This window comes from Podarcis tiliguerta (assembly GCF_965153285.1).
Source record: "Podarcis tiliguerta genome assembly, chromosome: 2".
Lineage (NCBI taxonomy): Eukaryota > Metazoa > Chordata > Lepidosauria > Squamata > Lacertidae > Podarcis > Podarcis tiliguerta.
The window spans coordinates 94219568-94784719 of record NC_139535.1 but is presented as its reverse complement, the minus strand read 5'-3'; the positions used below and the strand labels follow the sequence as shown (position 1 = coordinate 94784719).

Sequence of the window (565152 nt, the reverse complement as noted above, 5' to 3'; positions counted from 1 at the left end):
ATATTTCCATAGGGACTTTCTCTTTTCTTTTTGTTATCTGCTTTATGTCCCACAGCCCTGACCCCACTGAGCCATACCGCATTTATTGGCCTGATGGACTTTGCTACGACTGGTTCGTCTTACCGGTGGTAAGAGATGGTGTGCTCTATGGCTATTGGAAACTGGGATTTGATGAGATTGCCGTCTTAAAACACCCCACTGCCCCGTTGTGGCTCCTCTCCCACACCACTGTCCGGCATGCGTGGATAGTGCTCATACGGGAAGTTGCAGAGACGCTCGAACTCTATCGAGTTCTGGACCGCTTTTGCTGTTGTGGGAGGGTAGTCAACTGTTATATGGGAGGTAAAGCACTGTACCAACCTCATTTGATAGACCAGGTCCTACTCTTAATGCAGGCGATAGATGGGACGGAACCTATCTTAATGCAAGTATTGCAGGGGTGGGAGCCTTAACCAGGTGTGCATTGATATTGCTAAACAAGTGGTTCAATCCACCCATCAGGGTTAGCAGAAAAGTTGACCCACGTAGTGGGAGCATCAGCTCACCAGTGGACTCTCATCCTTGAGGCTCAACAGATAGTCGGGCACAAATATCAGTGAGCTCTTCAACAATGAGCACACCCCCTGAATATTGGTGGGAGGAACCATGGAAGGATTGGGGTTGGTGGATAGGGGTTATCTCAACCGCTCTTGTCATATGGATGTGTGTTTTCTTTTGCTGGCATGAGCGTCACCGATTTTGTGGGAGGGAACAACCAGCCCCCATCCCCTTGACCCTTCTGGTACTAGCCCTACTTGGGTTGGGTCTGGGAGATGACTCACATATACGGAAAACCGGCCGGTCAGAGCCCTATCATCAGATTTGGAGTAATAATACCTATGTTAGAGATATAGATCGTTTCTCTTCTATGCTTAATCTTTCTGAATGCTGGGTTTGTATGCATATCCCTCCACAATTTAAGAAGCCTGGCATACTACTGCATAGTATTCCAATAAATGAGTCATTTAGAATTAGTAATCTTATGTCAGATGGTCGCACCTATTCACCCCCAGTGTTTCTGTCACTCATGGAACAGGCACCTCGTTGTCTCCGTTTCAATCATAACAGTAGCAATTTTTTTAGGTCACTATCCATATTGCAATTGGACTTATGAGTATATTAACGGATCCTCCTGCTTCCAAAAAGGTACTTCCATTTATGATGCTATGTGTGTCGATTTTTATACTTGGTTTACCTGGATGACGGCGCGCAGCAGATCTAACTGCCTGCTCCAGTCTGATTTGTGGTTGCTCTGCGGCACAAGAGCCTACAAAGAAATCCCCTCTGCCTTTTCTGGAACCTGTACTTTAGGAGTAGTCGTACCCCTGGTGTATAAGATGGATAAGCTCCCAACAGTCCGTCTGCGTAACAAAAGGGACGCGAAATCACCTATTAACCAGTATACCGGCACAGCCATCTCTAGGTCCCTTCTACCCCCTTTGGGTGTAGCCATGAATTACCGGGATCTGCATAGATTGGCAAACTGGACCGAGGCTTTGTTTAACTCCACCATCTCGGCCTTAAAAGCAATTAATAAGGAAATGTCAGAGATAAGGGAGGTAGTCCTTCAAAATCGTTACGCTTTGGATGTAGTCCTTGCCTCTAAGGGCGGAGTTTGTGCCTTAATTCATTCCCATTGCTGCATGTACATTTCAGACCAGTCAGCAAATATTTCAGCCACCATCAACCACATGGAAACAATGATAGCTGCAAACCCGCTGAAAGCCACAGGGAGTGATGCATGGGGTTGGATGTATTCCTGGCTCCCTGATGGCAGTTGGCTCAGGAATGTTATAGTATTATTAGCAGGACCGCTATTAATCCTTTTGCTTCTTTGCCTCTGTATCCCCTGCTTATTGCAATGCTTGCAGCAAATGATGCAAAGACTCCTGTCACGGAAGCTAGGACCCACAGTCATCGCTGTGATGAGGGAGTATAGGCCCATACCCCAGAACGAACCTAAGTATTAGGTTGTTCAGAAGAAGAGGAGGGAGTGAAGGGAGAGGGGAACGGTTAATCATTAATATTATCTACACATAGTAAATTCCGGCACTCTGCTAGGATGGTTACACAAGCTCAAACCCAAAAATGCAGTTATTTGCAAAGTCTAAATCAGACAGGTCAGGAGGCCGTTTCCTGTCTAACCAGCTATCTGAAACTGCTGATGTTAGTTACAGGTCAGAAGGTCGTTTCCTGCCTAGCCAAAAACTGCTGTCAACTAAAAACCACTAGCAAGATGTTTCCTGCTTTACTTCTGCTTTAAGTAATGCAAGATAAGAAGAGATACGAAGGGAATGCTTAGCTAGCAAAAGAATACACGTGTACAAGGAGGTGGGAGGGGGTGCTTACTGAGCAGAGAAAATGCTTAACCAGCAGAAGAAGTGCTTAGCTAGCAGCCTTAGCCAGCAAATATAGATGTGCCATATAAGGAATAAGTTGGAAACTTGCCAGCTGATTGGGGAAGTTTTGGGGGGAGGTCTGGGAGGTGGGTAAATACTCTAAAGTATAAGAAGGCTTGCAGATGCGTATTGCTGCACAGTCAGATTTCAGAAACTATATTCTGCTGACTGTCTCTGTGCACAGATTTGCAATAAAACTCTTTTCTCCAAAGAAGAAACTTTCCTGGAATTTTTTATTCTCTTCTCGGTCCTGGGGACGCGGGTAAGCAATTCTCTGGCAAAGTAAAGGGCATAAGCCTACAGTACAAAGCAGCTTCCTGTGAGAGAAAGTGGGGAAATCGAGTGTGGTGTGTTCTGATTTTCTGCAGTTCTATTTCTATGGGGGGTTTTCAAATAAGAGCCATGCGATGTCCCCCTACAACATGCTAAACTAGCAAAATGTGTTCTGTTTGTTTGTGTCCTGTGGAAAACGCAGCCAAGACATTGAGGCTGCTCCTGGGGATGTAGCTTGCGCATACTTTTGGTTTTGCACCAATTTGTGAGCCAATTTTGCCTATGCCGAAAAAAAACAAAGAGCAGGCCCTGAACGTGAAGCCTTTCACTCCCCAGAGTCTAATAAACGATGACATGGTGGGGCTTACGGCCCGCTGCTTCCTGTGGAGGCCCGTCTCCTGAGGTGGGCATTTGGAGAGGCCGAGGCTCTGATTTCTCCCTGATGGGGTGGCTCAGGTTTCATTGGCACCAAGTGGCAGGCATTGTTGCTGAAAATAGGGCCAGAGGATTGGTTGCCTAATAATTTTTTCATGCTTGAGAGCGTTCTTTTTCTCCACAGGCTCCACTTACAGTCGCCTGAGACTGGCTGATCTCCTCCCTCTAGGCAGGTGTAGGTTACCTGGGCACCACAGCGATGGTTTTGTGTAACAGCCTCTTGTAACACTTAATGCAGCTAAGTGAGCACTGTAACAGATACACAGCTGGAGGATTGTTTTTCCAGGGACGCAGAAAGGAAGGACTGGGTTTGGTGTCACTTTTGAATCCCCATTTTGCAGCGGCCATGTGGTCCTGGAGATTAAAGAGCAGGGGAAATAAAGGAACTGGGCTCCTGTGTCTGTGTGCCACTGAACTGCTGCTTTACCCTTGGGCATGACGCTCTCTCTCTCTCTCTCTCTCTCTCTTCCTCCAAACTGCAGCATGTTAAAGTGTTCGCAAATCACGAGAATGAATAAAAGCGGAAGAAGAAAGGTCCAGTACACAGTCACCTTTTCTCTTTTTTTCTCTCCTCAAAGCCCCCATTTAATTTTAACTTCAGAGCACAACCCACCATAAAAGGCCCTGTTCATTTAGTAATGGGTACATGGAGGCAGTTCAGCTCTGAGACACACACACACACAAGATTTGCCCTGGCATTAGGAGAAATATTTCAATTGGCTCTTTTTTTCCCTTTTCTTTTTTGCTATCCCCTAGGTCCATGATTGAATTAGAATGCCTCTGCATGTATGCATCATTGGAAGAAAATATGACAGTACATTCTTGCATGCAAATCCATTAATGGACAGGGCTATTCTTTAAAAAAAAAACACCTTTTAAAATAATATGAATGCTTAGCACTTATATAACATATTTCAAATGTTCAAAGAACTGCCTGTACATACTGTATATATATATGATCTGTTAGTAGCCTAACAGATCTGGTTAGAGGCACGTCCGCAACCCACATCCTGAAGTGCTGCGTCTGCGCAGGTGTTGGCATGATTTGGCGCTTCTGCGCATGTGCAAAGCACAATTTGGCACTTCTGTGCATGCGCGAGTGACGAAACCCGGAAGTAACCTGTTCCGGCACTTCCGGGTTTCCCGTGGTCTGCAACCCGAAAACATGTAACCTGAAGAGTCCGTAACATGAGGTATATCTGTATAGTCCGGCCCCCCACAAAGTCTGAGGGACAGTGGACCGGCCCACGGCTGAAAAAGGTTGCTGACCCCTGGACTAGATGGTCCTTAGGGTCTCTTCCAACTCTACAAATCTACGATTCTATATCTACAATAGCACTGCAAGGCAGGCTGGTTCTGTCCTATAAAAACTAAGAAGAGCCTGCTGGTTTGGACCAATGGCCCAACCCTGTTCTCACCAGATGCCCCAATGGGAAACCCTCACACAGGTTCTGAACCCAAGAGCAATCTCCTCTCTTGTGGTTTCCAGTAACTGGCATGCAGAAGCATTACTGCCTCTGATTACTATCCTACACTTCCATCTCTGTCTCTCTGGTTTATACCTTGCCTTTTCTTTACTGACCTGCCCATGTTGCTGATGGGAAGCCTGGAGAAAACAATAGCTTGCCTAATGAGTTTCTGGCAGGGGTGAGGTTAGGGCCTCACATCTTTTGGCAGCTCCCTGTGCTATAGCAAAGATATCGGTCCTTTGCTATGTTACTGGCAGGCTGGTGGGTTCTCACCCTGTTTCTGGAGCATATGGAGCATATGGAGCAGTTTCAGAGAGAGAGAGAGAGAGAGAGAGAGAGAGAGAGAGAGAGAGAGAGAGAGAACGAGAGGGCTCAGATGTCAGTTTAGCTTCTCCATACATTTTACAGTGCAATCCTATACATGCCTATTCAGGAATAAGTCCCACTGACTTCCATGGGGCTTACTTCTCAGTCAACATGTGCAGGACTGAGCTGAAAATCCATTGTTCCTCCCCCAGCAAAGCTCAAGAACGGTCTTTGCAACAACAACAAAAAAGTGGTTGCACAGCGTTGTCTTTTTTCCGCTCTGCTCCACATCTTTGCCTTTTTGTCCCGTTTTCTTCCCCTTCTCCCTTCCAGTCCAGGGTCATAGAGGTTTCCTTTGCAGAGGCGGAAAGCAAACCTTCATTTCTTCTCCCCTCTTAGCCTTGTGGTAAGAAGGTCATGTCAGGCTGCCACCCTGCCGTGGGGGCAGATTTTGAGCTGTGTCAGCCCACGGACCCACCTGGTGGATTGGATAAGAAATTGCACCACCTGATTGCCAAGCAAGCAGGAGGTTGCTGTCAAATCTGCATAGGGATTCCCAAGCTGAGACAAAGAACAGCAGCAGATATTATTATTATTATTATGACGACGATGATGATAGTTGCCATATTTTGAAGAGCAAAAGGGAGAACACTATGGCAACTCTCGTTTTATATACTCCTACTATATGTAGAGGGACGTGGGTGGCGCTGTGGGTAAAAGCCTCAGTGTCTAGGACTTGCTGATCGAAAGGTCGGCGGTTCGAATCCCCGCGGCGGGGTGCGCTCCCGTTGCTCGGTCCCAGCGCCTGCCAACCTAGCAGTTTGAAAGCACGTCAAAGTGCAAGTAGATAAATAGGTACCGCTCTGACGGGAAGGTAAACGACGTTTCTGTGTGCTGCGCTGGCTCGCCAGATGCAGCTTTGTCACGCTGGCCACGTGACCCGGAAGTGTCTCTGGACAGCGCTGGCCCCCAGCCTCTTAAGTGAGATGGGCGCACAACCCTAGAGTCGGACACGACTGTCCCGTACGGGCAGGGGTACCTTTACCTTTACCTTACTATATATAGGCTATAGAAGCTGTGATTAAAGTGGACGCTTGGGTTGTGAATGTGATCCGTGTGGGAGGCACGTTCGCAACCCAGAGTGTTCGCTACCCGCAGCGCCATGTCTGCGCATGCACGGGTTGCGATTCAGCACTTCTGCACATAGCGCGATTTAGTGCTTCTGCGTGACCACTGAAACCCGGAAGTAACCCATTCTGGTACTTCCAGGTTTCGGTGTGTCCATAACCCGAAAAAACACAACCAGATGCAACTGTAACCCGAGGTATGACTGTATATTGCTGAGATGGGGCAGGGGAAGAGAAAAGGAACGGAAGTTCAGGTCAACCACCAGTTATGTCTATGTCTCATCCAGAAAGTATAGTCAGAGACATTTTGGCAAATTAAGAAAAAAAATCCTCCCAGTCAGAAATTTTACCCCCCCCCCAAAAGATGGGCGTGTCCTGGAAAAAGAGGAAACATGGCAACCCTTATCATTGTTAGCTAATTTCAACTTTCACGTGCAAAGGGTTCTGTGCCCTTGTTTCATTTCACAATAACTCTGCGACGTAAGTATTTATTCCCATTATACAGATGAGGCTGAAGATGTGGGCTTTGCCCCTTGCCATCCAGTGCAAAGGAGGGCTATGAACCCAGGGATTCCAGACACAAAGTATTTGTCTGATCCTGCCACTTAGAATTCCCTTTATGCTAGTACAGGGAGGCAAAGCTCGTTGCTGATGATGAAATGTGTTGCTAGGCTGTAAGACAAGGAACCCCCATGAAGTTCTTTTTCCACACCTACTTCCCTACAGAGCTTCGATAAAAATACACCGGGCAGGCCAGAATAATCACAGCCTTCGTATAATGCAGAAAATGATTATATTGTGTCATGCAATGTAACTGAAACGTGTTTTCGCTTTCTGAAAGGATACCCTCAGAGAGTGGTGGTGTTGTTTTTTGGCGGGGTCATATTTGACAGTATACCCCAGTGATTTCAAGAGGACTTGCCTATTTAGGATTGAATAAAAACGTGCAGGAAGAACGCTGCAGGATACAACCAGGTTTGCTGTGCAGCCCAATATTTTTCTGTGCTTCTACTGAATCATTCCATAGTACAGTGGTACCTTGAGTTACATATGCTTCAGGTTACACGCGCTTAAGGTTACAGACTCCGCTAACCCAGAAATAGTACCTCGGGTTAATAACTTTGCTTCAGGATGAGAACAGAAATCGTGCAGCGGTGGCACGGCGGTAGCGGGAGGCCCCATTAGCTAAAGTGGTGCTTCAGGTTAAGAACAGTTTCAGGTTAAGTACGGACCTCCGGAACGAATTAAGTACTTAACCCGAGGTACCACTGTACTGCGAAGGGCTGTTTCAGTTGTCTGCAGGAAGAAGGGCATAGCATCTAGGCATGGGGCGGAGTGGGGGGTTGTTCTAACATTCTGCAAATACAGTGGTACCTCAGGTTAAATACTTAATTCGTTCCGGAGGTCCGTTCTTAACTTGAAACTGTTCTTAATCTGAAGCACCACTTTAGCTAATGGGGCCCCCCGCTGGCGCCGCGCAGCTGGAACACGATTTCTGTTCTCATCCTGAAGCAAAGTTCTTAACCCGAGGTACTATTTCTGGGTTAGCGGAGTCTGTAACCTGAAGCGTATGTAACCTGAAGCGTATGTAACCTGAAGCGTATGTAACCCGAGGTACCACTGTACATGGACTAGGATTGAGAAGCACTGTCAGATCTGACCAGGGTTTGGATATTTCTGGAAGGCCAGAAGCGGAGAACAGGATTCAAATGTACCGCCAGTACTGTGTTGGCGATAGGAGCAATCCATGCTGCTGCTTCACTCCAGCCATGGCTATTAATTTAACAGAAATTCACATAATATAAAAGGGGATTTACCATCTGAGGAACTGCATCAATATTCTCAGAAGCAGCCTTGTTTACAGTGTTCCTGGAAGCTTTGCTCACAAGGAGAGAATCAGCGTTGACCCCTAGGACTTGCAGATGTACAGCTCAGAGTGTGTGTGTGTGTGGCTAATAGCTTGAGAGGACAACACAACGCTGTTAAAATGTGTTCCATTTTCCAGGAAAGGGACAGAGACCATCAGAAGGCAGCAGCCTGACAGCAAGCCTGGAGGGAATCTGGCCAACAGTGGGTGTGAAATCAGGGCGTGAGTCCTTCCACTCTGTAATCCAGGACAGAGGTTGCCAGAGAAAATTAGTTTAAACTCAAGGTACCACAAGTCAAGAGGTTCTTTAAAAAAGAAAAGGAAAAACCTCTTGCAGCTATGAGAACATGTTTGAAATGCTGTGGGGGAGTGTGCTGCTTGATTTGACGTAGGGAAATAGCAAACAGGGGGTTAATAAATGCTCCCTTTTCTCCCCAACTCCTCCAGTGTGGTGTAGTGGTTAAGAGCGGTAGTCTCGTAATCTGGTGAACCGGGTTCGCGTCTCCGCTCCTCCACATGCAGCTGCTGGGTGACCTTGGGCCAGTCACACTTCTTTGAAGTCTCTCAGCCCCATTCACCTCACAGAGTGTTTGTTGTGGGGGAGGAAGGGAAAAGAGAATGTTAGCCGCTTTGAGACTCCTTAAAGGGAGTGAAAGGCGGGATATCAAATCCAAACTCTTCTTCTTCTTCTTCTTCTTCTTCTTCTTCTTCTTCTTCTTCTTCTTCTTCTTCTCATTAGCTTCCCCAGTCATAAGGGAGCCAACTTTCAAAAACAGGGTCCATTGTTCTAATGTGCATCTGTGCATAGAGCGGATGTTCCCTCCTGACTTGGGGACTTCCCTGGCTTTTTTCTGGCCCACGTAGGACCAGTCTGGATAGTTAGCCTTGGTGAAGATTTTGATGCTTTCATCCCCCCAAAAGTTTTTGAGTTTCTGCTGAAATGAGGCTGCATTTTAATGTTGTATTTTAATCTTGTTTTTTAAGTTGTATTTCAATCATTTTATATCTGGTGTTAGCCGCCCTGAGCCCAGCCTTGGCTGGGGAGGGCGGGGTATAAATAAAAAATGATGATGATGATGATGATGACACCGCTATGTAGTTTTCTAAAATAAATTTCCTTGGGGTAATTATTTATTTTTATAACTTCATTCTCACTTCTCCCAGAACAAATCAGTTCCAGAACAAATGATTTTCTTTTTCAAAGAACTGGTTTTTATTTTTTAAAAATATCCCTGGAATACAAAGAGCAGACCTGAAAATCGACCAGGATACAGCGGAGGGGGTGTGAGAACTCTCATGCACTGAGGAGTGTCTTGATCTGCAGAACATTAACAAGTGAAGACTTTCGCAGCACGGAGACAAAATTGTAAGATGCCAACGCCTGCAGATCAAGCTGTTCTAAAAGGCACAGCTCCAGTCTAGGGCTGAACAGTTTGCAACCTTAACAGAGAGTGCTGTCCTTTTAAAAATATATTTTACTAGTTCTCGTGTTGGAATCTGAGGACGCAGGCCACACATGCACCGCTGAGTTTTGTTATTTATTTTGAAGCATTTTGCAGCTGCCTTTCTACAGCTAGTTCCAAACTAGCTGACCAAACCAAACCAAGGCGAAGAAGAAGAAGAAGGAGGAGGAGGAGGAGGAGGAGGAGAGTTTGGATTTGATATCCTGCTTTATCACTACCCGAAGGAGTCTCAAAGCAACTAACATTCTCCTTTCCCTTCCTCCCCCACAACAAACACTCTGTGAGGTGAGTGAGGCTGAGAGACTTCAGAGAAGTGTGACTGGCCCAAGGTCACCCAGCAGCTGCATGTGGAGGAGCGGAGACGCGAACCCGGTTCACCAGATACAAGTCTACCGCTCTTAACCACTACACCACACTGGCTCTCCTGTGAAAAAGTTGTGCCTTGGTTATGTTTCAAAAGGTCAGCAAGGAGGATAAGCTGCTATACACGTTTAGGAGGAGATCATTCTACGGGGGCCATCTATGCAAACCAACTTGCACCAACCAGATGCCATCCAGCTGTTGCGGACTACAATTCCCATCAGCCCCAGCCAGCCACCTGATGAGAGCTGTGGTCCACAACAGCTGGAGGGCAACCAGGTTGGTGGAAGCTGATGTAGAGGTTCTGCTTCTGGCTCTAACAGAAAAACAAAGCAAACCATGAGTCAGAGCCTTGTTAGATAACCAAAGCTGCCATGGGGCAGTAGCAGTGTAAAAGCTCCTAATGAAGTGAATGCAGAAAGGGTTAACTCCACCTGCCTCAATGAAGTAAGTTTATCACTGCTGGTAATCACAGACACAGATTATTATGGCGCTCTCCTTTTAGAGTAATTAATAGGAGAGATGAGATAACACCAGTGCTGTTTGACTGTGTGTGCAAAGTACTTTTCCTTAATCCTGTATGGCTTGCACTAATAGCTATTGCAGCCCTCGACACTGCAAAAACCACTCGAGTTTGGGTCAACTTGGTGGTGGCACCAGAAAAATATATAGGGCAAAGCAGGAAGAGACAGCGGGAGCCAATTCTATCGGTCGTGGTGGGGAAGCTTTGTCCCACCCATCAAGACTCCAGGCAAGTCTAAATAAAATAAATCTATAAAACATTCGTCCACCAATTTCCCTTTGATGCCTCCACCATGCAATCTTCAACTTGAATTCCTCCATCACCTACACCAGTGGTTTTCAACCAGTGTGTGGCGGCACCCTGGGGTGCCTTGGATGATGGCCAGGGGTGTCGTGGGCATCATCCAGCCCTCTGCCCTCTTTCCTTCCCTCCCTCCTCTCGTGTCTCTGCTTCCCAAAGGCTTGCACGGCTGTTGTTGCAGCCACACTGGCTACCAGCTCCCCCCAGGTGAATGGTGCCTCTGGGGCTGGCCAGGGGGTGCTTCCCAGGCCCCTGTGGGGCAGTGTGAGGAGGCACCTCTCTTTGGGGCAGCTAGAGACCAGGAGGAGCAGCAGCAACAACTGCCCAGAGGACTCCCAAGGAGAGGGGAGAAGAGAGGAGGCTGAGGGAACACTCCACAAGGGAGGGTGTTCGAAAAAGGGTGAGAGGCTGCCAGCTCTGCAAGCAAGGGATGGCACAACTGGGCTCCTGAGCCCCACAGGGGTGCTGCAGAAAGAATGTAGTTGGTCAGGAGAGCTGTGGACTCAAAACGATTGAAGACCTTTGACCTACACATTTGTTGCAAAAGAGACATACAGTATAGATCAGGGGTGGTGGAAATATAGAGATTTGTTGGACTCCAACTCCCATCAGCCCCTGCCAGCATGGTCAATGGTCAGGAATGATGGGTGTTCTAGTCCAATAACATCTAGAGGGCTACAGACTCTGCATCGCTGGTGTACAGTAGATCATGGGGAAAGCCTCTGCTTGCCTATTAAAGCTCCTCAGTTGGAAAAGGAAAGGGGGAAAGGTACCACCAAACAGGAAGGAATGTTCCCACGTGTCCTACATGCAGGCCTGGATTAAAGCAATTGTAGGGCCTTGACTAGGAGACCTTGGGAGGCCCAAAATAGCACCTGATCATGAGAAACAAAACCTCATTCTCTTCTTTATCTACTCAATGGAAGAAGCACATTGTAAGGTTACCATATGTCCAGAATTTTCCAATTCAACGGGCAAAATTAGCGTCCAGGGGGAATTATGGAAAATCAAAAATATCTCTTGGTTTTCACCAACAGAACCAGGAAGTGTGTGTTTGAGTACCACTCTTTGTCTTTTGGGGGCAAATTCCCAAGAAAGCTCAACAACTCTTTGAGATTAATTGGGCAATTTTGCCCCAACAACTTTTGTGTCCAGATTTTTGCTTCTTGATATATGGCAACCAAGCATCAAAGAAACCCAGCGAGGAGGGGAGAGGGGTAGCTATTTGTCAGTGGAGGTAGGTGGTGATGGTCTCACTGCCCATGGAGCTTCTGGTGGTGGGTCTGATAGGATCAAGAGCAAGGGAGTAGAGACTCAAGCCAAATTTGAGTCAAAAGGCAAGCCTGACTTCAGTGACCTCGAACTGGCCCTGTCGTGGCTGGCCCTACCATGAAGTGATGTGCAATGTCACTTTTCTGCCTCTAAGCCAGGCCTCTGTGTGTCATTAAAAACACAAGCGTGGGCGTGCGTGTCACATTTTACATTCCTCAAAGTGCCTCTCCCTGGGGAGGACTGGGAAGGTCTTGCTTGTCTGCCACCCTCCTAAATTCGCTTCATTTTTAAAATCTTTGCAAAATGATGTTGTATCAGAACAATGCAACTGCACAAAGGACAAGCATTTAAAGCAAGCGCGCGCACACACGCACACACACACCAACAACGAGGACAATTAGACTCCAGGAAGAGAACAAGGACACAGTCATCACCACCCACAGGACACAGCCATGATTTGTGACATGAAAGTGTTCCATCACAGAACTTCCTTGTAGCACAATGCGTCGCAGCGAGGACATTTTCTTATCTTTAAATAGGTACAGAATGAAGGCTGCTAATACAATATTCATGTCCATCTGCACCAAGGAAAGTCCGCAGAAAGCTGGGTGGATTTGTCAAGGGTGATGTAGACCTGAGCATACCGTTCTTATGATGGCAGCCAAAAACAGATTTGGTGAGGGGTGGGGGTGGGGAGAGAGAGCGTGCAATGGTTAGAATACTCAGTAAAGCTGCCAGACACTATTGATGCTGAAGGATCCCTTCATTCACAATATTTCGTAGAGCCTAATCGATACCCCTTCTTTCAGAATCATGCGACTCCATATAAGGGCACATAGAGACATAACCCAAGGCTTGCAGCACATTTCCCTCCCCTAAGGCCAAAGACAGCTTGCTGTCAAGCTTGGAATGAAAAGCGCAGATTGTTAATCTGCACACTGAGCACTGAATCAATTGTCTTGCCCCTCTCTCCATGCTCCAGGCAGGCTGTCTTTTGCTGCTGCTGCTATTATTATTATTATTATTATTATTATTATTATACATTTGTTAAAACTTTTCTTTTAAAAAGTATGTTACATTTTTAAATAGTTTGGAAAGTGTTCCCGGAAGGAGTGGGTGCTTTTGTGATGTCACTGTTTCCAGCTAATCGGAGTTGTGTGAACACCTAGTTTCTGCTGCAAGCACACAGAACCCGTTCCTCCTGAATTCCATCTGGGAGAGGAGAAAATACTTGAGTAAAACAAGGCGAGTGCAATTTCACAGTAAGCTTGCCACTCAGATGATGCATTTCTGTATGGACACTATCGGTCACTGCAAGGCTCACGGCTTCATTTCCTCGCTCCCCCCCCCCCCCCGGAAACACACACTTTTTAGGGCTTGCTTTTTTGCACCTGTGCTCTTAAAACAGCTGTACTTTAGTACCCTCCCCTGAGTCCGCAGTGCAGACAGCACAAAAGTGAAGCAATTTACTGCTCTTGGAGAGCATAGCTTGTGGTTGCACCTGAAATCATAGCCCCTGCCTGTGCAGAACTTGGCAAATTTCAATTCAAGCCTTGATGTTCAACTGCCCTAAAGGTAAAGGTAAAGGTACCCCTGACCATTAGGTCCAGTCGTGGCTGACTCTGGGGTTGCGGTGCTCATCTCGCTTTATTGGCCGAGGGAGCCGGCGTACAGCTTCCGGGTCATGTGGCCAGCATGACTGAGCCGCTTCTGGCGAACCAGAGCAGCGCACGGAAACGCCATTGATCTTCCCGCCCGAGCGGTACCTATTTATCTACTTGCACTTTGACGTGCTTTCGAACTGCCCTACACCAATGTAAAAAGAGCTTGCTGGATCAGGCCAATGGCCCATCAAGTCCAGCATCTTATTCTCAGAGTCACCAACCAGAATATTCATAGGTATGCCTATGAAAGCAACATGGCAGGCACCTTCCAGAAAGGTAAATCTAGCAGTTCTCCACTGTCTGCTGTTAGCTAATGCGCAACTGCCCTTTCTGTCTTTATTTCCAGAGCAATAACCATCTTGCCCACATGTTGCAAGAAAAATGCAGGCTCCCCATCTTGCTCTACCTCAAACTGTCTTGATTCTAGATTTTCTGCAAAAGGTCTCTGGGCCTCACCTTGGCCTACGAGGCCGGCTACAAACTAATCAATCTTTTACCTGCTCTGCTATTAAGTTTGTGTTGTTTTCATTACGGTTTTAAAATGTTTATTTAATGTGCTGTATGGTTTTATTGTTGGCTGTGTTTTTATTGTGAACTCGCCCCAGGATTATTAATTTGATGAAGGTTGGGCTTGAATTGCAATAAATAAAAATAACTTTGCTCCCCATTTAGAGTCGCCAGCCTTCCCCAGTCATAGCTACGTTGGCAGGGGCTGAGGAAGAGCTGTAGTCCAAAAGATAGGAAGGGCACCAGCTTTGGGTGGAGGTTAGAAGCAGGAGGACACAGCTACTGAACTTCTAACAGTGGTGTAAAGGTAAAGGTAAAGGGACCCCTGACCATTAGGTCCAGTCGTGAATGACTCTGGGGTTGCGGCGCTCATCTCGCTTTATTGGCCAAGGGAGCCGGCGTACAGCTTCCGGGTCATGTGGGCAGCATGACTAAGCCGCTTCTGGCGAACCAGAGCAGCGCACGGAAACGCCGTGTACCTTCCCGCCGAAGCGGTACCTATTTATCTACTTGCACTTTGATGTGCTTAGGTTGGCAGGAGCAGGGACCGAGCAACGGGAGCTTACCCCGTCGCAGGGATTCAAACCGCCAACCTTCTGACTGGCAAGTGACATACTGAAACTATGGAACTTGCTCCCACAAGTTGGATAGTTTTAAAAGAGGATATGACAAATTCACAGAACCTTGATGACTATGTACTTTCTCCACTGCTGGAGCCAGTATGGCTCTGTATACCACTTACTAAGACCCACAAGCAAGCACAGAGCTGTTGCTCTCAGCTCCTGTTTCCAGGTTTCCCAGCAGCATCTTTCTGGGGCCCTGTAAGAACAGGATGCTGAACTAAATGGACCTTTGGTTCAGTCCAGCAAAGCTCTTTGCATGCTGAAATTCCCTCTTCCACAGAACTTCTCAAGGCGAGAAAGCCCTGAACTCGTTTGCAGTGCCGGATTTACATATAAGCTAAACAAGCTATAGCTTAGGGCCCTACACTCTTGGGGGCCCCAAAAAAATTTGAAGGGAAAAAACCTGGATGTACATTTCCAAAATATAAGATAAAAAACAAATAAAATAACACCTACATACAGCAACAGTGTTTTGTGTTGTGTAGGCCAGGGGTCAGCAAACTTTTTCAGCAAGGGGCCGGTCCACTGTGCCTCAGACCTTGTGGGGGCCAGACTATATTTTTTTTGGGTGGGGGAGAATGAATTCCTATGCCCCACAAATAACCCAGAGGTGTATTTTAAATAAAAGGACACATTCTACTCATGTAAAAACATGCTGATTCCTGGACCATCCACGGGCCGGATTTAGAAGGCGATTGGGCCGCATCTCGCCCATAGCTGTCAACTTTTCCCTTTCTTGTGTGGAATCCTATTCGAAATAAGGGAATTTCCCTTTAAAGAAGGGAAACGTTGACAGCTATGATCTGGCCCCCGGGCCTTAGTTTGCCTACCCATGGTGTAGGCTCCTATGATGTAAGTAATGGGCCCCACCTGCTAGCCTGCTCCCTAAAATATCACTGGTTTGCTCATTTCTATATATTTAGGGTGCCTACATTCTGCATGGACTGGTTGCATGGCAACATGTGCAAATGACTTTAGATTAGGTCCATAAATTACAATATAGCATATATTCAACCCAAAAAGCAGTGACAAATTGTTGTTGACAAAGGACAGCTGGACATATAAAGGGCCGCATTACCCTCAGTAGCTTAGGGCCTCATCAAACCTAAATCCGGCCCTGCTTGTTTGCATCTTGCACCTAACCAAATTGGGAATAGGCTGCCAAAGACCAGGCAGGTGGGGACTGCAGGTAACAATCCTGGTTTCCCATTAGGAAAAAAATGAAAAAGTAATTATAGGCTGATACCTCTGCTAATTCTTCAAAGGTCCTGAAGAAGTAAGCAATCTTCTGAGTCTATAAAGATTCTTTACCTGGTTGGATGTCAAACATAAAGAGAACCCCAAAAAAAGAAGAGAAGGTGGGAGGGAATGTTATAGACACTGAACAAGATGTTTAAAAAGCAAATGCAAACCCTTGTCTGCATAGAATCATAGAGTTGGAAGAGACCACAAGGGCCATCGAGTCCAACCCCCTGCCAAGCAGGAAACACCATCAGAGCACTCCTGACATATGGTTTGAGAGTCTTCAGATTGAGAGTCTTCAAATGGAAGGAAAGAGGTGTACCAAAGAATGAAATTAGGCAGTGCTCGGTCTCCAGTTGCACCAAACGCTGCCGGGACAGAGAAACATGTTTGCTCTCATTTTGAAGCTGTAAAAAACCAGCAGTCATTGAGTTCCACCTATAAGCCTCTTGGGGAGGTGAAAGGCACAAAATATGGCAGCACTTAAAAAGGGCAAAACTAGAGCTTAACTTTGGGTGGTGAACTAGGTGTAAAAACAGTAGATGACTCCACTTCGATGGAGTTCCCGCTTCGTGCCAACAGTTTCAATGGCAACACTTGTTTGCAAGATTGCAAACAAAGCATTCCTTCTCAGACCTTCCTCTTGCAACAAACCTTTTAAGCCGAGAACTTTCCCAGTCTGCATCTCCATTGTCATTCTTTTTATTGTTTTATCTCTTGTTGTTTGTTGCCCGGGGCATTTTGGGGGAAGAAAAAGGTGGGGTAATCATAATGGTTTTTAATAAATGATTTTTTAATAAATATTTAATGTAAAAAACGGAAAATAAAATGTTTTAAAATAAATGTAATGAGAGCGAGAGGAGACAGGCGTGATCAATGCACTGCTTGTATTTTTGGACTCTCCCTTAGGGGCCAGGCACTGGGTTCTCTCTGGGAGCTGGGAGGGACAGGATGAGCTCCTGCGCCCTTTAAAACGCATGACTCCTCCACTGCTTACAGATGTGACTACCAGAATTACTCTGAAACAGTTTTGCAGACCAGTTCAGCAGAACTACTCTGGAGCAAAACACGTTCTTGGTATTGTGCCAAGCCACCTTTTTGCTGCATCACAGATCCGGCTGAACAATTTACAGCGAGTGTTTATGATGATGAGCACGGGTAAATTGCTCTGTGTTGACAGAGAGGGACATGCAGAAATCCCCATGGTCCTTCTTTTAGCCTACTGTTTGCCTCACCAGGGAAAAGAAAATTGAAGCTGCCACTTTGATTTCTTGCCAGATGATTCCTTGCACCTGCCTTGCCCAAAGGCGAGGAACTGTATAGTCTAGGTAGGAGCCTTCGCCTCATTGTGATGGATAAGTAAGAAAAGGTAGGCATGGCTGCCTAAGAGAAAGGAGTTTCCCATTGCCAAGGGGGAGCAGAGGTATACCTACCATTCTTGCTCCACGGGAATTATTCATGCCTCAGGGTAGGACTCTTAAGACATGCTTTGCGTGGTGTAGGTTTAATCATTGGCCTCTCTAGCTAAAACAGGGATGAGGAGCTTGTGGCCATCCAGATGTTGTTGGACTACAACTCCCATCCTTCCTTACCAGTGCACTGGTGAAAGTTGAAGTCTAAGAACCTCTGGAAGGACACAAATTTCCCCCATGTTTTAGCTAAAAGGACCTGATAGATGTTCAACCAGTCTACCGCGATCTACCGGTCGATCGCGTTGCGTTCCTGGTCGATCCTGGCCAAAAGCATGTTCGATTGCCGAAAAACACAAAAAAGCTCAACTACTTTGGTTCTGACTCCCCCCAAAAAGCTCAAAAGCTTTGGAAGTTGGACATCCCTGTGACAGACGTTAAGTGGAAATACAGTGGTACCTTGGGCTAAGTACTTAATTCGTTCTGGAGGTCTGTTCTTAACCTGAAACTGTTCTTAACCTGAGGTACCACTTTAGCTAATGGGGCCTCCTGCTGCAGCCGCACCGCCGGAGCACGATTTCTGTTCTCATCCTGAAGCAAAGTTCTTAACCCGAGGTAATATTTCTGGGTTAGCGGAGTCTGTAACCTGAAGCGTATGTAACTTGAAGCGTATGTAACCCGAGGTACCATTGTACCTCTCTGCCTGAGAAGGTGGTGAGAGACATGACCTATCAGTTATTGTTGTCTAGTCGTTTAGTCGTGTCCGACTCTTTGTGACCCCATGGACCAGAGCACGCCAGGCACTCCTGTCTTCCACTGCCTCCCGCAGTTTGGTCAAACTCATGCTGGTAGCTTCGAGAACACCGTCCAACCATCTCGTCCTCTGTCGTCCCCTTCTCCTTGTGCCCTCCATCTTTCCCAACATCAGGGTCTTTTCCAGGGCCTATCAGAGTACACATGGATAAATAAAGCAGCCCCTCATATTCTTATGACAATTTGCTATCTTGCAACCCCCCACCCCAGATGTTTCCAGCCACTGCCATCATTCACAAACTCATATATTCCAAAGATTCCAGACAACTGGATTTCAGAGAACCCTCCCATTTTCAGATGAATCGAATGGGGAAACAGAATAAAAAAGGAAGATCTGTATTTGCAGCAAGAAGCCACAGGAAACAGATGGGGGTGTGGAACTGCAGAGGGCAAAAAAAGAACTTCAGACAGCAAGCTTCCTCCTTTTAGGAGGAGAAATGCAATCTGTCCAGGGAGATGATTGCTGAAGTAAAATGCAGGAAGAGTACTGCTTCTAGTCCTACCCGAGGGACTCTGTTTGCAACGGGGGATTGGTAGGTGTTCGATTTTCTTACAGCTGGAGATATTCATCCTCAATCATCCGTTCTCCCATCCCCCATGGTTCAAGCTGCTCCTTTCTGAGAGAAGTCATTTTCTGGTGCTTTTAAACCGTGCACACGAAACGCACGAATCAGAGGGGAGACGTGATTCTAGCGATGGAGAAGAATCAGGTGCTGCCCTTGCAGAGAATGTAAGGCTATGACCTAAACATGCCTCTGAAGATGATCTCTGCCATCATGCCTGTACATCATTATGAAAGTAAATTTTCTAGGTTTATAGTAGTGGAGTCCCTAAATGCACACACACACAATTTGACAACAGTGTCTGTAATAGTTTTTAATCAGGGTGCATTTACCTTGCCTGTTTTGCGGAGGAGCAACTATTTCGCAACCTTTGCTCACAAGCACAATGCTTACAACTGCACGCTACTGCCTAAAATGGAAATACTCCTATCTGCAGAAGGTTAGTGCCCTGCCCCTTAACTCACTTGTTTTGGTTAACTGCAAATAGCATACCCAGGCCACGTCAGGACTGTCTGTCCGGGCTATTGAGGCTAACCTGTTCTGCAAAGCATCCTGTTCACTTGGAATCTGTGCATGTTCAACTATAAATATACGTTGACTAATGTCTTCAGTGTCAACTAATAATTATAGCCCAATGGATCAGGATGTAAAAGCAAATCAAAAAAAGCACAGAAATGAAGCTGGGGCTCAAGATTGTCTACTTCCAGGCAGACATTGACAAATCTCTTAAAATATTGTTTTCAAGCTTTGGTCCTGCCCAGGCTTGCAAAATAAGTTCCATACCCACCCACCCACCTGAGTCTGTAATATATATGATGACAACGTCCCACAAAACCATCTGCATCTAATTGGGGCAGGAAGACATATTAGGAAGCACAGACTCCAGATTGCTTCCTTGATTATTAGTAGTTGAAGGTTTTATTGTTGTTTATTCTTGCTCTCAGCCCTTAGAAACTTTTGAATGTGTGGAAGCTTGCTGTATTCACTTCAAATATACACCCACCCACCCGCAGACCCAAACTGGCTTATTTCTTCAGTATGTCGACCGATTTCATCTCGACCAGGGCTTCTCCCTCTCATCTCTTCCTGACTTCCTAGTCTGTGCTACGAAGCACAGAGGCAGTTATGTGTTTGTTAGTTAGCTGGAGCATGCGCCCAAAGGGAGTGGGTGCTGGGAGACAACCACAGAAAGAATTGTTGGGAAGAATGGCTGTGTCCTCAGGAGAACTGGCACAGCTGGCAGAGCAAGCGCTAAAGCACGCATATCTGCATTTTACATGCAAGGGCGAGAATAGTTATGCAACCGACTGACCTCTGCTTGGCTAATGGGAGGGTTTCCTGCAGTCCGGCTAGGATGCAAGTTATCAGTGGCATCAAGATGCAGGATAGAGAACCACAATTCAGGGGCTGGTTTTGAGAGTCCATGTTATTCCTAAATTCCAGCCTCTTTCTCTGCAATGAAAAGAAAAACAGTGGCTAAGTGTCTGCCCAGGAAAGCTGTCATGAAAAAAAGAACTCTGCACCTTGGTGCTTGATTTATAATTCAGTTTCCTGCTCCTGTTTGTGGCATTCTACAGCCTCGAAAAGGGGGATTTTGCAATTGGGAATCCCCTTTATACCAATGGCAAAGGCCCCAAAAGAACATGGGAAGTGTTAGGATTAGGGCTGCTTGCTGTAAATCAGTTTAATCACGTAACTGATCAGCCAAAGCTTTCTTTGATTAATTGAAAGGGGTCAGGTACTATTGGTGCAGGTAAGTTTTAATCAGTGGCACTGAGAATTAAAGGCATATTAGTTTTTGAGATCAATTTGGTTCAGGTATGCTACTGTAGTGGGCTATGGGGGGGGATTAAATTGCATTTTCTTATAACATTGAGTTGTACCTTTTGCCTATTGAATTGCATCAGCTTTTTTTGTAATAGCCTAAGGCCATGACAAAGACATGCTGAAATACACCAATATAATAAAACAAAATCTAAATGTTGAATAGTTTTGTTTGTTCTATTATAGGTTAGCTTGCGCTTCCTTCAAAAAAGCTCCTATGTGGACTTTTGGGGAAAACTGCCGATTTATTAATGAGTCTATTTAAAGGCTTATTCATCAGCAATTAAAATTATTTATCTGTTCACTGCTCTAGTTACGATAATTACCTAACCCTAAACCATTAATTGTGACAATTCACTCATCTCCAATCCTAACCCACTGGAAGTAATCCTCATTAAAGTCAACAGGGCTTAACTTCTAAGTAGACCTGGTTAGGACTGCAGTCTTAGCTAACTGTTCTGTGCAGAGAAGCAGCAGGAATCTGGTTTATCTGGATCAATTTAAGGCCACAGTTCTAAACACACACACACACACACACACACACACACACACAAACACAGACACTTACCAGGTAACAAGTTACACTGAACTCAGTAAGACTTATTTCTGAGAAAATGCTTCAAACTGAACTGCAAGTAGCATGCAAGAAATTCCAGCTACGGAAACACTTGAGGGGTCATGCAATAGCATGCCCTGCAGTGGAGCTGGCTTGGAAAGGAAAGAAATTGGCCTGAATCTGTCAGGAAGCTGATTGTGGAATCCTACATAAGCCTATGAGAAGTACGGTACACCCAAGGAAATCCTTCCATCTGCCTCCTCTTCCTGCCTCCTTTAGCATATAGAATGTTAAACAATACCGTGCTTAACCCTGGAAAGACAGGAGGAGCCAAGCACAAACAATCTTTACCCTGAGGCATAAAAACCAGTCCCAAATTGACCCTATATGGAGGTATAGAAGGGATGATCTGAAGTGCAGAATCAGCAAACTGGCAGGATAAGATGCTGATTGGGTGACCGAGGGTGTGAGACTGAGTTTGCTCAGGATTTAATCACACTGTGTTGTTCACTGGCTGCACCACAGGCAGGCACACAACAGTGTTTGTTTAATGTGTCCTTCCTTTCAGACGAACTTTTGTTTGCTTATTGCAGGACCTAAGCCCACTGGAAGCAGCAAATCTCTGTTAAAGGTGCAGCACCAACCCAAACGTTGTATTTCACCAGCTCCTTCAGAGCATGTAATCCCACAGATCTCCATATTACCATAACCTCTATGGTTCAAAAACCTTACAAACTATTTTTTTAAAATGCACAGGAACTGTGTTTGCTAAATAATGCACAGGGTCCAGATGACATCTCTGTATATGGTGCATGTGCAGAAACTCTACATTACCATCCATCACGCCACAATATTGAGCTTCTGGTAATGCCTGATTCATTCCCTGCCTCCGCATTGCAATCTATTATACTTGGGCCTGTTATTTAGATTGTGAGAACGTCCCAGCTCATTCTCTCTGCATTACCATTTTAATTATTTTTATTAGGAGTTGCATGCGCCTCTGCTGTAACCCTCGGTTGGCAGACTGATTATGCAGCCCTTTTAAAATTAAAAGCACATTGATGAGTATCAGTAAGATCATGACTTACCCAAGCATTCAACAGGCTCTTCCCATTGTTTTCTTTCATTTTAACGTGGGCTGTAGACTCATTCTCTCCAGTTCAGTACCGAGGATCTCAGAACACTGATTAAAATTGGGAGGCCACACATACTGTGTGCAGCAGGTTTATGTACTAACACACGGCAAGACACTTGTCTATTGCCAAGGGGTCATGATCTGGCACTACAAATGTTATTTTTGCACAAAGGATGTGTGTGTGTGTGTGTGTGCATGTATGTGCACTGCGGCATGGAAGGGCCAGGATGCCCAATTTATGGGGCCATCCAAGTCCTCACATCATTTCCCCGAAGACTCAACACCATCTTTCTATCTGTTAATCATATATTTGATTCTGCAAAGTCCCAAAATATTACTCCATGTACAGGCAGCTCCCTGTTTTCATGGGGGAGTCATGTTCCAGGTTATTGTGTGCTTGTGTGAAATCGTGTATTATCGGAACACCCATTGAAAAAGCTTGCAAACACCCTTTTTCGCCCCGCCCAGTTGCTTTGTGGGATGTTTTTCATTTCTGGGTAGGGTTGCCATACGTCTGAAAATTCGAGGTCCATTTCCCAAAAATCAGATGTGCTTAAAATCGTCGCTGCCTTATCTTCCTTCTGCTTGGTTTCAGCAGGCTGGGTTAAAGTAAACAGGTGTGTTTGGAGTATCATAGCCTATGGAGATGCAATCTAAGGGAAGGACAGCAGAAAGGGCCACATGACCTTGCAAACTGGGGCGGAGAACATGCCATTGCCATATACCTGGTTCCTATACCTGGCTAGTGCTCCTGCCCATCGAAAATTATTATTTCACAGTGCAATCCACTCTGAACTAGGCCCTGCTGAGTTTGGTGTGAGTTCAGGGTCCAAGTAAAGTGTGCATGATTCCGATTCAGAATCCTAGGCTATGCAGTTTCCGGCCTAATCCGAAAGAGCAGGGTGAATCACTGATGGTTGAAGGTTCCTTCTGACTTTACAAAGTACTTTCAAGTTAAGTGCATACTCCACAAATGAACACACGGATGTGGCCTACACGCAGATTGCCTGCTAATTCCTTCCCATAAATAAGAACATTTGAAAAGACCCTCTGATTATTATAAAAGCTGCCCAATACAATGCAAGCTTATCCAGAAGGTGCTAGATGGCTTAGGTTCCAAGCAAGCGTGCCTAGGATTAGAACCTGATTCTGCAATAGTAAAGGTAAAAAGGGACCCCTGACCGTTAGGTCCAGTCGCGGATGACTCTGGGGTTGCAGCGCTCATCTCGTTTTAGTGGCCGAGGGAGCCGGCGTACAGCATGACTAAGCATGTGGCCAGCATGTGGCGAACCAGAGCTGCACACAGAAACGCCGTTTACCTTCCCGCCGGAGCGGTACCTATTTATGTACTTGCACTTTGACGTGCTTTCAAACTGCTAGGTTGGCAGGAGCAGGGACTGAGCAATGGGAGCTCACCCCGTTGTGGGGATTCGAACCCCCGACCTTCTGATTGGCAAGCCCGAGGCTCAGTGGTTTAGACCACAGTGCCACCCGCGTCCCTCTGCAATAGTACATATTGTGAATAATGCCTAGAGGGTGAAAATATGGAGCCAACTATAGGAGCCAACTTCTTGCTGCCGAGGTCCCAGCCCCCTCCCGCAATGTTGATGGGCATTGCCATTCAAATAGTGTGCACGCACTGTGTCTTATGATCAATTGTGCGGGGCTGGGCTCACCTACCCCCCCCCCCCAATATTTTATTCAAGTTGGCATCCCTGCATTCTCTCTCGCTGATCTGCGACTTAAAAGTCCACCGGCAAGAAGGATCTCGCCCCTCCCGCTTGCTAAAAAAAGGTCCTAGGTGCGCGAGCCTTATCGAACATGCCGGGCCAGGGCGGATCTTCGAGCCACTGGCCAGAAATCTCCAAATATAGGCATGCGGAGAAAGGCCTTTTGTTTTCCCCTCCCCGTCGGCCGTGTCACCTGGGCTACCGAGCAGCACCACCTTGCTCCGGCAGACACCCACGAGGTTTCGGTTCGCCGCTCCCTCCCCGTCACGCTGCGTCTGTAATGAATGACACGCGGGAGGAGGGGCAAGGCGCTGTTGCCGAGAAGGAAATTCACCAGCAGGGAGAGAGGGAGATGACTTGCTTCTGTGTGCCCCCTTGTGCAACGGGGGTGGGGCTGGGGCGGATGTGCGTCGAGGGGGGAGGAGAGGGTCGGGTTGGGATTTCATTCATTGAATTGAAGGGCGATCTGTGCCCGGCGTGGCTTTATTTTTAAGCCGGCACTTGCTTCCGGAGTTCGGTGCTAGGCGACACATATGCAATAAAGAAAGAAGAGTCTCTCGGGCATGTGCAGAGGGCTTTTCGCTCTTAACACAGATCGGTGTGTGTGTGTTTTCAGGGATGGCTTAAGAGTTCGGCTCTTTACGCCCCACGTTTCCTGGAGATGCTAAGAGCAAAATGTCCAAACCGAAAAGAAGGGGGCGGGGCGGGGGGAACACCGCTGGAGAACATACGTCAGGGGTTTCGAAATAAAGGGGAACCCGGCAAGTTTCGATGGCGCGTTCTGCAGCGAAGGGACGGCCTGTTACAGGCAACTTCCTTGAAAGAAAGGCGCCTCTCCCGTGGACGCCTGCCTGCAAACTCGCTCTCTCCAGGCAAACTGCGCCAAACCGGGACAAGCCGCTCTGCTAGCGCCAGGGTGCCTGATGATCGCCCTTTGGGAGGCGGTGTTGCCTTGCTCCGTTTTGCCTTCAAATGCCCTGAGCACCAGCCCCCTCCCTGCTGCTGCTGCAGCCATTTAATGACGTGACCCAGGTGCACATGCCAATTTTTAAGCGTGCTGACAATGGGCAGACGGAGCTTCCAGGCTTTCGCTGCTCTCCGCGCTCAGACTTGGCCTCGCGCCGCCCCCTTTAGCCCCCCCCCCCCGCGTGCCTGCGGCCCTTGCAAGGCCTGGCGGCTTCCGCGCGCCGGTAAATGTCAGCCCGGCTGCAGCATCAGCGTTGCCTTGGCGAGAAGCAAGCGGGCAATTCAGCAGGTAACTGCTGCTGCCGCCGGAGGTTATGTCGCATACAGTTCCGGGTTGCGGCCCTCCACGCTTCCGAGCTTGCAAAGCCATTGTCTGAAGACCCTGGTAGTGCTGCACGCTTGCCGCCTTCCCTAAAAAGGGCTGGGAAGGAGCGAGCCTGGAGGGCGATGCGTGTGGTGGATTGGGCTGCGCAGGCGATCAGCGATGCCTTGGGTCTGCCTTGGGTGGGGCATCTCTGCACCAGGCCCGCGTTGAACGAGAACAGGCGCTCGGGACTGTCGCTGCTGTTTGCACGCATGCAGCTGCTCTCGTTTGCTCCTTTCGGGAGGCTCTGCAGCGGCAGAAGGCTGCCTCATGTGCGCAGCCTTGGCTCCGCCGAAGGGAACACGCCCTCCCCTTCAGCACAAAAGAATCTGAAAGGCATGCAAATGCCTGGAAGGAGACAGAGCCCCGCGCTGTCCTCAGTCAGGCCTGCAGCAGGAAGCGAGCGAGCCTTCCCAGCTCCTGCCTCCTGGTTCCTCTCTCGTCCCCTTACTGGTGCCTTGCTGACTAACTGGAAGAGCTTAGAGGACAGAGGTCCTGACTTTGGGGGACTCTTTCCCCTCCTCCCCCGCCCAGGACAAATGTCAGAAACAATTAAAAAGTGTCATACGAAGCAGTCTTCCTGTGTACTCGTATTCCAGGCCTCTTGGCCTTGATATACTTGTCCCTCAAGTCACCACTAGCTGTGGCATCAGCTGTTGCAAATGAACCAGAATGAAAACAAGCAAGGGACTTTGAAAGTGGATTTTGGGGGATGGTGAGAGCTTTGGTAAAGCAGCTATATCTCGAACCCAGCTGGGAACTGGAACCCATTTTACTTCAGAATGTCTTTATTGCCAGCAATCTCTGGAAGATTGTAGGCTTCCACATTCCTGCAATAGTTGCTTCACTTTATGAGCCAGTAACAGGGGTATATGTTAGAAATCAATAAATGCACCCACATGGTAACTGAGCTTGCCACTCCGTTTTCTATGAATGTCCAGCATGTTGTATCCTCTGAGTTCCTCCTTTTTAAATCTGGAGTACTGCTAAATTCCTTACCACTGAACGCGTTTTCCTATTGGCAAGTAACTTGGATGGGAAATTTACAGCAAAAAAATGTTGGGAACTCCTATTAAAAGGGATGGTGGGGATTGGATCAGCCATGTTTAAAAAACGTGTGGCACCATTTCTCATTTCCTTTAAAGGCTCTAAATGTTTCCCTTCTCCAAATGTTTCAGAGGGGAATCCCCAAGGCTTAAATATACTCATCAAGCATTAGTAAGTCAGCAAAAAACAGTGGATAGGGATGCTTAAATAAATCAGCGTGTGAAGGCCTCTGCTTCTACTATTCTGCCATCTCTGGGACTGTTGAAGGAGTTACTCATATGGTTATTGGAACTTCCTGTATTGATGGAAGACTTAATATAAGATGATCAGACTGGAAAACATCAATGTCTTTGGAACCAAGCATCCTTTGGAACCAATGCACACACTTTTTCAGTGAGTCCTAATGTATGGAACTGAGATTCTAATTTAATCAGCATCCATTACTGCAAATGCAAAACAGGAAGTGATAATTTTCCAACAATAAATAATATTGAATAAAAATTGTGCAACCTGATGGAGCGATGGAGTTCAAACAATTCCTTATCCCTTTCTTACGATTTGATGAGGTGTCCGATTTCTATTGATTCAGTGCCTGTTACTCATATCATAAGCCTTCTGCTATTGGTAGCCTAGCTGTCAGTTGAGTTGGCAGACAAAGCTTTCCAGTTTAGGAAGACAAAGTAGGTTATGCTTCTGTGGGAAAGGAAGAGCTTAGTCACCTGCTTATAGGCGAGGTCTGGTTATTTTTCTAGGTGTGTGCAGGGAACAGGGTTGGGCAGAGACCAGCTGTTTCACCTGTGTTTAGTGCTAAGTTACTTTTCCAAGCAACATTTACAGTTCTGTGCGGGCTTGGATTTGTAAGAACAGTTTCACTTTTCTCGACAGGCCTCTTTCAGCTGATTTGAATCAGTGACCAAGCCCTCTGGTTAGAAAAATGAATAATGGTGATGTTTTCTCTTAACTACAGGATGAGCCCATCCCCAACAGCACAGGCCAGAAGTAATGGTGGCAGAGTATGCTTCAGTGCTTATACACTGGGATAACTCAGTCAGTAGAGCATGAGACTATTGATCCCAGGGTTGTGGGTTCAAGTCCCACATTGGGCAAAAAGATTCCTGCATTGCAGGGGGTTGGACTAGATGACCGTTGTGGTCTATGATTCTGTTGTTAGATGGAACTCAGCAAGGAAGCCATTCATATACAGTGAGGTTTGCTGATAGTCTGTAGAACTTAAAAGGGACTTTACAGGGAAGGGCACGGCTAGACTTTTCATAAATTTGGGAGATTATCAGCTAGGCTTCCACACTGGGGCCTTATGGACCACAACAGCCTCTCTTTTGTTTCAGAAGGAGCTTTTAATGTCCAATGTATTGTGTGTTCTGTTATATTCTGGTGGAAGCAGCCCAGAGTGGCTGGAGCAACCCAGTCAGATGTGCGGGGTACAAATAATATTGTTGTTGTTGTTGTGTCTTCTGGGCTCACCCTGGATCTGTTCTGCCACCATTCATTAGACTCAACTTCTCTTCAGACGCAAAAAAGGTGAAGAGGTATGGGGTGTTTTAGAGTCCATACTGCAATAGTTTTACACTGAAGTAAGCTCCATTGAATTCAGTGGCATTTCCTCCTCAGGTGAACGAGAGTGTAGGATGTTCAACCAAGTCAGATCATTGGTCTATTTAGCTCAGTATGGTCAACAATGACTGGCAGCTTTCCCAGCCCTACATGGAGATGCCAGGAGATTGAACCTGAGACCTCCTGCAGCTGAGCAATGGCCCTTCCCTGAGCTGCTGTCTGAGCTATGGCTAGGATTGCAGACTTAGTGGTCACCTCTACAGCCTGGACTATTTCAATTCCCGGGACTCAAGAGATGCAGATTCAGTTCTAGAGCAAGCATGGCAAAACTTGGCCCTCCAGATGTTTTGGGACTATAATGCCCATCATCCCTGACCACTGATCCTGTTAGCTAGGGATGATGGGAGTTGTAGTCCCAAAGCATTTGGAGGGCCAAGTTTGGCCATGCCTGGTCCTAGAGGATGTAAATCCTTCAGGTTTGAGTGATGAACATGTGCTGTGTCTCAACATTTACTGTGAGCCAACATTTACTGTGACACTGGCCCCCTTGCTTTGCATATAGTCTAAAAAGTGTGCCCTTAATGTCTTCGGGTAAAAGCATTCCCTCTAACCTACACAAAAAGTCTACTCTCCACCTGCTCCACAAAACATGGTTTGAGAATTGTACTTCCCACAAAAATCCCTACTTCACTTTTTTCCCTTTTCCAACATTTCTTGCTTTTGACAAGCAGTTCTTTGGAATTTGCTTGCTCCTGGAAAACAATGTCACAATATTTTGTGAGGCTTTTAGCTAGTTTCCTGTACCCATGTGTGCCAAGTTCATGTCATTCAGTATTGAAAGCACTAGTGACTATAGCAACATAATAATCCCAATGCCTTCATATAAACAGGTCAACTACTTAAGGTGTGGCACTCACTACTGTGGAAGTTGTGGTACAGATACGGTGGCATAGTTGAAATGTGTTGATGTTGCCCCCAAAGGGAGCCTTGAACAGTAGCTGTTTTAATGTGGAAACTAGGACAGGATGCTCCCAGGACGAGGTGACATCATGTCTGGAATGGGGCAACGGTCCCGGGCCTGTTGTCAGTGGAATGGAAGTGGGCATCTTTTGCACCTGGTAATCCCTGGGGATACCCTTGCAATGCACCGTCATTCCATTGATGCTTCCATTGATGCCTAGTCAGTGGCCGCTTCCGGGCAGAGGCAGCAGCATGGCAGGGCTTACGGCATCAGCTGAACAAAAGCCATAGAGAAACACAGCGTTGCACAGACACCGGTGCATCTCTGTGGCCAAACACCTTGCCAATGCACCGAGTAAATGGCCCCATGGAAGCAGAACAGTTATCACGCTTTGTTCCAAGGCACTGCAGTCGCAGCTCAGGTAACCTTGTGGCCATCCTGGACTAGGAATTGCAACCCTGGTGTGGGTGCCAATCCCTGGGACTGCTGCCACTGCAACACTACCATGGCTTATGTGGCCAAGTCAGAAGCCTGAGAGTCTAGGCCTCGAGATGGATTGAGGGCCTCGACTGCAGTCCAGTGCCCATGGAGCAGGTAGGGCAACAGACCTCGACGCCCGCATGTCCCACCCATTGCACGACTTGTGACAATGGTGGCAATCCTAGATTCCCCTTGCTGTCCATCAACTGCAATCTGGCTAGGATGTGTGCGTTGGGCGGCGGGAGCATCCCACGGCCGTGCCTTCTCCTTAATCTTGGGGGGTGAACTTAACATGGGACCGGGACGAGTGAGGCCCCGTGCAAAAGCTGCGGACCCTTCCCCCCCCCCAGCCCCCGCCCCCCGGCCTCGTTGCTCATGCGGATTCCGGGGTTGAGCGAGGAGGAGGAGGCGGCGCCAGGCTGCTCTCGTCCGCCCCACGTGGCCCGGCCCGCGCCAGCCAATGGCAGCGCGTGTTTCTGAAAGATCTCCATATATGGCGATGTTCTCGGCCGGCGAGGCGGGGGCCGGCACCCCCTGGGTATAAAAGGGGCGGGGCTGGCGTTGGGACGGTCTCACTCAGCCGGCGGCAGCGGATCTGGCAGTAGCAGCTCTTTTCTTCTCGTTCTCTTGAAAGCTCCCGCCTCCTTTCAGGTAGGTTTCAGCAGCCGTTTATTCTGACGGAGGGGTGCTTCTCTTCCAACCCCCCCCACCCTAAACCTTCCTTTATATTCCCTCTTCGCGCTTAGGTGAGAGAAAGGTGTAGGTGTTCCTATATTTAATTTCCCTTAGGAGTAAAAAGCGCCTTAGAATTCCTTCAGTTGGCTGCGGTTAAGGGCTTCTCTCGGTTCCTCTTCCCCCCCCCTCAATCCCTCTTTTGTCTGGTCGTGCGTTAAGGCTCGACCAACTCCCGCCCCCCCCCGCCCGCTTATCTTGCGTCGGTTCCTTTGCAACGGTCTTGGTTGGCGCGCGCGACCTTCTCGTGCCCGTAACGGCTTTTTGAAAGGGGGAGGAGGGGCTGTTGGCTCGGGAAGGGCACCGAGGGCGTGATTGGTCGGCCTGAAACTTTGACGTAATGGAGCGGGAAACGAGAACCTTGGTTTCTTGCTGCGCGCGGTGCCCCCTCCCCTCCCCCACTTTTTCCGCATAGAAAATTTACTCTGGGCGTGGGGAGGTGGGGGAAGGTGGTTGAAGCTGGAAGGGGAAAGATGGGAGCGTCTGAAAAGGGCTTTTTTTTTTTAACTTCGCCGGGGTTTGTGGCGGGGGGGTGGGGCGTTGGTTGGGGTGGGGGCTGGTTCCTGCAAAAGGCACCCTCACTCCGGCTGTGAAAGGAGGGTGGGTTCTCGAAGAGGGCGGGGTTAGGGCTGCGCAGGACGTCGTGAAGGGTGGAGCCCGGTGCGTCGTGTCTTTGGGGTGGCTCGGTTTGCCTCGGAATAGAGTGGGCTGCAGGGATATGGCTTCCTGCCCGTGACTGCAACACTGGAATTTGCTTTTGAGTAGATGCGCAGAGGACTTGAGTGCATGAGCAATTTTGTGGCCTGGTTTGGCTCGGCTCCCGTTAAATGTTCAACGGAGTCTTCATGGGAATAGTGTAGTTGGCTGAAATGAGTTATTCTATCTAGAAGTTGGGCTGATGCCAGTGGTGAATCCCTGAAGGGTTAATGTGCATACACCCTGCTCAAACGCCTTTTCTTCTGTTTCTGACTTGGTACGTTTCGTTTTGAAATTAGCTAAGGTGTTAAAAGCCAAACTTTACAGTGGTTTCAGAGAAGACTATCCATAGTAGTATTGCATTCAGAAAGTGAGCATAGGTGGGGGGGCATAAGAGGAAGAATTCTAGGGCATTGTACATATATGTAGTTAATTAGAGAATATGCCCTGTTCAACTTTACTTTTGAGTAGAAATGTGTAAGATGGTGGTGTTAATGTTAGGTTGTTATGGCTATGGGATGAGTCTACAGCTGGTCTATTTAGCTAGTCTACAGAGTAAGGAAAATGAAGTAAAAAGCTCTGGACCATGGTTAAAATATAGACAAGAGGGTGGGGTTTCTAGTCTGGATGGTAGGTTGGCAGAGCAGCCTCTAGTGGCCAAAATCTGTAGTGTTTGAAGGGCGTCCATTGATGATGCCAAAATGCAGCACTATATTTTTCAATGTTGCTTAATAAATGCTTTCTTTTTGTGAAAAGCAGATCTCCAAAATGGAAGAAGAAATTGCAGCGCTTGTCATTGACAATGGTTCCGGTATGTGCAAAGCAGGCTTTGCTGGAGATGATGCTCCTCGTGCTGTGTTCCCCTCAATTGTTGGGCGCCCACGCCACCAGGTAAACATCAAAGCAGGGGATCTATTTGTTTTGAGTTTTAACATGAGATGGTTTATTTTTGTATTTGCTGATGATTGTTTATTTCTCTTAATAGGGTGTCATGGTTGGTATGGGCCAAAAAGATAGCTATGTAGGTGATGAAGCTCAAAGCAAGAGAGGTATCTTGACTCTGAAGTACCCTATTGAACATGGCATTGTTACCAACTGGGATGATATGGAGAAAATATGGCATCACACTTTCTACAATGAGCTTCGTGTTGCGCCAGAGGAACACCCTGTTTTGCTTACAGAAGCTCCTTTGAATCCCAAGGCCAACAGAGAGAAGATGACACAGGTACAGCATTGGTGCAGCTTTTACATCTTGCCACTTTTCCCATTTCACCACCCCTTTTCTTTGTTACAATTTCTCTTCTCTCATTATTTTCAGGGTTCTGTACTCTCCTGGCATTTCCTTCCTTGAAGTCTCTCAGGTTTCTGTTGTATTTCTGCCTGACTTTCTTTTGGTTTTTCTCCCCTACATCCAATACCTTGCATGTCAGCATGTGTGTGTGCTAACTATTAAAGTGGTCCCTTATTAAGACAACATTCTTTTCTCTTTATTTAGATCATGTTTGAGACCTTCAACACTCCTGCCATGTATGTGGCTATCCAGGCTGTGCTGTCCCTGTATGCCTCTGGTCGTACCACTGGTATTGTAATGGACTCTGGAGATGGTGTCACACACACTGTGCCCATCTATGAGGGCTATGCCCTTCCTCATGCCATCCTGCGACTTGATTTGGCTGGCCGTGACCTCACAGACTACCTCATGAAGATTCTGACAGAGAGAGGCTACAGCTTCACCACCACAGCTGAAAGGGAAATTGTGCGTGACATAAAGGAGAAGTTATGCTATGTTGCCTTGGACTTCGAGCAGGAGATGGCCACAGCTGCTTCCTCTTCCTCTCTGGAGAAGAGCTATGAATTGCCTGATGGTCAAGTGATCACCATTGGAAATGAGAGGTTCAGGTGTCCAGAGGCCCTCTTCCAACCATCTTTCCTTGGTAAGCATTTAGTGGCAATGGTAACAAGACAAATTACATGTACCATGCTCTAAATCCTAGGAAGTCTGTGTATTAGTTGCATGTTCAGCATACTTAAGGATTTTTTTTCCTTTTAAGGTATGGAGTCATGCGGCATTCATGAGACCACTTTCAACTCTATCATGAAGTGTGATGTTGATATCCGAAAGGACCTGTATGCCAACACAGTATTGTCTGGTGGTACCACAATGTATCCTGGAATTGCAGACAGAATGCAGAAGGAGATCACAGCATTGGCGCCCAGCACAATGAAGATCAAGGTAAGGATGGCTTACATCACAACTTGGTAGTGTAATAAAGCAGTTGACTCTTAGGAAGATAGCTGATCCACAAATCTTTTCTTTTTAAAACAGGGCTGATAGCAAGAAAGTAAAAAGTTAAATGCATGTACAGTCAGATATTTTCTAACTTTAACATGTTTTCTTCCAGATCATTGCTCCCCCTGAGCGCAAATACTCTGTCTGGATTGGTGGATCCATCCTTGCATCCCTGTCTACTTTCCAGCAGATGTGGATCAGCAAGCAGGAGTATGACGAGTCTGGCCCATCCATTGTCCATCGTAAATGCTTCTAAATGGACTATTGACAGATGCGCAGCATTTGCTGCATGAGTTTTTCACCAGTATAAATTTGCCTGAGCAAATATATACACCTCATGCTAGCCTCATGAAACTGGAATAAGCCTTCTCTTCACAACATTGTCATTGGGAAGCCTGTCTCCAATAATCCTGTGAGGATGTCTACCTGTTGCTGATATGACCCTGTACTCAAGTTAACTGTTCCCTTTGTACATAGCAGTATAACTACCCTATACACATCTGGCCCAGGACCTAGAACAGGAGGCATTCATACAATACAAAGGTTTAACTTGTGTCTGTAACTACCTGGGACAGTGGTCTCAGTGTAACCAGCAATGTTACAATGGAGTTTTGAGGCTAGATCTGTACAGGGTAGCAAAAGATCAGACTTCCACTACACAAAGCGCTAAGAATTCCAGGTCACTATTGTTGAGGCTGGCAGGAGTTTGTGAAAAGGATGGCCATTTTTGTCTTGCCACTGTTACTAGCGGGGTTGGAAACATATCGCATCCAAGCCTTATGAACCTGTTTTTTCCTTGCCCACCTGTATCCCAACAAGACAACCCAGGGCAAAGTTGCTCAACTTCAGTTGCTCCAATGTTTGCATTGACACCTGTAAATTTAATCATCAGGTTTAATTTATGTAAGATTTTTGTATGTTGCCTTAATGTTGTCATATGACAGTAGAAAACCAAAATTTGTAAGTCATCCTGAAGTTGAGAATTGTAATGCCCAACACATTGTGAAAGGAAAATAAAGCGCTGCAGTAAATGAAATGGGCTTAATGTTGTCTAATGGAAAGTTATTTAACACACTTTTGCTTTTGGAAGCCTTTCTAGACAGGACAGAGAAAATTATGACCTAGCTCTGGCTTAATGTAGTTTCTGATCAGGTTGACCACAAGCTCTGTGATAAGTGCTAAACTTAATATGTTGCCAAATAGCTTCCAAACATTGCTTTAGTGAACATGACCAGACCTTAGCTATGTGGGATATTAATACAAATGTATTCACTGAAGCAATTCTAAACAAATGGCATTATTTTAACTCTGATTTCAGAGTTTTCTTAATTCAGTGTTATTGAAATGGTTTAATTGGGCAGACCAGGTTATTGTGCAGGTAGATCACAACTTGCTGTTGTGATAGCTTGCCTAAGAGTGCAAAAGATACTCATTTTAGGACAGGATTACGAGGTAGAATCACTTGGAAGCAATGAAAAAATTACATCCAAGCTGCATTTTTGGGGTTATTCAAGAATGTACTTCACCTCGTTTTGTAGCTATGGGTTAGCTTGGTTTACATTTTTCTAAATTTAAACTGACAGTTAAAAGATGTTTATGCAGCACTTCAGAAGTGTTTGGGTAGGACTGGGATGTCTAGGATAACCTGTTTGAGTAGGATACTGTTGGTAGCATTAAAGGTTTTCAAAACATAATTTCAGCTTTGCCAAAGGCTATGTGAAATACCACAATGATGACTCTGTAAATCTTCCCTCACTACCATCACATTTTCCATCAAGGGGGAGGCAAATGAAGTGTCCCATTTTCTTTTGTTACCTTTGTGTCTTACAAGATTTCACTAGGAATCTGTCCCTTTTAAATAGTCATAAGAACAAGCATACCTATACATGTGTATTGGGGTGGTACATAAGGCAATCACTAGATACACTGAGAGCATTAGTAATTGAGGGGGCAGCTATGAAATTCCCAGGGAGGTACATTTTGAATTGCAGATGAATCTGCACAATACCATAAAACGTGATCCAATATTTTGTTGGTTACACTAGATTTGTGTTTCAGGTTAAAATATTGTAGGAAGGGAAAAACTTACTACAATGTGTTGCAGTCTTCGTAGTACTGCAAGACTTTAAATACTAAGAATTTAGATTACTAAATCTATTTGAGATCTGGGAGCAAACTGAAAATGAGTACAGTAAGCTTGCAACTTGTGTGCATTAAACTTTTGTACATTCAGATTTACTTGTTTTGCAATAGAAAATAAAAATTTGAAAGGGATGGGCACCCAGGAAAAGAGACTTTGGCAATCTCACCCACTGTTGCTCCCAATATGTGATTGGCCTAGGCAGGATCCCTGGGATTTAAACTTGTAAGCTTTGTTCTTTGACAGAATGCTTAACTTGGGGGTGCCCCACTGGTTTGTGTTAGGACAGTTTATCAAGAGTTACCTTTGCACTGTTCCTGGATAGTTGGGTGGGGTGGTTGTTTAGCAGGGAAGAGCTGCTCATTTTGACTCTAAATTGCACTGACATACCTCCTGTCAAGAAGGGATGTTATTCCCATATAGCAGGAAAACTAGTTTTGGGATGCCTACCACATGTCCTCTATAAGCAAGATGCTGTACATTGGTTGAATAAATTTGACAGCTGCCTGCTTGTGTGACTATCCAGAGCTCTTGGTGCTAAATTCATATTCAAGAGCTAGTATATTGCAGAAATTGACAAATTCCTGTTATATCTCTCGTTAATCTCTGCAATCGAAAAGACTGCACAAGGGAATGCAATGCACAAGGGGATGTAGCATTATGCATAAATGTTTGGTTATATACAAGTTACGATACCTTTCCTTTGGAAGAAAGGATGTACTGTGGGGTTGCCTGGTGGGAATGGAGTTTCAGCCTCCAGTCTGCTAAAAATAGCTATGTCTTTGGCAAAGCATGCTAGGAAATGAAAATGAGGGAGGTGCACAAGAATCCTTTTCAGAAAGGTAGCATGTACATTTGAAGTCATCTTTGTTACAAAAAGCAGGATACTGTACTGAAGATGCCAACCTTATCCTAGGGGAAGTTCTCCGCTTGCCTATTTGCACATATTTGTGTTATTTTAAGGACATTCCACCGCTGGCCTTTTGTTCAGTACCCTTGACAATGTTTTAGTTTAAGCTAAAGGATAGACAGCAGGGAACAAAAGGGAGGCATGAGGTATCTGCAGGCAGCAAGGTCTAAAGGAGCAGGAATGGAAAAGCTGGAGGAGCAAGGCCCCTTCTGTACAAATTGTATTAAGGATCCAGTATGGAGTGGAAGAGGATTTGGGAGTCAGTAAATACCTAAACTTCAGAAATACTAGCCCTTGTATACAATTGTGTAAGCACTGTTAAAGTTTCTGAATTTCTACCACAAAATTTCCAAGCACTTCCAATCCTGACCCTCACTAAAATGAAGGTTAGAAATACATTTTTTTAAAACAACTGAGCAACCTGGCACATTATAGCCAATGGATGAAATTGCACAATGCAGAGCACTTTGCTAGTTCTCTGTAGGTTTCCATTTCAGCTAGCAATGGAATGGGGGAAATGAAGGCGGGGCTGAGTGTGAAGCCTATTCCTGTGGGACAAACAGTAGGCAGTGATCTGATGGATCTGGCCAAAGGCCCAGCTAGTTCCAGTATATTGTTCTCACAGTGGCCGACCAGATGGGAAGCCTGCAAGCAGGACCTGAATGAAATGGTACTCTTATCACCTGTGATTCCTAGCAACTGATGCGTGGGGGGCGGGGAGTCCCTGCCCTGAAACAAAGAGGATTTGCGACCCAGAAGCATTTCTTTGTGAGAGAAGGCTTTGAGCTGGTAATGAAACTAGGAGCTCAGAGGTACCCTTCACTCTCTTATTTCCAGGTACACCTGCTTCACTAAGGCAATCTGCAAAACACTAGTTCACAAGCCTAGTAAAAATCAAAGTGAATTCTGCAAGCTGACCTCTGCCCACCCTTGATATAATAACACTCCTTATCTCTGTATTAATTTTAGGAATATGTGATGCCATTGGTCCATCAAAAACAGCATTTTTTACACAAGCTAGCAGTAGCTCTCCATGTTTTCATATGGGTCTTTTGCAACCCCTTACTGGAAATGCCAGGGTTGAACATGTGCCCTCTGCGCAGAGTAAACACTTTGCCACTCAGCTACAGCCTTTCCCTTTTTTCTTTGCATTGTTGCAATTATCCTTACAACATCCTTGCAAACTAGGTCAGTATTAATGTACGGCTTACTGCATATGAGGACTGAAGCTGAAAGTCCTAAAATCCACATACCAATTTTGCAGCTGCAGTGTCATTTGCCTTTGGGCTGTTTTCATTCATGTTCTAAAGCACAATTAGTAAGAGTAAGCTCTACTTAACACAATGAGATTTGCAACCAGGTAAACAGTCCTTCCAAATATTTAGGACACAATCCTTTGCAAATTTATCTGGGCATAGTCTTCATTGAAATCTTCCTTCTGAGGACTGGAGATTGTGAGACCACACTGTTTAGCCCCTGTAACACATGAATTTAGTAGAGAATTCAGCTTCCTAAGAGTAAAACCTACTCCAAAAGTATGGCAGAGTAACTCACAAGGTCGCGAGTGTTCCCTGTGTGCTCAGTAGAGCACACAATCAGATGTAGAATAGTTTGGAATGGTTTGGTAAAGGTCAAAGTGCAATCAGTAGGATGGTCAAGAAAGGCAGGATGCAGAAAGAGGAGTCCTAGAGAGGAATAAAAGGGGTCACAAAGGTTGCAGATTACAAAGGCTTTTTCCTTGAGAGGGACTGGAGTCTTTGAACTGGCAGTAAACTCTGCCTATCCTTTCCAGGCTTTTCTCCCCAATTATGAGGATTAGACATTTGTTTTTCACCACAAAGCTTTTATTTTCAGGATCCATATTTCGATGTTTGCCCAAAGGCCAATACGTTGCCATCATGACTGTGCAAAGCATGTTTATGCAAATCTCGCCCATGCATTGTTTCCTTGTGATGTATTTTTATTGCACTGGGGTGGGGTGAGGGCGACACAAGAGAATATGCCAGGGAAGATCAAGCAAATTCTGTCTCGTCTACAATGAGTTAATTGCCCCTTACTTGAATCAGTCTGTCCAGTCATTAGGCACTCACCCTCTGAATTTCAATTCTTCTGGTTTGGTGGGTGGTGATTTTGACTACTGAATTCTACTTCCATCTGAAAATGGTACCTGATCAACCTGTCTGTGACTCTCCTTGTGGTGTGCCTCACTGCTGGAGTTTGGCTTCCAGAATGCACTCCCTAGAGAAGTTCACCTGACATTCACACTGATCAGAGTCAGGTAACTGTCTTTTTTCCTATACCTTTTAATTCATTTTAATTGTATTACTTTTAAACTGCTTGTGACTAATGTACCAAGAAGGTGCTCTCCCACTTTCAGAACCAATTCTGGGTTCTTAATTGTTTTTGTTGCCCCCTGCCCGCCTTATGTGTTGGCACATCACAATTAGGCTCCACTGTTTTCTCTCCGTTTACCCTTCTGGTTGAAAAGTGTAAATACAGGCTTCTTTACTAAAAAAAACCTTTATAGAAATCCATATTCCGGGCTTATTTCTTTCGGCAACTGACTCCCTCCAGTTATTCACGAGAATATTCCAGAAGAACTACTGGGACCAAGATGAGATGTTGTTTCCAGATGTTTTGCTGCTCCTCCGCTGAAATTGTTTGTGGCAATTGCACAGAGTCAGTATTATGTGATGAACTTGGTCTTGCTTTGCATGTCAGGCTGAAACCATAGGCCCCAGGGCCCCTTTCAATAGGGAAATGGAAAGGAAACGATGACCTGCTAGCGCTGCCAAATTCAACATTTGTATTTAGTCACCGTTTGCTCATACGGATAACATAAAATGAACCGGCCCCACCCAGAGGGCTTGTGCAACCAACACTGATCTTTATTCAGAGAGGGGGGAAAGGCCCAGTGAAAAGTCAACCATTGCAACATGCTGTAATTGGCAGCAGAAGTCCTGTCATTTGAATCCCATCCCAGTTCACACTCCAGAATGGATAGTCTGCCTCTTGAAATCACCCTCTTGGCATGTTCCTGTCTATCCCTTGCACCTGATTAGCCAGTGCAAATGAAGGGAGGGGGGAGGGCCTAGCAGCGGGGGTTGGGAACAGAGGTCAGGATGGGGGAAGCCAATATGCTAAACTGTGTGCATAAGCTGCTGAGTAATGTGATTAACAGAGAGAGCAATGCTGCCAACACTGTGGACTGGGCCTCCCGCTATTCTCTTGATTCAAGGCTGTTTCTCCACCCTCTCCCTGCATTCCACACCCTTGGACTCCTTTGTCTGGGGATAAAGAGACCCTCGTCCTAGGGGATTTGGCAGCCAGATGTCACGTAGCAAGCATCAGAGCGGCCCAGCTAATAAATTCCACTCTCCCCGTGGCCATTGAAATGCAATGTTGGAGTTGTCCCCAATTCCAGCACTCCTGCAGTCAGGCACAATTATCTTTCAGCCTGGCCTTTCATGCAGCATTGCTGTGCTATGGTGATAGCACAGATTTCTTCATGTTGCATCTGTGCTGCTTGAAGCCGTGGCTGCAGGCAAGGCCTTGCATTCTTCCTAACCCACCCACCGACCCACAACTACCTTCCTGAAACCTGTAGTTGTGCTCTGTTGCTGTTTGTCAGAGCATGGGGGGTGGGCAGTGCCGACCCATTCCACTCTTCCATCGCCGGACACAGCGGCGATTTCTTGCACGATATAACAAGCATTTCTTCATCAAAACTATAAATTACGCCTACGTATGAACTTGAATCATCACTGCTCGAACGCCACAGACAGAAATGTCCTGACAGCTCACCGCACCTCAAGAACAAAGCTTTCCAAAGGAATTAGTTCCTGATTTTCAGCACTTGAGTCACCAAGTGCTGAGTAATCAAGTATCCGGAAAGCAAGTCATGTACTTGCATATGTGAATTGGCCTGTTGCCCTAGTAAGCAACTAGTTTTGCTAGAGGGCTGCTTTGAGAAAGGGACATGGGATGGCGAGCCAAGGCTGCTTTTCCACCCACGTGCAAATCCTGTGGTTAGAACCTCTCCCCTCTGCAGTGAAACTGATACCCCATAGGGAACTGGATTTGACCTAAGGGCTTCTATGTCCTGGTCATTGGCTAGCCTATAAATTTCTCATTAATAATGTGTATAATCCTGCCTCATTTCGAAGACAGCTGGCACACAGTGTTATACATGCAATCTACCACACAGAAACCATAAAGGAAGATCAAGGCCCTCATATATGGAGAGATTGACCCTCCAAATGTCCTTACTTTCCAGGGACAGTCCCGGAATTTCCCGCTTTTCCTTAGGACATCCCTATTTACACCAGAGAAATATTGGAAATTATAGAGTTATGCAACCCCCGAGCCAAGGAGATAAGTAACTATAGATATTTTATGTTAGAAGACATCTGAAGTCAGGCCTGTATAGGGAAGCTTTAAAATATTTTATGATGTTTTTATATATGTTGGAAGCCGCCTAGAGTGGCTGGGGCAACCCAGTCAGATGAGTGGGGTATAAATATTAAAATTGTTGTTGAATAGGATGTCCCTATTTTCACTGGAGAAATGTTGAAGGGTATGGAGAGATACCTGCTGCCCTCTTAAAATCACTCCATCTTATATACTGTGGCAGTATCTTCACCCTGAACTATAATCTGTGATTTTCCTACTGGTCCATTCCAATGCTTCTCTATTTTACCACTTTCCACCAAAGACGGAACATAAGCAAGCTATCTTATACTGAGTCAGGCCACAAACATCTGGAGGGCCACAGGTTTTGCACTGCTAGTGTACACAGCCCAAACTAGATACTTATGATCTGGCATGGCAGCTTCCTGTCAGAAATCACTGCATTGCCTAGGGAGGGAAAAGCGGTTCTTAACTTGGTTCCTGAAAGATGATAGAGTGGGCACCAAGCAAGCGTGTTCTGTAACTGAGGCTCCTCCACGTGAAAGACCCTGTCCTTAACCTCGGGTGCTGTCTCCCAAGGCAGGGCCTGAGATGCTGATCTCAACAAACTCACAGGTGCATATGGGAGAAGCTTAGCATGCCAAATTGCTTTGGGGCCTTCAAAGAACCTTCTGCTTTTATTGCCTTATCCACCCTTCATGTGCCAAATGAGTTAATTCTAATCAGTGCTATTTTCCTTTTTTTAAAAAAGAGGTGCAGGAACTCTCCATGAACACCTCCCTTGTTCTCCCCCACATCCACATCCGCCCCCCAACCAATGGACCAGCTACTGGAATCTAAAATATTCTAAAGAACAAGTGAGCACTTGGAAACAGTGACCTCATGTGGTCCTCTGGATCACTCTCCCCATGTGAAAACACATACATTAGGGGGTTTCTATAGCACAGGGACATCCAACTCCCAAGAGACTGCGATGTACTTACAGAATAATAGACTGGCAGTGATCTACCTCTTTTTTGGGGTGAGGTTTCAGGTCAAAGTTGTTTTTTTAGGGAGGAAAGTCAAAGCTGTTGACTACGGTCGACCAAAACCTCCTAGAGATCAATCAAAGTCGACTGGTTGGACATCCCTGCTATAACACACAAAGGTGACTGCCACACATTTGTGTTTGTGCAATTGCAACCAAGGAGGCCCATTGCAAGCTCTGATGAGAACCATGTTTGGGGGGGGGGGTCCAGAGCACAGCCCAGTTTCAGAAAAAAACCTTAATTTTTAGCCCGAGCTGGAGCCTGGAGCTTGTTTTTACTCCATAGGTCAGGGGTTTGCTAACCTGTGCGCCTCTAGTTGTTGCTAGAACTGCTACTCCCTTCATCCTTAGTCCTTGGCTGTGCTGACTGGGGCTGGTGTGGGGGCTAGAGTCAAACAACATCTGGAGGGGCCGCAGGTTAGCCACCCTGCCATAGAATGTGCAGCATCCTAATAAAGAGGGCTCCTTTATCCTCAGAAAGCAGTTAACACACACACACATCTGGAAGGAGGTCATAGGTCTTTCTGCTCAGAAAGAATGCTGGTTCCTCATCTGGCATGAGGCTCGCATTTCTTGGTAGAAGCCAATTCCTACCCAAAAGTGCCCTCTTTTGCTCTCCTCAAGGCACTGCTGTAAATGTATTGAGTGGTTGTGTGACTGTGACTAAAGCCTTGTGAATTGCTGTTTGGCTGTTTTTTTCTTGTGAATGTTTGCCTGCAAGGCAGAACTCTTCTCTCAAAGCAGATTGGTTTGCCAAGGTGGGTGGAAGATCATTCTTTGGGGAGGGGTATTTGATGGAGGTCCACATCTCTTCTTCTGTTTCTGCCTTCAATACTGCAATCCTTTGCACACACAGATCTGGGGAAATTCCATTATATTTACCTGGGCTTCTAAGAGGAACATGGCCCATTTGATTGCATGTGCGCAGGTTTCTTTTCTTTTTTTAAAAAAAAATTATTAGAAATTTCAACACAATAGGTAAAGGTAAAGAGACCTCTGACCATTAGGTCCAGTCGTGGCCGACTCTGGGGTTGTGGCGCTCATCTCGCTTTACTGGCCGAGGGAGCCGGCGTACAGCTTCCGGGTCATGTGGCCAGCATGACTAAGCTGCTTCTGGTGAACCAGAGCAGCGCACGGAAACACCGTTTACCTTCCCGCCGGAGCGGTACCTATTTATCTACTTGCACTTTGACCCAGCAACGGGAGCTCACCCTGTTGTGGAGATTCGAATCGCCGACCTTCTGATTGGCAAGTCCTAGGCTCTGTGGTTTAACCCACAGCGCCACCCGTGTCCCTTTCAACACAATAGTTTTAACAAAAATACATCATCCACATTGTTTCCCCCCCTCCCCTCCTCCCCTAAACAAAAAACCCAACCTCCCACTCCACCCCCAGACTTCCCTCAGCTCCTTTCTCTGGTTTCCCAACACCTCTTTCTATCTGCATGTTATAAAATTGTAAAGATCCTCAAATTATCTATCTATATATTACAATAAAGAGTGTGTGAATGTTTATTCAAAACATGTGCCCAGATTTCTAAGGCCAGACAAATCCAAACATTTGAAATAGTCAGATATCACCTTCTCCCACGCCACCCCTTTAACAGCAGCCAAAATGGTGCCTTCCATACCTTGAACCCCAGCTCCCATCTTCCTTGCCCGTTGGTCATGCTGGAGGTGATGGGATTTGGAGCCGAATAACTTTCAGAGGGCACCATATATTAAAAGGAGTGGACTTTTCAGAAGGCCCACCTGCAACATCCTCCCAGCCGCTGAATCAGACTCTGCAGTGGGCCCATTTGGTTACCGAGTCTGCAGAGTCGCTCCTTCTGTTTGAAACACTGATTTGCAACCCGAGTTCCCAAGTTCTCTCAGCAACCAGAGGAGCAAAACATCTGAAGAACGAAAAGACCTTGAGAGCTTCATTGTTTCAGAAGGACACCGCAGAGGCTGGTAACCATGATCACAACCTGCCTTTCCCCCAGAAGTGAAAATATTTGCTCAAAACAACAACAACACCCAAATAGGTGACAGATGCAGAGGACGGGCGGGCTCTTCTTCCCTTTAATAGTATTTGCAGGAGAGAGGATTTTGCCACATGTGGCAGGAACAAACAAAAATGTAAGTAACAGAGGCATTTTAAAAAATTAATCAACGTTAACGGTGCTGAGCAAAGCCTCTCCTCATTAGTGTTTATTAGATGTGAGTTTTATCATTCTTCAGTGTGCATTGGACTCCACAAGCCTCTTTTGTTGTACATACTTGTAACTACTGGAAGGCATTCTCTGTGGGGCTGCAATTGAAGGCTGTTGACCTTTTTATTTAGGGGAGCACCCACCCAATGGGAGATCGCCCCTGAAAAATCTTCTTTTCTTACACTGCCACAGCTGCCGCAGAACACAAGGTGCTGTGCTGACCGCAGACTTTGTCAAACGACGTGTCGCAACGCTAAAAAGGTGCCCAGTCTTGGTTTTGGCTTTTAAAACCCTGAGCAACCTGGGCCCAGGGTTTACAGCAAGGAACATCAACCCATATATGAAACTCCACACACACTAAGGGCACGGAATCTCCTCCTCCTCCTCCATCTTGATCATCGTGTTTACATTTATGATCATTGTTGGGTTATCTATGAAAGTATCATCCATACATGAAGTTGCGGGCAGGATTTCTGCCCGCAACTTCTTGTATGGATTGCTGAAGGAACTAACGATAGTGAAGTTTAGAAAACAAAAACACATGTATTGTAAAACAGCTAATAAAAAGAAAAGAAAAGAAACCAGGAAAGGAGGGGTGGGATGTCAAGAAGAAATTTAAGTTGGGGGAAAAATCATATATGATGGATATTTTTGGAGAGTTAATAAAAATGGTTTAAAAAAACAACAACAACTCAATATTATATTTAGATCCCAATTTATCTCCAAGCAGCTTTAACAGAAGTTTTAACAAAAGAGGCAAGGAGCAGGGCCTTCTCAGTAGTGGCACTATGATGAGGAACTCTCTCACCAGAAAATCTGGAAAGACCATCTCTGTTGCGTTCATGGGCAAAGGTTTTCAGTACTTTAAAAAATAAATAATACGACAAACCTTTGGGGTCTGGGATTTTACATTGCTGTATCAGCTGCTACTCATAGGGGCTTTGATATTCTAGGTTTCTGTCCCTTCCCCTCAATATAGCATATTGTCACAGGATCGGAGGGGTCAGTTAAGATGTCATCCAAACCTCGTTTTGCCAAACTCTGCCTGCAGCCACGTGTATGTCACTCACAGATTATTATATATTTTAGTCATGTTATAATTGTGTATTTTATTGTCACCTTCCTTGGGAAGCCTTGTGATCATGAAGGGCAGGTGAGACGTCTAAAAAAATGAAAAATAAATTAAAAAATGGGCCATCACATTCCATAAGACAGGGTTGGGGAACCTGGTTAGCTCCACTCAGTTGGTGAGGGATTATGGGAGTTGTAGTCCAGCAGCAACAGCTGGAGGGCCACCTCTTTCCCATCCCTGCCGTAAGAGAGGACATGGAAACGATGCCTTATGAGGAACGGCTAAGGGAGCTGGGCATGTTTAGCCTGGAGAAGAGGAGGTTAAGGGGTGATATGACAGCCATGTTCAAATATATAAAAGGATGTCACATAGAGGAGGGAGAAAGGTTGTTTTCTGCTGCTCCAGAGAAGCGGAGCAATGGATCCAAACTACAAGAAAGAAGATTCCACCTAAACATTAGGAAGAACTCCCTGACAGTAAGAGCTGTTCGACAGTGGAATTTGCTGCCAAGGAGTGTGGTGGAGTCTCCTTCTTTGGAGGTCTTTAAGCAGAGGCTTGACAACCATATGTCAGGAGTGCTCTGATGGTGTTTCCTGCTTGGCAGGGGGTTGGACTTGATGGCCCTTGTGGTCTCTTCCAACTCTATGATTCTATGAGACTGTGCAACATTGCTCCCTTCCTTTCACCTGCCTGTTCCCTGGCAGCAGCACAGAGCAAAAGCGTCTTTTTGTCTTAGCTTTAACCGATGGTCCAGAACGAGACTCCCTCCTCGCATTGCCTAAGGTTGCTTGCTGAAATATAACTTTTCAAGCCCGCAATCTAGAGAGACGACTGAATGATGGATTGAAATGGAGGAATGGACGGCAAGTTAGTCATGGATGTATGATGCATTGTGTTGTGGGGGCAAAGACCTGGAGAAAGAGAGAGAGAGAGAGAGAGAGAGAGAGAGAGAGAGAGAGAGGGATGTGGCTAGTCTGGGAAGGGCAGGTGCCAGTTCATTCATTCCAAGCAAAGTGTGATTGATAAGTGGCACGGTGCATCCTTAGACTCAACTACTTCTGGGCAGAAACATCTGCCTGGCAGCTGCAGAATCCAGGAGAAGCTGGAAAAGCTACCAGACTTGCCTGCTATTTATTATTATTTATATTTATATATATATTTATTGATGGATTTTTACATAAAATTTCCACAAATCATATGACATAATTTATTATCTTATACAATGTTTTGGACTTCCATCAACCACATCTGAAGATTTTTCAGTCTTTATCACTTAATTTGCATTTCACTAATTTCACTATTACTTTTAATCACTAATAATTCTCTTCATACTTTCCTCTGCAATATTTCACATAGTCCTCCTTACAAAACGTCTTGCAATCCTACTAGCATAATCTGGCTGGTTATTATTATTATTATTATTATTAATAATAATAATAATAATAATGCAAATAGCAGAGCAATAAATAACTTCTCTGGCTGGCAGAGGCTGAATGAGAACCGTAAGGATGAGAACAATGTCTAGCTTGGCGCTTCGCTCACCCAGACCTGGAATCATAGAATTGTAGAGTTGGGAGGGACCACGAGGGTCATCTAGTCCAACCCCCTGCAATGCAGGAATCTTTTGCCCAACATGGGGCTCGAAACCACAACCCTGAGATTAAGAGCCTCATGCTCTAACTGACTGAGCTATCAGAGAATCGCTTCATCAGAGGCCTTGACCTGAAATCTCAGAGAGCCACTGTCAGTCAGTGTAGCCAATGCAGACAATATTTGGTTTATTGTAAGTTATTATTCAGATTTTTTAAAATTTTTTGGTTATGGAATAATTGCAAGCTTTGAAAAAAAATATATATTACAAAAATATACAGTGGTGCGTATACGCTTCAGGTTACATGCGCTTCAGGTTACAGACTCCGCTAACCCAGAAATAGTACCTCGGGTTAAGAACTTTGCTTCAGGATGAGATCAGAAATCGTGCTCCAGCGACGTGCCAGCAGCAGGAGGCCCCATTAGCTAAAGTGGTGCTTCAGGTTAAGAACAGTTTCAGGTTAAGAACGGACCTCCGGAACGAATTAAGTACTTGACCCGAGGTACCACTGTACTGAGGTGGATGGACCAATGGTCTGACTCGGTATGTTTTCATTTGTTTATTTATAAATGCATTTATATATTGCCCTCTCACGAAACATCAGGGTGCTGTACAAGAACATTTTTGAAAATAAATAAATAAAAGCAGTACATTATAAGTCAGCTCCCTAGGCTCTCTGCACTCTCTCCCTCAAGAATTCATTGATCACTTTAACATTGCAGTATTAGAATCGTTGCTCCGCTCCTAAGCACATTCATTAAAAGGTTGGGGTGAAAATTGCCACAGTAGTCGATGTTGGGGTACAAACTAATACAGTAAATGTGAACTGATGCGGGGTATATATTTCATGGGGAGAGGAGAATCAGGATCGTTTTCTTGGAGTCACCAAGGCCTCCTAGACCTATTATGGTCTCTTGGAAATCCTTTCAATTAACGCTAGTACCCTCCTTGAACTATGTCCTTTTCCCTCCCTTCCCCGCTTGGTGAGCCCATAACTGTGTACAGAAGTTCCTGTTTCAGCTAAGCTGGAGACCTGTACAGCGCAGCGCAGCACAGCTTTGATAGTTCGGTTGCTAAAGCATGAGACTCAGGGTGAATCTACACACAGGAAAAAAGCGCTACAAATAAGTCAGAAATTAAATTGTTATAACAAAAGCAAAAAAAACACCGTTATGTAAAAATCAAATCAGTTTTTCTTTTGCTCTCTGGCGCCATCTGGTGTTACACATACAGATATATAACACATTTATATACAGTGGTGCCCCGCAAGACGAATGCCTTGCAAGACGGAAAACCCGCTAGACGAAAGGGTTTTCTGTTTTGGAGGTGCTTTGCAGGACGAATTTGCTATGGGCTAGCTTCGCAAGACGAAAATGTCTTGCGATTCCTGGGGGTTTTTTCCGCTCCCTACCCCCTTTTTCTAAGGCACTAAGATGATAATAGCCTTTTAGCAGCTAATCCGCTAATCCCTTAAGCCTTTAATAGCCGCTAATAGCCGCTAAACCGCTAATAGCGCTAATCCGCTAATCCGCTAATGGGCTTGCTTCGCAAGACGAAAAAACCGCTAGACGAAGAGACTCACGGAACGGATTCTTTTCGTCTTGCGAGGCACCACTGTATAACACATTTATAACACATACAAAACTACGCTTATTGACTAATGTAGCTGAGTCCTCATAATCTAGGGCTGCCATATGTCTGGGATTGCAAAGGAGGAATTGACGTCCGGGAGGGGGGTCTGAAAGGCGACGCTTTTGTAAAACGCAAAAATTGTGTTTTTGTAAGCTTTGGGGTCCCCCCCCCCAAAAAAACACCACACCAAAAAACACCTCACAACTTTTGGGGTGTCCTGGGTTTTTACTTTTTGAAATATGGCAACTCTGTCATAATCTCTGAGTCACGGGCTCCATGTTGAGATGACTCTCATTGTCCCTTCCAACTCTACAATTCTACAATTCTTCAACTGGAGCAGAGGGGGCGTATACAGCATACATTTAAAGTACATTGCTCCCCCGCCAGACTCCTGGCAGCTGTAGTTTATCCCTCATAGAGCTACATTTCCCATGATTCTTTGTGGAGGGGGTTGCTTTAAATTTATGCTGTGTATGCGGTCCAAGTGTATTCATTTAAATGATATCTATTGGCATCTCTTTTACCTGAGCAACTGTGCAAAAGTGGGGGTGGGGGGAAGGGGCTATTAAAGCAACACTTTCTCTCTCTCTCTTTATATATAAAAAAATCTTATTAAAACTTTGCAACTTATAATGCAATAAAAATGAAATGAATCTAATATAAAATAATAAAGAAAATACAGTGGTACCTTGGATTACAAACACTTTGGGTTACAGATTCTGTTAACCTGGAAGTAGTACCTCGGGTTAAGAACTTTACCTCAGGATGAGAACAGAAATCGCAAGGTGGCGTTGCGGCGGCAGCTGGAGGCCCCATTAGCTAAAATGGTACCTCAGGTTTCAGTTTCAGGTTAAGAACGGACCTCCGGAATGAATTAAGTTCATAACCAGAGGTACCACTGTACTACAAAGAGAGAGGAAGGAAAACAGGACAGAGAGAAGGAAGGAAGGAAGGGAAAGGAAGAATTAAGACAATACGTTCAACTTAGTTTGATTCCTGACCTTTATATACAGCTCACTATCAGGCAATTTGCCCTGCACACACCCATGTCTTCCCCCAATCTCTCTCCTCCCCATTTCCCCCCAACCACATAATGCATATGACAAAAGTCTCATACCGAATATAAATGAACTGTGCAAAAGCCTCTATGAATTAAAAGTGGAGACACAGGTGCAATAGTGTGCACCCTGGAAATTATCTCTTTCAGCTTCTGCCTTCCGGAAGAAGGTACAGGGTTATAAAGACTAGGACTAGCCGCCTGAGAAACAGTTTCTATCTAAATGCGATTTTGGTTTTAAACGCAGTGTAAGGTAGTCTCTCTGAGGGTATATTGTATTTAATTATGGGGTATCAGAATTTTTAGGGGGCCAAACAGGTTGGGATAGCTGGGATAGCAGGCTTGTTGGTTTTGAATGTCTGGTGTAGATTTTTTCAATTTCGTCGTTCTGTATGGGACAATGACAATAAAGATTATTGTATGGTATCGTATCGTATATGTACTTTTCTTTATTTACTTGCTTGTCTGTTACACAATAAAACCTTTAATAAAAACTAAAACAAAAAAAACTTGCCCTGCACACCTAAGGGGATTTTAGGGCTTTCTTCATGGGCAGCCACTGGCTCCCCGTTCCACCTGGCAAATACCTTTTGAAACTAAGAGAACTTTCCGAAGCAATTTGTGGCGTGGTGGGACAGAGGGAGGGCTAAACAAATCTCACCAGATCATAGCCCCAAACTCCTTAATTTGGCTTGTTGACTACTTTGGAAGAGTCTATTTTAGTACTGCACTGTGCTGAGGTGGCTGTGCAAGGGAGTAATTTTTCAAGAAAATCTAAAATCTATGGTAACTGTTGGTCTGGGATGAAAAATGAGCATCTTTCTGGCTCATTCTTTGTGTTGCTTGCCACCCACTCCCAAAGAGATCACGGAAGGGTTGTATGAAATATTGAACACAGTTTGTCACAAATGCAAGATCCAGCCTAACTCAACTGGCTTGGATCAGCTGAAATCTTCTCATAACCATATTCAGTGTTTCTCCCCCCCCCCTAAAAAAAAGTTTTGGGGTTCTCTCATTCCGTCTGAGATTCAGGAAACACCGTGACAGGAAATGAGGCCGCCATTGGGGGTAGCAACGGAACTGACGATTCGCCGTGCTAGAGAAGAAACTAAAAACTTTAAAATTTTAAGTTTCTTCTCCCATTAGATTCACAAAATGTTTAGGAATATGTGTACCCCTGCCCCCCCAAAAAGCACTGACCATATTAGAGTTGAAATACAGTCAAGGTGATGAGTTTTAGTGGGCAAATTTAGGTCAAATCCCATTGAACAGTGATTGCACAGGGATTTGTTATTGTTGGAAACAAAAATCTGAATTTGCGTTGTATCTTTCTCCTCCGCAGTTCTCAAAGGATGGAAAATATCCATTTGATCCTTTGGTTTGATGCCAGTTGTGGGCAGTGAGTGAGTGATTTTCCTGTGTTAGTTGTACTCAGAGTAGACCCACTGGAATAAATTTACTTGAGTAGCCTCAAACAATTAATTTCAGTGGTTCTACTACTATTCTGACTACGGCACACATAGGAGATCACCCAGTGACTTCACCACTCCTGCTTCAAGAAGATACAAACTTCCAAGCAGCTCAGGTTATATTCAACTGGTGGCATCCAGCTCTGATCCAAAACATATTAAATATTGTCATATTAAATATGGGCACAAGGGGGCAGTATGGCACTGCTGAAGTAGCCTTGGGAGACGTGTGTGCTTTTTGCATGCTAGCCATTGATCCCTGGGTTCTGTTACTGGTTTTAACTCATCCAGGGACGAGGGGCAGCAAACCCACACAAAGGGTGAGTCTCATCTGAAACCTCTTCTGACCTCTGGACCATATCCACACTCTGTAGGTGCTACTGGGCAGCCTTTGTGCATCATTCCAGCATCATTCCCTGGCTGAAGGGAATCTTCAAAAAGTCGAAAGCAACAAGTTCACATTAAATGCCTCTTTGCAATGTCACAGAACGTAGCCGAGTTGTTTTGCTTTGTTTTGATAAAGGAACAGACAAACTTCTTGAGGACAGATGCATCCGCTAGGCATTAGCGTAGGGGGGTGTGTGTGTGTGTGCAAAATCTTGCGCTGGCTTTCCTTGACCGCCAATCACTTCTTCTCGTGCAAAGTGCTTTGCCATTCTTAAGGTCTTTCCAGAATGGATGATATATTTGTAATGCCCAGCTCCAGCCATGCAAATGTGACAGCTTTCTATATGTGTACATATCCATCTCTGTCCTCTATCCAGGCAAGCAAGAGGCATTATCATAATTCAGGGACACAGTCCGGCCAAGTAAAAGTAGTCAAGGAAAACTCTGACCAAGGCTAGCATCAGGGCTTTGCAGTGGGGCTCAGGAGAGGTCTGAGATAAAGAGTCCTGCAAGGTCACCAGGGAACCCTGGGCCTGTGCTCCCCCATTGCTGATACAGGGAGCACATCTGTTGCTGTTTTGATTGCCCCATGGAACGCAGTTGGGCAAGTATCAGGGGTTTTCGAGGGAGCTGGGATGAGCAACTCCCCCTCCCAAATGCATGTGCTGTTTTGTAACCATTTTTAAATGTGCCACTTGGTTGTGGAAGAAGACACCTGTCTTCTCCCCTAGAAGAAGAGAAGAGTTTGGATTTGATATCCTGCTTTATCACTACCAGAAGGGGTCTCAAAGCAGCTAACAATCTCCTTTCCCTTCCTCCCCCACAACAAACACTCTGTGAGGTGAGTGGGGCTGAGAGACTTCAGAGAAGTGTGACTAGCCCAAGGTCACCCAGCAGCTGCATGTGAGGGAGCGGGGAATCGAACCCAGTTCACCAGATTACGAGTCCACCGCTCTTAACAACTCCACCAACTAGTCCTGACAACTGCAGCAAGTGCTAGCTTTTTTAAAAAAGGTAAGTTCAGAGGTGCCACCACCCCGACACGCTGCCTCTCATCTCAAGGACGACGCCTGATTTTATTGAGAAATGAACATTGCAGCCCCATTTTTAAAACAAGCAACGTGTGGCTATCTCTTCCTGCAAGACCTTGATTCCCCGAGCCAGTGTAGACCATTTCAAATGACTTTTGGGAGTGTCACATGTGCTGCACATTCCCAAGGGCATCTTCTGCATTCAGTGAAGCGTCCCCCTCACCTCCACCCATAGGATTGCAAATATAAACTGTGGAACTATCTTGTCATGCAAAAGGACCTTATTCCCCACCCTGCCTACAACTCCAAGAGGTGTGATGTAATGTAGGTATTCTCTGAGACTGGGGGATATTCCAGCTCAATGAAGGCCACACAGGGAGACCATGGTTGAACCAGCATCAAAGCAAAGGTCCCCTGTGGCCAAGTTCAGAACTCCAAGCGCAATAGACCGGCATGAATCTATGGACTAGGGGACCAGGCTTACAGAAGGTGAGGTGGAAGCAATAGCTTAAAACTGTACAACTGCTACAATATGAGTAGGGCTGGAGGAATGGCGAAGTGGGGGGTGATTCCAGACCCTCCAAGTGTCCCTATTTTCCAGGGACAGTCCCAGATTTCCAGAAGTCGTCCCGGTTTCTGATTTGATCCCAGAATGTCCCGCTTTCCCTTCGGATCTATTTTCATTGGAGAAATGTTGGAGGGTATGGAATTACGCGACCCCTGAGCCAAGGAGATAAGTCACTATACAACCTTTTAATGTTTGGTGTTTTATTATGTTTTTATATATGTTGGAAGCTGCCCAGAGTGTCTGGGGCAACCCAGTCAGATGGACAGGGTATAAATATTATAATAATTATTATTGAATAGGATGTCTATTTTCATCAGAGAAATGTCCGAGGGTATGTGTTTCCCTTCTTGCTCTGAAGTATCTACAGCTGCAGGCCGGCTCTACCATCGGGCAGAGTAAGGCAGCTGCCTCAGGTGACAGATTCTAAGGGACGTGGAGCAGAGGCGATGAGCTGGAGGAAGAGCCATGTGTGCCAGGTGGCCTGCCCTTGTCCCACCTCAGCTGGCCAGCTGCCCTCAGGTGCCATGAAGGATAATGACATAAAGACGAGTCCAGCTGAGTCAGACCAAAGCCCCATCTTGTCCAATGACCTGTTCTTAAAGTTGCCGCCCAGCCGCCCATGGGAAGCTCACACCCCGGGCAGGACAACACTGCAATTCCTGGCAACTTGCATTCATGGCTAGCAACCATTGATAGTCTTCTCTTCCTTGGATTTGTCTAACATTTCTGGCCACCGCTAGCTCTCGTGGAAGGGAATTCCCACAAGGACGCTGTCCTGCTGCCATTGCCGAAGGCAGATTCAGCTGCCAGTCTGGTAAGCTTCTGAATATGGAATTGAGGAGGGCTCAGAACTTCTCAGGCCAGCACTATGCAGCCGGCTGCTTCCAGGGTACACAACAAAGATCGCTTTTATACTGCTTAGTGACGCCCTGGTCCGCTCCAGCCACCATTTTTCAGCCACACAATCACGGAATTGTAGTGTTGGAAGGCGGACTATGAGGGTCATCTATAGCCCAACCCCTGCAAGGCAGGAATCTTTTGCCCAATGTGAACTCGAACCCACAACCCTGAGTTTCAGAGTCTTCTCATGCTCTACCGACTGAGCTATCCCAGGTCCAGAATCTGGAAGGTAAAAAGGAGGTTTTTTGTTGTGTGTTTTTTTCCAAGGTCTGCCCTACCACTAAGTAGAGTGAGGAGACTGCCTCAGGCAGCTGGTTTTAGGTGTCATGAAAAGGCGGCAAGCAGTTAGCGATATAATAAATGATATTTGCATTTTTACTGCCAGGGAGGGGCAGAGGCAGATTGTGGGATTTCCAGCCTTGGATTTTCTCACACTTTTGAGGAATGCCTCTAAGCGGATGGAGGATTCCAGTCTGCAGTAGTGGAACAGAGTGTGCTGGGGAAACCCAGCCAGATGGGAAGGTTCTTGTTCTCATTCTTATCAACGTCTATTTCTGTTAACTAACCACTGGACTAACTGGACCACTAAGATGTGAGAGTCATGAAGTTGGAGAAAGGAAGCGGCCAAAAGCTGGACAGGGGGAGAGCTGCCGTTTAGGAGAAGAGGAGAGTGGCTCAGGCCTGAAGAGCCTATTTCCATAGGCAGGGAAATGGCTTCCACAGCTAAACCCCCAACTTCCAAACTCGAGAAACGCCAAGATTTTCATAGATGTACGGGCACATGCCGTGAAAGAGCCAGATGAAGCCGCTGTCTCTTTAAAGAACGGAAGAAAACAAAACGCCCAAGTCCAAGATCTCCTTGGCACAGAGGTGGCCTGGGTGAAAGAAGCGAGATGACAGGCCTTATTAATAATGGGTAAACATACACTGGCTGTGGAGTGAAGTGATTAACGCACAAAGCTGGAGCAGAAAGAGGGGCAGCAGCTGCTACTGACTGGGCTGAGGCGGCGACTGCGCTGAGGGAGGAAGCAAGAGTTCCCCAAAGGGGCCTCAAAGTCACCGATCTGGGTCACTCCTCCTGAGACCCTCCCCTCTCCAAGTTGCGCTGGGCAAGAGTGCGCAGCAGTAGTGAGATGTGCACAGCTGAGACAGGCTCTCACCTAACCTGAAGAGGAGAATCGGGAGGGACGCCTTGTGGAACTACAGCGTGGAGGAGTGAGGACATTTAACGTGCTGAAAGATTGTGATAGTGGATTTTTCAGGGATATTAAAAATAATGGCTGGAATTGTGCTGGTCTGGGAGACAAAGGCTGACAAAAACGCAAAGCTCCTAACTTATTGGGTCTATCCCCTTGTGGATAAATCAGCGCTACTGGGACTGAAACTGGTGTCACTGCTCAGTGCATGAGCTGCTACTGCTTGTGGTTTCACCCCTGAGTGTCGAATCATAGAATCGTAGATGCAGAAATATGCAGCTGCCCCAGTTGTCCACTGTGAGGGTAGGTCGTTGGGCAAGATGGACCATTGGCATGCTCCAGAAGAGCGCTTCTTAATCCTCATTCATGGTAAAGTCACATAATGTAATTGAAGGCTGGGTTGGGCAGAAGGCAGATGGTTTGAAAAAGGAGCTTCAGTTTGAAAAATGGATCTGACGATCTCCACAGGCGCTCGTTTGTAAATTTGGGTGCAAATAAGAAAAAAATAGTCGTATGAAAACATGGAGGAGGGCCAGTGGTCTGCCACTGCTTTGCATGCAAAAGGTCTCAGGTTCAACCACTGTCAATTCCAGGTAGGGCTAGGAAAAGACTGGAGACCAGATGATGATGATGACGATGATTATTTTATTTATATGCCACCCATCTGACTGGGTTGACCCAGCCACTCTGGGCAGCTCCCAACAAAATATTAAAAACACAATAAAACATCAACCAGATGTTGTGGGCATTGCAACTCCCATCATTCCTGACCACTGGCAACATTGGCTGATGGGTGCGGTAGTCCAAATAGTCTGGCGGGCACCAGGTTGGGGAAGAGTGGTATAGATGAAGCTAGAAGGAATATCATGGCTTCGTTTGGTTGGTATAAGCAGAAAGGGTACAGGGATGCGGGTTTAGACCACTGGGCCTCTTGGGCTTGCTGATCAATAGGTTGTCGGTTCGAATCCACTCGTCGGTGGTGAGCTCCCGTTGCTCTGTCCCTGCTCTTGCCAACCTAGCAGTTTGAAAGCACACCAGTGCAAGTAGATAAATAGGTACCGCTCCGGCGGGAAGGTAAATGGCATTTCCGTGCGCTCTGGCTTCCGTCGCAGCGTCTCATTGCGCCAGAAGCGGTTTAGTCATGCTGGCCACATGACCCGGAAAGCTGTCTGTGGATAAACGCAGGCTCCCGAGGCCTGAAGCAAGATGAGTGCCACACCCTATAGTTGCCTTTGACTGGACTTAAATGTCCAGGCGTCCTTTACCTTTCACCTTTTACCTATAAGGAGAATCAGGCCAATGATTGGCAGTTAATGCTTAGGAGCAGAAAGCTGCCTAGGGATGGGCTGACTAGAAACACACCTTTCTCTTTGGGACTTTTCTAGGGTTGCCGTATTTCAAAAAGTGAAGATCCAGACAGAAAAGTTGAAATTGGACATTTTTGAGTGGCATAAACGACACTGCCAACATCCGGATTTTCCTGGGCATTCCACCGATTTCTGCTTGCGGCTGCAGTATTCCGGCTATGTCCAGGAAATTTCAGACATGTGGCAACCCTATTTTTCTTTGTCTTCAGATTAGCCTCCAATTATTCATGTACAAGCTGGGCTGCAGTTGCAATGAACCACATGTGCCACACCCAGATTAGGTTTCGTGTCTGCTCACGACAGCAGCCATGCCGTGAGCTGAACAGAGACCAAGTTTCCTTGCTTTCTGCAGCCTTGCACTGATAGTAAGCTTCAGGAGGGAGACCCCCGACTGGGCAGATAGAAGCATTATTCTCCTGCGCACCCAAGAAAGGGAAGTCTGGTCAGGCAGCAGCCTGCTGTGGATTTGGAGGCTCAGAAAGTAAGCAGCTGATCAGGGCCGGCTGTACCATTAGACAGAGTGAGGCAGCTGCTTCAGGCGGCAGATTCGGTGGAGTGGCAGCAAGCTGCTGGGAGGGCAGAGCTGTGTGGGCCATGCGGGCAAATCCTGCATCCCATATGTGAGTCTGCTGCCCCCAGGTGTTTCATCCTGTTAGCACTGCTGAAGCAAAATTCAGCCGTCAGTCCAGGTGGCTTCTGTGTATGGAAATGACATGTGTGTGTGTGTGTGCGCTCTCTTTTCCTTAGGCTCACACAACAAAATGTTTTGCGCTGCCCTTGCAGCCAACAGAGGCCTTCTGCAAAGGTGCAAGGCATGGTGTGTGTGTTGGGGAGAGAGGTTAAAGAACTTTGTCAATTTCCCCCCTTGCTGTATGCGCCGTTTTGAAATGCACTGAAAACTGCCAAAACCGGCGTGTCCAGCCTGCATGAATGAATTGGCAGGGGAATTCATCAGTCCCGTTGCCTCCTTTCCCAGACAAATTCTGACATGTGCTCTGTCTGCCACAGGAGGAACAGAGGGCAAATGGGCTTTTGGATTTGAGTCTTCCGAAAGCTGTGCGCTCCAGCTTGCTCCGAGCCCGATATAGCGAGGAACAGACCAGAGCCTTCACTTTTGCTGTCACTGGATGGAAGATTGAGATGCGGCTTCACAATATTTTCTATCGGCTCTGTTATTAAGGCCACCGCCTTACTGTAATGCTCTGTTTAAAATGTACATTGGGGCTGCCACGTGACTAGCCTTATTCTGGCTTGTGTTGACTATTCTATTTTTCTCATTTCCACCACCGTTTTTTCAAAAAGCTTGGCCCCAGTGTTAGACAATAAGTTTGCATAATTTTTTTTTAAACTAACTGGATTAACATATACAAATGAGTACTGGTCTTTCTCTCTTTTCTCTTGAAGAGATGGCAACCACAATATACATAGATGTAATAAATTAGCAGCTGGCTGCCATGGAGATCTGGCTGGCAAATTGTGCTCTAAGGAGCTCAAAGCCAGAGGGGTCTTTGCTTTAAAAAATGGCTAGAAAGCCCAATTATTTTGATTGGATTTAGGAGGTGAACATTGCAAATATTCTTGCTTTGGATTATAAATTTCGGGAGTTTGCTCTGATTTCAGTAAAGGCCCGGGGTGAGACTAGGAAAAAGGGGTGGGCACCAGGAGGCAGTGGTGGCCAAAGGTCAGCAGGAAGCCATAACCAATTTGTATGAAATGGAGGGGAAAGTCTTGGAAGTGTTGCTTCATTAACTACAATTACAGAAGCCTGTATTTCTGAGCAGAAATGTTCATGCCTGCAACTATGAGGACTAGCGGCATTCATTTTTCACCTACTGCATTTTCACATACCCAATTCTTCATAAGAATAAAGGTAAAGGGACCCCTGACCATTAGGTCCAGTCGTGACCGACTCTGAGGTTGCAGCGCTCATCTCGCTTTATCGGCCAAGGGAGCCGGCATACAGCTTCCGAGTCATGTGGCCAGCATGACGAAGCCGCCTCTGGCGAACCAGAGCAGCGCACGGAAATGCCGTTTACCTTTCCGCCAGAGCGGTACCTATTTATCTACTTGCACTTTGATGTGCTTTTGAACTGCTAGGTTGGCAGGAGCAGGGACCGAGCAACGGGAGCTCACCCCGTCGCGGGGATTCGAACTGCCGACCTCCTTGATCAGCAAGTCCTAGGCTCTGTGGTTTAGACCACAGCGCCACCCGCGTCCCTTCATAAGAATATCAGGCCATAATTTGGTTGCAAAGCCTTTGGGACCCTTTACCAAAAGTTGTGGTCCATATTGGTATCTCAGTTTGATACACAAGTGTTAAAAGAATTCAAGATTCCTTACTGTATAATATTTTCATCACCTCAAAAAAACCCAAACCGAATCTGACTAGGTATATTAAACAAGAACAAAGGGGTGAATCGCCATCTTTCTTTTGCACACATGCACATAGTCTCTCCGTGCATGCTTATGGGTGCAATGGGATTTGAAACAGTTACAGTACAATGGCAATCCTCCACGTCTTCTACTCAGAAGTAAACCCCATTAAGTCCAACGGGTTAAGTGTGGATATGGAAACTGGAGGACGGTAGATGCATTTGATTCATTAATCAGGAATGAGAGGTTGTGATCTGGTATATACATCCAAGTAGCTCTCTGACGCAATGTCTCAATAACTGCCACACATAATGTTCCCAAGCCAGAAGAAACAATTGGTTCTCTCTCTCTCAGGTGTCCTTGAACAGCTGATTCCAGAAGAGCCTTGTTTGCCTGGTAACTGCAAGAAGGCAAGGACTGCTGCGATGTCTGAGACTCTCAAGCTGCAATCTCACTTACTAGAAAGCAAACCCCGCTGAATGGTGGGGTGGGGAAAACGTCTGTGCAAATATGCTTAGTACCGGGCTGCAACATGATGGTACAATGATCTTTCCTAGGCAACAGTCTACTTTGTCAAGATGCGGCAACCGACCTGTGAAAACGCACAACACAGTGCTGCAGAAGGTTCCCCTTTCTTATGTGGTTGAGTGTTTGGGCTTCAGCACCCCGGCTAATATCCTCAGGGCGGGATGCATCTGTACGACCATGCACAGGCGGCCGTGATAAATATTGCACAGTGCGTTGACTGAGGGGGAGTGGAAGAGATCCTGGGTTCAAACGCTGCAGCCCAGCAAAAGTAAAGAGAGCAGCTCTATGCAACCTTCTCATCCCTTTCAGTCACTCCCTGGACTGAACAGGTCATCAGATCAGTAAGTTGCAATGGGCTTCGTGGAATATAAAACTGGAGATCAAGGGGAGGAAGAGAGGCGGGGGTGGTCTGTGGTGGAGCGCTAGTGGACATTTGCCAACGGGTGTCCGGTCCTTACGCAGGTGGTAGCAAAAGCTGCCAGTGCCAGCTTTTTTTCTTTTCTTTTCTTTCCCTCCTTCTCTATTGGCATCCCTCACAGCACAGCTCTAGCCAAATTGGCTGCATTTGATTGTTCACTTGTTCACTTGCTTAGTCGGTGACTTCTTAGATCGTGGCGTTGGAAGGAATCCCTGCCAGCCTGCTATACTGCATATGGGGGGGGGGGGGAGAGCGATGATCACGGGATACATGGGAGGCAGGCTTAACTATTCAACAGCTAGTGCGAATTTGAGAATGGGAGGGCTGCTGCTGTCTCTCTAAACCAGGGATGGACAAAAGGTAGATAGGGGGTACAGCTCTGGGTGACTTGTGGAAGATCTGTAAAGGCTTGCTGGCTTCCAGCTACTCAGCAGTGTCAACAAATAAACACCTCTCCTGAAACGAAGGCAACTCAAGGGTGGGGAGGGGGTTGCGTGAAAGGGCTCAGATCTCAGCTCTGGTAATGGAAACAAAATCCTGGGCTGATCTTGTACTCAAGAGCAAACCCACCCCACTTTAAAAGTAAGAATCTAAGGGTATACTTGGCCCACTAAGCCCTTAAGAGAAAATACAGTGGTACCTCTGGTTATGTACTTAATTCGTTCCGGAGGTCTGTTCTTAACCTGAAGCACCACTTTAGCTAATAGGGCCTCCTGCTGCTGCCGCATGATTTCTGTTCTCATCCTGAAGCAAAGTTCTTAATCCGAGGTACTATTTCTGGGTTAGCGGAGTCTGTAACCTGAAGTGTATGTAACCTGAAATACCACTGTACTTGTTTCTAGTTGGTGGATCTCAGGGACCTAGCAAATCTCAGGGACAAGCATGGTATATGGTCCTCTTGAGGTCTGAGATGCTGCTATGTATAGGGTGGGGCAGGAGAATAACTGTGTTGCTTTTCCCCCATGAGGTGGAGGGAAGACTTTGTGTGGCTTATCGAAGCTGGGGGGTCTGAAGGCATTTCCTTGGTCTGTCCAGCCCCCGTCTGATTCCCCATAAATTATGTGCCAGCTTCATCACAGAGAGTCTACTGGAGAACTTTTGGAGGTTCAAGGAAAGCAGCAACTTTATCTATGGGAGAAATGCTAAGAAAAGGACGTGGGAGGAGGGAATGAAGAGCCTCAAGAGAAGAAACTATGTGGTTTGAGACGATGGACAGGTTAGAAACCTGCAGAGGGTGGCGTGGATGCGTTGAAAGCGGAACATCCTCCTTCAGTGTCTTGTCCACTGGACTGAGCCGTCTGGTACTCTACCAGCTCACCTGGCCCAGGTGGATCCAACGCACGCTTGCACCTTCTTCCTCCAGGAAGTGGGTCATACATGCACCTCCCAAGCGGTTTAGCCCTCTTGCCCGCCGCCCCTCTCTACTAGCCGGAGCATGACCGTCTAGGTGTACTGCCACCCAGTGGCGGGAAGCAGAACTGAAAACGGCCTGTTAAAAGATTTTGGGGGACGGTACTTCGGGGTTGTTGCATTGCACAACCGCACTTTGTCGCCTCCGTCCCTTCGGGGTTTATTATTTTTCGGGGGGTTAAGGGGGTGGTTTTTATTTTCCAAATCTGGCTGCAGCGCTAGAATCTCCCTCACTCACACACAAATCATGGTCCCCAGCAATTTGAAGAGCATTAGCATCTTCGGGTGCATCCACAAACGATCCCATTGTCATCGAGGTGATTTACTCCGGAAGAAGCGCGCAATAAGCTTCGGCGTGTTAATGAATTGGGTGGGTAACGAGCTTGGCGCATGTGCTCTTTGGTCGCCCTGTGCGTGGAAGCATCACGAGTCCCGGTTAAACGATTTTGTGCCGTGGGGCGCGTGAAGTTATATCTATTGACCTGTGGTCCGGCCTGGTTCGACGGTTTCCACTTGCAGGCCTACAAGGGCTTGTTCCAACCACCCAGACCTCCTGCTCCTTGCTCACCTCCGGAGCTTGTTTGATGGCAGCGGGACATGGCCCTACCTCTGGTTTTTGCCTTGGGGCGGGGTTGCTACTTGGCTAACGCTCCCTTCCGTTTCGTAGTGCCACGACACGCGTCCCTTTGCAGCAGAAGAGGAAGATCGGGGCGGGGTGCATGTGTGGAGAGACCCTAGGAAGCTGCCTTATACCCAACACTGTATAATCCCAATACTGTAGATCCCCTCTAGCTCAGTAAAGTCTACCTTGACCGGCAGCGACTCTTAACGGTTTCAGAAAACGGGGCTTGCCCAACCGCTAGCTGCAAACGTTGGGGAATTGAATCTGGTTACCTGGGACTTTTTGCATGCAAAACCGATTTGCTTGCGCCACAGAGCGCTGGGAGCCACCCTGCACAGCGCTGGTGGAAACGCGCGTGGGCAGCGGGGTGGATGGATAGTGAAACGCGATGCCCGCCACGATCCTTATCCTGAGGCTCGTACCGCCCCACAGAAGCGAGCCACCCCTCTCCCTGCCCGTCTCCTTGCAGCCTCTCCCGCGCTGCGATGCAAGCTGGCGCCTCCTCCGCCTCTTCAGCTTTCCGGCCCCCTTTTCGGCAAGGGGAGGGGGGGGAGGGAGAAGGAAGGGTTAAACCCCCGCCGAGGTGGCGAGAACAAAAGGGGACTCGGCTAGCCAACGGGAGCGCGAAGCTTCTTTTTGGCACCCTCTGGTTGGCTGCCAGCCGCCCAATGGCTGCGTCGGCCGGGCTGCCTGTCCGTCCCCACGTGGGGGGAATGAGATTAGAGGCTGGTATTTATTGGCTGGCTGGGGGCCCCCTCATTGTTCAAGCCTGTCTCGCTGCCAACCCGGGGCCCTGCGCGCGTCGTCCTTCATCAATCAGCCTGCGTGTGAAAATAGCACATTTCTGACACTCCCTAACTCACTGCTTAACAATGTTAATGGGCCTAAATGTTTGGAGAAGGTGCCTGCTTAGCCGTGGCTGGGGATATTTAAAGGCGCAGAGACCTTGCAGCGCGGGATGCCCCCCGAGGGGGCGGCCAGATCCGGGCGCGGGGGAGGCGGGCGGGCTCCTCCCTTGCCTGCTTGGACGGGTCGGGCAGCGAGGGAGGGAGGGAGAAGCGGACACGTCTCTCCGCTCCACCGAGACCTCTCGTGAGAACCTGCCCGCTGCCCGGGGCTGCCTTGCTCAGAGGCGGGAGGGCTTGTCCAGGCGCAGATAACCAGCCTAAGCATTAGATCCCCCATTAGCAAGCGTCGTGCGCACGGTCCGCGGTGCGGGAGCGGGCAGAGTCGGTGCCCGCCCTCTCCCTCCACCCCCGCGCGATGCTGTGTAGGCGATTTGCCCGCATGGATACGCGCGATGTGTAAGCAAGTTGTAGCAGAGCGGAGAAAAGGGAGGCAGCTCTCTGGGTCTCTCAGACGCAGCGGCAGCAGCCCAGCCTATACTGTCTTGCGAATATAATTTGCAGATGTCGTTCTCCCTCGCAATCCGCCGAGCGCCCTTTATCGAATTAACTGGCGAGTGGGTTTAAATCGAGCAAGGAGCCACGGCCACCTTTCTTGGCGGGGGCTCTGAACCTGAAAACAGCTGCATGGCAGGCAGGGATCTTGGTGCAAAAAAAAGCTTCGCCCGTTGCTGCGTTTCCCTGCCAGGAAAACCCACACCTGTTGGATTTCTGTCTGGGGTGCAGTACAGGTGGTGTCCTGCACACACACACGAAGCACAGCCCTACGAACACAAGCCCCGCAAGGAGGCTGTGGAGCTTCTTTCAAGACATATCATTACATAGGAAGTCCAAAGCAGCTGGTTTTGTAGTTCTGGGTCCTTAATAGGATGCTGTCCATGGTTTTCTTCAGCACACAAGCCAGGAAGTCGCTAAATACTTGAAATCTTCCATCTGCTTCCGAAAGAAGGGTTTGGTTTCCAGATTTGATGGTGGTGGTATGCGTACAGGAATATATAAAATGATATTCTGTTCAGGTCACCTTAACCCTGACCTCTAGTAAACAACAGATAGTGAGGGTGAGTTTTCTTGGAATCTCTTATGCTTCTTGATGATCTCTCTCCCTACTCCAGTTATTTCTGGGGCCTTGAGTAATCTGATCTTCCCAGCAAGGCCAGACAGCGTGGAATCAACTGAACAAAGTCTTGCTTTTAAACCTAAGCCTATGCTGAATTTTCATCCATGAAAATAATCAGGGCAAAAGGGAGTTGTGTGTGTGAACCTTACCTTTTACGTGTACAGTGGTACCCCGGGTTACATCTGCTTCAGGTTACAGACTCCACTAACCCAGAAATATTACCTCAGGTTAAGAACTTTGCTTCAGGATGAGAACAGAAATCGTGCTCCGGCAGCACAGCAGCAGCAGGAGGCCCCATTAGCTAAAGTGGTGCTTCAGGTTAAGAACAGTTTCAGGTTAAGAATGGACCTCCGGAACGCATTAAGTACTTAACCCGAGGTACCACTGTACTGTTCACCCCCTTTCTCAGTAATTTCTTTCCCCGATAATAATTTAATAACAGTGATTTATTACTTGTACCGCGCCTGTCTGACTGAGTTGCCTCAGCCACTCTGGGAGGCTTCCAACAGAACAGGAGGAAAAAACACATGACACATCAGATATTAAAAACTTCCTGATACAGGGCTGCCTTCAGATGTCTACAGAACGCTGTATGGTTGTCTATCTCTTTGACATCTGATGGGAAGGTGTTCCACGAGGTGGGAGCCACTACCGAGAAGGCCCTGGGCCTGGTTCCCTTTAACTTGACTTCTCACAGTGAGGGAACTGCCAGAAGCCCCTCAGAGCTGGGTCTCAGTGTCTGGGCTGAATGATGGAGGTGGAGATGCTCATTCAGGGATGCAGCTGCTGCTATGGCATTGGTTGTTGTTGTTGTTTTTTTAAGTAGGCTTCTGATACAATCCCAGCAAATCAGGAATCGCATAAAGAGCAGGAACACGTCCAGCCTCCTTTGGAGCCAGTCAGGGCTATGGGTTGTAGCCAGTGATTTTGCTCAGCTGGTGTAAGACTTCTGTCAACAGCATGGGGCAAGGCAAGAGGGGGATGCTATATATGGCCATCTTTCCCCCTCCCCTCTGCAGCCTCCCCATCCCCACTAAATTGGCTTGTTTATTTAATTAATTAATATACCGTCCTTCATCAAAAGATCTCAAGGCGGTTCACTGAATAAAATACAAGGTAAAACAGAAGTAAATAATTAAACCAAAACATCAAACTCCCTCCCCACCCAACAGCCACATTTAAAGGGCTGTCGGTTAATAATCAGCCAAAATCCTGATTGAAGGGGAACGTTTTCGCCTGGCACCTATATTTTATTTTATTTGTTAAATTTACAGGGGACCCTCCAGAGCAGATACAGGGGGACACAGGAAGGCTGCTGGGGAAGGAGGAATTGATAAAAATAGCTTCCTGCTCCACATACAAACCAAGTTTGTCTTACACGTACATCATACGTCAGGAAAATTCCTGAGGCGTCCTGGTTTTCTGGTATAAAATGGAGTCGGGGGAATTTCGCCTGATGTCAGGGAAAACCCGGATGTATGGCAACTATTTTGGGGGAGGGTTCCCTCCACCAAAAAAAAAGCTCAATTGTGGTGGTTTCCTAAAAATAAAGCTCAGTGATTTTGGGGTCCTCTGAAGAAAAGCTCGACAACTTTGCAGGTGTCGGGAGTTTTACTTCTTGAAGTATGGCAACCCTCACAATGGCATCAAATAAAAGAGTTTCCCGCAGTCCGAATGAGTGAATGTTTTTGTAGTGCACCCCCACCCCGAAGTGGGAGCGTGTGCGTTTCAAGAGGGCTCCCCCCCCTACTTCGCCTCAGCCCTTGTCTCCCACTCTTTCGTTTTAAAGTTTGCCAAACTAACAGCTGGTTCTACATGTAGCATCATGTTCCATATTTTCTGCTTTGTTTTCGAACACTGACTGAAAATGGGGGTCAGCAGATTTGCTCGCCATTGTCCAGAATGCGTGATGAGCTCCAGCCTCCTTCCTCCACTTGGAGCTAAAGAAGACACTGGGGAGATCATAGCTCGGCTGGTGCCGTGCGTTGGAGGTACCGCAAGTGCCTGCATTCTGGATTTGAACTACAAACTCAGCATGACCTCAGCCCTGGCCTGTTTGAGGAGGAGGAGGATTTTGACTGGCTTTCAAGGCTAGCCTAAATCTGTGGGTCCCATTTTGGAGAAGAATGCAGGAACTAATTTCTCTCATGTGTTGGTCCAAGGGAATAATAAGGATGCTCTTATGCCGGTTTTGTATTTCCTGTGCTGTGGGACGAACAAAGTTTGCTAAGAGAATTGTGCCACTTAAAAATGGGAGCCACTTTCCCAGGGCGGTTCAGCCTATGAAGCTTATGTAACAATTAAAGGAATTGCCCGCAGTCAAGGAATGATGAAACCACAAAAAACATGCCTCCCTTGGGGTTCCCAAAACATTTGAATCATACAGTGGTACCTCGGGTTAAGAACTTAATTCGTTAACCTGAAACTGTTCTTAACCTGAGGTACCACTTTAGCTAATGGGGCCTCCCGCTGCCGTCGCACGGTTTCTGTTCTCATCCTGAGGTAAAGTTCTTAACCCAAGGTACTATTTCTGGGTTAGCAGAGTCTGTAACCTGAAGCATCTGTAACCCAAGGTAGTACAGTGCAGTACTTCCGATATAACAAGCCAATGTGTATTTTTTTTAATGTGTTTCTATCCCACATTTCTTCCAAGGAGCTCAAGACGGCTTAGATAGTTTTCCTCCTCCTCATTTTATACCCACAACAACCCTGTGAGGTAGGTTAGGCTGCTAGCTCAACAGCAGCTAGTTCAAAATCACCTGGCGAGGTTCATGGGCTATTCAGGATTCGAACCCTCGTCTCCCAGGTCCTAGACCAGCACTCTGAGCCCTACACCACACAGGAATGTGTGAATGTATTGCATATCTCTGGCTGTTCAGAGAGGAAGACAGAACTGTTCACCTTGAGGCACAAGTCCAATGTAACATTATTTTTTATATTGGAGGCAGCTTTGGGAACAATTTCTGTACTGCATGTTACACAAGAATATTCTCTAGGTATTTTCTGAGCGCTCCAACTTTCGCACAATATCTGATATTGGGCGTCAAATGATATTTGACTTCCATATTTGACAATGCAATATTTGATAGCTGACAAGGAAAAGTATTTAGCCTGCAGCAATATTGATAGCTGTTGCACAGGAAGAGCGCTGTGCTGCATCAGACCAATGGCCTACCTACTCCAGTGTCCTGTTTCCCACACTGGCAGGGCTGGATAGCTCAGCTGGTTGGAGCGTGGTGCTGATAGTGCCAAGGTTGCAGGTTCGATCCCCATAAGGGATGCCTGCATTGCAGGGGGTTGGTCTAGATGATCCTTAGGTTCCCTTCCAACTCTATGATTCTATGAGACTTTGACATGCTTTCGAACTGCTAGGTTGGCAGGAGCTAGGACCGAACAATGGGAGTTCACCCCGTCGCAGGGATTCGAACCGCCAACCTTCTGATCGGCAAGCCCAAGAGGCTCAGTGGTTTAGACCACAGCGCCACCCGTGTCCCATTTCTGGGTTAGTGGAGTCTGTAACCTGAAGCATCTGTAACCTGAAGTGTCTGTAACCCAAGGTACCACTGTATAGGGAAGCTTTTTAAGATGCTTTATTACGCCCAGAGTGGCTGGAGCAACCAAGTCAGATGGGCAGTATACATAATAATAATAATAATAATAATAATAATAATAATTGTTAGTCCAAGGCTGCAGGCCAAACCCACTTTGTTCTGGGCTTGGCTGGGGGGCACTCTGTCCTACCCTGCAAACTGTTCTCCACCTGTGTATTGATGCCTGAGTCACTCCTCCAAGCAAGGAGCCCACCAGCAGCTTGGCAGTTGCCTGCAGAAAGCCCCCAAACATGGAGCTCTGGGGGCAGGAAGGGGCAGGGAGGATCAAGCCAGCCCTATAGCCATCATTTGATGGCATCTGCGCCAGCTCCAGCTTTGTGCAGTGATTTGCTGCCCACCAACCTCAGCCTTCCACCCTAGACAGTGTGAGTGATGGAGGCGCAGATCCAACAACTGCTCTCTCTATTTTGCAGAAGTTCCTATGGTGTGTTCTAGGACACATTTCGCATGGGGCCAAGTTTCCCCCTTGCTAAGAACTAAGGGCATGCGATAGAAGCAGCGCTTTTTTCCTGGGGGTACAGCACCTTTTCCCCCCTAGAAGAAAATCACCAGTTCAAAGTGTGGCACTTTCTGTTACAACTTCATGTTGAGTACAGGCACCTTCCCCCCCCCCCCCCACCGAAGGAAAGCACTGCCTAGACTCTAACATGTTAGGTACGCGTGGTAGGAGATCAGCTGCGTTGGTCAAACTCTTCTCCTGCAATGAGTAGAAGGAAGGAGGGAGGGAGGAAGACAATGGAGGAGGAGGAGAAACACAGCAGACCCCATCCCAGTGGCCATGGAGGAAGTCACTGGCAGAGCATGCAAGGTGATGAAAAGCAAACTATTGGAGTTTCTGGTCTATGGTCTCTCTTGGCTTCAGAGGTACCAGTACAGCCTAGGAGTGCTGAGGAGCTTCCCCAGAACTCAGCGTTTCCCAGAAGATAAGAGTGGAAAGTAGACATGTAATGAGTTGGTTGTTTGTTTGCTTTTTTAAACCTTACAGCCTTTTAAACTTCTAGCCTTTGGCAATGGCAATTATAGCATGCAGCTTGTGAAAATTTGTATCTGAAACCTGTTGACATCAAAACAATCAAGCCTATAGCAAGACATCCCAAACACTTAAATGTCAGACGCTGAGGTTAAAATTTCACATTTTAAAAACGTGTATGTGAATTTGGCTTTGAAATATCTCCCTTGGAAAGGTAACGTTGTGACCCTGGAATATTTGCAGATATTTGTTTCAAATCTTCTTCTTTTTTAATTTATTTTTTAACAATAACATTATAGCATTACATTGCTAAACCTTTTAACCCTAAGTCAAACATCTTTTTTCTTCTCCCCAAAGGTAGGTGGGGACTATAAAATAGGGCCTACCACAAGGGTTCTAGTGTATTTGTGCTGAGCTCTAAATGGCCCCATCCATGCTAAATATTATTCTGTGCCCTGCTCTGGATGGAACAATCATAGAGTTGGAAGGGACCACAAGGATCATCTAGTCCAACCCCCAGCAATGGAGGAATCTCTCACCCAGCTTGGGGCTTGAACCCACAACCCTGAGATTAAGAGTCTTATGGTCTACCAACTGAGCTATGTCAGGGTATATAATGGCTGAGTAGTGCTAGGAACCACCCATCTGGAAGCAGTCTGAAGACCTACGCCTGACCTTAACTTTTGTGGGTGTCACACATCAATGCAGCTTCTACCCAGGTTGAAAATTACTGGCATGTGATTCTGGCAAACACAGGGAAAGTGGGTCATGTGGAAATCTGCATGGCTAAATGGTTTTTGCTTCACAATCTCCACCTTTCATTTAAATGGCCCTTTAATGTACAGAGAGCAAGTTCTCTTTTTCTATGCCTCTTGTTCTCACCTGCTGTTCTGATTTGGGCTCTTATTCTGGACGCTCGGTGATGCTACAAAGCCAGAGGTGATGATGTTGCTTCCTGAACACCTTAAGCGGAATTTCTGGTGCCCTCCGTGCTTGCGTCCCTTGATTTATTCATGTTATTGCAGGGCTGCAGTGTACCTTGAGGTGACCAAGCCTTGCACTGTTCACACTGAGGAAACCTCCTTTGTGGGTAATGCTTCTACCAGGTGGCCAGATTAGGCTGTGTTTCTGCAGAGTGAAAGGCAGAAATCGAGAACTCTGCAGCTGCCTGTAGTGTAGGCCCATGAATGCGATTTTAAACAAATTAAAAATTGATTATTCTTGTGATGAAAGTAAGATTTAACATATTTTGTCAGCAGATATCCACAAAGTCAACTGATTTGCTCATTTTAGCACTACAGTAATACCACTTAGTGTGTGTCAGTTTATTTGAGATGATTTAAGTCTGAATGTTAATGATGGAGGAAAAAACACACAGAAGCTCCCTGTGGAGACCTGTGGTATTTGCATCTGGTATTGCGAGCTAAAGTGAGAATCTCTGCACTTAGAGGTTGGAAAATAATGATGATCATGATTAATAATGCACTCCTCTCCTGTTTATCAGTATGGCCTGGGCTGTGCGGTCCTGAACCAGTGCGCCAAACCTCCAAGATGTCCAATCTGAACTCTCCTAACTGCACTGGATCTTCTGTCTGTCTTTTTTCCATCAACCTCTGCCTTTGGAGCTCACTGTGAGCGCACACTGAATTTGAGGCTAACCTGGGTTAGCTCCCAGAATGGGATTTTATAAGTGGGGATTTTATAAGATGGTAACGGAAAGGGGCCTGAGCAATTGGCCGGGACCCCCTTCTCCCACCCACTTTGAACTATGGATGTCCAACCAGCATGGATTGAATCTGGATGACCTTGGGCCAAATGGTGCCTTTCAACTCAGCCAACACAGTTTGTTATGCTGTGATATGCTGTGTTGGCTTGTTCACACAGTTTGTTATGCTGTGTGAAGGTAAAATCGCCGGGGTCTGCGGGGAGAGGTTGGTGGAAGAGAAGTGTGTCTGTTGCCTTGAGCTCTTTGGAGGAAGGATGTGATAAAATAAAAATAATAATTTGAAGGAATGAATGGAGCAGATAGGACAAAGGGGTACAAGTCGCTTTGCCTACTCCTCTATCACTTTGGCAAACACAGACACGCGCGCACACACGCACACACACACGCACACACACACACGCACAAACACACACACAACCTAATGAAAGGAATGAGACACAAGTTGGGGAACCTCTTGCTTCCCCCTTCCTCCCAGATCCTTCCCATGCCCATTGGTTGGGGCAGTGGCAAGAAAGACAAGGAGAGAGGAACTGGCCGCTAGCAAGCAATCCAACTCAAGCAGACTTGCAGACAATGGTCTTGAACGGGGATTGCCTAGACATGTGCCAAGCTGAATCAAAGTTTCCATCTATATCAGTGTGCAGCAAGGGATGCTTAAATATCCATGGCTGGAAGAAGGAGAAGGAGAGGCCTGTTTTTTTTTTCCTGGTCACATCAACATCATATATTTAGAGCATATGACTCGCCCTCTCAAAAAAAAAAAAAAGGTTTTTGGGAACTGTTGAGGAAATGATAGCTCTGTGAGTGGTAAACTACAGTTCCCAGAATTCTGGAGAGCCATCCGTTCCCAGCGCCTGCTATAATCAAAGCCAGCCTGGGTACCATATTGAGAGCTGGCCCAAGGCATGATGCTGCTTGCGGGGTGACAAATGCCTCGTTCCTGCTCCTCGAGTCGAGGTTCAGAGTCCCCAAGGGCAGTCAAATTAAACTGGCACCTGAGGCAGAACTCACCTACTTCCTGTCATTTTTTTTAAAAAAAGAATAATAACAAAGTTAAATACCAATTTGCTGTCCTTTCATACCTCAGAATGCTCACCTAATGGTAGAGCTATCCCTGCCTCACTGCAGACTCTATAGTCACACCTCACATTTAAAGCGCTGTTAGCACCACATTAGCAGCAGCGTCCTGTGAATTGCAGTTTGCTATGGCTGCTGAGAGTCAGAAGGTCGTGGTTCGAATCCCCATGACAGGGTGAGCTCCCGTTGCTCGGTCCCTGCTCCTGCCAACCTAGCAGTTCGAAAGCACGTCAAAGTGCAAGTAGATTAATAGGTATCACTCCGGCGGGAAGGTAAACAGCGTTTCCATGCGCTGCTCTGGTTTGCCAGAAGCGGCTTAGTCATGCTGGCCACATGACTCAGAAGCTGTACGCCAGCTGCCTCGGCCAATAAAGCAAGATGAGCGCCGCAACCCCAGAGTCGGCCACGTCTGGACCTAATGGTCAGGGGTCCCTTTACCTTTTTTTAATAAAAATAATATTTATTCGTTTTTCCACAAATACAAAGATAGGGTCCCTTTACCTTTACTTTACAGAGTTCCCCAGGAAGACTAGGTCTGTGAGGGGAATAGGGTGTCTCTTCACTACTCTCAGCATCCTTAACAGACTACACTTCCCAGGGTTCTCTGGGAGAAGCCATGATGAGTGTCAAAGAGGTATTACAGTGCAGATGCTGTCTGTGAAGGATCAGTTTGTATCTCTGGTAATATGCATTGGCCTTTTGTGTATCCTTCTGGAGAAAGTCTCACAGTGGCCAGAACCACAGAGCCATTTCCCCAATGCCAGCATCTTTGCAGCCCCAAAGAATACAATAAAATCAGGATTAGATGTTATCTCAGGGCGGTGGAGGGTGCGTATGTCCCACTTTGACTGTGCAGACTGAAATGTCTGGTAAGCATTCCGATCCCTCTTGCTGAACAGTGACAGTCTGCAGGCTTGGCCAAAGTCACCACCTTGGGATTTTTCACAGCTGCCCAGGTTTTGAACCAACTCTTTGCTTCCAGCATCAACAGGCAAGCTGCTGTGTTTTGTTGGGCCACCACAGCTGCAGCCTTCCCTATTCTGCAGCCACCCTCATTGTCAGGAAAGAGGTGAATTGATCAGAGGTCTGCATGGAGGACGGAGGCTGTTGGTAACCCTGACTGCTTAAAGTTAGCCCATGGCTTGCTCTCATTCTAGTTTGCTTTGTATGTGCTGGAAATATGGAAAGACAACGAGCAATTGCTCCCAAGCCTGCCACTTCTTTGCAAGCTTGGGAAGGAAAAGCCGGATAAAGGTGGTTTTTTTTTAAAAAAAAATGAAGTTTCCAACCCTCCTGACTTCACAGTCCATTTTGGGATAATTGCAACATGACCTCAAGAACTGGGAAACCAGAGAGCGCAGACACAGAACCCAAGGTATGCTTGAACTCTTGCGATTGTTAAACCAACCCTGTGATTTTTGGACCCTCCGGGGATAATGGCATTAAGCCCAAGTTTATTAAAGACAGTTTTGTGAGCTGCCTCCTAAGCCCCTCTCCTCAAACTGTCATATTTCCTCTGCCATGAATGGCGTAAATACTAGGTCTCTACATTCAGCTTTGGAGAAGTGCCAGGCAGAGCCATAAAAGCACTATTTAGCTTCCAGATCTGAAATCTGAATAGCGTGACCACAAATGGAGTTCAGGTACCAGGAGGGACAGTTTTGGATGCAACACTTATTCAAATGGGGGTGGGGGTGGGGGACTTAGTGCACACTGCAAAAGCTTCCTAGCAGACAGCATCCATGAGGGGGGTCAGCCAGAGACAGTAGAAATAATTTGTGCGGAAGGGGGATGAGATCCAGGAAGGTTGGTGAAGCATTGGGGAGTTAGCAAATGTGTGTCAAGCCCACACTGATGGTTAGCTGAGAGGCAAAGAAATCTCAGGATTGGGCAAGATGGGCCAAATTCTGCGTTATTCTAGTTTGATCCTGAAGACAGTAGTTAAATTAAAGGTATTTGGTTGTATACTAACTTGAGTGGCAGCTGGGATTTATTTATTTTAAGTGCCATAACTTCCCAGAACAATGCACTGAGAGACAGGCTGCCAATCCCATGGTTAATCAGCACTGTGTGCCAAGATCCTTACCTAGTTATTTAGGGGCGGATACTTCCTGGGAATTATTGTGAGATGTTAGGCTACCAGCGCAGTGTAATGGTTAGAGCATTGGACTAAAACCTGGTAGACCAGCGTTCAAATCCCCACTCAGCCACACAAAGCTCCCTGGGTGACCTTGGGCCAGTCACTGCCTCTCAGACTCACCTACCTCACAGAGCTGTTGTGAAGCCAGGATGGGCAGAGGAACCATGTACGGCACCTTGAACTCCTTGAAGGAAAGGTGGGATATAGGTAAAGGCAAAGGGACCCCTGACCATTAGGTCCAGTCGTGGAAGACTCTGGGGTTGGGGCGCTAATCTCACTTTATTGGCCAAGGGAGCCGGCGTACAGCTTCCGGGTCATGTGGCCAGCATGACTAAGCCGCTTCTGGCGAACCAGAGCAGCACACGGAAACGCCGTTTACCTTCCCACCGGAGAGGTACCTATTTATCTACTTGCACTTTGATGTGCTTTCGAGCTGCTAGGTGGGCAGGAGCTGGGACCGAGCAACGGGAGCTCACCCCGTCGCGGGGATTCGAACTGCCGACCTTCTGATCAGCAAGCCCTAGGCTCAGTGGTTTAGACCACAGTGCCACCCACGTCCCAAGGTGGGATATAGAAATGTAATAAATAGAAATAAATAAATAAACCTGCTTGCATGAAATCTCCCTCTCTTGCCCCCCCACACCCCGGCCTTACTCTGAAGTATATTTTGAGAAAATCAGGGTTCCGCCTTAGCAAGAGCTGAACTCCGCAAGCCAAATTCAATATTAGTCATACAGTGGTACCTCGGGTTACATACGCTTCAGGTTACATACGCTTCAGGTTACAGACTCTGCTAACCCAGAAATATTACCTCGGGTTAAGAACTTTGCTTCAGGATGAGAACAGAAATCGTGCTCCGGCGGCGTGGCGGCAGTGGGAGGCCCCCATTAGCTAAAGTGGTGCTTCAGGTTAAGAACAGTTTCAGGTTAAGAACAGACCTCTGGAACGAATTAAGTACTTAACCTGAGGTACTACTATATATTAATATTATTTCCATCCCTTTCCTAACGTTTCTGCTGCTTGAAGCTCGACCAGCAGAGGCAGGGCTAAACAGAATGTGCATTTTATTTCAATTGCACGTAGCTAGACATCGTTATAATGCAGAATGGGACTGAGTGATTATGCCAAAGACTTTGCAGAGAGGAACTTCATTAATGACCGTGGGGTCCCTGCAATATACAGGCGCTTTCTCAACATAACACTCCAGCCGATCACAACGGCTGGAATCTTGGTGCTAATAAATAGGTCTGGTGCCCGCTTAGAAATGTCTTTGCTGCACACTCTTTTGTACATTTGCCCCGTGTGTGGTGCGTTTGGTTGCACGCAGCGAGCGCGCACCGTTTTGTATGCCTGGCCGCTGTGTGCATCTTGCAGATGGTGGGACCAGCTGTTTCTTAGAGAAGGATAACAGCCGCCTCTCCGAAACCAAGCGAGCCTCCTCGTTTCGGTAAGCACCCTCTGATCTTAAGAAACCTTGGACGTTCAGCAAGTATTCGCCTTGACCTCACTGCTTTATTATGTTCTCTTCCCACTCGCCCCCCCCCACCTCCATTCCCCACGGTAAGTGCAGAATACTCCGCCTGGAACCGATCATATAAAACTGGCCGCACCAGCCTCTCCCTGCCTCCTTCGGAACAATAGCTGGCTCGCGAAGCCTACAGGGACATGCCTGTGCAATGTGTTTGAAAGAAACTGACAAAGTCCTTTTGTAGCTCTCCAGCTGCAGGTCAGACAGATGCAGTCAGAGCCACATAATAAAGCTGATAAAAACAGCTGGGTGATAGAAGCAGGGGCGGCGCGTATCCCATACAACAGGGAGCGCCGGGGAGCGGCCTGTTCCTTTAAGTGAGGCAGATTTGGCATTCGGAACATCTTTCAATGATGCCGCTTTTGGCAGAGGTGACAGAATTGCCCCAAATATCATTGTCCTGATGCTTAAGGCAGCAGTGGGTGCTGCATTCGTAAATTGGGACTTGTCTCTCGCAATGAACCTCATTATGCACATTAAAAAGAGACAGGCATGCTAAAGAGAGAATGAAGTTATACCCTCCAACATTTCTCTGGTGAAAATAGGGACGTCCTATTCCATAGTAATAATAATAATAATAATAATAATAATAATTTTATTATTTATACCCTGCCCTTCTGACTTGGTTGCCCTAGCCACATATATAAATACATAATAAAAAATTAAACCAGAGCTTTCCAAACTTTTCATGATGGTGACACACTTTTTAGACATGGATCATTTTACGACACGGTAATTCAGTTTTACTAGCAAACCGGAGGTTATACTAACCCCTTTCCAGCCCTGGGAGGAGTGCAGGGAGGATTGCGTGACACACCTACACACTACAGCCAACCCGCTAATGTGTCGTGACACACAGTTTGGAAAGCTCTGCATGAAAAATTTTAAACGTTTTTTAAAAACTTCTCTAGACAGGGCTGCCTTCTGATGTCTCCTAAAGGTTGTATAGTTACTTATCTGCTTGGCTTGGAGGTCACATAACTCCATTCCCGCCAACATTTATCCATTCAAAATAGGGACATCCTAAGGAAAAGTGGGACATTCCGGGATCAAATCCGAAACTGGGATGGCTTCTGTAAATCTGGGACTGTCCCTGGAAAATGGGGACATTTGGAGGGTCTGTGAAGTAATGCAGAAGCATATGCGGTCACATTGGTAATTTTAAAAAATTGTAAACCACTGAGAGGTCTTGTTACAATCATATTCATTTTGTTAACTAAGTAAATTTACCTGAATGCAGCGAATCCTCCTGCAACCAACGGTATTTGGGCAGTTATTTGGGACAGAGGTCCTGGCTCCCCACTCAGCAGAATGAGCAGGCGCACCCCCAAACATAGATGGGTGGCTAACCACATTTTGAAGTAAGTGTAGCAGTACACAGTACCATCTAACGAAGGCTCCTCTGCAAGACCAGTAAATCCAGAGTCTAAAATTACCTAACTGTTCCAATGCCTGCAGCCAACATGCTTATTCCTCTAGCAAGGCAAGGCTACAATATCTCAGGTGAATAAAGCTGCAGTCATGTACACTACCTTGCTGTGAGAGTGAGCCCTGCTGAACACAGCTTACTTCTGAGGAAAACATGCATGGGACTGAACATCATCCTGAAGGAGGGGTTTCAGATTTTGGGTCATTTCCCCAAATATCACTCAAGGATGCAATCCATGAAGGAGATCAGCAATAAAATATAAAACGTTATTTCTTCTTTGTTTCTCCTCCATCTGCTTTATCTTCCTCCTTCTATTTATTTTTTTTTAAAGAAAAAGAAACGGTTCAAAGGTTCAGACACCTGAAAGCAAATAAGAAAAGATGTTAATGTGAAATTAATTTATATGAAACGTATGATGAGAGCTGGGATGCGGGTGGCGCTGTGGTCTAAACCACGGAGCCTAGGGCTTGCTGATCAGAAGGTCGGCGGTTCGAATCCCCGCGACGGGGTGAGCTCCCGTTGCTCGGTCCCTGCTCCTGCCAACCTAGCAGTTTGAAGGCATGTCAAAGTGCAAGTAGATAAATAGGTACCGCTCCAGCGGGAAGGTAAACGGTGTTTCCGTGCGCTGCTCTGGTTCGCCAGAAGCGGCTTAGTCATGCTGGCCACATGACCTGGAAGCTGTATGCCGGCTCCCTCAGCCAATAAAGCGAGATGAGCGCCGCAACCCCAGAGTCGGTCACGACAGGACCTAATGGTCAGGGATCCCTTCACCTTTACCTATGATGAGAGCAACATGCAGAAGTCTCTCCTTTGCTTCCACATCACTCATAACCACCTTGATGGGGTGGTTCGCCCCTCAAATAGTTACAATTCCAAGAAATCCTTGACAAACTAGAGCATCCAGAACTTTTTGAGGGTGTGGGGAATATGTTTTGACTGTGCTTTAAGGGTGTAGTGAGTATGCAGGCTCAACTGGGGTTGGGATGGGGCCTCTCCCAGAATCATAGGTGATGGTCTGGAGGTGATGGTCTGTTTCATTACTTTTATCACGCGTATTCCCTTTTTGGTATTGTATTGGGAAAGGGGCAATCAGGGCTGCCGTAATGCATTCAAGGTGTGGATAAATTTATGCAAGGCCCGTTTTTTCTTTTATTCTGTCATTCTTTGGCGTTTCATTCCCTCGGATCTCTGGAGAGTCTTTCCTTTCTTTTTTTGTCTTACTCTAGAGGGAGTTTTGCTTCCTATTCAGTCCCATCTGTTCCCCTGGAAAGAAATGAAAGAAGCCAAGCCTCTCTCTTCCTGCCAAACCCAAAACATAGCTGGTTGTTCCAGTGTGGTGGTGGTCGCTTGGTGGTTTTAGGCCGCAATCTTCCGCACGTTTCTCTGAAAGTCATGAAACACAATGGGACTTCTCAATAGACATGGATAGGATTGCACTGTTAAGAGAAAGATCTATAATCATTTTTGAAATCACTGTTTCATGAACTGGCCGCTATGGATTTTTTAAAAGGTTTATACTTCCACCTCACCTTAAAGGTAAAGGGACCCCTGACCATTAGGTCCAGTCGTGGACGACGCTGGGGTTGCAGCGCTCATCTCGCTTTATTGGCCAAGGGAGCCGGTGTACAGCTTCCGGGTCACGTGGCCAGCATGACTAAGCCGCTTCTGGCGAACCAGAGCAGCGCACGGAAACGCCGGAGCAAAACCTATTTATCTACTTGCACTTTGATGTGCTTTCGAACTGCTAGGTTGGCAGGAGCAGGGACCAAGTAACGGGAGCTCACCCCGTCACAGGGATTCGAACCACCGACCTTCTAATCGGCAAGCCCTAGGCTCCGTGGTTTAGACCACAGCGCCACCCGCGTCCCATCTCACTTTACTATGCACAAAAATACTAAGTCCCATTTGCCACTGGGTTACCCACTTTTGTTTTTCCACAGACCTGTTGGCACTCTTTGCAATCTGACCTGGACAGCCCTCTCCTTTCCACGCAATTTCATCTCCTGCCTCCCCCCACCCCTTTTTATATTAGTAAACAAAATGCTCACAAATAATCCACTCCCTGGCGAAAATCCTTGGGGCACCTTGCTGATTACCTCCCACTTCACAATCCTGAATTTCTTCAAATGCATGCGGTGCTTCCCTGAGCTGTTTTACCGCTGAAAGACTCCATGCCAGAAAACGACATCTGTGCTCCGTAAGAGATTTCATCTGTTCCGTTGCTTCAAATATCTGCCAGCCAAGGCGCACAGTCGAGGGTGTGGGTGCATTCGCTTTTGTAATGTGTGCACACGTGCACACACATACCCATGACCGGTGTTGGGCCTTTCACATGTGCAACTTTTGCTGGTGATGTCCTTCAATCGTTTGCGGATGAAAGCAGGGATGTGCACAAGTGAAACCTGCAACAAAATTTTGCAGCACGGAGTTCCAAACAGCTACTGAATGTCTCCTTCCATGATATTCCATTCCCTCTTCCCCCTGGTTTTCCGCTACTCTATCTCAACGGTCAGTCATGGTGGTCCTTCCCACGGCCACTATATATCACCAGCCCTTGTTTTTCCAAGGGCGGCGGAATGATTGCCTCTTAAGATTCTTCCCACTAAAACGATGTTGTTCTGCAAACTGTAGGGCAGGCCCCCCCCCCAAACTCGGCCCTCCAGATGTTTTGGGACTACAATTCCCACCATCCCTGACCACCGGTCCTGTTAGCTAGGGATGATGGGAGTTGTAGTCCCAAAACATCTGGAGGGCCGAGTTTGGGGGTGCCTGTTGTAGGGTTTCCCCAAGACAACCAACAGCCCTCTCTTGTGTTGTGGATGGTGCTGCTTCGGCTACATACTGTACACTGAGAATGAGTTCAAAATGTATCTATAATACTATTCTCACACCAAGTATCTGTAATGCTGCTCCTCTCTGCCAGCATAAGTCCTGTTCATTTACTCTGTGTTAACAACAACAATTATTTTATTATTTATTACCCCACCCCCAATCTGGCTAGGTTGCCCCAGCCACTCTGGGCGGCTTCCAACACATATAAAAACAAAGGGCTGCCTTCAGACGTCTTCTAAAAGTTGTGTATTTCTTTATTTCCTTGACTGGAGGGTGTTCTATAGGGAGGGTGCCACTGCTGAGAAGGCCCTCTGCCTTGTTCCCTGTAGTTTCACTTCTCGCAGTGAGGGAACCCCCAGAAGGCCCTCAGAGCTGGATCTCAGTGTCCGGGCTGAACGACGGAAGTGGAGACACTCCTTCAGGGCTTTAAAGGTCAGCACCAACACTTTGAATTGTGCTCGGAAACATACTGGGAGCCAGTGTAGATCCTTTGGCCCGTCCCGAGCAATATCTGAAGCAAGGTGTACTGTAAGCCGACTATAAAATTTCCTTTAAATCAACAGTGCAACTTAACAATGTTTATTAAAACATCTAATCTCACAATGGATCTGACTGTACTTATAAAACTGCAGTAAATCAAACGTGTTTAGCAACATTTATTATTTGGACAGGTGTTTACAGGGAAGAAGAGAAAGGAAGCAGCGTGCCAGCATTTGGTGAGTGTGTGTATTTGCATTTTTACATGCATGGTTACAAGGGTCAAGATACATCTGCCCCTTGCTAATATATTTAAGGTCAGCAGGGTTCAGCAGATTTTTTCAGCAGGGGGCCGGTCCACTGTAGACCTTGTGGGGGGCCGGACTATATTTTTTTTTGGGGGGGAGGGATGATGCAAGAGCACCATGAGCCCCTGTGGCTGCTTACCTGTATCTTGCAAGTGGCAGGGGCTGGCGGAGGGACGATGAGCGGCGCGTGAAAGGGCTCCAGAGAGGGGCAGCTTAAAATGGCGGCTGCTTAAGCACTGCTGCTGCTGGAACCAACAAAGCCCAGCCCCCTTCCTCCTCTAGGCAGGGTGGGGAGAAGCCAGGAGGAGGGAGGGAGGAGGCACCGCCGCTGTGGGAGGGAGAGGGAAAGAACACACACGCTCGCGATTCCCAGACCGTCTGCGGGCCAGATCCAGAAGGCAATTGGGCCTGATCTGGCCTGCCGTCCTTAGTTTGCTGACCCATGGTCTAGAGACCTAAGCGAAGGCTGATACCTGAAGAACTCTAGTGCACAGCACAGGTAAATTCTGAAGAGCAGACTACACTCCCAGGGAGACTCCCATATCTGCACTCGCAGAAAGTGTCCAAAAAGGCAGGCTGCTGTGTTTATTCATAATAGATAGATAGATAGATAGATATAGATAGATAGATGATAGATATAGATATAGATATAGATATAGATATAGATATAGATAGATAGATAGATGATAGATAGATAGATAGATAGATAGATAGATAGATGATAGATAGATAGATAGATAGATAGATAGATGATAGATGATAGATAGATGATAGATGATAGATAGATAGATGATAGATAGATAGATAGATAGATGATAGATAGATAGATAGATAGATGATAGATGATAGATGATAGATAGATAGATGATAGATAGATAGATATACCCCGCAAAGAGCTGCTATACATAGCAGAATACACTTTTTTTTAAAGGATCTGCAGACAATCATAGCCGGTAAATGTGGTGCAATGGTTGGTTAGAGTAATGGAGCTTGAGTGGAGAGACCCGATCCGTCACGTGGCATGACTGCAAACCTATGCATAGTTATTGAAGGTGGAAGCTCCACTGGATAGGTTCAACCTGCAAAACACATTTGATTTTAATATAAGATCTTCAGCCAGCTGAGTTGCACGCTTTCGCTTTCTGTTAGAAATGCAAGCGATGTTACACAGAGGTGTTGCCGTTTGAATTGCCAGCAGCGCGAAGAAGGAACCCAGTCAAAGGAGAGAAGGCCACACATTAGAACATGCACACGTGTTGCAGAGATCTGATTTTTCCACATGCGCTTTTGGCCACACTTCAGCGCTTTCTGTTTATATTTTTATTAAATATTATCTTTGATAAGGAATATAAAAGGCAAGTCTCCCAGTTACATGGAAAAATTCAGCATTTCACTGCAACCAGCTCCACCCATTGACACAGTGAATGCCGTTTCCTCGGTGTGTTTTCTGATAATGCACAAGAAGTGTCCAATCTCTGCAGCAAAGAGGGACAGCTTGTGAGCAGGAGCTCTAAGGGAAGGTTATGGCAGGGAAAGAGAGGTCATGATCAATGGGGGTGGTATGAATTAATTTCAGAAGAGGCTGCCTCCTGGATGTTCCCGCTTAGGAGACGAGAAGCACCCAGTTTTAGAAGGATTTGGTAGCACTGAGAAGACATGCGCCTCCTTCCTTCTGTTGCTTCATGAGACAGGTACCTGGGCTGGATACAGTGCACTTGAGTATTCTCAAAGCAGTCCTTACACGACAGGCAGGGTTGCAACAGAGGCCTGCTTGAGTTGTTACCCTAGTCCCAACAGTGCTCTCTGGTCACTGCAAATGGTTTCCATCGTTCCTGCTCAGCCAGGGGAGGGCAAAGGATGAAAAGGACAGACGAGAGGGGAGCTGCTCAGTTTTACAACGCAACGCAGCTGCCTGTGGGGCTGGTAAGGAACCTATCTCAATGTTTCCCATCCACACTAGTGGGTGCTGCTGTTCCCGTCCCCCCCCCCCCATTATGACTTCCCTGCCCAATCAAAGTCCCATAAAACCTGAGCTCCATCGTGGGTACCTGTGCAAGTATTTGTCTTCTTACACACAGTGGTACTTCAGGTTAAGTACTTAATTAGTTTCGGAGGTCTGTTCTTAGCCTGAAGCTGTTCTTAACCTGAAGCACCACTTTAGCTAATGGGGCCTCCTGCTGCTGCCGTGCCGCCGCAGCACGAATTCTGTTCTCATCCTGAAGCAAAGTTCTTAATCTGAGGTAATATTTCTGGGTTAGCGGAGTCTGTAACCTGAAGCGTATGTAACCTGAAGCGTATGTAACCCGAAGTACCACTGTATTATTAATTCAATTTATGTTGTTGTTTAGTCATGTCCGACTCTTCGTGACCCCATGGACCAGAGCACGGCAGGCTCTCCTGTCTTCCACTGCCTCCCGCAGTTTGGTCAAACTCATGTTCGTAGCTTCGAGAACACTGTCCAACCATCTTGTCCTCTGTCGTCCCCTTCTCCTTGTGCCCTCCATCTTTCCCAACACCAGGGTCTTTTCCAGGGAGTCTTCTCTTCTCATGAGGTGGCCAAAGTATTGGAGCCTCAGCTTCACGACCTGTCCTTCCAGTGAGCACTCAGGGCTGATTTCCTTCAGAATGGATACGTTTGATCTTCATGGATACTTCATGTAACCTGCTTAAATATCTTTTCAAACATATATTAAGCGGTTTATAAATTTTGTCAGATAAATAAAAACAAATCAATTAGGGCTGAAGCAGATATTCAGAGTGGGGAAAACGCACACTGGAATGACCGCATCTGACTGTTTTTTTGTTTAATTTGATATATGCTGTTTAATAATCAATAATTCTGTAATTTGAGATTGGTTAGTGGGTGTCACATGGCCCAGGGCATGTCACAATTTATCATTTATATAGCACACTTAATGCACACCACGCTTTACCATATTTATCTCTTGCTCATCCTCACAACTCTGAGAGGCGGCAGGTCATTATCCTCCCCACTTTATAGATGGGAAATTGAGGCCGAGAGATAGTAAATTGCCCAAGGCCACCCACTGAGCTCCTGGCTGACCTGGAGATGTGAACCAAGGTCTGCCATTCTGTTTCCAGCACTCTATCTGCTGAAGCACAGCTGGCTTTCTGATGTCATTGGTCTGGATGAATGAATTTTAGCACATCGTGTTGACAAATAAGCACTAAGCTTATCAGGCCAATCAATACTGAAGGCCAGGTAACCCTGTTAATGAGAATAAACCGTTCTGCAAATATTCATGTTTCACTCCAGTTTTGCACTCCTACGCCCCAGTTGACTTAGGCCAGAGTTTTAAAAACTCATAAGGTATTTGTAGTTTTTGGCTGAACTCTTTAAAAATTGGACAGCTTCCTGCTAGTGGGACCAAAAGGTTTGTCTTCTATTCTGATTGCGTTTGCATGTCCCAGCCTCACTCTGGTCTGAGCCAAAAGAATATATTCAGAGCATGATGGGACACAGAGCTTTCGAGAGATGTGGAATCGTGGGGACAGCTGCAGCGATTCTACTTTGTCTCATGAATGCCCCCTTCTCTTGCTTTCTCAGGGACTCTCAGGTGTTGGAGTGGAGCATTTGTGGTTGAGGTCCCAAGTCATGTCCGTTCCAAAACCAAAGCATTCCAAAACCAAGGCGCGCTTTCCCATAGAAAGTAATGCAAAATGGATTAGTCCATTCCAGACTTTTTAAAACAACCCCTAAAACAGCAATTTAACATGAATTTTACTATCTAACGAGACCATTGATCCATGAAATGAAAGCAATAAACAATGTACTGCAGTCATACAGTCAATCAATCTGCAGCTGAACTGGGTTCCATACAGTCGCAAAAACAAAACAAAAAGAGCCGCAAAAACAAAAATCAAAATAAATAAATAGCAATAACAGACAGACCTCGACGTAACACTCAAAACGGAAGTGTGGCACACAAAATGGAAGTTAAGTGATATATAAATTCTTTAAATAAATGAGATGTTAGCAATGTACTCAAGTTCCCACGGGAAGGCTGCAGCATGGAAAGTGCTTCCCTTCTTGTGCAAAGTATTCTTTCTCCAGAGTTCTCCATTTTGGAAACTTCCCTCACTTCTTTTGATATTTTTTATGAGTAAGGAACTAGAAGGCATGATTCTGAATATTCTGAATATTTGTGTGTGGGGTTGCAGCTATGATATTTGTGTGCATGGGCGTAGCCAGTGCTTTTTCTCCGGGGGGGGGGGGGGGACACAGGGTATGCATACCCCTAAACATTTTGTGAATCTAAGTTTGGCCTCATTGAATTTCGTACTCACATTCCTACTCAATATGAGTAGGAAATTCAATATGAGTAGGAAAATTAGAGTACCCCTAAACATTTTTTTTTTAGAAAAAAAGCACCGGACCTAGCCGGGGGTGAGAAAGAGAGAGTAAGAGGAATATCCATAGAGTGAGGGAAGTCTGCAACTGTGTGAAAAGAATAAGAGTCATATTTGAGCTAAGTTGCACACTGGAAAATGTGAAACACCTACTTAAAAAATAATAAAAAAAAAGATTCTAGGCAGTGCACTTATTTTCTGCAATCCTGGACAGGCTGTCAATCAACTAATTTACCTGAAAATAATATTAATAATAATGCAGTGAAATGATGATTTCCCTGCAATACGGCTATCCTCTCTTCCAGCAAGGTTACTCCCTCCCCTCCATTGCATGGGAAGAATTCTGTCACTACAAAGACCTTCACTACAGGAGCAAGAATCTAATCTGTCCTATACAGGACCTTAATATATTGTGAATGAAAGATGGGGGAAGTGGGAAATATTAGTGGGAGGAGGGTGTGTGTGCTTCCTACCCTGCCCTGAACTTTGGCGATCTCTCATGAGGTCGGACAATCAGAGCACATCACTCTGATTTTATCACCTGCATTTGTTACCTGCCTTTTTCTAGCCCAAATTTAAAGTGCTGGTGCACAAATTTAAAGCCCTAAATGTTCAAACAGCATTAGCTCAAAAATAACTTCACCCCTCATGGATTTGCCTACATTTTGAGAGGAATGTCCGGAGCCTTGTTTCCCGTCCCACTTTAGAACAGGCAAGCAGGGCCTTCCCAGTGGTGGCTCCAAAACTGAGCAATGCCCTTCTGATGGAGAACTGCCAGGCACTCTCCCCTTTCGATTTTAGATGTCTATCAAGGACAATTTCCCCCAAAAAAGGTTTATAATGTTCAGTATTCTGTTAATTTATTTCTGACTGCTGCTTTTAAGTCGTTTTATGGCTGCTATTATTGCTGCTTTTAAGTTTTACTGCTGATTTTTTAATGTACTGTTTAGTTTTTTTAAGTGCTGTTTTGGTTATTTGTTTTTATTGTTTAATCTTCTGTAAGCCACTTTTGAGTGCTGTGCAGAACAGCAGGTTATAAACACGCGGCAATATTAATGTATGTTTAGTTAAAAATAACTTCTGGGGAGTTCAAGGGGACTTACTCCCTAGTAAAAGCCTTTACATTTGCGTCCAGCCGGCATGACCCTACACCTATTTGTGCAGAAGCAAGTCTCCCTCAGCTCACTGGGGTTTATTATGGTACTCTCAAGTAAGTATGCAGGGTGCAATCCTATGTATGCCTATTTAAGGGTAAAATCCTCTTGGGCTCAGTATGGCTTACTCCTAGGTAAGTGTATGTAGGATTGCAGAACATTACCAGGTCTACACAGAAGGAAACTGTTGTTGAATTCAATAGGGCTTCTTCTCAGGTAAGTGGGCTTCAGGTTGTAGCTTTAACAGGGGAGCCAACTTGAACAAAATATTGGGGCAGGTAAGCCCTGCCCCGCATAATCAATCACATGATGTGGTGAGCTCACACCATTTGAACGGCAATGTCCATCCATTTGGGGGGGCATCCCCCTCAACTATTTTAATGGGGGGAGGCGAAGGGATCTTGGCCCCTAGGAGTTACAGTGGTACCTCGGGTTAAGTACTTAATTCGTTCCGGAGGTCCGTTCTTAACCTGAAACTGTTCTTAACCTGAAGCACCACTTTAGCTAATGGGGCCTCCTGCTGCCGCTGCACCGCCGGAGCACGATTTCTGTTCTCATCCTGAAGCAAAGTTCTTAACCTGAGGTACTATTTCTGGGTTAGTGGAGTCTGTAACCTGAAGTGTCTAACCTGAAGTGTATGTAACCTGGGGTACCACTGTACTCTCCTCCTGTGGATTGCAAACTTTAACCATATTCACACAGGTGAAGGTCCTGTGTGAGTGTCTGGAGGCGGTTGGAGGATGGATGGCGGCTAACAGATTGAGGTTAAATCCTGACAAGACAGAAGTACTGTTTTGGGGGGACAGGAGATAGGCGGGTGTGGAGAACTCCCTGGTCCTGAATGGGGTAACTGTGCCCCTGAAGGACCAGGTGCGCAGCTTGGGAGTCATTCTGGACTCACAGCTGTCCATGGAGGTGCAGGTCAATTCTGTGTCCAGGGCAGCTGTTTATCAGCTCCACCTGGTACGCAGGCTGAGACCCTACCTGCCCGCAGACTGTCTCACCAGAGTGGTGCATGCTCTGGTTATCTCTCGCTTGGCCTACTGCAATGCGATCTATGTAGGGCTACCTTTGAAGGTGACCCAGAAACTACAACTAATCCAGAATGCGGCAGCTAGACTGGTGACTGGGAGCAGCTGCTGAGACCATATAACACTGGTCTTGAAAGACCTATACTGGCTCCCAGTATGTTTCTGAGCACAATTCAAAGTGTTGGTGCTGACCTTTAAAGCCCTAAACGGCCTTGGTCCAGTATACCTGAAGGAGCGTCTCCACCCCCATCGTTCTGCCCGGACGCTGAGGTCCAGCGCCGAGGGCCTTCTGGCGGTTCCCTCACTGAGAGAAGCCAAGTTACAGGGAACCAGGCAGAGGGCCTTCTTGGTAGTGGCACCCACCCTGTGGAACGCCCTCCCACCAGATGTCAAAGAGAAAAATAACTACCAAACTTTTAGAAGACATCTGAAGGCAGCCCTGTTTAGGGAAGCTTTTAATGTTTAATAGGTTATTGCATTTTAGTGTTTTGTTGGAAGCTGCCCAGAGTGGCTGGGGAAACCCAGCCAGATGGACAGGGTATAAATAATAAATTATTATTATTATTATTTAGGCTTCACACACACACACACACCATTTAAAAGCACATGACTCCCCCCTCAAGAATCCTGGGACATGTAGTTTAAGGGTGCTGGGAATTGTAGCTCTCTAGGAGGTGAGCTATTATACACTAAAAAAAGTAGCCCTAACCGGTGACAGCCCGAAGGCAGGCTTCTCCCCTTCCTCCTCAGCTCCCTTTCCGACCTCCTCCTGCCTTCCTCTCCATCCCTCTCTCCTCCAATCCCTGCTTCTCTGTTCAAATGCAACCTCCACTGGTCAAGGTTAAGGAAGATGTCCCGGAGAGCTTCCACCTTCCCATCTCCGCGCCAGCCGGCAAACTTGTCCGCCGCGCTCCAAGGACACCTGCGCTCTGCGCGTCCACCAATTGCACAGCAAAGAAGGATGAGGTTATGGAGAGGTTACCCTCCATGGTTCAAGGGGGCGGCGGCGGGAGATTAAATTAAAGAAAGGCCCTATAACTGTCTGCTGACAGGATCGCTGGTCTTCATCTGTTTTATTGTCTTATTTGCTGCTACAGCTGTGCCACGGCTGTGCGCAAAGAGGCCCGTCCGCCCCTCGGAAAGAGGCCTGTTAAATGCCTCCCCTCCCTCGGCGGTGCATTGTGGGGATGGGCGCACGACCCCCCGGCTCTGTCTCTCCCTCTGGCCAGGAGCGGGCATCGCCCCATGGATTTCCAGAGAGGGCGCGCGCGGATGTCTGGGGAAAGCAGGCGTGATCTCATTGTCCATCTATTCCCTTGACAGGTCAATTTTCTCTTGTGTTTTACAGGGGCTTTTGGGTGCACCGGAAATTTGATCTCCTCCTGGCTGATTTATTCGCCTTACCTGCTCTTTGTTTAAAAGGGGCTTGCTTTGTTGCCACGTTGGCTGGGCACATCGAGAGAGGGGGTCCCCTTTCAAGAGGCCTCCTGCCTCGGGCAGGTCGGGGGGGGGAGAGATCTCTTTCAGAAGGGCCCCCAAGCCTGATCTCCAGTGCGCATCTCTCTGCCATCTCCCGCTTTGTTTTATCAGCCCTGGGTGTATAGGCATAGCCAGGGGTTGGGGTTGGGGGCAGCTGTCTCCTCCCGCCCCCCCCATCAAGTAAATAAATAAAAATACTTAACTAAAAGTAGAAATCGGCCGTGCTTACTGAGTGTGCACAGAAAAACTGCACTGGAAAAAGGAGGAATTTGAAAAAGAAGTGCTGAAAAGGTTTTCAGGAAATCCAAGAAAACTTGTTTCAGTTTAGATTTTGTTAAAAACAAAATCTGGTGAAAACAAAGTGTTTTTTGTAATTTTGAAAAATATACTCATTAACCGCATAGAAGGTACTCCCTGGTGTTAATTTTTTAAAATTTAATTTCCTAGTTTTCAAATGACTGAAGATTTTGACAGATTTCCCCCCGGAGCACTTGGGGTCAAAAGAAAGTTATTTAAAACAACTGTTGTTGAGACATTTCATTCGGAATCTGCTAGACAGAGCCAGACGGGAGATGATGACAGTTGGGTGTTCTGCGCCCCCACCCCAACATAAATCCTGGCTATGCCCATGCCAGGGTGCCTTGGGTGGAAAGGGGCACTTGGCTCTAGCAGTTGCTGAAAGAACACCATGTTGGCTGAGCACCCACGTTGTGCTAGCTAGGTGCTTGGGTGGTGGACTGCTTCTGAGTGTGCAGCTGCCAACTCCCCACAGGGAGTGAGGGGGCACCTATATATTTATTTTTTAAAAAAAATATTTTTTATTGAGATTTAAGATCACCCACCAACACCAATATAACATCAAATCTTATTACATATATCCTACTTTATGCTCCGTAGAGCTGTTGACTTCCGTCCTTCCCTTCCATCAGTTTTCCTATTCTATTCTATAGTTCACAGTTTCTTTGATTAGATATTACAACATGACATAAGATTTACTTCAATCCTGCCAACGTTTTCATATTTGTACAGTTCTCACTTATATAAATCAAAAATTTACACCATTCTTTTTGGTACTTTGCCCCCTCCTGATTGCGAATTCTGTGTATCAATTTAGCCATCTCAGCATATTCAACCAGTTTTGTAAACCCTTTATGCACTTTTGCCTTATTACATATATCCTACTTTATGCTCCGTAGAGCTGTTGACTCTAGGAGTGCCATCCAAATCTATTGTTATAGATTTGGAGTGCCATCCAAATCTATTGTTATGCCCCTCCAAATCTAACAGATCTGGATTCTCCTGGGTTATCCACTCCTTTATCCAACATAAACACGCCGCTTCATAATAGAGTTTTAGATCAGGTACAGCAAACCCCCCTCTTTCTTTCTTATCTGTCAGTATTTTAAATTTGATCCTTGGTCTTCTCCCTTGCCATATAAAGCGCGAGAGAGTCTTTTGCCACTCTTTAAATTGTCTTAACCTCTTATCGGGATTGTCTGGAACAAAAATACCATTTTCGGTAATAAGTTCATTTTGATCGCTGACATTCTTCCCGTCATTGACAGCTTTAGTCTGTCCCATATTTCTAAATCTCTTTTAATCTCCTTCCAGACTGGTTGGTAATTGTCACTAAATAAGTTTATGTTCTTTGCCGTCATCCAAATTCCCAAATATTTAACTTTTTTGACCACCTTGATTTCAGTTTCTTGTTCTAACCTTTCTACTTCACTTTTTTCTAAATTTTTGCCTAAATCCTGCCAATTGCCCAAATTTTCCCATTTCTTCCAATGCTATTTTTACACTTTCTTGAGGTTCCTCTAAGGTTAATACCAAGTCATCCGCGTAGGCCTTAAGTTTGAATTCTTTGGCGCCTATTTTGACCCCTTTTATCTCTGTTCTTCCTCTCAGGCAATTTATTAGTACTTCTAATACACTGATAAAAAGCAGTGGAGATAGTGGGCAGCCTTGTCTTGTACCCTTTGTAATGTCAAATGAGTCTGTTATGGTGTTGTTCACAATTAATTTTGCTTTCTGCTCTGAGTAAATTTCCTCAATTCCTCTTAAAAAATTGCCACAGATCCCCCATCTTTTCTATACTCTTCTTCATAAATGGCCAGGATACATTATCAAATGCTTTTTCAGCATCGATGAACATCAGTACGGCTGGCTTATCATTTCTTACTTCCAGGTATTCCAATATATTAATAATATGTCTCACATTATCCTTCAATTGCATACCTGGCAAGAAACCTCCCTGGTCTTTATGAATTAAATCATTTAGTATTGTCTTCAATCTGCTGGCCAAGATATCCATGAAAAGTTTATAGTCATTGTTTAACAATGATAGCGGTCTGAAATTTTTAACACTCTGATGGTCTGTATCTTGTTTGGGGATCAACGTTATATAAGCCTCCTTCCAGGAGTTTGGTATTTTCCCTTTTCCTTGTAAAATAGCATTCATTACTTCCCCTAGAACCGGTACTAACTGCTCACCAAGTGATTTATAATACTTAGAGGTTAACCCATCCAGTCCTGGGGCTTCGGCACCTATATCTTTAAATCAGGAACTCTCAAAACTCTCAGGAGGCGGAGCTCAGTATCTGGCCCTCAAGATTCTCTACAGCCACACCCCCTCTTCACAGGCCACACCCCTCACTGGCCCTGGTCCACTCTCTCCTTGAATGTTTACGTCTGGCTGGAACGAGCCCTTGAACTCTGATCATGCCTCTTCCTTGTTCGGATGGAGGGTAGGGTATGCGTGTGGAAACTACCCTACTGCAAAAAGGCAAAAGCCACATTCATTGCCCCTGCCTACTTTGGACTTTGGCTCTGCCCACTACGGGCATGTGGCCCTGGGGAACGGAATGTGGCCCCCGAGGCTGAACACAGCTCCCTGCACTGCTTTAAGAGCATGTGGCGACAGCAAAGCAGCACCCACTACACCTCTCTCCCCACCCCTTCACTGGAGGCACGGCAGCTGCACTCCCTTGATGTGTGTTGTTATTATCTCATTGTCCTCCAGTGGTTAAAATGGGGCTATCCCAGGATAAGCAGTTAAACAGTCTGAGAGAGAGTGACTGGCAGATTTGAACTCAGATCTTCTTCCCAGAAGGGCATTTCCTGACAATCTGTTGATTGAGCATTCATCCTGATTTTTTATTTTTATTTTTACAGGGAGGTTGGATGCTGTTGTGTCAAAGCAAGTGTTTTCCTGTGCATTTCCCTGTCACAAAAGTCTGATTTTAGGGTGGGGTGGGGAAGCAGGTTTCTCTGCACAAAACCTCCCAGTCAACTGTTGCTGGGCAACCTGAATTTCTGGTGTGTGACTGAATCCCACTCGAAACCAGCAACAGTTTGGAAGCACCTTAAGTCACTGTAAACCAGCCTTCCGTAATCTAGCACCCTCCAGATGTTTCAGACTAAAAATCCCATTCGCCTCAGCCGGCATGGCCAGTGCTCAGGGATGACAGACATTGTAGTCCAAAATACCTGGAAGGCATTGGGTTGAGAAGACTGTCCTGTACAACACTATTGCTGTAATTTAGGGATGGGGAACCCATAGCCCTCCAGATCTTGTACTCCATCAGCCCCAGTTAGCAGGGCTCATGGTCAGGGATGATGGAACAAACGGAGGGCCACAGATCCCCTATGTCTGTTCTGATGGTATGGGCATTATCTCTGGGTGAAGACCTGGCACCCTTTGCTACAAAACGTTCCATATGGAGCCCTACCTTCCAAAGGAGATCTTTAAAATTCACTTGATAAGTGTGTGTGTTCAGCTTGCATGCAGAGCAGGGTATTTTCTGCCGTGATCTCCCAAAGTGTGGAACAGTTTGTCCAGGGTGACATTGCAGACTGTTTATTTTTAGTCAGGCACTTCAGAAGTGAAAAAAAATATGACAATTTTTTGTGATGTATTCTGTAGCACTTATATCAATTAGCTGGCATGCTTATGTTATTGCAAAGGCAAGAGGAACCTGCAACAAAATATTGCATTGTTGTGGAGTACCGTCATTCAGGGTTCCAGCCATACCCTTTTCCAGAAGACTCCATTGTATTAGTTCCCCACCTGGTTTTCGCCACACCCACCCACCCACCAACAGCCAGTCAGCATTCAATAGCCACTGAACATTATCAGTCTGCATTCAATTGTAGCTTTTATTGCGTTAGTTTTTCTGGTTGTAATGCTAGCACTTCTGTCTCTATTTCTTACATTCTGCTCACACTGCAGGGCATAGAGGTATTAACAGAATTAAATGACGCCCTGTCATTCATTCATGATCAGGTGCTGGGAACCTCCATTTTAAGGACTCCTTTGGAGTAACTGACCTTTGTCATCCTTTTGGTACTTTTGATATTTCAATCGTCCACAGAAAAGAGTTTTGGCTTTTTGTTGTGTTTTCAATCAAGTTTTCTCAGCGATGGTTATCAACGCATCCTATGGCCCTTCTAACAATCCAATCCAGCAGTCAGTCTTTATTTATCGATTTTATTTGTTTGCAATGGATATATACTCGCCCAGTAACAAAAGGTCACCGGGGCAGTTTACAGCAAAAGTTAAAATCGCACAAATAGAACGTAAACATCAAATCTGAAACAGAATAAGCAGCGGCGGAATGAAACAAAAGTAAAGCCAGCAACAGGGAATATCAGTAGTGGAAAACAAAATAATCTAAAAAAATAAAAAAAAAATAAATACTCAGCTTTTTTAAAGACTGAAAGACCTGGGGAAATTAAAAAGGTTCTCCACCTGGTGCCAAAGAGATACAATGCAGGGGCCAAGCCGCCCTCTCTGAGGAGAGCATTCCAAGAGTGAGCTACTACAGCAAAGGAGTCCCTTCTGCTAGCAGCCAATCCTCATTCCTCAGGAAGATGCAGAAAAATTGCTCCTGGCTCCCAGCCTCCTGTTTTTAGTGAATCTCACTCTTTACACCACCCTTTTGCACTCACAGCCAGAGTGATTACACACTGCAGGGGAGAGGGGAGGTGGTGTTTTTCCCCTCACACCACACCCCCCTTTTTGGGATGAAATGAAGGTCAAATCTGTGCTAGGCTATGTACAGAGCATCATTTCCAGAAGCTTGAGAGTGGGGTAAGGAAGCTGTAGTTCCCTGCAATTTAAAAACGGAACGGAACCCGGATCATCTGCCCATTTGAGTAAAGAGACAATAGTTCCCGCAGATGGATTAACACAAAGAACCATGGTATTATATGGCGTTCAGGTTCTTCCACCGCATGCATTATCGAGGGCAAGAATTCAGAAACAGGATTCAGGATTCTGTTACTGTTATTCATTTTGGCCTAAATAATTCTCACTTACCATCTGTGTCTTATTTACCGGGAACAGTCCCTATTTTATGGCATCCATCATTGACAAAACAGGCTCCCTGTTTGCCTTTTGGAGAGACGCTGAGGTGTCTTTTTAAAGCATGGGTAGGCAAACTAAGGCCCGGGGGCCGGATCCGGCCCAATCGCCTTCTAATTCCGGCCCGTGGACAGTCCAGGAACCAGCGTGTTTTTACATGAGTAGAATGTGTGCTTTTATTTAAAATGCATCTCTGGTTATTTGTGGGGTGTAGGAATTCGTTCATTTATTTTTTTCAAAATCTAGTCCGGCCCCCCACAAGGTCTGTGGGACAGTTGACTGGCCCCCTGCTGAAAAAGTTTGCTGACCCCTGTATAAAGCATTTGTGGTCTACCCAGAGCACAGAAGCAACTCGCTGGATGGGTGGAACTTCTGCACAAGCTTCTCAGGAGGTGGGATACTGTCGCTTATTGAGGGCGGAGGAGTTGAGGTGGTGGGAAGGCTGAGATGGGGCAGTTTTCGTTAAAGCAGGGGGCATGTGGAGAGAGGCAGTAGGCAAAAACATTCCTCTTTACCCAGGCCTTTGGCCATTAAATAATCTATGGCCTGTTAAAGCTTGGGGCGGGGGCTGTTGTTACTATAATGATTTTTTTTTTCTGTCTGTTATTATGCTTTTTATTACATTTTTATTATTGGTGCTCTGTAATGTGTTTTTAATGTTGTATGCTACCCTGTGATCTTTTGATAAAGGGTGGTATATAAATTGAGCCTCCTGAAGCTGAGGCTCCAATACTTTGGCCACATCATGAGAAGAGAAGATTCCCTGGAAAAGACCCTGATGTTGGGAAAGAAGGAGAAGGGGACGACAGAGGACGAGAAGAGTCACGAAGAGTCGGACACAACTAAACAACTAAACAAGAACATGAAGTAGTGTGACACACACATATACACACAATGAAATTTTAAAACAAGTGCCACAATAATAGAATGATCAAAAATAAAACCAACAGAATTTAAAAAGAAGCATGCATAATAATTGCATGTCTGGGTAATAATTGCCAAATGGAAACAAGAGTTTTTAGTAGGTGTATAAAACAGGGCAGTGAGGGCACCCGCCTGATCTTAACAGTTTGGGAGTTCCAGAGCTTCAGAGCTGTCACAGTTAAAGACTGATTTCTCACAGAGGCAGAAAAAAGCATATGGCACTTGTAGAAATGCACATCCCCCGGATAGAAATGGTCAAGTGTGCATGTACTGTATGGGTCAAGCAATCCTGTTAAACTGGTCCCAATATGGTTTTTTTGGTGTGTTTATTATACAACCCATTAGAAGTAAATTTATGCAGCTGTTAATAATAGAAAGCGGCAACAAGTCTTGCATACTGTGTAACAAAGTTTAAGTTAGTAGAGTAGTAAGGCATTGAAAGGTATGCAGAAAGGGGTTTGTTGCAGTCCGTATTTTTCCTTCAGCTCTTCCACTTTTTTAATATATGCTTTCACTGCATCTTTTTTGGACATTCCTTTCGAGGCATTCCAGGCGTCCCACTTGGCCTCCACCTTTGAAATCAAGCATCCCAGGATGGCCTGTATTTACATCTCTAACTGTGGCCTGCTTGTACAGTGGTACTTCGGGTTAAGTACCGTATTTTTTGCACCATAACCCTCACTTTTTTCCTCCTAAAAAGTAAGGGGAAATGTCTGTGCGTGTTATGGAGGGAATGCCTACGGGTGGCATGCCTACGGATTTTCCTCCTCTAAAAACTACGTGCGTGTTATGGTTGGGTGTGTTTTATAGAGCGAAAAATACGGTACTTAATTTGTTCTGGAGGTCCGTTCTTAACCTGAAACTGTTCTTAACCTGAGGTACCACTTTAGCTAATAGGGCCTCCCGCTGCTGTCACATGATTTCTGTTCTCATCCTGAAGCAAAGTTCTTAATCTGAGGTACTATTTTTGGGTTAGCGGAGTCCGTAACCTGAAGCGTCTGTAACCTGAGGTACCACTGTAATGGCTATAGACATCCAGCATTTCTTGATCTGCTGGTTGGGTCTTCAGCTCCTTGACTTCTTCTGCAGCTTTTTCAAACTCTGTCTGTGTCATAGTTGCAGAAGCGCGCAACGACCTCTTCCCAGTGCAAGAAAAGGGTGAACTGGACCTGCTCTGGTCTAAGGTTACCAGATTTTTTTTTCAATGAATCCGGGGACTCTTCTCAACTTGGATTTTGTATGGGGACTGATTTGTAAATCCAGGGACTGTCCCTGGGAAACGGGGACATCTGGTAACCTTACTCTGGTCCTAAGATGTTGAGGGCTTTATATAATAATAGAAGCAGCAGCTTGAACTTGGCTGCCTTCCTCGTGAAATAAGGTGTGTGTGGTCCTCTATACTGATTGGCGCCTCCAGCCACAAACTCACATCCCAAAAATGTTTCCATCTCCCCACCTCTCAACTTGGTATCCCCAGAGGAATGCCTTTTTCAGCAAGCACCTGGTCTCTCCATGGGGAATGCCTCTATGGTCCTGTATGCAAGAGGCATCTGCTGCGAGTATTTGAGCGGTGGAGGGGGGGATGTAGGTAAGTCGTGCAAATTTAATTAACGTAATGCACAAGTCTGCCCAATTTGGTGCATTTCGAGGGACTGGCTCAGATGGCTTTTTCCTGAGATACCGATCGCACACTAGGAGCTTGTTCTCTCTGTGCCTGTCAGCTTGGGAGAAAGAGCCGAACCAGCGGGAGTCCTGGTTTAGGGGTTTGCAGAGCCAGCCACATGACCACATCGCTTGATGTCACATTTAGGCTAACCTATTGGGTTAAACCACAGAGCCTAGGACTTGCTGAACAGAAGGTCGGCGGTTCAAATCCCTGTGATGGGGTGAGCTCCCGTTGCTCAGTCCTTGCTCCTGCCAACCTAGCAGTTTGAAAGCATGTCAAAGTGCAAGTAGATAAAGAGGTACCACTCCGGCAGGAAGGTAAACGGCGTCTCCATGCACTGCTCTGGTTCGCCAGAAGCGGCTTAGTCATGCTGGCCACATTACCCGGAAGCTGTATGCCGGCTCCCTCAGCTAATAAAGTGAGATGAGTGCCACAACCCCAGAGTCGGCCACGACTGGACCTAATGGTCAGGGGTCCCTTTACCTTTACCTGTTGTTTCACAGAGGCCAGTGAGGGTTGTGGTTTGAGGAGAGCTCCAGATAGAAAAAGCTGGAGGGGAAGGAAGGGGTATGTTCCCCCAGCAGAGTGACTTTTCCTCTTTCTAGAGCAGCAGGAGAAGTAATGGTGGCAGTGTATCCTTCTTACAGGGAAAATGCTGATTAAAAAAGAGGGAAGGTGTCAAAGGGTTTCTGGGAGATGATTTATAATGAAATGATAAAAATGTTGAAAAGGTCTTTTATTTATTTTTTAAAAGGGCCAGAAGCCTTTCTTTTAGGAATAATGGGTTCAGATATACTTAAGAGATCAGAAAAATATTTACGCAACAACGGCAGCCCAAATGGTATACGCTCATTAGTGGAAGGAGGGCACAGTACCAACAAAGGAGAAATGGCAGATGGAATTGATACAGAAATGGTTAATTGATCTGGAGGAATAAGAGAGCAGGGAGAAAGAGTCGTTAAAGTAGATTGGAAAAAGTTTGTGGAACATTTGAAAAATTATCGTAAGCAACTCCAAACAATGGTAGGATTAGAGTAAATCTAGCAGTAAAATAATAAATGGAGGGGGGAAATGGTAGAGAAAGAATAAGGAATAATCAGAATAGGCAGCAGTAAAGGAAAATTGAAATGAACCATGGAAAGGGATGGGGAGGGAAGTCAACAATTAAAGTGTGGTTTGTATTTGTTTGATTTGTGCAGATTTGTAAAATTGAAAATGATAAATAATTTTTAAAAAGGGAAGGGGTGGGTGAAGTTCCCCCAGCACAGATACCCCTTGAAAGAAGCTTATCCAGGGCATTTTTTCAACTGGAATTTACCGGAACTGATGGTGCTATTGCCATTCGAAGAGAACAAGGGAGGCGTTCATGGTGAGTTCTGCCACCTCTTTTTCTAGAAGATCGACCGCACCAAGGTTATCCATTACAAGGAGACTACCTATTGCACCATCAGCGCTGATGCAGGCTAGTACTGTGTGCTTGTGATGCATTTCTGTTATTGTCTGACATATGTTGTGCGTGTCTGTGTATGAGGGATGCACCTTTGAGGGCAGGGGAGGCAAGTACGCTAAACATACTGAACAGCAGTCAGTTGCCATTATTTTTTCCATTTCTTCCAGACTGCATAAGCTCTTTTGGCAGGCACTTGCCTCGTTTTTATTTCTTGTACTGCACTTCATACAATTTTAAGCACTTCACAAGGACCGTAAACAAAACATCCATGCTGTAGGAAACCCGAGGCAAAGTGGCCTCTCTCACCTCCTGGGAGGGAAGGAGCCTGAGGCAGACCCAAGGACTGGAAGGGGGAAAGCTCTTGGTCCATAACTCTGCTTTAAATGCCAAGAAGGTCTCAGGTTCAATCACTGGCAGGTGGGGCTGGAAAGGTAGCCTGTCAGCCCAGGCCACTCAGTGTAGACCAGGCATAGGCAAACTCCGGCCCTCCAGATGTTTGGGACTACAGTTCCCATCATCCCTGACCACTGGTCCTGTTAGCTAGGGATGATGGGAATTGTAGTCCCATACATCTGGCAGGCCGGAGTTTGCCTATGTGTAGACAATACCTTTCTATCTGGCTCAGTGGGACATGGGTGGCGCTGTGGTCTAAACCACCGAGCCTCTTGGGCTTGCCGATCGGAAGGTCGCCGGTTTGAATCCCTGTGATGGAGTGAGCTCCTGTTGCTCTGTCCCAGCTCCTGCCAACCTAGCAGTTCGAAAGCACGCCAGTGCAAGTAGATAAATAGGTGCCACTCTGGTGGGAAGGTAAACGGCGTTTCCGTGCGCTCTGGTTTCCGTCACGGTGTTCCATTGCACCAGAAGTAGTTTAGTCACGCTGGCCACATGACCCAGAAAGCTGTCTGTGGACAAACGCCAGCTCCCTCGGCCTGAAAAGTGAGATGAGCGCAGCAACCCCAAAGCAGCCTTTGACCGGACTTAACTGGCCAGGGGTCCTTTATCTTTCCCTTTTACCTGGCTCAGTATAAAGCAGCTATGCTACCTATCATTCAGAGCCCTGGATATTCAGGGTCATGGCCTGGGAAGGATTCACTCCCCTTCCCGTCTTCTCCTGCTTCTGTTTGTACCTTCATGTCACACAGCCACAGTCCTTATTGAGGATTCTGCCAAAGTCTGCCTTCTAACCAACTGAACTGAGTCCCGGAGGATAGATGGTGCTGTAAAGAAATAAGACTGCAAAGAGGACCATTATTCTGCTTCTGACTCCGGCAGAATGAAATGTTGACCACAAGCCTTCCGCTTACAAAATCCTCGTGTACATGCAGCACCAGGCTGAAGGTGTTTTGAATAACTGCTCCAGTTTGGTGCTGTTTCTGCATGTTTTATTATGCCATGCATGTTCTGTGCAAAATGAAATACTTCTCTCTAGGGCTAGGCCATCCAGACCTTCTTCTTTGGATGGAGAAAATCACCCAGGCTCTGGGGTCTGAAGCAAGGGTGCTGCTTGGTGCTTAATGGACTCAGGGCACAGAAACCCCCATAAACACAAATCTACATATATTGTGCACGTATCAGATTTGTATTGATGCCTCTGGGCAAATCAAGATGGCAGATAGCTAAGGGTAGCAAATAAAGTATTGGGGGGTATTTGGTTTGGGATGGCTTTTGGGGGAGTGAACTGCTTTTTCTGTATGAGTGTGTGAAGTTATTTTTACCTGGGTTCGTTTTTTTTGGGGGGGGTCCTTTGCACCACCTATTTTTCTTCTGTGAAATGGGTATTTTGTGATGCCTATGACAAAAGGGTTGTGGACCTTGCAGTAAACAAAGCAAATATTTTTGTTTGTTTAAAAGAAGCAGGAAAAGGGGGCAAGAGATCTGAGGTATGGCACAAGAACAGGGGTCTGGAATTTCCTGGAATACCCCCCCCCCCACACACACACACCACCTTATAACACGCCTGATCTGAAGGCACCTGGTGTAGCAATTTTGCTGATTCTTAATAGATCTTAGACCTGGGTAAAAGGCAAAGGAAGGACCCCTGGACAGTTAAGTCCAGTCAAGGGCGACTATGGGGTTGTGGCACTCTTATTGTTTCAGGCTGAGAGAGCCGGCTTTCCAGGTCATGTGGCCAGTGTGACTAAACCACTTCTGATGGAAACCAGAGCACACGGAAATGCCGTTTACCTTCCTGCCACAGTGGTACCTATTTAGCTACTTGCATAGGTTTGCTTTTGAACTGTTAGGTTGGCAGGAGCTGGGACAGAGCAATGGGAGCTCACTCCATCGTGGGGATTTGAACCGCTGACCTTCCGATCGGCAAGCCCAAGAGGCTTGGTGGTTTAGACCACAGTGCTACCTGGATGACAGAATATCTGGAAACTGTAGTTTGTTAAGGATGCTGAGAATTGCACATCCCAAAGGAGTAAACTATGGTCCCCAGCATCTTCTGGGGGAATTCAAAGTGTGTTTTAAACATATGGGGTGTATGCAGCCTTGAGCTGTATTCAAGCATTCAAAAGAAAGTGTGAGGGATGTAAAATAGGGAGCCAGGGGGAGGAACAGACAGGCCAGGCCTCAGTGTCCTTGTGTGCACTGGGCATGCCTGCTCCACCCTGTGAATGAAAAGACTGCTGTGGTAGCCAAATCTCTCTCTCCGTGGGTTCAAATGCAGCACAAAAGTCCCGTGCACACTCTTTGTGGTGCAATGGGTCAGTGTGTCTGGCTGTTAACCAGAAGGTTGGTGGTTCGAGCCCACCCAGAGATAGCTGTGGGCAGAATTCCTACATTGCTGGGGGTTTGTCTAGATGACCCTCGGGGTCCCTTCCAACTCAACAATTCTATGATTCTCTTTGATGTGCAATAGGGAAATATACCCACTTTCCAAATTCAGGTGCATACTTTCCCAAAAGTACTTCCAGCAGCCTCTCCTCCTTCCAGGGAGCATGGCCTTAAACATGCAAGCCTCTGGAAGTTTTGGACTACAAATCCCATCAGCACCTGCTGGTTGGGGCACATGGGAGTTGTAGTCCAGAAAATCCAGGGGCTGGCAGGTTGGCGAAGGCTCCCCTAAGCCAAGAAGTAGGTTATGTGAAAGTGGTCACTGTCGCTTTAATTGTGGTCAGCATCCTTTCCAAACCAAGCCAGAACAGTAGCCAGGAATAAGCGGTCCACCCTTCCAGTCAGAATGCAAAAGGAATCATTAGCACCCCACCCCCACCCCACCCAATACATAACTTTGTGCAAGTTAATGGTTCTTGAGTTAGATGTAAAAATGATGCAAATTGGGGGGGGGGGGGAGTGGATGGTTGGGGAGGCTTTTGAAACTATAATTGAGTTAATGGAAGCTCAGCAAGTGCCTCGTTTTTTTGGGGGGTGGGGGCGTAATTGGTCGTTTTTGTCACTTGTGTCCATTTACAAACTTCGCTTTTCTTTTCTCTATTGATTTTTCCCCCTTAACAAAGTGAGGCACTTAAAGGCAATTTCTGAAAGCCCCAAATGATTAATAAAACCCCATTTCCCTCTCTCATTAAAACAAAGGAATTAGAAGCTACCACTTGATTTGTTTAACAATCCTGCAAAAACTTCACCGGAAGCTGTTCACAATGGCTGATTCCTTGTTGTAGTAATGGATCAAGGATTTATTTTCATTTTTATTTTTTTTTGGGGGGGAAACAACCCTCCAGAATGAGGCAGTGAGAGGGACAGCTCTCTTTGTTGAGAGGAAAGCATGGACTGTGTTGGGTCAATGTACCACCTTGCTAAAGGAATCAATGATCAGGATTTTTAGTCATCTCTCTCTCTCTCTCTCTCTCTCTCTCTCCCTCCCTAGCCAAAGACACTGGTGTCTCTGAGATGCCTGGGTTTATACCTTTCCCTTGTCTCTAGTCTCTGTTCAATACACAGCCAGGAACAGTGAGATTTTGGAGCTGCTATACTATTCAGCTGCTGGTCTGTCTTAGAACAGTATTTTCTCATCTGACTAGTAATAATTTTCCAAGACTCACACATTGCCATTTGAGTGTGTGTGTGTGTGAGAGAGAGAGGGGGGGGGGGAATAGGGGCAACCATCCAGGACCCCATATTTTCACAGGCCCCATGCTTGGCTGCAGTGGCCATGATGAAGATCTCCATCTCTTCCCTTGCTAGAGCAAGGCAGGGAATGAGGAAGTGAAGGGCCTTGCGGGTGTTGTCACCACTAAAGCAGCAGCAAAAGGGGGGAAATGTAAGCAAGGAGGAGAGGCTGCAGCTGCTAAACTGGTGCAAAACAACAACAACAACAAGTAAGCTGGAGGAGAGGAAGAGAAAGGGTTGTTACAATCACCAAGGAGGAGTAAGAATTCCCAGTGAAATACTGAATGTCTGGTGTGAGAGCACCCTGAAAAATGAGGAGGGGAGGGAATGGAATGGAATGGAATATCCTGGAAGAGAACATGACTGGCTGGATTATTCAACAGCAGCACTCGCCAACCCACGTTGCAACACACTGCTGCAGTTCCACTGGTCCTGTTATGATTCTGTTGGTGGGAGACTATGCTGTGTGTATGGATGTCCTGGGCGATGGCAAGACCCCCCTCTTGGCCTCACTGATGCAGTCCAAAGGAAAGAAGAGCAATACATTTGGCACATAGGTGTAGCCGGGGGGGGGGGGGAGCGGCCCTCCCCCAAATCAAGTAAATCAATAAAAATACTTAACTAACTGAGGTTAACTAACTCCCATACTTTGGCCACCTCATGAGAAGAGAAGACTCCCTGGAAAAGACCCTGATGTTGGGAAGATGGAGGGCACAAGGAGAAGGGGACGACAGAGGACGAGATGGTTGGATAGTGTCTTCGAAGCTACAAACATGAGTCTGACCAAACTGCGGGAGGCAGTGGAAGACAGGAGTGCCTGGCGTGCTCTGGTCCAAGGGGTCACGAAGAGTCGGACACGACTAAACGACTAAACAACAACAAAACTGAGGTTATGCCCCCCCTAACATGAAGCCTGCCCCCCCAACATAAATCCTGGCTATGCCCATGGTTTGGCACCAGCTTGGCTGCTGGAGTTGTAGGAAGGAGATGTACATCATCATCATCATTATTATTATTACCTTGCCCATCTGGCTGGGTTTCCCCAGCCACTCCAGCCATCTTAGGGACTCCATTCTGGATTTGTGTAGGGTTTCCTCCTTAGCCCTTTCTTCTCCTAGATGGGTTGCCTACCTTCCTAGGCTGACAAGCCCCACCTGCCCCTTTGCTTCCCTCTACAGCACGTGCAATAACCGCCTTCTTGACCATTGGATCCAGTCTTCCTCGCCCGAGCCTGTCTTTGCATGCAGGGGAACACACACACGGCACAGCGGGAACAAAGTTACTTATTCATACACCTGGAGAGGTTGCTCTTCCAGAATAAGTATCTGGGGAGATGATACCTAGAAGAGGATTGCGGGGAGGGGAGGGAGGAAACATCTCTAAAGAGACCACAGAATCAATTTTCTAAAAAGAAAGCAGGGATGATGAGTGATGCATTAGGCTGCTTCTCTCCCTCAGGATGTTTTCACTGTGAGGCCTGGGAACTGAAGTAATACAAAGGATTCAGGTCTACCCTTATCACCTTGCAGGGAACTTGCATCCAGCTGAGGAGGAGTGACGTTTCACAAGGCCAGGTGGGTCCGTTTGCGTGGCAAGGCCCCAGACCCCCTAGCTCCCCCCAAAATAAATACACAAACACAAGTATGTTGGATTAATGGGATAAACAAGGCCACAACTTTATTGGTTACAGACGTGAGCGGTTTGGCTTTGGCAATTGGGTGAAGGAAGACTATATCCTGACTCTTGCCCAACTGCAGGAAGTATCTTAAGGGTCGACCACCAGAAGGGGGAGCCCTATGGTGTACATCAATGGAGCACCCCCAGGGTCACTGTTGGGGTCGTGGCATGGCCCTAGCCCTCGCCAGGAACCACACCCCCGAGTCCCTTGAAGGGGATACCCTTAATGTGGAGGAGCAGGCGGAGGAACAACCTCCCATAATACAGTGGTGCCCCGCAAGACGAATGCCTCGCAAGACGGAAAACCCGCAAAACGAAAGGGTTTTCCGTCTGCAGAGGCGCTTCGCAAGACGAATTTCCCTATGGGCTTGCTTCGCAAGACGAAAATTGACGAAAATTTTCGGGGGGGTTTTCCTCTCCAAAACCCCTTATTCTGAATCGCTAAGCTGCTAAAAGCATTTTAGCAGCAAAACCGCTAATCCCCCAAGCCTTAAAAAGCCGTTTTTAGCCCTTAAAATGTCAATAGCGCTAATAGCGCTACTCCGTCAATGGGCTTGCTTCGCAAGACGAAAAAACCGCAAGACGAAAAGACTCCCGGAACGGATTCTTTTCGTCTTGCGAGGCACCACTGTAAGGCTTACCCAATGCCTAACCTTACAAAGTTGTGACGATTGCTACTAGGTAGGCAAAAAGCAAATGGCTAGTGCCATTTTTGCCAAATGGAAAAATTCCAAGCCAGCCTCAACAACCAGGCGACTGACATACGTCATAGCAAGGCCATAGTCAATCCACGCAAGAAAAGAGGATGGGTGGGCTGCGAAATCCCACGAATGGAGACAAAAGGAGGCCATACACTTACCAGACGGTGTCATATGCTGTCAGGTGTTTCAACTTCGAAAGCAAAAACGGGAGTGTTCTCTCCCTTTCTTCCATGGCTGCCCTGGTTTTATTTTAAGCCGTGACTGGAAAGACTCTTGCTGAAAGTGGGGCTTTATTATTATAATTCATTAAATTGGTAAACTGCCCTATACCCACAGGTCTCAGGGCGGTTACGGCATAACATCACAACATAAAAAAACAAAATACATAATAAAAACAAAGACAACTAAATAACCCCCCCCCTTTCCACAACACGTTTTTGAAAGGGCATTGGGTGTCAATCAACCAAAGGCCTGGTTTCAGAGGAATGTTTTTGCCTGGCACCTAAAGGTGTATAATGAAGGCACTCTTTTTATTAATTGTGATGAGGAATTGGGGTTTGCTATCAGAGAGGGAGCCCGAGGAATGTCTACCACATCCAAGGAAGGCAGTGGGCATGCGAATTAGCTGCTCACGACCAGGGGAGGTAGCGACAGAAAAATAACAATGTGGGACACTTTCAAAATTGGGATAAGCGGCCTTTGACTTTGATTCCAGCTCCAGTAGCTGTGGCTGTTATTAAAAGGTATGCATTTATTAAAGAGTGATGACGACCTACCGCTGAGGCTGGGAAGAAAATCAAAAGACCTGATTTGGGTGGGAGAGAAAGGAGTTCTCAGAAGACTCTGAAAACTGGCAATGTCTCAGCAGACGAAAAAGTGTGCCGAGCTGAAGAAAGACACAAGAAGTTGCTTATGCCAGGTCAGTCTATTTGCCCATCTAGCCCAGTATTGTCTGCTCTGACCACCAGCAGCCCTTCAGGCTCCCAGGCAGACATGTCCCCCATTGCCTAACTGGAGACGCTGGGAACTGAGTCTGGAAAGCCTGGGTAGAGTAAAGCATGTGCCTGACACTTAGCTATGTCTCCTTCCACAACGAGGATCCTCCAACAATAGTTTTTAAGAGAGCTTAAAGTAATTTGAGAGAGGCATCACTTTTTATGGTATACCTTTGTCTTACAGTCACATCTGGCCAGACAGGTATTTGTGGGTATTTGAAAGTTAGTTAGTTAGTTAGTTAGTTAGTTAGTTAGTTTAACAACAACAACAACCAGGCCGAATCAGAGGGGGCACAAGAATGAGTGTATTCTATACTGCAAGTACCATTCCTGTCCTCCACTCTGTTAGGGTGAAGATAGATGTAATATAAATAGAGAAGCCACAGCAAATTCTTCACCTGCAATGTGAGCTTAGTTATTCAGTTTACATGCCAGACACCAGTGAGTCAGACACTGGTTCAGCCATCAGTCTTGCTTCAGGTGGACTGTCTAACCTTTTAAAAATATTTAACGCATCACCTGTATGTAGGGCTGCCAAACGTCTGGATCAGGGGTAGGCAACCTAAGGCCCGGGGGCCGGATGTGGCCCAATTGTCTTCTCAAGGTCTGGGGACCGTCCGTGAATTAACGTATTTGTGGGGCATAGGAATTCATTCATTTTTTTTTTCAAAATATAGTCCAGCCCACCACATGGTCAGAGGGATGGTGGACAGGCCCACGGCTGAAAAAGGTTGCTGGTCCCTGGTCTGGATTTTCCCAGACACCGCCGGGAATTAATGATGGAATTGAAGGCAGAATTGACATCTGGGGGTGGGATGGGGATTTTGTATGAGTTAATCATTGCCTTTTTTTAAAGGTTAAGAGTTTTTCTTGAATAGATACATTCTATTTCTAAAAGAACTGCAAACCATTTCTAAAACAATTACAAACTATTTTTAAAAGAACTGAAAAACTGTTTTGGCAATAGGGGGAATGGCATTGTGATGACACAAGTGCTAGCCAATAGGTGCCCTTTACAGGCAGCTCCATCATGCTGAAAACTCACACAACTCTTTTCTAAAAAGAAGAGCTTGTTTCCACATGAAAACAGTACGTTGAACTAGTAAAACTGCCTCTAACACTCTCACAATGGCATGTTGTGTGTGTTACGTCACAAGAAATATATCTCGTTGGCATTGGGAAATATGGGGATGTTCCCTCCCTGTGCATACATAGTAATTTTGAAATGGCCCTTGATGCAAAGCAGTTGCTTTAATTTAGTTTCAATTTCCATTCTGTTGGTTGGAAGTTATGTTTGTAGTTATGCCCAGACTGAAATCAGCAGAAGCCTTTTCCTTTTGGCTCGTCGACTCTTCTTCTAGGGGGTGTTTGTGGCATTATTAGAGTAAAAATGTATTCTCTTGTTTCAGTCTCAGGAACGGAGGCAGAGAGAGATGGGATACTGTGTTATAATGTATATGCATGAGATCAGTGGGTGTACAAACAGGATATATACATACATATGAGTTATATACACTGACACAAGTGCATGTTTGTGGTCAACTATACATGCACAATAATCTGGGTTGGGGAAGTGAAACACAATTGCTGCCATTTCAGATTTTGTGCCGTCCCTGATATAAAGCCTTTGTCAATGTGCCCCATGGCCAGGATGGATCTTCTTCACTCTTTTTTCATGCCGTGAAACATGGATTAACTCTTCTCATTGCAAAGATGTTGACCTGTTGCTTCAGCACGAAGCCAGATTCGCACTGCGCTGCCACAGAGACAGCTTTCACAGCGGAGTTTCAGAAAGCTGATTGGCCACAGCAAGTCACTTGACTGCTTCATCACAGTTTGAACTGGCAGACACGCCAAGCCGAGCCACAACACAATAAGTTGTATGGATCATTAGCGATCTGTGCAGTACACGTTTTGATTGGCGGAGACTGCTGGCACACCATACATTCAGAGCATGCAAGGATCCTGAGACCTGTAATCTACCCCTGCAGTACCCATCACCCTTAACAAACTATAGTTATCAGGATTATTTGGGGGAAGTCATGTGCTTTAAATGTATGAAAGACCTACATTGGCTCCCAGTACATTTCTGAGCACAATTCAAAGTGTTGGTGCCTGGCCTTTAAAGCTCTAAACAGTATACCCGAAGGAGCATCGTCACCCCCGTTGTCCAGCCTGGACATTGAGGTCCAGTGCCGAGGGCCTCCTATTGGTTCCCTCACTGTGAGAAGTGAGGCTACAGGGAACCAGGCAGAGGGCCTTCTCAGTAGTGGCGCCCGCCCTATGGAATGCCCTCCCACCAGATGTCAAGGAGATAAAGAACCACACAACCTTTAGAAAACATCTGAAGGAAGCCCTGTATAGGGACGTGTATAATGTTTAAATTTGTATTGTGTTTTTATGTATGCTGGAAGCTGCCTATAGTGGCTGGGAAAGGAACGCAGTTGGGGCTGTGATCTAAACCACTGAGCCTCTTGGGCTTGCAAATCAGAAGGTTGCCAGTCAGGGCCGGATTTAGATGAAGAGAGGCCCTAGGCTACTCCACTTGTGAGGCCCCTCCCCTTTCCCCACCCTCACAACTAGATGAAAATGGAAGAGTATTATAAACAAAACTGAGTGAACCCAAGGATGATGATGGATATTTAAAATTCTACAATTCACAATTGTTAAATTATTATTATTATTATTATTATTATTATTATTATTATTTGCATGCACCCTTTTGGAGAGAAGAAGAAGAAGAGTTTGGATTTGATATCCCGCCTTTCACTCCCTTTAAGGAGTCTCAAAGCGGCTAACATTCTCCTTTCGCTTCCTCCCCCACAACAAACACTCTGTGAGGTGAGTAGGGCTAAGAGACTTCAAAGAAGTGTGACTTGCCCAAGGTCACCCAGCAGCTGCATGTGGAGGAGCAGGGAATCGAACCCAGTTCCCCAGATTACAAGACTACCGCTCTTAACCACTACACCACACTGGCTCTCATGCCAGTGAGGTTAGTGGAGAGGTGAGGTTAGTGGGCAGAATCAGGTTAGACTATGGTGTATTAGGGGTGGAGCCTACCTAGCCTCTGGAGTTTGCTGCCTTTGAAGACTTCAGACTTTCATTTCTTTACACAACACAGTTTCATCTGTCAGATTGCAAAATACTGGATGGTTGGCCGCTTTGCAGAATGCCTGTAACATTTGCAGGCTGCTTTACTTGGGAGCTAGCCGTGTTTCCAGTGAGGCTTCCTTCCCAGATCTGGCTCCCAGTGAGGGGCCTCTGCTAAACCCAACCATGGGACCCACTCCATACCTTAATGCAGCTGCCCGTGCTTGGCATTGGGCACAAATGAACTGAGGGAGGGAGGAGTACTGAGCCACCACTGGAGCAGGGTTGTGCACACAGGAGTGCGGCACCGGCTGAGGCGTGGGATACATTTATTCAGTAGCTCGGGGCTGATTAGTTGCAGGTGAGCAGATGGCACGTGGTTTGGATTTCGGCGAGGTTCGGGAGCAGGCGATTGGAAACACATTGCTTGGCAGAGCCGGCTGGCTCATTGGGGAAGGGCGTGTGATCCAGCTAAGGCTCAAGGCATCTTCCACATGTCGGAACAGGAGAGGCTATGAGAATCGCAGAGCAAGACAAAAGCACGGGTCATCAAGGCCAGGCCCTGACCTTTGGGGCTGAATGCATCAGCCAACCAGCAAGCCACAGATCGACTCATTCAGTCCAGAGCTGAATGGGGAAAGGCTGCGGCTCAGCGGCAGAGGGTCTGCATTGTATGCAGGTTCAATCCCTGGTGTCTCCAGGTAGGGCTAAGAAGAGACCTTTTGGCTTAAAGGCTATAGAGCCACTGCCAATTAGTGCAGACAATACGGACTTACATTTCTGCCGTCATACAGCAAGTGTGCTACAGAAAGGACTCCTTGCAGAACAAAGAGTTGGGCTGCACTTGGGCTTTGTGTAGAATGGATAGTCACTAAAAGCAGGACTTGGGAGGTTCCCAGGAGGGATGGAGAAATTTTATTCAGTTCACATTTAAAGGCGAATCAGTCAAATCTGCATTTTCTGTAACAGCACGAGAACCAAAGTACAGTGGTACCTCGGGTTAAGTACTTAATTCATTCTGGAGGTCCGTTCTTAACCTGAAGCAACACTCTAGCTAATGGGGCCTCCTGCTGCACAATTTCTGTTCTCATCCTGAAACAAAGTTCTTAACCTGAGGTACTATTTCTAGGTTAGCAGAGTCTGTAACCTGAAGCGTATGTAACCTGAGGTACCACTGTACAGTCATCCCTTGGAACTGGCACTTGCCCAGATTTTGAGATGCTGGTCTACAACCAAGCTTTACCAAAATGCGTAAATCAGGGGAAAGTTCACAGAAAAAAATGAATATATTATTGAGCTTGACAAAGATGCGTTGTATTCAAGGAAATTGCTTGCGAAAATGTGTACATTAGTCCAAACTGCATACAAACATGTGTTTATTAGGAGAAAATGGTAATAAAATGATGGGTTTTTGTGAGGATCTTTTAAAAAAATGCAGAGTTGTGGAGAACTGAGTATTGGAAGAATGAGAAAGTGATAGGCATGGGCAAATTCCCTGCCTTTCATCCACCAACTCTTTAACTGGCTTTTTTGGGCAGGTTGGTTGCTCTCAGCCTCTGCCCTGCATCTTCATTATTTTGATGAAAATAATAACATCACTGCCTTACCTTATAGGACACTGTCAAAAGCTACCAAGATAACATCTGCAAAATACTTTAAAAACTCAGAAGTGTTTTATTCGTGCTAAGTAGGATGATGACGATGCTTAAAAGGGAAGGGAAACCACATCATTGTTGTTGTTTTATCAATGTCCATCTGAAAAAATTGTGCAGATCGCCTTTGTTGAGGGAGTGGAGGGCAGCCATTTTGTGATGCTGGGTTGGGGTGTATGTGGGAGAGGGAGGGGGGAATTTGTGGAAACCACAGGTGTTTAATTTGTTGTCCGCCTTGAACTACAACCAGTGCATTTTTTCTTTAAAAAAATGTTTAGGGGTACTCTCATTTTGACTCAAAAAATCACCATTTTATAGTTCAAATCGGGAAAGATAAATGGACAAAAGTATGAAGATTCGCAAAATGTTTAGGGGTATGTGTATCCCTGCACCCCCCAGAAAAAAACACACACTGACTACAATTATCATCATCCCTGCTGGATGGTCAGGCTAGCTGGGGATGAGGGGTTGGGAGATCAACCACCTCTGGAGCGCCACAACTGAGGCAACTCTGGTGTAAAGTCTCCCTACATATGTGTGTTCAACATGTGCACTGTTATGTATTCAGTGGTCTGTGTTTGCCTGAGCTTGAGTCGGGACTCAGGGTTCTGAACCCCTGTGTTCTGATATCCAATCACAGACCATTTCAGGATTTGGGCCTCTGCCATTGGCCCTTAAACTCTGAGTCATGATTCGCAGCTTGGAAGTTTAGACAACCAATCACGTTGGGAGTGGCCCAGGCCTCCAGAAATATATATAAGCAGTTGCTTTGCCCCTGTTGTCCAGTTCTGTTAGTTCAATAAAAGCTCTTGCTATTATCACTGTGTCTTGCCTCGTAGGAACCCACCTACACTTCATGCACGACCGTGTATGCGTGTGGCACCGGGAAGTAATTAAATAAATCAATTCAAACTGTGGGTTTTTTAAAAAGAGATTCCAGAGGTTTAGAGGGTGTTTACAGGCTTTTTAGATGTTATTCCCCACTATACACAATTTCATGTATACATGTGGTACCCAGGAACACTTACCCTGCGTAAATTGGGAAGATGCCTTTATTTGTGTAAGTTTAGACCGCTGACAATAGTAATCTCTCTGCCTCCCCCTCCCTCTCTCTCGGCAGCCAGTGGGACGGAAAGAAAGAGAGAGAGAAAGGGGTGGCTCCACCCAATTTTGGCTTTGGCCCGGACCACATCTGGTCTGCAGTCCACCTTCCTAGAGAGTGTGATCCTCAACAGTAAATAAATAAATAAGCCACTGTCACAGAGTGGAATATAAACCAAAAACATAAACAACAAGGTACAATATTTAATTGATTGCAATATTTTAAGCGCTAAAAAGGATACCCTCCGATGAATCGGGCAGCATATTTAAAATGTTAACATTATTTTTAGAAGCACGGTAAACAGTATTAGAAGATTAGAGTGATTCCCCTCCCCCATATGTAAATGCATGCACATTTAATCAATCAGTCAACCGGCACTCATGCACTTAATCAGTTTTGATTTTTTTTCTAATTGTGTGACAGCACCAATAAACAAATAAAGGAGCTGCAATTGGGGGTGGGCACAAATTTGTGGGCAAACAGGAGTAGGCATTACTAATAGAGATGATGTCATGAGATGGTGTCATACCTACAAAGGCTGCCCTCAAAACCTTGGTCAAAGATATCATAATTATTGGCCTCAACCTTTTCCAGGACACTGAGTGAATGACTCATTCCCACACACAGCATCCTTCCTGCTCCATTCCAGATATTCCAGACATCTCATATGCAGAAAGAACCCCAGTTGCAGGTAGGCTGCATGTATTTATGGGCACATAGGCTAGATTGGCCCAGACCGTTTTTGGTGTGGCTCTTTTGCACTCCATGAAACCCAGAATATGCAAAGGAGAAGGGCAGAGCAACCAATAAATATCCAATATCAGGTTTGCTAGGTTTGAGAAGCAGGAAGAGGGGCAGAGATGCTCAGGACTGGGATAATGGCTGATGGATTGACTTGGAAAGAAAAGCCCTGGGTTGTGGTTGTTATTTCCTCATACACCCCTAATTTTGAGCTGATTTGGAAGCTTTTTTGGCTAAGAAACGGAGGAAATTATTTCAACAAAATATATAAAATCAGCTCTGTACACTGCCGTCTCTGAAAAGGGGGAGTGGCCATGCGATTGACACAACAGCCAGCCAATCCATGCTCAGCACAGCCAGTTCCTGCTAAAAAACAGATGAATCGGTTTCCCCCCAGCTTGATCTGTGGGAGAAGGCTGTACATGTGCCCCTAATGCTGTGATTATGATTCTACAGTGGCCTCACTGCTGTTATTAAATATGTCTTCATGCATTCTGAGTCATTAAGTGACTCCACGTGCGCTGACTTTCTCTGTGACACTACTGTCAGTGGCAGCACCTAAGTGTCCATTTTGCTATTTGCAACAGGTGGCAATAAAGTTTTTGACTAGACTATCAGCTGATCTTTGATTCCATTCTTCCTGGACTTTCAAAATGCTTGGCTGAGCCTAGAGCATCAGTGGTGAAGGCAGGAGAAATCAGTTCATCTCCTACAAAAACAAGAACTATATTGCGTTTCATCTTTTACCTCCTTCTCTTTGCTGTTTAGTTTAGTTGCAGGACAGGTAAGGAATGGAGTGACTGTACTTTCATGGGGTACGCAGTGCAATTACAGAACACTAGAGACTGAATGAAAGAAGAGGTAACTTGAATGGATTGCTAGGTCCAGGAAGAGAGATGCTCAAAGGGAAGGAGGAGATCCAAGGAGAAACTGTATAGGATACCAAAAGAGGGAGTATCCTTCTAGCTAGGAGTCCTGGAAATGCTTAGAACTGGATAGCATGAGATTGGCTGGATGGTTCCATCAGTTATTCAAATATCCTTAATTTTCTCTTCTATTAATGCCCCCAGAGGCTCTGCCTCACCTTCCCAGCCAGTGGAGGTGTTGAAGAAGCCACGATGCTACCTAATATTTAAAAGCTTTCAATTATTTTAATCCATTGGAAGCTACCCTAGAGAATTCCTGTCAGCAGGAGAGAAAAAAATGTGATAAATGAGTCTCTGCCTTTGTATTATTATGAGATTATACTGTTTATCCAGTTTTCAAGTTAATGTTAAGAGCAATTATGCCCGTATCTCAGGTGCTTTGGGGAGCCTTGTCCCTAAGGATGGTTCCTGGGGATCCTTGTTGAAAGGCTAGGTCAGATTTCACCTTTTCCACCACATCTTCTTTCCTGTTCACTTTCTCTGTCTAATTCCAGGTGGGACTTTGCTCACATTTCCATCCACTCACCAGCCCCTATAAAACAGAAGGAGTTAGACCCAGACAAAGTTCCTTGAAGGAATCTCTGGCATTCCTGAAAAACCTGGTGGGAAACCAATTGCTACAACATGCCCTCCGAAATGGACTGGTGGTTTGAATCCAGAATCCTGCACCTGTCCCTTCTCTCGGATGAAAAGTGTGTATCTAGGCTTCAGTTCCATATTTGTACATTTTTGCAGAGGCGTACCTAGACTCACTTGTGCCCTTGGCAAAGAGATGTATCGGCGCCTCCAAAGCGAGACCATGGACAAGAAACTCAGAAAGTTTGCTTTTGTTTTCTTCCATCTTGCCACCCACAAAACAAATGTTTGTGTTAATTTATGTTTCAGTTTATGTGCACGTTTATGATATTGTTTTCTTACATTATCTGCTTTGTTAGAACTTAATTGAAAACCCTGATAAACATTTCTTTAAAAGGGAATTAGGCAAGTTGATGGAAGATAAAGCTGAATCGTAGGGTTGGAAGGGAACCCTGAAGATCTTCGAGTCCAACCTCCTGCAATGCAAGATGTCCCTTATGGGGATCGAACCTGCAACCTCGGTGTTATCCGTACCACACTCTAGCCAACTGAGCTATCAAGGGCTGCTTACAAGAGGCAGCATGTACCCAGATGCCAGCACATCAGAACACAATGGGAGAATGCTCTGGCACTCATGTTTTGCTCATGAGCTTCTTGGAGGCATATGGTTGGCCACTGTGAGAAACAGGACCAGGTCGGCCTTGAGTCTGATCCAGCTGCAGGGCTCTTCTTGTGAGCTTATGGGGTTTTGCAGAATTCTTCTATACAGTAGTACCTCGGTTTTCAAACTTAATCCATTCCAGAAGACAGTTCAAGTTCCAAAACTTTCGCAAATTGAAGACTCAGTACGGAAGCGCGTTCGAAAACTGAAGCACTTACTTGCATGTTTACGGCGTTCGAAAACCGAAATGTTCGTCAACAGAGATGTTCAAAAACCGAGGTATGACTGTATAATGCTTCAGGTTAAGGATCAATACATGAGAAGCAGCAGATCCCAGGCTCCCCTCCAGAGCGGGAAAATTTGTGATCCAAGAGTGACACAAGCACAGTCTTCCCAAAGCTGCCTTTCCCTCAGGATGAGCTTACACATGCTTATTCATCACTCGATAGCGGCAAAATCAAGTGATGACCTACGAATGTGAAGCAGCCATCTCAGATCAAACATCACAGCCAGAGCGCTTTCATGCTGTCTGACATCACCTATTTAAATAGAGTCAGTTACTCGGTCATCTGAAAGTCACTGAATGATGAGATATCAGGTGATATATGCTCCTCTGCGAACCAGCCCTAAGAAGACTTTCCAGAGTCCAAGCAATCTTTCAACCACTTTGTGGGCTCAGCTAGACATCCCTTTGTGTAGCTGTCCATCTGGGCAAGCATATTTGTCCCTGTTGACGGTGTGGGTCTAAAGCAGTATGGTGCAGTCAGGTTCCCATTGTCTTGTTTAATTGTCCTGGTTACATGCCCGGGGGCAGGAGATCTTTGTCATTCAGAGTATGCCTTATTATGCAGGGTTCCAACTTCTTCGCCTTTTTAAGGGAACATTTAATTTTTAGCCCCATTGACGTCCTCAGGAAATCTGGCATTCTCTATGCTTGGCATCCTGCAGGCCTGCAATTGTCTTATATGGTGCAGAACAACGTGGCATTCGGCACCCAGGGCCTGTTGCTTCCTAGAGGAGGGCTGCCTTTGCAAAACGACGTGGCCCAAATTTATGCCCTCCAACATTTCTCTGATGAAAATAGGGACATTCCATAATAATAACAACAATAATTTTGTTATTTATGCCCCGCTCATCTGACTGGGTTTCCCCAGTCACTCTGGGCGGCTTCCAACACATATAAAAACATTAAACATTAAAAAACTTCTCCTAGACAGGGCTGCCTTCAGATGTCGTCCAAAGGTTGTATAGTGCCTTATCTCCTTGGCTGAGTCACACAATTCCATACCCTCCAAAATTTCTTTGATGAAAATAGGGGCGGGTGGAGCTGTGGGTTAAACCACAGAGCCTAGCACTTGCTGATCAGAAGGTTGGTGGTTTGAATCCCCGCGCCGGGGTGAGTTCCCATTGCTCAGTCCCTGCTCCTGCCAACCTAGCAGTTCAAAAGCACGTCAAAGTGCAAGTAGATCAATAGGTACCGCTCTGGCGGAAAGGTAAACGGCGTTTCTGTGCGCTGCTCTGGTTCGCCAGTCATGCTGGCCATATGACTTGGAAGCTGTATGCTGGCTCCCTCTGCCAATAAAGCAACATGAGCGCCGCAACCCCAGAGTCGGCCACGATTGGACCTAGTGATCAGGGGTCCCTTTACCTTTAAGGAAAAGCAGGACATTCTGAGATGAAATCAGAAACCGGGTTAACTTCTGTAAATCTGGGACTGTCCCTGGAAAATAGGGACACTTGGAGGGTATGTGCCAAGAGTCATGAGCAAAGCAAGTACCTTAACCGCACACAGATTTCATTGGTGCCCTGTATTCAATTACAGTAGTAACACTCCCCTTTCAGGGTAAGCGACAAATCCATGTTCCAGACCAGTCATATATTGTCCCTTTCAGATTCTTCTTGCCAGCTCTGCCATCCATCTCCTTTTTTGACTTTAAGATACAGTGGTGCCTCGCAAGACGAAAAGAATCCGTTCCGCGAGTCTCTTCGTCTTGCGGTTTTTTCGTCTTGCGAAGCAAGCCCATTAGCGGATTAGCGCGATTAGCGCTATTAGCAGTTTAAGAGCTATTAACGGCTATTAAAGGCTTAAGGGATTAGCGGATTAGCTGCTAAAAGGCTATTAGCAGCTTAGCGCTTTAGAAAAAGGGGTTGGGGAACAAAAAAAAACTCAAGAATCGCAAGACATTTTCGTCTTGCGAAGCAAGCCCATAGGGAAATTCGTCTTGCGAAGCGCCTCTGAAAACGGAAAACCCTTTCGTCTTGCGGATTTTCCGTCTTGCGAGGCATTCGTCTTGCGGGGCGCCACTGTACTCCGAAGACCCCTGCAGTTAAGACTCCTCCTTCCCAAACTACAGTGGTACCTTGGGTTAAGAACTTAATTCGTTCTGGAGGTCCGTTCTTAACCTGAAACTGTTCTTAGGCTGAGGTAACACTTTAGCTAATGGGGCCTCCTGCTGCTGCGCGATTTCTGTTCCCATCCTGAGGAAAAGTTCTTAACCCGAGGTAATAATTATGGGTTAGCGGAGTCTGTAACTTGAAGCGCCTGTAACCCGAGGTACCACTGTACACAGAAAAAGGCCCTAGCAAAGAGTTCTTGTCTCTCACAAACGTCGCTCATGGGAGAGGTATGAAGCTACCCTATCTGCCCCACAGGCCGGTGTCTGGATCGAGTGTTGTTCAGAGGTTTAATGCAACCCTTAAGAAATGCTCCAGAGGTTTCGCCGTGTCTTCTTTTTTTATGAGCTCAATAAGCAAGCCCTTTATGGAAGAGATGTGAGGAATATCCACAGAAATGTCTGCTCACGCAAGAAGGGCCCTTCGCACTCTGCCACCCAGTTGGGGGAAGGGGGTGGAGATAGGGCTGTGGAGGCAACGTCATAATTTCAAACAAACAAGGAATAAAACAGGGCAGAACAACCTGACCTCTGGCAATAAAACCCGCAGCTCAGTATCGGGGTGGGGTGGGGGCTTAAAGACGCAGACCTTGGAGCAAAACGTGTGGGAGAGCCTGTGAAACGTAATTACCATCCGTAGATAGATACATTCTGGAAGAAATCGAAAATATTTATTGCTGGCAATAACTGGCCCAGTATTACAGTTGTAGCTTGCCTTTTTATCCAACCCCCAACTTGCTTTTCTTTATTCACTCCCTCACCCCCTATCAGAATGTGAAATGCCTTGCTTGCTAGGCTGCGCAGTTTGCAGGAAAAACATCTGCCCCTTGTGGCCTGGGGGACTTGGACATGCCAAGAGGCCCGGAAGTGAGCATTAAAGCCAATCTCCCCCTGCCTTCTTTTCTGAATTTAGGTTTCCTGGAAGTCCTTGTACTTCAGGCCTCTCCGTGGTGAGGAACTAAGACTACAGTGGTACCTCGGGTTACATATGCTTCAGGTTACATACGCTTCAGGTTACAGACTCCGCTAACCCATAAGTAGTACCTCAGGTTAAGAACTTTGCTTCAAGATGAGAACAGAAATTGCGCGGCAGCAGTGGGAGGCCCCATTAGCTAAAGCGGTGCCTCAGGTTAAGAACAGTTTCAGGTTAAGAACGGACCTCCAGAACGAATTAAGTATGTAACCAGAGGTACCACTGTATGTCCATACCATACATTTAAAACAAATTCTCCACATACATCCTAAAATCTTGGAACTATAGTTTACCCATCACAGAGCTATAATTCCCAGCACCTTTAGCAAGCTACATCCCAGGATTCTTTGGGAGGGCATTGTCAGATCATAGGTCTCATCTTGCTCAGTATTGTCTACACTGATTTTCAGCAGCTGTCAATAATAATAATAATAATACCCCACCTATGTGACTGGATTTTTCCAGCCACTCTGGGCGGCTTCCAACATATATAAAAACATAATAAAACACTACACATTTTTTAAAAAAACTTCCCTATACAGGGCTGCCTTCAGATGTCTTCAAAAGGCTATATAGATAGTCGTCTCCTTGACATCTGACAGGAGGGCGTTCCACAGAGATAGTGCCACTACCGAGAAGGCTCTCTGCCTGGTTCCCTGTAGCTTCACTTCTTGCAGTGAGGGAACTGCCAGAAGGCCCTTGGTGCTGGATCTCAGTGTTCAGTTCAATTTCAGACAGGGGGCATTCATAACTCTTAGGAAATGAACCTGAGACCTTCTGCATGCAAGGCAGATACTTTCCCACAGAGCTATGGCCCTTCCCGTTGGGAGAAGATGGAGTCAAAGAGGAGCTGAGCAGTCCAGTCTTCTTGATGCTGCCTGTTGGTATTTCCTCATCCTTACTGAACAGCAGGCCTACCATTCCCTTCCTCTTCTTTGGAGCTGAACAAGCTATTTCTTTGCTCTTGGCATCCCTCACCAGCTTTTTCTGAGCTTTAGCTTTCCTACCAACCTGGGCTCCTAATCTGTATTCATCCGAGTCTCCACCAGCCATGGCTTCCTTCCATTTCTAATAGGTGCCTTTCTTTTATTTTCAACTCCTCACAAAGCTTTTCATGCAGCCACTCTCTGGCATTTTGAGATGCTTCCTCACTCTTGGGGGATTGTTTGTGCTTCTGGTATCTCCTTTAAGAAAACTCCCACCCATTTGGGGCTCCTTTCCACATCAATATATCTAGACATGGGATCCATCCCACGTAGCATTTCTCTGAATTTATTAAAATCTCAGCTTTCCTGAAATTCACAACACACATTTGACTATGCTCACCTTCGGCTTTCCACAGGATCAAGAATTTAGAAGCACATTGCTTCCCCCAAAGAATCCTGAGAACTATAGTGTCCCATCCCCCACAAAGCTACAATCCCCAGCACCCTCAATAAACTACAGTTCCCAGGACTCTTTGCGGGAAGTAATGTGCTGTTAAATGTGCATTGGATGTGTTCTAAATGGATGGCTTGACTCTGCCTTGCTTCCCTATTGGTAAAGAACAAGTCGAGGGTAACCAGTCCCCTCATTCCTTCTTCTGCCTTGCTCTGAAAGAGGAAGTTTTCAGCAAGGCCTGTCAGGAATTCACTGGAGACTCCATGCTTGGCAGGATTTGTCTGCCAACAGATATCAGGGTAGCTGAAGCCCCCATCACTACTAATTGTTGCTTCTCTGAAACATCTATAATTTATTTCAGAAAAGTTATTATCCACACCCTTGCCTGGGTTAGGCAGTCTGTAGTAGACTCTGACCACAATGCTGTTTTTTCGTTTTTTCCTCTATTCATTGGGGCTATGGTACCATATTTGCTCTCCTTAATGTCTGTGAAGGTGTACATTTTAAAAAATTTAAATGCTTCCAGCCACTCTCTCTTTTTGTTGTATCTCTTGATTTTGAACAAGTTATATCCTTCAGTTGCTACATTCCAATCTTATCAAGTCATGTTTATCTTCCTGTACTAGGAGTTCAAGCTCATCTTGTTTGTTTCGTATACTCTGCATATTAGTATATAAACACTGGAAAACGTGGCTGGTCTGATTCAATGTCTCCTCTGGTATGTTATTTTGCAGTTTGCTAGATAACAGCACAACACCCCCAGTTTCTCCTGCAGCATCCAAGTCCCTTCCTTTTGTGCTTACTTTCATATTTACCTTTGGGCCATCACAGGATTTAGTTCAAAGCCCTTTTGATTAGGGACTCAGCTACATTAGTAAAGAAAAGGTGTTTTAAATACGTTATAACACTGTGGCACCAGATGGTGCTGTAGAGTTCTATCTTACACCCAAGTGATTTCCCATTATGAGGGTTACCATGCATTTTCCTGAAACTATTTTTGTGGTATCTAGATCCAGCCTAGGTTGATTATCAATAGGAGACATTGGGGTGGGCTAGGGTAGGTGCTCACCTGACATCTGGTGATGGACTAGCATGCTGGAATGGACATGGGGAGGAGTGAGTCAGTGGCAAGATCAGCCTGGTGCAAACATACCAGCAGGAGTGCTGAAATGGCTCTGCTGGCAGGTCTGCACCATGCTCTTGTCACCACTGCCTTGGCCCTCCATCATCAATGCAGGTGACCAGAGGTCAGGTGAGCACCTCAGCCCCACCCTGCAATGCACTAAGGTTCATAATCCTTCAGCCAAACACATCTAATCCTGGTGAGGTGCTGCCCATCTCCTGCCAATAGTCCGGTGTTAAGGAAGCTTTAAACTATGATTCCAGAAACCAGACATCTTTTGTTGACACCATCTCTTTTCTGGAAGTTTTTTGGAAGTCTAAATACACAATGTTGACTGGAGCTCACCTGTATGCTTCTTGAAACTCTCAAAGATCTCCCAGAACGCTTAACAAGCTACACATCCCATGCGTCTTTGGAGGAAGTCATCTGTTTGCAGTGTTCTTTAACTACATAGTGTGTAAGCAGCCATGGTCCAAAATATCTGAAGGGGACCAGTTTCGTGAAGGCAGCTAGACCTCATCTTTGCTCGAACTTCGTCCAAAACTCAAGCTTAGTTCATCCTGTCAAAAAGGTTTCACTGGTTAGCTTAGTTTGGCTGAGGTGAACTATTATTTGGGAGTTGCTTCAGTTGACTTGGGGACGCGGGTGGCGCTGTGGTCTAAACCACAGAGCCTAGGACTTGCTGACCAGAAGGTCGGCAGTTCGAATCCCCGTGACGGGGTGAGCTCCTGTTGCTTGGTCCCTGCTCCTGCCCACTTAGCAGTTCAAAAGCACGTCAAAGTGCAAGTAGATAAATAGGTACCACTCCGGCGGGAAGGTAAACGATGTTTCCGTGTGCTGCTCTGATTCGCCAGAAGCGGCTTAGTCATGCTGGCCACATGACCCAGAAGCTGTACACCGGCTCCCTCGGCCAATAAAGTGAGATGAGTGCCGCAACCCCAGAGTTGGTCACGACTGGACCTAATGGTTAGGGGTCAGTTGACTTGAATTTGGCTGTGAGCTCCACTAATTCAGAAAACTTGGGAAATTTGGCCCCGTTTGCCTTCAAAATACACTAATTTAATTCAAGTTAGGTTTTTGGCCAAGGTAGCGTACATGAGATGGCTTACAAGTAGTTAAATTAGCTTGATTTGGGAGCAGGTTATGATGGAGAGGGCAAAATTTGGGTGGATGGCGTGTTTCAAATTGAGTTGTCTTAGGTAAGAATTGTTCCAGCTCTGCAGCAGCTGTGCTGGAATGGATTGAGTTTCTGGTTTAGTAAAGCTAACCTTTTTGGTTGAGCTGAACTGAACTGAACTGATTAGTTCTGAAAAGGAATATATTGCTCTCACCATTTCCCCTCATTTCTTATTGGCTCCCTCACCAGTTCTTTTATTGTCTTTAAGGACCGCCCTTTTAAGTTCAGCCAGAAAGGGTGGAGGCAGTTATTACCTGACTAAGGGAAGTCCATTGCTATTGATTCTTGCCCTGTAGGTGAAATAGGACTGGAAGCTTTTGTGTTCCATGCAAATACCTTTTCATCTGCAGTCCAAGCTTATGAGAAAGGATGCTTCAAGGGCCCCTGGGGAGAGGAGGGGTCCTTTTGTTATACATGTCTGAAGAGAAAGGTCAATGTGTCTGTTAGACAAAGGGCTCTGAAACTATTCCATACACTTTCCCCATATAATCTCCACAGCACACATTCAGCAGAGTAAGGTTGTGTCTTCACACACACACACACAGAGAGAGAGAGAGAGACAGACAGACAGACAGACAGACAGACACCACTTCTCCAGCCTTCAGCCTGCACTGAGAGGCCCTATCCAAACTGCTGCCTCTGAGGATCAATGTTGAAAAATTCATGCAAAAAAAAAAGTATCACACCAGATCCCCAAACCAGAAAATTAGTGTTGCCAAAGGCCCTAACAGAGAAAAAGGGCGATTCGTTTGAGCATCCCATTTTTGTCTCGGCACTTAATTAAGGAACAAAAGTTCTGGGTTCTGTCTGCGCAGGTTCAAACAGGTACATGAGTTTGAATCTCAAGTTTTGAGGTTATCTGCACAGCCTCGAGGCCTGAGAACAAGAGAAGAAATAAATGATTGCTGTTTATGACCGCCCGAACCAGATCATCAATCATTTCCAAGCACATCAGACTCTGGCACTACGTGACCCTCACCTGCACAGTTGGGACTGAAGAGGTTCTGCCTTTGTGTCTGAAGCTAGCCCCTCTTCCGCATGAGCTTTTGTCCTAGAGGTTTAAACGTCGCCAACACAACAAGGAGTGAGTGTCACATCCTGAAGTAAAGGATCAAATTCCAAAGTTGGCTCACACATATACTTGAGTTGTCTCCTCTTAAGTCTCTTTCTCTGCAACTTATGAGCTCTCTGCTTGTTAAGCTCACTGACCAAGTCCCAAACCGAAATAGCTGTCAGGGACATCAGTAGTTAGCCATGCTACACCTTCCAAGCATCCCTATTTTCCAGGGACAGTCCCGGATTAACAGAAGCCACCCTGATTTGACCCTGGAATGTCCCTTTTTTCCTTAGGACATCCGTCTTTTCATCAGAGAAAGGTTGGAGGGGATGAAGTTATATGACCCCTGAGCCAACAAGATTGGTAACTATACACCCTTTAGAAAACATCAGAAGGCAGCCTTGAATAGGGAAGTTTTTTGAGGTTTAATGTTTTATTATGTTTTTATATATGTCGGAAGCCACCCAGAGTGGTTGGGGCAACCTAGTCAGATGGGTGCATGATGATGATGATGGACGTCCTTATTTTCATCAGAGGAATGCTGGAGGGTATGGCTTTCAAGTCCCAAACCAAAATGGCTGCCATGCACATCAGTGGTTGGCCAGGCTCATATTAAGGGAGTGGGGGGAGACACTATTGTTCAGGCAGAGTGAATTTGGCCTTCAACACCCACTAGAGGGTGACCAAGAACAATAACGATGTCCATTGCCACCAGCAGAGCAGCAAACTCTACCTGTGGCCTTGACATAGCATCACAACAGGAGAGCCAGTCTCTATTGTCTCATCACATTGTATGAAACAGAGTGGCAAGCTGGCAGCCCACCATGTAATCTTGGCTGGAGCCTGACCAGTAAGGAATATAGGAAGCTACCTTATACCAATCCAATACTAATCTAGCTTAGTATTCTCCACACAACTGGTAGCAGCTCGCCAGAGTTTCAGGCGGAACTTTCTCACCGGAGATGATGATGTTGTTGGTGGTGATGATGATGATATTTGTACCCCACCCATCGGATTCAGTTGCCCCAGTCACTCTGGACAGCTTCCAACATATATAAAAACATAACAAAACATTACACGTTAAAAAGCTTCCCTATACTTCGTTCCTATGTCTTATATGGTTATATGGTTACTCATCTCCTTGACATCTGACGGGAGGGCAGGTGCCACTACCAAGAAGGCCCTCTGTCAAGGATTGAACCGGGGATGTTATGCATGCATGACAGACACTTTGCGGCTGAGTTATGACCATTCCACGGTTGTGCCAACTTTTGATATTAAAAAATGTGGGCATCTCATTGCCCCCTTCTGCATAGAACTTGGAGTAGCAAAGGAGGCAGCAAAGCAGGTGTGAAAGCACTATGCACTCTGCCACAACATCACATTTATTTGTCTACACACACACACACACTTTCCTGGCTCGACAGAGCAGCCTATGGATGGCAGCTATGCAAGCAGCTCTTCCAGGCACGCTGCCAACTCACATGAGATTGCGTAAGAAACACAGCATTAGGGTTTCGTTCGGTAACATGGCATCTTAGTAGTGTGCAAGTATTGACTAAACAGCTTAACCAACTAAAAACAATCCTTTGGTTTAAACATTCTAGATTTACCCAACAAGAACTCTGGCAACCATGCCAAATGCCTGGTTTTTTTACCCTCCCCCTCCCTCCAATTCTGGTGGCTAGCTCTCACGCAGTGCTACAAAAACCAAATATTACACCCAGGCAGGTTTTGGTTTTTTTTTAAAGAACCTGACCAGCTGGAAATCTTAACAAATTTCACTCGAGATGAGCTCTTTTGAAAATTGCTCCCACTTCCATTCATAAGGAAAATGGTTTTCAAATGCTATGTGAGATAAAGAGATTCTGTACTTTAGCGTAACATCTCTCTGGCCTTTATTATAAAACCCAATCCCTCCCTAATAACAGAGCGACAAGAGGCAGGGTAGTATGACAACATACACATCCAGCCTATGGTCCATTGTTTAGAGAACGGGAAAGCCTTTGAGAATACAGAAATTAGCCAACCCTGGAATGAGTAAAGATGAAGCTTTAATAGTATGCCCCCCCCCCAAAGAGTTATTATGAGCCCCGGGCTCACATAATCACAACTTGGTGGCCGGTGATCCATAAGGCATGTTTACTCTGAATATAAAGAAGCCCATATACCCATGCTTCTCCGTATTGCGCAGCTTGCAAAGCTCCCTAAAACCTTTTAAATACTCACCCCCTGAAAAACCAATGGAATCTGAAGTCTCTATCCTTAAAAAATAACTCCAAAGCAGGCTGGCACAAGATTAAGCCTCATGGGCGATGAACCCTCCTTGACTAGCTTCAACTTCTTGGGGGAATACGAAGTATTCTTTTGTTTACAGACCATCTCCTTCCTCTTTGCGGGAACTTCTAATGCTCAAGCATCCCATCAAAGGCGAAGGTGGAGATGAGGGAATGCCAGAATCATCTTTATTGCTCATGCAGTCCTTGGATTCCCAGGTGTGTGCTGGAGTTGACATCAGTTTTTCCTGCTTGTTGCGCCAAGGCTGCTGGGCCCATGCTTTCCCCCTCTTGTGAATTGCAGGGAGGGAAAAGTGTGAAAGCCTTGTAAGTGTTTTTTTGCTGCTGAACTCAGCGAGAAGTGGCTGGGAGGAAAAGGTAGGAAGGAATTTTAAAGAGAGGTTGGAAGTGTGTGGTATCTGTGTATGAGAGAGAGTGGGGGAATTGTAAGAGATGGGGTTGCAGAGAAAACCACAGGGTGGAGTGGGAAGAGGGAGTTAACAGTATACAGATCTGTGGTGGTTCATAGGGAGGGAAAGTGTGTGTTTTTCTGTGTGTTATGGGGGGAGGGAGGAAGGATACCTGAGAGGAGTTTTCAGAGTGATGGGGGTACTATGTATGTGGCACAGAGTTAAAAGGGAGCTGACACAGAATGAGTTAAAGGCCAGCACTGATTCCCCCACAATTAACATAGCAATATGCGCCCCTCAGAATTATTTCAGATGCAAAAGTGGCTTTTCAAGAGTGATTTGACCCTGTTCCCAAGCCTATTCTGAGCAAGTCTGCTGAATATCCAGCAGAGGGCGTGCTTAGACTCTTGAAATACCGGAAGAGCCAAATATGGGGTGGAGGGGGGGCCCCTTGTTCCTTAGACAACCGATCCCCCATCCCACTCTCATGGAAAAAGGTCATTTGAAGCACCCTCGCACAGAAATCATTAACCAAAATGCCAAACAGCAGTTGGTGACATCAACTACCCAGTGGCTTTTGGTTACAGGCCCTGGCATGTAGTATCTGTGCGATGTGTACATAGATTTTGTTTTGGCCACTAGTGCCTCTATATCCCCATCTCATTCCTTTATAGCTTGGTTCTGCTACAGCATCCTTTAAGTCTGTGGTTTTGTGCCGACCAACTAGACTAACGTGATTGGCGGAGGGATGGAGGGATGAGGATTCCTCGCAGCTGCTGTTGAAACAAAACAGTTCTCCCCTTCTTTCAAAGTGGTGCTTCCTAGGCAGCCGCCTGGAGTCATTTAGTAGAAATGATGGCCTTGATGATGCTTGCTGAGAGTTGGCTGCTCGCAGGCAAAGGTCGCCTTCCATGGCAATTGTACTATAGGGAAGGTCTTCCGTGAGGACAGAGAGGTTCGTTTTTTCCTACAGATGCTCTTGCAGCTTTGCTCGGGCAGCGAGAAATCTAGAGCTGCAGAGAACCAGAACAAGGCATGGCTGACTGAAAGAGAAAAGGATATTTGTTTGCTTTATTATTTATTACTGAGGTATTTAACTAACCAGTCCTCGTAAGAGATCAGTGTGCCACGGTTTCCTACGTTGTGCTGCCTGTGTATGTCCAGTGGTCTTCCTGCAGCTTCCTGTCATGCTCAAAACTGCTCCTCAAATCCTACCTTCTTACATAAGTACAGAAGAAAAGTGTGACAATTGCTCATCTGCTTTTTGCCTTTGGCTTGGGGAGCCACCTGTTGCCATGCCAATCATGGGTTCCCAGCATCTGGGCACGTTATAAAATAGACATATATGTGATCTGCACATGCAAAGGTATCCATGATTATTCTTGTGAACATCCAAGCAGGAAAATTGTTATGTGTGAAACTGTCCTTTAAGTATAGGTACTAGAATCAGCGGCTGTTTCTTCTGCATTTATAGGAACCTGAATCTTGCAATTTGATGCCATGCGGCAGTTCCTGATGATTCGTGGTTATTTGTTTTCAATGTGGCTTTTGAGTCACAACAGTCCCATAGAACCCTGATGAAGCAGACTCCTTCCTCCCAGCATAAAAGATCTTGCAGAAGCAACGAAGAGTCCAAATGCATAAATGCTTCCTGGCCTTTTGGCTATGATCAAGTGTAGTACCTGTTAACATTTGTAAATGCAAAAGAAAGCAATTTATGCTCCTCTCCGTGAGCAGAAAATGCCCATCCATTGACCTGTGATAAAAAAAAATAAGTCAATAAAACTCATTTGGGGATTTTGCTGCTCAGGTTTTAGCATGAATTTTATTTATTTATAATAGTATTTGTACGGCAACCTCTTATGAAATATCAGGACATTACAAAAAACATAAAAAATAAAAGCAATACAGAACAATCATAGAAATGACTGACTACTCAAGGAAATTTTAAACAACTGCACAGGCTTGTTGGTGTAAAATGGCCTTCAAGAGACACCTACAAGTAAAAAGTGAGGCTGCCCACCACATCTCTGCTGGGAGAATGTTCCAAAGTACGGGACCAGGGATACTGAATGGCTGGCCTGATTGAGGCCAGTTGGGCCTCAGTTACACAGGGGACAACTGACAGTACTCCTTCAGTGGATCTCAGGGTTCAGGCTGGGATATAAGGCCTCAGGTTTCTTGGACCCAAGTTGTTCAAAGCTTTGTATATACACACAATAGCAGCAGCAGAAGTACCGGTAAACTGCAAAATGATAGATGAGAAAACAGCAGGGAGATAGAATGGCTTTTGTCGTAGCAGTCTACCATCCGAAGAAGTACAGAAGAGCCTCCAGGATCAAGTGGCCCATCTAGTCTAGCACCCAGGGGGGAATGTGCAATATGGGTGCAATGCCTGGGCGCAATACGAGTCTCCCTTCCTGTACCTGCCCTAGGGAATGCCCCCTATAGAAGGTGATGGTTGAAGCTGAATCTTCTTCATTGCATAGCTAGAGAGCTTTGGAAAGATCCAAGTGCCAGTGGAGAGGGAAGAACCGCTTCTACATCCAGTCAGAGCTAGCCATAAGGCTTCAGCTATAACACATTAGAGTTATCAGCTAACATGCAGGGCACGAAAGGGCTATCAGTTCTATGAAATCATACCAACGAAGCGTGATGAGCTACTTCAATTTTGGCAAAACACTGGGACAGGCACCTGTCAAGGCAAGTGCAACCTCTCCAGCTTTAGGGTGGGTTCTCAACTCCCCTGCCTGTCCATTTGCCATTCAAGGTCTTTCCTGGCTCAGAACAGCTTTTGTAACAACCTCCTAGTTTACAATGCATGGATTTCCTCCATCAGGGTCAAACCAAACCAAGTCTCAATTTATTGCCTTTTGCTCTCTTCCACCCTGCTGGCTGTGCAATCAGTCCACTGCAATTGCGCCTAACCCTTAACAAACAAAAACACTTCTTCTTCTTCTTCTTCTTCTTCTTCTTCTTCTTCTTCTTCTTCTTCTTCTTCTTCTTCTAAATCCTTCATCTATCTTTTGAGTGAGTCTGCTGTTTCAGAACCAGTGTGTGTGTTTCTTCCAAAGCAACTCAGGCGGGTTTTTCCGTCTCTCTTCTTTGTTACTGTTTCATATGTTTTGCTGGTCCCAGTTGTCCTGTCCCTGTTTCTGGCAAATCACTGTTCCTGTTTCGTCCCCCTTTTTTGTCTTTTGTCAGGCAGGGAGAGCTCTAGCAGAGTAGCAGAGAGCACATGCGTGGCATGCCGTGGGCCTCAGGTTCAGCGCTTGGCACCTCCAGTTAAAAGGATCCAGCGAGAAGGTTACAGGGATGGCCTCACCTCGAGGCTCCAGAGAGCTGTTTACCTGTCAGACTAGACAGTACAGAGCCAGGTGGACAAGAGGCAGACTTCCTATAAGAGAGCTTCCTGTGTTCCTTGTTAACGTTTCCTTAAGCTTGAGCCGCTGGGGTTGCCATGCCTCGGGATTCCGCTCTCAAAGGTGTGCATGGATGGTGCATTTAGCCTTTTGGGTACCTGGATGTTAATTATAGGCAACACCAGCGTGGCAGTGCTCTCCCCCTGCCCAAACTGCTGCAGTTCTGCACCCCTGTGTTGATTTGAAGGAAGCAATCCCCCCCCCCCATATACAATAATAAACCAAAACTTAAAAGCAGATAAATAAATGAGTAAGTTAAGTTAATTTGGATATGCAGAATAGATTAAATTTAAGGAACCGCAGAAAGAGGGGGAAGGAAGTCAAGTTTTAAAATGTCAAAATGATTGTAAAATCAAAGAAATGTATATACAGTGGAACCTCGGCTCGCGAACACCATGGGAGCTGAACGTTCTAGCTCCCGAACAAACGAAAACCAGAAATAATTGTTCCGGTTTTCGACATTCTTTGGAAGCCGAACGCCCGAATGCCCGGCTGCTGCAGCCAATCAGAAGCCGCGCCTTGGTTCCTGAACTGTTTCAGGAATCAAACAGACTCCTGGAACGGATTAAGTTCGGGAACCAAGGTTCCACAGCGGCAGCAGGAGGCCCCATTAGCTAAAGTGGTGCTTCAGGTTAAGAACAGTTTCAAGTTAAGAACGGACCTCCAGAACAAATTAAGTTCTTAACCTGAGGTCTCACTGTAATATGCTCAAATCGTCTGGTCCGGTGGGCAACCTGGCTGCTGCATTCTGCACTAGCTGAAGTTTGGTAACATAACGTAGCAGCAGATGCAGCTGAATTGTCAGACATGTGTAGCACTGTGTGCATGGAGAACTGTCTCAGCATCTTCTAGGAACTGGTGGGGGGAGACAGGAAGGAGTGGCAGGTTGCTCCCTGCTGTAGGAATGTGTGCATTGCTCAATCTGTAGCATGCATGTAGCATGTCAGTTCTATATATGTTCCTATCTCGTTGCCTGGGGCCCAGGAATTCTAATGGAAGTCTGATGTTTTCCTAAGTCTGCAGACAGCCTGCGATATCAGCTTGGAGAAATGTGATCAATGCATCAGCTTGAATCCGAGGCTGAGCCCTCTGGCCTTGGGGGTCTGGCTTTCTGTCTGTGGTGCCACCAAATGGGTTCTTCTTAGGTCACTTGTCTCTAAAGAAATGCAGATATCTGCCCTACAGATGCAGCTACATGTTGCTTGATAGGAGGAGATACTGTAGTATCTCTTTCACATTCTCTTTATCTCTTTCTCTCTCTTTCTCTGGCTTCTGGTAAACAGAACTGAGCCTGACACCATGCCTGCTTTCTTCCAGGATACATTCCTTCTGGCCAGAGCACACCCTTTTCCTGCAAAACCATATCCTTGTGAAACCATCTCTTCCTGCCTTGAAGCCGAATTCAAAAATGCCAAGCAAACTCCTCCAATAAGAGCCTTTAAGTTAACAAACTAAAATCCCAGGATATTCTACCTAACTCACTCACTATGTGGACATCGCAAAAGAAAAGCGATAGAAGAAACTTCTTACATTGTTTATTTCTCACTATGACTGGAAGATTACTCTCCCCACACCTAGTGCGTTTTTGTCGACCTGCTGTTATTGGTCCGGGGTGGCCTGGTTTGGAAGAAGCCTGGTCCTATGTATCCTTACTCAGAAGAAGTTATGTTCCACTGAGTGCAACAGGGTTTGCAGTCAGGCCAATGTGTTGCAGATTTCAGGCTTGGTATTCCAAAAGCCCAACACAGTGGTACCTTGGGTTACGTACTTAATTTGTTCCGGAGGTCCATTCTTAACCTGAAACTGTTCTTAACCTGCAGCACTACTTTAGCTAATGGGGCCTCCCACTGCCGCTGTGCGATTTCTGTTCTCATCCTGAAGCAAAGTTCTTAAACTGAGGTACTATTTCTGGGTTAGCGGAGTCTGTAACCTGAAGTGTATGTAACTCGAGGTACCACTGTATTATGCATGTCTATTTGGAATTCCCATTGAGTTCATTGGAATTTACTTCCTAGTAAGAACAGCAAGGAGTTCTGCCGCACCTTAAGGTTTAACAAAGCAACCCAAACACCTGGTCAGCAGTGCAGAAAGGGGTCTGGATGAGACAGAGGTGTCCCTCTGCCCAGTCCTCCCCAGATCCACTGCGGAAGCCGGTGTTGGGGTGCTGCTGTCAAGGAGCACCCCAAACAGCGGGTGGAAGTTACTGCTGGTGGCATCCTTTGCACTGGTACGCAGCAGCACCGGCATAGCAACCCCCATTGGTGCCTGGGGTGCAAAGATGGGTTAAAGTTGTTGAGCTTTGTTTGGAAGATGGGACCCAGGAGATGGACAGTGGCTCTGGGGCCCTGAAGCTCTTGTGTCACCCACAAGCCCCCATGCCACCCACAAGCCCCCATACCACCTGCCTTCCTGTGCTGCCACTGCTCAGCAGAAACTCCCAAAATGAGTCGTTTTGCAGGTGGGGCTGCATAAACACAAGATCCACAGAATCATGACCTGACTGTATGGCCAGCACATGACTTGGGAGTCCCCCCCGCATAGCACCAAGCCATGGATCAGGCTCAATTTGTGATGGGGGAGCCAGAATTCTTGGATGAGTCTGAGGAGATACTGTTCGCACCATGAAGGGGTTTGACTGCAGTTTGTCAAACAGGGGGAAAGTGGGTCACCTACAATTGTGTGTCACATGTACTTTTGCCTGAATAAGTAGGCCTTCAAGGCAGCTTGTAGCTGGCAGCGCAGGAAGAGATGCTTTCCTTAGGGAGGGAGGGAGGAAACACATGTATATCAGGGCTAGGTAGACAGCAGGGAAAGGACAGCCACTGGGCAGGAAGTTGTGCAAGCACTAGGCTACATGGAAGCCTCACCCCGTGGCCTTTGGGAGAAGCACTGTCCAGCCAGCTTCAGTTCCTGAGACTTCACTCGATTCAACACACTCGCAAAGTGACCACGGGGGCCAGAAACATGCTTTAAAATAAATAAAATTCTCCTTATGCCAATACTTCGATCAAATACTAATTCTGGCTTGCCAAATAGAATATACACAGCCCTGGCTGGAAACCTCCTGCATTTCTGTACCATTGAATTTTAGAAAGAGAGGAGGCTGAATCAAGCAGTATTCGATGGGACTTCTTATAGAGGCTGGGGAGGGTTAAATAAATAAATAAATTTTATTTATATCCTGCCCTCCTCAGCTGAAGCCGGGCTCAGGGCGGCTAACAACAATCAAATAATCAAATAATCAAATAATCCAACATTCTAATTAAAATCAAATTAATGGCAACCGTTAAGCAAAATTCTGTGCAGGTTGCCAGAGGAGGGAGTCAGGCTGGGCCCTGACCAAAGGCCTGGTGGAACAACTCTGTCTTGCAGGCCTTGCAGAAAGATGTCAGGTCCCACAGGGCCCTAGTCTCTTGTGACAGAGCGTTCCACCAGATTGGAGCCGCAGCCGAGAAAGCCCTGGCTCTAGTTGAGGCCAGCCTAACCTCTCTGAGGCCTGGGACCTTCAGAATGTTTTTATTTGCAGACTGTAGGTTCCTACCGTAGGTTGTAGTTTGTTCGGTGCCCTACTCCCTGCTGCCCCACTCTCACCTGCCATGAAGAAAAAGAAGAAGAGTTTGGATTTGATATCCCACTTTATCACTACCCTAGGGAGTCTCAAAGCAGCTAACAATCTCCTTTCCCTTCCTCCCCCACAACAAACACTCTGTGAGGTGAGTGGGGCTGAGAGACTTCAGAGAAGTGTGACTGACCCACGGTCACCCAGCAGCTGCATGTGGAGGAGCGGAGACGCGAACCCGGTTCCCCAGATTACAAGACTACAGCTCTTAACCACTACACAACACTGGTGGTTACAGACCTAGGGGATTATAATAACAGGAGCACCTATATCTCGGGGTCAGCTTTCATGTTCTATATGCTGAATGGCTATGTTTATAAACAATGTTCAATGTACGCATGTCAAATGTGCAAAACCCCATGCTTAAGGATCTAGATCTTGGGCTTCCAGATGTGGGTGTCATATCACACAGCAGGGATGGGGAATCACCAAATTTAAGAAGAGCCTGCTGGATCAGGTCAGTGGCATATCTAGTCCAGCATCCTGTTCACCAGATGCCTGTGGGAAAACCCAAAAACAGGACCCAACCACAGCAAGACTCTCCCCTCCTGTAGTTCCAGGAACTGGTATTCAGACTTATTACTGCCTGCAGGTCAAACAACCCCCTCATGGTTAGTAGCCATTGAATGTGGCTCAGCGGGGGTTCCAATTTGCCCCTCTAGACCAGGCACCCCCAAACTCAGCCCTCCAGATGTTTTGGGACTACAATTCCCATCATCCCTGACCACTGGTCCTGTTAGCTAGGGATCATGGGAGTTGTAGTCCTATAACATCTGGAGGGCCGAGTTTGGGGGTGCCTGCTCTAGACCATTTTTCTCCAAGCCACACCCAGATGCAACATTAGGTGGGGGGCAGGCAAAGGAGTGGCCTTCATTTGACGTGCACAGAATTGGTTTCCATTGAACAGCAAAGGGTCATTCAGGTATCACAAATGGGCCACCAGCAACAGGATAAATCCGGATTAAATAGAAGGGGGACGGCATAAGGGGTTGGCAGCTTGATGCCCACAATGTCATGTGAACAGTGTAAAAAAAGAAGTAAATCACGTATGTTAGGAGCAACTATCTCACAATAAAACCCCATCTGGAAGCACGCCTTGCAACCATTACTACGTGTTATAAAAGGCAACCCCAACCATTGGTTCTGAACATATGCTGCTTTTTGCTGTTGACTATGCCCCAGAGCAGATCTTTCCACTTTACTGTGAATCTCCTACCCCTCTCAGATCTGACACGGTGCCCTTGGGTGTGCCATCTGGCTCCTCCATCCCTGCTGACTAGTTGGAGATGGACAAGCAGAAGGAACTGGGCCTCAGAAGAACCCTCTCCAACCATGGGACAAGGAGGCGACCTGACCCCGCCACCACCTTCTGGTTCATTGTCCAGTGGGGTCAGGTCACTATTCCCCCCCAATGGGCATTGACCTCAGATCAGATTGGAACCTTTGACCTCAGAGAGTCATCTTTCCACCCATTGACAGATTTGCCTGAAGAACCGACTTCCGCTCTCTTTCCCCCCTTGGCTTTCTGCTCTAACACTGGTTTTACCTGTCTAAAAAAAGAGAGCAGGTCTCATTCAATTGTTCCTTGGGCTTCCCAGATGACAGGTGCTTCCCATACATCATCTGAGGGGGTCTCAGGCAACACATAGTTCCAGAGACAATTTATAGGGTGGGAGGGTTGTGCTGATTTGTGCCTGATTCTCCCCCTTCACTTCTTCGATCTCCCCTCCTCCCTCCACGGTGCTCCTGAGAAACACCTGAACAAGAGGCAACCTGCATTTGACACAGACACAAAAGGTGGTAGAAAGAATAGGAGGAGCAGGAGGGCAGGCTGCCTCCCTGACCATCTTTATTAGCAGCCAGACCATGACAGTTTCTTGCCTAGTCTTGCCGGGTCTGCTACCTGTGGAGGCGCCCAGATTTCTCTGATAACAGAGGACTGTCTCTCCCAGATGTCTCTCCATCTCTCTGTTACCATGTCATGAGCATGGAACTTGCACTTGATTTACAAGCCCTTCAATTAAAGGTTGGACAACTGTTTAGGAAGCAGCAAGGAGAGGTTTTTTTCTTTTCTTTTCTTTTTTTGGTCCTGGATCCTATGATAGGCCTGTGCTAACAGCTTGCAGCAAGGAGATGCTAGATTTGACAGAGAGAGGTAGCGGTCAACAACCTCAAATATGCAGATGACACAATGATGGCAGAAAGTAAGGAGGAATTAAATAACCTTTTAATGAGGGTGAAATAGGAGAGCGCAAAATATGGTCTGAAGCTCAACATCAAAAAAACTAAGATCATGGCCACTGGGCCCATCACCTCCTGGCAAAAAGAAGGGGAAGAAATGGAGGCAGTGAGAGATTTTACTTTCTTGGGCTCCATGATCACTGCAGATGGTGACAGCAGCCACGAAATTAAAAGATGCCTGCTTCTTGGGAGGAAAGCAAAGACAAACCTAGACAGCATCTTAAAAAGCAGAGACATCACCTTGCCAACAAAGGTCCGTATAGTTAAAGCTATGGTTTTCCCAGTAGTGATGTATGGAAGTGAGAGCTGGACCATAAATAAAGCTGATCACCGAAGAATTGATGCTTTTGAATTATGGTGCTGGAGGAGACTCTTGAGAGTCCCATGGACTGCAAGAAGATCAAACCTCTCCATTCTTAAGGAAATCAGCCCTGAGTGCTCACTGGAAGGACAGATCGTGAAGCTGAGGCTCCAATACTTTGGCCACCTCATGAGAAGAGAAGACTCCCTGGAAAAGACCCTGATGTTGGGAAAGATGGAGGGCACAAGGAGAAGGGGACGGCAGAGGACAAGATGGTTGGATAGTGTTCTCGAAGCTACCAGCTTGAGTTTGACTAAACTGAGAGACAGTGGAAGACAGGAGTGCCTGGCATGCTCTGGTCTATGGGGTCATGAAGAGTTGGACACTACTAAACAACAACAACAACAACAAAGTTTGTACTGCATCTATCACTCTATCCATTTAAAATGTTCAGGTTTCAGTAGAATTTAGCTGCTGAAGACAGGAGTGCTTGGCGTGCTCTGGTCCATGGGGTCACAAAGAGTCGGACACGACTAAACAACTAAACAACAACAACAAAGGCTCTGAAGGCTGCTGTCTGGAGGTTCTTGCAAACTTCAGCCACATCCACACTGTGTACATTTAAAGCACATGACTTCTCCCAAAGAAACCTGGGAACTATATTTTGTTAAGGGTGGTGGTACTCCGGTTCTTTCCAGAGACTAGCAGTTTTCTACCTAGCAGAATCTAGGAGGTTGACTAGGTTGGCCCCCACCAAGGGTGCAGGCCCAGGGGGCCCCCAAACTGTGCCTCTCCCTGTTGGGCTAGGAGCCCATCCACCTATGTGTGGCCCACGGCCCAAGACTGGCAAAGGGGCAGGAGGGATCCCAGCCGTGATTTAGAAAATCAATTCATTCAGCCACTTTTGGAGCTACCACTATGAGATTATCTAATCCTCCTCTGCCCGGCCCCCCAAAATAAGATTTATGTGTAGATTTAAATCCTTTACCTTCTACAGCCTGATGGCCAATAATTTCAAAATGAAGTAATGACAGAGGGCTTCTTTTCCCCCCTTTTGTTTTAGGAAGGAATGCATAATACTCAAGAGCTTAATAATCCTCCAGGGCAATGCTCAAGGGACACCTTAACAGAGATATCTCAAGTAAACATCCTCTTGTTTGAGGAATGAGAAGCTGCAAAGTGAGTATTATCAGAACCCCACCATTCAAATTCTGGCCACAATAAAAATTGCATTTTTATTTGGTCAGGCGTTTTACGGACAAGAGGAAGACTGGAGTCATTTTTCCTTATCTGCTGAAGATGTTTAGTTAGTAAATGTTGTTTGTATTGTCTACAACTGAAGCAGGAGCACCCTAAATAGTGGAGATGGGGGCTCCTCTGAGGCCTGCTGATGAGACATGTTGACTTCTGTGACCCTTGAGTTGCATTTACCATTGCTGGTGTTGCTGGAGTGCGATTTAAATGCAGTACTTTGAACTTCATATAGCCCAATGACTTTAAAAAGTTTGCCTCCTGCTTACTTGATAGCATTTTCTATGCATACCTCTGAAATGTCCTTCATTGTGTCAGATGTGTCAGGGCAAAAGCTCACCTGTTTTTCAGATACTCCAGACTATTAAGAGGTGTGAGAAGCCTTTTCAAAGAAGAAAGGAAGCTTTAAAACACAAAAAAGAAGAATGCAGGATGGATGTTCCTCACAACGGGTCACATTTCAATTTAAAATACATTCACCACAGGAAGCTAAACATATGTAAAAGGGAATTAAATCATGGAATGGCATTTGCCCATTTTATTCCCATTAGCATCTTTAAAAGGTTGGATGTTGTGTGTCTGCTGTACCTGGAAGAGAAGGCATAGCTGAGGCTGATCTAGTTATCCTAGATGGTTCTAGCTTTTCCTCAGCTCCTGCAGAAGGAAGGGGGAAGGGGCTTCTGGGAAACAGGTCTAGAGTTTTTCACCTGTACTTTGCACCATATTCTACTTCTGTATCTGACCAAACTGCGGGAGGCAGTGGAAGACAGGAGTGCCTGGCGTACTCTGGTCCATGGGTCACGAAGAGTCGGACACGACTAAACAACTAAACAACAACAACTACTTCTGTGAACTAGGCCCTTGAACCTGTAGCCAGAGTCAAATGTCTGCTCACTTCCATCTGGTCCGTTGCCCTCATTTGTCTCTGCCTTATTTGTCTCTGGTAGTTTGTTATGGGTGCTGGGAATTGTAGTTCTGCGAGGAGTAAACTATGGGTCCCAGGAGGGGGAGGAAAATGTGCTTTACGTGAATGGTGTGTATTCAACCCTGTTCTCACTTAACTCTGAACTGGGGTCCACTTCTCTCTACAGCTAATTCTGCAAAGGTTATTCACATATCAGTTCATTTCCCTGACATCTGGTCAGAAAATGTTTTGGATTGCTGTGTGTTTCTGCGTTTTTAAAATAACTTTAAAAAATAAGCCTGGATTCTTTTTTTTAATAAAAAAAATTAATAATGATAAAATATACACACAACAGGGGGAGATCAAAGGCAGCTGGGGGGGGGGATCCAAAACAGAAAAAAAACCCAGCTGCTTGAATTTGTTCTTTTATCCCCAATACGTTTTGATATATAATCTTTTTCTAAGGGTGGAGGAATTCTTATTCTTTCTTCTCCGAAAAAGAGGGGGCAGAATTCTTTATCCCTTCTTTTCCAAAGAGTCATCAGAAATAGATGCCTGGGAGTTAGTCGGCTGCAGCTATGAATATTTCTGAGCTGTTTCTTACCTTGTTTTACGAATAAATTACAACTAATTGGGGGAAGGGTTCCCTTGAAAAATAATATAGCAAAACACACCGAGAGCAAAAGAGCAATCCCGGCACCTGTTTTCTTTCTGTGTTGATCGTTCCAGCTCACACACCTCTTATGCCGTGTGCAATCACTCTGCAAATTCAGCAACTAAATTCTACCGAAACCTGAACATTTTAAAGGGATAGAGTGATAAATGCAGTACAAACTTACAACAAACCAAAGCCACAAAACCAAACCATAGCTGGGGTTAAAAAGGAATCCTTCAAAATTACAGCCGGGTCAGTTTGAAGAAAGACCATCATTTCTAAGGGCATCCATTCGATATACAACATTATTTGTTTGAATCATAGGATTGTAGAGCTGGAAGGACACCACGAGGATCATCTAGTCCAACCCCCTGCAATCCAGGAATATGCGACTGATCACACTTTCAGCCTTGGCATTATAAGCAGCAAGCTCTAGCCAGCTGAGCTATCCAGGCTGAAAATAACAAACAGGTGTTTGTTTGTTTTGTTTCAGGGACGCAGTATCATGAATCAAGCATTCTTCTCAGACTTTCCTTACGGTCTGATGATTAGCTGACATGAAGTCATTTCTTTTAGGAATTTGCACTTTGTGGTGGTTTCCCCTCTACTACTCTTCGACTGAACTCTCCTGGTGCAGGCAATAGCTATTTAATATGCTGCTGGGCCCGAAGTCAGTACCAAGCTATAGCAGTCTAGTGAGTAGTGTGTGCTAAGTTCAGATGTGCCAGTGATCCAGAGATGTGGCTGCTGTCAGTTTAGAGCCATGGGTGGCTAACCTGTGGCTCCTTCATATGTTGCAGGACTACAGTCCCCTTCGCCCCAGACCATTGGAGCCACTGCAGGGCCGGATTTAGGTTTGATGAGGCCCTAAGCTACTGAAGGTAATGGGGCCCTTTATATGTCCAGCTGTCCTTTGTCAACAAAGTGTTTTTTGTGTTGAATATATGGTAATTTATGAACCCTAATAGGTATCTAAAATGGGATGCGGGTGGCACTGTGGGTTAAACCACAGATCCTAGGACTTGCTGATCAGAAGGTCGGCGGTTCGAATCCCTGCGACCGGGTGAGCTCCCGTTGTTCGGTCCCTGCTCCTGCCAACCTAGCAGTTTGAAAGCACGTCAAAGTGCAAGTAGATAAATAGGTACCGCTCTGACGGGAAGGTAAACGGCGTTTCTGTGCGCTGCTTTGGTTCGCCATGCTGGCCACATGACCCGGAAGCTGTACACTGGCTCCCTCAGCCAATAAAGCGAGATGACTCTGAGGTTGCGGCGCTAATCTCACTTTATTGGCCGAGGGAGCCGGCATACAGCTTCCGAGTCATGTGGCCAGCATGACTAAGCCACTTCTGGTGAACCAGAGCAGCGCACGGAAATGCTGTTTACCTTCCCGCTGGAGCAGTACCTATTTACCTACTTGCACTTTGACGTGCTTTCGAACTGCTAGGTTGGCAGGAGCAGGGACCGAGCAATGGGAACTCACCCCGTCGCAGGGATTCGAACCACTGACCTTCTGATCGGCAAGTCCCAGGCTGTGTGGTTTAACCCACAGCGCTACGTAAATCCAGCACTGCGCCGCTGTCTGCCTGGGCTGGTAAAAGTCTGGGATAGTTCACTTGGCAGAGACTCTTAATCTTAGGCTCATGGGTTCAAATCCCACATTCTGCTGCCTGAGGCAGCTGCTTCACTTTGCCTCATGGGTGAGTCGGACCTGCATGCAAAGCAGATGGTCTACCCTTGAGCTATGATCTTTCCAAGTAGGGTGTTGGCCAGAGGTGGATTTAAAGAACGGTTCCAAGCCTTTAACGCCCACCCCCTTGCCCACAGCACAGGGGCCCAGGGATGGCGTCGTGGCGTAGCATGGGGGTGCAGGGGGGGCCGGCCGCACTGGGCGCAACATCGGGGGGGGGGGCGCGCTCGCACTCGCAGCTCTCTGCCCCTACCTGGCTCACTCACTCTAGGGGGCGTAAATTACTTGCCTTGCCCCGGGTGCTGACAACCCACGCTACACCACTGCTGGCGTCCAAATAGTGGACATTTGCCCAAGGATGCTATGTGTTGACACTGGATCTGCCACAACCCCACTTATACCTATGTTATTAAAAAAGTTCATACTGCTTTTCCCTGTTCTCCCTCCATGATAGTTTGTAAGGCAAACTTGATAAATATTCCCCACCCTTCTTCTCTCGTTTCTTTTTCAGTAATGTGGGGAAGGGGAGCCAAAATCCAGCCCCGCTTAGGAAAGAAGCAACTGTTCCAGTCCTGCTTGAAATTCCAGATTCTTTTTCGTTGGCTTCCGAGAGCTAAAGTGAATAAATATGCCCCAAAGTGATGCTAGGAGGTTGTAATTATTTTAATTAGAAAAGGTGGCCTCGGAGAGTCCCTGGGTCTCAGTCTATTTTATGAAAATGCAAGGGGGGGGGGAGGGAGAGAAAGGATAGGAAAGGAGGGGGGTAAGAACCACCAGGAGGTCTAGCACTTAATAAATGTGAACTGATTACAAATCTTCCTCCCGACAACTGTGCTTTTGTCTTAAACTGGCTTAATAGGGTTTTTGTGCATGGGCCCACGTGCGTTGTTTTTGTTTTTTAAAAAAGGCGATATAAAGGGGCATGACAGCTTAGGAAATAGAGGTGGATTTGGAATTTTAATTTGTAACACTGTTCCTGGGGAAAACAACTTGATTTGTGTTTGGCCTGGTGGAGCCCAATTGCAGGAGTTTGGGATTCATGTCCAGACCGGCCCTTGCAGCCAACAATTGATTTCATTCCCACGGCTGATATTTTTCACTCTAGGCATTCATCTTGTTGGCAGGTGGATGTCCAATAGCGAGTGAGCCCTCCCTCCCCCAAACTCAAATTTTAGAGGGTTTTTTTCCTTCTCCCCCAGACTCTCCTTGAGAAGCTCTGCTGAGGTCAGCAGCAGCAGCGAAGGATTTCGGAGGGTTTAAGAATTCCTGGTGGAGGTGCCTCTGCATGTGTGAGCTGTTTTTTGATGGGGAAAGGCTAGGGAGGGGGAACAACAACAACAACAACAACAACAACAACAACAACAACAACAACAACAACAACAGACTTGCCAAGTGTCCTTGTTTTCCAGGAACAGTCCTGGATTTGCAGAAGCTGTCCCGGTTTCTGATTTGATCCAGGAATGCCTTACTTTTCCTTAAAAGGTCCCTATTTTCACCAGAGAAAGGTTGGAGGGAATGGAGTTATGTGACCCCCCCAGCCGAAGAGAAAAGTTACCATACAAACGTTAGAAGACATTGAAGGCACTCCTGTACAGGGAGGATTTTTCTAAATGTTAAATGTTTTATTATGTTTATATAAAATATATATTTTATTATATTAATTTATTACATAATTCATTACTATTATATAATTATATGATTTATTATATAATTTATTATTATAGTAATTTATTAATATATAATATATATTTTATTATGTTTATATAGGGATGCGGGTGGCGCTGTGGGTTAAACCACAGAGCCTAGGACTTGCCGATCAAAAGGTCAGCAGTTTGAATCCCCGCGACGGGGTGAGCTCCCGTTGCTCGGTCCCTGCTCCTGCCAACCTAGCAGTTCGAAAGCATGCCAAAGTGCAAGTAGGTAAATAGGTACTGCTCCAGCGGGAAGGTAAACAGCATTTCCGTGCGCTGCTCTGGTTCACCAGAAGCGGCTTAGTCATGCTGGCCACATGACCCGGGAGCTGTACGCCGGCTCCCTCGGCCAATAAAGCGAGATGAGCACCACAAGCCAGAGTCGGCCACGACTGGACCTAATGGTCAGGGGTCCCTTTACCTTTACCTTTATGTTTATATATGTCAGAAGCCGCCCAGAGTGGTTGCAGCAACTCAGTCAGATGGGCAGGGTATAAATAATGAAATTATTATTATTATTATTATTATTATTATTATTATTATTATTATTATTGAAAAGGGTTTCCTATTTTCATCAGAGAAATGTTGGGGGGTATGCAACAACACACTTCCTTAGCACAGCATTGTGTGTGAATCCTACCAAGTTGGTAAGAAGTTGTTGGAGGAAAAAGCAAGACAGGAAGCTATCAGCCTACTAAAACATTCCAAGCAGAGACAAAAAAATATTGGACTGGCTTTCCCGCAGCAGCGTTAGAATGTGCCTGTTTGCTCCCAAACAAGGACCGTTTTTCTTGTGGTCATTCCAAGGGACTTCATTTCCCATTCTGTCCCCACTACAGCTAAGATATTCAGAAGCCTTTATGGTGTCGCATGGAATTTCTAGTCCAGATTTTTTATGAGGACACTGTCATAAGCGATGTTTAAATGGGTTTTCGAAAAAGCCTCCTGGCTAGCTTGAGGCAGGACAATAAAAATAGCCCTGCTTGATCGGCCCACAGTCCCATCTAGTCCAACACTCTGTTCTCAGAGCAAGAACTGAGCTCAACAGCCCTCTCCCCACTCTGTCCTGCTACCCTTCGGCAACTGGTATTTAGCAGTTCAGTTCTTCCAGATATGCAGTTTTTGCTATTTGCCATCCTGACTCGTGGCAAATGGATAAACTTGCCCTCCTCCGTGAATTTGCCTGATCCTCTTTTAAAGCCTTCTTCTTTTTATTAATGCATTTTATTTTAAGTGTTGTTAGGGGCAAAAGCCCTCCTAAAATGGCTTAATACAGTGGTACCTTGGGTTAAGTACTTAATTCATTCTGGAGGTCTGTTCTTAACCTGAAACTGTTTTTAACCTGAGGCACCACTTTAGCTAATGGGGCCTCCTGCTGCTGCTGTGCCGCCGCCCAATTTCTGTTCTTATCCTGAAGCAAAGTTCTTAACCTGAGGTAATATTTATGGGTTAGCGCAGTCTGCAACCCGAAGCGTATGTAACCTGAAGCGTATGTAACCCAAGGTACCACTGTATTTCAAATTATAATGCATCTGAGCTAGTGGCCAACACAACACTTTGTGGCGGCGAATTCTATTGCCAGTTCTTTTCCCCGAGTGACTGTGAGTTCTAGGATTATGGGAGAGTATGAATTTTTTTCCCCATTGGCCTTTCCTTCCCTTTCTTTCTACTCTCTTTCGCCCCATTATGGAAGCCTCTGTCGCCTGCTTTTCCCTCAGATCCCTGCTTCTCAGCAGATTGCTTATTCTGCAGCTGTTTTGCATCCAATGTCCTTGCCCCTCAAGCTTCTCATGCTTCTCAGAATCTCTCCCACTATTTCGCCTGCACTGCAAATCTGCTTTTGGCTCTAGGACAAATTTCCGTCCTCCCACAGAAGCTGAACTGCAAGCATTCAGACAGCTTTTTGCCCTGAGTAGCTGGAATGTTTGGGAGCATTCTATGTCACCACGTCAGCTCAGCTAATGAGTGTCAGAGACATCATCATTATCATCAGAACAACGCAATATAAGATAATCTAGAGTTTCTAGTGTGCCGCAAGCTTTGTATTAATACCGTATTTTTCGCTCTATAAGACGCACTTTTTCCCCTCCAAAAATTAAGGGGAAATGTGTGTGCGTCTTATGGAGCGAATGCAGGCTCCATGTCTTCAGCGATAGCAACGCGAAGCCTCCGAAGCACAGTGGGAGTGCTCCCGCTGCGCTCCAGAGGCTTCACGTTGCTTTTTCTGAAGCCTAGAGAGCATGAGGGGTCGGTGGGCACCGATCCTTCTTGCTCTCCTGGCTTTGCTTCGCTGGAGAGGCGCTGCGCAGCTTTCCCTCTCTGCGCAGCGCCCCTTCAGCGAAGCGGGAGGAGAAATGGAAGGGGCTCCGTTTCTCCTGCCGCTTCGCTGAAGGGGCGCTGCGCAGAGAGGGAGAGAATTTTTTTTCTTGTTCTCCCCCTGTAAAACAAGGTGCGTCCTATGGTTGGGTGTGTCCTATAGAGTGAAAAATACGGTATTTCAGTACCTTCTAATGTTTTGTTTATCATTATTATTTATTAAATTTCTATACCACCCTCTACCTGCAGGTCTCAGGGCGGTTCACAGGATAAAACCACAATATGAAAACACAAAATATAACCCAATATGACCCAAAAAGCAAGGAGGAAATGATACATTAATCTTATCCTTATAAAGACTGGATGGGCTTTAGGTTGAAGGAAAACCCTGTGTGTGAAGCCATCCTGTTGCATAGCAGGCAGCAGGCCTGGCAACAAGGACCAAAATATACTTTTAAAATCTGGAAAGGTGTGCCCAGATGTTGCCTGGCTGTCAGGACTCTTGAAAAAAAGCAGGCTGCATAGTAATGGTCCGACTGTCATGGTGATGTGAGGTAGAGGGCTTCTAAATAAACCTATGTCTGTATGCATAGGTGTCTGCAGCAATGTTTTGCAGGGTTTCCCCAAACTAGGGTCTCCAGCTGTTTTTGGACTACAATTCCCATCATCCCTGAACACTGCTAGCTAAGAATGATGGGAATTGTAGTTCAATTTATTTATTTTTTGGAAAACCTGTTTCAGGGGTGAGGAATAGTAGAACACCGAAAGGGAGGTGCAAGCTGGTTCTTCAGGAAAAAAAGAAAAGAATACATTGCCTGTACATTTCACCTCATATCTCAGGCTCTACGGATCCTAGAATCTTACTCCTTTTTGAAAATGGAATCTGGGGATTATGGTTCAGCTGCATGACCCCTGGCCACCACTCCCTGCAGACACTTATAAGGATTTGGCTACGAAACTGGTGCAAGCACTCCACGAGGGCATTTTCACACATTAGCACATCAGCTCTCAAATAGCTTCCATAATAGGCTAACTTATTCAGTGCTCAGTTGCTATAAAGAGAAGTGCCAGGGAGGCGAGCCTTTCCACAACTCTGAAGCCCTCTTGGGTTCATTCCAGATGGGTCCGAGCAGGCCACACAGGAAATTCCGTCCTGCATGTTTTCAGATGCGCTCCATTATTGCTTCATATATTCCCAGGGCATTCGGAGAACGTGGGTTGTGTTGCGTGGCTGACCCTGCCGAGCCCCTGCTTCAGGTAATATCAAGGGACAGAACAAGTTGGGATCGAACCAGATGTGGGAAGCTGTGTTTGAGACGGAGGACATGGGTGCAGACCCAGGCACTCCTTTTTGTGCCACCTGTCAATGTTGCGAAACGGGCCTCAGAAGCTCTCGCTTCCGGGGCTGGTTGTGCAACAGGATGAAAGAGTGGTACGCCGTGTTGCTGCCTCTGAGAACCGAAGCACGCTGCGTTTGAGGCCTTGTGCCTGAAGCGCTGCAAAATTGCCACACCGTCATCGGCCCAGCCTCCCAGCTGCTGTGCTTTGCCTCCAATGCTAATGGCTTTTTAGCCTCTCTCTCTCTCTCCCCCTGACTCCCTGCTCACCCCCAGCCCGCCCTGTTGGGCCTGATTAGTAATGAGAAGAGAGCCTGCCATGCTCTCCATCGCAATCACTCAAGCTTCCTTCTGGGAAAGTTCAGCAATTAACTTTGGGTGAAGATGCTTTTGAAGCGCACAAGGCATCTGAGAGCCAAAGGGGAGGAGGAGGAATGGAGTGGTGAACCCAGGGTTAGGGTGGGGTGAGGCACGCCGAACCCAAAGGCATTCCACAAATTGGAACAGGCTGGGGCTCCTGGGAAGGGAAAGGAGGGGGCCGTCCCATATGGCAACAACAGATGTTGCTTCCCTCCTCCGCCCACCCCCCTTTCTCCGTTGGACGCAGGGTCAGCCCAGTTCCAGAAGCACGAAGAAAAAGAAGACTACGCTCGCTAAAACCAGAACTCCAAGGGTCAGAGGCATAAGAGAACAGAGGTCTTTCATGCAGCCTTAAGGAACTAGATTAGAAAGGTCTATGGAGTTATATGGTGCTGCGGTGGGCTGGGTAATCTGTGGGTCCCACGAGAGCTGGGGTTAACCATCATGCGGAGTAAACCGTAGATTGCTCTTGCTGTTATTACTGGTAGAGGTGGGTTATTACTGGTAAAGGTAAAGGTAAAGGGACCCCTGACCATTAGGTCCAGTCATGGCCAACTCTGGGGTTGGGGCGCTCATCTCGCTTTATTGGCCGAGGGAGCCGGCGTACAGCTTCCAGGTCATGTGGCCAGCATGACTAAGCTGCTTCTGGCGAACCAGAGCAGCGCATGGAAACGCCGTTTCCCTTCTACTTATACCGGTGTGCTTTCGAACTGCTAGGTTGGCAGGAGCTGGGACCGAGCAACGGGAGCTCACCCCGTCGCGGGGATTTGAACCGCCGACCTTCTGATTGGCAAGCCCAAGAGGCTCAGTGGTTTAACCCACATCACCACCCGCGTCCCTTGTTATTACTGGTAGAGGCAGGCAAATGTCATGGCTATCTCCATTTGGTCATTAGCTTTCTGAGAAACATCTGGCCAGCCACTATTGGAGAGAGAGAGCTGGACTCAGCAGTACCAAGGAAAGCAGGGTGGCACAGGGGGTTGCAGGACGGCATGGGCGCCGCAGGGTGGTGGAGCCACTGTCCGTCCCTCAAAGAGCCTCCCCGCCTCCCCAAAAAAACACAACTCAATAAGTTTGGCTGATCTCTGTAAAAAAGCTCAACAACTTTGGCTGATCTCTCGCTGCTGGGACTCAGTCTGATTCAGCAGAGGCTGCTCTTATTTGTAGGAGAGCAAAACATGGGAGGCCCCTGCTGTGGTCTCCTTGTGTGGGAATTAGTTGGTCTGGAGAGCACACTTCTCCTTGTTGTATAATGTTTTCAGAACCCTCCACCGCTCAGAACTAGAGCAACTCTCCAGTGCTAGGCCCGGCTGTCAAGTCTAATGCTCACCGCTGGCTGGGTCCATTTGCTTGCTTTACTCTCACTCCTGCTGTAGTAAACAGGATCCCGGGTTTGCCCCAGGCAGCAAGACAGAAGAAACTTCTGCAAATGGAAGGCACATCCAAACCTGAAGGAGGGACAATCCCCAGCTGCATATTGCCTTGCTGCCCTGGAGCTCTTAGAGCTGGCAAGTAGAGTCTGGCAGCCCTAGACGCCATCACAAATTAGAGGAGCAGAAACCATTTTTCCAGGTGTGGGAAAATAGCAAAATTTGCCTGCCTGCTATAACAAAAAGAAAAAGACTGTCTGCACAGCTGATACATGCAGGAATAGGACAGAATGAGGATAGAGAAAAAATGTGTGTGTGTGTGTGTGTGTGTGTGTGTGTGCTGGTGCTGGTGGAAGAACAAGTGTCATTAATGGCATAGATGGGAGATATGTATTGCTGGCCACAGTATAAGTCAAGGCGGGGCCCTATTCTATTTCAGGCTGCAAACCTATACCCACTTCCCTGGGAGTAAGCCTCACTGAGTTTATTTCTCAGCATATGTGCATGGGATTTTTGCTGCTCATTTCCTTTTGGCTACACAGGAAACTGAAGGAGTTGTACTATTCTACTGTTTTTGCATCACCAAGGAATAGGGATGTTTCTGGTCTGTGTCTGGCTTACAAGTTTGTGTTCCTTCACAAGTCTGCTCTATCCAGTTTCCGTATCAATCTGCAATGCATGTTGTTGTTGTTAACCCTACAAAAATAGCCCTGTTGCCCTCACAGAAGTCTTTGCGTAGGTTGAACCTGGCACGATAGACTGACGTTTTCAAAATGTAAACAAGTTTGATACCCTCAAATACATCCGCATAAGAAGGGAAGGACCCTCACAGCTCAGCAACAGAACACATGCTTGGCATGAAGAAGGTCCCAATTGCAGCCTGCAGCCCTTCCAGTTAAATGACCAGGAATTTGGTGATGAGAAAGACCTCTGCTGGAGACCCTGAAGAGCTCTTGTTAGTCGGTGTAGGCTGTAATGCTGTACTAAAGGTAAAGGTATAGGGACCCCTGACAGATAAGTCCAGTTACAGACAACTCTGGGGTTGCGGCGCTCATCTTGCTTTACAGGCCGAAGGAACCGGCGTTTGCCCACAGACAGTTTTTCCGGGTCATGTGGCCAGCATGACTAAGCCACTTCTGGCAAAACCAGAGCAGCACACTGAAACGGCGTTTACCTTCCCGCCAGAGTGGTACCTATTTATCTACTTGCACTTTGACGTGCTTTCGAACTGCTAGGTTGGCAGGAGCAGGGACCGAGCAACGGGAGCTCACACCATCGCGGGGATTCGAACCGCCAACCTTCTGATCGGCAAGCCCAAGAGGCTCAGTCTTTTAGACCACAGCGCCACCCGTGTCCAGTGCTGGAATAGATGGGCCCAAATTCCTGATCTGAACTCAGCATCTTCCTAGGTTTGTAAGATCCATTTCCCAGCAGGACCCATTATAACTGTGCCAAACCAGTAGCTTCTGTATCAGACACATCAGCCCACGTCAGAGTGGGGGAAAACAGACACCATGATTATTAAACAGGTGCTCCGGGAAGGAATGTGCTGTGGCAGTTGAAACTTCAGAATCAAGCCAGGAGTTTTCTTGTTACTGAGCCGACGCGGAGCCAATTCTGTGATGTGGGAAAGCATCTCATGACTGAACGTTGTTGTTGTTTTCCTCCTCCTCCCCCTCCCTAAAGCTTATCTCCTGTACCAGCCTATATGAGCAGAGAGGGGTGGGGAAGATGCAGGCAAAGAACACAGCACATTGTATGCCAGCTGAGGACATATTAGCAATCAGCGTGTGAGGCTGTGCATGTAAGAAGCAGAGCAGTTAAGTAATGGAGCAGGCTGCTGTACTCTTGCAGCAAGCCGCATGGTGTCTTCGCAGGTACGTATTTTGTTGTACTTCATGAAAGGGAGTACTAACAAGAATTCTTTCAAAGCGTTAATTCTATCACGCAATAACAAGCTATCACTCGGCTTTGGAACACATTTCTAAAGGAAAAGCCTGGCTAGCTTTTCAGACACCTTTTAATTGAATAACTTTCTAAAGAAATGCCTGAAGTAACTGATATTATATTTAAAGTCTTGTTATATTTTACTCCCAGGAAGATACATTTATCCTAAATAAGGCAGACATTTTTAAATATGATCCCTTTGAGATCCCAAGATGAAATTTTGCAGGTAACTCTTAGAAATATTAAATAATCAATAGAAATTTTCTGGAAATTTTGAATCAGATTAATCTTTTTAAAATCACTTTTTTTAAAAAAATTGAAATTTTGTAACTTACGTTTAAACTTTAGAGCAAGTCCATCGTGTGACATATCATATTAAAGACCATGAAGTTCTGAAGAGACTGGTGTTTTTAGTTTTCATACGAGTCCACAATGTGATGCAGCAGCAAGCAAGCAAGCAAGCAAGCAAGCAAGCAAACAAACAAACAAAAGCTAATCTTATTCTAGGCTGCATCAACAGCAATATAGTGTCCTGATCAAGGGAAGCAATAGTACTGCTCTATTCTGCCTTGGTCAGACCGCACCTGGAGTTAAGAAAGTTATTGACAAGCTGGAACATGTGCAGAGGAAGGTGACCTAGATGATAATGGGTCTGGAACCAAGCATTAAGAGGACCACTTGAGGGAGTTGAGTATGTTTAGCCTGAAGACAACTGAGAGGTCACGTGGAAGATGGAACAAATTTGTGTTTTTTTGTTTTGCTGCTCCAGAGGGTAGGCTCTGAACTACAGGGTTCAAACTGCAAGAAAGGAAAGTCTGACTAAACATTAGGGATAACTTTATGATAGTAAGAGCTGTTTTACAGTGGAACGGACTGCCTTAGGAGGTGGTCGATAGACTCTCCTTCACTGGAGGTTTTTTAACAGCTGGTATGGTCATCTCTCTTAAGAAGGATGTGGGTGGCGCTGTGGTATAAACCACTGAGCCTCTTGGTCTTGCCGATCAGAAGGTTGGTGGTTCGAATCCCCACGACTGGGTGAGCTCCCGTTGCTTGGTCCCAGCTCCTGCCAACCTAGCAGTTCGAAAGCACGTCAAAGTGCAAGTAGATAAATAGGAACCGCTCCGGTGGGAAGGTCAACGGCATTTCAGCGCGCTGCTCTGGTTTCGCCAGAAGCAGTTTAGTCCTGCTGGCCACATGACCAAGAAAAACTGTCTGCGGACAAACGCCGGCTCCCTCGGCCTGTAAAGCGAGATGAGCACCGCAACCCTAGAATCGTCCGCAACTGGACTTAACTGTCAGGGGTCCTTTATCTCTCAGGGATCCTAGGCAACTAGGATGATGAAAGGTCTAGAAACCAAGCCTTATGAGGAATGGTTGAAGGAGCTGGGTATGTTTGGCCTGGAAAAGGGGAGACTGAGAGGAGCTATGATAGCCATCTTCAGATATCTAAAGGGCTGTCACATGGTGGGTGGAGCAAGCTTGTTGTCTCCTGCTCTGGAGGGTAGGACTCAAACCAATGGATTCAAGTTAGAAGAAAGGAGATTCCGACTACAGGAAGAACTTTCTGACAGTAAGAGCTGTTCAGCTGTGCAACGGTCTCCCCCAGGGGGTTGTGGACGTTCCTTCCTTGGAGCTTTTAAGCAGAGGTTGGATGGCCATCTGTCATGGATGCTTTAGCTGAGATTCCTGCATTGCACTAGACTAGACAACCCTTGGGATGGCTTCCAACTCTACAACTCTCCGATTCTACTGCTTCTAGGTTCCTTGGAGGAAGCCATGACTGTTTAAAGTGGCATCATAGACGTATGGAGCAAATGTGGCCTTGGCTAGACACACCTGTGCCCCTGTCACAATCACATGGGCCCTCTTAGCAGAATGGGCAAAAATGTTGTGTGGGTCCCTGCGGTGTGGCCCTTTGGTTCTCTGGGGCCCTGGCAAACCCCACTCCCAGAGGGCCACATGCAACACAATCATGGCCTTTCCTCCGCTTGCTGCCCTCTTCAAGCTCCCCTACAAACCGACCATAATTAGCCAGCGCTATTCAGGTCTAACGGTACAGAGTTTACCTCCTCCAACTAATGTGTGCATATCACTCCTAATCTGTCTCCATGACAACGTTGTTTGACATCTTGGCTAGCTAGCGTCGGTTTTATACATATATATCCAAATACACCCACTTCCACAACAGCTGGGTGGTTTTTTCGTTCTACAGCAGCTAATTCCCCCGTCTGTAATTAAGACAAGAGGCATTGCTCCAGAAGAACACAGCCTCAAGCCCAGTTCAGGTTCAGCCATTTTGGGGTGTTTTTCGAGCATACTTAACTTGGAAGTAAGGTCCCATGAAAGAAGTGGGCTCCACAGATTTATTTAAGTATGTGACAGAGTAATCAGATTTTCTTGATGGTGTGAGCTGTTCAATAGTCAAACACTGCCATACAAACTGCATGATAATGTGCATTCATTGCTGGATGCAGGTGTCTTTTCATGGTGCTGTACATGCAACATTATTATTATTATTATTATTATTAGTAGTAGTAGTAGTAGTAGTAGTATACCCTGCCCATCTGACTGGGTCACCAAAGCCACTCTGGACAGCTTTCAGCATATGCAGAAGCATAATAAAACATCAAACATTAAAAACCTCCCTATACAGGGCTGCTGTCAGATATCTTCTAAAGGTTGTATAGTTACTTATCTCATCTGATGGGAGGGCGTTCCACAAGGCGGGTGCCACTACCGAGAAGGCCCTTTGCCTGGTTCCTTGTAACCTTACTTCTCGCAGTGAGGGAACTGCCAGAAGGCGCTCAGAGGTGGACCTCAGTGTCTGGGCTGAACGATGGGGGTGGAGACACTGTTAGAAAACACCCTGGGGTGGCCCTGCAGCCCCCGAACTCCAAGCGTCCCCCGGTATGCGCAGCTCTGGAAAAGGCATTTCCCTTCTTCTCCAGTGCACTTCAGTAACATATATCAAATGATATATGCACACTAATCTTCTAGCATGACACATCAAGAAGCATGAGACATCATAGAGCTAATCTACGTATTTATCTACACACTATGTACAGACAAAGGAGTCATGGTGTCCTCTCTCTCCAGCTCCGAGACAACAAGAACAAGTAAAAGCAAAAGTACAGTACAATAGTACATACAGTGGAAGAGATAAGACTGTCTTCCTTTCCCACACTCTTCCCAGACAGGCATGTGGTTTACACCAATCTCATCTGCAGCATCGGAGGTGTGAAATACTAACAGACACTCCTTCAGGTATACTGGGCGGTGGCCGTTTAGGGCTTTAAAGATCAGCACCAAAACTTTGAATTGTGCTCGGAAACACACTGGGAGCTAATATAGATCTTTTAGGACTGGTGTCCTGAAAGCCACATTCTGGTCCAGCTGCCACATTCTGGATGAGTTGTAGTTTCTGAGTCACCTTCAAAGCCATCCCCACATTGTCCTTGTCTCACACTATTGGTCAATCCAAAGTACATTCTGCTGGGACGGAGAATTGACTTTTCCAATATGCATGGGTACACATAGAGCACTTTTCCCAGGTCACCTCCTACTGGGGCCGACCTAGTGACATGGCAGGGCTGGGCCACTTGCCCTCACCATGTTTAACTTGCCTGCGAATGAAATAGGATGCACTGCAGTAACCGAGCCGCCTCCGTATACTGACATATATACCTACGGTATATCAGTACATCGACACACCAGTTTCCAGTCCCGCTCTTTCGAAAGACAGTGATAAATAATTTGTTTTTGTTTTTGTTTTGTTTTGTTTTTGTTAAAAAAGTCTGTGGAAATGCTAATTGAGGGGTGGGGAATAGAGAACACCACTGCTCACTAGTTCGAAACTGTGCCCACCTGTGTGTACGGACAACATGGATAGCAGCTTCCGCTTTGGATGACATTGTCACATGAAGGTGTGTACAATTGCAAACTGCTATGCACAAAAACGCACTGTGGAAAAGCGACCCCTCTTCACACAGCCTCGTAGGTTTTCAAGCAGAAAACCTATCAAGTGGGTCTCCTACATCCCAACTCACTGATTCCATTTAAGGATGCAACCTTCACATTTTTGGCTAGCATCCCCGCTGCCCCAAATTTAAAAACAAAACAAAGCTGGAAACACAACATATATATGTGAAAGCCACATATACTACTGGATTTCTTCTTTTTTAATCATATGATTTGTAAGCAGAATTGTTGAGAGAAGTTTGCTATGGTATTAGCTTTGGTTCGCATCTCTGACAGCTCTTGCCATGATGACCCTAGAAAACATGGTTATTTAAATCATAATAAAAAAGGTAAGATACTATGCTTGCATTAGTTCAATTCTGTTGGCGAGATTTAGCCCCATCTTTTCCTCATCTTGCTGCTTTTTGACCTCCATTGCCCAGATATGGTTGCAGCGTCACAGTACTGAAGTGACAGTAGATGTGACAACTGGGAGAATCCCCTTTTTAGGGTTTAGGGAAGATAGTAGGTCTAAGAAGCAACCCGATCCCTCCAGAGGATCCCTCCCTTGTCTGCTTTCTTCATTCCTACTAATAATGCACAATGCCTCAAGGCTCTGTTTACACTTTTTACCCAGTCCTGCTTTCTCCTTGACTCTTCTTCAGCTTCATGTCTCTCTCTGCTATCTATCTGTTTCCTCAGGTTTCTGCTTTTAAGGCAACTGGCTCCTTCCTTTAGCTGCTCTGTCTCTTGACCCAGGGCTGGCGTCAGAGGTAGGCAAAGCTGGGCGCCGGCCTGAGCCCACGTTCCTGCAAGAGGCCAGTGTTGACCCTCCAAGTCTCTTCTGCTTTTCACTTTCTGGGCCTGTTCACCCACCATTTCTGAGCCTAGAAACAGCGAGCAGAGCGTGGAGGAACACCCTTCATGTTCCTTGCACAGTTGTGTCGATTGGGCCCACAGAAAGAGGGCAAAAGGAATGGGCAGCGGTGAGGAAGAGGGAGAGGTTCATGTGACGTTAACATATATGAGAGAGTGCTGGAGGGGGAATAGTTAAATAGGTTGCACAGACAGGACCCAGGGGGGTGGAGTCAGTGGGTCTATAAAACTAGTTCTGAGAGGAGTTCCGGGGAGAGTCCGTTGGGAGTTGTGGGTGGGTAGTTGGTTTGAGTGGGTTGGCTGGTTGGAAAAGGCAGTTGGTAATAGAGAGACAGTTAGGGCAGTTGGTCCTTGAGTGTGGGGAGGTAGCAGAGATAGAGAGAGGAACATAAGACTAAGAAAGTAAAGAGGAACACCGTTTGGAATGCTGTAAAAGTTTTGTTTGTGTCTGAAATAAAATACACTCTTCTTTATTAATTGAAAAGCTGACTGAGACTGAAGTGATTTTACCAGGGAGGACCTGGTTGGGGCAGCGGATTAGTGGTGTACGGGTCAGATGACTGGGGGCTCCGTACGAACGCCACAGTTCATTCAGGGCATCTTGCTGCCCAAAGGCCCTCCAAACTCTAGAGCCATCATGGGCTTGGTCAGCCTCCCTAGTGCCCCTCTCTTCTTCCCCCAGAGGAGAGAGCCTCTTTCCTTCTTACATACTACTATGTTCTTCCAACCCCTTGGCCTTCTGATTACTCTATCCTTGCATCAGTTCCTTTATGCACCTGTTTCCTCACAACTCATTCTGTGCAGCAGTTGTGATGGAAATACCAGCTGTATGAAATTGTGCATCTTACCCATTCAGCAATCTGTGTGCCATTGGAAATGCAGTTGTCTGCAACAGAAGCGTTACTGTTTGGTTTTAAATTTTTTGGCGTTAAAATATGAGTTAGGCAAGTAGAGTAAATTGGATCCAGAGAGCGACAGAAGAACCATACACGATGGACGTAGTCCTGAACTCACTTAGCAGTGGAACAGTATTTTGGTATGGTCAGTGAAATGTTAAAATGTCTCCTGGGCTGCACAACCTTCAAGTCTATTACTATTGCTATTACTATTGCTTCTGCTACCAATACTATGACCCATTTGCTCCTTCTTTGTACCCTTCCTTCAACCTCCTTGCCTCCTGGCTTCTTCTCCTTTAATTCATCTCCATCCCATAACCTCTTCACTGGCCTCAATTTATTCTCAGTTTTAACCCCATCGAAATGAACAACAACAACAACAACAATAATAATAATAATAATAATAATTTATTATTTATACCCCGCCCATCTGGCTGAGTTTCCCCAGCCACTCTGGGAGGCTTCCAATCAAGTGTTAAAAACAATACAGCATTAAATATTAAAAACTTCCCTAAACAGGGCTGCCTTCAGATGTCTTCTAAATGTCAGATGGTTGTTTATTTCCTTGACCCCTGATGGGAGGGTGTTCCACAGGGTGGGCGTCACTACCAAGAAGGTCCTCTGTCTGGTTCCCTGTAACCTCACTTCTCGCAATGAGCGAATCGCCAGAAGGCCCTCGGTGCTGGACCTCAGTGTCCGAGCCGAACGATGGGGGTGGAGACGCTCCTTCAGGTATACAGGACTGAGGCTGTTTAGGGCTTTAAAGGTCAGCACCAACACTTTCCCAGTCCTGCACAAACTCTAAACTGCAAACTGTTTGATTCATTTATTCCAATTCCAAGTCCCCACTACCAGCTACTTGGCCAATGTGGAAGGTTTTGCTGCCACAAGCACAATAGAATATGGAATATGGAAACATTCTTTGCAAATGGTTTATTTTTCCAGAAGGAAGGCCAATGGGGTCATTTTAGGGCGGGGGGTAATATTGCTATCACAGACTATCTAGCCACAGTTTACATGAGGGGGGCATGGGCCAGAAAGTGATGCCTTTTACCAGTTTTAAAGTCTGTTTGGCCCCTATTTCAGCATTGCTTGCTACTCAGAGGACTTCTAAAGCCTAGCGCTTCTGGGAAGAGCTGTAAGGATTTATCTAGAAGATCCTGCAAAGTCAACTCTGACTGCAATTCTTTGCCCCATTTGCACAATACTCCTGCAATTTCCTCTCGGCGCATTATCCGCTCCTCATGGGATGCGATGGAGAGATCAGAGGGAAGGCCTTGTTGTATAGCTTTGTCGCTTCTCCCTATCTAAAGCAGGGAGTTGAAATTGACAATAGTCCTTTCTGAAATCCAGGCAAGATGTGCCCAGAGTGGAAAGCATGCAGCCTTCTCAAAAGCTGTGCCTTTTAAAAAGGGGAAGGTCAACAAAATGGTGAGCATTGTCATAGACATGGGGGGGGGGAGGATGTTTTGCTATTGATCACCATTTTGGGGGCCTGAAAGCACTAGACCAGCACTCCCTTGCTGAGTGCTACACTGGAGAAGCCGTCAGCTTCCAATTATTTATTTACCTTGTGTTGTCATTCATTGGTGAGATCACTCACCGCATCACCAATCTGTGACATGAATTCTGTGCAACCATGCAACTGTGCAGCGGTTGTGATGGAAACACCAGCTGTATGAAACTGTGCATCTTATCCATTCAGCAATCTGTGTGCCATTAAAATACTCAAAAAGAAATGCAGTTGTCTGCAACAGAAACGCTACTGTTTTGTTTTAATTCTTTTGGCGTTAAAATATGAGTTAGGCAAGTAAAGTAAATTGGATCCAGAGAGCGACAGAAGAACCATACACGATGGACGTAGTCTTCAACTCACTTAGAGGGGAACAGTATTTTGGTATGGTCAGTGAAATTTTAAAATGTCTCCTGTGCTAGTACCAGCAGCATCCTGGGCTGCACAATCTTTCCTCAACCTTACAGCTTGGCATCGCTGTGCTGTGGTCTAAACCACTGAGCCTCTTGGACTTGCTGAAGGGAAGGTCAGCGGTTCGAATCCCCGTGACAGGGTGAGCTCCCGTTGCTCTGTCCCAGCTCCTGCCAACCTAGCAGTTCGAAAGCATGGCAGTGCAAGTAGATAAATAGGTACCACTGCAGCAGGAAGCTAAATGGCATTTCTGTGTGCTCTGGCTTCTGTCACAGTGTTTCATTGCACCAGAAGCAGTTTGCTGGCCACATGACCCAGAAAGCTGTCTGTGTACAAACGCAGCCACCCTCAGCCTGAAAGTGAGATGAGCAGAGCAACCCCATAGTCACCTTTGACTGGACTTAACCGCCCAGGGGTCCTTTACCTTTTACCTTTGCCTGCCCCTCCATTCATATTCACATATATAAATCCCCTACATGGCCTTTTATTGCATTTTCCGAGAAGCAGGGCTGAGACAAGCAGCAGCTCACCTCCTCCTCAGATAGCTCAGTCGGTCGAGCATGAGAATCTTTAACTCGGGGTCATGGGTTTGAGCCCCACATTGCGTGAAAGATTCCTTGAATTGCTGGGAGTTTGACTAGATGATCCTCATGGTTCCTTCCAACTCCACAGTTCTGTGATTCTATATGGGATACACTTGGGAAGACAGGCGAACTAATATCAGTGTACTGGAAGAAGCAATGATCACCAGTGTTGAAGCAATGATTCTTCAACATCATCTTCGTTGGACTGGTCATGTTGTGCGGATGGCTGATGATTGTCTTCCAAAGCAACTACTCTATTCCGAACTTAAAAATGGAAAGCGCAATGCTGGTGATCAACAAAAGAGGTTAAAAGACTGTCTCAAGGCAAATCTAAAAAAAATGTAGTATAAACACTGACAACTGGGAAAAACTGGCCTGTGAGCACTCCAGTTGGAGAACAGCCTTTACCAAAGATGTCCTGGGCTTTGAAGACACTCAAACTCAGGACACAAGGGAGAAATGTGCTGAGAGGGAGGCACGCTTGGCAAATCCACACCGTGATCAATTCCCACCCGGAAACCAATGTCCCCACTGTGGAAGGATGTGTGGATCCAGAATTGGCCTCCAGAGTCACTCACTCAGAGTCACTCACTCAGAGTCACTCACTCAGAGTCACTTTTCAATGTTAAAACTGTGTTTATGGAAGACAATCTTACTCGGCTACGAGTGATCGCCAAAGAAGAAGAAACATCCAAGGAAAAGAAGATAAGGGAGCTCTGTTGGAGTGATGAAGGGTTGTCCTTTACAGGGCAAATCTTGCAAGTTAGCAGCAGCTTCTTCTTCTTCTTCTTCTTCTTCTTCTTCTTCTTCTTCTTCTTCTTCTTCTGTCCCAATTTTATACCGATGCAATAAGGAGAGATAAATAAAGCAAAACACAGCTTGTGGATGGGAGGGAAAGAAAACGAGAAACAGGAAAGTAGGGGGAGAAACAGAGGAAGCAAGTCTGTGATTCACCAAGTCTCACGCTTGAGCCTCCCAAGAACCAACCTATGAGTCTTTCAAAGAGGAAGGCCATAAACCTCGGTTTCCCTGATAGTGCCACTCATCAACACATTTGGGAGGCAGTGAGTAGCCCTCACAGGTGGAAAGATGAGAGGTAGCAGCTATAGCAGCACCTGAACAGCCACCCAGCTAGCATCAATGAGGAAAGGAACAGAAACAAAAGGAGGAAGGGAAGATTGGGAGATTTGCCGCTCCCCTCAAGGAGCAGCAACATTATTATTTTTTGACAAAATTGAAGAGGGAGGCCAGCTTGCTTATGGCTGTTTTGCCCCTGATCTTGTCAGTTTGCGAATGCCATTTCTGTTATTATCTCCTTCTATTTTACACGCATCTTCCTGCTCTTCGGAGATGCTCCTCTTGTGATTTCCCCATCGTGCAGGTGGCGGTGATTCTCTGCCAGGTTGTCAGACATAAAAAATCACAAGATTAGTTATAATACAGAGTTTGATGGATTTATGGGTGGCATCTTACAAGGGGCTGGGCCAATAGTGCGTAGGAAGGAGGCTCCTTTTCTAAGCCAGTACTACTTCAATCGAGTTGCCTGCAGAGGTCACAGAAGAATTTCTGCTCAAATCTATCCCGTGACTTCCTGCCCCACCCCCCTTTTTGTGTTTTGTTTTGCACTGTTTCTTTTCCCTTGGCTCTCCAGGGCAATTTTTCTCAAAGTATTAGGCAGGTCTCCATAAGGAAACATGGACTATTGCCAAGGCAGGCAAATGAATGGGCCAGAAAGCATAGCGCAAGCCACGCCTTCCTGCTTGGTGCAATAGATTGTGTAATAGCCACCCTGCGTACTGAGTCTCACTTTCGACACAAGAGTTTGCATCTCTAAGAGCCAATGTTTTAGAGGGAGTTGCCCTTTAGAGAGATAAATTGCCCCTTTGTGGAGGGGTATGTGCATGAATGATGGGGGCAGGGAAGGAGTAACTGGAGTGCCCCGATTGACAGGGTTATTATGGGTATTTTAGATAGGCTGTAAGCCACCCAGAGTGGCTGGGGAAACCTAGCCAGTGGGTGGGGTATAATTAATAAAATAATAATAATTATTATTATGGTGCTGTGGGTTAAACCACAGAGCCTAGGACTTGCTGATCAGAAGGTCGGCAGTTCGAATCCCCGCAACCGGGTGAGTTCCCGTTGCTCGGTCCCTGCTCCTGCCAACCTAGCAGTTCAAAAGCACGTCAAAGTGCAAGTACATAAATAGATACCGCTCCGGCGGGAAGGTAAATGGCGTTTCTGTGTGCTGCTCTGGTTCGCCAGAAGCGGCTTAATCATGCTGGCCACATGACCCAGAAGCAGTACGCCAGCTCCCTTGGCCAATAAAGCGAGATGAGCGCCGCAACCCAAGAGTTGGCCATGACTGGACCTAATGGTCAGGGATCCCTTTACCTTTAAGGCAGTTGGAGATGGCCAAGCCAGGTAAGGAGATGGGGCAACAGATGTCTCAAGGCTGTTGCCCATCCTTGGCCACTTCCTGTCCATCAAGGTTTGAGTTGCCGTGCCAGCTTGCCATCCCAACTGATGGTGCTGTTGCTTAATCATAGAATTGTAGAATTGGAAGAGACCCTCAGGGTCATTTATTCCAACCCCCTGCAATGCTGGAATCACATTATAAAACACCCTGATTATGGATGAGGAGGTTGACTTGGCGTGCATTACCAAGACATGGGTGGGTGAGCTGGGCCAAAAGGGCCTGGCCCAGCTGTGTCCACATGGATCTGCAATACAGTACTAGCTAGGGATGCCAGAAAATCCCAGTGGCAATGGAAACGGCTGCAGAAATTGCTACTGATCACATAGTCACTCATTGTTACTCCATGCGAATATAAGCAGCATCTGTTGGCATCAGATCCTTCCCCCCAAAAGCTGTGAATATTATGTAATTGTTGTTGTTGTTTAGTCGTTTAGTCGTGTCCGACTCTTCGTGACCCCATGGACCAGAGCACGGCAGGCACTTCTGTCTTCCACTGCCTTCCGCAGTTTGGTCAGACTCATGCTGGTAGCTTCGAGAACACTGTCCAACACTCTCATCCTCTGTCGTCCCCTTCATCTTGTGCCCTCAATCTTTTCCAGGGAGTCTTCTCTTCTCATGAGGTGGCCAAAGTATTGGAGCCTCAGCTTCAGGATCTGTCCTTCCAGTTAGCACTCAGGGCTGATTTCCTTCAGAATGGAGAAGTTTGGTCTTCTTGCAGTCCATGGGACTCTCAAGAGTCTCCTCCAGCACCATAATTCAAAAACATCAATCAATTAATGATGTTATTGAAGAGAAGGTTCTTCACCTATCTCAGCTGCGAAGGAAGGCAGGGGCAGGGGGGCGCACTGGGTGCCAGGGGGGATTGCAGGGTGGCATACGGGCTGTAGGGCTGCTGGGTGTCACCAGGGACTGCAGAATAGCAGGGGAGCTGCAGGGCAGCACAGAGGTTGCTGGGCATCACATTCTTTTCTCACACGGTGCCTCACAAAGTTGTCACAGCAGGCTGCTGAAGGTCCAAATGGCCCCCTTTCGGGTTTGGTCTATCCGGCACCCTAATCAGCTTTTCTGTATGGCTATCCAGAAATGCAACAGAGCTGCGGAAGTGTGCTTTTTTTCACCCCCTTTGCCGGCCCAGGGCAGCCACGATTATACACTCAAACCTGTGCTCTGTCAAATATGCTATGAAATATACGTCCGTCCTCTGGTCTGTTTCACTGCTTGCCATTCCCTGGAAAAGTAGGGAGATGCACAAGCTGTACAGTGCCCAAGAGAGTACTGTGGTACCTCGGGTTACAGACACTTTAGGTTACAGACGCTTCAGGTTACAGACTCCGCTAACCCAGAAATAGTACCTCAGGTTAAGAACTGCTTCAGGATGAGAACAGAAATCGCGTGCTGGCAGCAGGAGGCCCCATTAGCTAAAGTGGTACCTCAGGTTGAGAACAGTTTCAGGTTAAGAACGGACCTCCAGAATGAATTAAGTTCTTAACCAGAGGTACCACTGTACTCAGGAATGATGGAGTCCAAGGATCTTCCCATCTCACAGTTCCATAGCGAGACCATCTGCCATGACAGTCAGAAACTCTTCCATAGCATTCAGGAATCCTTGATTCCATACATCTCTGGGGACGGGCCATCTGAATTGGTCCCCTACACCTGCAGGGGGGGAACTACCACTGCCAAACCAATCCTCACCACGGAATCAACCATCCGTGGCAATGGGGATCTTAAGTCTATCAACTGATTGTTTCCAGTCCATTCTGCTGCAAAAACTGAGCCGAGAGTGAAGCTTGCCAATGATGTACTGAGATAGCTCTAAGGTTGTCATGGCGGCCATGAAGTCCTGAGCTGAGCCAGATAAAGCAGCCGTGGTGTGAATATTCTCCAAAACCACCTCTGAGCTCACCTCCACCAGCTCAGGCAGAGGAGATCATTGGGCAGTGGGCTGGGTGGTACAAAATCCTTGTATTGTTTCTTCGGCTCAACGCCGGAAGCAAATCTCCAAATCCACCTGCCTAATATATGGGTCTCTTGGTCAGAAAGTTGGAATTTCTATGAAGGGTGCCCTCTCCCCCCCCTGCCAATCATCCAACCTGTGTTGGAGTTAGGGATGTAACATGCTGTCAATTTCCTTGCTAACATGCATTTGTTAAAGAAAGGACATTCTCCATCTCGCTGCTGCTTGCATTTAGCATCGCAAACCACAATTCAGTTCGTTTTGTTTTTTCACTGCTGAGTCTTTACATAATTAATATCATCATGTTTTCCTTTCGTATTGGCTCTAGAGGCAGACATGCCTTATCCCCTCAGGAGGCTAAAGAGATGCCCAGCAAAACTACCTGGGGCGGAGAGAGCTTCCATATGTCTGTTGCTCAGGCAGGGGCAAGTACTGATGACTGAGCAAACGTCTTACATTTTGGAGGAAAAGAAATTGCAGTTATAGTGCAAACCTAGACATGTCTGCTCAGAAGTCCCGTGGAATTCAATGGTACTTATTCCCAGTAGGTGTATAGGATTGCAGCCTTAAATATTTAACGGTTTTATTAATAAATCTTATTACAGTGGTACCTCAGGTTACAGACGCTTCAGGTTACAGACTCCACTAACCCAGAAATATTACCTCGGGTTAAGAACTTTGCTTCAGGATGAGAACAGAAATCGTGCTCTGGTGGCGCGGCGGCAGCGGGAGGCCCCATTAGCTAAAGTGGTGCTTTAGGTTAAGAACAGATTCAGGTTAAGAACGGACCTCCAGAACGAATTAAGTTCTTAACCCAAGGTACCACTGTACATACATACACACATACATACAGTATATCTCCCCTCTGTCTCAGTCTCTGTCTCTGACTACATGTACATCCCTTCCTCTATCACAAACAACAATATCCACAGGATTTTTTCCAAGGGGGAAGGATTTTTCCAGGAGGGCATTTTTATCTTGGTGGTGGGGCCAAAGTAAAACACTGAAAACACTGGGTAGGCTAATTTCTCACAACAAAATGAGAAGAATTGTATCTGTACATTTTTGCTTCGCATTTCAGGTTCTAAGAATGCTAGAAACAGCATTTTGTTTTGTTAGAAATGAAAGCTGGGAAACTGGGAATTATCGTTCATCCTGGGGTCACCAAAGGCAGCCTTTATGGCACCTGAGGGCACCAGGTTGGCAACCCCTGCATTAACAGAGTTGGTAGATAAGCCATCAACTACAATAGCTAGAAGCAGGAATGTTCACAATCAGACTCAGCATAACTTATTGCCAAAAACTGGGAGCAAACAGCGAGGGGTGCCTGTACTCCTCATGCTCTGCTTTGAACACTTTTTCTGACACAGCTGCTCTGATTTGGCAAGGCAGTTCTTTCATTCTGAAATCAATGCAGAATTGTGCTATTTTTTTATGACTGTTCTTTCCTTGGAGCAGAATTTCAGGTTTGCTGGTGCAAATTTTCCTTCCAGATCTGAGCGTAGAACTGCAGGACTCCACGAAAATACTTTATAGAAAATACTTGGAAGTTGAACAGCTTAGTTCCCAAACGTTTTGGCTCCCAAACGTTGCAAACCCGGAAGTGACTGTTCCAGTTTGTGAACTATTTTTGGAAGCTGAGCGTCCAATGTGGCTTCCGCGACTTCCGATTTGCTGCAGGAGCTTCCTGCAGCCAATCAGAGGCCATGCTTTGGTTTTCGAACGTTTTGGAAGTTGAACGGACTTCCGGAATGGATTTCTCTTGCAGAACCTCCAGACTGTCCCATATTCTGATTGCTGCTCTAGCCTGCGATGCCCTAGCACAATCTAGTGGCTTCTGTGGAAAATCTAAACAAAATCGTATCATCGGGGCATGTGAAGGAAAAAGACACCAGCATTTTATCTGGGCTAGCCTGAGTCAGCCTAACTGCGTTCTCTAACCACTCCATCCTAGCCAAAATTTCTTGATAGCACAATTGTTTGAGTTGGGGCCCACAGTCTCAAGACTTCCACGTGGGTCTCGGCTGTTTCTCAAGTGTTGCTTGTTCTGCCATCTGAGTTATAGCAAAGGTAGAATGGACGCACTCTGTGTGTGCTTCTCTTTTTGAATTCAGTAACTCTTTGTGCTCCGCAAACACGCTAAGGAATAGTCGTCAGCGGAGCAATTGGGCTCCTGCACACGTCTCCTGCCATTTTTCTCCTTTTCGTTGAACGCAGAACTCTCCTGGCGTCAGACAGATGCCTGGCAGGGCCCAATGAAGAAACTCAATGAGGATTTTCCAACATAAATTAAAACAAATTGCATTTTTATATCGCAAATAAGGGCAGTTTTATAGTTTTTATTGCATAACAACCATTAATGAAGTGCAGTTTCAGGAGGCCTTAATTGCTCAGAGACTAAAGTTCAATTCATATCTTCAGCGCACACTAGAAAGATGCAATGTGTCATTGGTCACGTATCTGGCATATTAGAAATGTAAATAAATTTATGGTCACTATTAGGAAAATGGGAGAGAAGGGGCTCTATTTATCCCATCTATGTATGTTAAATAAAAAAAAAAAGGTGGTTAAACAGCGCAGGAATAAAAAGTCTGAGGAGAAAAACAAAGAACCAGGAGGACTTTTATAATACCTGCACCCACTGAAAAGGGCCAAATATATGCTCAAGACTAACAGCATATAGACTTCATCTTAAGGAACTGACACCCTTGGGAGGGGTGGAATTAGATGGAATTAGATGGAACTTTAGGACAGTTAAGGCAGGAATAGTTGATTTTTTTAACAGGCTCTGTTCCCATTTGGCAAACTGTCTTGCTAACCCCTAGCTAGCAAGGCCTGAGCTCAGTGATGATGGGAGTTGTAGTCCAACAACATCTGGGGACCCACAAGTTGAGAACCGCTGCAACCCAAACTTGGTTTTTGGACTACAATTCCCATCATCCCTGACCACTGGTCCTGCTATCTGGGGAAGATGAGAGTTGTAGTCCAATAATAGCTGGAAACCCAGGTTTGGGAAACCCTGCTGTAAACACCTATGCAACTCCTAAGTTACTCACATTGAACTCACATTTGGGCTTTTACTGCCAGCCCTATCTTCTTCTATGGCCGGCATGGGTGGTGCAGTTGCTTGGAAGCCTCAAGTGCCTTTTCGGCCAGCCTTTTGTTGGCGCGGGTGGAGCTGTGGGTTAAACCACAGAGCCTAGGACTTGCCGATCAGAAGGTCGGCGGTTTGAATCCCTGCGGCAGGGTGAGCTCCCGTTGCTCGGTCCCTGCTCCTGCCAACCTAGCAGTTCGAAAGCACCTCAAAGTGCAAGTAGATAAATAGGTACCACTCCGGCGGGGAGGTAAACGCCGTTTCCGTGCGCTGCTCTGGCTCACCAGAAGCGGCTTAGTCATGCTGGCCACATGACCTGGAAGCTGTACGCCGGCTCCCTCGGCCAATAAAGCGAGATGAGTGCCGCAACCCCAGAGTCGGTCACAACTGGACCTAATGGTCAGGGGTCCCTTTACCTTTACCTTTGTTGGCTGAAGTTTGTATTAGCCACTCAGCCTGGGACAGCAGTGTGAACTCTCTCTCTCTCTCTCCCTCTCTCTCTCCTGCCCTGCATTCCACTCATTCCAGGAGAAGCCGGCCCATGGTGTCAAAGCAGGCCGGCCTCCTTTCCCTGCTGCATGTTGGTAAATAAGGCTAATTGCCTCCAGTTATCCTGAAATACCAAACATGTGGAGGTAGCCAGCGGGGCCAACCTAGCATCAAAGCCAGATAAATTTGCACCAGTTTCTGCTCCCGGACAACCGCTGCTTCACACAGAGGCTGCATCTCCCACTTACACATTTATTAAATCAGGCTCCAAACATGACAGGTCTAATACCCATAACAAAACACAAGGAGTGTGTTATGCCCCCACAATGTACAGTTGTGCCCATTCCATCACGAACCGACCGTGTTCAGCTTCGTGCCTGGTACATTATGTCCAATACATTCAACATAATACATTAGATAGATTACATTCAGCGCAATGCATTACATGCGACGTTGTACAAGATGCCCTTCAGATATAGCTTGTCCAATGAAGCAAATGGAAATCATTCCTTTGGCCACATTTTCTGGGTGCTGACCATCAAATGGTAGCGCCCGTGAATTATGGGATCACTCTTTACTGCTTCCTGCGGAAAACGATCCCGTCTTCGTCTCTACGTCTGCCTCAGCCTCTCTTGTCTCTCATATGTGTACACACCCAGGGAATCTGAACTAGGCTTGCCATGAAATGAGCTTCCTATTACATTGGCCACGCAACGCATCACCGAAAAGAATCAAATGGACCACGAAAAAGGATGGCATACATTTTGTTTTGCATAAAATCTGCAGTGGTCAATTTGTGCGGATAGATGCAAATTTAGAAATGATCGCTATTAGAGTTTAAAGAGAGACACAATAAGTCTCACTGTTGTAAACAAAGTCTGCCCTTTTCCCCTTATGGGGTATCCAAGAGCCCATACAGAGTCCTTATGTGGGTTCCCTGTTGGTAGGAGAAAATAGCAGAGGCCAACTAAAGAATATTGAGAAGCAAAGCAGCTAGTAAGCCTGATCTTTTATTATTACATCACCACAGCGGGGAAACCTGTGTGCTTTCACAGTCTGTGTGCTATCTATTGATAGGCCACTTTTTAAGGTCTTTGCTGCTCTCCCTTCTTAGGGTCCATTCACTTTAAACCAGAATTGAGCCAAATGGGGCAGGGATGGGGAACCTGTGGCCCACCGGATGTTTGTTGGACTTCAGCTCCCATCAGCCCCAGCCAGCCTGCTCAATGAGCAGAGGTGATGGGAATCATAGTCCAACAAATGTCAAGAAGAAGAAGAAGAGGAGAAGGAGGAGGAAGAGGAGGAGGAGGAGGAAGAGGAGGAGTTTGGATTTGATATCCTGCTTTATCACTACCCTAAGGAGCCACTGTGGGTTAAACCACAGAGCCTAGACTTGCCAATCAGAAGGTCGGTGGTTCGAATCCCCACGACGGGATGAGCTCCCATTGCTTGGTCCCAGCTCCTGCCAACCTAGCAGTTCGAAAGCACATCAAAGTGCAAGTAGATAAATAGGGACCGCTCGGGGGGGGGGGGGGAGGTAAACGGAGTTTCCATGTGCTGCTCTGGTTCGCCAGAAGTGGCTTAGTCATGCTAGCCACATGACCCGGAAGCTGTGCGCTGGCTCCCTCGGCCAATAAAGCGAGATGAGCGCCGCAACCCCAGAGTCGGCCACAACCCGACCTAATGGTCAGGGGTCCCTTTACCCTTTACCTTTAAGGAGTCTCAAAGCGACTAACAATCTCCTTTTCCTTCCTCCCCCACAACAGGCTTCCAACCCCTGAAACAGAGGATGCCTTCTAACAGAGGACCATGCTCTGTAAAGTGGGCCACAGTGTCTCCTACTTCCTATATTTTGCTGATAGCGCTGAGGCTGGGGATAACCTATTGGGTTCTCTCTCTCTCTCTCTCTCTCTCTCTCCTGACACCTAACTGGCGGGATCAGACAGAAGCTTGCAGCACCCTGATGATATAATGCTGCTTCCCAGGAAAGCCAGTCTCCTACTTGAAGAACCATGCATGACCTACACCTGCAGTTCTACAGCATGTGGAAGACTTGCTTCTTAGTGTTGCTGACCCCCTTTCAGTTTTGTGGATTTCATGAAGCATGAAACTTGAGGCAGTTTCATGGCGAGGGGTACACTACATTCCCCACAATCTGGGAATGCAACTGCCCTGCAACTCTGGAACAATTTTGTGTTTTTAAAAATAAAACCTTGATTTGTTTAAATGCTTTCTAGCATTAGTACCACTGCTCCTCAGGGTTTCCAAAAGAGCTTGGATCCTGGTTTGTTTGTTTTTTAAGGAATGGGGGGAGGTGATTAACCCTTTTAGGGAGGGAAAGAAGAATCCTCCCTTACTTTTCCCTGGAAGGAGTGACATGACAGCCTTCTGCCCTCTGTGCACGGAAATGTCAACATGAAGGGAAGCCGGAGACTTTGTCTCTCTGCAGAGATTCACCCAGAAGGGGGGTAAGTCCTGTAATGTTTAACATCAAAACAAAGAGGCCCTTCTCTGAGCTGCTGAAATGGTAACTACAGGGCCCTGTTATCTCTTCTCTGCACAGAATACCAGCCTCAGCAAGGTTGGCTGCTTGGCTTGTTTAATTTTTAACCAACTTCTGATTGCAGCTTGGGGGAGAGGGGAGTTAAAAAACAACAACACAGGACTTAAAACTCCTTCCCCAAGACCGAAACTAATCTCCAGACTCTGATGCTTATGTTGCTATTTGCCTCTTTTAAAAAAACAACAATTAATTTTGTCTTATTTTCCAAAATGGGGACCTTGTGAAAACATTCCAGAAGTGCAGCCATGTCTGCCACAAGAGAAAAAAGACAGAAACGTCCTGCCCCTTTAGAAAGGGGTTTATTTTTCGGCAAATTTGCGTAGAAGGGTAGGTCCTTGTGTGATAGGGCTTTGAGGCAGCTGTCTATTGGAAAAGCAAAACAAAACCCTAAATTGTTACTTACGTGAGTATGTTAAGCCATCAAAATGTATTCCAGATGAAAACTGCCCATTGCCCAGCGCTGAGGTTGGTCTTTAAAAGAGAAGAAAAGTAACAGCCAGATTGGAAAAGCAAAAGAGAATAAAACAAACTCTGCTTCAAACCAATTCAAAATTCATTATGTGATGTTCTCCTGAAGCCTGACAGAATATATGAAAACTTGTCTATTTCACATTCTTCCTGATTTGTTCACACAAAGTTGCAGAGGTTAGACTATCCTCGGTCTTTATTGAGTGTTTATTCTGACCTGCATGCAGAGATGAGCATTCATCTGATTTGTCTGTTCAGTGGTTATACATCTTCCTGTTAATCATTTGGTCGCTCCTCACTTTTCAGTGCATTTCCCTCTCATTTTCCTATCTGCAAAAGTGCATTTTTTAAAAAGTGGATTTACTTTATTTATTAAATTTGCATACCACCCTTCATCTGAGGATCACAGGGTGGTTTACAGTACAGTGGTACCTCTGGTTACGTACTTAATTCGTTCCGGAGGTCCGTTCTTAAGCTGAAACTGTTCTTAACCTGAAGCACCACTTTAGCTAATGGGGTCTCCCGCTGCCATGCGATTTCTGTTCTCATCCTGAGGTAAACTTCTTAACCTGAGGTACTACTTCCAGGTTAGCGGAGTCTGTAACCTGAAGTGTTTGTAACCTGAGGTGTTTGTAACCCGAAGCACCACTGTATGGTCCTGAGCCATTTAAGGCTTTATAGGTAAAAACCAGCACTTTGAATTGATACCAGAAACTGATTGGCAGCCAGTGCAGTCAGGCCAGGGTTGGTGTTATATGCCCAAACCATCTTGCCCCGGTGAGCAACATGGCCGCCAAATTCTGCAGCAGCTGAAGGTTCCAAACTGTCTCCGAAGGCAGCCCCATATCAGGGCAACAGCCCCATCTTCCCCATTCATTGGGCAAATCTAAAGTTCTGGTATTCACTTGTCAGGGACTGGGCAGAGGAGGAATGGTGGAGACCGCCTGCCCAGCCTTACCCTTCCAGAGAAGATGTAAAGGTAAAGGGACCCCTGACCATTAGGTCCAGTCGTAACCAACTCTGGGGTTGCGGCGCTCATCTCGCTTTACTGGCCGAGGGAGCCAGAGTACAGCTTCCGGGTCTTGTGGCCAGCATGACTAAGCCGCTACTGGCGAACCAGAGCAGCACACGGAAACGCCATTTACCTTCCTGCCGGAGCGGTACCTATTTATCTCCTTGCACTTTGACGTGCTTTCGAACTGCTAGGTTGGCAGGAAGAGAAGAAGTAGACAGTTCAGAATTACAACAGCTCAGAGGAAGATGAGGTGAAAAGTTGGGAAATAATAGGAGAGGAGGAGGAGGCAGAGCTGGAGCAGCTGGCTGACATGTTATCGCTAGAAACTATTATCTAGACTCACCATCTCCCAGAACCTGGCGAGCCTTAAAAGTAGGAGAGCAAAAGGCTCAGAAGCAAACGGCCCTCAGTGCCACCCGTAGAAGGGATGACAAATAAGGAAGTGGGAGAGAAGGAGAGGGGAGATTTACTCTGGGCAATGCCATTATTGCAAGAGGCAGCATTTCCAAGCCTCTCTCTGTGAATATTGAATAAAAAGCACTTGGTAAGAACTTTTCCCGGTCTTATCCATTCCTGGCAACTGGTCGTGGGGTTTGGATCCACTGCTGCCTGACATCACTTTAGAAGCAACCTAAGTAAGGCTAATTTGGGGGGTTTAACTTGTTGCCCATTGTTTTCTTTATGGGACACCCTTCAGGTAAGGAGCGGAGGTCCCAGAGTAGCTGTCCGTTCCCCGCAACCTCCAAATGCACAGCCAGTGTTTCAGACCACAGCTGCTTGTTCCTCCGGACCACCTCTGCTTCTGGCTAGCTTACTCATTCTACACACCGACTATTCTTACGCACAATTAAAAATGGGGATAGGTATGAATGCCAAAGGCGTAAATCACGTTGCTGCTTTTTTTTTAAGGTAATTGTTTGACATGTGTTGATATAGCACTGCTATATATAAAAATGTAACCACAACAAACACTGGGGTAAAATACGCACACCCTGATCTAGCCCTAGCCAGGAACTAGTCATGCAGGACATTTGATGCCTCCAGGCCTGGATGTGCATCGGAAGAGACATCCAGCCACTTGGGGGGGGGGGGCATGGCGAGCACGACAATACAGATGGGGATTTGCATCTAATTGCGGAAGAGGAAGACTTTAAACTTGGCTGAGGAACTTCCTCTCTCCCCACCGAAATCGGAAAGAGGACCCCTGGCTTGTGGTATTAGGTTGCCTTTCATTTTTAATTGCTGCTCTCCACTTGTGAGACATAATGTTGAGAAGCAGCTTATAAATTTCTTAAATTCACACAAGCAAGGATGGGCAGAGATACAGTGTCCACACTCCTGGTGTGTGTGTATGATTTAGGCCTACAGTTTGTGATCCACCACGTGAGAACCAACATAGAAAGCTGACACACCAGGTTAAGACCTGTTTCTCGATCTAGCCTGTTATCATCACTTCTGTGGTCTTGGGTACAGGTGATTTTGTATCCCTTCCTATCTGGTCTTTTTTAAACTGGAGATGCCAGGGATTGGATGTGGTAGATGATCTACCAATGAGCCATGCTCTCTCCTTGTTTCCATGCATAGATCTTATTATATCAGAACCATGGGTGGGAGATGCAGATGGAGGAGAAAAGGAGAAAATGTATACAGTGGTACCTCAGGTTAAGAACTTAATTCGCTCTGGAGCTCCGTTCTTAACCTGAAACTGTTCTTAACCTGAGGTACCACTTTAGCTAATGAGGCCTCCCACTGCCGCCGCACAATTTCTGTCCTCATCCTGAAGCAAAGTTCTTAACCCAGGGTACTATTTCTGGGTTAGCGGAGTCTGTAACCTGAAGCGTCTGTAACCTGAAGTGTCTGTAACCCGAGGTACCACTGTACTCCTGCTTGCTCTATCTCTTCCTCCTCCTTCATCACCATGAAGAGTGTGAGTAACCTATAGGAACCATGGTAGTTTGTGCGGGTATATACACTCATATCTATACAGTATATGAAATTATATGGAGCCGCCATATGTCCGGACATATACGGGATTCGTCTGTCAGAAAAAATGTCTGGGCAGAATTTCCAAAAATCGATAAAAATGGCTGGGGAAACCCGGGTGTATGACAACCCATGCCATAAGTGTTGTTGTTTTTTGGTGAGTGTCCCCCAAAAATAGCTCAAAAACCTCAACAGGTAAAGGTAAAGGGACCCCTGACCATTAGGTCCAGTCGTGGATGACTCTGGGGTTGCGGTGCTCATCTCGCTTTACTGGCCGAGGGAGCCGGCATACAGCTTCCAGGTCATGTGGCCAGCATGACGAAGCCGCTTCAGGCAAACCAGAGCAGCGCACGGAAACGCCGTTTACCTTCCCGCCAGAGCGGTAGCTATTTATCTCCTTGCACTTTGACATGCTTTCAAACTGCTAGGTTGGCAGGAGCAGGAACTGAGCAACTGGAGCTCATCCCGTCGCTGGGCTTCAAACCGCCGACCTTCTGATCGGCAAGCCCTAGGCTCTGTGGTTTAGACCACAGCGCCACCCGCGTCCCAAAAACCTCAATAGCATTGGGGCGATCAACAACTTTTGTTTCCAGAATTTCACTTTTTGAAATATAGGAATCCTAAATTATGACTGTGTACACTTTGTAAAGGACCCACCCCAAGAATCCTACAGAATCCTACAGTTCCCAGAATTCTTTTGGGGGAGGGGGGTGCTTGAAAATGCGCTTTAAATGCATGGCATGTACACAGCTGCTGCTCCAAACATTCTGTGGCCCTCCCCAAACAATCTGTCGCACCGTGGTGTGACCAAGAAACAAGACAGAAGCAGACCTGCTTCTCAGTAAGTCACACGGGGAAGGGAAAAGTTTAGCCTCCATCCCACATACTCTAACATCCTCCTACAAGAAAGGGTGCCATTCACTCTTATGTAGGAAAGCAAAGCTTTGGGGAGGGGAGGGACACTGATGTGGGGAGGGCAAGACTTGACTGCCTCTCCCCATGACCAGTGCAGAGGCTACTGCAGAAGGCAGTGCACCCAAAAACACACTGCATGCCACCGGGGTGCTATACACAATCCTACTCTTCTAACATATGGCCCCACCCTAATTTCTCACCACCTGTTTCTCCTTTAGGTAAAAGACTCTGTTCAGACTGCTTTTTATTATTTGGGTCGACTCCAGCTTGCATATTCAGGCCCACGGCAGGGCCCCATGGAGATACGGACCCCAAGCCTCTCTCTTTCCAGACCCAACTGAACATCATACACCCTCTCTAACAGAAGGCATGCTATCGCCTTCTATTGGAGAGTTTCTCTGCCAGAAACACGGAAGTGTTCCTGTGCTAGTAAAGGTGAAGGTAAAGGTACCCCTGCCCGTACGGGCCAGTCTTGACAGACTCTAGGGTTGTGCGCTCATCTCACTCTATAGGCCAGGAGCCAGCGCTGTCCGCAGACACTTCCGGGTCACGTGGCCAGCGTGACGAAGCTGCTCTGGCGAATCGGCACCAGAGCAGCACACGGAAACGCCATTTACCTTCCCGCTAGAAAGTGGTACCTATTTATCTACTTGCACTTAAGGGTGCTTTCGAACTGCTAGGTGGGCAGGAGCTGGGACCGAACGACGGGAGCTCATCCCGCCGCGGGGATTCGAACCACCGACCATGCGATCGGCAAGTCCTAGGCGCTGAGGTTTTACCCACAGCGCCATCCTGTGCTAGTACCGGGTAGTAAACCTAGCAAGAGATCTGGCTGGTGTGTAACCCTGAGGTAGCAATTCAATTGCAGTGATGTCTCGTCTTCTCAGGGCTCAAAAGATTTTGATCCTTAGAAGAATCTCCTCTCTCACATACATATGGCTAGCACATCACTTGCTATTCTGACAGCCTGTAGGGAGGAATGGAGGACCAAAGGTCTCCCTGACATTGTGCTTGTGACATCATCCAGAAACCTAGGAATCTGCTTCCTACTAGGTCAGATCCATTTGTCCATCTGTGTCCACTCACTGACAACAGCTCTCCAGGGTTCCAAACAGGGAATTGTTCCCAGCCCCACCTGGCAATGCAGCAGTGTGAACCTGGGACCTTTTGCATGCAAGGCAGAGGAGCTACAGCCATTTCATAAGCGATGGATGATACCACAACATTTCCCCCTCTGGGCCTGCCCCAACCATTTTGCGTTTCGCTTCTTTAATAGGGTGAGCCGTTTCTCACTCAGACGCAAGAGCTGTCATCTAGCCTTTAAAAAAAAATAAAAATGAACAGCATCAAGGTTTTCCCTCCTCTCTGTCTCTCCCATGCCACAAGCGCTCCACCATTTTGAGACTTCTTTGCTTTTATTTTATTTTTAAAGGGTTTAGCGGATATTGTTGAAAGCTGTGCAAGCTTGCCTCTTTAACCGTGTTGAGTGCGCAGTTTAAAAAAACATTAAGGGAGGCTTCAGTGGCAAGCTGGGGGTAGCATAGTGACGGAAGAGATAGTCTCTTAAAGCATGTGGCTTCCCCGAAAGAATCCTGGGAACAGTATTTACCCTTCACCAGCGCTACAGTTCCCAGCACCCTTAACTAAAGTTCCCAGGATTCTTTTTTGGGGGAGAGCCATGTGCTTTAATTGCAATTTAAATATAGAATGTGTATGCAGCCTATGTTACATCTCAAGATGTCGTCACTGGGTATAGCTCAGTCGACAGAGCATGAGACTCTACGTCTCAGGGCAAAGGATTTCTGCATTGCTGGGGTTTTTGGACTCATGGTCTCTTCCAGCTCTACAGTTCTGTGATTCTAAGTCCTTTGTTCAAATCTCACTTTTGCCAAGAACTCATAGGCCGTCTTAGGTAAGCTGCGCTGTCTCAGCCTCAGTCTCTCCTCACACCTCCATTTACAATATGGGGGGGGGGCAAGCTGGAACATGTGCAGAGGAAGGCAACTAGGATGATCAAGGGTCTAGAACAGGGGTCAGCAACTTTTTTCAGCAAGGGGCCGGTCCACCGTCCCTCAGACCATGTGGTGGGCCAGACTATATTTTGAAAAGAAAAGAAAATGAACAAATTCCTATGCCCCACAAATAACCCAGAGATGCATTTTAAATAAAAGCACACATTCTACCCTTGTAAAAACACCAGGCAGGCCCCACAAATAACCCAGAGATGCATTTTAAATAAAAGGACACATTCTACTCATGTGAAAACACACTGATTCCCAGCCCATCCGCAGGCCGGATTTAGAAGGCGATTGGGCCAGATCCGGCCCTGGGCCTTAGTTTGCATACCCATGGTCTAGAAGCCAAGCCTTATGAGGAATGGTTGAAGGATCTGTTTAGCCTGGGAAAGAGGAGACTGAGAGGAGATAGGAAAGCCACCTTCAAATATCTAAAGGGCTGTCACATGGAAGATAGAGCAATCTTGTTGTCTCCTGCTCTGGAGGGTAGGACTCAAACCAATGGATTCAAGCTGCAAGAAAGAAGATTCTGACTACAGGAAGAACTTTTGACAGAAAGAGCTGTTCAGCTGTGCAACGGTCTCCTCTGGGAGGACTCTCCTTCCTTGGAGGTTTTAAAGCAGAGGTTGGATGACCATCTGTCATGGATGCTTTAGCAGAGATTCCTGCATTGCAGGGGGTTGGACTAGATGACCCTTGGGGTCACTTCCAACTGTACAATTCTGTGATTATATTATTCTGTGAATCAACCCTCCATAGATTAAATTGGAACAAGCAGCCGGCTAGTGCAATTATAGTGTGTAAAAGCCCTTCGCCTCGCTTTGCACACCTTACACTGGTAATGACCTGCAGCTGATACACACTTTATAAAAATAATATAATAATAAATTATTATTTCTACCCCGCCCATCTGGCTGGGTTTCCCCAGCCAATCTGGGCAGCTTCCAACAGAATATTAAAAACACAATAAAACATCAAACATTAAAAACTTCCCTAAACAGGGCTGCCTTCAGGTGTCATCTAAAAGTCGGATAGTTGTTTATTTCCTTGACATCTGATGGGAGGGCGTTCCACAGGGCAGGTGCCACTACCGAGAAGGCCCTCTGCATGGTTCCCTGTAACCTCACTTCTCGCAGTGAGGGATGAACAAGTAATAGTCTGAGCTACCACTGCATCTTAGTGCCCCTACCTGAGGCCCAGGAGTGATGACAAGACTTGTCCCCCTCACTTCTGTGAAATGGGAACACTCTTAACTAGGCTGCTGATTTCACAGAGGGGCTCAGAAGATGATCATCAGCTCTTAGTTTTTTAAGGTGATTGCATAACTACTGATTTTAAAGTGTTAAATAATGACACTGCGCATTTCATATTGGGTTTTTATGTAAGATTAGAATTCAGAAGTGGCACTTAGAATAATGGCATGAGGCAGCCGGGTGATATTTCTAGCAGGCGAGAGAAGATCCCATTTTAGAAGCAGCGATCTTTAACCACAGTGGCAGATGCAGTTTCCATTCCTAGCTCCATCTAGGACATGTGTTAATTCAGTTCTTTGGATTGTCCTATAACTAATTTTAAATGTGCTTTTTCATTTGTTGGGCAATATATATTTAAATATATATACCAGGACCCAGAACAAACATGTCTGACGTCCTGTTTGATGCTTTCATTACTAATCCCCCCCAATCTCTCTCTGTGTCACATCCTCTTTTAAAAAGTATTCCCATTTTACAGATGGGAATACTGTCTCATCCAGGGAGAATAAAGATTTATTGCTCCTGTGGATCCTGTCGCCTGATGCGATCATCTCACCTTGCCACATGGGCAGGCCCATCCCTGTGTACAACAAATCACAAAATACAATACAGAGCACAAAATGCAGATTGAATTAATCATATCCAATACATTCTTAACTTTCTCATTCAAATCCATGGGACCAAAAATGTGGATCACATTCATAGTTTAGGCCAGTCAATAAATATGGGGGCCTTCAGTTGTTGTTGGAACTCAGCTTCTCTCAAGAACCCCCCCCCCCAGCCAGCAGGCCCAGAGGTCTGGGATACAGTGGTATCTCGGGTTAAGTACTTAATTTGTTCCAGAGGTCCGTTCTTAACCTGAAACTGTTCTTAACCTGAAGCACCACTTTAGCTAATGGGGCCTCCCGCTGCCACTGCGCCGCCACTGCACGATTTCTGTTCTCATCCTGAAGCAAAGTTCTTAACCTGAGGTAATATTTCTGGGTTAGCGGAGTCTGTAACCTGAAGCGTATGTAACCTGAAGTCTATGTAACCCGAGGTACCACTGTAGTGGCAATTGGAGTCCAGCAACATTTGCCACTAGGGTAGGGAAGTCTGATCTATTGAGCAGAACAGGAATGGGGAAACTTTAGCCCTCAACTGTTGACAGGCTCCAATTCCCATCAGTCCCAGGCACCGTGGGCAATAGTTAAGGATGATGGGAGTTATAATCCAACAAGATACAAAGGACCACAATTTCCCCATCTCTCCAATAAATGAATGGCTAAAAGAAATCTTGCAATGAAGATGTCACATTTTATCCAGTGATTCATACTGACCTTCCAGTGAGGAACAGAGGACTCTCTTCTGAACTTCACACTACTTTAAAACACACACACACACAATTCTAAGGTCGTCTAAGGACTGGTGTCACGTAGTGGTGAATTTTCACATGGGAGCTTAGAATTCCTTTCATAAAATCTCACCACAGCTATTAACTGATTAGGTGTGACCCAATAATAAAATGTGTTGTTTTTAGGTAGTGTTCAGCAAACTCCTCTAGTGAAGCTGCAACATGGAGACTTTAATTCCGACCTGCTTTGCACAGTTGTTTGGAAGAGTTCCCGAGATAATGAAGTGTTTGAAATACTCTGAAGCACCATATAAATTTTAAGAATTATCGCTGACCGTGCCTGATGAAAAACTTCAGTGATACCCTTAAACTTTTTTTTTTTTAATTTCAAATGTATAAAGTCGGTCTTTCTTAAAAGCACCATCCGAAGCGATTTTGTGTCTTTCATGCATTGGGTCATTTTATCCAGTCCACTCAGGGATGACTTCCACCGTACCTGCAAACAAATCTTCCCAAAGGTAATACTATAGATGGTTGTTTCGTCTGGCACCACAAAACTGCACTCTCCCCTGTTGCTTCCACTTTTTAAACTGAGACAACTGTTGTGATGGAACAGTCTTGAGTGACAAGGAACCTTCAGACAAGGTGAGATCACAAGCTTGTGCCCTGTAATAGCCAGGGCAACTATCAGCCAGTCACATCTGCTAATCTTTTTGTTTAAAGCAACTTTTTTCACACACACAAAATTGGCTCTGCTCATGTGTAAGCCCAAATTAAACAGCTCAGGCTTTTCCTGGCATAGGGATAAAGAGATGAGGCAAATTTTGCATGCTTAATACCTGCATGCCAAAAAGTTATTAAAGGCATGAGATTAGGTCCAGTTAAAAAAAAAAAAAAACCACCAATCTACCCCCTCCCCCCCCAAAAAACTGGCAACCTTACCCAAGTGGGTAGCAGCAAGGAAGGAAGGATTTTTAATTATTTTCTTGCCTACATAAAGCAAACAAGCATGTTTATAAATAGACTGCCTTTCCCAAGTAGTGCATTGGTAGCACCAGTGCATATACTGGTTCTGTACACCATACAAAAATAAAAATAAATCTTATTTGCATTGATGTCATCTCTGGAGACTCTTCTCCAAGTCAGTGGCGTAGCGTGGGTTGTCAGCACCCGGGGCAAGGCAAGTAATTTGCGCCCCCTAACCCTAACCCCCAGATGTTGCGCCCGGTGCGGCCGGCCCCCCCTGCACCCCCCACGCTACGCCACTGCTCCAAGTGTCACTATCATCATCCTCATCATTTCTGCTAATACATCAGAGTATACGGATGGGTACCTGCCCCACAGAGCTTACAATTTGGAATTCAACCCATAGGAAACAACAGAGGAAAGGAAAGGAAGGGAATTAAATTGAAGGCAGGGCTAGACAGTGGAGGAATATGTGATTGTTTCAGTTTTCAAATAATCATACAATTGTAGAGTTGGCAGGGACCATCTGTTACATGTTGTAGACTCTGTTATAGACTTAGGGTCTTCCAGGTCATGTGTTTGAGCCTCATGTTGGGCAAAAAGATTCCTGCATTGCAGGGGGTTGGACTAGATGACCCTTGTGGTCCCTTCCAGCTCTATGAGTTAGTGATTCTGTAATTTAAGGAACTCCTTCTTGAAAGAAGTTTGCCGGTCACCAATCTTCCTGATGCCCAAATGAAACCATTTTTTTTAAAAAAAACAACCCCCAGCTTTTAAACATGTTATTTTTAAAACACTCAGTGTTAAAACACTGATTAACCTGACTTAAGAATTTCATCTCATTTTTGTACACAAAGCTGATGGGCAGTATATAACGGATGTAAATAAGCAAACAAATAAGTCTGTCCACCGGTACCACTGAAGATCTGACTCAAGCTGTTTGGGCAGGAAATCTAAATCACACCCCTTCTCTGAGTGGCAATCACAACAGCAACTGACCTCTTGTTCTCATTGGTTCCATGCTGGCCTCTCACCTGTCCATATACCAAGAAAGGATAAATCTGGGACCAGAGCTGGATGTGCAGTCTGCATGTCCAACCTCCTGCTGTCATCCTGGGTTTGGTGAGAGAGGGGCTTTTCCAGGTAGATGTCCCACACCTGGTGTTACACTGCAGCACCTAGCTAGTGGCTATACAGGCAGCTGCTGGATAGACATGTTCTTAGAGACAACCAAACCCTTTTTAACTTCCCAAGGAAGGCTCACTACTAAAGCAAAGTTGAAATAATGCTGATCCAGTTCTTCCATTCCTCTTCCCCTGCTTATCTGTCCATCAGTTGTCTACATCCATCAGCTATTTTATGTAATATTTAGATGGAAAGCTTCTACGGTGTGAGTAATGTTAACCAACAGCGATGGCCTTCCATGTTGGACCATGTGTGTAGAAATCATACCCGCACTCTTGTGTTTCGGATTGTGTGTGATCAGACTTTGAGTGTGACCGTATTGCGTGCATTTCCACAAACCAGTGGCCCACCGCTGCTTCTGGAAAGGCTGCTCCTTCATAGGGCTCGGTTCACGGGTGAGTTTTTCTTGCTCAGGCTCCACAGAATGAACCAGAAAACTGTTAGAATTCCTGTGCTCCATGTCTGTTTATATGTAAATAAAGTAGATTAGCCAAAATGCTGAGTTGTTGAGGTCTGTTACACAAGCTGTGAAGACTCTGCGGATCCCCAAGTGTGCCGACGTCTGTTGGCATCGGTCGCTGTGATGTTCGGGCTGAAGAAAGCTTTTGAAGCTCCCGAACGAATGACCAGGAGGAAGAGAACATGCCAGTCGGGCATGTGTCTCTGCCAGGGTCCTACTTGAGTGTAGGACGGGTTCCTGACAAAAACATGCCAAGAATGATTGTGCCCCCAAAGCACTGAGTCCCATTTCCTTTACAGAAAGCTCATTCCCCATGAAGTCCCATTAAAGTCTGTGGGGATGAATCCCATGAGTAACTGTGGCTTCATACAAATGCAAGTAATGGTCAAGGAAACCCCCCACTCCAAAACCAGACGTAGGCTGGCCCGGCCCTACCATTAGGTAGAGTGAGAAAATGGCTTCAGACACCAGGGAGAGCAGTGGTATCTCCCTAGTTATTCCTCCTGAGCTCCTTGGAGGAGTAACAGTTCTGTTGGGAGGACAGAACTATGTGCACCACTTGAAGCCCCATAGCTTGTCTGCTCACGCATGGTAGAGGACACTATCCCGTTGCCAGGTTTGAAAGATTCAGCTACTAGTCCAGTTGGTTGTCCGTACTTGGGATGAGGTTGAGGACTGCATCTTGTCCCTTGCCTCAGACAACAAACTTTCTTGAGCCAGCCTTGCACATAAGGCCGGTCCTGCCATTGGGTCACATGAGGCAGAACACTTCAGCTAGCAGATCTTGAGATTTCATTAAGGTGTAGCAAACTGTTGATCATTTAGTTATGTTTTCACAACCACAGAAGTGACCAGCCAGCCATTGGGACTTTCTCTATTGAGGTTCTAAATTGTTTATGTATGGGAGAGGGCTATGGCTGGACAAAAATTATAACTTGTCAGTGGTGAGGGGAGTGAAGGGTGAATTCCCAACTATTCACAAACTTCTGTAGCATGAGGGGGTACCAAGGAACCCCTGCACTGTGTGGCCTGGCAATAATTCCTTTGCTGAAATGTCCAGAGGTTTTTCTAGCAGGGCAGTCCCATGTTCCGTATGGCCTTTCTCTCAAGGAATCTCCCCTGTTAGCACTGTGCCAGAAACATGTCATCCAATGGGTAAAGCAAAGGGCCCTGTGGCTTTAAGTTGTCCTCCCTCCCAAGTCATTTTGATTTAATTGTTTGCATTTGTCCGGTGATCTCATTTGTCCGGTAAACTCAATAAATTATTTGTGTAGGCTGGAAAGCTGCTGCTGTGTGTGAGCTGCGACAGTTCCTGAAGGCGTCCAAAAAAGCAAGGCTAGGGACAGGTGAGCGCTTCCAAGACTTTCCCCAACAAAGCAGAAAGAAGAAACGCAGGACAAATTAAATGCATCTTTGCCATTTGCAGGAGGCCACCTGGTTAGCAGAAAAACAGGCATGTGTTCTCAGAGAAGAGGGACCTACAAGTGTCTTCAGGTCCATTCACTTGCAGATGCTCATCTGCTGAAACAAGACCCCAAACCAGGCAGATGCTCCATTTCCACAGAGCATGGACCACGAAAACGGAGGCTGTTCAGCTTTGACGCTTATCAGCATCAGAAAAGGGTTCAGTACCCGAACCTTAAAATGAAAATGAGCCGGTAGGACCATCACACTTATTAAGAAGAGTGAGAGAGCCACCTTAGGCAGTGGAAACAGGTGGCGTTATATCAGGTGTGGACAACCTTTTCTGTACTCACGCCCTCCCCCCATGCAGCCACAAGGCGCATGAAACACCTGCAACAGTGCATGGATACCCGGAGGCTGCCTGCCAGTGGGTGCAACTCAAAGAGATGTGGCTGGAGCCAGTGATGTGCCAATGGTGGATGAGGCCATTCTCACACACTCTCTCTCTCTCTCTCACACACACACACACAGACTTATTGAGAAGAGACATCATCTATTTATTTATTTGCTTAATTTAGGTTCCACCCTTCCTCCAAAAGGAACCCACAGTGCCAAGGCTGTTAACTCTCCCCTCCCTGAGCGACGCTCCTCCCATCACAATTATGCAATTCTTGGCCTGCTCAAACTGCATGGGGGATGGCAGAATGCAGGAAGGTTGCTCCCCAGGCTGCATCCTGCCCATCAGAATGGTACCCCTCCGAGGTCACCAAACAGCTGTTTGGCAGCCTGGCAGGAGTCCAAGTGTCATAGGAAGGATGGCTTAGGTAAGCACAAACTCTGCAGGGAGGCAGCAGAAATGCGGTGGGCGGTGAACACTTCATGGACCTCGCTGAGGACCTCAGAGGGCTGCAAGTGCCTGGTGGTCACAGGTGCATAAATTTTCCAGCTCAGGAGTCAACATGGCTTAGGATCGGGCCTGGGAGCCATTTCCAACATTAACCACGTGAGAATACAATTCCCATGTTAAACTTGCAAAGGAAAGGGGACTTTTTTTGCATGAAAAACAAAAATGTAATTTCTGCCTTGCCCAGAGTTGTACATCTCGCTCCAGTTCAAATTCTTGCTAGTGTGTTTTGGATTACTTTTATTCCAGACGGCCGACCCGCCCAACAAAACAAAACAAAGAAATCAGTTATTGAGCTATTTATTTATTTACTTAATAAAATTTATATACTGCTTGCTTGATTACAGAAAAAAAACTGCAAAGCTGTTTACGAAAAGATAAAACAATAAGATTATCACTTTTTTAAAAAATGGCAACCATAATCTAAAACATACAAAAGTTGAAACAGCAACAGAATAGGCCAAAACAAATTAAAGCTCATACCAACTTTCTAAACATATGGGTAGGTCTGTCTAAATAATAATGTCTTCAGCAGGCACTGAAAAGAATACATGGAAGGTAGGTATCAATCTGCTGGAAGAAACCATCTAGATTCAAGGGTTGCCTTTTAGGCTTGTGCTATAAAGATGGAGCGGGGGGGGGGATGAGGAACATTCAGGATATGCTCACCGTTTTGCTCACTGGTTTCAGAGACTCAGAACAGAAGCCTAAAACTGCAGTCATTAAAAATACATCCTTTGGGGTAGTCCCATAGAAATCCATTGGGGGTATTTTTTTGCTAGTGCCAGCATATATCCGGTATATAAAGTCAAACTTCATAATGCACTACATACTAAGACTGGAGACAAGCATTTTCCAAAGTGTTGCAGGAGGGATCGTTGTTGCTTGCGAGGTGCGCAGCTATCCCACTTTTGCCTGTAAGGAAAAGGTTTGTCAGGTTTTTATCCTGGGCCAAAAACCTGCCAAACCTGCTTGACCAGAGGTGACTGCTTGGGTGGGGGTGGGGAGACAGTCTGTTCACACACACGTGTGGATGTACAGTATGGGAAATCCTTCCTCAAACCACTTTCAGCTCTCTCAAAAACAATTGTCTGCATCCTGCCAAAAAGCCTTTTGCTGTGAGGTTTATATTATAAACATATAAATGCTATTTAAGTGCAATGTGCTTAAGATTTAAAATTGCAGGGTAAGTGTATAATATTTGTCTGTTCCCCTTGTTTGCTGTGATCGCGCTGTGGCTTGCTGAGGGCATCATTTCCTTCCCACATTTCTTTCTTTCTTTCTTTCTTTTACAATTCTGCCCTCGACACAAATTTATTTAGAAGCCAGTCCCATTGACTTCACTAGCCTGTACTCAAGATCCAGTTCGATATGCATTTTTTTTCTGACTGTGGTGTAGATCCGCTCCTTAATGTGTCAAGGGCGTGTTCATCCTCACAATGACCCTGCAATGTGGGTCAGCACATTTATTGACTAAGCGAGTCAATAAATGAGCCAGGATTTGAACCCAATGCACCTCTCAATATGCTATGAAGCCGGTCTTGCATAGCTGCCATGCTTAAAATGCTTTCTCCAGAGCTTCCCTGTAGAAGCATCGTGGGGCTGCATTCAGAAGTGTTGCTCAGTGTGACAGTAAAGCTCCCACCTGCAGCACAGGGAGGGAAGAAAATGTTGGCAGTTATTGCCTCTCCCCCTTGCAGATTAGTAAAGGTAAAGGTAAAGGGACCCCTGACCATTAGGTCCAGTCTCGGATAACTCTGGGGTTGCAGTGCTCATCTAGCTCTATAGGCCGAGGGAGCCGGCGTTTGTCTGCAGACAGCTTCCAGGTCATATGGCCAGCATGACTAAGCCGTTTCTGGCGAACCAGAGCAGCACACAGAAACGCCCTTTATCTTCCCGCCAGAGCAGTACCTATTTATCTACTTGCACTTCGTGCTTTCGAACTGCTAGGTTGGCAGGAGCAGGGACGGAGCAAAGGGAATTCACCCCGTTGCAGGGATTCGAACCGCCGACCTTCTGATCGGCAAGCCCTAGGCCACAGCGCCACCCTTGCGGATTACATAACCCTATATCTACTCCAGAGGGTGGGGCCCCTCTTGAGCAAATTTAGAGGGTCATGGGGGCTGCCATGGCAAAAAAGCAAACAAACCATGCTTCTGACATGGGCACAGCCAGGATTTATGCCAGGGGTGCAGGCTTTATGTTAGGTGGTGCAGAACCTCAGTTAGTTAAGTATTTTTATTGATTTACTTGATTTGTGGGGCTATGCCCATGGCTTCTGTCCCTGTTCTGCTACCAGAAGCCTTACCACCAATGAGCAATACCACTACATACATCCCACTGTTTCCACGGGTTTTGGCTTTGAATTCTGCTCCTATATGGATGCCCACAAATGATTCAATTAAATAGGAGGCAATTAGGCAAGCACCCCCATGCATAACTTCGTCTATCATCATGTGCTATCTGTTCCATAAGGCAATCTGGTACACATATTCAGGTCACAGTTCTGCGTTTCATGTTCAAACATCAGCAATACACAACCCAATAGACTATCACCATTTAGTTGGGAGGAATAGAAGAGGCTAGAAAAGAGACAGAGCACAATGGAGATCCAGTGCAACGTGGGGTGGGTGGGTGTGTTTGTGTACTTACACGGATGATCCAATTCCCTCTTTGAAGTTGGAACACCTGGTCACCCCCACACCCATTTTCAAAGGAGAAATGCAAACGACATTGTAATGTAATATATGCCTGGGAGATTGAGATATCAAGATGAGAATCCTTGTGCTCATTCAGGGTCCATTTGTAAATTGCATCTTCAAAGATTACCGAACAAGGCTCTCCCCAAAGCCGGTGGAACCTCTTAAACATTGTGCATTATTAGTTTATGTATATCTATCCTGTAGACTAGGCATATCATCTTGGCTTCCTGAATTTGGGGGAGGGAGAGGAGGTAAAGGCAACGGAGGCTTTCCTATGGAAAGAATGGACAGCTCTGATTTTACTGAGACAAGAGATTGTTTTTCCCTTGCATCTTTCCCTCAACAAAGCAAGGAAGGAGAGACAAGGAGCAAGGTTTCAGAGACTTGGGCACAAGGCAGCCTGACGCTGTCAAGAACAATTTTTTTAAACTCACACTTCCGTAGTAGAGCTATCACGAGGGCCATGCAGGAGTGGGGGGGGGGGCTTAAGGGGACTCCTGCAGGAGGAGAATGAGGGTGGTTCTCCCCCTTTCCTTTGTGTGTTTGGAGTGGGCCTTCTCAGCTCAGGATCTGGCCCCTCCAGCCGGCTTTTGTGGGGTCGGGGGCGAAGCCAAAGCCAAAGATGCTGAAGATCGAGAACTGAGGTTGGCCCCGTCCGCTGCTCCTGCCTTTTCGTGCTCGGGCGCACCAGAATGGACACGTCCTGGCCGAGCTCTCAGGCCTTCGTGCCGCGCCCCCAAGTCGCCCCAGGAAGCCAAATCTGCACTGAGGCAAAGGATGAGGGAGACACAGCAGCGACCAGCCATCGCTGCGGGGGGGGGAGGTTGAGATGCTGAGGCCCGGGAGAAAAGGGGAACTTTGTAGAGGTGGAGATGCGCGCTGGAGTAGGAGACGCAGAGCCTGGTGGAAGGAGCTGACGCCAGAAGGTAGATGGGCGCAGAATCCATTAGACGGGAGTTTGGGAGCATGGCAAAGGAGGGAGAAGGGTCTGCGTGGATGCAGCTCCCCTGTCTAGGGTGCCTTGGCTCACGTTCAGGTCTCCCGCAGAACAGGGAGCCCACCCAGCAGATTGGAACAAGGGAAAGGTGCGCTCCTCCTGCCTTTGGGCCTCATCGCAGCTACAAAGGGAGGCAAAATCCAGAGATCCAGGAGTCCGGAGAGAGACGGGACCCACGCAGCACCTTCGGGCTCAGCACAAAAGGCACTAGGAAACACCGCCCCCGCGGAAATCCAGGCGTCCCCGCCCTCCTCTCTCCCTGCGCGCTCCCACAGATCCCACCGAATCTGTGCGTCACATATTTTGATTTAAAGCAACTATAAATTCAAACTGGAAAAAAAAAATCCAAACCTTCCACCTATGCGCACATGCCAGGCTCTCTACAGATCCTTAGCGAGGGAATTATTAAAAGGTGGGATGAGATAGGGAGAGATTCAGGCGCTTTTTTGGGTGTTCAAAAAATATTTTGAAAGGTAGTGTGTAATCCACGAGTCTGTGATGCGTTAGGAAGGGTGCATTGGGGGGGGTGTCTCTCCCCCTCCCCTTGCTCTACAGAGAAGAGATTTCTTTGAACAGAAGAAACTCGCCGTGCAAGCTCCTGGAAGCTCCGAAGGAGCTGGCGTTAAAATATTAGCCTTCTAGGCAGGTAGCACCGCCTTTATGTAAGCAATGCGACTTAGCTGTTGCCCAGTAGGTATCAATATATGCTTGAGATATGGGGGTGGGGGGAGGAGAGAGACAAGGCCCCGGCGCTGTTTCCCTAGATCCATTGTAAAATACCTGATTAGGTAAGATTGCATCAAGTTGCCTCTGATCTCCGTCGGCGTCATTCTTTGCCAGATGCTGAATTCGCTCTCGTCGTGGGCATCTAAGAAAGAACAGGGGGTGCGTCCACACAGCCCGCTTGGGGCAAACCGATAAACACACGAGGCAGCGCCCGGTGGCGACCCCAGCCCTCAATGCAATACAATGCGGAGTTGGTTGGTTCGGTCTGCAGTTTGCAAACTGTGGGATCTCACTCCCCTAACAGCCAGGATCGCAGCTTCGGCGCAGAGCGCTCTCCTGCTCCCAAACTTCACTCTCCCACTGAAATTAAGGGGACTTGGAAACACCGGGGGGGGGGGAAATCCCACCCTGCCTGTAGGGAAAGGGTGCATAATGCGCGGCGCAAATGCACCGACACGTATCGTGGAAGCCGCGCGGATTCAGCGTGGAGCCCGCTCCGCCTGCGCGCTTTTAAAGTGTGTGTTTTAAAGGAGACTTCGACTCCTCATCGTTGGCTAAATTTGGGGTCTCTTCTCCCCAGCACTTCTTTAATCGTGGGGGCGCGATCCTGGATCCTGCTGGCAGCCAAGAACGGGGTCCTGGCTCCGCTTTGCGCGGGTTTGTTGCCCGCGGGGACGCGCTAACCAGGCCCAGGCCTTCGAGATGCAGAGGCAGGTCGAAGAGCCGGCGCGCCCTCGCCCATTCCGGCGGCGGCGCTCGGCTCTCGGCCGCTTTCTGGCAGCGCAAGAAGCCGGAGATCCTTAGCGCTCCGAAGAAGGAACCGAGAGAGAAACCCGCGTTCTCCCGACGGCACCGGGGAGAGGCAGGCAGGCAGGCAAGCAGCGCGGAGCCGACGGCGCAAGGTGGCCTGCGCAACCCGCGCGCTCTGCCCGGCTCGCCGGAAGCTTCTGGCAGCCCACCGAAGCTGGAAATGTGCCGGATCCAGAAAACGCCGGCCAAGCTCTCTCTCCCCGCCTCGCCGGCTCCCAACAGGACGCCCTGCTTCCTCTCTCCTCGCTGCCGCAAGGTCTCTGCGTTGCGGGTCGGCTCCTCCGCCTACACCAAAGCCGCCGCCGCCGCCACCACCACATCGGTCCTTGGATCTGCTGCGAACTGGTTCAACCGAGAGCCGGAGAGGCGACTCCATCGTATCTACCTCCTCCGAGTCCAGCCCTTTGTTTACAAAGGAAGCTCTGGAAAAAAGAACCGTTAAGGGGGGGAAACTGCCCCCCCACCCGGGTTCTTTGTGTGCATAGGGACGAGGACAGGTCTGTGATAACACAAATTGTGCAACTCGCATTTATAGACGTGCATTTATATAGACGCACAATTACTGTCAATATTAAAGAATCGGTTCGGAGGCGGATGGCGAATTGAACGGTTTTACAAGAGAGTCCGTGGAGCGTAAAAAGTGCGTGTGTATGCATATAAAATTGGACACCCAATTCTGTATTAGGCTTCTTAAAATGTGCGATTTGGGGCTTGCGTTGCAAGAGGAAAGGGTCCTTAAATTAAGATTAGAATCTTTAAACAACTCCCTCTCCCGTCCGCCCTTTTTTTTTTTTTTTAAGGTTCCCTCTGCTTTTGTCTTCCTCCCCAAGGGCTCGAATAGAAGATCCACCGAGAAAAATCCCACCCACCCCCGCGCCTTCCTTGCCCCATCATAAATTTGCGCCCTAGTTCTGTCTTTCCAAATTTCTCCGCCGTGGAAGTTTCCCCTACCACCCCTGGCCCGATGCTCAGCTTCCGATGGAAGGCAACGAAAGGAGAGCTCCGTCTGTTGCTTTTACCAAACGCAAATGCGGTCGCGGAAGCAACGCTTATTATCTCTTATTAATCTCTCCAGTTACAAGTCACCGGTAAACAAGGAATGAAAGTGGCGGTTTCCTTAAAATTTAAATAAAGCAACTACCCCCTCATGTACGTCCCCAAACTGTTTTTATTTTATTTTAAATAGACAACACAAGGCTTCTCAAGTGTGATCAAATCCTCAAGAAGCAGAGGCTGCTGGAGCCGAAGCGACGAAATGACCCTATAGATCTGGTCGGTTTCACGCCTGCCTCAGAAGGAGCCTCGTCCCTTTCATTTCACTTGCTGGGTTTTTTTGTTGTTGTTGCAGATCGCCTCTCTCTTTCCAACTCTTGGCCTCCAGAAACTACATTTGAATCGTTTGTGTCCTTCCTGGCTTTCCCAGGCCCCTAGATAATTTTGTTCCCCTGCCCCCACCATCGTATATTTTTTTTCTTACTTTAAAAATTATATATCTTCATGTCACAACCGTTTCCCTTTTAAAAGCACAAACATCCAATTTGGCTCAGTGTAATAAAATCAGTCGGAGATCCTTAAACGCGACCATTCCGCTGAATTAAGTTGTGAAATCTAATCTATTATATCCATAAAGGAGAATGCTTTCATTGTAAATTCAGGTTATAAAGAAAACTCTACCTGGAGCAGTCAAGTCGTCCCCCCCCCCCCAATTTCTCCCCCACCTCCTCTCCCTCCTCCCCATTCGGATTTGCTACTTGATGGCTTATCAAATTACTTCAAAACGCCGGGCTCCCCTTTTTCCATATCTCATTGGAACCAAAATTAAATGTGGCAAGACGCCCCTTTTAACAGCATGAAAAGGTCATAAACCGGCAACAACAACACAGGAAAGAATAAAGACACACAAAATTATTCCAGCCCTTTGCAACTAGGGTTCTGTGATTAATTTGGACCTTTAAAAATATCTCATATATATCTTAAACAAAGGCAGCAAGAACCCAGGCAACTCTGCAGAGTCGGGGTTCGACAGACACGCACGCGGTTAGAAATCTATAACGATCCGATCGTGGAAGGAAATTCAATAGACAAGAAAGGGGACCCTTTGAAAATGGATCGAGAGGTGACAGTCACGATATGTTAAAAACCCCGAACGAAAATGCCCCATATTCCTTAAAACGCAGAGAGGTCTTATGAGTATATCAGAGCAACTGGGGAGGGAAAGGGGGGGAGCGAAAGAGAATGAACCCATCAAAATTAAAATTTTGGAATTGTGGGGAGGGGAGGAGAATACGATCTGGCGCCTGGGCTTTCTCCTGGTTCAAAGAAATCTCTTTCCCGGAAGAAAGAAAAGAAATCCCATCCCCACCCCCCCAAAAAACCCCACCATCCACTGATTACACTTTATCTTTCCAAATAAATTTACAAACGCACACAGTGAACTTAACCTCCGAGTACCTGGCAGCTTCGAGGCACTGGGGCAAAAATAACTCTAAAGCAGATGCAAAGTTTTAGTTATTAAAGGGAGAAGTGGGTGGAAAGGGGGGGGGGAGAGGAGGAGAGGGAGAGAAATCTGTAGGATGCAGCTTTTGTCAGATCTTGGGAGAAAGATTTATTAATGTGTGGCTTATGTCCCTAGTGTTATATCCTCCTAAAGCCCTGCCCGATTTCCTAGTCTAATCTTTTATTTCCATCTAATTATTTTTTTTCCCTGCCACTTTCAACTCAAGTCTTAAAAGAGGGGGAAAAGGGGTGGGGGATAAGCAGGGAGGGAGGAAGAGGCAATATGAACTCCGCAAAATCTCCGGAGGGTTTCCCCCCCCCCTTCCCAGCGCTGAAAACCTGAACGCCCCAATCCCAGCTAAAGAATATTAACAAGGGCTTCTCGACACAAGCCCTGTACAATATATAAATCGCGGGAGGGGAAAATCAATTTATAAAAAAATATATATATCTTAACTCGAGAGGGGAAGGATTGGGCGCGGAGGGGGCGACGAAAGATAGAGCCGAGGACCCGCGAGTTTAAGATGTTAAGCTCAGTATAATAAATATGCGTAAAGGGGGAGAAACCACACTAGCCAGGGCGAGGGTGCAAAGATTTGGTATAGTACTAAAGGATATTCCAAATGGAAACATTTTGCAAAACAAGTACCTATAAATAAAGGAATGGAAGCAAAGAGTCTAGCTCCGAAACCCCCTTTTCTAATTAAAAAAAAACATTTGCACGGCAAGTTTTAATTCCAGTGTAAATCTCCAGAATAGTGGCGATTTCGATGCACCAATACGGGGGCAAAAGCTAGATGTTCAATATTAGCACCACTTAATCTTTTGAGGTGGGGAAAGACTCAAATGGTGGGTTATTTGAACAAAACGAAGAGAACGTTCAGCTCCTATTTTCATTCTGGCTCAGTACATTTTATCAAAGAGAAAAACTGATTTTTTTCCTTTTAAATAGGATTTACAGTTCGAGACTACCTACGTTTACTCGGAAGCAAGGATTTCCACAGCATCTACTAAAAATTAAATAGGACTAAGTATTCCAAACTTAAATAACCCCCCTCAAAAAAAAAGCCATGTGGCAGATAAGATTGGATCTAAATTATATTCTTTAAATATATGTATACTTTTAAACGCTAGAGAAAGGGGGGAAATGAAGCTTAAGGCACCCATAAAATAGAAAGAATTGCATAGGTGGGAAATCTTGCAAAGAAATCTACTACAAAAATAGTGTTGTGTTTTTCCTGGCTTCCCCTCTCGCCAGTTAAATCGAGATTGTTTTTAAGAGGGTGTTTTAATTAATAAAGGGGAAAAAATGTTTTAGGTATTCAGAGTTGGGCTCTTCGAAACTCCCGATGCACAATATATTTAATGCGTGTCTCGCTAAAATCTTGTATAGAAATATCTTTTAATTTTTAATTTATTTTAAAGTTCTAGTGAATTCAGCTTTTATATTACCAAAAACGACCACCCCCCACCCCCAACGCACCAGCGCTCTAGTTAATTTAGAATATTTGTTCATTGCAAACTGGAATATACTAGAGCAAAATTTCCCACGCCTTTGGGAAGGAAAGCCCTTTAAAAACGCCTGGGAAATACAATGCTAAGACTGGCTGTGGTATTTGTGTATTATAGAGCCATTGTTCCACAAACCATTAACGTTTTTATTCATGAAAACTTGGAAACAAATAATAACGTCATGGGCAGTTTTCAAAGGGAACGGGCGAGTCTATTTTCTGCAACTGAAATTCTGAATCCTTAAAAAGGGGGTGATCGTTCATAAAAATCCCCACTTGCTTGTTCGTATTTGTTATTACCAACAAAAATTAAATTTTCTTCATTTTATCCATCCATTTTGTTTTCGGCCTTAGATCTATTTCCTTTAAATTTAGAAAATTTAGGGTGTTTAGAATCTGCCGGGCCTCTTGCATGTAAATAGGGTTGTTTTTTTGTTCAATTTAAGGGGACAGATTTTCCATCTTTTCCTGCAATTTCGTATTTAATACAATTATTTTCCTTTTACGTTAACAACCGCCAAACCCCGACAAAAATGGTTCCACCTGCCCGAAGCCTAGATTTAAATTAAAATGCCAACCGAAATATTTGAACATTTACTAGTTTCTGACCTAATCACCTTTAACTGTTTCTGACGGGACTGACGGGACTGACGGGACTTTGAGTAAAGGAAAAAAGAAAAAGTTCAAATGAAGGTGTCCACAATGGTCCAAATATTACCGTTTATTTATAAGTTATTAATACAGTATTATTGGAAATAATGTTACTGGTATTACTGTGGGAAATTATGTCACGTGCCAGTTAGCATTAGGAAATCCCCCCACCCCTTTATCATCAGTGTTTCTAACGTTCAGAAATCAAACGCCTAGTTTTCCCCAAGACCCACTGTTTTAAAAATAAATTTACAATACCGTATATGTAAAACCACCCTAATTTTAATACACTAAGAATTTCTAATTACATTTTAGGCGATATGTGACTGTTATAATCCTGCATTTCCATTTTGGGCCCGTTTTGCATTTGAATACAATCCTAACATGGATTTAATTAATTAATTGCTTTTTTAAAAAAAATGTTTTATTTTCGCTCCAGTACGATATTTTGCGCGTTCCATTTCCCAAGTATTCGAAACAATCAGATCGAGCATATTTTTTTTGTCTCTTTATTGGATGTTATTCTGTTTTAAATAAGATATTGGGGTGAAGGGAATGGGGCGAATTGTTCACAAGGTGGGGAAATAATATGGGAGGCGGGAAATAAATAAAACCACATACCTGCAAATCCAGAGAGCCAGTCCCTTTTCCCCCAATGAGTTATTAACACAGAGAGATAGAGATTGGGGGTAGGGAGCAACCCCCCCACAGTGTTTTCTTTCCCCCTCCCTGCCCTTTTCTCTACACACATGCACCCCTTCCCCCAATAAAACATTAAAATTCAACGCGGATTTTCTCTGCAACCCTGAAGCGGGGGAGACTTGCTTCCTCGTTGGGATCTCGCCTCCGGCCAAAATATTTTACAAGCTCAGCTGGGAGGCGGGGAGGAGGAAGCAGCATCTCATTACAGGCGATCCCTCTCCAGTTTCCCAGTCACCACGTGTCTTCGCAGTCCCTGGGCTTTCGCACGTACATCCGGGTCTCCGGCTCGCCATGGCTCTGCATGCAGTTCGTCGCTGGAGACCGGAGCGCCGCAGAGATCAGCCACTTCTTCGCCTGCCTGCTGTCTTGATTCATCCACTCGGCTCCTTTCCCCCCCCCAAGCTTTGCAAAGCACAACTCGCGCACCCCCCCCCCCACGACTGCAGACCAGACGCATTTGTTTCGCCCCCAGGCCAGCGGATTGGCATCTTCCGAGCTGGAGAGGACACGATCCTGGTGCATCCGGGAGAGAGCAGTCCCCTCCGGGATCGAAGGCGATCGCCCCCGCTTCTTGCTCGACCGGCGATCTGCTGCTGCTTCCAGCAAAAAATAAAAAGTTATTGCAAGCGGCGCCTTCCTGCAAGAGCTGCCTGCTCCGTCGCCGGGCTGTGCCTTGCAGCAGCCGCTTCTTTCTTCTTTGCAGAATCCGATCCTGCCCCCATCTCTCCTTTCCCTCCCCTCCGGCTCTCCTCCTGCTGCTGCAGCCACCCCTCCTCGCGTTTGCACACACACACACAGCTCCGGCTGTGCATGCCTGCTTTTGCAGAGAAGGCTTTGCATGGAGACGGCAGCGGTGCATGCAAGCCGGCCGCGATAAATAACGCTCTGCTGCAGCCGAGGCTGCCCGAGAGGCTTCGCTGCCCGGCTCTGCTTCAGGTCTCACCCCCAGGGAGAACGAAAGGAGAGAAGCAGCGGCGGCGGAGCTGGGGAGAGAGGAGCGCCCGGGGCGGAAGAAAGGAGGGAGGGAGGGAGAGGAAGAGGGGGGGAGGGGAAGAAAGGCAGCTTTGCTGGGAAGAGCCGCTCCAGCCTGCCCTTCCCCCCACCCCTCGCAGCTTTAATCAATGGGAACTTCTCCGCCGTGCCTCTCTTAAGGAGGGGCGGGCTTGTTTCCCCCCACCCACCCCCAGTAACACACTTTTCCCCCACCCCACCGTAGTCAAAGCCAGACTGGCTAGCAACTGGGATAAGCTCTTGCAGCTCCTCTTTCCCGGCTCAGTTTCCTTTCGCTGCAAAACAAGCCAGCCTCCCCCCCTCCGCGATTTTCCATGGGGGGGGGTCCCCAAAGGCGCTCGTCCACCTTAAATCCCCGCAGTCGCGCCTAGCAGCTCTCGGCCAATCAGCGGGACGCCTCGTCTCGCTTGAATGACTCTCGTTCTTTGTTTGCGGAGAGGGAGGATCTCTCCAATCTGATAAAGGAGAGGGGGGTGCGGGGGAGGGGTGGGGAAGGAGGCCCAGCTGTTGGAGGCTCCTGAGCCAATCGGAGGCCAGAACTCTTGCCTTTGGGTGTGCATTTATTTTTTTTGCTCCAGAAATTCCGGCTTGCGCTGGGGGATGCCCTTGCTGCGAGCGGGGGCCTGAAAAAAAAATCTCTCTCTCCCCTCTCGCTATATTTATACTGGCCTTTCAAACTCAACTCATCCAAGGAGCTATTAGGCTGTCTGTCTGTCTAGGGCAATAATGTTTGAACAGGCCTTCCAATCTGTGACCGTTTAAACAAGGGCCATTTCAAGGAAAGGCATATGATTGATATTTCAAATATGTCTCTTAAAAGAAAAAAAAAAGGGGGGGGAGAGGCCACACCGCCAGGTTGTGCAGAACGTAATAGGCGCTGAACTCGGCGCTCCTTTGTAGCGGCGCTCCCCACGGTGACCTTCCGGCCCTCGACTGAACATGAACTCCCCACCCTCCCCACCCCACGCCACCCCCGGTTAGGAACCGAAAGCAGGAAAGCACACGCGCTGCCTCTTTCTCTTGTGTTTTGAAAGGTGATGTCAGCTCAAAATCAATCCCATTCGGGAAAATAACAACTTAAGAGAGTTGTTAACATTTCTAATTTAATCTATCCGTCCGTTCTGGGAGGGGTGTGTGTGTGTGTGTGTAACTAGGACAGTGAAATCTGTTAATGGTTTTAAGGCTGCAAGTCCTAAGAGTAAGTTCCCCTGAAGTCAATGGGGCCTCCTTCTTCTTAGACGCCTCTAGGATTGTGCTGCAACGTCTATTTGTTGTTTTGCTTTTAGGCAAGGAATAATTATTGGAAACAAATGGATAATGCCTGAACCCAGGTGTCATCTGGAAAATACGGCATTCGGTGAAGTTTTTTTCTTTCTTTTACAGAACAGCGAAAACTTTAAAAGGGGAGGTTTCGTGGGAATTCATCTTTAGTACAGTGATGTACTCCGAAATCCTTTTCAAGAAAGAGCAGCATTGATTTAATGTAGTGTTTTCTTTGACTACTGAATGAAAGCCTGCAATTTGCATGTCCGCAGGAGACAGAATTCTAGAATACATAGGACTCGCTCTTGGGGTGAGTGTCGAGGTAATTTTGCTGTTTTGAATTAAAATTTTAGGAAGCTTCCTTATAACGAGCCAGACTATTAATTCATCTGTCTCAATATCTTCTACACAGCAGCTCTCCAGGATGTCTGACAGTGGTCTCCTAGTTTTACCTGGAGTGAACATGTGGCATATTCTGCATGCAAGCTCTACCACTGAGCTATTGCCATTCCACTTTAATTTAGCAACATGAACCTCAGCATATTTAATCAGGAGTATGTGCCACTGAATTCTTGGGAACTTGCTCTATAGTAAGTGAGCTTAGGACATGCCCCAACCACCCTCACCCCAGTCCCAATGTATTTGAAGCCGTCCTGCTTTTATGACAAGCAGGTTGCCTTTTCACAGCCATGTAAACCCATTAATTGCCACTATGGTAATTTATAAAGGATCATCTGGCCTTTAGATATTACATAATCAATAACCGTCCATTATTTTTTTTTGAAATGTAGGATTTAAACATCTCATTAGAAAAAATAGCAACTTTCAAATTCACCATTTAATTTTGTGGTGATATTTCGGAATTCAGGCAAAATAAGATCATATCATGAAAAAAACACCCTACAATTAAATGTGTCAGTGTTGGGTTTTTTTTATCCTTAATTCACTTAAAGTTCAAGTGCTGATTTTTTTTTTGTACCAAACACACACACACACAGAGAGAGAGAGTTATTAAAACTGGTAGGGAAATAAGATATTCGTATCTTCTGTTTTGAACATCTAACCAGATTAGATTTTGAGGTGTATGCGGATACAGAATTATTTTTTGTGTGCAATCAAAAAACCCTTCTCAAAGAAGGGACTGCTACTAGAATATATAGAAACATTCCAAGCAATCCACAGTTAATCAGCCTTGGTTTTGCTCTTTAATTACCCCCAGAAGGCCTGAAGCCATTCTCCCAGCCATGCAAAGACCTACTTCCGGTATACAACTCTTCTGTATGGCAGAGAGAACAAAATCTGAAGTCGATGACAGGGTGAAATTGACTCAATATTGCCGTCCCCCAAGTAAGCAAATGTGGGGCCACAAGTGCCTTAAATCCTCTCATGTAAATGTTATCATAGCCTTTACATAAATTCTCTTGGGGTAATAGTTCCTTGGGAGTTCAGATTTTCTCCTGGGTAAAGCCAGTTCTGATTCCACCCTGGCAGCAAATCCGGGCCACATGTGAGGAAATCAACCATAAACTTCAGAAAGCAGTTATTTTACAGCGCAAGGAAACTGGGTCATGGCACTGTTTAGCTAGTCGTCTTACTTCAGAGTAGTATTCATCAGTACGAGACATTCACACTCAATGTTCATTCACACAGTCTAGGGAGGGTGACTGTACCTAGTCACACTATTAGGCAGGGTACATTGGCTTGCCTCTGAGAGCAGAGTTTTGGGTATCATTAAAGGGCAGCAAACTGTCAATGGCTATGTTTGTTTTATTTTATCTTTCACCAGTGGGGGTGGCAGTTTAGATTTTCTGCCTCAGGCACCACAATGTCTTGGGCTGTGTCTCTGGCTGTACTTGCTTAACATCTGCTACAGGGTGTATCGCCGTTGCCTATATGTGTGAGATGCACATGCTACATATAATTGACTGTGCATTCTAAAATCCACACAGCAGCTGTCTCTCATTTTAGAAATTAAGCACTGGAAGCGTCAGGACTGGGGAAACCATTCCAGACACTTTGTCACTCAAGGGCTTAACTGTTGGCTGACGGTGCCTAAGTATTTAAATATTTCCTCGGTTCTGTACAGGGCTGGACCCTAAATATTTGATGCTCGCTCTTCAGAATTTGAAATATTTCCCCAGAAAGTTCTTGTGTGTCGCTACATTGTGTGTCACTGAAAATGTACACGTGGCCCAAGTAGAAGATTGCCAATGCTACCAAGTGAAGCACATTGTGGTATAGGGATACAGAGTGCATCACTGTATGCCTCCTGGCTGTCAATATCATGGCATACAGCTTGCTATGGATGATGGGAGCATCAGAGCCCTTGACACAAGGCACTTTAACTTCAACAGAATCTTCTAGTGAGTCTGTATTTCAGGATCGTATTCATGGTTGACCCTTAAGGGGGGAAACATATAGCAAAGTCAACCAACTGAAGTAGTAACAGGAAGATATAAATGTACTCAGATGCTTGCAATTTTGCAAGTAAGATAAGAACCCTTTTGAGTTAGCTGCTTATTCAAAATAAAGAAAACTTGAGTTGGGTTATTGAAAAGGAACGCGTTTTAAAAACTTGATAATTTGCTCCTCTGTCTTTATGCTGTTTATCCATGCCAAGAGACCTTTGGAGGGGGAGTAGTTCCAACTGGGTAACCAGTTTTGTCTCATTTTATTTGCTCTGTTTTGTCATTCTCGATTTCCATCCACGGCTATGATAATGTTGCAATCCTTGGGTTGGGCAAATGTTCTTTAGGTCTGGCCCTGCCCAAATTATTTGCATTGAAATGAATCTTAAAAGCAATTAAATAGATCCTGTTTGGCAAACCCCACCCTCACCTTTCTTTATTGTTTCTATTGGGGTGGGGGGCTGTTGCCGGTAAGAGTAAAGGAGCAGCTGCACTGAGTCAAGTCCACTAAGCCCTGTATTGTATCTCCCAACAGTGGCAGGATCCAGATGCCTGAGGAAATGTACATCTACCGAGTGTATTAGCCAAGTAATCTTTTTATTGTTCCCTCTCAGGGCTGAACGGGGCCTATCATTGCTTTTGCAAAGGGTGACTCTGCTTATCTTGCATACATTCCAGCTCTAATTGAGTCGCTCAGTATCTGTACTCTGTGCATTTAATTTCCCTGGGACCACAATTCCACACCCCTTACAACAATTTTTTTTGCAATTTTATTTTATTTACTTACTTTTATATTTGCCTTATCTTCTATCAGGGAGCCAAAGGTGGCCACCCATACATGCACTGACAAGACCCAGACCTGCTTAGTTTCGGCAGGGTGGTGGTGATTTCATGTGCTTTCCTTCCATACCATGGAAACCATGTGCATATACAGTACATACCTGAGACTGAGGATTACATCGATGCTGTAGTTTGCAAAAGGGTGTGCCATAATAAAATGGGTTGTCTTCATGCTAATTCAGGCGCTATTCCCTCCTGCTACTTGTGCAAGTTCTCCCAGCCATCCTTGAAGAAGAAGTTGCACAAGGACGGTGCCGCTTGGGAACTCAAGGTTGCTAATTAAAGTACGGTAACTTCCCTCAAGGGATGCAGGTGGCGCTGTGAATTAAACCACAGAGCCTAGGACTTGCCGATCAGAAGATCGGTGGTTCGAATCCCTACGATGGGGTGAGCTCCCGTTGCTTGGTCCCAGCTCTTGCTAACCTAGCAGCTCGAAAGCACGTCAAAGTGCAAGTAGATAAATAGGTACCACTCCGGCAGGAAGGTAAACAGCGTTTCCGTGTGCTGCTCTGGTTCGCCAGAAGCTGCTTAGTCATGCTGGCCAAATGACCCGGAAGCTGTATGCCGGCTCCTCGGCCAACAAAGCGAGATGAGCGCCGCAACCCCAGAGTCGGTCACGACTGGACCTAATGGTCAGGGGTCCCTTTACCTTTTAACTTCCCTCATCTCAGGAAATGTGTACTTCTTGGCTGGTAAAGATAAAGGGACCCCTGAATCCTGTTGTGGGGATTCAAACTGCCAACCTTCTGATCGGCAAGTCCTAGGCTCTGTGGTTTAACCCTCAGCGCCACCCGCATCCCTTCTTGGCTGGTAGCAATGCTCATAATCTAGCGGTGAGGCTGGGAAGTGCATCCCTGACATTGCAGAATTTGCCTTCAGCTGTGATCATAGAGGCAAGGAATCGTAGAATTGGAAGGGATCATGAGGGCCGCGATCCCATTCAACCCCCTGAGATGCAGGAATCTCTTTGCCCAACCTGGGGCTCAAACCCATTGCCCTGAGATTAAGAGTCCCATGCTGAACCTAAAAGAGGACTTTGTTTGTTTCTATTTCCCATATCCATAATGCAAATATGAAAACTTTTGTTGGCTGGCATGTGCTTTCAGGTTTCAAGTTTCTTTCGCTTTCTCTTCCTCATCATATTCATAGAAAAGAGTGAAAGGGTCAACTGCTCTTTTTGTGTCTTCTGTGAAAACACTTGCTGTGTTTACTTATACCAATAAACATCCAAGTGCGCTTTTGCAAAGAATAGGAAAAAACCTGGAAACGGAACTGACTCTTAAGACTTCAGTGTCTGAGTCATCCTGAATTTGATACTGTATTGTGCTTTGCCCTTACAATTGTAGTGTGTGTGTGCTTCACAGTCCCCTAATTCTAAGACACACTCATAAGTTCACTCAAAGACTTGGGGGTCTTTCCCAGTGTCCAGAACTCAGGGGACCCCTTAGATTGTGTCTTCCAGAGGGCTGCTTGCTCTGCAAGTATTTTAGGGGCTGGCTTTGCCTCATAGCTAGCTAGCATTGTTATTCTTGCCCTTTGTGAATTCGTCTCATCCTTTTCTGAACTTAGTTATGTGCATTTTGGCCAAGGCTTGTTAAACTTTGTGGCTGAATTATGTAGCATGTCTGAAGTGCAATAAAGAGGTAACCAGTGTCTCCTTACCTTCTCAACATTGCTAGTTGTTTTCTCTGGTCTGTCTTAGAGTTTATGAGGTTTATTTATAGGTAAATGTATTTTTTTTATGACTGAGGCCACCTTGACACTGAAGTTATCCATTCGTTTTTGGAATTACGGTAAGTAGAAGCCTTGCTAAAGTGAGCCTCCAGGTACTGGCTTCATGAATTGGAGAAGGGAGTTGTGAACCAGCATCTTTTTGGCCTTCACTTGTTTTCTGGGTGGCATAAACATTTGAAAACCAGTCAATAGGTAGTGAAGTCCTAGCTATTATATATTCTGATTATTTTGGAGGCAGCTTATTCAACAGGCTGGCCAAAATCTGCTCAACAGGTTGGCCCAAAATCTTGGTTTTCATTATGCAGAATATTGGTTTCATTTGCTAATTTGCATTTAAGCATTCCAAACATCTCAAACATTGTTCTTTGCCCTGGACGTTTTTGAAAACGGAAGGATTTCAATTGTTAACAGTAGATGTTGGTAGACCCATGACTTTGTCTCTAATCCTTTCTTTAAACACACCCACACCCACCCACACCCCTCTTCAGAGATAGCAGCCACCATCACGGCTTCTTGTGACGAAAAATTCCATAAGTTAGTTATGCATTGTATGAAACATTAATTCCTTTCATCCAGATCATCAACTTCGTTGGATGACTTTTTCTTCCCATTTCTAATATTATAAGAAAGGAATACAATATTCACATTGTTCTTATGTAGCTTACATTCTGTTTGTATTCTGCCTTGATATTTTCTATGGTAAAGGTAAAGGTACCCCTGCCCGTACGGGCCAGTCTTGACAGACTCTAGGGTTGGGCGCCCATCTCACTCAAGAGGCCGGGGGCCAGTGCTGTCCAGAGACACTTCCGGGTCACGTGGCCAGCGTGACATCGCTGCTCTGGCAAGCCAGAGCCGCACACGGAAACGCCGTTTACCTTCCCGCTAGTAAGCGGTCCCTATTTATCTACTTGCACCCGGGAGTGCTTTCGAACTGCTAGGTTGGCAGGTGCTGGGACCGAACAACGGGAGCGCACCCCGCCATGGGGATTCGAACCGCCGACCTTTCGATCGGCAAGCCCTAGGCGCTGAGGCTTTCACCCACAGCGCCACCCACGTCCCTATTTTCTATAAGTGGGCAGTAAATAAACGTATTCTCTCTCTGTCCCCATTGCCCATGCTCTTCAGAATGTTCTAACATTTCCCCATAATATCTCATTCTTCTTTTCCCAAACTCCAGTTGCCTTAGTCTTGCCTTGTAGCTGAGGACAGCTGGTTTCAAGGAACAGGCTGCCTCTGAGCACATCCTGAGCCTAGGGGTTCATTTTCAAAGCAAAAACTGAACTGAGCTTTCATAAAAGTCCATTCCTAATCAGCTTTCTGCATCACAACAGCCTCATTTAGATGGTTAAAGCAGTTTTTGTTGCTGCTGTTAAGGAAATGGGAGTCAGAGCCCCTCGCTGATCTATGGGTGTGGGCAGGGGGGCAACTGCCCCCCCATCAAGTAAATAAATTAAAATACTAATAGAAATAATCAGAATATTTGGAATGGAAACGCTTGCTGAGGTCACTTGTATGGTGTTGTGGCGCATTCTAGTGATGCAACTGGCAACCCAAATGAGCGATGGGTGTTGCTTCTGCGAACTGACCAATTACGTCGGTTCTGGAACAGGAGAGGTGGGTGTCCTGCCCCCCTAAAATAAACCCTGGCTATTCCCATGCATCAGTCTACTGCAGAATACCTGGATATCTACCACCATGGACCACCCCTGGAGGATAAGACTTTCATCGGCTACTAACCCTGATGGTTATGTTCTGTTTCCACTGTAAGAGGAGAATACTGTTGCATGAAGTTCCTGCTTGTAGGCATCTAGCTGGCTGCTCTAAGAACTAAATTCTGGACTAGTTGGGCCTTTGGCCTGATCCAACAAGGCTGCTCTTATGTTCTTACAGCGTAGACCGTTCTCAGCATAGATCTGATCCAGTAGAACAGTGGTTTTCAACCAGTGTGCTGTGGCACCCTGGGGTGCCTTGAATGATGGTCAGGGGTGCTGCAGGCAACACCAGCCTCTGTCCCTCTTTCCTTCCTTCATTCCCTCCTCTGATGCCCTCTCACATTTCTGCCTGCCAAGGGCTTGCAAAGCTGTTTGTTGCAGCCGCCCTGGCTACAAGCTCCTCAGGCGAATGGTGCCTCTGGGGCTGGCCAGGGGGTGCTGGTTGCGAGGAGCTGAGGTGGCCTCAGAGTAAGGGAGCAAGGGCGCCCAGCCAGCCAGTCTGTCAGACCTTGCTATTGGGAATGGACAGACAAGTGGGAGGCTAGGCAGGCAGGCGCTGTGCTGGCCTTGTGCTTGCTGTGTGCAAGGCCTGCTTGGGAGCTGAATGCCTGGTGCTGAAGGGGAGCATTTCCACTACACAAGCCTAGCAGCACCGGCTGCTGCCACTGCTGTCTCCCAAGGTAAGGTGCTGGCCTCACATTCACTTTTAGCCAGTCTTCTTTGGGCCACTAAGGCCAGAAGCATCCTTTTCCCAGGCCCCTGTGGGGCAGTGTGAGGAGACACCTCTCTTTGGAGCAGAGGGGCATCTCAAAGACCAGGAGCAGCAGCGGCAGCTGCCCAGAGGACTCCCAAGGATAGGGGAGAGGAGAGGAGGCTAGGGAACACTCCACAAGGGAGGGTGTTCAAAAAACGGCAAGAGGCTGCCATCTCCGCAGGCAAGGGGTGACACAACTGGGCTCCTGAGCCCCACAGGGGTGCCACAGAAAGAATGTAGTTGGCCAAAGGAGCCATGGACTCAAAAAGGCTGAAAACTTTTGCAGTAGAACCTCTGAAAAGTAGAAGGCTGCTATTTGTGTTCCTATGATGCTTCTAGTCCTGATCATCATCAGTGGTGTGGCATTTGGTGTAGTGCCAAGCCAGTCACCAGGGTCAAACGATCAAAAAATTCCTTGTGCTTGAGCAGAAACATAAAATGTCTTTTTCTGGTAACCTAATAAACTACCCTAATGCAGGATTGTGCGTCCTCCAGTCTCAGTGGTCTTTTTAGGCACCAAGGGGAACAAGATGTGCAATGCATCAGCCCCTGCAATTGGCAGGTGCTGTAAGACCTCCACATTTGCCAAGCCATGTGCAAATACTAGGAGCTTGGTCTTCTGCCCTTATTGGGTCCAAAGAGCAGACTTTTTTTCTTTGCTGGGGGCTCCAGATTCCGCCTGCAGGTACACACTCACAATCTGATTCCTGGTAAATTGCCCATGCTTCCAGTTTGAGAGTATCTCTTCCTTGAGATACGTCCCATCCGGTCCGTGTTATACATTCAAAGAAGCTTTTATTGGGGTGGGGAATCTGCTGACAAGGAACGAATGACAAGCCCCAATAATTCTGTGGATGTTTTCAAAACCATGCAAATACGTAACATGGCTACAAATTCGCCTAGGCTATCATATATCCAATCTTCAGCTGCAGTAAGAAGGTTTTTTTTTTTAGTCTGCTTGTTGTTTATTATTGTTTGGAATGGGATATGCTGTAGCTACAAGTTATGTTTACAGAGAAACAGTTTTATAATAAGACCAAATCTTGACATTCACGGACAAGTGGGAGGAATAATCTGGCATATTTCCCTATGAAGATTAATCTGAAAAGTCTCTTCCCAAGGAAGTAGGCTAGCCTGGACAAACTTGATAAGGTCAAAACAGGCTATTAACCATTTCTTTCTGTTGTATGTTGTTTTACTTGTTTGTATGCTTTTGTCCACTGAGATATCATAACTATACTCACGCAATTTTGGGGCTTGTAGTTGTATGTTGGATACTCTCATTGTATGTTTTATGGTATCCTGAGATTTTGCTGAACTGACAAGATGGGGAGATTTTCTGGCTGAGGTCATCCTTCAGAAGACGTCACCTTCTTACCCCAAGTATAGATCACATGCAAAACAAAGGCTGTTTGGGATTTGTACTGCCTGCTCCAAGCATGGAAGTGTCCTAAGAATCCTAATAAACAAACTGATTAACTGAAGCGCCAGCATCCAGCCTTTTACAATAGGTAAATTCCTGCACGTTTCAAACCACAATTCAATTTAATCAGAGTTTAAAAGAGTTTAAAAGTACCATCCCAGGAACCATTTCACATATAAAGGTGGGGGAGTGCCTCTGTGCATATGCAGAATGCTATTTATTACTAAGGAATGCATGGCCATATAGGTCAACAAAAAACAGATAACAGGACATAGCATTTATACAGGATCAAGCCACTGCATTTCTCTCGCTGAGAACACACCAAGCAATAAATCCTTTGGAAAGCTGAAAGGAAGCGTGAGAGGAAGCCTTGGCTACGCAGAAGGATCTGGTCTGAATGAGGAAATGCAGACCCAATTAGTTCCTGACAGATGGACAAATGGAAACAGAGACGGATCAGTAGATGGATGGCGATACCTGGATAGGAAGAGGGGAAGCAGCAAAGATGAAAACACAGACTGATGTACTTAAACATGTTCAGATGGCCCACCTATTTCACTTTCTTCATTTTCGTCTTATCAGTTGCTGTTCTCCTGTTTCCCTTAGGAGGAAAAGGAAGAGCCGCTTCTCAACATAGATTTTGCAGCTTTAATTGATGACCGGCTGCAGGTCAAACATAAATGACCTGCCTTGACTAATTTTGGGGAGAGCTGCTCCCCTTCTACCCCCTCATATTTTTCTCATGCTGTTTAATTTCTGGGAGACTGGTCTGCCCACTGGATTTGGCCAGGAGCAGCCAAGGGCATCCTGCAGCCTGCATCTGACGCCATTCCCGATTTTTTTATCCCATCGTCTCTGCCATTCCCTGTATGAGAATGGATGCTCAAGGCGTCCTGCCCCCTCTAAACCACCCCCCACCCCTGCAAAAATTAGGACAGCCAAGTTGCTGAGAAAGATAATTCCAGTCACTGCTGGAGTATGAACTCAAAAGGACAGGTGAGAGGAGCAGAGAAGGGAACAGGAAAGTCCAGTGACAGAGGGGAAAAGCCTTTCTACACAGAGGTGAAGATGGTAATCGAAAGGAGATGATGGGCCTCTGAGACTTGCCACCTTCTCCAGTACCCAAACATTCCTCCCTTTTTAAAAAAGTATTTTTTATTTCCAAATTTAACAAAGGGTGCGGGGGAGGGGATTATAAATGAACAGAAAGGAAAGGAGAAAGGAGGAAAAGAAGGAAGAAAAGAAAGAATGGTTTTGGTAGAATTTCAGGGTATAAAACTGATTGGTTGAACTCTGAATGAATGCCAGTGAGCTTACGGTAGACCGTCGACTATATACACCGAATGGCAATTTTATTTGTGCCCAGTGGGCATAACATATCTAGGTATTTTGGTTCTGAGAGAGATTTCTCAAATGATTAAAAGGCATTTAATTAGGGTGCTGAAGGATTTTTCCTGTGATTTGGAAAGATGGGCGCTACCTACTGTAAATTTAGTATTTGGGGCAGTTAAGATGAATGTTCTGCCATGGGTAATATACATACGTAATGGTGTTCCACTATATATTCCCTAAGTGTATTTTCAAAAGATTAATGGGATATTTAGCAAGTTTATTTGGGATACCTCTCCACCTTGTTTTCCACTGAAGAGAATATAGCTTCTCCCATGTATTAGCCCCCTTGCTGATTTCATGCCCACCCCAACTTATAATTAGGCTCTGCTTCATGTTTATACTTTGCATGAGATAAAAAACAGATCCCAGCAGTTACCAACTTTGGAAATTTGAATGTCATTTCACATCACTTCCTATTGTCATTTATCTCCCCTAACCCCCCCCCCCCCAGGTTGTGATCCCCACCCCCCACCCCAGGGAGAAAATGAGAAACCACACACAGACATTATTTGCTGTTTCATGATGTCTCAGTAAAAATCTGATGCAGCAGAATTAAAACAGATCCTCTATAATTGGCATAACTTTAATTAAAAAAATAAATAAATTAATAAAATGTATATATGCCCGCTTGTTAAAACAACTTCAAAGTAGTTTAATAAGAGGGGGGGAAACAATAAAATTATCAGTAAAAAATGGTAAAAGCTACTATTTCAAATATTCCAATTTTTAAAAAAAATAATTAAAAATAAAATAAACAATAAGCTAAAACGGATTAAAACACATTTCAGCCTTCTGGGTAGGCTTGTCTAAACAAAAATGTTTTTATCAGGGGCTGGAAAGGGTACTGCCGATAGGCATGGGATTCCAAAATATGAGCAGTGCTACAATTTATTACAAACGTGGAATGGGTATTATGTGGCTGTTAAGTGGGCAATATACTGGGGTAAGGCAATCTTGCAATCACAGTAGCCTTTTCAGAAGATCACTGCATTTCTTTTGTTTTCTGTTCTTGGTTTTGTACTGTGCTTTCACTGTTTATTTTTGTAAGCCGCTGTGAGGGTTGGAAAGATAGTACAGCAATGTTCAAATGGATTAATAATACCTTTTTCCCCCCTGCTGTGGCCTATGCTTAGGCTGGGAGCCTCCCTTCAGAGACCGCCAAGATTTTGCTCAGTTCTTGGAATCCTGGACTAAGGTCGAGTCTTCCTTCAGTTTTACTCCATTGCTTTTCTGGCGGTTCCAGTTTGTACTTTCCCCCAGCCAGCAATTCACTTCCCCACCCTCTCCAGCACCATGGGAGCTGCAGTTCACATGAAAAACAGATGAGGTGGTGAAACTTTTCCTGGACCTTAGACTGCAAGTTAGGGGAGGGTAGCATGACTGAATGGTCCTCCATTCAACAAAAGCAACAGGAGAATGGTTAACCCCTCTAATGTGCTAGTTTTCCAAAGAGAGGAGTTTTGTTTTGTTTTTCATGGAGAAGTATGAAGTCACCAGAGAACATTTCCTACCTCAGCTGCTGTTCATGCAAACTAGACCTCCGATTGGCTCCTTAAAGGGGTGCCCCACCCCTACAACAGCTTTCCTGCCTTGCTGGTCTAGGCTCTGGGGATCCACCACTTTTTTAGGGGGCATGGGGCACATCTAGAGATCTGTTGTGGCCACCACAAAATGCCCGTTTTCACAAAAAAGAAAAGCAACGGACAATGCAGAGAAATCCCCCTCCTAAAAAAAACCCCGGTGGAACATCTATAGCCTCTCCCCATATCACCAATAAAACACAGCTAGAAGAGCAGGAAGCCCAAAACAGAAATTGCTAACCCAACCAAGCAACAGAAAACACACCCCCGAAAACACACACTCAAAAGCCCCTTTTTTTTCCCAAAGGAGGAAGGGGTCTTGGGGTGTCTAAGGGGTCTGTGCTATCCATGTGAATCATAGTGTGGTACCCACATGTTGGGTCTAGCTTCTAGAGTCTCACTTAGGCTGAAATAAGTATTGGATTCCAATCCTAGACAAGGCCTGCCCAAGAGGTGTGTGGGTGTGTCTGTCTGTCTGTCTGTCTCTCTGTGTGTGTACACACCTTTGTAGGGAGGAAGAATAGCTCAATGAATGAATACATGGTTTCTATGCAGTATTTTCCAGGTTCAGACTCTTCAGTTAAACAGATCAGGTAAGGGGTGATGTGAAAGACCTTCTACCGGAGAACCCTGCAGATACATTGCCTGTCGAAGTAGACCACACTAGCCTAAATAGACAGATAGTACCAGATAGCTTCCTAAGTGCTAGTGCTAGTATTTTAACAGGGAATTATTTACCACGCTTCACAGATATTATCTCAGCCAACTGCATTACCTCAGAAACCCTGGTAGCAGTTCCATAAAGGTGGGCATTGGCCTTCAGTTAGTGAGTCTACCAAGTTGTGACCTGGTCTGAAGTGGGTTGCAATGGCACCATTACCACCATACAAATTTATGGTAAAAACATTAAGATATAGGTCCCCCTGTTGGGTTCCAGGTTGGGGATAAAGTAGGGCAGTATTGTTATCCCCATATCGCAGATATAAGACTGAGAATCACTTGTCCAAGGCGAACCAATGAACTCATGGCTGAGGTGACATTTGAACTGGGGACTGATGTACACCCACTAACACCATTCTCATGCTGGCCAAACTTTCCTGACCTAAGTGGAATTCCTGCTGAATCATACGAAGAAAAAGAAAATTATGTAGAGAATAGAAAATTTAGATTCGTATATGTATAGATATGCAAATTTTTAATCAATAAATAATTTAAAAAGAGTGGAATTCCTGCTGAATTGCCCTTGAGGCAGACAACGCAGTATCACAAAGGTACTCGTAAAAGCGACAGCTTCCTCACCATTTGAATGTAGCCAAAGGACTGGCCCTTGAACTTTGCTGCGTGTGACATTGCAGTTCTATTCCTGAGTGAAATCTGAAATGCTGGGCTTGAAAAGCCAGTCTTCCATGTATTCTCATACCCTGTGACATTTCTCTAATGAAAATAGGGATGTCCTATTCCATAATAATGATTGTCCTAGCCACTCTGGGCAGCTTCCAACATACAGTGGAACCTCGGTTGCCGAACATAATCTGTCCCAGAAGACCGTTCGACTTCTGAAATGTTCGACCACTGAGGCGCAATGGGCGGTCGGCAAATTCCATTGAGAAAATGGAGAAACATCCCTCAGAAGCCGTTTGACTTCTGAGGCGCGTTCGAAAATGGAAGCATTCACTTCCGGGTTTTCGGCGTTCCGAATCATTTGGCTTCCGAGACACTTGAAAACTGAGGTTCCATTGTATTTAAAAACATAATAAAAAATTTTTAAAAAATTTCCTATACAGGGCTGCCTTCAGATGTCTTCTAAAGGTTGTATAGTTACTTATCTCCTTGGCTCATGGGTCACATAACTCCATACACTCCAACATTTCTCCGATGAAAATAGGGACATGCTAAGGAGAAGCAGGACATTCCGGGATCAAATCAGAAACCGGGATGACTTCTGGAAATGTGGGACCGTCCCTGGAAAACAGGGACCCTTGGAGGGTCTGTATTCTATGCTTGGAAGAGACAGGCTGTTAGAATTATGGAAGAGCCTGCTTAGAAGCTGTAGAAGAGAGAGGAGGAGGTGGGGATTTTGAAGAGTGTGTATATGCATTGGGACCGCAGCCATGCCAAAGCCAGCCAGGATGTCAGTGGCAAAGACTTGGCCATGGATCAATGGCGGGGAAGCTGTTCCCTCAGACTAAACAGGCCTGGTTCCCTTCCAGTCTCTCCAAATAGCAAGCTCCTGACATCTCAGGGAAGGATGTTTAATTTTCAGAGCAGGTCTGAAGCCAGAGATAGGATGCTCTTAACCAAGGGCAGAGGAGAAGCACCCCAGGCCTTGGGAGGGAGGGAGACCGTTCTGGGAAAGAAAGAAAAAGTGATGTCAACGTCTCCTTGGCTTCCGAGTGGCTCTGCCTCGCCCCTGCCAACTCTGAGCACGGAGAGGCAGCAGAGCGAAGCCAGCAGTGAGTGCCACACGAACAGGCACTGGGCCCAAAAGCCTCCCTTTTCCAAAGCTCGTCAATCACCTGGGGGAAAACACTGCAATTTTCCCAAATCAGAGCAATTTTCCCAAATTAGCAGAGACTTTGTTGTTATTACCCCCGTCCGTCCCGTGTTTCCCCTTCGGTGATGGATCACACAAGAGAGGCCTGCCCAATTAACCGAGCTACTCCCTGGTAGAGAACTGGGGTGGGTGCCAGGTTAACTCTTTCAGCACCAGAGGGGTGCTTGGAAGTCTCTAGCTGCCATTTATGTTCCACAAAAGCCTCTTTTGTCTCTCGGCAATTGCCAGTTGGACAGAAGGAGAAAGATTCTGGGCTTTTATCTGATGCGAGTTTGTTCGCTGTCCAGGGTGGGGTGTGGGTGTGTTATGATTTTTTTTTTAAAGGGAAATTTAAAATCACCTCACAAAAAACGCACACAGCGTTTTTGCAAATGTTCCAGAAATGTTTTGCAAATAACGAGTTTAATCAGAAACTGTTTTACCTGTCAGGAAAAAGGAAGAAGGGTGTGTGTGCTTACCATATAAAGGGTCCAAATATTTTAAAATGTGACATTAAAAATAACCCATTGGGCATAAGGGATGGCTCAGTCGGTAGAGCATGACTCTCTTAATCTCAGGGTTGTGGGTTTGAGCCCCATGTTGGGCAAAAGATTCCTGCATTGAAGGGGGTTGGACTAGATGACCCTTGTGGTCCCTTCCAACTCTACAATTCTATGATAAGGCTATCATGGTGATTGCTGATCCTCACCAGCTGAATGGGAGATGACACATGCAAAGGTTCTCCCATTTATTTCCCAAACTCTCAGACATGTCTTGTTATTTCCTGCTGTGTAGCACACCTGGACTGCTGTTTGTAACAGCAGAGGAGGGTGATCAGCAGGATTGGGAGTGGGGAGAAGAGGCTTCAGTTGCCTCATTTCCTTATCCAACGGTAAGGAAGGAATCTTGGAGACGTAACTTAATATCTCTAGGCAAGAGGTGGATCCAAGAAGAGTGAGATGCTTGGGTAGTTTATGGCAAGGGTTGCTAACCTGTGGTCCTTCAGGTATAGTCCAACTCCCCATCATTCCTGACCAACCATGGACCATACTGGCTGGGGCTGAAGGAGTTCATCGTCCACAAGGCCACTAGTTCTTCACCTCCCTGCTATGGAGGCAGGGGAAAGAACATTGCTGTGCAGAAATATTCATGTTAGTGTATTCCACTGGAGGCATGTACTGCAGGAATTTTGGAATGGCTATCAAAAAAACCTAACTTTTTAAAAGGAGGTAGCAAAACTATGGGGGTGTTGAGTAAGCTTGAATGAGCAGAGGGAAAGCCATGTTAACCAGTCCAATGTTTCCAGTACCACCCACCCAGATGCCTCTGAGAAACCTATAAACAAAGCACCAATCCAGGAGCGCTCCTCTGTTGTATGCCATTATCTGGTATTCAAAGGTATATTGAATAATACAGTGAAGGAGCACTTAACCTCGTCTGTTTTATTTTGATTAAGTAAAATAATTTATTTGAAGTACATAAAAAAGGTCGCAGAGAAACTGGTGGTGGATTTCATATTGTTGTGATAGGCACTAGCCAGTAGGTGCTTGCAGTTTCACGTAGCTACATTCCACATGGTACTCATGAGCAAAGCAGATGCACAACATGGAAGAAGCACTAGAATTTGCCAGCAACAAGGATTGTGATATAAGTGTTGGGGAATTTTCTCACAAGAGGAGTGCTGCCTTGGAGAAAAACATCTGGGGACCTTGACAACAACTATGAAGTTGCTGTTCTAAAAATAATTGAGGAAGACACAAAGATCTGGAATATTAAATGTTTTACAACTTAATTCCATCTCAACATTTTCTTCTTCGGGTTTATCTTCCAGGTTTCTCCAAAGAATGTATAGTTCAAGTCCACAATAATTTCTTCCACGCCTTTTCCTTGAACTTTACAGCAGAAATGGGGAACATTTCCCCCACTCAGCCTGAGTGTTGCATTGCCTCATGGGCCTCAAGCCAGGGATGGGCTTTGCCAGAGGCAAAAACAGACAGAGCAATGGATGTGACTCTTACCTTTGTCCAGTTGGCTGTACTACAGCTAGGAAAAAAAACAGACATTTCTACACAAGCGTCGCTCCATTCAAGCAAGCAAGAGCCATCATCACTGCTCCAGGACATATTAAAGGTAAAGGTAAAGGTACCCTAGACATACTCTAGGGTTGTGCGCTCATCTCACTCAAGAGGCCGGGGGCCAGCGCTGTCCGGAGACACTTCCGGGTCACGTGGCCAGCGTGACATCGCTGCTCTGGTGAGCCAGAGCCGCACACGGAAACGCCGTTTACCTTCCTGCTAGTAAGCGGTCCCTATTTATCTACTTGCACCCGGGAGTGCTTTTGACCGCTGGGACCGAACAATGGGAGCGCACCCCACCGCGGGGATTCGAACCGCCGACCTTTCAATCAGCAAGCCCTAGGCGCTGAGGCTTTTACCCACAGCGCCACCCACATCCCTCTAGGACATATTACAGCCAGGCAAAAGCATTTGAGGACACAGAACAGGGACGATGAATCATGTGGCCTGAGAAGGATCCTGAGGGCCAGGTAGAAAGGCCAGGGAGGCCACATTCAGCCTGTGAACCTGAAGTTCCTTGTTTCTGCTTAAGAGGCTGCAGTGTACCTGTTGATGTCTTACCTAGGATGAAGTGGAATGGAGACAAAACTTACTCAATCAGGATCACTTCCTGTCTGGTGCTACCTCAGTTCCTTCCCTGCCTGTAAAATGGAAGCAAGGGTTTCTTGTTTTTGCTTTGAGAATCTTAGACAATACCTCGAGGCAGGTATTACCTGTAGGTATAGTAGGCCATGCATCTCAGCATTAGGCACAGAGAAAGCCATTTATGACGGCATTGATGCAGCACTGATAATAAGTTATATACCCGCTCTTTAATTACCCTTCCTCATATATGAGATCAGCTGCTTCACAGTCCTCTCTGTGTTGTTCCATTTCCTGCCCCTATTCTGGCACCCTTCCTCCCACCCAAGAAAGCTGCAAGATGAGGCTGCTCTCTCATTGCCATCACATACAATCAGACCCTTTGATCAGCCAAACAGAAATGGGGGCCAGGAGGAGGGGGGGAAGGGACAGAATCAAAGAACACTCAAGTCTCAGTTTCTCCATGAAAGTCTTTCTTCTGTCTGCTATATTTTGGTTCCTGCTCTCTGACAAATAACCCCCATCGCTAAGCTTCCAAGCACTAGGCTTGAGAGGGCGAGCCTGCTGCGCCTAACTGAATTGGCCTATAATGAGACCCTTGGCAGGATTAGCACTGAGTCCATGAGGAAGCAATCCAACCACATCTGCCCTTTGGGTGGACCCAACACGGGCTGGAATGGAAATACAAACACAAAGTGTTCTTCCTCTGTTTCTCTATGAATCCTTAATGGTGCCATATCCCTGTTGCTACCCTGTGGCAAAGATCCATTGAGGGTAGCACCAAGATCTAGGTGGGTTTGGAGATGAGGATTGGTCTAGGCAAGGTCCCTCAGATCTCGGATTTCTGTTAGCAGTGCTGAAGGCCAACAACATGGGCCCCTCCAGAGATCCTTTTGATTGTGCATTCGTGGTGATCTGTGCTCATGACGGCGCTGGGGTGGTTATACGCTATCCCACTTTCAACGCTCTTTATACCTGCAAAAGACTTTAGCGCTTCATTTCCAGCCAGTGCATGTCCCAGAGCTTCGTCCTAAAATCCTGTAACTTTTCATGCCACTTCTGGGGTGAGGGGCGGAAGAGTGCTGGAGTGCTCTTCCGGATGGCAAATAAATAAAGCAACATTGGGGAATCACAACAACTAGGAAAGTGTAAATTGTGGAGGGTCCAGTATGAATCCACTACTCATGCACTATGGTTCAGTCTTTTGGTGGGCCCTCATATCTGAATACTAAATCTCAGCCTTTCCACCTCAGGTCCAATTTTTGCACCGCACCTCCTGTAGTTTCATCAGCTAGGCTCTTCTTTCTATTCATGTGCCTCAGCACAGACAATGTGATGTCATTTCAGCTCTTTCAATTTCCTTAAGATGCCTTTTTCATCCATCTGGCTTGTTCAGCTGCTTGGCTTAACTTTTTAGCTTTGCTCCCAGATGTCTTCATATGGACTAGACAGGTTTGTTTGCTAACAAGTCTACACTGATTCACCACGGCAAGTTCTGAAGAATCTTGAAGAACCACGTACCAGCCTCTGAGCTGCATGCAGAAGGTTGCAGTTTCAGCCCCCAGCAGCTCCTCCAGGTAGGGCTGGGAGAGGCTTATTGAAGACCATACTGAGCTACATGGACCAATGGTTTGACTCAATATAAGACACCTTCCTATGTTCCTATGTAAGATGAAGCAGTGATTAAAGCTCTAGGATGGAAACCTGAGCTTTAACCTCACACTCAGTTGCCCTCGTGCAAGTGTATCAGAGTCTCAGTTCTTATCAAAAGAATAGGTAGAGCTTGCCAAATTGTCACAGCCATATTGCAAAGGCTATCTGAGTCTGAGCTCCTGTATTCATGCATCCTACAGCAAAGTGCTGTACCTTAGTGGCCGTGCAATGTTTTGCATGTAAAACACTTGTGTTCAGTCCCAGGTCGAGCCAAAACTCTCATCCTAAATTATGGAAAGTGACTGCCAACCAGCGTAGACCATGAATGAGTAGCCCACTCAACTACTCCCTTCATTTTACAGTCTGTTCCATCCACTGCAAACGTAAGCAGATTTATGGCAGCACTGAAACATCACAGCATCACGATCCTTTGCAGTAAGTTTAGCCACGTTTAGCCAATTTTACCGCAAGCGATCCTTGCCAATTCTGCTAAGACATTTCTTGATTCACCCTCAGCTGGCTATCCTTTGCTTTGGCCTATATAGCACGCCTATGAGAAATATCTGGGGCATTCATTTGAACACTGGCTCCTCCGTGGCTCAAATGGACCAATATTGCTGAGGCTTCGTGGAGCTCAACCATCATAAACACCACATCCCAATAAGACTCCCAGTGACTTTGGCCCCGTGGAGGCACTGCGCTGAGCAATGAAACCCAGCGGTGCTCAGCGCTAACGATGAGACGGGTGGCCTACAACCCGCTAACCTGGCGGGCAACATCCCCGCACCAATTTGCTTTGAAATGAAGGAGTCACTGAAGGGGTGGAGAGGGAAGGATACACAGCGACAATGGAGCACTCAGCTTAACTAGCATGGCCAATGACTAGGAAAGATGGGAGCTGTAGTCCAACAACACCCAGAGACCCACAGGTTCCTCACCCTGATATCTACAATGCTGAGCTGTATGGACCAATTGCTCTGGCTCAGCAGAAGACAGCTCCTTAGGTTTTTCGCGGACATGTTTCAGCAATTAAAAGTTAAAAGAGGAGCCATTTTAGTCATTGCCCTTTCTCTGTAGATACTGACAGTGCTAATTGTGTTGATGTTCCTTTCATCTGTGGATACTTCCCAGTAAAGCATCCAGTGTATGTCCCACCCCCCACCCTTCCACAGATGCCTGTTCTTACGAGGACATCAGTGAAAGACACTAGTAGGCAAATGAATAGATTCCCTGTCCGCTGCTTTGTTGCATGCATTTCTGTAGGGCATGTAACCAAGTTAATATGGAGCAGGACAAAGAAGGAGCTTGACGGCAATGGATCAAACATTAGAGGATGAATTTCAGTAAGCAAGCAAAAGGGTTTTTGTTTTTTGGGGGAAATCAAATAGTAGCTAAAAGGGCCCAATGTTCATTTTGATGACCATTATCCTAATTCTGGCCCTTAGTTAAGCAAGGATAGGACTGAGCATTTTGATCAGACCAGATAGTTTGGCTGCATTCATATGCATATTTACCCAAGAGTAAGCCTCTTTTTATTCAGTGGGGCTTACTTCCATACAAATGATTGTTCTATTAGGCTACTTATTCCTAGGCAGCCCCTCCCACTGTTGGGTTACAATAACTCCCATCAGCATCCCTGACTATTGACCATACTGGCTGTGGCTCATGGTAGTTGGACTTCTGCAACATCTGGAATGCTATAACATCTAGAGAGCCACCAGTTCCCCATGCCTGAGGATATCTACTATGTGGACTTTGGTTTCCTTCTTCTCTTCAGTAATGGACACTGGGAGAGGACCCTTGTAGGGATATCCTCACTACAGAAGAATGTGGGGCTGTCAGCAACACCACGGTCTGCAGATGGTAACTGGGGGGAAGAGTACAAATCCAGGTTTTTAAAAAATCTGGATACAGCAGCTGTGGGTGAACAGCTGGAAACAGTTGGAGCCAAAAGGGTGAGAGAGGCAGAAGCAGGGCAACACATGTAGTCCAGCTGCTGTTTCCCATTAACTGTTTGCAAGAAGGTAGTTTACAGATGGAAGCTCTTTAAGGAAGAAATAGGAAGATAAATGTGGTAAGAGAACAAGGGTTACGTTGAAGCATCTCTCCAAACTGGTGCCAAGGAGGGACACCTTTCCTAAGTGTTGCTGCAGGAGAAAATATATAACACAGACAGGAGAATTCCTGGATACTAAGTTCCAAGTTTGAGGCAAGTACTCTTTGGTGAGAGAACCCCAGCCGGGATTTAAAATCACAAAATATGTAGCAAAGTATGGAAATATAGGCAGTTAGGCCTCTGAAATAGTTCCTTCCAAAGTTTCCAAGTTCCTTCCAAAGTTTCCCTCTTCCCCTAGCATAGAAAAACACCACATTGGTAAATTAAATTGGTTTACTTACAAACTTTCCAAAGGTCAGATTCATGTGCTTTTCCATACAGAGTTCAGAAAAAGTTGCACAGGCAGTAAAAGTTGGCTTAGTCATAGTGGTGAAAGCTTCAAAATTATTGCTACAGGAACTCAATAAATGCTTGTAAGAGCTCACAGTTGAATTTCTCGGGTAGACTGGAGGTTGAACAAAGGCTTGATTACCACATCCCTCCCAAAGTGAGCCAAGTCTGGCAGGACAGCTTACTCTATAGTGTTAACCCCTTCATGTTGGTTATATGAAGCTGGACATGAAATCTCCATTAAAAGGGAAAAGAATCAAGGATGCAGTGTGCAAACTTGGGCAAACCAATCCCAAAGTCCTCATTTGTAAAATGGTAATAAGAGACGTCCACTGCCATGAACGTTGCAAACGTCAAAGCACCTCCAGAACTGGGAGGCCTCCTGCCTAATCTCTTGCTTGGCCAAGTGGCAGAAGCGGCAAGCAGCAATAACAAACCCAACCAGCCCCATATGTTGGCCCTGATTCACTGCAGTCCTTCTTTTCAGAGGCCGCCTGCAAAGAGCTAGAAGAGCCTGGGGAGGCGCTGATGGATGCCCACGTCTGTAGGAGCCAACGATGACATGTATTTTGGAAATGTACATTTTTTCCCATTAAAATTTTTTTGGGGCCCTAAGCTATAGCTTGTTTAGTTTATACGTAAATCCAGCACTGGGCGCCCCCCCCTCCAAGTTTATTGGCATTGATCAGAATGTGATCGATTATGCGGGGCGGGGCTTACTTGCCCCCCCTCCAAAATTTCATTCAAGTTGGCAGGCGCCCCTGCCGACCTCTTTGGGAACCCAGAGAAGGCTGGCTTGGCCGAGCGCGCCTTCCGCGCACACGTGTGCGCTCTGTGTGTGTGTGCGCGCAGAGCGGCGCTCGCTTGCGGAATTCGCCAGGGCTTGAAAGGGCCCTCGGTTTACAATGCTAACTTCCTGTTCCAGCCCGGCTGCCAACATGACCGCAGGCAGGTTCACCCAGAGAGTGTCCGGCGGCGGCAACAGCAGCAGCAGCCGCGCTTCTTGGCCGAGAGGAGATCCCGCCCCGCTGCCGCCTCGGATTGCTGGCGGGCGAATAAAAACGACCCGGGAATCCAGACGCTCTTCCAGGTAGACGAGGCTTTATTTAGAGACTCTTTCCCCCTCCTCTGCTCCTTTCTTTCTTGGCCGCCGCGCGGTTTCCAAACCCAGCCGGGGCGTGGCGTGGTGTCCTTCGCCTGGGTAAATATTTGAGGGCTCGCAGCCAAGGAGGAGGAGAGCCGCTCCGCGAGGCACATGGCGCGGAGACACCGGCGGGAATGGGCTGCCAGGGAAGCCGCCTCCTCCGCTGCTGCCGCCGCCGCACCCTTTGTGCTCCGGAGTGAAGCCCCTTCGCTTGTTGCAGCATCCTTTACTGTTTGGGCGGGAAACTTTCCCTTCAGGCTGGGAAGAAGGGTGGGCAAAGTTGAGAGGGGGACCTGCCTGAGGAAGAATTCAGACGAGAAAGGAAGCGGTGTGTTGTGCTTTGTTGACAGTCGTCGTCTTCTTCTTCGTTTTTATTAAAGTTTTTTATGTGTGTTACAAAACAATCAGATAAAGGGGGTACATCTCTTGTCTCCACTTTCAACCTGTCGTCCTTTCCACAGTTTGTTTGCATTTAGTGAGAGACACTTTTTGTCATGGACATCTTGCACTGGGGTAGGAAAAGGGGTGTTGGGGATCTTCTTGAATTTAGGGTGCAGGGGTTGTGTGTTTGTGTGCCAGGTCAATTTGTTTGGGCTTAGTTGCCCCCTGACAAGAGTATAGGTACTTAATTAATAATATAATGATACAGTGATATCTTGGTTCTCAAACGCCTTGGTACTCAAACAACTTGGAACCCAAACACTGCAAACCCAGAAGTAAGTGTTCTGGTTTGCAAACATTTTTTGAAAGCTGAACATGCTCCGTTTTGAGTGTTATGTTTCCATTTTGAGTGCCACGCTGAGGTGTGTCTGTTTTTGCTATTTATTTTGCATTTTTGTTTTTGCAGCTTTTTTGTTTTGTTTTCGTGACTGTATGGAACCCACTTCAGCTACTGATTGATTGATTGATTGTGTGACTTCAATACATTATTGCTTTCATTTTATGGATCAATGGTCTCGTTAGATGGTAAAATTCATGTTAAATTGCTGTTTTAGGGGTTGTTTTTAAAAGTCTGGAACGGATTAATCCGTGTTACATTACTTTCTATGGGAAAGCATGCTTTGGTTTTGAAACCCTTTGGTTTTGGAACGGACTTCCGGAACAGATTAGGTTTGAGAACCAAAGTACCACTGTAATTTATTACTTATATGACGCCTGTCTGACTGGGTTGCCCTGGCCACCCCGGGGGCTCCCAACAAAAAATGGTAAAAGCACACAATGCAGCACCACACACTAAAAACTTCCCCGAACAGAGCAGCCTATAAAAAAAATCACATCACTGTTTATCTGTTTGACGTCATCTGCTGGAAAGGTGTTCCACAGGGTGGGTGCCGCTACCAAAAAGACCCTCTGCCTGTAACCTCACATCTCACAATGAGGAAGGCCTTCGGAGCTGAACCTCAGTGTCCAGGCCAGATGATGGAGGTGGAGACAATCGTTTAGGCCAAGTCCTGCCTTTGGTTACCATTAGGCTTCTGTTTCCAGAGCCTGTTGCTTGAGAAGAATAACCCTTTGTGTAGAACGTAACAGCTCTATACAGTACTAGACAACTAGATATGTACTGTACTATATACTATACCTATACTAGATATATTAGATAAAGGAATTATTATTATTATTATTATTTGAGGAATTCAGAACTATCCCACCAGCGTCCCATTCCCATTGTACTGTTCTGTAGTGTTCTCCCAAGTCAGTTTCCTGGGGTGCAGGATGTTGGGCTAAACATCTTTCAGAGCTAGTTGGCTAATATTTGAAAATACTGATAAACTCTTTTAACTGTGACTTCACTTTTTGTGTTGTACAGAAGGATGACATTCCCCAGTTACTTGTGCAGCACACATGCACTCAGTAGCAAACTCAATTGAGTTTAATGGGACTTACTCCCAGGGAAGTATGTGTAGGATCGCAACCTTACTGAATCAATTCAATTTTTCTGAGCATCCGAGTATAGTTGTTCTCTTCCTATCGTGCCTCAGTTCTGGTCCCGACTATCTTAAATTTAAGGGACAAATTGCAGCTGTGTGACAGAGCCTAGGCAAACAGAAGTTTGTGATATGCAATAGGACTTTACACTGTCAGATGGAGGTGTTTTAAATGCTATTATCCAAACAGTGTTCTCGCTCATCTGAAATACTGTATGTACTCAGGCAGCTCATCTCAAAAAGGGTATCGTCAAATTGGAGAGTGTTCAAAGGAGAACCGCAAAAAATGATTAAGGACTGAGAGGAGCTCTCCTGCAAAGAGAGAGATTTGAAAGATCTGGTTTGTTTATTTTAAAGATGAGACAATTTAAAGTGGCAAGGCTAAAGGTCTGTAAAATAATGAATGGTATCAAGAAGGCAGATCAGGAACTATTGCTGTTTCTGTTTTGCAGGATGAGTGTGATATTGAAATGCGAAGATTGCAAAGTCCTAGCAAAGAAAAGGCTTTTCACAGTTAGGGATAATTTAGCCTGTGGAACACTCTAACACTGGATATTGCAAATGTTACAAAAATGGACTGAATGCTTCTAAAGAGTATTGTTTGCAAACCCAGCTGTCTTAATAAGCAAAGGATGGTCCAGCACCACATTCCTGTCAGTTTCAAGATACCATATTCATCTCCAATCCAATAGCTAATACTCTTGACGTAGCATCCATGCAATAATAATGCTCTGACAGTTCATTGATCCAAGAGGTATATAGCCTAGCAGCACCTTATAGGGATGAGTGGAATGTATGGTGCTGCTGTGTCATATATTCGCTAGGCACTTTGATGACATAATCACTTGCCTTCATGCTGATCTTCAATCCAGTCTCTGGTAAGGTATCCAGCACCCTGTCTTAGAATCATAGAATCATAGAGTTGGAAGAGACCACAAGGGCCATCGAGTCCAACCCCCTGCCAAGCAGGAAACACCATCAGTGCACTCCTGACATATGGTTGTCAAGCCTCTGCTTAAAGACCTCCAAAGAAGGAGACTCCACCACACTCTTATTCACTTCTGTGGAATGAGTTTCATTTATTGAGGCCTGAAGGTGTGGACAAGGTGCTTTTGGCTGTCCATGTCTTACTTGCGCTCTCCTGCCCATCCTGGCTCGTTCGTGCAAGTTGTGGGTGGGAGAGTGGACTGGCTGAATCTAAGAGGAGGTTAATGCATTCTTGCATGAGAAGAAGAAGAGAAGAGTTTGGATTTGATATCTTGTTTTATCACTACCCTAAGGAGTCTCAAAGCGGCTAACAATCTCCTTTCCCTTCCTCCCCCACAACAAACACTCTGTGAGGTGAGTGAGGCTGAGAGACTTCAGAGAAGTGTGACTACCCCAAGGTCACCCAGCAGCTGCATGTGGAGGAGTGGGGAATTGAACCCGGTTCACCAGATTACGAGTCCACCGCTCTTAACCACTACACCACACTGGCTCTCACCAGTGAGAGGGTGGTCACCATTGCTTTGTTGGAGGTGTGCATCTCTTCCTGGAAAAACCTATCCTGAACGCTGGGGTATTTGACAACTGTTGCCTGATTGCTAATACCCACTTTTTTGGGAAGGTTGTGACACTTTTGGAGTTAACATAATTTGGACCAATTCCAGTCTGGGTTCACGTATGGCTTTGGCACAGAATCGGCTCTGGTTGCCCTCTTCAATGGGGCAACAGGGAGAGTGTGAATCTGTTGCTTCTGTTGGACCTCTCAGTGGCTTTTGATACCATGACCATGGTATTCTCCTGGACTGTCTCCATGGGCTGTGAGTTAGACGTGCTGTTTTATGGTGGTTCTGCTCCTACCTGCATGGCCAGTCTCAGAGGATAGCATTGGAGGACTATGTGTCCAGATTCTGGCAGGGTATCCCTAGTGGTATATGAAGCCATTAGGAGCAGTCACCAGGAGATTTGTGGCATGGTGTCATCAGTATGCTGATGACACCCAACTCTTATTTCCCAGTTAATTCCAAGCCTTGCAGAAGCTGAACCAAGGGCTAGATTCTGTGGTGGGCTGGATGAGGGCCGGAAGCTGAATCCTGTTAAGACAGAGACACTGTGGGTGAGTGGTTTCCAGGTCTGAAGAGCACCTGTCACCCAATATTTTCAGGAATAACTTGGCCACTGTGACTCATATATTGGTAGCCTCACATTTAGACTATTGTAATGCACTTAGTGTAGAGCTTCCCTTATGGGTGGTCCAGAGGATGCAGCTGGTGCAGAATGCTGCAACCCAAGTGGTCAGTGGTGCTCTGCATCAAGCACTCCAGTGCTAAGGGGTCTGCACTGTCTGACTGTTATTACCAAGCCAGTTTTAAGGTCCTGCTACTTACTTTACAGAGCTGTAAAGACTTCTGGACTAGGATATTTGAAAGACCGCCTTCCCCTCCATTGCCTGATAAAGGCATTCAGATTGACAAATGAAACCCAGTTAGAGTTGCAATAGTACTATTATTATATATTATTATTACTATTAATATATATCATATATTATTATTACTAGTACTACTAGTATTATAATGGTCGGTGGTAACATAGAGATGGGCTTTTTGAGTGGTGGTTACCAGTGTTGGGAAATTCTCTCCCTGTTGAAATACAAGAGGCCCCATCAATATTGGCATTCTGCTGGCTCTAGAAGGCATTCCTCTGATTTCCTGACCTGAACCTCCTGCTTTCATTGCTATTTTAACTTTGAATTGTTGTGCTGTTTTATTGGGCTTTTATTGTACTTTTTAACCGTGGATGTTATTTTAACGATGGAATCGTTTTATAATGCATTTTAATTATGTGTGTTGTTTGTAATTGGTTTTATACTTGTAAACCACTTAGGAGCCACTTTGGCAATTAAGCAACATATTAATTAATTAATCATAATGATATATATTGATTCAGCCAAACTCTGTACATTAAAGACATGGGCAAGGATGTTGTGTAAGTGAAGCATCAGTCTTTTGTTGGAGTCTGACAATCTTTACTTGCCCTGTAACTGGAGACAAGCTACCAAGTGCAAGCCACAAATCTGTTAGTAAGCATCTTCCTTTTACAGAGGATGTCTTGCATCCTCATCATGCTGAGGAAGTTGATTATGTGTCATGCAAGCTAGGAGAATAGCTTCCTATATATGATGCTTTTGTACTATGCCAGCAGCATAGGAAGTATTTCCCTACAACTCTTTGAGTTTCCACATTGCATGACGTTTTGTGCATTGTTTCCATGCTTGATATGACATCTTCCACTTACACCAATGTGCTCAGGGTACTACAGTGAATTGGCACAGGGACTAAAATGACAGGCAGGTGCTTTGCATAGATCACGCACACTGAATCAGCAGGTCTAAATCCCAACAGCAAACTTTTTTAGGCATGCCATTACATTCCTATTCGTACAGGTAGCTAACAAAAAGTGAGGCACTTGGTGTGAGCCCATGCTATAATATTATGGGAATTTGATCAATGCCTTTCTCCCTAGGCTTAAGATTGCTTGGTCATTAATGGGAGACAATGCAACTAATGTGCAATTTGGCTGCTATAGTGTAAAGTCAGCTTGGAAAAGTACCTTGAGTCACAGCCATCTGGAACCAGATTTGCTAAGCATTTTCAAAGGAGGAATATTTGGGAGAAGGACACGTTCCAAAGTTGCTGATGCTGCTTTGCGATGAGCACTGCCTAGATGCATTTTGCTGTATCCTTTAATTCCTGCTCAACCTGCATATCTGTAAGTAAACAGACCACTACAAACACATACATGTTCAATGCACCCCTCTCCAAAGGAAACACCTTAGTAAAGGATGCCCTGCACTTTTCACAACTCCAAGTAATATCCTGAGGTTGCTACCCGGTAGATCTACGGCTCAGCTTCTATTTGAATCTCTGCCTTCCCAGTTCTAGTCTGTCAGGCAGTCTATTGAACCCAAATGCAATCCTTTGCAACGAAAGCCTGTTTCTAAATCAGGGGGAACTTGGCAGCAGAACCCTCCGGCACGAGCATCAGCGGAACGGTCACTTTCAGAAGAAGGTACCCTGAAAAGAAATCCGGTCAGCCACAGATAGGTGTGCTGACGTCTTGTTTTGGCTGCATCAATTCTCCACGGTGCATGCCGAGTGCCGTTCCTCCTAGCAAAACGATCTGTGCAAGTGGAGCAGAGATTTACAGCGGCTGACAACCGGCCCCTTCCACTCCTACTTGTAACACAGTGTTCCCATCGATCCTTCCCCAGACACTGACACTCTCAAAATGGAATGAGCGGCTTGTTCCCATTGGCAGTGGGGAAGGATTCTTCAATATTCCGCTGAGCAACAAGACAGCAGCAAGCAACAGTAGCAGCAGCAGCCAACCGCAGCAGAAGCAGCAGCAGCAGTCTCCGGCCCTCTGCAGCAGCCCTGCCCGTGTGCCAACACCACATCACAAGCTCCACAATCCGCCACGCCCCTCAGCAGCCACCACAATTGCTGTGACATCCAAACCGCCTCCAGCCATGGCAACATGCCACCTGCTATAGCATCTCTTACTTGCTGTTACGCCTCACTGTGACTTTCACAACCACACCACACCACACACTGCAGAAACCCATTGCCGCCACACAGGCAGAACAGTAGCATGTTTCAGAAGAAGGAAGAGTCTGGCTGGGACTCATTCATCTATGGGAACGTAATTTGAGAAAATGAAATTGTATCAATTTTTAATCTCAGAGACTGAAGAAGGGGCGGGAGAGAATCCAGTGCTGCCAGCTTCAATGGTTTTTTGTTTTTTTTAAAAAAAACCCATAACAAATCACAAGCCAAATGCTTAGACCAGCTGAAAAAAATCTTTCATCTCCCCCCCCCCCCAATTGTATTCTTCGGACTAGGAGCCGTAATCTTTTTAATTTTTAGAATGCACAACAAAAGCTTTAGCTGATTAATTACTGGGGGCAATTTTGATCAGTAGGATATATATATATATATATATATATATATATATATATATATTGCTTTGGCTCTGATATGATATGATACCATAGCAGGGACAATATTAGCTAAGGCCTTCTAACAGTAAATGATAGATTTCTTTATTAAACTATGTTATATTTTGATCCCTCCTGTATTTCAGAAAGGGTACCCATATTGAGGTTTAGGAACTTACATATTTTATTAAATATGAATTAAGTAAGAATTACTACCAGGTAAAGTGTGCATAGGATTTGTTTAGGAATCACTTCTCATAAAACATACTTAAACGATTTAACAATAAAAACACATATAAATTTTTTTTCACTTTCGGCACAGACACAGATTGAGAAAAACAAAAAATCCACTTAAAGGACTTGTTGGAAAAGGAAGGTCAAATAAATATCTTCCTGGACATCTAGGTTGTCCATCAAAGCGGACCTCAAAGCTGTTTCTAAACATTAAATAAGCAATCAGTAAAGCACAGTTAAATAATAATACTTAAAACAACTAAATTTTATACAAACCTCAACAAACAATGAAATGAAGTGCTGGCAATTCATAATGATTGATTAATTGGTGAATGGTTGATTTATTGGTTGATTAAATAAAAGGAAGATTGTTAATCAACTTTAAACTCCTTTAATTTGGTGACAGCAATAAGCATTTTGTACTGTTTTATTGCACAAATTCAGAGCCTCTTCTGTGCTAATGGGAGGAGGGACTCAAGTCTAACTGGAAGTTGTGCAGCCATCTGACCTGGGAGCTCAATGATCCCTGATCCCTGCTGTAGAAGGCTTGCTTCAGTTACTGCGGGGGAATAAAGCAAATGCACTCTCCCCATGCTCAGTGGCACTCTTAATATTCACTTGGGAAACACGTTTTAAAGCCTGTTGACATTGGAAAGCTGGCATTGGAAAACACATAGATGCAAAGCAATTCAGGTTGTAGTATGAGGCTTTGTGCTTCAGGGCCTGATCGTGAGAAACATATGGCTGCTTAATTTCTTTCACAAACGGAACTCAGTCCATTTGGATTCAAATCTGCGAGCATCCAGGAAGACGAGGAAGAAGCTCTGGCAAGGCTTTATATTTTGTTCAACTCTTGCAAGACCATAGTTGCAAGGCCAAAACTATTGCTCTTGAGATCTCTGGGGAAAGGCCAAGGTAGTAAGAATGCATTGGCCTAAGGGGACACAAAATGTAAAAAAAAAAGGATAGGAGAAGAAGGTGGGTCATCCCAAAGTGTGGGGGCCAGGGCAGCCACCCCTATTCACCACCAGCACAACCTGTCCGCAGGGACAACTCTGATATTGGCCACCAAAAACATGGGTTCTTTTCACTCTCATTCCGAGCCCAATCAAGACACGTTCTCTTATTTATTGTATATGTTTTTGACTGTATTTTTGTATACCGCTTAGATATTTTTAGATGTGGACACATTCTAATATTACAGAGCTTTGCTACAGTCAAAGGGAGTAGCAGTGCTGGTGTCTCGTCACATTCAGTTTTAAATTTTAAAGGGTGGGAAGATGTGAGGTTGCTTCGTACAGAGTCAGACCATAGGTTCCATCTGATTCAATATTGTCGATGAAATGGCTGATGCAGGGTTTCGGGCAGGGAGACACTACCTGGAGATGCTGTGAAGTGAAGAATGTGCTCTATCCACTGAGCTTCAGCTGTTGCCAAGGATGCATGAGTGCTCCTGCGATTGAGCTGCAGAGTGGGTATGTGCGATTAAACACCCACCCACCGGTAAAAAATACAATAGAAGAAGAAGAGTTTGGATTTGATATCCCGCCTTTCACTCCCTTTAAGGAGTCTCAAAGCGGCTAACATTCTCCTTTCCCTTCCTCCCCCACAACAAACACTCTGTGAGGTGAGTGGGGCTGAGAGACTTCAGAGAAGTGTGACTAGCCCAAGGTCACCCAGCAGCTGCATGTGGAGGAGCGGAGATGCGAACCCGGTTCCCCAGATTACGAGACTACCACTCTTAACAACTACACCACACTGGCTCTCAATAAAAAATAAAATACTGACAAATTGTGAGCATTGGGGAATCTGTCTTGCTTGCCGCACTTGTTGTACCACACTCTGCACGACATAAACTGTTACGATTAATGTGTGTTTTGTGGTAGGCGGGAAGACCATTGCATCTTCCCAGCTACCAAGTATTGTAGGTGAATGTTGGGAAGTGCAGGTTGCCTGCTGCAGAAGTGCTCACTTGAGGAAAGATGGTTTGGATTCCATGCGATGAACAGACTAACCGTAGTGGAAATGGCTGTGTGCTAAACACTGCTTGGAAAGGCCTTCTCAGAGAGCATCCAAGGTTGTTGCCCAAATGAGCTTGGTGCAGAATGTTTTTGTATCCGAATGTTTCGGTCATGGTTTGCCGCTTCTAAGATGAAGTCACCTCCATAGGGCTTGCCAACAAGGCAAATGTGAGCCTTCTTTCCTCATGGTTTCAGGCCTCAGACCATAGCTGTCAACCTTCCCTTTTTGGGTGGGAAATTCCCTTATTCTAGCACCGTTTCCCGCTGCTTCCTGCTGCTATCCCGGATTGTTAGATATCCCGTAGACTGTCCCCGGGACAGGTGAGGCTGCTGATCCCTTATTTTCGAGGCTGCTGATCCCTTATTTTCAAATCTGAAAGTTGACAGCTATGCCTCAGTCCCATGGCTCAGCCTTCGGCATCTGAATGCCATCAGAAGCATGGAAGAGGCAGAGTCAAGAAATTGGGAGGACAGGGACTTAGATTGCTGGAGCAAGCTGCTCAAACCAAACCTTGACAGCAGTCAAACAACCAGGGTGTTTTCCCCACCAGCCTGAAGTCAACTCTGGCACCTCTCAGGTGGGCGCCATTGCCATTCTAAGAGAACAAGGGAGGTGTTCACGGTGAGTTCTTTTTGCTGCCACTCTTTTCCTTATTTTGCTTACAAAAATAGCACTGCAAACAACCAAGACCCAATCCTAATAGGGGAAGTAGCCAACCAGGCTCTTCTGGTACTGTCTTATGTTAGTTGTTAGCTTATCAGAGCTGTGACATCTCTCTCAGTCTCCAATTCTGCTGAGCCGATTTCTGACACTCTCTCTGTTACAGCCTGCAAACACGCAAGATGGGTGCCTATGAGAGAGACAACTCCCTCATAAAAGGTGGCATATACTTCAGCTTCGACACTAGGCAGCGTTGGAAAGCTGAGGATGGCGAGGGGGGACAGGATAAAGGAGAGCTGGGTTCTCCTGTTAGTCAGCACTCTATAAACAACACAAATGAGCCTACACGATAGAGGAAAAGCCCAGCTCCACAACTGATCGCTTCTTCCCCTGGTAGCCACAGAGAAACTGACAACAGGGAGGCCCTGTTGCTGGAGAGAAGAGAAAGCAGCCCAATGGCTGACCTCAAAGTCTGACACCCACACCCCTTGTCTTGGGGGGGGGGGGTTAAGTCCATGACAATCTTCTGACATGTTTGACAATGAAAGGCAGCCCTTGCCAGGTCAACCCCGAAGGAGGCGACCTGTGACCCAGCATGCGGTTGCATCTCATTAAAAACATATCTTTCCATTTCTGTATCAACGGGCTCACAAGGTGTCATTAAGGAAATATTGCAGCCCTAGGGCCATGGCGTCAGCTAGCAGTTGCCAGCGCATCAGTGCAGACTGTCGAGTAAACACAGCAGTGATGGTGCAGGGACAAAGTCTCTGGGCTTGCAAGGACCAGCGGCTGCTCCAGATTGGTTCAGCAGGCACAGGATGGACAGGAGGGAGAGATTTGCTAGAAGAACCCGATGAAAGATTACACTTTGTTTGGTGCAAGAGGCCTGTTTAATCAATTCCAGAGGACTTGGCGGCTGGCAGCAGAACTGCTTACCTGGCCAGAAGAAAGATCAGCACTTGGCAAGGTCAAATAATGGTCAAGCTCTCTTAGCTCTTGATAGAGGAAAGCAATGTCTCTTAGTGAAGCCCGATGCTATCCGTAGGTAGTTACATGTGCATTATAGATTTTAAAACTGCCTTCCTCTATGTGGTCACCCCCAGATGTTTTGGTCTTCTACTCCCACCAGTTCCAACCAGGTTGGAGAACGCTATCTCAAATTACGGCAGATGTTCTCTCTTAGTCACCTCACCCATTGGCTTGATTTGTATTGATTTGTCACTGCTGAGATCCCTGAACCTTCCCAATTTCCACTGCTAGGCCCATCCCACGTGGTCCTCCAAGGTTGCTCCAAGAAGACCTCAGTTCATCATCTGTCTTGAAGCATTTTGTTCTAAACCAATGCATTATTTGCTGCAGTTGCAATTGCCTGTCTAGAAAGAGGGATAGTACTTCTCCTTCTTCTATGCTTGCGAATCCGACATGAGCTTCAAAGAGCATTTGCCCCTTTTAAACCAATCCAAATGTTGTGAGTGCTCCAAAACCTTATGAATCCAACTAAGAAAAGAATGTACTCCGCAGCCAGATAATGAAATCTAATTGCTATGAAAGTCCTAGCTTTATGCTACTGTTAACACATTCTTTGAGACCAATTATGTTTCTGTCCTATGTCAACCTTTTACGCTACTTTTTAATGTCTTGGACTTGAAGCACCATTCCCAACAATTGACCCTCTCCTGTTATTTGGAATCCAATATTAATTTGGAAAATTCTCTCTCTCCACCACTCCGGAATCTTTTCCTCCAGTTGACACAATTTTTTTGGCAAAGGGAGACAGTGGGATTGAGGTTCCCCTATGCACATAGTTTAGTCCTTTGTGCTCTTAACATTGAAGCAAGTGGAATATATGACTCCAAGAGGAAGTCCTCTTTCTGCCCCAAGAGCAGCATTGAGTGATGTGAATCAAGGGGCTGGATTTCTATCAGCAAGAACGGTTTCCTCCTCCTGCAATTAAAATCACTTGAATTTGGCCTTCAGGAATATAGAAGAAGGGGAAATCCTGTCTTAGGAGTTAGCAAGTGAAGCAACAGACAGCCTAGATGAGAGGCTTTGTAATCTGTGCTGGAAACAAATTTTGGCTCTGGGCAAATTGGATAACTTTGGAATTGAATTAGACACTCTTACCAGGTGCTCAGAATCAAATGAAGAGAAGGCAAGTGGTTTCTTTCCCTTACGAATAGCCTTTTCGTTCCTGAGTTCTTCACAATGGAATCTGCTTATCAGGAGACTTAGGACTCAGCTACATTAGTCAAAAATATAGTGTTTTGAATATGTTACAAACATGCAACACCAGATGGTACTGTAGAGCAGAAAACTTTTCTATGCAATTTTACATAGCGTTCCCCCCCCCTTTCTTTATAACAATTTAATTTCTTGATTATTTTTAGCATTGTTTTTCCCCCTGTATGTAGATCCACACTGAGTCTTGCTGTCCTTGATAAAGGCATCTCTCAACTATATTTTACAGACTGTTTTCTTTGGCAGGGGGAGGGGAGCAAATAGCACTGAACTCCTAAGAATGTATAGATAATATATTTTACTGGTTGGTTTTCAAATCTCTGTGAGATATACATTGTCCTTGTTTTCACATAATGGTAAATAGTGGTTTATTAAACTATGGTTTATTAAACCATGGCTAGGTGTTATGACTGAACCCTGCCCAGTAACTTAGATATGTTTTGTTCACTGCCAACAAACCATGATCTAAAGCCATGGTTTGTTGCTGTCTTGTGAATCTTGGTTTGTTTTAAATATGGCTTGGTGTTACATACAAATCCAACAGCCTTCCTTAACCATGGTTTGTTTGGCCAACCCACCCTAGACTTTCATCGTGCTTCAAAGACATGAAACAAGAGCAGCTGGGAAACAAATCAAACTTTGGAGAACCAAGCCATGGTTTGTCTAATCAACTATGTGACAATTTGGGGTTAACTGGTCCTCCCCCTGCCCCTGTAATAAAAGCTTGAGAAGCTAGTGGGGCCATGCCAGGAACACCTTCAGCTGCTTTATTTCTGCATATAGGGAACAGGACCCAAAAGGTGATTATCCTATATCTGACATCCTAAACTGAACATGTCTTGACTCAACATTGGGACTTAAAGGTTTCTATTTTCTTTTTAACTGAGAGTCTTGAATTAATATTGTGATTTTAAAGAACTGTAGGATTCGTTCCCAAGGGGTGGCAGCATTAAAACCATGTGCTTCTCCTCCAGTATAGTGTTCCTTGAACCCAGTAGCAAGGAAGCAAAAAATAAAAATTGCCCCCTCCTGCCCACTCTCTTTTTTTGCTAGCACTGCTGGGTCTGTGCATTTATTTCCATGGTTTTACTTACAGAGGCTTCCTGTTGGCAGACTGTTCTGCTACAGCAGCCGAAATGCAACAACCTGAGCAAAGTCCCTAGAGTAGGGTACGCACTTCGTGCAGCTGCCTATCACTGCAGCGTGTCTAAAGCAAAGCTAATATATGAAATAATTCTCTGTAGAATTGAGCCTGTAAGTTAACTGCTGTTTGAAATGAGTCCTTTTGCTAAAAAGGTGAAGGGCAATGTAATTTTTGCCATTACAGGCAAAGTCTGACTCCTGTGTTTGACTTTTCAAATCCCCTTCAGAGCTCCAGAATGGTCTGTTTGTCAAACTGAGAGCTCAACCTCGCTCTGCCAACTCCCAGTCATATATGGAAATTCACTTCCAGTGGGATGGGGCTTCCTGATCCATGTAAGGGTCACTTCCTTTAATCTGGACCCAGAGGACCTTCTAAGCAACTCCAGAGAGAATGACACGTGGCTTTCCTTAATTTTTCCCTAAGGCTGTGCTCATGACAGGCAGGTTTAACATGCACACACACACACACACACACATTTTATGTTCTAGTGCAGACCTAAGACTCCTACATGTGTCCACTTAAGGCACATTTCTCTCATTATACTGCAGCAAATCTGGGTTTGTTAGCAAGCAGGAGCCACAACCAATCATTTGCCCCTCTCCCTATTGTGATCAACACGTTTCCAAACCAAATGTTTGTCCCTTTTGCACACTTCAGTTTCAGGCGCGCAATTAAATTCACTGTGTTTGCCAAAAATATGTTAACGTGCGAACAGTAGCGTAGCATGGGCTGCCAGTGCCCGGGGCCGTGCGGAGGGATGGGAGGGAGGGAAACTGATGGAGTACATATGCACATTCAACTGCAGAACAGTGTCTGCGTCACCCAAGAGATCACAGCTGCAGAGATGAAAAAGAAGAAGAGCCATTCTGTTGTCTGGAGAGGTCACTTCTTGGTTCGCACAGGGAAGCCATTTTCAGCAACGGAAGCATGCAGCTGTATTGAGGCAGCCCCGGGTGTTGAAATGTTGTGTCCCTAACAATTTTGCGACCGGGGCAACCACCCCTGTGGCTCCGTCCCCGCAACAGTATGCCGGTGTGTGTGAAATGTCCAAAGAGGTTGAAAGCAACTTGCATCTCAATCCACTGCAGGGAAGGGCTGATTCCCACAAACTGAACATAAGAAGAGCCTGTTGGGTCAGACCAACCAGATGCCTATGGGAAACCCGCAAGCAGGATACGAGCACAGGAGCACTGCTTGTACACGCATCTCATCATTGTGATCACACAGCCAGCTTGTGATTAGATGGGGAAGGGTGAGTTGGCACAAGATGTAAAAATAAATAAATTACAAATTCCATTTATAGTCAAAAGAATTGCCACTCTGCCCAAGGTGAAAGTGAATAAAAAATAGAGGAAAGGCACATCAGGGTTAATTTAGAATTCAACCACCCTGAATTAGGGCATAATAAACAACGCCAAATCCATGTTCTGTTAACAGGCAGGCAGGGGAGAGACATTGTCTTGGGGGTTTACTCCCAAGTAAGTGAGTCTAGCACTGCAGCCAGGAACACCATCCTATATGAAGTGAATCCCATTGGATTTGATAGGGCTTACTCCCAGGCAAATGTGCACAAGATAGTGCAACCCTCTACATGCCAGTTCGGAAGTAAATTCCATTGAATTCAGCGATGTTTACACCCTGGTTTGTGTATAGGAGGGACGCGGGTGGCGCTGTGGGTTAAACCACAGAACCTAGGACTTGCTGATCAGAAGGTCGGCAGTTCGAATCCCTGCGATGGGGTGAGCTCCCATTGCTTGGTCCCTGCTCCTGCCAACCTAGCAGTTCGAAAGCACATCAGAGTGCAAGTAGATAAATAGGTACCACTCCGGTGGGAAGGTAAACGGCGTTTCCATGTGCTGCTCTGGTTCGCCAGAAGTGGCTTAGTCATGCTGGCCACATGACCCAGAAGCTGTACGCCGGCTCCCTCGGCCAATAAAGCGAGATGAGTGCCGCAACCCCAGAGTCGGCCGCAACTGGACCTAATGGTCAGGGGTCCCTTTACCTTTATTTTGTGTATAGGAATGCAGCCTTTGCTGTTGGGAGCTTCAGACGCCAAGCCAGCTCTGAAGCAAATCCAGCAGGCCATTTCCTGTGGCTTCTGCCTTTGATAGCCAGACTGCAGTGCGTTCTTCTCCCCTCTGATCCGTTGAGGAAAGGGGTCCTGCCCAGGGAGTGTTGTGTCATTCTACCTAAATAATATCTCAGCCCTATGAAACACACAGGGAGCTGCTAGCCTATTCTGTGTAGGCTTTGCAAGTAGATGGTGATAGGGAAGTGGAGGAAGGGGGCTTGGGAGGTACTAAAATGTGGAAAGAGCAAGGGGGTGGGGGGGGAGAGGAGAGACAAAGCCCTTGTGTCAGCACTTTGCCTTTCATTGGGAGTAGGGGCAAAAACTGCCCTTGAGACTGAAAGCAGAGTGGGGAGGGGATTCTGGAATTGCCCCGTGGCAATGGGAAGAAAAGGCCTTCTGTTTAGTCGCTGAACAAGTGGGGGGAGCTTTTGAGGTTGGGGAAGATAGTTAATGTCACAAATGTCTGCAGTGATGATAATAAATGCAGATGGAGAGGTAGACAGAAGTATCTGGAGTCCAGCAACTATAATCCCCCGAGGGGCATCCCACCCACTGGAGCAACCACTCAAGCCACATTCTTCTGACAGCACACACACACACACACACACACACACTCATTCCCCTCCTGTTGAAACCCCTCCCTCAGTATCTCCCACCTTCAAAACAAAAGTTTCTCTTACTCTCACTCTTGTTTCTGCTTGGCTCCTGTTCCTCATTCCACTGGCAGCATGTACCCGAAGATCCTGCTCTCAAGATGATGTATATTTTTGAGAAGCTCTTCCCCTTAGTTAAGAAAGTCCCAGCTGAATCACAAAAGTATTGGGGTGTGACACACATATAACTTTCCAAGAGTGCTGAGTATACTCTGCTGCTGCTGCTGCTGCTGATAATAATAATAATAGCAATAATAATAATGCACCAAGGTATCCCAAATGAAAGATGAAATGTTGCGATCAACGTAATTTAAGCACATTTGTTTATTTTGGTTCTGCTGATCATAAAGAGAGCAGGCGGTTGCAGCCACTTGGGGACTTGTGAGCACCTTTGCAAAGCGGATAAAGTATTGTGGGCACCACAAACACAAACCCTGCAACATGCTCTATTGACTACAGCAGAAGGGTTCTCTCAAGCCTAATTTTAGGGGGAGGAGGGAGGACACCCTGAAGGCTTCTAAAGGGTGTACAGATACTACCTTGGGGGCCCCATACCACTGTTTGCGCTGTGGGTAAAAGCGTCAGTGCCTAGGACTTGCTGATCGAAAGGTCGGCGGTTCGAATCCCCGCGGTGGGGTGCGCTCCCGTTGCTCGGTCCCAGCGCCTGCCAACCTAGCAGTTCGAAAGCACCCCCGGGTGCAAGTAGATAAATAGGGACCGCTTACTGGCGGGAAGGTAAACGGCGTTTCTGTGTGCTGCGCTGGCTCGACAGATGCAGCTTTGTCACGGTGGCCACGTGACCCGGAAGTGTCTTCGGACAGCGCTGGCCCCCGGCCTCTTAAGTGAGATGGGCGCACAACCCTAGAGTCGGACACAACTGGCCTGAACGGGCAGGGGTACCTTTACCTTTACCTATCCTTTTTAAATACCTCCCCATCTCCCAGGCCTCTACGATTCTACCAACAATTCCCCACACATTCTGAATTCTGTCGACACAGACGTAGACAAGGTCTAGACAAGGGAGTGGGAAAGCTTCTTCAGCTTGATGGCCACTTTCCCTTTAGGACAACCTTTGTTGTTCTATAGGAGGTCACTTCCTACACACATTCACAAATCCCCCTCTGTCCTCTAACCAGGCAAACAAGAGGCATTGACAAGAGTCCAAGAACAAATTCTAGCCAGGCAAAAACATTTGGGGTGGAAAACAGAGTGTGACCTGGGGAGAGTTCCAAGGGCCAGGTAGTGAGACCAGGGGGGGTGTGTGTGTGTGTGTGTGTGTGTGCACATTTGCCCCCTAGGCATGAGGTTTCCAACCTAGGTCTAGAAGCTTGCACTTTAGATGGGGGGTGGGGTGGAAGCTGAGTGGCTCCGGTTGCAGAAGAGTGTTACCCAATATTAATTTATTTTGCGCTTCCACAGAGTAATACTGTGGAACAGGCAACCTTGCGTTTACTGCTTTGCGCTGTTCCTTTTATGTGCATCCATGCGACAACCCTGTGATATAGATTCTTCCCGTTTCATAGATAAAGAATGAATTTTGGGATTCAGTGATTTACCCAAGTCCAGTTAGGAAAGATTGCTATCCACTGAACCTCCAGGGATGCTTCCACACTAGATGCTTCTGGCCTCGCTATAGGACTTACTTCTAAGTAGACATGTATAGGATTGCACCACTAATAGTGCTTGAGGAGGCCTAGCCCTCCTTCAGCTTTTCTCTAATCCTTCACTTTGATTGGAGTTGCAGATTCTCTGCAGCCGAAGAGGAAACCATATAACTCATCTTGTTCCCAGGTTGCACTTCTAAGTGCTACTTTGCTTTCTGTCTGGAACAAATGGACCTCTTTGTACTCTGCTGTGTTCATTCTAATAGATTAGGAAGATGCCTGCCATTATGGGGTTTGGGTGTGTGTGTATAAGTAAGTCATCCACTGTATGGGAAGGATGGTAAATTGCCAGGCCTTGCAGCAGGGTCCATTGCCATCGCACCTCTTCCTCAATGAGGACTGGATTCTATTTTGTCCTCATTGTAAACCAATATAAGGTAAAGGACCCCTGACCATTAGGTCCAGTCGTGGCCGACTCTGGGGTTGCAGCGCTCATCTCGCTTTATTGGCCGAGGGAGCCGGCGTACAGCTTCCGGGTCATGTGGCCGGGTCATTTGGCAAACCAAAGCAGCGCACGGAAACGCCGTTTACCTTCCCGCCAGAGCAGTACCTATTTATCTACTTGCACTTTGACGTGCTTTCAAACTGCTAGGTTGGCAGGAGCAGGGACTGAGCAATGGGAGCTCACCCCATCGCGGGGATTCGAACCGCCAACCTTCTGATTAGCAAGCCCAAGGCTCTGTGGTTTAACCCACAGCGCCACCAATATACCAGAGTGCGACGTTTTACTTCTCTGCAGCCAACAAATGGCAGGTGTTCATCTAGTGGGAGAAAGTAAAGGGATGCTCTGAGAGACAATTTAGATGTAGGGGCTAAACCTGCGCCCTGCCCCTGGTGATATCAATGGCACTGGCAATTAAGATAGAAGCCAACCTGCTTTTTAGCACTGTTTTAGACTGTCTCTTGTTCTTGGTCACAGTAGAGCATGACAGAATGCTTGCTCACACATTCCATGGAACGCAGATACAAGCTGTCTCTACACATGTTCAAGTGTTTGTTTGATTTGCGTGTACACTTGCTGATTTGCACAGCACATCCTGTGCGAACACAGACTGTACACTCCTGGACTGTTACATGTGAATAATTGTGGAAGCGTACAGCTCAACTGTTTGTGTACACACACGACATACTCACTCGATGCCATGTGCACACACCCCTACTGTGTTGGGAAGTGGGTGTTCCATAGCTAGATGGCCTTCCAATGGAAAAGCATAGCCTACTCCTGAGATTGCAGGTGCAAAGCAGCCCCAGTGATTTCACAAGCAAAACAAAAGAGAGAGGGAAAACCTGACCCAAGTCACCGAAGAGGACAAAGATGGCAATAAACTTGTCACATGGCCACCTTTTAATTGTCCTCCTGTTTTGCTTTGCCTCTAAGCGCCTCCAATGAAGCTCCAATTTAATGGCGCTCCAGCGTTACTCAATGCGCAGAGGCTTTTCCGACTGCCGGCGTTTCGAAGTGTCATATATGCAAATGTGAAATAGTCCCCTTTTCCTCCCTCTGGGAGAGGTGTAGCCAGTCAAGTGCTTAAGCTGCTGCCTCTCCTACACTAATCATAGCAATTCAGGCTAGCTAACCACAGCCTGACCGTTGTTCTCTCATCTATTTTTGCTCTGGTCTTCCAGAACAACCTCTTACCAACTTCCTCAATCAGCACAGCTAAACAGTGTTTGCCACCCACTGGCAAGTGAAGAACCATTTTGGAGTGTGGAGGGGGTTGGGGGGGAGCCTTCCTGTCTCAAAGCTCTTAACCTGCTGTTTCCCAGCAACCTTCCATCTCTCCGGAAGACTTGGCGCATGCCTCCCTCTCTCTGAACACTTGTGCCTGGATCTGATTCTCTCTCCTGTCTCACAGTGTGAGGTAGATCTCCCGAGAAATATGCAAGCTACGGATCTTCTCTGTGGAAACGCAAAAGTATAGGCTGCCACTTGAAGATCTGGAAATTACTGATACAGTGGACGCTCAGGTTGCGAACGTGATCCATGCGGGATGCACGTTCGCAACCCACAGCGTTCGCAACCTGTGTCTGCGCACGGGCGGGTTGCGATTCGGCGCTTCTGTGCATGCGCAAAGCGTGATTTAGCGCTTCTGTGCATGCACGACTGCCAAAACCTGGAAGTAACCCGTTCCGGTACTTCTGGGTTTTGGCTGTCCATAACCCGAAAAAACGCAACCTGAAGCGGCTGTAACCCAAGGTATGACTGTATATTTGTTTAGTGGTGGTTATACAGCACCGCCAATTTGTAGGGACACCTGAGCAGTGCTTTTCTTCTAGAGAAAAAGAGGGTGCTGGTACTCACCATGAATTTGTTGCAGTGAGTGGCACACTTTTAACCAGTGTTTTAATTCTAGGGGGGAAAGGTGCCAGTACAGTGGTACCTTGGGTTACATATGCTTCAGGTTACATACGCTTCAGGTTACAGACTCGGCTAAGCCAGAAATAATACCTCGGGTTAAGAACTTTGCTTCAGGATGAGAACAGAAATCGTGCTCTGGTGGCGCGGCGGCAGCGGGAGGCCCCTTTAGCTAAAGTGGTGCTTCAGGTTAAGAACAGTTTCAGGTTAAGAACAGACCTCTGGAACGAATTAAGTACTTAACCTGAGGTACCACTGTATTGCATACCCTCGAGTTTCCCCCAGAAAAAAGCACTGCAATTTAGAATAAGAGAGCAAGTCTCTATCCAGGCATCTTACAATCTATAAATTGATAGGCAGGAGGCAGCAGAAGAAATGGAGACAAGAGCAAATGGCGAAAATGTGTGCTATTTTAGTCACAGGTACTTAGGCCTTCTCACTTTAGGTCAAAGAAAGAAAACCTGCAGTCCTCTAGATGTTACTGGACTACAAAGCCCATCTTCCCCGCCCACTGGCCATCCAACAACATTGGGGGGGGGGCAAAGACTCACAAGCCTTCGCATGAGGGCCGAGGGGCTGTACCAAAGGCTTTATGGAAAAAGGATTCAAGTACAAGGAACATCAAGGACAAAATGGTGGAGTTGTGGAAGAGATCAGGAGCTCTTTGAGTGACCGAGGACGGTGATGCTGGAAGAGTGAAGGTCATGGTCAGGGATGTGTTTTGATATAAGAGCAGAGGGATGCAGGAAGCGAGGTCATGTAGGACTTGGAAGGTAAGGGACCTTCTGCTAGATCTGGGAGCGGATGTGAAGCCAGTGTAGGAAATTTAAGGATTTAAACTGTGTCCTTTACAATCTAATTTGTGTGCTCATTCTCATTCCTCCCCCAGAGTGAAAGGCCGAGGGCAATATATTGTTCCGGGATGAAGGAGGGAAGGCATGTGGGGAGAAAACGTATTACTTGGGCCTGCCGAAGACACTTCGGATTCCTCACACCAAAAACGTAATCTAATAAATCGTTAAAGAAATTAATAGTTGCCTCCAGGAGATTCCTTGCCACTCCACAATCTATACTAGTGTGTTTTGGAAAGTTGTGACAGTGTGTGTGTTTAAAACATGTGCGTCCCCCCCCCCCCATCCAACCCTCTAGATCAGGGGTCAGCAAACTTCTTCAGCAGAGGGCCGGTCCACTGTCCCACAAATCTTGTGGGGGGCCAGACTATAATTTTTTGGGGAAAGGGAAATGAACGAATTCCTATGCCCCACAAATAACCCAGAGATGCATTTTCAATAAAAGCACACATTCTACTCATGTAAAAACACACTGATTCCTGGACTGTTCATGAGCCAGATTGAGAAGGTGATTGGGCAGGATCCGGTCCCCAGGCCTTAGTTTGCCTACCCATTCTCTAGATGTTATTGGACTCCAGATAGTCAGGGATGATGGATATTGTAGTCCAGCCACCTCCAGAAGGATACAGGTTCGCTACCCTTGATTTTTGTTCTTTTCTTTTTTTAAAGGAAACATTTTTTAAAAAACTTTTTGGAACATCCTCAGACTAGGGGATGTTCAGCTGACACATGATCATCACTCATTGAAATGATTCTGTGGATTTGCCCTTAGCTTCAAATAAAAAGAGCCCCTGAATTAGTCTGCGGGGACCCTAAACTCAAGGAGGGTGTTGACAAGCTGGAAAGGCTTCGGGGGATAGCTGCAAAGATGATAAAGGGTCTAGATAAAAGGTTCATGTGAGAAAGGTCTGAAGGAACTGGCTACGCTTAACCTAGAGAAACAAAGATTAAAGGGAAGGCTAGGCAGGTCATTTTTACCTATCAGCATGCCTCTCAGAAAGAAAAGGTGGAGATTCTGTTGCCTGCATCCACTGTGGGTGGAACATTTCAAAGCAATAGCTAGTGGTGCATTTAGAATCTTTTGCATTTCCAGCTTATTGCACAATAAATCCACATTGGTTAGGACTGTCCCCCCCACGCAGGTGCAAATCAAGGCTGGTCACCAAGTGTTCAACAAAGCGTAGATTTCTGGCTACTGTATACCTGTGTCATAAGGGACACGGGTGGCGCTGGGGTCTAAACCACTGAGCCTCTTGGGCTTGCCAATCATAAGGTTGGTGGTTCGAATCCCCACAACGGGGTGAGCTCCCGTTGCTCTGTCCCAGCTCCTGACAACCTAGCAGTTCGAAAGCACACCAGTGCATATTGATAAATAGGTACCGCTGCGATGGGAAGGTAAACAGTGTTTTCGTGCGCTCTGGTTTCCATCACGGTGTTCCGATGCGCCAGAAGCGGTTTAGTCATGCTGGCCACATGGAAAGCTGTCAGTGGACAAATGCCGGCTCCCTTGGCCTCAAGCGAGATAGGTGCTGCAACCCCATAGTCACCTTTGACTGGACTTAACCGTGCAGGGGTCTTTTACCCTTTTTACCTTTCCCCTATACCTATGTCACAGGCATTTCTGAACATCTGTTGGCCACATTTGAAGTTTACATGTTTAGGCCTATACCTGAAGGAGCGTCTCCACCTCCATCGTTCTGCCCGGACACAGAGGTCCAGCACCGAGGGCCTTCTGGTGGTTCCCTCGCTGCAAGAAGCCACGTTACAGGGAACCAGGCAGAAGGCCTTCTCGGTAATGGCACCCACCCTGTGGAATGCCCTCCCACCAGATGTCAAAGAGAAAAATAACTACCAAACTTTTAGAAGACATCCGAAGGCAGCCCTGTTTAGGGAAGCTTTTAATGTTTAATAGGTTATTGTATTTTAGTGTTTTGTTGGAAGCCGCCCAGAGTGGCTGGGGAAACTCAGCCAGATGGGCGGGGTATACATAATAAATTATTATTATTATTATTATTATTATTATTATTATTATTATTATATAGGTGGACATCATAAACAAGACCGAAAAATTTCCCAAGTATGTGCCTGCTGGTTTATATGAATGCCCTTCCTATGCTCACCAATTCTGTTGAGCAAATGACGGCATGGAGGAGAGAGCAATCTATGGCTGCTAGCCGTGATGGCTGTACCCTATCACCAGATTCCAGTTGCTGGAAATTATGAGAGGGGAGAGTGCTCTTGTGTTCATGTTCTGCCCCCTCGTTTCCTATAAGCATCAGGTTGGCCACTGTGAGAACTAGGCAGACCAATTCTATGGGGGCCCGCAATATCTGTTGGGAGGGGGATAGGCCCCCTCAGCACTGAGGAGGCCGAGCGTGGAGCTGAGCGCAGCGTGGCATGGCTTCAGTGACCTCCTCCTGAGCACGAGAGAGGAGGAGCCACTGGCCATTGAAGCCTCAACCTGCTGGCTTCCATGCTTGTTCCCGACGATGCAACATTGCACACTCAATGTGCGCATGACATCACACGCACACGACGGGGGCCCCCTCAGTTTTGGGACATGAGTCGGTGCCTCTGGTGATGTCAGCCTTCGGGAAATCAGGTCCCTCCCACGGACACAGCCAAGAATCAGAGAAACAATCAAAGTTCTTACCATGCAATTTATTCAATAATTCACAGAGAGTGACAAAGGAATGCAGCCTTCCCTAAATATGGCATTGCTCCAAGTAAAGTCCCGTTACCCCCACGTCTCCCCTATTCGACGTCATTCCTATGTTGGGTAATCTGAGCTTTCTGCTGCTGAGCTCTCTGTTCTACTTCCCTAGTCCTGGGGGGCGGGGGGCTGGTCAGGAATGCTTTCCAAGGACACTGAATCTGTCAGCCGTCTCTCCCCTGTGTTTCTTCTTCTACTTCCTGCTGTTCCTCTTCCAATATATCCCAGCTTCTGCTCTCTGCAGCCTCTGAAATATGCCCTTCTGCAAACCACTGTTCTAAATCTATACTGTCCTCCTTTTCTCTAGAAGCTTCAGGGGAAGGGGGAGGGTCACCACTATTCTTCCTCAGTCCAGCCCCTGACAGGTGAGACAGGATGCTGGACTGGAAGGACCAATGGCCTGATCCCGCAGGCTGTTACGTTCTTATGCTCACAATCATTTCTTCTGGCCTCTGAGCCTGTCTGGGAGAGAGAAGATAAAACAGTAACAATGGGAGGCATTTGCATGGGAAGATACATCAGGGTACAGGATGGTGTGGAGAAAATGGCTAGAGAGGTGATTTTCTACCTCTCTCAAGGGGAATAGAACCAGGGCTCATCCATCCAAGGAGAAGGAGTGCCAGGAGCTTCTAGATAGACCAAAGGAGGTGCTTCTTCTCGCAGTGCCTAGTTAAGCTATGGAAGATGCAGTGATGGCTACTTAAAGGGAGATTAGAATAATTAGTGCAGGATAAGGCTATCAATTCCACTAGCCAGGATGGCTCTTTTACCTCTAATATCAGAGGCAATACGCCTCCCGAGTACCAGTTATTGGGGATGACAAGTGGGGAGTGCTGTTGTGCTCAAGTGCCGGTTGTGGACTTCCCATAGGCATCTGCTTGACCACTGTGGGGACAGAATGCTGGACCAAATGGACCTTTGGTCTGATCTAGCAGGGCTCTTACGTTCTAAAGAGCTTCAAACCACACTGCCACCCTTTCTAAATGTAAAGAATTCTTAAAACAGACAAGGAAGGCAGCATGAAAATACCTGTTGAGGACGCTTTAGGAAATGTTTATATGTGGTGTTTTTTAAAAAAAAATCAAAACCGTGTGTGTGAATAGATGTACCATGTGGCATGCAAAATTGTGACGAATTGGCTTTAGAAAACACAATGATTAAGTACCATGCAAACATTCATGTTTTAAAAACGCAGCTTTGGCTTGTTAAATGCATATCTAGCTTAGGGCAAGGTGTTTTTTTGTTTACTGAGTTACCTTTAAATTACTTCTGTGCTACCCCATAAGAGGAGTTCTCTTGATGGAATACATAACAGAAACTGCTAAAATACTAGGAAGACAATTTTTAAAATTAAAAATACCTATAGTGTAAAATGCCATAAGAATCATAAACAAGTTGTGGCAGAAGTTAAGTAATAAGATTAATTGAATAAAATTAAATGAAAACAGGTCTTACATGTCTTTAGAAATGCCCGAACCTCAGAATTGTTGTGATTCCTGATACACTCCATTCAAAACCTTTCTTGGAGGTTTCTAAGCAGAGGCTGGATGGCCATCTGTCATGAATGCTTTAGCTGAGACTCCTGCACTGTAAGGAGTTGGACCAGATGACTCTTCCAACACTACAATTCTATTATTCAGTTTCTGTGAAAATCGCCAAAACGTTTACCCCTGAGGGAAGGGGCATTAGCAGAGTAGAGTTAACCTCCAGCCATGGTTGCCCTGTGAATCTGGTGGAACGCTCTGTCACAAGAGACTAGGGCCCTGCGGGACCTGACATCTTTCCGCAGGGCCTGCAAGACAGAGCTGTTCCACCAGGCCTTTGGTCAGGGTGCAGCCTGACCCCCTCCTCTGGCAATCTGCACAGAATTTTGCCTAATGGTTGCCATCAATTTGATTTTAATTAATTTTATAATGAATGTTTTTAGAATGCTGGATTATTTTGATTGTTGTTAGCCGCCCTGAGCCCAGCTTTGGCTGGGGAGGGCGGGATATAAATAAAATTTATTATTTATTATTATTATTATTATTCCTTACGCGTTGGATGCCAACTCCATTTGGGATGCGCCACAACTCAGTGGCGCAAAGTATCTGCTTTGCATGCAGGTCGAATCCCTGACATCTCCACATAAGCCTGGACAACACTCACCTGGAACCCTGGGAAATCACCGCCCACCAATGTAGTTGGGACTCAACTAGATGGGCTGTTAGTCTGACTCAGTGGTCCCTCGTGGTCCCTTCTAACTCTACACTTCTGTGATTCCATGTCCACATATTCTTCCCTCTTCCTTGCCCAAACCTGTGTGAAGTCCTTGCCCTTCCTCTCCCTCCTGATTGGTTCAACTCCCATGGGGCCAAAACCCAGGGCAAAAGCTGTTGAATGACCAGAGGTGGACTGAGCTCCTCTACTTTGCATAGGTGTGTAGAGACAAGGGAATGTCGGCGTCTTCGGCCTTTCTCATCCCTGCACAAGTTTCCTCTCCTAAGTACTTCCTGTCTAGGCAACTATGAAAGGTGCAAGGGCTCCTCCCTGCGTCCCCATCCTCTTGCATCCTGGTCTGGGCACCCTTGGCAGATGCCATATACGGTTGATGAGTCAGTCCGTTCTAAGACAATCTTGGCTGAAAATATATTCCTTGTGATCAGGCGGTGTAATTTCCTGAGACTTGCTAAGCGATAAGGATGTCGAATCTGTCCCACGCCATGTGATGTGTTTGTCCTTTATCCTCATGCAACCAAATACAATGATGCAGCTGTGTTCCTTAACAAAACATGGCTTTACAAGCCCCGTCAAAGGCAGATGTGAATGGGAGCATGTGATACAAAGCAATGGGAAGCCATCCCTGCCTCAAGGAGTTAACCATCATTAAGAAACAACAACGACATTCTGATTTCAAAGTGAGCTTCTCAGGAAACTGGGACGGGCTAATTTCCCACCCCACCCCTTGATTACTTTTACTTTATCTCCAATTGTTTGCAGGGAAATGTTGGTAGATAAGCATTACTTGGCATAACTGTGGTCACATCTAAAGGTAAAGGTAAAGGTACCCCTGCCCGTACTGGCCAGTCTTGACAGACTCTAGGGTTGTGTGCCCATCTCACTCAAAGAGGCCAAGGGCCAGCGCTGTCCGAAGACACTTCCGGGTCACGTGGCCAGCGTGACATCACTGCTCTGGCGAGCCAGAGCCGCACACGGAAACGCCGTTTACCTTCCCGCTAGTAAGCGGTCCCTATTTATCTACTTGCACTTAGGGGTGCTTTCGAACTGCTAGGTTGGCAGGCGCTGGGACCGAACAGCGGGAGCGCACCCCGCCGCGGGGATTCGAACTGCTGACCTTTCGATCGGCAAGCCCTAGGCACTGAGGCTTTAACCCACAGCGCCACCCACGTCCCTGTGGTCACATCTACCTACAGTACAAATTTAAAACAACATGAAACTGATTGAGGGGCCAGGGCTATGTCTTGGGGACTGTGGTGTTGTGAAGATGCTGAGAATTTTTCTTGGGATCCCTATACAGTAGTGTTTTCACATTCAACTACAGTTCCCAAGTTCTATTGGTTGGGTGCTGTTACGGCCTGGTTCCAATTTCTAGTGCAGAAATAGCCATAATTATTGCATCAACCAATCCATATGCATATCTCAGCCTATGCCATGTTTATATTGTGGGAGAAAAATATGAATCTCTGTGACCCACTTTTGTGAGGTAAATGACAAAAGAACTGGCTGGATTGGCTGGATTCAAAATGTGGGGCTAAACTCACTCTCCAGCAGGGGGAATCACCCAGTTGCAGAGTTTAAACTCACAAGGTAAGTAATATAGGTTGTTAGATCATTTTATCCTATTAAGTTGTATACAGCGCTTGCCTGTTTTTACTCCTCGTGCAATGAACAGACCACACACTGCTAAGTACTGTAAGTTAAAATGCTTTACTTACAGATTAAAAGGTCAGATTCATGCATTTATCCAAGCAGCAGTGAGGAGAACACAGGCAGGAGAGAACACAGTGAGGAGAACACAGTGAGGAGAAAATACAGAAAGATAGCTTCAAACACATGCAGTAAGCTTGGAGCAAAGCTGAGACATGTTCTTCCTCATAGGTTACGGAAGATAGGGCTTGCCCTTGGTGAATATGTACGGTGTTAGAGGATATGAAAAGAGGAATGACACCAAGCCACATCAGCAGTGATCAGGGAGCTTGACTATTCTGGGATGTATGTCAAGTGCCAATATTCTGAAACAGATCCTCAGGAGTCAGAAAGTTTCTGCCTTGGGCCAAAGGAAATCCAATACAAGCAAAATGTAAATCTCCAAACCTGTCAACATGGAGACTCCCCCCCCCCCCCCCCCGTTTGTGATCTTCAAACTTTTTGAAAATACAAAAGTCATTTAAAAAAAAACAACTAACATAATCCTTTTTTAAAGGTCTTTTTTAAATTCTTGAAATGCAAAACATAATACAGTGAAAAACACAAATATATCAGTATTTGTATACATACAAATATATCTGAAGGCTTTATCCGTGGAAACAAAACAAAAAACCCTAGACATTTTGCCAAATTTCAAAATTCCCACCTGGACACAAATTTTAAGGCTGAGCAAGAAGATGTACCCAGGAAGAACCAGACGTATGGCAACCCTGGCCTCTCCCCTGGAGCAGAGCCCTCCTCCAGCTCCCTGAGTTCCTCCCACTCTTTCTCCTCACCCAACCAATCCCCTCCTTGGGGTTCATGACGCTTTCAGCATATGATACCTCTGCTTAGAGATCTGCACTGCTTGCCCATTTGTTACTATGCCAGATTCAAGGTGCTACTTACACATCACTTGGGAAGACAGGTGAACTAATACCATTGTACTGGAAGAAGCAAATATCACCATTGTTGAAGCAATGCTTCTTCAACATCAACTTTGTTGGACTGGTCATGTTGTGAGGATGCCTGATTATCGTCTTCCAAAGCAACTACTCTGTTCCGAACTTAAAAATGGAGAGCGTAATGCTGGTGGTCAACAGAAGAGGTTTAAAGACTCCCTCAAGGCAAATCTTAAAAAATGTAGTAGAAACACCGGCAACTGGGAAACAATGGTCTGTGAGTGCTCCAATTGGAGAACAGCCTTTACCAAAGGTGTCATGGGTTTTGAAGACGCTTGAACGCAGGACGAAAGGGAGAAGCGTGCTAAGATGAAGGCACACTTGGCAAATCCACACCATGATCAACTCTCGCCCAGAAACCAATGTCCCCACTGTGGAAGGACGTGTGGATCCAGAATTAGCCTCCACAGTCACTTACGGACTCACTTTTAAAACCGTGTTTATGGAAGACAACCTTACTTGGCTATGAGTGATTGCCGAAGAAAAAGAGAAGAAGAAGAAGCTACTTGCTGCTGGTATGTAGGTTCTAGAATTATAGGGTTGGGAGGAGACCCCAAGGATCATCAATTCCAACCACCTGAAATGCAGGAATCTTTTGCCCAGTGGGGCTCAAACCCAGTAAAGCCCTTCACAGCTTGAGACCACTTGTGGGATCTCCCTACTCTGTAGATGTGTCCACTTCAACCACTTCAATTTGTGGAACTGCCACTGTTACAGGTGCCACATAATACTCTGCACTGTAAGAGACTTTTATTTTAATTTATTTTAAGAGATTTTAATGCAGCAGTACCTGCACGTTGGAACTCCCTAATAATATCAGCCAGGCACCTTCGCTGTTCTCTTTTTGGCTTAAAACAGTTTCGTTTTAAGCCTATCCAGACAAACAGATCTTGACGTGTTTTATTCTCCTTACTGTTGGTTTTAGTCACCTTCAAATGTTGTCTAACTGCAATTTTAATATTTCTTGTAAACCGCTTTGAGATTTGATTGCAATCAAGGGTTATATATATTTTTTGATAAAAATGAATGGACTAGCAAGCGATATAGTTGGGCTTTGACAGCCTGCCCTCCAAAACCTTCAGGATCTATTGGGGGGGGGGATTTTAAACAGAGAGCCAAGATTCTCAGCAAAGTTCAAAGGCTCATCCAATATTAAATTGCACGCAAGCTGTGAATTTCAAGAGCAGAGGTGGCTGCAAGTTTTTGAGGCCTCACCAAAAAGAAAAAGAAAAAAGAAAGAAAGCAATGTTAGCCATACAAGGCAAGACCTTCGCTCCCTCTTCTTAAAAGTAGAGGGGGGACGTCCCTTTCACAATGCACACCTAGCCCATAGCATAGAAAGTAGAAACCCATAGATTATCTCGGAGGTTCAGAGAAGCCTGGCCATTCCAGGTTTTAAGACCCCTAGCTATAATAAAAATAAAAATGACGACACCCAAAAAAAAAACAGAATTAGGTGTCAAAAATAAAGAGGGATGTAACTTTTTTGAGTTAACAAAGCCTTTCCTATCTGAGAATTTGTGTCACATTTGGGTCCGGTGTGCATATAAACAAGCTGCGAAACTTATAATTTTTTTTAACAAGTGTCTAAATCTGAGGCCTCCTTTGAGCTCGAAGCCCCTGGGCCAAATGGTCATCCTGACACCGCCCCTCTGCCCTGATTGTCCCTGAGGCCCCAATAAACAGTAAATAACAATAGCCCCTCAGTGTGTAGGACCAATGAGTCGGCCAGAAAAATAGGTTTTCCCAGGGAATTGTCACATGATGGCTGGACCGTGAGGGAGGGGGAGCCCTCTGCTTGGCCTTCCCCCTTTGGCACCTCCACCAGGACAGAGCTCCCCAGTGGCAATGGGATCTGACAATTGGCTTTGTGTAGCCTGTCAGAAGACAGCCTACATGGCAATGACATGCTTTCTCCTCTACTTCAGGACTCCTCTTTCCTATTTGCTGGCTGACCTTTTCTGTAGCCGGAGTGGATGGAAATCCTAGCAGCAGCAGCAGCAGCAGCTAAAAGCAGGGAGTGCTTTGCAGAAAATTGATTGGCCCATCTGGGTGGATATATTGGGATGATTTGTGAAAATCCAGACAAGCAAACAAAGGGACAAGGACAGCAGTCCAAATAGGTCAAAGGAGGCTCATGGGTTGTTGTTGTTGTTGCTGCTGCTGCTGCCGCCACTCCTTTTTCCATCTCGAAGAAAACACATTTCTGAGACAGGAAAACGCTTCTGCCTGCATATCCTGGTCCTTTAAAGTGCCCCCCAGTTCAGCCTCACACCAGGTGTCTTAAGTTCCCCACCCCCAGCTCGCCATTTGCCTCCGCTCCAGAAATAAATCAAAACGTCTCTTAAAACTCATTTGTGTTCTTTTGCTTCTGAATGTCTTCAGCACAGTCTCTTTGCCAAGCCCTTTGGGCTGAATCGCAGGCAGACATTAGCAGAGGACACTTCATCTTACCAACCTTATGTATCTGTTTTGTTTCTTGGAGGAGAAAAAAGAAGCAGGAGGACTGTGGCGGCGGGTGGGGAGGGAGGGAGGGGGAAAGCACTTATGCAGAGGGGGAAAGATAGGGAGGCGGCTCGGTGCAGAAATGAAAAGGGCCTGAGTCAGAATAATGAATTGGGGACATTATCTCCGCTCTGCCACGCCGCTTGCAACTTTCCCAGACCTGCATGGGTGACACTGACCTTTAAAATGTCTGTTGGAAATGCACGCTGAGGCAGACTGCAAGCAGAGCCAGGCAGTGTAGGGGTGGAGTGGGGGAAGGCATCACATTTATTTCTTTCCCCATTCTATTGCATTTCCAAATTGAACCAGGACCTTAAAGTTTAGTGCTACTCCAACATGAAAGCTTTTTTCCAGTCACACCTTAGAGACCAACTAAGTTTGTCATTGGTATGAGCTTTCGTGTGCATGCACACGAAAGCTCGTACCAATGACAAACCTAGAGTGTGCATGCACACGAAAGCTCGTACCAATGACAAACCTAGAGTGTGCATGCACACGAAAGCTCGTACCAATGACAAACCTAGAGTGTGCATGCACACGAAAGCTCGTACCAATGACAAACTTAGAGTGTGCATGCACACAAAAGCTCATACCAATGACAAACTTAGTTGGTCTCTAAGGTGCTACTGGAAGGAATTTTTTTATTTTGTTTCGACTACAGCAGACCAACACGGCTACCCACCTATAACTAGAACAATGAAATATTTTGTTTTCTTCACCCTTCCTTTACCGCTTACCCTGTAGATCAGCCTTCTTGAACCAAGTGGATGTTTTGGACTACAACTCCCATAATCCCCCTGGCCATTGTCTGTGCTGGCAGGGGGATGATGGGAGTTGGAGGCTAAAACTTCTGGAGGCCACCAGGTTCGGAAAGGTTGGCAAGCCATGTGTTATGGCGGGATGGGGTAAAGATTAAAGATAATAACAATGATGATATATGGGGAAGTCAAAATAAAAATAAAAAATAGTCCAGTAGCACCTTAGAGACCAACTAAGTTTGTTCTGGGTATAAGCTTTTGTGTGCATGCACGAAAGGGGTTTTTCTCAGAAGGGTAGTAGGAGATGGGTGATTGACTCAATGGGTATGGTAAACCTGTTGAAGACTGTTAATGACTGCAATTATTCCTATAGGAAAAGGCAAGGGATAGTATGCAGATGACCAAAAATAGCTTTAGGATGTATAATGAGACAGCAATCCAATATCTCTATTCAGACCAGGTCTCTCCATAGTTTTCAGTTTGGTAATAAGTTGTAATTCAGCAACATTGAGTCAATCACCCATCTCCTACTACCCTTCTGAGAAAAACGCCACCCCACCCTCCCACTATATATAAGGGTCCGGTGACTTCTGCTTCAGTGAATCTGAAGAAGTGTGCATGCACACGAAAGCTTACACCCAGAACAAACTTAGTTGGTCTCTGAGGTGCTACTGGACAATTTTTTATTTTTTTTTTACTGCATCAGACCAACACGGCTACCTACCTGAATCTAGATATATGGGAAAGTTAGCAGATACCAGCCTAGGTGGAGTTGCTTTAAGGCCAGTGCCCATCCTTAGACTCATAAGAGTTGGAAGGGACCCAGAGAATCATTTAGTCCAACCCCCTGCAATGCAGGACTACGCAGCTGTCCCTTATGGGGATCGAACCTTGAACCTTGGCATTATCGGCACCATGCACTAACTATCCATCTACTATCCAACCAATGTTCTGAGGCGTTTTAGGACCTTGGGTACAACTTCCAATTGATACCCTCACTCCTATCGGTTGACATGGGCTTCAGTTCATCAACAGTGTCTCCTTTAACCAGCCTTTCACAAGTCCTGGTTCACTTCAGTAAGGCTTGCACAGTTAGGCTTGTGTGTAGATTGTGCTCTGTGGGTGAGAAGGTGCCTGTCGTGTAAATCTACCACCTGAAAATGTCACCTCAGCCTGTCGTCTAGGAGTGGCTGGATGCAAAAGAATGATGAGGCTTCCTGCACTTCTAAATCGTTGTCTTAAGAGACAGAATTTCAGCAGGTGTAGCTTGCAGGCTTTGGTTCCTCCTGCTGAAATTCCGTCTCCAACACAATGGCTAAAGGTATAAAAATTCTATCCTGTTGTTTACACGGCCACTCGACTCCTGGGCAACCAATTGAAGTTGACCTCCACAAAACAGACACATGAAGTCAACCAAAATGAAATTTGCATCAAACTTGATTGTAGACAAATGTCCAGAATTTGCAACATCTGTTTATGTTATTCCTTCAAATTTTCATGTCTTAATTTCTTACAAAGTATTTCTTACTTTTTTCTTAAAGAACAAACAAGTAAACTTTGAGGTCAGGCAGCAGCAAGAATCTGTTTTCTCGCCCACCTTCCTTAACCCAGCCTATTTGGGCACCCGGAACTCAAAAAATTGAGCAGGAGGGAGAAAATGTACTGTATTTTCGCTCCATAACACGCACATAGTTTTTAGAGGAGGAAAATCCGTAGGCATGCCACCCGTAGGCATTCCCTCCATAACACGCACAGACATTTCCCCTTACTTTCTAGGAGGAAAAAAGTGAGTGTTATGGTGCAAAAAATACGGTAATTAGTATGAGAGCGGGAGATGCCATTTATCACTCAAAGTCTTCTGCCAGCCTGAAGGGGAGGGGCCATCACTCAGAAGCAGGGCACATGCTCAGCATACAGAAAGTTCCAGGTTCAATTCCTGCTCTCTTCAAGTAGAGCTGAGAAAGATTTCTCTTTGGAATCCTGGAGAGCTCATTGGAGACAGTAGTGGACCTGGTGGACTAGTGGCAATAACACAGTTCCCTATATTCCTAGATATGCAAGCCAGTGTATGTGTGTGTGCTGGAATTGCAGGAGGTAGCACATTTTAAACATTTCTGCCCTTGCATTGCCTGCCAGTCCATGACCTGAGGCAAATAGCTTCACTGTGGCGCTGTGGGTTAAACCACAGAGCCTAGAACTTGCCGGTCAGAAGGTTGGCGGTTCGAATCCCCGCGACAGGGTGAGCTCCTGTTGCTCGGTCCCTGCTCCTGCCAACCTAGCAGTTCGAAAGCACATCAAAGTGCAAGTAGATAAATAGGTACCGCTCCGGCAGGAAGGTAAACGGCGCTTCCATGCGTTGCTCTGGTTTGCCAGAAACGGCTTAGTCATGCTGGCCACATGACCCGGAAGCTGTACGCCGGCTCCCTCGGCAAATAAAGCGAGATGAGCGCTGCAACCCCAGAGTCTGTCACGACTGGACCTAATGGTCAGGGGTCCCTTTACCTTTACCTTCTGACAGAGAGGCACCCTTAGGCTCTCAGTGACTGTGATTTTTCCCCAGAGTTCAGACAAAGTCTTTTTCTACTCCAGAGGTTGCAGCAGTTGCTTTTAATTTCAGCCTGGACTTAAGGAAGCCGAAAGGTAAACATAACCAACAACAGTCCTCCAAGAAGCTGAGGGTCGCATTTGTGCTCCTCACTAGCACTTCCACTACTTAAAGACTCGGAGAAATTAAGAGAGGAGCTCCCAACTGTCCTTGTCTCACTAAGGAGGACCACACCACGCTTAACAGCCATTGTTTAAATCCCATGAAAATCCCTCCTGTTCATTGCACCCTTATCCTGCTCAGCTTTTTCTAAATAAGTGTGAGCTCTGTCCGCCCAGGAGTGGGCCAAACTCTGTTTGTGGGATTCGATGCCTGCTGTGCATTGTTCCTTGCAAGGCACTGCTGATGTGCCTATGCAACGCCGTGTGGTTCAGAGCAAATCTACAGACGTTTCCCATCAATGGCTTCCTTTCCTGATTCAGCTTTTCGTACACCTGCAATTTAGGGCACCACACACCACACTTAACGCAGGACGTTCAGAAATTTGACTTTAAAAAATAACAAAACCCCCCAAAAAGCAGTGAGTGATGCGCTTTGTAATGAGGGACAGTTTGCAAGCTTTGCTCCAAGGGACATTGAATTAAAAACAGCCCTTTGGTACTTCTGGACGGGCTATTCCTATAATCATAGAGCTGCAACAAACTGCCTTTGCCATAGGCTTTTATTTGAGATTCTGATAACAGGCTGTGGTTTTGAGGAACTAGAGCTCTCGCTAGACAAGGCTCGGTCTTGTCGAATTATTGACTTTGTAGTGTATATCATTCGCCATTGTAGCGAGGTAATGGCAGCTCTCGCTAACACACTAGGAATATGTTAAGGAACTGCACAGTGCAGCGACGGCAAGTTTCTGTTTTATCTTGTTAGACTTACCCGACGTCACGTTGGTATTCAACCCAGCTAATGCCATGCCGTTAAAAAAAGAGAGAGAGAGAGAGAGAGGGAGTCTTACATTAATGACTTTTGTCACAAAAGTCATTAACATAATAGGACTTCCACATCAAAATTGAATATTAATGCTACACCAGGCTGAGGTAGTAAGAGGGATAATTGCTCTAATACATTTTCCAGTCGGATTTTCGCATCGTGGTAGCAATTGCATTAGCAAACCCGATTATTAACACATCTGATACAATGGCAGTGGCTAATAGGAGTTAAGTTGGTTCTTTTTCTTCTCACCACTCAGGGCCACAGCCCTTGTTCCAAAGCAAAAAATCACAGGCGCTGCCAAAATCTATGCACAAGCTTCAGCAGGAAACGTTTAATCAGGATGGCGAGCACAGAGATAGACCAGGAGTTTGGGATAAATTTGCGAGAAGGACAAATTACTCCTCCCCACTTTGTTACTAGGGGCAAATTGCTCCAGCCTCCAACTTTCCATCTGCGAAATGGAGGTGAGGGCTTCCCTGCTTAGATATTGTGAGGAGGATCCTCTTACTGTCACAAACAATGCTGAAAGGGCTGGTGATGATCACACAGAAATGAAAAATGTATGATTTTGTAAAAAAATGCAAATGCAAATGTTGCAGTCAGGCTGATTGTGCAGGAGTGCAGCCATTGTCACTGCTAACTCTATGAATATTTTCCCTAATATTTTAGGACCCCTGTGCAAGACAGATAAACATGGAAGCAAGCCCCTTTGATGTCCGCATGCAGCATGCTTTGAAGTAAATGCGCTGCTTAAGGAAGCAATCCTGCAATCAACCGGGCAGGCAACTGAGAGGCTGTGGGATGGCTGCAGACCCTCTCTCCAGGTGAGAGCAAGATCAAGGGCAGAATGGGAGGCCCATGGGCAGAAGTCTCCCTATTGTGGCACCTGAAAGCCCCACTGATGTCACTCTGTAACTGAAGATGCTCCAAGGCGAAGTTTCTCAGCCTGTGGGTCCCCAGATGTTGTTGGACTACAACTCCCATCATTCCTAGCCAGCCATGACCAGTGGTCAGGGATGATGGGAGTTGTAGTCCAACAACATCAGGGGACCCACAGGTTGAGAACCGCTGCTCCAAGGGGAGTATGTCCAGAAACAGGGTGTGCTCCTGGGGCATGTTGGGGTGGGGTGGATGAGGGTGTTAGATCTGCCAGACCAGAAGCCTCTGCCCCCTCATTACCATGAAAAGAGTGCATCACAGAATCGTAGAATTTGATCCCCATATGGGGATCAAACCTGCAACCTTGGCATTATTACCACCATGCTCTAAGCAGCTGAACTAAAAGCAAACGAACTGGACAACATTTTCCCTACTGTTTGTGTCAGTGGCAGAATGTGTGTTCAAAATCTGCCCGCACACCTTCAGTCCTGGCTCTCTCAAGCTAACAGGGCTTAGGCAGTGGCATTTTTGTTGCCACCTTAGTCTGTTAGGGCATATAGCCTTTCTTCAGGATCGCAGCCAATTTTATAGCACACTCCTAGGCTTGCTTACCCAGAACTAAGTCCTACAGCGCATCAAGGGCATTTCGATCTTTCTTATCATTTCTCCTCAAAATACCCTTTGAAGTAGGTCTTTATTTTTCCTAGTTTTACAGATGGGGGAACTGAAGCAGTGGGAGTGTGGCTTGCCTAAAGCCTCCAAGCGGAAGTTCTGTCTGCTTGCAGTGCTCTGGTTTTTGCAGAATTCCAGTATTCTGACGAGGCTGGATACTGAAGGAGACCCAGACTGGATTGAGATGGATGTGGGAAGACTAGGTTCAGCATTGGACAGTGATGGTGATGGAGTGCTTTGCAGGGCGTAGTAACCTTGCCTCTAACAATTACTCTTCCGTGAATTCTAATGTACTTCTGGAAATCAAATTCCTTGCCAGATAGCAAATTTCCAGTGATGTGAATGTGTGTGGGGGGTGGTCGGAATAATATATGCAGCCAAAAGATCAAAAGTTTACAGAAGATCTGGTACGCAGGATGAGACCCTACCTGTCCGCAGACTGTCTCATCAAAGTGGTGCATACCTTGGTTTTCTCCCGCTTGGACTACTGTAATGTGCTCTACGTGGGGCTACCTTCCAAGGTGACTTGGAAACTACAGCTAATCCAGAATGTGACAGCTAGACTGGTGACTGGGAGTGGCTGCTGGGACCATATAACACCAGGCCTAAAGTATCTTCACTGGCTCCCAGTATGTTTCCGAGCACAATTCAAAGTGTTGGTGATGATCTTTAAAGCCCTAAACGGCCACCGCCCAGTATACCTGAAGGAGCGTCTCCAGCTCCATCGCTTAGGTCCAGCTCTGAGGGCCTTCTGCTGGTTCCTTCACTGAGAGAAGTGAAGTTACAGGGAACCAGGCAGAGGACCTTCTTGGTAGTGGCGTCGTCCCCGTGGAACTCCCTTCAGATGTCAAGGAGATAAAGAACTACACAACTTTTAGAAGACATCTGAAGGCAGCCCTGTATCAGGAGGTTTTTAATGCTTGATATTTTTAGATATGCTGTAAGCTGCCCAGAGTGCCTGGGGAAATCCAGCCAGATGGGTGGGGTATAAATATTATTATTATTATTAGTAGTAGTAGTAGTAGTAGTAGTAAGCTTCTATCAAAAATTGGGAGGGGTTTGTGTAAGGTCTGTGTGCCAAATCATTGCTTAAACTCCTTGGGTGTTCATCCTTCTCAGCCTAAAAACTATACATGCAGGATGGGTTTCTATACAGTTTGATGACAGAGTTTCAACCTGCTATACCTGCAGGGCTTCAGCTCAGTGAAAAAACAAGGGTTTCACCTTAATGCACAAACAGGTTTATACCTACTTATCATTGCCTAGAGATCAGCTCAGTTGTTACCACAGGGCTGTGTGCTTTTGCTAACACACACACATAAATCAAATACAACCACAAAATGCAAATTCTGTAACCGGAATGCACCATGCAAATTGGGCACATTTAATTGTATAAACTTAGTGCGAAGCATGCGTGTTCTACTTCCGCAATTCAGATTCTGAAATAATGGTGGGAGGGGAAGGGCCTGTCCATGTTCTGCAGCTTTAGTGGCCAGTGCTGGCGCCACCATGAAGGCACACCATCGCTTCCTCTTCCTCTGAATCCTTGAGAGGGTTTCCCCCCAACTTTGCTTGGCCATCCTTTTCACAACTGCACACACCTTTTCCCATCTGCCCAGCTTCTGTTGCCTGCCAGCAGTTCTATATTTCTTTCCTTAAACTTAGTTCCAAGACACCTTTCTAAGAAAGGCTCACTTACCGTAGTTACATGTTGTTGTTTACAAATATTGAAATATTGAAATAAAAAAATACTGTTAATAAAGTCAAATTGTTAAGAAGGAAGGAAGGAATTTACTTTTCCAACTTGCTATGGGTGGAATAAAGGTACCGTATTTTTCGCCCTATAGGATGCACTTTTCCCCCTCCAAAAATGAAGGGGAAATCTGTGTGCGTCCTATGGGGCGAATACAGGCTTTCGCTGAAGCTTGGAGAGCGAGAGGGGTCGGTGCGCACCGACCCCTCTCACTCTCCAGGCTTCAGGAAGCTATCAGCAAGCCTGGGGAGCCCGCGGGAGTTCCCGCAGGGCTCCCCAGGCTGCGGATAGCAGCCTGCCACCCGCGCGGGAGGCGCCCTGGAGCAGGGCGCCCCTCGCGCCGGGCAGACATCAGCCAGCCCCACAAGCTCAGGGGACAGCGGGGAGGCGGAGCGCCGCCATACCGCTGTTCCCCGACCTGGTTTTTTGGGGGGGAAATAAAGGGGAAAATTTTTTTCCCTTTATTTCCCCCCCAAAAAACTAGGTGCGTCCTATGGGACGGACTGTCCTATGGGACGAAAAATACAGTATTCGATTATTTGGTTGGTTGCTAAGTTTATACCCTGACCTTCAACAGATTCCCAGAGCCAGCAGGATGCCTAATGAAAAGTTAAAATTTACAGTAAAGCAAATGAAAACACAAACATTAAAAGAAGAACGAGACACCACAGGATAAATGAACAGTCAGCAGAATTACAAACAAATGAGCAGCACAAAAGCAATGTAGAAAGGATTAAAAAGCCTCTGGAAGGGAGGGGGGGTAAAAGGTATTTCCCTTGAATCAAAATGGTATCAAGGTAAGCGACTGGCAAGATCCCCAGGGAGGGTGTTCCACAGTTGAGTGTCACCACCAAGTACACCTTTTCTGCTGCAGCCACCTGGTGCACCTAGAATGTCAACAGGAATCCAAAAAAAGACAGCCACTTGAGTTCTTAGATTAAATGGTACAGCAAAGGAGAGGGAACCTGTAACCTGCCAGATGTTGTTAGACTTCAACTCCCATTGGCTCCAGCAAGCATGGACAATGGTCATGCTGATGGGAGTTGTAGTTGAGCAATATCTGGAGGACCACTGGTTCCCTTCCCCTAGTACAGGAAGGTTTTCTTGGCTGGTGTGGTTGGTCTTCCTGAAGTTCTCTTTTGGCCGGAACTAGCTGATACGCCAATGGCTAGATTCACACCTACCATTTCTTAGGTTCCCCCATTCAAGACCCACATTGGGTAATTGGAAAGGAAATTATGTTCCAACCAAAGAAGAATGGTTGAATGAATTATGCGAATACTTGGAATTAGCAAAGTTGACTGATTTGATAAGACAAAAACAAAATAATAATAATCCAGAAACAATGGAAATGTCTAAATGATTATTTATTTAGGCAAGGATTAAGGTATTGGTTGTGTTTAGAATAGATTTATGAAAGATTTAGAAAACTTATTGATTAGAATATTTGCGTGAGATTGTATGGGGGAAAATACAGAACAACAGATACAATCTTGCTTAAAATGTATATAGGAAGTGCAGTGTAAGCGGTGGAAGTCAATCAATGAAATTTTATTATTATTTTCATATTATTTGTAGAATAAATTTGGAAGAAATTCTTCCAACTTTTCATCTTCTTTTCTCTTTATTTCTTCTTCTTTTTACTTTTCTTTTTCCCCTCTTTTTTTCTTTTTTCATGTATATATGCTTATTTGAAGGGTATATGTGTGTATGTATTTGCAGTGTTTTGCTTATATTTTGTAACAATTATGTTAAATAAAATAAAAATAAAAAAGACCCACATTGGGCTTCCAGGCTGCTGACACCGTCGCAGCTATAGCCAGCTAGTTCCTGCCACCCTCATCATTCCAAAACTAGGACAGAGAGAATACCTCAGGTGGGCAGGAGCGAGGGGAGCAGGGAGGACCCGATTCTTGCTGGAATTGTGCATGGTGGCTTTTATGCCCCTGCATCTCATCCAGGGGTCAGAAAGGCATGATTACACCAGGAGCAGCATAGTGGAAATAAAGGCACAGAGCATGGAAAAGGTCTCAGGCCCTCTGGAATGACTTCCGTCCTTTCAGGCTTATGGGGCAGAGATCCCATTTCAGTTATCTGGGAATTTCAAACAGAGGCCTAAAATACGCCCTAAACTCCAATCCACGTCCTCAATCAATTTAAAAGTAGAAGTTTCCCGGCAACCCTAGTTCCTTGCATTCTTGTGGTTGTTGGCACTTATTTATTTTTTTTAATGGAAAGGAGAAGATGCATTTGCTCATGTTAAAGTATTTAAATTTATGCCCTTTACTAACAATGACCTTTGTCCAGCATGGAAACTGACCTTAAAAAATTAATCTACACGTCAGCTAAATTAGGGAAGCCATTTAAAACCAATCACAGGGTAAACCATCTTTTAATCAAGTCTACACGTATTCCAGACACATGCGCGGCCCAAGAGGACATCTGATTCATAATATTGATTAAAACTCTTAATTTTTGATTTTTAATTAAAAAGCAAGTTTCTAGCCATGTTTGTGAGAAAGACATGCAAACATTCAGAGGTGCTTTCTGACTTGCAAAGCAGTGGAGCTGTCCGTTCTCAGTCGGATCAGAAGTTAGGCTGGCAATGATTGCCCCATTGTCATCTCTGAGCTTTGCAGCCGAGGGTTTGAACCCAGGCCTTGGTCCAAAGACAACACTTGAAACACTGCAGGCAGGATTCACCAAACCGGCCCCATCAGCAGAAGAACTGCACAAGGACTTCTGCTTGAGCAGCAGGGCTTTCTCCCTCTTCTCCTCCTGCAGCCCCAAAATTGGTTTGGCGGTGGAGGAACCCCCAGAACAGCATACAGGGGGTGCAGATGGAATGATTAGAGGAACACAACGTTGGAATTTTACCCTGCATCTTTATAGAAGAAGACTAGAAACACAGAAAGCAAAAGAGCACTTTAAAGCCAAATGCTATAAATAATCTATACAAGGTTTCAAAATTTTCTAGTTTCTATACCCCACCCCATGCCACCCAACTACGGTACTTTTTGAGCCCTTGTAAAGTCCCTGCATCAACATATCTTCTCAGGTTCTCTTTTGTAAAGCTAAAATAAAGATTGTTAACCAGAGCAGGTGACTTAGAATGCCTGGATGTCCCTGATATCTGTGTGGCTCCAGGAGTCAGATCCATGCTCGTTTCTTTACTCTGGTAAGCATTTCAAGTTTAATTTAGGGCACATCTAAATTAAACAAGAAAACCAGGTGGGAAAACTGAAAGCTGCTTAAGGAACCTGCCTGCCCCCAGCCCAGCATCAATTTGGTGCCATTTAAGCTGAATTAAGTGCGGGTGGTGCTGTGGGTTAAACCACAGAGCCTAGGTCTTGCCGATCAGAAAGTCGGCGGTTCGAATCCCCGCTCCAGCGGGAAGGTAGACAGCGTTTCCGTGCGCTGCTCTGGTTCGCCAGAAGCGGCTTAGTCCTGCTGGCCACATGACCTGGAAGCTGTACGCCGGCTCCCTTGGCCAATAAAGCGAGATGAGTGCCGCAACCCCAGAGTCGGTCACGACTGGACCTAATAGTCAGGGGTCCCTTTACCTTTACCTTTAAGCCTGGTAAGAGTGTGTGAACCATCCCAAATCTAAAAGCAGCCTACAACTATGGACCTAACTACCCAGAGGCATAGAAAAGCTTGCAAGTCTTCAGAAACTCAGAAAAACTTTTTTAAAAGGGGGGGAAAGGGGTGGAGGAGAGGAAACAAAGCAGATGTCCTTCATGATGAAGAACATCAGAAAGGTATTTGAAATCACCCCTTGCCCTAAGCTAACAGGGCACCTTTCCAAAGAAAGGCAGGCAAAACGGGTACATTGACCTTTTCCATATGAAGGTAGGCATGAGTAGGACAATACCCAGGCACGTCACCTTCCTTGCCCCAGATGACTGACCTTGCACCCAGCCTGAATGCAATTAAATACCCACATGCTTCTCCATGTGGACACGATGCTCAAGACTTCAGCTCACAGACAAGGTGCTCTGGGGCATTTCTCTTTACAGCGGTGGAGTCCTCTGCCATGGGCTGAGGACAGCGTCTCCGGGCCTCAGCTACAGAATCAGTCTGAAACTTCCTGCTTTGCCCCCATAGGAGGTCTATGAGGTCCTCTGGCATTGCAGAAGGGAAGGGAAGGGAAGGGAAGGCAAGGCAGATAATGTCACCAAGAGACATTTCACTGGGGCAAATGCATGTAAATATATACAGTGGTACCTCGGATTACAGACGCTTCAGGTTACAGACTCTGCTAACCCAGAAATAGTACCTCGGGTTAAGAACTTTGCTTCAGGATGAGAACAGAAATTGTGCGGTGGTGGCAGCGGAAGGCCCTATTAACTAAAGTGGTACCTCAGGTTAAGAACGGACCTCCAGAACGAATTAAGTTCTTAACCCAAGGTACCACTGTGTGTGTATATATATATATGGGGAAAACATATTAATAGCCTCTTATTAAATCTGGACTCTATGGCTTGAGATCTGTCAAGCCAAAAACATCCTCTTGCTGAGCATTTGGGGCCTGCCAAGGGGTAGGGAGCCTACCACTTGTGCAGGCCAGGGCAGGCCTGAATGTCTCCTCTTCCATGTGAGTGGCTTCAGTATGGGGAGAGGTTGTGGGAAATGAGCCCCATATCACCTCTTGTTTCAGAAATCGAGCCGGCATGAATTCCCTTCTGTGCGCGAAGGTCCAAGCTGTGCAACCGGGGTGCCATGAGCTCAGAATGCGAGCTTTAACGTTGAGAGGTGAGCAACAAGAGAAGATGATAAATGGTTGGTCCCAGTGGGACAGGAAGTGATACCGCCAGGTCTTGTTCCAGTCCCTGCGGCGTCCGAGCAACAGGTAATGACACATCCAAATCTGTATTCTTACTCATCCTTGCAACTCTGGTAGGGAAGAGGCAAGAGAGAGGGTGGAGAGGAAGGGATCTAACCATAGTTCTTCAAGGTAGGCATGGTGTGAAGGTAGGCAAGGGCAAAACAAGGTCAAGGAAACAAGGCATGTAGGAAGAGAAACAATGCACAAAATGTTAGAACCAGACTTCAGTCTTGTCTTCCTAGACTAGAGGGTCATTTGCATAAACACTATTTCCTGGAATTATCTAGAGCAGTGGTGTCCAAACTTTTTTCAAAGAGGGACAGATTTGATGAAGTGAAGGGCCATGGGAGCCGACCAAAGGGCCAACCAAGATTGTTGACCTTTTTTAAAGGATTGAAGTTGTGGAGCTTTTAGGGTTGGAGTTGTTGAGGTTTTTTAGGATTTTACCCCAGGAAATAAACTGCCACAGGCCGGATTAGGCCACCAAAACAGACTTTGGACATGCTTGATCTAGAGCATGTATGGAGGACTTGTTTGGTCCACCAGACCAGATACTGTTGGACTCCAAATCCCATCAGCCCCAGCCAGCATGGCCAATGATCAGGGATGATGGGAACTGTAGTCCAGCAACATCTGGAAGGCCAACATCTTGAAGGCATTCATCCAATGCAGTGTCAGAAAACTAGGTTATAATATACTCTAAGAAGACTTAAGGAATGAGCATCATTGGACATGGACACAGCTACACACGGTGTTGTTGTTGTTTAGTCGTTTAGTCATGTCCGACTCTTCGTGACCCCATGGACCAGAGCATGCCAGGCACTGCTGTCTTCCACTGCCTCCTGCAGTTTGGTCAAACTCATGCTGGTAGCTTCGAGAACACTGTCCCACCATCTCGTCCTCTGTTGTCCACTTCTCCTTGTGCCCTCCATCTTTCCCAACATCAGGGTCTTTTCCAGGGAGTCTTCTCATGAGGTGGCCAAAGTACTGGAGTCTCAGTTTCAGGATCTGTCCTTCCAGTGAGCACGGTGACGATCCTAATATCACATTCCCCAGCAGCCAGCTGCCTTTGTGACTGCAGTATTGAATTTTATTTTATTTTATTTTATTTTATTTAAAGCTTGCCTTTCTCCCAGCGCAGGACTCAAGATGGCTCATTGCATAAATTAAAACAGATACAGCTAAAGCCACACAATTAATATAACACATTACAAAACAATTAAATAAAGTAACTGATTTAAAAACAGTGCTGAAAACATTTAAAAGCATGCACAAAATCCATTCGTTTGAGAGCAGTTTCACTGGAATGCTGGAGCACAGCTCAAAAATAAGTAGGCATGGCCATTGGTTGGCTTTTATAGAACTTCACATTGACCCATTGATACCCACAAGTCCAGGTACCATTTTCATTACAAAGTGGCGGATTTCAAACAACCAGATGAAAATATTTCCCTTTACAGGCCTATGGTACTCCCTGCTACAAGACTGAACTCTTGCCTGTGTGTGTGGAGGGGGCGCAGGGGAGGGAAACGTGGAAAGCCGCGTCGTGAGGGAGTTTGTGGCGAGGCCGGGTTGGCTCCTGTGCTGGCTGCTTCTGCAACTCTTCTGATGTCGATGACCTTCCAGGCATAAACAGACAAAAGAGGCTGAGGAAGGAGCCAGTTGGGAGCTCCCGGTGTCTCCCCCCCCCCCCGCCCCGTTGGAAGGGAAAAAGTGCAAAATCCACTAGATTCATCCAGCTCCTCCACCGGGCCATTGTTATGTCTGTGGCGCTGGGAGCAGCCGCGGAGTTTGTAAACTCATCTCCAGACAAGGACGGTGATATGGGAGGTGCCGGGGGGGGGAGAGAGAGAGCGGAGAGGAAGAAGAAGGGACGGCAGAAAAGAAACTTGAAAGTAAATGGCGAAGCTCTGGACAATGTTCCTCCTCGCCTCCCTCCGGCTCTTGCAGGGTGTCTTCTTGTGGCTGAAATTGCGAGTCTTGTGGGGGAGGGATTTAATTGAGAGGAGCCTGCTGCTGGGGCGGTGAATGGGAGCTTCTCTGGCTGTTGTGGAAGTACGTGTGGCAGATAGGCTGTGCAACACACGCACAGAAGGAGCCAGGGAACGCAAATCTCGGTTTCCTCTTCTTGTTTGGAACGCGGAGGTGCTGGGATTTCCTCTGCTCACTCCACCCCCCCCCCCGCACGCGCGCACACACCCTCCCCCGCGCTGCGTTTGCAGCTGCAACAGGGACGTTACTTTTGTCTTTAGTCCAACAGATCCTGCTTGGGGTCCCCCCCCGCCGCCTTCCTCGCTCCCTCCGCCTTCACCCCCTCTCCCCTATGTGTGTGTGTATGCATGTGTGTTGACGAGCTAGATAGCGCCTGTCTTCTAATAGAGGCGGAATGTAGCCGGCTCCAAAAGAAAACTTCTCATTTTGCGCATGAATATTTTCTTTATTCCCCCCCCTCTCTCTCCCAAAGTGCGGTACATTGAGAGAGTCCCTCCCCAACACACACACACATCCGAAAAAGCAGGGGTTCCGATTGTATTTATTGAGCCAGGGAGAAAATGCCACTTTGCACTAAAAAAAAAAAGTCAGGTAAATCTCCAAAGCAGATTCAAAATAAAATACAGCGAGATAAAAAGGGGGCGGGTGAGAAGGAGTGGAGATGTGCGTGAAGTAGGATTGGGGGCGATTTCGGAAAACTCCGGCAAGCCTCCTGCTCTCCCTTAGCACATGCCTCAATTGTACAGGGATCGCGAGAGGGTAATGAATAAATGGTTCGGATCATATTTGCCTCCGGAGACTATAAACTGTACTGCTCTCCTCCCCACCCCACCCCCACCCGGAGCGCGCTCCCTTCTCACACCCACCACCGCAACCAACAAGAAAATCCTGTCTCGCCCTCCCCGCCCCCCACCCCGCCGCTCCAAACCATGGAAAAAAAGGCCAGCGAGTAGCAGCAGCAGCAATGGCGTGGAAGAAGTGGGGGGAAAGAGATTAGATTTCGCTTCTCTCTCATCAATTTTCTGTTTAATGTCACTGGTCTCCATTGTGGGAGAGAGAGGCACGTCATCCGGCCATAAATTTGAGATTATAGAGCCTCCAGCTCCGTCTTGGTGCCCTAATTGAATGGATTTACTCCACACGGGCAAGTAGAAGGGGAGGGGGACCTCGGAGTGGGAGCAGAAGACTCGCGACTAAATGCCAAATTCGTAATAATAATAATAACAACAACAGCAACTGCAGCAGCAGCAGCCAGAGAGAGGACTGTGCCGTCGCCGTAAAAAGCAAATCCTCAAACGCCTCGGCGGCGGTGTGGGGGAAAAAAAAGAGATCTGTGATCTTGCGCGCACACATGCAAAAACCATCTCCAGTTTCCGCTTTCTAGAGACAGAGAAAGAAAGGAGCTCCGGGGAAAGGAGAGAGAGAGAGAGAAGGGGGGGGGGGAGAAATCACCTGTATTCTAATATTGGCGTTTTCCAGTCCACGACTTGGATATCTCCAGTGGCCCCCCCTTTTTTTACAGTGAAGTGGATTTTTTGTTTTGTTTGTTCCTGCGGTTTGTTAAACAGAACTTTGACCCAGGAAAGCAGCGATCTGTAAGTAATTGTTTTGTCTCGATTTGTTCTCATTGTTTGTATTTGTGAAGTTTCTCTCGCCCCCCCTTTTTTATTATTTTTAACGCGTTCTCTTCTTCTGTTTTCCTTCTCATTAACTGCCGCATGAATTGAGATTTAATTCCAAAGCGGGAGACGGGGGGGGGGGGAGAAATGTCGCCTTCTTTCTCCCCCACCACATGGCAAAAACATTCCAACTCGCCCAGCCCCTGCCTGCCACTTTCGTACATCTCTCTCTCTCCCCCATCTTGTAACTCAAGAAGCTCCTTGCAGATTTCTCCTTCAAAACCTCCACGCGCGCATACCCAGCCGAAATCCCCCTCAAAATGAAAACAATGCATTCATACATGAAATATATATCTATCTATATCGCAATGCCCCTCCCTCCAAAATGCAATTTTGCTCTGTATTTACTTTGGCGCTGTAAAGGAACTTTATTCATTGAGGAAGAGTGTACAATTTATTGTCCCCAAGTTACGGTTTTGTGTTTAAATGTGGGGGGGGGGGGGATTACACACACATCTCCACTTAAAATGCCCGCACCCACAAAAGAGAGGTAACAGGGCTTCACGCCTCCTTTTAGAAAACCCGAGTTGGTTCACCGTAACGGTATCACCTCGCTTATCTCTTAATATTTTTGAAATCGGGCTGCTAGGAGATAGCCCACATCGTTTTGCAACGCTGCGTGGAAATGGACATTTCTTCGCCTCCTCTTTTTTGTTAACTTTGTACACAACAATAAAACTAATGTGATGCCCTTGCATAGAACTGTGGTCAGTTTAGAAGGGGGCAGGAGGGCTCCCCGTTTAAAAAGATTAATAACGGGGACGTTTTGCTTTTGAATCGTACCAGCAGTCTGAGCTACAAAGCCTTAGCTTAGAACAAAATCCGCGGCGCCTCCACGTTGTTGCAGGAAGGAAAGTAGAACCCCCTTGCAAACGTTGGCCGCGACTCGCAGGCAATGTTTTAAAGATAGCCTTTGAATCGAAACGCAAATCGCCCTTCTTCTCCCCCTTCTTTGTATAATCAAAACCCCGAACTAAAGTTGCTTGCAAAAGCATTTTATAAAAATATAAAACCCTACCTCGCTTCCCAAATTGCCACACTCCCAAGTACCGGACTTTTTCTTTACTCCCGTTTTTAAGCTTGGCTCCCTGCGATCTGCTTTGTTCAGGCCTCGCTTTTGTTTCCCGCTCGAAGAGTAAGTAACCGAGCAATAATAATCCGATGCATGTTTATTCACAAGTAATTTCAATAAGGCTTACTCCCTTGTCCGGGTGCGGGCCTTACTCAGCACCCCCATAGGCAGCACTGGGGCGCTTCCTCCCGAGTAAACGTGTTCAGGGTTGCGCCGTGAAAAGAAATCTGAGAAACCCAGTGCCTCGGACAAAAAGGGCTTGCTCAGAGACCCAGGAGTTTCTGTACGAATAAAAGCATTAACTTTCTGTTTTTCTGAAGAGGCCAAAAAGCATGCAGATGTGCATCTGTGTTATATTTTAAAGTCTCTTGTTTCTTTTATTTTCTCTTCCTCCTCAAATCAAATTATCTCTGGACCTCGCCGCGCGAGAACCTATCGATGTCTTTGCAAATTCGGTATAGAAAGTATATTTGTGCTAGTAAAGAGATAGATTTATTTAACGATTTTTAATTAAAGGGATTGACTTTTCTGTTAACAAAAGAGGTAGTGAAAGGACGGGCTGGCGAGGCGGCAGCAGCTGGAGGGGGCGGCGGCGGCAACTGTGCTTTAGGAAGGAGGCCTCGGACCCGGACAGCCTTTTTTTGCAACTCCCCGGCGACCCTTCTCCCCATTCCCAGGCCTCTTTTGCTAGATCCTTTTCAGATTTCCTTGCCGGTCGGAATTTTGTTGTGAAAACGTTGTTTCCTTGCCTCTTTCTGGTGCGCTCATATATTGTGGCGCTTTTTCCTCTATTAATGGGTGAAACTCAACCACTGCTAGAAGAAACGGAGGGGAAACCCTGGTTGCTGCTGTCTATTTTATTTCACCGACCAGGGATCCCCGTAGGCACCTTTCTCCCTAACTCTCCCATTTCTTTATTTTTTAATTAAGCCGTGAAAAGGGGACATTTTTTGGGGGGGAAGCATTTGCCTCTGCGCGCAGTTTGCTAGCAATCACCGAGTATGATCTCTTTTTGATCAAGCAGAGAGAGATCGCACACTCTTAAGATAAGAGGGGTGTGGGGGGGGCAGGGATCCAATCGCGAAACTGCACCGATCCTACGGAGAGAGCGATCGGCGTTGGCGAGGGGGACGAGTTTGTAGAAACCCAGGCCTCCTGCTGCTGCTGCTCCTCCCGGCCCTCCTTCCTCCCCAACATACATACGGCTCCTTTTGTTTTGCTTTTGTTTTTGCTCCTCGGAGGAATCGGAGCCCAGGAAGGTGAGCAGAAGGCGGCTTCCCCAACCAACCAAACCCAGGATAAAAGAGGGCGCGGGTCAGCGCGGGAAGAAAGCAAAGAGGCCGCGAAGATGGCCGGCCGGCGACTCGCTCCGAGCCAGCCGAGCGCAGCAGCTTCGTCTCCCGCCGAGGCCGCTGCTCCCCTCCGAGCCGGAGCTTCTTCCCTCGCTGGCCAAGACGAAGGAGGCGCTGCGGCTCTTCGCTTGCCTGTTTCCGAGGGCAAAATAGTCCAGTGTAAAAATACAAAAAAATAAAATTAACATCTGCGTTCTAGCCGACGGCCGGGCGCACAGCTCCGGCGCCTGGATCTTGAGGCCGAGGAGGCTAGGGAGGCGGAAGAGATTCCTCCGATCCTTTTCTACCTTTGTGTGGAAGCCGAAGTTGGAGAGCGGAAGATCCTTTCGCCCCACGATCTCTCTCACCCTCCCTCGCGATGGCAGAGGCGCGGGAAAAGGGTTTGTTTAGTCTGTCGATCCCGGAGAGGCAGCACAAAGGCAGCTTAGGACGCAATGGTCTTCCCTGTCTCCTTTTTTCTCCGTTTCTAGGGTAGACGAGTGGGGGGATCTCTTTTTCTCTCTCTCTCTTCCTTTCCTTAACCCCTCTTGCCGCCCCTTTGCAACAGGAAACTGGAAGCTCCGTTTGGGGAGCAGGGGGAGGAGGTTTGGGGGAAATGGAGAAATTTAAAGCGGGGGGAGAACCTCCATTAAGGAGAGATCGTATTGTTCCCTCTCTGATTTCGGAAGGGAGGCAGAGAGAGAGAGAATAAGAGAATCTTGGAAGGACTTAAGACTTTCTCCCCACAACCACCACCTAATGTTCAGCGTAGAATGACTAGTCTGTGCCCCATTTTTGGACAGAAAAAATAAAAAGGTGTATAAAACGATGGCATTTTCTGTCCCTCATTGAGGAGAATGTAAGAATTATCTGCCCCGAACACTGGGCTGAATCTAGTTCCGCTGGAATATTGTACAGACGATATTTCATTCATGGATTATCTGGGGTCTAAAGGGAGGAGGGGGGGACCCCAGATTCTCGCCCGCTTGTTTTTCGGTAGGGAGAATGGATGTAGAAGCGGAGGAGTCGGCTGCAGCTACGATATGATGCCTCCCGTTTTGAAAGACAAGAAACGCACGAACTTAAAAAAGAAAAGCTCCCCCCATGAGGTTTACATGGGACAATTTAGCAACGTGGTAACAATGGTTGTATTCATGGTGGGCTGCTAGTACCAAATGGGGAATGGAAGCGCGTGGAAACGGGCGATGCAATCAAAGGCAGGAAAAATGGCATGAGAAAAAAAATTAATTCCTGTAGCTTCTCTTAGAATCTATTGATCTTTAATAGAAAAAAAAAAAGGACCAATGCATGGGGCTTTGGCGAAGTTGCTGCTGTGCGCCCCCCCCCCCCCCCGTTTTTGTGTGTGTGTGCGCGCGCGCCTTTCTTTCGCACTCACACAAGAGAGTTTCAGTGACTTTTAGTCTTTCACCAGCAATCCGGTGCAAACCCTCGCCGCTGTTTTTTATTAGAGAGCCGTGAAGTTAAGAGTGTTAAAAGTTGCTTGGGGTGGAAAGGGGAGTGGGGACTTGAGGAGTGGGGAGTTGAGGAATAAAAACAGGGATGTGATGTCAGCCAGTCTCTTGGATGGCTTCCTTCTGCTTCTTCTGGGCATGGCGTTTCAAATGCTCCCCTTATGTGTTTTGGGTTCTAGAAGACCCTGCTTAAAGTGTGTGTGTGTGTGTGTGTAAAAAAAAAAAAGCCTCTGCAGGAGGAGCCCCTCCCTCCTATCTCTGGATCCCCCCCCCCCAAATCCAGTTAGTTTGCATTGATTCTTAACGAGCCCACAGTGCAGAGGGAGAGGGAAGGTGCGCGGCGGACACTTCTTCGCTCTCTCCCGCACTGGAAGCCGCCTCCCGCACCTCTCCCTCCTTTCTGGGGGGTGGGGAGAGCCTTGAGTTGCTCCCTTCTCCTATCGCAGAAGACCATTCCAGGAGAGGAGAGAGTCCCCCCCCCTTTCTTTTTTAAAATGAAGACGATAAAAGGGGTCCCTTCTGAAAAGGGGTTCTGGATGCTCTAAAATCAAATTTGGAGACGGGGGAGGTGACCGGGTTTTTACGTGGTCTTCGTTCCTGCCAGGCTTGGAGATAGGAGCTCCCTGGCTGGGAAAGCTAAAGTGTCTGTCTTTCTGACACACACACAGAGAGAGAGAGAGAGAGAGAGAGCGAGAGCGCGCAGGGCCTTCACTTTACACAACAATAAAAGTAGTTAAGCATCCAGCACCATCGCGGGAAGAAGGCAGAGGGAGGGAGAAATGGACAGAAAGGATTGGACCCCCCCACCCCACCCCCCAGCAATGCATCCTGTCCAGTGGAGCCTACTTTAGGAATCACTTGCTGCTCCCCCCCTTTCTTTGTGTGGATGTGGGTGGGTGTCTGCGTGGGGAGGGCGTTCCCTCCCTCCCTCCACGCTCCCACTTGCCTGACCCCCCCCATCCGGCTGGGCCCCCTTCAGCCAATGGGGGCCCTAATGACCGCTTTAAAAGCTTTGCAAATCCGCTCCTTGGGTGTGTGCTGCTGCTGCAGCGGCTATTATCTAAGTTGCGCCTTTTTACGCAGCTGCTCATACATCCTGGCACTAATTATGTGTTTATCAAAACAGGCACCCTTATGACATGTCACAACATGTTTGCGGGGGAAACGGTCTCTCGTCTCCCCACCCCCACCCCAAATAACTCTTCTTCCCTTGCCCAAATACTTGCTGGGATTAGGTTGCCTTGACTCTTAAAGAAGGGACAGTGGATGACATTCGAGGAACCTTTATTTCTGCATCTGCAGGTAGCTTGGGGCGGTGGGGGCAGGGTCCTCTGTGTGTGTTTCTGTGTCTTCGTGATCTCTCATCACCAAAGCGCCCAAACCCTCAACTTGATCCAGAAAGCGTTGAAGGGAAGTTGTATATGCTCAATGGCTAGTTGGTTTAGTTCTTAAAATAACAGGCGCGCACAGCCCACACATCACCTCTTGCCTCCGAAGGTTTGTCCCAAATCTGGACTACTTTTTCCATCCGCAGCTCAAGTTCTATACCTCCCCTCTTTCTTAACCAAAAATAAAAAGGTGGGGGTGGGTAGGTGGGAATTGTATCCCACCGATCGATCGGTGCTGTATATCTGCCTATCAATCTGGCTCCAGAATGGAAAGAGAGATTTGGCTACGCCTGGGATCGTTTATTAAACTCGCTTTAATTTAACCCAGATGGGCGGGTTCCTTGATAACCTCACACAACAAACACAGTGAATTATACTTCCAGTGTGTGAACACACTAGGATATATTTAGCTACAAATTACAACTCTGCATTTAACAGGGCTTTAGCTCAAGGTTTGGGGGTCCAGAACACCAACTTGCCCCCCACCCTTTCCCTTTTTTAAAATCCCTTGTTTAGGGATGATCCAGCGGAGAACGTTTTTTTTTGGGGGGGGGGAGTCTACGCCAAGTTGGCCTCTTCCATAACACCGTCCACAATTTCTTTTTAAAGCTAAACTGCGCTTTCCCTTATGACTTGTACAGGTCATTGGGATTTGACGAGAGGTTGCAGGGCCCAGCCTCCCTCTGTATGGACTGGATGCATGTAAATAGTGTGTGTGTGTGTGTGTGTGTGTGTGTGTGTGTGTGTAATATATGTGCACTAAGATTCTCGGTGGTTTATAAATGCTCATTAGCTCTGAGCAAAGTAGGACCCCTTATTTGTTAGAAATCACTTCTTGCTGTGTGCAAAGAGCACTCGCTCACACGTAAGCGAGCACACACACACACACACACACACACACAAACCCTGCCTTTGGAAGCAGCAGAGACGTCTCTTTTGAGATTAAAAATGTGTTGTAAGCTCCGTGCAATATCGGTCTGTCTGCCACTATAAACTTTATCTATTTAGATTTATTTGATTAACAAATTTGTCAGTTTTCCTTTGTATATGCATAAAGAACCGGGGCTAGTGGGGGATCTCCCTGCCTAGTGCAGAAAACATCTTGTGTTGGCCTGGGGAAGGATGTGTGTGTAAATAAATAGATAGATGATAGATAGATAGATAGATAGATAGATAGATAGTTGGAGTGGGGGGAGGAGGAGAGGAATTTGACCATTTGATATCTTGTCCAGGTTTGATCAAAAGGGGGGGGGGAAGGGAGTAGATCTATTTGGATTCCGCCTCTATCTCTTTCTCTCCCCCCCCCCGCATCCCCACTTCTCCTGGCTGATTGGACTGTCCAGATCATTGATATTTCTACTCGCTCCTGCCGAATTTGCTTCAATGCACACTCCCCCCCCCCCCCAAATCTACGCCTTTTTCATTTCCCTGACTACTCTTTGCGGTCCCCATGAATAATGCAAGCTCCTAAATTCTCCCAGCTTCAACAAACATACATACAATATTTAATTTAATAATAATAATAATAATAATAATAATAATAATAATAATAATAATAGGAGGTCTATCTTAGCAGGGGGGGTGGGCATTCTCAAAGAATCTGAATTCCTTCCGAGCTCTGGATTCAGAAAATCTGGAAGACTTGGGAGATGTGTCGTCTTGACTTTCCTGCTTTCCTGATCCTGGTCTAGCTCACTTTGAAGGGACCATTTCTGAGAGATGGAGGGAGGCTAAAGAAGACGATCCAGCCTGCGTTAGTGTCCTATATTAGGCAAAGGGGTCAGTTTGGGAGAGGGCTGCGTGACCTTGCTGCGGATCCCTGACCACGAAACTGCAGCGCTTGTTCGCTTGCAAGTCTCTTTAAGCGACTGAGGCTTTCCGAGGCCGGTCAGCGGGTGGGTGCTCTTCGGAGGAGCTGCAGCCCGGTTCTGGAGTGGGGAGGGGGTTGCGCCCATCTCGGATGACTCGGGAGCCCCCCTTTCCAGACAGCGGGGAAAGCGAGGCGCGGAATGAACCGAGGGAGCAACGCGCTGCGAGCCGCGCTCCTAGAAAGCAGGCATCCTCTGGTGGAAGGAACCAGAAGGAAAGCCCAGCATAGCAACGCAGGAATTGCTTTTGTGGGTGTCACTGGAGGTGTTTGGTTCGCTTGTTTGTTTTGGAAAGGGAGAGGGGGAAGATGCAAGATGTCTCTTCCCCTCCAACAGTCCATGGAGCAATTTTGGAATAAAGGAGCAAACCTTTCAAAAAGGAGGAGCATCCTTCAGAAGGGAGAACAGGGTTCCCCTCCAAGATATTTTGCAAACATAAGCGAGATATACATATACATATATATATATATATATATATATTCATTTCTAGGGAATGAATGAATATGAATATATGTGTGTGTGTGTATACACACCCACACACCCTAGAAACCGTGTGCCCAGTACACAAGCCCCAGCCTGTCCTTTCCCCTCTTGAAGATGCCCTAGGCCTAACCTTTAGCAGAGAATCCCCTGAACTGGGTCAGAGAGAGATTCGGGCACAAGCCTAAAAGGTTTGTTTATTTTTATGCCTTTTAACTGTCCCCCATACCACCCAAAAGACTAGATCGTGTGTTTATATATATTTTATTTTAAAGCATTAATGCAGGCGCAGCGCAAACAGAGCGCCCCATAAACTGGGTTTTCCCTCCTCTCCCCTTTGTCCTTGTTAGATAAGGGGAAGGGGGCAGGTTTTCAAGAATCAGTTCAGTGGGACAAGGGAGGCTACGGAGAAAAGGGAAGCGCTGAGCATCTAAAACGATGGCCGAAGGAGCCTGACGCCCCGATCCGAGGGGGGGGGGCTCCCCTTCCTTGGAAAGAGCACAACTGGGTTTTAACCAGGAAACCTCCGTGAACAGGCTCCTTATAAGCCAGTTGAGCCGAAGTACTCAGACTGAGCCGAGCCAGGTTGGACGGGGGAGCTCAGAAAATAGCTGGTTTTGGAGGCAGATGCGGAGAGACGTGCACCGCACCACCAAGGTGTCTCTTATTCTCCTTCCCCTCCCCCGGAAAGCCAACCCCCCCCCCCCGTGTCTCTGTCCCCGAAGGGTTTGGATTTGCGTGTGGTTTTCTCTCTCTTTTTAATCCTACAGTAGTCTGTTTTTTAGCATGTAAAATAAAACAGGGCATGTTCGCGCGGGGCTGTTGGCAGCCAAAACGCAGCACGTGCTCGGCCTCCCCTCCACCCGGGGACACGTGTATGTGTGTGTGTGGGATCGCGGGATAGCTCATTGGCTTTAAGGAGATCCGGGCTGCCCCCCCCCCCGAACAAATCGAGGTGGACTGACCGGGAGCCCACCGGACGGATACTTTTTTTTCCTGAGGAACCCGGGAACGAGATGCTGCAATGCTTTGCCTTCCTTTCTTTACGCAGAAATCAACTGGATGTACTCCGTGTACGTTCAGGATCGTACCGTGTCATTCATTCATTCATTCATTCACTTGTTCGTTCGTTTCTCCCTTCCTCCTTCCCTCCCTCTCTCTCTAATCCACCAACCTCTCCAACCCCAGAAAATCGGAGCCCGTTTTTAAAAGTTTGTTAAATGTACTGAGTGGGTAGGTTCCCCCACCCGCGCACTCTCCTCCGCGCCGCTTCCTCCCGGTTTCCAATGAGCGTTTTGTGCGCGAGAAGAATTAAGAGTAATTCTTCCTAGCCAAGAAATTGTTTCTAATTTGCTCGTTGACCAAATAGCACATGGAACAATGAACCGGGCCCAAACAATTGCATTAGGCAAGGCACCCAACATACAATTACCCAAATGCAAAGATTTGCGTCTCCCAGCCCTTATTAGGCAATTATTTAGCGTGCTGAGTTAATCCATAATTTTATTTGACATACTGGGGGGGGGGGTCCCCCGTCCTTCCTTCCTTCCTTCCTTCCTTCCTTCCTTCCTTCCTTCTCTCTCTCTTTTCCAGATGGAAAGATATTAAATTGCAATATTTTAACACATTTCCCCAGAGTGTGAAGGTTAGCTGAGGTCTGAGAATTTAAAATGATTGCATATTCATTTGGACATGAAAAGGAGATGTTTTCATGTTGGTTACCTTGAGGAAAAAAGAAAGGTGCGGGGGCGAGGGGGGGAATAATCTGCCATTTCTTCCAATGCCAGCTTGTTTGAAAACTGAACTTAATGTGAAGATTCGTCTCCCAGCGCGTTATAACAGAGGAAAAGATGCTAACGGGCTGCACAACAAACGCTTTACCTACCAAATAAAAACATAAATGGGAAGGATATTGTGAACTTAGATCGCAAGTTAGTTATGTGGAACAGCTTAATAATTATGATAATAACAGACCCACGGTGTTCTTTGAAGGGAGGAAGTGGGTGGCAGGTCCCTGCCCCGAGGAAATTGCATTTTGCGTTTTGACAGCGGGGAGACAATTGCGGAGGGGAGACGCGAAGGGAGAGGAGAGGAGAACAATGTCCTTTTTTATTTTGTAAGGCCACCTCTTTATTTCGCCAAAGCAAAAAAGCCACGAAATAGTGTGCAAACTTCCGAGTTCTCCAGACGTCTTCATCCGGGTGGATGGCAAACATTAAAAAAGGCAAGGGCACCACAAGGTGGCAGAGACCTGGGCTAACGGGGCTAACGGGGAAGGAAGCCCACTGGAGTCTTCTGCATCTGGTCCAAGTCTCCATGCAGTTCGTAGTCTGGGCTTTAGATATGGGAATCAGAATTATCTCCTCTTCCGAGTAGCTCGTGAAGGATCAGAGCGAGGTGGCTTTAAACCGGACTGAAAAGAGAGTCGAGCTGCCTACGTAAAAGTGGCTTCTGCTAGAGCCCGATTCTAAATATGTCAGGGTTGTGTGTGTGTTTGTGTGTGTGTGTGTGTGTGTGTGAGAGAGAGAGAGAGAGAGAGAGATTTCCCTGAGGGCTGAAGAGCCGCGCTGGACACGCATCCTGCTCTGTATCTGCTCGACCCCCTCCCTCAATACTTCGATTTCATTGATTCGCAGACAGAACACGACACCGAGATTTGCGAGGCCTTGTGCCAGTTCTGCTTTAAACGCGATTCCTTGACAGGGCACTTTTTTCCCTTCTCTCTCTCTATAAGAGAGAACGAAACTGACCAGGATCTTGCTGATCACCAAACCAGAGTTCTAGCAATTGCTTTCGAGAGAGGAGAGGAGAGAGAGGGAGACCGTTTGGCTTTTAAATCTGGCCTTGAGAGATGAACCAAATCTTCTTAATGTGTCCCGAGATAAACGAGCTTAATTCTCTGCATGAGACTGGCTATATTAACGGAGTCCCAAGCGCGGCTTAATGGCAGCAGCGGCAGACCAAGCCTGCGCGAGGCTTACTTGCGAGTAAGCGCCCACTGAACCCAATCCGGATTACTGCTGAGGAGGAGCAATGAGGGTCGCCAGGGGACCCTGATCGATCCTGGATCGATTTATCCCGCTCACTTCAGCTTCTAAACACCCATTATCATTTTTTTAAAGGAAAGAGAGAGAGGAAAGGTGAGCGTGACGGTTAAGCGGGCGCTTTGGACGAATTTACAAATATATATATTTGGGGGGTGCCAGGCGATCTTTCTGAAGCCTACTCTAAATATTTATTTCTCCTTCCATTATCTTCGCCCTCTTATGGAGGAAGTCTGAGAGAGATACCGAAGCTTTGCTCCTGTTAAATTAAAAACATTTGTTACCCCTGGACAGATTTTTAAAAATGGGGAGGGGGGGAGAGAAGCTGTAACTTCTGCTGACAGTGTACTTGCGGCCCATCTAAAAGCTAAATGGAGTTTCCCCCTTTCTCTTCTACCTCCTCTCCTCTCTCTCTCCCCCTCCATTCCCTTCGTGGAGAATACAAAACTATCTCTAAACACACACACACACACACACACACACACACACACTTTGTGTAAGTGAGCAGGCAGAGTACGAGTGAACTGGTAATTTGCCAGCAGACCTCTGGTTTATACACTAGTCCTGTCTAAAGTTATTTGCTGTAACAACTGTTTTGAAACAATAAAAGAAAAACACAAAAAAAATCTGAAGTGAACAGAAGGAAGGGACGGGGGGGGGAGAGAAACTCAGGGGGGGAGTACGCGGTGCAGATATGGAAGCCAAAATACGAATCTTGGACACCCGTTTCATATTATTATTATTTCTTTTAAAAAATCTGGAACTGTGGATTGAAAAGGGGGGGGGGTTCTCTCCCCCTGACCCAGCAAGTCCTAAGGTTGTCCTGATCAGAATCCTAGAATGGTAAAAAAAAAAAAAAAAAAAGAACAAGGAAAACAACAGAGAAGCTTCAGGATGTGATTCAGGATTTAGATCGAGACAAGTTGGGTCAGATTCGTTTCTGGTCAGCTTCGCTTATGGGCGCATCTGTTTCTCGACTCCATTCCCCTCGCTGATCTCTCTCTCTCTCAAATTGTTAATCTTTTTTTTTTTTTAATTTGAAATTATTTAAGGGGCTGGAACATACACATACACACAGTTTCTTACTATATTATCGGTTCTGGAAATATATTCGCCTTAAAAACAGAACCACCACCACAAAAAAAACCAAACAAAAATCCCGTAGACGCGCACACAAAAACCATCTTTGCTAAGCCTGTTTTGTCAAGATTCTGCACCCCCGTGGCCTGAGCCGAGTGACAAAACGCAGCGCCTTCGGGTCCTCGCCTTCGCCTTGGGGCTGGGAAGGAAAGTGTCAATCAAAGGACGCTTCAATGACCAGGGACAATCCCCTTTGCTGGACTGGCCTTCTTCAAGAGCAATCAGTCACTTTGCATTAATTACCCTTCCATCCATTCCCCACTGCAGGGCAACCGCTGCTTTCTCGGAGACCTGGCGCATTCATTACAAAACACCACCTGAAAGAGTGGTCAGCAGCCCGCCTCCCTCCTCTAACCTCTACACACACCCCCTCGTGCAAGCCCCCCCAACAAATAGTTAAAAAGGGGAGTAGAAAGGCCTAAGAACTACTTCACATCCCCGCACTTCGAAGTTTTGCAGTCTCCCCCTTCTAATTCCCCCCCAACCCCTGGAATTGCTGGGGGAGGGGGCAGCAGTCCCGCCCTTTGTTGTTGTTGTTGTTGTTACAGTCAGTAATCAACTGTTTTCCAAGTTTCCCGCCCAAAGGCCCTTCGGCTGCAATCCTCATAACCCGACTTACCTGGGAGTAAACCCAATTGAATTCAACAGGACTTACTTCTGAGTAGACGTGATTAGGCTAGCGAATGCAATTTTGTGCAGAGTTGCAATCTTAACAGAGGTGAGACTTGCGCTTTCGAGCAAACTCTCCAGAATCGGGCCCCATACCCACCAGGTCATGCTTCAATCCCGAGAGTAAACACGCATAGGATTGCGCGTAACGCTTGCTGTTTGCACGGTCCACACCTCCCCGCCCCCAACCAACTACATCAGCTTGGAAGTAAAGTTGTATATATTTCAAGGAGACTTTATTAAAGTGTGTTTTAGGATCGCCTTTTGCGCTCCTAAATATGATGACCTGCAAAAAGGATCCAGGAAGCTGGAATTTGCTTCCTCCCGGTAAACGCGTCCAGCTGCTTGTGCTAAATTCCCTTAATTTGAAATAACAACTCCAAAATCAAACCAATCAGCCTTATCCTCCCCCGCAAAATGGGATCAAGGGGCGAAGTTTTTTTGTTCGGACGTTGCGCGTCGGGATAAAGCGTCTTAGTGGTCTGGCTGTAACGTTTGAACGTAGCCATGTTTGCCTTTATCTCTGGACATCTGGAGACGCGATATGAGCAGGCGGAGAGGAAACCTCGAGACCGCATTTCCCCTCTCATCTGTTTACGGATGCGGAGTTGAAAGCTCTCCTCTGGACCTTCAGACCAAGGCAAAAACCTGGGGAAACAGCGGAGAGTTCTCGCACAAAGGGTTTCCTCTCACGTTGCTGTTTAACGCCGGATCCACAAAGGTGGAGGTGGAAAGAGTGGACGCGGAGCCCGTTTGACAAGGGAGCCACGGTTAAAAGGAGTTGGAAATTTAAGGGCGGACAGGAGGGACTCCCCAATGATAGGACTGCAGAAAAGGAAGAAGGGTTCTTAATGGGTGCGAAGCTGGACTAGCTGGGTATACTATGGTGTGAAGGAGGAGGAGGCCCCCACTGAGCCGAAGCTAAGCAGGTCTGGATCTGGTCAGGATCTGGATGGGTGACCGCTCAGGGACCACATGTATGCAGTCTTGGGTTCCATGACGGAAGAAAGGCGGAATACAAAACCGAGGAAAATATGTACAACTCACTCGCTTTTCTGTTTTTAAACCTACTTCCTTTCCTTCATTTGTATTTCAGAAGATGTAGGCTAATAATAATTTAGAGAGATAATGCAGAAGACACGTAGGCACGTTGCCTCTGTCCCCCACTAGAAAAATCGTGATTGAGAAGTTTCCCGTGTTTCTTCTGTGCTGACCTGAATTTTCCTTAGGGCGAGTGGATATTTACAAAAATAAATCTGGACTCTCTACTTGCAGCTTAATGTAGATCGCTGAATGTATACCTTCATATAAGTTTCCCTGTCAAAATCCAGAGCCTACGGCTTTTTGTTAGAGAAACAGTCCATATATATATATATTGGAAGGCAGGCACAATCGCACCTCTTGTGACACAGAGTGTTCCCCCCCACCCCACCCCACCCGCCTGTGTCCTGGCTAAAAGCCTGGCTTGATGGATGAGCAGAAAGAGGGGCAGATTGAAGAGATCGAGGACAACACACAATCGTTATTTTGTGCATGCGTGAGAGTCGTGTGTGTTTACTGGTGATTTTTTTTTAAAAAAAAAACTCTGGAGAATACCACCCCTCCAATTTCCACACTCCACTTCAAATCTGCATGCCCATTCCGTAGCTTCTCTTATTCTCCGGGACTCCAGGTGAAGGTACCGTCTGAAAGTGCACTTGCGTGTCTTCCTCCCACTCGTCACTTTTTAAATCAGCAATTCAACAGCCTTGCTTTGTATTTGTCAAACTATTCCCTCTCCCCACCCCCTGGTCACAACACCCTCCTTTTCAAAACCCCATTCCCTCTTAAAAAAAAAACACACAGAAAAATGGCTTGCACGTTTGTAATTTCTTCTAGATACAATATTAAGATTCTCAGTAGAACTCTCTCAATCACTCTACACACATATCGCCTGTGAAATCACCCAGGGCCTCTTGGGTTAAAAGTTTCTTTCCCTTTGGAGATTCTCTCTTCCTAAGCAATTTTGCGCGTGTTTTATTGGGAAGTCAGTCCGTCGCCGCTGCGTCCAAGGGGCCTTATCCTAGGCAGTGTCTTCCAAGTGGAAGCCTTCCTAGGCTTGTCCGCGCGGCTCGTGCTTACGGATCGGCTCTTTCACAGTTTAATCTAAACACAGCGTTAGGAGCAGAAATAGAAAACTTGGCAAGTGAGCACCCAAACAATCCGCGGGCTGGCAATTTTGTTTCAGTCGGTGCCCTTCCTAGGTTTTAAACACGAGGCGACTTCGCTATAACCCCAATAGTCACCACCGCGGTGAGAATTGCAAACACACACCCATTTGCGTGTATACAGGCGGGCGCACCCTTGCTCCTTCTCGGTCGCCTTAATTCAATTTGCCCCACCGGTTAATGAATAGCTCCATTGTAATCTAATATTACTTACGGGTTATTCTGATTTATTCTGCATTTTCCAAATCAATTACACTCCCTTTTAATTTTTTTTTAAAAACCCATCAGTATAGGGAAGAGAATCTTTGCGCCGCCACCGCACGGCAAGCGCGCGCGCCTGCCTTTCCACCTCGCTCGATCACTAGGGCGCGGGCATTTCTCCCGCTTAGCTTCGCTGCATATTCCGCTTTTGCAAAAAAAATAAAAATCCTCGGAGGAATATCCCGAGGCAGGCAGTTTGGCAAAATGGAGGGCGCGATGGCCCTGTTGGAAAACTGGGGGGAGATGTGGGAACCAGCTGCGTTTGCAAAGTGGGGAGCGGAGCCGGAGCCGGACCTGCTTTCCCGGGGCATCCCGCCCATCCGGCTCTCCGTGTACGGGAAGGAGAAGCCTCGGCTCTGCCTCTCCTCCCCTCTCTTCCCCTGGAAACGCTAGAACTTCCCCGGCTGTTGTGCCCATTCTGCGCTGCTGGTGCTGCGACGGCGGGCGCTGCCGGGTCCCCCGGTCCCCAATCCTGCGCAGGGAGGCGAGGCTGCCCGTCCGCCCCGCGGTGCCTGAGCACCACCCTGCCTGGAATGAATGGCTTTGCTTTCAGACTCGCTAATAGTGACTCAGTCCGTTTCCCCTTTTCTTTGCTCCTTTTGATCCTCTCCACTCTTTGACCTTCTTTTGGCTCCAGGGACAGTCGGCTCGGCCTCGGGGGTGGGGGGGTGCCTGGGGGGGTGCGCTGGAAACAGTCCCCAGCTTATCTCCTTTCATCAAACCAGCCCCGGGCCCCCTGCAAACCGCGGGGCCAGTAATTGCTTTTTTCAGGCAGCCCAGTGCGGACTGGCGAGCAGCCAATCAGCGCCTTGTTTACACTGGGTGATGGACAGCGGGCTGGGGGACTGCCAACCAATCCGGGCGTCTCCTGGAAGTGGGGAAGGGCGGGTTGGAAGAAAGGAACGGGGCGGGGGGGGGGAGGAGGAGGAGGAAGGGAATAAACGGAAGGCGGTGTGGTTAACCTCTCCGTCGCCGGTGTAAAATCGGAGGCTCGGTGTGGGGTGTGTGTTTTTGCACCATGCAGCTATTTTTTTATTTTAAAAAATAGTTTCAATACTATATAGGAAGGAGCTGAGAAAATTATGCGGCCTATTTAAGAAGCAGAATGGCAGGTAATCGAAGGAAGCATAGATGGTTGCAAAAGAACAATCTGCCAGCAGAATCGTGATTGCAGTTTGCTTGCTTGTTTGGGTTTTTTTACAATTTCAGCGAATGCGTCGGGAGCTTCGCTTTGAAGGTGGTTGAATGATGGGATTAATGGTGATGCGAAGTGTGCGGCGGGTGAAAGAGAGCGAGCCGGGCGGAGGGAAAAGGATGACTGTACAAATAAATAGATCTCGGTTTATGGTAACCCACCTGGGAGCTCGCATGTGCCTCGGCGTAGCGCGAAAGAAGAGGGGCTTCCTTTGCGTCTGGAGAAGCACGTGCTCACGAAGCAGTTGCGCCCCCCCGCCCCAAATCCCCATGGGAACTCGTGTCCTTGAGCGCTTTAAAGACTCCTCACTCACCCCCCCCCCAGCACGGAATATCATCCAGGGATGTTGAAATGCACGGGAGTGCTAGGGACCCCTACGGTCGTAAATCTCTCTCTTAAGTGTTTGGTTTGTAAAGGCATACCTTGCTCGAGAAAAAAGCTGCCGTGAGCCAGGCGCTCCCCCCCCTCCCCAACGCACTGATCGGTGCAAAGGCGACTCCGTAGCGATGACTGGGCTCTCCCGCGCCAAGACACACACACGCACTGGCCAGCCTTGCTAAAGCGAAAGAAACAACAACAAGGCAACCCCCCCTCTAGAAACCCCTCACCACCCAGCTGGCGTGCGTGTGTGGGCTGGAGCCGCTCTCTCTGGCAGGGCTCTTCCCCTCCCCATTCCGCAGCGCTTTCTTCCTTCCCCCTCCCTCCCCCGCGCTTGCTACGTATCCCCCCATTCAGCAAAGCGGAGGCTAAGCTGCGCGAGGGGAGCTGCGCAACTGGAGGGACTTGAATTAGGCGCCATTGGGTTGAGTAGTAACCCTGCTGCTCTCTGATTGGCAGCTCCCTGGCCCCGCGCCAGCCTATGGGGAAGCCTGTTTACGCAGGGAGAGTGGCACGAGCTTATTACCGTAGAGGGCCGGGCGTCCAATCAGCGAGCGTGCTCACCCTGAGTGAGTGGCACGAGCTTATTAGTATGCAGGGAGAGTTGCTTGCAGGACTGAGCTGCGAGGTTGGGGAAGCTGGAGCCCGCGACAGGGTCTTTTTTTCCTTTCTGCAAGGAGCAGCAGCCAGTGCATTTACAGTGCAACAGTCAGCACAGTGCAAATACCAGTAGGAATACAACAAAGTCCCAGTCACTGATTTAATTGTATTGCGTTCCCTGTGTGCAAAGGAACACCCCTCCCTCCAGTAAGTAATTGAAATTTATTTAGTATATATATATATATTTTTGAAAAGTGCATTATTTGGTTTTTTATTAAAAAATATATTTTTTATTATTATCGAGCACACCCTCACGGTGGTCAGGTCTGAATTAATTTATTTTTTACATTTTTTTTGCAAAATATTGCTAGCAAAAATTATTTTGAGCTTATTTTTTTTTCATTTTAAAGGCAATTCAGACACCTGGTATTCGCCGTGTGTAACATTGGTATCAAACCTCTGACTAAATTGTATCAATTCCTTAACTAAATTGAATATAATTTAACGACATCCTTGGGGGAAGGAGATGCGTATTGTTTCTAACGAAAAGAAAGCCTGCGAAATACGTGCATGAAGGTTTATTTTATTTCTCAGTGGTTCAGCTGTGCCTTAGAAATGTTGTACCGAGCTCCGGGCAGTACTAACAAAACCCACGATTGTTCGCATATTTCTTACTGAAATTCTAGTTGTTGAATTGTGTGGGGGGTGGGGGTGGTTTTTTTTTCTCCTAACGGAGTCGTGAATGGGGGCTTTGCAAGACAAACAAACGCAGGCATTGTAGTATTTTTGGGGGGAGGGAGAAGGAATGCATGCAAATGTGTAGCCTCCCTTGTTTGAAAATTAAATCACAATAAAAATTAAATCACAATGCAGGCGAGAGTTAGGGTTTTCTGCTCGACGCTAAGTGCAGTCTGCGACCGAAAGTGTTGCATGCATATTCGGCTATTCCGAACTGCAAAGGGGAAAAAATTAAAATACTCGGAACAGATGCATTCTAATTTATTTATGCCCCTGTCTGTGTTTCTGCGCATGTATGTCGATTTTACGTAGGAAGTAAGGCTTTTAAGTTTTGCAGTGGCGAGGAAAATGCCGTCGTGGTGTTGTGAGGAAATGTTTCATTAAGATTGGAGGTAAAGGCCTTTCTTCGTTTGTTTTTGGTTCAGCTTAGAAGGTTGAACCAGGTTGCGTTTTTGCACGAGAGAGGCAATCGTCTTGCAAGGGAGCAGCTGGGAGAGGCGCTTTGTCTCTCGCTCTCCGATCTCTCCCCGCGTCCGCCCCTCTCTCGGTCCTTCCTTCTCGGATCCCTTTAGTGATAGCTTTATTTTTAAAAGGGGGGGGGGCTCTGGCCGGAAAGCTACATGCACAGCAATTTCAGTATGGCATCCTTTAAATCTCTCTCTCTAGATTCAAACACGCACACATGCGATTTGGCAAATAACAAGATTTGGAAAAATGTATAATATTGCATAAAATGCACTGTGGGGAGGCGTCGGTGGAGGCACTTTTGGGGCCGATCTCTCCGATTTCTTCGCTGGCCGATGATGCCTAGCGGAAGCTTTCTAGGTTCCCGGCACCGGAAGATCATTCTGCTCGCGGCCGCTCGAGAGGCCTCTTCGCTGGGCTATAGAAACAGCAAGCACCGCCGAGGCTGGTGGTCCTCTCCCTTCTCCCTGCCAGGCCCGAGATCGGTGCGCCAAAGCGTTTGAAAACTCGCCGGATTTCCCAGTCGTCGTCCCCCCACTAAACGCCTCGGAACCGTCCGAGAGGATAAAATTTTTCTGCTGCGCGCAAAACCGCGGATACTCGGTAGATTTGACAACACAGTATAAAACTGGATTACTGTATTCCATTTCCCCCACCCCATTTCTTTCTCTGCCCCCCATATATATATATTTATCTGTATATAATTTTTGGGGGGAGGGGGCGTAACTCACTGGAACCGAACCGTGCAAATTTGCAACATCCTTTTGTTCCCTTTGCAACGTCTGAATCCTCCGATTCATTCCGAACCTCCTCGCTCTCGCAAGCGTTTTGTTCTTCTAAAGAATCGCCTTAGTCGTTTTGGCTATGCGGAAAGCAAGCGCTCCGGATCGAAGCCTCCCGCGAGATCCTCTTATTTTTGTTTTGTTTAACGCGAATGGATCCTAAGGCCCTCCTTGTTCTGCAGATAAGCCCCCGTGGAAGAGGCCGCTGGGGGAAGCCTGGTTTCCTCCTTCCCCTTCGGCTCTCACTACGACCAGGATGGACACGATCTTGCAGCAAGCCCTCTCTGCGGTACGGCGTGGTGAGAAAGCATTGCTGGAGCACTCAGACCGAAACTTTGCATCGGCCTGCAATCGCGTTTTTCCAATCAGCTGCTTTATTTCAGTCTTGCACCTCAGATTTTCTTACTGTTTTCCTTCTCCTAGAGAGAAAAGGGGGCGGGAGGGAGAGGAGAGGAGAAATCCTACACAAGACGTTTCCATTCACGTTGATGTATCGAACCCCAAAGTTGCTGAAGCTGCTAATTTAGCTTTTGTCTTCCAGGCTTCAATTCTTCTCTCCCTCTCCCCCCACCCCCCCTATTCCCCCCTTTCCTGACTCTTTGAAGTGGGTCCCTCATATATAATCCGCTGGTTTTTACATTATTTTTGCTGATTGCTGAAAGGGAAAAACTGCTCCCCCCTCATTCTAGAAGACAGAAATCCTTTATAATTCCTTTTAATTGCAAAGCAGAAAAATCTTAGTTGAGGGCAGAGAGATGATCCATTCAGGGAAATAGAGAAAAACCCTGCCCTTTTGTATTTAGTAATTTCATTTATTTACAATGCAAAAGCTGCCCATATATTTATATTTTTAGCTTGTGTGTGTGATATATATAAAGCTTATCAGCTGTGCAAATATGTAGTCACTTAATACATTATGTTTTCAGTTGTAGATTAAATCAAACACCAAATAGTCCGGCACTGTTAAAGAGCTGCAAGCGTTGAATCCAGCAATTAAAAACTGTATTGAGTAAATGGGAAGCATCTCACAGTGCAATCCTCTGCCTATTTACTTAGAAGTACATCCTATTGTGTTCAATGGTGCTTACTGCCAGGTAAACCTGCACAGGACTGCAGCCTGTATGTGGCTTTGTTGTGATTGAGACGCAATACTGTGTGTGTGAATTCTAAGATTTACAATTATGTATTTTCAATACACTGTAGTCTTTACCTTTTTTCACCCCCCCACCCTTTCCTTTTGGGTTTGTAGGTGATATCAATCCTTCAGACATTATTGAGTCCCAGAAATATTAGATGTGTACAGTAGTCTTAATTGTCTGGACATGGGGGCAGAAGGGATCTAAATAATTCGGGGGGGGGGTCTCCACCCCCCATAGCAGATGCAGTAGGATAGTCCTCCCCCCCCATTCATATATCACATTTTTACAGGGGAGTTGCAAATATTTGTAGTTAGAAACCAGCAAAAAATATTCCAATGCAACACAACCTTGCTTGGTACATCTGAAGGGGGGAGAGGGGGGGCGAGGAAGGTCTTTTATTCCCCCTTTTCCCTTCCTCTTGGCTTAATGTTACACATTGGTCGTAAGCCAAAAAAACCCCTTACGTGTAAATGGATTGAATGGATAGGAAGGACTTTACATAACTGTTTTGTCTAGGAATACAGTTGTAGGATTTAAACCTCTGTCCTTGGAGGAAGAATGCAAGGCTTTGCCACTAAGGTGTCTTGTGCAGTGAAATATTTGTTCCTGGGCTTGAGTCGTGGAAGGGCATCAAGCTATTTTTTCTCTGGGCTGATCTCCTTTTTCTCTAGTTTGCTGAAGGAGGCTTTCTTTTTGGATCCCATCAGGGCAACTCTCGCCCATAATCAAAGCCCGTGTACTGGGGAGGGGAGAAATTTCTTTTTCTCTTCAAAATACCCTCACCCCACCCAAAATAACTTGAAAGGCAATTGATCGAAGCTTAATAAATCAGGTTGGGGACCCTCCCCCTTTTCCGCTGTGATGAAAATAACGACGCATTCGTCTGGTTTGGTTTGCCCATGGAAGAGAGCCCGATAAGAGGACCCAAATACTATTGACCAGCTCTGGAGAGAATCGCTTAGCAACTCAAAGGGGGTGGGTGGGAAAGGGTAATAATCCAGTGATTTAAACTCGACATACAACTACAGCAGGCAAATAAAAACTTAGCCATTCGGGAAAAAGATGCATAATTCCATCTTCGTTCCCAGCCCCCGCTCTCGGTTCCTGGGCGCCCTGGGGTTTTTTTTTTGGGGGGGGGGGTCTTTTCTCTTTTTTCAACACCTTCCCCTCCGTTTCTCTGCCGGGGGAGCCGCGCAACGCGCAAAGGGGCCGAGCTACAAGCGCCGAATCGACGGGGGTCTTACCTCTCCAAAATAATTTTTAAAAAGGGCTTGCTGTTCTCTGCGATAAATCCGACGCTCGCTTCGGTAATCGATAAGGATGGCTTGCTTAATTGTGTTGGGAAGCCTCCTATTTTTTATTTTTAAAATAATAATACTAAAAATCACCAGTAGCCTTTTGCTGCTATGGCGGGGAAGCCTTGGGTTCCGTGCGCTCTCGGATCGCCCCCTTTCCCCGCTCACCTCCTCCAGTTCCCGGCTGCTTTCTCACGCTTTTCTCCGCTCTGTCCCTCCCCTTCTGTTTTCTGCAGAGAATGAGGCTGGATCCCCGGGGCCAAGAGAAGCGGAGGAGCCGCGGAGGGCTGCCGCCAGCCTCGTGGTGAGAGCGGGGAGCCCTCGGTCCCCGGCGCCTGGTGCGCTGCGCGTTCCCCTCCGCGGAGCGGGATCCGCCTGCCCGCTTGGCCGCCCGTCGGTGCCGCTCGCTCGCTCGCTCTGCTGGCCTCCCTTTCCTGCTGGGGCTTCGGCGGCGGCGGCAGCAGCGCGGCCCCGGGATGGATGGCCGCGAGTTCGCGCCGCCGCCTCACCTCCTGGCCGAGAGGGGCCACCGCAACAGCTCCAGCCGCTTGGCTTCCTCCGGGCACAACTCGGTGCAGCACGCGGGGCACTTCCAGCCCGGGAAATACTTCCCCTCGCCCATCTCCATGGCTACGCACACAGGTCAGTGGGGGGCACCGGGGTGAGGAGAGGGGAGCAGAGGAGGATCGGGCCTGGGAAGGAGGGAGGGAGAGGGGGGGAAGGGCCCGGTCACTTTTCTTCCTGGCTGCAAAAGGGTCGCGATCGCCAAAGGATGGGCGCGCAATTGTGCAAAGATTATATATTTACTTAAAAAAAAAAAAATACTGCGTCTTGATCTTGAGGCTGATCGATCCTTGCTCGGGTTGCATCCGTGCAGAAAGATCTCAACAGCTTACTTAAGAGGAGCTTTCTCCCCCCCCCCCCAAAAAAAATAGAGTTGAGGGGAGAGATATGTTGCAATTAATAGATTCACTACTGTAGACCGCCTGCTCTTTGCAAATGCTCTTTCCGCTAACGTATTTTGTTTCTTGTTTTGGTTTTATTAAGCATTAATACTTTCTAAATTTTTAATTAAAAAAACCAACAACTCTTGGAAAGAGGGGGCGCGGGGACAAACAAAAGCCCTCAGCTGGCCTTTGATTGCATGGAGGGCCGGGACAGAGATTCCATCGCACGCAGAAGCCGAGGCGGGCATGTTAGAAAGGGGAAATCATCATAATTCAAGCGGATTCGGAGGGTGGGAGGAGGGGAAGAAAGGAGGCACGGTTTTCTTTTCCTTTCCTTTTTTTTTTTTTGCAACATCTTTTATATGGTAGAATGGGGGGGTTCTCAAAAGTGAGGGGGAGACGGCCCTTTTGCCCTTGGCTAATAATTCATAATGATGGGGGCGCACGTGCAGCTCGGTTTAGTGGATGTGGAAGAGGAGGAAGCTGTATATTTTCTCTCAAATCTGGATGTACCAGGCTGATAACAAGCGAAATGCGTCCCGTCCTCGCTCCCCCCCCCCCCCCCGCCCCTGGCAACCCACATATTCCTTACCGTGGAGTCTTCCTTTTTTTAAAAAAAGGAAAATTTAGTCATGGGGGAGAAGTGGTTAAAATAAGGGCCTTTCCACCCCCTACCCCACCCCCTTAGTAGCTGGAACTGAAGGGAAATAAATCCCACAGAAGAGAAGAGGGGGTGTGTATGGGGGGGGGGAGAGAAACCCTTTTTCTGCATTAACATCCTTAAGAAATTCTATTGCCTGAACAAAAAGGCTGTTATTTGCCAGGGAAGGGTGAGCACCCAGGAGCCGGCTATGCTCTTTCAGATTAGGGGTAGCTGTATGTGCAGGGTTAGCATTAATAGAGCGGGTGGTGTAAGACTAGAAAATCCTGTTTCTATATAAAGCCCTGAAGTGTCAGGGTGAGAATGGGTTTGCAGTGCATGTGTTAGCTTTAACAAGTGCTTGTGGTATCCTGCTAAAGACACAAAGTTTGGCAAGAAAAATCAGAAGTGGGGGGGTTATATGTGCCAGGAGATGGTCTGTGGCATCAATTAGTTGTTTGGGAGAAGGGGAAGGTACCAAATAGAATCTATAGGGGCTAGCTAGCTAGTTTGCTGGATGTCAGGACACACAAAATTTAAACATCCACTGTATCCTAAACGACCCAACTCCAAAATTAAGAATCTCGTTGGAGGTAAGAACTATACCATCTTGGAAGTCTTCATTAACATCCTTGTATACGATGAGGAGAAGGGATTTAAACTCACGAGGCTTGAATGCAAAAATTCCCTGGATTGGAATTTTTCCCGAGGAAGGAATAAGAAAATGCTGAGTAAGGGAATATGACTTCGTATATTTTGCCTTTTGTTTCTGAGTATTTGTAGTCTTTTTTGTTTGCGAAGGGTTTGATTTAGCTGTACTGGATTTATTTTTGGAAATGACATTGCTCTTATCAGGGATAGATGGTTTGGAGTTAAAAACATTTTGTTTTCACTGTGAATGTTTGAATTTGTTTTCAGTGTAACCTAACCAGACTCTATATTTAACTCAAAGTCGATAAATGTATTTCTGTCCTCAAAGTTTTTGTCATATGGTTGATTTTCAAATGCTGTGGCAGCCTCTGAATATGTAGTGAGCACCTTCATTTTGTGTATGTTGCATATTGGCTATATATTTATGGTAGTGGGGATTTAATCTTAGATTTACAAAGCCACACACAGCCAATTAAGTTTTGTTTACAAGTTACTTTAAACATCAGAGCAAAAAAGAAAAAGATGTTGCAGTTTTTATTTTTCTCTAAACTCAGCAGTCACAGCCATTGTTGTTAGCTTGATGAACTGTGAATGCTAATAAAATTATATCTGCTTTAATGGGATTACAATTAGTACATGGATTAAAAAAGATGGCATGAGGTAAAATTATCTACTGGGAGTGCAACCCAACGTTTATTTATTTATTTGTTTAAAAATACATACCCAAATTCAGAGTTCTTAATGGACTTTTAGCACGATCAGATTTAAAAAGTGCTAACAAATGTTATGTGCAACACAAGTTACTTGTGCTTTATTTGAAATAATTGAATCGTAGATTTGCAGGGTTTTCTCTAGGCTTTAGATTTTATCCCTTTTCTTTAAATAAAATAGAAGATGCTCATTGGAGTGAAGTCGTCTTCTTTTTTTAACCTGTTAGGTTCAAACAACACCAGGAAAGAATTTTAAAATGCAAACCCAGGCAAATTGGATGAGGAGTATGATTGGTGTCAATCATTGTGCTTTTCTTCCATAGTCTGGATTCAATACCCCTTGTCCTGCTTCCAAGCCATATGAAACCCTTCTGTTGATCTCTTTTATTTTTCTATTCTATTGTGGGGGGTTTTCTTCTAAAAAATGAGAATTTTGATTAAGCTCATAATTAGAAATATGGGGAAGGGATTCTGTTCCTACAGCCTCCTCTGCTTTTGAATGTGTGCTTTTAATGTTTTTTGTTAGGTGGATTTTTTCCTTTTCCTTTTCTTTTTTTACGTTCAAGAAGCAAACTGTCAATTCCCATAGAATAAATTATTGATGGAATCTTGACACTGATGCACAATTATAATACAGGGAAAGGCCTCTCCAAAACCAGAGGTCACAAAATGTGAATATACAGGCTTGGCTGTGCTGAATCTTTGCCAGGTGCTTTTCATTATTATTGTTGTTGTTGTTTGTTGTTGCTGTTATTAAGTCTATAAAGGACGGTAAAGTCTGCCTAAGGTTTCTTTTCCCTTTTACACTTGGAACAAGCAACACACTTATCTCCTTGTATCATCTAATAGAGGTAGGCAAGAGACCTTCCCGCTTATATATAATATAGTTAGTTTAATACTTAGGGCTTTAGTCGCTCAAAAGAAATAGGTTGGGAGGGGCCGGTTCCGTTCGTAAGCTGCGTTTCGGGCACCCACAACTCTTTGGGCAACTAAAGCAGAAACAAAAACCGAGCACAGAATTCCAAAAGGCCGGATGCAAAGCAAATCCACTGGGAAAAGGCTGGAATGCAAAGTGCTCTTGCAAGAGTGCGCTTAATTTTTATGTCCACTCGGGCGAAATTCCACAAGGCATGCATTCACCGTTCAAGCATATATTCCAACACTCCCTTCTCCCTGGAATTCTTTCCCCATGGAGATCTGGTGTACCCTCTCTATTCCTTTCCTCAAACAGTTTCTCTCTCTCTCTCTCTCTCTCTCTCTCTCTCTTTCTCTTTCTTTCTCTCTCTCTCTCTCTCTCTCTCTCTCTTTGAAACAACAACAACAACAACCTGGCCAACGAGACCTTGGATTTTTTCTTTTGAAGCTAGCTTTTAGCGTTTAGCAAATTGTTTTTCTTAAAGCGGAGTGCTGATAGTTTTATAATCCTGCTGTAGAAATTTTATGGTAAAGCGCTGTTATAGTAACCTTGTCACAAAAGGTGCAATTAAAATGTTTTGTCTCATTATTTTTCGCACAGCATTAGATTTGTGTGTTTGCGCGCGTGTCTCTAATGCAGATGGTCCAAAGTCAAAGCTGTGAAAAAAAAATATTATTTATTTTTTTTAAAAAAAAGGAAGGAAGGAAAGAAAAGGATATTAGCAGCATTATTCATCATTACTCCTGCCTGGAGCTGTTTGGATTTTCACATTGCAGTTGACTCTTATTTGGTATGCAAACGAGAGTCCTACCAAGAGGACTGGTGGAAGGAAGGGAGACCCAAATGCTATCTGTATCCCCCATATCTGAGGAAGGTAGTTGCACGCCATTCAGTGCCCCCTCAAAGGTTGGCTGGAAACCCTTGCCTGAAATAGCTTGCGCAGGTACATGAGATTAAAAAGAACCAATTGTAAGTAATTGACAGGAAAAAGAAAGCACGATAGCTGCCAGGAATGGGCTTATGCTTCCAACGAGCAGAGCAAAGGATCTCAAAACAGACATTGCTTATGAATGAAACCTGCAGCAGTCCTAGGCTGGAAATTTTCTTGGGAGTAATAGGGTTGGGGTTTTGGTTTTTTTTGTAGATGTAGGTACCGTTAAATCCAGTGATAGGAAGAAAGACAATAAATTCCTGGGGAGGGAGGCTCCGTTGCAGGATTCACCCCACCCTACAGTTTCCTCATCTGGCATGCTTCCCCTACCTACCCCTCTTTTAAAGAAAATACATTTTAGTAAATACCTCATTAACTATCTAACACCAGTGGATGTTTCTGCAACACAGTTCCTAGCATTAAATAGGTGCTAAAGGAGTTACTGTTCAAAGGCATGTTCTAAAGACTCTAACCATCTTTACTTATAAATGACAAGTAGCATGAGACATCAAAGGCGAGGCAGAGATAACAGCAAGGAACTGCCAGCGCTGATCTTTTGCACGGGAACTGCAAGGCGCACATGGTTACACAAGGTGGTTACGGTTGTACACGAGAGAGGGAGAGGGAGAGAGAGCGCACAAAAATTAAAGTTCAAATTTGAAATGTACATTATCCCACTGGGAATTGCTTTGCCATCATGTCTAATTATTCATATAAGAGGTAGATTCCCCCCCCCCCTTACAGGAGCAACTAGGCGCGCTCTGTGTGTGTGTGTGTGTGTGTGTGTGTGTGACTATGATGCTAATTTAGAGGCAAGGCAATATTTCCACGTGCAGAACAAGTTTCCCAGTACAAAATTTACACCACTGCTTCGAAACGGGCCTTAGCCTCGGAGCAGAAGAGGCTGTTCAGCATATGGGAGTCCAAATGCAAAGAAGGTTGTTTTAAATAACAGGCAGAAGCCTAAAAATATCCCTTCAGAAATATATATATATATATATATATATATATATGAGAAAGAAAAATGCCAAACCCTAGAACAGAAAGATCTAAAAATATTCAGGGCTTTGGCAAGGCTCATGAAGTTAAATAAATTATACAAGAGCCATTCATGGGAGAGACTACTTTCTCTTACAGGAACATTGTTCAAGCTAATAAAAATTATAATTTACTAGCCACCAAGCTTTTCATGAGTCTAAATTTAATTGGTCAGGCTTCTGGAGTCCATCATTTCCTGGTGGATTAGTAGATTTGTATTGGAGTTTTTGACATAGCAGAGAACGAAAAAAGACAGAATCATGAAATGGCATATTTCTGGGCGAGCGCACAAAGCGGGTGGAGTGGGGGGTGCTGCGTTGCTCCATCCTCCCTCCATCCTCCCCCCACCCCGCCCTGCACCCGGCAAACTCCCTCTTTTATTCCTCCCCACCCCATTGCATCTTGAGTAGCTTGGAAAGGTGGGAGGAGACTTCAGGGTTTTTTGGGGGGGCGGGTTGTGCATAGATGCAGGGGGTATTAGGGACGCGAGAACGCAATTTAGATCTTCAGAGCCCTTTGAAACACAGCACAGTTATTTTAATTTGATAAATGATCGGGCACCTTTAAGAGTGTGTTTGAACAATCAAGATACACTTCAGCAAGTTGATAGGATGTATGCTGTCAACTTGCATATGCCATTAGCGTAGACTGCACGCATAAATAATGTGAGAGCACAGCTCCTCTCCCTACCCTTCAATTCTCCATGCGCTACCCACTTACAAAAGAGCCCTTTACCCATTAAACCAGGGGTCTTCAGAGCCAAAAAATCCCAATATTTCTGGCTCCCCTCTCTTCCTCCTCCTTAAGGACAGACTGTTCTAGCTGAGTGCCTTTAAAACGGGAACATATTAAGAATAATGAATGTACCAATCCACTTCAACCAGGGTGTGTGTGTGTAGAGGAGACAGACAGACAGAGAGACCCTGTTAGCTATGAAAACTGCTTTCTTATCATCTCAGCTTTTTTTTTTTACCTTGTAGCACAATTCTCGTCCTTTTCACTGTTTTGCCTGTGGTATGTAAAACTGCGGGGTTGGGGGTGTGGAGTGTGGTATATGTGTAAATGCGTAGGGGGAGCTGGCATTTAAAATATGGCATGTAATAATTAATTAGACCCAACTAATTAACACCAATCATTCCCGATAAATAATAAAATAAAACCATCAGTTAGCTTTGACTTATGGGCGAACATCAGAAAAGGCTTTTGTGATAATTCATAGGCTGCTTGGGGTGTGTGTGTGTGTCAGTGAAACTAGCACGAGAGGGTGCAGAAATCCACCTGCCTTCTTCGGTCAGTCCCTTCTGCAGTTGTAAGCCAGATGTATTTCAATTTCAGGGTTTAATCCACTGGCCTGCCTATCTATCTATGTTTGTAGGTTAGGATTGTGCAAACTTGAGACTTGCAGACCAAAGCGAAAAACTTGTAAGGCTCTTCTTGTAAGGCTCTTCTTGTCGGTCTGTTTTGGAGTGCCATCTTCCTCGCTGTATCTCTCTCTCTCTCCTGCAAGTCAAACTTAGAACGATTCTTATTTTGAACAGAAAGCTCCAAACCACATGGAGAAAATCCATTTTGGCCTTGTTCACTGCTTCGTAGGCTCAGTGACAATCTAAAAATCTATGGGATGGGGTGGCCACACAAATACATGAAGCATCATCGGTATTAGAAGTACAGCATGTAGACTCCTGAAATGTAATTCTTAATTTCCCTTTCTGTGTGCATATGTGTGTCCTTTCTGTTCCTCTATTTGTATATCATTGAAATATGAATGCAAGTACTTAACCCATTTCTCACCAGTGATTGAATCTCTATAATCAAAAAGGAGAGGTGACGCTAACCGGAGATTCACAAAACACAGTTGTGTTCTTTTAGAGTGGCTATTGTTCTAAATATCTTGAAAACATAACATAACTGAAGAAGTAAGTAGGCAACTCTAAATGGTTCAGAGGATTCTTATTTCCCTAATTTACCAAAAAAAGGGGGGAGGGAAATCTTGTAAAGTGTAGCCGTAATAATTTGTGGTTTATTGATCTGTGTAATTTCTAAGAAAATATCCATTAATGTTGGTGTGCTCTGACCACTTTGCCGCAGAACACATTCAGGGGATTCAAAATATATATACACTTGAATGTTGAGACTCTGGGCTGAATATCTGAGAATCTACTCAGAAAAATAGTGGAGATATAGTGGATAAGATATAGATAAATACCAAAATCCCACAAAACCTTTCTTTTGCATGCTATAGTTTTCAGAGTTTTCAGACTATATCTGAAACTGAAGGCTAGTTCCAAATGTATGTGCTATAACCTTAAACAGGCTCCGAATATTATGCTTCCTGCATATAGTACTCCTGAGAACTTTATTACCAATAGATCATGTTTCCTGGTGTGTGTGTTTTTTTAACATCCGAAATCTGCAAAAATAGCAAACAAGGTACTTTTATACTTCCAAACCTACAGGGCCAAGTCTTGATCATTCTCCTAAAACTGTTGAAATAGCTGAAAAGTCTAATTAGAGTGTTGTAATTAATAACATATAATGGTAGTAAAGCCTTTGAGCAATTAAAATTCTCTCAAGTGACCAGAAGGGCTATTACGGCAGGCCCACAATCGCCTTGTAGCTATAAGGATATCATAAAGGGAAAATCCTTGAGGGTGGTGAATTTTAGACAGGGGCAAATTAATAAAATTTCCTCTGGGTTCCCCCCGGTACTCTTACCAGTGGTGCCTGCCCCTTTAGGTTTACGCTAGAATGTCATTTCAGTGCTCTGGATGAATACATAAAATAAGAGATGCCACGATAGGGACTGATGTGTCCTGCAAACTTATTATTGTACAAGGGGCCTGAATTGGTTTTCTCCCCCTTGGATATCTTAATAGCGCAATACAGTAGAAATTTCCATTTTCCAAAACCTTGGTTAGCTGAAGCTCGCGACTACCAAAACTCACCGTGGGTCTTCCATGTTAACACAACCCCCACATGTAAATGGCACACCCATTTATTCGTACAATTTGGATGTCCTTCAGACCATGCAGATGAATGAGAAGCTACCGTATAGAATACAGCGTGTGCCTGTTCCGTATATATGCAGCAGTGTTGTTGTTTTTTCCTGTTCAGCATTCTGCGCTAAATAATACTTTTGGACGGTGCAGCAAATTGCTTTGCTGGGAAGGGGGTTTGCATAAGGAACAGTGGGAGTTCTGTGCAGGCAATCTCTTGAGTGTAAGCAAATGGCTGGATGAGAAGGAGATAGTGTCAGCTCTCTTTGGGCTAAGTCTTCCTGGCAAATTGTTTATTTCTTTTGCCTATCAGATGGTTGCATTCAGTGCCAAAGTTGCAATTGTCTCTCCTTCCTTCCCTACAGCTGTCTCAATGGATTAAATTCCAAACTGGGATCAGAAGCTGTTTTAAAAGGGAGGGGGAGGCATTACTGGGAAATTGATGGGGCCTAAACAGGTGGGGTTGTGTACTATTTAAGAGAGAGAGAGAGAGAAAGAGTTGTTGCTTTTGATTTTCTAAGACCTTGGAAAAGCAGCAGAGAGAGTCCAAGTCACCCAAGGTTGGTGGTAGGATCCCTTGATCTCTCTCTCTCTCACACACTAATACGTAGCTGTGTCTCCAACGCAGATCCATTGAGCACGGCAAATAAATAAAAGCAGCCCTGGGTGGGAGTGAATGGATCAAGCGGCAAGCTATCTTGAAACCTTCTATAAAATACTTTTTAAAGATTTCATCTTGGTGATTAGCGAAGCATGGGTCGAGAACACGCACGTACCCCCCCCCAACCTTCATCCAGCCAGTTGCAGCGTGAGATGATAACCCATCATCTTTTATGGAGCAAGCTGGAAGATTTCCCCAAGTTTCATTTAGCTATTTATCATCCTGGCAGGCGCTCTCCCCCTCCACCCCATGCACATACTAGTCCTTCTCTTGCTCCTATCTCTGCAACACGCCCCCCACCCCGTAACACAAAAAAATATGCCTCTGCAGACTCACTAGAAAATGAATTGTGTATTCTTTTTTTTTTCCTGAAGAAGGAAAAATAAAAAGTGTATGTCAAAGTTAAAACAGATTTTGAGATTAACTTGTCTACTCCTTATTAGTGGCACTCCTTCTGAAGCTTACAGAGGATGCAGATAGAGACACATGTGTCAGGCAGAAAGAAAGCAGAATCCTGAGAAACCAAAAATCTTAGAGAATTACGGTTTTAGTAGTTTCATCTGTTTGTTAGCGTTTGTTTTCTGGATCTTCCCAGAGATGCTTTTTTGCCTGCTTGCATCTGTGAGAGATTGGATGGGTTACGGGGCCCGGAATAACTATGGGGCATGTTTTTCACTTGCGGGTATGAAAGGGTTTTTGGATATACTGTACTATCATTCATCCCAAAATTTTGTAGCCCGGGATGTTCTTCTTGGGGGCTGCAAAGTGGGCCTTTGGTTTAGCAGTGGCGGCTCTCTCTTTGATGTATTGAAGCCTCCTTGTAAAATTGTGAGTCATCATGGTGAAAATCAGAGGTGTAAATTCAAGCAGTTGCTTGTGATCTAAGCTGTATGTTTGTGTCTGTGGGTGAAAGAGAGGGAGACAGAGAGAGAGAGAAGCAGAGCACACAACACATGATTAGGACAGGGTTTTTATGGAAAGCAATTGTTAATAATAAAACATTTGCATAGCCTGTTTTATCCTCCCAACTTTCCGAAGTCAGCTTAGTAGCACAGGTGGGATTCACTGAAATCTTTTTGAGGATGGCTGAGGGTGGGGCATCCATTCAGTTTCCTCCTGGGTCCAATCCATCAGTCACTGCAGCTGTGCACACTCCCGTCATACAGGGAGGGGGCAGGTGTGGGGGGTTTTGCGCTGGGGAGGAGGAAATGAACAGAGGTCCGGCCATGAGGAGACTGGAAAAGTTTGTGACTTAATGGCTCGGTCCTGAGTTCTGCGCATAGGACGGAAAGAATCAACTGCCGTGTGGGCAGGATGTAACAAATGGCCGTGTGTTAGTGCTGCAGTGGCGAAGGAGATAAAATCTTAAGTATTTGTGGCCGTTGCCCACAAGAGCTAAACAGAACTGCCACGTTTAGGGGCAGTCTGGCAACAGATGCTGAGGGAAAACGAGAGAGCAGGTTTTGTTCCATGTTGGATGTGGGGCTAAGTAGACCCTTATCCCCAAACCAGCAGGGCAGTTCTTATGACCCAGGCTTGCCCAGCTGTAGTTACTAAGTCTCTCACACCACAGCGGGCCCAGAGTCCACTGGGATGGCTTGTAGTTTTTTTCTTTTTTAAGCAGATGTCAAGTAACATTAAAAGGAAAACCAGAGAGAGAGAGAGATGATGATGAATATTAAGCAAATCTTGCAATTTGGAGGCTGGGGTGTCCCTCCCCCCATGGTGTTCAGGCACAGAGAAGTTGCAGACTCTTACCATGCAAATGGCGTTTAAGACTAGGGAGCGGAGGAATATTTCTCAGAAGTCGTTTATCATGGGGGCTTGCAGTGTAACAAAAGCTTTCTTCGAAAACGATCCCTTCATCCTGACAAACCACATCCCCAAGGGTGTGCTTGGACGCAGAGAGAAGGGGGTAGGGGCTTCGCTCCTCCTCCTGGGCTACTCTGGGACTCCCCCAATTCAGAAGGGCGTGGGACAGACAGTGACACCGGCCGGGAAACATCTGTTCTGCAAAATTGCTGGGAATGTCGACCGAGCTACAAGGACTTGGAGATAGGGCTGTGCTAGCGCTTGGTCTGCTGCTGCGTGTTTTGGTCTGTGTGTAGAGGGTGGGGGGGAGGGCGAGCGAGCCATGTGCTGTGTGGCGGTAGCCTAATTAAATATTAAAACACCCCGGTATTACAGCATCTTTAAAATGTACTTTTCAGAAAGATATTTATGACAGTTCATCTCTGCGAGGAGGGCTGACTCAGCTGTCTCCCAGAAAAAGGGGTGAATTCATCCTTGGCATTCAATCCCTTCCTCTGTGCAGAGTTGAGGGAAAGGCTGCTTCCAAGACATGGCCCAGGGCCTGTGCTGGGTGGATGTCTGAAGGGGTCAGCTGCCTGCCTTCTGCCCCAAGGAGGCGAACAAGAGATTCACGGGCAAACCACGGCTGTTTAGGAGTGGTCTTCGTAGCAACACAACAGGGGTTTACAGATCAGGTTGAAGACCGATAATACAGTGGTACCTCAGGTTACGTATGCTTCAGGTTACATACACTTCAGGTTACAGTCTCCGCTAACCAGAAATATTACCTCAGGTTAAGAACTTTGCTTCAGGATGAGAACAGAAATCGTGCTCCAGCGGCAGCGGGAGGCCCCATTAGCTAAAGAGGTGCTTCAGGTTAAGAACAGTTTTAGGTTAAGAACGGACCTTCGGAACGAATTAAGTACTTAGCCTGAGGTACCACTCTAATAATAATAATAATAATAATAATTTAATAATTTATTATTTATACCCTGCCCATCTGGCTGAGTCTCCCCAGCCACTCTGGGTGGCTTCCAATCGAGTGTTAAAAACAATACAGCACCAGATATTAAAAACCTCCCTAAACAGGGCTCAAGACTGCCCTTCCAAACATGGGATTTACTCTGAAACGTCTTGGGCCTAATGAAATATTTTCCTGTGCATCTGGAGGCTTCCTCTTTTTTTTCTCTACCAGCAAATGATGCCTTCCTAGATGTTGGCTTCACACTAGTTTGTGGCTCTCTGGGATGCTGGGAGCCGATGCAAAAGGCGCTCCAAGAACTTGAGCAAAAAAGAGAAACATGCAAGCCTTGTTTTAATCTGCTGCGTAATAGCTTGGGATGGACCTGAATGAAATCGGGTACGGCACCTGAAATGTCTCCAAACTAAATATGGGGTGTCGGGGTCCCTGTCAGCACAATGCTTTGATACCTGTGCTGGAGCCTGTGTTGCGATATGCAGTGCTTGAAACTGTATTCTTCAAGCTGTTTCGATATAGAAAAGCCAGATACAATATATCAAAATAAAAGTTTTCGTTGCATTCAGGGATGCTTCCTTCCTTCAAAGTAAACCTGCATAGGATCAGGCTGGTAAGAGTGCCTTCTATACGGACATTCCTCTTTCAAAGGGGTCAGAAGCACTTTTTTAAATAACTTTTTTATTCAAAATTAAAACAAAACATATTATCTAGAAACATATCATCCTTATCCCCCCTTTTTTCCTCCCTCCCCCTCCCTCCCCCCACAGAACCCACCCACCCTCACCCCCCGACTTCCCTCAGTTCCAGTCTTTGATTTCTCTAAAAATGTTGTTTTCTGCATGTTACACAGTTGTATAGATCCTCAAACTATTTAGCTGATTATTATCAATAAAAGGTTTGTGAATGTTTATTCAAAGCCAGCCAAGGAGACCAAGTTCGCTTTGTTGCATCTTCAAATACTTCGTAAAGGGTTCCCATTCATCTTTAAAGTCACAGTTATCCTTGTCCCGTAGCTTGTATGTCAGTTTTGCCAGTTCTGCATAGTCCATCAATTTTTCTTGCCATGATTCTTTAGTTGGGGTTTCTTCAGTCTTCCGTCCTTGTGCTATTAAAACTCTCACGGCCGTTGTCGCATACATGAAGATGTTTTTCAGCTTTTTTGGCAGACCTTTCCCTACAATCCCTAACAACAATGCTTCAGGTTTTTTAACAAATGTTGAATGGAACATTTTCTTCAATTCGTTGTAAATCATTTCCCAATTTTTTAAAATTACCTTACAATCCCACCACATATGATAAAATGTCAAGGGGTCAGAAGTACTTTTAACGCACACCTGTAAATAGCTGGTGGAGTGTTCCATCCACGATGTTTTCCTAGGGGACAAAAAGGAAGAGTTTGGGTTTTGTTTTTTGTAAATCAGGTGAGATGCTCAACTTCAGCATATCAGTGTGCCAAAAATGACTTACATTGGCATGCATTTTTAAATGGCTAGGAACTATTGTAAGACTTCTCTAATGGATTAACTAAAATGTGTGTGTGTGTGTGTGTGTGTGTGTGTGTACACCCGCGGCCCCCCCCCCATGTAAAATAAAATGAAGCAAGATGAGACAGGCAAGTCTCCATGTGGAACTACAAGTGCGTCCCGAACCCTAACTTGATCTTTTCTTTTTCTTTTTGTCCAGAAACAGCATTGTTTTCTTTCACTCCGCCACACCCCATCCTGCAAAATTTGCACGCAGCACACTTCAGTTGCTTGACACTTGTAGCCCTCTCAGGGGCAGTTACTGTCTTTATTTAAAATATGTCTATGCCAGCTGCTGTACCGGGCTCAAGTCAACTTCTAACCACAAAAACACCAAAACACCACAAGTTGCAATGTCTTCCATTCTAGATCCTCTGCCTGTACAACAGAAGGAAAGAAATGTATCCCCTTGGGGCCTCTCCCATCTGTTTTCCTGAAAGTTCAGCACCTTTTCTTCTTCTTCTTTGCCTCCTCCTTCCTGAAGTCTTACAATTCCAGCTGGTCATTATTTGAAATCTGTAACTAGGGAAATGTGCCTGCATATTTGGTTCTTTCCTCCTCCTTCCAAATTTGTTTTCCTTTTGTGTTATGACTTGGCAATCTCAAGCCTGATATTTGTAAATCGGAGGCCTTTTGGGGGCTGAAAAGCAGAGTGAAAATGCTTTAACTACATGAAAGATGTGGTGTCTAGAGCCCTATCTAAGCAATTTCCTATGTGTATAACATTGCTTTGGAGAGAGAGTGGTATTACCTGTTCTAGACCTGCTACCACATTATTATTATTATTATTATTATTATTATTATTATATACCACCCTTCATCCAAAGCTCTCAGGGCAGTTCACATCTCAGGAGTTTGGTAAGGAAGTTGGATATTTTTACTGTTAACCCCCCCCCCCCAAAAAAAAAACCTTGTATTGTAACAAATAAAGCGGGGGGGGGGGGGGGGGAAACGGGCGAACAACAATGCAAGTTACTTTTGAAGTCCTTGGAGAAAAGGCGGAATATAAGTGCAAAAACAGGAATAAAATAAAGACACATTTCTGGAACAGGGGAAGACAATCGTTCAACACTTGCCTTGGCAGTGTCTGAAGAATATGCACAATTTTGAGCATATGTATCCTGCCAAACCATCTGTGCGCAGTCAACAGGATACATTTATTCAGACCTTGTGGACATTACCAGGATGTGCGTGTGTTAGGAGCAAGCAGGTTCATCCCTCTCCCCTTCCATTCCTCCCATGTCATCTTTAAGACACGAGTAAGGAAAACTAAGCATAGAGGGGGCAGACGTTGAATCTGGAACAGGTGCAGGTGTTCATGTGGGGCTGGGGACCCTTGTAGGTGCGGCTGGTTTTGTAACCCCAACCCATTCCCCTTAAATCATACTCCGGGCATGCTCAACTCTTCCTGGCTGTAACTGTGCCTTTTTCTTAATAGGCCAAAGGTAAAGGGACCCCTGACCATTAGGTCCAGTTGTGGCCGACTCTGGGGTTGTGGCGCTCATCTCGCTTTATTGGCCGAGGGAGCCGGCGTACAGCTTCCGGGTCATGTGGCCAGCATGACTAAGCCGCTTCTGGCGAACCAGAGCAGCGCACGGAAATGCCGTTTACCTTCCCACCAGAGTGGTGCCTATTTATCTACTTGCATTTTGATGTGCTTTCGAACTGCTAAGTTGGCAGGAGCAGGGACTGAGCAACGGGCGCTCACCCCATCACAGGAATTCGAACCGCCGACCTTCTGATCGGCAAGTCCTAGGCTCTGTGGTTTAACCCACAGCGCCACCCGCGTCCTTATCTTAATAGGCTGCCTGGATGCAAAAAGAGGCTAGGTCTCCGGAACATTTGAATAGTAGTGTGGAAGAGGTGACTTCTATGGATGTAACTGGCATGCCTCTTCTGTGCAAAAGTTAGGGTTCAGGAGTCCTGCCTTCTTTTGTATCTGGCAACCCCGCTTCTTTAAACAAGCAGGCAAGTTAGCTCAGATGTAATTTATTAATGTATACTGCTGGACCAGAGAGAGCACCTGGCATAGTATTCTACCCAATCCACAGTTGCAAAAGCGAACTGCTTTTTTGGCAATCCAGTGCCACCTCTAAACCTTCTGCTTTGTCCTCTGTGCTTGAAGAGTAAGAGTTCCCTTTCACCATTGCTTCAAGCGTTACATTCCGAGAGCTGTCACATGGAGCGATTTCTTAACCTGTAACGTTGTTAACCGATGGAACTCACTGCAGCAGGGTTAGGTTGCATCTAAGGACTCGTTCTTGATGCAAATATTTCTGTTATTACAACAGGGGCCCACCCCCATACCCCAAAAAAATTGGCTGGTGGGGGGTTGTTGAGAGAACCCCCAGAACCAGGCCAGGACAAGCAGAAATGCTTTTGCTGATGAAGCAGTTGTAACAGTGAGACACTGGATTCCTCCCTGAGTTTGCTTTTCATCCACTCCCTTTTCTATGTAAGTAGTTCTCTCTTCTCAGAACAACTTATGTCTATATCCTTTCCCAATTAAAGCTAACAGTTCCAAATTTAGTTACACTTTCCTCTCGTACATTTCGCTGTTTCATTCATCTACCTGCTTGCAATCACATAGCAGAGCAATGAAGAAGCCCTCCTCTTAAGGCTGAAGTGGGATTCACAAAATAAAACCAATATTTATCTTACTGGTGGTTGGAAGGCACGCACCTATAAATTCTACTTTATTGCATGCAGCCTGTTTGGGTAATTTCTCTCTCCCCTCTTTCCCCCTCATGTAAGGCTTCAATTAAAAAAAAAAAAAAGAAAGCCAACCGCCCTCTTGACTTAAGTTGATTTTCAAAGAAACTCCTGCGACGTTAAATTTTTAGCTATTTGATGTGCCTAAACTCAGGGCCCCAGAGAATCTATTGCCTGTCCTGGATAGTATTTCCTTTGCCTTGCTTTTTTTTTTTTAAAGTTAAATCCAGGATGTCCTGTGACTACGCCAAAGGAGTGTCCTCAAGATCTTGCTGGACTACAACTCCCATCATCCCTGACAATTGGCTTTGCTGGTTGAGGCTAATGGGAACTGTAGTCCAACAACTTCTGGAAGGCCCCATATTGGCTACCTCCATGTTTTCCCAGATAGTGAACTATGCCCCAGTTTGGTAGGGGGGCAAAGGATAAAATAAACTACTTTCAGGGGCTCTCAAGTTGCCCATTCTTGGCTTATAACATTGGTCTAGTAGTAGAAATCACTTCACCTAGATTGGAAAATGAGATCTGTCAGGGTTTCCCAAGCTTGGGTCTCCAGCTGTTGTTGGACTACAACTCCCATCCTCTCTAGCTAGCAGGACGAGTGGTCAGGGATGATGGGAATTGTAGTCCAAAACAACAGCAATAGATGGAGACCCCTAAGTGCTTCACCTGCACAGGCAGTGAACCATTTGCATGGAGGTTACGTTCCAAGGCACCACACGCTTACGTGAAATTGCATATAATTGGAGCACCCATGGAAAAAGCCTGGAAACACCGTTCTGCTGCCTTCTGGAGACACGTATTGGAGCTTAGATGCAGGTGGTGGGGAGAGGATGAATTTGTTACTCCTCCATCTCGGTTCCAAAATTGGTTGGGGGAAGGTGCATTTGTGGTTTTCAGTGGTTACAGGTAAAAGGTAAAGGGACCCCTGACAGGTAAAAGGTAAAGGGCCCAGCCATGACCGACTCTGGGGTTGCAGCGCTCATCTCGCTTTACTGGCCGAGGGAGCTGGCGTACAGCTTCCGGGTCATGTGACCGGCATGACTAAGCCACTTCTGGCGAACCAGAGCAGCGCACGCTGGCAGCTAAAGGGAGGGGCTAAGGACTTCCACACATGGCACTGACCCTCTGCTGCACCTGCATTCCCATGATCTCTGCAAACAAGCGAATGGGGCTGAGGCTGGAATGTACAACTCCTTGGAATTATGGATGGATGGGGAGGCTCACCAAGAGAATTGGGGGGGGGGGGAGAGAGATACAGGGACAAAATGGCCTTGGATCTTGTGCCTTTACCTGGTTCACACTGCTGCTAAGGAGGTGTGAAACTTGCCAGCCTCACAGTAACAGCGATTTTACACTCAGTTCTTCCCAGAGTGTGAATTACACCACCCTGGGTGAAGAGGGGGGACAATTGCAAGCTGCAGTGGGTGTAAGAAACCACACGGATGCAGCAGTTCTGCATTCTAATTTCGTTCCACTGCGAGGCAGAGCTGAGGAGGATTTGCTGCATATCTGCCTTTATTGCTGACTGTATGCTGCATCACACAAGGCTAATGTTATCCTTTGCAAGGGGTTAGGGGCGGGGGAAGAGGGGGGGAAAGACCCACCTCTTGACCACTGTAGGGCACATGTAAGGCTGTTCCTGGAGTCTTGCACTCAGTTTTTGGAATCTACCTTTGAAACTTAAACGTTGCTCTGTGTGTGCGCGCGCGCATGCACACAATAAAGAGAATGATCCAAGGTCTGAAAGAAATCTCTAAAGAGCAAAAGCTTTCAAATGTGGCAGGCAGTTGATGGGTAAGAGCAAATGTTGACCACCTTAATCTCGGTTTCCAAACCGGGCTTTAGGCTATGGTTGCAGGGGGAGTCCACAGAACCGTGCCTGGTGGCCACAGGTGAGATGCAGCATGGTGACATCACTCCAGCCTAGATAGCTCAGTTGGCTAGAGCGTGGTGGTGATAACACTAAGGTTGCAGGTTCTGTCCCCATATGGGACAGCTGCATATTCCTGCATTGCGAGGGGTTGATGTTCCTCAGGGTTCCTTCCAACTTTACAATTCTGTATATCTGTACATACAAATCAAAGGAGCGATCCAGCTCCTCCACTGGCTGTGTGGCTGAAAACCTCCTCTGGTAGGAGAATGGGGAACGTCAGAGCAACAGATCTGAATGTTAAAAGTCGACACAATGGTAGCGAACAATTACTTTTTACCATATAGCGTGGCTGGATTCTCCATTAATGTGCCCATGTTAGAGGCTCTTTGAAAACCTGGACCCAAAACAAGAGGGGCTCAGATAACAGACGTTACAGTGGTACCTCGGGTTAAGAACTTAATTTGTTCTGGAGGTCCGTTCTTAACCTGAAACTGTTCTTAACGTGAGGTACCACTTTAGCTAATAGGGCCTCCCACTGCCTCCGCGCAATTTCTGTTCTCATCCTGAGGTAAAGTTCTTAATCTGAGGTACTATTTCTGGGTTAGCGGAGTCTGTAACCTGAAGCGTCTGTAACCCAAGGTACCACTGTATTCAGCTGGCTTGTGAAAGTGGTCTTGAAATTTCTGACTTTTTGAGCTGCTTTGTCTTTTAGAGGTTTGCATGTGTTTCTTGGCTTTCTACAGCAAGGAGTTTCCACACTATCTACTCATGAATGTCTGGATCTGTTTTTGGGGCACATTTCACAACAAAAGTTGCTGGAAACCCCAAAACCTTGCAGAGCTCACTGGCCTGAAATTTTGCCTGTTACTCTTTCTAAACTTCACATTTTGCATTATTGTAATATCTCTTGGATATTATCTTTTACCTATCATTTTCCTTCATCCTTAAATACATTTTCATGCAGTTAGTTTTACTTCTCAGAAGCTTTCGGAGAAACTTCTGGAGCAGCAAAACATCACCCCTCTCCCAAACGTGGATTACTGCATATCCCTTACAACAATTTATAATAAGCCTAGTTTCCCTATTCTTGGAACAAGTAGCAAAGCATACATTTAAGGTCTTTTTCTTTTTCTAGTATGATTTGGAAGCCATCTATGTTTGCATCTAATCAGGCCCAGTGGAGATAAAACTGAATGCAAATAATACTTTTTTTGTTTTGTTCCTAATCACATTATAGCTAATATAATTCTATTAGTCTGATCTGTACCACCAGTTGTCCTCTGAAAACGCCGCACCGTAATCTTAATCAACACAAACTCTGGGCATGCAAGCGGGGGAAGGCTTTTTCATCCTGTGGTTTTTTTGTGCAACGTCTCATGATTGCACCAACTGTTAAAAGCCAGTGCTCTATAGACATTAATTTATCTCTGTATTTCTGTAAGGATGCCACATAAATGTTGCAAGGGAACTGTACGTATCAGGAGAACAGTCTTTTTTTAAAAAATGAAAGTGGGTTCAGGGGGAGATATTGTCTCAGCCAGTGACTAGGGTTTCTTCTGCTTCCGTTCCTCCAGGACTAGGTAAGCCAGTGGCGTAGCGTGGGGGGGGTGCAGGGGGGCCGGCTGCACCGGGCGCAACATCGGGGGGGGGGTGCGCTTGCACTCGCAGCTCTCTGCCCCTACCTGGCTCACTCACTCTCTCTCACTGCAGTGCTGGCTGTGCGAATCCGATCTGAGCCACCGGGTCGCCGCCCACTGTGGAGGGGAGGGTGCCAGGCGTGCGGTGCGGAGAGAGAGCGAGGGAATATCTGGGGGAGGGACAATGTAGCGGGGGGGGGCCTGCAAATTACTTGCCATGCCCCGGGTTAGGGAGTGCAAATTACTTGCCTTGCCCCGGGTTAGGGGGCGCAAATTACTTGCCTTGCCCCGGGTGCTGACAACCCACGCTACGCCACTGAGGTAAGCAGTTTATTTTTTGCTAGAAAAGCAAAGGCACTTCTAGGAAGTGTACCTTATGGATGCATGAACTGATAGCTCTCCCCACCTCAGAATATTCAAAGTATGGTGAATATGCATGAGATATGGTGGCCAAGTACCTGATGTGCTTGTCTGTGCCACTAAAGATTGAGGAATCACCCTTTACTGTACAGATGTCAACAGTTCCGTTGGCTGTAAATGGATGTGTGTTCCACTGAGAAGGTGACATGGGTCTTGGTTGAAGCTAAGCAGGTTTGGGTCTGGCCCAACCTGGATGAGTTGCTTACCTGGGAAGCGCATGTGCACACCTTTGTTTCATGATGGAAGGAAGTTTCATAAATGTAATAAACAAGCAAAATAAGTTATACCGTAAGTTTGCATTTCTTAATCCATTCCTGTTGAATACAGCTGAAAATATTTCTAGCTAATATCTTAGGACAGGGCTTAAAACTTGCTAGATCTTCTTTGGTGGATCTCAGTTCTAGTAAAAAACAACAACCAAAGTTAGGTGCAAAATAGCGTCTCTGTGACGAATAGGGCGCCTCTGAACACATGCTAAGTCCAAGTCACAAGACAGGAGATTCCGACTTAAAATCTTAAGAACTTCCTGACGGTAAGAGCTGTTCGACAGTGGAACGGACTCCCTGGGAAGGTGGTGAACTCTCCTTCCTTGGACGTTTTAAAGCAGAGGTTGGATGGCCATCTGTCATGGATGATCTAGTTGAGATTCCTGCATTGCAGGGGGTGGAACCAGGTGACTCTCAGGGCCCCTTCCAACTCTACAATTCTAAGATTTTAAGTATTTGTGATCCAGTCCAGAACCGAGCCCAGAAGTCCTTGCACACAAAAGTTCAACACCTTGTTTTCCCCCTGAGTGTTCCGTTTCAGCAACCTCATTTAGAGTGGGCCGGAGAAAGATGCTTTTCAGTTAATGCTTCTTCCTAATTGCATCACAGCTCATAGTAGCAATGCAGCAATAGAGGTACTGCTGATCCGTGCCGCTGGTTTTCCTCTGAAAATACCGTTTCACCAGTTGTAAACCTTTCAAAGATCCTTAATCTGCCTTCTGCCCACCTCTGTCCCAGCAGAATATGTTTCGCCTTCCTGCTGGACTACAGGAAGAGATGAGAAGTTCTCCACACAGTTTGACATTTCTGCCCACTTCTTGTTGGTCACTTGGAGGACTGAAAATGGAAAATGCCATTTTAAAACACTTGATGGCAAAATAGCACGCAACAGGCAACTTGACCATGATCAGATATTTTTATCAGCAGGAGCAAGAGATTTAATGTTCTATAGAAGAAGATGATGATGATATTGGGCATGAAACCCACTCTTGATAATTGATTTTCCCCTCCTGTTGCACATTCTCATGGCCCTTATGAATCAGAAACAACAGTGTACTCCTAGCCATGTTTACTCAGAATTAAGTCCAGTTGAATTCATAGGGTCTTACTTCCAGGTAAGCAGGGCTAGGATTGTAGACTAAGTTAGATGTTACAGTGGTACCTTGTGTCTTGAACTTAATCCATTCCGGGAGTCTGTTCTACTCTCCAAACCGTTTGAAAACAAGGCGCAGCTTCCGATTGGTTGCAGGAGCTTCCTGCACTGAAGCAGAAGCCGTGTCGGATGTTCGGCTTCCGAAAAGCGTTTGCAAACCGGAACACTTACTTCCAGGTTTGCAGCTTTCGGGAGCCGATTCGTTCGGCAACTAAGCTGTTCGAGAACCAAGGTACCACCGTACTCAGTTTGATTCCGATCAAGTAGGCAGACCCTCTTAGGCTGGAGACAGAAGATAGTTTTTAAGAGTGTTTCATTTTAATTATTGGGTATATATGTGTATTTCGTTTTTCTCACAGTCATCTCATGCAAAACAGGTTTTTATAACAATACAAAAATGTACATGAAGTGATAGTGTGATGAGACTGTATATACAAGATGGGCTTTGATGCCTCTTTCAAACCACCTTCCGTGGTCTTTAAAAAACAAACAAACCCGGCTGTCCAACTCTTATCTTTAGTGGGTAGCTTGTTGGTATCCAAATCCGGGATATCCTGCTTTCAGTACTGTATTTCCCACCCACTACCAGCAGACAGGAGTATAAAGAATGCTTTATAGTTTTGTAGCCAAAGAAGTTCAGGATCTATTTGGGGCTTTCAACCATTGGCATTGATCAGGACATCTATTCTGCATTCTCTCTCTCTCTCTTCCCCCCGCCCTCTCTCTCTCTCTTGTCAAAAGGCGACAGATTGCAAGTGGCACTTACAACGTAGAGACTAGGTTGTGATTACCCATTGGATAACATTTTAATTGTGCTTCTGGCACTCTGTCAAGCTAATTTGAACTGCATTTCAATATTACAACATTTATTTAGGCCCATAACAATATGGATTAATCTTAAATTATAATACAGGGAGAATTCCGCATTTATTTCCTATTTGCCAAATATTTAAAAAGGGAGCCCTGACAGGAAACAGAAACGTGCAAGCACCCGAGAAAAAACAGCAACCACAACCCTTTGTAACCGCTGAGTGAAGGCACAGATTGAATTGAGAAGAGCAAGAAGAGAAGAACTTGCATTTATTATGATATGTGGACATATCACATAAGTAACTTAAAAGTAAGCTTTCATAATGGCGTATCTCTTTCTTGATCGGCCTTTTGTGATTTGCATTGGAGGGCAAAGCAATAACTAGCTGCTATCCAAGTTGCACAGTTTCAGTTTGCAGTGAAATTAATAGCTGAAAAATACTGATTTTTCTTATTTTTGTCTAAACAAGCAGTTTGGAATGGGTTCGTAAGCACACAAAAGTCCGGTTTGCAGGTCCCGTTAAACCAGAGATGATGAACCTGAAGTCCTCCAGATGCTGTTCTATCAGCCACTGGTTTGGTACCCCTGTGTTAAACCATCGCTAAAAACAACATCCTGTGTTCCTACTTTAGGGAAGGGCCAGCATCTCCAGGTAGGGTTGGGAGAGACTCTTGCCTGAAATCCTGGAGAACCGTTGCCGATCAGTATAGACCACAGTCTCCCAAACTTGGATCTTCTACTGGTTTTGGACTACAGCTCCCACCATCCCTAGCTAGCAAGACCAGTGGTCAGGGATGATGGGAACTGTTGTCCCCCCAAAAAGCTGGAGACCCAAGTTTGGGGAAAACTGGTGTGGACAACACTGAGCTAGATGGACTACCAGTCTGACTCAGTATAAGGGAGCTTTCTATGTTCTTAATATGAATAAGCAACATGCTGGTATGTGCAGCTCAAAAGTTCTTGTTCTGTTCATCCTCTGATGCTGCTACAGCACTAGGAACAAACTAGAACCTGGCTTGATGAGATGTCATAACCCAGGTTTGTGGTTTGTTCCACTCCAGAGAAATTGTGAATGGTAACCATGGTTTGTTTTCGACTTACTGCTCATGGTTTGATTGTGGGAAGTAAGCCAATTGCATGGGTTTCTATATTATAACAAGCCAGACTCTTGACTCATGTGGAGTGAGACCTTTTCAGCAATGTGCACCAGCACACTAGGTGTTCACATAAAACCATAGATATTTTTTTAAAGAAACCTATGGCTTACTGTGACATGCAAAACATGCTATACATGTGGAAACCTAAGGTATCAGGTGATATTGAATACAGGTCTGCCAGCAGCAATTCCTGTGATTGTGACAGCTGTAAAACGTGTTGTCAGAATTGAATTATTGCTGTGGACCAATAGCCATGATACCTCTTTTACAGATTACATTGTTTCAGCCTCCCAAATATGGTAACTCTTGTAGACAGAAAATATAGCGTGTCTGAACAGGTTCTGAAAAATGTATTTTCGCCGGTGCAATGGAATCTCTTAGATAAACTTTGCTAGTTTTCTGTCTTCTCCCCAAACAAAATATGCCATTTACCCAAAGCATTGCAGATAATCTCAAAATATCCTGAATTTATTTTGGATTAAGCCAAGGCCACTTGTTCACTTACTTTGTTTTATTAATACTTTATTAAAAAACCTTTTCTGCCAGCAGACCCCGATGAACTTGCCACGTAGCCATGTTGGATTTTAGGAATGTTCCATACGTATATCATCTTTTTGATGGTGCCCTGTGTTGGATACTTCAGAGAACAAGGTGTGAAAGTACCATATACCGTATTTTTCGGTGTATAAGACTAGGTTTCCCCCCTAAAAAAGAATGTCCAATATTAGGAGGCGTCTTATACATGGGGGCATCTTATAGATGGAAAAATATGGTACATTAAATCAATTCTTTTAGTTTGCTGTCATTTTTCAACTACTGGAGATGAACAGCACAGTTCTATTGTATATCGCAAGTCCAGCTAAGTACAGTGGGGTTTAGACCCAGGTTAGTAGATACAGGATTTGCAGTTTTACTGATGCTTGGTGCAAAACGGTTTATTCTTCTCCCCTTACCATTTTTTAAAGGAATCCACATGCTGTTTGTTGTCAAAGCAATCAGTATCTTAAGCCAACATAATATCTAAAGCACTTTTGTTAATGTTTATTAACTTCAGGTATTTTATATGCCTCCTTTCTCCAGCTCCAGGCAGTTTATGTAATGGTACAGCAGCAACAAAAAAAGTAAATAAAAATTGCCAGCACTTTTGTATAATTAAAGCCTACTTCTGTCGCTTGCTAATTTGTCTGCTGAGGGAGAGTCTGGCCTTCATAATATTGCTTTGGTGCTGCAGAATATGCCTTTCTAGGAGTCCATGCCTTGATGTCTTAATGAAAGGCTTTGCCGTTCTCTCTGTGCCAAAGTTTGGGAACTTACAGGCAGCAGATGACAAGAGTCTTCCCTGGTATTACTCACTGGCTTATCCCTCATGGGCCTAAAAAGAAAAAAAAAAAATGCACCCCATTGTTTTCCCTGGTTCCAGCAACGCTGAGAGGGAACATGGGAGTTTTTGAGAACGGCAGCAATGAGAGGGGATGTTCTGAATGTCTGACCAGTACCTTGCATATTGTAAGGGAAATATTGCAAGCTGGTGTTCTCTTCTACCCCACGTGCACCCACCCCTTGGGTTCCAAAAGAGAGGCAAAAATGGCGCCAGAAGAGATCTGAACTGCCGGGAGCGTAAATGGCATTTTATCCCCACTTTGCCTCCCAATTCTTCTCTGGGAGTTTATTTTAGGAAGAGAGGCATCAGTTGAGGGCACAGCACTCCTCGTTGGCCGGCAGCCAAGCAGACCCCAAGTAATTATAGCGAAAATCCAAACAATTCTCAGGGGCTTGGAATCTTTAAATCTATACGGAGAGCTCCGGGCCTGTTAAAGAAGAGGGTTACAAGCAATCCCCTCCTGAAGTGAATGCAGCCATCTTGGGAGACACGGCTGACAGGAACCGTCCTCTGAGGAGGCTGTCGCGCATGCATGTAGTCGCCTTGTTTTAACAAGTTCTGGTGTTATCAACCGAAGGAACCAGAAACTGATTGGGAGATGAGGGGATGAGAGCCAAGAGGCTACCGTGTGCTTTGCCAATGGGTCACTAGGATGGGTCCTGACCCCAGCTTGCTTTGACTTGTAGCGGGGTCTTGTTTGTTGAAGCAGCTGGTGAGCCTCTCTGAAGGGGCTGTGTGTGTGTTTGTGTGTTGGGGACAAGGGCCTCTTCTCTAAAGACATCCCTGGTGGTTTCACTAAATTGGTCCCTGCACTTCAAGGGAAGTTGCTAGGTTAAGTGGCCCACCAGAACGCCCTCCCTCCTTTTGCTGTGTGATGGGTAAGGATGCCTGTTTACTGTCACTGCCTGCATGTGCCCAGCGCACCTGTGTGTGACAAGCAGCCTAACTCAAGGCCTTGGCTCTGTTGTTTACTGCAAGAGCTAACAAGAGTGCTTTCAAGTTTCCTGGCCGAGAAACTTACTGAGCTCCTCTCCAGGGGTGGAGAGCAAACCCCAGGCCACTTCAGGGCCTAAGCTGGAGCAGGTTTCAGTCTAGAGCTCATCCCGCAAACAAGTGTCAGAGCTTGGAGGAATATGCAAAAAATTAATTGAATTATCTGAGCATGTGCAAAGTGGTTTTCCCTACCCTCTCACACACACTTCGGAGGATTAGAGACAAGGGTTTCCAAGGTATATGTCTTCCAGACAGGCTTGAGCACCAGCGCTTTTTAGTATAAGAATGGTAAGCAAGGGTGTCAGGTGTCCCTACTTGCAGTGCCCTTTGCCCACCAAACTTGAATCTGTTACACACACAGGCTCCATTTGTGTACCCCCTCTGCCCTCCACAGGTTTGTATTTGGATGGTGTTAACAGTTTCCTCCAGTCTGCCCTTCCCCTCCACTTCCCAGAGTTTCCTCCCTCCCAGAGGTTCCTATTCCATGGAAACCCTGTTCTACAAGGAGGGAAATGGGCACCCAGGAAAGTGCAGAGGGGGGCAAACAGAGGAAGCAAACTATAGGCTGCTGGGATTCCTGGACCATCTGCGGGCCGGATTGAGAAGGCAATTGGGCCGCATCGGCCCCAGGGCCTTAGTTTGCCTACCCGTGGGCTAGATAATGGACTAAATAGACTGACAGCTTCCTATGTTTCTGGCTGTAGGTCCTTGCGTCCCAGATTCCCTTTCTGTGGATTCTAATATTCAGCATCATGCAGCTCTTTGAACTGCCATGTGGGGGTCACTAGAGAGTTCCAATGAGGGATTGCAACACCATGCCAGAAGTTGCGTTTATGTTCTTACCCTAACCCTACCCCCCCCCCCTTTATAAGGTGTTCACACAGGTTGTGATTGGGCACATGCTTTGCAGTCCAATATGGGGCGCAGGTGGCTTGCTGAGGCGAAACTGATAAACCATCCACTCTTGCCTTTTGACACAGCTCCAGGAAGTTCTCCAGTTACCTTCCGAACAGGTTTGGGACTTGGAGGGTGCTTTCAGGATGAACTTGGAAGGGTTACTTTCTTCTCCATCCTGTTTCTTCAGGAGCGCACTCTAGCAGTCCCTGTGAACTTCCCTGCTTCCCAGACAGCGGTGTTTATGCAGCTGTGCCAACTGCTCTGTTACGTAGTGCTTAGAGCCAGGCAGGGACCATAACACAGCATCTTTTTTTCCTTTTCATTTTTGGGGTCCAAATTCTACAGATTTGACCTCGTTTAGTTAGGGGCTTGCTTTTCTCCAGAGCTCTTTACAATAAGATTTAACTAGAGTAACCTCCATGAACCTAAAACACAGAGATCTGTTGGTGGAGGGGGGAGAAAATACTTTGAATTGTAGATTACCTAGGAAAACAGCCCAGGAGATCTGACCCCTTCCCTTTTTAACTTGCCTCACCTCCACTTCCTCCTCAGAGGCTGGGATTCTAACTGGGCCTTCTGCCATCTCTCCTTATATACTTTAATTGTAGTGATCTGAGGGGCGGGTGTCTATTCTCACTTTTCACAAGCATGAGTTTTGTTGAAAATAGACTATTAAAACATGTCTCGATTCTTCAACGTCTTTATAAAGTTTTTAGGTGTGCAACCTTAAGACTTTTACAAGGCTATGCCTGAAAATATTGAGTGAATGTGACTCACTTGTTTGTAAAAGGTGCACTTTAAAAAATAAATTATTTTTATTTCAGAAGTTTACAAATTGATACATGCTTTTCTATTTCACATTTGACTTCCCCACCGCCCCTCCGTGGTTTGCCCCATATTTTCTAACATTGCAGCATATCATGTTTGTTAAATGCGTGTATTGCACAGGTACACTCGTGCAAGTTGCCTGCTCTAAACATCCCATAAGATGCACATCACGTCGTATCTTGTGATGGGCTTTCATGAGACGCTGCTAAGGGAGTCTATCTGGGCTGAAGAGCAGAATATAAATAGAAGTAATCAGGGAGCTGTGGTTGACGGTTGCTCCCTGTTCAAATACATATTGGGTGACAAACCTGGGTTCGCTTCTCATGTGTCAAATGCGTGAAACAGTCTTGAATCACGGTGGCCTGTATAAAGGTACCAAGACTTTCCTGTGTAAAGAGACCTTTTTGCCAGGTTGGATGGGGTTGAAAAAAGGTCTCTGTAAGAAATTCCACCTCCTTCTCCCTCTCTCCCTCACTTCTTTGATCCTCCTCTGTCTCTAGCTTGTCACCCCTCATTTACCACAAAACATTCACCACATTTTCCATGTTGGTTGCAATTTATTTTTCAGTCACCAGCTGCTTTCCCAATCTCATTCTCTCTCGCACACAACCATGTTCTCTCCTCGCTCCTCCCATGCCTCCCCCCTGCTGCTCCCAACTATTATTATTATTATTATTATTATTATTATTATTATTATTATTATTGCAATCATTGTTGCCATTATTATTTTGCTATAAATTAGGAAGCGTAATCAATATTTGGAAAAGCCCGGTGAGATTTGCTCTGTTTGCATAAGCTGATGGAGTGGATGTTTCTCTGATATTTCAGTGTGTCAAAGGGCTTTATGGGGCAAATTGATTGATGAGCAAGACAGGCTAAGATTACACCGGGTGATGGCAGCACTTACAGGGGAAGACTTTTGGAGACCCAGCAACGGCGGGGGGGGGGGGGCGTGGAGGAGTTCTTAGCCTGTCTTGCAAAGCTACTTGGGTGCTAATTTGCAACCATTGGCTTCTCCATTCCTTATTACGGCACCTGCTAAACTTTTTACGAAGGGAGCTGCCAGATTGCTGGTTTCGCCACAGGCCTTTTCACACTTTTAGGGCCAAAACTTCAGAGACTGTTTCAATAAAATATAACGTTATCATGGAAATGAGCCGCTTTCTCTTACGCTGTTGTTCCCATACCCCCACCCTCAGATGAACAGCCGTTAATTGTGTGTGTGTGTGTGTGTGTGTGTGTGTGTGTGCTTATGTGCAATTTCGAATGTAATCTTCCCACCGTTTTATTTGCAGCAATATATCTCTGGATTAGATCACTGGTCTTAACAGTAAATTGAGCTAGTGGCACCTTCATTTAGTTCTTCCTTCTCCTCTTCCTCCTCCTCCTCCTCCCCCCCCCCCCGTCTCTCTCACACACATACACACGCAGGACTTATGTGATGTGGGCGTGGGGGGGGGGCAGGACTTTTGAGCATCTATAATAGAAATAGAAACCTGACTCGCGTCTTCATGAGTCAGCACAATATAGCATTAGGTTTTGACTTGGGAAAAGTTGCATTCAAATGTGTATACAGTGGTACCTCAGGTTAAGTACTTAATTCTTTCCGGAAGTCCGTTCTTAACCTGAAACTGTTCTTAACCTGAAGCACCACTTTAGCTAATGGGGCCTACTGCTGCCGCCGCACCACCGAAGCACAATTTCTGTTCTCATCCTGAAGCAAAGTTCTTAACCTGAGGTAATATTTCTGGGTTAGCGGAGTCTGTAACCTGAAGCGTATGTAACCTGAAGCGTATGTAACCCGAGGTACAAACCTTAAAAACACACACATACACACACATCTTGAGGATAGCTCACTGCTCTGAGTGAAGTGAAACCAGTTGCATCCCTAAATCTAAGCAACATTTAGCCAACACTGAGCCCTCCCAGCCACCGTTGTTGGCCTCCTAACTCCCATTAGCCCTAGCAGATTGACCAATGGGAGACGGTATAATAAAGGAGGATGGAGAATTTGATGGGGTCTTTCTCCTCATGCAGAATCTAAATACCTGTTTCCCAACCAGTTGGATGAACTTCTGTGCTGTCTTGAGTTGGCTCTGTTCACTCACCTGGCACAGAATTTATATAGTACAGAGTGCACTATGACTGATTGCACATTCCCTCATTTTATTTTTTTGAAAACGGCTTTGATTACGCACTTGCCTTGCAAAGCTGCATGCGGTTGCATCAGAGAGAGAGGCGACTCAAGAGGCTGCAGTGTCGCAGTCCATTTCTTTGCCCGGACCACTAAAATTAGGGTGAGATGTGCGGGGCGGGGGGGGGAGAACCACCACTGTGACCTTGCACAGCTCCCATTCACTTCAGTGGGGTGTGCGCAGGAGAACTGTCCCATGGATTTTATCCCAGTTTATTATCAAGCAGCTTCATTACACCTTTTTTATTCCTCAAAATGCTCTGCAATTCCTTTCTCGCTCTGACTACTTAATGTGCTGCGATTGTAACAGGTACATGTTATAGCCTTACACTGTGTACCTGCTAAAGCCACAATATTTGGAGCACATGAATATTCCCCCCCCCCTTTTTTATAAAAAAAAAAACCCCATGCATACCACAAAACAGGAGCTAGAGCCTCTGAGGGTGCTTGGGCAATGTATGCCAAGTTTGAGAAAGACGTTCTACATTTCAGACATTTCCATTTTAGCAGAAGTTCTTTCCTGTTGAAACGGCCCCTAACTGTAAAGTAACCAAGCAAGACAGCGACTTGCCCAAGACTACGCAAAAATGCTAGAATTTGAACCAGGATCTCTCCCAGTCACTGTGCTGGCCCTCTGTAAAAATGACCCAAATTCCTCCAAACTCAGTTGAATTTTGAGCAAGCTGGCCTTGCCTTCTCCCACCATTGCCAGCTAAAATGGTTGTGTTATGTTATCTGCCGTAGCTCAGCTCGTTCTGAGCGAAGCCAAGAGACGTTAGATGTTGGAATTGCAGAAGTTTTGAAAGAGCGCCTGTGTTGCATGCATCAAACCTTTACCCAAATAGCAACCTCCCATGTGAGCCAGCTAAGCATCTTGCTGCTGGCTTAAGACTTACATCCATGATGAAATGCTATGAGAAGCTGAAAGAGCCCTGCGTGCAGTTGCTGTCCTGCCCCAGCCTCCTGTATGAGCTTGCACAATGTTCTCTCCCCATCCCAAGTTTGCCACCTCTTCCCCACTCTTTGCTGCCCATCCATTCCCCACCCTCCACCCCACAACAGAATTACTCATCCAGGGAACATTGTGTTTGGGAGGGAGGGACCTGCTCTAGGGATTGCTGCACTGGCCAGGAGTCGAGACTTTCCTGGCTGCCTGGATGTCCACAGAGATGCAGGAGAAGCCATAGCAGCAGTTGGAGTGGAAGCTTCCATACATTGAGGTTCCTGCTAGCGTCTGTTTTTGGTTCCAGTCTTTACAGTGCGCTGTGAGCGAGGACAGATGGTTAGACGTCATACCTATTGCTTAATGAAATGGGAAGTTGCTGGTGAGATGGGGCGGTGGACGAGCTTGCATTCTCGCGTAGCCTGGGGGAGGCAGATCTTTGGTGCATCTGGGACTCCAAAGACGAGGTAGAGAGGGGTATAGGACCTGGTTTAGCTCGATAGCCTTTGAAAGAGGCTGCTTCATTGCTTGGCTTGCCAGCCTTTGTTGCCAACCTGGGCTTGCCAACCTGGCAGAGCTGCTGTCAGGACCTGAGTAATAGGCAGAAAACCAGGAGCAGGGTTTTCCCTTTTCTTCCACCCAACACTGCTTCCCTGCAGGGAAAAGGTCCAGGTGCTGGATTTTCAGCCTCTCTTGTGTCTAGTAGAGGCACAATAACTCCCACCTTCGCCCCACCCTCCCAAGAGCTGGCAACACTGTTTGGTGCTCCTGCTGCTTGAGGGTAGATAGATTTTTTGGTACTCGTCAAAGCACATTGATTTCCTCGCTGGGAAAAATGTGTGGGCATCCGGATAGAGAGAGCCAGCGCCCCAAACCTCATGCCCCACGATTCTCCGTAATTGCAGGCTTCCACATCCGACCGACTCAGGAATAGAACGGAGTGCTCTTCTTGCCCAGGACTGAAATAAGAGAATAGTATTTGCTTTGGGGCAAATGCCATCTAAGCAATTGATCCTCAACCTGCAAAGATGCGTAGCAGGTGACTTTCCACAGCACCATTTCATCTCTGTGACATCTGCTAAGTTCCAAATCGCTAGCTGTTTAAAAGCACTGGAGCCCTGCCGGAGAAAATTGTGGCAACCGTAACTCCTATCTTTGCAGAAGTGGTGCTGACTCCTACAGGGAAGGAGGATTCCAGGCCAGTGTGCATGTATTCTGAGTACCCATGAGCTCTATTGTGCTAATGTGGACCCTTATATTTGACATCCTAAGAAACTTGCAGCGGAATCCTATGTATGAGCACCTGAGAACAAGGTTCTCTGTATTCAGTGTGTTCTGTGTGGCTTACAAATTGCAATCACACCTATATTTTCTTATAACCAACTCTGCAAGTCTTGTAATTGCTGAGGATTGCTAGTGGGTCATGTCTGATGTAAATTGCAGAAACCAAAGGAACTGCTTGACTTGGATTTCAGCAAGCAAGTGATAAGGCCTTAACGCTTTGACACAGCACTCTGTCCCTTTTCCAGAAAGTTACTGTTCGTAATTTTCCTGATCCTGCTGATCACCTGTTGCCAGTCCCCTCCACCTCCTTTCTTCTTTTTTTCACCCTGGTTTTTGTTGCGACACAAATTACCAGGTTCTTTGAAAAGGTGAACCTTGGAAGCAGAAACAGCCATCCAATTAAGTTAGCATATTCAGATTGACTCCTCGGATTGCGGAATTTGTCTGTCCTTACTGTAGAACTTTGAATGAAGCCCAAATGCTATCTAAAAGGACCAGGGGACATCAAAGGGGAGAAAAGAGAAAGCCACGGTATTTAAAGGGGGGTGGCAGACCACAATGCTTACACACACACACACACACACACACACACACCAGTTCTGCTCTGTTTTAAAAGACTGGAAACCCCTGATGTTACCGAAGGAGCTGCTGGGTCTGGCTCAGCATGCCGCACTTTTGAGCTTAAGGCAGACTTTGCATCCCTTGATGTGGTCAGGAGGAATTTTGAAATGTACACATCGCTGTTCCACACCAACCTGTGGACAGTCTGAAAAGACCCAGTGAGAGCTTATATCCAATTACAGTTAATAACCTGTAATTCAGGCCAGTTTGAGGCTATTTTTCTCCTATGTTTGCCACTGCCGGCTATTAAGGCTGGGCGTTGATTATGGGCCTCATTCAGACGCCCTCTCTGATGAGATGTGCAGGCTGGGGAGGTGGGGACCAGGGGTTTCAGAGCAGAGAAAAGCCCCCAGCGGGAGAAGGAACGCAGATACAATTGGACAGTGCATGTGTTTATATTGCATTCAGGTGCCGCCTCGCTCCGTCATGTGTACACGCAGAGGTTCTAGTGGGAACTGTCTGAATTGGGAGGGCAGGACGGTGCTCAGGGAATCTTTATGGTTGGTTGGCTTTGGAAGAGAGGCGGTTTTTCACATGCCCTTGAACGCAGAGGGCTGGCTGCGTTATCTAGAACCGGGCACAGCGCAGCTGGCTGTGCATCTGTCACAAGAGAGCCTGGGCATCCTGGCAACGAGCTATGCATAATGTAATTTTTTTTTTTTAAGATGGGTTGCTAACAAGAAGGCCAGAGCTGTGGCTCTATGCTCTCACTGCTGTACATGGCTGTTTGGGACAGGAGCTCCCAAATACTTTGCTGTACAGTAGAAAGTCAACCAATCTGTTTTTATCTTTCTTTGGGATCTGCCTATTAGTTCCAGCTGGTAGCCTGGAAGTGATCCACCTTGTGCCCTATTGTCACTAGCACTGACAAGTGTGTTACTAGTCTGAACCTGGCAACTTTCCACAAAGCCGTTAGCAATCTACCTCTGGGCCATTTTGGGATTTTTTTGTCTCTATATGTAGAATTCAGAGATGAGGGTTCAAGATGTCTCAGCATTACTACTTACTTGATCATGTGGGCAGTTTAACTGTCTTTCTTTGGCACCTGCTATGACTCTTCCAATGTTTCATTATTATTATTTTAAACAGAGTTTTGTTGTTATTTAGGTGAGCGTTTTGCTTTTTGGGGTTTTTTTTGTCTGTATTCTATTTGTTTGGGGGTATGTATGTATTAAGTGTCCTGCCTATTTCAAGGGAGTTATGAGCATTTTCAGATCTTCTTCTGTGAAATGGGTATTTCATGGTCCCTGCAACCGTTTCTTGATTTCCAAAAGTGCTCCTAGGCCCTAAACGTTTGGGAACTCCCTACTGTAAGGACTTACCAAAGGAGCAGTTAGGTTGTGTGTTATTGTAATTTAATACTCTGGCCCCAGCAAACTGGAGTAACCACCCCAAACTGTTAAAAGTCAAGACATCAGGTCCTTAAAATTACAAGTGACTAAAAACTGTCAGATTTTTAAAAGGTGACTATTACTTATTTCCCCTTTTTATTTGAATTTTAATCATTTGGGGCACATGCATCAGTTCTCATTTTTAGACAGTTATATGTAAGAGTTAAAATATTCTTTTTAAAAAAGTGGAAGTTTAAGTTCTCAGATTTCCTCAGTGAGTTCTCCTCATCTCAAGAAAACTGCCTTATGGGTAAGACTAACAACCAGACAAAATTTTACTAGCTGAACTCCCATGTTCTTATCAGATGTATACATAATGGCTTAGACTTTTTCTGTGATTCAGGCAATATTTTTTTTCATGTGTGTGTGTTTCTTATAGCTTCGCATAATGTCTATACAGATTCCACATATGCTCAGCGACGCTGACTCCTTCAGGTTGTTTTAAAGCGTACACCCACCCACCCCTGAAGCTGGTTGCGTTCACAAAGAAAAATGAAATATATTTTAAATAAGCTCAGAGCCACTCAACCCAAAGGGCCATAATTTTTGAAAACAAAAGCCAACAACCGTACGTACAGACCACGTGATATTACTGTGTGGAAAATGGTATTTGGGCTGTGCAGCACATTGGATATCGTGCTGGCTTCTGCGTTTGTGTGGTGGTGCTGGTAGTTGTTGTTTTCACACTTTCCCCCAGATCCTTCTTGATTCAAGGATGGGCGCAAACCCAGGCCTTTCCCATTCCCAGAATTTTCGCAGATCCAAAGAATTGAGCAACGGAAGCCCTGGAGCCAAGTTTTTGCCTCCCTCGCCCTCACTGGCACAAACCCTTAACAGCTAGTCCCTGACTCATGCATGTTGTGGTTTGCCTTCGCGGCCAAGGAGCTTGTTTCAAGAGAAACAAGCTCCTGATTGGGCTGAGCATAGGAATGGGCCTAGCAGTCCCCGGGCTGCCTTGCCTCTGCTACTGACTCATTAAAGTTCCCTTGGGCAAGGTCCCCTCCCTTGTTCCAGGCCTTCCCTCCCTTTGCTTCTCCAAAGAGATGAAGAGGAAATGAATTTCTACGTGCAAAAAGCTGAGAAACTCTACACGGAATGCACTTACTGCAGTTGCAGACCCTCCAAGGGTCCCTATTTTCCAGGGGTAGTCCCAGATTCACAGAAGCCATCCCGGTTTCTAATTTGATCCCAGAATGTCCCGCTTCTCCTTAGGATGTCCCCATTTTCATCGGAGAAATGTTGGAGGGTATGGAGCTATTCGACCCCCCCCAAAGCCATCGGAAGGCAGCCCTGTATAGGGAAGTTTTTTTAATGTTTAATGTTTGATTATGTTTTCATATCTGTCGGAAGCTGCCCAGAGTGGCTGGGGCAACCCAGTCATATGGGCAGGGTATAAATAGCAGAATTATTATTATTATTATTAAATAGGATGTCCCTGTTTTCATTGGAGAAATGTTGGGAGGGTATGCAGTTGGTGGTTTGGTAGCCAGTGGAGGTGGGTCAGTTTCCCATCAGCCACATTGTTGGTTTTTTTTATTTCATTTTTTAAAAAGGTTAGCAAGGTTATGTCTTCCTGCTTAACAGTGCCTTACACATATTGAGGGCAGTGCGTTGAGAACCCTTGAATGCACCAAAGGCAAATTTATGATACTTATCTGGTTGTGCATGACATGCCCTCTCTGCGTTTCTGGGTTGGCGCTTCTTCAGTGCTCAGCATTACATTTCTGTTGTTTCGCACCATGCATTTGAATGCAGCCTCCCTCTCCTCCTTACATTCTGCACGCTGGTGTGATTATGGTTGACTGTGCTGGCTTTGCATTCATGGGCATGCTTTTGGGTAGGTAGCGTTTGTTTGCTGTGAAGATTACACAGCAGGAAATATGTGTGTTTGCATCACTTCTTCGAGACAGGAAATGTGCACTGAATAATTTGTGAAGCACTTAATTTGAGCTGGGTTATATAAAGGCTTGGCCCCGTAGTCAAATTTCCACGTCGGGGCTTAGAATTAAATTGTGAAATAATCGTGTAACTGAACATGTGCAGAGTGCCTGTGAGAGATAAAGGAAATTAGCACGTGTCTGGGGTTAATGGAAAATACTTGCATCACTCAGAGCGTATAACTTCTGGTCAGAATTGAAGCTCAGCACCTCCTGTCTGGGAAGTACTACATTTGTGTAGCTATGAGGAGAAGTTGGTATTAGCGTTCTTCCTCTGAGTTTGGATCTACTAGGCATGAATCTGCTTCTCGAAGTTCTGTGTGACTTCTTTTTTTAAAGTTGGAATGTCTCTGGCTTCAGCTCTTGGTGTGCGCTAAGATGGCGGCTGTTCCGTTTGCAATGGAGCCCAGAGCTGGAGGTTATTTTCAAGGCAGTCCTAGCTGCTGAACCTTTTCCCAGCAGAGCTGGTTTGGGCCAGGCCTCTCCCACAGAACTTGGCCTCCTTTTCCAGCCACTGAAACCTGACTGGGAGCTGCACAGATGTTTGTCTGAGTATTTCCCGCACAGCCCCCAGAGGCTGGGGCTGGGTGAGGCCCTCCCCAGCGCAGCTCTTCTGGGGAAGTCAAGCTTGAGCCCAGTGACCTGTGTCCTGGGCTCAGCTACAACTTTCCAACCACCAGAATAGCCTGTTCCCTTTTCTGTAATGGCTCCTGAACCTGAAACAGGAGTGGGAAAACCCCCCGCTCAGCTGCTTGAGTTCACTCACTTGAGTTCATCATGAAACAACACACAAGATAGCTTAGTTGGTTACAGCGTGGGGCTGATAATGGCAAGGTTGCAGGGTCAATTCCTGAATGGGACAGCTGCATATTCCTTCGTTGAAGGGGGTTGGACTAGATGATTCAGGGGGTCCTTTCCAACTATGATTCTATGGGGGGAAAGAGTTGGGCTTCCTCACTTCTGGCCATATTGTCCTTGTTTCCACTCCTCAGATTTGTTCTGTTCAGACACCTCAGTCCACTGGGCACCCAGCCACCCCCTCTCTCTCACACTCCCAAACCCCCTTTTGCTTCTGCCTCACTTGTAGGCTTCCCCCATATTGCCATTTCATGCCCAAGTCAGGGCCTGTCTGCTTTGTATAACCTCATATAGTTCTGTCACGTCTCTCAGGATCAATCTGAAGTTTCTTCAGTGCCTGTTGCATTTCAGCCCGGCTCAAGTGGCTATTGAAATCTAGCTGGACAATTATAGTTCTTAGCATTTATATAGCGCTTTTGACTGTGGAAGGCTCTCGGGAACCTGCCATTTTTCATCTATGTGTTTCGGTCTTCATTGCATTCTGAGCCTCCAACTTTGGCAAAGGAAGTACATAGGGGCGCCATTTCTTTTTCAAGTTAAATATATCAGCCAACTATCCCTCCCTCCCTCCTGGTGTTTGATTAGGTGAGAGACATATGAGTTGCGCTGGATTTGTGTATCTATATCCATAGATATATATATCCAGCTGCATGCGCACGAATGCATTTGCAGCACAAAAATGTAGTTTTTTCTCAATCTGGAATCCATTATGTAGCCATCTCCAACATGTTGCTTCCAAACTAGATTGATTCCAGATCCTGCCATCCATAAAGGTGGGTGTGGTTACTTGATACAATTTTGAAAACCCTCCCCTTGATTAGGTTAGCTATTTTTTTCTCTCCCTGCATGTGCCCCAGGTGAATGAAGAAGGAAGGGGAGATTGCAATCTTTAGTATACACTCACCAAACAGCATCACTGGCTACATCCATTTTCGTCTGTTTTCAAATGGACACAATGCAGGGAAATGCAGAATCAATGTGCAATGAGCTATTATTTTCAGAATGAAAGCAGTTTCTCAAATAGCGCTTTTCAGGGGCAAAAAAATATGCAATAGATCTTGATTGTGTGTAGACTGTAAAAACAAAACAAAAACCAGGTATTCACTTTCCATTGATTCAAGTATAAAGTAGTGTGCGTATGTATCCTATGTATTTGTGTGTGCATATAAGTATATGTTGTGTACTGTGAAGTATATCTTTATGGATGAACTGCTGCTTTGTCTGAAATAATCACGTTTATCCATGGAGGGCATAAATGCTCAGTTTTTAATGTTGTCTTCTGCTAAAATGGTCGTTCTGTATCTCAAAAGCTGGGACCAGTGAAAGATCTACATTATCTATTACCCATTTTCATTTGGCAGTACCTTTGCCAAGTGTTGTTAAAAGGAAAGTGAACAAGGAGTTGTCAGCTCAGAATATGAGAGTGTGAGCCCGCTTGGGGCAGGAGGGGTAGGAGTTTGTTGCTGGTTCAATTATTCTAGGTTCTAGAATAAATTCCAGCAAACCTCCCCACCACCCATCCCAAACTCACAAATATATTGAGTGTGTGAGCCACAGATGTCTGAGAATTCTAGCAAGGCTAGGCTAGGGTGGTGGCGGGTAGGTGGGTGGGGAGAGAGATGTCCCACCACTGCTTTTAAACTCTAAAATCGCTTTACAATTCAGAACAATGAGGAAGCTGCACATCAAATCAAGGAGACCCACAGAAAACAGGAGATGTGGGCTGGCTGAGTCACAGAAGGCTTGTCAGGTAGAGAAATGAGAGGCTAAGACGGATGGGTTTGGAGCTGTGCAATGCCGTGCAGCAACAGGGCAGGGATGAATGGGTGCTGTTTGCCTCAACAATGGCAATCAAGGCAGCTGCCTTTGTAAGCCAGGGCAGCTCTACGGAGAATGTGTGTGTCATGCGCTGTTTGAATTGATGCTTCCAGGGCTGATAGAGTTGCCTCAGTAACATGGGGTAAGTGGGGACAACCTGGGCTTATCCCATTCCCCGGTTTCCGCCCCATTCACTTAATGATTTGGCCGCAGCAGTGGGGTCCCTTCCCCAAAGCCCAAATAAAGCTGCCAAACGAGAGTTTCAAAATAAAAAAACACAGTGGAGCAATGATGTCTTGAAATATGGACTTGAAATGTGGTTGGAGGTTATTTTTGGCGGTAGAGGGGATGTTTGGGATGATCTGGAGAAAGGGGCATTGCCTCGAAGAACGGGGGGCAGCTGCAGTATCCAGCAGCTCTCAGTGGCCAGTTAGATAACTTCATCCAAGCCTCAGTGCAAATTAGTCTCTGCCCTTTCACACACACTACAGAAGCTGAGCTGTGTGGAGAGGAAAGAGTTTGGAGCTCAGAGCCCGGGACATCCCAAATATCACACACATTCTCTCGCAGAAAAGTCACGCAAGCCTCCCACTCTCAGCTAGCCTGTTGTCGTCTCTTACCAACCTCCATGCTCTTTTTCATGCTGGAAATAAGATGGCAGATGAGCTGTGGATGGACTGACGGGCACCAGCTCAAGGCATGTGCGGGGCAAGGAGTGCATGGCTTTGGGACAGAAAGGGGCGTTGCGGATTCCTGTCATGGAAAGACTAGGAGCCCTGGGCTTCTCTTGAGGGCGGCAGTGACACCTGGAAGGTTTTAAGTGGGAGGCAATGATGGGATGAAATCCAGGGCTGGAAATAACAGCCACCTTTTGGGTCAGAGTTGAAGGGCATTAGTGTAGCTATAAATGATGGGAAAGGAGCCCAGCCCTGAGGGAGCAGCAACTGATAGCTCAGACTGAGGGGTGTACTGTAAAGCCTTGGAATAAGGGATGCTGTAGCCCTGGCTTGGTATCCTATTAGTGTCCAGTCTGGAGCTGATTGCTTTGTTTAAATATGATTCACTGGTGGCTCCACTGATTCACATCAGGAGATCCTTAGGTGCGGCTAGCAGAATGTATCCATTACAAAGCAGCTGAACGGGCTTGGCACCGGCCTTGATGAGCCCTTCAGTCAGACTTTTCAGAACATTATTATCTAGCTCCACGGAAAGCCTCCCTCCTTTGGCCTAGCTTACAGAGCAGGGCTTGTTGCCTCAAACACCTTGTATTTAGGGAGAGGCGGTGTTGCTCCCTTGGCACAAGTGAAATTAAGCACACCGCTGCTTCCAAACAATGCCTCCCCTAGCTGGCACATTTTCCCACTGGGCTGGCCACAGCTTGGCCAGAGGACAGGTGCTGTTCTTGGTGCCTTTCTGCTGGCTGTACACTTCTCTCTCGTGCACTTTTCTTGAGTCGTAATGTCTAGAATCTCCAGGATCACAAAACCTTGCAACAGTTTGTCCCTGCCCTGGACCAGAAACCACCAACACACCTCTCTGTGAACTCGAATTCCCTAAGGTAATTGGATTGGGCACCTTCTTCCAGCCCTTGCAAGTTGAAATCAGGCACCCGGGTTGGAGTTCCTGATCCTTCCGAATGAAGACTGGACTTCCTCGTCCAAACTTGCCCAGAGTACCACATGCCCACAACTACTTTTCAGCAACGCATCATCTGCCCCTGTTGTGTGTTGTGAGGCCCGCCCTGGAGATTGGCACAACAGTTAAGGAAATCCCTATTCAGAAAAGGAGATGAAGACAGTGGCTGCTTGTCCCACAGTTTTGGGGTTCTGAAAGTTGGCTTTCGGCTAAGCTGTTGTTGATTGCTGTTTTATATGAACATATTTTTTTTGTCCTGATCTGCTTCTGCATGCAAAGTGCCTGTGTTTGACCAGGACCTGTGCTTTGCTCTTATTTGAGTGTCAGGGCTCAGCTCTGGCATACGGGAAGCAAATATGAGAGTGAGTCCAGTGGGTGGTTTGGGAACAATAGGTACTGCAACATTCTGAAGCAAATGAGTAAACTTGATTTGTAGTCTGGATGAGACACTACTGGAAGCCTCATGTAATAGTAGGGCACACATAAATACATTATAAGAACATCAGAAAAGCCTTGCAAGATCAGACCAAAAGCCCACCTAGTCAGCCCACAGTGGCTTGCAAGCAGGTTTCGTGTGCAATAGCACTATTCCCATCTTGTTTTCCCCATGCTGCTTCTGGCAGTAGAGACAGAGCACAGCAATTGTGGCTAGTAGCCTCTGACAGACTTAACCCTCCATGAATTTGTCTAATCCTCTTGTGAAGCTTCAAGCTGGTAACCATCACATACAGTAAATAACTAAAGGAAGAAATGAGTGCCGCTGAATTTGTGCAAAATGGTTTTTCCTCTTCATTTAAAAAAAAAAAAGAGAAAGCAACCAATAGCCATACATCTGTGGTTGGAGTTTCAAACAGGCTGAAAGACTCAAGACTTCTTCCTTTAGAAACCTGAACACTTTCCCCTTCCTTGTCTCCTTACTCTGACATCATGAATGAATTTATGGTAATTCTTGCCCAGTGGTGAAAGGGGGAAAGTCCCTCCCCCCAAGTGTTGTTTTTAAGGTGGAAATTCCTGTTTCCTGCAACTCATTTGAAGGGTTGGGGAACCAGCATAGCCTCGTTTTTTCCACAGACAGTGGTGGATGGCGTTCCTCCTGGTCATAATGGTTTGCTTGCTAAGATATTTGGATTCTGCTTCTATGAGGATTTTATAAGGATTTAGATTATTATTTTTCCTGGTTTCCAGTGGCCAGAGAGAAGTAAAATCCCCTGTAGAGCTCTGGTTTACTGAATAAAACCACAAAGAGTTTGAATCAATGGAAAAACATGGGAAGCAGTTGCTTTCTCAGCCTCTGTTGTGTTACTCAATGGATATTCCTTTCCTAGACCTGTTTTTGCCTCCTGCGTCCACATCTTGTAATGATGTAAAGCAAACTGAATTTCAAGAATTTAGTGGGATTGGACCTGGAATTCCCTTTTATACAGGCAAACTTTACAGTCAACAACGAAGGAGACGGATGCTGTGCTTCTTAAAGCATTGAATTACAAAAGCAGGGTAGGGTGGGAGGTGGGGGCAACTGAGCCTCAGTGGGCCCAGCAAATGAGATCCACCCCACCTTCCTTGAAACTTTGGAAACTTCTATGCTGAAAAAAGCAACCTGATCTGCAGAAATCATTTGGCGTTATCACTTGCTAATCCTTGCAGATCCCTAAGATGTTGCTAAAGGCACAGGTGCAGAGCCCAGTAAAATAGTTGGAAACCCTTCTTCGCCAGCCATGTTGCCACCAGACCCCAAGAGAGCCTTTTGAAATTCAATTTGAAAGGCAAATTTATCACAGCAACTAACTACAGCAAGCCCACAGCTTACCCCCATTTAACTTGTGCTCATTCGGCTTGGCAATTATATTGGGGGCGGGGAGAGAAAGGGGCAACCGTCTGAAGGGGGGGGGAGACTTTGGCAATCCCACCCGCCATTGAACCCAATGTGTTTTCACCTTACACAAGTTTTAGGTGCGGATCCCCAGAACCTAAACCCTGTATAAGTTGCGGGTTTACTGTATGCACCAACAAGCTGTGAATTGCTGGTCATGTGAATTAATACAGCAGGAAAACAAAGGGACAGCACCAAAACTACAGGTGAGGAAAGGAAGGAGGTGGAGACTCAAAATGATTTGATATCAGAAAACCCCAATAGGGTTAGGATGATACTTTTTTCATGTATGGAATAATATATCTTGTTGGCCTCCTTCCTTAGGGTCATTGCGTCCCTGAAGCGAACATCTCCATTCAGTTATGCGTTTCCCCCCTTTCCTTTCCTTTCCTCTCAATTATTGTATTTTTGGCTCGAAATGACTGGGAGGAGGGAGTTGCCCAGAGATGCGTTTCCAGTTCATGGGATCCAGGGGCTCCAAGCGGAGCGCGAGAGGTTTGGCTAAGGATTTGGCTGTTTGAGGGGTGGGTGGGAAACTGGAGAGGAGCTGATCAGCTGCGGAGTCAGGGGAGCAGACACTGCCAGCAGCTTGTGACTCACAGGCTGGGAAACGCTGGCAGGCGTGAGAGAGCTGAGGCGGGGGGCTCCGTTCTCAGGGAGACGCAAGCCAAGGCGCCGCACCACGGCTTCTCAGATAGGCTCAGCCTAGAAACAGGAACCGCCTCCCTCCCCATGCCAGGACCAACTGCTCCTCTCCTCCTTTCCTATTTATCTGGTCTCCTTGGCAGCTCGGCCTGAGAGGGCAACTCTTTTGCCCTGAAACGGCTTCAGAGTCTGTGGGGGCTTGGATACATGGCGGGGGTGGGGAAGTTTGTTTTCTGCAATGCATCCTGGGTTTGTCTTAGGCCTGGTAGTACTGCCCATACTCCACACACAGCTGTGGAAAAGCGGGATGGGAGAGGACAGGGAGAAGTACCGTAGCAACCACAGCTGCCGGAAATGGCACCGATTCAGCGGGATGGGGAACCGTGGGACGCAGAATGCTGTGTGGTCTGAGGCTGTGCTGCCAAATGGGCGGAGGTGCTAGGAATGCATGGCCACCGGCTAACTGATTTGAAATTGTAGCTGCAGATAAGGTTGCTTGTTGAAGGGGGGAGCTGTAGAGCACAAAACTCCAGAGCCAGGCTAATAGTGGTGTGGGCCTTGCTTTTTAATTGTCAGCTGTTCATTATACAGTGGTACCTCGTGTTAACTACTTAATTCGTTCCGGAGGTCCGTTCTGAACCTGAAATGGTTCTTAACCTGAAGCACCACTTTAGCTAATGGGGCCTCCCACTGCACCGCCGGAGCACAATTTCTGTTCTCATCCTGAAGCAAAGTTCTATTTCTGGGTTAGCAGAGTCTGTAACCTGAAGCATATGTAACCCAAGGTACCACTGTAATGCTAGGTGTGTGAAGGGACAACAAGGGGGGGGGATTTGGCCAGGAGCTTCTAAAAGCAGGCTAGTTGTACGCTAATCAGCAGTTTTGCCTGTAGCCCATGTAAAGTGGGTTTGGGCATGTGCTCATTGGCCCCAACCACTCTTCTGAGTTCCAAGATTGAGAGAGGTAATTAAACCTGGTACTGATTTCTTGATTTATGGATTGTTCTAGCGGTACTTCTGTGCTAGCTGTTCACTCTGGAATAACCACATCTTGTTCACTTGCTTTTACAGAGAATCTATATTATAATGTCACCAAATCATTGCCCTCGTGTTTTCTGCCTCTTTCAGACTCTAGAAAAATAATAATCACATTTTGGGGAAAGAGCACTCGCTTAAGGTGTAGATTACGTTAGCAATACTTTTCCTGTTTTTTGTTTGTAAAAAGTGTGGTTTTAATGTGTGTTTGTTATTTAAATATTTATAATATGCACTTCCTTCTGTCAAGGTGGCTGGGTAACATACAAAATGCAATAAAACCAGACTATGAATACCCATAAAACATAAATATAAAGACATCAGTAAGTACTGGTTAGCTAAGAAGTGACACTCGTGTTTTAAGGGCCAGCCTAAATAGTACAGTTTTCAGAAGACATCTGAAAGAAGGCAGGGATAGTTCCTGCCAAACATCTACTGGCAGGCAGTTCCACAGGGCAGAGCTTGCTGCACTGAAGGCTGGGCTCTTAGAGTAAAGGCAAACCAAACCTCAGAGATGTGGAGAAACATGAACAGTGCCACATCAGAGGGTGAGATTCAAGTAATGAGTCCCATCAGCAGAAGCCCACACAAGGACTTCGGTTCAGACAATTCCAAGAACAGTTGCAGCTGGCGTACTAGCCAGAACTTGTAAAAAAAAACCGCCCCTGGCCACAGAGGTCTCTTTGGCCTCTACTGATAGGGGTGGATCAGGGAGAACCCTAGATGCAGTACATGATTCTTCCAACCCTATCCAGAACAGGCAATTAACCTATCTCACAGACCCAGGAACCACTTGCCCTCAAGGCCATTTGACAGTGATATCAGGCAGGTGAACCTATTGCCATGCACCTTCATTGGCACACCCTCACTATTACCTTTCCTGTCAAATTAAATACTGTAACTTGTTTTAAACATAAGGCAGAATCATGTGTTCAGAACCTTCCCTTCTCCACCTGCATCGCTGTGTCACACCTTCTAGGATGCATACACACAGGAAAAACTATGCTGCCTCCAAAAGTCTAGAAACTCAATCACAATTCTGATTGTTAAGTTACTGCAGGATGACAGTAGGAGCTTACCAGCCAAACTAGAGAGACAAACTGGGCAGGGCTCTATGATGCCCAATTTCCTTTCTCAACCGGTTTGATGAACTCTTCCATTCCCAGGGGGAGCCTTCAGATCTCCACTGGGTATCTCAGACAAATATACAAAGATGTTGGTGGGAAGAAATGACGGGCATTAAAATTAAGATAAGAAAGTAGTATCCTGATCAGCCCTTAGTCATCTAATGTTATTTAATGCTCAGCATAGCAATAGTAAGGCACAAAATGGGAGATCAGCATTTTAATTCAGCTAGGATAGCCCTTTGGTGGTGATTCCAAGGACTGGGGTGAGGATCTGTTTTTGCTTACACGATCACTGGCGTACTCTGATGTTTCAACATGGAATTGCGGGGGACGGGAACACAAGTGAGCTGCGTTTCCTGTTCTGGGGTTCCTTTATGACATTTGAGGCTGAGCCTGAATATTAGGGAGATATGCAACTCCTGCTAGAAAGAGAAGTGCTTCTCGCTAGTATTTCCTTTCCCGTCCTCCTTTCTGCCCGAACTCTTGTGTCTTCCCACGTTCTGGGCAATTATATATCTGCTGACCTTACAAAGCCCTCTCTACTTATGACTGCATCACCCAGCTGAGCCCTCTAAAAAAATCCACACAACGCCACCTGGAAGAAATAGGAGTTCATTAGTACAGCTTTTAGATATTCGGGGTGCGGTGCGGGGTGTTGGTATGCACAAAACAACCAAAAACAGCTCTGCCACTCCCATTCTTTTCCAATACGGTATTTTAAAATTAGGTGTCACTTAATTATTTTTTTGTCAAACTCAACAGGAGTTTAGGGATGTTATGGGGCTTGGGCATCCCTTAAGGAAGGAAGCCTGTGGCACTGTTAGGCAGTTCTGGATAAGGTCTGAGATTCAGAAGCTCCCCAGGGATCTCCTTAGTGCTCATAGGTTTGTGCTTAGCCTATGGGAGAGCCTAAAGTGATAGGCTTTTAAAGCTCCATCCTGGGCTGGCTCTCTCACGCTGCCGCCGCCTACTCTGATCTGACCTAGTCTCTTCACAATGTCATGTCCAGAAAGGGACTTCCCTAGCTAGTGATCAGGCTCCCACCCCAGCTGTGGGGAGAACTGCCTTGGCCCTGCCCTTGTAACCACTTCCCCACACTCATCGCTGAGGCATCCCAGTGGGATTAGCCAGGGAGCGTGGGCTGGCTTAAAGAGAGGAGTACTTCCTGCTTTTTGGCTGGCTGCCTCACCAGGCACTCGCCCACGTCAAATACCTAGGGGTAATGACTAAAAGGTCTAGGACCGTTGCCCATAGATAGAGCACAGCACTATTTGCAGGCCTGGCCGGGTGAGCTGCCATCTTTTCTGGTAAGCTTTCCCCTTCACCTTAAGCAACTGTTTCACAGGCAGACCCCTTGCAGTGAGTGCCTTGGAAGTGGGAAAAGCAACGTAGGGGAACAGGCTTACAAACATTCTGCATCGAGGAGTTTTCCATTGTTAGCTCAAGTCTTTTGCCCTAGCAGGGCCTGGAGCAGTAGCCACCCCTGAAAAAGCCATCCACCTTCAAGAGCTGCTGTTACACCTGCGTAGCTGTCCTGCCATCTCACGGGCAGATACAGCCATGATCAGTAAATACAAGGAATCCCAAGTGTCAGCCATGGATTAAGAGTATTTCCTAAATAAACTGTTCTAGAGTCAGATCTGGCAAGAAATCACAGGCTGGCCTGTGCAGTAACACTGTGCATTGTCTAGGTAAGCGAGTAATGCAATGCAGGTTTACATGAAATCATCTGCTCCCTCCCATGAACTGTGTTCTCTTCACTGAGCAGGCTATTAAATCTCATTGAGCTCCCACGTCACACAGCTCCCATGGGTATGGACTGGTGCACAAGTTGAGCTCCACTACCCTCAGGGGCCTAGCTGATGTGACAATAGCTGCATTTGAGGTTTGCTACACTGGGGAAGTGGGTTCGGGATGTGTCTCCACAGGTATTGCAAAATTGCAAAAAAAACCCCAGTGGTTTGGAGGCCCAGTTGCAAGGAACTTGATTGCCAGAGAGTCATTGACTCAAAATGTAGGAGGCATGCGTTGTTTCACAGGAACTGTGAGCATGTTTGCACTCTATACAGTAAGCAATTTTTGAATACTTCTTTCTGGAGAACTTGCATCCATCCGGTTCATTTCCCTATGGTTCATTCTCCCTTCCTGGAGTCATTCTGGACATGGAAATGGAGGTGCTCAATATGCTGCGTCTGGGTTGTTTTCCTTTGCTCATTCTGCAGGGCTGGTACATTTCTGTAGAAGCTGCTAGTGTTGAGCTGACGTATGAGTGCTGACAAGGTCACAGGCTTGTATATTAAAGGGTTCTGTATATGTGCCAACTACTACCCAGGTTTCAAGGCCTAGTGACACATTTACCCACAGTCATTTGTTTCCTGATAAGCTTGTAGATGCACAACTATTAGTCGCAATGGATGCTCCCAGCCTTTCCTTGCTTGCATGCATCTAGGTACCATGCTCAGGAGATGCATCCAGTTTATGACTCTCAGAAGTCTTTGATGGGGATTCACATTAATACCAACTCCTTCCTCGGAGTAGACAGCAGGCAGATGATATTTGCCCACCAGAGCTTGCCAGATTGAGTGGGAAACTGTGTTTTTGCATCCAGGCACTGCATGTAAAAGCATGTAGGTGGGCCTTCACATCTGCTGAAAGTGTTTTCTTTCCTCTTCAAGCCCGGTTCCAGGGACAAACATTTCAATGAACTAGGATTTTTATTAGATTATGATGAGCTAGGTATTTAAGCAAAAATATGTATGGTGCTATTGCACAAATGTTGCTTTAAGTTTAGTGCTTAGGTATTTTATTTGCAAAGTAGCATACAGTACCATGAGCCTATGGACAGGATGACAAATCAAGAACTCAATAATTGCCACTGTAGAAAGTTTGCTGATCTTCATGCTGTCCATCCATATGCCGACACTCTTTCTTTTTCCTCCCTCTCCCTTCTCTCTTTGTGTGTGTGTGCATCTAGCAGGAAGTGGGTTGATGGGAAACTCACCTGCCTCGTCTTTTATGGGCAGCTTCCTCAGCAGCAGCTTGGGTTCAGCAGCACCGCCACATCCCACAGGCCCGGCGTCATCCCCATCAGAACCGGCCTTCCGCGGCCCCCACTCCGGCACTTCCCAGATTTGGTTCTCACACTCCCATGAAGGTAAAGGGGTTTGGTGGAATTACTCAACGCTGCCTTGGTGGAATATCCAGAAGCACATGGAAGAGGGGAGCGGTGCTTCTCAATTCCTATAAATATCTCAGTCCTGCCTGTATTCTATATGTGCACAAATTAAAAGTTCTAAATAATAAAGCCAAGAGAGCTGGAATTCTGTGCTTTGACTGCTCACATTCTGCTAACAGAATAATATTACGAAAACCAATACGTGCATATAAATGTCCTTAATTCATATATCAGTCCTGTCTCTCTATGTATATGGCATCTTCAAAAATGCAAGTTTTGTGATGGCAGAACAAGATGAATTGGTACAATGGCATACATAGGAAGTGCGAAAGGAGGGAGATGTAGGCATGCAGCATATGGATCTTTTGGGATTGTGGAGACTTGCATTTGCTGCCCAACCATCCATATTGTCACAACCACAAGGACTAGTAACATGACTTTGAAATAAAAAGAAAAGAAGAACAGTATTTTTGTGCCAGGCACCAACCATCCATAGAATATTTTGTGCATGTCAAATGACTTTGTTTAGGGAGGTCCCAGCATTTGTGGAAGAGAATGAGCCTCATTAATATTGACTTGAGTTTAATTCTGTATCGTTCCACGCCCCATTCTTAGGAAGGAGGGGGAATAAACTGTCCGAAAGGAACATTCTAGCCCAGGGACCAGGCCTATCTGTTTGAGAGCCAGTGTGGTGTAGTGGTTAAGAGCGGTAGACTCGTAATCTGGTGAACCGGGTTCGCGTCCCCACTTCTCCACATGCAGCTGCTGGGTGACCTTGGGCTAGTCACACTTCTCTGAAGTCTCTCAGCCTCACTCACCTCACAGAGTGTTTGTTGTGGGGGAGGAAGGGAAAGGAGAATGTTAGCCGCTTTGAGACTCCTTAGGGTAGTGATAAAGCAGGATATCAAATCCAAACTCCTCCTCTTCTTCTTCTTCTTTTTTCTTCTTCTTCTTCTTCTTCTTCTTCTTCTTCTTCTTCTTCTTCTTCTTCTTCTTCTTCTCCTCCTCCTCCTCCTCCTCCTCCTCCTCCTCCTCCTCCTCCTCTACTCACCATTGCTTGAAACTCTTGCTGCCTAGTTGTAACTCCCTAAATGAGAGTTGGGGGACCTGCCGCCCCCTCAAGATGTTGCTGGACTCCAGCTCCCTTCATCCCCAGCCAGCATGGTCATTGGTCAGGGATGATGGGAGCTACATTGAAACAACATCTGGTGGTCCAAAGGTCCTTCATCCCTTGTTTAAACTGTCCTGTCATGGAAGCCCAGAGGTGGGGCCTTCCCCTTGTATATATGCTGGCAGGGTGTTGGAGAGGGAGAGGGATAAGTAAGCAGGAGGGAACAATGGGGTTGTTTGCATTTTCTCCTCACTAGTGAGCTAACATTTTCCTTCTTTTTAGCTGCAGGAATTCCCCTAAGATTTCCCAACTGGCCCCTACTCCCTTCCGTTTTTTTGTTTTTTTTTTTGTTTTAATTGAAGAAAGGAGGAGAAACTTGGAAAATTCTTTTAAGAATGAACTTGCTGCGGTGGGGTTCCCAGCTTTGCTGCCCCTCACGCCCACCAGACCACCCCTTATCCTGGCCCCCAAATTCCCAGCCAGTCTCCCTCTCCAGTTATTCTGTCCTTCCAGCCTTATCTTGTGGGTGGAAGAAAAGAAAAAAATGTCCAGTTTTTGTGTTTCATCTGTGACCCACAGCCCTCCCCTGGGGGGTGGGGGAAGAGAACCAGTCTCCCCCGTTCCCCAGCCGTCTCTGCTCCCAAACCACAGGTCTTCCTTGAACCCCCTGGCCCTCCCTGCCTTGGTCCCATTCCTGGCTGCCCCAGCCGTGCTGCGATGATGCTCGTCCCAACTCTAGCTACCCTAATTCTTCGCAGTGTGCTTTCTTCGCTTCTCCCTCTGTGTCTCCCGCGGTGACTCGCTCTCGCTGAGCCCTTCCCCCAACATCCTCCCCTCCGTGCGAGATGCAGAAAGTTCAAGTGTGAGCGGCAAGGTGCTGCTGGCACGGTGCCCTGGCAGCCAGCCCGACTGCTAGTTTGAACGGCTGCCAGCTGGCTTCCGGCATGCTGGGGCTGCTGGGAGGGGGGGTGGGTCGGGGTGCAGGCAATGCTCTCGGCATCATGCTGACGGGCGGCCTGTCCGGGGGGGTTGTGTGTGTGTAGATGGGGGTGGGGCAGCGGGGCTGAAAGTGCTGGTGTGTGGCTGACTGGGGAGATTAACTTGGGCAGACAGAGAGAGAGAGGAATAAAGAGAGAGTTGGCTGCCTCTTCCTCCTAGAGAAGAGTCAGACAGACAATGGCGACGCTCAGACAAGGGTGCAGGTTAGGGTGGGAGCCGCTGGTGGCTTGGCCTGACACGCTACACGTAGCGATTGCCACCACTCAGATCCTAGCCCTGGGAAGCTGTGAGTCACCAGCGAAAGGAGCGTGGAAAAACTTTTCCTTGGGACTAGGCTGTGTACAGTGTCTGAGGAGATGTCTGTTGGGATTATTTGGGCTAGCTCTCATTATTATTAGTCATCTCTATAAATTGCAGGCATATATATATATATATATACACGTATATGTGCTCTTAGTAATGCAAAGTCTTTTCCATTCTAATTTTCAGGACGACAACCACATACCTATTAATATAGTTCAACATACTAGAAAGAAAGAAAGAAAGTGAAATACTGTCTAGCTCAGTGTTTCCCAAAACTCGGGTCACCAGCAGTTTTTGAACTACAATTCCTATCATCCCTGACCACCAGCCCTGCTAGCTCGGGGTGATGGGAGTTGTAGTCCGGAAACGGCTGGAGACCGAAGTTTGGGAAAAGCTGGTCTAGCTGAATGCACGTATATTATCCCCCCCCCCAAATTAATAAAGTACATGGCACTTTACTTTTTAAGTGGTACTTTTAGTTTTCTTCCCTCAAAGCAAACAAAAACTTTGTTCTTGTGTTCGCCAGTTTAATCCTACCAATATTAAACACCCATCTTTTGGGCCAATCCTTACTCTGAATTGTAGCAAGAGGCAGTTTCAGTTTCTGAAGTGCTTATAGTAGCAAGCATTCCTGTATTCTCCCCCAAATCTCTAGTTTGGTTTTAGTTTTCCCTTTTTTTTTAAAAAAAAGCACACTGCTGTTCCATCTCACAATATTAGTGAGATGTGTCACCCCTGATTGCTCTCATTTTACTAAGGAGGGAGCTGAGGTTAAATTGCACAGAGTTGAGGTATTTATCTGAAGTCACTGCAGATGAAGTCTCTGGAGGAGCCAGGAACTGGGCCCACGTCCCCCTGAGCGTTAACATCCAAAACCCAGAGCTAGCGTTCCTCAAGGCTGCAACAGGCAGTTCACCTTGGTGCCCATCAAATCGCTTGGCTCTCCCCTGCCTTCCCTCCCAAGTAAAATCCTTAGCTGCAGCATTTGACACCTTGACCCAGACACAGACTGGCAGGAAGCCAGGAGGATACAATCCTAGTAAAGGTTGTAAAGTCAGTGACTGTGTTTATTTCACGCCTCTCTGGTAACTGCTGCACAGGAATGGATTCAGGTGCATATGGTAGCTCCAGGTTCTTTAAGATCTGGGCTATTCAAGTTAATATTTGAAGAAGTTTCTAGCCTGCAGAGAGACCCCATCAGTGTGGGCCTGAGAGCATGTATTTTCAATCCCTTCAGCAGCTCCGCATTTGCCCCAGACGGCATATTCACTTATTCATTGCCTGACCCCACTGGCACATTTCCTCCTCTACCAATCCCATTTATCCATTCTCTCTATCGATTCTCAAAGCATTATTATTATTATTATTATTATTATTATTATTATTATTATTAATTTATTGGTAAAGCTGAAACCATGATGTGGAATAAATTATTGCAAATAAACATAGAGGTGCTTGATTTCCATAATTAGTCACCCTGCTGCAGAACTTGATTTATTTATTCCTACTGTATTTATTTAAGCCCAGGAGCATGCCCCAGCCTTGTGGAGAAGCAAGCGGAGGTTTTTTGCCCCCCCCCCAACTGCACATAATTGTGGGACTAATATTTGAGATATCCGTGCTAAATTTTATGAAGATTCCAGTGATTCATCAGCATTTTCTTGTGCTCATGCTATAGGGTGTTTTTATTTTCCCAAACAGCCTTTGTTTCATGTGACCCCCCTTCCCAAAGAGTCCCGTGGGAGCTTCTTCTGCCCAGCCTAGCACCAGAGGAGTTTTCTGCTGTGGTACCAACAATTTCGGACTACCTTTCTATTCACCTCTTGCTGTTTGAAAGCCAGATATTTCCCAACACTGAGCACTGGGTGTTTATTCGGACTGCCATAATAAAAATCTGTCTTAACAAATGTTTTGAATGTCTTTCCCCACCCACCCACCACTGGCAGTCTACTTTGGACATTTACATGGAGACAGATCAGACTTAAGGGCCCAAGCCAGGGACTTGACTACACGTCCGCTGTGTTGTGATGCCAGCATTTCATTCCTTGCTGCCTCTTGTTTTAGCTCCAGGTTACCCGAGGTTCTCCGGGAGCTTAGCATCCACTTTTCTTCCCATGAGCCACTTGGATCACCATGGAAACAGCAACGTCCTGTATGGCCAGCACCGTTTCTATGAAAGCCAGAAAGGCAAGTGTTGAGTCATGGTTGGGATCGCAGGGAAACGTGCAGATACGCCCTTCTGAAGGGGTAGAAGAACCACTACGAAGTCCGGCGCCTTATCAAGGGCACAGATTTGGGAGGCAGTTCCACAGAGAGGGAAGGGAATAAGGAGTTGGTTTCTCTGTGACTGAAGGGCATCGGAGGCCAATGCCACCATCCCAGCACAACATCTTTAGTCTCTGCCTTGCAAGTGGCACAATTCCTAAAAGAGAGCTATTGCAGCATGCAAGCAGGAGAGGCTAGAACCGCTAGACTTGCTTGGGCAACTAGGCATGGGGGATATTATTATTATTATTATTATTATTATTATTATTATTATTATTATTATACCACCCTATACCTGCAGGTCTTAGGACGGTTCACAACATAAAACCACAATATGCAAAATACACAATAAAACTAAAAAGAAGAACCCAATAAAACCCTCCGCTCCCCAACACATTTTAAAAGGGCATTGTATGTCAATCAATATTTATAGGGGAGGAAGAAATGGGGTGTTTGCCTGGGGCATTATTTCTCGAAGGAGACGCTTCCTAACCACTTTCCCTCTTTCTCCAGACAATTTCTACCTGCGGAACCTACCGGCTCAGCCCACCCTACTGTCAGCCAATCACAACTTCCCCAGCATTGCCCGGGCCGCACCAGGGCACCCCATTGGCTCCTGCAGCCGGGACCGGGAGGCAGGCCACGGGCAAAAGTGCCACAAGGACTACGAGCGCTTTGTGCTGTCCAAGGGGGACAAAGGGGCCAAGGGCGAGGGGAAGGACCGGCTGGCCGAGGAGGAGGCGGCGGCCAAGGAGCGGCACAAGCTGGGGATGCCCATGACGCCCGAGGCCAACTGCAAGGAAGGGGCTCCCCAGCGGGGCTCCTGCGACAACCGCCCCAAGCACCTGCCCTCCTGCCTGCTGAGCTCCAAGGTGCTGAATGGCGACTCGGGCAAAGCCGTGCTGCCCAGCTGCGGCGGGGGCATCCTGCCACGCCACGCGGGAGCCCAGAGCCGCTGTGCCAAGGACCTCGGCCACCACGAGCCCCCCCAGTCCTACAGCGAGTGCCTGGAGCGGCGTCAAATGCTGCACCACTCGGTTTCCTACACCGTCCCGTCAAGCCTGCCCACCGGGCCCCCGGCCTTGAGCACGACCACGGGCAGTTTCCCCTGCCTGCAGCTCCACTCCAGCCCTGACGGGATGTGCCCCCTGCAGGATAAGGCCGGCCGGGAGCTGCGGATCAGCGGAGCCACCTTTGTGCCTTCCGTAGGCCACTTGACTGACAAGAGCCGCTCCTTCCAGGTGCCCTCTGAGCCCTGCGAGGGGAAGGAGCGCCCCCACGACGTGGGCCCCGAGCACCCACCCCCTTACGGGAACCACCCTTTCTCTCACCTCAAGGTGGAGGGCAAAGCCGAGCGGCGGCTGGACTGGCCGCAGAATTCCAACGCGGCCCGCCTCAAAGGCCTGGAGTACCTGAACAGCACGGGCTCCGACGGCCATTTTGGGAGCTTAACCCACCAGCCTAAAGGCGGGCACTTTGAGATGGTGCCCCCTCAGGACTGCGCGCGGCCTAGCCCTCAGGAGACGCTGTGCAAACTCAGCCAGTCCTGCTGCACTTTAGACAAGGCCCCCAAGGAGCCGTCGACGCACGGCACCCAGAAAGTGGCCCGCATCCGCCACCAGCAGCACTTGCAGACGGAGATGGAGCAGGCCGGGGTCCACGCAGAGTCCAAGCGCAAGTCCATGGAGCTCGGCTCTCTGGGCTACAACGGGCCGCACCTGCCGCCGTGGCCGGTGCAGGGCCAGGGCCCTCCTCCTTTGCCCATGGTGGAGGAGAGGAAAAGCTCCTACCTGGACCCTTTCAGCAGCAGCCTCCAGCAGGCCGCGCTCATGACTCAGGGCTCGGTGCTCACCCAGGAAATGCAGGCGCCGCCCGACGACGTGTCGGCCATGAAGAACCTGCTGAAGTACAGCAACCAAGCACTTATCGTGGGGCAGAAAGCTCCTTTCGTGGGACTAGGCAGCCTCAAGGGCAGCTGCGCCCACCAGGACGGGGGCAAGTTCCTGGGCGCCAAGGGCCAGCAGGAGATGGAGCGCCCGGACTGCGCCCGCAGCAGGGAACACGAGCTGGGACACGGGGACGGCGAGGTGCGCCAGCCTCCCGTGGGCATCGCCGTAGCCGTGGCTCGCCAGAAGGATACGCTTAGCCGGCCCGAACCGGCCTACGGCTCCAGCTCCAGTCGGCAGAGCAGGGCTGCCATGGGGCTCAAAGGTAAGATGGGGGCAACTGCAACAAAGTCCTTGTTTGGGGGACAGAGCCATTGGCCCCTCCCCAACATCACGCTGCCCCTGACGTCTACAGACCTGCATTGCGGGTGCCTACATGCACATAACCACTAAACTAGGGCTCCCCAGACTTTTGGTGTTGATGGGCACATTTGCAAACTGTGGTCAGCAATACTCACATGCCCATGTGTGCAACCATAGCCCAGCAAACACCACATACTGTTCTTTGGGTCTCAGTAGAATGCTTCTTTTAAACCTATTTTCAGTGGGGAGGGGGACCCTGTGGGTGCACATGCTCCCACAGGCAGCACCTTGGCACCCCCTTCTCCAGGCAGTTGGGGGATCCTGAGCAGTCGGGAATGCACACCCATTCAGTTCCCTGGTCTAGACAACTGCACTCCCCAGCATGTAGGCCCTACATGGATCTGGGTCGGTTAACTGGGAGAGATGCAATGCCATTGGCTTCCCACCGTGCGCCATTCCCGGACTTGCCACACACAGTTCTATTCCTGATTTGGCTGCTAAGTTCTTGGAATTCATTGTCTAGCCATCTGCGTTTGATTTATCTCAAACACAGGATTTTCTGATAAGCTGTCTAGTGAGATTCCTATCTGTTTAATTTTTACATTCGGTCTATAACGCAGCCGCAACCGGAACTGAAACGTTAGCAGCTACGCTTTTGTTACTAGAAGTCTTTGGTTAAGTTTTGAGGCATAGGGCAGCGTAGGGACACAATTTGGTACGCCAGATTTTTATTGAAGGAAAACTGATTTTGAAGTCTGTCTGTGGCCTGATTGAAGGCATTTATCTAAACTGGGATCCCGTATAGCAGGGTAGCTGTTCTCAATGTATGGGTGTCCAGGGGCAGGACTAGGGAGCTGTGCCATGCCGCCCCTTCCACATGTAGAGCCCCTTTAACATAGAAAGGGAAGGGGCTTCAGCCTATAGGCTTCTGCAGGATTTAACTTCCTTCCACAGGGCCTGTAAGACAGAGCTATTCCGCCTGGCTTTCAATTTGAACTTAGCCTGATCGTTTATTCCCCTTCCTTCCCTCCCCCTCCCCTTTTTATGAAGATTACCCGCTCTGGGATCCCACAACCAATTCTCCCCTGGTCTCCTCGCTGGCCCAAATAGGATAAACTTAGCCAGCTAGCCCTGGTGATCATCTAATGTTTATTGGATGGATTTCCCTCCCTAAATTGATTTTTGAATCATGAATGTATTGTTATTCACGTTTTATACTGTATTTTATGCTGTTTTTTGTTGCATCAATTAAGTGTTTTAAATTTGTTGTTAGACACCCTGAGCCCAGTTTTCTGAACCGGGAAGGGCGGCGTATAAATAAAAAATTATTATTATTATTAGCCAGACCATGGCCTTGCCCTCCCTCCTATCCGTGAACTCTCATTCCAGACTTGCAGCCCCTGACGCTTGAGCCGCAAGCTCACTTTTATAATGCCATGCCGAGTTCTTCAAGAGGGGCCTGTGCCCCATCCCTTATTCCTTAAGTTCTAACCCCACCCTGGAGTGGGAGATGGAATGCAGAAGTGATGTGCCCCTGTGACCTTCCTTTCTCCTGCCTCTTGCTCCTTCGCTTCCTGCCCCTGCTCGTGTCGCCAGGAGAAAAGATGCCAGCCCTTGGGGAAGTCCTGCCAGAAGGTGATAGCTAATCTTGCCTTTTCCGTTCTTCTTTTCCCGCAAGCTGGCGCGGCACGGCCTGTGCATGTCATTGACCTGGATGCCGAAGAGGAACGGAGCCGGCTGTGTGAGGAGCGCCTGGGGCTTGCTGGGAGAGATCTCTTGATCCAGTAAGGGCAATTTGTGGTGCTTTATGGTTAGGCTGGAGAGGCTTTCAGAAGGCCCACCTGCATCTTAGAAGCACAGTTGTTGCTGGCTGCCTTACATCTGAGGGCAGGAACTATCAACTTTCTATTGATCTCTAAGCCACTCTGGGCTGGCACCAGGCTTGAGTGGGTCCTGTTAGTAGTAGGCCCTTACCTTGCACCAACATGGGCCCCTGTCTAGGTCAAATGTTGCCAGCTCCACTTCAGAGTCGCTGCTGCTGCTGCTGCTGGCACTTTCCCTTACCTCCTCCCAGCAGAGGTCTTTATTGGTAGCGGTGCATATTACTCTTCCCGGGAGTGAGAGGCGAGCACTGGCTTGGCGTTCTTCTGTGGCGGCGGCTGCCACATTGCATTTCCCAAAATGCAGTGCCTACTGCCAAGCGTTGCATCTTGGGAAATAAATCTTGGTGGTCTCTCTTCCACAGAACGAAACAGAGCCAGTGCTTGCCTCCTGTAACAAGCAGAACTGTCTGCCACCGTCAAATAACGAAACAAGCACCACTCCCAATAAACAGGGAGACGGCAGTGAGGTGAGTTACGGAAATTGCAACAGCAAGTATAATACGATCTCAACACGTTTCTGATGTTGGCGGGCCTGACTGCGGCGACCTCTGTCACCGGCCTTGGGTCCCTTTTGGGGGCGAAAAATTGGTTTAGATATGTATGGTATCTACCATCAATTGGTATCAAAGCTGGGGAAGGGAGTGCAGTGGGTTTTGCATACAATGCTCTTAATGCTGGACCCATGATGATAGCTGGGCTTCTGGTTACTCCAGGAGCCTGACGGTGCCTGACCTTTAGACCTGGAGGCCACAGAATGACCATTACAGGAAACCCCCCGGTCATTTGCGTGTATTCCACATGTGCATGACCGCACACGCATTGCACCGAGTCTGAAAGGGTCCTGAAAATGTCACAAAAGGGGCAGAACAGGGTGTTTGCAGGCTTTCTCAGTTGTATTGCAGAACAGAACCCCCATACAAATTTGGAGGGGGGGGGGCATTGCCTGTACATTACATGATAGCCCACAGTGTGTAGTCCCTTTACAGGCCTGGATGATCCTGACCTGTTGCAGCTGACCTGCCTTTGTCCTGTCTGATTTTTGATATAACAGGGATAACAAGGACCTTGTGGAATTTGCCCGCATCCATCCATCCAGCAGCTGCCCTGGAGACCTTACACCCCACCTGATGATTGCGGGCAGTTCATCGTTGCAGGCCAGCCAGTTGGGAGGAGACCCAGCAGCCCATACCCACCCGGCTCATACCCACTGGTTGCCCCGGACACGCAGCCCTTCTCTTTGGATGGGTGGACACTCGTACGGTCAGTATTGCTGGGTGTCAACGTTCTGTCTAGAACCCTTGCCTAGGCCATGCTGACAGCAGCTCTTCTGATCTCATTTCACACCTGATCTACAGCTTTCTACTCTGTTTTCCTGGCAGTTTCAGTTTCCTTCTGTGCTTTCCTGCTGCCCCGTCCCTTGGCGTTGCTTTTAGTCTCTGGATTGCTATTGTCCCATCAGTGGCGTAGCGTGGGTTGTCAGCACCCGGGGCAAGGCAAGTAATTTGCGCCCCCTAACCCGGGGCAAGGCAAGTAATTTGTGCCCCCTGCTGCACTGTCCCTCCCCCAGATAGTCCCTCGCTCTCTCTCCGCACCACACTGCACGCCTGGCACCCCCCCCCCTCCACAGTGGGTGGCGACTCGGATCGGATTCGCACAGCCAGCACTGCAGTGAGAGAGTGTGAGTGAGCCAGGTAGGGGCAGAGAGCTGCGATGTTGCGCCCGGTGCGGCCGGCCCCCCCTGCACCCCCCACGCTACGCCACTGTGTCCCGTTATTTGCGACCCCTTGTTCTGCCTGTTTCCTGCCCGTTTTTCAAACTGGTTATTGCGTAAGCCTCACCGTAACCTCTAGCCCTAATTGCTGTCGAGAGCCTAAGGCAGCCCTTAGTGAGTGACATTTAGGACCACTTCATATGCTTAAAAAATTCTTGCCTCGAGAAAGAGTCATCTGTACATGCAGCAAAAACACTTGCGTATACATACGATTTTCTATATGGAGTTTTATGCGGGCAAAACTAGATTATTGCCTGTCCTATGACTCAGCCTTCAGAGGTATTGCACACCTGGGAGACTTCCTTCCCGGGGGTCACAGCTGATTGTCAGGTAGAGATAGGTGGAGGGGATTCTCCTAGATCTTGGAAGGACTAAGTGGATATTATCTGCGTAGTACATATGTGACCTGCTCCCTGCCTCTTGCAGTGGATTTTTGTTTGTCTGCATATGCACGAGAAGCCGGATGCTTCTTGGCCTACCCTGAGGGAACCGTGAAAAAGCAAAGCCTCACTTTGCTCTGATACAATCTCTTTCCCTAGGGAAGATGTGGCTACTGGGAGGGTGTGTTGAGTGGGCTGGGCTTTCTATGTCAAGTGCATTCTTCTCTCTAGGCATCGGGCACCCTGCTCTTCATCAAAACCTGCCTCCTGGCTTCCCAGCCTCTATGCCCAGTGCCATGCAGCCAGTCTTCCCCCTGTCGCAGGAACCACCTGCTCAGCTAGTAATCCTGCCTTCTGAGCCTCCAGCCCATGGGGCGCCCCATACCCTGGGTAAGTAGCAGCCAGGCACTAATTGGCTGGCACATCCCACCACCGCTTCTGGACAGTAGCTGGGATGGGGTACACGGGAGCTGCCCCTCTGATGAGAGGAGATGGGTGCGGCTCTCTAATTCAGGGATCAGGGAGGCACCTCCATACTCTCTGGCTTTGTTTACCTCTCTGATTAATCTCCCTGTCTCTCAGCAGCTGAGGTGATGGATCAGGCATCAATTTGGCCACCCATGTATCCCAGCCGGGGGCCTGGCTCTCACCTGCAGCACACAGGGCAACTCCCTGTCTATTCCCGCTCCCAATTCCTGCGTCAGCAAGAACTCTATGCCCTGCAGCAGCAACAGCAGCAGCAACAGCAGCGTGCAGCACAGGCACTGGAAGTGCAGCGGCACACACACAGCCAGGTAGGCGTGCGAAGTGAGGCCATCATCACGGTAACCCCTCTCGGTACCCATCAGGCTTCTCTTGTTGGGCAGCTAGAAAGGATCTGCTTACTGAGGAAGGAACCTCCTCCCTCTGGGGGACATGGGTAATCTGAGATCGGGGACGGGACCAAGGAATCATCAAATATTCTCTCTGCATGAAAGTCTGGGCCACCCATGCAGCTGCTTTGCAAAAGCTCAGCCCCTACGGTCCAGGCTGACACACATTAACACACACGAAGCAAATGCATTGCAGAAAGGTGACTGTGAAGCTACAGATGACTCACCCACTAAGTAACCCACCATGCTTCAAGGGAAAGGAAATGTGTGTGTGTACACACACACACACACACACACACACACACACACACACAGAGTTCTCCAGCCAATCTGATCTGATGAGAAATCCCTCACTGGCTCAAAATACAGTGCCTGGCCAGATTCTGAGTGAGTGTAAGAATTTATCTCCTGAGTCATCTCAAAGAAAGTTCTATTGGCTGCAGAGCTACGGTCGTCAACATCCTGCTTCTCGCTGCATGGTGGTGATAGACGCCAGTAGAAGAAAAGCACTCTTCCTGAGGGTGACGATCAGGGTGTGTGTGTGTGTGTGTGTGTGTTGTGATTCTAAGCAAGCACCGCAAAAAGCAAATAATAATTATGTTTGGCCCGAGGATCAACCTTCTCTGAAGCTCAGCTCCCCAAATATAGTTGCAAAGATGTGCTTGGAAAAGTGTGGGATTGATGCCTGGAGACATCTTGGAAACCAGAGGGGTGTGGCTGGATGAAAAACCCCAACAGTCAAGAGGATGGGGTTTCTGTCCCCTGCATAGGTTATTGCCTCCTGCTGCCTCAACCAGCAGAATATAGATAAAATGATCCCTGTTTCCATAACTTCATCTAGGTTGCAGTACTTTGCTTTTTGCTGGTACGAAATCTGAGTTGCTTTGGCTCGGAGTCCTGATGTATTTACTTGGAAGCACGCACAGCTCACATCTGCTAGAGTGGCACAAAGCACTAAAATAGGAAACCCAAAATAACCTTCATTGGAAGTGTATCCAGGTTTTCCTTGAACCCATTGTTCCCGACTGAGAAGGGGACACAGTCGAAATAAACGGCCACCAATTCAACCTGAGTATAGGATCAGGCCTAGGGTGAGGAACCAGAGTTTGTGGGCTGATAAGGACGTATCAACAGGAAGTGATGTGGAACCAGACGTGTTTAGGATTGCAAAGCACTGGGGACAAATGCAAGTCTTAAGATGCATATACTGACTGTATTGCCATTGGGTCAATTGCCCTTTTGTGAGGTTGGTTGCGTGGGGTTCAGGCACTCGCTGATCCGTCCATCTCTCTCCCCCTTGTAGCGGAAGCCCGAAGAGCCGCCCCCTGAGCTGGAGATGCCAGGCCCCGAGAAGCCACTCAAACCATCCCACAAAGCTGTTGCCTTAAACGCTCCCCCGAAGGGCCTGTCGCCAGCAGCTGCCTGCTCAGCCAAGCTCTCCCCGTGTTGCCACCCGCCCAAATGCCCTGCCCCCTGCACTTTACCTGTCTGCCCTGCTGTGGTGCCACGCTCGCCTGCTGTCAGTCCGGTGCCCTCGCAAAGCTCCACTGGCCCTGAGGCCGAGGACAAGCAGCCTGAAGGGAGGCCAGCCCAGGACTATCCCAAATCACTGGAACCAGGTAGGGATTCATGGCAGGCTATGCATGGAAGGGGGCGCTGGGAAGAGACACGGTATACTTGTGCACAGCTTGCACCCAATATCGATCATAGGGCTGGTTACTAGCCCATGACATGGGCTCCCTCTCCCTGTAGTAAGTGTCTTGATCTGTGCCCTGCTAGGCATAGGCATCAGCATGTAGCTCAGATGCAGTTATTTTACACAGGCTTTTGCCAACACATTCAAAGTTTTCAATCATCATTGTTGTGCAGAAGGGTTTGGAAAGGGTGCACTTAAAGACCCAGGAACCGGACGGGCTTCTAGAACAGGGTTTCCCAAACTTGGGTCTCCAGCTGGGTTTTTTTGGGGAGGACTACAATTCCTATCATCCCTGACCACTGGTCCTTCTAGTTAGGGATGATGGAAGTTGTAGTCCAAAAACAGCTGGAGACCCAAGTTTGGGAAACAATCAGTGAAGAATTTCCCACTGTTGAGGATCAGAATCTGATCAGCCCCTCTTGGTCCCTGTTCATGCTTTCCCCCCTCTCTCCCCTTTCCTACAGGCATGGTACCACAAAAGTCTGAATGCCATTCTTCCTAGGTAATTTGTAGAAAGTTCAATGCTGCCAGAAAATAAATAAACAGCAAGGGAGTACGTGCCATTAGCATAACCTATTGCAGTCTCGGAAGTTGTGAGAATGGACCAGCCTTCTGTTAGGAAGGGTGCAGAATATGAGGTCAGGCTCATCTGAGTTATCTTGATAGATAGATAGATAGATAGATAGATAGATAGATAGATAGATAGATAATTTATTACGGTCAGAGACCAGCTTATAAAACACATTTGGGGGTACAATCCCAGAGGGAAAACAAACATTTAAAACCATGTATAGCATATAGACACTTAAAACTTTAAGATAAGCTGCCACAGAGAGATGACCCAGAGTCACCCATGGAATCGAGTTTGGGGATTTTCTTAACAAACTAGTTTGGGTCTGCGCCTACAGACTGCGTCTTAGGATCTTTGCCTAACAGGAAAAGGTCAAATTTTTGCTTTTCTGGGAGGTCATCAAGCCTCACCAGCAGGGGATCAATGGTCTCTTCATAAAAGGGACATCTAAAGAACAAGTGCTCTGGGCTTCCTATCTCCCCCAATGAACAGGTGCAGCATCTCTGAGCATATGGGATTTTTTAAAAGGATCCTTCCAGGACAGGCGAGGGCAGAGCCGAGCTTCGAGTTATCTTGAGTTTTGGTTTGGAGAGTCCAAAACCGACCCTGTGCCCTCTGCTTTTGTGTGTGTGCCATAGCTTATCTTGGTGCTTTTTCCTTGTTCTTTCTTCCTCTAGATCTTCCCCCTGGTTACTCCTACCCTGTGGCTGGCCTGGGCTATGCATCACCTTTACCCCTGGACCCAGCTGATCCTGACACTATGCAAACGGTTTCCACGGCAGCTGAGCCCGAACAGTCGCGCACCTTCCCACCGGAGCAGGAGCCACAATGCGAGTCGGAAGCTCGCCCATCCAGTGGGGCTGGGGACCCCGAAGTGGATTCCTCCCACCCTCACCCTCCCCACCTCCTTGTGCACCCCCAGAGGCCGAGCTCCACGGAACTGGCCAAGGAGACGCCGTGTTGCCCCCTGCTGGTCGGGGACAGCCCAGACGGCTTGGACTCTGCCCCGAAGGAATGCCAGGAGGAGCCTAGTCCGGAAGCTGCTGTGCCAGGGCCTTCGCCGGAGGTGATGGCTGTGGAGGACAGCCCGGCCGCAGCACTGGAAGATGAATGCCAGGACGACGAGAGCGATGCCAGCTCGCCAGATGACCTGTCGACGCATGCTGAGGTGCAGGTGGCCCCGTGCGGCCTGGATGCCCTCATTGCTGCCAGCATCGATCTGGGCGAGCTCCCAGCCTTGGAATCGCCACCTCCTGCAGATTCCCTTCCCCTGCCCTCGCCATGCAGCTCAGGGATTCCTGGCATTGCCCTGCTCAGTGAGCTGGCAGAACTGGAACTCCGTCGCCAGCAGTGCGATACTGCCGCCCATGGTAAGGAACGCAGGGGCTATCTTTCCTCTCCCCCTCCCTCTCGTCACTGTTTTGTCCCTTCCCTCTCACGGAGGCCAGTGACCAGCAAGCAAGGAAGGAGACTGGGAAGAGGAATCTGTATTTGTCTGGGTGACTTCCCCACTCATTTTGTTCATGGTAGCTAAGTGCTGCTTGCTTCTTTGGTTCAGTAGGGCAGCCTGCCAAGAGTCGGAGAAGGGGCTAAATTTCTATTGTCGTTAGAGGAATGAGAAACTTCTTTCCTATACGCCAGGGATGGGGAACCGGTGGCCCTGCAGATGTTGCCGGACTCCCATCACCCCTGACCATTGGCCTTCTTGGCTGGGGCTGATGGGAACTGGAGTCTGTCAACATCTGGAGGGTCAGTTCCCCGCCCTATCCTTGCTATGCACAGCCCTGCCTCCTGCCTGGACAGCAAGGAGTTGACCGCCACTCCTCTGCGTGTTGTAGGAGCTTGGGATGCGAAGGAAGGATGACAGCCCACTGGAGACTGAAAGGTTGTTCATGATGGGAACATTATCTTGGGACTGGAACCAGAAGTTCTGGATTTTTTCCCCAGACCTTGGTCTTGTCAAGTTTGTACCTTTGAGACTGTAGAATTTGCATCCGTGCCAGGGCCTGCTCCCTTGATATCTTCCATTAGCTCTCCAGTGTTGGCACTGAACGATTAAGCAGCCGAAGGGCAAATGCACATCACTCTCATGTGCGATCTCCCATTGAACTGCTCAAACAGCCTGTCCACAACTGTAGCCTTTCAGCGTTCTCCACTAGCTTGCCAGCAGGGCCCCCATTATTGGCCCCACATTGCTTCCGCACCAGGCATACTGCTGGTTAAGAGAGTTGCTCTGCTTCTTCCTGCCTTATACCCCTCCGTGAGAGCCATGCTGGAAGCTACCTGCTGCTCACCTCCCCATCCTCACAGGAATATTTGTTTAATCAATATACAGTATAGATAAGATTCCTCTAAATCAGGGTTTCCCAAACTTGGGTCTCCAGCATAGAAGGCAACTTTCCCCTTTTTTAAAGGAAAATTCCCTTATTCTGAATAGGACTCCTCGCAAGAAAAGGGAAAATTTGACAGCTATGGTCTCCAGCTGTTTGTTGGACTACAACTCCCATCATCCCTGTCTAGCAGAACCAGTGGTCAGGGATGATGGGAATTGTAGTTCAAAAACAACAACCAAAAAACCGAGCTGAAGGCCCAAGTTTGGGAAACCCTGCTCTAGATAGAAAACCTCTAAGCAGTTTACAAAGTAAAAGCCACGAAACCACAAAGCTAAAAATAACAAACAAACCATACTGCGGCTATCAGAATAAAAATGTAGAGTCAAAATACGAAGCCATGTAACCGAACCATTGTGACAGTCAGTATCTAGTGAACTAAAAGATGGCACCTGGTTGAAATGGGTGCAGAACAGAACTGCAGGATCCACTTTGATCAGGAGCTTCTGCCTCCCCAGTACTAACCCCACCGCTTCCTTCACATAGATAAGTGGTGCTGTCCCTAAGAACCCTGCAGGGCTCTTCCTAACAGCCTTGTAGGCCTTTGTATGTACAAGTTAAAGGATCCCCTCGTGACCTTAAGACCCTCCTCAGGTTTGCAGAACAGTATCTGCACTCGCTCAGATCGCCAGTAGAACTGTACCCTATTTTTGGTCCCTCGTAGGCCATGATATCCTTATGCAGTGCCTTTGGAGTTACGTGATCTGCCACCCAGGCAGGAAACTTGGACGGCTCTGGGGATCTGGAAGTTGAGAACCATGGCGAAAACCCCAGAGTTTGAGCAGCAGCAGTTGCCTTCCTAGGCTTCTGCTCTAGGTGCACTCTTTTATGAAGTACGGACTCTGTATGTCAGGCCTTGAAGCGTCCTGGTGCCTAGCTAGGGAAAACGGTGTCTTTCATAATTGCCGCCGTAAAGAAGAGCTAATCGTTAGAGGTTGCTTATTCCTGGCCCGTGGGGAATGGAGTGATTTCCCCCCCTAGAGGCATAGAGTCTGGAGTCCTGCCAAACTGCGGAGTGAAGTCAGGGGTCAGGCAGCACATTGGGGGCTTGCCTAGCCAGCGCTAGGAGTAGCTCAACCTTTGATTTGAGCTCTCGGAAGAGGATATTATTAACCCCTTGTGAGTCTGGGAGGCAAGAGCCTTTGAGGCAGCCACTCTGTTGCATACAGAAAACAATTTAGGGAGGCTCGTCATTTAGTTTGGACCTTGAATTTGGGCAGTGTAGAGACTTGGGGTAGGCCCGTTATTATTATCATGAGGGTCCTTAAAAAATAGGAAAATACCTGTCTTATTCAACTGCATTAACCAGTGAACACCTTTCAGTGAGAAAGGGTTGCCTCCATATCACTTAGATGCTTCCTGTTTCAGAATCTCATCGCTCTTGAGAACTTTCTAGTGCTCTTGTTTGGCGGGGTGTTTTTTTAAAAAAAAAATTCAGCAGAATGAAAATAGTGAAAGTCTTGCTTTTTTTAGTCTCTATCACCTTTCCGCTGCCGTTTTCAGCCTCCCGTTTTCCCACCTCCCCAGACGAGGGGGTCTGCACCAGCCCACATATGCAGATGGTTATCACCCCCTGTGGCTAAGCAAAGTCTGCGCTTTTCATCTCTACGGCAAACGGTTACTGCTCACACACCGGAACCGTTCTTTGCCCACAGTGGAACGGAAACCACATACAAGGACTCCCCTGCATGCCTCCTCGCACACGTGTGCAGGCGCTTTCGCAGGCAGACATCCTTGTACACAAGCACAAAGCAAATGTACAGCAAAAACCTTATCTGCGACTCTCCGTCCCCCCCCCCTTCCTCCATCTGCTCATCATCTCCAGGGACTTTTAAAATTTGTAGTTTGGAACTACGTTACCCTTCCGATCAATCCCCTCTGGGCAAGGTTCCTCCCAAAAGCCTCCTCCCAAGTTTGATGCTATCTCAAGAGGCCCCTCTCCTTCCCCCAAGTTCAGACGGCTCTGGCTCCTGGCTGCTGCCCCCTCGGCTCAAATTGCCTTTTCTCTCCCCCCCGCCCCCCGAAGTATGTGGCATCCCAATAACTTCCCCTCTGCCTGGATGGATGTGTGGTATGTGCCTGAGATAAACACGACCGTGTGCCTGATGTCTTTGAGTAGCAGGGTATGGAGAGCAGAGCAGGCAGAGGCAAGGCAACCTTTCCAGAGTGAGCATTGTGCCAGGCTAACCTCCCCCCCCCCAAACCCTTGCCAGTGGGTGCGTCCGAGAAAGGAGCAGAGCCACAGTTCGCTCGGAAAAATAGGAAGACATGGCCAGTAGTAACAACAAGCCAGCACCCAGTCGCTATCCAAGGTTGCTTTGGGGGCAGAGAGGGGACAATGGTTTCAGGGTGGTGTGCCCCTTTTATGTGCCTGGAAACACCCAATAGAATCATAGAGTTGCCAAGTTGGGAGGTCATGACCCAATGGTCATGCAGTTCAAAGTAGGGATCTCAGCTAAAGCATCCATGACAAATGGCTATCCAACCTCTGCTTACAAACCTCTCCAAGGAAGGAGAGTCCACAACCTCCTGGGGGACCCAAGATCCAAAGACCAAGGTGTATGGTATCTTAATGTATGTCTCCTTCCCCTGTGGATGAGAATGGTTTTTCCACCACGGTAACCTTCCCCCCTTTCCACAGTGCTGGATGAAGACCTGGCAGCGTTCAATCTGCAAAGCCTGGCCACTCTCGCTGCCGCCTGGGCCCTGGTTGAGGCAACCGGCCTGGAGAGCAGCCCCCCTGACCTCCTCGACCTGGCAGAAGCTGCTGTGCCCTGCGTGGACCTGCGTCCTCGCATGCGGGCCTCCCGCCGCAAATACATCTGGACCCCTAAGACCAAGCCTGTAAGTATCCTGTGTACCCAGGGCACTTAAAATAGGGGACAGAGAGGATGTGCTTGTTCGTTGATTGCAACCATTTGTGCCCTGGGTCGTTCGTTTCCTTCCAAGGAAGCTAACAGGTGATGTCAATAAATTAAAAAGCATAAGAAGAGCCTGCTAGAACAGGCCAGTAGCCCACCTATTCTAGCACCTTGTTCTCATAGCAGCCAGTGGGATGCCTATGGGAAGCCTGAAAGCAGAACGCCAGAGCGGTGGCACACTCTCCACTTGTGACCCCCTGCCTCTGACAGCAGAAGGAGAATAAACAATGTTCCTTCCAGCTGTCCATCATTCCATCCTGGCACAGTTCTGGCCCTGGCTAGAACAAGTCAGAAGTCTGGTGTGTCTCTGAACCACACATGCCCTGTTCCTTTTAAATCTGCAGAACTCCTAGCCACTTTATCTGACGAGATCCCCCTCTTCTGCTGCTGAAACCTGTCAGCTGCCATAGGGAACAGCTGGGCCCGTGCTTTTAAAATCCCTGACAATGCAATATTGGTTGTTCCCCACCTTTTTGGCCGGCGGGCCCTTATTTCTTTCCCTGAAGGCATTCAGCCAAAACCTGACACTGATTGGGGTAGACCACCCAAAGGTAAGCTTTTCCAGCCAGCTACCCCTTCTTCACCTCTGGAAGTTATTGGGCCTGCTACTCGAAGGGAAAAGAGAAGGTTAGGAATGAATGGATGACTTGCGCAGAGCATGGTGCACGTGGCATGGCCTCTTTGTTTTCCCACCCCAGTGAAGCATCCTTCTCCCTCTCTCCCGCAGGTTTGCCCCCTGAAAGCAGCCATTGAGAACTTGGACACCCAGGAAGTAGAGATGCGGCTGCGGCTGGCGGAACTGCAGCGGCGCTACAAGGAGAAGCAGCGGGAGCTGGCCAAGCTGCAGAGGCGGCACGACCACGAGTGAGTGTCTTTGCCTTTTTTCAGCAGGTTTGCGGGGCAAGGTGCCCCAGAGAATGTGGGTAAGACCACAAAGCATTGAGAAAGAGGCGAGGGTGTGAAAAAAACACCTGATCTTGGACCTGTCTGTTATAGCTCCTGCAGCCCAAGCAAGCAAATGGGTCTCTTGCATCGAGAGTTTCAAACTCCTCTTCAGCTTTGTAGACCATAGGCAGGCACACACACACACATACCACCAGCCCTTCCAAGCAGGGGCTAGGGGAGCGCTTGCCCCTTGGATGTGTGCTCATTGTGGCTGTTGCCCATAGGCGAGACGAGAGCTCCCGGAGTCCGGCTCGGCGGGGACCAGGGCGACCTAGGAAGCGCAAGCACTCCAGCACTCTCAGCTCCCTGCGCCAGGGCTCCATCAGCAAGAGCGACAGCAGGAAGGTCAAGTGAGTGACCGGGCTCGGCTCGCAGGGGGCGGGAAGGGCACCCTAGCCGCTGCGCGTCCAACATGCTGTATTTCCAACGCGTGAGGAAGTGTGGGTGTGCGTGAATGAGCACATGCATGTGGGGGCATCATTACAGGAGTGCACGGGGAGAACTGGGCGTGACACTGGCAGGGCTGCGTGGCCCAATGCTGGGTAGCCACCAAGTCCCTCTAGAAGCAGGGGTGGGGAGGGCACGGAACCTTTCCTCCGCCTGCTGCTTTTCTTTCCAGATCGCCTTTTCCTCCCCTGCCTGCCTCACATATTTCCTCCCCCGGCTTGAGCCCATTTTCAGTCTTGGAACCAGGGCCTGCGGAGAAATGTGGGAAGCACAGAAAGGCTTATGCACCCCTTCTGTACCTTCTACTCTTGCATTCACGGGAGCCAACTCTTAGGGGCTGAGGGGTCTTCACCACCACCACCCCCGGTAAAATATTTGAAGAGGCCAACCCCCCTCCCCTGAGTTGATGGACACTGCCATTCAAATGGGGTGCATGCACCACGTTATGGGATCCATTATGTGGGGCAGCCCTCCAAGCTACCCCACCGATCACTTTGCAAGCGCCCACTCTGCTTACGTTTCCTAGGGTGGCTGTTGTGTATGAAGCTGTATGCATGTTTCTCCTCTGTTGCCCTGTTGTATCTTAAAAAGCCAGCACAGTTGCTAAGGAAGAGGGAGCAGGGGCACCCCCCACAATTCCCTGCGCTTGCAGCGTAGCTATTACAGAGCACTGCTTGCGTTGGCGGGGGGTAGTGTTGGTGCTGTTAATGGAGTCCCTTGAGGTCAAAGTCTTCCCATGTTGTTGTTCGTGGCTGTTAACCGGTGCCTTCGCCCCAGAAGCGGTTGCATTTCAGCGCCGAGTGCAGGGGTTTGTCTTGCATGTTGCAAATGGGCACCGAGACCCAGGGGAGCGGCGGGGCTGGAGAGAGGCCTGCTCCTCTGTGCTCCCCCGCCTCGTGACTGCCTTGCCTCCTGCCACCGTTCTGGGGGGAAAGAATTGCCCCTCTTTTGAAGAGGAAGGCAGTGTTGCATAAAAGCCTCTTTATCTGTGCTGTATAAAGTCATTGGTCACACTGCAGTGGTGTTCATTGCTGCTGGCGCTTTATGATTATCCATTAGCCGCCCGGCACAGTCATTCCCGCACTCACGGGCCCTGTATAATTGTCCTTCTCTGCTACAAATTGCCTCTCCCGGCAGGCCCATTTGCATAAATCCTCCAAGCTAGTCCAAACATGATTGGAGCACGCGTGTGTGCGCTGCATCAATCCTGATGATTTGGTAATAATAGTTAAATCTGTACTAAATGGTTCCTTCAATTAAGACAGAAGAAAAAAAAATTAATCTCTAGGTTTTATGTCACAAAACATTAGCAAATGTAGTGAAGGTTACAGGGGAAAAAAAGCAGTTAGTGTTGGCTTTGGGTTGCAACATGGCTCCACCATATGGCTCGTGGAAATCTTCCAGGGCTTGCTGGAGAACTTACTTGCCTTCTCCCATTCCTCCCTCCCTCCCACCGCCCTTGCCTGGACCCTTTCCCCTGGATTGATTCCTGTTCCCTCCCCAAACCTTGCAGAGCTGTGTAGGTTTATGCAAAACCAAATCCAGAAGGGAATACATTCTTAGCTGATTTGGAAGGCAGTCCCTGTTTTGGGGGCTCTACTAAACTGTTCTGTGGCTTCAGAGGAACAGTGGAGAGGAGTTCAGATGGAGGCGGGAAACAGGGACCCCTCCCAACGCCGGTCTTTCCCACCATACTGTCTGCATGTCTCCAGCAGTGCACCAGCAAATCTTAACAACCAAGCCTCACCACCACCACCACCCTGCTTTTAAAATGTGGGGTTGCATCCTTTTGAGTTCTGTGACTTACACACATTCCACAGCGGTAGTAAAGCTCCCGACTGTTCGGAAAAGGAGGATACCGGATCGGGAAACCCTTCCGCTTGAAAGGAGGGACGAATATCTTTGACCATTTTCATCAGTGGTGAAACGAAGCTGTTTATAGGTGGCAGGTTATTTGGAGACTTGAAGCGGGTATGGATAGAGCCAATATCCTTGCCCCAGGACATTGGCATTCCATCCTCATGTGGTCTCTGCATTTTGCAAACTAAGATACGTTGAACCAGAGACCATGGCAGGAGAGGGGTGGGGGCCGTGACCTTCTGTAACAGGGAGCATCAACAGTCCCTCATACTGCCTTCCTGTCTCCGGAAAGCTGCTCTATTCAGTAGGTGGGCCCAGTTGGAAATAGCGTAACCACATTCTACCAATGCCATTGCATTGGTGAGGCTCTCACTGTCCACAGTGGGGGTGTTATTCTCAGGTCCCAAATATAGTGTATATTTGGAATGCAATGTCTGTCTCTCTCTCTTCCCCCAATTTCTAATTCCTGTAGCTGCTTTGAGACTCCTTCGGGTAGTGATAAAGCGGGATATCAAATCAACTCCTCCTCCTCCTCCTCTTCTTCTTCTTCTTCTTCTTCTTCTTCTTCTTCTTCTTCTTCTTCTTCTTCTTCTTCTTCTTCTTCTGTACTTAAGGAGTGCTTTTTGCATTCATGAGTTGCAACCTAAATAATACCTGCACCCTGTTCTACATACATGCTTTAGTGGGCTCAGAGCATGGCGTAGCTTTTCCTGGACTTTTCAAAATGGGCTCAGTAGGGGAGATGCTTTTCCAAGCAGCCCTATAAACACAGCAACAGCTTGGTCCTTCCTGGGAGCGTTCACGCAACGGAAACATCGAACAGACACCCCCTTTTCCTGCAGATCAAAGTATTGCAGGATGGCTCAAACCACACAGGCTGCCAGAGGGGAACTTGCACACCCACGACACTCACCACTCCACACCTGAACGGCGGCTTGCGCTCCTTCCTGATTTGCATCCTGGCGCACAGGCCTTGCCTTGTAAACCCAGCCAAGCGAGCCACCATGGCGCAGGATCCCCTTGCTGTGCGTTGCCAGGCCAAGTCTCCCAGCCATCATGGCATCCCTTCCCTGCTTTTGGCCTCGCTGAAGCAACACATGCTCCTGTGGCAGCTGCAGGCCCGGCCCCTTGGCCTGCTTCCTATCGGGAACATTCCCGCAGCTTCCCACGCCGAGCGAGAGAATCCCTGCCAAGCTTGCTTCCCTCCAGCCACTCCCCGGAACTGAGCGGTGGCCTGGAGCCATGGTAGCTCCCTGCCCGCTGGTGCCCGAGGTGTGAAGATGGGCAGCTTGGCTTTCTCTGGAGCCCCGAGTTGCTTGCTGGCCTGTTTTCCGCACCCCGCCTTCTGCCCATGGCCCTTTGCCTGCCTGCCTGAGGGTGCTCTGCTCCCTTCCCATCCCTCTGCTTGTCAGGGAATTCCCTCCTTCCTCGCCTGCTGCAGCCGCAGGAATGGAATTTGGCACCAGCTCCAGGGTCAGCCCCGGGTCAGAAGGTCGAGGTGCAGGGGGCAAGGCCCGGGAGAGGAGTGTGAACAGAAGCCGTCTCGGGGAAGGGGGGAAGGGGGTTTGCGCGGCCTCAAACCCTGGGCTGCATTCCCAGGGTGGAGCAAACAAGAGGCGGCTTCTCTGGGTGCCGGAGTGGAGCAATTAGAACTAACGAGCGCTGGAGATCCGAGCGGGAAGCCAGCCAGCAGTAGGGGGGGGGGATGGGAACAAAGCCTTCAGGGAGCTAATTCATTTCATATTTACTATGCTAGGAGGATGCTGCTTGTGAAAGAACTGCCGACGCGATGCGGAGCGGATCCTTTGCGATGGACTTCCCCAACCTGAAACCCTTAAGGTGTATTTGGACTACAAATCCCATCAGCCAGCATGACCGGGCTAATGGGACATTTAGTCCCAAACTCATGAAGGGCACCAGATTGGGGAAGGCTGATTTAGAAGGTGTCAAAAGAAAACGAAAAAGAAATGGATGGCCTGCTTCAGATTAGGCCAGGCTTGATTCTTTAATTTGATTCTAGTTTATGGGTAGGGAGTGTGCACCTCCTCTGGCTATTTTTTAGTCTTGATTCTGCTTGAAACCTAAGAGTGTTGTTCTCTTTGCCTTTGCTTCCTGCTCCTTTTCTCCTGACATCAAGCAACGTGTCCCTTCGTTGCTTCTTTTTCAGTGTGTCGGATGAGATTGATCCAGGCTTTCCTCTAGGTTGCTCTATGTAGCTTGCACACACACACACACGCTGCCCTTTGTGGAGACAGGAAGTGTTTGGAAGGCAGCAGTGAGTACACACTAGCAGCAGGAATCCTGGCGCTCTCCTCCAATGGGTTTTACTGGGCCAGTGGGCCATGGCTTATTCCATGGAAGAGCCGGGCACAGATGCCTGTGGAGCAACTACCTCGCTCCTCTAAGAACATGGCTTTGCATGTGCTGCAGTTCCAAGGGAGCACAGAAGGGCACTAGGCATTCAGTTCAGCTTGAATGAATGCTCAGCTTCCAACAGAACTCTTGGCTTAATTTCCTTTTTTCAAGAGCACGTTTCTAGAACTTATTGCTGCAAAGATCTGCCTGAAAGTTACACAGCTGGTTTCTCCCCAAAGCAGAAAAGGCTGCTCAGCAGTGGTTTTTTTTTTAAATATAATTTTTATTCAGTTTACAAATAAAACAAATTAATACAATTCATACAATTTTTTAAAACCATTCTCTTATTTTTTGACTTCCCTCAACTTGGTTGATACTCCTTCCCTTCTCAATTTTCCACACATTTCTTGGTTCTCATCTACTTTGTAAATTAAGTCTAATTTCACTCCAAATTTTATCTTTCATTTTTACAAAGCTTCATTAAATGTTACAAGCATTATTTGTTTATCACTTAAATTATGCATATATTCTGAAAATTTTTCCCATTCTTCAGTAAATCTCTGATCTCGTCAATTTCTAATTCTTACTGTCATTCTATCCAGTTCCGCAAAATCCATCATCTTCATTCTCCATTCTTCCAATGTTGGTAGTTCTTCTTGCTTCCATTTCTGGGCTATCAATATTCTCACTGCTGTTACTGCTCAGCAGTGGTTTGGGGCTGATCTGTAGTGTCCTAATATATAGTTAAAACGGCAAATGTCCCAGGAACAGTTTATGCAAAATAAAAGAAAATGCATAAACATGCTCAAATTCAGATAGGTCACGGAATTCTAATTTCTGTGGTGCAGAATTTGTATTTTATACAGTATGCACACGCATGCAGCCATGCCCGAGATACGCCAACAGTCCTTGCCAGCAGCTGCAGGAGACTGCGTGCTTGCAGCAATGCTACAGAGCACAGAGATTAACTCCGATCCCATAGTTTGCAAAGACCCCCTGAAAATTTCACCTTGCTTCTTCTGCATCTCATTTTCCTTAGCTAAGTTTTGTCCCAGTGCTGGTTATGAAGAAACAGCTCAAAACCGTGCTGGCTGTTTCTGCCAAACTCTTAGGATCACTTTGCACATTACCAGAGTCCTACATCGAAGGTACTTTGTGTTAGGAATTAATGCGATGATCATTCCCTCAGATTTTTATGATGCACATTTAGTTGGCATGCATATAGTGGGAATCTATGATAGCTCTTAGCTTATTAGTACATACAGGAACATCAGACGTGATAATCTACGTGGAAGTTTCATTGCATCCCCAGGAAAATGGGAGAGCTGGCTAAGAGAGGGCTTGCATTGGTCAGGAGGGCAAGGCAACTTAACTCCATGTTACTCCTAATCCTTCCCCATGGCTCCCAGTCCTCCTCCTCTTCAAGAGACCTATCCTGCTGCTCACATTTCTTCCACGAGTCCTTACAGGTCTTGCCCTGCTTCTTAAGTAGAACAAACACCCAGAATTTTGAAAAAAGAGGAAAAAAAGAAAGCATAGTCTTTGTAATTTGCTTAATCCAGTTGCATAATTTGAGTTGTAATACTGCAGAATTGAGGTGATTTTCTTCCAGAATTCCAGATCTTCTTAGCTTGATTCAGGCATTTGTGTGAACATATCAGGGCTTAAAGCCAGTGTTTCCCAAACTTGGGTCTCCAGCTGTTTTTGGACTACAACTCCCATCATGCTTAGCTAGCATGGTCAGGGATGATGGGAACTATAGTCCAAAAACAGCTGGAGACCCAAGTTTGGGAAACACTGACTTAAACTGAAGATGGAAGGCTTGTGACTCTCCAGAGGACTCTGCTGCCATCAGCCCCGGGCAGCATAGCCAATGGACAGGGATATTGATGCTGTGGTCCAGCAACATCTGAAAGGCCACAGGCTCCACATAACTGAGGAGGGGAACAGGGCACACACACACAAGCCCTGCCTCCAACATCCCAACCTATGCCAGCTTCAGTCCAGACCTTGGTGGCACCCTTTTATTAAGGTCCCCTATTGCAGAGGCTTCAAAGCCCTTTCAGCTAAATGGGAGTCACCCCAAATTCAACATTTTCCAATTAACTGCCAGTTAGCATTGGACTTCCCCTCCACCCCTCCATGGTTTCTCCAACTTTTTCAAATATTGCTGCATGTTATACGCCACAATTTTCTCAGATATGATTTTACTCCTCTTCTTATTCAAAGCCTACTTGCGTTTTAACATGTTTACAATAGTTTTTTCCTTAAATAATCTACAAACATTTTCCACTCCTCCTTAAAAGTCTGCTGATCCCCAACTTTACTTGTTAAACATGCTGGTTCGGCATATTCCGTCAATTTCACCTGCCGATCCTCTTTAGTAGGTACTACTGCATCTCGCCATTTTTGTGCATATAGTATTCTCGCTGCAGCTGTTGCATATGAAAATAAATTCGTCTGCTTTGGGGGGGGGGTACTTCTACCCTAACAGGGACGTGAGTGGCACTGTGGTCTAAACCACAGAGGCTAGGACTTGCTGATCAGAAGGTCGGCGGTTCGAATCCCCACGACGGGGTGAACTCCCGTTGCTCAGTCCCTGCTCCTGCCAACCTAGCAGTTCAAAAGCACGTCAAAGTGCAAGTAGATAAATAGGTACCGCTCCATCAGGAAGGTAAACTGTGTTTCTGTGAGCTGCTCTGGTTCGCCAGAAGCGGCTTAGTCATGCTGGCCACATGACCCGGAAGCTGTACACCGGCTCCCTCGACCAGGAAAGCGAGATGAGCGCCGCAACCCCAGAATTGGCCATGACTGGACCTAATGCTCAGGGGTCCCTTTACCTTTATAATAACAATAATGGTAATAATAAGTCTGCACGAGCGCCTGAACAGGGCTCTTATCATTGTGCATATCAGAGAGAGGCATGCCTCACCTAGCTTCTCAGTTCCCCCAAGACCCATGTCCACCCACGCACGCCCATAAAACCTGTTCCCTCGGAGCCAAGACCGCAAGAGCGGCGGCACCGAAACTGCTTACGCAACTTGTACTGCCATCCCTCCGGTGCTGAGGGAGTTAAGCTGCCCGGGCAGGAGCTCCGCTGTAGCTCCTCTGGCAATCCCCTTGCACATAAACCCTTCTGACAAGCTCAGCTGAAAGAAGCGATTGTCCCAAAGTCCCCCCCCCTCCCCTCCCAATAGCTGGTGAATTAATGAGCTGCAGCAGAAGTGGCAGCCGCTCCGGAATGTTGCTGGAAGGCATGAAAAGTCCAAGGAATCTCCTCCTCCCTTTTCCTAAAGCAGCAACAGGACCTGTGGGAGGGATGCAGCATGCCATCTTCCCCACCTAAGGGAAACGGGAAAGAAAGAAAAGTGGGGGGGGGGGCATGTATCCAACACTGGCGTCAGCTCAGACTCTTGTCTTGCGGACAAGACCCTCCAGCTGCTTTTACCTACCCCCCCCCCCCCGGAAGTACCTTGTCCTGCTAGACTCCCCGCATAAACCCTCATACACCTTTCGACCCGTAAGGGAGGCACGTTTCAATTTCACTTGGTGAAGATGGGTGACATTTGACAAGGGTGCAAAGCAGGGCTCTTTACTCAGTAATGATCTCTTCTTCCCCGTTTTCTGAGCAACGCACAAAGGGAATCCATTCAGTCTCCTCGCCCCTTAGGGAGGAATGTAAACCTTCCCTGCTTTGGGGAAAGGGTTTGCAAACTTGATTTGGCCACATTTAGATGCCCAATTCTATCTGCTTTACAGTGGTACCTCTGGTTACGTACTTAATTCGTTCCAGAGGTCCGTTCTTAACCTGAGACACCACTTTAGCTAATGGGGCCTCCTGCTGCCGCTGCGCGATTTCTGTACTCATCCTGAAGCAAAGTTCTTAACCCGAGGTACTATTTCTGGGTTAGCGGAGTCTGTAACCTGAAGCGTATTTAACCCGAGGTACCACTGTATGTGATCCTTTCTGTTTTAAAAGTTGCGTTCTGGTTTTTCTCTCTGTGAAAACAGAGGTGCAAGCAGAATTCAAGTGAGGTGTAAATGTGTGCATAGAACATAGAGGTGTATTTAAACACACACACACACACACACACACACACACACACACAGCTCCCCTGCCTGTCACAGTCTCAGTAATACTAACATTTTCCTAGTAATACTAACTAGTCCTTCTATGTGTCAGGAGAAATTGGGTCTCCTGTTTTACACAGCTACCACAATTCAGTCTTCATCCAAGCAGCTTCCTGAGGAAACAGTGGAGTTCAATAAAACCCAGATGTCTTGGCACCTAGTTCCTGCTGTGCCCTCCTGCTCTGGAGAAATGGGGGGGGGGGAGGGAGGAAGTTTCCAGCTCTTCTTCCCCAAAGGCAGAAGAAATGCTCTGAGCTTCTTAGAAACTTTAGTGAGCACCCAGCACCAAGGCAGCTGGATCAAAGGGTAGAGACCGGGGACTTGAACCTGAACATTTGCCCGGCACTCTCCATCCTTGTATGGCAACCTTGTACTATGGGGCATATAATGGTTATAATGAGGCAGGTCCATACTGTTTTATCAGAAGGAAATTCCCAGATCCTGTAGACCAAAGCAATATTGATTTTCGCGCTCAAAATAAATTGTGCCAAACCAAAAAAAAAAAAAAAACTCAGCACAAAATGGGCTTCTATTTTACAAGTTTGTTTAAAAGTTGCATGTGTCCTTCTGACCCAACACATTTTAACCCTTGTATATAGAAGAGAACTTGGAATGAGGGTGAATTAACTGGGGGAAGGAAATGGAAGACAGGAGCGCGGGGCAAGGCAGGCAGCAGTAGCCACAAGAATTCCCCCATAGTTTTTTCTCATATAGCCTTAAAGTCTAGAACCAACGTTTTATGGTAATTGATGCTGCATGGAATTGTGGGATGCTGAGAACTGGCGTGTGTGTGTCTGTGTGTGCTCATTCCATCCTGAAAACCTAGGTAAAAATTCCTTCCTTTGTGTAAGGCTCCACCTCTGCACCTTACCACCCCGTGGGCTCCAGCCCCCAAATGGAGGTGTCAGTGAGCTGAATTGTCTTTCCATTGGGCTTTTTCCAAACTGAGCATCATTCTTTCCCATTCACAGGTCAGTAAAGGCCAGCTTATCTCTGCTGTGTGCAGAGCTGCGGGCTGAGGGAGAGCCGAAGAAGAAGAAAAGGAAAATATCAGAGACTGCTTATGGTGGCATTAAAAACTCCCAGGTGAGTCCAGCACACAGAGCCTTATCTAGCACAGCCATCCTCTTCACTCTTTCACCTTTTTGGTCATTGAGTAAAAAGTAGCTTGTCGGTGAACAAGCTAGGCCTGATCGGAACCATTGACATTCTGCCCCTGCCTTCCAAAGCCAGTCAGATGGGGAAGACACTCGCCACATCAACCACGATGCTTTAGGCTTTGAGGACTGGCCTAGTGAGATCTCTGGGATGCTGTATCTTCATATGTGAGACACTCGCATCTCCTTCATCTTCCAGTATATTGCGGTCCTCCCCCCCCCCCCATAGGCAAAGTAAGGCAGAAATGTGCACAATTGTACAATTTGAGAGTTTCATTTTACCGATCACATAGGGAGCTGCCTTCTACTGAACCAGACCATTGGTCCATCTTACTCAGCACTGTCTACACTGACTGGCAGCAGCTCCCCAGCGTCCTTTCCAATGTACCCTGATTGTAAGAAACAGATGGGAGCGGGAGGGAGTGGGAGACGGCGGAGAAGGCACCTTTTGGACCGTAGTGACTGGTGTTTGTTTCCATGCTGCAGGAGAAGGTGCGCTGCAAGAAGAGCAGCTCCCAAAACAAGCTGGCTTCCGCCGTGGTGCACAAGGTCTCCCATCTCAAGCAGAAGGTCAAGAGCAAAGGCTTGCCTGCAAACATTGGCCCGTTCCGACGGAAAGAGCCCAGCCCCGGTACCAGGATCCAAAAGAAACTCTCCCGGCCCAAGAGCTCCAAAGCAACGCCTTCCGCCAAATACCCACAGCAGGACCTCACTACCTCAGAGGTCAAGCCAAGCACAGGAAATACTGATGCAGGTATGGATGGTGGTAGAGAAGGGTGGGGTTCGCTGGGAAGCAAAGGTTGGCAACGGTGTAGATCCTGTTGGCGCTTCTGGTCAGAGATGCGCGCCAGCTGCCTGTTTGCTACCAGCATGTTGCTGTTAGTAAACGAAGCCATTAGCAGCTTGGGAGCAGTTGATTTGCAGGGTCACCTTGCCTCATATTGCACTTGACCACTTCGGTCTGTGGAAATGGCACTGTTACAGGTGCTGCAAAACCCTCATTCCACACTCAAAATAAATCAGTCTTCTAGTGTGGCAGCACCTGCACGTTGGAACTCCCTGCCTATTGACAACAGGCAAGTGCCTTCACTGTACTTGTTTTAACGGCGTTTCCGTGCGCTGCTCTGCCACAAGACCCGGAAGCTGTACACCGGCTCCCTCAGCCAATAAAGCGAGATGAGTGCCACAACCCCAGAGTTGGCCACAACTGGACCTAATGGTCAGGGGTGCCTTTACCTTTACCTTACTTAAACCATTGTTTCTTTAGGCAAACCTCTTCAGACATGTAGCTGCATGTTTTATCTCTTTTTAGCAACCGTTGGTTTTAATTTTCTTCTGGGTTTTTTAAAAAAATAACCTGTTTTTAACTGAGTTTTATCCACAGCGGTATTGCTTTATTTTATATCTTTGTAAACCACTTAGTGGTTTTCTTGCGATCAAGCAGTAACTAAATGTTCTTAAATAAGTAAGAGGTGAAGAGGATGTTAGTAACTTTGCAGCTGTTGCCTTTGCTCTATCTGTCACGGCTAAAACAGGCCCTGGGACAATTGCTGACCTCCGGCCCTGTGGAAAGGGAGTATGTGTGTGTCCTGTAGGGCAGTGTGCTGGACTCCCAAGACACAGAACCCTACCGGCCCTCCCACCTTCCCACTAGGGAAAGGCAAATTGCAATTAGTTGCTCCCAAGCCATTCACGGAGCAAGTTCATCCTCCAGAAGAAAAAAAAAAACTGTTATCTTCTGCTCTGGCCAGGAGCTTTTGCCGCTCAGCGTGTTTCCTCCTGGCAAGCAGAGGAAGCTGTGGAATTTAAAAATAGCCGCACGTGCTGGCCTCTGCTGGGGCCAATGTCCGCTCCAGTTTGACTGCAGCCTTATGGGTTTCCCTTGGAGCTTCTGGGGCATCTTATCAGGAAGCCAAGGCTGAGACAGGAATCCTGCTTCCACTCCCCAAAGCCAAAAGAACAAAGGGGCATTGTCAAGAGGGGCAAGAGCCAGGATGTAAGAACTCAGATTGGGAGAGGGGGAGGAGGATACGCAGGCCAGATTTGCTGCGGGGTTGACAGAGGGGGGCAGTTGCGAGGCCGAAACACCCTCCAAGTTGTGTGATTGTTGTTGTTTTTTGTTTCGTTTGGAAGAGCTTCTGCCCACTGTTGTACCCAAGAGGAGCACCCCGGGGCAGTTTATCAGGGGCTCCTCCTGCATTAAGTCCTCAAATCCAACGGTTCCCAAATGGTGGATTGCTGCCAAAAATTCATTAAAAAAGAGGCAGTGCAATAAAATGCCCCAAACAAGATGTATAAAATGTTTTGCGAGCTGCTGGCTTTGAACTCTCACTTCTCAGTTTGTAGGCCTCAAAAACAACACAGCAATTGTCTTGGGTGTGCCTTGATGACAGAAGCCTGGACATCAGTGTAGCAAGGCATCATGTAGAATGCCTTGCACCCCCTCCCTGTTATGGTCCATAATGTCCTCTGAGTCCCTTCCCCATCTTGAGATGGCCTGCCTGCTCCCTCCCTCCCTCCCATTTCTTCTGATTCTCCTCTCTGCCCGCAGATGACAATCGCCACAAAGACTATGAAAGCGACGACGACGGTGGTGGTGACGACTTGACCAGCGACACCAGCTCCACCCTTCACGTGACAGTAAACCCTGCTGTGATTGGCCCCTCTCCTTCCTCGGTGGTGAAGATGGAAGCGAATCAAAAGGCAAAGAAGAAAAAGGAGAGGCAGGGGCTGCTAGGTAATGTGAAACAAAAAGTGGCAAAACGTTATTGGTAAGATGCAGGATTCATCCCAGCTGGCAGAGAAGAAGGCACTGAAGCCTGTTAAGAAAATAACGTAAGATCGCATCGGCTCCTCCTGTCTTTCCAGTAAGTCCATCCTGCCAAATTGTAGCTGTGTATGCACTATGCCCTTAAAGCACATTCAAAGCACATTTTCCCTTTCAAAGAATTCTGGGCACTGTAGTTTATACCTCCCAGAGTTACTGTTTCCAGCAACCCTTAAACTACAGTGCCCAAAATTCTTTGAGTGGAGAGAATGTGCTTTAAAAGTATAATATGGCCCTAATTTTATTCATGCGCAAGGATGGATGAAAGATGGCAGTGAAGGATCCATATGGGCCCATCTCTTAAATTACAGGGAATCTGTAGGCACCCGTCCAGGCAAGGTTCTGCGATCCAGCTTCTGCTATCACACTGCATGCCAAAAGCAAAGCCCCCAAAGAAGGGGGGAGGCTATCAGACTGGCCCACAAGCTGCTAATAGATACGGGGCTGCCCAAAATCTGGACTTGTCTTATGCTTATTCCTATTATACAAGCCAGGCTGTGCAAGGAGAAAGGAAGACCTGGCCACAAGGCAAGGTATCAGAAACTCTTTTGTATCCCCACAGGGCCCTGCCGGATCCCCAGTCCCGAGGGCCAAGTCAAAATCAAGCGGCGCCCGGTGAAGCCCGGCGTAGGGAGGCTGGAAAAGGTGCCCGTCTGCCGGGCAGCATCTTGCGAGGCTTCCAGCAAGAAGAAGTTGAAGAGCAAGGCCAAGGAGCTGCAGTGCGGGCCTGGGACATCAGCCGCGAACGAGGGGCTCTTCTCTGGCAGCCAAGCCCGACTGTTTGCAACCCGGGACGATGCAGGAAAGCTCAACAGTGAACGCCTCAAGAAAGCCACGCGGAAGAGCAAGGTGCTGCAGTCGGCCCTCAGGGTGAGCAAAGAGGTCAGACTGGAGGTGTTCCTCAAAGGGAGTGGGGGGTGCCAGGGGCACTGTCCCTGGAAGGAAGATGGGACCCAATGGGCTGGAGCGAGCTGGATGCAACAGGGCAGTGTTTCTGCCAAACAGACGGGCCCCTTCTAGGTATGAGGCACTGAGGAAAGGGGTGGGTCTTAGAATTGGCAGGATTGACGCGTAGAATTGGAGATCAGAAAGAGGCCAGTTTTAAAGAAGATTGGGAAATGTTTGCAGAATACTTAAAAACTCATGTAAGTAGGATTTGAATAAGGGCAGCAGTGGGGGTGAACTTTCTGTTTTTCCTTTGTGATAAGGCAAAGGTATAGAATAACGATAATACGCAGCCTAAATTGAAATTTTGGGGGAACCATGGAGGGAGGTAAAGTTGTCGATGAAGAGATTGTTAAACTAGAAATGTTATTGAAATGTTTTTGTTAAAAATTTATAAATAAAAACATTTTTAAAAAATAAAAAAGAGAAAGGAAGAGGGTCTTTACAGCCATTTGTGTCAGGGTAGGTACTCTGTAGAGCACTGCTCCTTTGCCCGGAGATTTCTGTGTTGGCCGGCCTTTTCCCTAACCCCATTTTCTCCTCCCTCCCTCCCGCTTGGCAGAGAAAGAATGGGGCACTGGCGCTCTCTCCCCGCAATGCCAAGGCCATCCTCAGCAAAGGCAAGAAGCTGGCCAAGGTCAAGAACAAGGTGGTCAGCAAGCAGGTAGGAAACGGCCGCCACCTCCTGCAATGCAGGGCATGGGTAGGTCAGCACCACTTGCCCTCTCCTAAGGGTCCTACGGCTGCCGCCATTTTCCTCCAAGGAGGAGCTGATGGCTCAGATCTGCCTTGCTTCTGTCAGGGTATTTGCTGGGTGGGAACTCCTCTGGCTGCCCTGAGAATTCATCCAGTGGGAAATGGCCCCATCTAGCAAAGGTCAGGGTGGTGCAGAGCTTTCACTATTGATTCAGGATTTAGGAGACCCTTGTTCCATCCCTTTGCGCCTTGGGCAAAGACACGGTTTGTCACGTGCGATACATTTTCTCCTTGGCTTTTGCAGTGCAAAGGCCGGGCGGTCAGCCGGCTGATGGAGAGCTTCGCCATTGAGGATCACTTTGAGTTTGATGATAACAGCAGCTTCTCTGAAGAGGAGGAGATGCCCCCCACTGGTACAGAGCAAGACATGACCCCCGGTGAGTTTTGGCGCTCCCTCACAGTTTAGCATTCAGTTGTTGGGGGTGGGAGTAGGGGCCAGTAGAGTCTCTCTCTCTCTCTGCATGTGTGTGAACCACACAGATCATTGGACAAGAGCAAAGGCAGACGAAAGGAGGAGAAAGTATTTGAGATGGAGGGTGGTGGTGGTGGTACATAAGCTGCTGCTGAAGCGAAATCTGAGGCGGGGCAGACAGGGGTGTAGAGCAAGACTGCTGCAGTGGGTCGCTGGGAGGTGCAGAAAGGATTCTGCTGAGCAGCTCTGGGATGATGCCGTGTATTGGAGACCGCACCACTGGGTGCATTTCTTGGCTCTGCTCCAGTCTCCACATGTGGACGAGGCTGGGGAAACATCCCCCAAGAGCTGCGGTCTTAACGAGTGTGCAAGCTCACCCTCTGTTGTGTACTCGCTGCAAGAGATGCAGTCTTCAGAGCTGCAGGTCCTAAACGAAGGTGCTTGCTGGCCAGCTGGATATTCCTTTTTAATAATAGTTTTTGTCATATCCTGGAGGCAGATTCCAAACTATATATATACAGTGGTGCCCTGCAAGACGAATGCCTTGCAAGACGTAAAACCCGCTAGACGAAAGGGTTTTCCATTTTAGAGGTGCTTCGCAGGACGAATGTCTCTATGGGCTTGCTTCGCAAGACGAAAATATCTTGCGATTCCTGGGGGGGGGGGTTTCGCTCCCCACCCCCTTTTTCTAAGGCACTAAGCTGCTAATAGCCTTTTAGCAGCTAATCCACTAATCCCTTAAGCCTTTAATAGCCGCTAATAGCGCTAATCCGCTAATAGGGTTGCTTCACAAGTCGAAAAAACCGCTAGACGAAGAGACTCGCGGAACGGATTCTTTTCGCTCTTTTCGTCTTGCGAGGCACCACTGTAGTTGAGAAGTATGCTGGTTTAAGGAATGGGGGAGCAGTGTGAGCTGTGGATTCATGCCTTGCTCTGCCTTGTTTGGCTGCAGCCCAGTCATGCACCATTCACAAGGAGGATCTCCAGGACGGACTGCGCGTGCTCATTCCCAAAGAGGACAGCCTGCTCTACGCCGGGAGTGTGAAGAGTTTGCAGCCACCAGACATGTAAGAACCCCCATTTTCCCAGGCACAAACATGGGCAAGAGATGCAAGGAGAGAAGGGTTGGCGTTTCTTGCAAAGATCAAATGGCAGCACACCAATATTTAAGGGGGCAGGCAGTTCCTTTCCTCTGCTCTCCGGGGCTTCCTTCCTCCTTTGTGCTTGCACAGTTGCAGTCCCTTTAATACCCTTTCCTTTAAAGCAGGGTTTTCCAAACAGCTGTTTTTGGACTACAATTCCCATCATCCCTGAACACTGGTCTTGCTAGCTAGGGATGATGGGAGTTGCAGTCCAAAAATAGCTGGAGACCCAAGTGTGGGGAAAGCCTGCTTTAAAGGGAGGGATGAGAAAACCATGGCCTTATAGATGTTGTGGGGTTGCCGCTCCATGAGACCCAACCAGTTTGGCCAGTGGTCAGAGATGTTAGGTGTGGTGGACTACAAGTTTCGCCATCTCTGCTTTAAAGTAATACCACCACCCTTGCCGAAGGCAACATGCTGCAATGTTCACATGACCTCAAAATCCAATATCGTGGCCCTATCTTCCTCACCCGCAAACAGAGTGGCAGGTGATCTCCATCCTGATACCTGGCGATTCAAAGCCAACGCTTTCCCTCTGCCTACCTGCCCCGCTGCTCTGAACAAAAAGCACACCGTAGCCTCTGTGGTGCAGAGAAAAGATGGATGTGAAAGTTCAGAGGCCCCTTCTATTCTAAGTTTCTGGTATGGTCTTGGGTAAGCTTTTACCTGTCTGCAGAATTAAGAGAATAGCCACCTGCCCTGCATTAAAATAGCTAATTTTAAAATGTGCTCCATAAAAGCACTGGCCTGCCACTCCTGTGTTTCCTTACCTGTAAGTAAGCCTCACAGAGGTGAGACTTACTTCTGAGTAATTATACTATTGGCTTGCACTGTTTATCCCTGTAGCATGTTTTTCCGCTATTCCTGAACCAAGCTTTTAGCACCCTTCCTGTCCCCAAATTGAGCACCGAGTGCTCTTCGCCTCCTACTCATATGGACCTGTGGACCGAGCAGCGAGCATCATGCGCTCCCAACTGCACTGAGCTGTGCCAAAAGGCAAGCGCTCTGTTCCCTCCCCTGCAAACCGAGGATTGAATGTCCCATTTCACATCTTGTCAGAATGAGCCAAGCCGAGTTCTTTTCCAGCCTTTCACATCTCCAGCTGTATAAATCTCTGCCATTGATTTGTCCCTCCCGTAGCTACAGCATCGTCATTGAGGGAGAGCGAGGGAACCGGCAGAGGATCTATTCCCAGGAGCAGCTGCTGCAGGAGGCGGTGAGTCCCTGCAGATCATGGCCTGGGATTAATCAGGCCTGCTTAGGCAATTGGGGGCGGAGAAGCTGGGCTGCGAATGCAACTGGGAGCAACAGCAAGTGGTGCATTCATGAATCTGGGATTTACCTGTGAGGCAGGGAGCAGAGAGTGCTGCTCCCCTGTGCCAATGTGCAAAGCGCAAGCTGGCACAGCACGCTGGAGAGAAGCATTTTTGCTGAGGCAAGCAAGGTACACTCAGGAGGTGCATGTCTTCTGTGTACCAGGGCCTGAGATAGTGTGGTTGTAGGGCGAAGGGCAAGATGCATTCAGGCAAGGGCATGTCTACATGATTCTTTTCATTGCTTTGGGGAATTTAAGGCCAAAAGGCGATCTATAAAGACAACACAACACAATGCTAACTGGGAGGGATTAGATGCACTTGCACAGTGCACAGGATTTGTCATGGTCAGCCTAGTTTCAGTGTTGATCTTCTATGGAAGGCTTGCATAGAGTTTGTAGCCACACCTGGCTTCTTGCTTTCAAATGCTCTGGGGGACAGGATACCTCCCTTTCTTCCCAGCTGCACATCACAGGGCCCAACAGGATGTATGAAAAGCTGCTGTTCATTTTGATAGTGCTGTGCTCCCATCCCCCAGTGAGGAGACAGCCTTAGCTGATGCTTGTGTTGTACTAAGACATCTTCATCACACTTGGTGCAGACTTTTAGAATCCAAGCAGTTCTGACATTAAGGAAACATCAGCTCAGTGTTAATAAACTGTGCTAATCAAATATGCCCAGATAATATGCCCAGTTACTGATTCTGCGGTTTGTCTGTCGTTAGCAACTTTGGTTTTTCCAAACCAAATCTTTGGAGTGTTTGGAAAGTAAGGAGCTTAGGAAAAGGGCAGCATTCAGTGGTGTCTAGGCGGAATGCGTGGAAAGAGAATGTGAGTGGAGACCATGGCAGATGAGCAGCTAGCCATGCAAGGCGTGGAATGCCGGTGCCTGAATACTAGAGCCTCACCACACACCCAGTTCTGCCAATCTTGTTCCATCTTCTCCTTGACGGTCACTCTATGATATACAATGTGAAGCATTGCCCTTGGCTAGGCAGTAGTGGCAGCAACAGTGCCTTGCTAAGAGCACCTGCCAACCAGGACCTTTTGTTTCTTCCCAGGTTCTGGATGTGCGGCCACAGTCAAGTCACAGCCTCCCACCTGGCACCCGAGTCTGTGCTTACTGGAGCCAGAAGTCCCGTTGCCTCTACCCAGGGAATGTCATTCGAGGTGAGAGGGGCTGGCCAATACAGACCCCAAGGTGGGGAAGAGTCAAGCATGCAGCGAGCAACCAGGTCCCTGGTCCAGAAAAGGGTGGAGAGCTGGCTTGAGATGTGCGCGTGTGTTTGTCTGTCCCCAAAGTTAACACAGATTCTGTCCCACAGGTTCCTCAAGCGATGAAGAGGATGATGCAGACTCGGTGCTGGTAGAATTCGACGATGGGGACACAGGCCACATTGCAGTGTCTAATATCCGCATGTTGCCACCCGATTTCAAAATCCAGTGTAAGCACCCTTGGATGGGAGGAATGCAGGGTCAGTTGTACCTGATGTGCTTCCGTGTTTTGTTTTGCCTCGGCAGATCCAAACCTGCAGAGGTTCTAATGCAGAGCCTCATCCATGCTGGGGCTTTTGCTAAGGAGCAATTTCCTTGCTGCAATCTGCACCTTGGGTGCAGCTTCACTGCACCTTGTGCCCGGTTGGTTATAAAACTCCCCACAGCTCTGGGCACAGTGGCCATTCCCTTCGGGCATACGAGAACGTCCTGCGCTTTCTGGGCTAAGTGCAAGGGAGATCTTGCCAGCCTGCACATGGCCATGAAGAGCGGGAGATGAATATTGCCACAGGAGAAAGTATGAAAGGCAAATTCAGAGGGGCCACCAACCTATGAATTCAGGAGGCACCTTTAGTGAGTCTTCACCTGCATCTGAGCTTGAGATTTCTAACTCTCCCCTCTCTGCTACAGGCACAGAGCCTTCTCCTGCGCTCTTGGTCTCCACCTTCTGCCGTCGCAACAAGAGGTCTTCCAGTGACGTTCCCCATTCCAGTGAATCGGCACCAAGCCTGTGCGCTGAGGGGCGTGAGAGCTCAGAGTCAGCCAAAAGCACCGGCAAGAAGGCAACGAGCAAAGAAAAAGCTGGTAAGCCATTTCTCCATCACTTGCCTTTCATTACAAAGGCGCTCAAAGGTCCTGTGTCTGTCTTGCTTTTTATCCTCACGCAAAACCCTGTGAGAGGGATTAGGCGGAGAGGGTGACTTGCCCCAAGAGTACCCAGTAAAACTTTGCAGCAGAACAGAAACTTCCTTTTTAATATGTACACCGCCTTTCTACATTGTTACACGCAAGGCAGTTCACAAGCCATAGAAATGATAAAATATGCAACAAAGATCACACGTCCTATAAACAATCTGATCCAATGCAAATCATAACGAAAAATATGACTGTAAAAATAAGCGGCTTAATGCAATAGTCAATAAGCTGTTTCAAATACAATATTGAACAATAAAAGGAACCCTTAACATATCAGCAAATAATAATCAAACAGAAAATCACACCTCAAAAACCACAACAAATCATTACTGGACTGTAATCAATAAAAATAACAGCAAAGTCACAATGCATAAAACACCACAGATCATGTAAAAAAAAAAAAAAAAGATATACTGAGCAGCAAAGTCACATAGCTTATAAAATTACAAAATATAGCTGGTTCCTTGCTCCAGGTCCATTATGTAATCCAGAAGTACTTGGATCCCTACCTGCAAAAAAAGAAGCCCATCTGAGTTATGGAAAGAGCAGTGTGTAAACATCAAAATGAAGCAGCACCATAAAAGGTGGGCCAGGGTTCATGAACCCTGACAAAGCGTTGATGGACATCAGTTGGGGATGGAACACCAGGAAAGGGAGATAGACCAAGGTATAATAGAGCTATAAACAAAACCTGGTGAACTCTGAACTCTGTACCAAACATTTTACTCTTCTTTATTTAGACTGCAGTTGCCCCAAATCCAACCTTTGTCATGGTTGTTCATCACTATTCAAAGACACCACCACCATTGCTGCTGCTTCAGTTGCCTTCTCCCCTCGGTCCCCTCTCCATTTTATTCCTCCTCAGGAGATCCCAGCCAATCAGGGACAATATACTCCAAGGGACAACGTAATTATGTGCCTATATATTGATGTCACTAAGGGCAAAAAGAAGTGAGGTCAATGCACCCTACACTGGACACATGGGAGATCCTAACAAGCAGATCCCTTCTTTTGGCTTCACTCTGTCTCTCAGCATTTCTTCCGCCAAATGAGAATGGTTTGCACGTCAAGGGGTGCTGGTGGGCTGTGTCATGGATTCCTGGGGAGGGAGAAGTGACTGAACAGTGAGAGCTGCTACTTCCTGCCTTTTGCCATTCTGCAGAAATACTTTGACACTGTCCGAGTCAGACACTTGCAGGATCTGTGGCGCTCATCTAACTGTGATCGCTACCTATGTAGTATCTACTTTTTTAAACACCCATTTCATTCCCCACCCCTTTCTGGATGGCTTTTTTTTAAGATACATAAGAGGATACAGTGGACCCTCTGGATACAAATTTAATTTGTTCCGAGGGTCCATGTGCACCCCGAAAAATCCACCGCAATAGAGCGCTTTGCGCATGCGGTGAAACCCGGAAAAATACTTCCTGGTTTGCCACTTTCACAACCCGAAGTTTACGTTACTCAAGAGTAACATAATCCAAGGGTCTACTGTAGTTCTTATCGGCTCAACCCATCTGACCAGGCAAGAATAAATGAAAGCAGATGCATGGGGGAAGGACATAGGAAGATTAAACACAGTTGGCAGCCCCCACCAGTATTTCTCTGACCCTGTCCTTTCCTACCAGGTAAATCTGACCTGCTGCACCCAAGTTCAAAAGCCCTGCCTGGAGATCACTTCCTGGGCCGCCGTGCCAGCCCTCTGCTGAGCTGGTCAGCTGTGGCTCAGAACAAGCGCAAGACCTCCAGCAAGAGCACAGCGATGCGGCAGAACCTCTTCCAGCTCAACGGCAGCAGCAAGAAGCTGCGGACCAAGGAGGTGCTTTTCCCTGTGCACAGCGTGGCTGCCCCCATTTTTGGCAACGGCTTTGGCTCAGACTCGTTCAGCCGCATTGCCAACTCCTACTCCGCTTTTGGAAGCGCCGGCCTGGTTCTGCCGTGCACCCAGAAGCTTTTGCGTGCCAAGAAGGCCGAGCGGTTGGATGTCGAGATGGGCAAGGGAGGGCGCCGGAAAATGGGCGGCGAGTACCTGGTCAAGCTGGACCACGAGGGCGTGACGTCACCCAAGAACAAGAACTGCAAGGCCTTGCTGATGAACGACAAGGACTTTGGCTCGCTGCCCGGCCACGGCTATGCTCACCCGGCCTTGGGGATCAAGGAGAAGAAGAGCACATCGCTGCCCATGGGGCTAGCGCTGCGCAAGTACACGGGTCAAACGGAGTACGGTCTGCACTGCGACAGCGACTGTCACAGCTCCTACTCAGACATGGATGAAGATGAGGTGGACGACCTGAGAGGAAGTGTCCCCTCCCGCTTCCTGACACGTCTTTCCGTCTCGTCATCGTCCTCCGGATCGTCCACCTCCTCCAGCTCGGGCTCGGGCTCCACGTCCAGCCTCTGCTCATCCGACAATGACTCGTCCTATAGTTCCGACGACGAGGACTCGACCTTGCTGGTGCAGACCTGCCTGACGCACCCTGTCCCAGCCCTGCTGGCCCAGTCCGAAGCCCTACGCTCCAAGGGCAGCACCCTGCAGAGGTGCTTTGGTGCTGGGACCAAGGGCAAGCTCAGGCGCAAGGAGGCCCTGAGCTTCTCCAAAGCCAAAGAGTTCTCCCGCCGGCAGAGGCTGCCCTCGGTGGAAAACCGGCCAAAGATCTCTGCTTTCCTGCCAGCACGCCAGCTCTGGAAGTGGTCTGGGAATCCCACTCAGGTATGGGAAATGGATGCCAGTCCATCGGAGCTTTTTAGAACATTGCTCATGCTCTCATATATAAAATAAAATATTCTATGCCATATGGTACGATTGTACTATAGTATGCAAATTAAGGGAAATGGTTTTGAATCTGCTTTGTCTGGTTGTTAAAACTGTATCAATGGGGTTTTGTTTTGGCAAGAGCTATTGTGACAGAGCTGGAAGGAAATGGTAGGAGGAAGCGGTTCATAAGTCTTTCTGTGCCTTTCAACAGGAGGATAGGCTAAACTTGGGAGGCTTCCTTCTCCGCTCTTCATACTGCCTTCCTGTAACTGACCTGGCGGAAAGACCCAAGTTCCCTTTCTCTTTTTTTTTGGTGATAAAAGAACCATGAATTCCTGTTTTTACACTTCAGCCTCAGGTTAATCAATTAGGATGCTTGTGCTGCCCATCTCGGGCACACTTTGCTCAGAAGTACATCCAAGTGAACACTTAACCACATAGACAGGCTCAGAGCTGCAAAACAGGCTTTGGGGCTTTCCTGAGCCCCACAAAGATTAGACTGGCGCTCGCTGCTGTGCATCGGCCGTCATCAAATCCTCCAGGTTGGCGAGGGATCACTGTCTTTACTAACTGGCATTCAGTTGTCCCAGATACTTCACACAGGAAATCTGCAATAGCAGCCAATTTTTTGTAAGCGCTTCTGCATTTGTGGGAACACGGCCGAGGTTTCATAGCGGCTAGCGGCCTCCTGCGAGTGGCTGGCGGGAGCCAGTTTTCTCCTGAGGCGTGGGCTGGGTCTGCATTTAAGCTCTGGTGGGTACAGTGGGAACGAGCTGCTTCTCTTCCACCCACTCGGTTATCTTGCTCCCTGTGAGGCACCAGCCATGTTCTGTGTGTCTTGTCCCTAGGCTGCGTTCCATGTCAATATGGCCCTTCTGGGCACCCGTACCTCACAGGACATAAAAACATGCCTGGCAACCCCATTTGGGTCTTTTTTGTTGATTAGCCTCTCCCAGGGATTCTCGCTAAAGCCAAGCTTGCTTTTGATCCAGAGTGGGCCCCTCACTTACGCTCCGTTGCTACAGGCTGCGGAGGGCATCTTCTGCTGTTGACACGCAGGGCTTTGTTTCCGTGGCAACAGTCAGAATCCCGTAGGTGGCAGAACCCCACCAGGGCCTGTAGGAAGGCGGGGTGGTGGTGGGGACCCTGTGCGAGATGCAGGCCCCTGTTTACTGTGCCTTAGCATGCTCTGCCCTTCCCTGCAGCGTCGTGGCATGAAGGGGAAAGCACGGAAATTGTTCTACAAGGCAATTGTACGGGGCAAGGAGACTCTGCGCATCGGTGACTGTGCTGTCTTCCTGTCAGCCGGGCGACCCCATCTGCCGTACATCGGCCGCATCGAGAGCATGTGGGAATCCTGGGGCAGCAACATGGTTGTCAAAGTAAAGTGGTTCTACCATCCTGAGGAGACCAAGCTGGGCAAGCGACATAGCGATGGCAAGGTGAGAGGCCAGAAAGTGCTGGAAGCGAAATTTGGGAGCGAGAGTTAGGTGGGGGGAAGGAGGGTGAGGCAGGCACAGGGTGTGGCTGAACTAGTAGTACCTGGGATAGCTCAGTTGGTAAGAGCATAAAAACTCTTGATCTCAGGGTCGTGGGTTCGACCCCTGTGTTGGGCAAAAGATAGTTGCATTGCAGAGGGTTCTGGTTATATGACGCTCGTGGCCCCTGCCAACTCTACAGTTATATGAAGCAACACAAAGCATGCTCTGAACTAAAGTAAGGATGGGCTGCTGGTAGTTTGGGATCCAGTGGGAGATCACCTGCTATCCCATGTGCAGCCAGGAGTGGAGGGCCAGCAAGCTCTGGGGAAGCTGGTTGAACTTGCCCCATACCTTGGTTCTCAGATGGCTTAGGTGTCGAAGAAATTGGCTCCCGAACGCCACAAACCCAGAAGTGTTCCGGTTTGCGAACATTTTTCGGAAGCCGAACACCTGATGCGGCTTCTGCTTAAGTGCAGGAAGCTCCTGCAGCCAATCGGAAGCCGCACCTTGGTTTTCAAACAGTTTCAGGAGTTGAATGAACTACTGGAACGGATTACAGTGGACGCTCGGGTTGCGAACATGATCCGTGCGAGAGGCACGTTCACAACCCGCAGCACCGCGCCTGTGCACGTGTGGGTTGCGATTCGCTGCTTCTGTGCATGCACAGAAGCCGAAACCCGGAAGTAACCCGTTCCGGTACTTCCGCATTTCGGCATGTCTGTATCCCAAAAACACGCAACCTGAAGCATCTGTAACCCGAGGTATGACTGTATGTTCGAGAACCAAGGTAGCACTGTAATCTAATTGGCTAATGCTACCACACTGGGAGGGAGATTTCTGGAATGTGTGCACCCCAGCTTTCTATATCTCTTGTTGCTTTGAGCTGAAAAGTGATTGAATTCCCACAATGTCGGGTGCTTGCAGACTGGCAAACAACAATTCTTGCAGAGGACTTGGTCCTGGGGTCCGCGCATCGGCCCTTTTGTTTGCAAAAAACCACAAGGCTGGGGTGCAATATTTTGACATGTGGCCTTCTTGCAGAACGCGCTGTACCAGTCGTGCCATGAGGACGAGAACGACGTCCAAACCATCTCGCACAAATGCCAGGTGGTAGAACGCGAACACTACGAGCAGCTGACACGCAGCAAGAAATACCAGGACCGTCAAGACCTCTACTACCTGGCAGGGAGCTACGACCCCACCACAGGCCGGCTCGTGACTGCAGACGGCGTGCCCATCTTATGCTGAGACTGCGGGATGCAACCACTGCTCCAGGGCCGGAAAACGGCTGGCGGGGTGGGGGTGTGGATAGGAGGGCCAAGGGACAGTGGCAAGGGGGCCCGTCTCCTCTCACCGTTTCCTGCCCGTTGGATGCAAGGCCCTGAAATATGCAAGGTTCCCGGCTTTGCCATGCCCCGGGGTTGCAGGCTGATCCCGGCTCCCCACACGGCTCTGTACAGATTTGAATCCAAGCCATACTTTCCCTAGTACCTCTGACTGTTTGCCGCAGGCCAAACACAAATCAGGTTACCGCTCTATTTATTTCGTGTGTAAATAGTGTATTTCTGACGGGAAGTTTTATGGAAAAAGAAGCAAACGAGACAAAAAAAAAAAAGAGGCAGGTTTTACGGGGGTGGGAGGGTAAGGGGGCTATTTGATGGGTTTTATTTTGTGTTCGATGCACTGTTTTCCCTCCAGCTTAGCTGGGGGTGCGGATGCCAGGCAAGCATGTAAATACAGAAGGGGGCACTTGAAGGCCGCGGCAGCGCAGGCTCCGAAAGGCCACGCTGACCTCACAAGACTGTGTATTATAGACTCCCCTCACCCGTCCCCTCCTACCCTTTTTTATTATTATTATTAATTATTATTATTATTATTGTTATTCTAATGATAATTATTCTGACAATGTCTGCGGATGTTAATATGCTCCTGTTAAAGAGAAGATTATATATATTATTATAAAATCAGGATCTAGTATTTTGGTCTCTGTATCTCGGGGTCGGGGATATTCCTAGCTTTGGTTTAGGTCCATAGCTTAGCTGTAAAGCAACACGCGTCTTGCAAGGAAAAGGTCCAATGTCCATTCCTTGGCATCTCCAGCTAAGGCTGGGGAAACTTCATCAGAAACCCTGGCTATCTGTTCTGCATGCAGCTGCTGGGTGACCTTGGGCCAGTCACACTTCTCTGAAGTCTCTCAGCCCCACTCACCTCACAGAGTGTTTGTTGTGGGGGAGGAAGGGAAAAGGAGAATGTTAGCCGCTTTGAGATTCCTTCGGGTAGTGATAAAGTGGAATATCAAATCCAAACTCTTCTTTATCAGTGTAGTCCAAACTGAGCTAGATAAACCAACGATCTTACTCGGTACTGTATAAGACAGCTTACCTGTGACTTCTTTGGACACTTGACCCTTTCACATAAGGTATGATTTCATTAAAGGAGCTTTGTGTGCAAGCCCCCGCTGCAATGAATGGATGGGACAGGCCCATCACATGCATCCACTCATGGGCAAATCTCATTCTTTTCAATGGGACTTGTACAACGGATGCAGGTACCTAATTTATTACAACGTTTAGCAGAAGCCGTCACTCTCATGGGAGCTGAATGTACTTTGGCTTATGCCTACCTGCATAGATCTATAGATATTATCGAGTTGACATGTTCCTGTTTGAGCAGTCCTTGCAACAGACACTTTGGGTTAGAGAACAAACGGCACTTGCGATATTTCAGTAATCTTACGTAAAATTATAAAGGCAACATTCCGCCAGAAAATAATTAAGAGAGAACCCTTCCAACCAAAGTAGCTGGACAGTATACTAGCAGATGAATTTTACACAGCCCAGAGAAAATAAGTTTTGTGGCTGCTGCTTGCAATATGGGATGGGCTAGATATCCGGCTGCATCCCACCAGTTCTGTGACAGATGCTTGACAACCTTTTTTTTTCTGCAGTCCAAGGAGAGATCCAAAAAAAGAGAGGTAAACTGAGCTCCTGGAGGGACTGCTAATGTAGCTATATCTATATTTTCAATGTGTTCTTTTCAGTGCAGTGAGTCACATGTCACGCATCGGGATCATGGGATAGGGAGGGTCAGGAGCCAGAGCTTTGTATAGATCTTCTGCTAGACTTAAGCTTCCAGTTATTCTGCAAACAATCCTGTGCAAGTTGTCTCCATAAGTGGAGGGCAAAGAGCCTGCACCAAGTCCTATATAGAGCTTTGGAAGAAGCTGCGCATGTGAAATAGATTTGCTGCATCAGCCATGTCCTCCCTCCCAAGTTTTACTCATTTCTGGCTGGACAAGAGGCAACCAATAATCTCCAGAGTAAATCTGTATTTTAGAAAATCACATAATTTATGTGCTTTCTGGATCATCCTGGCTACTCAAGAACCTTCATCATTCTCCATGGCATGCTTGCCACCTTAGATGGCAAAAGAAGAACTGAGGAAAAAATAGTTCAAACTGTAACTTTCTGGGCTTTTTCCCCCAAGGGGGCAGATATTGGGCTCAGAAATATATGACCAATGCCAGTTCTAGACATTTGGGGGTTTATTTTTCCACATCAGGGTTTACAGACAGATTACCTAACTTGCCCATTGGTTTCAGGAGAGCCTTACCGCTGCTATTTTACAGTAGGTGTGTAATCATTTTGGAATAAATGAAAAACTGAGCTAAACAGAGCTCCGTGGGTTGAATTCCATTACTGTATAACTAAAAGGCACAGAAGATCAAATCGCTATTTCTGGGGGAGGGGGGTGTCTCTAGTGACAGTGGCAGCAAAGCTCTCTTTTCTTTTTATGGCTGTCTATGGCCACCAAAAAGGGACGCGGGTGGCGCTGTGGGTTAAAGCCTCAGCGCCTAGGGCTTGCCGATCGCAAGGTCGGCGGTTCGAATCCCCGTGGCGGGGTGCGCTCCCACTGTTCGGTCCCAGCGCCTGCCAACCTAGCAGTTCGAAAGCACTCTCGGGTGCAAGTAGATAAATAGGGACCACTTACTAGCGGGAAGGTAAACGGCGTTTCCGTGTGCGGCTCTGGCTCGCCAGAGCAGCGATGTCACGCTGGCCACGTGACCCGGAAGTGTCTTTGGACAGCGCTGGCCCTTGGCCTCTTTGAGTGAGATGGGCGCACAACCCTAGAGTCTGTCAAGAGTGGCCCGTATGGGCAGGGGTACCTTTACCTTTACCTATGGCCACCATCCATATATTTACTTACCATGCCCCAGAAACTGCAGTATCCCTTGACTTTGTGAGGAACCAATGGCTGCCATCTCAAAAATAATAATAAAAAAAAAAATAGTGGCATGAGTCACTTTTAACCCTCCAACACACCAGAATAATGCAACATCTGGGGCATGGTGAGAAAATAAAATGGCTACCTGTAGAAGCTCTGCTAAGATAGGCACAGCTCAGGAAAGTTACCAAGTCCAAGAGAATGCCTGCATGGTTAATAAGCAGAGTTAAGGAAGCAATTGAAGATATAAGAAGGGTTCCTTCAGAAAACTGAAGTCTTACCCAAATGAAAACAAAATTGGGCCTATGAAATGCAAGTGACAGGAATTAAGAAAATGAATTTGAGGAGCCAGTCACTAAAAACTTTAAAAGTATCAATTTAAGGAATATTTACAATATAATTTATGGGTAGGGAGGCAAGCTGGACCATTGAATGACAAGGAAGCGAAAGGAATGCTAAAGGAGAGAACACAGATTGCATAACAGGTGAGTGAATTCCTTGCTTTCCTACCTGAATTCCTACCTTAGTTCTTCAAACTTCCAGAAATTGTAAATTCAGGCATGGATATCTGCCCTGTGTATCTCACAGTAAAGATGAACAGTGGTGAGAAGAGATGAAGTTCCAGGCTTATTGACAAATTAAACATTTTAACAAATCGCCAGTTCCAGATGGTATTCCATCAAGAGTTCTAAAAATGTGAAAGTGCTGATCTTCTAACAAAAAATACCTAGCTTGTCTCCAGGAACAACATTCATATCTGAATACTGGAAAGTGGCCAACATAACATCCATTTTTAAAAGGATCCATGGGGATCCAGAAAATTACAGGCCTGTTAGCTTAATGTCTGTTCCGGGTAAATTGATGGAAAGCATTATTAAAGATAAAATTATCAAGCATACTAAAGAACGAGTATTTCTGAAAGAAAAACCAACATGGCTTCTGCAAAGGTAAGTCCTGTCTTACTGAAGTTTTGGACTTGCTCTTCGAGAGTTTCAATAAACATTTGGACAGGGGTGACCCAATACACATTATGTACTTGAACATTTGATAAAAGTTCCTCATTGAAAACATCTGAATAAACTTATTGGTCCTGGGATAATAAGACAGGTCCTCTTAGGGATTGGTAAACTAAAGAACAGAAGTAGACAGTTGCAAAAATTGAGAAAGATGGAAAGTAGGGTCTCAAAGATCTGTATCAAGACTTATTTTTAACTTGTTCATAAACGATCTGGAAACAAGTGTGCCAAGTTTGGTGATGGACTTCCAGATTATTCAGGGTGCAAAAACAAAAAGGGGTCACGAGGGAGCTCCTAAATGATATCTCCAAACAGGACGAGTAAGTTTTAAAATGGTAAATGTGGTTCAATATAATGGAAGTGTAAGGTGATGCACATTGGGACGGAATATCCAACTTCTCATGGGAACTGATGGGCGTTTGAACTGGCGGTGGCTGACCTGGAAAGAAAACTGGAAAACCGCCCGTAATCGTAATGAATTTGTACAAGCCTCTGGTGTGTACGGTTCTGTTTGTTGCCTATCCAAAGGAGTACTGGAGCTGGAAAAGGTACAGGAAAGAACAACCAAAATGATGGAGAGGGTTGGAGCAACTTCTCTTCAAGAAAAGGCTGCAATGTTTGGACAGCCTGCAACTTGGGATACCTTTTAATTGAGTTAGGCAAATTCATGGAGTATAAGGTTATTTATCAGTGGCTCACAGTCGTGATGACTATATATGACCTGCAGGATCAGAGGCAATATGCTGGGCAGTACAAGAGGGCAAGTGCGATCCCAGTCGCATCCTGCTTGTGAGTCCCTCTGATGGGCCACTGGGAACAGTGCTGAGCCACACGGTCCTCTGGTCTGAGCCAGCTGGGCTGCCATTATCTTTTGAAGCATGGCAATGGCCAAAAATAACTATTGAAAAAGGGAGAGACAAATGCAGCAAAACGAATGGCAAAAGTTCTCCCGTCCCTTTTGTGCAAAAGGTACATGGCCTCTGTCTCCACTATATAACAAACTCCACAGAAATAAGGCTTAACTTCTTCTCATCGGCATGCAAACAGGTTCCTAAAGACACTTGAGTATTGGACCAAAATAGATGGGATGTGGAAAATCCATGATGGGATCCTGATTTAAATAAACAACAACTTTAAAACTGCTCTGCTAACAGAATCTGAGCACCCAGCAGCTTGTGCGTTGAAGGAGATGGCGTTTTAATTTTTTACTCCACCCTCACTTCCCTGATCTAAATTCCTCCACCACCAGGTTGACATTAACTTTGTGTAGGCAGGGTGAGTGGGTGTGAATCGCAGATACAGTACAGTTTGAGATAAGCACATTAGATGAGGAAAAGAGCTTGAAGGGAGGGTTAAACACACACAGTGCATTGATGCTCTGATCAAAACTTCAGATCCCTGCATCTGCTTTGAAATGTAAAAACAATTAAAGCAACCTGATCACAAGTTTTCTGTGCCCTGTTTGGTTCTAGACTGATTCAACCGCCCTTCGGAAGAACTTTATTTCTGGCTCCCCTGAACTCTCCATGTAGTAGAATTGCCCTGTTCAGTAATTCAGAAATCCTCCGAATTTCTGCTTGCTATACACCTGTTAACAAAGTGCAGGAGACCCAGGAAAAAGGAGGGCAGAGCTGAACCCTCTTGTCTCTTGTAGGTGCTATATGGCCACGCTTCAGGTACAGCATTCACTTTCACGTTCCTGCTGATGCTAGGAAAACTCCCTCACAGTCAATGCAATGGATGATTAAGGCTGCAGTGATTAAGGTTTCAGTCCTAGGACACCTGTAAGTCCCATTAAATACGGTGGTGCATATACTTCTCAGTAAACTGGCATAGGGTGCAGCAGAAAGAGGAGGAGACCAGCTGCCTGACTGATTTTGGCAGTGCCTCAAGTAGGGCTTGAACAGCTGTGCAATAAGCAAAGATTCGGGAGAGAAAAGAGGAATTTTTGTTCGACAATATTTTTTTGCATTATTATTTATCCTGCTTTTCTAAAAGCATTTAAAACAGTTTGCAGGGGAATTAATTATTTTTAAAAAAATAGATTAAAAATAATGCACAACACTAAAATAGCAGCATTTATAAATCAAACGAGTTGAAAACAGCCAAGCTTAAAACTCCTAAAAGCGCGATATTATTTGAAAATTAAAAGTCTGCAGGATTGTTGGGGTTTTTAAAAGTGTTCAATGGCTAAAAATGACTAAAAGGAAAAATAATGGGAAGCTTGCAGAGCTCCATAGGGAAGACATTCCATAACTTTGGGGCTGGCAACAAAAAGGCCCTGCCTCCTGAAATCATCTATCAGATGTATTGCAATGACCATACGGAAAACATGTCATCTGATGCTGACCTTAATGCCCGGTCAGGTTCATATAATACGGGGGGAGGAGAACCTTAGGCCTAGAGAGCAAATGCAGTTGTCCAGGCCTCTCCATTGACCCCTCAGGATTTTCCCCAGGCTACATCCCTTGCTTCACACCATCATCAACTGCTTTTGCCTGGCTGGGATGTATTCTTGGACAATTGCTTGCCTAGATGGAAGATGAAGAGATGTGCATGTGAAAACGTCTTGCTTTTGTATGACCAGAATGCAGCCTGCTGTACAAAGGTAAGAGCTGCATATATTGCTCCAACAATATTTTTGCCTCTGGCCTTAGAAAATGTTCCTTGCCCCCGATATAGGAGCAAAGGGTTCTTGAGATAACCCAGTTCCATGCAGGTGTTAAAAGCACCAGAGGCCTGCAAAACACACACAGAGAGACAATCCCGTGTCTGAAGGAGGACTTGGGCACTGTAGTGGGTTGATTAATGTCAATCTAAGTTTGCCAGACTGCATTTTAGCTTTAAAACTAACCAACATACTTAAGTATAATTACTGCACAAAGGGGTTAATAACAGAGCAAGCTGTCCTGCCAGACCTAGCAAGGTCACTTCCTCTTACCTCGGGAGGAAATGGGTAAGCAAGCCTATTGCTCAACCTCCTGTCAACCTGATAAGCTCAGCATATAAAGAGGCTTGAGCTGGTTGCTCCAGTTCAGATCGCATGGCTCTCACAAGCCACTTTTGAGTTCCCATACCAGTAATTTAGGAACTTTCACCACTGTAACTAAGCCAGGTTTTACTGCTTATGCAACCTTTTCTGAATGCTGTATGGAAAAACGTGAACCTTGGGAGAATTTGTAAGTAAACCATTTTTAACTTCGCAAACATGGTCTTTTTCTATGCTAGGGGAAGAGGGAAGTTTTGGAATTCACAGGGGCATATTTTAAAGTCCAACAACCTATATTTACATGCTTAACTTTGCTGCATGTTTTGTGATTTTAAATCTCCGCTAGGGTTCTCTCACTAAAGGGTACTTGCCCCAAACTTGAATCTTGGCATCCAGGAATTCTCCTTTCTATATACTAATTTTTTCCTTGAACCAACAAACCAGAAAAATGCAGTTCTCCCATCTCTTCCTTCCTTGTTCCTTTGGTCTTCACACCTAGTCCACCTTTTCTGTGGGACTCTTGCTTGCTTATGGTAGCAGGCAGGCAGGAAGAAGATGCCCAAATGGATCAGAGGAGGAACAGCCTAGAGAAGCTGCGCCTACAACTTAACTGAAGCTAAAGAATGAAATCTCAAAGTTTCCGCCAGTGCCACACTTCTGGGACTCTGTTTCACTGACACATAAAGGCAGCCACAACACACACAGGTACAATGTCCCTCTCAGTCAACTTGATCCGGCAGAAGCATTGCCACATTTTGTGTACAATAGGGCTTTATTGCATTTAACAGCTGTATGAAAAACAGGGAGGCAGAGCAGTATTTGCAGTGATTGGAAGCTGCAGCTTCAGTACCTACCATGTTTCTTCTCCCTTCTACATAAGCAAAAGCAGATTAAAACTACACAGCATAATCACCTATTTGCTAATTAGAATTGCTAACAGTTTTACTAGCTCCTGCGCCTTGAACAGCAGCTTGATCCACAGACACTAGCAGATTATAGTGCCCCTCTGTGAAAAGCTTCTGCTCCTCACTTCAGTAGATCAAGCGGCTATTAAAGGCACACAAAGCAGGTTAGGCCCCCTTTTTTCTTCTTTTTTACTATCATCTGGTAACCATGGGAAAAATGGAAACAAACACATACAGGTTAGAACTCCCCCCCCCCCCCCGGCATACAAATGGGGTAACCAAGGACCAGAAATGTTAATATTTGTTCTTAAGAAGCTCAGGTACAGCCTAGACCAGGCATGGCCAAATTTGGCCCTCCAGCTGTTTTGGGACTTCCATTCCCATCATCCCTGACCACTGGTCCTGTTAGCTAGGGATGATAGGAGTTGTAGTCCCAAAACAGCTGGAGACCCAAGTTTGGCCATGCCTGGACCTAGACAAACCCCGTATTTTCAACCAGTGGGCAACCTGAGGCTCAGGCCCCAAATATGTGACCCACACACCCCTCCTCCAGACTACTCTGTCCACTCCTATAGACACAGTCATAGTCATCCCTTGTGACATAGTCACTACACTAGGGTTACCAGACGTTCCCGGGGACAGTCCCTGGATTTGCAAATCTTTCCCCGGACAGATTCCGTCCTCAGAATGTCCCCAGATTTGCAAATCTGTTCCCGGGAAATGTGGCAGTGGCAGCCTCAGCAGCCGGGAACCAGTCTGGTAGCGCAGTTGGCTCTGGCTGGCTTCAGAAGTTGCTCACTGCCGTGGCGCCCGCCATTTTTCCTTGCCGGAAGTCCCCATATGATGTGTCGTGTGCGATCTCCTGCCCCCTTCCCCCTTTGTTTTGACTGATCGGGGGAGGCTTGGGAGTCGTGGGCGAGCGACCATTGCTCAGTTTTTTAAAAACTCTGTGCATTTATGTTTCATGGGTTCGAAAGAAGGACTTTGCACCTTTATACAATATGCATGTATGCTTGGGCCCAGGGTCTTTTGCCTCACCATCTCCACTACTGACTCCCTGTTGCTACTCAGCTTAAAAAAAAAAAGAAGTGTCCCCGGAATCATTGAAAAAAATCTGGTAACCATACACTACACATTCTCACATGCTTTTGCCTTGCTGAAATGTATTCTTGAAATGTGGTCCTCCTACCTTTGGCTCGCTTGGTTGAGCAATGAAGAGATGCACACACCTCAGAAACCTCTTTCTTTTGCAGGGCCTACGGCACAAAGTTTGCTCCATGGCCTCTCTTTGTCTCTGGCCCCAGGTAGGTCGTTCATGAAGGAATTTGGCCCTCGGTCTTAAAAAAAATGGCCCATGCTTTCTGAGAGAAGTTCAGCTCTTTGGAGGAGACCAAGAAGAGTGAAAGAACCCAGGAAGATTGCTCCAGCTGTGACTACCATCTCAATCTGCAAAGCCATTCATTCCAGCTGCTATAATTACACAACTTTGCCACTAATAGAAATGCCATCCCTGTGCTCTCCCAGAGAGGAAAAGCACCTCACTTTGGGCTTGTTGCTTCAGTTCAGCTCATTTCCTCTCCATCCTCATGCTCTACTTACTTGTTGGTCCAAGAGTAATAGAGAAACCTCAGTATGTTGCTCAAAACAAAAAAGGAACTGAAGTATCTGGAAAGCAGGTTGGGGTAACTAGGGAAGGGAAGTATATTTTAAGTGCACCCTGGGTAGCAGGTTTAAAACCAATTAACCCTCTAATTTTCAGAGAGTGGTGATTGCCTTTTTCCTGGCCTTCAGCACCTGCAAAATAGGCAGTCAAACAGGTGGAGGCCACAATGAAGAAGAAAGGCTTCCCCACTCATTTTATTTGTCTTCTAGCTGCTGAAGGCACAAAGCCTTGCTAGGAAGCCACAACAGAGGTGTCAACTGTATTTATTCTGAATCTGTGTCATGATGCTGCTCTGGCAGAGTTGCCAGATTCAGACTCTGGGTGGGTTCCTGTTCCCTTAAGAGTCTCATAAAACAGATAGTGCTGCAGTAATGGGAACTGCTGTGTGTGTAATAGTAAGGCCCATACCAGGTGAATTTTTAAAGCACATTTTAAAGCTTTCTCAAGGTCTGGGCTTGACAACTCCATGCACTTACACTTTAAGAAGCCCATTAGCTCCAACAGAGGGAATTTTAATTGATCATCTGCACTGCTTATCAGCAAGCAATCCCTTTTGCAAGTAGCTGTTTAAATCCAGTTCAAGAGGGGATAGTGTGAATTGGCCCTGGTAGTCAATTCTGTTAATCCGATTTGTTGGGAATGGAGGAGGAAGGAAGGAAAGCTGGGAGGTCCTACTTGGGCAAATCAATATATGTTGTCGTGGGGACAGAAGCAATGAAAGCTTTCCCAGGCACTGTTTGCAAGAACTATAGCAGGATATTGTACGAAATTTCAGCTCAAGACTATGTCCCAACATATTAAAATGTTCCAAACTGCAGAATGTCACCAGGTTTCGCCTTGTCATTAAGGACAACTATAAGCATTAAGCAGCAACTAGAACAATTGCATGGTCACCAGTACTATGGTTGTGGTGTCCCTCAGCTGTGTGAAAGAAACACTTGTGTGTACGTGTGTATTTAATAATCCATGTTCACACATATTTGAATGCTAGTAACTCTGATTGGGTCATAGTTTCCAGACATGTGTGTGAAAGTAAGGTAAAGGACCCAAGGACAGTTAAGTCCAGTCAAAGGCGACTATGAGGTTGTGGTGCTCACCTCGCTTTCAGGCCGAGGGAGTCGGCATTTGTCCACAGACAGCTTTCCAGGTAATATGGCCAGCATGACTAAACTGCTTCTGGCGCAACAGGACACTGTGAGGGAAACCAGAGTGCACGGAAATGCCATTTACCTTCCCGCCGCAGAGGTACCTACTTATCTACTTGCACTGGCATGCTTTCGAACTGCTAGGTTGGCAGGAGCAGGGACAGAGCAATGGGAGCTCAGTCTTTCACAGGGATTCAAACTGCTGACCTTCTGATTGCAAAGCCCAAGAGGCTCAGTGGTTTAGACCACAGCGCCACCCGCGTATTGTAGTTTATGTATGAAAGTACATGAACTACAATACTATGGAAAACACTAGTGCAACACACTTTACGTGTACGGGTCATTGTTGTTGTCACGTAACAAATCTATTGCAAATCCACTAGGATTTTAAAGAATATAGAAGAAGGCAAGCAATTCTGGGAGGGGAGAGAATCATGTAACTTAAAATATATTATAGGTTGGTCAAAGGATTTATATCTTTTTGTCATCAAATGAGGGTGGTCTCTCCCCTCTCCGGTGTGTTGTAAGTTTGGAACTATAAGAGAGGGTGTACTCACAAGTATGCAAAAAAGAATCCAGGACCTGCTGATCTTGAGATGCAAGAATTTGAGTGGCACCTGGAGGGAATTAGGCAGAAATGGCCCACCTCCTTGCAGACCTTTTGTAGAGCAAATTCTTGTGGTTAGCCAGCGCAATTGCTGCAAATTATACAAGCGGCATGGAGTTTGTTCCAGTGGGAGTGTGCAGTTGGCTCATGCAGAGCTAATCTGACACAGTGTGACTGTGTGTGTGTGTGTGTGTGTGTACATGAGCACACAAACCTTTCGTCTGGATTTTTCTCATGGCCTGGGGGAGAAAAGAAAGCAGAGAAACTAGTTTTGGGGAGTCCTGGCTGAGACGCACTATCTCCTTTGTTGGCACAAGCAAAATACTTCTGCGCATTCTGGGGCTGTCCATTTGCCGCTGAGCGGAAGGCACAGTTAAAGTAGAATGTAGGAACGTTTAAGAAGCGCTCAGCATAAGGTGGCGAGGCTCGTCCATGTGGATTTGATCTGAAAGGGTGGATGCAGTGAGAGCCCAGGTGAAAAGCATTATTGCTAATGAACGTGTTTTACAGTAGCAGCCAAATTTAGAAGCTTGAATGGGTCAGGCACAGAAACAGAAAGAGAGCGAGCCTGTCGCCCTCCAGATGTTGTGGGATTCCTTCCAGCATGGCCAATGGTCAGGGATGATGGGAGTTGTGGTACAGCAGCATCTGGAGAGCCGCAGTTTACCCATTCATGCCACACTACAAAGTGACACTTGCCTGTTATTAAAATCTCCCGAAGAGAAAAGTAGTGGTGTGAGTTACAATGAGTTAGGCTGGGTCCCTTCTAATTCCTGGACCCGGCAAAGGTTAAAATCTAACTGAGGATCCCATTGTTGAATTAGCCAGGCAAGGGCCACAATGGCCCCTAAGTACAGGAAAGGAAGTTGCTCTGTGGCAAAAGGGCAAATAGGTGGGCTCCCTCCATCACCAGGGCTGGTAGTGAAGAGGACAACAGCGAGAGAGGATGTGTGTGAGCTGGGCTGGAAGCAGGTGGATGCCCTGAGAGCGACAGCCATGCTTTATTTCTGTTGAAATCCAAGGCTGTGGCTATGGGGAAAGCGAGCCCTCCACTGTAGGCTCAGGTTGTACATGTGTGTAAATGAACCACGTATCATAAAGATATCACAGCCTCCACTGCCCCTCATTCCAAGGAAACCAAACCCTGAGAATTGGGCCTGGCGCCTCTGGCGTCTCACACTGCTCAGAGGCGAGTGTCATGGAACAGAATGAACGACGAAGGCTCCCTTCTCCTTGTGTCACCTCTCAGACAGAGTGCAGTCATACCTCATGTTACGTCCGCTTCATGTTACGTTCTTTCAGGTTACGTCCTGCGGTGACCCAGAAGTACCGGAAAGGGTTACTTCCGGGTTTCACCGCCCGCACATGCACATGGGAAATTGAGTTTAGTAGGTTCACCCAGGCATGGGTGTTGCTAGGATTTTGGTTAGCAGGGGCAGGCCTTTTGTTGGTGGGGGGAGCAGACCTCAGTTAGCTATGTATTTTTATTGATTTTTATTGATGGGGGGGCAGCTGCCCCTCCCTGCCCGCCCTGGCTACGGCCATGCACCCAGGTGTTCTGGGCTGCGCTCGAGGCATTTAAGCCGGCACACCAAATGGAAATCACACATACAGAGCAAATCTTACATGCCTACTCGGAAGTAGGCCCAACTACATTCAGTGTGACTTGGTTCCTGGCATGGGCATAGCCAGGATTTATGTTGGGCGGTAGGGCATGACTCCTACCTGTCATCATCCTCTGTCTGGTTCCGTCTAGCAGATTCAGAATGAAATGTCTCAACAGCAGTTGTTTCAAATTACTTTTTAGACCCCAAACACTCAGAAAAATCTGTCTGAATCTGTCTACTTTGAGTATTTTTATTTATTTACTTTGATGGGGAGGGGACAGCTGGCCCACAGCCCGGCTACGCCCATGGTCCCAGGTAATGAGTATCAGATTGCAGCCTTAACAAAGTCAACATGAAAGTGTCCTTTAACTCACAGTTCCCACTACTGTAGCTGCAGCTGCTTACAAGGGCCCCTGCAGTGTTAGTGCTGCCATGGGACCTGCCCATGGGTAGAGACTTGAGGATAACAGCTTCCATTTTTTAAAAAAATGAGCAATACATGCAAGCCCCTATGTGCGGCAGTGCCCCCAAATGAGCTGTCTGAAATTAACATTAGGAGGCTGGTGTCCTTGGCTTTTGGGCTAGGCCCTAGGGGACGCGGGGGACGCTGTGGGTTAAACCACAGAGCCTAGGACTTGCCGATCAGAAGGTCGGCGGTTCAAATCCCTGCGACAGGGTGAGCGCCCATTGCTCAGTCCCTGCTCCTGCCAACCTAGCAGTTCGAAAGCACGCCAAAGTGCAAGTAGATAAATAGGTACTGCTCCGGCGGGAAGGTAAATGGCGTTTCCGTGTGCTGCTCTGGTTCACCAGAAGCGGCTTAGTCATGCTGGCCAAGTGACCCGGAAGCTGTACGTCGGATCCCTCAGCCAATAAAGCGAGATGAGCACCGCAACCCCAGAGTCGGCCACACCTGACCTAATGGTCAGGGGTCCCCTTTACCTAGGGGTTGGAATATGCCATGATGTGGCAGGTAGAAGGTATTCATAGAATCATAGAATCATAGAGTTGGAATAGACCACAAGGGCCATCGAGTCCAACCCCCTGCCAAGCAGGAAACACCATCAGAGCACTCCTGACATATGGTTGTCAAGCCTCTGCTTAAAGACCTCCAAAGAAGGAGACTCCACCACACTCCTTGGCAGCAAATTCCACTGTCGAACAGCTCTTACTGTCAGGAAGTTCTTCCTAATGTTTAGGTGGAATCTTCTTTCTTGTAGTTTGGATCCATTGCTCCGTGTCCGCTTCTCTGGAGCAGCAGAAAACAACCTTTCTCCCTCCTCTATGTGACATCCTTTTATATATTTGAACATGGCTATCATATCACCCCTTAACCTCCTCTTCTCCAGGCTAAACATGCCCAGCTCCCTTAGCCGTTCCTCATAAGGCATCGTTTCCAGGCCTTTGACCATTTTGGTTGCCCTCCTCTGGACATGTTCCAGTTTGTCAGTGTCTGTGGTGCCCAGAACTGGACACAGTACTCCAGGTGAGGTCTGACCAGAGCAGAATACAGTGGCACTATTACTTCCCTTGATCTAGATGCTATACTCCTATTGATGCAGCCCAGAATTGCATTGGCTTTTTTAGCTGCCGCGTCACACTGTTGGCTCATGTCAAGTTTGTGGTCAACCAAGACTCCTAGATCCTTTTCACATGCACTGCTCTCAAGCCATATTCCTCTTCAGGGGAGCGGGGGTAAAAGTTGTGAGGAAACTAGAGGTTTTCTGAATTTCCACAACAGTGTGAGCTTAATTAGATAACTACCTCCAGCAGCAGTGCTTGGGCAAAGTGTGCCCAAGATGTCTATCCGAACTGTTTCTGAGTGATTATTGTCCCACAGCAAGACACAGCCAAAACGCTTCGCAAGATGAGACCAGAATGTGGATTAAGAGCAACAACTTTAGGCTGCTGTACGCGGCTACTACAAATCCAACCACAGAATCCCCCAGCAGAGGAATAAGGATGAAAAAATAGGTATTTGCCAAAACAAAAACAAAGAAAACTTACCTTCATGTTCTTCCACAGTCACTCCAGGAACCAGAGACAATAACTTTCTAGAAAGAAAGAAAGAAAAATCTGTTAAGTATCTTCCCTGCTGACTTGTTTGAAAAAGGCCAAGTCTATAGCCTCTCATGATTCCTTCCTCTTCCTATGAGAAAAAAAATGCGTCCTTGTTTAAAAGGACAAAATATGCAGGATGCTTTCCCTTTGTGATGTGGATTTTTCATTGCTCGTGCAAAGATTGCCCTCCTGTGTGGCAGAAGCCGGGATTCTGCATCTGCCTCACCTGCCTCACCTTGGGCTGGCCGCAACTCCACAGATGCTGAACTACCTGTGAGGAAACTTTGCCAATCCCTTGAAAGAGCAGGAGATAAACTAGTTCTCCTCTGGGATGCCTGGAAACCAACAGACCCAAACACAGTCTTAAGACATGCACCCAGTAACAGGCACCATGACACTTCATGTGGCGGCACAGTGTACATACATTTGCATCAGTAACACACAGGTATTCTAGCATGTGCATGTTTCTTTGTCCCATAGGTATAGCCACTGCCCTCAAGCAACACTTTGTCTGAAGTCTGTACCAAAACAGCACTTGTATGCACCATAATGGCAATAATGCCTTGGTGAGATCTTTTTTTTATCCCTGACTTTGCATCCCCCAGTTCTGGCAACAGGACAAGAGCATAAAATTCTGGAGAGGCCAGTAAAAAATCTGGCTGGTGACAATCCTCCTAGTATCTGTGTCAGCAATTGGACTACTGCAGGGACCCAATTCCAGCTCTCATGCCAGCAACAATACGTGCGTGATTGATCCTCAAAGCTGTAGTCGCAGTGCAGTGGCTCATTGGATAGGACTATTTAAAAGGGGGGGGGGGAGCACTTGAATGTGTGCATTAGTGTTCCAGAAGAAGTGAGCAATGTCCTTGTTGCTTTTTCTTGCCTGTCCTTGAATGACTGTTATGTTCATGTTCTTTGCAGAACAGGTGCAACTACGTTCAAATACAAGCAGAAACACTGGGGGGATAGCCTTGGAGATTTTTCATGCCATTTGTTCTTCCAGGTAGGCCTACATATGGGGCAGGCAGGCAGGTTAACTTGTACAGCTTGGAAGTCCTCTTAGATCCCGGCATATAGTCCTGATGGACAAATCGAAGGTGTGGATGACAACTCTGGGAGGAGGAGCAGCAGCTGTAGGAGAGAATAGCTGTAACAACCTGGCTCATAACTGAAAAAGCTACCCTGCAAGTCCAGCATCCATAAAACTGAGTTAGAGTCTGTCTACACACTACCTGGAGCAGATCAAGCGGGCATATTTCAGTGTCCAGCACATTTTAGGAGCATAGGAAGGTTATTTGTGTGCCCAGCCTCAGTATTTCGTTTTCTGGCAGGCAACCGTTCTCCAGGATTCATGACAGATGAGTGCTTCCCATCAACTGATCCCTGATCTTTTTAACTGGAGACACTAGATAACCGGGACCTTTTGGATTCAAAGCAAGTACACTACCATAGAAAAAGGTTGAAGAATACCTGGACCAATGGTCTGCCTTGGAATAAGGTAGTTTCCCTATGTCCCTAGATAAAGTCCTTCCCATTTTCTTGGATATTCAGATACATGGGCAAATCAAAAGCCGCGTCTCCTCTGCAACACCCCAGAAGCACATCATTTTGAGTTGGGTGCAGAATGCAACCTCCTGAGAATATAATTTAATTTTTAAGCAAGTTGGCAGTCCTCATGACTGAGAAGACACGCTTGATAGCTGATCCAAAGCTCAGCAGGGGAAGGTTTTCATCCCCAGTATAGTTCCTTCCCCGTCCCTATGTCTAGTGACAGAAGTAATTATGAAACTTACACAAATGTGGTATAAACTGGCCTAATTTGCAGAATTATAAAAGTGCCATTCTTGGCATAGAAGGTGGAGTACCTTACTGCATGATTCTTATTCTGTTTCTTAGAACAGAATACAAACGTCCTGCCCACATCTGTTACAAAAGGACATGAAGTGCAGTGCCACGCAGGCCAGATTCTGTAGCATCCTTTGCCATGCCAAACAATACTCAGGTATTGGGGGGGGGGGGTGTAGAGGGGATGCGCTTATGAGACTCCTCATTACAAGGTGGCTTGAGCAGAGCTAAGAGCTCCCTGGCTCTTGCATGTGATTCTCCGTCAGTTGGGACTCCAGGTTTAACCCTAACCATCAGGCCTGGGACAGAATCCATGGAATTTCATTTTAGCATATAATCTAATTGAGAAGTCCCAGGCTACAGCCCATCTGCGGTTTTATAGGGGCTGCTGGCGGTAAATTAGATCCATCCCCTTCTATTGGATGTGTTGTCATTTTTATGACTTTGGGGGTTATATAAATAGGAGTGGGGAGGGAGGGAGGCTCAGGCAGGCGGGCAGGCAAAGGACTAGTCCTGCAATTGCCAAACTCCCATCTCTCCCTTTTAGTGTTTGAAAATTCTGGCTAGTTTATAAAAATCTCACTCACTGTCAGTCTCTGGCGGAACACAATCCTTGTTGATGTGGAGAACAAGAGGCAACTTCAAACAGCTGTTGGCATGTGTCGGAAACAGATAAAGTGAAAAAAACAGAATGGAGTTCAGGGTGGGGTTCCGAGATCACAGGCCAAGCAGAGGAGGGAAAGAGGAATGTTTTAAATTATAGATAATTGTGCGTTGCATGTGCACGCTACACAGGCTTATGCATCTGCATATGGGTTCTAGCAAAGAGCCTGTATTAAACCTCTGCTCTCAATCCAGAGCACCTGCAGATATCTCCATTCACTTCTGTGGAGGAAGAAGCTTTCTTTGTGGAACTGCCCTCCCTTTTGAAGTGACCTGGGACGCCCTTGGTAGTGGAGGAGTTCTGGGGCAGCACTGCAACACACGGAGGCAGCCCCTGAGTTGGGGTATTTGTGCACTGGTGGGCAAATCACGCAGTCCTCCTATGCAACACATGTCAAGAACACAGTAAATGCAATAGCCCTCCCCTGCTTCCTTTCTTCACACGCAGGGTCCTACATGTAGCCTGGCACGTGTGGCCAATCTGGCGCATGCAAACATACTTTAGGCATGCTGTCACTGGAAAACCCATTAAATCAGCAACACACCAGATCAAGGAAGAGGCACACATGCGGACCATACTGTCAATGTAGTGGTGACAGCTATTGACAAAGCACTTGGACTAGATAGCAATACAAAATTCCTTAAGGTGGAACCCTCTTATAGTACGAAACTGGAAAAGGAAATAATTATTGCTTTGTTTTCTTTGCATACTTGTCTCTGTGCAATTTCCCTTATCTCCACAAAATATGGTTATGCGCACCCCGTTGCCAGGTGCTAAGGGATTTCAGGGGTGGCAATGCCTACCTCTGGTTTGATTTTGGGGGATGGGGGTGAAGGTCACTGGAGACATGTCTTTGTGACATACGGTTGTATTTACGCTTATACGTCAGATTGAGCAGAAGGCAGAAGGATTCACAGCATTAACACTATGGGGAAGCTCTACAGAGACTCATTAACCATTTGGCCCAAACCTGCAGGGAGTTCGGCCTCACCATCAGCTGGGTCAGGACATCGCCAACACTCCACGCATCAGCATTGATGACCACATTCTTGAGCTGGTAGACAATTTTGTCTACCTGGGCTCTACCATAACCAGCAACTTCTTCACCAAGTGCTGAGCTGGATATGGTACTGGCAAGGTAACTATGGCCTTTCCAAAAGGGTATGGGAGAATGTGATGCTAACAACCAATACCAAGATGAAGGTCTACCAAGATTGTGTGTTGAGCACGCTACTTTATGGAAGTGAGTTGTAGGCAACTTGTACCCGCCAGGAGCGACATCTCAATGCCTTCCATATGCGCTGCATCAGGAAGGCTTTGGGCATCACATGGTAGGACAGAGTCTCAAACAAAGATGCTCTCTCCCAAGCCCACATTCCCAGCATGTTCACACTCCTAGATCAGCGACAACTACGCTGGCTTGGTCATGGCCACAGAATGGAAAATGGCATGATCCCCAAGGATGTGCTCTGTGAGAGCTGGCTTCAGGCACCAGGCCCATTGCCAGACCAACTCTGCATTCCAAAGATGTCTGCAAACATGACATGAAGGCGGGCAACATTAACTCCGCCGTGTAGGAATCCCTTGCAGATGACAGCAGCGCCTGAACACACAGGTTGCGTATCCACAGGAGCGACCAGAGGAACAATGACTGCTGGGAGAAGTGCAGAAAGAAGAAATGCTATGGTACACCTGCATGAGCGCAACTGGGCACCTTCATCTGCCCCAGTTGCAACAAAACATGTCTCTCTCCCATATCAATCTCTACAGCCACAGCAGGCACTGAAACTCTCCAGTGGTTTGACTTCAATCCCGAAGGCACGCTCTTCATTGTTTCCCAAGACAGACTGATGCCAACGACAATCTTCATTTTACAAAGACTGAATCTATATTTGTTTTCAGCTGGCTTCTCTATCTCTGTACACACCCAGCTGCTTCTATAGGCTCAGGCTGCAATCATATGCATGCTTGCTTAAAAGTAAATTAATAGAAATCAATTAGACTTACTTTGAGGGTGGTCAGTTACACATTACCAAAAAAGAAATCTGTATCACCACAAAAGAAGACATCAATTTGCATATTTAAATTTCTATAATTAGAAATTTCTATTATATAATTTCTGTATAATAGATTTAGCCATGGTGGGAAAGACACCAGATGTCTTGTGTGCCCATTTGGTCTGTTGACTAAGAACTGCTGATGTTCTCATTTTTACAGTTCCTTATAGGTAGATCAGACTTGGACTAGACAGCCTTCCCAAAGAGAGTGCTGTTCTCTGTAAAGTAGGACACACGGCCACCCTGCTTATTTCCAATAAAATATCTTTAGGACTGGTGTAGAGGGATGCATTCATGATCATTTTTGCTGAGGCCTATAATATAGTAATAATTTAACAATGACAACATTTCTTATAACCTGCCCATCTGACAAGATTGTCCCAGCCATATGGTGTCATCTGGTCAGAACCAGTAAATCTTTTGTAGAAGTTTACCAGAGTGTGAGACTTTGCCACACTGGTGTAACCTATGAAGCTCCTTCCCACCTGCATTCCCTGTGCCTTGGTGTGGCTTTGCCTTCTGTGCAATTGAAATCCTATGACAGAAGCACTCAATAATGGAGGCCTAATTCTGTGCCATTCCCAGAGCAGAGTTCCTCTCCTGTTCTAATCCAGCAGTGCCACAAGCACTTCCTGCCTGGGCCACATGCCCTGTCAGTGTCACAGATTGGCCACCTATATGTTAGAACATCTACTGTACATGTTGCCTTCTTGCTCCCGAGAATCATTAAATGCAAATCTGTCACAACAGAATGCCTGAGAGGTCCTTGGCCCACACAAAGGTCGGAATTCTTAGCAGATGAGGGGGAGACAATATAAATCAGGGGTAGGCAACATAAGGCCCGTGGGCCGAATGCTGCCCAATCACCTTCTCAATCCAGCCCATGGACGGTCCGGGAATCAGCGTGTTTTTACATGAGTAGAATCTCTGGGTTATTTGTGGGGCATAAGAATTCGTTTATTTATTTTTTCTTCAAAATATAGTCGGGCCCCACACAAGGTCTGAGGGATGGCGGACCGGCCCATGGCTAGAAAAGGTTGCTGACCCCTGGTATAGATTCACCGCAAAGCCAGCTCAGAGCCAGTGTTGCACAGTGGTTAGATAACATACTGCTTCCGCCCTGACATTATGGATTACAACTCCCATCATCCCTGATCATTGACCATACTGGTGGGAGTTGAAGTCCACTACATCTGGAGGGTTTAACATTGGCTACACCTGGCTAGACTAGAATCTTGTGAGACCCAGTCTCAATCCCCATTCACCCATGAAACTAACCGGGAGGCCTCAGACCAGTCGCCATCTCTCTGTTCAACCTACTTCACACAATTGTTATGAGAATAAAATGGGTGCAGGGAGAACTCTGTATGCTGCTCTAAATTCTCCAGAGGAAAGTTGGAATCATGTACTGTGCAAGCTGAAACACTACCGTATCATCTCATAGCACTGTATCATCTCATTATAGCACTGAATTTTAGGGTAGCCAGATTATTTGATTCCAGTTACTGTATTACAGTCCAGTTGAAAGTAAAGGATGCCCCTCCCAATATTTTTCCATTTCCAGAAGGGAAGTTGTGTGTTAAGTCTGTAGCAGCAAAAACAAAAACGTGTTATGGCTGGCACCTTAAAGTCTAACAAATATATTGCAGCAAAAACTTTGTGCTGAAGTGGAGTGTAGTCTGCGAAGGCTTATGCCATCCTAAATTTGTCAGTGTTTAATGAACCACAAAGAAACTTTGTTGCCCTAGATGCCACGGTTGCCGTACATTCTGCTACTGCATATTATTTGGACGGTGGTGACGTGAGGGCCTTACCGTAGATAGAAGTGGCTTTTTCCCCTGGAAAGACAGAGCCTAGGGCTACCTTGGATGCTACAGCCTCAGTGACATCTCTTTGCAGGTATTTAGGGGGCTGCCTGCAGCTACTTGTGATGAGGCCAAGGCGCTCTTCACATGCGCACAGGTCTTCTCCTTGACGACGACGAAGGGTCTCGTGGCAAGTGCGTTGAAGCACAATAAGCCACCTGGCCTCGAGTCCATTTTATCAACTGCACGAGCTGCTGATAATGCCAAGGTTGCAGGTTCAACCACAGCATATTCCTTCCTTGCAATGGGGTCGGACTAGATGATCCTTGGGGGTCCCTCCCAATTCTATAATCTCTCTCTCTCTATATATATATACTGTATATATGAGCGTCGTTGTTTTTTGTGTCGCTTGCACACAGCGACGTGGCAGCGCCGCATTGGTTCGCCGCGGCGGCGACAACACACTTATCCCAGCGCGGTGACTCGCGACGAGAACGGCCACGCCGGGCTGCTCCGGAGGGGCACCGAAACCAGCCAACCACCGCGGCCGTACAGCAAGATCCTCGGCGTCACGCGGAGTGGTTTCCATGGCAACCCCGGCCTCATGCCCCGCCCCGTCCACGACCAATCCTCCGGGGCCGGTCAGAGCGGTTCAAAAAGGAGTTTTGCCCTCTTTCCGTGTTTGTGCCGCTCTAGGCCTCTCGCCCTCTGTGGTTTCTTGCATTCTTTTTCCCCCTCCCCCTTTCTTTTGCATCCCGGAAGCGCCAACAGAGCAGGGGAAACGAGGAAGTGTGTGCGACGCGTGAAGCCGGAGCCGGGTTCTGGGGAGAGGAAGGGGGAAGAACTTGACTCCCTGGAGTGTCCCTCCCTTCCCCCCCCCACTACCCTCCACACCTTGGTTCTTCCCACGCCACGTCTGTCCCCGGCAACCCCGCCCCCTTTGAGTTGAAACAGAGCTGTCAGTCCTCACCGCCCACCCTCCAAGAACGGTCCCTCTCCCTCCCTGCCCTCCACCGAGCATGGCTTCCTCCCCTTCCTCTGGTTCCAACTGGGGCCTGATCATGAATATTGTGAACAGCATTGTTGGGGTCAGCGTGCTAACGATGCCCTTCTGCTTTCGACAGGTTAGTCCCGGGTTTGCGCCAAATTCTGCTCCTTTTCTCCTTTGGCTCTCTCTGCCCCGCTTCCCCTAACTGACTGTAGTGGATTCTTGATTATGGATCTATGGGGATTGGGGGCAGTCTTTCTGATCCCCGACCCCACTCCCACCCCCGTGCTCAGGGAGTTCCTAAATGTCCTCGTGGCAAGGAATCTGCACGTGGCAGGCAGATGCTCAGGGGGTTGTCTTCTGTGGGGAAAGCTGCACCCTGTGAATATCTGTCTGCAGTCAGTCTCTCGGAAAGGCAGAAGAGCTCAGCCAGAAATAAAGCTGGGAATCCTACAGGTGGTTCTGCTGCCACACCAAGCAAAGCGACTTCACCTGATTTTGTTGGCTTTTTGCCTAAGAGGGAAAGTTGCTCTTTCACTTAGTCCTCGCACTCACTTTCTGTCCTCCTTCCTTTTATGCTAATCACTCTGCCCCACCTTTTTTTTGCTTATGTTCTCACGTTTTACTTACTAATTTCATTTAAAAATTGCTTTCTGCTAACTGAACCTAACTTTCCATTCCCATTCATCTTTCCCCTTATTCTCACTTGCCTTGATAGTTACAGGCTTGCACTTATTGTTGAGAAAAGCCAGTTTTAGATGAGTTCGGATCAGTTGTTTGCCTTATACTGTACTGTATTGTTGATGGTTGTTTATACTGTATTGTAGAAGGTAGTTTATAACATGCAGGTTAAGTTTTATGGCCTGAGTGACCATGTTTTGTTAACGCTTGCTGAGTACTGACACAAGAGGGGTACTTTGCAGACTGTTTAGGACAACACTTGTGGTTTAGCCTATTTATTCTTAGTTTGCTTATAAAAAATCCTGTTACAGTGGTACCTTGGGTTAAGTACTTAATTCGTTCCAGAAGTCCGTTCTTAACCTGAAACTGTTCTTAACCTGAAGCACCACTTTAGCTAATGGGACCTCCCGCTGCTGCCACGCCGCCACAGCACAATTTCTGTTCTCATCCTGAAGCAGAGTTCTTAACCTGAGGTACTATTTCTGGGTTAGCGGAGTCTGTAACCTGAAGCATATGTAACCCGAGGTACCACTGTATTCTTCATCTGCAAGACATCTATCCCACAATATAGATTTCAGAAAGAATACAAAATGAGACATGTAACAAAATGTTGCAGTGTGGTGACCTCCTGTTCAGGGTGCCAGCCAGACATGCTGCCTTCCTTCATACTGTACTCCATTCTTTTTGTTGTTGTTTTCTCTTTCTGTCTCTGTTTCTCTCTCTCTCTCTCTCTCCCCCCGCCCCCTGTTTTTCTGCCCACTGAGTATCCTCAGTCCTTATAGGGTTATTATGGGGTTTCCCCTCTCTTAGGTTTTCTTTGACAAATATTTTTGTACTTCTACAATCATTGGCATTCCCCAGTTCTTCTGTTTTCTCCCTCTTGTGTGTGGATGGTGCTGTTTTGCCTACTTAAAGATAGACTCAAAATGAGTTCACTATTAGCAGAGCTATGTCTGAGAGAGCTTTTCTCATCATGGCAAATCTAAAGTTATTTTAACTTTTGCATAATAGTTCCCTTGCCTTGTCTATCTTGTGTATTTCAGGTGGACCTTTGCAGTGGTGGCTCTCCATGTATGGAATGCTTTCCCTATGGAGGCTCACCTGGTGCTATCTTTATTTTTTGGTGCCAGACAAAAAATATCCTTCTCACATGGACTTTTGGCCCTTAATTTGAAGGGTTATTTGTGGCCTCTTTTAATGGGGCAGGATCTTTAAGACCTATCTTTTATTTGTATAGATGCATTTTGTTTAAGTTTTTATTGATTGTGTTTATTGCAATTGGGTTTAGTATTTCTCTTGTGTCCGTAAGTCGCTTGGAACCATGTCCATGAGTAAAGCAATGTTGGACATTGTACTGAAGTTTTTCCGCACATGTATAACTTGTTTGGCAGGCGCAAAAATGTCACAGAATTGAGGAACGTAGGTGTTCAAATAGTTCCTGTGTTGAAGAGTGGCAGGAAAGCCACTTCACCCACTCCCTATTAAAGCCATCCTGCATCCCTGCATGGTAGCCCTTGTTTCTGATCTCCCCCTTCTCCTGCCAGGTCTCAGGGATGTGGGTTGAGGTTGTCTCTCAGGTAGTTGGGGTAGCAGGGTTAGGACTTTTGCTGCTGCCTTACATGTGGAAGTGGCAATCAGGTCTTCCTGAGTTCCTGGACTCATTCTTCTGTATCTTTTATTGCCTGCATTGGTTGTGCCTACTGTTGTTTTGCTTATTGTTCCAGTTACTTTTGAGTTTGAATCCTCCTCATTGGACAGTCTGATAGGCAGGTTGTGGCTCTCCCTCCCCCCCCCAGTAATAAGTTCCATGCTCTGCCTGTTGAGTCCTGGATGAGACACCATCCCTATATACCACACTGTACCCTTTAACTGGTGAGAGTAATCGGCCTCACAGTTGCATGTGCACTGCATATGCAACTGTCACCAACTTCTGCTCCTTGCACTCTTTAAATAAAGCTTTTGCGTGGTTTGGGTGTATATTGTATATTGGGTGTATCACACAGGTGTGAACTTCCTAATTGTCCCAGTAGACAAAGACATAAGAAGAGTCATGCTGCCTTACTTAGACCAGAGGTCCATCTTCTCTAGCATCCCGCTTCCCACGATGGGCAACTAGGTGCCTTTGGGATGCACACAAGGAGGACATAATGGTAGTGTCCCTTTCCTTTTCGTTGTTCCCTGGCAACTGGTGTTCAGTGGTATTCGCCTCTGAACCGGGAGATTCCATACACCACAACTCACAGGTGTATAGCACTGTTGTTCTAACTAGAACTAAGGCGTATTGGTTGAGATCCTCTGAACTTTCAGAACAGCCTGTAATTGTGGTATACAGTCTCAGTGGCATCGAAGTGGTCCCTTCCCCTCGAGCTTTTGTCAGAGTTCCTAAGACGCTGAATGCTCAGTTTTCCTGTTAAGACTAAGTTCTGTTTCTGAATTGGAAAGGCACAGCTGGTGTTGGCTGTTCAGGTTTTACACCTGCCATTTGCAAGGTAATGGTCTGCAGCTCTCTTTACAAGTACAAAGAGTTCTACAATTTGTCCATTTAGGTTTTGTTCACAGAATCCAGTCTGATCATGCCTCTGTGAATGACTTCCAGACTTCTTTAAGAAAAACCTTGAATGGAGTTTTATATTTGGGATCTACCTATAATCTCACCTTCTTTCTCTGGAAGTTGGATACCTTCCCCATAGCTTTCCGTATTATTTTGATCCCAATATCTCTTGCCAGCCAGCTTTCTGATGATCCACCCACCTAGGGCGTGCAGCATGTTGGCAAATAACCATCGGTGGTTGGCTTCTGAATTAGATTAACCTTGGGTGGTGTTTGCTTTATTTGATAGCTATTTATTTATGCAGAGCATTTTTACCCAGTCCTTTAGCCAAAGAGGCCCTCAGAGCAGCTTATAAAATTTGACAGCTAGATAATTATTGCCCCATTTTTGCTGGGGTCACAATTAGGCTTGTTAGTTGCTTGTTACCCTGAAGTCTCCAATGGCTCAGTAGAGCCTGAGGCTCTTAATCTCAGGGTTGTAGGTTCAAGTGCCACGTTGGGTGAGAGATTCCTGCATTGCAGGGGGTTGAACTAGATGACCCTAGTGGTGCCTTCCAACTGTACAAGTCTGTGATTCTGTGATAAACATAGAATGGGATTCAGCTAAGCTGTTGCATGTGTGGAATGTGGTCTGCTTGCAGAACAGGACTTCCCTCCCTTGCCCACATCTTCTAAATCTGATCTGGAGGTCGGTGGGAAAATCCAGAACAGGTTTAAGGAGTGCCTGGTGGGAGGAGAAGGGAGAAAGTACTGTTGCATGGATGGACTTTGTTCCACCCACTTGGTGGTACATTGAATTTCACCCATAGATATATTGTACCAGTAAAAGAAAAATCATACAAAACATCTACCATTAAAATGTGCGCGCGCGCACACACACACACACACAAAATAATAGCCACAGGAAGCTTTGGCAGCACACTAATACAGACCATATTATTGCAGTCTATCAAAAGTTAGGTTTGAGAGCTAAGGTTTTTTTGGGCATTGGAAAGATGTCAGTGAAGGTGCCAGGTGGATCTTGCTGGGAAGAGCATTCCACAGATGGGGAGCCACAACTGAAAAGGCCCCATCCTTTGTCATCATCATCCCAAAGTCTCTCAGAGGTGGGACCTGGAGAATGTTGGGAATCTGAGGTGAGATACCCACATAGTGGAAGCTTCCCCCAGTTCCAGTCACCATTCACAGGCATCTTAAGATCCAAAATAGTTTACTGCTGCAGAAGATCAGGCTTCAGTAAAGCAGTTCCCGATATTGGTATATACATACAGCCTGTAGGCTTTGCAGATACAAATACAGGTACAGATACATGTGAGTATAAAGTATTTCTGTTGCTCCAGCAATTCAAGATGTAACACAGATTCCAACTCACTTCTAAGACTGACCCTGACACACAAGAGACCCACTGACTGACTCATGAGCTGATGTGTCCTGCTCACTTATATAGATGGCACTGGGCCATTGCCATAGCAACTGGCTTGGATGACCTTGAACCTGTTGACTTATCTCATGCATGGGGTGATTTGTGCTCATGAATAACCCCTTCTTCCATGTCCAGTTCCTCCAACAGAGAAGGGTATGAGAATAAGATCTAAGGGTCAAGGTAGGTTTTTCATATTGGGAGAGGTTTTGCAGAAGACACTGAGGTCCTGAACTGGGCTCAGAAGTGTACAGGCAACCAGTATAGCTGCAATAGAACTGATGTTATATGAACTGTTTGCCCCAAACCTGACAACAGTCAGGCAGCCACATTCTGCACTAATTGAAGCTTCCGAAATGCTTCCAAAGGCAGCCCACAAGTAAAGCGCATTGCAGTATAGAAGACATGACACACAAGGAAAAAGGGCTGGGAGGAGAGGTGGAAAAAAGCAGGCTCAGACAGCAGTTCTTAAAGTTATGTTTTATTTATCTTCTGTGGTGTTCCCATTGCACTTTCGGAGCTATTTTTGTTCTCTAAACTTTCAATCTTGCTCTCCACTCAAAGTTGCTTGATTTTGTACCTGCAATATAAAATGGTCAGCTTTACAGTGTACTGCAGAGGATGGAGCTGCCCTAAAGACAGTTTGGAAACTTCAATAAGTGCAGGTCATGACAGTGGCAGTGAGAATTTTGACTAGGGCAACCAGCTGGAATCACTGGTGCTAAAATATCTTAACTTGGCTGCTTGTGAGTTTCTGGGCTGAATTTCAGGTGCTGGTATTGACCTATAAAGTCCTTGATGGCTTGTGGTCCTGGTGTCTGAACAGAACATGCCCTTAGATCTGGGGATGGGTGGGGGGGAAGACCCTTCCTGTCCCACCCTTGGAGGTGATGCATCATATGATGACATGGAATAGGGCCTTCCTTGTGGTGGTGTTCCAGTTATGGAATCCCCACCCCCACCCCTGAGATATGCCAGGCACTGATTCGTTTGACACTCCTTAGTACAGTGGTGTGCAAACTTTTTTCAAAGAGTTAAGGTTTTTGTAGGAAATAAGGTGTCACAGGGGCAGGATTAAATGGCGGACCAGATTAGGCCCCCAAAGCGGACTTTGGACATGTCTGCCTTAGTACAAAGCTAAAATCTGTATTTTTGCCCAGGTTTTACAATAACAGATATATATTTAATTTAGAAGAAGAAGAAGAAGAAGAGTTTGGATTTGATATTCCACTTTATTATTACCCTAAGGAGTCTCAAAGCAGCTAACATTTTCCTTTCCCTCCCTCCCCCACAACAAACACTCTGTGAGGTGAGTGGGGCTGAGAGACTTCACGGAAGTGTGACTGGCCCAAGGTCACCCAGCAGCTGCATGTGGAGGAGCAGAGACGCGAACCCGGTTCCCCAGATTACGAGACTACCGCTCTTAACCACTACACCACACTGGCTCTCAATTTAATTTGATCTGTTTTTCTAGAATTATTTGAATGTCAATTAGGCTAAAAACGATTCTGAAATAAAACAGAAAAATAATAGGAGGAATTTGACATCTCGCTCCTGGTTCCATCAGGACAAGCATTTTGGCTTGCCAGGAGGAACAATCCTCTCACTACTCCACCCAGTGCACTGGTTTGGTCATGGTTCTGACCCCCTGCAGCCAATTTTGTGTGGAGAGTGCAAAGGTGGGGGAAGCGCTATTGATCAAGTGCAAGTCTTTGCACAGGGCTTCAGTTGCCGTGACTTATTAGGTGAATCCTGCCCAATTTAATACTGAAGCTACATAGGATTTTATTCAAACTTGTTAAGTGTGTGACACTGGGGTGAGCTCCTGTTGCTGGACTTACAGACTGTCAGAAGTCCTTTACCTTTACCTTTAACTTGTTAAGCTATGAATGGCAAGAAAGTTATCCCTTTCTTTTGTGAAGTCTGGAAGTCTGCATATGCTAACAAGAACCCACAGGCTTTTTAAAAAAAAGATCCTTAGCAGTTTCAGCAGTCTCTTGTTGGCTTATGATTCATGATCCCTACATAAAGTCAGATTTTGATATGGAACAATATAGAACAGAGTAAGTTATGTTTAGAAAAATGGAAGAATATCAGCACCATCCTCTGTGTGCTGATACTCGAAAGCAAGTCCTACTTAGTTTAATGGGATTCGCTCCTAAGTAAGTATGCATAGTTTTAGAACACAAGCCTTTTGTGACCAGAGACTAAACTTGCTGAATGTCTTTCCTAAGCTGCTAAGCAAATTGATAACCTGATATTACTTTTTCAAGTAACTTTTGGAAGAGATTCCAAACCCTCCAAACCTTTGCATCAGAAGGTTCCAATCAATCAAGATGTTTAGCTGTTGGTTAGTTCCATCTTTTTCCCAACAGATGGCATTAGCATATAGCAAAGCAAAACACTTGAGTCATTTAAGTAGGTCTGTTAACAGATGGTACCAATGATGTCGTTATATTTTTCTCTTGCAGAGAGATCTGCATCAGGGTACTCTTGCTGGAATATTTGACTAGTCAAATAATAAACATGGTTCTTTGATCAGAAAATAGCAGCTGAGTTGTCAGTTGAAAATAGCAGCTGCCATCTTCGGCTTTAACCCTGGACTGACTGAGAAATAGACTGTTTACCAGATTTTTGACATTCCCAGTATCTGTGAATATGCGGCATGTTGTATATAATGTCTGAAGGCAAGTGATAGCCTGAGAGTATGCTTCTTTGCAATGAATGTCTGTGCCTTTCTTCTTACATTCATTGTATTCATGGGTTTCTCTCCCTACAGGGGAGGAAAAGATAAAAACTTCTGGCATGATCATGGTCTGAATGCCCCAAGAGGTGACTTAGTCCTTCAGTCTAATAATGTAACCATCCCAGAGCCTTCTGTAGGCCCCCCCCCTTTAAATAAACCTTGTGCTTTGTTGTGAACTTTTTGCAATTTAGAAATAATAAAGCTCCCTTACAATTCCATTTCCCACTCTTACCTACAAATTCCTCAGATTAAAATGAATGAGCAAGGTAGAAATAGGCAAAGGTGCAAGTGTAAGCAGGGTCTGATGAGCCTAAGAAGCGATGCCAATATAATAGATCTTAAACCAGCCAAAAAGTGCATAGGAAATAAATGCACCGCTGTGTAAGGAACTGTGGCCATGTTGCAATACGTTAAGGACCTTAGGAAGAGAGAAAATATATATAGGGGAAGGCGAGACGGGTAGTAGAAGAGCTGTTAGGCGTGTCCACATCTCCTCCTTAAGGGGCACAGGCCTTTTCTTCCTAAGATATATCAGAGGTTGTACTTTTAAGACTGGTGTTGCTAGTGGCACTTCATAGTGCTTGCGTCAGTTTTGAGCCACATAGACAGATGCCCCTGCTGGTAAAAGAGACGCAGGTGTCGGTCATCGGACACTCGGAGGCATAGTTGATTTTTCAGTGCTGGACTTAACGGGAGTTAGGAACTGCTGGTAGTAATTAAGTCTTTGTGGTTGTAAAAGTGCTTACCACCAAATGATATGTGGTTATGCACATGAACATCTGGTCACAGATGCTTTCCCCAATGCACGGCAGCGCTTGTTAACAGATGCTGCTAATAGATTGTGGTACTTGGTTGCACGAATGACCTGATGGAAAATCACAGTAGTAGGATACTAACTCCAGTATAACTTCTGCCCAGAAAGGTCTGTGTGTAGCCTTTGTTTCAGCAGGCCCTGGGAGACAAGGGCTTGCTTATCCTGTTTCACCTGCTTCCACCGAATCCTGGAAATGGCAATGACTTCCTTTATTTTGTGGGGACACACACACACACACACAAAACAATTGACCTGTGGCAGTGTTTTTGAGAGACCTTGGGAAGGCTCTGGGGTTCTTGTTGGTTGGTCCAACCTCACAGCTGCCAACTGATGTCAATAAGCCTTCCCTTGAGAAAGTAGCCCTTTGCCGCTATTTACGTTTTAAGGCTTCTCAGAGCAGGACATTGGTTTGTTATGCCCACAGTTGCCAGCAACTCCAAAGCTACAACTCAGAACAAATAGCAGCTGTGATGAAAGTTTAGCACCACTTGTTCCTGCGGAGTCATGCATTGTTTTCAATAAATGCTCAGCCATTCATGTCCTCTCTCTCCCCCTCCTTTCTCTGAGCTCCTTCCGCTTGCTTCCTCTACAAATACGTACAGAGAGGGAGCCAGCCAGCACAATGCTTTCCGGGACAGGTAGCTAACAGGGTAATTTATGTTTGCGCTGTAAGTGGGTAGTACAGCCAGTAACACCTCTGCAGAGGAGTTCAAACTCCTGGATCAACAGCATGCTAACTTGTTTAACATGAATCTGGTAGGAGCTTGAGACAGATCACTGTTCTGGAATATGCCCAGAAAATGTCACAACAGCAGGGCATGTAGTCTTGTTCCCTTCCATAAATTGCTCTGGTTTCCTTTTCCAGGCAAGGAGGTGCTGCAACCGAGCCATTTAGTAAACAGGTGGCTGCTCTATGTCTTCTGCCATAAACTGTGTGTGTGAATAAAATTGAACTCGTACGTCACATTTTGGCTGACTGCTGTTCAGAGGCAGGGGATCTCCCTTAACAGACTAGTGTGTGGCTGCAAACATCCCAGGCAGCCTCTAGGTGCTATGGGACAGCAATAAGAATGCATGAAATAAGAGTTGTAGGGTGGGTGGGGGTTGGAGAGGAGGGGGTGGTGGAGAGTGCTTATTATTCACCCAGCGCTTTTATTTCCTCCTTTCTAGTGTGGCATCTTTCTGGGAGCTCTGCTGCTTATTTTCTGCTCCTGGATGACTCATCAATCCTGTATGTTCCTAGTGAAATCGGCCAATCTCAGCAAACGCAGGACCTATCCTGGACTAGGTGAGCAAGGTCTACTGGGGGCAAGGGTGATTTTATGCCTTGCTTTTTACTCCCATCTTCCTAATTTACGGCACTCATACTGTTGCAGCTGAATTATTCACAGTATTCCAGGGTAGGCTTGTTTCTCTCCTCCTTTCTGTAATAGCAGCTGGTAGCAGAAACGTTTAACTCTTCGAAGATGACGCCGAACTGCTTTGACTGCACAATCCAGGAAGATAATGGTGCAAACGTGTGCTCTTAAGGGAGAGAGCTGGCATGACGGGTGTCTCTGGAATAAGTTATTGGTCTCTTCCCAAAAACCACTCACTTTCCCTGCCCAGCATGCTGCCGAGGACATTGGGTTCTGCCAGTAGAAAGCCTGGCATGGACTGTGGGCTCCTTGGATCGTGTGCTTGCGGCAGCACAACGGGGAGGTCAGGGGAAACAGTGTACAAAGTTCTAAGCAGCCAAGAAAACCGAAACATCTGCAAGATTCATGTGTGGGTTTCTGGCAAGGCTCGCCAGCCCTCTTCCTCATAGCTTGTCTGCTGTGCCTTGGCGCCAGGATCTCCATCTATTTTTGACCTCTCCTCCGATTCCCAAGGATTTGGGTGGGGGAGGAGATGCTCGGAGAAGGCTGAGGATTTAAGCCTTTCTGATTGGTATGTGTCGTCTTGTTGGAAAACAAAGCTGGGTAGAATAGCCCCTCTTGGGCTTTCTTAAAAGCGGCTGCTCCAGGAACAGAAACTCTGCCATACCCCATTCTAAGTTTGCCTCTTGCAGAGGTGGGATTTGTCCCTCGGGGTGGCAGAGGTGAAAGACTCTCATGGCAGGACATGCTGTTTTCTGCCCTCCCACAGCCATAACCCCATCTTGCGTTTCCTGAGTTGCCTCTTGGGGAGTCAGAGTGGGGAATTGGCTGGTCTCCCTGCCTGCAAAGGATTTAAAGAAATGTGCAGTCTCCTTAGTGACTGTTGACAGATGGATACCCTCAGTTCCTCTGTTGCCTGAGGCTCCTTCATTTAGCTGCACAGCACAGCCACTGCAAAATATGTCTATTGGTAACAACAGAAATTAGAAAACTCGTGTAGTCCTGAAGGTTAAAGCCTTTCTACAAAAGATATGCTTTATTATAACTGCTCTCTCTCTCTCTATCTCTTTTGGCAGGGTAGGGTTAAGGAGGCGAAGGGAACAGGGAGTCAGACATAGCTCTTTCTCCCTCTCGCCAGATGCCCGCAGTCCTTGATTTCCCCCTTCTGTGTTACAATAAGTCTTTGTACACTCCTCCTACTTTGCCTGAATACAGAGAGTCCTCTTCACCTTGGAGTGTCTCCCAGGAAGAAGAGGTTCCCTTCCCTTTCAAAAAAAAAACACAACAACAACCCAAAAACCTAAGCAGCTTAGATACACAGAAGGGCTAGTAAATGCTTCCAAACTTTTTGGCACACAAAGATTGCTGCGGAAAGAAATGGCTTCCCTTTTCTGCCCGCCTTTGCCCTGGGAGAGATGCCATCAGCCCAGAGCAAGGGAGAGTGCCTGGGAAAAAGGCATCCTCTGCCCCGGGGAAGGCTGGGCCACCGCCGCCACAGTCATCCTAATGCATCAAGGTTGAGCAGCTACACACAGCAGCCTTTGTCGCTGGCTTTCTTCTACACCGGTCCAGCTGCAAGAGATCCTGGCAGAGCCCATGCCGATTCTGTGGGAGGCTTTGGCAGCTTTGAGGGACGCAGGAAAGTTTTACAAATCAACTTAATCTAAGCAGTGTCTTCCGGAAGAGCATTCAAAGCCTTGGCTACAAAAGCCAAAGTGGCAGAGGAACAATAGGAATAAACACCTCTAAATGTTGTTTGGGAGCGAGAGACGGGGTGGGCGGAGGAACTCTAGATGTCTGTCAAGTCCGGCAAATCAATAGCATTTGTCTCTGAGAAACGAAGCAGCAATGTTGTCGCTGTTTTTAAATTATATACTGTTGTTTGTGGCTATAATTTTTCTCGGGCTTTGATAGGATCGTTTAAACCAAAGGAGCTAATGCTTTTCACTCAGAATTGTTTATTTTCTTGATGTAGATGGTAGAAGTAATTCCACGGAAAGGACATAAGCACTGCCTCACTTGGTCTCGTTGTGCCCCATCTATGTAGGCTTCAGGGATGCTGGTGCTGGGAGGACAGCTCTTGGCTCTGCTGCCCCTCCACAAAAGGGATTTGCTTTATATTTAAATTTTATTTAAAACCTTGTTTTAAATTTGTAATGATAATGAATAAGCTTACTGTTCTCAAGTGTGCTCTGAAGTGTCTACAAACAATACACACACACACTCACTCACACAGTTATACCTTGGTTGACGAGTGCCTTGCAACTCAAATGTTTTGGCTCCCAAACACTGCAGACCCAGAAGTGAGTGATCCAGTTTGCAAACGTTTTTTGGAACCCGAACGTCCAACGCGGCTCGTCTTGGTTTCCGACCATTTTGGAAGTCGAACAGACTTCTGGAACGGATTCCGTTCGACTTCCGAGGTACCACTGTATATAAAAAAGCTTTATTACATATTGGGAATAATACTATACATGACTGTAGTATTCTGTATTCTGGTACACTCCTACCCCAGTATTATGTAGTAGTAATAAATTGGGAAATACACTAATATCTGCTTGATGCCTTTGAGTTAGGCAGGGTTAAATATTTAAATACACAAGACTATAGGTAAAAATATTTCATCCACTGCTATTCTCTATTGGTTGTTGGGCTACTGAGACATTGCACAAGAATTTGGATATCTGCAAAGTTTGCAAAGTTAAGAGAGGAGATGTAATCCCAACTCCTGAATGAGGGTACTGGGTGGACACTTGATTGTTGTTCTAACTACTACAGGATCTTGGCTGAAAGCCATTTTGTCTACATACTTAATGTTTATGAAGGTATACTGGGTCTCACGTGTTCTCTGTAAGAATGCTGTGTGCACTATAATGCTCTGGTTTCATTTTCATAAACATTCAGATATGGATGAGACCTGTGGTAGACGGAAGCTGAGGTCAGTTTGTTTGTCTTGCAAGCGCATCTGACTGAATTCCATACAGAAAAATAATTCCCTCTGTGTAGAAAACTGGCATAGAGCTAGCTAGAACCTTTACCCCTGATGTTCTAGTTTTCTGCATGAAGGGAATATTTTATATGGAATTATGGGAAAGCATTCCATCACTTGAGCCCTATCCTTCAGCCAAGACCCAGATTTATTTATTTTTCATCTGTTTAATTAGACTAGAGAGAGGGACTGGCTGTTCATAAATGGTTGACATGCTCACTGTGGAAAGTGGAGAATCTCCCATTTGGATCCTGACTGCAGTTTAGCTGCATACATATTTATAGGTTTAATTTATCTGATACCTGTTTAATAATCTGTCTCAACATAGGAAATCTAAAACATCTACTCATTGCCTCATTTTAGAACACCCAAAGACACTGATAGTTTAATATCTTAGGCCTATACCTCAGTCATACAGGAACTGATATCAGTCTTGAAACATTTCCGTATCTATCATTATATAAATTAGAGAGCTGGTTTGATTTGGTAGATAGAACATCTGGTCTTGGATCTAGAGGGCCCAAATCCAGATTCTGGCTCTGCAATGGATTTATTAAATGGCCTTGGGCAAGTTACTTGTCTCAGCCTTCATTCCTCATTTGTAAGGTGAGAATAATGACCTTTTTATTGAGGAGGAATGTAATAAGGATTGTCAAGTCCTTTGTATACTAAAGGACTGCATAACAATAATATATAACGTAATGAGGTTATTTCTTTTTTAAAAAAATATTTTTTATTAGATTTTCCATCAATTTTTTTTTACAAAGTTATACATCCATTTTTAATTTAAACCCTTTTTTCCAGAACTTCCCTCAGCTTGTCTGATAATTTTCCGTTTTTTTTTATCTTCGTCTCACATTTCCCAATATTATATTGCACTCAGATACTCTTAATCACATCATATTTTTTAAACAATATTTCTAACAGTAATTTCACAGAGCTTCTTGAAAGCCAACAAACGTTATTTGCTCATCACAGAAATTTTTGATATACTCTGTAAATTTCTTCCAGTCCTCAGAGAATCTCTGGTCACGTTGGTTCCTAATTCTCCCCATCAATCTGTCCATTTCTGCGTATTCCATCAGTTTCATCCTCCATTCTTCTTTCGTGGTCATCTCTTCCTGTTTCCATTTCTGTGCCAGCAAAATTCTGGTTGCTGTTACTGCATACAAAACTAATTTCACATCTTTTTTACTAATTTCATTATCCAGTATTCCCATTAAGAAAGCTTCTGGTTTTTTAACAAAAGTATATTTCAACATTTTCTTTAACTCATTATAGATCATCTCCCAGAAGCTTTTTACCTTCTTACATTCCCACCACATATGGCAAAATGTTCCTTCTGTCTCCTTACACTTCCAACATTTATTACACACTTTATACATTTTACCCAATTTTACTGGTGTTATATACCATCTATTATAACGTAATGAGGTTATTTCGCTTTCCGCTAGCTTTCCCTTCGCTCCCAGGTGCACACCTTAATTTTAACCCTAATTAACTAGAATCCACCTAAGAGGCCTAATGCAAAATCGCAAGACGGTTCTCTTCAATGTCACTTTTCCTTCTACACGGGCACAAAAGTTCAGTGTTTGACAGAATCCTTCTGTTTACAAAGCGCTCCACTTTTCCACTGACTCATTCTCCACCTCCCCCAACCCCCTACTGTTTGGGTTTGCTTTGCTATGGGGGGGGGCGCTTTTTACCCCTGCCGGTACATAGTCAGTTGTCTTCTGACACTTCTGACACTGATGACATGCCAGATTAAAATATGAAATGCTGATGGTCCTGCCTGCGCATAGATGAATGGGATTCATTTGCAAACTTAAATTTTCAGCCTGCTTTATTGCATAAAGCTTAAGCCCAGGTATCTATTTTTCTTTTCCCGGCAAAATAAGCCATTTATTCCCGTATACCGGTGGGAAAGTGAGTTATAAATAACTCCTCCCACCAGTGGCCTTCTCATGTAAGCAGTGCCTGTGGAAGATCTCAGTGGCTCCTTCTGTAAAAGGGGTGTGCTGGAAACAAGAAATCTGTTTTCACAGAAGTAGCCACTGCAGTCTTGTGCAAGGATGTCTGCACTCAGCATGTAAATGGACCGCTTTTGCAAGCATTTTTCCCCATATATTGGTCAGCTCAGGTAGTGCATGGACCAACTCTGAGTGAGCGTGACTTTTTCAAAACCCTCTGCTGAGTGAATGACTGAGCCGGCATTTTGATCCAGTAATCCTCAGTCTGTGTTTTGCAGTTGTTTTAAGGCCTGTTCTCTAATGCTCGTCAAGCAAGAGTTCCTATTGTGGGCTGCCTCTGCCAGTTCTTTGGCGGTAGTTGGGCACAATTTCTTACCGGGATTCTTAAGGGTAGCTCAGTCAGTAGAGCACGAGACTCTTAATCTCAGGGTTGTGGGTTCGAGCCCCACATTGGACATAAGATTCCTGCATTGCAGGGGGCTGGACTAAATTATCCTTGGAGTCCCTTCCAACTCTGATTCTGTAGGCAGAAAAGAAAAAACCGCAAGCACTTTCCTCAGACCTGGCCAGAGGATGTGGGCTGTGAAATTAGAGCAGTTAACAGCAGCCCAAAGTAAAAAGGAGAACACCTTGGTAACCAAACTTCCTGCTCTTAGATCCAGGTAGTTGGAGCCAGCCAAGCAACCTGTCTCTTGTAGCTAGGTTGGGCTTGCTTCAAAGGGAGCTTTTGAAAGAAATTTGAGGGAACCGTTTTCCCCCTCCTTCCCCACCACTGAGGTATCTTGAGCCTGAAGGGGGTAGTTTCATTCCGCAGTTGCTTGACTCAACAGATGGATCCCAAGTCTGTTGTTTAATTGATCCATTTTAATTGAAAATCTGCTTTAAAAAACAATCAATCAATCAATCTATTTCTAAGGCGGCATTATCTTTGAGCCTTCCATTGGAGAAGGATACGCCCTTTCTGTTGTCCTTATTCCCCTTTCTGTTGTCCTTATCCCTTATTTTATTACATCCTTGCGCTTGGGCGGCTGATCCTTTTTTATTTTCTTTTTTCTTTGCTGTTTTTGTATGTGCAGATTTCACCAAGAAAACATGCACATTGTGCGAGCCGAGGGGCTGAAAGCCCTGTTGCCTTCTGTAAACATTTCACATGAATGTGTGGCATTAGTAAGAGGCCCAGGTTAAAAAAGGTTCTCTCCCTCAGAACCGGAGGTGGCAATTTCCCTCTTATCCCCATAGTAAAACGCCTTTTGAAAATACAAGCTGAGCTTTCCAGAGGAACGGTGATTTCAAGGATGCCGGTTGCTTTGTGCTGCGAGCGGTGACCAGTGTATGAAATGAAAAAGAAATCTCTTGGTCAAATCCCTTTGGTGTGGGTTGTGAATCATGGATATTCTCAGGGTGGCTGCACATTCTGGGCACCATCTCAATCCTCCCGTCAGCGGCACAAAGTGGTTCAGTCATAATGGAGAAGGAAGGAATAAAAATGGGGACTTGATTGAAATTTTGCACTGCAGTAACTTTTTGCCACACAGTCTCTCATGCTCACATATTTTCTTTTTCCGCTCTGACTTTCTTCTTCTAATAGTTGCCATGTGTAACTCCTATTTAGTGCTGTTGAGTTTTTTTTTTGTGGGTGGAGGGGGGAGGGAGGGAAGAACCTGCTTTGAATCTTCCCCCCAAATTTGTTTTTATGTGGCTTCTGATTTGTGAATGGTATGCCAAGGCGTGGGGTGGGGGGCAGTCCCAGAGTGGCGGTGGGGTAGAAGAAAACTAACTCTGAAATACAAAACTAGCAAAGCCCTGCCTCTTGAATAGCCTCTGGTGGCTGTTGTTCCTTTAAAAAAAAATGCCACGTTTTGAACATATGTTTGAATAATTGTGACGGTGATGTGTGTGTTTTCCTCCCCCTTTTCTTTCTAGCCTTCCATGCCTATGGAAAACTTGGGAAAATGCTTGTGGAAACCAGGTAACTTTCTTTTTTGCCCCACTCCCCTCTTCAAAATTCCAGTCTTTGAAATTATCTATATATAGTTTAAATTATCAGTTCTGATCCCTTCAAACCTGGTGTTCCATTTATTGTTTTGGACCTTTGGGTTTTTTTCTGGTTCTCTTGGCTAATTCCAGCCTCTCTCTTAGGGAACTTGACAGTATTTGCTCATATTGGTCCAACCTGTAGGACAGGGGTGAAGAATCTTCTTCCCCTCCAGATGTTGCTGAACTTCCAGTTCCCATCATCCCTGAAAATTGGCCAGGCTGGCTGAGGCTGGTGGGAATCGGGAGCCCAACAGCTGGAGGGCCACAAATGTCCCACCACTGTACCTGGGATGGGCATTTCTAAGCACAGATTTCTCTTCTCAAACATCTTCCCGGAATTCTGGATTCGCCATCAATAGGTACTTATTGCCTAAGATCCGGATGACTGCCATAATTATTTAGGCAGAAAAGTGGGAAGGGTGTTGTGCACATTTTAAGCTTTGAGCAAAACGTTGCAGTGCTCCTGTTGGATAAAAGTAATTTAAATCCATCTGAATACGCAATTGGCCATTTCAACAACAACATGGTATGTATACAGACAGCTGTTTCCTCGCATTATTGTGGGCGAGACCCTACAGAATTAGAAGTATCCGTTATAATTTTGCTTCCAACTCCCGCAGATTTTATTAGTTAAGGTGGCTGGAGTAAACGGCTTGGTGTTGCAGTCCCAGCATTTTCAAGCTGGAGGTGATGGGGTCCATTTGCTTTGTTAGGGGGGTTGGGCTGCTCACCCCATTACGAATCACATACGATGACTTGGCTTTTCACACAGGGGAGAGCTGCTCAACTCTCCGGCTTTGGTCTGTGCAGAGACTTGTCCATTATTCAGTAGGCATGGCTTTTTATCCTGCCTGTGATTGTATCCCCTCGGTAGAGCCAGGATGTCACTAGATCATATTAGCAAATTAGCTAACAATAATAATGACACGATGCTGCTGTCATTGTTCAGAGGTCTTTGCTGCATCTAACCAAAACTTTTCTCCTATAAAGATAGATGTTGCTCCACTACATCTTTAGGCTTGGTTTGCCCCAGAGTTTAAGCTGTGGAAGAGAAACCTAGGGAAGCCTTCTGACTTGTCTTCTCCTGCAACTGTGGACGTGTGTCCCTAACGCAGTAAAAAGAGGGGCTCTGCAGATAGATCAGGCTGTAATTTGAGCGCTAGTGGCATCACCAAGTTGCTTTTTATGATGGAGGTTCTCAAAGTGGGAATCCGTTGGCGTGCTGGACAGTCATGTGATCCTGGCTGTCTTCCTTATTCCCAGCTGCTAAACTGCTTTGAGAGGTGACTAAAAATATTCTCAGCGCTTCGTTTGCCATTGCTTTTCTATGTGAGCAATCTCTGTAATTGCTGTGGGGATGTTATACGATCGGAAATGGGAGGGGAAGCGGTCCGTGCTGCTGAGAAAGGGAACAGGGCACGGGTTCCCAGGATGATCACTTAATTAAAACGCCCAACCTCCTCAGGAAGGGGGTGAAGCCCAGCCCACTCTGTGGAGAGTGGGGCTTCTAGCTTGGTTCCTCCCATCCCCGACACTCGCTCACACCCTCTGAAAGTGTGTAAGTGAATAATAGCTCCTTTTAAAGCACATTCCCAAAGTAGAGGTTCCATTCCTGGCTCTGGAAAGGCAGTTAAATTAACATGCATGCACCTGGAGGCTTTAACCTCCTCGAGTTGTATCGCTGCTAAGGTGTCTCCTTTATTAGTGTCTCATAAAGCCGACGCCCCGCACCTCCACTATGGCCCTTCCCGTAGCCTGACATTATTTCATAAAACAGTTGCGTGACATGAAAGCAGCTGCACAAAAGAAAAGCGTGCATGCTTTTTGAAATGTCGACCTGCAAATTCTCCATTCTCTTCCGGTGGAGAAAAGTTTGCCATTATGCACAAAGTGTGAAATGGGACTGTTCGGGCTTCACCTGCGCTACTAATCAAAATGTGCCACGTGAGACTGGTTTTAGGAAGCGTTTAATTTGGAGCTTATGAAAAGTTAGGGAAGCAGCTTCGGCAATGTGCTCTAGACCATGTGCCTTACATGTAAGATCCTCTGTGACTTTGTTGGGTTCTTTAGAGCAATACTCACCATTAGGATCATGCTATATGTGCAGGTAGGTCTGTTTTTACTACGTAGACTGCTAGCAGTAATGTCAGTGCATTCCGAAACATGGCACTATTATGGCTCACTAATAAATTTGGCCCATCTGGAGTCCCATCGTGTCTCAGCGGCTGCTTGTTTCACTTTACAAGCCTAGTTCGCCCCTAGGCTGCCTTTCTTAGACTGCGCCTCTGGTGATAGCAGATGTGGAGGTCTTCGTTTGGATTAGAAGTTGGTGTCAACCATATTTCTGTCGTTTTGTGTTTGCTCACTGCCTGCGTTAAGGAGCATGAAGCTCAGGCACCTGATATACAGAATCAATGCTTCTTCTAAAGCTGTCTTTTTAGTGAGGTGGTGGGAAATTCACAGCAAAGGTGTCTAGGGCATCAGTAGTGGATGATGTTACTGTTCACGGTGTTTGAGTGCTGATCGCATCTGGAATGCAGCCGTTAGCACATACCTGGCATGTAATAAGGGCTGCATTCCAAGGGAACACTCTGCTTTGGAGTGACCTGCCCATTTTTGTGCTCTTGCAGTATGATTGGACTGATGCTAGGAACCTGCATCGCTTTCTACGTTGTTATTGGAGACTTGGGATCCAACTTCTTTGCCCGGTTGTTCGGGCTCCAGGTAAGCTTGCTTCGTATTGACCTTATCACCAGCAATTCAGAACATTTCCCCTTTCCTGTTGTTCTGCGTAAGTTTTTGCTTTTGAATGCATCCTGCCTGCACAGTATTGTTGTGATGCATCCAAGCATCTCTCCAGCCTGCTGTTTTCAAAGTTAGTAGCAAGCGCTGAAGCCACATAGCACTTTGTCCCATAACAGCCTGATCCAAAGCAAACTTAACTCCCACATATAAGTCCAAGGGTCAGCCCCAAATGGATATTCTGCAAGTGTTCGGTTTCCTGCGTGTTTCCTTTAGTTTAGTAGTAAGACTATCTCTTTCTGTTTATATAGTAGCTACACTTATGTTCAGATCCAGAAACATTTATTGCATTAGTCCATGGACTCCAGTAGAATGGACTTAGGTGTTTGCACCCACCCATCCCCATTGTTGTACTGTTTTGATTTTCTCATCTTGTTTGTGAAGTGTTTTGACTTGGTAGTGATGTGAAGCAAGACTAGGCAGAGCTGGACCTGTTACACTGATGCTGTCGACAAAAAACCAGGAGATAGCAATGCTAAAGGACCGTAGGGGAAGTCTGTGGCAGACCTGGGGGATCCAGCACTTTGGAGAACCGAACAATACTTCAGGGCTATAGTGTACGCCTTAGGATGTACCCGGTTTGTTTGTTAATCTCAAAGCTCCAAAAAGGGATACACAACTGGATTGTGAATTCCCTGGCAAACCGGGTCAAGAAAGTGCAAGCACTGATAGCATATCTGCTGTTTGCCTTTTCGACAAAGGAACAGTTGAATTCCCCTTGGGGAAATAGGGACCAGAGAACAATCCCTAGGGGCAGGGGCAGGCCAGAAAAGCTAAATGGACATTCAGTAGTGTTTTGGCACGGTTTTTATCTGCTCCGGCCTGATGTAGTTAATCTCTGATTAAGGAGCCGAGAAGTTTAAAAGATGCGTCATAAGCAAAGCCAAATTAGGTATTAAATATTTCTAGGCATTTCCAAACCTCCCGCTACAATAAATACCAAAAAGCTGCCGGTTAATTTTCTGGGTCAGAATTTCCAAGACTTCCATCTCTTCCTTCATTTCCACACACACACACCCCGCCTCCCCCTTTCTGCAGCAAGGTTAGTTTTCATTTTATTTGCTGGAAGTACATAAAAGATATTCAAATAGGTTGCGTTCGGATTACCATTTAAAACAGCCAACAAGCTTTCGCTTTTAAAACGGGGCTCGCTAAGAGCTTCGTAGAGCAACAGTGGCACCAAGTGACTATGTAAGTTAATCACAGAACGCCCTGTGGGAAGCCGCTTTTCCTAGCAAGCCGGCGTTTCCTTTTCTTTGCTTTCGGAGTGAATCTTAATCTTGGTGTATTGTGGGTGGGGAAGGCATTCAGTCTTTCTGTGTCTTATATTGTGTGTGTATATGTTGTGTTTATGTATGCATGGCTTATATATAATTTGCTGGGCAGCTGCCCCATTCCCCTATAGATCATTTGGATGTTCTCATTGCAACTCTTCCTCATCTTCCAGGTGAGCGGCTGGTTCCGGATTGTCCTGCTCTTCATCATCTCCCTCTGCATCGTGCTCCCGCTGAGTCTCCAGAGGAACATGATGGCTTCCATACAGTCCTTCAGTGCCATGGCTCTGATCTTCTACACGGTGTTTATGTTTGTGGTCAGTATTAATGACTGGGAGGCTTTTGTTTTCCTCCGTGGCTGGTGGTTAATTCATCTTAGGGAAACCGCAATACAAATTTCAAGTTCCACGGTGTCCCAAGCTTTCCTCGTGGGTGGGCTCTCGGAGGACATTCAAATGGATGCCAGGTCTGCCTGTTGGCAGGAGCTCATAGGCTCGGGGTTTCGATTTGAAAGGCTTTCTGTATTTAATGTTACTGGCACTGCTGGGTAGAAGGCGACCATTACCCGTAACAGAGAGGCCGCTTGCTGTCCTATGTGGCCACAGACTTGGGAATGTGTCTTCTATATACTACTTAATGCTACACATTTTTCCAGGGAGATCATGCCACGTCCCCAGCTTCTAGCGATTCAGCACATTTTATATACCACACTGCACTATGGGCTCTTAGGCCACACAGATTGCAGAAGAATCCCTTGATTAATTTCCTCGCTTTCTCTCACAGAGTGTATATTATCAGGGTTCGCTTGTTGAGGGTTTGGCAGGCCCTCATGCCCTGAGCCAGTTGTCAAATTCTCCTGAAACAAGCATTCTGCCTCGGCCTCTATACCCACCTCACATCTAATGGTGGTCCTAGGTTTTTCTCACTTCCCCCCACAAACTTTCCAGCCACAGTGCTTCTATTTGGGAGATAAAAACATGTCTTCTTAGGCCACATTCTAGAAATAGCATATAAAGTTGTGCAAACTCTTTAAGATGCTGAATGAAAGCGGCTAGTTTGGTGGCGAGGTGGGGAGCTTGTGGCCCTCTAGATTCTGCTGGACTCAAGCTTCCATCATTCCCAACCATTGGCCAAACCGGCTGGGACTTATGGGAGCTGGAGTCCCAACTCCATCCGCAAGGCCACTGGTCCCCCATCCCTGGGTACCATGTAACAAAGCTGGTGATGTTCATGTAAAGATGCAAAAATATTCCTGAACTGTTGCAATAAACATAATGCATACACTATGGGTAGGCAAACTAAGGCCCAGGGGCCGGATCTGGCTCAATTGCCTTCTAAAGCTGGCTCACGGATGGTCCATGTTTTTACATAAGTAGAATGTGTCCTTTTATTTAAAATGCATCTCTGGGTTATTTGTGGGGCCTGCCTGGTGTTTTTTACATTTATTCCCCCCCCCAAAAAAAATATAGTCCGGCCCACCACAAGGTCTGAGGGACAGTGGACCGGCCCCCTGCTGAAAAAGTTTGCTGACCCCTAGCATACACCAGTGCTACTTCACATGGTGCTTTACAAAGTTTCGTAAGTGTGCATGCATGAGTGTGTATTTATCTCTATTTACACACATATATCTCACACACATACGGAGAGAGGTCCCTTCCTTCATGGAGCTTACCTTCTGAAACCGTGAAGAAAGACAACCAAAGCAGGGAGAGAGGCCAGGATAACAAGGGGTAAATGTGACAAATACAGATTGTACATACTTAAATTTGGAACTGGAAATGAGGACTAAAGGGGTTAAACAAAAGCCCTTATAGAAAAGAACGATTCCGAAGGAGGAAAGAGAGATGGCACATGTCTCAGGAAGGAGTTCCACACACAGAGGGACAGCTAAGGAGAATAGATGAGTCGTGTTAGAGAGCAGAAGATGTTTTGGAGGCTGAGGATGATAGAGCTGGAGGAGCTGAAGATTACAAGAAGGGTAGGGCAGGAAAGGGGATCCAAAAGATACCATGGGACAAAGCCTCAGAGAACTTTAAAGGTGAGGCCAGGAGTTTGTCCTGAATATGGGAAAGGGATGGGATGTCAGTGAAAAGTTTGAGTAGCGTACAAAGCATCCGTTTGACGGCAGAATCGGTGGAGAGTAAGTCTCAGTTTTTTTGCCACCCTTTCTATGTGTAGTAGACCAGTATAAAGTAAGCAGCACATAAGCGGCACACAAAACACTAAAAAACCATTCTATGTTCTAAATCTTATATTAATAATCCCAAAATTGAGAGAGCTATGTACAAGATGCACTACAGAAGCCAGAGACAGAAAACTTATTCAAATTGTGTCCAAAAGGAAGATTCAGTCTTTAAAGGTTCCTTTAGCCAGGCTCCTGTAGATATTCACAAAGGTAAGTTGGATCAAACGGTGATGTCAGTGATGCTACGCACCAGAGTTAGACAGGGTGCCGGCATTTGTCACCTGTTTTGCCCATGAAGAGTCTCGGGCTTCTTCAGTAAATTCTCTCTCACGGTTTTGATATATTTATAAACGAAGTCCATATGTTACATTTCTTCTTAGATTAAGCTATAATATTTAATTTATTTCTTCAGAAAATTCTCCCGCAAGATTTTGGTATATTTACATACATTCAACCTCACATTCTAAGTTCTTACTTGACTTAAGCATTTATTAATTTACTAAGCAACCCTTTCTGTGTGTGGCACACTGTTAATGTGTGGAACCTTATGAGAACTGTAGTTTGGTCATTCACCTTGTGGGGGGGGGGAGGGCAAGGCCTAAGGAGACGGGGCACAGCGCAAGGCCTCCCCCAGGAAGGAGGCTCACACTCGCAACCAAACGGGATGCCTGGCCCCTTAATCGTTTTCACGGCGCTCGTCTGGTTGTTGCAATCTGGCTTGCCAGACGTTGGTTTGGGTTTGGCGTCTCTGTTGTCTAGATTGTAACCTCTCTTTTCTTTTCCTTGGCTGCAGATCGTGCTCTCCGCTTTCAAGCACGGCCTCTTTGGCGGGCAGTGGCTGCAGCGGGTCAGTTACGCACGCTGGGAGGGCATTTTTCGCTGCATTCCTATCTTTGGCATGTCTTTCGCCTGTCAGTCGTAAGTACCAGCAACTTCAGCTGCTTAGAGATTGCAGGGTGGAACGAGTTTTGTTTAAGGGCAAAGGGTCAGGGTGGCCTGTACGGGATAGATACCATCTGGTCCCCTCGTCTTCATTTTAATCAAAATATTTTACAGCCCACTGAGGTACAGCATCTGACTGGGTTGTGACCCTTTTGTTACCTAGCTGGGAGAAGGGGTTATATTTCACTCTGGAGTCATTGTGCTTAAGAAGCTTCTTGTTCGTAGGAGGCAAATACATCCCCAGTGTAATTTTCCGTTGGCTGTCATGTCTCTTTACTAAGGATGCTACTGACCCCCGTTCTAGATAGGTAACGAGAACTTAAGTGGACATAATTACACCACAGTAGGGCCACCGAAGCCCGCCTAAAATGATTTACGCGTGTGTCTTCATTAGGCATCACAACAATTTCAGCTAAGAATATTTAAGTAAACGGAAACAGATCTTGGGTCAAGTTGACATTGCTGATTATAGGATTCCTGTTGCCCTCTTGGGCTGTGGGCAGGGCTCTGCGCATTCTGTTTGTGCAATACACAAAACAAAGGCTAACCCAGAGTTTTTCTTGAGGCTCTTGGCTTTTATTAAAACAGCAGCAGCAACATGTTTTAAGCCTCTTGCTTTGAGAGAAGAGGGTGGAGACTTTGAGTCACTGACATCTGAAGGCTCAGAAACCTCAATAGTCCAAATGGGATCTCTGTTACGTAATGCAACCCCCTCCTGTGGCTTTCCCTGGGCCCCGTATTCTGTTTCTTCCTGACTGCAAACTCCTTCTCTCCTCTCATGCCCCCCTCCCTCTCTCTCTTTCCACCCCTCTTTTCTTTCTGCTGCGTATCTCAAAGCCCCAAATCTGTCAATAAAAGTTAATCATGGAAGCAAATGCTGAGCATTGGCACAATCTATCCTGGATGGAAAACTTGTGGGGTTTTTTGGTGTAGCACATGCATATCCTTAGTTGTGGGGGTTTGTTGTTGTTGTGACAGATGGAAGCTTTCATCCACAGATGAGTCCCATTTACATTCTGATAGCGTTGTCCTCGCCACCCTCTGATTTGCGGCTTCTCTGAAAAGTGACCCAGCTGAAAACATAGGTGTATGTTCAGCTGGGGACCTGGGATGGGCAGTTAGCATTAGTTTGGCACGGCTGGGCTCTTCACCTCTCCCCCCTGCTTATTATGTCTCTCAGCTAGAACATGCCTCACTCAGTTTTAAGTGTCTCTGCTATAATTGGTGACAGAAGGGTTGATTCATTCTTTTGTAGCTGTACCTAGTTACCACAGCAGGCTTTTCAAAAATCCAAAATTGTCCTCGTTTTTTCTTGTGGCGACCATTCAGTAACCAACCTTCATTTGTTGGGAGTTGGAAACACAGGAAAATTATACGTTCTGGACTAGTATATTCACATATCTATCTAAATATAGATTGCTACACCACCAGTGTGGCAAGCCAAACCGAAAGCTTAAACCTATAATTTTTCCCAAGGGCAAGAATAACACACACTTCTTGGCCCGTATGATGTCACATGCGGATGAATCCCAGAGTAGACAGGCTTGCAGTCACTGACCTCTCAATTCACACTCCCCCCCCTCCTTTTTTTTTTTTTAAGTGACGAGCAATAAGACCTGAGTTCCTTCCCTCTAGAGGCGAAAAAGTAACATGCATCGGAATGCTGGTTGCTATGGCTTGCACAAGCCTACTTTCCTTGTGGTGTTGGCTCTTTCTGGCATTGAGGCTTGTCATTGCCAAATTCAGAGAGAAACGTCTTTGCCCCCCGCGAGCGTGCCATATGGTCTAACAGATTGTGCATGGGGCAGGGAGCCAGGAAGCATAGAAATGTAATATTAGCTCTGCTACAGCCTTCCTATGTTGACCTTAGGCTAGTCTCCCCATCACAACAGCTTGTTTGTAATGTGAACAATGGTGGTGTAACCTTTGAGGCAGGGATTTCACACAGAAGCATGGTGGATCCTTGAGTGAACGTCCCAACCCAGGTGGCCGGCACTATTTTTGGGGGTGAGTCTAACACCACTGTCGTTCCTGGTGCAATGGAAGCCAGCACTGTAAGGAAAGGCGAATCAACCTTATTTCTACTCTCACTTTGACGGGTGTTCACCCATAAATCCGTTCTTCTGTTTCCTCATTAATCGGGAAGACAAAAGAAAAAAGAACTGCACAAAAACGTGCATTCAAATACAGTGGTATCTCGGAAGTTGAATGGAATCCGTTCCAGAAGTCCGTTTGACTTCCAAAATGTTTGGAAACCAAGGCGCAGCTTCTTATTGGCTGCAGGAAGCTCCTGTGGGCAATCGGAACCTGCGGCAGACGTTCGGGTTCCAAAAAACATTTGCAAACCGGAACACTGACTTCTGGGTTTGCGGCATTTGGGAGCCAAAATGTTTGACTCACAAGGTGTTCAAGACCCAAGGTACGACTGTATGTATTTCGATACGTGGTTTAAAGTGATATTCTCTCAAAAATACGCATTTTAAAGCATTGGTTCAGCCAAGAACTATGTCAGAACATCCAGGAAACGTGAAATCTGGTTTATGAGTTCTGATCTGCTGAAGTCCAGGGGGTGTTAGTCAGTTCACACTGGAATTTGCAAATGCCAGATTCCTCAAGCATTCCTATGTAGCATAATGGGTGCTGTGTATTTTTAAACGTTTGCTTTTGAAAGACTCTGAACACCCATCTTGACGATGACCACACTATGCTTCCTTTTCCCTTCTCCAATATGCAGGGCACGTCCCCATTTCCAGCCGAGTAGACTGGTGGATGGCCATCCATCCTCTGTAAGATGAAATGAGACTCAGATACCCTAACTGTGATCAAATACTTCAGCTGCTTGGCCCTTGAGGCCTCTTTTATTTTGCAAGATTGGGCCCTTTTCTCTGAGCTGTGTCGCTTGCTGTCCGTAATGAACCCCCCCCCCCCCCAAATGCTGCAAATGCACCCTTTCTGTTTTCTACATGCAAGGGATTCCCCCCCCCTTTTTTTTTTTTGGTATGGCAGAGATGAAAATCTGTTAACAAAAGAAACAGCTCTCTCTTCATCAAGAAGGAGCTGCTATTTCTCTGTATCAGGTTCTGAAGCTTCTTGTTTGTGTTCTTTCTCTCCTTGTGTTCATCTTGGGAATAGAGAGATAAATGTAAAGGGCATTTGGTCTAAATATCTTCCTTCCGTCTACCCCGAGGAGTGGCGTTTATGTGATTGCAAGTGATGTGAAGAAACCTAAGCCTGTAGCATACAAAGTGTTTTGTCAGACAAAGGCTTCTTCGCCCTGAATGCCTCGATCCTGGCCTGGCCCTCAGGGTGGGCATTTTACCTCAGAAATAAACTCCGCACACATTTAGGGTGTGCTGCTTGCCGTGTGTGCTGGAGTCCCGAGAGTCAGGGAGGCTTGGTGTGTGACGTGCCTTGCTGGTTTAGAGGAGTTTTTACAGCTATATCTGGAAAGCCAAAATGTCTTGGGGATGGTTCATGAAGCAGAGGCAGTAAATGACTTTTGATCCTTCTGACTCCAGAATTACTCTCTTAAAATATATAAGATTTTCAGCTCTAGATGAGACCAAAAGTCCCTTCTAGTTCAGCATTTTGTCAACCAGACAGTAGCCTCTGGAGAGTTTGTATGCAGGGCAAGGTGGTGCTGTTTGTTCTCCAGTACTGAGTGATCGTAAGGTATGCTGCGTCTGGATACAGACGTTCAATTTTTGCCCATTGCTACATTGCTAGTACTTCATAGAATGCTTCCCTACTTCCTGTTGAGCCTCGGATCCAAACTAGATGTGACAAGGGAGATCCATGAACAAGACCTCTTGGGTGTTTTTGTTTGTTTGTTTTTAATTAATAGCATTCATGGAGGACAGGTATTTGAATAGGGGTCATGTTGCTGGTGACAAGTGGTTATAAACCAAGCACTCCCAAACTCGGCCCTCCAGATGTTTTTTGGGACTACAATTCCCACCATCCTTGACCACTGGTCCTATTGGCTAGGAATGATGGGAATTGTAGTCCCAAAACATCTGGAGGGCCGAATTTGGGGGTGCCTGTTATAAACCTTTCAGTCTCTGCTCTTTTTTGCCAACTAAAATCTACCCTCCACTCCCCATAGTGCCACCATTTGTAGCAATGAGCAAAGAGCATTGAGAGGCACAGTTTTGTTTTGTTTTCAATAAAAAATATTGAATTTTGCATTTTAATCTTATTGCAACATGTCAAATCATCAAAATTCCCCCACTTCCCTCAACTTCCTCTTCTGGTCCCATCCCCCCATATTAACTCCCCCTGCTTGCTTTCATATATCTTCATATGGTATCTCTATATTAATTGTTATTGTCTCTTATCCTTCTATTCTCATCTTTATAGTTTTTATACTTATTTTTTGTTAATTGTAAGTGTTTACTCAAACCCTGCTAGTGAGTTCAAATCTTTACATTGTTTCTGTTGTATTTACAGAAACAAAGCAAAGAGCATTGGGAGGCACAGTTTTAATTGGAAATCACATTAATTGGAAAGGTTCAAACTCCCACCTCCCACCCCTTCAGTGCCATGGTCCTGAATCGAATCAGCAGGGCCTGTGGTTGCTGTTGACATCACCTGTTCTTTGGATCTCAGTTTGTTGGGAATGGCAAGGCAGAAGATGCCGCTTATAAGTGGCTTCGTGTTGGAGATCGCAAGAACTTGCCTAAGGTTGGATTTTCACGTGCAACTAACACACCTAACATTGGAGTTCCCCCCTACCTTTGCTGTGCTATTCCCCACTCAATATACAAGCATATGTTCAGGGTTGGTTTTATTGACAAGCAACATTTGCATTGTATATAACAGTGGTGGTAATAAAGGTACAGGGGACGCGGGTGGCGCTGTGGGTTAAAGCCTCAGCACCTAGGGCTTGCCGATCGAAAGGTCGGCAGTTCGAATCCCTGCGGCGGGGTGCGCTCCCGTTGTTCGGTCCCAGCGCCTGCCAACCTAGCAGTTCGAAAGCACTCTCGGGTGCAAGTAGATAAATAGGGACCGCTTACTAGCGGGAAGGTAAACGGCGTTTCCGTGTGCAGCTCTGGCTCGCCAGAGCAGCGTTGTCACGCTGGCCACGTGACCCGGAAGTGTCTTTGGACAGCGCTGGCCCCCGGCCTCTTTGAGTGAGATGGGCGCACAACCCTAGAGTCTGTCAAGACTGGCCCGTACGGGCAGGGGTACCTTTACCTTTTTAATAAAGGTACCCAGATAGATAGCATGACGTTGCCGATTTCGTAAATACTTAAATAGCACTGAACTGTCCAGTCCTCTGAATGATGGAGAGCTAAAAAAATAGATAAATCAGCTGCTAAGCAGAGCTAAGGATTTCCACACCACCACCCTACTTTCTTGCATGGTAGTTTTCATAAGTGCTTCTATCCTAAATGACCTTCCTATCTACTTACCCTCTCAAGGTGTCCCTGTGTGTTCAAGAGCATGTGGTCAGGTCAGGCCCATGCATCCTCTGGCTGCTGCAATAAGCCGTACACCTGATGCTAGGAAAAAGCTTTTCCCTGTGCATAAGCACCCAAGCCCCATGTAATTGGCCCTTCCGCTTTTCTGTGAGTTGAGCTCAAGCATCAGTGCTGAAATACGACAGGCGCAGTGTTTAGTCTTGGTTGTTTAACTTTTCTCTTTGACAATATGATGCTCTAGCTCTCTTCCTGCTCGTTATTCTGTAAACACCGCATTGCTTTAATTATCAGCTCGGGATGCTCCAAGAACAATAATCTGCAGTGTGCTGTCTGGAGCTCTGCCACTGGTGTCTGAGGCAAACAAGCGGTCATTCACGTTGCGACATTTTTATTTTTAAAATATGTGAAATATTTACACTGCACATGTGGCCATGGCAGGCAGGGAGGGAGGGAGCAGGAATATACGGGCACCACTTAAACTTGTGAGTGTTCAGAAACCTCTTGGCGTAAACTGCAGTAGAGAGGCAAGTGCCTTAATTCCACGTGGGGAAGGTGTCAGCAAGCACACTCTACCGGCAAGGGAGAATTTCCTGACATGTTTTAACATTCCCCTGCTTTTCTGCAGCCAGGTCTTGCCAACCTACGACAGTCTGGATGAGCCGTCAGTTAAAATCATGAGTTCCATCTTTGCCTCGTCGCTAAACGTGGTCACTACCTTTTATATTACGGTAAGAAACCTTTAAAAACAACAACAACTCCTCTTTGCTCCATCTCCTTCCTAAAGTAAAAAATATTCCTCTGAGCATGTTTTGTAGAAGTGTAGAAACAACTGTGGGGACATTTTCTGCCACATGCAATGGACATTCTCTGGGGACATTTCCAGAGCAGCAGAGACAGCACTTGGAGTGTGGGGGGGGGGGAAACCCCTTACTCTTATTGAACAGTTAGAAAGATATAGTTTAAACATGATCCATACCTACCAGGGATGCCTCTACAGGTACCAAAAATACTGGGACTGACAACAGTAGAACTTGTTTCATCAGTATCCTGAGATCAGGATGAGCATTACATATCTTCCTCATTTGTCCTTTGCTGCTCTCAGAGTTAGCTCTGGTACGTGCCTGTGAAGGGTCGGGAGGAAGAAGTGGTGATGTGTTCATCACAAGTTAGTCATGGATGGAGAGATGGAGTGACATCTGACATAGAATCATAGAATCATAGAGTTGGAAGAGACCACAAGGGCCATCGAGTCCAACCCCTTGCCAAGCAGGAAACACCATCACAGCACTCCTGACATATGGTTGTCAAGCCTCTGCTTAAAGACCTCCAAAGAAGGAGACTCCACCACACTCCTTGGCAGCAAATTCCCCTGTCGAACAGCTCTTACTGTCAGGAAGTTCTTCCTAATGTTTAGGTGGAATCTTCTTTCTTGTAGTTTGGATCCATTGCTCCGTGTCCGCTTCTCTGGAGCCGCAGAAAACAACCCTTCTCCCTCCTCTATGTGACATCCTTTTATATATTTGAACAAACATCAACACAGCTGAGAGAGAATTGGCTCTATGTACAACTTGGGGTGGGGACATGGGTTAAACCACAGAGCCTAGGACTTGCCGATCAGAAGGTTGGCAGTTCAAATCCCCATGACGGGGTGAGCTCCCGTTGCTCGGTCCCTGCTCCTGCCAACCTAGCAGTTTGAAAGCATGTCAAAGTGCAAGTAGATAAATAGGTACCGCTCTGGCAGGAAGGTAAACGGCGTTTCCGTGCGCTGCTCTGGTTCGCCAGAAGCAGCTTAGTCATGCTGGCCACATGACCCGGAAGTTGTATGCCAGCTCCCTCGGCCGGTAAAGCGAGATGAGCGCCGCAACCCCAGAGTCAGTCATGACTGGACCTAATGGTCAGGGGTCCCTTTACCTTTATAATAATAATAGTTAGAGAACCCCTTTTGGACTTTTTGTGTGAAAAGAAAATGAATTGATTTCAGACATTTCGATCTCAAGATTGAGAAAATATTGCTTAACAGAAAGTAGAACAGTTGGATATTATCCTAGAGTGAATGTTTCAAATAATTTATTTTATTTAACTGACAGACAGAAAATCAGAAGTTAGTTCACTCATTCATTCCTTCTTTCCTTCTATTCTTTCCATTTTTTTTATCTTCCTTCTCTTTTCCCCCTTTTGTTTTCCTTTGTTGTCCCCTGCTCTGGGCTGTTATTGGGGTCCAAGGATTACACACACATGAAAGTGGTGGATTTATGGAAGGATCCTGAGTGAGAGACAGGGAAGGGAGAGACTGGGAGAAGAAAGCAAAGCTCCCAGGTGAGAGAGCATGGAGGGTCCACCACTTTCTGTGTGAGACAAGGGTTAAAAGCTAACTTTGACAGAGGACTCTGCACTTTCTTTTCTCTTTATTTTTTTGTTTTCATTTAGATTAGTTTCTTTAGAGTTGCTCCTTTGCTGAGCTGCAGTCGCTCCTCTCCTCTCAGTATCATCAAGGGAGCCATTAGGGAGCCAGTGTGGTGTAGTGGTTAAGAGCGGTGGACTCGTAATCTGGTGAACCGGGTTCGCTTCCCTGTTCCTCCACATGCAGCTGCTGGGTGACCTTGGACTAGTCACACTTCTCTGAAGTCTCTCAGCCCCACTCACCTCACAGAGTGTTTGTTGTGGGGGAGGAAGGGAAAGGAGAATGTTAGCCGCTTTGAGACTCCTTAGGGTAGTGATAAAGCGGGATATCAAAAACAAAACTCCATCAAACAATTAATACTATTGGTTGGGCTTGGAACATGGGAATTCAATGAACCACACTTGTAACATTATTATTATTATTATTATTATTATTATTATTATTATTAAGATTTTTATCCTGCTCCTCCTTTGTAGAGTAGCCTGAAGTACTTCATTATAAGCTTGTTGGCTGCTAGGAAAACTTGAAGTATGCCATGTCACATAAAATATATCACATAAAAGCCAATTAAATGTAGAGAACATCATGACAAGGGAGAGTTGATGTTTTGGGGTCGGTTACTTCTACTCCCTTGGCTACTATCTTGACTTCCATAGCAGTATTTGGAACAGTCCAAGGTCATTATCTCTACTCATGATGATAAAAATGTGGTCATGGCTTCAAAGTGAGTGTTCGCATTCGAGATGTCAGGGAAAATGTGAAGTTATTGCAATATTGTCACTTTTTGGAAGGCATCCTTACATGTTGTCATAGCCAGGTGCTTGGAATGACTTAATGTCATCCCACTGCTTTGTATCATAGTAGAGGATTTGTTTTACTCTGTCATAAATCCATTCTGCATCTGCTCTTTTCATACCGCATGCAGCTCTGGTCACCCAGCCTTGGGAAAGATACATGGGAATTTGGAAATGTATAGAGAAACCCAACAAAAGTGATGTGAGATCTCGGATTTTTAAAAAAAAAATTAATGAGCCAGAGCTTAAAGAATTTGGACTAATCAGTTGGGAGTGTGGGATAAAGATGTGATTAATTGAAGATAGTCTTCCACTGTCTTGAGGTCAGGCCCAAGGGACGCCCAGTTTTCTGTTCTTTGTGTTGAACAAATGTATGTGACCACTGAAAGTAATTCCCCTTTCCTCCTTGCACAGGTGGGGTTCTTTGGCTATGTGAGCTATATCGGAGACATTGAGGGGAATGTGCTCATGAACTTCCCTTCGAATATAGTGACCGAGATGATCCGTGTAGGGTTCATGATGTCTGTAGCTGTTGGGTTCCCTATGATGATTCTGCCCTGCCGGCAGGCGTTGAATACCCTACTCTTTGAACAGCAGGTAAAGCCCTTGTGGTTCAGTACAGATCCTTGTTCTTGACTTAACTGTGATGTTTCTAGGCTTCCCTCACCTTAAACCAGGAGTGTCCTTACATATTTGCCCTTCTCTGTTGTCTCCCCTCCCCACTTTTATCTTTCACGTGAAAAGAATGAGCAGAACTATTCCCTTCCAGGCTTAGAGGTGGTGGTCACACTTAGTGGCGTTTTGGTCTGATGTCTCCCCATTTCTTCATCACCAGGAACTCTAGCATTGAGCAAGTTTTGCTATGTTTGACTAAAAAGGGGTTATGTTTCTATGGGAAAATAGCATGAAGTAGCTTTCAGGGTAGTCAGGGAGAAATGGTGATACTTGCTGCCTTCCTGAGCATAACTATATTGCCTGTAAAAACAGCCGCAGGCTATTATCCATGTATTTCAGGTGATTGGGTGTCGTAAGGTAGTACATACCCTAAAACATACTGAACTCTATTGTATAGAAAGAAGGTGGTATCAGACCAGCCATCACAATGTGTGACCAAATCCTAGGGTAGGGATGGGGAACTTGTGGTTCTTCAGATGTTGTCAGACTCCGACTCTCCTCATCTCTGGCTGGAACTGATGGGAGTTGGAGTCCAGCAATATCTGAAGGACCACAGGTTCCCCACTCTAGTATAGGGAGAGGAAGTGGCAATTACCTCCTTTTCTGTGCCTTACACCACTTTGTTTCCCAGCCTGCTATACGGAAAGCTGTTCTGACACTTGTGCTACTCTAATGCAGTGTATTAGGTTCCTTGTGTTCTTCTGTATAACAACTGTACATACTACTGGGGGGCGGAATACACATGATGTAACTAGCAAAGTAGAATTATTTCTGCAGGTGGATCTTGGCCACAGGAACTATTTTATGACTGCTAGTTCAAATATCTGCATATTGGTTTGAAGTCTAAAAGTCACCTCCTGTGATCCACTGTTTTGGAGAACAACCCGCTTCCAGGCCATGAAAAACTTTTACACACATTTAAAGTTGGTTATGAGAGCTGTGATAGGCATATAAAGACAAAATCAAAATCCAACCTACAGCATTTGAACAGGAGACACCGAGTTATTTGGGAGTGATAAGAGTTTATAACATCTGTAGCTGGCTTTTGGAGACTGACAAGGAGTCAAATGACTTGTTGCATACATTAGGGGATAAAGTTTAGATAGACAGATGGAAATAAATGATGGGAATGCTCCATGGTTAAAGTCACTATATAAAACAACATCTGCCACTGCCAGAGAGCGGTCATATAAATGGTATTTGACAGTGATGAAATTATCTCTGATAAACCCTAATCTTTCTCCTATATGTGGAAAGTGTGTGGTGTGGAAGGTGAAGGTACATACATCCATATGTAGTGGGATTGCCCCCAGGTACACGTGTTTTGGAAGCTGGTATGCTGGGAGATAAGTCGGATTGCTGGTCTTGGAATATCTTCATCTCCAACTTTGGTTCTGTTAAATATGGTTTTTGGATAGAAATTTAGATCATGATCATAAAATGCTGTTAATTCATTTATCTCAGCTGTAGAAGCAGTGTGTAGCTCAGAATTGGAAGACGCTGCAGAACGTAAATGTTGAGCAGCAGTTTCAAAATGTTTGGCAAGGTGTCTTTAGAGAAATTAGCACAAGAACTAAGGGTAACCAAGGGACAAAAGATAAAAGACTCATTTGGGAAAATAAGGGAAGCGTTTATTGACTTTGCAAGTGTAAAGGATAATGCCCGCTCCCTGCCCTTGATATACTCTAGACTATGGACCTTTTGAATTATCTCTTCATCTCAAAACTCTGAAAGGGAAGATCCTGTAAACAAAATATAAAGGAGAAAGAAAGAATTAAGATATCAGTATGTATAGTTAATTGAGCTGTTTCAAGTCTGCTATGTTCATAACTCACTCTCTGTATCTGTTTTGCTTCTTTCATTCGTAATCTGTATCTTCAAAAAAGTTCAGTAACTATTTTTAAAAAACAAACACTCAAAAAATCAAAAGATGAGAAAATCTGTAATTTAGTAATCCAAATTATGCTGACCAGCAGCGGTGATCTCATAGCCTTCATTATATTTCAGGCTGCGGTCATTAAGGCACATTGGTATGGTTAATTTAGAAACTTACAGGTATAAGGCTTAGGCTTCAGTGGGTAATGCCCAGATCATATCAAATTGTTGGGAATATTGGGAGGAGACTGTAGTTCAAATGGTTCCACGTGTGTAGACATCAGAGGCAAATTCCCAGAAACAGAGAGGAAAATCCCTTTTTGTCTTAATAAAAAAATTAAAAGAACTGATTGATTAATTAGCCTTTTGTTTTTTAATTAGCAAAAAGATGGGACATTTGCTGCAGGTGGTTATATGCCACCTCTCCGATTTAAAGCCCTGACACTAGCAGTTGTGTTTGGAACCATGGTTGGAGGAATCATGATCCCGAACGGTAAGTGAAATCTGGTTCTTAATTAGTTGCATTTTCACTCTCCCTATCTCTAGTCTTTAGGGTTTGTAGCAGGTTTGCATGCCTCTAGGCTAAATTACACATATAAAAGCCTCCCATGTGCCTGTGAAGATTTGAACGCGCATAAAATGTATATTCAGTTATTCTGAAATGCACGTAGAAATGATCACATTAGTTTAATTATAACTTCTGAAGTCTACTTCAAATAGAAAAGTTTCACAGTGCTTGGAGAAGATGCTTAGGGGCATTCTACAATAGCTGATTTTTTTTATATTTTGTATTGTATCTTTGTAAAATGCTTAAAGACTGTTTTAGTTAAGTGGCACATACATTGTTCAAATAAAAGACAATATCGGCACAGTCACAGGAAATGCCTATCTGCAGGTATTTACTGCCTTTGCTTGATGCTTCAGTAGAGACTAGTCAGGAAGTAATTTCTGGTCATGACACAGTACAGGGAATGAGCGAGTCTTTATGCATAGTTCAAGCCATTTAAATGCTGCAACTCCCGCCCCGCCCCCCCACTCCCAGTGCAATTTAGCACAGTTAGATGATGATATTGTAAACATTTGTAACTGCCTTAGATCATGCATTACAGTATGTGGGTGTTGATAAGCAGCCTGCTACTAGCTACCACCTCTTGAGCCGATGATTGTGGGTGTTTCATAGCGGCATATGGTATTATAAGTTTAAATATGTGTCTGTGTGCTGTTTCTTTATACCTCTGCATTCAGAGATGTGTATCTGTGCACAGAACTGGAGTGATTATACTTCTGAATGTTTGCTTATTATCGGCACACCATTTTTTTTCGTTTGGCTGTGCCCTCCATGTTTATTTCCACCCATTTCTTTTGCAATCTTATTCCCAAGGATTTATATAGTTCTGGGACATCTTGCTTTGAAATGGTCATCGTTCTAAATAGGACTAAGCCTAGCTTAACATTCTGTTCTCTAAGTTGCTTACAGCTATCTTGGTATACATAGTACCAACGAGGACATCAAATATCTATCTGCCCAGTGTCATCTTCAAGATCTGGTCATAAATATTTGTAGGGGAGGCAGAAGGAGCACTGAGCTACAGAGGGGTTTATCAGATTTCATGTAAGCAACTTAGCCAGGTAGAAAATTGGATCAAGATCTGCAGAAGGTCTGGGAGCCAGTGTAGTGTAATGGTTAGCGTATTGGACCAGGACATGGGATATCAAAACTCATATCCCTGTTTGGCTATGAACCTCACCCAGGTAGTGATTATCTCTTGCCCTAGCCTGCCTCACTGGCTAGGATAAAAAAAAAAAAGTCCAAGGGTTTTAGAAAGGGAGGGGTAGAGGGAATAGGGAAAAGGGATTTCCTGGGTTTTTAGTTGCAATGGCTAACCACAGCCAGTTGTCCCAAGGTTTTGTCTCGATTCAAAGCTCCAGCATGAAGGATGAAGTTCTACACCTCATGATAACCTTAAGAAATCCAGACTCGGAGAGTGCATATTCAAAATTCACTTATCATGAATTAGTTTTCCCTTAAGTGCCGTTTGTCATCCGACCATACAAACCATCAGGATGCTTAGAAGTGTGCTTCCCATGCCCTTCAACACGTACTTAAGGGTGAAGCGAGTATTCTAATCCACTTTAGTGAGTGTGAGTATGCCACTACGGGCGTCACTTTGTCACGCTAAGGAATGCAGAGCGTCATGGCGTGATCTTGTGCTGTCACTGTCAAGTGGGTTACAATCCCCATGTTACCCATAGCCATATGGGGGGGGGGCAGGGGAAGGTTGGGGAAGGCACATTCTTCACCGTCCTGCTCATGAGTGGTCAAGGAGTGTCTGAGTCATGCTAAGTGACCTTCAGCTTTTGCCTCCGGACTCCCTTTGAACCACTGACTTAAAGGAACAGTTAACTCGAACGCAATCTCTGTCTTGGCTAGAGCTGTTGCTCACAGTTTGTTTGTTCTTCTTTGCCAGTGGAGACCATCTTGGGCCTAACAGGTGCAACGATGGGAAGCCTCATCTGTTTTATCTGCCCAGCTCTCATTTACAAGAAGATCCACAAGAATGCCCTTTGCTCGCAGGTCAGTGCTGATGCTAATTGACTCCTACCCTGTTTCCAGCTTGCAACAGAGCTTGGGAACTTGGTTAATTTCCCTGCAGCCAAGGAACCCAGTCAGGCCTCCTGTTCCACATGGGTGGGAGACATTGCAGTCTGACTTTGAACACACAGCTAGCAGTGTTTGTGTGCATGCATGCAAGCAAGCACACATTTTAGCCTAGGTAACCTTGGAATGCCCCCGCTTTTATCACTTGCAGCCTGAGAAGCACATTAATAGCTGCCTGCAGTCTCTGGGCCAGTGTGCTCCATGCCTTAGCATTACCAGCATGGAAATTGCATGCAGTATTAAAAGACCTTAAGAGCCCCACTGTTTCAACTTGGCACCCCTCCTTAGCATTGTGTGCCCTGTTGCTGACCGTTGACTTCCGGGTTCCAGCAAAACAACAACAAATGATTCATAAGAAAATAAATATGCATACAGATGCAGTGTTGTTAGAATAATATATTTCTCTTTGTTCTAAGCATTTTTAATATAAAAAGCCCACCTTTAAAGTCCTGGTTCATTCAAAGAATATTACCATATTTACTTGAAGGTAATGTGCACTTTTTTGGCCAAATTACACTTGCGAAAATTAGAGTGCGCATTAGATTTGGTGGTGCATTTACATTCGCCAGCAAACCCTTTTTGGGTTTCAAGGTTTTGAAAATCGAGGTGTGCGTTAGATTCAAGTAAATACTGTACTTTCGTGCCACTTTCAACTTTTTCTTCCTTCAAGACTGGCTTCCATCTTTTCATTTCCCCCTCTACTGCACTACTTTTTAAAAAATGGAATTGAAATCAAGGTGGGCTTGTCATTCTCTCTGACCATAATTTAAATATTCTCAGGCATGCTGTCATTGCTCTGAGGTTAAAGGTCTGCTAGTGCTTAGCAGTGGAATAGGGTTTTTTGGGGGGCCCTTAAATATGTAGGTTTTTAAAGTCAGTATAGAATATTTTGTCATGTCAGTGCCATGGATGCAAAGCTGCAATAGGGCTTTGAAGTTACTCACCTGAGCTGTGATCAGAACTGGAAGGGTGCCTACCTACGCCTTTCATGCTTTTGCTTGCATATATGCTGTGTTAATCAAGAAGGATTTTTTGAACGACCTTGCTGTGCAGGAGCAGGATGTTCAAGCTCCAGGGATGTCCTGTTCCTCCACTACCGTATCGTGTCCAGAATATAATTTTCACCTTCCCACTTCTCCGGGAGATCTCGACAGCTTTTGCATCTCAAACGTGGAGAAGATGTAGAGGCTATTATTGAGACATGACTTTGCAGAGAGGCATTGGAGGTTTGCATCGCTGTACAGAACTTGCTCATTCCTTCCATCTTTAGTTTCCCCATATCATTCCACCATGTGATCCACATTACCTTGTGCCAGCGCCAAAGAGTAAGCAAGTTGGACAGGCCATTTGGGCCAATCGTTGGTCCTGATCTAATGCTACATTAACTATAGGTAGAGGCCTGAACTCTAGCCTGGGCTTTTGAAGGGAAGGAGCATGTCTGTCATAAGGTGCTCTTTTATGCAGGTTGAGTGGAAGACTTCCACACAGCAAAATAAATACACACACAGAGAGAGAGAGTTATATTAGCTGCCCAGAGGCAAGTGTCAGCTGCTTCCCAGTCAAAAAACTTGGGGCTTGCTGACTGCTTGACCCTGGCAGGCCAGTGACAAGGCAAGCAAAGCGGAAATGTCTGTCTTGAAATAAATTACCATTCTGCACAGAACACTAGGCCAACAGGTTATGCAGGCCAACCAGGGATTCTTCGGCTGTGTGCTTGTGCACAGCTTCAGGAAAGACATCTCTCCTGTGTCAACAGCTAAAAGAGAGCCATGATTCCAGTTTGGTTTTGTGGAGATGTACTTTTCACACTGCAATATGTGGCTTGCTGGTGGTGGTAGTAATCAGGATCTGCTGAAGGGGGTTGGGAGGTGTCTGAGGAGAGACAGCAGTAGGGGTATTGTGATTAGGAACTAGTGGGAAACTTGACCAAGGAAACACTATGGTGCCTGACCCATCTACACATTTCCTAAACTTTCTCAATAATGTGGGCCATTCCATTATATGTGCATACAGAATAGAGTTCTTCAGGGTTGTCTTAAAAGGGGAAAGTGACTGGCCTACCTGTTGCTTACTCACCAAGGCCAGGCCTAACCTCTTCATGACCTACTTTCCATTCCTTTTGTGTTACCGTCTCTCTGCCTATTATTATTATTATTATTATTATTATACTGCCCTATCCCCGAAGGTCTCAGGGTGGTTCACATAAAAGGATCACAGTATATAAAATTAAAAATTAAAACAATAACCCAGTAATGCTCCCCCCAAAAGAGCCACGTTTTAAAAGGGTATGGGATGTTGATCAGGTCAACCAAAGGCTTGGTTAAAAAGGAATGTTTTTACCTGGAGCCTAAAGGTGCATAATGAAGGTGCCAGGCGAACTTCCCTGGGGAGAGCATTTCACAGATGGGGAGCCACTGCAGAGAAGGCCCATTCTCTTTTTTAAAAAAATAATATTTATTACTTTTCCAACAATTTAAACACTACATAGAAGAAATAAAAATGGACAATACAATACAATACAATACAAAAACACTACATAACACTAACACTAACACCTAACAGAGAAGGCCCATTCTCATGTTTCCACCCTCTGGACCTCTTGAGGAGGAGGCACATGAAGGAGGGCCTCAGGAGATGATCTCAGGGTCCGGGTAGGTTCATATGGAAAGAGGCTGCCCTTGAGGTATTGCAGTCCTGAGCCGTTTAAGGCTTTTATAGGTCAAAGCCAGCAACTACTGTATTTTTCGCTCCATAAGACACACTTTTTCCCTCTTAAAATCTAAGGGGAAATGTCTGTGCGTCTTATGGAGCGAATGTGTGGTCCCTGGGGCTGGGGGGGGGGAACCTGGGCTTCCCCTGCCAGCCCCGACCTCTTTGGGGCTGGCGGGGGAAAGCCGGGCTTCCCTCACCACCAGCCCCAAAGAGCAGGTCGAAAGGAACCCGAAGCCTCCGGAGCGCAGCGGGAACTCCCGCCGTGCTCCGGAGGCTTTGGGTTGCCTTCACTGAAAGCGACTGAACACACCTTGAATGCACTGAACGCACCTTGTTTTAGAGGGGGAGAACAAGAAAAAAAAATTACAGATTTGTGCCGACAGTTTGCCTTCTAGTTAGTCTACCTCATCAGCTGTTTGTAATATAGTCCTGCTGTATTGATAGTGTTGCAAAGCACCCTGAACATTTTTTTAATTGAAGGGCAGCACATAGTTCATTAAAACAAACTAGTTTTACAAACGAGCTTGTTCCTAGGAGTGAATGAAACCCCCCTCAGTTGAGAGGTTAGTCTCTCTCTCTCTCTCTCTCTCTCTCTCTCTCTCTCTCTCAGCTCATGAACCTTCCATTTACAAAGACTGCCCCATTTGCCAATCATGGGACTATACCAGAGACTGGGTGCTCTGTACCAAAGGATGGTGTATGTTTCACAGTTCAAGGTGGATCCTGGAGGAGGCGAGTGAAACATGTGCTCTCCCCCCCCCCTCCAACTCGGAACCATTCCTATGGGGGGGAGGGAAAAATACATCCCCAGATGTTTTTGTTGGCCGGGAAAAGGGTGTCTAATTCTGCCAACTGGAGTTGTTAATTATTACAGACAGCTGGTCAGTCAACAGCTGGCAGCGAGCCAGAGACCAAGAACGGCAGCTTGGATTAAGTGGCACGGGTAGCTCAGCTGAAAAGCTCGGGATGCTGGAAATACGATTGAGTAACTGAGCAACATGGGGAAGTGTTCAGACCCTGGGCTAGGTTTGCAGAGGCGCAGATGACCTGGAAAGCTCACCTTTTGCTGTGATTCCTGTTGTAGGCCTGTATCCTCACTTAGCATGGCAGGCCAGACCTAGGGGCAGACTGAAGGTTGGAGAAAGTTGCTCGAAGGTCTGCAAGCAAAAATGCTTGATTTGTGATGATGAAGAAGAGGAGTTTGGATTTGATATTCCACTTTATCATTACCCTAAGGAGTCTCAAAGCAGCTAACATTTTCCTTTCCCTCCCTCCCCCACAACAAACACTCTGTGAGGTGAGTGGGGCTAAGAGACTTCAGAGAAGTGTGACTAGCCCAAGGTCAGCCAGCAGCTGCATGTGGAGGAGCAGGGAAGCGAACCCGGTTCACCAGATTATGAGTCCACCGCTCTTAACCACTACACCACACTGGCTCTCATGATGGGGAAATGTTAGCCGCCTTTCTCTCTTGAAAGGCTTCCCGAAGCAAGAGCAAAGTCACTGAGAGAGGCAAGAGAGAATTGCATACATAGGCTATTCTTTTATATATATACAGTGGTACCTCAGATTACATACGCTTCTGGTTACATACGCTTCAGGTTACAGACTCCGCTAACCCAGAAATAGTGCTTCAGGTTAAGAACTTTGCTTCAGCATGAGAACAGAAATTGTGCTCCAGCGGCGCGGCGGCAGCAGGAGGCCCCATTAGCTAAAGTGGTGCTTCAGATTAAGAACAGTTTCAGGTTAAGAACGGACCTCCGGAACAAATTAAGTACTTAACCCGAGGTACCACTGTATTATTAGATTTGTGCCCCGCTTTTAGAACAGAGCTCTCAAAGCGGATTACAACATTCATAAAGTACAACCCTTCCATGAAATAACTGATCCTTTACAAATTAAAGCACTGAAGGAAATTTGTGAGGATAGATGTTTGGGGCGGGGAGAAATGTAGTGATTCTTCTCTGACACTGGTTAGCAGACGAAAAGGCAAAAGCCAACATGCCTAGAAACGCTTGCGATCAGGTAGCATGAGATGTAGCCATCTTGTAGCAGCAAATGCAGAACACTGAGACTCTCTTAAAAGGACCACATTTCTAACCATTGCAGGTTTGCACAAAAGTTTTGCATCTGTGGCAGTGTATGCTAAACCTTTGCAAAGTCAACAAGATGGTTAAGCTGAGCTTTCCTACCTGCCTGGCCCATTCAGCCCTTCTTCTATATAGGTGTTCACATTTTCCATTCACTTCTTAAATTTGCAAATTTTGCAGCCATCACTCCTCCCCCACCCCGGCTTATTTTTCAGCTGGATCAATGTGGAATGCTTAAGGAATTGCATCTGGTTGTTGTTGTTTTTTTTAATCACCGTTATCATTAGTCTGGAAGTCTAGATTCATACATGGCTAAAAGGCTCTGTGTTGCACTGCTCACTTGACAGCTAGCACCTCTTTTAGACTAATGATGTCTGAGGATCAAGCTACATGTCACATTGCAGCTGTGTGTAATACTAGCCCAACAGACCCTTCTACGTTGCGAAGCTCGGTGCGTTTGAGGCCCAGAATTGCAAGATAAACATGGGTTTGGAACAATGGTGGGGATAAAGCGAGTGGCAGAGAAGCATTCCCTTCCTCCTCCCCTCGCCACTCTTTCTCTAGTACAAAGCGCCTTCTCCCAAGGGCACTTTGCAGTAGAGAAGGTCGTGTTAACATTACATGTGGCTTCCTGTCACATAGTTTGGCCCTTGAGCAATCTGTAACGAAATAGCCACCAACTAAGAATAAGCTTCCTGGATCAGGCTCTGGGTCCATCAGCGTCCCGTTTCCAACGATGACCCATCTGGGAAGCCCGTGAGCATGGCATGAAGGTGAAAGTTCCTCCCTCCTGTATTTATCCATGTTCTGGAATTCAGAGGTGCAAGTGAGATCTGACGCAAACCATTTTGGCTTGGAGGGCTTCTGTTCAGTGTGCCAGCTCTCCAGGCCCTCTTTCAGAAAATATTCAGTCCATTCCGCTGCACCTGGGTTTTGCATTCCCCACTCCCACCCACACAGCAACAGACAATCAGCATTCTGCAGCTACTGAGCATTCTCAGTCCTTACTGGGCTACTTCCACCCCATACAGTGGTGCCCCGCAAGATGAAATTATTTCGTTCCGCGAGTCTCTTCGTCTAGCGGTTTTTTCGTCTTGCGAAGCAACCCTATTAGCGGATTAGCGCTATTAGCGGTTTAGCAGCTATTAGCGGCTATTAAAGGCTTAAGGGAGTAGCGGATTAGCTGCTAAAAGGCTATTAGCGGCTTAGCAGCTTAGAAAAAGGGAGTGGGGAGCGGAAAAAAATCTCAAAACTCGCAAGACATTTTCGTCTTGCGAAGCAAGCCCATAGGGAAATTCGTCCTGCGAAGCGCATTGAAAAACGGAAAACCCTTTTGTCTAGCGGGTTTTCCGTCTTGCGAGGCATTCGTCTTGCGGGGCACCACTGTATTTATATTTATTTATATTTATATTTATATTTATATTTATATTTATATTTATATTATTTGCAAGCCTTGGGATTTCCAGGAGAATGCAGATGTCTCCCACTTGTTTGACAGTAGCCCCTCTTTGGCTGAAAAAGTGTCAAAACACAGTATCTGAGATTGCTGTTAGTATATGTTGTTGTTCTAGGTTCCTTTGGGAGGGAAGGGACCTAGAATGGGAGATGGGAGGAGAGGAAGGAAAAGTCCAGTCGTGCAAGCTGAAGTCCACTCTGTAACCCTTGACTTTCTGTGGTTGCTGAGCATGTTCAGTTCTCATTGGAATGTGTTGGAGGGTTCCCCTGAAGTTTTTGCTTTTTGTTTCTTGTGTCTGTAAAACTGGGGTCCCCCAAGCCTGCTGATGGTGTGGGTGGAGGAGTAATGTGGTTTTGGAACTTGATATAAAAACATTAATATACAGTGGTACCTCTAGTTACGAACTTAACTTGTTCCAGAGGTCCGTTCTTAACCTGAAACTGTTCTTAACTAGAGGCGTGCTTTCGCTAATGCGGTCTCTTGCTGCTGCTGTGCCGCTGGCACACGATTTCCATTCTCATCCTGGGGCAAAGTAATCAACTCAAGGTAACTCTTCCAGGTTAGCGGAGTTTGTAACCTGAAGCGTTTGTAACTCGAGGTACCACTGTAATTAAATATATATACTGTCTCTGAACATGCAAGTTTTGTTTCGTTGTCATGGCTGGGAGCTCTGTTTTCCATGAATTTGGCTCACCTTTTTTTCAACCACCTGAGCTAGTTACCACCATCACTTCCTGTGCCATTACCAAAGCTATGTTTTGCATGAAACAATATGAACTTCTGCCTGCTCTGAACTTACCGCCTACCAATTTTACTGGACAACCCCCAAGTTCTGCTATAGTCTTCTATCATCTCCCCCTTTGTCGCCTCCCCCCTGCCCCTGCTAAAAATCCCCAAATGCTTTCTTTGTATGTGCTCCCAAGTCCTTGACTGCTGTTCTTCCTTATGTCTTTTCCAGTGAGATAAAGCTTTTCTGAGAAAGGGCAGCATGAACTGTTTGCAGCATTCCAAATGTGGCTGGATGTCAAGCGCGCTTCCCTGCCAAAGGAATGCACATAGCAGATAGTTAAGCATTTATGGTCAAAGATACCACTTACAGTCGCTTCTTCAGCTCTGGATAGCTATGCACACCCATCCAGCATCTATAGAGCAGTTGCAGCAACAAGGGACCCTCCCCCAGTTTAGGTATCTTCCTCAAACGGGCTGCATGCACGCAGCTGGAGACTGTGCCTGCGCGGAAACTTCCTCTGTTCCTCCCTTTTCAATCCCCTCCTGGTTTGGGGGGACAGTGCTGTAGGGGAGGGTGGGGAAGCACCAGGCCCTGTAGATCTCTACAGCATATTTTGAATTTCAGTAATACTTTGCACTCCTCCATGTCAGATTCTCTATGCTTCACAGATCAATCTGGAACTGGAGAGCAGTTCAGAAAATGCATAATACTTAAGTGTTCTAGGCCAGCTGCTTTTTCTATGCACCTGATAGCATTTTCGCATGCATGCTCGTGATTCAGCAGATGCGATTTCCCTCCTGGCATAGTGATTCCCATCATACAGTGAAAGTGCATGTCCAAAGAGCAAGATCACACCTCTGTGGGATGAAGGAGGAGCCTTTTGTTTAAAGCCAGATTTACCTTCACTATGTGAGAAAAGCGGTTGCTTCCTGCTCAGTTGTGGGTTGGTTTGTTTTTGAAACCCCCTCCAATGCTGCCGTTGCAGGATTACAGTGGTACCTCGGGTTAAGTGCTTAATTCGTTCCGGAGGTCCATTCTTAACCTGAAATTGTTCTTAACCTGAAGTACCACTTTAGCTAATGGGGCCTCCCGCTGCTGCCGTGCTGCCGGAGCACGATTTCTGTTCTCATCCTGAGGCAAAGTTCTTAACCCGAGGTACTATTTCTGGGTTAGCGGAGTCTATAAGCTGAAGCGTATGTAACCTGAAGTGTATGTAACCCAAGGTACCACTGTATTGCCCGCCCCCCCCCCCCATCACCAACAGCTACTGATGCATTTACAGGGACAAAACCTGCGCCCATAGGGGTTTGTGTGCACTTGGTTCCATATGGGCAGAGTGAGTTTGATACTGGTATGATACTGCTTTAAACGTAGAGTGCAGATGAGGCCTCGTGTTTCCATTCCTGAAGCTTTCAGGAGGCTCCCCTTTGCTCTTGATTCGGTGTCTCTCCCTCCCCTCCCCCCAAACATTGTGGTTGGGCAGGTGGAGGAAGACAAGCGTTTGAATATGAGCTCTTTTGTGATTCTCCAGGTGCCTATTAGGCCAAACCACCACTGGAATTTACTTTGGGAACTCCCCTCTTGGCCTCTCATTCCCTGAACCTGGAAATCATTCCTGCTCTTTCCTTGTACCCAACATCTGCTGCTGCTGATATATCCACAAGGCTCCAGGGACCCTCCCCCCCACTTTTCTCAGCCGTGGCCCCTGATGCCCTCCGTCTGGGAATGGTTCCCTGACCTCGCGCCGCACCTCAGCCTTCCCAAGCATCTACTTCAGTTCATTGTCATTCCGCGACTGTCCTCCCACTATCACCCACGGGTGACACAGAAGCAGGCAAAGTTCCTTTATTTTTATTTAAGTGCTCTCACCCACCATCTTGTTAATTACTTTGCTGGCATTACGGGAAGCTCAAGAAAAAGAGGCCATTTCTCTTCCCTTTTCCATTGAGGTCACTTCTGCTCATTGCCTACAGATGCCTTGTCATCTCCATTATATTTAACGGTCTTGTCACCTGCAAATCGGAAGGGGACTTTTAAAGACGTTAACCCTTTCAGAAAGCCTGTGCTTGGAATATGTCTTTTTTCCGTCTTCTTCTGGGAATTAATAAATCAGGCTTTTCCCCGAGGTGATGATGAGAAACATGAGGTTCTAGGGTAGCTTGGCAGGGAGGGGCCAGGGATGTCACAACACTGGTCAACCTTTCCAGGTTAATCTATACGTAATGTGCGGAGGGGTTTGGTGAGGGTGACAAAGTCTCTGGCAGTAGGTTGGCCAAGCCGCTTGGCTGTCACAGAGAGTTGGGGCAGTCTGAGGGGCCTGAGCTGTTCAGATCCTAAGAGCCTAGTTGTCATTGGCTGAACTGTTCCGGACTTACAGAGGGGGTATGACAGGCAAAAGGACCCCAAGGAAGGCAAGGAGGGGCAGAGCAAACAAGGGCCTATCAAAGGAAAGTTGGGAGTGGTTCAGACAATGAATTGAAGGCCAGGAGATTGAGAGGAGCTGGAAACTGAGAATGAGTGGTGGAAGGGAGAAGAGGAAAAACTGCAGGAACTTGCAGAAGCACAGAAGGCTGAACTTTGTATATTGGTTTGAAATTTGGCTGAAGCAGGGGCGCGGGCGGTGCTGTGGTCTAAACCACCGAGCCTTTTGGACTTGCCAGTCGTAAAGTCGGCAGTTCGAATCCGTACAATGGGGCCTGCCAACGTAGCAGTTCAATAGCATACCAGTGCGAGTAGATAAATAGGTACCTCTGCGGTGGGAAAGTAAACAGCATTTCCATGCGCTCTGGTACTCGTCACGGTGTCCCATGTGCCAGAAGCAGTTTTTTATTATTTTTTTAATATAATTTTCATTATTACCATTTCCAAAATCACAGTCAAATATACATTTCCACCGTTAATATATTTATTTTAATTAAAGCATTCAACGACTTCCCTTCTTCCCCTTATCTGGTTCCTTTCATTTTCCCACCATACCTGCATATTCTTATTTATCCATTTAGATCAATTTCCAGAAGCGGTTTAGTCATGCTGGCCCCATGATGCAGAAAAACTGTCTGTGGACAAATGCCGGCTCCTAGGTGGAGATGAGCGCCACACCTCACGGTCGAATTCAACTGGACTTAACCATCCGGGGGTCCTTTACCTTTACCTTGGCTGAAGCCCTCTTAGTCACGCTAAATGTTATGAGCTAGGCAGCTGACCAAGGCCAGGCAAACTCTGGGACATTACTTCTGAAGAAAAGATCCTGAAATGTGAATGATGGGATGCTTGAGTGAATGATGGGGTCGTTGAGTTTTCAGCTTTGAGTATGTGGGGAGGTGAAGCGATGCATTTGGGTGTTTTGGCTCTATACTTAATGAGATTGATACACCGGCGAAGCCAAATAAAGTTAATTTCCCACAAAGGACAGGACAGGCTTGCGGAGGAGAGAACAGCACGTGCAGCCAGAGCTCTGCTTTCTGTTTGGCTGTGGCTGTGCTCACGGCTGAAGAGAGAAGCTACTTTCTAAAGCAAATGGTGGCTTCTCTTATCAGCAGAAACCAAATCAAAAGCGGAGAAAATAAAGCTCCAGCTGCTCTCTCGCATGCACATAGCCCATCTTTGGGTCTTAGCCAGCGGTGTTTGCACCCTGCTTCTATTTCTACTGCTTTGTACTTCTAAGTGGAGAACTGTCCACAAAAGAGAATAAGCTTCATTTGGCTTCTCAGGTGTTTTGATCTTTATTGATTGGGAAGAAGGCAGCATGTCCAGCCTTGGAAACTCCAAATGCCTGACTTCAAGTCTGTGATATAACTGCAAGCTGTGGTTGAGCATCCTAACTCGGTCCTGTTTTCAGCATCTCACACACATGCACTCTCTACCACCTCTGCCATGGGGAAGGACCATAGTGATGGTAGAGCTCCTGCTTACATATAGAAGGTCCTCAGTCCAATATTTGTTATCTCCAGCTAAAAGTATCGGGTAGATGGTGGTGGGAAGAACTGTTATAAGAAAGAAATGCCAGCAGCCACGTTGAAGTAGAAACGGAAGTGCCTCTCCCTCAGGAGTTTGTCTCTCCTTTATTGAATGCCACCCCTCCTTCCTGTTCACACTTCAATCCCTGAAGAACCAATAGTGTGTCACACCAAAAGGACCTCTGGCTCGAGAGCTTGGAGAGCCCCTGCCAGTCCAAGCAGACAACACGGGGATTGAGGCACTGATGTTCTGACCCTGGTACAAAGAGGCTTCTGGTGTTGGGGAAACTTGCGCTCAGTGATAGAGCACAAGCTTTGCATGGAAATTGTCCCAAGCTCAGTCCTTGACATCTCAGTTCAGGTTGGGAAAGGCTCATTCCTGATTGAAAGCCTTGAAAACTAAGCAGTCCTTGAGGACAATAAGGAACTAGATTGTGCCACTCGTCTTCCTTCTTATAATGCCCTGCATTCTTCATTTATTTTTTTTACCTGGCATTGCTCAGGGATTCTAAGGCACCAAAGAACTCGGTGCAGTTTTGAAATCAATCAAAATGGCATCCAATTTGTATCTAAACATAGACGAAAACTTAGCTTTTATCTCAGGAACCTTCATGCAAAATTTGTTTACAACATCTTAAGAGGTGTTTGCACAGCAAACAAACAACTTCCCAAAATATACCGCAGATTCACTTTCTATTGTTCTTCTGCCCTGCCTTTTCTCCAAGAAGCCTAGGGAATTGTGCACCTTTCCCCTGCCCTTAATCTTCACAACAACCCTGTGAGGTAGGTTAAGCTGAGATAAGGGAGGTTTACTTTGATGGTCACAAGAAATGTCAGTAGCTGTCTACTCAAATATCAGCAGTTTGGGGATACTATAATACTGGTTTTAACAACTGATAGTTTTAAGGCAAGACAGATGTATTAGATGGGGGGAAATTGAATTGCTTAATAGTCTGCTTTGTAAAAAGCAGAAAAAGTAAGACAGATTCAAACTCAGGCTTGAGGACATGTATGCAGGCCTACCAGGGAATATTTTTTTCAATCTTTCAAGATAAGTGGGTTCATGTCTCCCCTTCCTTCCCTGCCCTTTTTCCTTTGCCTGACTCATATCTATCATTAATTAAACTGGCGCAATAAGACAAATGACACACACGATATCCGTTTTGGATTTTCATGGGAGCATAGTCATGGGAGTCTATGGGAGTACAATCATCTGAAGGATGGATGTGAGCCAGTAAACTATGTAAAGCAATTCTGTGTGAATCCGGTTTTAGAGGTGCTAACCTGGGCTCAGAGCACAATATAGGAGAGGGCTGAAGTTTACTGACAGCGTTTCTGCAACAGGGAATTTGTTCGATCATTCAGGAGGTGGAACGTTTGACTCCCAAGGCTTTTGGGAGCCGAGGTAAAACTGTATGAAAGAAGACTAGTCCGACTTGGAGGTATTCCGCTTGATCTGCTAGCCCTTTGAGGAGGGAGAGTGCATGACCTGAGGCTTCCTTATACCTTAACCAGCCCTTTTCTGCATCCCTGTTGACTTCTTTGCCACCTTCTGGCCAGTATTACTGGCGTGGTTTTTTGACAGTGCCTTCTTGGTTCTCCCAACACCTGTAATAGTGGCATCGTTGACATGCAGGCCAGGTTCCGTGTAAAGCCCTTGCAGTGACAATTACAGTGATTAACTAGGTAAAAATAATACATCAGAGTTTAATTAAATCTCCTTCACTGTCAGCCAACAATCCACCCGCTCGTCTCTCTCTCTCTGCCAGTACCCTTTTTCATTTGGAGTTTGGCAGCTCTGCTGCTCAAGCGAGGCAAACGCTCCTGATGCCCATATTGTTTATCCGTTATTATTGTGTATCTGCTCAGCTGATCACCCCTATCCAGTAGCCCATAAATTACTGAAACTTCAAGGGATAGCTTAAATCAAAGTGCAATATGTGTGGGTATATTCCAGTACAAGCAATGAAACTGCTGTAATGACCAGGAAAGTCTAGAATTCTGCTGCCTTAGGAGGCAAGACCCCTCTAATTTTGCAACTAAATCCCACAATCAGTCATGAAAATTAAAACGATATTGCGCGCATTTGCATAATCTACTCGCAAAAAATCCTTCCAGAATGGAAGGAACGTGGAGCGGAGAAGTCCTTCTTCTGACAATCGGGAAAGTACTGTATTTTTTGCTCTATAAGACTCACTTTTTCCCTCCTAAAAAGTAAGGGGAAATGTGTGTGTGCATCTTATGGAGCGAATGCAGGCTGCGCAGCTATCCTAGAAGCCAGAACAGGAAGAGCGATCGCTGCTTTCACTGCGCAGCAATCCCTCTTGCTGCTCTGGCATCTGAGATTCAGCATATTTTTTTTCTTGTTTTCCTCCTCCAAAAACTAGGTGCGTCTTATGGTCTGGTGCATCTTATAGAGCGAAAAATACGGTACATCTTGGTTTGGCTTTAATCCTGAATCATCAGCTCATGTTGTTGCCTTGTTTTCAAGTCATCCCCTTCCAATGATGGCTGGACATCATTTTAAAGTGGAATAAGATTCCCGCCCCGCCCCCCCAAGGATATTTTTGCATCTAATATCAGATTCTGTGCAAATTGGTTAGGTGCTCCAAGCACATTTTAGCTCTTCAGAGCACAGTTAATGGGATCATGCATGTCTGTAGTCCTGTCCTTCCATCTTGCTCTTCTTTGCCTTGTTTAGCAATTGCTGTACACCCTTAGGCCTAGGACACCTGTGCAGGTTCTTCCTCTCTCCTCCCTCGCCTCCTGAATTTCAAATATCAAGTTTGATGTTTCCCCCCCAATTCGGTTGTGACAGGAATGTACAAGATGCACAGAAAACTGCATTGTTCAGGGTGGAGACTTTGTAAGATGGGTGCGGGCTTATCATATGCAGGCAGGGCCCAAAGGAAGGGTGAGAAATCTGGCGCATTTCAGATGTTGTTGGACTCTCCCTTCCCCTCAGCCCCACCTAGCATGGCAAATCATGAGGGAGGATGGGAATTTGAATTGAACAACCTCTGGAGCACCACAGCTTCCACACACCCACTGTGCTGAAGTCTCATAAAACATTTTTGTGGGTCTGTGCATGTTAGGCTGCACCTAAGGATATTTTCTCAGATGACAGGGTTGCCATACATCTGGAATGTCCTGGACATAGCTGGAAGTTCATGTTCTTAAAAAATAGCTAAAAACTTTAATTTTGGGGGCGATTATGCACACAAAGGGGACGCGGGTGGCACTGTGGGTTAAAGCCTCAGTGCCTAGGGCTTGCCGATCGAAAGGTCGGCGGTTCGAATCCCTGCGGCGGGGTGCGCTCCCGCTGTTCGGTCCCAGCACCTGCCAACCTAGCAGTTCGAAAGCACTCCCGGGTGCAAGTAGATAAATAGGGACCGCTTACTAGCGGGAAGGTAAACGGCGTTTTGATGTGCGGCTCTGGCTCGCCAGAGCAGCGATGTCACGCTGGCCACGTGACCCGAAAGTGTCTTCAGACAGCGCTGGCCCTTGGCCTCTTTGAGTGAGATGGGCGCACAACCCTAGAGTCTGTCAAGACTGGCCCGTACGGGCAGGGGTACCTTTTCCTTTACCTTTATGCACACAAAGAACAAAACAACTTTTGGGTAAAAAAAAGGGGGAAAGAAAGAAAGAAAGAAAGAAAGAAAGAAAGAAAGAAAGAAAGAAAAACTTTGCCCCCAAAAGCTCAACCTTTGTGTCCGGATTTTCACTTTTTTGAAATATGGCAACCCTATCAGATGACAATCTCCAGATTTATAGAAGCTTTATACCTGATCAAGTGATCCTTTATAAGGAATTTGCAACAGCCAGGTTTCTGTATTATTTCTTTATCTGAAGTGGCAAGAAACAAATCGCTGCAAAATATCAGTTGTACACTCCTCATCTGTAAAGTGGTAGTCGTGATTCTTATATCTGACACTGGTGATTAACGGGTTGGGGTGCAATCCAGGAATTAGGCATATGGAAGTATTTGGAAATTTGTGTAGCTTAACAGCACTTACACGGAAGGACTTATGCATGCATAGTTTTCACTAGTAGATTGCACTGTTAGTGAGTTCACTGTAAAGTGCAGTTTTAATGAGACACAATCTATATTGTAGTGCTCCAAGGGAGTTTGTGGTAGTGGTGCTGCTGAAACCCCTGCTGTGGTTGGTTGAACTGCCATGATGTCACAGAGAGCACTCCTGGGCTGAAAGAAGAAAGAAAGGGTCTCCATTGGCTGAGTCGCTGAGAAGGAGGCAAAGACAGGCAGAAGGGGTTAAAAGAAGCAACAGCAGGGGCTTAGGAAAGGAAAATGCAAGGGACCCGAGAAGGCAGCAGGGCAAGGGAAGCTTGGAGAGAGATCTATGAAAGAAGTGTGGAAGAGGGAAAGGTGTTGAATAATATTACAAGAGAAGTTTGTGGCGGGGAGATGAGTGATAAGGAAAACTGGTGGAGTACAGAGGGGAGAGGTGCCTGTGGTCAGGAGTTGCAAAGCTGAGAGATAGAGATGTTAGTTTTGAAATAACCAGCCTAATATTTGGCCCTGGGCTTCTAGTTTCTGTTAGATGTCTTTATTCCACCACCACCCTTCCTTGTACCCTGTCTTTCTTTGTACCTGCCATTAAAAGATCTGAAACATCTCTTGCACAGATCATACTGTGGATTGGCTTGGGAGTATTGGTCATTAGCACGTATACCACCTTATCAGCAACTGAAGACATCCCAGGAAAAATAGAAGCGGTGGAACCAGGCAAGCTCGCAGCTGAAATAAAGAAAGTGTCGGATCAGGACTCTGTGAAAATCTCAGGTACGTGCCACTGTGTTTGGGTGTGCTGCTGTCCCCTTATCTCAAGGGTTTCCACTTGAGCAATAGAACTCCGCTGCCCCCTTCACACCCTCATCAAATCTGCTGCAGAGGGTTGGGCAGGGCTGCCATAGGTCTTGAATTTCCTGGACATATCCGGGATTCATCTGCCGAAAAAAACGTCCAGGCGCATGGCAGCCCATATTGGAAGTGATTTTCCTAAAATAGCTTAAAAAACTTGGGGTGGGGTGGGGTGGAGATTTTGCAAAAAATAAAATAAAGCTCAACACATTGCCATATTTTCACTTTTTGAAATATGACAACCCTAGGGTTGGGAGAATGTCTAGCACCAATTTAGGGGGTGCGCCGGGGGGGGGGGGAGAAGAGTGGGAGGACATTTACTGGCGGAAAAAGAGGCTTAGCCTTACGTTGCGTTCCACCCCCAGCTCCAAAAGAGCTGAACCAATGGATCCTTTTCAATACTCCTGTATTGCCTCGTCTGCATCTCTGCAGGGTGGTTGTACCCTCTAGACAATTAAAAAATGGGTTTTCAAGAAGGGTAAATGGTTGTCATCTCAGTTGTTTTCTTGATATTGTATGTGTGTGTGTATATATGTGTGTGTGTTGAGATGGCTTTTTAGTATTTTATTGCGCTTTTTGGGGGGAGATCTCCAACATGGGGAGGCCACAGCTTATGGTGCCCCCTGGTGAATTAAGTTAAGAACTACACAAGCGCCCATTATCAAAGAGTCTCTGTGAAGCCTTGAGATAGCACTGTCCAGGCCACCTGTATGAAGGGCACTAGCAGCCAAAGCTGTGCCGTTTCAAGCCTCTCTACTGATGATGTATTTCCCAAGGTTTCAATAGTGGCCCATTCATCACGCTCAAAAGTTATGTAAATTTATGGGAGCCTCCTTTCTTTTTCCTTTCCTCTCCCCCCCCCTCCTTTTAAAAAAAACAAAATCGTGGCATGGATATAAATTTGGAGCTAGTTTTCGTCCTGACAAAGGCTGCGATTATGCTTCAGCTTTGTTTACTGGCTTGCATTATTTATTATTTGTTTACTAAGGTTGCTGATGGAATTATGGCTTGGCACAGCTGCAGGCCCACCTCACAAGGCCATCGCAAGCAGGTGTCGGCTGCCCCTCGACTGCCCCTTAACTCAAGCAAGCCGTGTGTTGTTCTCCTCACACACACACACCCCGGCACCCTCTTCACCTACTCTTCTTGAGTTGACTGGGTTTTGTTGTTGTTTTGTTCCCAAGTGGCTTAAAAAATCATTGTGAAGACAAAGAATGGAGGCAGTCAGAGGGAAGGCTTTATTCTGTTCCCTTTGAGGCCTTCGCTGTGTTCCTGGTGCAGCCTGGAACTTTTCTGATAGAGCCTTGGCGAAGAAGTTCTCTCCTGGGGTTCACCATCCCCAGCAGGTCTAGGCTTTTGTACATACCTTGCTTAGCTGCAAGGCAATACTCTTCCTTCCCCTTCCTATCGCACCCATACCATTTCGAAGAACGGGGGTGACGCTGAATTCAGTTACAGAATCTTGGGTAGCTTCAGAGCATCAGCGGCTCAAGAAGCTCCCCAGACTGCCTCTTTAAATGGCAGAAGATCTCTTGCCGCTTGCATCTCTTTCTCTGTTAACCTCAGAGGTGTGCAAGAAACTGGAAGGTGATCCTTCTGCATCTAATTGAATCTTGGACTCAGCCCGATACTTGCCACCCGCTCTGATTTTGCTAGGTGCTGGCTGACGTTAAAGCATGGCAGTGTGTTGCACTTTCATCCCAAAGAGGGGTTTGTGTGTGTGTGTCCTGTGGGATTTTCTTTAAAGGCCTGAGAATTCCAGCTTTTTAATTTTAGGAACGGAAATTGCCAGCATTTGAAAATCAGCCAAAAGTTTGCTTGTTTGTTTTTGAACCCTCAGGTGCATTGTATTGCAATTCTTACTACAGTGGTACCTCAAGTTACATACGCTTCAGGTTACGTACGCTTCAGGTTACAGACTCCGCTAACCCAGATATAGTACCTCGGGTTAAGAACTTTGCCTCAGGATGAGAACAGAAATCGTGCTCTGATGGTGCGGCGGCAGCGGGAGGCCCCATTAGCTAAAGTGGTGCTTCAGGTTAAGAACAGTTTCAGGTTAAGAATGGACCTCCGGAACAAATTAAGTACAGTGGTACCTCGCAAGACGAATGCCTCGCAAGACGAAAGAGTTTTTTGAGTTGCTTCGCAAGACGAATTTCCCTATGGGCTTGCTTCGCAAGACGAAAACGTCTTGCGCCTTTTTCTTAAAACCGTCAATGCATTTCCTATGGGAAGCCGTGCTTCGCAAGACGAAAAATTCACAAGACAAAAAAACTCGCATAACGAATTAATTTCGTCTTGCGAGGCACCACTGTACTTAACCCGAGGTACCACTGTATTTCCTTCAAAAAAAAAAAAAGCTAAAGGGTTAAATAAAACATGTCATGCTGAAGGTGGCAAATTTAGGATAGGAATAGCCTATTATAGAGCATAGCTTGTTCACTAGCTGCAGCTCAATATCTTCCTGGCTAGTAAAATTCACGCGCAAATTGTTAATTGCAGGCCGCTGAAGTATACAAATTAGCTGTAGTCCTCCAGTTCATAGTATATTTATGATGTGGCCCTCAGGGCTGTGTAGTTGTCCAGTCTTGGAATTAAGCAAGCTTGCAGCCTTGGAGGAAGATGAATCACACCTTTCACTTTGGGGGTGCAGCTGTGTAACCCTCCCTTTGCCTCACCCCCGTTCTAATACGCATGTTAGCACTGGAATCTAGCTTGTCAGCTTTCCATCCATTTGTTACCTACCAAGGAGGGGTTTACACAGTCGACTGCCGGGACTGGTTTGAGGCCTCCGTTTTCATCTGTGACGCTGACAAATATGATCGAGCCACTCTCTCATGCCACTTACTTTGTGTGTGAATGTTGTTTGTGCCAACTGGAATGTGATAGAGAAATGTACGTGAGCGCTTTAGCCATTGTAGGCTTTGCATTATTTTACTTCATTCTTCATTCATTCATTCATTCGTTCCTTCATATGTAGAGTCCCATGCCCAAACCTCAGGGCAGGTAAGAGTTTGGGGGTGCAAGTGGGTAGGAATGCAGAAATAAGATTATTGCATGAAATCCTGCCCCACTTTGCCAAGTCTGCTGTGGGCCGGAGTTCCCAAGCTTACAGTGGGCTGCTACCAAGAGTGTGTTTCTCCTTGCCCTTGCTGACTGAACCTGACGCAGAGATGGTATCATTAAAGGGCATCCTTAGTAGACCTCAAAGATTATAAAGGAACTTGAGGGAGGGACTGGGGCTCAGTTGTTTAGGGTTTTGCCACTCACAACCAGCACTTCAAATTGTGCCCAGGAGAGAATAGGGAACCGGTTCCAATCACAGAGCATTGGTTTAACGTTCTCCTGGTGGCCCCAGCCAGCCAGCTCCATTCCTGCCACAGTAAAAAGTTCTGGATTGTTGTCAAAGATGGCCACATGTTGTTGAGCTGTAGTTGGTTAGTCTAGTCAACTCCCAACTCCCAAGGCATGCTGGGAGCGGCACCGTTCCACCGGAGTGGCGCTGCTTATTCATCGTGTTTCTGTTCCTCATGAGATTGCCTTTCAAGCAGTTGCTCTCTGTTCCTCGGCCACCTTCCCTCAACCGCTGCTTATTCTGCTCCCCGGGCAGATGCATCCTGTCATTCAAAGCATGCATGGGGCTGCAGCGTTGCTCGGCTGTCCCCGGCGCACACTCCTCCGGCCCACATCTGTTTCTTATTTCTTGCACGAGCCTCTCGCGGAAACACATGGCTTTTCTCGTCAGGCAGCATGCAGTTTGTTTTTAGCCTGTCCCTGACTTTGGGCCCCTCCTGTCTTCCCCCCACCCCACTTTAATTGATGGGTTGGTGTGTTGAGGCAATCCCTACAGTCACCCTGTGCCTTTTCTTACCCTGCCTTTGCCATGCGCCCCTTGCCTGTCAAGTGTGCGCCAGGAGGTGCAGTGTGGGGCTTTTTCCGTGCGTGTGTGTGCGTGTTATTGTTTTTTATTGCCGCCTTTGATGTTGCAGAGCCCAGAACTGTACAGACTTTCATTAAAACCCTACCCCATGGGCCTGAGGATTATGAATATTAGAACGCTGCCCTTTTATGTGAACACGTATTGACCAGCGAACTTCGAATAGTGTTTTCACTAACGACACCCAAGTGCCCATTACGCCCCCATCTGTATTGCTGGGGGTTTACTGTCAGACGCTCTTTGGGAAGGTATAAAACCCCTTTCAGAGAGGCTCTGCTATTACACACAGTGCATACGTACGTTAAAAGGTTGCTAAGCTGCCTTTGAAAGCACATGAAGGCAATTACCCACTTTTTTAAAAAAAGAAAAAGAAAAAATCTAATTAGGCAATTTCTTTCTGCTTTTGAAAGATACCTTCCCCTCCCCCAGAGGGTCTCCCTGGGCGGATTAAGATTTTGTAATATTTTTCAGCTCCTTACATGAACATCATTGCTTAGATTCCACCCCCCTCTCCCTCTTTCCTCATCTCTCTGTGATTTTCTATATCAAAGACTTGATTCACGTTCTTTCTGTGCTCTTTCCCTGACAGTTTCAGACAGTCATTTAAGCAGCCCAAATTGGCCGCAGCGTTTTGTTATATTTTATCTATCCACTCGGATTCCCCCCCCCTTTTTTTTTTTTTTGCATCTGATGAGACATGGCTCTAGCTCTTGTGTGCGCTGCTGGTCTGTTTAATTTATGGTCGTCATGTGCAGTTATCGGTGAGAGCCTGCAGTCCTGACATCTGCGTTGCATGCAGGCCAGAGGGGATATAGGGAAGGATGGGGGGGGGGGAGGGAATGCAACACGAGCTTCTAAACTTGCACCTGTGGCAGGCATTTTTGGATACACCTGCCTTGTCATCCCTGTCTTCCTCCCCACCGCCAGATTGCTTGTGGTTATTCTTCAGACGAGAATCCCGGGTTCTGTGCGAAACGTGGATTGTGCACCGTTCCCCCCTCGGCTTCTAATAGCTGCTGGAACAGCTTGGCTCGCTGGAGCACTCCCTTGTGCTTTGGGAAGAGCAATCTTTTAATAGCTCCTGCGACACAGAAAAAGGAGCTATTGCCCTGCTGTCATTTTTTGTTCAGTTTTACAGTCTGTGTGTCAGGAGAAAACGGTGAACTAGTTTCCCCGATGCCATTCAGTAACCTTGCGAAAGCTAGCAGCTACGGTCTGTACTTCTTGGCGGAAGTCCCTCTCCTCGTTTTTGCCAGGCATGTGCTTGCAGAATCATCTGCAGCCCCATTTTTGGCCGGGGGGGGGGGGGGGGCTCTGCAAAATGCAGTCCGATCTTGGAATGTCGCCCATGCTAGAGACTCACACACAAGTCAGGATCTGGGCTAACACAGCAGCATGATATGCTGAGCATCCTAAGAAGGACTTTGGAAAGACGTTTTGCTGGAGGTTCCCACCCCACCCCCACCCCCTGGTCCCTGTTTTAAAATGCATGGCGCATGACTGTCACCTTGCCGGCTAGGGATCAGAACTGGGCAACCCAAGCTGATCCTTTCACCATACCTATTCCTCCTCCTTCGTATCCCAAGAAAGCCAGAGGTAGCCAGTGAAGTACTCTGCAATGCACCTGAGTTATTCCCAGCTTGGAAAACATCTCACTGGGGAAAAGACTTGTCCTGCTGGTTGATTAAAGTCCCGTTCTTCTCTTAAATACTGTGGGGTATATTTACGCCAAAGGCCTGATATATCAGATGCAAGGAATTCCCCCCTACTTTCAAATGAATTAACTTTGCAGCCATCTGAAGTTGTGCAATAAACAAACCGTTCCCTTTTTTTCTCCCTGCCTAAACAATTCCCACTATTCGCTGTCTTTACCTCTCTCTGTCTCAGAGGTATCTCGTGTGTTCAGCAACTTGTGCTGTCGGTACTCCATGTGGTGCCGTTCAGAATTGTGCAGGTTACTGAACTTTAACTTTCATAGTCACCCCCACCCCCAAACTGTTGACAATTTCAGATTTGCACATGAAAAAAGGTGCTGCCAGTGGGCATTATACCTGCCCTGTATAAATAACATCTTCGTTCCAGATGATTTTTCTCCCCTTTCACAGTCCTTTGAACCACTGGCGAGAAACAAGGCGGTTTGGAGGAATAAGCACTGGGCAGAATTTGTGTTGTTCTGTGTTTCCATTAATAGAAGCTTTCTCTTGTGAGCCTAGTCCAAGAGATCGGGAACTGCATTTCTTCTCCTGCTTCTGTCCCCATCCCTTTCCCAAAATTGATGGGCGCCTTGGAACATTTGCAATATATGGTGTGGTTTGCTTGCTTGAGTTGTTGTTGTTTAGTCGTTCAGTCGTGTCCGACTCTTCGTGACCCCATGGACCAGAGCACGCCAGGCACTTGCTTGAGTACTTCGTGTTTAGTTTCCTAAAGCTTCATTCTGCACATATCTGTGTTGTTATGGGACACTTTTTTTAGTTTCTTGTGCCCGTTGCCTGTAGCATATTTTAATTGTTTGCTTGTATTTCAGTTTAGCTGGACACCAAGTGTTATATTTCTCTGTTCTGTGGGTTATTTTGTTAGGGACATATTGATTGCAGAGGATCTAACCTCATGTCCCAGAGGCTGGTCTGTCTTACCTTCATGGATCTTTAGAGCCAAAGAAGCATGTAAGTTGGTTAGCAACCTGTTTCTTTATCCAAAATCTGAATTGAGTCATGCATGCTTAGAATCTAGCAGCCAAATCTTGAAAAAAGCAACAACCTGAACATCAGTGATCCTAGAGAGAAGATGCTGTTAATATTTGGAGTGGATTTCTCTTTTATATACGACAAGGATTAAACTTCATTGATCTCCTCTTCAGAAACTTACTGAGTTTTGAACAGGTTGACCTATTCCTAGGAGAGAGATCAATGGAAGCAGACATTCAAAATGGAACCTTTTTGTAGCTGTCATCTCCTTATAATAGATAGAAAATGCCAACGTTTCTTCCCAATTGGTAGCCCCCCATCCCACCCTCTGTCGCTCATTTTCTCCACTTTCCGTGACGGAGGTAGCCGAACTTCTGAACGAAAGAAAAGTTTGGCTTCTTGACACATTCCTCTCCTTTCGCAGGAGCCCAGGGCCCAGTTAAAGGTCAGGGGGAGGAGAGGCTATGCCAGATGATACTGTAGGATGCTCACCTTAAACTGCAGTTTTGCTGCCTGTGAAATGAGTAGATATTATGCAGTTTCCTTTGCACAATTTCCTCAGTCTTTTGTTGTTGTTTAGTCGTGTCCGACTCTTCGTGACCCCATGGACCAGAGCACGCCAGGCACTCCTGTCTTCCACTGCCTCCCGCAGTTTGGTCAAACCCATGCTGGTAGCTTCGAGAATACTGTCCAACCATCTCATCCTCTGTCATCCCCTTCTCCTTGTGCCCTCCATCTTTTCCAACATCAGGGTCTTTTCCAGGGAGTCTTCTCTTCTCATGTGGTGGCCAAAGTACTGGAGCCTCAGCTTCATGATCTGTCCTTCCAGTGAGCACTTAGGGCTGATTTCCTTCAGAATAGATAGGTTTGATCTTCTTGCAGTCCATGGGACTCTCAAGAGTCTCCTCCAGCACCATCATTCAAAAGCATCAATTCTTTGGTGATCAGCCTTCTTTCCTAGTCCCTAACATTTCTTCCACCACATATAGTAAATTGCTTCTCAGACTGCCCAGCTAAACTGTTCCTTTTCTGTTTTATGAGGAAAGATAATTTCTGAGCAGCAAGGACTTATTCTGGGTTTGTTTGTTTTTTAGAAAACATTGGTTGAAATGTTTCTCAGCTCTATGTCCCATTAATGCTCTCCCAAGTTGTCCAATAACACAAACCGGTTTGATCAGGTTACGCTATCTTAGATGCCTGAATCGGCTGTAATGCAGCAGGAGCTGCGGGCAGGAATCTGGCGTGAGCCACACCTTCCTGGGAACATTGCTGCTATCCTAGTCAGATTTCTTGGAGAGGGAAAAGGAAAAGCTTTTAGGGTTGCTCATGATGAGATTTTATTACGTCCCCGAGAGACCGATTCGTGAACCATTAAAATAAATGGGGACACTTCGAAAGCCCGTGAGAAACGTCCCCTTCCTCACCCATGTTGCAATGCAGACAGAGTAGTATGATTTAGCTTGGGCTGGCTCTGTGAGCACCATCATTCAGTCTTCAGCACTTGGGCTTGCTCCCAACATTTGGGGTTTTTCCTTCCTCCCCCCCCCCCCCCACGCTTTGCCCGCCCAACTCTTTAGCCCTGAGATATATATATTCTGTTGTTTTTGTAAGCCAAGAAGCTTTTACAGCCTCTTCGCCTTTTCCTGTTAAGCCCAGCACCCCTCATAAAACATTAAGAGGCACAGCATTACTGTAACATTATCCAAAGGGACCACAAGGGCGACTCTACAGTTTCAGCGATTATTACACATCCTGGGCAAAATGGTTCTCTGCAAACCACATATAGCCCCTTATAGATTTCCAAGCAGCGTGAGAGGCCATTAATTCACGCCCTGATGATGAACTTAATTTTGCTTCCTGCTGAGAAAATGACGGCTTAGAGGCAACTTTGTCTTATTACAGAGTGGAGAATTTTATCTCTCTCCTTTTGTTTTGCGCTGTGTGTGTGTGTGTGTAGAGAGAGAGTGAGAGAGAGAGAGTGTGTCTGTCTGTCTGTCTGTCTCCTTGTTAGATTTGTAACTCGGTGGCTATCCTTGGATCGGCCATTGCTACAAACTGCAGAAGCTTCTGCAAGGAATTTAATTTTATCACCGAGACCTTGGTCTTTTCACCTGCTCTGGAATGCTGGGCGGCCGCAAGCTTTATTTTGTACAGGTTGCCCGCCAAAACGGCTGTGAAATGCAGGAAATATAAAGAACATTCTCTTGTTTCTTTTTAGTTTTCTCTTCCCCCTCTGATAAGGTGGGAGTCTCCGTGGCGTTACTTTATTAATGCTTTGGGTGTGTTTACTGGTGCGGAATGTAACTAGCAAACTTCTGTCCAAACCTCTGGCCTTGCAGCTGCACAGCAAGGTTTCTCCAAAGTTATTCATAATCACAGTCGTCGTCCCCCCCTTTTAAGGGCTGGGAAGAAGAAGGTCCTTGCAGTCTGTGGGACTGCAGACAAGGCAGGGAGTTTGCTTAGCTTTATGTAAAATCAAATGCATTAATTGTTGTTTAAAGCAAATGCCACTATATGGCAAAAGAATGCCTATTGGGCAGTGTGTCTCCATGACTTAGGGCTGTTCCAAGCACAGTATTTTTCCTATGTGGGCCTTTCAAGTGGTGGAGCATACGCCATTGTGTTTGGGAAGATTAAAGGTAAAGGTACCCCTGCCCGTACGGGCCAGTCGTGTCCGACTCTAGGGTTGTGCGCCCATCTCACTTAAGAGGCCGGGGGCCAGCGCTGTCCGGAGACACTTCCGGGTCACGTGGCCAGCGTGACGAAGCTGCTCTGGCGAGCCAGCACCAGTGCAGCACACTGAAACGCCGTTTACCTTCCCGCTATAAAGCGGTACCTATTTATCTACTTGCACTTAGGGGTGCTTTCGAACTGCTAGGTGGGCAGGAGCTGGGACCAAAGGACGGGAGCTCACCCCACCGCGGGGATTCGAACCACCGACCATGCGATCGGCAAGCCTAGGCACTGAGCTTTTACCCACAGCGCTACCCGCGTCCCCTGTTTGGGAAGATTACATGCCCTGTTTTACATATGTTAGGAAGCAGCAAGCTTCCAAACGCATGTGGTTAACAAAAGGAGACGTTTCATGTGGTCAGTGGCCCTCAGCACTAGAGGATCGCTGAAGTGAGGCTTCCGAAGATCAGAGAACTTAGGTATCCTGCATGCTCCCTGTTCTCCTTGATGACTCCTGGTGCCAGTCCTCTTGGCCATTCATCTCCTTTTAAATCCATACTGCATTTGCTCCTCCTTTTAGGCCTCTGTTCCTTACCACCTCCAACCCCCAAATATCCAAGTTATGTGGGCAAAAGCCGACAAACTGTTCAACAGAGAGAAAATATGAAAATACAGTGACTTGTTAGAGATTTGCATAACTTATTCTGATTGCTAAGTGTTGGCTTTCAGCAGCACGGGAGTTGAGCGGAGTCTTGCAGGTCCTCTGCCTTCATTTCTGTGCAAAATGTTGTGAGCTCCATTTCCGGCTGTAAACACAAGACCACAGGGAAACAATAGAAACTTAAGAGTTGGAAGGGATCCCAAGGGTAATCTAGTCCAACCCCCTGCAATGCAGGAATCTCAGCTAAAGCATCCATAACAGATGGTCACCCAACCGTTTAAAAACCTCCAAGGAAGGAGAGTCCACCACCTGTTGGGTTACAAGTACTAGGGAATTGAGAAATCTGTGCTGCCCATATTCTGCCTAGGTTCCTGTAGCCCACCCAATTCTGCCTTGGCTTATCTGGCAGCTTCTACAAGGCTTTATCAAACTTCCCAACCTGCCAGGTTCCTCTGACCCCCTCAAAGGGGCCAGGGCAGCAAAGCTTTGAAGTAAGAGTTTGGTCATGCTGTGCTGCTGGAAAGGGCTCTAGCTCAATGGTGGAACATCTGCCTTCCAATCACAAGATCCAGGTTCAATCCCCAGCATCTCCAGGTACGGCTTGGAGAGATCCCTGCTTTAAATTCTGGAGAAGCCACTGCCAATCAGTGTAGACAGAATTGAGCTAGATGGACCCAATGGCCTGGCTTGGTATAAGGCAGGCATAGGCAAACTTGGCACTCCAGATGTTTTGGGACTACAGTTCCCATCATCCCTGACCACTGGTCCTGTTAACTGGGGATGATGGGAGTTGTAGTCCCAAAACATCTGGAGGGCCGAGTTTGCCTATGCCTGGTATAAGGTACCTTCCTGTGTTCCTATGCCTGTATTGGTTGTGTAGTTCCACCCCCTACAGTTTCTCTTCACTTTGAACGTTCTCACTGTGCCAGTTGCCCTGCTCTCTTCTTTCTCAGAGACATTTGCCTCTGGGACACGTTGCCTCTGGGACACAATTCCAGACTGCGGAGCAGAGGAGGAAGCAATACCAGTAGCCCGACCCTCTGAGCCAAGCAGCAGTTGGTTTCACGTGACTGTGCTTCTTTGCAAAATTATTCCCCGACTTGCTTTCATGTGCACCTTGGGGGCTTTTCCCCAAGCTCTCTGTGGGTGTTTTGTGCCAGTTCCTGCCACCTCTTACCTGGCTTGCAGCGGTTTTCAGCTGTTGCATTCTGTTGCCTAGAGCCCTTCTTCTCACAGAGGTGGTAAAACTGAGCAGTACCACTTCAGATGGCAGGTGGGAGCTCAAATAGTGAAATGGTTCCCCTTGAGAAAAAAAGACTCCTACACATAAAACAGCAACATTTCTGGGAGAACGCTAGGCCAAACCCCTCATCCTTGTCATGCTAGCTATGATGCTTAAAGTTTCCGTAAATCCCCACCTGCAATTTGAAGTGGCACATCCAGACACAGAGTAAGAAGATGTCCTGAACTATGTGTGTTCTGATATCCCACTATCTTTGTGCAGAATTTGGTATTGGGTGGCGCTGTGGTCTAAACAACAGAGCCTAGGGCTTGCCAATCACAAGGTCGGTGGTTCGAATCCCCGCGACGGGGTGAGCTCCCGTTGCTCGGTCCCTGCTCCTGCCAACCTAGCAGTTCGAAAGCACGTCAAAGTGCAAGTAGATAAATAGGTACCACTCCGGCAGGAAGGTAAACGGCATTTCCATGCGCTGCTCTGGTTTCACCAGAAGCGGCTTAGTCATGCTGGCCACATGACCCGGAAGCTTTCTGTGGACAAACGCCAGCTCCCTCGGCCAGTAAAGCAAGATGAGCGCCGCAAGCCCAGAGTCGTCCATCACTGGACTTAACTGTCAGGGATCCCTTTACCTTTACCTAAAGAATTCAGCATCCGTGCTATTCTTAGCTTTTCCATTTCTCCTATATTACAGGTTTCTAGTTGCTAGGATTGTGGAGATTAGACTGTGAAGAAAAGTTAGGATCATTGTGTCTGGGTGAAATTGCAAATCCTGAGGGGAGACGGCTAAGCAGTATTTCCAGGGGGTGGTGAGACTTTGTTGCCTTGTTTAAATCTGTATTTCCTCTCCTGAATAGCACAAGCAGAATAAATCATGCAAAATAAACAAATGTATGCACATTGATTAACTTTGTGTGTTTATAAGGGTCTTTATTTTTAATGCAGTGTGTACATAGCCCTAACTCCCTGCATGCTCACACCACAGAAATAAACACACTTATTCAGCTATGCACATATGCATCTTTTGTATTTCCTTGCTGGGAGAGAGAAGGATTTCCCCTGGAAAGCAGGGCTAGTGCCAGGCTGCCATTGTTGGGCATCTGCCAAGGCTGCACACTGCTGCAGCCCCCTGCCCCACAGCGATCCCCAGAACCTCCTGACCCAGCTGCTCCTTATTCTCACTGCCTTTTCACCTGCTACCTCTGAGCATGCAAGTAGTGACACAAGAAGGAGCATCAGCTTCCTCTGCTTGCCTTGCATTCTCCCTTTGGGCAGTGGTGCGATTTAATTGGGCAGGAGCGAAAGAGGTGAGCCCACTCAGAGAGGAGGACCCACAGAGGACCTCCTTTCATGGAGGATAATGCTGCTGGAGGCAGTAAGCCTCCAAATACCATTTGCCGGGAATCTTAGGTTCAGGGAGTGCTGTTGCACTCAGATCCTGCTTGGGGGCACCTCAGAAGCTTCTGCTTAGACCATGTGAGAACAGGACATGGAATTAGATGGGCATTTCAGCTGATCTGGCAGGTTTCTTATTGGTTACTTACGTTGAGCAGGGCAAAGCTAGGTTTTAGTTCACCTGGGTCCAAGACCTAGTTTGGCACACACCCCACGATCATTTGCACGCATACACAGGCTGGGAGTCTCTGGAGACTTCACCCGGAGCAAATTGGACGCTCGCTGCTCCCAGCCTCTCAAAACTACCTCCGTATACCTGCTGGAAGTCCTCTGCCCCCGCTTGGAAGCGTAGGTGTAAGCAGAGTTTTAATTCCCAGGAGGAGGCGAGAGTGAAAATGGCACAGGGTGGAGTGTAAGTGTGAAAATGTCTATTTCAGACTTAACCGTGCAGGAAATGCTTGGCGCGATTTCAGCTGCTGCCAGGAGCGAGGGAACAGTCAGGGCAAGCTCTGCTCTGCTTGCAGAACTGCATCCTTGGGGCCCCTGGTGACTGGGTAGGAAAATGCAACGTCTTATGGCAACTTCCCCGACCTGGTGCCCTCCAGATGTTTTAGACTGATTCCACGAGGGCCGGCGAGCACAGCTGGAAGGCAGCAGGCTGGGAAAGGCTGGTTTGTTGGCTTCCTGGCAAGGGGTGGTGGTTGGTGGTACTTACCATTTGACCAAAAAGCAGCTGCGAGCGAGATGGGTATGCCCCCCTCGTGTGCATCTCTTGATGTAGGGAGCCGAGGGCTTGGCCTGCAGAGGTTTGGCTTTTTTTAAACCAGGGCAGGAGTCTCTCTCTCTTGTTTGCTGCAGGCTGCCTCCCTGCAGAGTGGTAATCTAGGGTAATTGCAGGCTTTAAACCGAGGTATTATTGGGAAAGACTGGAGCCTGCTGTGTGCGCCCCCCGTTCCCTGCTTTCTAGCTATGCTGTTTGTTTTGTGCAATGATCTTTGCAAGCAGAGAGGGATCTGCTGGCGATTCCTACAGGAGGATGCAGTGAATTAACAGGCCCCCAAACTGCCGCTTGTGTTTCTTTCTGGCAGCTTTTCAAGCTTTCTTGGTCCTCTCCCATCTGGGGATTCCTTTTTTTTTTTTTTTTTTTTTTGTGTGCTTGTTATATCTTCCTCGCCTGCTGTGCCTGTTTTCTTCCTCTGCCCTTTTTATTGTGGAGGCCGTGTAAGCCAATCCCCTGTTATGTTTCCTCCTGGTTGCTAACCCCAGCAGGTGAGTTCCCTTGGCCATGCCTGGCTTCTTCACTGTGCCTGTCCTGCTGCTTGACATGCACAGAATGCAAATGAGCAAGAGCAATGCTGCCATCTAGTGGCTCCAGCAGCAGCATCTCATTTGTTCTTAATAAGTGCAGCGCTGTGGGTTAAACCACAGAGCCTGGGACTTGCTGATCAGAAGGTCGGCAGTTCGAATCGCCGTGACGGGGTAAGCTCCCATCGCTCGGTCCCTGCTCCTGCCAACCTAGCAGTTTCAAAGCATGTCAAAGTGCAAGTAGATAAATAGGTACTGCTCCGGCGGGAAGGTGAACGCCGTTTCCGTGTGCTGCTTTGGTTCGCCAGAAGTGGCTTAGCCATGCTGGCCACATGACCCGGAAGCTGTATGCCAGCTCCCTCGGCCAATAAAGCGAGATGAGCGCCGCAAGCCCAGAGTCGGTCACGACTGGACCTAATGGTCAGGGGTCCCTTTACCTTTAACTTTAAGTGCAGCACGGGGGGGGGGGGCTTAGATTAAGGGAGGAAATCCATGACCAGATCTCCCAGTGTTTACTTGTTCAATGAAATGCAGCATGTGGGTGGGTGGGGGAACTGTTAAACAACTGAAAAGGCACAAGGGAAGCAGGGGGAGCTCCCATGCAATTCCCCCAAATTTGCTTCCTCTAGTTTCTGTTTGACTTGTAGTCCTCCCCACCTACCCTAGGTCAAATAGCAGTAGAGTGGAATTTAGATCAGGGGTGCAAGAGAAAAGGGTCAAACCGCATTGCTGCTCCAATCAAATTGTCAATACCTCTCCTGCACAGCTGCATTTAATTAAGAGCAGAAAGCAAGAGGAGATCCAGTTGCAGATCTCCTGTGCAATGAGCAGTTTGGCCTAAGCCAGCTCAGCAGTGCAAGAATCTTGGCCTTCCTTGCTCGCTTAACCATCTCCACCCTTTTCAGACCAGAAACCAGCCATTGAAGAAGCAGCCGATGGCCGCGACAAACCCAAATTGCAGAACGGGAATGAAGAGCTGGAAAAGGCACAGATCTTGGATCCCATGGATGTGCCGAAGAGAGGCGAGAAGGAGAAGCCGAAAGAGGAGGTGCAGCTGGACCGGCCTGACCAAGGTAATTTAGAACTGGAGCTGGGGAAAGTGAGAGGCTGTCTGTGAACTTAGCCAATTCCACAGCTCTTCCTGTAGTTCCTAATTCTAGTTTAATTTCGTCTTCAGCCAGGTAGATGAGATAGCAGGGAGTGAAACCTTCCTTTGCAGTGCATCCTCTGCTCTTTGCTGGCTGACCCACCTTCCTTCTCTCCCCACAGGCATTGCACAGCCTGTAGGAGAAGCCCACCGCCACGAGCCCCCGGTGCCACATGACCAGGTCTTGGTGGATGAGGGCCAGGACCACGAGGAGCCTGAAGACAAGCAGCCGCCGGCCAAGAAGAACGACCTGGCGGAGGGGAATGCTGTGTTGGGGAAGGAGCAGGAAGAGGCACAGCTGAAGCCCGTTCCCGAACAGGCAAAGGGAGAAGGTGGCCAGAAAAAGGTGGAGGACCACCCAGGGAAAGAACCCAAGCCTCCTGCACACGGGGATGAACGCCCCCCGTACAAAGACATCCAGCTGGACAAGCATGGCGAGAGGGATGGCTCCCGCCTGCAGCAAGCTGAACACTTGAAGGAAAAGATGCAACCTGAGAAGGAGATTGAGACAGGTAGGTTCCTTCCCCCTGCATCTTCCTAGGGAGTTCGTTTTTATCCCTTGGGACCCTGAGATATTTTGCATTTCTGCAGTTAAACCGCAAATCAGTGCAGCGCTTGGCTGTTGTCACAGAATTCTGGAAGAGGGCACCGCTGGCTGCAGGGGCACCTGAGTTGCACACAGCCGCAGCTTCCAAAGGCTCAATAAATCACTTGCTTTCCCTTTCCCGGTGCTTATCCATAGCTAACCCCTCTCGCCACATGACCTTTGCCTGCCCATCCCCAGAGCCTAATTTGCACTGGCATTTTCCTCCTGCCCATGCCAAAAAAGGAAAAGATAAAGATCCACATCCTACAGCAAGACAACACAGTTTCTGCCATCTCGAGTGAAATAAAAAGGGTTTGCTTCCTTTGCACAGTCATACCTCGGGTTACAGACGCTTCTGGTTGCATTTTTTTGGATTATGGACTGCCAAAACCTGGAAGTACCGGAACGGGTTACCTCTGGGTTTCAGCGGTCACGCACATGCAGAGGTGCTAAATTGCGCTTTGCGCATGTGCAGAAGCGCCGAATCGCAACCTGCGCGTGTGCAGACGCGCCGCTGCGGGTTGCAAACGTGAATCCCACACGGATCACATTTGCAACCCAAGCGTCTACTGTACCTCGCTTTTAATGAGTCTTTATATAAGGGAATTTCCCAATGAGGAGTTCTCAGGCCCCTGCTCAGCCACTGCCTCCATTGTAAGTGTGGCTGGATCGGTTCACCTCTTTTAGTCATTGCTGGGGTGCGTGCAACGAATCGCCTGGCATTGACAGATCCTGCATTATCTACTTCGCAGTAGCTTACTCGCTTGCGAAAGCATCAGGTGCTGTGCTGTGCTGCTCACCAGGGACCCAGGGCTAGAAGAGCTCGACAGGTGCCACATTGCTAAGTGCCCACTGCGAAGCTCTGTAGGGTTAGGGTTTGCATTTCAATGGGCTCGGGCAGTTAGCCCTGGTTTTGCTGCCAGCGGGCTCTAGCGCTGTTAAATATTTTTATGACTTTTTCTGCAGTCATCAAGTTGGATAAAAGCGGCGTGCAGAGGGGGGAGGGGAGACGGGGGTGGAGAGGCAGAGAACATCTGTCGCTTTCCTTTCCCCATCAAGGAGTGTCTGTCTGTTTGTCCCTGGTATGCAGGTGAAAAAAGGGAGCTGCCTGCTCCAGAGAGGCCGGAGCCAGCCCAAGCGGAGCAGAGGGAGATTCGTAATGTGGAGGAGAATGCAGACAGCAAGCTGGAGGGTAAGCGCTGTCCTTGCTCTGCCCCCCAGATGCACACTCTGGGGCTCCCATCTCCCTCTCCAGCAGCCCTTGGGGTGGGTGTGTGGGTGTGTGCTCAGCTCGTAGTTTCCGTGAAAGAAAGGAACAACCCAATCAAGGCTAGGTTTGCAAGGCCAGGTCATCTTGCCTTGGCGTAATCTTGGGAGTTTGTAATCTGAGGCTGCAGCCACCTGGGCACCACAATCCCATCGGTGCCGTAAGCCAACTGTGAAAGCGATAGCGCTTCCAGGAGAAAATAGCCGCCCCTGCTTGTAATGGAGAGCACACTCCTCTCTCTATTCAAGGTTGCTCTGAAAGGGGAACAGCTCCCCTGGAAAAAAAAGTCCGTTCCCTTGCTCCAAGCAGTCTGCACCTGGATTGATTTATCATGCTGTTATCCTGCTTTATAGCCCTGAGAGACTCCCAGAGCAGCTCACGAAAGATTTGCACAGTCCAGTCCCAAGAAAGTTTGTACATAATAATCACATGGTGCCCAGGTTTATTCAGGCACTATTTGCCAACTTCATTCTTGCTCTTCCCTGGTTATCACCAGGCAGCAGAACCACTGGGGATCCCTAGAGCAAGCGAGGCTGAGCTGCTGGACCTTACTCAGCCCGTGATGGAACCAGGTCTTCCTTTGCTGGTAGTTGGCAGTCTTCTGATGGCCTGGAACAAGTGGAGTTTCTTTCGTTCTTTTGTTTCTCTGTAAGCAAGGGGGAAGGGACGCGGGTGGCGCTGTGGGTTAAAGCCTCAGCGCCTAGGGCTTGCCGATTGAAAGGTCGGCGGTTCGAATCCCCGCGGCGGGGTGCGCTCCCGTTGTTCGGTCCCAGCGCCTGCCAACCTAGCAGTTCGAAAGCACTCTCGGGTGCAAGTAGATAAATAGGGACCGCTTACTAGCAGGAAGGTAAACAGCGTTTCCGTGTGCGGCTCTGGCTCGCCAGAGCAGCGATGTCACGCTGGCCACGTGACCCAGAAGTGTCTTCGGACAGCGCTGGCCCCCGGCCTCTTTGAGTGAGATGGGCGCACAACCCTAGAGTCTGTCAAGACTGGCCCGTATGGGCAGGGGTACCTTTACCTTTAAGCAAGGGGGAAGATATTCCTTGGATACAGGAGATTCTCTCCTTTCCGCTGCTGGTTTCTCCCCTCCCTTTCCCTTGCAATGCTTTTAAAGGCCACTGACACAGAGATTGCTCTTGGACACAGGAGCTCTTTCTTAGTCAAAACACACAGCCTCGGGCTCTGCTGATCTGGTGAGTGAAGCATAACCTCAGAGCAGGTCCTTGCTGGAAGTCCTCCGGTCCGAGCTTTTAAGCTGTTACTGTGGAAATCTGATACGACAGAAAAATGGGGGCTTCCTAGAATTAGATGTGCTCTCTGCCAGTCCTCTCGTGTACGGATGCCTCTGACAAATAAGGAGATTCTGGGCAGAGCAGCTCCCGGCAATCGCATGGAAAAGATTGTGTCCCTTTATCAGTCCAAAGCACTTGACTCTCCCATTTCAGTGTAACTCTCTGGGGCAATTAGCTTTGCACCCAATCCCATCTTGCAGGACCGCAGCTCAGTGGCAAAGCATCTGTTTTGCATGCAGAAAACCCCAGGTTCAGTTCCCAGCACCTGCAGGTAGAACGTAGAGAGATCCCTGCCTGAAACCCTGCACAACTGCTGCCCGTCAGTGTGGGCAGTAGTGAACTAGATGAACCAGCGGTCCGGCTCAGTGTAAGGTTGCTTCCTATGTTCCATGTCATGTTCTAGACTTCCATACATTGCTGGCAGGAGGTCTGTGGATTAATGGTGCACAGGGATAGATTTGCTATCACAGTGGAGATGTTTTGAGCCTGTGATGTGGAAACTGGGACTGTTCTCGGCGAAGGGAACATTGGTGGTGTGCCGCAGAGCACTCTTCTAGAATCGGTGGCATTCCTGCTCAAACAGAGCATAGCTAGCAACCTTAATTAGGAAGTAGCAAGAGCCCTGAGAGTAAGCTACGAACTGAGTGTTCTAAATAAGGTAATACAAGGGGCCATATGGTCAGTGTGACCGCCATGTAGGGAAAGGTAAGCTGGCAGGTGTCTCATTAGCAAATATGTAAGGGGAAAGATGGGTAAAAGCTATAGGGAGTTAACAGTAAGAAGGCGTGTTCTCTTACATGAATTCCTACGTGACAATAGTGATCACGCTATGTAGAAACTTAGAAGTATCTTTCGTAATCGCCGAGCCTGAATAAGAGAGATTCCTAGGCAAGGCTGGTGTGCTTTTGAGATGAGGGTGTCACAGTTTTTAAACTCCCTCCCCATGTTAGACTTTGTACAGCACATAAAAAAAGATTGCATTTAAACATGTGCAGAGTGCCTTCTCAAAGAGGAGCTCCAAATATTCTCTACATACCCATGGGCACAAGGAATTGAGCATGGCTGTGATTTCCTGACAAAGTGGAACCTCCCAGCATCGCTCATTTCAAGTTTTAAACCATGGCATACTTTCATGAATCTGTGCATATGGAGGGGTGCAAATGCACGTATTTCCAAACACCAGATTCGTCAAATGCTTTTGAAAAGTTGAGAACACTCGCTTCTGGTTGCCTGCAGATCACCTTCCCCCAGTGTCATTCGTCTTCTCAAAAAGCAACCCACTTTCCCCCTCTCAAAAGTAAATATAAATATAAGTAAATATTACTGTGGAAAGTAAATGTAAGGTTTACAGCATGCTACAGATTAAGAGAGAATTTTATGAAGTTGCAGCATAGGTGGTATTTGACACCAAATACACTAGCAAAAATGTCAAAATCAATAAAGGGTAATTGCTGGAAATGTAAGACAGAAGTAGGAACCTTCTATCACATGTGGTGGTTGTGTAGCATAATTAAAAGGTACTGGGAAATGATCTAAAATGAACTAAAAAAAAAAGTTTAAAAAATCCTATCCTAAAAATCCAGAAGCATTGTTGCTGGGGTTAATAACAACAGAAGTCACCAAAAAAGGAGAGAAATATGTTCCTGTATGTGAAAACAGCCACCCATGTGTTACTAGCCCAAAAATGGAAAACAGACAAGGTACCAAGAAACGAAGAATGGCACATTAAACTGTTAGAATAGGCAGAGCTTGCAAGAATGACCACTAGAATAAGAAATCAAAATGATGAAAGATATAAGGAGGACTGAATATTGTTTATTGAATATATGAAAAAGTATTATAAATAAACAATCTACCTACCAGGATGGCAAGATAATAAGAAATAACTAAGAAATAACTAAAGTTTATCAAAGTAATTACAATAAATGGAGTGAACCAAGGAAACGCGGGAAGAAGAGGAGATGAAAGGAACCATGGAAGGAGAGGATAGGAAGTTGGTTAAGTAATGTTTTATGGGCTTGGGGTTTTTTTGGTCTATTCTTGAAAATCTTAAATTGCAACCTCTTTTTTATTTTAGAGATTCTTTTCTTATTGTATTAGAGTCGTGCCTTGGAAGTCAAACGGAATCCATTCCGGAAGTCCGTTTGACTTCCAAAACGTTCGGAAACCAAATCACGGCTTCTGATTGGCTGCAGGAAGCTCCTGCAGCCAATCAGAAGTTGTGGCAGCCCAGTCAGACGTCCGGGTTCCAAAAGAACGTTTCCAAACCGGAACAATCGCTTCCGGGTTTGTGGCGTTCAGGAGCCAACACGTCTGAGTTCCAGGGTGTTTGGGATCCAAGGTACGACTGTATTTTTGTCTACATTTTGTTGACATGGAATTATATCAGAAACACAAATAAATAAAATTATTGATCAGAGAAAGGACAAAAAAAGAAGAAGGGAAATGATCTCAATATCTTATCCGGTGGGTGTGTCTTGCTCAGGTATGCAACACGGAGCTGGGTCCACACATGCAAGGTGGTTTGGATGAGGCCTAGTGTGCAGTTCAAACTTAGGCAGGGGGAAAGGTGCCTGAATTGACTCTGGCTACGTTATCCCTTTGGATGGCAGGCAGTAATTCCTGCTTAGACGGTCGGTTCCAGTGAACAGGGATGTGGCTTTTCTTCCCTTAGCCCAGTGTTTCCCAGACTTGGGCCTTCAGCTGTGTTTGGACTACAGTTCCCATCATCCGTGACCACTGGTCTTGCTAGCTAGGGCTGATGGGAGTTGTAGTCCCAAAAGTGCTGGAGACCCAAGTTTGGGAAACACTGCCTTAGCCCAAGAAGCACCCATTGTGAGAGTGGAAGAGGAGTAGAAGGAAGGCAGCAGGAAGCCAATAGGCAGCCAATATTCAAGGTTTGTGTAGGAGAAAACAGACTGACTACCTGAGAATGACTTGTCTGCTTACACTGAGGAGAATAGGCTGCCTGAGTCACTGTGTGACCCACTGTAGGATGTCTCCTAGTCCTCCGTCTGAAAGCTGGCTTGGGTTAAGATCAGCCTGAAATAAAAAGACCTGTATTTTCCATAAAAAATCTCCTTGCGGTACATGTCTATACGTTTTATTACTTGTTTTCTTTCTTTGTTCTACAAAAAAAAAAAAAAAAAAAAAAGCACCATGGTTTCATAATGTCTTTTTCCCTTCTGCTTCACAATGGGACTGAAACAGCCAAGATTAAAAAGCTAGTTGCAGGTATGGATCAAAATGAATTGCAACTTTTAACCCTAAACCTCCAGGATTTGAATTTATACGTAGAGTGTGCGTTGAAGGCACTTGTGAAAAAGCACTGTGTGTTTTTAAGCTTGAACTTCTTGCAAGTACTCGAGTCTTCACACTGTCCGTGGCTTGCTTTTGACCGGGCACCTCGTCCTGGAATCTCTCTTGAGATTTCATCGGTTCCTTCACAGCTCCCAAACCATTTAATCTCAACGCGCCTGAAACTCCCTCACTTGAAGTACCGCTTCCTTTTGAATGTCATGCAGTTTGTTCCCTCTGCCTGCCTTGGTTTTCCATTTCGCTTTGATCCAAACTCGACTTCCCTTTGGAAAGAGCTGCCCCTCCCTACTTTGAAATGCATTGTCGGTGTTCAGTGTACAGACAAAAGAAGACATGGCAAGAGAAAACGACCCCAGAGTGATAATTCATTTCCAGAAGGTGCTTGGGGAATCGGGTTTCTCGTGGCCATAGGTACCAAAGTGAGCTATGACCTCAAGATCTGATAAGTGCAAGGCTATGCAAGTGTTTTGTGGAGACAGTAGCATGCCCACTACTACTCTTTCCGAATTCCTGTGTATGGTAGACCATTGGGGTGCATTCATTCCAGCCCCATTTCCCCCCCTCCCCTCTCTCTTTCTAGAAGCTGGGAAGGAGAAGGGACTGGACCATGCCGCCTTGATAGAAGTGATTAAGGAACAGCAGGTTCAGCAGAAGCAGCTCTTGGATCAGCAAGCAAAGTTGCTAGCCGTGATTGAGGAGCAGCACAAGGAGATCCACCAGCAGAGGCAAGAGGAGGAAGGAGAGGAAAAGCCAAAGCAAGGTAAATAATAATAATAATAATAATAATAATAATAATAATAAATGAATTAATAGGGGTTAGGGAGCCACTCTGAGAAGGGTGGTATCAGTGGACCATGAATGGAGCCCATTTCTTCAGCTTTGCCCTAGGAATGCTTCTTTTCCACTTCCCTCCTCTTCATCTAGCAATACAAAGCCATTCTGGAAGCCAGCATAGCAGAAGCTGTTTCCTGGCGTGAAAATTCTCGCTTGTGTGTAATTGGAAACCACAGGAGGATAGATGGAAGTGGAGGAAAGGCGACATTGGGGTTTGGGGAGACATCCACATTTCTCGGAAGCTGTTCGGAGCTGCAGGAAGCCTGAAGCTTAGGAGGAGCCTCTCTGCTTTACTACATTGCTGCCCTTGTTTATGAGTTTCAAAATTAACCTGGTCGCCATGGCAGTCAGGCGTGAGCGGTGGTAGGGAGAATTTGGGGTGGGGAATGGTGTGACCTCCTTATGAGGCTGTTGTGTGAACTCCCCGGTTGTTGTCAGTAGGGAGATTTCCCCTTTGTTAGAACATGCAATAACTAAGAGCTGTTTGCTTTTCTCTGCAGCAGAAATACACCAAGAACCTGACCTGCCTATCCTCAAAAGTAAGGAGAGAGAGGATGGTCTTGAAGATAAATTTGAAGACGTTGGAAAGGTTATACCAAATAATGGACTGGATCGTCCTCTGCATGGGCTTGACAACCACCCCCAAGATTCTAATGGCCAGGGAAGGCAACAGGCCGCAGGAGAGCAGCAAGCAGACAGCAAATTTACTGGAGCTCCACCTAAAATCCCTGCAGCTCATCCAAATGAGGCTGAGAAGATTTCACTGCACCAAGCTGGGAAAAATCAAGCTGGGAAGTTAGTGGAGCCGGTCAGAAGCGACTCACAGGTAGCCAGGGCTGGTGGGCATCACCAGGAAAAGCAACTAAAGATTGTGGGGTTGAAAGAAGGCCAGGGTACTCAAATGGTCCAAAATGCCCTGGAAAAGATCAAGAATGTCCAGAAAATGGTTGAGGTTGCGCAAAGAGCTGTAGGCCAAAGAGAGATGCCTGATGCAGCCAAAGTTCATGTGGCGGCTGAGAAGATTGCTCCAAGAGTCTCCGAGAGAGAGCCGCTTGCCAGGGAGACGAACAAAGAGGCGCCCCGTCATCAAGAACAGCAAGCAGATCCTGCTCATAAACCAAAAGTCTCTGAGAACATGCACGAGAACCTGGAGGTCCCAGGAGTCGTGAAGGTCGAGAAAGTTGGAGAGAAGCAAGCGTTACCTTTGGACCACATTGGTAAACTGCAAGGCCAGGGGGGCGGTAGTAAAGAGGGGGTGGCAGCCGGAGGCCACAGCCCACAGCCCCATCGTGCCAATGAGCCAGGGCCAGATTTGGAGAGCGAGCGAAAAGAACCAGAGAAGTTACAGGAGTCCGAACACGACCCTGCTGTGAAGCCAGAGAAGGCTAGGCTTGCCCCCAGGGAGCATGAAAATGCCAAACCCAACAGAGACCTCAAGTTGCAGGCTGACCTAGACCTGCGCCGTAGGAGGCGGGACCTCGAGGAAGAAGAGAGCGAGACAGGGGATGTGATCATTGGACTAAACCCCCTCCCAGATGTGAAAGTCAATGACCTCCGCAGTGCGCTGGAGACTCACTTGAACCAGGCAGCAGAAGGTGCCCAGCAAGCACTTCATAGTCGGCAGATTAAACAGATAACTGTGGCAGAGGAGGAGGAGGAGGGGTGAGAGAGGAAGGCTTTGCATGACTGAGACCAAACGTCGGGCCATTTTGGGATGCCTTGTTACTGAGCTGCCTGCAGTTGGAGCTGCAGCTGTTGGCAGCCTAAATCAGCTAGCTCTATCTGAACCGGACAAATTTGACTGGCGCAGTCTTGAGGGAAGAAGAAATTGCATCGCTGCCCAGCCACTTTCATACTTCAGTACTGCAACAGCTTGTCCCTTCTCCTCATTTCTGCTGGTGGCTAACCTGCAGAGCATCTCAGTTTTGGAGTGCTTTGTGCTTGCCACCTTTCCAAAGAAGCATTTGCATTTTATTCTCGCTCAGTTGCCTTTTAACTATTTCCTTTAACTTCTGTGTGTTTGGAACTGGAACTCGTTTTCATGCTTGCCGTTTGATCTAGATCAAATCTGCCTCTCCGCTCGCATTGCTTACAGTGGGGAGGGGGAAACTGGGACCCTCCAGATGTTGTTGGACTCCAGTTCCCATCGCGGGCAGTGGAAAGGGATAATGGGGGTTGTATTCCAGCACAACCTCGAGGGCCACAGGTTCCCCCCGCCTGCCTTTAAATTAATTTTGGATTCTTCTGTTATTTGGGGAATGGGCTGATATGCCTTTGGGAAGAAGGGGGGGAGGAGAGAAGTTTCATGAGTGTCTCAAGTGAGAAGACATTCCATCAGTTTAATGGGTCCAGAAACACAAAGCTAGTGTCAGAGGCATCCTTAAACAAGCTCATAAGCGGCTGTTCTGATGCATCGGGGGTCCACGTTAGCAATAAAGAGGTTGCCCATCATTTCCTCCTCTTGCTCAACTATCAAATATTAGGTTTATGCTTTTAATACATTCCTATCCCAAGTGCATTATGGAACCATACTGTGCGTGAAAACTCTTCCAGCCACCTGCTGCAAGAGGAAGCAATTTAAAGGAAGCAAAACGAAGAGATTCCAAGTCAGCGTTTTTCCAGTGGGCCAGCCTGCGTCTACCTCTTTCCTCCATTTGGCAAGTGCAGGCAGCGCTGTTTAAAGCTACCCCTACCTGGTCCAACAGTCCAAGCGTTTGTGAAAGGTGCTCGTGCGCTTGAGCAGAGCGCCGCTTGGTTTCAGGCCTCCTGGTAGGGTTTGTGGCATTTGCTGTTGATAAACGATGCGGCGAAACTGGAAAGCATTTGACTCTTGGATGCCCCTAACAGCCGATGGTATCTTCCCATCTAATCTAAGATTCTCCATGCTGCAGAAATAATAGAATTTGGCACTGTGGGAATGTTTTGTTATAAACAAGCAGGGTCCTTGAGTCTGTAAATTGGCCTCTTTCTCCTATCAGTCTGTTTATCTGGAACAGTTATGGGTTTAGGGTGCAGAAATACCTGTGATGGCATTGCTATTAGGACAATAGCAATGCCATCACAGTCTTGACAAGTGAGGCAGAGCTAGATCCTGCCTTTGCCGTATCTTGCCTGTGAAGTGTGCTTGATGTGTCTCCATTAAAGGAGACGGAGAAATGTGGCTGGTTCCACTTAACCTACTTTGAGGGACATTTTGCCTTGTCATAAGCACGATTGTCATTATAGCCTTAATCTTCAGAAGACTCACTGGGCTGATATGGACATATCACTAAACCATAGTTTAGTGTTACGAGAACAAACCTAAGCAAGCCTTGAGTGTATATATTTCCCTCCTGTGATGTGAGCTTTAAAAACAACTTTTAAACAAAACTTTCTACATCATCTGAACACAACAAACCGTGTTTAATCTTAACTATGGTTTGCTAGAACAGCCAACTTCAGGTAAGAAACTGGCTTGCTTAAACAAACGATATAGTTAAGGTTGATCATAGAGTGGGATTCAGATGCAACATTAAGGTGTGGCTAATGTGGTGTCTTCCATATATTTTGGACTGCAACTCCCATCAGCTCCACTCAGCATGGTCAGAGACGCTGGGAGTTACAGTCTATCAACATCTGGAAGCTATCATGTGGGCTACCCCACATTAAACCAGAAGTGTAAGCTTCTGATCACAGCCTTGCATCTTTTTTGCACCAGAGGCTTACTGCAGCTTGTTCTCATACCCATGGTTTAGCATTACATGCGACCACCTCAAGTAGTAATGCTGCTCAAAGCACAGTTCAGCCACAGCTGAGACTGCTGTTACTTCAGTTTCGTTTGTTAAGTAAAAAGGGGTTAAATGTTTGTATGATCTTTCTACATGTGTTCTATTTGTACAATACCAGGAAAGTTGCTTTAATATTAAAGGGTTATGGAGATGTCCCTGTATGTCCTTGTCAGGCTTTTTCTGATCAAGAGCGATGTGATCATGTGCTGTGCCTGTTCTGTAACCAAAGGACCAAAGATACTTGTGACAACGCTCGATAGAGCAACTGAATTTTAAACAAGCCATCTCCATACAATTGTGGAGAATGAAATCTGGGGGAGGAGGCTGTGGACTGCACCTGGTGGATTATGGGCAGGCTGCACAAACAAATAAAGTAAATGCTAGCATTTTCACCTGGAGCCTTTTGTTGTTCTTGATGCAAGTAACATTTGTTCGTATTTCACAGAATGTGATTGCTAATCTGCAACCAATATGCACCAGTAAGGAAGTGTCCCTTCCTCTCCTGTTGATCTTGGCTTGGTTTCAAGTCTTTTACATTCTCTTGAACTCAAATGCCACCCAAAGAGCCATCAACGAGAGTGTTTAGCATAAATCTGGGGAATCAGAAGTTCAGTTATGCTCTTACTAAGTATCAGGGGGCCATTGCTTGTTTCCAGCCATTTTGCTGCCAATGCTTTACATATACTGTGAGTAAATCAGTTTGCGAGGCACACTTGTAAAATAGATTTAGAGGTATTCGGTTGAATGAGAGTTTTAAATATTTTTACTTACATCCATCCACATTTAAAAAAGAAGTCATGAATCCAGCGTTCTTTGATACAGGGCCCACTCAAAATACCTATCTAAATGGAGACTTGACTCCAGATTTGAACACTTGTCTAAAATTGTCCTAAGAACCTTCATAGCTCTTTGGCCTTGGGTGCCTACAATGATGAAGGACTCACTGGCTTTCTTTGGTAAGTAGGAGCCACAACGCTGCACCAATCTTTGCACTTCTAGTGGGCAGATTACTAAGCTGTTCAGTAACCTTGGCCTATAAAGCCTTTTTCTCCTTAGGCAGTTTCACTGATTAGATTTTTTTTTCAAAGCTTCAATTAGGAAATGCATGTTCAGAAGGGAAATCAGGCATGCAGTTACAGATTCCTCAACACGGCAGGGTTCAGGGTATTATTATTTTTTAATATGTTTTCCCGCCACAAATTAACAAAGGCTATTATGGAGTCCTGACACCCTGGGCCTTCATATTTCCTTGCCCCAAATCTTCAAGAACTGGAATTAACAAAAACCAACTATCTTGAGCAAAGCTCTAGCTGTAGTGCTCTACTTTGCATTTTGTTCCTGTAAGTAGGAAGGGAACGAGTAAATCCTCGGGGCAACATTGATACTAACAGCTAATTTAACTATCCCACAGGCATTTACACTGAGGAGAAAGGAAGGAGGGCTGCTTATTTACTAATTCCATATTTCGTCAATCAGGCAGCTCTGGTAAAAGTGCAATTTTATCATGCCCTTCTTGCTTGCAGCACTTCCATCCTCAGATTGACTATAACAGGGATCCTCTTGTAGTGCAAAAGGTTGATTGAACAGTCTTTCCATGCCTTCCAGTCCATGATGTAGTATTTTGCTCGCTCCCTGCCCCCCCACCCCAAACTGTGTATCAGACATGTTTACACCATATTTAAATAAAAAACCCAGATGCACAGGGTCTTAGAAAAATTAGTTCCAAACAAAGCTTGTTTACGTGTGTAATTTGAACAGCCATAGATCTGCATATATTGCAAACTTTATTTTTTTTAAAAAATAAATAAATCTCTCTCCTTGGTACAATATGGGTGGATCAAGCACACAAAAAACAACTATAAATCCAGGTTTGCAGTCAGTTGTGTGTCTTCAGTACTTCACTTTACATTCCTTTTTGCCTGTAAATGATGATACATTCTGATGAGTCATTGTCACTAGGATACATATCACTAATTAAGGATTATGTAAGTATCTGTTGATATATATGCTGCACCATAAAACGTGATCTTAAAAAAAAGGAGTACGCCAACCCTTTCCTCTTCTGATGGGCGACTCCAATATGCTAAACTCCAGTTTAAAGCAGGATACCTGTAATTACCATGCAAAGATCCTTGCAATTATGCATTTGAGCTCCAGATGTTTTGGACTACAACTCCCATCAGCACAACAGCACAGCCTAATGGGAGTTGTAGTCCAAAACATCAGGAGGAAAACAGCTTGGCATAGGCTAATGCAAATAGTTTCTCTTAAAGACCACAAACTGCTTTTTAGCAGCTGCTTTGGTAAAAACTCCCCATCCTGCAAAACATGAATGTTTCTGATAGCAGGCCCTTCGATCATAGAGGCTAGTAGTGAATTCAGACTCTATAGTAGATACATGCGGAGCCATGGGCATTTCTGGCACCAGTTGTGCTAAATAGAAGATATGGTTTATTTTATACCAAATGAGAAACATTAATGCTTTCAGAGATAAGCTACATAGACACTCAGATTTCAACTCTGAATTGATGCTTCTTTATAATAAAAAAATGCTACAGGGCTGTGAAAATGCTACAGAAGTGCCATGGTATTCCTCTTCTGCCACAAGTGTGGAGGCAAGCCTCTGAAGTGTTAAGATACTTGCAGAACAGGCCAGAAGCACACCAAGGTTAGTAAAAGGGGAACCTATGGCACTCCAGGGTTGTACAACTCCCATAATCCCTGACCACTGCTTTGGCCTGATGGAAGTTGCAACTAACAAGACATGGACGGCCACAGGTTCCAGTCCCTGAACTCACCCAGTATCCTATTTGGTGGCTGTGAGAATAGCAGCAAAGAACTACTTCCCGTTAATGTGAGTGTGCAAAATTTTTGTTTTGTCCTCATCCTTGCAGAAAGGTCTTTCACCACAGCATGTTACTTTTATGGGATGAACTGTGGCTTAAGGAAGCTTCCCAGGCTGGTGAATAGCAATTACTTAGGTTGTTACTCAATAAGACCCCCTAGAGCAGGGGTGGTGAACCTTAGGCCCTGGGGCTAAATGTGGCCCTCCAAGCCTCTCTTATCTGACCCTTGGAATGCTCCCCAGGCCATGCCCCTCACTGACCCTGCCTTGTACTCTACTCGTGTTCTGGCCTGGCTGGAATCTGTCACTGAATTCTGAAAATGCTTCTTGCTTGCCTGGATGAAAGACACAGAGAATGATGGGGAGCGGGGCATAGAACCTAGCCTAGGTACAAAGGTAAAATTTACATTAATTATTCCTCATATATATATATTCCTCATATATATATTTACTCTGGCTCTGCACACCACTGCCATGCAACCCTCTGAAGGCTGCCCAGAAGTGAATGCAGCTCTTGAGCTGAAAAAGGGTTACTTGTCCCAGCTCTAGAGCTCCAGGAACATAAAAAAAGAAGGGAGACCTAGCTCTCCTATTCTGTAGTATTCCACAGCCTAAGGGCAGCACTAAATAAAGATGCTGGCCTCACTCTCAAAGTTAAGGAGATGCAAGTGACTCATGCTCTTCATGAAGCAGTCCATCAGCATCTCAAATTCCTTGGCACAAGCATCCTTCTTCAGGTCCCCGTGGCCTGTCGTCTTGGAGGCAACGCACTTGCCGTACACGGAGGCCTGCAAAGATCAATCCCAGTCAGATGCTATATCTAAATATACAAGCACATAGATACTTGGTTCAACCTCGCTGGTTTATTGAGGGCTAAGCCCAGAACACCTAGCCATTCTTTTTCAGATTTTTAGGGCGGGGACTTTGCAGGGAGGGAATGCAACGGCCGTGTGGTGCGTGCAAAAAGCTTGCAGGAAGGTGGGCAAGCACTTAAGAGGCATGGATTGGTTGATCTGTCAGCCTGCCGGTCAGCGCCTTCAAAGCTCTCCCTTTCACATACAGCAGGAGGGACGTTTTCCCACTACCCCGGGCAGCCTTTTCGCCTGAGATCTTTCGTGTGGCACTTGTGGGGTTCATGGTCGTAGCATAGCTGTCAATGTTTACCCTTTTTAAAGAGAAATTCCCTTATTCCGAATAGGATTCCTCACAAGGAAAGGGAAAAGTTGACAGCTATGGGGCGTAGCCAAGGGGGATCGGGAGGGTCAGCTACCCCTCTAGATCAAATAAAACACTAGAAATACTTAACTAACTGACCAAATCACGTCAGTTCTGCCTCCTCACTAACAAAAGCCCTGCCCTTACCTAACAAAAATCCTGGCTATGCCCATGGTGGGGTTGCTGATACTGATCTACTTGTAAGGATTACTTTATTTACTTTTTTATTTTGGCCAAATAATAAAGTAATCCTTACAACAAAAGATTAAATCAGATGTAATTTGGCGTGGGTGTTAAAAATCTGGAAAATCAATAAATATCACACACACACACCCCATATTTTTAACAGATCGACACTAAATTACATCTGAATTAATCTTTTAAGGATTACTTAAACACACACAAACACACACGTGCATTGCTCAGCTCTCCCAATGAAAAGTGTCCCCTGGGCGTGGAAGAGAGAGAGAGGGAGAAGGGTGTCGTTGCCATGACGACAAGGGGGCGGGCCAGCCCCGTACCTGCTCCCCACAACCCGCCAGCAACTCGGGGAAGCGGTGCAGCCTCTCCCGGACGCGACCCCAGACTCCTCGGCTAGACATGGCGCCGGCCAGCAACCCTCCGGCCGCTACTGGGCGGCCGCAGACATCACCACGGCGGCGCCTTCCGCGGCGCAGCTCCCATTGGTCCAGCGGAGCTCCGCCGCCCGCTGATTGGCCCCCGCGGGGCCGAACTCGCAAAAGATCTCCGGAGTGAACCGCAGCCCCATTATGCCTCGTCCTGATTGGGCCGCCGCTACGTCCGACGGCGTAGAACGTTTCTTGCCCTTACCTCTGGTGGTGGCGTCCGGCTGTGACAGCTACTTCCCGCTCGCCGGAGGATTGGATTGGCTGGGCCCGCGCAGGCTCGCCGTCCGATTGGAGCGCGTCAAGTTCCGGAAGCCGAGGAGGTGAAGCTTCCACATGTTCGGGCTCAGAAATTGCCATGGCGGCGGTACCTCTGCGGGATCGGCTGAGCTTCTTGAGCCGGGTATAGAAGGGAGAACGCGCTGCTGAGTGGGAGTTTGGGGGCGGGGGTGCCGTGGGGAAGAGCGCCTGGGGTGCCTGTTGCTGGGGTGGTAGTTTGTCAGTGTTGCTCCATTTAAAATCTCTGGGTTTGGCTCGGCAGGGAACCCTTTTCCCCTGACACCATTAGTGAAAGGAGTTTCTTTTTCTTTTGGAAAAGGAAAAAAGAGGGAGCACCCACTCATACACCACTTGTACACCGAACTGATGCGATCTTTGCGAAGAGCTTCACCAGATTATTCTATTGCAGTTACTGATGGGGCTTAAGCACAATGGTTGAGAGTTATAGCGATGAAATCTTTATACAAAAGCATCTTCCTTTGAGGTAGGGAGCCAAAACTCCCAGGGCCAGATTACCAAATAGGCAGAGTAGGCACGGGCCTAGGGGCCCCATGACTACGGATCAAAAGGATATTGGTTTGATCTTGAAAAAAAATTACAATCAAGCTTTCTTAGTTCAATGTCATCCTGGTAGAGCCAGGAGATGGGGGAGATTTCAACTGCCTAGGGGCCTGCACAGGGTTTAATTCAGCACTGAAAAATACACATGTTCCTGGTTTGCAGTATATGTTTGCCTCATGTAGGTGTCTTTGCTTTGATAGTAAGACTAGATTTGATGGTTTTGAGAACTTCACAACTGCACCTGATGAAGTGATTAATGGGGGTGGAGATGTATAATAATGTAATTGTCATCATCCCCAAGAAGGATTAGTGCATGAGTTGGTCTTGTTCCATTCTTGTAACCGTGACTTGTGCTGGTTGTTTCTAAGCTGCTGAGCTGTCAGGGCCCCCATGCTGTAATATGGTCACACAGCTTGAAATTGGGGTGGGAGCTCTTGTAAATCCTGCAGTTCACGTGTTATGGGAAAAAGAAAGCTTTATGGATGAATGTTTACCTCAGTAACAATACAAAGTCTGATTAAATTGACCAGTTGCTGCACCAGAAAATTGTATCTGGAGCAGATACATCATTAGTAGTATTAGTATTACTTTATATACCACATATGCCAAAATGGCTTCTAAGCAGTTTACAACTATGAAATCAATTATAAAATCCATACGTAATTGGTTGTATCCAACTACGTTCTATTCAGTCAACCTGTTGAAATTAATGAACCTTGTGTTCATTTACAGGGCTCTGAACAACTTATATCCAGGTTACCTTGCCTAAAGACACAAAATAGTGTCTTTGGCATCCTCAGTTCAGCACTATGAAATACTCTGCCAATAGAGATTAAGCAGACCTTTTCTTTACTACAATCTGTGACTGTTGTCAAGTGGAGCTGTGGGTTTGTGGGGGGGGGGGAAGACTACTTCTTAGCTGCAGCTTCATGGATCGAGTCAGGAATAGCATGCAGGGACAAAAAATGCAATTCTTGCCTTTTGAGAAGGTGCCGCATTATTTGTCTCGGTGACTTTTCTTCTTGTGTGTTTCTTTCTCTCCCCCCCCCCCGTCCTGTTCCAGCTACCCATTCTAATCAAAGGTACCTCAGATGATGAAGTCCCATGCCCGGGGTACCTGTTTGAAGAGATGGCCAGTATCCTTTGCTCTCTGAAATAGTTGGCTCTTCGGTCTCAACTGGGGGTTCCTTTGGTTACTGTGATGCTTGCTTTTCCTAGGAAGAGCAGAGGCTAGTGATTAGAACAGAGGCCCAATCTATCTAATGACGTGGGAGCTAATTCAAGCAGAAGTTAGCTCAATACAAATTGCTTCTTTGCCTTTTGGGTGACACCTGTGATAGCTGATTATTCTGGTATGAAAAATAAGAAACGTAGAAAACAGCGGTGTTTACTAAGCTACTCGGATTCCTAGAACTGGGATGGTATGGGGTAACCTATGGCAATTTGGCTCGTCAGACCTCCCTATTTGGTCCATGAGGCCATTTTGACCAAGCTACCTTTGATGTCATATACACTGTGTCATATATAGTGTGGGCCAAAGGGAATTTTCAGACATAGCCAGTCAGGTGATTGTTAGCACCTGCAAAGACCTGTGCACAGCACTTTGCAAGCCCCAACTATCATCTGATTGTCAGGGCTTGCAAAGTGATGTGCTCAACAATCAGCTGATCGTCCGTGGAGGCAAAAATGAGTGACCTGATGACATGGAGACATTGGAGGATTGAGAAGTGGACAGCCCTGCCCACCTATCAAATGTGGACTGCAGAGAGTGGGGTAGATAAGGAGCCAGCCCTACTCCAGATACATGCACATGCTTTCACCCACACTTTAAACCCAAAGTATATCTCCAGCAAGTTTAATTGTTTTAGATCTGCATGTAAACTTTTTTAAAAAAGAAAATTCCACTGTTGCTATATGCCAAAAACAATTAGCATTTCTTACTCTGCTGAAGGAGAGTACAAGTCAAATCATAGTGTGGCATAAACAGCAGCTGAAACATGGCACCTTGGGCAGGGCCTGGCACGACCTTCCAGGTGATCCTTCACCATCAGTCCCTTTACTTTCCTGGCTCCTTAACATCACAAACTTCCAGAGATCTCACATGACTCAGCAGGAAGCAGTCACTGTCTCCTTGAGTACCTCCTCAATCGCCTTCAGAGCAACTCGTGTAACGTCAAGTTGAAGGTAATTGAAAGAGGGTAGAGGAAAGGGGTGAACAGAGATGCCCTTAGATCTTGAGACAACTCCCCTTTGCTTTGTGGATTTCCAGCCCAGTACTCCTAATCCCAGCTAAGCCTCCCCTCTGCATCCTCAGGTGCTCAAGATCCTCCTCCACATGTGCAGCCATGGCTCCTCATATTTCCTTCTGCAGCTGAAGCGGAATGCTTCCTTCATCCAGGAGGCCACAGGTAAGCAAGACACAGGGTTGGCTATATTGATAAACAAGGAAGAGCATCTTCCTAATATTCATATAACACTTTAAGGGCCAAACATAATCTATATTAGCTCCATATCTGTGCTCTTAAGTGCAGGGTTTATTCTGAACTCCAATGGCCAGAGTATGGGGCCTGACCTAGATTATCACAACTGATGATTTCTCCCCACATTCCACTCAATATAGAATTCTTATTTACTATTGCATTTTACTGTTTAGGGAAGCTTTTAATGTTTGATGGATTACTGTATTTTAATATTTTGTTGGGAGCCGCCCAGAGTGGCTGGGGAAGCCCAGCCAGATGGGCGGGGTATAAATTATTATTATTATTATTATTACTACTACTACTACTGATAACTAAAGCAAATGATGAAATGGACCTATGCAACACTTTCCACTTTTCAACAAATACCGAAATAAAAGTGCCCATAAAAATGCAGAAAGAAAGTGCCCTAGAAATTCATGCTATGCAAGAAAACTCATTGAGAGGTAACTGGTCCTCCAACTGCTCCCTTCTCAAGGAGTTTTCTTGCATTACTGGAATTTCTGGGGCATTTTCTTCTGCATTTTTATGGGCATGCACCGCAATTGTACTGCAATATCTGTCCTTCATATATTTTGTTTTGCCACGTAATATAATGCAAGATACTGTGGATAAACATGTCTTTTTTCTGTTTGGCCCAGTCCTCAATGTTGGGAATATTAGCAACGTAAAGTACCGCATAGGCGGTTTTTAGTTGCTGAGAGACAGTGAAATTAATCAACGCAACGGTTGGTCTTGGGACTGTGCAAGGGAGTGGGCCCCAGGAAACCTGACTTGCTTAGGGCACCCAGGGATGAGCCCCTCTTTCACACCTGCTCCTCTGCCTTGCAGTGTTTGCAGGGCCTCCTGATCCTCTCCACGGCAACAGCTTGTATCAGAAGGTGCGGGTGACTGCACAGGTGAGTAAAAAGTCCTGGTCACAAGAGATCTGGGTAGGCTCTTAAAGTCCTTTCACATGGTTATGCTTTCGGCCTGGCTTCTTCACCTGTTTGCTGCTAGCGTACTTCTTTCCTTTGCAGGACCTGGCAAGCGCTTTGTTTTCAGATGTGTTGCCACCCCAGCCTGCTGCTATTCCACCTAAAGAGCTGCCTTCAGCAGGTAAACCGCTTATCCCCAGGGGAACAGAAATCTGTTCAGCATCCAGACTTCTCCTGAAAAGTCTTGGATCCTTTTGCACTTTTTATTTATCTATCTATCTATCTATGTGTGTGTGTGTGTGTGTATATATATATATATATATATATATATATATATATGTGTGTGTATATATATATATATGTATATATATACATGTGTGTATATATATATATATATATATATATATATATATATATATATGTTTTTGAACATATCATTTTCAACAATAATTAAACATACTTTTATATCTTATACAATTTTTTTACTTCCATCAATCACATCTGAAAATTTTCCAATCTATTCACTTAATTTACATTTCTTACTTTCACTATTACATTTAAATCTCATAACTAATATCTCTATTCTTTTCCTACTTTGCAGTATTTTATATATTGCTCCTTACAAAACTTCTTGTAGTCCTACTAGCGTATTTTGTTGATTACATTTGCTCTTCAAATAGTTCGTAAATTTCTTCCAATCTTCTCTAAATCTCTGGTCCTGCCCTGCAGGTTTCGAACCCTTTTGCACTTTTTCAAAATAGCAGTTCACTTCCGTATTCAACAGAGCGTTTCACTTTTTGTCCTGTCTGTACAGGCTTTTCAGTGGGGATTCAACCAGCACTGCTTCTTCCTGTTTTGCCCCCATACTAGCTTGTATTGAGAGAGGGAGCGTGGCAGATTGTTGGCCTCAAAAATTACACTCTGTCCAGCTCTTCCTGCCCAGGAGGACAAGAACAACCTGCACTGTCTCTCTCAAGCATTCCAGGAGAACAGAGTGAACCACAGGTCTCGTTTTATGGCCAAGTGAGAATGCTGAAGCAGGGGGAGATGCAAAAGGGGCCTTGGAACCTTCCTCTGTTCATACTGTTTGACCTGAAACCATTTTTTTTTTTTAAGTCCAGAAGGCTCAGCTAGTGCTTGCCTGTGAGCAAGATTTTAAGGGGGGGGGGGAAATATCACTGATGCTTTTATGAGGTGGTTGAGATAAAAACTTCAGTATGGAATCTGGTTTTCATGTGCAACTATTTAAAAAGGGACCTTGTAAGCTATGATTGTCTGTCATAAGGGCACACCACACCCAACCCTTGCACGTTCTGTTGGTGCAAAAGGAAAGCCGTACTCAAAACAACTTAAGACTTCCCAAGTCAATAGGCTGTTCATGCTGACTTCCCATCTCACCTTGACGTGATATCATATGCATGCTGGTAGGAAATAAGCATTCCACCACCATACTGGTCTTGCTTTTTCATTTATGCCCATTTTATTGCCTCTCTTCCCAGGAATGGGCTCCAGGCCCAGCCCCCATGGCTCACTCCAAGGCTTTGGTTTTGAAAGAAGTGGCTCCGGTAAGCATTGGGTTTGGAAGTCTTGAGTGTTACTACTACTACTGTCCTTGAGGAGCACCCCCAGTTCTTGGGACAAGGTCACCATGCTGCCTGCATGCTGGATCTCAGCCCCTGCTCCAATTCTACGTGATGCCTACCAATAGCTTTCTTCTTGGTTTCTAAGCCACTTTGAGAATTTGCACTGTAAGGAAGGCCAACATGGTTCAGGCAAGGGCAATTGAGGCCCTGAAATGAAGGTACTGAAGGGAAGGACCCAAGTCTTTTCCTGCATGAAGCTTTCATCTACTGGATGGAAACAGCCAGTAGTGCCATCTTAGGGCAGCATTGTTCTCATGCTCTAGAAAGAGGAACATCAGCAACCAAACACACCCTAGTATCTTGAAGATCCAAGGCTGGTATAAGTGGAGGAAGCCTCTTTCAGAAGTCTTGGACTCGTCTTCCATTCTTGGGCTCTCTTTCCAGAATTAATGGCTATGGTTTGATGTCCTTTGGAAGGCTTCTTCCTGTGCCCTGGGTTTTTCTCAGTGTCTATAGTGTATAGACCCAGGGTGGCCAACAACTTTCAGATGTTGCTTGACTGCAGCCCCCATCATTTCTGACCACTGGCTATGTTGGCCGGGGCCAATGAGAGTTGGGAGTCCAACAACATCTGGAGGGCACCATGTTGGCTGCTTGTGGTATAGGCTGACAAACCACTATGCCCTGACCTGCTAAGCAGCCTGCCTGCCTTTGTTACTGTTGCAGCATCCACTGGCAAAGTTCTGCTGGCCACCATCCAAAAGGCAGCGGAGGTGGTTGCCAATGCCATGCTTCCTGGTCAGGAGCTCCCTTGTCCCCATGGTAGGGAGCTGAAGGATGATGCCTATGAGCCAGTGACAGCACCTTTTCCAGGCAAAAGCTCCGTCTTGCCTGCAAAGCCACCTTCTGTCATTGTCCAGAAGAAGCGTGGTAAGTGCCTCTGAATGGCAGCTGCTGGGAATCGCAGGTGGGTAGAGTGCTGCTGTTTGTGCTCAGGTCCTGCTTTTGGACTTCCTGTGAGCATCCTGTTGGCCACTGTGAAAACAGGAAGTTGGGCTAGAAGGGCCACTGGCCCATTCAGCAGGCTTTTCTTGTGCTCTTATAAAGCATGGTATATCCTGTTTTCAAAACTTGTATAGAAACTTTATAGAAAGAGGAGCAAATGTTAGGCACTTAGAGCTTCCCTGCATTAGTGAGATGGAATAAAAGAAGCCACTTCTAGGGTACAACTGTCTAGTAGCTGGCGCACAGTAATAATTCAAGCAAAATCCTTTTTCATGTTGCCCGTACTGGGACTGTTAATAACAAATTCTTATCCCAGATCTTGTTGTGGGGATAGGAGGGAAGTTGATGAATCTCAGGTTGTGGATTGTAGTTTTTTGGCGTTGAGATACGGTGGGAGTGGTGTGCAGAGGCCTTCCCTGAACTTAGTTTCTGAGATGCAATGGGCTTCAGTTCTTCCTCCATGGCTGCTCCTCTGAAATTCTTTTGCAGCGACCCATCAGCCAGGGCAAGCAGGAGGTGGCTGGGAGGAGTTGGACAGTGGGCAAAGCTCCCAGAATTCCTTGCAGGAGAACAGCGAGCTGAGTAGGACATCGGATTCCTACAGTAAGTCGGGCAGCGACAACCACTCAGGTGCTCTGGAGCCAGGGAGCATTGTTGAAAGGTGAGCGAGCTGGGCAGGGCAAGGGGCTGGGAACGGGCCTGGGCCAACTGCTTGCACCTTCAAGATGCACCCGTAATGTGAGAATCTCTTGTGGGGCATGGGGGAGAAAGAACAGGCTTGTCAGCTTCCTTCTCCCCACCATTCACAGGACTGATGCTGAGAACCTTGGGGACTGCCTGCAGGAAGTGAGCCTTGTCAGCAAACTCACCAGAGGCTCCAAGGTGTTCCTGACACGCGAGGAGACCCAGCATTTTATCAAGGAGTATGAACACCCTTTCTAACCAAGCCGTCTCTTGACCCTTCTCCTCCCCGCTTCCACCTCTTCTGCATTACTGTAGAAGTACCCAAACACATTGGGTAGCATTCTCAGCAAAAGCCCTGTGCAAGGACTTTTGCTGGAGCAACAAGATTCTTTCCTGCCCCCATGCCCCTCTGAAATTGGATTTGGGGGCGGGAGGTAGCAGGAGAAACCAGTGCACAGGTGAAGGGGGTGGGAAGGACTGTTCCACCTGGCAACCTCAATGCTTTGTGCAGATGGAACAATAGAAAGAATGCGATGTTGAATTCCACCCATAGCCCAGCCCCAGTCCTTGCATGGCTATGCATCCATTTTGTATCTGGGCCCAAGCACTTGTGCACTCGAGACAAAAAATTCAAATGGTGCCTGTTGCAACATTCATTAGCAACAGGAACAGCTGGCAGCTTGCCACTCCTTAATGTTTTTCTTACCCCCCCCTCCACCTGCCTCATTTGTGAAGAACTGTCCATTAGCCATGTAAAAAAGGTGCTTTGACGCTCCTTGCTCCTCTTCGATTAGGAGAGCAAGGAAGGTCCAGGAGAGACCAGGCCACTCTTTTTTCCCCCCTTGCCTTGCAAAACATCTCCCTGCTCTTCTCCTTTTTTTTTATGGTTTGGCTGTTGGGCTCAGCACTGTCCCTCTCCATAGGTGTGGGCTGCTGAACTGCGAGGTGGTCTTGGCTATCCTCAACCGAACCCTGAAGGACCCCAGTGAGTGTGTTTGCATGGTGAGTCTCCTGGAAAAGCAATTGTGGAGGGAAAAACAGTCTGGATTACTTCCAACTCAGAGCTGAAATAGCTGTTGGGAAATGGAACTCTTTGGCCACATGGGGGATGGGGCTGGCTGCAATCTCATTGAGGGTTGGAGCCTAGGACTAATATTTTTTTTCTTGCCACATAAGGGTGGGTTGTGGAGCAAGAGCAGCTTCTGTTTGTTTCTTTCCAGTGAAGCAACATATTATGGGAGGCCCGAATGAGTGCTGATGTTCAAGCTGGACCCAGTGTGCAAGCCCAGGGTCTTCTTAACCCTGCTGCTTTCCTTTCCCCCCACAGAGAGCCATGTGTGCCATCTATTCCCTCATGTGCTCCGACTTGCTCTCCCATGATCAGATATTGGCCATTACTCAGCAGCACTTGCAAGAGCTCAGTCAAGAGAGCCCTGGGCCTGTAGCCAACAAAGCAACAAAGGTAACTCCTGCTTATGTTTCCACCTTTTGTGTATTGAAATCCTCAAGGGGCGCCCCATCAGTCCCACCCTGGTGAGGGATAACTGTAGGCCAATGGTTTTCTACCAGTGTGCCGTGACAGCCAGGGGCAACAATGGCCTCTGTCCCTCTCTCCTCTGATGCCCTCTTGTGTCTCTGCCTCCCAAAGGCTTGCACACCTGTTTGTTGCAGCAGCCCTGGCTACAACCTCCCCAGGCTCTTCGTCGTTTTGCTGGGCTTGTTCCTTCTGCACACAGGGCATGATTGTGTGGGTGGACATAAAGTGGCTGGTTCTGTACGTAGCTTTTTTACTGCTCCATTTCGCTTGTTTCAGTAGACCAAGACTGGAATATCTCCCTTCGTACTGCCTCTGGTGCAATCTGGGAGACTTTTGCCTGCTTTTTGGCAGTGCACGTAACCTAATTTAGGTTCTACAGCTTGTGCATTGTGGCTTTAATGGAGATGATACAATCATCTGCCTAGAGAAATCTGACCTAGCCACAGTTGTACATGCCTTGGTTACACCCCTATTAGATACTGTGCTGTGCTGTATGCGGGGCTGCCCTTTAGGGTAGTTTGGAAACTACAACGACTGCAGAGCATGGCTGCTAGAACATCTGAGGCAGCTGGGTGCTGGATCACAGAATCAAAGAATTGTAGAGTTGCAAGGGACCCTGAGTTGTAGTCCAACTCCTTGCAAGGCAGGAATATGCAGCTGTCCCATATGAACCTTCAACCTTGACATGTTGCTGCTTATCTTCTTCCATTGGTTACATATCTATTCATTTCAGGTGCTAACATTTGGTGCTGGCTTTGCCCTTTAAAAAGTAGCCCTAAATAGTTTGAGACAATGCTAGCTGAAAGTTTACCTACAGCTGCATGAGCTTGCCCTAAGCATTGAGATCAGTATCTGAGACTCTGCTGTCGAGAGCTGTTAGGCTGGTGGGTCCGGGAGGTTAGACTTCCTCTGTGGTAGCCCCATACTTTTAGAACATATGCTGTCATTACTGCTGATCTCGCTCTCTCTTTTTTTAAGAAAACACTCTAAAACACATTTCTTCAGGTCTGCATTTGGCTGAATTGGCACTGTACTTGAAAAAAATATTTCACTGGGTTTCTTTTGGGTTTGGGTTTTTCCCCCATATGCTTTGGATCCTTATGAGGTGCCTGGGGAGATCTGTGTGCCCTGAAAGGAGACTTAAAATATTTTAGATAAATAAATGTCCTTGCTATAGTAGTTCTTCAAGATTGCCTGAGAAAAAGGCATCGAAGAGTCAGTGGGAGAACCCAGTAGTTTCTGCCCAAAGTTGATAGCGTTGTTGAAACCAAGACCTGATCTCTGCCTGGAGGGAAGCACTAGGCCCCTCACAGTAATCCAGTGGTGGTGAACCTCAGGCCCAGGTTCCAGACACAGCCCTCCAAGCCTCTGTACCCAAACCTCTGTACCGAAACCCAGCCGTACCCTTCACTAGCCCTGCTCCATGGTCTCCTGGAATGCTGTTGCCTGGCTGAATTGTGCCCTTGAATTGGGATAACCTTTTGCTTGCTTGGATGGAGGAAGGTAGATGTGGTGGCTGGTGTGTCACAACCTCTGAGTACTTTTATTGTACAAAGGCAAGAATTGCATCAATTGCGCCACCAACCTTTCGCATCTGGCCATCCCCACCATTGGTTTGTGGCCCCTGGAAGGCTGCCCTGCCCATGTGGCAATGCAGCCCTTGGCCTGGAAAAGGTCCCCCATGCCCTGCATTAGTCACTCTGAGCTTTGCAAGGAAGACCAAGATATACAAACAGAAACTCAAGAAAACAGACCCTTGAGCACAGTAAAAGTGAATGCAGCAAGGAGGGGTGGAAGTGTTTTCACCAGCCTAGGATGGAGTTGCTGTTGGTCCTCTGCCTGTTGTTAGGCTCTCTTGCTCTCTCTTTTTCTTGTGGTGGGTAGAGTCCTCCTTTCCCTGCTTCTGCTACTATTCTTCTCATACTTGGCACACTCCCTCTTTCTCTTCTGCCCCACTTTCAACAGATCTTGCGTCAATTTGAAGCACTCAGCAGGAGCCATCCCACTTCCAAGACCTCTTCTCCGGTTCCCGGCCACTGTGCCCCTGCCAGGACCACATCCAAGCGTCCTGATGACTTACTGGCGGATACAATGCCATTTGCAGAAGAGGCTATCCTCAAACCCCTGAGTCTCGCGCCACAGCCCTCCCAAGCACCTGAAGTCCTCACCAGGGCCGTGCATCCATCAGAAGGGCAGGTGCTGGAACCTGGGTCCTCTGGCCAACTTGGAATTAGCCAACCACCTGAGCTTGGCCAGCGAGGGCCAGAATGCAGACTCCCAAACCCTGAATCCCAAGAGGACAGGCCTCCAAGAGGTGATCCAGATGGCACAGTTTCCTTGTTTGCCGGCATGGAGCTGGTCGCACCCTCAGGCATGGTATTAGCAGATGCTCTGGAGCAGGAATGTATACCTCCAGCTTCCTGGACAGCACCTTGCACTGGGAGCACCAGAGCCACTGAGGATAACCAGGGACCGTCTGCTTTCTCCTTCCTCAATGCATAGCAGTTCCCTTTGGGCTATGGGACAGCTTGAGATAGCACCAAATGGATGCGTTTTTCTAGCTCTCTCTAAACTGTTACACACCTGCCTATAGCCAGAGGATGCTTTTCTCTAATGTTGCTGTTCTTCACTCCCGAAAGAGGGGAAGAGGCAACATCCCTCGCTACACCTCTTATTTCTGCTGGGTCATTGCAAGCATGAAGGAAGACATGAATGTTCAACACTGCCTTTATAATTTCATTGTTTTCCGTGTTTCTTATTGAACAACAAAAGCACAATCCAACATCCACAATATAGTCTGTTTTCATATACCTGATGGCTGCAGAAGTGACAGAAATACCCCCTTTACTCTTCCCTTTTCAATTTAAAATCCATTTCCACTTTTATGTTGTTGTTTTCCTACGCCCTCTGCTTGTTACCTTGGTATTCTGACCATAAGAAATGAGGCAGCCTTAAAGAACACTGGCAAACACTAAGGTGCTTCTGATTCTGTCGTGCCAATAATTGAAGGAGAGCTAATGGTGAGGTCATTTTCATAGTCAACAACAACTGCTATCCTTAAACCTCAGTCCAGGCTTACTCTACAGCAGTCTCCAGTCCTACTGTGGACTGGGGGCTTTCTGTACTGCCTGGTTCTGCTGAAGCTTGAAATTGAGCTAACCCTTATAGCAAAATCTACTCTTTCTCCCCACTCTTTCTTATGGGTCCAGGCAGGCAGATTGTAGCAGAGTTGCTGTCAAGCTCTGTACGTGAGTGGGGCTTTGAACATACAAACCACCAGGATATTAGAAGTGGTACAGCTGCCATTGCTTACCAGCACACTCCATTCATTAAATCTTGTAGCACAGAGCCTCCTGCAATGCTTCAATCAGAACAGAGAAACTTTCTGTTGGGATTGTTTATTAATAAACAAGTAGAAAACAACATAATGCCCCAATGTAAATCAATGGAGGTGTCTATTCCTGGAGTGCTGTATTCAGTTCCTCTCTGCACCCTTTTACCTGCTTCACGGGTACTTGGTCCAGGAAATACTATACACTACATCAGGCACTTCACCACAGCTGTGCCGTAACCAGATCTGCTTCCAAGTGGTGACGGTTCTGTGGTTAGGCCATGGGAGGAGAGTATACTCCACACTTTCATATATGCCAGAACTGGTCCCTGGTACAAATTAAGCCCTGCCTTTGGATTTCCTACCACCAGTATTAATAGTAAGCAATACTGTTGAGATGAATTCATACAACAGGCGCATGCAGCTATTAGTAGATATGTTTCTCAAGTCTTCATCTACACTCAGAATGACTTTGGTGTTATTTTTAAGGAGCCCTGGGCAAACTATTTACAGACACTTAAAAATTGAACGGGGGGGAGGGGAGAGATATGATAATATGGTTTTAGGTGTTTTCTCCAACGTTAAATAGAACCTCCCCATCTTCTCTCGTATGCACTCCCATCTGCTCCAGAGCATTGGGGGAATCACAGGACAGGTTTGGATAGCATGGGGTCAGGGAGAGGGAGGTGCAGTTGTATAGTGCAAGCAGAAGTCCTTGCATGAGCAGGACAGTTTTGTTGGATGCAACCCATAGCGGCTGGTGACGTCACAGGCATCTTCCAGCAGGTGCCCACAACATTAATGCAACCACCTTTCTCACAGGAAAAAAGCTTGCGATGAATCTTCCTGCCAAGTTAACAATTACTTTTCCAGCAACTCCCTTTGAGAAACAGTGGCTTGCTGATAACAGGGGTTCTAGCTGGGGTTTCACCATGTCAGTGGGTTACTGATGTTTGCAGTCCGCCCTGTCTAGAATTGGCTTATTGAAGAATGGCATACCTTACACTTCGCCCTTACAAAAAAGAAAAAAAGGTGTAACTCTAGAGACCAGGATTAACCTTAGTCAGGTTCTTTAAAATGTACACGAAACAAAACACATTCTCCAGATCTGCAGTTTCCATTAGTAACCGAGGATCATTTTACAGTACAAGATGTTTTTAAACATCTCCCTCTGTGAGCTACTGGTCAAGGACAGGCTCAAAATTTGCGGCAAAGGAGAAATAATCTAAAACCAGAAAAATACTTCCGAAATCTTCATTATTATATGGCAGGGCTTTCTGTTTCCTTTTGGTCAGTAATTGGCCCGGTACCTTAACTAGGCAGCCCGGCTTCTGTTCTTGCCATGTTTAGCCCCCTTGCCTAACTTTATCTACCACTAGCTAGCTGCCTTCCCCTTTACTTTGTACTCAGTTGCCCTTTTTCAAATAGGCATATATATATATATTTATATCCCTTGCAAATGGGCTGGCATGGGTGAGAAGAGGGCTTGCTTTACTGTTGTTTACTGGCTACGCACAAAATAACTAAAAGCTCTACTATTACAGTCAAAATGCTGAATGGATGGACCAATGATTTAGTCTTGCATTCTGGGTCTTTTGTAGAACTAGAATTGTTTTAGTGAGGTTCCTCTTTATTGATAAGGAGAGTCTGGTTATTTCCAGCCAGAAACGATATTGCTTTAGGGAAATGTGACCCCTTGAGCAGGTCAGGCAACTCTGAATCCATGTGAAAAGAATGTAAAGGCCTCTTTGTTCTGCGGCATTTAGCTTGATGAAGATTCAGTTCTCATTAGCATTGATGGCGCAGCTGCCATTTCTTAAAAAGCATACTACTTTTCCCTCTGAGAGCACACCTGTCCTGACTTTGTGTGCTATCAACCACTCTGAAAGGGATTTAGGGGGGGAGTGTGTGTGTGTGTGTGTGTGTGTGTGTGTGTGTGTACACAAAGTCCTTTATAGAAAGTACACCCTCTTCTCATCAAGCCTAAGGTTGAACTGCTTAAGTGGAATCTGTCTGGCACTCAAGGTGCTGGCCTGTTATTAATTGTGCTATGCTGTATTTGTTCATTTTGCTGGGCAACCAATGTGTAACTGATCCATATTATTTCTTGGTTTAATCAGGACCCTCAAATCTATTGGTCACCCTGCCTTGAGGCAAGCCAGAAACAGGCAAGCTGCAATCTGATCCTATCCATGTTTACTCAGAAGTAAATCTCACTGCATTTGCGTGGGCTTTCCCCCAAATAAATGTGTATCAGATGGCAGCTTTAATATTCCCTCTACACAACTTGATCTAGCATTGGCTCCAAAGGTCTGGACCATTTCATCCCACCTGCATCCAGTCTTTTTTCAATGTCCCCACTAGCTGTGTAATATAATCCCGCTTTGATGCTTATCTCCTGTTTTCCCTCTTTTGCTCTTAATACTCTAACTATCCCTATTTGTCACAGCTGTTCCTTCAGTTGGTGCACATAGGGATGCTCACAGGAGAGGGAGGTAATAAACGTTGCATTGTATCTGAGAAGAACCACACTTATGCCGTTTGGTGTTCCTAAATCCACTGAAACCAATAGGCTTAAGCAAAACTAACCTTGCATAGGATTGGGTTGAAATTTTATAAAACATGGTAACACAAGCAATGGAATGCAGATTGCAGCTGAGAGCACACACTAGATTTATGATCAGCACTATGTTTGGCTTCTGTTGAGTGTGTATGAAAAGTGTTCTGCCCTGTCCCAAAATGGGGTGGATTAAGTATTCCCCGTCTCTCTTATTTCCCCTGTTATTTTGAGAACTCTTACAGGATTGCTGCTGTTTTAACCCAGCAGGGTTAAGAATAAAGCATAAGCTATGCCTGTTGGCAGGCAAAAATGACAATACAAAAGCTCATGTGCTGTTCCAAACATCAAAATGCACCTTGCATAAAAGGCATGTAGATTATTATGTAATGTGTGGCTCTGGAATAAGTGTAAATAGCTGTTAGAACAGGCACTGGTAGATGTTGCAGCAGGGGTACTGGAAGTATACAGGGTAAGGGAAGTTTATTTAAACAGTGTGATCATTCTGTTATATAGTTTTGATCTGAACGTGAGACAACATACGTAATTGAATTCAGAGTTCCCATCACCAAGGACCTGATTCCAATCCAAAGGGTTGCCAGGGGCAAGATGCGTAAATTTTACAATTTGTAAAACAGATGCCTAGAATTGATATTCCAAAGAACTGTAACTAAAATTTCCCTACCTCCCACTCCCCAACTTGCTACTTTTCTAAATGCAGGGTGGGTTTGTTTTAATGGAAAAGCATTCAGTCAAGTGAGCCCTAGCTTGTAGTGGTGCAGCCCAAGCCAAGGGTTGCTGCCACAGTGAGAACTAAACTGAAGTGACGCTAATTTCAGGGATGACTCAGAGCAGTTAAATTATGTCTGTTCATGCATCCTATCATGGTCTCCTTTGCTGGGCTGGTTTTGTACCTTTTTATCCACCCACAATACTGCCATTGAATATCCTTTCTCATTTAATACTTCACGTTGTGAGCATTAGCATAGCATTTGTGGATAATCTGGTCCTACCTTCAGCTGATTCCTTACTGGCAGTTAGACGTCAGGCTTACTCACTGCCTAACAAGGCTACCAAAAGCATCCTTCACACCTCATCTCTTAGGCATGGCTGCAATAGTGTTGAGATTACTTGGGGACCAAGAAGCTGGCTGAGCATATGATGCTGCCTTAAATGGGCATGCATTGCCATCACCTTTGAAAAAGAGATTGGGTAATTATTTGATCAGCTCCATACGTTTCAAGAACAGTCCAGCATGAAATATAAAACAGCTACAGAGACCAAAAAAAAAGGACGGATACGATCAACTTAATTAAGTTTCCTAATTCATTTACATGAATGCGTTCATTCGTTCAAATGGATTCAGCCATGTGGTTACGATGACCAACCCCCATACCACACGATCCCTGGGAGGGAAGGGATGCGGATTGCATTGCAAGCCAGCAATCGCTGGTGTTTTGGTCCCGAACCTCGTATGCATGAGCAGCCTGTACTGAAAAAATAAATAAAAATACTGCTGTCGGTTGTGGGAACGGGCTTCCTCTTCCCAGCGCTGTTTAAAAGTATTATTGCTGCCACGATGTTGACTAGCAACACGCATGGCAGTGGCTGCAGAAGCAGCAGTCGCTTTAAGGCAAGAAAAAGGAGCCTGCCTGGGGCTTGGATCTCATAATAATAATAATAATAATAATAATAATAATAATAATAATAATTTATTTACACCCCACCCTTCCCGCTTCAAAAACCGGGCTCAGGGCAGCTCACAACAAATATAGAACACTTAATTGCAAAAGCAGCATAAAATACAGTATAAAAGCATGAATAACAATAAAATTCAAAATTCAGAAATCAATTTAGGGGAAATAAGCATTCGATAATCCCCAGGGCTAGCTGGCTGAAGTGGTCCTACTTGGGCCAGCGAGGAGGCCAGGGGAGAATTAGCTGTGGGATCCCAGAGTGGATAGTCTTCATAAAAGGGAAGTGGGAGGAAAGAAAAGGGAAATAAAAGATCAGGCAAGAGACGGCAACGGGGGGAGCCCTGGAAGTTGCAACCCGGATTCAGAGGGAGACCCCCGTTGGAAAGAGCGAAGGGGGGGGGAATACCCAACAGACCCAGCAGGGAGGAAGTGCCTGATCTGGTTGCAGGACTAAGTCGGGGGTCGTCGCCTTTGTGGTGCAAGCCCCTCCTCCTCCTCTTCCTCTACACGCTTCTCCCCCCACAGCCCGCAAACGTCTCTCTCTCCTCGCGGGTCTCCCGCCCGCCGCCTTTCTTGCGCCCTCAACCTAGCCCCGGCGCCGGCAGAAGGACAAGTCGGGCAGCCGGTAAGGAGCCGGGCCTCTCCAAACTCTGGCCAATGCCGTGGCAAAGCGGAGGCGGGCCTCCCCTTCGCACTAAGTTCGCGTGTGCCTCTCACGGCGGCGGCGGCTGCCGCTACGTCTTCCGCTGGTCTCCCTCGCTCTCTTTGCCGGGCCGTGGACTGGAGTCGCAGCCTCAGCATCAGGGGGCGGGAATTTCCCATAATGCTCTAGGCGGGCGGCCCGGGGGATGAGCGGGCATTGCGTCTGAGAATGACCCCAGCGCAGGACTAGGCCCCTACAGCATAAAAGTGGGGCGGAAAGTGGGGGGGAGCAGCCGCCTCCGGGGGCCATTTTTTTGGGGGGGGGAGAGGTGTAGATAGAAAACCCCCCTCGGTTTAAGGCTAGGCCTTCCTCTCAGCCCAACAGAGCCTGTGTGGAAGCGGGGCCGGGGGGGAGGCTTTCGCCATCATCACCTGAACCACCAGCGAGAAGGAGGAGGTTCGTTTTTTGGGTACCTGCGTGAGGTAAGTGTGTGTGTGAGAGCCATTTGTGATATAGAGGGGGGCCAGACAGTGGCCATCCTCTCTCTACCCCGCCTCCAACCCCGCCACTCTGCAGGCTGCTGCACGTTTGCATTGTTTTGCAGAGTCCTGCCTGAGCTGGCTTCAAACCCCAGGCTTTTGCAGAGCCCCTGGCCCTGTAAGCTTGCATCTTGGGATGGTGCTTCTGTTAAAAAAGCACTGTGACAAGGAGGAGGAGCTAGAACTTGTTTTGGATGCCTTTCCCTTCCTCTTTGGAGAAACAAGCAACTCTTCCCCACCCGTTTCTAGTATTTTGGGAAGGCACCAGAAAGGTGAATGTTGCTCCTGATCCTGTCTCTCCAGCATCCCTTTTAGGGACTAGTCTGCTGCTCTGAAGTTTCTCTCCTTTGGATTTTTATGCATCGTGTCGCAAGATGTTTGTGTACTCCAGGGTGCATGATTCACATAGGCTTCTGTTGTTAGGAAACAGCGGCCTTCTTGAAGAAGCACCAGCCTTATGCAAATACTCACAGTAGTTCAGGTATATCTAATGTAAATAGCCTCAGGCTTGGGGAAAAATTACATTTTAGGTGCCCAGGTTTCAAGCCCCAACCCCTTCTAAATCCTTTCTTTGCCGCATTTGCTATGTTCACTCTAGTAAGCATAAGAAATGCTTCCAGGTTAAAAGAATGCATCACTGGAACACTATAAGTTCTATGTTACTGGGTAAATAGGGTGATACCTGAAATCCGGTTGACCACTATGAGGAGCGTCATTGAAATTGCCTCATTCAGGTACTTTAGTGCCAAATTTGTCGTAGAGACAGGAGTATTGAACTTTCAAGACACCGGTAAATGAAAGGGAAAAGTAAACAATGAAACTGTGTAACTATACAGATTGTATGAAGCTTTTCATTCGCCTTGAATGATATTGAACCTATGCAAAAGCTGACCACACTTTAGCAGTTTCATCCTGTCATGTTTGCTGCCTTGAATCTTAACACAGTTTCTCTAATGAAATAGCTATGAGATGCCTAGTTGCTGGCTTCACCCATATCAATGGGGTGTGTGTCTATGGTTTCCATAGAGAGGCTAGTGTTTATCTTTCCTGGGCCAACGTATTTGCAATTGAAAGCACTTGTAGGGAAATAGGTGTGTGGATGGACAGTTTCTTTGTTAAGAGACAAATCAAGTAAGGCTAACTTAATATGATGGGGGGGGGGTGTGTGTGTATTAGAAAATAAGAACATTTATCAGAATAGATTAATTTATTAGGGGAGGATTGGAGGATGGGAGGCTATAACTGGTAGAATTATGTACCCCTCTATGCACTAGTTTGGTGGGACTCACTTTGGGCCAAAGTTCAGGCATATAAATGCTCTTATGAATAAAATCTGGCCAGTGTGAAATAATGCATATGCATATCCTTAAGCTTGGCCTCATAGTCACTTGTACCTTATCCTTTTCTGAAAGCCCATATACTCTTATGTGTCTGGCATTGCCAGGAACTGTTCATTTATCACATGTTGTCAACTGGGAAGGGTGAGGGGGGAAAGTGATGAAGTAATGACTTTTCTCTTACTTGCACCACTTCTTACAAGAGGTTGAGCTGCTAAGGAGATATTATTGTAAAACAAGAATGGCAGTTCAGCATGGGAGGATGTAATGTCAGGGCAGAACTGGGCAGTCTGTGGCGCGCGCACACACCATGTTCTAACATTAATGTTTTGTATTGTTTCGTGTGTTTGTTTACTGAAAAGTAGAGGCAGGAAGCTGCAAATTTCAGCAGAGGGAGTACTTAGATAACATTTCTCCCTCACGCCCCATGTCAGTCAAAATTACCCTCCCCAAGCTGTTGTTCTTCATGCAGGGGAAAAGTTACAAGGACCCTATATATTTTTCATCCTATGGTTAGGAAAGCAGAAAATGGCAGGGAGGGAAAACATTGAGATGTTCTGCTAATCTGATGTTGCTTTTCAGTGGTTTAAAAACAAAACATATCCACTAGACTCTGCATATCTTCTAGTTTGGCCGTTAGGGACCAGCATTGCCTGATATGGCTTTTGCATCAGGAATTCATAAAAAGGTAAAGGTAAAGGGACCCCTGACCATTAGGTCCAGTCGTGGCCGACTATGGGGTTGTGGCGCTCATCTCGCTTTATTGGCCAAGGGAGCCGGTGTACAGCTTCCGGGTCATACTAAATTGTTGCATGCAATCCAGATGATGTTCAACTCAGCAAGTGTGTCTGTTACTGGGTAATTTCAGTTTTGAAGCACATGGCTTCCAAATCAGGTTGCTTGGAAATGATGAGTAATCCCTCCCCCCCCCCCCCCCAAGGTAAATGCCTCTGTTGAGATTGAGAGGTCTGTGTATAATGGTTACATGAACATCACAGACATTTGCTGGCCCTGTGATATTGCAGGTGACCAGTGACAGATGTTCTATGAACATACTCACAAGAGTTTTCCCTATTCCTTTGTCCATGCTTTAGGTCAAAATAGGAAATGTGGAAAGCAATTCCTCTAGCCAACATAACATCTTCACCTTTGTGTTTTCCTTTGCTTCCAGGCCTCCGCTCCCATATCACAATGAAGAGTGCCCGTGGTAGCAGCTCTTCCTTCCAGGGTGCCAGTGCCAATGGTGTGGATCTCAGTCTTACAGGGCTGCCCATGCAAGTGCTTCAGCGCCCAAGCAGTGCCTCTCCAGGCAAGCACATTGCTCGCTCCATCTCCGTCATTACTGAAAACAAGCCCAAGAGGAATATCCTAGTGAGTATTGGGGGATGGGGGTAATAGACTTGCTCTCCTTGGAATTTTATTCTGTCTTCTAAGTATGCTCCTGGTAAACATATTTCATTTAATCACAAAGCTTAACTGGTTATGCTGTGCATTCTTTTATTCTGTGTTTAGCAGAGTCCACAACAAGAGCAGCCCATGTAAGATTGTTGTATTTGTGTAACGCAAGGGGGTTCTAGCCCAAAGTTACAAAAACCACCCTAGAGCTGTAAAAAATTTCAGAAATTCTGATGCCATCGGGGGGGGGGGCTGCTTTGCTTTTTTAAAGGAAAAAAGTGAAATATATGCAATACTTTCTTATCAAACCTAAACTTACATTACTGCTTTAACAATACAAAATGCATGTAAGATTTTGCCATTTAAAAAGTAGAAAAAAATTAAATTGAGCATAGAAAGCACAGATTTTGTAGTCAACAAAAGGAAGCATATCATTTGGACAGAAACAGTCACAATATTGAGGATTTGGAGGAGTTGTTTTTTTCAATAAGATTGCATTATGATAACTAGCAACTTTTAGAGAGTATGGAAAGATCAAGGATCAGTACGTTCATCTGCCCATCTAATCAGTTTGCATTATCATTGGGGCTAAGATGACAACAGTTCCTGGTTCTAAATGACAAAGTGGCCTACAGTTATCACTAAAGGTAACTTCCACTGAGTCTCATGAATTACGCAATAACTTAACCCCCGGCTGCATTGCTCAATTGTAATTTCACAGACCTCTTGATTGTTGCGTACAGAATCATGCATATGGGATATGTTTACAGAGCAATCACACAACACCATTAAATGAACAGAAAATTCTGTTCAATTATTATTTTTTAAAGCACTTTACAAGGACTGGTTGTTTTCCATCAATCCCCACCCCCACCCCTTATATATCATAAGGGCAAGGCAACTTTAAAGACTCAATTCATCCTGTACTTTACAAAATAACTTTAATTTTACAATTAGACTGTATCCACTTCTTGAGACTGAATATTGTTACAATTGTAATAGGAAAAAATAATCGAAACATGAGATGGAATTTTTGACGGTATATAAAAATGTGCTTATCCTTTTTTCTTGTAAGTACTGCTTTAATTTTTATTATGAATATATATTAAAAAAACCAGAAACACACACTGGAGCATCCAGTAACAAGGCAGCAGCCCTGAATGCATCCTTCAAGCTGCCTTCCAGGGGCATTGTTAATGTATCACCTGTAGGGCTTACCTTCTTTATCTTGGGACGGCTGCAGATGGGGCACTCTATCTATGTAAGAGGAAGCTTTTGTTTCAAAGCCATCCAAATGGTAGCCAACCCCTAAGTATTCAGCATTGTTGATGTGTGTCTTTTTCTCCCAGGAAGATGCAGGGCTTGGCACCTCCAGAGCTATGAACAATTTACGAAGGTCCAATAGCACGACTCAGGTTAACCAGCGTGTGAACGGTGCCTTTAGGTGAGCTCTAAATAAATTTCTTACTGAAATGCAATATTTTGCAGAAACTAATTCACTCATGCATGTCTTTCAGAACTCTGGGGAAGTTGGTTTGTTTTTCTTCTTGAGAGTTTACCCCAGAATGACTAGTAGGGTTTGTTTTTAAAATTATTTTTTATTGATGCATTTTCCAGTGCATATTTGCATACATATGTCATCTCATCAAAGGTTTTTTTTTTCTACTTCCCAACCTAACTGTGATGGGATGAAGAGCTGCTTGTGTGTAAATTGCAATCCCTCAGAGTTTGAACAGCTTCTCAAACCTCTGCCTGTGACGGAGCCCCTCCAGCATGGCTGCGTCAGTCGCTAGCAGAATCCGAAAGTGGTTGCTTTCGGAAACGTTTCCAACATAAAAGCTCCTTAACGGAAACACGTCTTCTGGCCTCTCTGCGTGACAGTTTCCGGCGAGGAACGGGTGTCCCTATAGGAGGTTCTGAGACATCCCCACTATTTTCACTGGAAGCATCTCTGAGCCATTCCTCCGACTCTCCTTCCCTTGACATTCCTGTTCGCCCCCTACTGGTTCCTTCTTCAGGTGTTACGTCTCCCTTTACCTCAGAGAGCCTTGGCACCTCCGGTGCTGCCGATGGCAGTTCCCTGACATCCACCTCCCCTCCAGGGCCCCCTTCCCCCTCTCCCGTCTCCTCCCCTACAGTTTGGGAGGGGGTAATCCCCGGAAGGAACCTTCCTCATCGTCTGAGGTTTCGAACACCTTTCTCCACTTGTTGCGGTTCCTAGTCTCTCGGTACTCCTCGTCGTCTGAGTCCGTTCCTTCTTCCAACTCCGACTCCGCGAATCCTTCCAGTTCCTCTTCCTCGTCTGTGGTGCCGAAATACTCCCTCCTAAACCTTGCTGCCGGCTGTGGTTTCCTCGGGAATCTTTGGTGGAACGTTTCTGTTAAAACCTCGTCATTGACCTCCTCTGCTGTCACCCAAGTGTTTTCTGACTCCGGTTCCCCTTCCCACGCCACTAAATACTCCACCTGATTGCCCTTCCACCTGGAATCGAGGATTTCCGCTACATAGTTACTGCTCTCCCTCTCTTCCAAGACTGGTCCCCTGGTGTGCTCCCCTTCACCTCCCCCCTTGTACGGTGACAATAATGACCTGTGGAACACTGGATGCAATTTCATGTGGTTGGGTAACCGGAGTTTGAAAGCCACTGGGTTGACCTGCTGAATGACCTCAAAGGGTCCCAATCTCTTGGGTCTTAATTTCTTACAACCCCCTTTGAACGGCAACCCTTGGGTGGACAACCACACCTGATCCCCCACCCTTATGGTTTCACCTTCCCTCCTGTTCTTGTCTGCCTGCTTCTTATATTGAGCCTTGGCCCTTTCTAAGTTGAGCTGAAGCTGACGATGGATCGCTTCCATCTCTTCTACAAAATGTTCGGCCGCTGGGACGCTCCATCTCTCGCCTCCCTCCCCCGGGAATGCCCTGGGGTGACACCCGTAATTGGCCAAAAAGGGGCTCATCCCTGTGGACACATGCTCCGCATTGTTGTAGGCGAATTCTGCCAGCGCCAGCTTTTCGACCCAATCATTCCCTCTGTCATTGACATAACACCTCAGATATTGTTGGAGGATGCCATTTGCTCTTTCCGCCTGCCCGTTGGTTTCAGGATGCCGGGCCGTCGAAAAATTGACCTCCACGTGCAGCAAGCTCATGAGCTTCCTCCAGAACCTGGAAGTAAATTGTTTCCCGCGGTCCGAGACAACCCTCAAGGGGGCGCCATGCCGCCGGAAGATGTGTTCTACAAACAACTTCGCTGTTTCTTCCGCTGTGACTGCATGTGAACATGCTACAAAGTGGCACATCTTAGTTAACAGGTCCACTACTACCATGATGGCCGTCTTCCCTTTGGATTTGGGCAGATCCGTCATAAAATCTATTGATACCGCCTCCCAAGGCCGTTCTGGCGTGGGTAGTGGTTCCAATAACCCTGCCGGCGCCCTTCTTTCCCCCTTGGCCCTCTGGCATTGGTCACACCCTCTTACATACTCCTTTACATCTTCCCTCACCTTGGGCCACCAAAACTCCCTGGTGACCATCCACATGGTCTTGTGTTGTCCAAAATGTCCCGCCGTGGGACTATCATGCAACTGCTTGAGTACCCTCCCTCTCAATTCACCTTCTGGTATATACAGTGCCCCTTTGTAATACAATGCCCCATTTCTTTCTTCAAAACCCTCCGGGCTCTCACCCTCTCCCCTGAGGCCTCTGAGCTTATTTTGGGCATATTCGTCAGTTTCCGTTTCTTCTACCAGCTCTCGTCTCCCCACCAGCGCCGCCCCACACACCCAGCGGTCCTCAGGAATGACATGTCTTTCTTCGCTTGCCCCCTCCCCTTCCAAGTACTCTGGTTTGCGTGAGAGAGCGTCCGCCCTGACGTTCTCTGGGCCTGGTACATAACAAATCTCGAAGTGGAATTTGGAAAATTCCTGTGCCCATCTCACTTGTCGTTGGTTGAGTACTCGAGCTGTTCTCCAATACTCCAAATTCTTGTGGTCGGTGCACACTTGCACCTTGTGTTGTGCCCCAATCAATAAATGTCTCCACCTCCGGAACGCTTCGTGAATGGCAAGTAGTTCCCTGTCATACACCGTGTAGTTCCGCTCGGACTTATTCAGCTTCCTCGAGAAAAAGGCACACGGTCTCCACTCCGACGTATTTCTTCCCGGCTGAAGAAGCACAGCCCCCACCGCTCTGTCTGACGCGTCTGTCTCCACCCTCATGGGCTTCTGTAGGTCCACATGCAGAAGTTGTTCTTCCGAAGCGAAAGCCCTTTTCAGTTCTTCAAAAGCTCTCTCCGCCTCCGCCGTCCAAACAAATTTCTTCTTGCTACTGAGGCAGTCGGTGATGGGCGCCGTCAAGTGTGCAAAATTCTTGATGAACTTCCGATAAAAGTTCCCAAACCCCAGGAATCTTTGCACATCCTTCTTGGTTTTCGGTGTCTTCCATTCCAGCACCGCCTGGACCTTGCCTGGATCCATGGCCAATCCTTGGTCTGACAGGCGGTACCCCAGGAATTCCACCTCCTTGGCATGAAACTGGCACTTCTCCAGTTTCACCCACAGCTGATTGGCTTGCAGCCGGCCCAACACTTCTCTCACGTCCCTCACATGCTGCTCTTCATTTTCCGAATACACCAACACGTCATCCAAAAAGGCCACACAATTCTTGTAGAGCAACGGCCCCAGGACGTGGTTGATAAAACTTTGAAAACATGCGGAGCCGGCTTGGAGACCGAAGGGCATTACGAGGTATTCAAATGCTCCCAAAGGGGTGAACATGGTGGTCTTCCATTCATCCCCCTTCCTTATTCGTATCAGATTATACGCCCCCCGCAGGTCCAGTTTTGTAAAAATCTTCCCCTTCCTCACCCTGGTCAGAATGTCATCAATTCGGGGCATAGGAAAGGCCAGGGGTTCCGACACGGCGTTTAGGGCCCTGAAATCCACTACAAGTCTCGGCTTATCTGTGTTTTTTTTGTCCACAAAAAACACTGGGCTGCCCCCCACCGCTCGGGACTCTCTGATGAAACCCCTCTTCAGGTTTTTGTCAATGAACTCCCTCAGCTCCTGCATCTCCCTGTCTGACATGGCGTACAGCTTGCCCACTGGGAGTTGAGCCCCAGGGAGTAGGTTGATTTGACAGTCAAAGGGTCTATGCGGCGGCAGTTTGTCCGCTTCTCTTTCGCTAAATACGTTGCTCAGATCTGCATATTGCGGAGGCACCTCCCCTTGCTTCATTACCTCCATCCCAGCTAAGGTGAGCTTGGCTCCCCCTGGATCCTTCCCCTGCTTGCAGTGTTCCAGGCAATGCGCCGACCCAAAGGAGACCACCCTCTGGTGCCAGCCCACTAGAGGATCGTGTAGTGCCAGCCAGCTCATCCCCAAAATTATGGGAGCTCCTCCCAATGTGGCCACATTAAACGCTATCCTCTCGGTGTGTCTTGCCACCCTCATTATCATGGGAACTGTCTGTTGGTTCACTTCTCCTCCCAACAGCTCTCTGCCGTCAATCGTGGTTACCTGCAGGGGTTTACTTAAGGGGAGGGTTTGTATCTGGTGCTCAGCTGCGAACTCCTTACTCATGAAATTACAGGAGCTGCCTGAATCCAGCAGGGCCTTGATCTGTAGGGGGTGTCCGTTTGGCAGCTCTAGCAACACCTCTATCACTAGAGCAGGTCTGGGAGGTTCTGGTGCGGGCACTCTCACTGCTTTTGAGCCTGGCTGCTGTGCCCCGACGGCAGCCAGGCGTTGGCTTTTACTTGCTCTGTGCTTTCCTCCTCCTCTCCCCCAACAGCTCCTGCCATGCCTTGCCATTCCTTTCTCCGTGGACAGACTCTGGCAAAGTGTCCTGGCTGTTGGCAGAGATAGCATTTCTTCCCGCCCTTTCCCTCTTTCTTCCGCCCTTCACCGATGTTTGAAACTGTGCGCGCACGCGCTGTTCCCACTTCCATCGGCTCTGCCGGCGGGAAAGGCTGCTCTGGAATGTCTGGAATGCGGAGCTCCCTCCAACGTTCTCCTTTCCCCTCCCGCTTCTCCAAAGCCCTCGCTTCCTGGCGCGCTCCTATGGCTAGCGCGGCTTTAGTCAGCTGGTCCATAGACTCTGCTCTGGGGTTCCGGGAAAGTTCATCTTTCAAGGACGAAGACAGACCTTCTTCGAAAAGCATTTGAATGGGCTCAGAAGACAAGTCCCACCCCAATCGATGAATCAACATAGTGAACTCAGTCCAGTACTCACGGACAGTCCTGTTTCCCTGTTTGCAAGCCATTAACTGCCTTCGCACCCCTCCCTGCTCAATGTCACTGGAAAACATCAGGTCCATGGCACGAAAAAAATTCATCGCGTCCTTTAGGATCTCATTATTTGCCGCCATCAAGGGTCTAACCCAGTCCTTCGCCCCTGATTCGAGATGGCTAATTACAAAAGCCACTCGCGATTCCTCATCAGGGAAGTCATCGAATTGCAGATTGAGAGCATATTGCATCTCTGTCCTAAAGGCATGGTAGTTCCTGGGGTCCCCCCCAAATTTCTGCACCAATCCTGGCATCTTTCTGTTGAGTGGGGTGGCTTTCTCCCTCCCCCTCTCTGCATCCTGAGCCCTCCTTTCTTCCAGCCTCGCCGTCTGCAAGGCAAGCTGGATTTCCAACGTCCTATACCTTTCCTCCAGGCTTGGACCTCCTCCAGCTGCCCCTCCGGTTCCTGCTGGTTCGCTCATGATGCCTCTCCCTGGCACAAGCTAGCTGTCGATGACTTTCGGATTGCTGTGATGGGATGAAGAGCTGCTTGTGTGTAAATTGCAATCCCTCAGAGTTTGAACAGCTTCTCAAACCTCTGCCTGTGACGGAGCCCCTCCAGCATGGCTGCGTCAGTCGCTAGCAGAATCCGAAAGTGGTTGCTTTCGGAAACGTTTCCAACATAAAAGCTCCTTAACGGAAACACGTCTTCTGGCCTCTCTGCGTGACAGTTTCCGGCGAGGAACGGGTGTCCCTATAGGAGGTTCTGAGACATCCCCACTATTTTCACTGGAAGCATCTCTGAGCCATTCCTCCGACTCTCCTTCCCTTGACATTCCTGTTCGCCCCCTACTGGTTCCTTCTTCAGGTGTTACGTCTCCCTTTACCTCAGAGAGCCTTGGCACCTCCGGTGCTGCCGATGGCAGTTCCCTGACACTAACCTTCCTTGACACCCTACATTTTCTTTGGTTTGCTACATGTCCTTTGATTATTCCACCCTATTTTCACTGCTTCAGTTCGCTTATCCTTTCTACTGCTGATCATAAATTTACCCCCGCTTGAAAGTTTACCATAATCCCATCTTTCTTCAAATATTCTATTAATTTATGCAACCATTGTTCTTTTGTTGGAGATATCTTTTCTTTCCAATGTTTTACATACACTAATCTTGTGGCCGCTGTTGCATACAGAAATACATTTTTTTACTTTCTTTAGTATCTCTGCACCTATTATTGCTAGCAAGAAGTCTTCTGGTTTCTTCGGAAAAGTGAGCTTAAATATTTTTTTCAGTTCCTCATATACCATCTCTCAGAATTTTTTTGCATAGTTACAGTGCCACCACATATGCATCAGAGACCCTTCTGTCTTGGAACACTTCCCATGCCAAGAAATTTATTGCCCTATTCCATAATTTTTCCCATGCTGATAACTCAATATTATATCCGATATCTGACCCCCGGTGTATCATTGCGGCCTTTACTAACCCATCTTTAGTTTCCCATTCTAATAAGATTTTGGATATTTTGGATATAATTTTTGTTGTTGCTTCCCAATAGAATTTTTTCGAATTCGGATCCCCCTTCTGCAAATCCTCTTTCTTTGTCCTTTCTATAGATTTCATTTACTTGAAGGTACTGAAACCACTCCTTGACACTTGGTAGTAATTTATGGGGGAGAATGAGTTCTCCTTTTGCTCAGCAGCCTGAGTGGACAGCTTCTGGAAATGGACCAAACTCCCAAGATTTCTGAGTAATCCTGTGGTTTTGCTTCTCAGCAGTGTAGAGCAGCACGGAGACTTCCTGACTTTGTTTGAAAGCAGCTCAGGTGGAAGAAAGAAACTAGCAAGTCTGAGCAAAGTCTCCCCGGAAAAGAAAACAACATGGAACATCCTGGTAAGGGCAAGGTCATAACAGGAAGTTCAAGTGCCAGAGGAGCTTCAGATCAATGGAATCCTAAGATTTGTTCCATTTGCCTTCTTTTGCTAACACAGACAATTCCAGAAAGCATTCCAGATGCAAAGGCATCTGGAGCCTTTCCAGTTAAATATTTTGTCACAAAGGATCTAAGCCTTTTGCTTAGGCGGCGGGGGACATTTCCCCACCTTTCAAATGTCAGTGTGCTGTCATTGTCAGGGGAGAAACTTTCTCCCATTCAGCTGTCGTTCTTGTTGCTGGGGTGAGTACAGCGTAGAATATGCTTGCATAGGCAGCTGTTGAGGAATGCTGTGCTCTCCAGCACAGGGATATAGCGCTCTCCTTAAAAAACAAGCAGTGGAAAGGCTGCCCCCTGCCACAAGGCTACAGCCATCCCCAGTCATGACAAGAGGACAGGCTATCTCCCCACCGACACTAAATGCTAGTGTAGCATTAAGTGTAAGATCTGGAGAAAGGGATGCCCTTCTGTTGTAATCAAGCAGCAGCTTCTGTCTAGCACTACAGTGCTATACTTGGAACTAGGAAGTAGGGGCAAAAGGTGTTCAAAGGAAGTGTTACTGGAGGATTCAGGTTATGGGGCAGCCAATAAATAAGACAAATAAATAAATAAGTAGGGGGATATGGCACTACTACCATACTTTTGTATTGTGTAATCTGTGCTAATGACTTTGGCTCCTGGTATGGAATTTGGATTAGCAGTCATTAGCTGAGGGGTTGACAGCTCTTGTGTAGCTTTTTAACACTGGGCATGCAGAATCAGTGCCCCTGACCCTCACTCCCGGTTTGGAAGTTTATTAGTCCCATCCTGGGACATTCAGCACAGCACAAACTTACCACCACTAGAGTTTATCTCCCAGCAGGCTTTGGTATCAGTGAGAATTATGGTGGGACTGAGATAGATTCTCTGCATGAGTTAGAATAAAAGTATCAGGAAAGGACCTGCCACATACAATGACAGTGATTTCTCTTCATGCTTATTTCTGGTTATGTTGTACAGGATGAGCAGCCCAGAACATTTCCTGTCCCATCCAGTACTCAAGAGGCCCCTGCAGGCATGAGAAAGAAAGAAATCTATGTGCCACTTGCAGCCAACTTCACTGCAAATAACAGGTAAGAAAGGCAACCAGGTCTAGCTTCTGAAGTTATAGGTAAATTGCTGAAATTTGACTGGTGGGATTTAGGCTACCGCTATTTTTGCTGAATGGGACGCGGGTGGCACTGTGGGTTAAAGCCTCAGTGCCTAGGGCTTGCCGATCAAAAGGTCGGCGGTTCGAATCCCCGCGGCGGGGTGCGCTCCTGTTGTTCGGTCCCAGCGCCTGCCAACCTAGCAGTTCGAAAGCACTCCCGGGTGCAAGTAGATAAATAGGGACCGCTTACTAGCGGGAAGGTAAACGCCGTTTCCGTGTGCGGCTCTGGCTCGCCAGAGCAGCGATGTCACACTGGCCACGTGACCCGGAAGTGTCTTCGGACAGCGCTGGCCCCCGGCGTCTTTGAGTGAGATGGGCGCACAACCCTAGAGTCTGTCAAGACTGGCCCGTACGGGCAGGGGTACCTTTACCTTTACCTTTTATTTTTGCTGAAGATGGGTGCTGTATTATTTCTGTTCCATGGGTGTTATTGGAGTAGGGTCTGGAGACAACCATGTGAAAAGGAACAGCAGTCTCTTTTTAGCTACAGGTTGTAACCTAAAATAGGGTTGAGCCAAAACAATTCTTTCCACTTCGTTTTTGCTTTCATTGTTGTTGAACAGCACTACGGCACTTCAGTGTGCTTTCATGTGGTCTCATTCCTTTAGCCTGCACTTGGTGCTCTCACATTCCAAATTAGGGTTGCCAGGTCTTCGCCTGGTCATGGTGCCTTTCCCTTTGAAAACTCACTGAGAGGGTGCAGTCACCACGTGTCCACTCCACTGATTCTTTCATTCAGTCTCCTCTTCCACCTGTTGTGGGTAGCAATATTTGGCTCCCAAGAGGACAGGAGAGAGAATTTACAAAGTACCAGTGGAGCCACAGGACAACAAGCACAGTGACAGCACTGTAGCCTGGTGCCTTGACGCTTTTTTCCAGGTGAAGACCTAGGAAGCCTATTTCAGATTCCCCCCCTCCCATTATGATTTTCCCCCTGTTATCTTTTGAACCCTGTCTAAGCAGTTAATGGTTTTCCTGTGGCCCCTGAGATGTTGTTGGAGAACAGCTTACACTATCCCTGACCATTGGTCACGTTGGCTGACTCTAATGGGAGTTGGAATCTAACAATATCTAGAGGGTGGTGGGTTAGCCACCCTTGCCCTAAAGGTTTGTGATTGAAGTCTGCACATGTTGGCCCACAGCCTTCAATATGCTAACATATTGCCCTTCTTTCCTACGAGGAGTAACAAAGGTGCAATGGGCAACTGTGTAACTACCATGGTGCATAATAACTACTCCACTGCGGACAAGGCAGCTGCGCCCAAGAGCTCCAACCAGGCCACAACCTCCCTCAAGTAAGTCCTTTCACAGCCATCCTTCCAGTGGGCACCGTAGGTTGGTTGGAAGGGGCCAGGGAAGGCCTAACTGTGGCAGCCTGCCCAACACCTCAAGTATGAGCAAGCCATCGGGGGAGTAGTGGTTTTCAACAAGGGAGGCATAGATAGATACACATGCACAGCTGTGGGAATGAAAGCATACTTGCTCCTGAATCTTTTATTTTTAAGCTTCCTTGCTAGGAAAAATTAGACTGCAGTTGTTTCTAAGAGCCCTCATATTCATGTTAGTCCAGAGACTCATAATCCGCACAACTGCGGAGCAAAAGGAGCTTCCCTCATTCTACGCCAAATTCTAAGGTTTTTCTTCCTTTACAACCGTTCCCCTCCCAACTGCATGTTTGGTGCTCATCCCTTGACCAGTTCAAGTGTTGTCGTAGATGAAAATGCAGGAGTGGTTTAGCAGGACTTACTTGACACTTGCAAAATGTCATTAAAGAGGGGTGAATAATGTATTATGTTAGTGGGTGAGGAGCATTTTCTTTCCCAAGGCAGTCTACCAAGGACAGTATCCCTGAGAAAAACACAGTATCAATACACTCTGGAAAATAGACACGTGTCCATGACTGGGTAGTATGGCATGCTAACAACCCATTGAGCAATACAGAAGATGCTTCTGACTGAAGTGTTCTTGTCTTGTTTTCTTAGTAACATTATCAAAGCCACTTCCAATGAAGACACAGAGAGTAGCAGCTACATAAAGTCCCAGAAAAACTTTTCCAGCAGCAATATCCTGGCTCGGAACAATAATAACAGCAGTAGCAGTAACCCCCTCAGGAGGCAGGAAGTATCGGAGGAGGAGGCTGAGCGGTAAGCGTGAATTCACTGGCAACAAAAGAGATAACCAGAGGAGATGTTGGGAAGTTATGCAGAAGAATGAGAGGAAGCCTCATGGTAGTTCAGAGAAGGGTACATAATATGTTGCTGCTTAGCAGCTTTAACAGGTGCGTTTGATGATTTCCAGCTGATAGGTCAGTCCTTTCACATTTTATCGGTTCTAATAAAATGGTGCTGGGGCCTGATTTCCTTTCACGTTTGTCTAAAATATATCCCTCTGAACCGAGCGTTGGACTTTATATTGTTTTCTAAGAAGAAGGAAAAAAGTGAGGGGGCTCTTTCTAAACAGGAGCCATATAGGCAAGAGCCACACCTTCAGCATGGCATCTCTCTGTGTGTGTGTGTGTGTCTCTTCCTGCTTCATGGCAGGGTTTCCATTTGTGGTTGGAAAGCCATTTCACTTTTTGTTAACTTCTTTCTACCCATTCAGGTTCATTAACCAGGTCAACCTGGCTGCTGTGATGATACAGCGCTGGTACAGACGACACTCTCAGAGGCACAAGGAAGGTGCAGCCCAGCTCAGGCGCTTACTAGCTTCCAAAAGAGAGGTATGTATAGCATACATGCATTGTATAAAGCGGACTTTCACGTTTCCTGAGAATTAAGGAAAACGTTTCTTTGTTCCCCAAATAGTTTTGTTCATTTGGGGTTATATGGTGCTGTGTCAGAAGTGATATCTCCTCTTCTGACATTTGCTCCTAAGGAGTAGCTTCTTATTGGAGGAACCGTTCTCAGATGAAACAAAAGGTTCTGGTTGTTAATCAGAATACTCAGGGCAGGGCGGTTAACGTCGGATGCACTTTTCCAGTTCTTTGCCACTCAGCGAAGTAAGTTGTGTTGATTTACTGATATCCATTCATTTGGTCATTTTTTACAGTTCTATGAGCCATTTTTTCAAAGAGCATAGTTTGGCAAAGACCTGAAAAAAGTGAGTGGGGATTATGAAGGACACTGAAACCTGCCTTCTCCCACTTTCAGGAAGTTCTGTTCATTCCTTTTCTGAAATCTCATCAGATGCTGTCCATATGCTTCTCCAGATCTCCGCCCCCTGCTGACTAGCTATAACGGCTTTGTTCTGCTTCCACTGTCAGAGGCAGTATGTTTCTTTATAGCATTTGTTGGCACTGTGAGAACAGGATACAGTCATACCTCGGGTTAAATATGCTTCAAGTTGAGCGCGTTCGAGTTGCGCTCCTCGGCAACCCGGAAGTAATGGAGCACGTTACTTCCGGGTTTTGCCGCTTGCACATGCGCAGACGCTCAAAATGACGTCACGCGCATGCGCAAAAGCAGCGAAAAGCGACGTGCGCATGTGCAGACGTTCCGCCGCTAGTTACGTTTACCTCTTGATGCGAATGGGGCTCTGGAACGGATCCTATTCGTATCTAGAGGTACCACTGCACTGGACTAGAGGGGCCTTTGGTCTTATCCAGCAGGCCTCTTCTCTTCTTCCTAGATTGGTAGCTTAAAAAGAAAATAGAAAAAAAACTGTTTTTTTTAGAGAGATTTATCCATTAGTTCATTTTCAGAACAGCTCCTTTCTTTAACCCAAATTTGATGCTGCTGCTCTGAAATAATCCAAACTCTACGCCAGTCCTTATTGTTCATATTTTCTATCAAAAGCTGAAACTACTTCTTTTCCACAGCAGTGTGGCTACAGCTGTGCAAAAAGCTATTAGTAAGGCCTTCCTCATCCTGTCCGATAGTAGCAGAGCCCTAAATCAGTTAATTGTCCCACATCTGAAATGTACAGGAATGTCTGAATTTCTTTTTATTTCTTGAGCTTCTTGATACCTTAATAAAAACATCTTCGCATGTTAGTTTCTCTTGTGGGGAGCGGGGGAACCCAGCTGTCATTTGTACCAGAATAGGAAACTGATAACAACACCTGAAAATCCTTTCTGCCTCAACTCCTTTTAAGGAAAGGCAGCAGCAACTCACAGAGGAGGGCAACATGGATTTGCAGCGGAGGCGAGACGAGGAGAGGAAAAAGATTCGAGAGGAGAAGGCACGTCTTGCCAGACGAGCAGCCATCCAGGTAGGGGCTTGATACCAGCATTGCCTGCCTTGGACATTAAGAGAGGAGTTCATTGCTTTGGTTTGTTCAGAGCTTGGAACGTGTTAATTTGCCAGTGCTGCAAATGGAGGAGCAAGTGGACCATAACAGAACACTAACACCATTTTTTTTCCTGCTAGGAGCTGCAGCAAAAAAGAGCTCAGAAAGTCTTGGATACGCAACGCATGGTTGAGGAGGAGCTGGCAGCAATGAAAGAGACCAAGAAAACCAGAAGAAGAAAACCTGAGAAGGCTGGCTCTGTGAAGAACACTAGCCCTGCCAACAGCATCATCAAAGCCAACAATGCAGGTGAAAAGCACTGGTAGATTGTGAAACTGTAGGTAAAGATGTCTCCTGAACATTCCTCTAGTCCAGGAAGTAGGAAACCTGTGACCCTCCAGATATTGTTCAGCTACAATTCCCAACATACCTGTCCACTGTCCATGCTTGGCTGATAGGGGTTGAAGTCCCAGGTTCTTCACAACTTCAGTGCAACGTCTGTGCAGTTACACAGGATCTGGAAGGCCTACAATTGTCCTATCATTTTACCAGATAAGTTGCAAAACAGTATATGATCATTGAGACCACAGATTGCATTAGGGAGAACCAAGCACAATGTACCATGTCGGAGATGTTGAAGGAATAAGTTCAGAGAAGTCTAGATGCTCAAGTAAGAAGTGTTCGGGAGAAGATGTGTGCAACTGATTGCTGCAGCTCTGTGGTTGCTGGGAAGTCCTGGGGAAATCAAAAGGGAAGGGCGGAATGGAAATACTATTGCTAAATTGTACATTGCTGTGTCTGCAAACTGTGTGTGTTACAGTTCCATTTCGTTTCAGTAACACACAGCTTCACTTTGAAGCTCATCCAAATGCAATTGGTGCTTGATCTGAGCAAGTCAAAGAAGAGTCCATTGTGATGCTCACCCACTTCCTCCCATTGTAGTGTAACTAGAAACCTTCATCAGACAAGCTGCACACCAAAGGTGGGGAGTTTCAGACCTGGTGCCAAATGTGGTTCTCCAGGTCTGTTTGGCCCTCAGGACTCTTCTTCAGGCCATACCCCTATCCAGACCATGCCATTCATCAGCCCTGCTCTGCAACCTCCTCAAGTGCTTTTGGCTTGTGTCCTTGGACTTGCAATAATGCCTCCTGCTTCTGTGATGGAGGCTGGAGAGATGGTCTGTATATGCGTTTAGAAATTTCTGAGGTTTGTGTCGCTGGAACATAGCCTACTATAGAAAGGTAAAAGTCATACCACTTGCTCTGCCTACTTTTGCCTTGTCGACATCTACCACCGTCAAATAGCCAAAAGTTCCCCACAAGGAGATCTCCACCTTGGACTGAAAAACAGCCTCCGTTCACCATGCATGTAATAGAAGAGGTTTTTTCAGCCAAAATCTTCATTACTCAAGATATAGTCCTTTGCCCATCTGTTAAAAAAGCAAAAACTCTCACACAAACCCATCACACCTGATTATGTTTCTGGGCACTGGATTCCTATCATAGCAAATCCTTTTTGTTGTTATTTACAGATGCCAACTTCCACTTGGCAGCTGCAGATACAGAAGAACATTCAGCTGGGGCTTGTCTGTCTGTCCCAGGACAAAACAAACTACCTGAAGATCAGCCACAGGTGCCCCTTTCTATTTTCTCATGCTCCCAAAAGCTTAGTTGCTGTTTTCTTTTTTTACTCTGGTGACTTTGCAGTTTGCACAGTTTTCAAGTGCTTTGCTATGAAATATTCTGTTCAGCTTGCGCACTGTACTGTGAGGAGATGGATCTACTCACTCCATTCAAATGAAACACCAGGAATGCGCCTTTCTTGCAATCTCACCGTGCATGGATTTTCTCTGTTTTTAAGGATGTCAGCTCTGGAAAGATGGGCAGTGAAGACTTGGAGACTATTATCACTGCAGCCAGCAGAGCACAGTCCAAAGTCACCCTTAATGAGCTACTGGATACCTTAAAGTTGTTGGAGGAGGAGCCAGAGTTGCCACCACAACCCAAGGCCTGCAAAGAAGATAAATATGCTTGGGTAGATGGGGTAAGTGGAATAGATATAGAAATCTATCTGTCTTTGTTCCTTTTTCATGATTTATTCTGAAGCTGTTACCCTGAATCAGCAACCTCATTTGAGGTTCTGGTTTTTTGTTTTCCATGGGCCAGGAAGTAAAGGGCATCCCATTGCTACTGTCTCATGTTGTGCACAATAATTTGCTGCTGATCTATTGTGACCCACAACTATTTCCACCAACTCCAAATACCTTTGATAGTATTACTTGCATGTTTGGTTATCCTAAAGAGAGTTGAGGAAATCATCCCCTCTTGAGTCAGAAAGTCCTTTCATTTAACTCACACTAGCATCTGGTTTTTAGTTAAAGTGGCCTAGAAGATAACTTTCCTGGAAAACATGGTCCATCAGTAAGTGCATGTCCACAACAATTTTACAATTCTATGATTCTCTAATTCTATTCTTATCCACAACTCATGGTTGAAGTATATCTGTTCTGCCATTCCTGTCTAAGTCTAGCATAGATAGCTGGCCTTTTCTCCCTAAATACAGGAGGCCGACTCAAATTCTCTCACTGCTGACAACCTGGAGAAGTTTGGGAAACTGAACTATTCTCCGGGAGTCCCTGAGGAAGGCACGCTGCTCTCGGAAGCCAAACTTCAGAGCATCATTAGTTTCTTGGATGAGATGGAGAAATCCGAGCAGGAGCGACCTAGGTCTGCTGCCTCTGCTTCCCAGCGAGAGGTGAGCCCCCAAGCATGAAGTTGACTTTCAGCAAAGATGGGAATCGTCTGTTTTCAATGAATTAAGTGGGTAATTGTCTTCACCTGATGCAACAAAAAAGAGGATTGAGTTTGCAAGCTCATAAAATTCATATTGGGATTTTGCTGCTGTATTGGCCTCCAGCATAAACGGCTGGTCTCATCTTCCTTGAGGCAGATAACAAGGTCTGCCTCAGGAAATTAATAGGTTGGTTTGTAATCGGCAAAACGTGGGCTGAGTAACTTTAGATGTTCTATTAAAAGAGAAACTCATAGTAGTAACACCAAGACCTGCATTTCTACCACCTGTCAGGGGCTCTTGTCAGAAGAAGAGCTAGCTCACCTGGAGCAGGCATCAGCAGTTGCCACAGAGGTTACCAGCTCCATCATGCGGCTGAAGCTGGAGGTAGAAGAGAAGAAGAGAGCCATCACATTGCTACAGACAGCACTGGTGGGTAACTAGAGCCTAATCCCTTGGCAGGTTTGCATGTGCTAGGAAAGGGGGGGCTGTGTCACAAAGCACAGCAGAGCCCAGGATTCAGCTATGTTGTGTGGAAGATACATGGATTTAAAGCCTGAGCAGCCAGAGTTGCAGAGGCCTACCCTACCTGACAGCCTAGGCTTCTGCAGTCTGGTTTGTGAAGCCAGACAAAGCCATCAGTATGGGGGAAGGGAATTAGCTCCGTGGTAGAAGTTCTACTTTGTATGCAGAAGGTCTCGGATTCAGTCCTTGGCATTTCCAAGGTAGGACTGGGAGAAACCCCTGCCTGAAACCCCTGGAAAGCCCCCATAAGCCAGTGTAGGCCAAGGATGGGGAACCTTTGACCCTCCAGTTGTTGCTGAATTACAGCTCCCATTAGTCCCAGCAAGTATGGCTAATTGCCAGGGATTATAGGAGTTGTATCTCAGTAACATCCGGGAGCCAAAGTCTTCTCGCTCCTGGGGTAGACACTGAGATAGATGGACCAGTGGTGTGACTTGGGATAAGGCATCTTCCTACATTCCTTTGCATGGGAAGATCCTCTTGTCTGAGAGTAAGCATACACGTGACATGCGTTTTCTTGTCGTTCTCTGTTTTTTTGCAGGGTTTAGTTTGACTGGCTGCATAGCCCAGCCTATTCTTAATATGCCCAGGTTATTGTTTCCTGCAGGCACAGCAACGGGAGCTGACTGTACGTCATGTCAAAGGGACAGAGAAAGAGCTGAGTCGCCAGCTGGCACTACAAAGGGAGCAGTATGAAGCAGCTATCCAACGGCACCTCGCCTTCATTGACCAGGTATCCTCTTCCTCCCCCCCCCTCCTTTTTGAAGATGGGAAGGTGAAGATATTATTATTGTGTCCACCCTGCTTACAACCCCTTTCCTAGACTCCTTTGCACTGCTGGCATATCTATATGCTTTTACCTCTCCCAGCTTCACCTAAACATACTAATTCAACATGTAATCCTTGACTAGGCTGGTGAACGGGGAGCTTAGCATCCGCTTTGACACCTGCGTAAGGTGGCAGCCTTAAAGTGCTTGCTCTCCCAATTGCCTGCCACTATAGTAGATGTAATTTTGGGGAGGTGCTGTGACTTTATCCTCCTTTGCACCCATCCCCTACAGCTGATTGAGGATAAGAAGACTCTGAGCGAGAAATGTGAAGCGGTGGTGACTGAATTGAAACAAGTGGATCAGAAATACACGAAGAAAATTGCCCAGATGCAGGAGCAGCATGAGCTGGTGAGGAAGTAGCTTTTAGTTCCTTGGGTGACAGAGCTGCACACCAGCTAGATAAAGTATCTGAATAGTTCTCCTTTGGATCATAGACAGGAACCAGGTTAAAAGCCGTAAGCAGTGTTGAGACCTTCTGAAGAGCTCTTTCCTGACCAGCCGAGAGAAAGACGAGAGATACAGAATGCTTAAGGGGTGGAGGGGAGCATAAAGGCTGTCTGAAGTGTAGAAGTTTTGTTTTTCACACACAAAAATATCCAGTGTATGAGTTTCTCTCCCTTTTTTGGTACACAATATGGTGGAGAAGGCCTTTTCTTGTACCTGGTGAGAAGACTCTCAACTAAGTCTACCTGCATATTTTTTCTTTGTTCTATGCTTGGTTGCCTTGATACGGCTCTAGCTGCTGAATTGGAAGTATTTATGTGACACATTTATGTGACGCATTTGGAGTCATCCTTCTCCTTCTTTGCAAATGGGGAGGGATTTCTTATACCTCGTGCTGTGCAACGGAATCTGTTTTAAGTTGAAATGAGGGGCATTTGTAACAAAAAGAGAGAATTGGTTATGACTGTCAATAGTGCTTGTCTCTCTTGAATTTTTTGGTTGAGCTAGACATCCTAGGGTGGCAGGAGCAATGACAAAGTGTGTATCTCTGGTTCTTGCTGTGCCTGGAGGTAATGCTTATAAGCAGTCCCCTGCCAGGGCCCAATGACAATTCATCCTTATTTTTCCGAACAGTTTCTTAACTCTGACTGAAACTGGGTAGGAATAACCGTATGTACTCGAATCTGATTCTCACCTTTTTTTGCCAAATTACGTCGCAAAAATTAAGGTGTGTGTTATAGATTGACATTCACCAGCAAACAGTTTTTTTGGTTTCAAGGTTCTGAAAATTGAAGTGCGCATTAAATTCGATGGTGCATTAGACTCGAGTAAATATAGTAGTTTATAGAGTGCAGTGCCTAAGACTAACTCAAGTTAAGGCTGTATGTCTTTTATGCTGGATATAGCAAGTTCACAACAGCATGGCTGCTTGCAAGGGCATTTGTAGCTAAGCATGGGATGTGTTACCATTACTAAGCCAGAAGGATTGTCCTAGGTTCCTGCGAAGTCATTCCCCTTTCCTTTGCTGTTCATCCCATTTGGAATATGCTTTATTGGCTGAAGCCATTCAGCCCCATCTTGCAGTTGGCCCTTCTTAAAAAGAAAGACTTGCCCTGCTGGCTTCCATTTGATTGTAGCTATAACATTTCTGGGAAAGGGCAAATGAAGCTCCTGCCACCCAGAGCTTTGGAATTAATAAGCCGAACTGACCCAGGCTCTTCTCTCATGTCCTAACAGCTTGTAGCACTTAACTAAGCACCCCTGTTCTATAGGATCATTAACAATACAAGATAGTTGTGACTGCCTTTGTTATCATTAAAGGGGAAACTGTAGATAATTATTTTTATTTATTTATTTATTTATTAATACATACATACATACATACATACCCCGTCCATCTGGCTGGGCCTCCCCAGCCACTCTGGGTGGCTTCCATAGAAACCAAAAATACAGTAAAATATCACACGTTAAAAACTTCCCTGAACAGGGCTGCCTTAAGATGTCTTCTGAATGTCAGGTAGTTGTTTATCGCTTTGACATCTGCTGGAAGGGCGTTCCACAGGGCGGGCGCCACTACCGAGAAGGCCCTCTGCCTGGTTCCCTGTAACTTTGCTTCTCGCAATGAGGGAACCGCCAGAAGGCCCTCGGCGCTGAACCTCAGCTAAGACAGTTAAGGATTTGCATTGGCAAAGCTGCCTACACCAAGGAGGCTCCTTTGCTTGGTTTTGCTGCTTCTGCTTCTTGGCACACCCTTCCCTGCAAAAGTAGGAAGCTTTCTCGGCGCTTGGATGAGCCTCGCCTTGGCAAACACTTTGAGCAGGAGCCCAGCTGCTCCAGATCTTAGCATTTGCCAGTTGCCTCTTTGCACCTGTTTCCCAAGACACTCTTATTTCACACTCCTTTCCATTTCCCTCTATCTCTCACTTCTTCCTCTTTCTCTCTAGGTTTGGCGCACTCTGGGCCCCCTCTGTGAGGTAAACCTTTTCTGTGCGTGCTCTTTGGCTTCAGCTTTTGTCTCTCTCACCTGTCTTGAGCCTGTTGGTGCAACTATTCGTGAATTCTTTAGATCCAGGGGTGGAGAGCCTGTGATGCCTCCTCTCCACCCCGATGTTGTTGGATTCTCAGCTCCCATCAGTCACACCCAGCAAGAGGGGTCAATGGTTTATGAGAGTTGTAATCCAGCAACATCTGGAGGGCCACAGGTTCCCCACCTCCTGTGTTAGGTCCCTTCTTTGGGGGTATGGCTAGGGCACTTGTTGCAGCTTGGGAGAAAGAGCTCTTCCTTGATAGTGGCACGCTCTAGGTGTCTGTTTTCATGGTCATGACAGATGCCAGCCAAAAGTGGAACTGCTCTTTAACTCTTATCCTCAGTGCCTTACTGAACAGCCTTTTGGTGGAGTTGCCTGTGAAGCAAAACCAATCCAAATTCCTCAGTCACTTTTGCATTCCTCACTGCCTACTGATAAATGGATAGACCCACGTTCAAATATCATTCATAAAATTCAGTGGCTAGACTTGGACAAAACTGAAGACAGATGACAGGGGGGGTGTTTTTTTCAGAGCATTGAAGATGGTTTGAAAGGGGGGTTGCTGTTCAAGATGTGTATACATGCCCCACTTCAACTTCTATGCAAATAAATTTTGCAAGTTCCATTTTGTTTTAAAGGGTGGGATTCAACACTAGGCCTGCTCAGAGTAGATCCACTGAAATTAATGAACTTGACTAAGTTAAGTCTATTAATTTAAGTAGGTCTGCTGTGTTGAATTCCACCCATAATTTGGAAAAAGTGTTTGTACAGAGACAGCAATAAAGGTAAAGGGACCCCTGACCATTTAGGTCCAGTCATGACCGACTCTGGGGTTGCGGTGCTCATCTCGCTTTACTGGCCGAGGGAGCCGGCGCACAGCTTCCGGGATGTGGCCAGCAGGACTAAGCTGCTTCTGGCGAACCAGAGCAGCGCACGGAAATGCTGTTTACCTTCCCGCCGGAGCGGTACCTATTTATCTACTTGCACTTTGACATGCTTTTGAACTGCTAGGTTGGCAAGAGAGACAGCAATAGGACAAAATAAACACATGTGTGCACCATCGTAAGCAAAACGTCTCTCAAGAAAAGGCAGTGGCATTGTCCTTCAACCAATACCATCATTTCTCTGGGTCTAAGAAGCCAATGAGCACCGATGATTAATTCTAGTATGCTAACGAGATTGCAAAGTGGAATACTGGCAAGGGGAAAATAGAAATAGACTGCAATCCTCGCCTTGATCTGCATTTAGAGGGGATGCATTCAGTGGAGATGTCCCTTTGCTAGGCTCTGTTGGCAGGGTAGAAGAGCTCCACTGCCATAGGAACCCTTCCTGCCCCTGCCAAAGGCATGGGCTGTTTTGGAGCTACACCTACCAACATTCCTGCTGGCAATAGCTGGTGCAAGACTCTGGAATGGAACATTTCAGGAGCAGAGCAGAGCTGGCCAGGGACCCGCAGCTTACTAAGCTGGCCCATTTGGTAGAAAGGGGCCAATGGGCTGTTGTGCCAGCCTATAGCTAGTGCAGAAAAATAGGAAGCTACCCCCACCTCCATATTCTGCACTGGTCAGCAGGAACCATCAGGGCTTCAGGTGCAGCAGTACCTCTGCCACTCCGAACAATCCTGGGCAGAGTTAGGGTTACTCTTGCATTCAGAATAAACGCTGCAGGCAATACTAAACTAGATGGAGCAATGATCCGACTCAGTTTAAGGCACTTCTTTCATGTTCCTGTGTGCCCTCCCTCCTCCATTTTATGACTGAAGTGTTTAGGTTTTCTGATTCTGTTGGCAAAGGCCAATGTAGTGGAGAGCTAGAAGGTGGGGGAGAGGGAACCTTGAATTGCTTTTCCTGGGACAGGGGATGTAGAAGGAAGGGTGAACCCTGTCTTAGCTACTAGCAGGTCAGCCAACAGTACACCTTCAGCTGAAATCACCAGACCACCTTTCTCTGTGCCTGTGGCTAGAAATCTGCTTCTTAAAATTTGGGATCCTCAGAAGTGATATCCCTCATCTTGCTTTTTTTCTTGCTTTGCCACATAAATGTGCACAGTCCTGCTTATATACTCAGTCTGTGTGAGGGTAGTGCACAAACCCAAATTTACTTAGGTATATGCTTTTGGTAGGTTCTGTTGCTGTTTCTCTATCTTTGGATATATTGTTGATAGCTGGGAAGAAAAACTCATTACAGGTTTTCTTTGCAAGGTCCCATTGCTGGGAATCCAGCCAGAGTTGCAGTGAGGCAGGGTGTGCACCTACTGCTTTCTCAGTGTCTAGAGGAGACACTTCATGACTGCCTGGGCAGGTTCATGGCAGCATGTTTCAGTATTTAATGAATAAATGCCTGATTTGTGTCTTGCATCCCCCCCTCCCCTTTTTTTCCCCTGCAGGAAATAAAGAAGCTGAAGGAACTCATGAGTGCCACAGAAAAGATCCGCCGGGAGAAATGGATTGATGAGAAAACCAAGAAGATCAAAGAGATCACTGTTAAAGGTACTTGTGGATGATAGCTGTGACTGAGTCATCTTCTTGCTGCCATTATGCACAAGGAGTGGCTTATTCAATGTAGAGTTAGTGGGGCTGCAGAACTGACTCCTTTTATAATAATAATAATAATAGTGATAGTAATAGTAGTAGTAGTAGTAATAATAATAATAGCAAGAGTAATAATAATTACAGTTATTACACTATATCCTGCCTTTTGCCAGGGGCTCAAGGCGGCTCACTAAAATGAAAACTAATACAAATGAAACACACATAGCTAATGCATTTTATATATGTATACAGTGGTACCTCGCAAAACGAAAAACTCGCAAGACGAAAGAGTTTTTTGTTTTTTGAGTTGCTTCGCAAGACAAATTTCCCTATGGGTTTGCTTCGCAAGACGAAAACGTCTTGCGCCTTTTTCTTAAAACCGTCAATGCATTCCTATGGGAAACCGTCAATGCATTTCCTATGGGAAACCGTGCTTCACAAGACGAAAAAACTCGCAGAACGAATTAATTTCGTCTTGCGAGGCACCACTGTATATAAGTTTAAAAGTAATGACACTAACAATGTAAAAACCTCTGTATTAAAATGCAATTGGGGTGGGGTGTTCAGTACAGTTAGCACTGTTGCATCCCTGCTTCTAAAACTGAGTCATCATTATGTGTGACTTTAGGGAGGTGATGGAGGGGAGATTGTTCCAGCTTTTTGTGCAAAAAACAAGCTTCTTTAACAAAAGTACTAGGGAGTGACTTTTTAAAAAGCACAATCTATAGGATTTGACGTAGTCTCTCCTTGTTGAGAATTACTTAGTAAGCATTGTGTATTCTTTGCCCTACTAGGATCAGAGGTCTTTTTTTTTTCCTGTTCCCTTACCATGGCTCAGCTCTGTTACTAGAGTTTTTGTTTGGAACTGAGATCAGGGTGACCCAGTCAGATGACTGTCAGGGTTGCAAGGCTTCTTATTACTGAATCATGCACAGTAAGCCTCTATCATTCACTAGGTCAACCAGCAATTGCCATGCCCAGAGAGCTATGTGCTGTGTATAAAGGTTGCATGTGTGCATGGAATGTTTTAATGTAAAATATTCCAATTGTAGTTTTTGCTTTTCAGCAAAGTTCGCCTCCTTTGGCAAGTGGGACCTTTCTTTAGTGACGGCCCCTCTTGCCGCCACCACCCATATCTTGCTAATAGTCCTCCCCATTTGTTCTCCATTCAGGTCTGGAGCCTGAGATTCAGAAGCTTATTGCTAAGCACAAGCTAGAGATCAAAAAGCTGAAAACGCTGCATGAAGCAGAGCTGCTACAATCCGATGAGCGGGCAGCCCAGCGCTATGTACGCCAGACGGAGGAGCTGAGGGAGATGCTGGAGCATGAGAAAGAAGAGCAGGGGCAACGAGAGAGAGAGCTGGCAAGGCAACGGTATGTAGGGCTTAGGGCGCAGAGCTTGCACAACTTCTGGGGCGGTGGAAGAGGACTACATTGCAACTGTGCAAAGAGAGGGAGGAGCTGGCGAGGCAACCCAGTGTGGTGGCACACAGAAGAAGTGGGGACTGGCATGGCAGCTGTTCAGGGAAGGGAAGGTGGCCTGTGGGGAGAGAGAGAGAGAGAGAGAGTTGGGGCAGAAAGGTGGCAGCAGGAAACAAGCTGCTCGGGTATAGTATTTCTGCTTGACAGTTGGAGAAGGCAACACCCCTGAACACTGTGTGAACAACTTACGCAGCGGAAGGTAACAGCTGGAAAAAAATGGGTGTAGATTAGTTATACTACTAGTTTAGCTGTTTCTCCCACTATAATAATAAGACAGAGTGTTCCACCAAGTCGAGGTCAGTACTGAAAAGGCCCTGGCCCTAGTTGAGACCAATCTAACCACTTTGTGACCTGGGACCTCCAAAATGTTGTCATTTGTGGACCTTAAGGTCCTCCACGGGGCATACCAGGAGAGGCGGTTCTGTAGGTAGATGGGTCCTAGGCCACATAGGGCTTTAAAAGTCAAAACCAGCACCTTAAACCTGACCCTGTGCTCCACCGGGAGCCAGTGCAGTTGGTAAAGCACTGGATGAAGGTAATTCCGCGACAAGGACCCCGTAAGGAGCCTCGCTGTGGCATTCTGCACCCGCTGGAGTTTCTGGGTTAGCTTCAAGGCATAGAGCGAGTTACAGTAATCAAGCCTGGAGGTGACCGTCACATGGATCACTGTGGCCAGATCAGGGCGAGAAAGGCAATACAATACCATTGATACAGTACGTGGAGGTGAGGGAGAGCAAGCACATTGGCACTTATCATAAAACTGTTATTGTATTTCCTTGTCCAGCTTTGTGGTGCTATCCTGGCTATTAGTCTTAACTTCAGAGAGCCAAGACAGGCGCCTGTTGTTGTTCTATAGGAAGGAGGTAGCAGATAAACAGAGCTGGGTAGCATCCTCTGAAGAGTTACTTGCATGCTTGCTGTGACCTTGATAACATTCTTACTGAGCCTTTCCTCCCAGCTGCCGGGTTTCTCCTCTTCCAACTTCTCTGTTCCCAAGTAGAAATTTGGCCCCTCTCTTCTTGTGATGGCTGTGTTTTTTGATAACTCTTAAGTATGCCCAAAAGGGACTATGTGTCATCTTACATTTTCTCCCAGCATAGGAAATCATTGCTCCCGCTGCTTCCCCCTAAACTGCAGGCCAAACCAAGGATACAGCACCCTTGGTAAGACCCTCTCTGAAAGAGTCCCTCCACACAGGTATGAGAAACAACTGGAGCAGGAGGAACAGGCTCTGCAGCAACAGAGGCGCCGACTGTACAATGAGGTGGCCGAGGAGAAAGAAAGGCTCAACCAGCAGGCGGCCAGGTGAGAGAAGCAGGTACTGGCTTCAAAGCTGCTGGATATGTAGAGCAGGTTTGTCTGTACAGGGCAGAGTGCATAGAAAGAACCCACCAAGTACTGGAATTCCGCACGGTAACAAACACCAAGTCCCAGAGTGTATTGTTTTCATCATAGACATCTCATACTAAGTTACCAGGAGAGATTGGAGCAGCTTGTTCCACTTCCAGGGGGAAATTTTAGCTCTCAGGAAGATTTGCGGCTTCCTCTCTTGCTGTGTATTGCAAGATGCTTGAAACACTGTGGTACGTGCTCTCCCCATGCCACCCTGGGTCAGTTCTCTAAATTGCCTTTGCTGGGAGAGTGACTAAGAACAGACTGAGGCTCCAGTTTCCCCCATTTCTTCAGAGAGGTGAGGTCCAGCTTGTCCCTGGATTGTCTCGCCAAGCCGGATAAGCTGTCAGTTCCATGGTATTGATCTGTGCTCCCCAGGCAGAGGACTGAGTTGGAGGACCTGCGGCGGCAGCTGGAAGAGAACAGCTCTGTTGTTACCAAAGCTTTGAAGGAGGAATATAAGAAAGGGAAGGAGGAGCAGGAGCGACGCCATCAGGTCTGTGTATACAACCCTGGGGATTTCTGCACTGCCGGACCATATACCCTCTCGTTTATCGGTAGATGACATTTTTTGCTTTATATGATTCGACTGGTTTCTGAAGTTGAAAATGTAGTTTTAACTGCATCTTGATTTCCTGTTGGCCCTCCCCCTCCCTAAACACGTATCCTGTTACGTAGATCAGCTCTGTCCCATGGACTTACCTGCACTTCCCCTGTTGGACTGGGGCAGCTTTCTACAGGGAGGCATGGCACAATACAGGACAGGAGTGGGCAGAAGGCAGATCTGGTACATTTGTTGCGCATCAGTAAGAGTTCCTGACTCCAGATAGCTTTAACAAAGAATGGTTCAAAAGCAGCAACAGCAAAATGACCCTAAATTAGGGTACTGAAATGAAAGCAGCTAACCGTTGTGGGAAAGGACTTTGAGCTCGGTTTCTGGGCTCAGAAAGTGCTCAAATCCACCCTGGTCTTTAGATATACCCCTGTGTCTTTTGAATATGGCTCTGGTTGATTGATCTTGGAGTTCTAGTAAAAAAACAAAACAAAAACCACGGCAGATCAAACAAGCCTGAAATCTTCCCTCCCCTGCTATACAGGGCTGGAGTGAGCTAGCTCTTCTCAAGCTGTAGCTTATCAGGGAAGTGCATAAGTTTGTCTAGAATGGGCCACCAGAAAACCCTTATTTCCCATTATTCAGCACTTGCCACTTGGATTTTGATGGTGTGGTTGAGGGTTGGCAGACAAATTGTGTCAGTGACCTCAGTTTTTTGACCTGTTTCATTGCAGGACTAGAATGGAATCCCAATCTGCTCCCAGTTCTCTTTCTGTTTGATGAGTGGGGTGCAGTTTGGAAGGTGAGACCACATACACAGACAGGCAAAGAGCCTGGCAAGCTAGTAGTAAGCCTGGCCATGGCCTCTATGTCTCTGTGAAGAATGTGGACGTATAAAACCGAAGGCTGAGGTTGGAGACAGACAGTAGTTTTGAAAACAGCCTCTGTCCTGCCACCTTCGTTTTCCTGTGGCCAGAGGCACAGGAACGCAACCGATGTGGTTGCACTGGGTGTGGAGCACTCTTGCAAAGCAGAAAGCCTGGTGTAGTGCTCCATCCTTTCAATCTTTGGAGTGGTTTCAATCCTCTTTGAGCATCCATTTGGTAAACACACATGCTCTTTTGATTTGGAAATCTTGGACCAGGATTAATATATTGGAGATTGGAAGGGGAAGAGATTGAGGGGTCAGCCCCTCTCTCTCCTTTGTCCCTGATCCCCGCCTCACTGTGCTCTTTCCTCCTTCCTCAAGGCAGAGGTGCAGGCCTTGAAGGTGCAGCTGGAGATGGAGAAGCAGGCCTGGGAGGCCAACTACCTAAAGAAGGAGGTAATGTTGTAGTTCCCCTTTTAAGCTGCCCTCTCGCTTTACCTTGGTTGCCCAGATTAAACTTTACCTGGGCTCTCTTGTATTGCCTTCAGGAGGCCTGGCTGCTCACTCGGGAGCGAGAGCTGAGGGAAGAAGTGCGGAAGGAGAGGGACAAGGAGATTGAACTGGTCATTCAGAGGCTAGAAGCTGACATGTCCTCTGCTAAGGAAGAGTGTGAGAGAGCCACAGAGAACAGGTAAATCAGTTATGTATGAAGGTCAAAAATAATTGCATTCCCGTTGTTCCCTAAATGGCCTTCTGCATTTTGGCTCAAGCTTTTTATAAGCTGGGTTCTCAGTGTGGACCTTGTGCAGGGTTGTTGTTGTTACTAAAATTTCTATACTGCCCTTCATCTGAGGATCACAGGGCAGTTTGCTACACACACACACACACACACACACACACACCATAGTAATGAACAAAAGCAATAACCCCTCCACACATAGTTTAAAAGACCATAGATTGTTTAATTAGCCACAGGCCTGGGAGAAGAGGAATGTTTTTGCCTGGCTCCTAAAGAAATGTAATGAAGGCTCCAGGAAAGCCTCCCTGGGGAGGGCATTCGGCAAGTTGGGACCCACCACAGAAAAGGCCCATTCTTGTGTTTCCACCCTCTGGTCCTTGCATGAAGGAAGCACACAAAGAAGGACCTCAGGTGATGATTGGAAGGTCTGGGTTGGTTCATATGTGGAGGTGTGGTCCTCGAGGTATTGTGACCCTCAACCACACAAGCAAGTAGTTGGCCTAGTCAGGTGGTGTGTATCTGCACATTTTACACACTTGTTTTGCTTTCCTTGAATCACCGGCCATTTGAAGCAACAGGTAATAATCCTGACTTTACAGGTGGGATTGCTGGTATTCCTTTGTGACTAGGTCCTTGAACCCACATATTTGCTACCTCGCCTTTTTTATTTTTCTCATAGCTCCAGGTATTCATTAGAACTGGTGCATGTTATAGATGGCCCACGGTGCCTTTATCAGTCATTGAAGGCACTTACCTCTGTATTTTTGGAAGCTGAAAGTCAGAACGAATTTTCTCAGGACTGGCTTGCCTTTACACACAAACTCACTTTGTTCAGAGTGCCAGAAGATCAGAACACTTCATTTGTGCTTTGGCAAATTTGTAAAGCAATGCTGCAGGATATGAGCTCCAAACCAATTCTACCCTTCCACCAATATTTTGTGACTTCTATTTTTTTTTAAAATAATATTTATTAAAAGTTTAAAGCATACAGAAAGAAGTAAAAAAAGAAAAAGAATAAGAATAAACAATACAAATCAATACATTACAATGCATAAAAAGAAAACAAAGAACACAATACATCAAAACAAAAACAAAAGCAAAAACAGTTAAAAACACATCCAATATTTATATTCATCTTTCATTACAGTGGTGCCTCGCAAGACGAAAAGAATCCGTTCCGCGAGTCTCTTCGTCTTGCGGTTTTTTCGTCTTGCAAAGCAAGCCCATTAGCGGATTAGGGCTATTAGCGCTATTAGCAGTTTAAGGGCTATTAACGGCTATTAAAGGCTTAAGGGATTAGCGGATTAGCTGCTAAAAGGCTATTAGCAGCTTAGCGCTTTAGAAAAAGGGGTTGGGGAGCGGGAAAAAACCTCAAAAATCGCAAGACATTTTCGTCTTGCGAAGCAAGCCCATAGAGAAATTCGTCCTGTGAAGCACCTCTGAAAACGGAAAACCCTTTCGTCTTGCGGGTTTTCCGTCTTGCGAGGCATTCGTCTTGCGGGGCACCACTGTAACTTGTTTCATCGACCTCCTCACACCTCCCTTTTTTGTGTTCTAGTTATTAATTATTTCAGCAAATCCTTTCCACCATTCACTGTTTTCTGTCATTTAATTATTTTGTGACTTCTAGACCTCAGTAATTTTCAGCCCTCTCAAGTGGCCCCAGTGGGCAGAGAGCTTGAGAACCCTTCTCTACAGTCACCTCATTCATAAAAATGGTCCTAAGAGCTGCATTATGCCTCAAAGGCCTCCTGATAAAACTGGGGGGTCTGCTCCAGCTTGAGCAGGCAGTCAGGAGCTCTTCCCATTCTCTATTCAGAATAAAGAGATTGCGGGACAAATATGAAGCAGAGCTGCAAGAAATGGAACACTCAGAACGTAAACTCCAAGAGCGCTGCAACGAGATGAAGGGACGGCTCTCAGAGGCAGAAGGCGAGATTTTTCACCTGCGAGGTCTGCTGCGGCAGAAGGAACAGGAGACAGAGGATATCCGAAAGGTGGGTGTATCACAGAGAAGGCAAGACAGGTTCCTCTCCAAATCCAAGGGAGAAAGGGAAGGTAGGGAGGAATCCCAGAGACCCTGATGCGATGAGTATGGGAGAGGTGTGTGGGTTCTTGTCTTTGGATAAGGTTTAAGGACCTGTAAATTCTGCTGGGACGCGGGTGGCGCTGTGGGTAAAAGCCTCAGCACCTAGGGCTTGCCGATCGAAAGGTCGGCGGTTCGAATCCCCGCGGTGGGGTGCGCTCCCGTTGTTCGGTCCCAGCGCCTGCCAACCTAGCAGTTCGAAAGCACTCCCTGGTGCAAGTAGATAAATAGGGACCGCTTACTAGCGGGAAGGTAAACGGCGTTTCCGTGTGCGGCTCTGGCTCGCCAGAGCAGCGATGTCACGCTGGCCACGTGACCCGGAAGTGTCTCCGGACAGCGCTGGCCCCCGGCCTCTTAAGTGAGATGGGCGCACAGCCCTAGAGTCTGTCAAGACTGGCCCGTACAGGCAGGCGTACCTTTACCTTTAAACTGCAGAACAAAGAATTAGACAGACCTTGGATGGCAGCTTGAGCATTGCCTTCTCTCTGACTTTATCTCTTGCATATCTGGAAAGCGACATCAATATGTCACATACTCTTCCCCCTCTCTGCTTGCTGTAACAGGTAGCGGATCAGCTAAGTCAGGAGCGCAGCAGCCTCTCTGAGGTCATCCGGCAGGAATTTGCAGATCGGCTGGTGAGCACAGAGGAGGAGAACAAGCGGCTCAAGACAGAAATGGCTGAGCTTCGTGCCCGGCAACGCTTGGAACTGGACAGAGTGAGGAGGGACAAAGAGGAGGAGCTGGAAGAAGTGCACAAAAGGTGAGGATTGATCTCACTTGCTGTAGATGAGTTCAGGTCTGACCTAGAACAATGCTGCAGCAACCTGGGCTGGCATACCCCAAATGACGCTTGCGGTTGTCTTTTCCGCCCATGCACGCCCAAGGCAGAAGCTCTTGTCAGTTTTAGTGTGGCAGCCCTGCCAAGGTGCAAAACTGTCAAGTGGTGATGTGACAGGGCTGTGTAGCTAATAAGGGAGCTAACATTCTATGCCTAGATAACTGCAGTTCTGCACCACAACAAGCTGAATTGTGACCTGTATAATCTTATGCAAGTTGGCACCAATAAGCTGATGGCGTATTTTGCATCTGAAAGTCATGAGGAGGGAAGGTTAGAGACCTGTGCTTGGTTCTGAGGTCTTGCTGTCCCTGACTATTGAAAAAACCTATATTGTGTCCCACCACTTCTTCTGAGACTTTCAGTAGCACAAATTCCTCTTCACTATCTCAAGTCAGCACTGATCTGTCCCTGTAGCTTTGGTTCGTCCCTTGGACCTAGACTGCATGTGAACGCAATAGGTTGAGTTGCTTGTCTTTTTTGCTTAAAGATTTACTACCGGTAATCTGGATCTTCAAGATCTTAGACAGCAGAGTAAGCAAAATGATCTATTTTTGCAGCACTAACCAGTAGTTTCAAATGTCACCTGTCCCATATTTTATTTTATTTATTCCTTAGATTTATATACTGCCTTTCATCATATGATCTCAGGGTGGTTCTTCATTTGTTGCTGTCTCTAAAAAGAAACCTGCACCCCAGTCATTTTTCAGACATTTGTATAATCTCTTACTGCTATTCTGAGAGCAGAAAGACCCATGTTTAACTGGATCTATTTTTAACACACACACACCCAACCCCGCAGCATCACATTTTGCCTAAAGAAACCCCAGCCTTTTTGCAGGGTGCCCAGTCACATGTACAGAGACTGCATGTTTGGAGTTACTACGTGTTTAAACAGTCTACTTAAATCTGTCTTCATTTGGGGGCACCATTCTCCACTGAATGTCTGGAAAGGGCTTATATCGCCATGTGAGATCTTCTAGAGAAGCCAAAGTGAGGAGGCAGGTATTGTCCTTGGAGAAGCAGGAACATCTTCCTCTTCTTCCCCAGCTTCCAACATGACAGCAGAACATCAAGGGTACCATAAGTGTATGACCCTGGGTCTCAGTCTCCTTTCGCTTTCTTCTCTGTAGAGTGAAGACAGCAATTGTGAAGAAAGAGGAAGCAGTGAACAGCCTTCGAAAACTACATGAGGTGAGAGCTGCAAACCTGCTTATCCTTGTCACCATTGATGCAGAGAATAAGACAAAGTGAGGAAAACGATGATGGTTTTAATTCATGGGATCCAAGGACGCAGGTGGAGATTGTGACATGGCAGAGCTAGCCCTGGGCTCATTAGGGGAAGAGACATTGAAGGCACTGGCTGGCTGCCGAGTCACAGTTTGCAAAAGAATTATGAAATGCTTGTGGCACCAACTCCACCTTGAAAGAGACTACTGAGGAGGGGCCAAAGCCCTATAAAATAAATTAATCCTCTGACTTCTGCAGGCAGTAAGAAAGATCAAGAGCAAACCAAAGGTAGCTGGCTAGCGATATCGAGAGTGGAATTCAGTCTTGCCGCTCCACTTATATAATGGCTTTTGATCCAGTGGATGCCTGAAAACTTGAGGGGTGGGGTATTTCCCATTGGAGCTCTTCAAAAATCTGTTCTAGAGGCTTTTCTAGACCCTCCAGAACAGAGCAGAAGATGGCATGTGTAGGGTGAAAGGAGAGTTGGAGAAAATTTCCTTCCCTCCTCTCACATTAGTAGAGATGTCTTCTAGAACAAAAGCTGTTCCATATGAGCAATGACAGCATTGGATTCTAGCCTGTGTTTCGTTTTGTTGTTATTTTTCCTGCTACTGCTGTTAATTTTGTAATGTTCAAGGGAATAAGATGAATAAAGCTATTTGAATTTGTAATTTTGATATTATCTGGTTAATGTTCAATCCAGCATGATTGTAGCCATCCGCCACAGAGGAGCCGCTCCACTGCAAGACTTGAGCAGCAAATTAGTTTAGAAGAAGAATGGGGAAAAGTATTATTCCATCCAGGGTGCAATTTAATTGAATGTGTGAACTCTTTGCTAGGAAACATTAACCGAAACAACAATTGCTGTGGGTTGATAATAAAAAGCAGTATTAACATTTATTTATTTTTTAATTTTGAAGGATCAATTGGATCAATATGACAGTGCACATATGTTTGCACAAAGTTCCAGAAATCCATAAATAAAACACTTCAGTAAACTGGTCATTGATTTTCCCCAAGATAGTTAGTTTCTGCATGTTAATGAAGTTTCAAGATCCCCATTTTTTAATTGCTAACTCCTTATCACATTTTCGGGATCTTATCACCAACACCTTTGTACTTGTTAAGAGGTTATTAATGGTTTTTTAAAAGTCGGTTTAATTAATTAAATGAATTAATCAGCATGTTTTTTATTAGATTAGTTCCCATAATTTGTTTAATGATATTTAACATTTTCCTCCATGTCTCCAGGATTTTAGGACAACTTTGCCATGGATATCTCTAATTACCTGTTTCTATACATCCTCTCCAACATATATTAGAATCCATTTCCTAAATGTGATAAATCCTGACTGTGATTAGATTAACACCTACACAATCTTGTAAAACATTCCTCCTTTTGCAATGCCACATGCAGCTTATGCTCACCCGTTTTAACCACTTCTGTCCCATCATTCCAAATCATTTCCTTGCAATTTAACTTGTAACTATTTCCTGTTCTCCGCCCCCCCACATTAAATTCAACAATAAAAGTGAGACCTTGAACAGTTTTTACCTTGCTGTTTTAAAAGTGATTCCTTAACGATCAGAATAATTTTGATTTACATTCATTTTATTAGCTTCTGTTAACTTTTGCGATTACATCCTTGCATTGCAAATTTTCTGTTTTCCTCTTACATCCTTTCACCGCTATACATATTTCTCCCCTGAACTGAATTATCTTCTCTTTTCAGGCGGCCGTGAAGAGGGCAGACCACCTAGAGGCCCTTTTGGAGCAACAGCGTAAGCAGCTGCTAGCAGCCAAGTAGCGGCTGCACTGGTACCAACAGCCCTGCAAGGACAGAGCCAGTGATCACGAACAGCAACAGAAATGTGCCTGTCGTGGTCCACAAGAGACTTAAGATAAAACGAACACTAATCTGTATGTGGGTTGGGGAGGGATCCCCTCTCCCCCTTTTTAAGAAAAAAATATTTTTTTTAACATGTTTCTTTACTTGTGCCTGAGATATGACCTCTGGGTGGTATCCCAGTTCTTGCCAATGTATTTTAACAGTAAATCCAGCTGATTTGTAAGATGTCTGCCTAGCAGTGATTTTTACCCCTCTCTGTTCTCTGCTAAAGCTAGTCTTGCCTGCTTAGGAGACCCCCTGTTGGTTGCATTCTTGGCCCTGCATTATTCACCATTGGTAACACAGGAAGCTGCCTTATATACAAAGTTAGACCACTAGTTCATCTAGTCCAGTCTTGTCTGCACCAGTGTCGGACTGGTAGGGCAGGAGGCACAACAGTAGGTTGAGCCAGAGCCAACGACAGCCAAACCCAACTAATTCTAATGTTGTCCCCATCATCCTCCCTGCTGAGTTCTACAAGGGACAACGCTGAGTCTAAGGAGGAGTCAGCTGACCTGTTTGCCACCATCTGAACTGGTTGTAACGCAGGCAGGTGGGAGGTAGCTGAGAGCATTTTCCCTCTCACTTTCCCTTCACCACACATTGCTCAAAGCATTGTTTAAAACAGCCAGTTCCCCCTCTTTTCAGTGTCCCTCCTTTCTTGCTGTACTCAAAATTCTCCCTCTTCTACTCTGCAGCCGCCACATGTGAGAGAGATAAACATATGTGGAGCCCTCAAATATTCCAAAGTTCCTTCAGATCATGTATTTCACTCCTGGTACCACGAGTTGAGTTCAACTGGAAGCTCCAGATTTGATGTAGTAATTTAGAACAGGTGTTTTATTAACGAGCAGACACCCCTATATGCACAACACCTGCAATCTGAACTTAACCTTCTCTTAACTGAGCAAACTTGGCAGGCTTTCTCTGAAGGTTTCATACATCTTAAAGATTTAGTAACATACGCCATCCCAAAAAGGTTTGCAGAATAAGAGAGAGGAGGAGTCATGAAGATGGTTATCTGTGCGCAAGGGCGAGTTGAAAAAGGAGGAGGAGGTAGGAAAAGGGGGGGTTGATATGAAAATGGGTTGCAAAAAAAGGAGGGAGTAGAAGGCACCTGAATGGGGATGAAGATTAAAGCAGGGGCGTGAAAGGGTCTGTAAAACAGGAAGGGAGGGTGGCTTTGCTTCCTAACTGGGCAGAAGGTTAAAAAGGGTATTTAGCAGTTGCAATGGGTGGGAGGGGTAAGTTGCAGGAAGTGGTTTGTGCGTGTGGGGGGGGTTACACACAAGGGTGGGGAAGTATGGGGATGAAGAACATGGGTGCAAAACAGGGCTGCGTGACAGAGGAGAGAAGTGGATTCAGAAATGGGGTTTGGGAAGGTGATAAGCAAGTTTTGTAGCTGCATGTGATGGGGAGGGGAACCTTGGGCTTAAACCGGGGGGATTGACGAGTGAAGCGAGCAGGGGTACAGCCCCTAGCAGTTAATAAATATACAAGTCCTATTGCAATTGCCTAAACCATTTCACTTCTATTATTTCCTTAACACAGCAGATTAGTTTTACTTAATCTAAAGACACACAATTGTTAATTCTGGAAAAGTAGCTGTGTTGCCTGCAGCAGCAGAGTGCTGTGGTACAGCAATAGCACTCTGGGGACTTTGTTAAAAGCAAATGTCTCTTCTCCGGTTGTTAGTTACCTTTTGCCCTTTATTACTTTTCCAGAGGTTTTTTTATTGCTGCTGGGTGTGAAGCATAACACATTTGTAACTTGGTGGGCAGAGGCCGCTGTGTTGTAAAAATCCATCTGTCCAGTCTAAAATTTTCTTTGGTTTCTGGCGTGTACATGCCTGTAAAGAGAATTTGGCTGGTTCTGAGCCTGTGTTTGAGACCATTGCAGATCTGCTGCCCTTTCACAGAGTCTTCCTTGCTATTATCTACCAGGTACACCTGTGATCAGGCCTAGGCTTAAGTCCTAACAATACCTGAAGCCGCTTGCTGTCTGTGACCTGCATGTAGGACATGATAATTCAAAGTGCTGTGTTTCAGCCAAGGTGTATGTTGCAATGAATTGTCTTTGGCAGAAACAGACACCCTTAGTGTGTTTTTTTATTATTATTCCCAAAGTCCATTTTATGTGGGTGCCTGGAATTCAATTTATCTTTTTGCATTGTTCAGACAGCTTCAAGTAAAACCTAACCTGGTACAAAAAAGTATTGATAATGCACAGTCAAGCTGACGCTTGCTCGATCCTCATGACTGCCCTGCTTTTACATCTTTTCTTTTCCTATTCTCCCTAATGTTTGCATTAATATGGGAAGGAATGAAAGATAACTTGTGAAGTCACAGGAAGATCATTGAAAGCAGACCTGTCACTCCTTTCCGTGGCCCCCGCTTTTGTTATTTGCAGCTAGCCTGGCTAAAGCCATAATACAAGAATGGATATTTCTCCAACTCCCAATGTCTTTGTTTGGAAAGGAGATTCAGATACGCTGGGTAGAAGGCTTTCCTGCATAAACATTCCAAACACACCTGTCTGATATAAGCTTGTTTACCCCATGTGTTGTCCTATTTGCATATAGAGTGAGCCTCCTAGAGGATTTGGGTGGCTTGGGAATGTGTGCCACTCGGGTGCTAACGCTGCAAAGGACTCGAGATCCTAAGCACCCGTGTATCCCAAGTAAGTTCCTTTTGGAATCTGTAGGCTTCCTGTTAAATTACTGAACTGTAATTGTGCCAGATCGGTAACTGTGTTGTGCGTTCCTTCTGCTAACCACAGCAGGTGATGTAAAAGGGAGTGGAAGGAGAGTGAGAGAGGAGTGGCCTCACTTTAAGCTCGTGTTCCAATTGTGGGCGGCAGGCAGCTCCCAACAGACTGGGCCTTATAGCCACAGATCAAGCGGAAGAACATATATAGGAAGCTGCCTGTTATCAGATCAGATCATCGGTCCATCTAGCTCAGTACTGACTGGCAGCGGCTCTCCAAGATTTCAGGCAGGGTTTTCTCCCCCAACCCTACCTGGAAATCCCAGAGATTAGATGGGATCCTAGGCAAAACAGATGCTCTTCCTCCACTGAGTTACAGCTCTTCCCTAGACTTTGTCAGCGAAGGAAAAGCTAATGCACATTCCTCCTGCTTTCCCCCTTCAGTTTCAGAGGGAAAAATAGGAGCAGATGGAGTCACTTATAAAGTGCATTTGTGACGTAGGTATCCTGCATATGTCCAAATAACTGAATGCTGGTTTTTAAAATTAAAAATACTGCTTTCCGTGACATGGGGATGTTCTACACATGTTCAGAAGACCATTATTAATTTTCTGCTTAGGAAAAAAATGTCGTAATACTTTCAGAGACACTGGGCTCAAGCTCCCATCCTTTTGGAGAGCAAAAAAATTGGTCCTATTAAACTCTGTTCTGCTGTTTGATGGGTCTTGTCACCCAAGTGCTTTGTGCAAATAGCTGCCCTTTGTGTTTGCACTTTTGCTCACCCACTATGCTTGGAAACTCCTCAGATAAACCTCTATTTCTGCATCCTGGTGTGGCGTATGGCAGGGCCAGTCACGGTGTTAATCACAGCTCCAGCTCTGCATGAACACCCAGGCTTTTAAGTATTTACCGGTAATCATGTGAAATCCAGTGTGGGAAAGCATTTCTAGAAAGAGCTCTTGTTTCAAATGAGGAGTAGGAGGGATTTATTCTCTTTGCAAACGGGCCTCAGAATGCTGCTCTGCCCAGATTCAGTAGGAAATAAAAAGCCTTCTACAGAGTGGGAGAAAGGAGGTGATTATCTTCTTGCTTGCTATCCATGGTTCTAAGAAATGACAGCATGGTTACTGATGGTGGAATTCAGTACTGCCAGTCCCAGTCCCCGTCTGCCCCAACAAGTCACTTTCTAGGAAGATGCTTAAAATCCACATAAACGAGGTGCAAATAACCTACAATGATAGTCTGTTATTGTTTCGTTGTCATTACCAAAACCAGAATGGAGGGAGCTGATCCTGGTAAGGTGCAACTGGCTGGAATATGCAAGATAACTTGGGACAGTTACATGCCCAGATCCAATAGTCTGCCCTTGAACGAAAGTGTTTATTTATGTGAATCTGCAATAGCAGTGACTGTGTATTTAGTAGAAAAAATTACTGCATTAGACTGGGCTTCCTCATGCAAATATGCCCTTTCTGCTTTGTCAGAAATTCTCTGGGTGATACAACCTAACCTTGTGTAATTTAGCTTAGACAAGTCCCATGAAGTTTAGTGGGACTTCAAATAATTATGCACAGGACTGCAGGCATAAGGTTTTCCTGAAAGAAGCCTGATTACCGTAATTTATTTGCATTGTTGATGAAATTCAGCGATCAAACAGTGTTCAGGGCTGTTATCTGTTCTAATTATGCAAAGCTTGGAAGCACTAACATGAATAATCCTGGTTTCTCACTTGCTGTGTATGTGTGCATTTATAAATTGCATACACATGCATGTTCCTGTGTGTACATTAACCTGACTTTGCATTCAATAGATGGTCTCTTTCAGGGCCACTATTAAGTAATTGCTCCAAAACGCTTGCTCATAGCAGGCATAGTAACTGCTAATGCTAGATGTCAAAGGACGGTGTTCAAAATTCATCCCTGACTGCATCCCGAGTTCAAGGATTTGTTGTTCCACAAAACTGAGAACACACTGCCCATTCCTGCTCTTTGGTGTGACTGCATGCATGCACCTATACGAAGCTGGTATGCTGTTGTTCAGAAAGTCATCCTTGATCTTCTACCACTTCCAGAGACAACAATACCAAACTACCAGCTGATCCAGATTACCTTCATGTGTTGGTCATGTTACCCTTTTTGCATGAATCTGTGCTGAGTTACTCTATTGCAGGGGTAGGTAAACTAAGGCCCGGGGGCCAGATCCGGCCCAATTGCCTTCTCAATCCGGCCCATGGACACTCCAGGAATCAGCATATTTTTACATGAGTAGAATGTGTGCTTTTATTTAAAATGCATCTCTGGGTTATTTGTGGGGCATAGGAATTCGTTCATTCCCCCCCCCCCCATATAGTCCAGCCCACCACAAGGTCTGAGGGACGGTGGACCGGCCCACGGCTGAAAAAGGTTGCTGATGCCTGCTCTAGTGCAAAGATGGAGAACCTGTGGCCCTTTAGATGTTGTTGGACTCTAATTCACATCATCCTCAGTCAGCATGGCTGGTCCACTTGCTGGCTTCAGGGTACTTTTGAATTTGCGGGGATGAACCTTGCAAACCAGAACTCTGGCAACTAGTAAAGGTACTACACACACTATTCAGTAGGAATGTGTAGAAAGGTGGGGAGTGCTGCCATTTTGTGCAGGCATTTAGCCTTGTACTAATCCTCTGATTCTCTCTGTACAACGTTTGATCTTTGCAGTTAGCTAATTTCTAGGCCAATGCCCCTTTCAGACACAAATAATACAGCTGCATTATATAACTGATTATGCAGGGTTTATCTTGGAGAGTGGCCCAAGCCCCACAGTTGCAATGGAGCTTGAGAGAAGGCTAGCATTAGTAACCAGCAGGAACATTATATGTCTGAGCTTTGCAATATTTTCTAATGTGATTTAGAGCCGTAGCTTGACATCAGATTTAGGTCAAATCATCACTATATGAAACTGTTTATTGAATTCTAACATCTTGGCATCTTCTGAATTCAGATGCATTATTCAAAGTGATGGTTCTTAATTAAATGTTTGCTATTTTCAATCGTCTTTACGGTAGCACATTTCCATGGCAACAAACAATGTATATGCGAAGCTTCAGATGGCAGAAAGCAAGAGGGCTGCTCCAGTGGCATTGTCATTTCTAGTAAATTCCAGAAGACAGATTTGCTCTGTCCAGTGTTTCTCTTGCTAAGGCAGGGGTCAGCAACCCGCGGCTCCGGAGCCGCATGTGGCTCTTTTACACCTTTGCCGCGGCTCCGGGGCGGATACTAGCGAGGGGAGGAGGCGCATTGTGTGCCCCGACACTCCCCACTGTGGCGGGCGCTGTACTGGCCGTGGCGTCGCATCGGGGTGGTGCATGCGTTAGTCACGCACCGTCCCGACGCCACCTTCCCGCCCGCTGTCAGATCACGGCTCCGGAGATATATTTGTTTTAAATGTCGCAATGGTTTTGCGGCTCCCAGGTTTTTTTTTCCTTCGGAAACGGGTCGAAATGGCTCTTTTTGTCTTAAAGGTTGCAGACCCCTGTGCTAAGGTTATAAGCTCCACGAGGAGAGACAAATAGATTTCTCAGACCCCTATGGGAGCATAGCAATTTCTCTGTCATGTCCATCCTTTCATGTAACCAGTTAGCATTATTATTCTCTTACCCCACCCCACAAATCCTTTAACATGGATGTTGTATGCTACAGTGGAAATCAACCATGGCCTTTTGAATCCTCTCAAGACCAAGACTGAAGTTATATTGGCCATTGGCCATTGCGATATGAATAGGAGTTAATGACTTCATTCCGTGAATGAGAATTCACAGGGACCTGTCACCATGCTAAAAAAAAACCCAAAACAACCCTCTGAAAAAGTTCAACTTGTGGTGACTTTGCCACTCAATACATTTTGCTACCTGAGGCAAAGGGCAACATGGCATCCCCCCCAATACCATGTACAGAAGCTGACTGGGCTGGCGCCTGAATTTTATTTCAGTACTAGCGGTAGGAAAGTGTTCTCTGCAGGGTAGTTATGGAGATACCTGGCAAACTATGTGGCATGCACAGCTCTGTCCCCACAACCAAAGCATACAGCCAGGTACCTGCCACATGAGCTGTATTGCCTCACTCTCCCAAATGGCAAGGCTGGCCCTGCTTTGCTGACAATCATGTGATTTTCACCTTTGGAGAATGTGTTAAAAGCCAGCTGTAGCACAGCTGCCACCAGATGGCACTATTCTCTTAACCTCAACAAGATGAGCTGTGCTGATGGAGGAGGCTTCAAGCGCACATGGGCAATCTGTCTCTTGTTCATTCGCCTTTTCTTTTTTCTCCAAAGCAAGCAGATTTCTATCATCTTTGCTTCAGCTTGCTAAGAGCCTGTAGGCAGAAAAGAGGAATCCCTGCCTAAGTTGACAGAGCAGAACCTTCTCATCCAGAACCAGCCTCTCTCAGGCCATGTGCTAAAAACCAGCCCTCTTCTGAGCACATGACTGTTCAGATGCATTCTGGTGAAGTAGGGGCACTCTTTGGCTCTGCCACCGCTGCTCTGCAGCCCTCAGACCCTTCCCAGCAGCCAGGGAGCACCTCCTGGGGGGTATGAACCCTGTAAGGCAGAACTTTCCAAACTGTGTGCTGTGACACGTTAGTGTGTTGGCTGCAGCATGTAGGTATGTTGTACGAACGGTTGCCATGCTCCTTCCGGGGGCTGGAAAGGGGTTAGTTTAACCTCGGTTTGCTAGTAAAACTGAACGACTGTGTTGCAAAATGATACGTATCTAAAAAGTGTGTCACCAACATGAGAAGTATGGAAAGCTCTGCTGTTAAGGTTCTACAACCCATACAGCTGTGGTAAAGTAAAGGTAAAGGTACCCCTGACCATTAGGTCCAGTCGCGGACGACTCTAGGGTTGCGGCGCTCATCTCGCTCTATAGGCGTTTGTCCGCAGGCAGCTTCCGGGTCATGTGGCCGGCAGGACTAAGCCACTTCTGGTGAACCAGAGCAGCACACGGAAACACACACCGGAGCGGTACCTATTTATCTACTGCACTTTGATGTGCTTTCGAGCTGCTAGGTGGGCAGGAGCTGGGACCAAGCAACGGGAGCTCACTCTGTCACGGGGATTCGAACCGCCGACCTTCTGATCGGCAAGCCCTTGGCTCTGTGGTTTAGACCACAGCGCCACCGCGTCCCTGCAGCTGTGGTAGGCACTGCTCAAAGTTAAGGAGGATGAAAATCAAACTCTTTAGGGCCAGACTCGATATGAAGTTCAGTGTGTCCTTGCATCTAACATGCAGCTTAAAGGCATGTTCGTTGGGGAGGGTTTGGGTGCGTTTCTCTCATCCGTTCTGAGGAAGATCCCTCTGAAGTTGGCAGTGGAGGGCTGGTCCATTAGGGCAAATGGGGCAGTGCCCAGCTAAGTGCAGCCAGCCTGCCTTCTTACTTACAACCAGCCCAGGAGCGGCAATGGCAATCCGCTTTCTTTTACTTAGTCTCAGTGTTGCCCTCAGCAGGGAGGAACCTGAGGCCTCCTCCTGTAGGCCTCTCTGCTTTCCGCCCCAACAAGCCTCAATTCAGACAGCACTGGAAGTGAGAATGTGACTTTGGGAGGAAATCCTAGCCCCGTTGGCACATAAAAAGCACCTGGGTTCAGCAGTGTGGGCAGCAGCAAGCGTTCAGCTGATGATGCGGCCTACTGCTATTTGCCCAGGGAAGCAAGACCCTTCCTCACAGGACAGAGACCCAGTTTGTGGGGGTTTGCAGATCTGCCACTAGCTTTCCTTCTTGTCCGCCCCCCCCCCAAGACCCCAATGAGGGTGAAACGAAAACAAAGAGTCAAGACAAAGGACACAGTAGCCGCTGAGCTAAAACAGAAGGCTTTTATTTGCCTTGGACAGGAAAGGACCAAAGTAGCATTTTCCTTTGGAGCAAAACCCACTAGCCTCTTAACGGTTCTTAACTGGAAAGCTAGCAGGAGGTCCGGGGAGAGAAAATATCGCGTCAGGAGTTGGGTAGGCTGCGAAACATGCGCAAGCATTTCCGGTTCGCTTTCAGTCCTGTTGTCCAAAAACGCAGGCAAACCATTCTCCTTTCCCCACCAAAAGCAGTCAGTCTACTACCAGGCAAAGTGGGGAGCAGCTAGGCCAAAGCTAAATTTGATGAACACAGACCAAAGGAGGAAGTACATGCCTCTTAACCATAATCACCCTTTAAGAGTTTGGGGAGCCGGTCTTGCTCCGTTGCCATAGTTGGAGTCTGCCACTGCCGGGCCAGGTAAGATATAATCGCTCTGGGGCAGGTAGCCTGGGCCTGGAAAGAAACCTATTCAAGGGCTGGGTAGCATTTTGTGACTAACAGGCTGGTTGGAGAGAGAGGCCTCCCTCAGCACACCCTGACAGCAAGCTGCAGATTCCCCACGCACCCACCCACTGCATCTTGCGAAAATATAAATAATAGGGAGAGATCTTTCAAAAAGTGCAACATGATCATAGACAGGTAAGTTCCATCGTCCCACCCCCAGCACAGCATTCTTGCGTAGGGAAATGGGAGGCCGTTCTTCTTGGTCTCTTCTACTTTTTCTTTGGAACCTTTTCCTTTGTGACCATATCGGAAAACTCTGCAATAGAAACAGGCAGATGAAGTAGGTAGGTTTGGTGTCTTGGGTGGGGGCTGCATTTAAGGCAGTTATTCATTAACTTTTTGCCTTCCCATTAAAACAAAAAAAGGTATTAATAAGCCAGTTCATAAATTTTGGGGACTACCACCAGTTCTACAGACAGAGTCCAACTGCATGAGCAGCTGAATATTATTAATGCCCTGGGGTCCTCTGGGAGAAAGGGCAGGAAATAATAATAATAATAATAATAATAATAATAATAATAATAATAATAATTAATTTATTTATACCCCACCCATCTGGCCGGGCCTCCCCAGCCACTCTGGGCGGCTTCCAACAAAATATTAAAATACAGTAATGCATAAATTGAATTGACTGATTAACTGTTTCAGTGTTGGTGAGCAGACATAACTTGAGTGAAAACTCAGACTAGGGGCTTATTTATCTCTACTTACCTTTCTTCTCTTTCCTGGCATGGTCTGCTATTTAAAGCTCCATGTCTGAGCAACCCCCCTTTTTTTCTTTTTCTTTTTTTGCTCTGGAGCTTTCCCTGCAAAACCTGCTCTTTAAAGCTCAATCGGAGCAAATATCAATCCATGGAAAACCTAAATTGACACTGAGCACTAAAGCGCAGACCTGGAAAGAGCAAGGTAAAAGGTAAGTGTGGGTAAGCCCTAGCCTAGGAGATGCAAAAAGGCTAGCATAGGGGATTCAGGGGTAATGGTTGGGAGACAGGCAATGTATTTGACCTGTATTGCTTACCAAAGTGCCCATCAAAAGTGGCCACAGCCTATGTCTAGGCTTCTCTCACTCTCTTTTTTAAATGCTTTATTAGTTTTAAAAACAAAACAAATACAAAACAAGACACTACACAACAATCAACAAAAGGCAATCCAAAATTAACACTGCCTATTTCTAGGCTTCTCACTTCCCACCTGTTCCAGGGCTGCTTGTCCCAACAGTATTCCCTGGCAGTTTACATAACTTTGCCAAGATTATTTTCTGAGTACCTGGTTCTAGTGATGTCCTTTGGATCAGCCCCAGATGTGGTGATCGAATCTCAGCAGGAGCTCTTCTGCCACATTTTGCATTTGCTTAGACTTACATGCCTTTCCCCTTACAGTATTGGATACAGGGAACTGGGCAGGTAGACCCATCCAGTTCTAAATAGGACTAGGCGCCCTCTACTTCTGAGCCCCCAGTGCTGTATTCCCCAGAGATGCCACCATCATTGCCACAATACATTCTCTGCCCACCTTCAAAATCAATCCGGCCATCCCCATCTGTGTCAGCTGCTTGGATAATGGCTTCAGCCTCTTCATCTGATAAGGGCACCACTGGCATATTGCTGGGCACTGTTTGTAAGATGTACCTAAGGGCAGGAGAGAAAAGCTGAGCCTCAGAGAGTGGAAGCGTGTGGTTCTGCGATTACTCTTCAGTCAGTAGCAGAGCCAGTACCACAAATGCATTGCAGGGGGTTGGACCAGATAACCATTGGGAATCCCTTCCAGGGCTACAATTCTAAGGTTCTATGAATTAGAGCTTCTTGTTATGCAGGATATTCTAGCTCAGGGATGGGGAACTTGGGGCTCCATCAGCCCCATAACTAATGGTAAGGGATGATGTGAGCTGTTGTCTCAACGCCAGTTGTTCGGCCACAGATTCCCTGTTCCTGTTCCAGGCTATTCAGTAGGCTTGTTTTTCCACATCTCGTGTAACGGAGACACAGCATCTTTCCCCAGAAACATCTGCTCTTCTGGGACATCTCTTTTCTCCTGCTTTGGGATACAGGATTGCAGCAAGAATTAAAGGCGAGAGGGGGAAGCTGAATTGCTGACAGACCTGGATGCCTATAGTTAAGCATGCAGGATGTGTCTTAATCGTCTTAGCCAAGGTTATCAAGTGCAATAGAGAACAGAGTTTGTCATTATTATAGATAGAAGTGGGTTTTGGCAGTGCAGCCTGACATGCCAGGATGATAAGAGTAGCAAGCCCAAACGTTTTCTGCAATAATGATTTCAGGCAGGGATCTCCTGCGTTTTGTCATCCAAACACATGGGGTAAGTATTGACAGGGTAACGTATCCCAGTCCCACCTGAACAGAACTGGCCCTCTTGAGTCCGAGAAAACTGACAGACAAGCAGCAGGTGGGTTGCCACAGGGAGGGTAATATGATACCCAAAAGCGTGCTAAAGGGAGTGTAACCTCTGGGAAAGCATTGGTCACAAATATGTATTTTTTTTAGTGCTGGGTCTCATTGGTTCCCATATCTATCCTGGCTAAGGCTGGGCGATAGATCATTCAAAACTGGTTTGAAGCCTGTATTGTGATATGGTTTCATAATTTTTGACCTGGCAATATATCAAGAATCACGATGTGTGTGTGCGCACACGTGCTATGCAAAAATCACAATGTGGGGGGAACTGTGCAGCCCACCAATGCCTCTACATAGCTCCATCCTTATTTCACACATTGTGATATACTGGTATATTTTGATGTTTAGCTGGTGATAGATCACAATGTCGAAAACCAGATATTGCCCAGCCCTAATCCTGGCAACTGAGGGGCATTTGGTTCCCAAACCAACACTTAAAGGTCTCAGGCAAGCCCAGCTACCTGAGATCCTTTTTAGCTTCGAGTCTGAAAAAAGGTAATCCATAGAGATTAAATAACCTTCCAAAAATTAGGTGTATGTAGAAATTCTTCTGTGTTGTAAGAATGAATGAATGAATGGGTGATACCCAATGCTTGTCATACACAGAGCAGACCCATTGAAATCAATAAAGTTAAGCACATTGATTTCAATATACTCTCGGTTTGACCAATGTTGGGTGTCGTCCCAGGTTGACTCCTCCTGGCACTTGACAACACTTCACATCAGAGGTTTCTTACTTTATTTCATTCCACTCAATGAATCCACTCCCGTCCTTGTCAAGCACTTGGAAGGCCTTTCGCAAGTGTATCTCCCGGTCGTCTGATGTCAGAAACTGCCGCATATATTCAAAGAACTTGGCGTAGTTGAATGAAGCTGCAACAGATTGGGTGGCTTTTAATTCAAAAAACTGCTTTGTTACGGTGAGGTGGATTTTGGGGGCTGAAGGACTTTACAGAAGTGAGTTGAGCAAGCTCAGACTTCCCATACAAGGCGCAGCTACCCAGACCTCCAAAATGGGGCCCCAAGTTTTCTTGGGTGGCAGCTTGAGCCAGGAGCAAATAAAAGGAAAATAACCTGTAGACACTGAACCCAAGATCTACATATATTTAGAAGTATGGTTCATGCTAATGATGATCTCTTGTAGATTAGTTAACCCCCTGTTATACTCATTAATCCGTTGGCCACCCTTTGAGTTCAGGTTTGTGAGGAGTGTTATTCTAATCTTTTTCAGGCCAAAGGCTGCACTGACCTCTGAGGACCGTGTGTCAAGGTGGGCATGGCTGAAGTGAAAAAGGTGGGTGTGGCCAATTAAAAGAGACACATTTTGGGGATCTGGAGGGTTACAAAAGCCATTCAGCATCATAGTGAGGTACCTACGAGAGAGGTATAGGCACACACAATATTTTAAAAAATCTATCACATTGGGTGGCCTATGGGAACAGTCAGTATATATTTTTTGAAATAATTGGGGGGGGGCACAGAAAAATCCAGGGAGGGACTGTATGCAACCTTTGGGTTATGTGTTTGAAGGTCAGTGTAAGGGACTGAGGAGCGCTTGTTGCTCCAGATGAGCTAATCTAAACATCTGTTGCAGATGTGCACCGTGGCTTGCACCCATAATCTGTACCTTACCATGATGCCTCATGTCTGAAGGCAGCAGGTCAATATCCTTGTCAGACAGGGATGCCCCCATGGCCAAGGCCATCTTCTTGACTTGGCAAGTAAAATCGTCCGCCATACCGTTGTTGCTACAAAAGAAATGGAGTGCGGATGTAAGATGATGCTGTTGTATCGCACATAACGCATCAGCAACGCTAGTCTGACTTGAGTGTTCCCCCTTGTCTCATCACAACCTCCTCCAAGCAACTTCTCCGCAGAGAAGGGGAGGCAGGTAGAGAAGAGGAAGAAGCCAAACAGATCCCAGCAACTCAAAAGCAGCAGGTGAATCTTAGGAACTGCTTCAAAGCAGTGTTTATGAAGCACATTCCACTGTGGAAAGTGCTTCACATAAATATCTCTGCAATCCTTACGACAGCCCTATAAGATGAGCATGCTTAATACTTGTAGTACGGTACTTTCAAATGTTCAAAGCACTCCATGTGCGTTACTGAGTTGCTGTTCCTTCCAATAACCCTGCAAGATAAGTCAGCATTATTGCAGGTGGGGCAAGGGAACGGAGGACCAGAGTGACTCCTTCTCCTCATGGCGGGCAAGACAGTTAAACTAGGTGCTTTGTGATTTGTACTGCCGCCACCGCTGGTCTCTTGTACTCTTCCTTGGTCTTTTCCTCGAGGAAGGCCCATGTCTCAGTGTTCCAATCCACGCCATATCCAAGTAGGACTGGGAGAGTCTTCTGTCTGAAACTCTGGGGAGTCATTGCCAATTGCAGGCCTGAGCTAGATGGCCCGATTGTCCTACTCAGAATAAGGCTGCTTCCTTTGCTCCTCTCTATATGCTACAGTGGTAACTCGGGTTACAGACACTTCAGGTTACAGACGCTTCAGGTTACAGACTCCGCTAACCCAGAAATAGTACCTCGGGTTAAGAACTTTGCTTCAGGATGAGAACAGAAATTGTGCAGCGGCAGCGGGAGGCCCCATCAGCTAAAGTGGTGCTTCGGGTTAAGAACAGTTTCAGGTTAAGAACGGACCTCCAGAACGAATTAAGTTCTTAACCCGAGCTACCACTGTATTTTATTTACTCCACAGAAGTCTGTCTTGCATTCGCTTCTGAAACAAGTTAACCAGTAAAGCTATCATAAAGTGGTTTTTTTAACAACAACAACAACAACATAAAACTTAAGAATACTTTTTAGGATGTTCAGTCTTACAATGGAACCAACTACGTATACTAATTTAGAGTTGTTGCAGGGTTATCTGGTTCAGAAATGAGGGGTGGGACTGGTCAACAGCAGGGCCCAAGGGGAATTCGTTTTCCTCTTGTGTGCAAAAGCCAAGACTCATCTTCCTCCACTCACACCCTTTGTTGAGGGTGAAGGAAGACATAATGTTTTTTTTCCAAGAGCAACACTCTCTTGGCATTCTGCCCAGTTGTGTCTTTCCTTTCCTCTGCTCTGTCAAACTCCTTGATTATTATTATTATTTTTTAAAGTTCTGCAACTTTACAAGAAAGCCAACTATGCAATGCGCTGATTCCTCCCCCCCACCCGACATTATTATGTTACCAATAAATCTCTCCCCCACCAGCAATCCCCAGAGTAATTTTGCACTGTTTCCTTTCTAAAATTAATACGGTGGTGAACAGACAAATAAAGGCATGAATGGTCATGCAGAACACAGTTGTTTCTTAAAGGCTTGTAGCTCATCTCGCGCATGAGTGGGGGATGAGGTACAAATTAACGGCCGAGTCAGCATTCAGCTTGCTAGCATGCAGGGTCAGCCCAATGCGTTTTGGCACCTGAGGCGAACCACAAAATGGGAAGAAGGGGTGAGGGAAGAAGTGCATCAGGAACAAAGGGAGGGGGGGGTCAAATCAGATGGCTGAAGTGGGAATCAAAGGCCAATTGCGGTTGGGAAAGGTGCCTGCCCTAAATCACACCTGGAGGGTGCAGCTCCACCCCAGAAGGCAGCCTCCACCATTGCTTCTCTAGGGCTGGGAGGAGACCAGCAATGCCTCCTTATTTGCCAAGAGGTTGCTGTAGAGGTGGCAAGAGGGGGCTGCTGAGGAAGAGTCAGATCTGGTCTCCAAGGAGTGTGCCGCAGCCATTGCTGTGACTGCAGCACCAGCACCAGCAGCAGATAGTGCATTCCTTGGAGGCCAGATATGTTGTCCCTGTGGATCCTGCCACCTGAGGCAGTCGCCTCACCTTGTCTCATGGGTGGGCCATCCCTGCTAGTACAGTGGTACCCCGGGTTACATATGCTTCAGGTTACATATGCTTCAGGTTACAGACTCTGCTAACCCAGAAATAGTATCTTGGGTTGATAACTTTGCTTCAGGATCAGAACAGAAATTGTGCTCTGGTGGTACAGCAGCAGTGGGAGGCCCATTAGCTAAAGTAGTGCTTCAGGTTAGGAACAGTTTCAGGTTAAGCACAGACCTCCGGAACGAATTAAGTACTTAACTTGAGGTACCACTGTATGTTAATAATAATAATAATAATAATAATAATAATAATAGCAGTAGTAATAATAATAATTTATACCCCGCCCTCCCCGGCCAAAATCAGACTCAGAGCGGCTAACATCAAATGTTTAACACATTAACATAAAATCAGACAATCAATTAAAATACCTCCTAAAATCAAATCAGGATCAGAATAAAATACAATCTGATGACAACCTGCAGATTAGGGTTGGGGACCTTAAATGCTCACCAGGCCCAACTGTGGACACTTAAGTTTTGAAGCCAGGATCACCCTACAGCTAAGGAAGGGTGGCCACCTGTGCATCACGGAAAAAAGGAAAATGCATCACCAAAAAAGAGGACACTTACTTGCATAAAATTTGCATGAACTGATATAGGTCCAAAGCTAGGAATAATCACCACACTTTAAATAGAAACACAATATATGTCACTATAGAGGTGAAGACTGTGAGGGGTGGTCTATGTGCTTGCTCAGTCTGCAGTCCAGTTCTATCTTGCTCTCCCTTCTTTATCTTTGAATTGGATTTGGATGGGACAGCCCTTCAAATATAGTACTCCTTTAAAAAGGGGACTGTCCCCATGAGGAAGAACACACAACCACCCTGTAACTGAGAGACACAGGGCCAGCCCTGTCATTTGGCAGAGTAAGGCTACTGCCTCAGGCAGCAGATGCTGTGGGTGGAGCGTTGACAGAGCTGTGGCCAACACATGGCTAGGCTTGCACTCGTTAAGCTAGTCTACTGCCCTCAAGGGAAGTGGTCAAACTCTGTCTCATCACCCCTGCTGAAGTATTTGTCAACTGCCCGCTTCTTTGACTTTCGTACATGGAATGTGGGAGGCGCCATTTTGTCCTTAGGCTACAAAATTCCTAAGGTCAGCCCTGCTGAGGAGATGCCATGAGCAGTTGCTTTATATTAATTTTTTTGTTCCTCGTAAGATATATGGCTTCTAGATTCTGTGGGAGAGGTGCTGCACCCTGAAGAATCAAAATGTTAATAATGTACACACTGACTAGCTTTTTAAAAGGGCACACACACCCAAAATCCATCCAAGGCCGAAGAGAACATAAATTTACTAGGGAAAGATGCAACTCCGCCCCCCCCCCCCAAACACCCTACCAGTACTTTCCCTGGTAAATAGGGACAATGGAGCATATGTAGATTGCATGATTATTAAAAAAGAGATGTTATTCACTGCCACACAGAGAAGGGGAAAGAGCCTCCGGATTAATTTGCAGCTGCATGGATATTCTGTAGAATATTCAGGAAAGGCTGCTTCTGTGGGGAAGAACAAACAGGCAACTGAATGCATCATTTTAGACGAGTTGAGTGATTGCTGTCATTGTCAGCTTTGATGGAAAGTCTGGATGAGCATATGCCAGGGATGATTAAGGACTGCCATTAATTGCCTCAAGGCTTGTGCTAGACAACATCTTTAGGAACTCATTCAGAACTGCTCCTCCACTCTTAAGGCAAGCCACTATGTCTACTGGTTCATACTGCCTTGCAGGAAGAGGGACGTGTAGCATCTTCCCTCCATCTCTGAATCCGTTTGCCTTCACAGAGGTGAATCTTGGGTGATATAGTCATGCGTGTGCGTTTGGATTCAGCCCCACATGGTGGAGTCATGCTATTTACCGAGATTATCTCCCGTTTAATCCAAGGGAAGGAAGCTTTCAATTGCCTGCTAAAACCACAGGCAGATTTCAAATTCCAGTAAATCCTGTTGCACTGAGCTAGCTGCTCATCTTGCCAATCAAGCTGACTGGGCTCAGCCTCTTTGGCTCTTTCCCCCTCGCTGGCAGCCAAGCGTCTGCTAGACGAGCTTAACTCCTGGGTGAGTCACCCTCACTTCCCAAACTCTGCAGTGCACACTTCATTTAACAACAACAACAGAACGCCACTGCAAAATGCTGGATTACAAAGGAACATGAGTGGATCAAAAAGGGAGACTGGTGGTACATTTTAATTTTTTTTAAAGGAGATGAAAGACAAGGCCGGCTCCCACTCTCAGGAGCAAGGAAAAAGGAAACCTGAGGGCCTGTTCCTGAGGGTGTGGTCTTTTCTCCATTAGGAAATGATGAGTGAGGTTTGTCTGTAGACTGTGGAAGTGTTGACATTTGATTATGCAGAATGTGGGCTGCTGTGATGCAGGAGCTTATAAAAGCAACGTTTGCATCCCATGATAGGAAAGCAGGCCTAGGCAGAAAGGCAATCCCTGCTCCCCACCCCACCCATTCTTCTTCTAGCTGAAACTGGGAGGGGGGGGGGACATTCTGGCACGTCTCTGGCAGGTTCTCCAGAGGGCAGATAAAATTGCATGCAGCTCACGAGCTGCCTGTTGGCCACACTATCCCAGAATCACTGTCACTTGGTATACATGAAAGCATATCGGATAAACCAGGCTGTAAGCGTTAGGAAAAACACTGAGTGTTCCTTTTTGGGTTAGATCAAGGGTGGCCAACGTGGGCTCCAACTCCCTTCAGCCCCAGCCAGAATGCCAGTAGCTAAGGGAAGATAGGAGTTGCAGTCTAGAAAGATTTAGTATGTAAAAGATATGCAGACTAACGTTAGTTCCCGGCTAAATTCTGTTCAGTGTAGAGAAAGATTGTTGCCTTTGCTGACCCATGCTGCAAAAGTATAATCAAGGCCACATTTCAAATTCACACCTACAGTGAACTCTGTTGCATCCCATAGGAGAAGTTAATATTCTGGATGAATGCATCTGCAGGCAAATCAGCCGTGCCAACGCCAATTGCCAATTGCCAATTGCCTTGCACTCCTAGTGTGGCCTCATGGTCGCTGAGTTTGATATGACCTAGGAATTCATTGGGTCAAAATTGTTTTACATATATATTCCACCAAGTTCTTCAAAGTAAAAGCTATCATTCAGCTTTGCTGAAATACTGTGGGGATTTTTAAAATACTGCTAGGACACAAATGGAGCTAGAGCTGGCTGTAAGCATCTTGAAAAATGGGATTGGAGCACTGTGTTAGAGGGTTCCTGTTCTTAGCTGGATGAGAAATAGACTTTCATACAGGTGTGAGAAGGCTGCAAATCAGTGACCTGAGAGGGCAGCCAGGCTAGATTGAGGTGAAATGTTGCAAGCCTAGATCAGTCATGTGCTGACACTTGAAGAACCTTTAGGTGTCCACACCCTGATGTGATCGTTTTGTTTCCTAATGATTTTTCCCACAGAGGTGGGCCTCTGTGTGAAACCTGTTATGTGCAGAGATTGCCTAACCTGTCCCAGTCCCCTAAAAATGCAGTGCTCCATGACAGTGATATTACTGGAGATTAGCAGAGCAAACGAACAGTTGCCTGTACTATTGTCCTTCAACAGGCTCTGTCGTAGCTCTTCTTTCCCAGCATTAGCACTCTCCTGATGAAACTGAATGCAGCTGAAACCAAAACGTAGTACTTTCCTGAAGCTAGGGAAGCAGTGCATTGTGTTTCATGAGCCTGAACTTCTAGGAAACACACATAAGTGTGCAATTGGACAATTCTTGCCTAGCAGCCAGTTGTGTAGGCCTCAGACCTCCTCCAGATCTTCTGCTTCCTTGCCTCACTTGAGTGACAACAACTTGAAGGCCTGTCCTGACCCCACTTAGTCCTCCACACTTTCCTCTTTAAACTCTACAACATATATCCTGACACCCACTCTTCCATATTACTGTAGTGGGAGACTTGTTTATTTCTGGGGCTTGGCTGGGACTCTGAAGAAAGCTCCCCCTCTTGTGCTCGTCTTGACCCTTCCATTGCCTCCTCTAAGGGACTCTTATATTCGCAAGGCAACGTCTTGTGATGTGAACTAGTTCTAGGATTACACACACAGTCTAAATAACTCAGCTTTCCCAATGGACTCCCCATGTTTTGTCAGACTCTGCCTGCCAAGAGTTTATTTAGGAAAGGACAAGGCAGTTCTTCTCCCATGACTTTTGAGCATTCAGGGAGAGCAGCCATTTTCATATGAGGTAACTAACCCAGAGGCTGTTTTGCTGTTCACAGAAGAGAATAGTGAAGCAATCCATTTGGACATGTGAAGGCATGATAAGGGGATACTGGTGTGATCCCAGTATTTGGACAAAAATATATTCACTAGTGCTGGTTGCCAAGCCAACTGGCACTATGGAGGTGTCATTCCATAATATTGCGCATAGATACTCCCGGATGCTGAGAGACCCTCTGTAGGTGTTGTACTTTCTCACCTCTGCTGGAGACATGTCTGGACTACCCTCCTATTTTACTACCCCTCTGGGATTTAAAGGCTCAAGTGTCGTTTGCAAAAAGTGCTATGACATGGAGGCCCTAGAAAAGGGGCTTGCTGTATTTGTGTATTTGATGTTCCACCAGCCCCTTGGTCTATTTGCATCTTTGAAGCCCTCTGCCTTCACGAAACATTTTCTTAACTATCTCTAGCATTTGAGAGTTGGACTTTTCCAACACTGACATTTTGCAAATCATCTCTCCTCAAATTCTTTCAGAGACAGCATTTAAATGTCTTCCCCCCATAAAAATAAAACTGCATTTTCCACCCCCTCATCGGCTCTAATTTATTCTATGTCTTAATTTAAAAGGCTGCACTTAGCAAACTGTTGGCACCAAATAACTGCACAGAAGTTGTAGTAGCAGCAAGAGCAGGCTGGTGCATTGGAGTCCTGAGTAGGCAAGGGGGAGTAATTCAATTCAGTTTGCATTTAAAGCCGAATCTATCAGATTTGTACTTTCTAAAACCACAGGAGAGCAGAAACCTATTTGAATTTTGTGATGAAGCTCTCCAACCAAATAATGTATACAAAATACCATAGATTGCAGATCCTCCAAGTGTCCCTATTTTCCAGAGACATTCCTGATTTAGAGAAGCCGTCTCGGTTTCTGATTTGATTCCAGAATTTCCCACTTTTCCTTAGGAAGTCCCTGTTTTCATCGGATAAATGTTGGAGGGTATGAGATTGGAGATAAACGTGCAAATAAGGGAATACAATGGTGATGATAACATACAAAACTGCTTTGTAGTAGGAGGAATTGCCTGCAAAAATGTGTAGGTTGGTCAAAACTGCATACAAACATGTTTATCAGAAGAAATTCACCCAAAATTGTTGAAGAATTTTCATGAGGACTTTTAAAAATAAAATTTGCAGGTTGCTGTAGAAATGTGGAGAACTGACTCCAAGACTAGGAAAAGGAGAAACAGAGATCTGAAATGGGGAGATTTTCCATCTCCAGTCCTGAGCCTGTGTGGGTGTAGTCAAAGCATCACACACACAGGCCTTGTTTAAGGGTCACATTTAGCCATAGTTAATGGCTTACATTACAGGTAAAAAAAAGGGTAAAGGGACCTCTGACCATTAAGTCCAGTCACGGATGACTCTGGGGTTGTGGTGCTCATCTCGCTTTACTGGCTGAGGGAGCTGGCATTTGTCCACAGACGGCTTCCTGGTCATGTGGCCAGCATGACTAAGCCACTTCTGGCGAAACCAGAGCAGCGCACGGAAACACCGTTTACCTTCCCGTCAGAGCGGTACCTATTTATCTACTTGCACTTTGACGTGCTTTTGAACTGCTAGGTTGGCAGGAGCTGGGACTGAACAAGATAGCTAATAGCTTTGCTCCTCCCCTAGCAGCAGCAACAAAGAATGACCCCTGACTTAGCACTACATCCAAACTGTGGATTGTGGTTTCTCATCTGAATCCAAAGTTTGTTCTTGGCTTCCCAGTCAGGGTTTAACTGAGCAAAACAAACCACAATATCTATATCAGACATAACACTTCACCAAGGTCCATGGCCTATCGCATCCCACTCTTATGCTAGAGGAACAGCAACCCAGGAGCCATCTCCTAATTCACAGTATGCCATTAATCAGGGTATAGCATGAAGAGCCAACTGGCCCCCACATTTCAAAACCCCCTCCTTCACAAACAAACATACATACATACATCAGTATGCATCTGCCACTACCCCCCCTTTCTTTTATCTTGGCTATCCTTTCCACAGCAATACCACCACCAATTCCTTTATTGCATCTTTCATTCGGTGGTTTCAGCACCTGTTGCCTGAAATACCATGGGATGTTAGCTTTTCAATGTGTTGGTTTTCCATAGCCATCTGACCTATGCTGTGCACCAGAGGTGTTCCATGTGAGCCAGGGTCACTGATTTGATTAAATGCCAACAGCCTTTTGGGTTCATAGAACATCCCTTCGACAAAGCTAGTACAGTATTCCTAACCAGTTTACTAAGCTCTCGAACTGTTCTAGCTCTCAGAACTGGATTGTTTGGCTGCCTCCACTAGTTCCATTCTTTCCCTCTTTCACTAATCACAGGGATTTTCTGAGTGTGACTCTTAATGCTAATAACTAATAACTTAGCAGTTATTCTCTAACTGTATTCTCTAAATGCTAATAACTTAGCAGTTTTTCTCTAACTGTCCCTTCCCTCTGACTACCATATTAATACATTAGCTTGCCTCTCTCTAGGCATTGACTATATCCACAGCAAGCACTTACCTCCCGCAGAATTTCCTCAGGCTGTGTCTTGGAGGCTCCTTTTTGGAAAGCTAAAACCACCTCCCTGGCTTTTATAAGGCCAGGTCCCTTTGCTCAGCTTTGCTATTTATGGCAAGATGCACCTGTCAGGGATGCATCCTGCAATTCTCCTGGGCCCTTTCAAGACGCCAATGGGTCATCTTCCGGGGTTGCATGGTATTATCAATTGCCACTGGCAACTGGATGCTCGGCATCAGATATCATATTGGCCAAAGCGAAGATCTGCGGAGTATGCTCCCCACCAGACAAACAAACAAGCAAACAAACAGGCAAACAAGTTTACCATTATGCAGCAGAAACCAGACCTTTCCCATGAAATGGGCTGGAATGATGAGGATCATGCTCTGCCATATTGTCAGTTCCTGTTCCCAGCTTTTCAGAGGAGTAGGGAGACGTTTCCCCCAGATTAAAATAAGAGCAAAAGCAAGTTTAATCTGAAACACATTAACTGAATTAGCAACTCCCATTTATGAATGTGTACCCCATCTTTCCATCCAAAGTTTCTCAACATGGCTAACACTATAAAGTATCAAACAAAATTTAAAACATATAGACATGCTAGATGCACTCATTGTTGGCTACTACAGAAGGGGCTAGGGGGTATTGTTTTCCTTCTTGTTGAATCTTATGGTCCTGTATATATCTGAAAGATTAATAAAATATGTTGTTGTTTTTTAAATGTGAAGAGGCAAAACAAGCAAACCACATAGCAGCAGCAGCAACAACAAAAACCACTCTCAGGGAGCCCCTTGTTGCTGTGCTATGACGGCCTCCGCCACCTTACACCAAACAATAGTGAGTATATAAGGTACAGTAGCAGTAATTTGTTAAAAACAGCTGCAACAAACTTTTTAAAAGATGGAAGCTGCAATAATGTCTAAGAAAGGGTTATCCTGCATTCTTGTTTTCTGAGTTGGGGTAGAGGATCATAGGTGATGTTTTCTGTCCACCTCTCGCACCCACCCAGTGAGACCTTGAATGAGTCCTCTCACATGTACATTCAACACCCACCACATATCAGATGCTACGTACAGAACTTCCACAGAGCTTATAAATGCAATATCCTTTGGCAGAGGCAATTCACATATTTACCTTCGAGTGACAACATCATTGACTGATGGATGATACATACTTAGAGATGCATCCACATGTGTGAACTGGTGTTTCAGTACTCAAGGTCTTATAGAAAGGTAAAGGTACCCCTGCCCGTACGGGCCAGTCTTGCCAGACTCTAGGGTTGTGCGCTCATCTCACTCTATAGGCCGGGAGCCAGCGCTGTCCGCAGACACTTCCAGGTCACGTGGCCAGCGTGACAAGCTGCATCTGGCGAGCCAGCGCAGCACACGGAACGCCGTTTACCTTCCCGCTGGTAAGCGGTCCCTATTTATCTACTTGCACCCGAGGGTGCTTTCGAACTGCTAGGTTGGCAGGCGCTGGGACCGAACAACGGGAGCGCACCCCGCCGCAGTCATGGGCAAAAATGGAAAAACACCCCAAGTGCTCTTGATCCCTGCCAAGCCCGTTACTTCACTAGAGATTGTCAACTCTCTCTCTCTCTTTTTGCATTACACTTAAAGCCACCTTTGGCCACAGCAGCCTCCCTGTTCTGTAAGTTCCCTTCAGTCCACTACAAGGAAGCTCCTTTATATGCATTTTGTTGCAGGGTCATGGGAAGGTCAGCACACCAGGGCCAGAGACTGTCACTGCATTGTCAGGGCTAGAGCCTCTTATGCAAGAGGAGACAAGAGATTCCATTCAGGCTAGGTGCTTCCTCCAACCTAGCCTTGCACTCTGTCACGCCCACTCTATTGACAAAGCAGCTGTGATGCAACCCTGGCAAAACAGTTCTTTTTCCCCAGAAGAATGGTATGTAGCCCATGAATCATTTCATGTGTCCGCTAGCAGCCTCCCAAACCCCATGTATCACTTATTCCCTGTTCTATTGCCCCATAGATGGGGTAAGGCTTCTGCTGGAAATGGGGAGATAAACATTATAACTAGGAAGTGCAAATATATGAATTGGTTCAATAACCAGAGTGGGATCTGCTGCAACCTGGATCTGTTGAAGCGCAAGCTCTGAAACAAGTCTAAGGTGGGATGTGTTATATTGGGGGTTCTTATTAACTGGTGTTCTTAGGACTCAGGCAGTTCCATGCTGCTAAGCCAGAACTTAAACTAGCATGCCATTGTTATAAATCTGTGCCGCTGTAGTTTCAATACACTGATGTGCCACTTTGAGTTTTGCCAGCATAAGATGTTTAGCCCACCTTCCTATACTTGTTTACTTAGCAGTAAGACCCATTAAACTCAGTAGGTTAGCACTCCATATTGTTATCCTATCCTCAACTAAACATCACAATTGGAGGTTAGGTTCTCACAATTAATCAGTGGCCCTTCTACTATTTCATACTTGCACCTTGGAAAACAGCCAAATATACTGGATTACATCCAAAATTCTAAGTGTTCATTATTTGTTACGATTGAATTATTGTTTACGTGGTGGTTTCAATTATCATAATTACTAATTTCATTATATATTTTCCATAACAGTAATCTGTTGGTTATTTCCCTGCAGTTTGCGAATTATTTGGGGCATACGTTTTTGTTTCTTTAAAAAAAATAAACTCCCCCTGCTCTTTCAGGGCTCCTAACTACTATTTTGGTAATTTACTTTTTACTCTGATCAGTTTCACCTAAAAACGTTACCAATTGTTAGTATCGTTAAGGGAATTTTTCACTAAATTATGCTATTAGAAATTTGAATATGCAAGATTAAGTTTTACAGGCACTGAATTGCCAGATCAAAGCAGAACTCTTCATTTTAAGCTGAACTTCTCTAGAGGCTGATTAACATTAACTCGAGAGATCTGTAGGTGGGTTAGTTAAAATCAATATATGCCTTTCAGATGCTCCATCACTTCTTTGCCTCCTCCCCTTAGTTTCCTGGCAGTGTCTCCAGTCTTAAAAAATTGGCTTACCTATTCTTCCTTACCTTCCCGTGTATTTCTCAAAAGAAATATTTCTCTTTGGGGATATTGCATTGTCAAGACACTTAGAGCACAGTTATTTTGCATCCTGTTGTACTTTCTGCAGTTAGGATATTCACGGCTATTTTGATTGCCACGTGGAATGCAGTTCGTGGGTCTCACAGACATCTTTTAGAGTCTTTTTATGATATGGAGATTCTGTTTATGATACAGTGGTACCTCGGGTTACATACGCTTCAGGTTACAGACTCCGCTAACCCAGAAATAGTGCTTCAGGTTAAGAACTTTGCTTCAGGATGAGAACAGAAATTGTGTGGCGGTGGCACAGCAGCAGCAGGAGGCCCCATTAGCTAAAGTGGTGCTTCAGGTTAAGAACAGTTTCAGGTTAAGTACAGACCTCTGGAACGAATTAAGTACTTAACCTGAGGTACCACTGTATGTCCCTGTCCTTGGAATTTCTTTGTAATTTGTTGAGTGTTCAGTTTAAACTTCAAGCATTTTAACAAAAACCCAACCCCCCCAAAAAAAAATATTTGGAAAGGATATGTTCCACTGATGTATGACTATTATGCAGGAATAGGGTGCTGTGTGTGGCATACCCTACAAGATTTCTTCAATGGAAATAGGGACGTCCTCTTCTGATTCTTCTTCTTCTTCTTCGTCTCCCACCCATCTGACAGGGTTGCCCCAGATACTCAGGGCAGCTTCCAACATATATAAAAACATAATAAAACATTAAACATTTTTAAAAACTTCCTATCCAGGGCTGCCTTCAGATGTCTTTTAAAGGTATAGTTACTTATCTCCTTGGCTTGGGGGTCGCATAACTCCACACCCTCCAAGATTTCTCCAATGAAAATAGGAACATCCTAAGGAAAAACGGGACTTTCTAAGATCAAATCAGAAACTGGGACAGCTTTTGTAAATCTGGAACTGTTCCTGGAAAATAGATATACTTGGAGAGTCTGACGTGGTAGTAGTGGTGGGGATGGCATGTTTAGAGGAGCATAGGTTTTTTTTTGCCTTTTCCACTAGAGCACCACTGTCAGCTTGCATCTACTATCTGCAGGCAGGGTATTGCTAGGTTATCATGAGAGATTGCCCAGAGATGGTGAATGGCTCTCTAAAAGCTCTGTGGTGATGTAGAGAGAGGATACAGCTTCTCTGCTGGTTATTTTGCTCTAATGAATTCTAATTTTATCCCACAGAACATAGGGGAGGGAGGGAGGCAAGACAGTCAGTGGGACAGCAATGGAAGGTGGCAAAAGCACATTGCTCTCAAGGCAATAACATGATTTTTATTTTTTCATTTTAAAGAGACAGGTAATAGGAATTGTGATTATTTCAAGTTGTATGCCATTTTTCAAAACCAAAGGTTCTCCTTCGAAAGTCACACAAACAAAATATTTAAAATAATAGCGAGAGCATCAATAAAACAGCATGATCAAAGCCACATCTCTACAGTTGCATGGGGAATTAAAGATTTTTAGAAGCTAAATCTAACTGAGCATTTTTTAAAAAAACCCAGCCAACCTAAAAATGTCAAATTCCTTCTTCCTTCCCTCCACTGTTTAAGACCCTGTACGCATATCAATCTGCAAGCCTCTTGCCAATGTTCTCCGGCTTCTCTGGCTTCAGATTGCAGCAGCAACAGAGAAGCAATGGTGTGTGTGATGTTTTTGTAGGATGCTGCCTTACAGCAAGCTGATGGTCCATCTAGTTCAGTATTTCCTACACTAAGAGGCAGCAGCTCTCCAGGATCTCAGACAGACTGGAGGTGCCAGAGATTTGAACCTAGGACCTACATGCAACACATGGCCTGTCCCCTTATCGCAGAAGAGCTGCCATTGAAAAGTCGCTTGCAGAAGTACAATACACTGTCTAGAAGGCTTTTGTCGCGCACTTTCGGTGATTGTAAAGACAAGCCTGCATTGAGATTCCTGTATTGTTGGGGGTTGAACTAGATGACCCTTGGTAAAGGTAAAGGTAAAGGTACCCCCTGACCGTTAGGTCCAGTCGTGGACGACTCTGGGGTTGCGTGTTCATCTCGCTCTATCGGCCAAGGGAGC

At 46.4% G+C, this 565152-nt stretch overlaps 6 protein-coding genes and 6 long non-coding RNA genes across 36 annotated transcripts; 7 read left to right on the top strand and 5 right to left on the bottom strand.

Moving 5' to 3' along the window:
• Positions 1–29757: 29757 nt before the first annotated feature.
• On the top strand, positions 29758–34047 carry ACTG1 (actin gamma 1). The gene is made up of 6 exons (XM_083429055.1): positions 29758–29940; positions 31477–31608; positions 31703–31942; positions 32213–32651; positions 32769–32950; positions 33120–34047. The coding sequence occupies exons 2-6, from the start codon at positions 31486–31488 to the stop codon at positions 33261–33263; spliced, it is 1128 nt and encodes a 375-aa protein (XP_083285181.1). The 5' UTR covers positions 29758–29940; positions 31477–31485; the 3' UTR covers positions 33264–34047.
• Positions 34048–73283: 39236 nt separating this feature from the next.
• LOC310671736 lies at positions 73284–186050 on the top strand. Its single transcript, XR_014508129.1, has 2 exons — positions 73284–73387; positions 181696–186050. It is a non-coding gene; the product is annotated as an uncharacterized lncRNA (long non-coding RNA).
• On the bottom strand, positions 179955–184285 carry LOC310671735. The gene is made up of 2 exons (XR_014508128.1): positions 184147–184285; positions 179955–181312 (listed from the first exon to the last, which is right to left on the bottom strand). It is a non-coding gene; the product is annotated as an uncharacterized lncRNA (long non-coding RNA).
• A 5418-nt stretch (positions 186051–191468) lies between the features above and the next one.
• On the top strand, positions 191469–195362 carry LOC310671789. Its single transcript, XR_014508195.1, has 3 exons — positions 191469–192307; positions 192657–192846; positions 193756–195362. It is a non-coding gene; the product is annotated as an uncharacterized lncRNA (long non-coding RNA).
• Positions 195363–214479: 19117 nt separating this feature from the next.
• On the top strand, positions 214480–377850 carry BAHCC1 (BAH domain and coiled-coil containing 1). 8 transcript variants are annotated; one of them, XM_083427160.1, is made up of 32 exons: positions 214480–214758; positions 250654–250808; positions 257949–258867; positions 259141–261703; positions 283548–283953; positions 331557–331736; positions 336235–336357; positions 336949–338646; positions 340363–340468; positions 340930–341034; positions 341619–341827; positions 342950–343108; positions 343301–343512; positions 344894–345209; positions 346535–347227; positions 350889–351091; positions 351896–352032; positions 352338–352463; positions 361878–361992; positions 362550–362817; positions 364615–364800; positions 365453–365760; positions 366398–366499; positions 366836–366968; positions 367956–368070; positions 369286–369361; positions 370519–370627; positions 370783–370902; positions 371363–371536; positions 373276–374357; positions 375608–375844; positions 376925–377850. In XM_083427160.1, the coding sequence occupies exons 5-32, from the start codon at positions 283788–283790 to the stop codon at positions 377129–377131; spliced, it is 7665 nt and encodes a 2554-aa protein (XP_083283286.1). In that variant the 5' UTR covers positions 214480–214758; positions 250654–250808; positions 257949–258867; positions 259141–261703; positions 283548–283787; the 3' UTR covers positions 377132–377850. The 8 variants fall into 8 exon arrangements, with proteins under 8 accessions (XP_083283286.1, XP_083283289.1, XP_083283288.1 ...); XM_083427163.1 differs by lacking the exons at positions 214480–214758; positions 250654–250808; positions 257949–258867; positions 259141–261703 and adding an exon at positions 278882–279099 and having other exon boundaries at positions 366836–366944; XM_083427162.1 differs by lacking the exons at positions 214480–214758; positions 250654–250808; positions 257949–258867; positions 259141–261703 and adding an exon at positions 278883–279099 and having other exon boundaries at positions 331560–331736.
• Positions 279463–283603, bottom strand: LOC310671756. Its single transcript, XR_014508155.1, has 2 exons — positions 283480–283603; positions 279463–281296 (listed from the first exon to the last, which is right to left on the bottom strand). It is a non-coding gene; the product is annotated as an uncharacterized lncRNA (long non-coding RNA).
• On the bottom strand, positions 371679–398927 carry LOC310671744. Its single transcript, XR_014508141.1, has 3 exons — positions 398478–398927; positions 392044–392090; positions 371679–372156 (listed from the first exon to the last, which is right to left on the bottom strand). It is a non-coding gene; the product is annotated as an uncharacterized lncRNA (long non-coding RNA).
• A 167-nt stretch (positions 398928–399094) lies between these two features.
• Positions 399095–479366, top strand: SLC38A10 (solute carrier family 38 member 10). 2 transcript variants are annotated; one of them, XM_083427355.1, is made up of 16 exons: positions 399095–399592; positions 408838–408955; positions 415908–415953; positions 418652–418745; positions 420271–420414; positions 423076–423200; positions 429273–429375; positions 432257–432439; positions 434774–434885; positions 436861–436967; positions 452640–452796; positions 467669–467836; positions 468033–468422; positions 469587–469688; positions 474954–475133; positions 475711–479366. In XM_083427355.1, exons 1-16 carry the CDS (start codon positions 399488–399490, stop codon positions 476871–476873), a joined length of 3297 nt encoding a protein of 1098 aa, XP_083283481.1. In that variant the 5' UTR covers positions 399095–399487; the 3' UTR covers positions 476874–479366. The 2 variants fall into 2 exon arrangements, with proteins under 2 accessions (XP_083283481.1, XP_083283480.1); XM_083427354.1 differs by having other exon boundaries at positions 399096–399592; positions 475708–479366.
• A 1375-nt stretch (positions 479367–480741) lies between these two features.
• Positions 480742–482446, bottom strand: LOC310671779. Its single transcript, XR_014508181.1, has 2 exons — positions 482272–482446; positions 480742–480893 (listed from the first exon to the last, which is right to left on the bottom strand). It is a non-coding gene; the product is annotated as an uncharacterized lncRNA (long non-coding RNA).
• A 1440-nt stretch (positions 482447–483886) lies between these two features.
• Positions 483887–495588, top strand: TEPSIN (TEPSIN adaptor related protein complex 4 accessory protein). 2 transcript variants are annotated; one of them, XM_083427591.1, is made up of 13 exons: positions 483887–484063; positions 485564–485636; positions 486593–486684; positions 486815–486908; positions 487809–487876; positions 487997–488075; positions 489394–489459; positions 490204–490407; positions 490972–491143; positions 491292–491405; positions 492090–492168; positions 492494–492628; positions 494669–495588. In XM_083427591.1, the coding sequence occupies exons 1-13, from the start codon at positions 484019–484021 to the stop codon at positions 495203–495205; spliced, it is 1758 nt and encodes a 585-aa protein (XP_083283717.1). In that variant the 5' UTR covers positions 483887–484018; the 3' UTR covers positions 495206–495588. The 2 variants fall into 2 exon arrangements, with proteins under 2 accessions (XP_083283717.1, XP_083283716.1); XM_083427590.1 differs by lacking the exon at positions 483887–484063 and adding an exon at positions 484198–484423 and having other exon boundaries at positions 486595–486684.
• A 5141-nt stretch (positions 495589–500729) lies between these two features.
• On the top strand, positions 500730–538184 carry CEP131 (centrosomal protein 131). 16 transcript variants are annotated; one of them, XM_083427341.1, is made up of 27 exons: positions 500730–500913; positions 503979–504178; positions 505552–505646; positions 512207–512324; positions 513364–513476; positions 514735–514848; positions 515536–515697; positions 516155–516272; positions 517646–517762; positions 517921–518089; positions 519312–519412; positions 519641–519823; positions 520343–520534; positions 520865–521002; positions 521703–521828; positions 522157–522273; positions 524313–524342; positions 526782–526884; positions 528099–528300; positions 529606–529713; positions 530179–530296; positions 531603–531677; positions 531770–531912; positions 533780–533957; positions 534610–534806; positions 536015–536075; positions 537845–538184. In XM_083427341.1, exons 2-27 carry the CDS (start codon positions 503999–504001, stop codon positions 537917–537919), a joined length of 3333 nt encoding a protein of 1110 aa, XP_083283467.1. In that variant the 5' UTR covers positions 500730–500913; positions 503979–503998; the 3' UTR covers positions 537920–538184. The 16 variants fall into 16 exon arrangements, with proteins under 16 accessions (XP_083283467.1, XP_083283456.1, XP_083283459.1 ...); XM_083427333.1 differs by having other exon boundaries at positions 500893–500913; positions 529504–529713; XM_083427334.1 differs by having other exon boundaries at positions 500894–500913; positions 529546–529713.
• An 8354-nt stretch (positions 538185–546538) lies between these two features.
• PVALEF (parvalbumin like EF-hand containing) lies at positions 546539–560140 on the bottom strand. The gene is made up of 5 exons (XM_083428128.1): positions 560058–560140; positions 551077–551192; positions 550182–550317; positions 548546–548661; positions 546539–547289 (listed from the first exon to the last, which is right to left on the bottom strand). The coding sequence occupies exons 2-5, from the start codon at positions 551180–551182 to the stop codon at positions 547243–547245; spliced, it is 405 nt and encodes a 134-aa protein (XP_083284254.1). The 5' UTR covers positions 551183–551192; positions 560058–560140; the 3' UTR covers positions 546539–547242.
• Positions 560141–565152: the final 5012 nt, after the last annotated feature.

Coding starts and splice junctions, on each gene's coding strand:
- ACTG1 (XM_083429055.1), top strand. CDS start 31,486: ATGGAAGAAGAAATTGCAGCGCTTGTCATTGACAATGGTTCCGGTATG. Junction 31,609..31,702: donor TTGGGCGCCCACGCCACCAG/GTAAACATCAAA, acceptor TTCTCTTAATAG/GGTGTCATGGTTGGTATGGG. Junction 32,652..32,768: donor CTTCCAACCATCTTTCCTTG/GTAAGCATTTAG, acceptor TTTCCTTTTAAG/GTATGGAGTCATGCGGCATT.
- SLC38A10 (XM_083427354.1), top strand. CDS start 399,488: ATGGCTTCCTCCCCTTCCTCTGGTTCCAACTGGGGCCTGATCATGAAT. Junction 452,797..467,668: donor GGACTCTGTGAAAATCTCAG/GTACGTGCCACT, acceptor CACCCTTTTCAG/ACCAGAAACCAGCCATTGAA. Junction 469,689..474,953: donor TGCAGACAGCAAGCTGGAGG/GTAAGCGCTGTC, acceptor CTCTCTTTCTAG/AAGCTGGGAAGGAGAAGGGA.
- PVALEF (XM_083428128.1), bottom strand. CDS start 551,182: ATGGCGGACGATTTTACTTGCCAAGTCAAGAAGATGGCCTTGGCCATG. Junction 550,318..551,076: donor TTCAGACATGAGGCATCATG/GTAAGGTACAGA, acceptor AATCTGTTGCAG/CTTCATTCAACTACGCCAAG. Junction 547,290..548,545: donor TGGCCGGATTGATTTTGAAG/GTGGGCAGAGAA, acceptor TTTCTATTGCAG/AGTTTTCCGATATGGTCACA.
- BAHCC1 (XM_083427160.1), top strand. CDS start 283,788: ATGGATGGCCGCGAGTTCGCGCCGCCGCCTCACCTCCTGGCCGAGAGG. Junction 366,500..366,835: donor ACAAGGTGGTCAGCAAGCAG/GTAGGAAACGGC, acceptor TGGCTTTTGCAG/TGCAAAGGCCGGGCGGTCAG. Junction 366,969..367,955: donor AGAGCAAGACATGACCCCCG/GTGAGTTTTGGC, acceptor GTTTGGCTGCAG/CCCAGTCATGCACCATTCAC.
- CEP131 (XM_083427333.1), top strand. CDS start 503,999: ATGAAGAGTGCCCGTGGTAGCAGCTCTTCCTTCCAGGGTGCCAGTGCC. Junction 521,829..522,156: donor ACCTCGCCTTCATTGACCAG/GTATCCTCTTCC, acceptor CATCCCCTACAG/CTGATTGAGGATAAGAAGAC. Junction 531,678..531,769: donor CCAACTACCTAAAGAAGGAG/GTAATGTTGTAG, acceptor TATTGCCTTCAG/GAGGCCTGGCTGCTCACTCG.
- TEPSIN (XM_083427591.1), top strand. CDS start 484,019: ATGGCGGCGGTACCTCTGCGGGATCGGCTGAGCTTCTTGAGCCGG. Junction 486,909..487,808: donor CTTCATCCAGGAGGCCACAG/GTAAGCAAGACA, acceptor TCTGCCTTGCAG/TGTTTGCAGGGCCTCCTGAT. Junction 491,406..492,089: donor ACCCAGCATTTTATCAAGGA/GTATGAACACCC, acceptor CCCTCTCCATAG/GTGTGGGCTGCTGAACTGCG.